This window comes from Tachypleus tridentatus, chromosome 8 (assembly GCF_004210375.1).
Source record: "Tachypleus tridentatus isolate NWPU-2018 chromosome 8, ASM421037v1, whole genome shotgun sequence".
NCBI classification, from domain to species: Eukaryota; Metazoa; Arthropoda; class Merostomata; order Xiphosura; family Limulidae; genus Tachypleus; species Tachypleus tridentatus.
Genome location: NC_134832.1, coordinates 58,985,691 through 59,486,568, shown reverse-complemented (window position 1 = coordinate 59,486,568; position 500,878 = coordinate 58,985,691). Strand labels below are relative to the sequence as shown.

General features: G+C 35.0%; 4 protein-coding genes and 1 pseudogene across 13 annotated transcripts; 3 read left to right on the top strand and 2 right to left on the bottom strand.

Annotated features, from left to right (window-relative positions):
- The first annotated feature begins 31,951 nt into the window (after positions 1 to 31,951).
- LOC143222457 (chondroitin sulfate proteoglycan 4-like) lies at positions 31,952 to 136,602 on the top strand (annotated as a pseudogene). The gene is made up of 5 exons (XR_013012236.1): positions 31,952 to 32,081; positions 92,914 to 93,130; positions 126,068 to 126,231; positions 128,595 to 133,026; positions 133,680 to 136,602. The product of XR_013012236.1 is annotated as a chondroitin sulfate proteoglycan 4-like (transcript).
- Positions 136,603 to 140,550: 3,948 nt separating this feature from the next.
- LOC143222455 (uncharacterized) lies at positions 140,551 to 167,643 on the bottom strand. 3 transcript variants are annotated; one of them, XM_076449003.1, is made up of 3 exons: positions 167,391 to 167,643; positions 147,810 to 148,886; positions 140,551 to 144,082 (listed from the first exon to the last, which is right to left on the bottom strand). In XM_076449003.1, the coding sequence occupies exons 2-3, from the start codon at positions 148,812 to 148,814 to the stop codon at positions 143,963 to 143,965; spliced, it is 1,125 nt and encodes a 374-aa protein (XP_076305118.1). In that variant the 5' UTR covers positions 148,815 to 148,886; positions 167,391 to 167,643; the 3' UTR covers positions 140,551 to 143,962. The 3 variants fall into 3 exon arrangements, with proteins under 3 accessions (XP_076305118.1, XP_076305120.1, XP_076305119.1); XM_076449005.1 differs by lacking the exon at positions 167,391 to 167,643 and adding an exon at positions 167,214 to 167,382; XM_076449004.1 differs by lacking the exon at positions 167,391 to 167,643 and adding an exon at positions 151,271 to 151,496.
- Positions 167,644 to 173,015: 5,372 nt separating this feature from the next.
- On the bottom strand, positions 173,016 to 199,269 carry IntS14 (integrator complex subunit 14). Of its 2 annotated transcripts, none has more exons than XM_076449001.1 (9): positions 199,134 to 199,269; positions 197,697 to 197,884; positions 193,432 to 193,602; positions 186,918 to 187,440; positions 183,195 to 183,345; positions 181,739 to 181,818; positions 179,461 to 179,627; positions 177,232 to 177,297; positions 173,016 to 173,893 (listed from the first exon to the last, which is right to left on the bottom strand). In XM_076449001.1, exons 2-9 carry the CDS (start codon positions 197,856 to 197,858, stop codon positions 173,669 to 173,671), a joined length of 1,545 nt encoding a protein of 514 aa, XP_076305116.1. In that variant the 5' UTR covers positions 197,859 to 197,884; positions 199,134 to 199,269; the 3' UTR covers positions 173,016 to 173,668. The 2 variants fall into 2 exon arrangements, with proteins under 2 accessions (XP_076305116.1, XP_076305117.1); XM_076449002.1 differs by having other exon boundaries at positions 179,461 to 179,519.
- Positions 199,270 to 201,938: 2,669 nt separating this feature from the next.
- Positions 201,939 to 459,691, top strand: LOC143222453 (homer protein homolog 1-like). Of its 5 annotated transcripts, none has more exons than XM_076448998.1 (9): positions 201,939 to 202,103; positions 239,236 to 239,392; positions 269,998 to 270,129; positions 437,047 to 437,382; positions 442,530 to 442,654; positions 445,283 to 445,439; positions 447,049 to 447,168; positions 449,594 to 449,665; positions 451,531 to 452,031. In XM_076448998.1, the coding sequence occupies exons 1-9, from the start codon at positions 202,078 to 202,080 to the stop codon at positions 451,714 to 451,716; spliced, it is 1,311 nt and encodes a 436-aa protein (XP_076305113.1). In that variant the 5' UTR covers positions 201,939 to 202,077; the 3' UTR covers positions 451,717 to 452,031. The 5 variants fall into 5 exon arrangements, with proteins under 5 accessions (XP_076305113.1, XP_076305114.1, XP_076305112.1 ...); XM_076448999.1 differs by lacking the exon at positions 201,939 to 202,103 and adding an exon at positions 203,481 to 203,594; XM_076448997.1 differs by lacking the exon at positions 201,939 to 202,103 and adding an exon at positions 216,858 to 217,369 and having other exon boundaries at positions 442,530 to 442,615.
- A 5,084-nt stretch (positions 459,692 to 464,775) lies between these two features.
- Positions 464,776 to 479,942, top strand: LOC143222452 (uncharacterized). 2 transcript variants are annotated; one of them, XM_076448993.1, is made up of 5 exons: positions 464,776 to 465,010; positions 471,717 to 471,872; positions 474,506 to 474,816; positions 477,230 to 477,296; positions 479,060 to 479,942. In XM_076448993.1, exons 1-5 carry the CDS (start codon positions 464,947 to 464,949, stop codon positions 479,311 to 479,313), a joined length of 852 nt encoding a protein of 283 aa, XP_076305108.1. In that variant the 5' UTR covers positions 464,776 to 464,946; the 3' UTR covers positions 479,314 to 479,942. The 2 variants fall into 2 exon arrangements, with proteins under 2 accessions (XP_076305108.1, XP_076305109.1); XM_076448994.1 differs by lacking the exon at positions 464,776 to 465,010 and adding an exon at positions 465,228 to 465,258.
- Positions 479,943 to 500,878: the final 20,936 nt, after the last annotated feature.

Genomic DNA, 500,878 nt, shown 5'->3' with positions numbered 1-500,878 from the left:
TGTTGATTGTTTTCACATACCACCTATAGGAGCAAAACTTGACAATACTAACTTAATAAATACTGGTATCACGTCTAAATAAATAACTCTGAACAAATAAAAAAAACTCCTGCATACTACAAATTAATTTTTTTCTAGTCCTTTAATCATTACAATGATAATGAATTATTTATAGTTATATAGGGGTCTAATCTGTATCATTAACACAACAAACTTACTCTTCCGTGCAATTCAACGGCATCCTGTAATAATAAATATTTTCTAGCGTCACCAAAACTACAAACTTCGGTGGTAAATAAAAGTTTACAAAATTGAGTACAGAGTAACTAATACACCACAACAAGTATTGATTGTTCATATACCTTAATCCAGAGTTTCTTAAATCTATTTTTCAGACCACCAAAACAATAAGCCTAAAGTTTGATTTTTTATATGTTTTTATCCTCAGTTCTTATATATATCCTACAGACTATGATTAAAAGAGGCCTAGGGTTAGCTCTATTTTTTATGTCTTTTTCCAGCATTAATAACGAAGGACAGAACATCATTACAATAAACCTAAACCTAATTTTGATATATTTTTTTAATATACCTTCACGTAAAGTTTTTATACACATCCTACACATTATGATCAAAAGAGTCCTAGGCCTAACTTGATTTGTGACAAGTCTCTATCCAGCATGAATTTCTGAAAAAAATTGTCTAATTCAGTGAACGGAGTGCATCAAACGAGATACTGAATTTCACCCTTCTTTCTTATTTAAATTCATAGTAAAGAAAAAATTATATCAAAATGCTAACACTAACAAATATACCTACCTCAATATTTCAGATCTTCGACCCTGTGCACATACACGTTTAGAGTTGAGAAAATAATAACAAGTTCCAAAATCAGTCAGATTTATTTCGTAAATGTTTGGCTAATTAAAATTGCTATTTATATCTTGTGACGCTACCTTGTTTCAGTATCAATCGTTTTCTTAATTCGAATGTTAACATCAAAATGAAATTCAGAACAGTGAATTTTATTATTAAAAGGTTGTTCATTAATTTTCATTATACAACTATGTGTGGGTGTATGTTAGTCCATACTTTAATAATCTAATAAGTAATCAAACCATGTCAAAACCTGACAGGAAAAATCTTCTGTAATTACAGTCGTATATAACAAAAACCGCGTTCTGCTGCTACGTGACGTGGATGAAAATATATGTATATTTACAGGAGAGATTTTACTGTTTAATTAAGCATTAACTTATAAGAGGATGGGACAAAGAGTTGAATTACAAGAATTAGCTAATATTTCACTTTTACTGGAACGGGGTAGGGCGTGGTTTAGTGATTAGCCGGATTGTGAATCTGAGGATCCCTGGTTTGTATCGTATTTCCGCAGACTTGCCCTTCGCACTTTTGGACTCTTGGTGCATTAAAAAATACAGTTCAATCCCACAGTTTGATTAGCGTAACCTATAAGTTAGTGTTAAGTGCTGCCTCCTCTTTAGTCTATCAGTTGAAAATGTGGGTGGTCTAAATATTTTTTATTAGTATTGCAAACAGCGAGAACTATCAAATAGAAAATACATTTCTTTGAACGACAAGGTTAAATAATTTCAGCTTCCGATGATGTTTATGTTTTCAAACAGTTCTTTGTTAAGTTTATACATAAATTCAAACATTATTTCACATTATCGCTTAAATACTAATAACAAACACAAGATTAAAATACTAAGATAACTTTTGTTTTTCAACGGTTGTTTCAGTGTGAAACTATATTTATTTCCTTGTTGTTAAGTTAAATCTTATAAAATGTGCGTGTTTAGTGTCTTTCAGGTAAATGCAGGACCGGCATGGCCAGATGGTTCAGGCACTCGACTCGTAATCCGAGGTTTGCGGGTTCGAATCCCCGTCACACCAAACATTCTCGCCTTTATAGCCGTGGAGACGTTATAATTTTAAGGTCAATCCCACCATTCGTTGGTAAAAGAGTAGTCTAAGAGTTGGCGGTGAGTGGCGATGACTAGCTGCCTTCCCTCTCTTCTTACACTACCAAATTAGAGACGGCTAACGCAGATAGCCCTCATGTAGCTTTGTGTGAAATTAAAAAATAAACCAAAACCAGGCAGATGGAGTCTTGTTAAACAGATTTTGCAAATTACAATTTAAAAATCCAATAAAATGCTACAAGGTACGTAGAAAGTTCATAGTTGCCCAAATTAAGTTTTAGCATGAATTTCAAATGGATATTCTAGAATTTATGAGGAAAAAGTAAAAACAAACATGATTTCAAATTCCGATGTTTGGCGATTCGTGGATTTCTGTAAGTGACTTTATTTGATTTTCTGTTCTGATATTCGCTCTTTCTCAAGATAGGAATTTAAGTCATCAGAGAACTCAAAAGGTAAGGTTCTCAAAAGATTGCTTCCTCACTAATATTCTATTTTCTTCTTCTCATTATTGGGGTTTGGGTTTTTAGAGACCAGAGAGGGCTTGTACCTCTATTGCTTGTTTGTTTATTTTTTAATTTCGCGCAAAGCTACACGAGGGCTACCTGTGCTATCCGTCCATATTTTAGCATTGTAAGACTAGAGGGAAGGTAGCTAGCTAGCCATCATCTCCCACCGATGTAACTCTTGAGCTACTCTTTTACCAACGAATAGTGGGATTGATCGAAACATTATAACGCATGTTTGATGACATTCATCCGTTTACTTTAGTTTTTATTCCGAGTTTTTAAACCACTACTACGTTCTAGGGTTAGTAGAAAAACAGTAAATTATACAGATTTCATGAAAAGAAAAACAAGTACTAACCAATGCAGCAAACTTCATTGTAGGTATAACACACTCAGTTATTCAACTACAATCTGCAGAAAAACCATTTTTGTGGACAGTATCTGCAGTATCAACTGAATTTGCAAATGCTGCGTGCCATCGAAATGAGGACTTAAATGACTAAAATCCCACTAAAATCCTCGCTTTGGCGATTAAGCTTAATTCATATACGTTTCAGCCAAACATTTAGGCATTCTGGGATGACACTAAAACTGTTCCCCCAAAAACAAATCACGACCTTCAAATTATTTTGTTAGGCCCGGCATGACCAGGTGGTTAAGGCACTCGACTCCTAATCTGAGGGTCGCGGATTCGAAACCCCGTCAAACCAAACATGCTCACCCTTTCAGCCGTGGGGGCGTTATAATATTACGGTCAATCCCACTATTCCTTGGTAAAAGAGTAGCCCAAGAGTTGGCGGTGGGGGGGTGATGACTATCTGCCTTCCCTCTAGTCTTACGCTACTAAATTAGGGACGTCTATCGCACACAGCCCTCGTGTAGCTTCACGTGAAATTTTCAAAAAACAAACAATCAAATTATTTTTTCTTCTTTCTTTCTTTTTTAGATGTAATTAAATTTGGTCAAAATAATTTGCGTTATTCAAAAATCAATTAAATGGGTTTTAGTATCTAATTATTACAGTGTTCTTTAAAATTTTTTGGTAATTAACTCTATCTTCACAGATAAAAATATCTGATTAACCTCTGAATTGTCAATGGATTAAAAATCTCATCGTCTTATTTTTTTGTTTTTAGAAATACATTTCGTTAAGTCACCGAATGACTTGTGAGCTCAATAATAATAATATACAAGTCATACAAAAATATTTAACAAAATAACATAATAATTCCATAAATCCCAATAATTATTGAGACCCCCCAAACAAAATATAGGCCTGGCATGGCCAAGCGCGTAAGGCGTGCGACTCGTAATTCGAGGGTCGCGGGTTCGCGCCCGCGTCGCGCCAAATATGCTCGCCCTCCCAGCCGTGGGGGCGTTATAATGTGACGGTCAATCCCACTATTCGTTGGTAAAAGAGTAGCCCAAGAGTTGGCGGTGGGTGGTGATGACTAGCTGCCTTCCCTCTAGTCTTGCACTGCTAAATTAGGGACGGCTAGCACAGATAGCCCTCGAATAGCTTTGTGCAAAATTCCAAAAACCAAACCAAACAAAATATATTTTACACAGGAAATTTGAGATTTGGTTTGATTAGAATTTCACCAACCAAAACCACTCGAGGACTATCTGCGTCCCTAATTTAGAAGTTACAGATTAGAGGAAGGACAGCTAGTATCACCACCCACCGTCAACTCTTGGGTTACTCATTTTAACAACGAACAGTGAACACTCCCACGGTTGAAAGGGTGATCAAGCTCATTGACACGGATTTCAGTCCGTGATTTTCAAATTGTGAATCGAACGCTCTTACCACTAGGCCAAACGACACAAAAAGAAATTGGTAGTTTTAGGATTGTGGAGAAAGTATGGAAGGAGGTAAATGGTGTGTGACTTTCTACAACTACATTTATGTTTTAACTGTGTGACATTCTACAACTACTTTTATGTTTTAACTGTGTGACATTCTACAACTACTTTTATGTTTTAACTGTGTGACATTCTACAATTACTTTTATGTTTTAACTTTGTGACATTCTACAATTACTTTTATGTTTTAACTGTGTGATATTCTACAACAATTTTTATGTTTTAACTGTGTGACATTCTACAACTATTTTTATGTTTTAACTTTCTTAGTTATTTTTTGTCTAAAATATAACTTAGTTTTTTAAATTTGTATTTCCACCATTATTTATTTAGTTGAGCTGTTTATTGTTCTGAACAAAGTTACATAATAAACTAACTGTGTTCTGCCCACCACGGGTATCAACACCCAATTCTTAGCATCGTAAGCCTACAGATTTGCTGCTGAGCCACTTGCGGGAAGAAAAGAATGAGCACCCCAGTGGCACAGCGGGATGTCTGCGGACTCCCGATAAAAACTAGTGTAAGACTAGAGGGAAAGCAGAAAGTCATCACTACCCACTGGCAATTCTTGGCTACTCTTTTACCAACGAATAGTGGTATTGACCATAACATTATAACGCTCCCACAGCTGAAAGGGCGAGCATGTTTGGTGCGACAGGAATTTGAACCCGCTACCCGCAGATTACAAGTCAAGAACCCTAGCCACCTGGCTAGTACGTTATCCTTGCTTTGGTCACAACATTGTATGAACACCTAATTCTAGTCTTACAAACAAACCATCTATCTTACTTTAAATAATCTCAAATGTATTTCGTAACAGTCAGGAGAGCAATATGTAATATATAGAAACACCAATATCAACTTATCCTAACAAACTAAAGAAAAAATTAGGACGATATCGTTTGCTAAACTAATTTTGCTTAACTAGATATAAGTTCAGATCTGAATTAAGCTGTTTAACAAGTACTAAGGCCTGACCTGGCCAGGTAGGTTAAAGCGTTCGACTCACAATCTTAGGGTCACGGGTTCAAATCCCGGTCGCACCAAACATGCTCCTCCTTTCAGCCGTGGGGGCGTTATAATGTGGCGGTCAATCCCATTATTCGTTGGTAAAAGAGTAGTCCAAGAAATGGCGGTAGGTGGTGATGACTAGCTGCCTTCCCTCTAGTCTTACACTGCAAAATTAGGGACGGCTAGCGCAGATAGCCCTCGAGTAGCTCTGCGCAAAATTCAAAAAACAAAACAAACAAACAAACAAGTATTAATTCCACATTTCTGTTTGATCTAAAAGAAGTATTTTTTCATTATTTGAAAATAAAGATTGCTGCTGTTTCATGAGTATTTTACTAAAACTCAGAACTAAAAATACTAAAATAAGATGACCAAAATGTCTTGATATTGTAAAATATAAATCGCTAATTATATTTTCTGTTTGAAAACTGAGCTGCATCAGGTAAAAAACGAGTTATTTTTGTCCCCTCACAGTATTCTTAATTTCTCCATTGAAGTCTGATACCAAAAGTGTATAAAAAATAACGTTTCAGATCTATCTTTGTCCCCCACAAGTCACTGCCAAATAAGTTTACGTTTAACACTAGAACTCAAAGTTAGGACGAACATTTAATAAACAAATTCTATGAAATATTATCTGTGTATGTAGTAACTTTTCAAAGGTTAAAGGCATGTCCTGCCATCTAATGATGCAAAATAATACTAAAGCGTTTAAACATTACATAATTAAATTTGTTTGTTTGTTTTGGAATTTCGCACAAAGCTACTCGAGGGCTATCTGTGCTAGCCGTCCCTAATTTAGCAGTGTAAGACTAGAGGGAAGGCAGCTAGTCATCACTACCCACCACCGCCAACTCTTGGGCTACTCTTTTACTAACGAATAGTGGGATTGACCGTACATTTTAACGCCCCACGGCTGAAAGGGCGAGCATGTTTGGCGCGACTCGGGCGCGAACCCGCAACCCTCAGATTACGAAGCGCACGCCTTAACGCGCTAGGCCATGCCAGGTCCATACATAATTAAATACAAAAACATTTAAGACACTTTCTTCAAACCTATCAACTTGTGAAATATGTTTTGAAAGTATTTTTATTAAAGCAAAGTTTTCTTTTCACAATTATCTTGGTGCAATTTTTATGGAATTTTGGGTGAAGAAATGTTTCATTCCAGCACAACGACCAGTTAACTGTAAGGTTTACTTTCGCATAAGGAACACTCTCTAAAATATTTAAAAGCATTACATAGGTGGCGCTACCAAGCATTAAAAACTGATCCAATTCAGTTCATTAATATGTAAACTTTCCGTTTTCATTTAAGAAAAAAATAAACAAACAAAAACAATAACTTAAATACAGGGTACAGACAAAACACAAAAACAGCACAAAATGCATTCGAATTTCAGAAAATTTATAGAATAATGTCTTTTATACAGGTATCAATGTCAATTGAAACATTTATCCACCTCAAAGCGAACTTATTTAATCTAAACTTTTTTCTTCTGATATTATTACTTGGTCATTGTTTCTATAGGCTGTGTTTATTCGTTAGTCCTGGTATCACTTGAACGTATAACATAGTTGCAAATAAACCTCCCACGTATTTTTTTATCTACCACAAGTGACGATAAACCGAATGTTCTAAAATATTTCCTCGAAAATACCCACGAGCTACATAAATCAATAGTAATGCGATTCTTGAATACCAGGCTGTTATGTGACCGTCTATAAGAACTGAGAAAAGATACTGTTTCACTTCAACAGAGAAGATTGGTAAGCTACATATAAAAAAGCCCCAAATATTGCTGGATACACAAAGGAACCAAAGTATATCTCCACGCAAGGTTTATTTAGAGCTTAACCAATGTTTCTCATCAAAGATTAAGAGATCCTATCTGACATTACAGTATATAAATATTATTTTTTAATATCAAGCTCAACGACAGCAGCAAATACCTATGGATACAAAAACATGAGTTGTTTTGTGTTAGTTGTGTATAAAATATTTCACTTTAGTACTACGTTTGCAACAAAAGAAATTCTTTTCAGAAACACCATACAAAAACTTTATAAACCCACGTACTCTAAAATTAAGAGAAAGGAAAAAACAACAACTGATAAATCGGTTCTACAATGGCACACGAAAACAAATTGCTGGCAAAATCTTAAGGCCAATGAACATAAAGAAAAAATATACATTTTGTATTGTTAGACTCAACCACTTATTTGAGTAGAGCTTCGAAAGATGAAAATAAGAAAAGGGAAAATAAAAACTTTTTTAGCATTTAATAGGGAAAATGTGAACACTATGAAATTAGCCTAAATACTAGCTGGTCAAAAGTTTAAGACCATACCAAAAAAAGTCCTAAACATGGTAGAAAATGCCCAACAAGAGGTCTCAGTAGTGAGTTGCACGGCCGTCATTGCGAATTACCTTAAACATTCGCTTTGGCATGGTCGATATAAGCATTTGCAGAAGGCTGGCTGGAATGTTATTCCAAGTCATGAAAATGGCTTCACGAAGCTCATGCACTGTTTGGAATTGACGTACATTTTTATAGACTTCCCTTGCCATCTACCCCCAAACATTTTCATTGGGGTTCAGTTCGGGCGAACACGCTGGATGGTCCAGACGAATCACGATATTCGCCATGAAAAAGTCCTTTGTCCTGCGGGAATTGTGGTTGCAGCGTTGTCATACTGAAAGATCCAATCATTTCCACACAAGTGACGGCCTTCAGTCAAGGATGCTCTCTCCAACATGCCAATGTAGCCAGCTGCTGTTTGACGCCCTTGTATAACCTGAATCTCCATTGTTCCATGGAAGGAGAAAGCACCCCAGATCATGATGGAACCTCCTCCACTGTGTCGTGTATAAAATGTCTCCGGTGGGATATCCTTATTGTTCCAGTAACGTTGGAAGCCATCTGGACCATCCAGGTTAAATTTTTTCTCATCAGAGAACAAAACCTTCGTCAACTTTTCTACGTTCCATCGTCTGGTGTCTTGCCGAACAACCCGTCGAATCCTTCTGCTCAACGCTGGTGAAATTTTCTTGAGCTGACTACTTGAAATTCTCGTTTCGTATCCCTCAGGGTATTTTAAGAAATTTGCAACAGCAGTTTTATCTTCGCCCAATCTCACCAGCGATGGCACGTTGAAAGAGACCTTGCTTTTGCAGCTCGACAATTCTACCACGTTCAAACTCTGTCAACCTTTTAGCTTTTGCCGTGTTTTTACCCAATGTAACACAGGAGATGTCAGTGGGAGATGTTGCCAACGCTAATGCTTGAACACAAATGACTAAATTTCGTTACGTGTTTACCGATTAACGCTTCGTTTCAGTATGGTCTAAATTTTGACCAGCTAGTATTTAGGCTAATTTCATAGTGTTCACATTTTCCCTATTAAATGCTAAAAGGTTTTTTTTATTATTATTTTACATTTTCGTATTTTCATCTTTTAAAGCTTTACTCAAATAAGTGGTTGAGTTTAGCAACGCAAAATACATATTTTTTCTTTATGTTCATTGGCCTTACGATTTTGGCCAGCAATGTGTCTCACGATGAAACCACGTAGCTCACGACCGCGTGGAAAGTAACAAATCTTATTATAGTTACAACACAAATGTACAGAAACAAATAATGGTAAACCTGTGTACCATACAATAAAGTGGAAAGTAAGAATCTTGTTGTGACTACAACAAAAAATGTACAGAAACAAACAATCTTAAAACCCACGTAGCCCACGATAAAATGAAAAGCAAGAAACGCTTCATTAAAATTATTTCCATTTTATTCGTTTCATGTAGAATCCATTAACAAAACCGAAGTTTCTGTCGATTATAAATTATTATTGTTATCAGTTACATTTTAAATTAGTTATGAACTTTTAAAGTATGCTACGAAAATTAAATCAAGTCGGTATCCTTCTGTCTGATACCAGCTGGAGGATATGACATACGAATAATGACCTACTTGTAAATGGTGAAAGAAAAAAAAAAGCTTGAAATAATAAATGTTCGAGTTACTAAAAACAGTGTCTTAAACGTTGATGTTTATTTACAGTAATAGAAACAAACATTCGTAGCGGAAATAATATTTCGCACAAAGCTACTCGAGGGCTATCTGTGCTAGCCGTCCCTAATTTAGCAGTGTAAGACTAGAGGGAAAGCAGCTAGTCATCACCACCCACCGCCAACTCTTGGGCTACTCTTTACCAACGAATAGTGGGATTGACCGTACCATTATAACGTCCCCACGGCTAAAAGAGCGAGCATGTTTTGGTGCGACAGAGGAAATAAAAATATTATTAACATCGGTGATACGAAATATTTTTATCTTATTAGTAAAAAAAAAACGAGGCGTTTTTTATTTTCCTTTTTGTTGCAGACTAGTGAAACATATTACAAATTTAATTTTATGAAACGTACATTGGTTTCTAAGTTTTGCAAACAAATTAGAAGTAAAAGGCTTAACTGAATGATGTATGTGTTATTTTCGGAAAAATAAAGAAAACTGCTAAAAAGTTCATAAAGTCTTTGCTTATCAGAAATAAAAAACTTCGAGGTTATTTTAATTTTCCGGGAAGCTGAAAACATAACTTATGGTTACATCTCGAGCTTTAAATGCTATAGAAAGTGTTTACCAATATTTCTTATATATCATTCAATCCATAATATCCCTTGTGGGATCAGCAAAGAGTCCATAAAGAGTGACTTGAATCAGTGATCACTTTACGTAGTTGGTCGTAGTTTTCATTTCACCTGCAGCAGGTGTTTATAACCATTTCAAGACTAGCTCAAAGCTATTATACATAATGATTTTCTGGGAATTAGGCTTAAGAAGTTTGTTTGTTTGGACTTTTGCAAGAAGACACGAGGGCTGTCTGCACTAGTCGTCCCTAATTTAGCAGTGTAAGATTAAATGGAAGACATCTAGTCATCTTCAACCACCGCCGACTCTTGTGTTACTCTTTTACCAATGAATAGTGGGATTGACCGTCACATTTTCGTCTGTTTTGCTTACACTAATCAAATTATAAGACATATATTTAGTGTACTATATTAAAACAATAAGTTAGGTTTTCTTCGTGGTTTGATATTAAACAGATTAGTTTTTTCAACAAGGGTGAATAAAATCCTTCCATAATAATAAATAACTTCTGATAAAGAACATACCCTTACTAATGAAGTAAAAGGCAATGTTGTTGTTTACGTGCTTTATATAAACAAGATTTAGGGAAGGTTAGTCGCACTTATTAAAAATTTAAGCTTATGCGTATTGCGAAGCTGATGATTGATAACACTATGTAACAAAATTTTTACTTTTTCTTGTTCCTAGAAAGAAAGTGTTATTTACCAATTGCTTATGCCTAAAGTAAATGGAAAAGACCTATTTTTCTCTTCGAACTTTGCTTTTGTGACCTAGGTAATGAAATTTTCAAATTTACCCATTTTTTAGAACATTCCAGGTTGACTCAGTGCTGAGTAGCTGATAGAGAATTTTCTCGAGCTTATAAGAATTTTCAAGAACTTTTTAGAATGTTGTACAACTTATGAAAATTTTCTAGAACTTTCCATAGTAATATATACACAGGGGCTCACCACTTCAGTTTAGTTTTAGTTGCCTAAGTGGCACATAGACCTATCTGCTTTTACCAGAGATGGCATCAAGAAGCTGCAAGCATTCTCCAGACGCATTCTGCTATGTATGTGGCCAGTTTATCAAGACAAGAGCGAAAACGTACTCTGTGACAGCATCTGATAAAACGTGTGAAGCCTACAAATCATATTTTGGCATGCTTGTCGGGGATCAAAACAAACTCTGGGCACCTCATTGTACCTGCGAACACTGCAAAAAACTGTAGAAGGTAAGAAGGACAATTTTTGCTTGCTTGAATAGTAAGATGTTATATTATACAAATTTTAGACCTTTTAAAATGTAAATATCTTTCGGTGCGCCTCAAAGAGGAATACAACAACGTCAAGACCTTTTAGAAGCCTTGAAGTATGATGAGTATGGCTGGAAGGTTATCGGATACTTCAAAATGGTGGTATTCCTGATTGGTCTCCAAGGAGGCTTTACCAAGTTTCCCCGTTATCTCTGTCTTTGGGACAGCAGGGACACCGCAGCGCACTACAATAGGAAACACTGGCCACAACGGATTGAGTTCTCTGTGGGGGGGCACAATGTCAAGTGTGAACCACTAGCGGACCTGCAGAAGGTGTTGTTCCCACCATTGCACATGACTCTGGGGGGTATGATACAATTTGTCACAACTCTTGATAAGGAGTCTGCAGCCTTCAAGTACCTTCGAGACTTCTTCCCTAAGCTGTCTGAGGCAAAGGTCAAAGCTGGTGTCTTCGTTGTACCACAAATAAAGAAGATCCTAGAGTGCACAGAATTCCCCAAGAAGCTCAGCAGGAAGGAAAAAAAGCTTGGGGCAGCTATGTCGCAGTGGTTCGGGGCTTCTTGGGCAATCACAAGGCTGAATATTATGTGGAACTGGTTGAGGCTCTGGTGAAGAACTACGGTAAAATGGGCTGCAGGATGTCCCTGAAAGTCCATATCGTTGACGCTCATCTTGATACATTCAAGGAAAACATGAGTGCATACTCAGAGGAGCAAGGCGAGTGCTTCCACCAAGATATACTGGACCTTGATCGCCGCTACAAAGGAACGTATAACGAAAACATGATGGGAGACTATATTTGGGAGCTGATACGTGAAAGTGATTTACATTACATTCGCAAATCTCGAAAAACTACTCACTTCTAAACATTTCTGTTCAACTTTAGTATAAATACATGTAAATCTTGATTTATATGTTGTTTTATTCAGATCTTATGTAAATGAAAATGTGCAAATTTGTCCGCTGTTACATAGAAAATAGGTTAATTTCTAAATTTCATTATCCAGGTCACAAAAGCAAAGTTTGAAGGAAATAATGGCCATTTTCTGTACTTTTACAGCAAAGCAATTAAGAAATAACACACTATCCAAGAACAAAATTTGTGTTGCATAGTCTAGTTCGCTGTCCGTTGCTACAAAAAAACGTGTTATCTGCACTTCGGGGCCTTGGGTGCACTATAAAAGTGACAATCAAATTCAACCCTTCAGTCAGACAAGAGTTGACAATGGTGCTACAAAGAACAAGCTGCGTTTTTTGTAGTTTCAGTTCAAAACTAAAGTCAGTTTAGCCAAAATAACCCTTTATAACTCTGTTCGAAAGTTTTGAACAAGCAAGCAGGTACAATGACATGAGAAACATCGAGCAATCTGACAATGAAAACAAATTTTCAGGGTTAAATGATTTTGCTTCTTCAAAGTTGATTGCTCTCTCTTTTCTTTTGTATTAATTAATGTGTTAGAACTATAGCAAAAACCTTTAAACGGCTTAGACATGTTACTCCTAAACAATGTTCTGTAGTGGGTGTTACTCCTTTTGTTGTTTTTTTTTGTCATTGAACGCATGTGATTTTAAAATTCCATATCGATTTGTTGCTGAGAATAAAGTCTGAGACGACGACCTGTATCATCTAACCTGCGGGCACGATATGGCGGCTGTAAGAGAAAGCTCCTACATGTCTTATTAGAGAACATTCTAAGCTAAGAGCGCTGCAATTTTTACATTATTTCTACAGCTTTTCGATTACTTGAACATAAAATAAAAATGTAAGTGTAGAGAATGCATTGCTCGTAAGAGAGAAAACAGAGCACACAGTGAGTATATCCCGCGCGACCAATTTCGAAACAATCTTATTTTTAAATTGTTTTCTTTTTACTCTCTATCTATCTATGTTTCCTGTATAATATTTTACAGTTTATTGTTTGTTTTTGCCAGTGAACCATATTCAACATTTACTTTCATTTCGGTTTGTTACTTCTCCATTAAAGTCCTAGAAAGCTTTCTTCCCAACCGTCTCTGAGGAACTGCTGGATTCATCAATCTTCTTTTGATTCCAGAGGGACACATGAATCACAAAAGCAGACCCATGTGCAAACTGAGAATTTAATTTCTCAATATGGTTTGGAAAAGTACATTAGCGAAAGGAATTTTTAGTGTGTAAACCTTTTTTTTTTCTGATTCACTAAATACATCCACGCCAGCTTTTAAATAAAATGATAGTGAAATGAATTTGTAATATAACACAAAATAATTTGAGGGAAATTAAATAACTTAAAAAATATACGTTATAGTCGTTTTTTAAACTTCAAAATGCCTAACATTGTGTAAAATATATTGTCACGTAATCAATCCACATTTTCAGTTGGGTTGGTAATAGTGAGATATTAACATATAATATGCCCCCCCAGCGGTATGCCAGTGGATTTACAATGCTAAAAGCTGGGTTTCGATACCTGTGGTGGACAGAGCACAGATAGCTCTTTATGTAGTTTTGCGCTTAATAACAAACAACTACATATGAATATACATTATCTCTTTAAAATCTCAAAGAACTTTCAACAATAAAGAAACGAAACTTACAAGATCGAATGGCATGTTGTAGGTATCAAAATTCTAAGCATTCCAAAGATATTGAGAAGAGACTTGAGCGTAGTGTTAAAATTTTTATAGACACAAAGAAAAATCTGATAGTATATCCTGGGGACTCAGTCGATTTTGTTATATCTTTCACATGCGAAAATATTGTGTTCACAACATTCTTACGTCACAACAATAACTGTTAAGTAATAATGAGAAGTCTATTTGAATATTTTTAAAAAAATATTCATCAATAGAAATAATCATAGTAACAAAGGTAAATTTGTTCGTTTTTATATTACCCAATAATTTATAGTCATATGACTTAACGTATTTCAACGTTAATTTTAACGTTTTTCCAAACTCGTTTTTGATCAAACTGCACTCGCAAACGAGTGGTTTATTCTTAATACTCTTTCAACGGAAGCGATGAATATTATTACGTACAGATCACATTAATGCAAGTTTATCCAGTCCTCGACTCGACTAAACCAATCTCAGCTGGCACTGCATAATTTGACTCGTGTCAGTGATGTTGATACGGTTGAGTTACCGTAATTAAAATGAAAATTACACTATATATATATATATATATATCAAAGACATAATGATAAAAAATATATACAAAAATGGGGAAAGGAAATTATTTATAAAAAATACTAAACTAAACCTGATGAAAAAAATACATATTTCAAAGAATTGAATCAGAGAAGAAAAATAATATTTTGTTAAAGGAATACTTTCATTATGTTTCAAAATCACGTTAAAATCGTGTATGAGGCAAAAAACCTGTTCTTAAAAAAAACCGTTTTTTTTTTGTGTTCTCTCGAAACTGACGTGCACACAAAACCAATAATTTGCACGAACACTATAAAAACATCGTGTTCTTTAGAGCATTCCTTTTATCATGCTGTGAAGATTTCAGTATAGTGCGTGATTGAGTTATGATGAAGCTCATCGAATATAATAATAATTAGGCAAAAAAATAAGTTGTTGAAATAAACGGATACCTCCAGCTCAGCAGAAAGTATTTCTTACCGCACGCAACGGTGATAGAATTCGTGACTGTTTTATTTAAAAAGAGTCATACCAATATAACACGCAGATATTTAAGTTTATATTGTTACAATTAGTTGACAAATATTTAAGCTAAAATGTATAATGCCTCTTTGGTAGGCCCAGCATGGCCAGGTGGTTAAGGCACTTGACTTGTAATTCGACAGGCGTGGGTTCGAATTTCCGTCACACCAAATATGCTCGCCCTTTCAGCCGTGGGGCCATCATAATGTTACGGTCAATCAAACTATTTCTTGGTAAAAGAATAGCCCAAAAGTTGGCGGTGTGTGGTGATGACTAGCTACCTTCCCTCTTGTCTAACACTGCTAAATTAGGGACGACTAGCACAGATAGCCCTCCTGTAGCTTCAAAACAAACCAAACCTCCTTCTGACATATTTATTTTTTTCCACGTTAGAGTTTAACACAGGCTATCATTCTTCCAATTGGGGAATGCTATCACAGTCCATTTATCAACGATCATCTAAGATACCACACTAAACACAGCGCCGGCCGTTTCTTACCGTAGGAAGCAACTGTCGAACATCAATCACTTTAACACTAATTTCGCCAATTAATCAACTACAACCGTTAACTTCATTCTTTTTAAAATGCTGGGTGTATTTTTCGGACTGGTATTAATATGAATTTCGACAGTGTACAATCAGCTACAACATCCATGGAATTAGTGCATACGCTTGCAACATTGCTAGCTTAGGCCTAGCAGTCCGAAACTACTTTCGCGCCATCTTTGACATCAAAAGAAATCCCTAATTTTATGCATACGTTTTTACTTTATACTTCGAGAAAAAAAACGAAAAAATCTTAATATAGATTCCTGTATCATTTTGTTTGTATTTTCTCCCAATAACAAGTTTAAAAGTAAGGTTTTAACGATATCAACAGTTGCGAGTATATATTTTGTTATGGCGAGGAGAAAAGCAACTCAATTATTCGTTACAGAAATAGCATTTGTACATAAAACCTTACCTAAATAGCTTTTTATTTCCACAAAGCAGAGCACAGATAGCCCATGGTGTAGCTTTGTGGTTTACAATAAACAAATAAATAAGTTCAACCTTATACTTCTGGTTTCATGCATTTTTAACTTTAAATATAATTAAAATATGTGACAACGTTACCAACAGAGGGCAGAGTGGTGACGAGTACTTCGAATTCGCAAAAAATTCTCACGCAAAAACTAATTATTCTCAACTCGTTTTACGATCGTTTAACAGTGAAAGCACGCGCATATTTTATATTTGAAGGAGGGTGTGAATTTCAAATAATCAAAAATAATGGATTACCGAGCCGTTTTGGAGACAACAAAACAAAAACAAATCCAGACATTACGTTTTATTGGGCGCAATTTTCCTTTATATTTCATGTGTTGTTGTACACTTAAATAAAATAAACAAAAATCGTTAATCTCTTCGACCCTTAATAATAGCTCTTTCAACCATTTACGTCTTGAAATAAAATCATCTATTCAAATTATGGTGTCACAAAAGCAAGCTAAGCAACACCTTCTGGCGAAGTTTACACTAGGCATTAGAGCGTTACTTCTGTATATACGTGTTCAATATTAAACACGACGGTGATAAATAATTGTATAATTACCAACTGATACATTTGCGACAGACATTTTAATAACAATGTTTTATGATTAAGGAAGTAACCAAGTATACATGAATAAAGCTTGTGTACTGTATAAAATAACGAAACGTCTTTTTTTGTATTTAGTAATTATTGCTTCGTACACGCAGTAGATAAATGTATGCCTGTCTGTGTTTATAAAAACACGCTAATACATTGTTCGTTTTTCGCCTCTCAAACCACGTTTGGTAGGTTTTTGTGGTAAGTTCAGAAGACTGAACGGGTATGAACTCTTTTATAGGTCAATGTCACATTCTCTTCCATGGTAATTACATAATACCGAAAGCAGTCTTCGTTTACTCTGTTTAACCGAATTTATTCTGAAAAAGATTTGGTTTGTGTGTTTTTGAAATTTGTGCAAAGCTACACGAGCGCAATCTACCCTAGCCGTCCCTAATTTAGCAGTGTAAGACTAGAGGGAAGGCATCTAGTCTTCACCACCCACCGCCAACTCTTGGGCTACTCTTTTATCAGCGAATAGTTTGCTTGACCGTAACATTATAACGCCCCCACGACTGAAAGGGCAAACATGTTTGGTATGACGGGAATTCGAACCCGCGACCCTCGGATTACGAGTCGAGTGCTTTAACCTGGCTATGGCGGGCCCCTGAAAAAGATCTCTGAAGTGTAAGGAAAACTAATTATTATAATATTTTAACACACTGTCTTTAAAATAGTGTGTTTTAGATAGTTTTGTTACGAAAATATGGATAATTGAAATAAATTTGGTTTAGTTGTTATTAAGCGCAAAGCTACACAATGGGCTATATGTGATCGACCAATGCAGTAATCGAAATCTACTATCTATTGGTTAACTTATTTTAGCGTTTAATTTTGCATACCTACCGCTAAGCTACTGGACGGATGGGGTGGAGGTATTGGAATATAAAATATTTCTGTGTTCTCGTTCTAGAGTTTCTAATAATTAAATATATATAAAGTTAAACAATAACAACTAAAGCCCGCCCACCTCCAAGAACTTGCGTAATACAGATTACAGATGATTAATTTAACGTAGTAAAGATGTAACTGCAGAAAGGGAACTGAATGTTTCCTGTTGCGTGAATTTTAAAGTATTAGCCTATTAAATTTGAGACTGTCACGATACAAACATCCAACCACATTCTTACATCAAATTATAAGCATGTTTGGAAATGCCGTGCTTTCGTGCTTGTTCAAAATTGTCTTTATAGAACAATATTCTTAAGAAGAACAAAAGAAAGAACGTAATCTAACTTTATATTTTTGGCTCTGTCCATGAAAGATCTCTCCAATGCTTATGCAGGTTCGGTATTACCTCCTAGTGTTTTCATCCGTACAATTCTCTCCTATAGAAAAGTACCGCAGACCTTCCACTCTAATCTTTCCTTACTACACGAATACTCACAGCGTCCTTATATTGGCAGTAGTTGTGATATTACTTCCGACAGAGACTTGATACGATATTACATTTACTTTTATAAGTTCCACGTGAATTCCGCCAGTATGATGATTGTTAAAGCAAGTTTTGTTTTTCATCACGCAAAACAATTTAGGGAGCGTTCATTTATTTCTTTACGTATGTAAAATATTGGGTGATAATGAAACATAATTAAGTGCAAGCTGTTAGACAAGAAACAACAAATGTTTAAACGTTTCACTTATTCGTGCTGGTAATGCAGGCATGCGCAGCAACCATAACATGCTATATCTATCACGCATAAGCCAATGCCTCCGATATTAACCAAACATGCTCACCCTTTCAGCCGTGGTGGTGTTATAATGAAACAATCAACCCCACTATTCGTTGGTAAAAGAGTAGCCCAAGAGTTGGCGGTGGGTGGTGATGACTAGCTGCCTTCCCTCTAGTCTTACACTGCTAAATTAGGGATGGCTTAGCACAGATAGCCCTTTGCGCGAAATTCAAAACCAAGCCACCAATTTTGTAGGTAACTTTAGTTGTTTTCCAACTTGTCACATGTTTGTCTGTAATACATCACAAAACTTGTTTCTAGCGACTTTTAGCGCTGTAATAATTGTGTTTTTCCTTATTTTACAAAATGTTTCCCTAACTTAAGCTACAATTAAATACTAAAATATCATAGTTTTTTTTAATGGGGGGGGGGCTTGACAAAGTGTATTACAGAGACAAAAAGGAGATGGGGCTCAAAAATACTTGAGAAACACTGGTATAATGGCTACCAGTTGGTAGCTGTGGGTAAACCTGTAATGGACTGGTATGTCATCCAGGAGGAACGTGTCATCATTCCTATAGAAAGAAAACATAAGTTAAATCACTAGCCTTATGTGCCTCGCAAATGCACACTTATGAGATAACATACGTATTTTATACATAATAAAAGACGCACGATTGTTATGTTTTAGTCAGAAAATAAATGATTTGATCTAAAACATTGAACTGTTGTTTTTATAAACATGTGAGTTGTGTGGAAAACTAATCGAAAGATTCGAAGGAATTTTAATAAGACTCTTTCTAAATATATTATAGCAAAACTAAAGAAATAATAGTGTTTAGTGAAATATATAATAATACATCGTCACTTGTTTTGAACTTAACATAGAGCTACACCATGGGCTGTGTGTGCTCTGTCCATCACAGGTATCGAAACCCAGTTTTTAGCATTGTAAGTCCGCAGGCATACCGCTGTGCCACTGGGAGAACACAGTGTTATCCCTAATCAAAATATGAGTTTATCGAAAATGATACATAAGTAATGATGTATTATTATGATTTTAAATTAAAATAGAATGCAGTTTTCTACATTTAATTAGAAACAAAGCTTAACAACTGACGCAAATGGTATGGTTACCGGAAAGTAAACTTACTGTGCGGAGAAATATCGAATAGAGTTTCGTATCGTTACGTTGACAAAAGGAATAATTGAAATGGGTTATAATTACTTTGTTGCGTTTCAGGTTACAGTCAACAGGGTAACTGAGGTATTTCTGTCTCAGGAAACGGAATAATTATATATTGGGCCAGTAAACAATGACGTATAATAGATGTAGATCAGTCTAGTTGGAACATAATTTCACACACGCTTTGTTGCTAATTGATTTCTGTAATTTCAGCATTTATTTATGGCATAATGCTCGAGAAAAAAGAAGCGAAAAATAAATAATGTCGCTCGTCGTATTATTAATTACCTAATGACTTAGTAAATTAATCAAAATAAACCCTTAAATATGCAGTTCAAAACTAACAATTCGTCGGTTAATAAATAACTTGTTTGGTTATCTATTATTATGCTATATTAATTTTTACCCTTATGAATACAACAATGCTATCCTGACTTCATACAAGGACTTTGGACTAACATAAACCTTCGAAGCTTGGCAAGTCTCGTGAGACGTTATGTGGATTACAATTGAAACTTATCATTGATATAAAAAATATCCAACAAAGAATTTAATATATCCTAACTTTCATAATTTTAAGTTTTCGTAATATGGCTTAGCAATAAGCTCACGTATATACAACCATAGAATTCAAGGTTTGATTTCCAGAAGTGGACATAGTAAACATAACCAATTAAGCAGCTTTGCCCTACAAAAGAAATAATAAAATCATTCGGTTGAGGAGGGATATCGATTTCATTTCAATTATTTCTAAATGATATATTGCTAATAAATGTCATTCACACATATTATAATGGTTTCTGAACGAATGACACAAAAAATATATTTCATACTGTTTTAAATTAGTTTAGATGAAGAATAATTAGTTGTCTGTCTAAACATGGCTTCTTCTAGTATGCGTATATCTTCTTTTGCAAAAACTTTTACCCGTTTATAGCTAATGGTGGGCTCGAGCCTTCATTACACTCATGGTTGACTTCATTAATTCATAAGAAGCTATTCAGTTCTTATCTATAAAGTTCACTTTTGAGAAGATATTATTATTTTAATCACGTATTGCAGAGAAAATGGAGTTGGAACTTTTCCGATCGCAGCACAAAGACCAGTTTCCTGACAGACCGTGTGATATCCAGTAGGGCTTGACGACAATTCACATTCCTCAAACATCTCTAGTTAATTAGATCTTGCAGTTGTAATTAACCATGCTATTTTCACTCGTTACGATATAATTAGAATCTTCAAACAATTAATGTATAGGGAAAGAAGAAATAGTCATAAAATTGTGCCTAAAACAAAAAAAGCTGCGTTAAGAATCATGATAGGTAAATTCTAAAGAATCTCTTTAAAAGAAAAATAGAAAAAAGTAGATGGAAAAACAAGGATCTTGTGAGACAGGAAACTAGCTGAAAAAGACGGGAATGCTTAGCAAAAGTGCAAGATGTTTTCTTCCCTTGAGATTAAACATCTATTCTTGTTTTTGAAGTAATCTACATATTTTTTTGCAGAAACACTCCAATTTTCTAATGAGTAAAATGGTTTTATATCTTCTAATTTTTCGAACTATCTTACATTCACATAATATTTTGGTTTGTTTACGAATGTCCCTCAAAGCTACACGATGACTATCTGCGAGGGCTATTCTGCATCGCCAACTCTTGAGCTACTCTTTTGCTGATAAATAGTGGGATTAACCGTCACATTATAATGCCCCCACGGCTGAAAGCCATCCCTAATTTAGCAGTGTAAGTCTAGAGAAAAGGCCATCACCACCCACCGCCAACTCTTGTGCTACTCTTGTGCTACTCTACCAACGAATAATATGATTGACCATCACATTATAACATCCCCACGACTGAAAGGTCAAGCATGTTTGGTGCGACGGAGATTCGAACCTGCGACCCTCAGATTTCGAGTCGAACGCCTTAGCCCACCTGACCATGCCGGATCCAAACAAAAAATAAAAATAAAAACCTAAGAATTTTAATAAGTTTAAGTTTGAGTTTGCATAATGATACATTATTTTATGCTATAAAATGATACATTATTTTATGCTATAAAATGATACATTATTTTATGCTATAAAATGATACATTATTTTATGCTATAAAATGCCTAGCTTTATTTGTAATGGAAGTGATCAATTACATATTTATTTTTAGTCTAATGCTTGGCACCCACGTTACTTCAGTCGTGTAATTTGTTTTTCAAACAATGAACGTTCTTGTTCCTAGAAAGAAAATCGCTACTTATTTTACCAAACGAAACCTGCTGTTACAAAACCGTTCGTTCTTGTATCACAAACAGCTGTTTTCTTAACAGTAAAAAGCAAATTTCTTTAGCTCTATGATTTTTGAGGCAATATAATCCATACTGTACACTATAACAACCATAACAATTCGCATAATAATTCTGACTGTTAGTCAGTAGGCAAAATAACTTACTGAATTCGCTGCGACAACAATTTTGGTTTTTAAATCTATAGACAGATAAATTCCTTCCAACTTCTGACGAACTATAAAAGTAGTTTGTTAAAGTTATCCATGTTTTCTATGGTATTTGTACTCTATGCATGTGTAGATTTAATGTCTGGTTTTATACCCAAAAACCGTATTAGAGCTACAAAACACTGTTTTGCAGAAGCATATCCTCAGAATTTTCTCAAAGAAAAACGTCCCACGAGATAATAATGTCGTTTAACACTTCACAATCCAGTTATCGACACAGCTCATGGCAAAGTGATTAAATTGAAACTGTTTGTTGTTGTTTCGTGTTGATATAACCGTTAAAATTCTATGACATTTATATAGAAATTTTCACAAGACGATCACGTTTTATCTGAGCTTTATGCTTGCTAGGCCTAATCTGTGCCTAATTTACTAAGCAAAATCAACATTTTAAAGGCCTTCTAAATTGTACAAACATAGGTGCCACCTAGGCTAAAGTCCTCGACGAAATCTTCACAAGAAGGGCATGTTTTATCTGAGCTCTATGCTTGATAGGTCTAATCTGCGCTAATTTACTAAGTAAAGTCAACACTTTAAAATTAAAAGCATAACTAGCGATAAAGTCTAAATTGTACAAATATAGGTGTCACCTAAAGCTTTGGACGATATGCGTAGTTGGATCGTTGCTTTATCACGTTCGAACCCTAAGAATTATCCTGTGGAATACGTGAATATAAGGAATGAAATGTTCTTGCATCAGTTTTCTCCACGATGTCATACGTACTGTAATATTTCAAAGGGAAGAAAGATCATTTAGCACAAGTTTGAAACATGAGAGTTGAACGAGGTTTAAGAGAAACTTCTGAATAAATATGTTTAACGCAGCTTTTCTTAATAAATAAAAACCCTATAACTCAAGCGCTTTCGAAAAGTTTGCCTTTCTTCTTCAGGGGCAAACTGGGAGAATGTGTTTAACACAGTTTTTGATAAGATACCCCACGAAGCTTTTAACTTCAGCGATTCTAACGTTAAGGGCAACGTTTATCCAGTTAGCAATGAAGTCAAATGTTTCAACTTGAAACCGATAATCGTCTGATACTAAATAAACAATAACAAAATAAATATACGTTTTCATCACGCCTTATTTAACCCTAGCCGTCATTAATTTAGCAGTGTAAGACTAGACGGAAAGCAGCTAGTCATCACCACCCACCGTCAACGTTTGGGCTACTCTTTTACCAACGAATAGTGGGATTGACCGTCACATTATTATGCCCCCACGGCTGAAAAGGCAAGCATGTTTGGTGCGACGGGGATTTGAACCCGAGAACCTCAGATTACGAGTCGAACGCCTTAACCCACCTGGCCATGTCGGCCCTGAGAAGATCAATGCATTTATAATGCAACAATGTACATAACGTAAAGACATACATTCAATGTTGCGTAGCGTTGCAAAATATTCAAAATTGTAATAATTACATGAGTTAACAATATTTTACCCTCTTGAGATTCGTTAACAAGGTAATAAATCGTACACTTCATTACAGAGTGGGAGAGGATTTCATTTCTATAGCACTTCTAACAACAAGATACGCCAAGAAACCCAAGACAACACGAAGTACGAGACGAATGTATATTTTGATATGAAAACGATTCTCCTTTGTTCTTGAGTCACTTACTTTCTTTTACTTTATGAAAAATACTTTTACTTAATATATTCAAATACGTACATCCAGATTTACGAAGTCATATTAAAAAACATATTTAGTATTTTGTAACGATTTAAAGAAGGTAAGTTTCCAGTCTCATATTCTCAAAATGTAAATCGCGGTAAAAAAGAGAAACAAATTCAGAGTTTAGAAACCTTTTCCAGACCCTCGGAGATTGATTGGATTCTATAATAATTAAATACATATATATGTGTGTGTGTATTACAATATTTCTAATGAATGAGAGACAAGAGTTTTCAGACTCGTTCATTTGAACTTGTTCAATGTTTTAGTTGTTAACTTCGCAGTACTCAATAGGAAAGTCATTAACAGTGAATGTCTGATTGTTTTAATCAGGATCGAACATTTCATTTGGTAAAGATTTACAAACTTTCAATGTACTCGCTTGTGGCACTCTGCAGTATATGAACAAAAATGTGAGTTTCAATTCATTACTCATATTCAAGAAACATTTTTCGACTTAAAGGACTATAGATGGATGTAAACTCTCCACCTGTCACTCTGTTCTTTAGACTTTATTCGTGTCTTGGAAACATACGTCTTGTGAACGTTAAACGAACACATTAGAATGAGTCAGAATACGTTTACTTCAAAACCAATTATATTTCTGACCGAATACTACAGAATATAGGAAAAGCCAAAGCTTGAACCTGTCAGTGTACCACTACGTCGACTAAATAGTATTGGCTATTACACTAAACACTGTTCTAAACACCATCGTTTAGAGGTTTGTCAGAGCATGCAGTGAGAACACATGAGAGCTTGGGAAATAATGCCTTATCGCTCTAATCCCAGTTCTAAAGTGCATTTAGTTACACATGAAAAGTTTTACTCAGCTTGAAAGGTTCATTAGATAAGAAAGAAACGTTCCTCTAATTCAAATAGAAAAGTATTAGAAATCATTTTAAGATGTTTCTTGACTAAAAGTACCGGGGAAGAATAGAATACTGAACTATTGTTATATTCATTATTTTGATGGTTTACTACCCAAACTGGCAATCTTCTATAGCGTGTGGTATAATTAATGTAGTTATAATTTTGTTTTTTTGTTAACAAAGTATAAGCAAGACTTTGCGTGGGACGTTAATGCATTCAACGAAACGCTTCATTACATTTCGTTACTATAGCAATGTCGAAAATATTCCCTGTCACTGACAAACTTTGATGAATCAGAATATTACCACTAACAGTGACAACTGATTTTAATGAACTGAATTTAACTTGTTTTCTTTGAGAAGTGAATTCTTTATATATATAAAGAATTATAAAGAGACTCTTATTCATATTAATCTGTCTAATTTGTAATACTTATTGTTTCGTCTCTTTTCAGCTATGTATTTCGTTAATTATCCATTTCTTTGTGTTTTCATTCAGCTTTATGTGTCAGCAGAATTTATGTAACACAGACTGTTGAAGTAAGAATTTCACAAAAGTAAGAAATCGTATCTTAGTAACAAAATCTAGGCTTAGGAGACATATAAAGGATGGAAGATCTATAGTTTTAGATCTATTTATCAAGATTTCAATGAAGACTCTTATGATAATTAATGAACTGAAAATGTTCTTTTACTGTTACAATTTTACAAAAGTATCTGTGATCAAATCACGTGTAAAGTTTCGTATCAGTTTTAGAAATGTGAAAATAATTTTAAAATATAAGTATTTACTATTGTTAATTTTGTGAATCATGGGTTCGATTCCCCTCGGTGAACTCAGCAGATAGCCCAATAAAGACGATGTACCGTTTGAGTTGTTATTCTTCTCATTGTTGAGATTTTGGTCTTATAGATCAGGAAGAATCAGGTACATTCGACCTCTTCCTCCTGTCTGCTAACTTTATAGACCAGGAAGAATCAGGTGCATTGGACCTCTTCCTCCTGTCTGCTAGCTTTATAGACCAGGAAGAATCATGTCCATTGGACCTCTTCCTCCTGTCTGCTAACTTTATAGACCAGGAAGAATCATGTCCATTGGACCTCTTCCTCCTGTCTGCTAACTTTATAGACCAGGAAAAATCATGTCCATTGGACCTCTTCCTCCTGTCTGCTAACTTTATAGACCAGGAAAAATCAGGTACATTGGACCTCTTCCTCCTGTCTGCTAACTTTATAGACCAGGAAAAATCATGTCCATTGGACCTCTTCCTCCTGTCTGCTAACTTTATAAAACAGGAAGAATCAGGTACATTGGACCTCTTCCTCCTGTCTGCTAACTGTTTGATGTTTATGATGATGATGCTAACATGAGGGTCGGTGTAAACAGCACTTGCATCGACCCCTTTCAGGGTAAATGTCGATGTAGTATCCTCATTAGCGTTCTTCTGTTGTCTATAACGACTCTAATGTTTGGTTTCGAAACATTTTTTACTTAAACGAACAGTTTAGTATGTACAGACAACCTCCAGTTCTCGACTAACAGAAGAACATTTTACACACAAAAACCCTTTTAAAATGTTATCATATTGGTCCAAAACTTCTGTGGGTTTTATTGTCTAGTAATAGATTAGATATCTGTTTATAAAATATATATTGACAGTAGAGAGGTACTTAGGTACACTTTCATCATGTATGTAGTAACGATCTAGTTCACACAGTGTATTGTTTTCTTTTTTCCCTATTTTCCTGAAATTAATTTAAAGAATAATGCAAGGATTTGTTGGCTACGGTTTGTATATCTGCGTATTTATGTGTGAAATTTCCATTCAGGTCCAAACCACTAGTATTCATTATTCATTTTCCCAGGCCCCAGCGGTTAGTTAGTGTATCCCATGAAACTCCATGTTTTTTACTCCCTCTAAAATTATCTCGTTCTGAACTTTGTAACCTTGGGTGCGTTATAAGCGTGAGATCAAATCTCAGTATCAGATCAGAGTATCCAAGGAGTTAACAATAAATATTGTAAATTAGCTGTCTTCCCTTCTTCAGAAATAGAGAAGGGCTAGCGCACGTGGTCCTCGAGTAACTTTCTGCAAAAAAATAAATCAACAATAATTATTTTTTTACAGAATTGTCCTTTTTAACCATGCCGATTTATTATCTTCCACTTTCGCGTGCATCAGGTTATTCTTAGAGAATCCCTCATATTTCGTTGATTTGTATTATTTATATTCGATGATAAACATATTATTTGAGTAATGCTGAAAACGCAATTCAACGTAAAATGTATTTTCATGCGTTAAAATGCCTCAGTGTTATAATGCTACCAAACGAATTCCTATATAATAACCTAAGTAAGTAACGGCCAGATATCACAAATCAAATGTTAAAAATTCTGAGATGCAAATAACTTGGCGTGAAGCGTTTAACATCTTTAAAGGCATCACTATTTACATGACTCGTAGTATACCAAACCTTTATGGAAACTGTCCCTCGTGGGGACAGCGGTAAGTCTACGGATTTACAACTCTAGAATCAGTGGTTCGACAGCCAGAGTTGGTTTTATTATATGACACACTGATGTAAACTAGCAACGATTTGTAAATATTAAATAGAATTAACAACCAGGCAGATTTTCTTCTTATTTCGCCTGATTTGTATGTTTATTTACTAGTTCAACGCATTATCAAATAATCATACACCTCTCTGGGAGTCAGCAATCAGCAACAACTCCCATAAGCACCTGCCACCACCCTTAGCATGTATGTGTCGGTATTGGGATTTAGATCTTTGTAGACCCGTGATGGTCAGATTCTCCTGGATCCCTTCCTCCTCCTGCATTTGTTAGTTTAGAATCAAATATATATTTTTTTAAATTATAGCATAAGGATCAGAGGTTATGGTATTGAATGTACTCTGATTACTTTCAAGGTCATGTCATGTACGGTAATATAGAAAATATTCTATACAAAGAACACACTTTCTCTTTGCCCATTATTGAGTAAAATTCACACGTATCACTATCAGTTCCAGTTGTTCTACATGTTTTTCAGTTAGTTTCATTACTGTAAGAGCATCGTTCATAGTATACCCTTTGTGTAGTTATAACAAGCATAAAATAGTGTATGTATGATGTTAGTAAAAGTATAAGGTGATGATTTATATGCCGATATCAGTCCCCAGGTAGATTAGCAACAAGGATTCGATTACCGTTAGGATGGTCTTTATTTACATTTTATTTCGGATGTAGATATTAATTGATGGCAAGTTCTTACGGCTAATTTCATCACGTATGAAAAATTGGCATAAAAAGGACCAATTTTTCAACTCTTGGCCATCACGCCTTATGACGATTAACCCTAGCCGTCCTTAATTTAGCAGTGTAAGACTAGATGAAAGACAGCTAGTCATCATCACCTGTCGCCAGCTCTTGGGCTACTCTTTTACCAACAATTTGTGGGATTTACCGTCATATTATAACGCTCCTACGGTTGAAAGGGCGAGCATATTTGGTGCGACGGGTATTCGAACCCGCGACCCTCGGATTACGACTCGAGTGCCCTAACCCCCTGGCCATGTCGGGCCCTGTTTATGTGGAAAGATAGAAATCGTTTTTGAATACAGTAGATGGTTTCTCTTCTTTCCTATCAAAACCAAAGTTTTGAACATTTTTTTTTAAAATACGAAATGGATTTGTTGAGTTTCCAGGGCAACAACTAAAAGTAAGTCTGCAGTGAGTAAATGCGCTTATATAATTATACACTCATAATATTCCAGAACATAAACCAACACCATCAGTGAAGACTTCAGATGTTTTGTTGACTGGAATATGACGTTTAATTAGTGTATATTTTAATATTTTACCTTGTGTTATATTAATTGTTAATGTGTTACCTGAACAGAGAAAAAACAAACAGCAACACGTGTTTATACATGGTGTACACGTAGGTTGTGAAAGATTGTTTATTTTTTTCTGTTATTCAAAAGGAGAAAGAAAACTCCTTATATAATAGGCTTAGACACCCGAGTGAGAAGAACACACAATGTGTGTTTGTTTGTTTTTGAATTTCGCTCAAAGCTACACGAGGGATATCTGCGCTAGCCGTCCCTAATTCAGCAGTGTAAGACTAGAGGGAAGGCAGCTAGTTATCACCACGCCCCGCTAACTCTTGGGCTACGCTTTTACCAACAAATAGTGCGATTGATCGTGACATTATGACGCCCCCACAACTGAAAGGGCGAGCATGTTTGGTGTGACAGGGATTCGAGTCGGAATTACAATGCTCGAAACCGTATTTTAATGCCTGTGGTGGGCAGAGCACGGATAGCCTATAGTGTAGTTTTGTGCTTAACTTCAAACAAACAAATATAAAACTTCACACATATTTTTAAAATGATATCTTGTAATGATTTTTGTTGTACAGGATGGTATTAGTTCAATGACCGGTATTTTTATTTTTAATATTATTATTTGAAGGAACATCTTATAACTTTATAAAATCTGATAAAAATGTTATGTTTCAATTCCTTAATAAAGAATAAAAATACAAACTAAAACACATTATCACTTGGTGTGCGATAATCTAACTAATTTCCACTACTTTTACCACAAGATTCACCTCTTACTCCTTAAAATGATTATGACTTCCTAAAACCATTTAGGAAGTGACGTTAGTCACGTGCTCCGATATAAAAAAAAATATGTTTATTAACATTTAAAATAGTCGTAAGCTTTGATATCTACAACCTAAAATTTTATTGACTGATACATTTCATTTTTTTTCAATTAAACTATTCATTACTTGCGATAAGTTTCCTGTAAAATGCTTCAGGTGTTGGCTACGCTTGTAAAGACGAAGTTTTATAGAAATATCGCGCGTGGCGACATTCCAGACTATTTCGACGATCTTGTTACCTGATTTCAAACACACCCATTGCAAGACGACTTTTACACAACATGCTTGCAGGTGTGCATACATAGGCAGCGAAGTTGAGCAGAAACTCAGAACTGATCCAACTCAGTCCAAACCCGTGAGAAGTCCACTTATAAGATATTTATATTTGTACATTTGTGCCCTGGGGGGAGGGGCAGGTCTGATGACACTTGGCTCTAACTGAAACAGATCCACACGTAAGATGAACAATATTAAACTGTTAGAGCTCCAGGACCCGTCTAATACCCAAGTATAGCTCCTTAAAATCCCTATCTATGACTTTGACAAACAATTTGTGAACCCACCAACGATCAACATATAAAGATCCAAACACACAGCGGGCGTAATATGAAACAAAACTATAAAAAAACGGCTTGAGAATCTTATTTACGGACGGTTAGTAGTTAAGGAAGGATGAATAAACCATTTTTACCAAGAGCTTTCGTAGGCCTAGTTAACCCACTGTATAGTATTGTACACTTTAAAAATTATTCTCACCCATAACTACGTACAAGACCTAATTTTTCAACATTATTCTCAAAAACACCTCCGTACTAAATAGAACTTAAGAAGACAACATCGTGTTTGGCCATACTGATCTAAACTTTACAAAACTATATTCATATACCGTACAGACTAAACTCTACAAGGTGATTTTCATACACCATACAGATCAGACTTTACTAGATGACGTTCACACACCATACAGACCAGACTTTACTAGATGACTTTCACACACCATACAGACCTAACTTTACTAGATGACTTTCACACATTATACAGATCAGACTTTACGAGGTGACTTTCACACACCATACAGACCAGACTTTACTAGATGACTTTCACACACCATACAGACCAGACTTTACTAGATGACTTTCACACACCATACAGACCCAACTTTACTAGATGACTTTCACACATTATACAGATCAGACTTTACTAGATGACTTTCACACACCATATAAACCAGACTTTACTAGATGACTTTCACACACCATACACACCAGACTTTACTAAATGACGTTCACACACCATACAGACCAGACTTTACTAGATGACGTTCACACACCATACAGACCAGACTTTACTAAATGACGTTCACACACCATACAGACCAGACTTTACTAAATGACCTTCACACACCATACAGACCAGACTTTACTAAATGACCTTCACACACCATACAGACCAGACTTTACTAAATGACCTTCACACACCATACATACCAGACTTTACGAGGTGACTTTCACACACCATACATACCAGACTTTACGAGGTGACTTTCACACACCATACAGACCAGACTTTACTAGATGACTTTCACACACCATACAGATTAAACTTTACTAGATGATTTTCACATACCATACAGACCATACGTTACTAGATGACTTTCACACACCATACAGACCAGACTTTACTAAATGACGTTCACACACCATACAGACCAGACTTTACGAGGTGACTTTCACACACCATACAGACCAAACTTTACTAGATGATTTTCACATACCATACAGACCATACTTTACTAGATGACTTTCACACACCATACAGACCAGACTTTACTAAATGACATTCACACACCATACAGACCAGACTTTACTAGATGACTTTCACACATTATACATACCAGACTTTACAAGGTGACTTTCACACACCATACATACCAGACTTTACTAGATGACTTTCACACACCATACATACCAGACTTTATAAGGTGAATTTCATATACGGCTCTGATGTTATTACTTCTTTAATTATTAGATTTAGGAATAAAGTAAGGTACCGTCTCTGTATCACTTTGTTTTAACCTATTTACTGATTAAACGATGTATCTGAACACAACATTGTAAGGTGATGTGTCTGAACAAATACCTTTTAAACAACTGTGTGGTCATATACATTGTAAACTAGTTGTTCTGTGTGTAATCGCGTATCTCCTGTAAAAGATTACGCCTGATCACATGCGTTGTAAAGTATCGTTTGAAAAATATACATTGTAAAGTATTGCGTTTGAACCACACGTGTTGTAAAGTATTATGTTTAACAACGTATGCTGTAAAGTTATGTGAAATATGTGTCTCACTAATATTCGTATGGATTTTCCTAAATTCCACATGCTGTAGTAGAGTGTTTTGTTTACCCACATTAAAATATTGGATCTAAGTAAATAGTTATTTTTAGATTTTTATATATCAACACACAAACGCACACTCCTGCGTATTTTATTCACTTACATTAAGATTGCCACATTACAAAACGTAATATGAACGCATTCTAAATTACTTTAATAGGGATTATTCTTTAGTGACGGGGGGGGGGTATTTTTGTGTAAGGGTTTTTACTCAGGTAAACTAGTTTTTATTTTTCTGTTAAGAATACTTTTTTGTTTACCGCAAGTGTCTCTTCTGTGTCCTTTGACGACAGTTTAAGAACTATCGAAACCACAAAATAATTTGTTTTTGTTTTGAATTCTAGGATCCAGAGATCAAGCCTCTTTGTGTCTCTACTAGATGGCGCTGTACCAATAATTTAGTCCACATGCTGCGTTTAAGTAATGCAATCGTGTTCGTTGTCTAGGTAATCGTTGCGTTTACGTCGTGTAGATAACTTTCCCTAACGGTACCTGCTGTCCTCCCTGAGCTCCAGAGTTGATCGTTAGGATGCTGAAAAAATTAGCCCCTGACTTCAGTATTTGAGTGAATGAGGGTGAGTATACACTTTATATAAATTTGTCTGGCATTTGCTGGGAATAATAAGAAAAACGAAACCAATTTGTTTAATGGCATCACCAGGATTTATGTTGTATAATTTTTTGCATATCATATGAATGGGTGCTGCTTTGTTCTTGGTGGTTGAATGAGATGCATGGTTGCTGGTTGTGAAAACAACAATAATACGAATCATTTTGTGAGTGAAAACAAAACAGAAAGACATAGTTTGTTTTTTTGTAATACGAGTATGTGCTATTAGATTTTTATGAACTTGACCTGCCGTTCGTCTTGATTTTGAAACGACATGTAAGCCAACGAACGTCTTTTGAAGTCCTAGGTTCACCAGGATTTAGGATGTTTTAGATCCAACCTCCGATCGCAATAACACAAAGTGAGAACTAAACTTGTGATGTCCTAAGTCCATCTATATTTATTAACTTCTAAATATAATTGAAAATGTAAAGGGAGCATAGTAACACGAACTAAGGATTTAACTTACAATTTTCTGAGTTCATTAAGATTTATAAAGGCCTAGATCAAGCCGCTGAATAAAACAAACAGCAGAGAAAGAACATAATAACACGAAGTAAAGATTTTTAACAAGACTGCATCAGTCATGCACCTTCCCAATTTATACCCACGAGACAGTAAAGAACTTGGACAAATGGTTTCGGGTGGATACATGTATCACAGAACAGTACTTTAGAAATAGGAAAATATATTACTTTTTGTTTAACCTAGTACCTAGAGTTCCAGAATATAAAATTTGTATAGAGATTTGCAAATCTAATATCGCGTGCACTAAGAACTTACTTTAAAGAAACCGGATATATCTACATAAGTGTTTCTAAAATCTATTTATTTTCTTTTCACTTAATTCATGGTTGTCTCGTATGTCTTTGAAAGGAAGGTCGTGGAGAGTACAACATAAATATTGAAAGTGTTATGTATTCAAACACTGACCTAAAAGAGAGCAAGGGATCAATGAAAGATAGAACTAATAAAAAAGTCCTTTATTTAAAATTACGTTATTTTTGTACAAAGAAAATATAGGTGATTTAGAGGGATGTTTTTAAATATAGGTGACTCAGTTATATTTTTTAAATATAGGTGATTTAGTTGTATGTGTTTAAATATAGGTGATTAGGTTGCATGTTTTTAAATATAGGTGGTTTAGTTGTATGTTTTTAAATAAAGGTGATTTACTTGCATGTTTTTAAATATAGGTGGTTTAGTTGTATGTGTTTAAATATAGGTGACTCAGTTATATTTTTTAAATATAGGTGGTTTAGTTGCATGTTTTTAAATATAGGTGGTTTAGTTGTATGTTTTTAAGTATAGGTAGTTTAGTTGTACGTTTTTAAATAAAGGTGATTTACTTGCATGTTTTTAAATATAGGTGGTTTAGTTGTATGTGTTTAAATATAGGTGACTCAGTTATATTTTTTAAATATAGGTGGTTTAGTTGCATGTTTTTAAATATAGGTGACTTAATTGTATGTTTTTAAATATAGGTGACTTAATTGCATGTTTTTAAATATAGGTGGTTTAGTTGCATGTTTTTAAACATAGGTGGTTTAGTTGTATGTTTTAAATATAGGTGACCTTAATTGTACGTTTTAAATAAAGGTGACTTAATTGTACGTTTTTAAATATAGGTGGTTTAGTTGCATGTTTTTAAATATAGGTGGTTTAGTTGTATGTTTTTAAATTAGGTGGTTTAGTTGCATGTTTTTAAATATAGGTGGTTTAGTTGTATGTTTTTAAATATAGGTGGTTTAGTTGCATGTTTTTAAATATAGGTGGTTTAGTTGTATGTTTTTAAATATAGGTGGTTTAGTTGCATGTTTTTAAATATAGGTGGTTTAGTTGTATGTTTTTAAATATAGGTGGTTTAGTTGTATGTGTTTAAATATAGGTGACTCAGTTATATTTTTTAAATATAGGTGGTTTAGTTGCATGTTTTTAAATATAGGTGACTTAATTGTATGTTTTTAAATATAGGTGACTTAATTGCATGTTTTTAAATATAGGTGGTTTAGTTGCATGTTTTTAAATATAGGTGGTTTAGTTGTATGTTTTTAAATATAGGTGACTTAATTGTACGTTTTTAAATAAAGGTGACTTAATTGTACGTTTTTAAATATAGGTGGTTTAGTTGCATGTTTTTAAATATAGGTGGTTTAGTTGTATGTTTTTAAATATAGGTGGTTTAGTTGCATGTTTTTAAATATAGGTGGTTTAGTTGTATGTTTTTAAATATAGGTGGTTTAGTTGTATGTGTTTAAATATAGGTGACTCAGTTATATTTTTTAAATATAGGTGGTTTAGTTGCATGTTTTTAAATATAGGTGACTTAATTGTATGTTTTTAAATATAGGTGACTTAATTGTACGTTTTTAAATATAGGTGGTTTAGTTGCATGTTTTTAAATATAGGTGGTTTAGTTGTATGTTTTTAAATTAGGTGGTTTAGTTGCATGTTTTTAAATATAAATGGTTTAGTTGTATGTTTTTAAATATAGGTGGTTTAGTTGCATGTTTTTAAATATAGGTGGTTTAGTTGTATGTTTTTAAATATAGGTGGTTTAGTTGCATGTTTTTAAATATAGGTGGTTTAGTTGTATGTTTTTAAATATAGGTGGTTTAGTTGTATGTTTTTAAATATAGGTGGTTTAGTTGCATGTTTTTAAATATAGGTGGTTTAGTTGTATGTTTTTAAATATAGGTGGTTTAGTTGCATGTTTTTAAATATAGGTGGTTTAGTTGTATGTTTTTAAATATAGGTGGTTTAGTTGCATGTTTTTAAATATAGGTGACTTAATTGTATGTTTTTAAATATAGGTGGTTTAGTTGCATGTTTTTAAATATAGGTGACTTAATTGTATGATTTTAAACAAACAGGATCAACATTTGTGTAAATAATAAATACATAACGAAAGTTACCAAAAGTTCAGTTTTTTTATTTGCTTAAAATATTCAATAATAAGTTATGCTAAAAAAAATTAGTTAGCAATAACAAGCAACAGTATGCTGAACGATTTGTTTGTTTTGAATTTCACACAAAGCTACTCGAGGGCTATCTGCGCTAGCCGTCCCTAATTTAGCAGTGTAAGACCAGAGGGAAAGCAGCTAGTCATGACCACCGCCAACTCTTGGGCTACTCTTTTACCAACAAATAGTGGGATTGACTGTCACATTATAACGCCCCCACGGCTGGGAGGGCGAGCATGTTTGGCGCGATGGGGATGCGAACCCGCGACCCTCAGAGAACGAGTCGCACGCCTTAACACGCTTGGCCATGCCGGGCCGTATGCTGAACGAATATTATCAGGGTGAAATTACAAATAATATATAGCAGTATGTCGAAATACAATAATCAGTAATAACCAACAATCTGTCGACAGAACATCGTTAGTAATGGACGATAGTATGTCAAAGGGATAGTCAATAGCAGATAAACCAATATTTTGTAAAAATAAAATGGTCAATAAATAATAAGCAACATTATATCAAGAGAAACCTTAATAACAAGCAAAAGAAAATAGTCAGTAATAAAATAACAAATATGTTGACATTTATTTGCACCAAAGTACGCAATGACTGTTCGCAGTGATCACCTCGGAGAACCAAACCCCATATTTTAGCGTTGTAAGTCTGTAAACTTATCACTGGATCTGTGAAGTGCTTGAAAGGCTAAACCAAGATGTTTTCAGTGCTACGAATTCAAAAATTATTGATATATGATCATTTCCGTTTAGTTTTGAAACAATTTTATTTTTGCATATTTATGACCTTGTAACTTAACCTGTTTCTAAACTAAAACTTTCAGAAACAAAATCGAAAACAAAATGTTTTTTTTTCTATTGCTTAGAACAAAGTTATAAGCAAGAAAAGTACCAGTTACTTGCTCCAAAATCTACAAATAATACTGCATATGTATCACAAACCGGCACACAGAAATAACAATGAACATAAACGAACAGCTAACATACCAGTGGAACAGTCAATGAGATCCTAGTTAGATATTTTAACATCATGGAAGGCTGTGGTAGGGCACGGTGACTGAGTTTGTTTGTTGTGTTTTTTTTTAACCTGCCATGGGTTGATGGTTAGGGCGTTCAGCTTGCAGTGTGTGGGTCACGGGATCTATCCCTTCTTCGAAACTGTTCGTTCTTTCAGACGTGGGTGTGTTATAATGTGAAGTGGGAATTTCTGTAATCGTTGGTAAAGAGTAGCCCAAGGTGGGTGAAGTTTACCAGCTGCCTTTCCTCTACTCTATGATTTCCATGTCAGAAACGACTAACAAAATAAGCCAAGAGCAGCTTTTCACGAAATTTAACAACCAAATAAACGACTTCCTTCTTTTTACAATGAAATTCATATTATAAAACGCAGTATTCGCTTGCGTGTGTGTTTTCTTATAGCAAAGCTACATCGGGCTATCTGCTCAGCCCACCTAGGGGAATCGAACCCCTGATTTTAGCGTTGTAAGTTCGTAGACTTACTGTTGTGCTAGCGGAGGAGAAACTTCCTTCTCTCTCACTGTATATACTGGTGTGTTTAGCGTGTTGGGCTGCATATCGGAAGTTCTAAGGCTCGTACCATGATGTTGCTAAAAGCAATACTTTTCGGCCTTGAGTACATTATACGACTGACATTTAACCTCGTTAAAAGATTCAAATCCGCGTGAAGACCCAATGGCAGCAGATGCTGTTGACTGGCTGCATTTGTTTCCAGTTAGTAATGTAAAAACTAAGAATGACTGTTTTTTAACTATACGTGATCATTGATGTGGGTATTCAGCTCGTGAGCACTTTATGCACACGCAGATATAAACTAGCTGCAAAAAGATACACAAGCACTCCAATTAAAAAAGTAGGTTTACAAAATCACGCTAAAGCAATACATAATATACCGAATCTTACCAAATGTACAGGGGAACGTATGGCTGCTTTTAGAACATACAAATCTATAGACCAGACGTCGTATTGACTACAGGTCAAGTTTAACTATGTAAAATGAATACCTTACCCAGTAATGTGCAGAGGGCATTAAAAATCAAGGGTGTCATTGATAAACAAAGGCACTTTTCAAGCTGTTTTTTTTTGGGGGAGGGGAGGAATTAGGGAACTTGTGGTTCTCTTTGGTACATATAGTGAAAAAAAAAACTATAAGTGATAAACAAGATTTATTTTGTTTATATTTAATTGATCTAATAAATACTTTTGAAAACTAAAACTAAACAGCGAATTTTTGTATATAAACACTTAGTAGCACACAACCTGTCAACCTGAAGATGACCTAAGAAGGTCAAAACATTGTTCTGCACTTTATTTTAATTAAAGTTTTAACACCCATACCAGCAGTCTTGAGAGTACATTTTTACTTCAAGTGGGCTTCTCGTCACCACGAACGACTTCACAATTGTTTCTTTCTTTACTGTAAAAACATAAACATTCCTGTGTGCTGTTGTTTATAAAACTGGAAACTTGTACATCTTATTCCTAATAACCAACAGAAAGAGATGTGTGGAATCAGGCATATCTTACATTAATTGTCAACATTTCTATAACTGGTAAAAAGGGCACTTGGGGGCCATCCTTCTGTGCACGTGAATGACCTTACCCAAAGTGAGACCTTTCATTATTCTATGAGAATGAGGAAGTAGTAAAACACATTGGTAAGTTAGTGGTTTGCTGGCTGGTAGTTAAAAACAAACCTACCCAAAAGGCTAACTGTGCTCTGCCCACCACAGGTATCGAAGCCTTCTTTCTAGCGGTGTAAGTCTGCACTGTGCCACCAGGGGCATTAGAATGTTCTCTGGACATAAAATGAATTATAGAACACATCATAGTACGATATTTAATCTGTAGAAAGAACTAGTACATTTCCTTGGAGCTGTGTGTGTTGACAGTGTTTGGTTTGGTTGTTGTTAAGCCCAAAGGTACACAATGGGCTATCTTTGCTTTGCCCATCACAGATAATAAAACCCAAATATAAGCATTATAAGCTTTTAGACTTGTTACCAATTCACTGGGGATGGAGCTATATGTGATAAATAATTTAGTTAATTAATTTCCACGAGAAAAATGGTGGAGTTCTCGAGGACATGTTTTATTACTAGCGCAGTCAGACCATAATATCGTTCTGCGACGCGCATCTAGTGTTTGTTCTGTAATGCTCGCCCTTTCAGCCGTGAGGGCGTCATAATGTGACGGTCAATCCCACTATTCGTTGGTAAAAGAGTAGCCCAAGAGTTGGCGATGGGTGGTGATGACTAGCTGCCTTCCCTCTAGTCTTACACTGCTAAATTATGGACGGCTAGCGCAGATAGCCCTCGAGTAGCTTTGCGCGAAATTCAAAAATACAAAAAAAAAACAATTGTCCTGTAATAACCCGCGTTAGTTTTCAATTTATGACTTTGAACCAAAACATATTCGGAACATGAAAGTTTTACAAACAAAATGAAGACCAAATGCTTGCTAACACAGCTGTTGCCACCCGTTGCAAATAACACAAGATGAATTATACTTGGTAGTTTACAGCTAGGTTGCGTTATGATCGTCATTATAAAACAAGTAGAGAAAAAGCACTAGAGGCGTTATAATAATATACTCAAAATACCGTAAAGGCTAAGTAATACGATTTATTTTTAGTTTTTTGTTTTAGTTTTAAAACTAATCAAAGTGCAAAACTCTTTAATTTTATGCACCGACCAGTCTTATTAAAAATATTCTAAGCATTAGCAGCCACAATTTAGATTTATTCTTTTCAAAATTAAATCTGACCGCAAGCAGAAGATTTTTTATACTTCACACTGAGTTGTCTAATAAACCATATATATCCATGGTAAGCGAGGCTTAAACAAGAATTTGATTAAAGCCCCTGGTAAATACGATTAATAGATAACGACTATTCATGGTTTAATTTAATTAATTTTAATTAAAACATTAGTGAAAAAGTGAGAAACATTTCTTGAAAATATTTAACCATCTGTTAATGTTGTTTAAAGGAAAAGTATTTCATTTTTTAAAAGCTGTTTAAATACAACAGTTTTCAATTTTATATTTTAGTTATTATATTAAACCACTTCAACTTTATCACCCAGTAGGTGGGGTTTCAGTCGTGTTTCTTTGTGTTTAAATTTTAAACGCTTAATAAAAAGAGCCTTGCTACAGAACGTTAATATTTTAATAAGAAAATACGACTGTTACGAAAGCTACGTCAGTGGAACAGGGTTCAAGTCGTTGTTTTCGTATTGTATGAAGTTCGTTGTTATTCATTCTTTTAAGTTTCAGATTACCAAATTTTGGTAACGATGGTTGAGGGCATAGCTTGTATGTTATACTTTTCAGCTGGTTGACTGTCTGATTCTAGGTATGGATGTATAACAAGTACGTTAACATTCCTAAACGTTGTTTGGTTTATAGCAAAGCTACATATAGCGTATCTGCTGTTTCAACTGCGGGATATCAAACCATGGATATTAGCGTTGTGTATGTGTGTTTTCTTATAGCAAAGCCACATCGGGCTATCTGATAAGCCCACCGAGGAGACTTGAACCCTTGATTTTAGCGTTGTAAATCCGTAGACTTACCGAGGGACACCTGTACATTAGAAATATTATACTGAGATATTAAAATTTTGTTACGAATTGGTCGGTTGTTGTTAAGAACATAGCTATAAAATAGGTACATGCGTTCCGTCCACGGATATCGAAATACTTACAGCTGGGCTACTGTGAGGCCTGTTTTACAAAAGAGGTTATTTTTCACTAGCTCCAAATAATTGTTTATTTATATTTTACTAGGGTATAAAACACTTCAAAAATGTTTTCATATTATTGAGACCATTCTAATTACACAGAATTTGACACAATCATAGAGAAAGAGAAAGGGAAGATTAATGGTACGTAAGAGTAAAAAACACTTGGTCCTTGGTAAGACTAATAACTACAAGTTGTAAGTGGTTACTATCACTTCTACCTTACACTATGTCCTAGGTAAGACTAATAAATACAACCTGTTCTAACTGGTTACTACCACTTCTACCTTACACTATGTCCTAGGTAAGACTAATAAATACAACTTGTTCTAACTGGTTACTACCACTTATACCTTACACTATGTCCTAGGTAAGACTAATAAATACAACCTGTTCTAACTGGTTACTACCACTTCTTCCTTACACTATGTCCTAGGTAAGACTAATAAATACAACCTGTTCTAACTGGTTACTACCACTTCTACCTTACACTATGTCCTTGGTAAGACTAATAAATACAACATGTTCTAACTTGTTACTACCACTTCTATCTTACACTATGTCCTAGGTAAGACTAATAAATACAACCTGTTCTAACTGGTTACTACCACATCTACCTTACACTATGTCCTAGGTAAGACTAATAAATACAACCTGTTCTAACTGGTTACTACCACTTCTTCCTTACACTTGATCCTAGGTAAGACTAATAAATACAACCTGTTCTAACTGGTTACTACCACTTCTTCCTTACACTTGATCCTAGGTAAGACTAATAAGTACATGTTCTAACTGGTTACTACCACTTCTACCTTACACTATGTCCTAGGTAAGACTAATAAATACAACCTGTTCTAACTGGTTACTACCACTTCTTCCTTACACTTGATCCTAGGTAAGACTAATAAGTACAACATGTTCTAACTGGTTACTACCACTTCTACCTTACACTATGTCCTAGGTAAGACTAATAAATACAACCTGTTCTAACTGGTTACTACCACTTCTTCCTTACACTTGATCCTAGGTAAGACTAATAAATACAACCTGTTCTAACTGGTTACTACCACTTCTTCCTTACACTTGATCCTAGGTAAGACTAATAAGTACAACATGTTCTAACTGGTTACTACCACTTCTACCTTACACTATGTCCTAGGTAAGACTAATAAATACAACCTGTTCTAACTGGTTACTACCACTTCTTCCTTACACTTGATCCTAGGTAAGACTAATAAATACAACCTGTTCTAACTGGTTACTACCACTTCTTCCTTACACTTGATCCTAGGTAAGACTAATAAGTACAACCTGTTCTAACTGGTTACTACCACTTCTACCTTACACTATGTCCTGGGTAAAATTAATAAATACAACCTGTTCTAACTGGTTACTACCACTTCTACCTTACACTATGTCCTAGGTAAGACTAATAAATACAACCTGTTCTAACTGGTTACTACCACTTCTACCTTACACTATGTCCTAGGTAAGACTAATAAATACAACCTGTTCTAACTGGTTACTACCACTTCTACCTTACACTATGTCCTAGGTAAGACTAACAAATACAACCTGTTCTAACTGGTTACTACCACTTCTAACTTACACTATGTCCTAGGTAAGACTAATAAATACAACCTGTTCTAACTGGTTACTACCACTTCTAACTTACACTTGATCCTAGGTAAGACTAATAAATACGACCTGTTCTAACTGGTTACTACCACTTCTACCTTACACTATGTCCTAGGTAAGACTAATAAATACAACCTGTTCTAACTGGTTACTACCACATCTACCTTACACTATGTCCTAGGTAAGACTAATAAATACAACCTGTTCTAACTGGTTACTACCACTTTACCTTACACTTGATCCTAGGTTAGACTAATAAATACAACCTGTTCTAACTAGTTAGTTCCACTTTACCTTGTATGTGTTATTGGCATGTCATGGTCTGGTGGTAAGGGAGCTTGACTCTTAATTCGCGCAAGTCATGTATTCGAATCCCTGTCACACCGAAGATATTTACCCTTTTATTGTTGAGGGTGTTATAATGTGACGGTCATTCACACTGTTCGTTAGAGGATAACCCATGTATTGGTGGTAAGTGTTGTTGGGCAACTGTATTCTCTCTAGTCTATCACTGCTAAATAAGTTACGATTAACACAGATAGTCCTCGCTTTGCTTTTCACGAAATTCAAAGCCAAATCTCTATTAATTATTGGTATTTACTGGAATTCATTAATTTTTTGTGTGACTTATGTATCATTATTATTATTGAACTCACAAAAGAAACCAAACTTCGCTGTACAATCTACTGGATGGGACCCTCCCAGGTCCAAACAAGGACCTAAGTTTCAACGAATCAGAATCACTCTTCTGGCATGGACTTCATTTAACTTATTACCTTATCTGTGTAAGTAAGGTCAAGTGATCGGTTTCTCCATCCTTATTACAACACTACTATTGTTTTTTATTGCAAATCCACAGAATGGACTATGTGCGTTATGATAACCACAGGGAATCGACTCCACATTACTGCGTTACAAATTCGTAAACATGCTACTGACACAAGGTGACTGTTATTACAACGAATCTTTTCTCCATTACTTACACTTACGTACGTTTCTCCATTACTTACACTTACATAAGTCATTTGTCTCATTTGATTTAACGTGTTGAAACAAACAAACCTAATAAAACTTATAACCTTCGTTTAGAAGTTACATTTCATTCTCTATATATCTTTCGTTTTCTGCTACACTGAGGAACCTTTAGGTTAACCTTCTGAGCTACATTTTATGTAATTATTTCTTTATTTTTCGCGTCAAATCTTTGTGAGTGAAAAACATAAAAATATCCGACGTAAAATATTCTGTATAAAATATATGCTGTACCAATAAATGTGAAATATAATTCCGGAGTTCTATCAAAACTAAGGTTGTCCCTTAACATTTTCCGTCACATATCATCTTGACCTTGTGTTAATAAATATAAAACTAAACTATGTGACTTTAGTTGCTTGTTGAGTTATCGAGTAAGAAAAGACTGAGAGTGCTCAGAGTAGTCCTGATATTTGGAATGTTAAAAGTTACAATAAACTGCTAGAGAATATATAACATGTTGATATTTGGAACGTTAAAAATTACACTAAACTGCTAGAGAATATATAATGTGTTGGTATTTGGAATGTTAAAAATTACATTGAACAATTAGGGAACATATAACATGTAAAATTTTGGAAAGTTAAAAAGTTCTTTATTAGCAGTTGCTTGAGGGTTAGCCCTTTATCGCGGGGTACAGCATTTTTCTGTATTGTAAACTGTTCCTGGTTCAATCCTACATGTGGGAGACTGAAAACAGAAATTTCCAGAGGAAATGTGGCGCCCAGCACGGGACCGTCTCACTACCCAGAGATTAGGACCGAGGGTGGGTCTTCTTGTAGGTGGAGGGAAAAAGAGATTGTGGTAGCTTCAGTTGTTAGAAAAGTGAGCCTAGGGGATTAACACTCTATCAGAGATGTTAGAGCATTCACTCCCTATACAAGAGATCTCACGTTCAATTCCCACCCGCAGTAATTACGATAATTAAACACCTCATAAGTTTGTTATGAGTTTCAATTTTTTGACTCATCAGAATATAAAAGGAAACTTTGATCACTTATAAAAATTCAGCATTTAGAAAATAAAAAGAAGAAATTATTTCTTGGTACAAAGCGCAATGGGCTAATTGTATTCTTTCAAGCAGGAAAAATCAAATTTCGAATTCAGCTGACCCAGCGAGCAAAACAAAAACAGGTTTGGTTTGTTCTGAATTTCGAGTAAAGCTATTCGGGAGCTATCTGCTCTAGACATCCCTAATTTAGTAGTGTAAGACTACAGAGAAAGCAGCTAGTCATCATCATCCACCGCCTACTCTTTTACCAACGAATAACGGGATTGACCGTAACAGTATAACGCCCCCACGGCTGAACAAGCGATCATTTTTGGTGTGATTCGAACCCGTAACCCTCAAATTACAAGTCAAGTACCTTAACCACCTGGCCATGCCAGGACAAAGTAGAAGACACCCAACTGTCTAATACGAATCTAATAGCAGTTACAGAGTTATATATTGATTATATATGTATACACAAATGGTGTGTGTTTCATCATGTAAAGAGGTGATTTAATAAGACTTATGATTATCAGGATAATATCTTTATTCTTAATAGCGCTTTGTGTTCTCTTCATCGTATTGTGTGCATACCAGATGGTGATGAAACCAAACTGTTTCATGGATGCATTTAGTTCTTTTTCTTGTAACTTAAATTAAGAAACCTATTTCAGCCGAATTCCTTCTGTTTAAAGTAAAGTGAGCTCCTTTACATAGCTGTATATAGAGTTCTGGAATTTCTCTTCTAGTTAATTAATCTGCCAGAGAATAACGACACGGAGCGTAAACTATTCTAACATTCTTGGAATTGTAAAGTTAACTTATTTTAATGTCACGCTAATAGCTACCACAGAATGTCACCACAAGACGACATTAGCGAGAAATGTGATTTAATAATTTACTTTCAGAACTTCGTGAACATTTACCGAACGTCTTACTGCAGTCGGAACATTTAAATATCATTTTCGGTTGTTTCTTTTTCCAAATTATCTTTTTTGTTTTAATTGTGACGTAATTGAAAAAAAAAACCTTGAAGTCGCTTTAAGTAATTGTTTGTTCTAAAAAAAAAAACGGTTGTTTTAACACTAATTGTCATTCAACATAGACAGAACTTCATCTAAAACAGCAAAAACTGACACTTTTTCACTATTAATATACATACTGTAGCACTATGTGTCTGAAAAGATATTACAAAACATTGCTGAGAAGAAGGTTTGTCAAACAAAATATTATATTACACGGAAGGGGTTAGATGTGAAGTTGGTTAAATCACAGAAGAGAGACAGTTTTCATGTTATCCGGGCAAGAAATTTACAATAAGTTTGTTTGTTTTTTGTTTTTTGAATTTCGCGCAAAGCTACTCGAGAACTATCTGCGCTATCCGTCCCTAATTTTGCAGTGTAAAACTAGAGGGAAGGCAACTAGTCATCACCACCCACCGCCAACCTTTAAGGTACTCTTTTACCAACGAATAGTGGGATTGACCGTCACATTATAACGTCACCACGGCTGAAAGGGCGAGCATGTTTGGCGCGACGGGGATGCAAACCCGCGACCCTCAGGTTACAAGTCGCACGCCTTAACCCACCTGGCCATTTTTCAATAAGAAAGAACACATGACACAAAATTATGATTAAATCATAAAATTTCATGTTTTCTTGCAAGTAAAAGAATGTTAAAAACACTAAAAGAGCAGCAGATAAGCGTGACAGACATCTGTAAACATTTTATTTTATTCTATTGACATCTGTAAATATTTTATTTTATTCTATTGATATCTGTAAGCAGTTTATTTTATTCTACTAACATATGTAAACATTTTATTTTATTCTATTGACATCTATAAATATTTTATTTTAGAAACAGTGTACGTTGTTTTCAATCCTATTAAATGGCCCGGCATGGCCAGATGGTTAGGGCGCCCTTCAGTTGCTTGTAACTCCTCATCAAGGAACGGATTAGTTTTTGCCCGCATCTAAAATTGTTTTATGTTTGTTTGCTTTCTTAAATAAATGACGTGTTTATTTAAATTTTTGATTAATGTTATATCTGTCGCTTTCATAAGCCCAACCTTCTTTCATTAGAAACTATCGGCCCGGCATGGCCAGGTGGGTTAAGGCGTTCGACTCGTAATCTGAGGGTCGCGGGTTCGAATCCCGGTCGCACCAAACATGCTCGCCCTTTCAGCCGTGGGGGCGTTATAATGTGACGGTCAATCCTACTATTCGTTGGTAAAAGTGTTGGCGGTGGGTGGTGATGACTAGCTGCCTTCCCTCTGGTCTTGCATTGCTAAATTAGGGACGGCTAGCGTAGATAGCCCTCGTGTAGGTTTGTGCGAATTTAAAAAAAAAACACATTAAAAACTAATTTCACTAATATTTATTTTCTGTTGCGAAAAACTGTACAAACATTGAAGTATCTTTTAGTGTTTTCAAATTACTACAAATCCCGTTATTGGAACACCAAAATGTGCTAAAAATGCAAATATTTGAACATTGTATGACTTGGATTCTAGTTAGTACTTCTAAGCATATTTTGTAATTGTATTTCTGTATTTATGTAAAAATACTGAAACTATCTACCGCCATCCCTAGTTTTAAATTACTTTCCAGATAGGAGAATGGCAGTTAGCTGTACCATACCACTAATTATTCTCGCTAAGAAATTGATTACAACTCTTATAACGCATCTACAGCTTATTAAAGTGCGGAATATTTAGTGGTATCACACGTGTTCCGAACATCTCTAAAATCCTGAATTTCAATACAGGACTAACCTGTTCCTTGTGCTTTTAAAGAAACATATATTTCAGGTGAATATTTTCACACTCTGTACATCAGACCAACTAACTGTCAAGTCTGTAGTTCGAGTTGATACGTTTAGAAAGTACAGAGATTTTCTAACTAGCTGTTTCTTCGGATTTTATATAGTAATACATTTTTATATGTTTTTATAAAAAGATATTTTTTTTAGATAGATCTTTGAGGTTTTCGGACAGGTACTTTTAAATGGTTTAAATTTTAGATGGATCTTCCAGAATGTCTTAATTTTAAATGGGCATTATTACAAAATAGAAATTTCTGACGATTACGTCTCAAAAGTTCGAAATTTCTGCGGATGCTCCAAAAAAACTTATATATCATTCAGCCGCTATTGGGAGACTGGAGAGTTCCGGCATAATTCTAAAAAGCAATTTATATAGTAAGTCAGTATATTCACAAACATTCGGCACTAAAATCTGGGATTCAGTTCCTTGCAGTGGACAGTTTTTGGAGAACCATTTACGTAGCTTTACAATAAGGAAAAATAGTAACAGTAATTATATTTCACATGATTATTTTATAAAACCTGAATTTGAGATTTCGTGCAGTCACTTTAAAAAAAAAGTCTAAATTTTAGTGAAGTACTAGACCTGGCATGGCTAGTTAGGGCACTCAACTCTAAAACTTAGTGTGGCTTGTTCAAATCTCACTAAATATGCTCGCCTTTTCAGTCGTTGAAGTGTTATAATGTTACGGTTAATCCCACTATTCGTAGGTAAAAGAGTAACCCAAAAATTGGCAGTTGGTGATGATGATAGCTACCTTCCCTCTGGTCCGCCCCCCGCTAGTACAGCAGTATGTCTCCGGATTTATAACGATAAAATCAGGGGTTTGAGTCCCCTTGGTGGGCTCAGCAGATAGCCTGATGTGGCTTTGCTTTAAGAAAACACACACACGAAGCAGATAGCCCAATATGGCTTTGCTATAAGAAGACGCACTATTTTGTAAAATAGGCCCGGCATGGCCAAGCGTGTTAAAGCGTGCGACTCGTAACCGCATCCCCGTCGCGCCATACATGCTCGCCCTTTCAGCCGCGGGAGCGTTATAATGTGACGGTCAATCCCACTATTCGTTGGTAAAAGAGTAGCCCAACAGTTGACAGTGGGTGATGATGACTAGTCATTTACTGCGAAGTTAGGGACAACTAGCGCAGATAAGTTTCGTGTATATTTGCGTGAAATTCAAATTAAACAAAAAAAATTGAGTACCTATAAAATATTCATATAGGTTTCAGGCAGTTGTTTCCTAGAACATTAGCGTACATTACCAATAAATGATGTGTTTTTCGAACATAATAAGTTGAACAAAGCCTACAAGTTATTCATTACAACCATATTTCAACCAATTTAAAGAAAAGTTAAGTTCGTCATTTCCAAGTGTTTCACTGTTATTTTGTTGTTGTTGTTTATCTATACCAAAGCAATATTAAAGTAGATATATGTTTCAATATACACATCTGTGTAGAAACTCCTGTCTTAGTTGGGGAAATATGTGCACACACTACACTTTACATTCTGCCAAATGTTTCCAACCATCGCATGTTCTGTGATCAAATTCAACGGTACGAACCTGCAAAAATGTTCATACGTTTCATGTGAATAAATGAAATGCAATAAAAGTTTAATTTTAACCATTTCTCTACTAACGATGTGTTTGAAACTTTATGTTGAGCTGGAAAACACGCAAGAGTGCTTCCAGTCAACGTTTAATTTGAGTTCTATTTAATTAACCTTTAAATTCATAACTAGATTGATGAATCTGCTTCTAGTCAACATTTCATTATTTCGGTTTTACTTTAGTAACCTTCAAGTACATAGATAGATTTACCAACCTGCTGTTATTTGCATAACTTAATTATTTTGAAGGAGTTTCAATATTTACGTGAATTCGTGTTATGGTATAACGTTTCGTCATCGTTGTTAAGACTGTGTGAGTCGTTTCACCTTTTTTAAAAATGAGCACAAAAAGATACGGGAAATTTATGTGGATGTGTGTGTGTTCTTACAGCACATCGGGCTATCTGCTGAGTCCACCAAGGGGAATTTATGAGCTAAGGTTATGTGTATCTAAGACATACAAGCTCCTAACCCCACAAGTGGTATTAGAAGATAAAACTAGTTAATCTTCTATACTTCCTACGTAAAAGTTACTTATCGACGCATGTAATAACAGCAAATAACCTTCTACGCAAATTTATCGTTCTCGAGAATATACGTAGACGAACACGAGTTTATAAAGCTGGACTACAACCTAGACTGACCTAAAGTAGTAAAAATGACAAAAGTCCACAAGCACCCAGCACGTGATGACCTCCAATATCATCAATTACTCGAGTTTCATTTTCTGTCCCCTCACGTTTTAATTGTTTATAGATATTACAGCCAAAGTCCATGAACGTAAATACTGAATGAACAACGTCTCGTGCAAGTAATAGTAATTCGCGGATTTTCATATTTGCTCCCTCCCCGTTAGCCAGCTCTAAAAACTTATCAGAAAAAAAATTAGTTGTTTCTCAAGAGATTTGCTCTTAAATCCTAAGTCTTCCCTTATAAGCCTAAGTGTCAGATTTCTTTTCCGTTGTGGATTTAGTTTCAAGTTGCTTTTTTCTTCCATAATTTTTGACAGATTGATCAGTAGTTAGTTTTAACGGAGGTTTGTTCATTTTACTCAATTCGTCAATCCAAGACTGACCATTTTTCCACTTCTCGAATTATATGTTCGCAATCACTATTTCTAACTTTTGATAACTGTCATTTAGTAAATCTTTCTTTGTAGCAATCGTTGAGATTAATCCCAGGTTCAAGAATTTTTTTCTTTGTTATCTTTGAGGTAGAATAGCCTAACTTGAACATTTGTGTTGTAATTCGTGATGATGATAAACACATTTGAAGTAAAAACGTATCTCAAGATGGCTGAAGATGACCTAAGAAAATCGAAACGTTGTTCTGTACTTTATTTTAATTAAAGTTTTAATACCCATACCAGCTGTCTTGAGATATAGACTCGTGTTGTGTTAACAGTTGAGACTTTAATATAACAGATTAGGTGAAAAAACGAACAGTTGGAGCTGCAGAAATAGATCTACATTTACAATTGTATAATCTGACAGATGTACTGAAAGAATCCCAAAAAAATTATACCATGATAATGGTTCCGGTAATAAGGTCTCTGGCAAAAACGAAACCAGTACAATAGAAAATGCGAACGAAATGACATCCGTTCTTGTGGTAAGTTGTTGTGTTTTTTTGATTTCGCGCAAAGCTACAGAAGGGTTATATTCACTAGCTGTCCCTAATTTAGCAGTGTAAGACTAGAGGTTAGGCAGCTAGCCATCACCACCCACCGCCAACTCTTGGGCTACTCTTTTACCAACGAATAGTGAAATTGACCATAACATTATAACGCCCTCATGGCTGAAAGAGCGAGCATGTTTGGTTCGACGGAGATTTGAACCCGCGACCCTCAAATTACGAGTCGAACGCCTTAACCCACCTGGCCATGCCGGGCCACTTGTGGTAAGAAAAATAAATAATACATTTTTATATTAATACTTTTACGGGATATATATATATATATGTGTGAATTTTTCATTTTGTAATGTTACTGGTACAGTTTTGGCCATTTTTACTGTACCATCTGTTTTAACTTGATTTTATTACATGCTGCCACGTTTATCAGAGCACGTGTTAGGATGTCGTTTGTTCCAACTTTGCATCATTATTGCTGCCATTTTAGTGTGTCATTTGTTCCAACTTTGCATCGTTATTGCTGCCACTGTTAGTGTGTCATTTGTTCGAACTTTGCATCATTATTGCTGTCATTTATAGTGTGTCATTTGTTCCAACTTTGCATCATTATTGCTGTCATTTATAGTGTGTCATTTGTTCCAACTTTGCATCATTATTGCTGCCACTTTTAGTGGGTCATTTGTTCCAACTTTGCATCATTATTGCTGCCACTTTTAGTGGGTCATTTGTTCCAACTTTGCATCATTATTGCTATCATTTATAGTGTGTCATTTGTTCCAACTTTGCATCATTATTGCTGCCAATTTTAGTGGGTCATTTGTTCCAACTTTGCATCACTATTGCTGCCACTTTTAGTGGGTCATTTGTTCCAACTTTGCATCACTATTGCTGCCACTTTTAGTGGGTCATTTGTTCCAACTTTGCATCGTTATTGTTGCCACTTTTAATGGGTCATTTGTTCCAACTTTGCATCATTATTGCTATCATTTTAGTGGGTCATTTGTTTCAACTTTGCATCGTTATTGCTGCCACTTTATTTACCATACACCGTGCCATTATCCGAATACACTAATAGTGATACAATATATTATGGTTCTTAACAGATCTTAATTAATTTATATGCTGCCGATTAAACGATTATCTCCACTCAACCACACACTCACAAACATTCACACAGTTAACGGTATTATTTTATGGCCCATTTTGTGAAAACCTACCTACTACATTTCAATCATTTTTTACATAATATTTTATTTTTATCTTTTTTTTCTAAACGTATTGCTTCAAGTGACACAGCGCAGATAGACTTCGCGTAGCTTTGCGCGAAATTCAAAACAAAAAACAAATCAAGTGACACATAATTTGTGAGAGTTTTCCTCCCTCATAAATATGGCTCTCCCAGTGGCACAGCTGTATGACTGTGGATTCACAACGCTAGAAACCATATTTTGATACCTTTGGTGGGCAGGGCACAGATAGCTGACTAGGTAACTTTGCGCTTAATTACAAACAAACAAACGACAAAAACTTTGTCTCTCATTTGACTATGGACAGTGGAGCCCTCTGTGTAGTGCGTGAGATCATTGAAAAAAAATCACTTCCTTTACGGGATATCTCTGCTGTCTTCTGGAAACATCTTTTACACAGTAAGAACAAGATAGATGCAAAGAAATCATTCTGAAAATAATGTTAAACCTTATCGTTATGGCATAAATCAGCTATTAATCTATCTTTTAATCGACGTTTAATTAGAAAAGGATATCAACCGTTAAATTACTGTAAGTGAAATATATTACGAGAAACTGATATATTTTCCACCACAGTTAGGATAATAACGATTCTGGAAGCTAAAATGTCAATATTTCATACTTGAAACGACGTAAAGCTGATATGGCGCGGCCTAGATTCTGCTAGAACTTCTAACTTCGAGTTAGAATAGTTTATACTTATAGGACCAAATCTGTGGAGGAATCGAGGAACTTGAAATTTGACGACTTGAAGAATAATTATACCACTGTAATGTTTACTAACCACCCTTGAAAAACTACGCCCAGAACGTATATGTGGATATTTTTCTTTAGTGTAGATAAAGAGCTAGTAAAATTGTTACAAAAGTTATTCTGTTTGCAAAAAAAGCTGGTGGGAAGTTTTAATGTATTTTGCAAGTAAATAGCGATCAATTTATAAAGCGACGGTGTCTTCAAAGATCTAAAGTGGCTTACCAAATCACAAAATTAAACACTAGAATTATTGGCTACACATGTAGTTTTAACGGTTGTAAATAATATCGAATAAGTTATCTACAGCAACTAACAAGGAATGTAGAAAATAAAACTGAACATAAAAGTTGTTATTGTTGTTTCATTAGTGCAAAGTTGTACAATGGGCTGCCTACGTTTTGTTCATGATGAGGAATTCAACCTCGGAGTTTAACTTTGGTAAATCCTTAAACACACTGCTGACCCTCGAGAAGACCGGAAGTAAAAATGTAGTTTAGGTAATTAATGCAGGTTTCATAAAGCGATGTTATTTTATAAGATGTTCTTGTTGTCACTTTGTAGTGAGGCCTGGCATGGCCAAGCGTGTTAAGGCGTCGAAGTCGTAATCCAAGTGTCGCGGGTTCGAAACCTCGTCACACCAACCATTCTTGCCCTTACAACCGTGGGGACGTTATAATGTCACGGTCAATCCCACCATTCATTGGTAAAAGAGTAGCCCAAGAGTTGGCGGTGGATGGTGATGACTAGCTGCCTTCCCTCTAGTCTTACACTGCTAAATTAGGGATGGCTAGCGCAGATAGCCCTCGAGTAGCTTTGCGCGAAATTCAAAAGCAAACACTTTGTAGTTAAAAAAAAATTAAAACTAAAAACAACAATTTATGACACTCGTATTTATTTTGCTTATTTTCAAAAGGGTCGGAGTTTTTAACTTCTCAAACTACAAGTTCGAATCTCAATTGTATTTAAATTTATCATTTTAAAATGGAGTACAAGAGCTTACAGATACACGTTAACAAAATAATATCACCAGGTGGTTAGGAGGCGCTCGAATCGTAATCCGAGGGTCACATGCTCCAATCCTCATCACACCAAACATGGTTGTCCTTTAAGCCGAGGAAACTTTATAATGTTATGGTCAATCCCACTATTCGTTGATAAAATAGTAGCCCAAGAATTAGCTTTGGGTTGTAATGACTAGCTACCCTCCCTCTAATCTTACATTGCTAAATTAGAGGCAACTAGCGCAGATAGCCCTCGCGTAGCTTTGCGCGAAATTCAAACCAATCCACAATAACTATGCCTGCAATTAGTGGTTTTCAAATAAAGGACATAAGTTAATTATGGCCGTATATATAAGTACAATCACATTGCATTTTATAAGCACATTTGTAAAGTGCATATGTGTCTTAAAGTTAATATTTTTTGCATTTTTGGTGATAAGACACAAATGAAAAACACCAAAAATACTCACAAAATATTCTGCAAACACAGCAATAAATACAGTTATAGAAGTATTTTGTCATATGGATTTAATGCTGTACAGCGTATCTGAGCCATAAACGTTATGAAACTGTCAAAAGTATCTGCTATCTATATTAACACAAAATATTATTTTTTACTACTTTAAATATAAAGCTTAATGGAACCAAGTACAGCCTAATAGTTAGAATTCCAGACAGTGTATCTGAGATAACGTGGTTTGCGTTCCAAGACAAAAATCGCGGTCCTCACTTTGGCATTACTGGTGGTGCCCTATAAGATTGAGGGTCACATCCCAGTGTTCGATCCGACAAGGTTAACCTAAGAGTTGATGGTGAACTGTGAGCGGTGATTACCAGCAGTGTATCAATATTACGAACAATAAGCACAGATAGACCTCGCTTAACTTTGCGAGAAATTTTTAAAAATCATCCATGTACGAATTTTTTTCCAGACACACCAGATTTCCAAGCCGAGAAACAGAACAGCCCAGCCCTTCAGTTAATAATTTCAGAATGGTTGCTACAAATTTTAATTAATTTAACTTTTATTTGATTTACTTTATTAAATTCTTCCACACTGTCATTGTTTCTGAAATCATTTCAACTACATGTTTTAGCAATAGACACAGATTAACCAACTGTCACAGGTCTACAACAGTACTTCTAACTAAAATTTTTCTTTAAAAACTGCGCATGCATGGGTTTCTCATCACGCACAGACAGAATTTTCGAGATAATTTGGCTATTGACCAGAGGTTGTGTGTTTTCTTATAGCAAAGCCACATCAGGCTGTCTAATGTGTCCACCGAGGAGAATCAAACTCCTGATTTTAGCATTGTAAATCCGTAGACCCTATGTCAGTCCTCCGTGATGGGACTGACCAAAAGGAAGACGGCCACTCAGCAGTCCCCTTCCAAGCCAAGAGATTAACAGTTACTATTATACCAATCCAAGTTTAAGGAAACGTACTAATATGAAATAAATTCTGCAAGAAGGAGATGGGATAGAAAATGTGAAACTACCAAACCGTAACCTACTTGATGACTATTTTATAAGACAATAAGTTGAGCTTTATTTTGTTAATTTGTCATCATTATATAATTCGTGAAGCTTAGCTAGCTGGTAAGTATATCATATCTTTTGAAAATTTAAAACAAACACAGTGAACATCTTATTCCGCAGCGCGAACTTCTAAGAGGCGGTATTATAGACACTAAACTTAAAAAAAAACATGAAATAATCCAGGGGTAATTAAAAACAATTATTACCACTCAAACTTGCCGCCATAAAAAAAAAAAAATTATATATGGTGATTGGATTGTATAATTGCTTACAGAAGTTTTTGTTTTGTTTTTCCCATAGATTGAATCTTAACTTTTTACCATTCGTTTCCAAAGCTTTAGACTAGTCTTTCATGTCGTCTCGAAAGATTAGAGGCTTTATGCGCCAGTAATAATTTAGTTTTAGTGTCACTTGAAGAAAACAAATGGCGGGCATTAAACTTCTCAAGCCATCCACGTGAGCGATATGTATATATATTATTCAAGAGCGTCTGAATTGTATATTCTTCACGTGATTAACCGAAGTAGTCAGCCACGTGAAGCTTTTATAGATTACAGCCACAATTGTCCTCCACCCCACTCCGTAAGCTCAAAGCTATCATAATATAGACAGTCTGTGCTAAATTCCATAAGCTATCTGTAACGTTTGTAACTTATCGTTTAAATCTGACTTAGTCTTTGCTTGCAGCACTGTATATTCATACAGAAGATTATCTCACTATTTTTAATAGTAAGACCTCAAATTAACGCCATTAGAGTTGTTTACATTTTGTTTTTGCGACGGGCTGGACACGTTCTAGTTGTTAGCTTACTCAGATTGTTAGACCAAACGTCAAAATATTCCCTAAAGACCTCCGAAAAGGACCAAAGATTTTTGGTTCGTGTCCTGTTGCAGTAGTAACAACAAAAACCCAATATGAAATTTGAGTTGCACGCGCGCTATAAAAGCGATTGTCGAATACTGCTGTTCGGCCAAATAAGAGTAGACCAAGAGTGTCGTTTGTTTGAGGTTAAGTGCAAAGCTACACAAGAGGTTATTTGTGTTGTGCCCACCATGAGCATATTGAAACCCGGTTTTTAGCGTTGTAAGTCTGTAAACATGCGTTAAAATACTGAACGATTGTTGTTTAACCAGCTGCATCCTCTCTTGTTTTAGCAGCTCCACTTTAGGGGAAATTCGCGAAAATAGAAATACAAGTAATTTTGCGAGTTTAATCTATTCCTTTTCCTTGGTCCCTCGCTGAGACAGCGGTAAGTCTAAAATTGGACACAGCAGACAGCCTGATGTGGCTTTGCTATAAGAAAAAAAACAAAACAAGACACACACACATTTATTGCCGATCGAAAAAAAAGAGGAAGTGGTACCATTTTCTTCAGAATTTTTACCACCACCAGGTTTTGTAAGGTTTTATCTGCAAGCCTTCACTGCCAATGTTTGGGCTTTTTCTCGAGTTACGCCCTGCGTGTTGTTTGATTTTCACATTCTTCCCCATATACTATGTAACTGTCTTGTGTGTTGCCCCCCCCCACTTCATCAGTGGTTGATGGCTTATAATGGAAAAAACTGGGTTTCGATAAGCTTGGTGGGCACAGCACAGGTAGAGTATTGTGCTTATTTGTTTTTGGTTTTTTGAATTTCTGACAAAGCTACTCGAGAGCTATCTGCGCTAGCCGTCCCTAATTTAGCAATGTAAGACTAGAGGGAAGGCAACTAGTCATCACCACCCACCGCAAAATCTTGAGCTATTCTTTTACCAACGAATAGTGGGATTGACCGTCACATTATAATGCTCCCATGTTTGATGTGATGGGGATTCGAACCAGCGACCCTTGGATTACGACTCCAATGCCTTAACCCACCTGGCCATGGGTATCTTTACACTTAACAACAAAACAAACTATTAATAGTCTTTGGCGTAAAGTATTTTGTTTTACAGTCTTTAGGCAGGTGTTTGTTCACATACAAAGATATAGTTAGATGTATCAACACCAGAGAACCAGTATCGATGTTTGAAAGAATACTTCCCTAGGTAAGCCCTAGCACGGCCAGGTGGTTAAGACATTCGATTCGTAATCTGAGGGTCGTGGGTTAAAATCCCCGTCACGTTAAACACGATCGTCTTTTCAGCCGTGGGGGCGTTATAAAGTACGGTCAATCCCACTATTCATCGGTAAAAGAGTAGCCCAAGAGTTAGCGGTGGGCGGTAATAACTAACTGCCTTCTCTCTAGTCTTTTACTGCTAAATTAGTGACGGCCAGCGCAGATATCCCTCGTGTAGCTTTGTGCAAAATTCAAAGCAAATCTGTTTGGCCTATGAGTTCAAAGCAGGATCAGTTTTATATTATTTATGTACATTTAAAACAAACAATAACCTTCTGGTCAGCTGCTACCAACCAATTTACAATTTTTTTAAGAGTAAAACGAAATTACTATGTTTACATGTTTGATATGATCTTCAATGCATTGTGAAAGAGAAAAATATTAAGCAATTTGAAATATATCTATTACAGCAACAATACGGGAAAGTAAATTTTTCTTGGGATTATCATGATCGGTCATATTGACCCTCCAGCTATGGGACTATCATGATCGGTCACAATGACCCTCCAGCTATACGTAGAGATAATGAAACCCAACCGCCTTTGAAAATTAATAACGTCCAATCTGAAAGTATTAAAAACACACAAGTGGGTATAAAGTGGGAAAAATCTAACATGTCGTTATTATCCCAAGAAGTTGGCGAATACGAAAAGGATACTTAAAGGGGTGTAGTGCTTTGAATTGCTAAAAGAGACAGAGGGGATTATTTTACTGTTAATAGATAGTAGATTTAATTCAGTTGACAGATCGCCTTCATAGCGTGCGAGAGGTCGTACATTTTCACAGGCAAACTCACCCCCAGCAAATGGTTGTCCCCGACTCTGTGAAAAGCCTTGTTTCTGGGAGTGAAAGGATGTGGTAGTGTGAGTTGTTAATAAATATTAAACAAAGTTTAACACTTTAAAATCATGAGAATGACATAGTTAACTCTAAAAAGCACTTAATAGTTAATATTGTTTCAACTGTTCAGTGCGTAGTGTTTTCGGGGACGTATCGCTGTTCGAAACTTACCGCGACGTACTAACCACTTGGCCACGCCCAGCCTCGGAAATATTTAACATGCCTTATTTGTAACATAAAACCCATGGGAAGCATTATGATAATAAACGTTTTCTATACATGTCGTGTGAACATTTCTTCATGAAGAACATATAAGTTTAAGCTATTAACGGTAATTATAAGAGTTTAACAGTGGAAGTATAGAATAGTGTATTATATCAACCATACTATAGTCTGGATCCGTAGTGGCACAATAGCATGGCTACAAAGTTACAACGTTAGAAACAGGGTTTCAATACCCGTGGTAGGCAAAGCACAGATAGCCCATTTCATTGGTTTGTGCTTAATCACAAACACTACGTATGCCCTATTCAGTAACGACTATCCTTTTTGCCCAGTAACAGGGCTCATCAGGGCAACTTGAAATCAACAGATTCAGTCGAGTTTTTTCTGCGTTTTTTTACATCATTTCATTTCTGCTCCATGTAGTAATGAAACTTGGAGACCAATGGTCTGCTGCGCCCTCTTTTAGGCCACGAAAAGTATCCAGCTGGTAGGAAAGACTGGAGGTATAGATGACCAAGCTAAACCACAGATGTGGTTCGTGCATTATCTGTTTTCTGATGTCGCAATGAAAAAAACTGTACGATGTAACCTAGATTAAGTTAATAAGATGTAATTTGCATCATTTTGTTTTAAAGTTAGGATAAAGATTAATAACATAATATTTATATAATCACAAAAGCACTAATACAATACGTCATTTTAACACCTCAACAATCCTAGTTGTCGGTCACATGCTTCAACTCCGCATGATCGATGTCCAACAATATTGTGAACAAAACCTAAATGGTAAGCAAGATGTAATGTTTTATCAATAAGCGAAGACCACTAAAATCTGTTCCGCCTCCATTGGCACAGCGGTATGTCTGCAGACTTACAACTTAGTTTCATTGCCCGTGTTGAGCATAGCATAGACATTCCTCTGTTTAAATTTGTACTTAACTTCAATAAAACAAACCACTGAAATTTGTCTAAGCCTCGGAATACATCTGCAGTACTCTGAACACAAAACAAAGACGTAGCAACGTGTAATAACATAAATTAACTTCAGAACCTTTTTTTTTTTCAATTTTCTTTTAATTTCTTAACTCTTGCTCGAAATCGGAAATTAAAAAAAAAAAACCTACCTTTTGTTTCCCATAAGTCATTACTCAATAATCTTTCGTGTAATACCAGAACTCATCAGATAGGCTGGTCGATGAAAGACAAAAAAGTCTATGAAACTCTATTTATATGTGCAGTATAATACTTTAACAGTTACTGTTTAAACGTCAAAAACAGGGAAACTATTGGAAAACAAATAGGCTTAAAAATTGATGTAAAAAGGAAGTTAAAAGCAGATGTTTTTTTTGTTCCACATTTATATTGCTTTTTCGACGTACTGCCGGCTTTTGTCATGTAAACCTTAACTTTTAATAGCAACATTTGTTTATTCCAAAATAGTTTGGTTACATTTGTATAAAAATATACAACATCTAAATAATAGCCAAATGTTTGTCATACTCTTTATCTCTAAACGTTTAATTGTTCAAAAATACCAAAGTGTTTCTTTTCAAGAGTGCATTATGGGAACTTATTACTTTTTCAACTTCTAAAATTTCATAACCATATCAGCATCCATCCTTTAGTCTACATACGTGCTGAACGTTCACTCTGGAACAAAATTATTAACAATAAGAATGTTTTTCTTTGTGTGTGTGTGAGAGAGATTCACACACACACACACACACAAACACAACGAAATTTACTTCGTCGACTGATGGAAAAAATATTTTGAAGATAGAAGCAGAAAAGGAAAAAAAAACGGATAAAGAATTTGTTTTGTTTTAATTTCGCGCAAAGCTACGCGAGGGCTATCTGCGCTAGCCGTCCCTAATTTAGCAGTGTAAAACTAGAGGGAAGGCAGCTAGTCATCACTACCCACCGTCAACTCTTTTACCAACGAATAGTGGGATTGAGCGTCACATTATAACGTCCTTACGGTTGTAAAGGCGAGCATGTTTGGTGCGACGGGGATGCGAACCCGCGACCCTCAGATTACGAGTCTCACGCCTTAACCCACCTGGCCGTGCTGGGCCCCGCATAAAGAAAGAAAGGTGTTTGAGAATATACACTTATTATTGGTCGGTTTATTTATATGTGTATTTTATGTCGGTATTATACACATGCATAATTTTATTGCATCATGTCGAATAAATTGAATATTTCCTATTTGATAAAAAATTACAACTATCAAAAAGCGCTCATTTCGATATTTTCTTTCGCTCAGTAAAATAACAAGGATCGATGGAAACTGGAAAAAAAATCCTGACGGTTACTTAGTAAACCCAAATGGTCAATTTTTCTGGATGCATCAGTTGTATAGAAACCAAAACATTTTTATATAACAATGCGTATGTATGTGTACTTTTCTTACAGCAAAGCCACATTGGACGATTCGCTGAGCCCACCGAAGGGAATCGAACCCCTGAGTTTAGCGTTGTAAATCCGTAGACTTACTAGCATGGGGCGATATAACAATGCACTGCAATGAGTTTCCTTTGCTTTAAAACAAACGCAGTTTAATTTTCCTTATTAAAATAAGACTTCGAATGATAAGAAATAGAATATTCTTATTGTGAAAATATTTCTTATTGTGAAAAATATTAATTTTTCACATGCTCTTGCACATAATCACCTCAATATCAGTTTTTTGGTTTCCCTCAGAGTTATGGACATGCGCGACCGCGTGGTTAGTGCAGTGGATCGTAGAACTGAGAATCCATGGTTCTCTGCACTTCAGAGCAGTGGGTGCGTCTTGGAAGTGAAGATCATGTCCCAATATTTAATTAGAGGAGCTCAAGACCTAGCAGAGGGTGCTGTTTATTAACTGCCTTTCATATAGACTGTTAGCTCAAAATTAGTGGGCCCGGCATAGCCAGATTGTTAAGGCTGTCGACTCGTAATCCGAGGATCGCGGGTTCGAATCCCCGTTACACCAAACATACTTGCCCTTTGATATCGATATCAGCAATCCATCCGTCAGTCTTGGTATGTGCTGAACGGTCACTCTAGAACAAAACGTGGGAGCGTTATAATGGGACAGTCAATCCCACTATTTGTTGGTAAAAGAGTAGCCCAAGAGTTGGCGATGGGTGGTGATAACTAGCTACTTTCCCTCTAGTCTTACACTGCTTAATTAGGAACGGCTCGCGCAAATAGCCCTTGTGTAGCTTTGCGAGAAATTAAAAAAATAAACAAACAAAATTAGGGATAACTAGTGCAGATATCTCTAGTGAGAACAAATTAACGACAATATCCGAAACAAACTAAGCCCAGCTTAGAGTTCTGCTGGGTAGATATGAATCTAATGTTTTAAACGGCTTTGCTTGACTTGATAAATACTTGGCGCGACGGGGATGCGAACCCTTAACACTCCTTAAATCTGTTACGATTGCAGTTCCAGGTTTTCTTCCAGATGATCGAAGAATTGGTTTTATGTGATATTTCCATTTCATTAGCATTTCAGTAAAACAAAAAAACGAAAAATAAAGTTTGGAGAGTAACTGGTTTTGCGTCTCTTATCTAACAGTTTTAACTTTAAATGTATTTAAAGCGACATCTACCAACCAATATCTGAGTAGTTTCTGCGTCATTACCTTCTTTGCAGTCGCAAAATCGCATATTTCGTGTTAAGTGAGCATTCCCGTTTCGCTGCGGGGAACATTAGAGGTAAAACTTTACCAATTCCATTAGAGAAAGAAAAATAAGCGAAGACGGGTTAGATAAGTAGCACGTGAGCTAGAGTGTCATTAATCACGTGAATAGAAAAATGAAAATCTTCTGAAGCAGCAGGTTTGTATTTTATGATGTGCTTTAGTTGTTGCTGAGATATGATATATACTGAAACCCTGTGGGTAAAAACGAAGTGATAGTTGTTACAGGACGAGCTCATAAACTCTCCGGAAGACGGACGAAAACAATGTTTGGGCAATTGTTCAGTTTGCTTTGAATGAATGGTTGAACGTTTTTCTCCGCATTTACGGTTGACGGTCACATTCTGAATCGGTTCTCAGGAATTTGCCGTCAGATGTGACCCAAGTCCTCACTAAAACGGTGTATAAAACACACAATGAAATGACAGGTATAACACAAAGTCAAGTTGTTTCAGGCCCTTCCAACGTCTCAGTGGTATATCTGTGGTTTTACAACGCTAACCATCGGGTTTCGATACCCGTGGTGGACACATGGTGTAACTTTGTGTTTAATTACAAACATAAACTTGCTTAAAAGAAAATTTAAGTTGAGAAGCATGTTATGTTTTGAAGTTTTAAAAATATTTTTTGATAAGATTCCCATATTGATTGGTCATACCCTAGCAGTGAGAAACGTTGTCATCAAGTTAATTATATTCGATCCATTGAATGTGAATACATAAATACATGCGAGAGAGAGTTCTTATCTTACACATCTTTTTCAACAGTCTTAGAGCATGTAACCCTTAAATCCAGGGTAGAATCCCTGCAGTTGACACATTGCAAACGTTCCACTTCGCAGCTCTGTGTTTAAATACCGTGTTTCTCCGAAAATAAGACAGGGCTTATATTAATTTTCACTTCAAAATATGACACTAGGGCTTATTTTCGGGGGATGTCTTATTTTGATATATTAAAAAAATGAAGTTACAAAGTAAAAATTATAAGACCTCTAAATAAATAGAAATTACGAAAAACATTCAGAAACTCAATTTGATCAATACTTAAACAAACTAATTAACTAACTATTAAACTAATTAATAAATTAATTTTTTTAATTTCTTTCCTCTTCCTGCCACTCTTAACTAGGGCTTATTTTAAGGGTAGGGCTTATATTAAAACTATCCCCAAAAATCACACTAGGTCTTATTTTATGGGTAGGTCTTATTATCGGAGAAACACGGTAAAAACAAACAAATTATCTTGAAAATTTTATTCATGTTATAATTTGGGAGCTAGCTGGGACTAACGTAGTAAAAGAATATTATAAAATGCTTTACCTCAGACAGTTACTTCTGTTGTATGTTTTAACAGTTTTGGTTTTATTTTAAATATTTTGATAATAACTTTATTCTTAATTTGCGGAGATGCTATACTAAGGTATTGACGTAATTAGCTGAAAGTGTAGTAATTTCTACCTCTTTTTTTTTCTTATTTCCTCCAAAGAGTGGTCATCTGTTTTAACCACTCCCACCACTATACAATAGCGTGTTGTCTCTCAGTCAGTCAGCAGACTCAAAACTGACGTCACATAAGAAACGCTTAACGTTGCAATACGTACAGTTGTGATGTCGGTGGAACGTGTGCACATGCCATAAATTATGAGAAGAATTATGCATTCTGCAGGCGACAACACAGCATGACATATGAACGTCAAAAGCAACAAAGAAAAATATCTTTTATACTTTATTTTAGATTTATGACACAGAAAACCGTCGGGGACCTTGCGGAAGTGTATGTAGTTTATAAGTACGTATGTATAGCTTCAATTGTGACGACACACTCTACCAAGAGTCTTCTTTGTTACGGAAAATCTCATTTCAATATGTATATATATATATAAAGCTAGGACTCGAATTCGTTCAAGTACTAAAATGCCTTTAGTCTCCTCATCTGGTAAGATGCATATATAAAAGCAAAATCTATTAAAGCTTGTGCAGTAATAGTACTACGAGGTAAGCCTCTTGGCTGTCATTCAAAACCAGTTTCCAGAAGTACACTAATAATATCTTGCCATATGTATCCAGACGCTCACCACTGAACTTACCTCATACCTCTCTAACATCTGGTAAGGGGCGAACTTCAACCAAACCACACTTTTACAATAGTCGAATATAAACCGTACCTGAACCGTGATTAAACAACATGATAGAGGTTTATTTGTTTACTTCCTGGGGTTTGTTTGTAACACGATTTACTATACAGCTCATTAAGACAGCTATTAAATCAATACGTTTCCACTTCTTACAATAAATACGATAGCTGATAATAGTTGTTGAAATATATAAATAACTTATAGATGCGGCTTATTATTTAAAGCGTACAATGGATTCACAATAAATAAATTACGTTTGTCTTTTTTTTTTTTTACAGGAAATCGAAACAAAAATCAATTAAAGAAGCTGAGTAACACACACAAAGTCACCCCTTATCTTAAAGTCGTACATTAAAGTTCATCTCATTAACACATAGGAAGAAAAAGAATGCCATTGTCCAAATAGGTTTTTTTTACATTTCAAGCAAGAGTAAATGTTCTGTAGTTAGTGGTTATCGTTTTCTGCGCATGCTGAAGTTAAGTAATGAAGTGAAACTTTAATGGAATATCTTAAAGTTGAAGAAAGAATCCATAGAAAAGTGATTTATCAAACATCTCTAAACATTGAACGTAATTACATATAAAATAATAAAACAAGTCAATAAATCAAGGTAACCCTCTAAAATAGTCTCACATTCGAGCCAACTATAATCTTTCCCTAAGCATCAGGATTATATCTAATTTTCTAAAGCGGAAGAGGAACTCGAAGCTCTATCTCAACGTTTGTAGAAGTGGATTCTTAACTATATCACACGAAGAAGTGACTGGTTTACACTCACAATAGTATGAAATTGCGAAATAGACCGTAAAGTTGTAAGACTGTTTTGAAGTAGCTACGCTGCCTTCCCTCAGTTACAAGTTACTGTATAAAGTTTAGTGGGAATCTTGGTTGGGAACAACATATGAAATACATATGTGTGTTACCAACTTGTTAGTGCTTAAAAGGTGGAAGGAAATCTCACGTTGTTAGTGATAAGTGCGGAGGATATCCATACGTATAAGGAAAGTGTATGTGTAAGATACGAGTACACTTCTGGGATGTGTTAAATTAAACGTGTTGAATAAACTTTGAGAATTTCTGGAACGTTATAATGTAAATGTTACAATGTTAAAATCAGGGATCCCATTACCCACGGTGGACGAAGCAGAACCCCAATGGGGCTTTACTCTAAAAACAAACAAACCGTTGTAAATATATGCAATAAAACAAAAACGATGTTTGTTTGTGTGTGTGTTTTTTGCCCCTTGTAATTAAGTATGACATACCAACAGTATCGCCACACTTGTAGGAGAGACATTCTCAGTGGTTGTTACCCTAAAATGGCTGACAGAGTAAAATGCCGAGCACATGTTCCTGTAATCAATTTCTCATCAAGTATTTTACTTTTCTTGAGTCAAGCCCCACCCTACGTCGTGATATATTCCCACAATGCGCACATCAGATCCGACGGTCGTTAAGCCCCAACAATGTTAAAGAACTTCTTGGGCTGTGTGAAGGTGACACTTAAGCCTAGTCAACATAACCTTGTTATGAAAACTCCTAGTAACTGGTCAGGGCATGCGTATTAAGAGCTGGCTCACCACGTAAAAAAAATTTATACATTAGGTGTGGGGGTTTATTAACTGAATGAACCCTATAAAGCTCGCCACATTCGGGCTGAGATTCCACCCAACAAGGATTTTTTGAAACCAGTTCTTGAATTAAAAAAAGAAAAAGTTACAATGTTTAGGGTACTTGAAGATTCAGTGAACGTGTTGTCTGACCAGAACAAACAAAAACTAATACATTCTTGTTTTTAAATAAAGACAAACTAGTAGGACCTAACAGTTGTTAATAACGTTCCTATACAAGTACACACAAAAGTGCATTTAAAATATGCAGTGTTTTTGTGACTTTAATAGAGAAAAGAATGTGCGAAAACTGTTAAAACTCGTTTGTTTTCCAATTTCGCGCAAAGTGGTTTTGGTGGATAATATGCGAAGAGGAGTAAGGCCCACAAATATTTAATTTAACTCAGAATTAAAGATATATAGTTGTTCCCTAAAGTTAAAATCCAGTGATCATCAAGAGGCACGCGACGAATTCGTTTGTTTTAGAATTTCGCGCAAAAGCTACTCGAGGGTTAGCTCAACCAGATGGTGTGAAAAGTGTATCAGCCAAACAGACGCCCTACTCAGATATGTGCGACGACCAATTGCAAAGACGAGTTCTTTCGATATTTCAAGAAATATACTATAATAAATTCAAAAACACATCTCTAATACAAATCTGTACTTGTGCACTTCAGTTAGGTGCGTTGTGTATAAAACACAAGCCTCAATATTAGATATTAGATTATCTAATGCACGACTCTCGCATAAAAAACATCTTGAAACAATATTGAAAATTACCTTGTACCGGTGCTTCCTCAGTGAGCATGCGCAATAAACGTCATAACATGTACGCTTTGTTTGTTTGTTTTGAATTTCGCGCTAACCATCTCTAATTTAGCAGTGTAAGACCAGAGGGAAGGCAGCTGCTCATCACCACCCACCGCCAACTCTTGGGCTACTCTTTTACCAAATAATAGTGCGATTGATCGTCACATTATAACGACCCCACGGCTGAAAAGACGAGCATGTTTGATGCGACCGACATTCGAACCCGTGACCCTCAGATTACGAGTAACATGTGTGCAAAAGTAGTTGGGGAATGTAGTGCGCAGTTAGTTGTAAATAGAAACGCGGAAAATTATTCCGTTCTGTAACAAGAGTGTGTTTTGTTACAAAAAACATATCGGACTATCTGCTGTGATCACCGAGTGGAATCGAACCCCTGATTTTAGCGTTGTAAATTCGAAGGCCCGTTTTTATGACAAACGAGAATGTGACGTTTGAAGAAGCTATTATACAAGAATAAACGATATTAGTCATAATACAAAAACATTGCAATACTTTCAATTGCTTTTTTGCTGCCTTGTAGACTAGCTACCCTATCTACCCCTCCTCTGGATAATTCCCTGTTTATGCTATAAAACTGTGAACAGGAAAAACCCATAAGAATACAGTTCACGTGCTATATTTTGTCGTTTAAAAGCTTAGTACTTTTCTCAAACTACACACACAAAAACTCGAGAGACGAAAATTTTATTAAATCAATCGTTATAACAGTATGGTATTTTCAACCTGCACGATAAGTCTCAAGCCTAAAGGATTTAACTGATGAACACTTGTGGTCTGTTCTTAACCCTATAGCTTGATTGACTGTCATTCTTATAACAACTAAGCATAAGGAGCATATTTCGTGACAATATCATGGGCTCAAACCTTTGACCTGTCTAACTGCAAATGGGCACACTTACCTCGAATTTATCCTATGCAATACAATTAAAAGTTGTTGTTTTCGAACTTCGCGCACATATACACAAGGGCAATTTGCCTAATCCGTCTGTGATTTTGAAAAGATAGACTACAGGGCAGACATCTACTTAATACCAACCACTGCCAACTTTTGGATTATTTTTTGCCACGAAAATTGGAATTGGCCGTCACATTATACACTGCTGAAAGAGTGTTCAGTGAGGGGTTTCCATCTTGCTACACGCAGATTGCCCTAACCACCACCAGGCCATATTAGCGTGAAATGGAAACATTAAAATTCTGGAATATAACCATCAGCAATTTTTAATCTAATGGTGGAATTTTTTTATACCAGTCCTAGCAGTACAATAAATTTTAGTAATACATTATTGTCTAATGATTAGAGCATAACTTACGCAGAACATTAAGTGATCATATTTTTATATAACTAGTACTGGGACTTATTTCCGCTACTTTGATGTTTTTTTACGTTTACACATTTTTTCCTTTTTTAAAAAAACAGATCCAGTACACCTACCTTAGTATCTCTATATTTTTTTTCTTTCGAGAATTTCACTCTTGAATCTAACTGTACATTTTTCTTTAAAAAGTCTTTCATTTGAATTTAGATTCGAAAGAGTTATACAAGATCTAGATTTTCGCAGACATAATTATATACCAATCAAGCCAGTAATTAGTTTTAATGAGGAATAATTTTGCTCGTCTTCACTCGTATTTCCAGTAAGGAAACCAAACACCACCTCTTCAATAACTTGACATGTATTTCCAGTAAGGAAACCAAACATTACCTCTTCAATAACTTGACATGTATTTCCAGTAAGGAAATCAAACACCACCTCTTCAATAACTTGACATGTATTTCCAGTAGGGAAATCAAACACTACCTCTTCAATAACTTGACATGTATTTCCAGTAAGGAAATCAAACACCACCTCTTCAATAACTTGACATGTATTTCCAGTAAGGAAACCAAACACCACCTCTTCAATAATTTGACATGCATTTCCAGTAGAGAAACCAAACACTACCTCTTCAATAACTTGACATGTATTTCCAGTAAGGAAACCAAACACTACCTCTTCAATAACTTGACATGTATTTCCAGTAAGGAAATCAAATACTACCTCTTCAATAACTTGACATGTATTTCCAGTAAGGAAATCAAACACTACCTCTTCAATAACTTGACATGTATTTCCAGTAGGAAAATCAAACACCACCTCTTCAATAACTTGACATGTATTTCCAGTAAGGAAATCAAACACCACCTCTTCAATAACTTAACATGTATTTCCAGTAGGGAAATCAAACACCACCTCTTCAATAACTTGACATGTATTTCCAGTAAGGAAACCAAACACTACCTCTTCAATAACTTGACATGTATTTCCAGTAGGGAAACCAAGCACTACCTCTTCAATAACTTGACATGTATTTCCAGTAAGGAAATCAAACACCACCTCTTCAATAACTTGACATGTATTTCCAGTAAGAAAATCAAACACCACCTCTTCAATAACTTGACATGCATTTCCAGTAAGGAAATCAAACACCACCTCTTCAATAACTTGACATGTATTTCCAGTAGAGAAACCAAACACTACCTCTTCAATAACTTGACATGTATTTCCAGTAAGGAAATCAAACACTACCTCTTCAATAACTTGACATGTATTTCCAGTAAGGAAATCAAACACCACCTCTTCAATAACTTGACATGTATTTCCAGTAAGAATATCAAACACCACCTCTTCAATAACTTGACATGTATTTCCAGTAGAGAAACCAAACACCACCTCTTCAATAATTTGACATGTATTTCCAATAAGAAAATAAGACACTACCTCTTCAATAACTTGACATGTATTTGCAGTAAGGAAACCAAACACCACCTCTTCAATAACTTGACATGTATTTCCAGTAGAGAAACCAAACACCACCTCTTCAATAACTTGACATGTATTTCCAATAAGAAAATCAAACACCACCTCTTCAATAACTTGACATGTATTTCCAGTAGAGAAACCAAACACTACCTCTTCAATAACTTGACATGTATTTCCAGTAGAGAAATCAAACACCACCTCTTCAATAACTTGACATGTATTTCCAGTAGAGAAACCAAACACCACCTCTTCAATAACTTGACATGTATTTCCAGTAGGGAAATCAAACACTACCTCTTCAATAACTTGACATGTATTTCCAGTAAGGAAATCAAACACCACCTCTTCAATAACTTGACATGTATTTCCAGTAGAGAAACCAAACACTACCTCTTCAATAACTTGACATGTATTTCCAGTAGGGAAATCAAACACTACCTCTTCAATAACTTGACATGTATTTCCAGTAAGGAAATCAAACACTACCTCTTCAATAACTTGACATGTATTTCCAGTAGAGAAACCAAACACTACCTCTTCAATAACTTGACATGTATTTCCAGTAGAGAAACCAAACACTACCTCTTCAATAACTTGACATGTATTTCCAGTAGGGAAATCAAACACCACCTCTTCAATAACTTGACATGTATTTCCAGTAGAGAAACCAAACACCACCTCTTCAATAACTTGACATGTATTTCCAGTAGGGAAATCAAACACTACCTCTTCAATAACTTGACATGTATTTCCAGTAAGGAAATCAAACACTACCTCTTCAATAACTTGACATGTATTTCCAGTAGGGAAATCAAATACTACCTCTTCAATAACTTGACATGTATTTCCAGTAAGAAAATCAAACACTACCTCTTCAATAACTTGACATGTATTTCCAGTAGAGAAATCAAACACTACCTCTTCAATAACTTGACATGTATTTCCAGTAGGGAAATCAAACACTACCTCTTCAATAACTTGACATGTATTTCCAGTAGAGAAACCAAACACCACCTCTTCAATAACTTGACATGTATTTCCAGTAAGGAAATCAAACACTACCTCTTCAATAACTTGACATGTATTTCCAGTAGGGAAATCAAACACCACCTCTTCAATAACTTGACATGTATTTCCAGTAAGAAAATCAAACACTACCTCTTCAATAACTTGACATGTATTTCCAGTAGGGAAATCAAACACCACCTCTTCAATAACTTGACATGTATTTCCAGTAAGAAAATCAAACACCACCTCTTCAATAACTTGACATGTATTTCCAGTAGGGAAACCAAACACTACCTCTTCAATAACTTGACATGTATTTCCAGTAGGGAAACCAAACACCACCTCTTCAATAACTTGACATGTATTTCCAGTAAGAAAATCAAACACTACCTCTTCAATAACTTGACATGTATTTCCAGTAGGGAAATCAAACACCACCTCTTCAATAACTTGACATGTATTTCCAGTAGGGAAATCAAACACCACCTCTTCAATAACTTGACATGTATTTCCAGTAAGAAAATCAAACACCACCTCTTCAATAACTTGACATGTATTTCCAGTAGGGAAACCAAACACTACCTCTTCAATAACTTGACATGTATTTCCAGTAGGGAAACCAAACACCACCTCTTCAATAACTTGACATGTATTTCCAGTAAGAAAAATCAAACACTACCTCTTCAATAACTTGACATGTATTTCCAGTAAGGAAATCAAACACTACCTCTTCAATAACTTGACATGTATTTCCAGTAGAGAAACCAAACACTACCTCTTCAATAACTTGACATGTATTTCCAGTAGAGAAACCAAACACTACCTCTTCAATAACTTGACATGTATTTCCAGTAGGGAAATCAAACACCACCTCTTCAATAACTTGACATGTATTTCCAGTAGAGAAACCAAACACCACCTCTTCAATAACTTGACATGTATTTCCAGTAGGGAAATCAAACACTACCTCTTCAATAACTTGACATGTATTTCCAGTAAGGAAATCAAACACTACCTCTTCAATAACTTGACATGTATTTCCAGTAGGGAAATCAAACACTACCTCTTCAATAACTTGACATGTATTTCCAGTAAGAAAATCAAACACTACCTCTTCAATAACTTGACATGTATTTCCAGTAGAGAAATCAAACACTACCTCTTCAATAACTTGACATGTATTTCCAGTAGGGAAATCAAACACTACCTCTTCAATAACTTGACATGTATTTCCAGTAGAGAAACCAAACACCACCTCTTCAATAACTTGACATGTATTTCCAGTAAGGAAATCAAACACTACCTCTTCAATAACTTGACATGTATTTCCAGTAGGGAAATCAAACACCACCTCTTCAATAACTTGACATGTATTTCCAGTAAGAAAATCAAACACTACCTCTTCAATAACTTGACATGTATTTCCAGTAGGGAAATCAAACACCACCTCTTCAATAACTTGACATGTATTTCCAGTAAGAAAATCAAACACCACCTCTTCAATAACTTGACATGTATTTCCAGTAGGGAAACCAAACACTACCTCTTCAATAACTTGACATGTATTTCCAGTAGGGAAACCAAACACCACCTCTTCAATAACTTGACATGTATTTCCAGTAAGAAAATCAAACACTACCTCTTCAATAACTTGACATGTATTTCCAGTAGGGAAATCAAACACCACCTCTTCAATAACTTGACATGTATTTCCAGTAGGGAAATCAAACACCACCTCTTCAATAACTTGACATGTATTTCCAGTAAGAAAATCAAACACCACCTCTTCAATAACTTGACATGTATTTCCAGTAGGGAAACCAAACACTACCTCTTCAATAACTTGACATGTATTTCCAGTAGGGAAACCAAACACCACCTCTTCAATAACTTGACATGTATTTCCAGTAAGAAAATCAAACACTACCTCTTCAATAACTTGACATGTATTTCCAGTAGGGAAATCAAACACCACCTCTTCAATAACTTGACATGTATTTCCAGTAGAGAAATCAAACACTACCTCTTCAATAACTTGACATGTATTTCCAGTAGGGAAATCAAACACTACCTCTTCAATAACTTGACATGTATTTCCAGTAGAGAAACCAAACACCACCTCTTCAATAACTTGACATGTATTTCCAGTAAGGAAATCAAACACTACCTCTTCAATAACTTGACATGTATTTCCAGTAGGGAAACCAAACACCACCTCTTCAATAACTTGACATGTATTTCCAGTAGGGAAATCAAACACTACCTCTTCAATAACTTGACATGTATTTCCAGTAAGGAAATCAAACACTACCTCTTCAATAACTTGACATGTATTTCCAGTAAAGAAACCAAACACTACCTCTTCAATAACTTTACATGTATTTCCAGTAGGGAAATCAAACACCACCTCTTCAATAACTTGACATGTATTTCCAGTAAGAAAATCAAACACTACCTCTTCAATAACTTGACATGTATTTCCAGTAGAGAAACCAAACACTACCTCTTCAATAACTTGACATGTATTTCCAGTAGAGAAACCAAACACCACCTCTTCAATAACTTGACATGTATTTCCAATAAGAAAATCAAACACTACCTCTTCAATAGCTTGACATGTATTTCCAGTAAGGAAACCAAACACTACCTCTTCAATAACTTGACATGTATTTCCAGTAAGGAAACCAAACACTACCTCTTCAATAACTTGACATGTATTTCCAGTAAGGAAATCAAACACCACCTCTTCAATAACTTGACATGTATTTCCAGTAGAGAAACCAAACACCACCTCTTCAATAACTTGACATGTATTTCCAGTAGAGAAATCAAACACCACCTCTTCAATAACTTGACATGTATTTCCAGTAAGAAAATCAAACACCACCTCTTCAATAACTTGACATGTATTTCCAGTAAGAAAATCAAACACCACCTCTTCAATAACTTGACATGTATTTCCAGTAGAGAAATCAAACACTACCTCTTCAATAACTTGACATGTATTTCCAGTAAGAAAATCAAACACCACCTCTTCAATAACTTGACATGTATTTCCAGTAGAGAAACCAAACACCACCTCTTCAATAACTTGACATGTATTTCCAGTAGAGAAACCAAACACTACCTCTTCAATAACTTGACATGTATTTCCAGTAGGGAAATCAAACACCACCTCTTCAATAACTTGACATGTATTTCCAGTAGGGAAACCAAACACCACCTCTTCAATAACTTGACATGTATTTCCAGTAGAGAAACCAAACACCACCTCTTCAATAACTTGACATGTATTTCCAGTAGAGAAACCAAACACTACCTCTTCAATAACTTGACATGTATTTCCAGTAGAGAAACCAAACACTACCTCTTCAATAACTTGACATGTATTTCCAGTAGAGAAACCAAACACTACCTCTTTAATAACTTGACATGTATTTTCAGTAAGGAAATCAAACACTACCTCTTCAATAACTTGACATGTATTTTCAGTAAGGAAATCAAACACTAACTCTTCAATAACTTGACATGTATTTCCAGTAGAGAAACCAAACACCACCTCTTCAATAACTTGACATGTATTTCCAGTAGAGAAATCAAACACTACCTCTTCAATTTCTTGACATTAATTGAAAAAAGAAGTCAAATGATAAAGACGAGGACTGTTGACGATATACGAAACGTATTTCGAAAAGTTCGAACCATGCATATAAAATGTTTAGCGTTTCGTTACATCAGTTTCACGTTTTTATAATGTTACGTAGAGCGGAATCTCTTTTCACGCGAATAACTTATATATCATATTATCATCAAAATAGAACAGAAACAAACCTTATATTGGTGCTGGTGACATATAAAAATAATATATATATATATATATACATATATACTTTTCAAAACAGGATCAATAATTTTGTCATACAATACTAATCTGTGGAAACTTGAAATAATAATATTGAACAGATACTCGTTTAACTAGTGCAGTTTATCCCCCCCCCAATATAATGTGTGCTTGTGTACTTGTTATAAAAGTCTCAGTAACAAACTGCTTTTTCGTGATCGAATGTTCGTTAGTCAAAACCTGTTTATATGTAGTTATTGTATGTTATTTCTATATTACATGTTTCTCCAGTGAATGGACTATAAACTATTGGTAACGAAAACTCGTATGTATAGTATTAAATGACACAAAACGTTTAGAAATAACGAATTTTTTATAAAGTACGTTTCAAAAGTTTTAATAGGCTCTGAGCTATTCACCGAAACTAGAACCATTATTATATACAAAATGTTATATGTTTCTACTCTATGTAGAATGTTGCAAGTATTTACTATATGCAGAACGTTACATGTTTCTACGATGTGCAGAATGTTACATGTGTTTACTATATACAGGATGTCACATGAATTTCCTACTTATAAAATGTTACATGCATCCAGTGGTGGATTTAAGGTTCTGTGGACCCAGTGGCTAATGATGTTTCTGGACCCTACATCGCATGTAATTTTACATAGAATAAAATTATCAATGAGTCCCCATTAAGACCATGGTTCCTAGGGCTAAGCCTCCTCTAGTCCCTAACAAAATACGCAACTGTATGTATATACTATATACAGACTGTTACGTGTATTTACTATATACAGACTGTTACGTGTATTTACTATATACAGACTGTTACGTGTATTTACTATATACAGACTGTTAAGCGTATCTACTATATACGGACTGTTATATACGTGTATATACTATATACAGACTGTTACGTGTATATACTATATACAGACTGTTACGTGTATTTACTATATACAGACTGTTAAGCGTATCTACTATATACGGACTGTTACGTGTATTTTCTATATACAGACTGTTACGTGTATCTACTATATACAGACTGTTACGTGTATATACTATATACAGACTGTTGCGTGTATCTACTATATACGGACTGTTACGTGTATATACTATATACAGACTGTTACGTGTATGTACTATATACAGACTGTTACGTGTATATACTATATACGGACTGTTACGTGTATATACTATATACAGACTGTTACGTGTATTCAATATATACACACTTTTACGTGTATCTACTATATACAGACTGTTACCTGTATCTACTATATACAGACTGTTACGTGTATCTACTATATGCAGAAAGTTACGTGTTTTCTCTGTAAAACTCGTAATTCTACACACAAAAAAAACGTAATTGTTGGAATCGAAACCACTTTTAAGCTCACACGAATGCTTTATGTGCCTAATATTTTCAAGTCGAATTTGAAGCAAACATCAACGTTACTGAGAGCCTTTCTTCGCCCCACTCTAATGTATCCATGTCGAGCTTTTCCACGTTTCCTCTCACAAAATGGAATGTGATATAATTGCGGGCTGAGATCAGATTGTCCTAAGTTCAATGGTAACTTTATTTGAACTAAATGAACAAGAAATGTATAATTACAAGCTAGAGCCACGTGATGGGGTAGTGGTGGTTGGAAAGCTGTTAGTCTTAGAGTCCACGGTTTTCTTACACTATAAAGAAAAGTTTTTTTATTTTTTCTAGACCGTATGTTATGATCATAAACTTTAGGTATCTTCTTATTGTAGTATTGTTAGTAAAACGTTCAAATTATTATTATTAAGACAAACATTTTTGCTCATGATGTTCGTGCAAGAAAAATAACAGTTAATGCTAGGTTTGTTTATTATAGTTAAATCTAAGCCTGAATTGATTTTCCTTCAAATAACTCAGCTTGACTGGTGTAATGAACAACACGCTTTGCCAGGAACTTAGTGATTGTAGTCCACAGATAAAGGACGTGATTAAGATCAAGGATAAATTAGTTGGTGGTGGATAACAGGGTTCCCATTGTTTGGCAAACAGATGGTGACCAACTTCTAGGCGTAGTATAGACGTAACGTTATGACTTTTGTAGTTGGCGAGTACTTTGTAGAAATAAATGCTGGCCATGACCCGTTAAATATTTATTTCCCACTGTCACAATAAACGCTGACTCAGTCGTTCGAAAGCTAAGTTAAATTTCCAGACATTTCTCTAATGTACCATGATAAAGGCACTAAACATTTAATTAAAAAAATCATTAAATCTCTATCTATTTGCACTAATTCTCCAATCGTTTTTACTTGTTTTATATGTGCCTATACAACCAAAATATATCCGTGCTAAAGCTCGCTGTGTTTCACTTTGCTTGTCGACGTGAGGTCTAGCCAGAACTGTAGATTTACGCAGCTATGGTAGCGGATAAAAAACGAACAACTTCTGGGTACTCCTCTAAAAATGACTTAGATCCCTTGAAGATTCTTTGGAGTGTGTGTGTGTTTTTCTTACAGCAAAGCCACATGAGGTTATCTGCTGAGCCCATCGAGGGGAATCGAATCTCTGATTTTAGCGTTGTAAATCCGTAGATTTACCGCTGTACCAGCGGGGTGGCGATTCTTTGGAGGGGAATGTTTCTCTTGTGCTTCTACTGATTAGCGTCTTGCCAAATGTGGTAAAAAATATAAACTTCATTATTGTCTTCAAGATTTCTTTTTTTCAGTATATTCTTTTAAACATTCCACACAAACTAGCGTTCTGCTAAAGTTAATTACTTATTTCGATGACTTCACTTATTTCTGTTTTTCACTAAGTCGTGCAACTCACCTTGATCAAGTAGACAGTACGTTTCCTATTGCATATATTTTTAAGTTTAAATTCAGTTTAATTAATAAATTAATTAATTTAACTAACAGAGTTTCGTGCGATTTTGTTTTAATATTCAGTTACTCAGTAATTGTTTCCTCTTTTTAATTATAAACTTTGAAACGAGTTCCCACTTTACCAAGCCCAAAGTAACACAGACAATGCGATAGTTTAACACGACAGAGTCGTATCACATTATGAATAACGATTTTTACTGGTTTAACGGTTACAAAAAATTGCTATTTCTCGCCGAGAGAAAATAGTTTCAAGAGGACGGAAGTATTTCAATAGAATAAGATTGGTCACTAAAACAGAAGAGATGCATTGTCCATATTTGTACATCGTCTTCCATTGTCCATATTTGCACATCGTTTTCCATTGTCCATATTTGCACATCGTTTTCCATTGTCCATATTTATATATCGTTTTCCATTGTCCATATTTCAGAACTTTCCCTGACGAAAAACAAAACGTGTCTTCAGCTAAGAAGTCGATGCATATCGGTGTTTTAATTATAACGTGATATATATATATGGTAATATAAGCGGACGCGTGTGTGTTTAATTAAAGTAACTCGAGACCTTCATTCAAGTTCCTGACGGTTACTAGAAAAAGAAACTGACAATAGCAGATATCTTCGGACCGCACTATTAACGCTCAGCGCGTTTCGATATTTGTATGATTCAAGAATGGTTTTGCGCATATTAAAATCTCGCCACATTACATTTGATACAGTGACAATACCCTCTATTTGTATCACACACGTGCATGTCTGAGTTAAAAATCCTGAGCTCTTTACACTTTTACTGATGAAAAACTGAGGTGTCTTGACTTTTATAACCAGACCTAAGGAACGCTAAACCTCTTAAAGGTTGTGTATGATTTTGTTTTCTGTTTGACAGCACGCGCAACAGTTTTTGTTTTACAATGTAACAAAATACTTGTTATTAGTCAGTTCGGTTTATAGTTTGCTATTAAACCTTTAGAAATAAATATTACAAGAGGTTTCTTTGTTTTAAAACTAGAACTTTTGCCATCTTCAAATCAGCGAAATGTAAAACGGGCAGTTCAAATTACCGTACAAGGGAGAGTCCCAGACGGTATAGGCTCGAAGATAGTGAGTGACACACTGCCTTTTGGATAATCTCAACTGATATTTCTAACTCGGTAGATCTATATATGACAGCGCTTCGTTATATTTTTAGTTCGCTACGAGTAGAAAAGACGTCTGATGTATTAATACTTGCTTTCCCTATTTTTCTCTTAGCACTCAGAGGGCACGTGCGTCGTGAGACCCACACACATGGCATAATTCTTATAATGTTCTCTCCTTGTGAGTACTTGGTATGACGATGGTAATATTAAATATTAATAAAGTCTATATAGCCTTTCAGAGGTAGTGAAATTGTATTCCGTAGCTGGTTGATGCAGCTAGAACACAAACACCAATTACTTGTTGGCTCACCTCATTCATTCACAGCAGAAAGAACAAAGAGATTTTGGTTAACATTACGTTTCCCACCCTCGGATCCCAGTTCGATAAGCTAGCTACTAGGCCAGTGTCAGTGCAATTCTTCTAACGACGAGTTAATAAAATATAGACTTTTGTTATGGGTATGTCATAGTTCCAGAACATTCATATTCATTTCCATATACGATTCCTGTTTAAATTATATGTCTGTCTGTTAAGTAACTTACTGACAATGTTATCTTTAAGAGTCTCTTAAGTTTAGCTTGTAATACGTGGTTTAGTGAATCATATCGTGAGCGTAGAATTACACCATCCCGAGGGCTGAACATATCTTCTTATATTAATATTTATATGAATTTTGTTTATAGATTACAGTTTATATATTATTTCTACATGCTCGCAGTAAATTTGAATTTCAATGCAAATTACGCAACGTATTCCTAGCTTCCATTACAATTCAAATTACAGAGAAAGTTGAGTTTCATCAAATTTTGGCGACTTTTCCTTGTAATCATAAAACTTCCTGGACATGCATTTGGATCCATGTTTGTTTGTTTTTATTTTGTTTTACTGGTCACATAGACGCTCTATTCTGTCTGGCTCGGTAACCAAGATAAATAGATAGTCCAAAAAAAAGTAAGAAGTAAAAATTGTTTGGCAAGAGCAACAGACACATGTAGAAATGTTGCTAAAAAAGTTAGTGTTTTTTTGTTTTTGGTTTTTACATTTCAGCAATAGATTATTTACGTGTATATACTTGGTGATGTTTCTCTAATATTCAGGCCTAACAACAAATCGTTTACTTTATTTGACTTCAAGTAAAAATAAATTATAAGTTTAAAAAACTGCGTTTATTGGTTAATGTTTCTTTGTATTTCGGGCCTAGCAGGAGATTTTTTTCCATTCGAATTGTTACATTTCTTTCGTTGTTACAAGAAACGTTGGTAGATAATTAAAAGAATCGGGTCTTCTTCTCATAGGCCCAGGAATGTTGGGCGTTTCAGTATGATTTCGATGACAGTTTTCTATATTGAATTTTAAAAAATACCAATTGGGGATTCGAGGTGCGAGACCTTGTGTGTCAGCGCTGAGCGACCACTCTGGCCGTTTCTACAGAATGAAAAGGTGTGATACGACAGAAACGTGTTCGAATAAATATTAGCAATATGTAATTTATTCTATTGTTACATAAGACGTCTATGTAGAATGTTTTATCAGTTTAATGTTTATTCGTCATCCGGTAAATACAAATTTATCGAAATGGAAATCTGTGAATCCGTTAAAAACAGAAATAAATAACACCATGCTGTGATGACACAATCTGCTAGGCTCAGAACACCATGCTGTGATGACACAATCTGCTGAGCTCAGAACACCATGCTGAGGTGACACAATCGGCTGAGCTCAGAACACCATGCTGTGATGACACAATCTGCTAGGCTCAGAACACCATGCTGTGATGACACAATCTGCTGAGCTCAGAACACCATGCTGAGGTGACACAATCGGCTGAGCTCAGAACACCATGCTGTGATGACACAATCTGCTAGGCTCAGAACACCATGCTGTGATGACACAATCTGCTGAGCTCAGAACACCATGCTGAGGTGACACAATCGGCTGAGCTCAGAACACCATGCTGTGATGACACAATCTGCTAGGCTCAGAACACCATGCTGTGATGACACAATCTGCTAGGCTCAGAACACCATGCTGTGATGACACAATCTGCTAGGCTCAGCATGTCCAGGTGGCGTTCGACTCGTAATCTGAGGGTCGCGAGTTCGAATCCCGGTTGAACCAAACATGCTCGCCTTTTCTGCCGTCGGAGGGTTATAATGTGACGGTCAATCCCACTATTCATTGGTAAAAGAGTAGTCCAAGAGTTGGCGGTGGGTGGTGATGACTAGCTGCCTTCCCTCTTGTCTTACACTGCTAAATTAGAGACGGCTAGCACAGATAGCCCTTGAGTATCTTTGTGCGAAATTCAAAAACAAACAAACACAATCTGCTAGTTTCTCACATGTACATGTAGGTAGTGTTGTTCGTAACATTTACTCGGCTTTTACTTCATTAACAGCCCTCATATCCAAACAAGTTAGCGGTAAAATTAATTTGTTAAGTTTATATGTGTTTGCTTTCACTGCATTTTCTGCCTTCGGTACTTCAGTGTTAAGTATTGTAAACTCAGAATGCTAAGATTCGGGTTTTGATACCCGCGGTGGGCAGAGCACAGATAGCCCTTTGTAGAGCTTTGTGCTTCTTAACAAACAAACTGTATTTTCTTTAAGAATAGCCCAGTGCACTTTTTTCCCAAATATGAAAAAGGAAATTTACCGGCATTTTGAAAATTAATTCATTCAAGTATTTGTCGTTGTTTTTTGTAATATTCGAAACGTAAATGAATCGCCGAGTTTGGCTGATTTTCGTTGTAATTGTTTATACTTTGACATTCCTTTTATCTATTGTTTATAATTTGACATATCTTTTATCTGTTGTTTATACTTTCATGGCCCGGCATGGCCAAGCGCGTTAAGGCGTGCCACTCGTAATTCAAGGGTCGCGGGTTCGCATCCCCGTCGCGCCAAACATGCTCACCCTTTCAGCCGTGGGGGCGTTATAATGTGACGGTCAATCCCACTATTCGTTGGAAAAAGAGTAGCCCAATAATTGGTGGTGGGTGGTGATGACTAGCTGCCTTCCCTCTTGTCTTACACTGCTAAATTAGGGACGGCTAGCACAGATAGCCCTCGAGTAGCTTTGTGCGAAATTCAAAAACAAACAAACAAATATACTTTGATATATCTTTTCCACGTGAAGTATTAGGCTTGTATCTTCGACAGAAAGACATACGTGCTAACTTGTGTGTGTGTGTGAAAACCAGTTCCCATATCCTCTAAAGTCAGGCGTGGCCTAGTGGTTAGCGTGCCCAAACCGTGAACACGAGGGATTCGCATCACTCTTCCGCAAAACGCACTTCGCGCTTTGGGGCATTGGATGCATTATAAGAGTGACAGTCATATTCTGCTATTCGATCGAACAATAATAGTTCAAGAATTAGTGCTGGATGTTGTTCACTAGCTGCTTTCAAAACTATGATTAGTGGTTTCAACAAATATTTCTGTGCTATTATTAATAACCACAAAATAATTAACAAAAATTATAACGAAAAGTTGAAAAAAGTAAGAGACAAAAGGTTGCCTATAGGCGTGGCTAGTGAATGAGAAGACCCAATCAGAATCTATTATTTTAAGATTTTTAAATTCTCCCTATATTATGATTTCCTCTGATATGAAAGTATTAAGCTTCTTTAGACGGGCGTAGTAGTTATACTATGTAACATAAACCGAAAGAAATATATCCAATCAGGAGAAACCTAAAGGGTAAGTTTAATGTTAGTTTGAAACAGTATCAGACCGATAAGAAGTTGTACAAAGACAGTCTGCGGTAATTTTGGATTTTTTATTATTAAAAAAATAATAAATAGACACTTCTTACATTAAAAAAAAATGCGGACCATGAGCCAAACTTTAGAGGGCCTGATGTGGTTCAAGGGTTTGTTTCTTGAATTCCGCGCAAAGCTACACGACAGTAAGCTGCGCTAAACGTCCCTAATTTAGCAGTGTAAAGGCTAGAGGGAAGGCAGCTGGTCATCACCACCCACCGCCAACTCCTGGAGCTACTCTTTTACCAACGAATAGTGGGATTGACCATCACATTATACTGCCCTCACAGTTGAAAGGGCGAACACGTTAGGTATAACGGTGATTCGAACCTGCGACCATAAAATTGCGAGTTGAGTGCCTTAACCACCTGGCCGTGCTGGCTCGTGGCCCAAAGGCCACCAGCTGGAAACAGTTATTATAAACTTTTACATGTAGCACAGTAAAATATTAAACCCAAACGATGTTTTTTGACCTTTTATGAACTTTGCAGAGCTGTAACGTAGTGATATTTAATTATACCCATTGTTTACATTAAGTGGCTTCACTGTAGACGTTTAATTTGTGTCACAAAAAGACTCACAGTGGTTCAACGATAAGCTTGCGGACTTGTGACACATATTTCTATACCCATGGTGGGCATAACACAGACAGCCCAATATATAGTTTTGTTGTACTTAACAAACAAATAATTACAAACATAAACTTAGTAATGTTTTATATCCGGCTTTACCTTTCGCGCAAACATAATGATATTTTGTGTTTCAAACAAAAAACATTCTTTAACAAGAATAGACGATCAGCTGACGTAGGATTAGTAGATTTATTTAATGTTTCCGTCACTTCGGCTGCAGTCGAGGGCTAGCACCTAATTACGGCACTGTATGTCATCAACAATATTACACTTCCCTCCCACACCCAGACAACCACCCGTGAGCTCTGTTTATTTCTGGTAGGAGCCCCATTTGCAGTTAGCAGGAGGAGAAAACGTTCTCTCTGAGACTGAAATAGTGACGGATTAAAAATTTTTTTTTTCAAATTATACGTATAAAGTTTATTTATATACTCGGTGCTGCGCTTAGCAAAATTGTTTTACATTTGACCTTTCACTGCGTTAATCGTCTTATTGTATTAAAACCGAGATGTCTGTGTTTCGTATAGCGTAGTCCGGTTTCAGCCAAGGCTTCCTACATAGTATCTACATTTTTTTTACCCTATTTAGAACGTGTTACTGAAAACACCCAACTCGATAATACCACAATAGAACATTGTCTATAGGAGAAGGCGAGATATCTAACAATCTAATATTTAAACCAAAACGCCCTTCTTTAAAAGTTATCAGAGACTAGGTCTCCAATAAGTCATTACATCCGTGCAGTCTATCATTTACTGGTTGTTCTAGTAGAATAGGAATAAAACGCCTTTGATTGGCCATTCAGGACACGCCTTTCTTTCGGGTATGATAATCGCTCTGTTGAGGTTGTGCACAATCACCATGGCGCAAAATTATAAACCGAGGTGGAGTGAAGACGACCTTACAAGATCATGGTTTTTAGCTCGACAGAAGACAACTTGTAGAGCTCACAGTCCAGTAGAAGTGACTTCCTTTTCGTGTACCCAAGTGTGTAAGCTACGTTTCTTCTTATTTTTACATGTGATTTTTACGATAAAGATTTACTGAATTTGTTCAGTCACTTTACTTTACACTCAAGTGACTTGTCACGTTCAGAATGACTCCCACTGTTCCCTGAGCGAGTCTGCTGTTGTTAGCGGTTCCCTCTTATCTAACATTGTCAGGAAATCAATTTTTACCTGAGAAGGCCACACCTTTTCCATGGTCCAACATAGTATTTGCTAAAGGGTGCTGACGAAACTACTCAAGGGCTATCTGCGCTAGCCGTCCCTAATTTAGCAGTATAAGATTAGATGGAAGATAGGTAGTTATCACCACCCACCACCAACTCTTGAGCTACTCTTTTACCAAAGAATAGTGGGATTGACCGCACATTATAACGCTCCCACGGCTGAAAGGGCGAGCATATTTGGCACGATATGGATGCAAACCCGCGTCCCTCCGATTACGAGTGGAACGCCTTAACCCGCCTGGCCATACCGGACCTAAAGTTATAAGACACCTCCAGAATTTATATATTTTTTCGCAGGTCTAAGAACATTTTTCCTATTAATTGTTCAGGAATTTCAGAAGTAGTTTTAGTGTATTATACAAATAAAATTTTATAAATTCACTTCCTGTAAACTTTAGAAATATATTCCTCACAATCATGATTGAATAATGCTAACTTATTTGAAGATTTACACGTATATAAACCTTATTTCTTTAATTAAAACCCATACACTGAAACTAAAAAAACATAAAATAAAAGCATTCGATTACATAACAGTTAAAAAATGCAAACTATATAGGACCAGTGAATAAAATTAATTTACTAGTTTACATGGCGCTGTAGATGTAATTGTCAGAAAACATGTAACTATATAAACGTGGATCCGCTAGAACTGATGTAGACTGAACTTGGCCTTAATGTAATATACCTCTTCTGTTTTCGAGTTGATTCCTTTTAAAGACTGATATAGAAAAGACGATATTGGTTACGAGGTATATATATATATAGATACATTCAGTTTCATCTTGAATACACTTGCGTCGAAAATGGAAACGTAACTGTTGCAGAAAATCAATGTCTCTAGTCAAGTTTATGAACAATAAAAAGCGACACGCACGTTTTGCTCGTGCGTCGTAAGGCACAATCCGTGAAAATGAGTTTACTGCAGGTCTTGCGAGATTAACAAACAGAACTTCGAAAACTTAGGAAACGGTATAAAAATTATTAATATTTGTAAATTTTTTGTTCCCATAAGCAATATTTAATTATAAATTTTTTTACCATTTTTTAGTATATAACTGAAAACAATGTGACTTTTGTATGCATATGTATGTTCTTATAGTAATAAACGAACATTGTCATACATAAACAAAACCAAACAGATACCAGTCGATATTAACTCATAAAACTGATGCGAGGGTGATTAAGTTCTGGATATTACGCGGTTGGAAGAACGTCATCTTATTAAAAACTTTTATTGAGCGACGCTATGATTAATCAATCTTTTAGGCTCATCGAATTATGATCACACGATCATCTATTATATACACACGTATGTTCTGCATGCACGCACATTGAAGACCCAAAACTCTAAAAATCTGTCTAGTTAAAAATTTCGAATTATTTATAGTTTACTTTGTTGTTCCGATAGGCAAAAAGAAGCAGATTTGAAGTGGTGGGGCAGAGGTAAAGTGGTGGGACAGATTTGAAGTGGTGGGACAGAAGTGAAGTGGTGGGGTGACAATCGAAGAAAATTAATTGATAACGTTTATTCTTGCTTTTACATTGAGAAAATATCAAGTAATCAGTTCACGGAAATTTAAACGGTTACACGAATAGGGCGTATTGATAGTTCGTATAGAAATTGGAATTTTTTGTTAATTTGACTGAACTGAGACTAAGTACATGTTGGAAGAGTTTAGGTGCTATTAATATTCACCTTATTCTTCCATAGCTTGAATTCTAATGTTTCGAAGTTTATGCACATTTCTGAAGTTTGGTTGTTGTTAGTTTGGCTTGAATTTCGCCCAAAGCTACAAGAAGGCTATCTTCACAAGCCATCCTTAATCTATTATTTAAAGATTAAAATAAAAGCAACTAATCATCATCGCCCACCGCCAGCTCTTGGGCTACTCTTTAACAAAGAATAGTGGGATTGATCGTAACGTTATCACACCCCCCACGGCTAAAAGAACGAACATGTTTGGTAAGACGGGAATTTGAACCCGCAAATTGCGAGCCGAACACTCTAACAATCTGGCCTTGTTAGGGCGGTTGTTGTAAAATGTCCTGTAATTGACACTTCAAGTCAGTATCTAAAATATGTCGCACATTTCAGGATTCTGTCAAATTTGTTTGCTTTAGAGCAAAGTCACACTGGTCTGTCTGCTGTGTCTACCAAAAGCAATCAAACCCTGCGTTAATTGAGTATTGTAAGTTTCATCAGAAAACTTTTCTGTCAATCTTCGTTATCTCTTTATTTATTTGTCTGTTGGATTATACTACCGGATTGGCGAATATTTCACGTTTTTGGTTTGTTAACGTCCACAATGCGACATTGTTGAGTTTATGTTCTCACAGCGCCCAATTCTCCACAGTGAATACAACAGATAGCCTTACATGGTTTTACTTTAAAATAAAGAAACAATTGGTAGGATATAACATAGGGATATGAAGCAGTCACTGATACGTATCTGGTCTCCAACTGGTGCATGTTGGAAGTAGGATCGTATTCGAGTCCTTCATGAAAAAGTTTGCTTTTGACGTTAACATTAGTCTTGCAAGTCGTGAATTAAAAAACGGTTTTATTATGTTTCTGCTGTAAGTGAAGCTATGTGGTGTAATCCATTGTTTATTTACTTTAATAGCTACAATACAACTGCCTTGAATTGCCTGAAAGACATTTATTTTTGCAGTTAAATTCTGGCTTTGTTGTCTCTTAAATTTTGTGCTTCCTTTTTAACTTTTTCTTCAACCTGTCCAACTGCTTGCATCATCACAACTCTTCACATATTAATTACTATTCTACCAGTTACATCCCGTTCAGCATCTCTCCCTTCATTCCAAGAACGCCTTAAAGTCATAAAAGTTTGTAATGGAAGGACGAGGAATATGTTTTCTAACTTTAAATGGCGAAATGTTATAAAGAAAACTTGTGAGTACAGAATCGTGAGCGACGACAGGTTAAAAGACACTGGTATATTTTGTGTCATTTTGTGCTTCGTGCATCAGAAATGGTTAGTTACTTAACGACTCCTATCATAACCTACAGCCCATGTAGTCTCATGGTTGTCCATTAGGTCCACCGCCTGGATGGCTGTGTGATTAAAGCGCTCGGCTCGTAATCAGAAGGTCACGGGATCGAATCTCCGTGGCACTAAATATGCTTGCCCTTTCAGCCTTGGGGCGTCATAATGTTATCGTCAATCCCACTATTCGTTTGTAAAAGAGTAGCCCAAACGTTGGTAATGGGTGATGATGATGACTAACTGACTTTCCTCTAATCTTACACAACTAAATTATGGACGGCTAGCGCAGATAGCTCTCGTGTAGCTTCGCGAAAAAAAAAAAAAACCCATCAAACCTGATAGTTCATCAGGTTCCCTTGGTTTGAATTCAAACTGTGTTTCTGTCTTTAAACGGAATAGAACTTTTTGGATCGATGTAGAAAGATACATGAAAAAAATTCGCGTGGCTAAAACAAGTCTCGTGAACTTTGAACCTAAGTAAATGATATGCCATTTTTAATTGTTGCAAAAAATGCATCAAAGTCAGTCATTAAATTTGAAAGAAACAAAGTAATATTTTCTTAGGAAGTTTACTTAATGGTTAGTGTAAGATGAAAGGAAATGACCCAAGACAATGAAGTCATGTCTATTGTATTAAAATTTGTTAATGCAGATACATATATACATATATATGTGTGCGCGTGTGTGTGTGTCTTGGTAATATGTTTATTCCGAGAAAGAAAAAACGAGAGAAAGATTTGGTTCTTTTTGTTTGCCACATCTGTTCTAACTGTCAGTTAGCCAGCACGCGTAACAAGTCTTGACGTCAGATGGCGTTTTTACAGATTTCTGTTGAATAAATGGATGAATCTCTACCCTTCTTCTTCTGTTACATTTTCTGCTGACTATATTTTCATGTAAGTTTGTTAACCTTGAGTTATTTTTGGATTCTTTCAAATTTAACTGTAATTTTGTTTATGGCACACTAAGTCTTTCTCGTCCGGTTTAACTATCAGCACATGAAGTTTGATTGGAACGGAAATTCAAATTTAATTAGCGAGGACCCTTTATATATATATAAGCTTATAATGCTTCCCACTGATTGTTTGTGATTTCTTTATTGTCTGATTCAATTTTTCTTTTATTCCATAAACTATGACGCTGGTGTAAACCATAGGGTAGTCTTATGACAGCCTGGCTCGGCATGACCAAGCGTATTAAGGCGTTCGACTCGTAATTTGAGGGTCGCGGATTCGAATCCCGTCGCACCAAGTATTCTCGCCCTTTCGGCCGTGGGGCGTTATAATGTTACGGTCAATCCCACTATTTGTTGATAAAAGATTAGCCCAAGAGTTGGCGGTGGGTGGTGATGACTAGCTGCCTTCCCTCTAGTCTTACACTGCTAAATTAGGGACGGCTAGCACAGATAGCTCTCGAGTAGCTTTGCGCGAAATTCAAAAAACAAAACAAACATATGACAGCCGGATAAACAAAGAGGGAACTAAGATACGTTTTCACTCCCCAAAAAAAAGTAATTACAACTTAATGTTATATTTATGTACAATGCAACAAAACGGCATTTTCTAAACAAAAGACATTAATATAATTTACTAATTTAATTCAATAGTGCTGTATTATTTTACAATAATTGGATTTTCCAATAAATCTTCTTTGTTTGTAGTTAAACACGAAACTACAGAATGAGTTATCTGTGCTCTGCCAATCATAGTCGTCGAGACCCGGTTTCTGCTGTGCTAAGACACCCAAAACGTCTCATAATAATGATATTGTGATCATCAGTTACCGATGAATGAGTTTTGAAGATCATACTACTAATGAAGATGCTCCGATACGAATTTTATGGTGACCCGCTTTGAGAAACGTTATTCGTTTATATTATTTTGACTTAATTTTTCACGAGTGGTTATTGTGCTTCGATTGTGAATTCGAGAGGTGATGGTTATCGACTCCTTTCACAAACTCGAGTCTCACATTTTGAGGCCGTGGATTCCCCATAAGAATAATGATAAAACCTCACTATTCAATCGTATAGTAGACGGTGGTGGGTGCGGTTTGCTAGGTATTTTATATCAAGTATATCATGTATATGCAAATGGTTCTTTGTGTTGCAGTCTATAAGTGACGTTAGCCCGGCATGGTCAGGTGGTTAGGACGCTCGACAGTAATCTGAGAGTCACGGGTTTGAATCCCCATCACACCAAACATGGTCGCCCTTTTAGCCTTGGAGACGTTATAAAGTGAGGGTCAATCCCACTATTCGCTAGTAAAATAGTGGCTCAAGAGTTGTTGGTGAGTAGTGATGACTAACTGCCTTCCCTCTAGTCTTACATTGCTAAATTAGGAACGGCTGGCGCAAATAGTCCTCGTGTAGCTTTGCGCGAAATTAAACAAACAAACAAAACAATAAAGGACGGTAACATGTAAATGATCTTATGTGACTTTACGAGAAGTTCTGATAGAAACAAATCGATCATACCTTTTAGAACAAGCGAAAGTTCAACAGATGTAGAAAATACTTATATAAATGAATGGCATCCATTAAATAACTTGCGAAGGTGTTTAGGATTTTGATAGTACGTTTGGAGTTAGTTTGGAGCCGATGTTCAGGTAAAGTGATGCCCAACAAAGAATAAATTATAGAGAAACTTAAATTTGTGAATGCTAACAGAAGAAAAAGTGGAAAAATAAAACAAAATGTGTAATGTATTTTACCAGCTGGGATGGATATGAATATTTATTTCCCACAAGGTCTGCACAGCTCGAAGAGAGGAAGAAATTTCCCTATTAGACAAAGGATCTAAGTGTATTATAACTGATCTGAAGCTGGTTACCTCAGAAACTATTTCAAACAACGCTATACAAGCGAGAAAATCCTTTACTCATACTAGTTTGTACAAGTATTTGTGTCACCTGTTGAGGTGATCCTTCATCCACCTGAGGAGTGGACACAGACAACACTGGACTACAATTACGGTATATTCCGTTTACCTAAGTAAAAGAATTAGCACAAGTTTCCGAATTTTCCACATCCCATTAACGAGAACGTCATGACCGTACGAAAATTACATGAAATATTGTACCCTAGTTACGGAAGAGTGAAATTAATAATTGTGTTAATACAACTGTACTCAACCGTTATCACACACATCAGGACCAAACAACAGTATTATATTCACGATACATCAAAACTAAGGGGTGGTTCCTAAAAAAGCAGCTTGTCGTCATGCGGTTTTAAAGTACGATTTAGAAGTAATGCAATGGATAACGTTAAACTGCACAACTTATAGCACTTGTCATTAAATATAGAATTATTATTAAAACTACAAGTTGTAGTTTTAAGAAAGAATATCAACCGAAGCTTCAGAGTTTGACGAATAGTTTTGAACAATATAAATTATTGTTTTTATGACTCGAGTTTACTACGACAACAATTTTCAGGAAATGTAAAATGAAGCCAATATCTTGTTTGTTTCAAATTAATTATAATTACAGTCATGCTTCGACAACTTGGAAAAGACAGTCGTTGTTGCAAGAGATTATTTATTTATATGAACAGTGTTCGACAACTGCTGTGGTTATTGTGTCCCAGCTAGCCAGACAAGCACTGACTTGAGCGAAACCCGTCATCATCAATGAATATGGTCAACATGGTGTGGTTGGAATGTTATTATTATACAAATTTCTAATTGTTAACAATTTCTAAGGGACTATACAAAGAATGTACAATTAGAAAGATAATAGACCTGGTATTAATATCTTATGACAAGTGCAATTATTCCTCACCAGCTTGGAAAAGGCGCACACATCGTAACAATTATATGATTGTTAAGCCCAAAGCTACACTGCCTAATGCGGTGTCGAAACCCGATATTTAACGTTATAAGCTCTGAGTCATATTGTTCTGTCACCAGGTTACAAAAATATATTTGTTGTTGTTGTTATTTTAACGCAAAACTGTTTATAATGGGCAATCTACATTCTGTCATCACGGGTATCAAAACCCAATTTTTAGTATTATAAGCTTTCAGACATACCAGTAAGCCAGAAACATAATGATACGGTAACATGAGACACATACTGTTATCAACTCAAGCAATTTTTCAATTTCGTTTCCAAAGCACGTTTCATGACCTGTAATAATCGCACTATTTTTGACGATTGAAGCCTGATTTTTTTTTGCTCCTAAATTCGCGTGTACTCAACACAAGAGAAAATCACTAGTTTTTATTTTCAATTCTCTTTTTCTCTTTCTTTCTTTTTTTTGACATAAATTCACTTAAGAGAACGTATTTGCTATAAATTTCGATACATTTTAGTTGAAAAATAACCTTGTATTGATTTACAGAATTGGCTCTGTAACGCACGTGGTATCGTTGTTATTTATTTTTACAAAACGAAATTTGATTTTTTTTATCATACTGAAATAATGAGCACTCAGTTCATACAAAATACGTCTAACTAAATAAAGCATTTAAAGATATGATATATAAACACGTACTCGTCAAATAAATTTATTAGAACATTTTAATTTTGAAACCAAAATGTAATCATATTGGCACAATTCTTTCCTTACTATGAAAATGATCTTAATCGTTGTTGTTAGGTTTCTCTTACCTTAGTAGTTAACCAGCCAGAACATTTATAAATATTTATATAAAATATAAAATAAGTCCTAAACAGGGTAGGAAATGCCCAACAAGAGGTCTCAGTAGTGAGCTGCACGGCCATCACTGCGAATGACTTCAAACATTCGCTTTGGCATGGTCGATATAAGCGTTTGCAGAAGGCTGGCTAGAATGTTATTCCAAGTCATAAAGATGGCTTCGCGAAGCTCATGCACTGTTTGGGAATTGGCGTACATTTTTATAGACTTCCCTTGCCATCCACCACCAAACATTTTCAATAGGGTTCAGTTGGAGCGAACACGCTGGATGGTCCAAAAGAATCACGTTATTCGCCATGTAAAAGTCCTTTATACTGCGGGCATTGTGGATTGCAGCGTTGTCCTACTGAAAGATCTAGTCATTTCCTCACAAGCGAGGACCTTCAGTCAAAAAGGATGCTCTCTCCAACATGCCAATGTAACCAGCTGCTGTTTGACGCCCCTGTATAACCTGAATCTCCATTGTTCCATAGAAGGAGAAAGCACCCCAGATCATGATGGAACCTCCTCCACTGTGTCGTATATAAAATGTCTCCGGTGGGATATACTTATCGTGCCAGTAACGTTGGAAGCCATCTGAACCATCCAGGTTAAATTTTTTCTCATCAGAGAACAAAACCTTCGTCCACTTTTCTACGTCCCATGTTTGGTGCTTCTCAGCAAAGTTTAATCGAGCTGTTTCGTGGTGTGGAAGACGTTTACGGTTTTTAAAGCCTTTCTCTCGTACATGCCGTCTTATTGTTCTTGAGCTGCATTCTGCGTCCGTAAGGGCCTTAATCTGGTTTGACGATCGGCTGATGTCTTGCCGGACAACCCGTCGAATCCTCCTGCTCAACGCTGGCGAAATTTTCTGAGGTCGACCACTTGAACTTCTCGTTTCGTATCCCTCAGGGTCTTTTAAGAAATTTACAATAGCAGTTTTACTACGCCCAATCTCACCAGCGATGACACGTTGAGAGAGACCTTGCTTTTGTAGCTCAACAATTCTGCCACGTTCAAACTCTGTCAACTTTTTAGCCTTTGCCATGTTTTTACCCAATGTAACACAGGAGATGTCAGTGGGGAGATGTTGACAACGCTAATGCTTGAACAGAAATGACAAAATTTCATTACGTGTTTACCGTTTAACGCTTCGTTTCAGTATGGCCTTAAATTTTTGACCAGCCAGTATTTAGGCTAATTTCATAGTGTTCACATTTTCCCTATTAAATACTAAAAATGTTTTTTAATTTTATTTTCCCTTTTCTTATTTTCATCTTTCGAAGCTCTACTCAAATAAGTGGTTGAGTCTAACAACGCAAAATGCATGTTTTTTTCTTTATGTTCATTGGCCTTAAGATTTTGGCCAGCAGTGTATCTAAACTCCGATTTTCCTTCACGTTCCTTTTAATTAGTGTTTTAGTAAGAAACGAGAGGCACCTTGGGTAGTGGCTTGTGGAAGTCAAAAGTATATCAGAAATGCTACTTTTTAAACGCCTTTGAGTTTGAATCCGAAATTGATAAGTAATGAGGAAAGAAAAACGAAAAAATATATACTGTTTACGTGATTTTTTAGGCTTACTGATTAATAAAGTTAAGATGGAACACCGTACGAAATAACATACTGTATTGATTTGTTTTTATTTAAAAAACAACAACATCTACTGTGAGTTGAGTTAACCCGCATAGTTGTATATAATATCCATTGTTACTCATAAGTTATTATTATTACAACGTCTTGTTTCGTGCGACCTCTTACCCTTCCACTGCTGCTCACTAATAAAAAAAGAAAACAGAAACAAAATACGGAAGAAAGTGAGGTCCGCAAACATGGGACACACAATACACCAGCCTCGCCTTACACTACCTTTATCCACGTGCATTAACTTACATTATCATGAACTTGCTTCTTGTTCATTGTTTTCAGTGGATTGAAAGAGAAAGGACACGCTAATGGAAGCTATTAAAATTATGCTAAAATTTTTAAAAGGCCTGCAGGCTGTAATACTTTCCTGCCGTGACTCTCAGGCTTGATTACTTTTAGTCTAAACAATGAAAAAATTTTAACTCGGCATACTTCATGTTCTAGTTAATTTCTATATCGCTACTTCGGTTGTCTCTATATAACTTCTATTTCTGTACACCAGTACCATAAAAATAAATTTCCTTAACACGTCAGATAAAAAGAAGTTTCTGTGAGTACAAAAGATTTCGAAACTTAAGTCACGTTTCAATTGTTTTCTCAACATATCATTGCAAAACAAATGGTACTAGCTTAAGATATATTTTTAGTTTCGTTTGTATCACGTGTGTGTGTAGTACTCACTTTTCCACTAAACTTCATTCACGTTATTAAATATTAAAGTTTCGTTTTAAATAACCAAACTATTTGTTTCTTTCTGACAGCTTCCTAAAGGGAATGCCAAAAGACTGGCTGATCTAAAGAAGGAAAAAGAAGGCCCATATTGTGGTTGTCATGGCATCTAACACTCTCGAATAGAATATTTCGGAAATTTTGAAAGAAATGTCAAACTTCTATTTCGTGAAATCAAAGTTATGATGTCGATTTTAACATTCACTCTGCTAGCTATTGCTGGATTCTTGGCAACGTTTGCTTTCGCTGGTAAGAAATAAAAAGAAATACAGTAATAGCTTGTTTTAACAAAACTTGTACAAACATGTATGTCTCTGTGTGTGTTTGTGTATTAAAGCAACAGAATATCCTTTTATAATTTAACAGGTATTATGTCAAGAGATGTTACGATCCATTAAGAGGCTTACCGAAACACGTTTATTACTGAGCTGTAATTGTTTACCGTGTTATTACTGCCATAGACCTTACATTCTATTTACAAAATAACACGTGCTTTTCTCTTCACAGTTCTCAGAGAACTGGTAACTGCAGTTAAAAGAATGAAAATTAAAATCATTATTACTCCTTTCAGAAGAAGAAGGTAATATCTTAATTGTACATGTAGGCATAATAAAGGCCCGGCGGTTAAGGCACTTCATTCTTAATCCGAGGGTTGCGGGTTCGAATCCGCGTCACACTAAACATCCTCACCCTTTTAGCCACGTATTAAGAATAGATACTGCATGATATTGTTTTACTCGGTTTAACGCGTTAAAATTGAATAACAAATTTGTTGACGTTGTTTCATCTTTGCTACTTAAATATTTGTAGTGGTTAACAATGTAGAAGTCAAGCATTCAAAATTTTAGAGGGCTATTTGTGCTCAGCCAGGAAATATAATCAGTTATGGAGAAAAGCACTAAATTTTGGTTTATTACATAAAGAAATTTTGTTCGTGAAACATTACGTCAGAACTGTCTGTACATAACCACTCTTGGGCGACTTTTGTTTGGTCAAGTATTGGGATTCACTATACTGGTACATGGCTTGGTCACAAAGTACGGGGTAAAATTTGTCCTCGGATTTACAGTCCGGGCATCATAGCGACTGGCCACACCCAAAACAATAAACATCGATTAGTGTAAGATTTCGTGTACTTTTTCTTCCCAATCATTTAAATAGTTTGAACATAAGTGGTTTAGTAGCAGGTGTCACTCGTTTCAAGAAGATTTTTTGAGTCTTCTGAAGAACTAAAAAAGAAAGGAAATACGAAATCCAGTACAGATATAGTTTATTGACTTCCCACCAGGGAAACCACAGGGGTGTCGGCTCACTCACTCTTCTCAATGAAGAGACTAATTATGAAGTATCCCACCACTATTTTACAATAAAAAAAAGATAAAAATAAGAAAGATTGCGTGGGTACATATGTTAAAAGCAAATAGATCTATTTGAAATATGTTAAATTTAAGATGTTTTTCTAAGAAGTGTTTCATGCCAACGATAAATCTGTTAATTTGTTATTTGTATTTTTTGTGACGTCTACTATAATTGACAGAGTGACAGTTAATGTTTGTAGGAGTGTTGGTACAGCTTTATGGTTTCATTCTGTCACTTCTGTCCAACATTTTGTCACTTGTCTCCCATATTTGCCCCCCGCTAGTACAGCGGTAAGTCTCCGGATTTACAACGCTAAAATCAGGGGTTCGATTCCCCTGGGTGGGCTCAGCAGATAGCCCGCTGTGGCTTTGCTATAAAAAGACACACACACACTCCCATATTTGTATCTATGACAGCACTCTTGATGTAGCTATACAAGTTTTATTTGTTAAACTAAACACGATTTCTCACGTTCCATTGTTATAAATTTATTTATTCTTCTCTATTTCGAAAGTGTTTTAGTTTTTTATTTCGAGTAAATTACCCTAAACTCACCTACAATTTACCACGGATTGGTTGTAAATCTATATATTAAGATAAATTATTACTCCAAAACCCCATTAGTGTCTTACGTCACCTTTGCGTGTTCCAGATCCTGTGCTATCCGACGAAGTGGACTCTGTAGATTTGAAGTTCTGACGTGGTACTGTACTGTTTTGTCACTAAGTTCAATCACGTGAACCGTCTTATCTTAAGTAACTTTGGCTCTACGGTACCTGAGTATCACTGGCTAAGGTCAATGTAACATGAACTTCGTATGTGTGCCTCACTGAGTCCGTCCAAGTGAACCACTTTAACGTAGATTTGGTGTGACGACATTAACCATCGTAACTATTGTTTGTCTAGCGCGATATCATATCTCTGTGTCACTAAATCTATCCAAACGAACCATGTAGATAAGGTAGCTTTGGTGTGACATCATACCTGTGTGTCACTACGTACGACCACACGAATCACAGTAACTGTGGTGTCACTTCATATCTTTGTGAAACACCATAGCTACAATGTGTTTATAGCGTGACGTTATTTTCATACTTATTGTCTTATTGAACAAGATTCTGTTTGTGTTAACTGTAGTAAAGTAGTTTCAACATTTTATAATTATAAACAAAATGTTAATCTTGAGCATCTGTGTAGCATGTGTATTACCTGTTGCCTTAATAGCCTCTGCAGTAAGTTTTAAATTAGCAGTGGACTAGTGCCCTCTTATTGATCTACGTTGAAAGAAGTATTTGTTTTTTAATTTCGCGCAAAGCTACACGAGTGCTATCTGCATTAACCTTCCCTAAATTAGCAGTGTAAGACTAGAGGGAAGACAGCTAGTCATCACCACCCATTGCCAACTCAGGGGCTAATCTTTTACCAACGAATAGTGGGATTGATCGTGACATTAAAACGCCCCCACGGCTAAAAGGGCGAGCATGTTTGGTGTGATGGGGATTCCAAATCGCGACCTTCGGATTATGAGTTGAGTGTCCTAACCACCTGGTCGTGCTGGGCCTGTAGGAAGTGATTAAAACAACAGATAATTGTGTATTCACTATGAGAAAAAATGTATAACTGATAGGCGAAGTGAAGAAAAAGTTTCATTGGCGACTATTCAGCTCTTCATATTATATAACCGCACAAAAGCAGATATAATAAATAAAATTAGTATTCCGAAAAACTGTAAAATCTAGAAGTCTAAGTTCAGGGCAGGTCCAGTTCAATCTGTACGTGTTTTACTGGGTTATAGTAGTTTCGAAACATTTCACTCCTCTTTAGTGATCCTGATAGATTACACTGGACCACCCTTAAACTTAGACTAAAAAAAGGAATATTGCGTTTGTTTATTAAAAATTGAAGTTGAAATGTTTGTTATCTTTGCTATTCTTGTTGCAAATTTTAGACTAGTTAAGCCTTATTTGTCAGTTAAAGGTATTATAATAGTTGATAGGATATAATCTTTATCAACTTTTTATTTTTATAAACCACGTTTTTTCTCATTTGCAGTAAATGGCTTTTATTTCTTTCTAACGTGAAATTGAATTATTTGATGAAAACTGAAGTTACAAAAGGTGTCTCGCCTGCTTTGCACTTATCGATTTTTGTCATGAATTTTTCAACTGGAAATTGAATTTAAATTCTATCATTAATCTGCACGAACCTTTGACCAAACAAATCACAACTTTTCGCACGTTACTCTAATTTGCGAAATACTATTTTTAAAATTTACTACCAACAGAATTATTAATTTCTCTGCGCAACTTACTTAGATGAAACAATTGACTTTCTGAAACACAAATAGTAGATGTTTATTAAACACTGAAATATATTATGGACTCCCTACTCTATGTTCAACAAATCGAAATCCGAATTTTAACCTCCCCAAACAGTCTGACAACTTTTTACTGACCTACAAGCCCGAAATGTGAACAGCTACATAACATCATTATTCTTACAAAAGTTTCAACAGTTATATCGTGTAAAGCGTCCCACGTGTTCTTGTTTCGGTTTCTTTAGTCAGTTTCTAAATTTAAATCCATGATAAAGAAGTATGTATGCATTTCTTTATTTATGAATAAGACACTCAACACGTAATTTAAAAGTCGCGAGTTAGAATCTTGTCCCACCAAATATGCTCGCCCTTTCAGCCGTTGGGGCGTTATAAAGTTACGGTCAGTCCTACGATTCGTCGGTAAAAGAGTAGCCCAAGAGTCGGCAGTGGGTGGTGATGACTAACTGCCTTCTCTCTAGTCTTCCACTGCAAAATTAAGAACTGATAGCGCAGATAGCCCTCGTGTAGCTTTACGCGAAATTCAAAACAAATCAAACAAACGAATTAAATAAATGCAAACCCGGCATGACCAGGTGGTTGAGTCACTCGTCTCGTAATCCGAGGGTCGCGGGTTCGAATCCCCGTCACACCAAACATGCTCGCCCTTTCAGCCGTGGGAACGTTATAGTGTGACGGTCAATCCCACTATTCGGTGGTAAAAGAGTAGCCCAAGAGTTGGCGGTGGGTGATGATGACTAGTCTTACACTGCTGAATTAGGGACGGCTAGTGAAGATAACCCTCGTATAGCTTTATGCGAAATTCAAACAAATTATAAATAAGATTTTTTCCATCTCTTTTTGTGCGTGTGTGAGTATTTCCCAATGCATGTATCTAGTGTGCGTCTTTTATTTTATAATGTGCGTCTTACGTTTGTTTATTCGGACTTAAAAGAAATTAAATAAAATATCATTAATGTCTTCGTGATTTGTATTTATTTATGTTCTTCACGAGAAATATATTTATTATAAAAGTTCACGATGAACTTGTGGAGAAACTGAGATCATTTTAATGTTTTCGAAAATTACGAAATATAAGTAATAACAGTAAAGAAATAATTTTTACATTTAATGTAATTACTGTATGTTTTTCCAAGAGACGTTGCTAAAGAGGCAAAAGGTACTGAATATTTCTCAAAGTTCCACGTGCTTCCAGTCCAAGAAATATCTACTAGCACAAACTTTCAGTCCAGTATAGAGTCTCCGGGGAAATCGGCTAATGGATACTTGAAACCCGTGAGGCTGTCAGTCCTATGAAACTAACAGAATAATCAATAATCCAAGACTGTATTTCTGTTTAGGCCTAACACTGAAGTTATAAATTCTTGGCGTTGATTCATTTTGCGCATTATTGCAATGAAACGTATTCTCACTTATTTGTGCATATAAAATTGGGAAATTAGTATTTATTTATTGTACGAGCATTCTTCATTGGAAGAATTGTGTGATATGACTCTATATCCATTCCCTTAAGTCAAATGTAACTTGTAGACACGGACAACATACTGTATTAGTTAAATGGTAATTTGCTCCTGTAGAATTAGATAAAGAAATACGTAGTTCTCTACGTTATCAAGAAGAAGTTATTGTATCAACTTTTTATTTTGTGCCGCTTGCTTCACTTAGCCCTTTTGTGATCTCGCTTCTCTACAATAGTAGAGCTATGTAATATCGCTTTACACAGTGATTGGGCGTGGGTTGGCCCTATGGTATAGCTTTGAATTGCGGAGCTAGCTCCGAATTTGTGCAATACCACAAAAATAAGCTTTAAATGCGTTAGAAGAATGACAGTCAATCTCTTAATGATGTTGGGGACTGCTACTGTTATCTTACCTCTTTTAAATATTTTAAAAGTAGAGACAGCGGCAGGTAGTCTTAGTGATAACGTCATAAAAAACAAATATAAGCAGATGGAGTAATTATTCTTTTAATTGGCTCGAAACCAACTAAAATAGACCTAATCAACTTTAAAACATATACGTAATTGGTTATTTATATGTTTCGTATAGGTCATGCTTTAAAAAAATGCTTACAAACTTCATATATTGTTACCTAATCTATTTTTGCTAAGTCGACTTTCTCCAATCCGTCTGTATACTATCAAACTTTACATATTGTTACCTAATCTATTTTTGCTAAGTCGATTTTCTCCAATCCGTCTATATACTATCAAACTTTACATATTGTTACCTAATATATTTTTGCTAAGTCGATTTTCTCCAATTCGTCTATATACCATCAAACTTTACATATTGTTACCTAATCTATTTTTGCTAAGTCGATTTTCTCCAATCTGTCTATATACTGTCAAACTTTATATATTGTTACCTAATATATTTTTGCTAAGTCGATTTTCTCCAATCCGTCTATATACTATCAAACTTTATATATTGTTACCTAATCTATTTTTGCTAAGTCGATTTTCTCCAATTCGTCTATATACTATCAAACTTTACATATTGTTACCTAATATATTTTTGCTTAGTCGATTTTCTCCAATTCGTCTATATACTGTCAAACTTTATATATTGTTACCTAATATATTTTTGCTAAGTCGATTTTCTCCAATTCGTCTATATACCATCAAACTTTACATATTGTTACCTAATCTATTTTTGCTAAGTCGATTTTCTCCAATCTGTCTATATACTGTCAAACTTTATATATTGTTACCTAATATATTTTTGCTAAGTCGATTTTCTCCAATTCGTCTATATACTATCAAACTTTACATATTGTTACCTAATCTATTTTTGCTAAGTCGATTTTCTCCAATCTGTCTATATACTGTCAAACTTTATATATTGTTACCTAATATATTTTTGCTAAGTCGATTTTCTCCAATTCGTCTATATACCATCAAACTTTACATATTGTTACGTAATCTATTTTTGCTAAGTCGACTTTCTCCAATCCGTCTATATACTATCAAACTTTATATATTGTTACCTAATCTATTTTTGCTAAGTCGACTTTCTCCAATCCGTCTGTATACTATCAAACTTTATATATTGTTACCTAATCTATTTTTGCTAAATCGACTTTCTCCAATCCGTCTATATACTATCAAACTTTATATATTGTTACCTAATCTATTTTTGCTAAGTCGACTATCTCCAATCCGTCTATATACTATCAGACTTTATATATTGTTACCTAATCTATTTTTGCTAAGTCGACTTTCTCCAATCCGTCTATATACTATCAAACTTTATATATTGTTACCTCATCTATTTTTGCTAAGTCGACTTTCTCCAATCCGTCTGTATACTATCAAACTTTATATATTGTTACCTAATCTATTTTTGCTAAGTCGACTTTCTCCAATCCGTCTGTATACTATCAAACTTTATATATTGTTACCTAATCTATTTTTGCTAAATCGACTTTCTCCAATCCGTCTATATACTATCAAACTTTATATATTGTTACCTAATCTATTTTTGCTAAGTCGACTTTCTCCAATCCGTCTATATACTATCAGACTTTATATATTGTTACCTAATCTATTTTTGCTAAGTCGACTTTCTCCAATCCGTCTATATACTATCAAACTTTATATATTGTTACCTCATCTATTTTTGCTAAGTCGATTTTCTCCAATCCGTCTGTATACTATCAAACTTTATATATTGTTACCTAATCTATTTTTGCTAAGTCGACTTTCTCCAATCCGTCTGTATACTATCAAACTTTATATATTGTTACCTAATCTATTTTTGCTAAGTCGACTTTCTCCAATCCGTCTATATACTATCAGACTTTATATATTGTTACCTAATCTATTTTTGCTAAGTCGATTTTCTCCAATCCGTCTATATACTATCAGATTTTACATATTGTTACCTAATATATTTTTTCAACGAGTAAAATATTCGCAAGTTACTCATATCTTAGCTAAACGTTATAAAATAGTTATACCTTTGCACGATAATTCGACGTTAACAGACTGATACGTTCTTTATCTTGTTGGGAGAATATATCCATTTATTTTTCCCCTCCGTCTATCACCTGCCCTTCCTGGTTTATCAATGTTCCTCCTTCACCACGAGAAAGAACTGCACGCACCTCTTACGTAACTTAATCCGTTTCACTTTGTCAATTTCTCTTTACCCTTTTCCCACAACTGGATTTATTTACCTATGGAACCACCTCCAAGTCAGCTAGTTTTGTTTGCCCACTCTGTTATACAGCTAGATGTTTTGGTTTGAATTTCGCGCAAAGCTGAACGAGAGCTATCTGCGCTAGGTATCCCTAATTTAGCAATGTGAGACTAGAGGAAAGGCAGCTAGTCATCACCATCCACCGTCAACTCTTGTGCTACTCTTTTACCAATGAATAGTGTGATTGACCGTCACATTATAACAACCCCACGGATGAAAAAGCGAGCATGTTTGGTGCGAGGGTCATTCGAACCCGCGACCCTCAGATTACGAGTCGAGTGTATTAACCACCTGGCCATGCCGGGCCCAGCTAGCTATACCCAATCACCACGTATCTCGACGTAGCTCGTAAAGTACTCTGAAGTTTTGCCCATAAGTAGATACATTGTGAATATATTCCTTGCGAAAAGGAAAAGTAAACGTCACAATCGCCTATAACGTATTATGTCTCACACAGTTCATAACAGAGATAACTATACACAACTCATTTGTAACCTCAGTCTAAATATAACTCAACTGTCACTTAAGGGTGACTAGGTATCTTCGCTAATAATAAAATCATGTATATGTCCTAGAAGAGATGTGAGTATGCTCACACACGAGTAACAACTCTTATGTTATTTGTCTTCACGCCCCCAAGTGCCACAGCAAAATGTCTGCGGACTCGTACCGCTAAAAACCGGGCTTCGATACCTGTGGTGGACAGAGCACAGATATCCCATTGTGTTGCTTTGTGCTTAATTATAAACAAGCAAACAAAACTATATAAGGGATTATTTGTACTCTGTTCACCAAGGGTATCGAAACCCGATTTTTAGTGTTGTAAACTCTTACCGTTGATTCACATTTTTTTATGGTAAATGTACCAATAGGCACTTGATTTTCGTAATGCAAAACGAAGTTCATAAAATAGTTTTACTATCTTTCGATAAGATATTTTATGTAAAGTGAAATATATAGAGATGTAATATATGCTGAATATAACTTCATAACAAAAATGAAGCCTGGTGGAAAAAACGATGATTTCTTCGTTCTAATACGTTTGCTTTCTTTTCTACGAGTTCTCTAAATGCTGAAAAACACGTTCTTTCATATCAAAAGCGTTTCCGGTGGCTTTCCGTAAGCTCGAGGGCTTATAACGTTTAAAACTGGAGCTTAATAATTGCGAAGAACATAACATATTGTAGCCAGTTGTGTACATTTGTACTCAAAACAGATAAATCAGAAAAGTTTTCATAAGTTTGGTGAGTATTCTTTTTTATGTATAACAAAAGTTACTACAAATATAACAAAATCAAAGTTTTAAACTACAAACTGTGGTTTTGGTTCAAGTCATACTGTTTTCAATACACTTCATCTGGGATCAACTGGTTATCACTCTATGCAACAAATCAAACAACAAAGAAGGTTGTTTTATGAAACACCTCTCACCCTGACGCAAATTTTAAATTTAATTTCAAAACACGTGACTTAAGCCTTGCACCCGGCTAAAGCACCACGTCATGAAATTGAGTTGGCTTACAGTATGTTTCTATACTACTATTTAACGCAAGGCTTAACCATTCTGCTGCTGCGTACTAGATTGAAACTTCAAACGAGATTTGCACCAACGTGTGATACACCTGCGCCGTTCTTTTGCCGTTGAACTATAAATTATCTTGTTTCCACAACAAATAAAGTGCAGGCCTCATGAGTTTATTAAATAAAGTGCAGGCCTCATGTGTTTATTAAACGTTATTCTAATGTCGAGAGATAAGGAGTTTCGATACTGGAGTTTCTGTAACCCAAGGTCTTAAGACAAGCGCACGATTCAAAACGATTTACTTTATATTAAATTCTAAGCACATTGTGAACGAGTGAAGAATGAGAGGAGGAGAAACGCCATCTCAAAGATGCTGCCGCTCGAGCCGCCATTGTGTAACGAACGAAAAAAAAAATGTACTGGAAAAACTTCCCAAGGATATTTAATATAAAAATTCATTCCCACCAAGTTGTTTTTGCTTTTACTTTACAATAAAAATACCAATCATTCTGCTCCTTCATTCACATTTTAATCGTTTATTGTTCCCTGGCCAGACCTATTTGAAACTGCAATTAATATGCAAATTTTCTCACGGATGGGTAAGTCCTAACTCGTTTCATATTACTTGGGATGTGGCAGTAGAACATGTAATACTCATTCATATGTGATGCGGTCCCCGTTGAGCTAAAACGCTAGGCAATTAATGAAACTGAAATAAGGTATTCAGTTGTTGGAATAATATACAGCTTACGTCCTTTTCTGAGCATTATATTAAGCAAATAATTCACGTTATTTATGTACTTCCTTCGTAAAGTATTGCTCTTCAGTGGTACAGCTGTTCGTCTGCGGACTTGCAGTGTTAGAAGAAGGGTTTCGATACACGAGGTGGGCAGAGCACAGATAACCTATTATGTAGCTTTGTGCTTAACTTTAAACAAATAAATGGCCTGACATGGCCATGTGGTTAGGGCTCTCAACTCACAATTTGAGGGTTAAGGGTCTAAATCTCCGTCACACCAAAAAAGATCCCTCTTTTATCTGTGGGAGTGTAATAATATTACGGTCAGTCACACTATTTGTTGGTAAAAGAGTAGCCCAACAGTTGGCGAGGTGGGTGGTGATGACTAGCTGCCTTTCCTCTAGTCTTACACTGCTAAATTAGGGATGACTAGCGCAGATAGCCCTCATGTAGCTTTGCGCAAAATTCAAAACAAACCAAAATAAATAAAATTCTAAAATATTTGTATCTATATAATTAGTATTAGGTTTGTTAGTCAACATGAAGTATTCTTAATTGTCTGTTTGTTTTGAATTTCGAGCAAAGCTATTTGAGAGCTATCTGCGCTAGCCGTTTCTAATTTTGAAATGATAGAATTTAGGGCACGTAGATGGTCAACTTCGTTACCTTTTGGGCTTCTCTTTTCCAATGAATAGTAAAATTAACTGTCACCTTATAGCAGCCCTACGGGTTAAAGATTAAATACGTTCGGTGACGGTATTCAAACCAGCAATCCACAGATTGATAGTCAAGTGACCTAACCACCAGGTCATGCCGGACGTACCTAGAACTAAAACCTAAAACTAAGTAGTCTTGAAAGAGAAGACTTTATCACAACTTTCTTTTAGCCTTGTTAATCCTATACTTTATTTATGCGTGAAAACAAACAGCTTATCCAATGGAAAACAAAAACAAAACTCACTTGTTAAGGTTGTTCTATTCAAAGCATACTTTACTTCCTTTCTCACTTTCCATAAGCCATCTCGTGTAGAGAACAACTATTTCCAAATGCTCATTTCAATAATACAAATGCCCCTTTCATTCTTCATTTGTTTGAGGTATGCGACTATTGATCCAATGTGTCGAAGAATCACCTTGTGGGTGGGTCGCTTTTCCAGAAGAGGATTATCTCGATTATGTTGCGTACTATTGCTAATGGCACGTGGGCGGCTTTTTCCACAGGTGAGACTCCATAAACACATAGACCTTTCGCAAAATATTTCATGTCATTTGGTAGATAATTGTTTGCTCTAATAGATGGTGTGTTTGATTTTCATATGTCTTTAATTTTTGCTTTCATTTTCAGCTCATTAAATGGAATGTCAAGTGGACAAAATCGAGCATTTTCGACACCATCTGCTTTTCACATTTAATTTCTTGCAATTTCGTTTAAAACAATGCATACTATATACCTAGGTATTACATGAAATATTTTGCGAAAGCGTTTCATTTATGAATATATTTTTTTAACTTGAAAAAACGCTCACGAATTATTCCTCAACCCAATAGAAGTCTCTTTTTTGCGGGGTGGTACTGGGCACCTAATTTGATTCATTTTATTTTACTTTCCAATACAATTAAATAAAAAGAATATAATTATCTTGGAAATTATGAGCCGTGAATCTCGGTACATCATTACAACCTGAAGGTATGAATACATTTGCGTTAGAAAGGGTTGTTACACACCCTTTCTAAAAGCGATCAGGTTTCGCTTGCATTAAACAACCAGCGAAAAGCCAATTTCAAAATGTAGCTCTAATATATCTCATTTTTATAATAACTATGGTTCTCACATAATTTACTGATTTGCTCATTCAACATATTTTTAATGTACTATATTCCACCTTCTACATAATGCTAACAATTTATCCCCACTTATTTGTTCGTTAAATGTTTCTGCATTTACGAGTCGTTTCTTTATCGACATGTATAACATTTATTACATAATTATTTGGAAATGTAGAGCTCAGACGATAAATAAATATTCCATTGTAATTTTGCTGTTACAAGCCTTTCAAGTTTCTTGCTAATTCAAAATTATTTCGTTATTTCCTGGTCGCTCGGAAGTATGTGTGTGTTTTCTTATAGCAAAGCCACATCGGGCTATCTGCTGAGTCCACCGAGTGGAATCAAACCCCTGATTTTAGCGTTCTAATTCCGTAAACTTACCGCTGTACCAGCGGAGGACCGCTCGGAGGTAAGCTCGAAGGGCTTAACATTAAAAGCCCTTTGATTAATTTAACACTAAAACAAACAAAGCTATATATGGATTTTTAGGTGAAGTAAGTCTGTATGTATCTTACTCATATGTATCAGTCATACCCTCTGCGTGTAGTCATGTTTTGTTTTTCCAAGTTTCACTTCGAATGACGTGATTTTTATTATAGAATTTATGTTGAAAGGTAGATTATAAATCGTTTTTTTATACCTTTTTTATAACTTTAATGTGTGCGAGAGAGAAAAAGCCCTGAAAGAATTCTGGGTTATAATCATGTTATACAAGAAATGACGACGTTTTAACGTTCGGGTTCTTTTGAAGCGCGAGCAGACAGGTGTTCCCCCCCCCTTCTATTATTACCACTCTTCTGTCACGTGTGTTTCGGTTTGGAGATTAACATTCCGTAAGAGTTTTAACTTTACAGACTATGTTCACCCGACTCATCTTTGCTTATCTCTGCTTGTAAATAGTTTCTTGTAACGTTTAACTGGGTAACAGTTACTGAGTTACTAACTGATGCAAAAAACTATGAAAGTAAGCCAGGTGAGCGGTACCTGTAAAGTTAAAGTACAGATTGTAACAGATTGGTCCTAGCGATACCACAAGAGATCAACTGGACTTCATGTTGGAGACACAGGCTGGTCAGAGGATGTAAGTTAAGCCTAATCTCGTGACTGATGATTTTACAATGGTTCAACTTACAAACAGCGTGCCCAAGGGCTACTACAGTGGGGTTCAGGCAGATAATATTTGTGTCAAGTTTCTTTCTTGTCTGCCAAAAGTGACATTGTTCAGAATACTGTGGTGACATGGAGGCCACTTGGCAATTTATGGTCAGAATTCAGGTAAAAATAGTTATTTTTACAAGCTACAAGCTAATTTTAAGGAGCACTTCAAAGAATTTTCATTTCGATCAAGCATAAAGCACTGATCATTCTTATACGTGTACTTATTTGAACTCGTGGACTTTTCTGGTAGCCAAAACAAAGTGCATTTTAATGAATAAAACAGAAACGCCTTGAGCACCAATAAAATTCATACAAAGCAGCTAAAATGGATGTATATTAAAATGAAAAAGTGTTTTTTCTAGATTGTACAAATGTTAATATATTTTTTTGAAACGTTCAATAAGACATCTCTGATGCCAATTTCGACATTTGCAAAACATTTAACACCAGTTTAACAAACAGGCACTAAACAAATCACTATAAACTGTTTTTTAGCCTGCTAATTAGCTACCTATAATTTCATGGCAATGCGATTAGATTAATATTTATTGATTGGTCATTAGTTATCAGTTGATGACGTTTCGCCAGCCTGAATATTATAAGCCGTAAGAATAGACATCATTTAAGTTCTCGTTTTGTTTGGTTGGCACAAACTAAACAATGGATTATCTGTGTTCTATCCACCACGGGTATCGAAAACATTTTCTAGCGTTGTAAGTTTGCAGAAATACCGTTGTACCACTGGGGGAGGGGCTTTTCGTTTATATTTTTTCATCCTAAAATAAATACGAATCAACTTGGTTCTTGCGAAGAAAACTAATTATAATTATAAAAACTAATTTAATTATAATTATAAAGGAAAATAGATTGAATGATAAATTTTATTTAAATTTTTGTAAACAAATTTGACTTATTTAATTATTTGTTTGTATTGCATCATGAAATACTGTGATTTGGAATTTTACGGTTAGAGGGCCTAGTTGTTGTTTTTGAATTAAGCACAAAGCTACACAATGAGCTATCTGTGCTATGGCCACCACGGGTATCGAAACCCGGTTTTTAGCGTTGTAAGTCCGCAGACATACCGCTGAGCCACTTGGGGGCAGAGGGTCTAGTGTTTCCAGTTTCTTTATTTAACCGTGACGCATCGTGAAATATCGTGATTTGGGGGTTTGAGATGAGTGTTTTCAGTTTCTACTTAATCGTGAATTTTGCGTTTAAGGCAGCAGTAAGGTTGCACAACTGGTGATTCAACGCATTCTGGTTATCATAGTTTTATTTGTTTGTGTGTGTGTTCATCTATACCACTATATATTCCTAGTCATACTGTTATGCGGCCCAGCATGGTCAGGTGGTTAAGGCACTCGCCTCGTGATCCGAGGGTCGCGGGTTCAAATCCTCCTCACACCAGACATGCTCGCCCTTTCAGCCGTGGGAGTGTTATAATGTGACGGTCAATCTCACTATTCGTTGGTGAAAGAGTAGTCCGAGAGTTGGCGGTGGGTGGTGATGACTAGCTGCCTTCCCTCTAGTCTTACACTGCTAAGTTAGGGATGGTTCGCGGAGATAACCCTCGTGTAGCTTTGCACGAAATTAAAAAACAAACAAACAAAATCTTGCTGTGCAATTTATGTATTATATGTAAGTAATGTAGGCCCATACATTCAAAAGCCTTTGACCTTTTCTTTAACAAAACACGTGCAATTAATGCATAAATTGAAAAATCATAAAATAAAGGATTTATTTTTGTCAATCTGTATTCAGACCGTACTACGCATGCTCACTGATTGAGGATTTTTCTTCTCTCTTTCAATTCATCGTATCAATGTTGCGTACAAACGAAACGCCTTGATATTTCTGAAAGATTCATGAGAAGTGGTAGCGATAATAGTTTTACTAAAAAACCGTTACAATAATAAAACATTGTTTCTTCTCGAAAATAATTTTTAAAAATATATAAACATTGTATCATTTTTTTTACTCTTAAATTGGGCCAATAATTTATATCCCTTATCATCATTTGCTAACACAACTGCTTGTCCCATAATCGTCATTTCTTATATCTTGATGTGCGTTTTCTCAAAATTTTACAATAAGAAAACTGCCCAACATTTGAAATATATATTTGTTTGAATTTCGCGCAAAATTACACGAGGGCTACCTGCACTGGAGTACTCAAAGAACATTTGAATGTCACGTAAGATATATAAATATCGAATCTAATATTTTAGCTTTTATCTTTCCATATTATATAAACACATAGAAACACAGTCAATGTTTTAGAAAACACGGAAGGATTGTATCCTCTATCCTGAAACTACAACATGTGTATATCTCTGGTATAAATAAATAAAGTTACCAGTAATCTGTTTACGTTTGTATCCCCGTTTTATCTTTCCATTGATAAACTCAAAACAAACCGAACCATATTGTTACACGCACTAAATCAGCAACTTACTTTTCTAGTCAGCATTGGTCAGAATGAAAAGGACTTATACGAGCATACTGAAGACGATGAACTCTATACTTTTCATGTAATGTTTGTTTGTTTCTGAATTTCGCGCAAAGGTACCCAAGGGCTATCTGCGCTAGACGTCCCTAATTTAGCAGTGTAAGACTGGAGGGACGGCAGCTAGTCATCACCACCCACCGCTAACTCTTGGGCTACTCTTTCACCAACGAATAGTGGAATTGATCGTCATATTACAACGCCCCCACGGCTGAAAGTACGATCATGTTTGGTACGACAGGGATTCGAACCCGCGACCCTCAGATTACGAGTCAAGTGCCTTAACCACATGGCCGTGCCGGGCGCTTCATAAAATGAATTACATTATTACTTACCCAGCTAGACAAACTTCTCTGAGAAGCACGCCTTTTTCAACACGAACAGTTTTATTGTTTTTTTAAAAGATGGCGGTTTTTAATAGCATCAAAATTATAAAATCGGTATCTACCAGCTAGTAATCGATTGAGCGTGCGTGTGTTTGCAGAATAGAATTTAGACATTTTTAGAATAAACTGATAGTCTTTACTAAAAAGGCTCAATTCCGAAGTAATTTAGAGATCTGAATGTCAGAAGGATTAATATTTACGATTACAGCAATATGTTAGAAAATGTCTAAGTTCACTTGTGAAATGATGCCACGATAAAAGTTTCCTTGTTCAGAAAATTATATATTTTTTAAAATCTTAATTACCTCACGTCAAATATAACTTTACACACTTTTGAAATGTTAGTTGCTACACGTTAAGTGCCACATTTTGAAAATATTAATTGCTACATGTCAAGTATAACTTTACATTTTTCTTAAATATTAATTATTTCTCTTCGCAGACTTTATACACTTTCAAAATATTAAGTGTCAAGTATAATTTTACGTATTTTGAAAAGTTTAATTTTACCGTATTTTAGAACATTAATTACTACATCTCACTTTACTATTTTTGAAGTATTAGATACTGTATGTGTAGTATAACTTTGCATATTTTGAAATAGTTAAAAAGTTAACGATGACATGTCATAAATTTATACATTTTAATAGAAATAAAATATTAGAAGTTACATTATTAAAGGAAATAAAATGTTAGTAGTTATATTGTTAATAAAAATAAAATATTAGAAGTTACATTATTAATGGAAATAAAATGTTAGTACTTACATTGTTAATAAAAATAAAATATTAGAAGTTACATTATTAAAGGAAATAAAATGTTAGTAGTTATATTGTTAATAAAAATAAAATATTAGAAGTTACCTTATTAATGGAAATAAAATGTTAGTAGTTATATTGTTAATAAAAATAAAATATTAGAAGTTACCTTATTAATGAAAATAAAATGTTAGTAGTTACATTATTAATGGAAATAAAATATTAGTAGTTACATCATTAATGGAAATAAAATGTTAGTAGTTACATTGTTAATGGAAATAACATGTTAGTAGTTACATTGTTAATGGAAATAAAATATTAGAAGTTACCTTATTAATGGAAATAAAATGTTAGTAGTTACATTGTTAGTGGAAATAAAATGTTCGTAGTTACATTGCATTTTGAAAGCATTTAAAATGCTAGTTATTACACTTTGACTAACTCAATGTATTTTTAAAGTGTTCTTAGTATAAACGGCAGAAAGGTATGTCTGCGGACTTCCAACGCTAGGAACCGGTTTTCGATATCCGTCATGGGCAGAGCACAGATAGCCCATTGTGTTGCTTTGATCTTAACAATAACCAAACAGATTAGTGTTTATTTATTTTTAACAAAACTGTTCAAGACACAACACAGCTATCGGTTTTTTGGCATGCTTACTTTTGAAATGTTCGTACAAAACTGCACCATTATTTGCGCAAAGCCATTCCTGGTTTGCACTGACGAGTGGAGCAAAGAAAGCTTGTTGAAAGCACCAACCGCCAAATCTTGGGATACTTTTATTGGAGTGCATAGTAGGACTTATTTAATAGTTGTTCCTATAGCTAACTGACGGTCTCAAAGTGTAGAGCGCATTTCTGCAGTAACAAGATCAAACCACAAACAAACATTTCTGCAGTAACAAGATCAAACCACAAACAAACATTTCTGCAGTAACAAGATCAAACCACAAACAAACATTTCTGCAGTAACAAGATCAAACCACAAACAAACATTTCTACAGTAACAAGATCAAACCACAAACAAACATTTCTGCAGTAACAAGATCAAACCACAAGCAAACATTTCTGCAGTAACAAGATCAAACCACAAACAAACATTTCTGCAGTAACAAGATCAAACCACAAACAAACATTTCTGCAGTAACAAGATCACACCACAAACAAACATTCTTGTCATCCATAAAAATACGATTTGAAACACTTTTTGAGTGTTATCGTATTTTAATACACCAAGCGAAATATACGAAGAATTCCTTGTTTTTCAATGAAATTCATTCCATATTGTACATACTTCTCTAACGGATATCATGACATATAGTTCAAAAAGATTTTCGTTGTTTTAAGAAAACAACACACAAAATTGTTATATAATTATTTAATTATATATTTATTGCTTTTGATGAATTTATTTCCAATATTAGAAGTATAATATTTGTCAAAACAAAATTTAGAATGTGAATTACAAAATTAGTGCATCAAAAAGTTATTTCATACAGTGAATAGGTGTTTGAAAGTTTACGTATTATGTTTCCGTGGTACGTTATGCGTTTCAAAAGTAATTTAAAAAACATCTAAAATCAGACACGGTAATTTCGTTTATGTGGTATGCAAATAATAAATCGATGTATACGTTGGTTGAGTGCGTTACATAAAATCGTTCTAGAGCCGAAACATATCGTTACAGGCCATGTCGCCTCATTCTCATCTGACAACTGAGTTTCTTGGCGCTATCTTTGCAGCGTAGCTTCCGTTGCAAAAGGCACCGTCGTAAACTGTCATGTTAAAAGCACACTATTTTTCCATGCTTGCTTTCCATGAGCCATCTAATGTACGAAGATGATGATTTTCCAACGCCAGTTTCAACAGTTTTATAAACACTGTGTTTATAACTTGAATAATATGGATACGTGTTTTATTCTCCACTTGCTTGAGGTATGTGCCGGTTGAAGTGAAATATTGTGGAAGCAGCCTGTATTCACGTGGTTTGCGTCGCTTTTATAGTCGTACATACTTCTAATAATACCAAAATGAAACCACTGTAATTCAGATGAAATTAAATCCAAATAACGAAAGATGTCTATTGATAAGTTTATGCCACCTCATATAAACGTTTCAAAACTTAAAAGCTTTTGACCAACAAATATGCCATGCCTGCTCAATATTTAAACAAACGTATAACACAAATAACGTTCTTTGCGAATATTATTGAGACAAACTGAAAACTAATACATTTTAAACCACATGATTAACATTTACATGTTTTCAGCCCTGCAACTGTCTGCCTAACAAAAAGATTTGAAGTTTTTTTGTAGATACTTTGTTTCACAGGTACTCAAATAGTTTAAAATATTAATTATTTTATTTTGTGATTTTAATATGTAATGCAAATCTCACAAGTATACAGATACATATAGAAAGAAATATATGTATATATGAACACACTTATTGGAAGGCAAGAAAGTATACTTTTAAGAACTTTTGAGTGAAACTCACGTAGATTATACATAACATATCAACCACACTATAACTGCTATGCCCAGTACTCATGAGGTGTTTCGTCCCAAATCAGGAGTTGTCGTCTAAGTTATCAGGATTTAGCAGGTAACTATCTAATCAACGTGATACTGTTCTTATTTTCTCCTGAATGGGTCCATCTCTTTATAAATATTTAGCTTAAACACGCCAACAGCACGTAATTATTCTGAATCTTAGTTGATACAACTTCATAAACATTCTTATTTTAATATATTTGTTTGTTTGTTTTGGAATTTCGCACAAAGCTACTCAAGGGCTATCTGTGCTAGCCGTCCCTAATTTAGCAGTGTAAGACTAGAGGGAAGGCAGCTAGTCATCACCACCTACCGCCAACTCTTGGGCTACTCTTTTACCAACGAATAGTGGGATTGACCGTTACATTATAACGCCCCCACGGCTGGGAAGGCGAGCATGTTTGGCGCGACGCGGGCGCGAACCCGCGACCCTCGGATTACGAGTCGCACGCCTTACGCGCTTGGCCATGCTATTTTAATATAACTCACTGTTAGCTTGTTTTCTTTTTACTTTTATTTTGAGGGACGAAAGGCAGTCAACATATCCTGTACCTCGTCATACACGCTAAAGAATTGACTCTCACTCTTATAACGCACCCACCGCTTACAGTGTGTGTGTTGGGGGGGGGAGGTATTTTATGGTATGGAATTAATTCCAGTCTGGCTAGTAAGAATTCAGAGCTCTACCACAAGGCTAATCCGCGCCCACGCATTCGTTGTAAATCAAAAACACGCGTTCATACAATAATTAACTATTTAATTTCCTACTCTGAGCGTGTTCCGTGTTCGAAGAAAGCACCAACTGGTGTTTTCGTTTCTGTTACGTTAGAGAACGTGATTTATAGGTAACGTTTCACTTCCCATCCATTCACTTGGAATTAAATACGAACTACGGTGTTATAAATTACTGGCGCTATTTTGAAAGGTGAGGGAGGGAGATAAGACCCACACCACGCGTACCGGATAAAGGGGAGATATTTATTGTGGTTGGGGATTCCAACACTCCCCAGGGTTATGGTTATTCAAGTGCAGTCGGGCATTCCAGAAGGTCACGATTCGGGTTTATGTTACATTACTTAGTAAAGTTATATTTAGAAATGGACAGGAAAGTACTCAGTATATTTACAACCAATGACATAACATAATTCTGACAACTCTATGAAGTTGTAACTAGTGACATATCTAAGTTGTAACTAGTGACATATCTAAGTTCCAACAACCCGATTAAATTGAAGCTCTTGGGATAGAAGTTTACCAATAATTCCTTTAAAGAGTCTAAATAGGAAACTGTTCAGTTGTTCATAAAATAATAATAATATAGCCTGGCTGACTATTAATATTATTTTCCACAACTTGTGTTCAAGCACATTGATTTAAAGTAAATTGTAAAAAAGCTGCAAATTTCCCAACATTAACTTTTATTTTCCTTTCTATACGAAGAATGGACCCAGATTGTGTTCGTTAACAAGCTTTTTTAAACGTATTATTTTCCTTTCTATACGAAGAATGAACCCAGATTGTGTTTGTTAACAAAACTTTTTAAACGTATTACTTTCCTTTCTATACGAAGAATGAACCCAGATTGTGTTTGTTAACAAAACTTTTTAAACGTATTATTTTTCCTTTCTATACGAAAAATGAACCCAGATTGTGTTTGTTAACAAAACTTTTTAAACGTATTATTTTTCCTTTCTATACGAAGAATGAACCCAGATTGTGTTTGTTAACAAAACTTTTAAACGTATTATTTTCCTTTCTATACGAAGAATGAACCCAGATTGTGTTTGTTAACAAAACTTTTAAACGTATTATTTTTCCTTTCTATACGAAGAATGGACCCAGATTGTGTTTGTTAACAAAACTTTTAAACGTATTATTTTTCCTTTCTATACGAAGAATGAACCCAGATTGTGTTTGTTAACAAAACTTTTTTAAACGTATTATTTTTCCTTTCTATACGAAGAATGAACCCAGATTGTGTTTGTTAACAAAACTTTTTAAACGTATTATTTTTCCTTTCTATACGAAGAATGAACCCAGATTGTGTTTGTTAACAAAACTTTTTTAAACGTATTATTTTTCCTTTCTATACGAAGAATGGACCCAGATTGTGTTTGTTAACAAAACTTTTTAAACGTATTATTTTTCCTTTCTATACGAAGAATGAACCCAGATTGTGTTTGTTAACAAAACTTTTTTAAACGTATTATTTTTCCTTTCTATACGAAAAATGAACCCAGATTGTGTTTGTTAACAAAACTTTTTAAACGTATTACTTTCCTTTCTATACGAAGAATGAACCCAGATTGTGTTTGTTAACAAAACTTTTTAAACGTATTATTTTTCCTTTCTATACGAAGAATGAACCCAGATTGTGTTTGTTAACAAAACTTTTTTAAACGTATTATTTTTCCTTTCTATACGAAGAATGAACCCAGATTGTGTTTGTTAACAAAACTTTTTAAACGTATTATTTTTCCTTTCTATACGAAGAATGAACCCAGATTGTGTTTGTTAACAAAACTTTTAAACGTATTATTTTTCCTTTCTATACGAAGAATGGACCCAGATTGTGTTTGTTAACAAAACTTTTAAACGTATTATTTTTCCTTTCTATACGAAGAATGAACCCAGATTGTGTTTGTTAACAAAACTTTTTAAACGTATTATTTTTCCTTTCTATACGAAGAATGAACCCAGATTGTGTTTGTTAACAAAACTTTTTTAAACGTATTATTTTTCCTTTCTATACGAAGAATGGACCCAGATTGTGTTTGTTAACAAAACTTTTTTAAACGTATTATTTTTCCTTTCTATACGAAGAATGAACCCAGATTGTGTTTGTTAACAAAACTTTTTAAACGTATTATTTTTCCTTTCTATACGAAGAATGAACCCAGATTGTGTTTGTTAACAAAACTTTTAAACGTATTATTTTTCCTTTCTATACGAAGAATGAACCCAGATTGTGTTTGTTAACAAAACTTTTTAAACGTATTATTTTTCCTTTCTATACGAAGAATGAACCCAGATTGTGTTTGTTAACAAAACTTTTTTAAACGTATTATTTTTCCTTTCTATACGAAGAATGAACCCAGATTGTGTTCGTTAACAAGCTTTTTTAAACGTATTATTTTTCCTTTCTATACGAAGAATGAACCCAGATTGTGTTTGTTAACAAAACTTTTTAAACGTATTATTTTTCCTTTCTATACGAAGAATGGACCCAGATTGTGTTTGTTAACAAAACTTTTTAAACGTATTATTTTTCCTTTCTATACGAAGAATGGACCCAGATTGTGTTTGGTAACAAAACTTTTTTAAACGTATTATTTTTCCTTTCTATACGAAGAATGGACCCAGATTGGTCAGGATAAAAAAGACTTATACGAGCATACTGAAGACGATGAACTCTATACTTTTCATGTAATGTTTGTTTGTTTTTGAATTTCGCGCAAAGCTACACGAGGACTATCTGCGTTAGCCGTCCCTAATTTAGCAGTGTAAGACCAGAGGAAAGGCAGCTAGTTCTCATCACCCACCGCCAACTCTTGGGCTACTCTTTTACCAAAGAATAGTGGGATTGACCGTCACATTATAACGCCCCACGGCTGGGAGGGCGAGCATGTTTTGGTGCGACCGGGATTCGAACCCGCGACCCTCGGAGTACGAGTCGAACGCCTTAACACGCTTGGCCATGCCGGGCCCGAACAACTTACTACATGTAACTTATTGTGAATTGTTTATTGAAACAGATCTAACAGTTGGTGATTGGAAGAAGTCAAAGAGTGTTGCTAACAAACGACCATGTTACTTATTGGAAATTTCCTCACATTCAATTATAACCAACTGTTTCATGTCCTTATTCTGAAATCAAGAATGTAGCAAACAGTTTGTTAATATATTTTAATATTTTTTGTTATTTTTAATGATTAAAATTAGTACAGAATAGATTCACTGTTCTGTGTTCCAATCAAACCCCATATTTTAGTGTTTTAAGTTTTCTAGCACAATGATTCTCTAATGGGTGAATGGTTCGTGCAAGAGGTAATGAGATCAGTAACAGAATGAACGAGTTTTATCAGTTCTGCAACACATTCAAGAAGAGAAAGTCATTAGTTAAAATTATTTATTGTAGTTATAGTTTAATAAATACATTCATTTTATGTTGCATTAATTCTAGTTGTAGTTTAATAATAAATAATACACTTATTCTATGTTATATTTATGCTAGTTGTAATTTCATTTAACATGTATTTTATGTTGTATTTATTCTAGTTGTAGTTTGATAATACACGTATTTTATGTTGCATTTATTCTAGTTGTAGTTTGATAATACATGTATACATGTATTTTATGTTGTATTTATTCTAGTTGTGGTTTAATAATACACTCATTTTATGTTGTATTTATGCTAGTTGTAGTTTCATTTAACATGTATTTTATGTTGTATTTATTCTAGTTGTAGTTTGATAATACACGTATTTTATGTTGCATTTATTCTAGTTGTAGTTTGATAATACATGTATTTAATGTGTATTTATTCCAGTTGTAGTTTGATAATACATTTATTTCATGTTGTACTTATTCTGGTTGAAGTTTGATAATACACTTATTTTATGTTGTATTTATTCTAGTTGTAGTTTCATTATACATGTATATTATGTTGTATTTATTCTAGTTGTAGTTTGATAATACAAGTATTTTATGTTGTATTCATTCTAATTTCATGTATATTTAAGTCACAATACAGGATTTTACATTGCAATTTGCTTGTGTTTTTATTTAACTGGGGTGAGTGAACTGCGGTGAACGATTTTAGAAAAGGTTTTGAAACCCTAACTGTCAAACTCTCTGTAACCGCTGAGTCATCGGAAGACATATATTTTGATATCATGAAAAACGATAAATTGTTTAACTAAATTTGACTTATCAACTTTCAAACTTAATGAAATGAGCACGAAAGAGGGTACATGAACATTAATAAACTTTTCAACACTTCCCTATTTATCTGACAGCGATAAGCTTGGCTACATACTCTGAAGGGTTAACTCCTTAAAATTACTGTTTTATTCATAAACTAAGATTTGTGGTTACTTAACCCAAAAATAGTATTTGAAATAATCGTACATATACTGTAAGCCATGTATCAGATTACACATCCAGAGGCACAGTGGTATGTATATAGACGTCTACTACTAAAAAAAACAGAGCACTGATAGACTGTTGTATAGCTTTCTGTTTAATTACAAACAATATGTCAGATTTAGTGAATTCTAGTTGTAGAAGTTATGTTAACAAAATGAGCCACGTATAGAAGTGTTTTTCAACCAAATAAATTTATTTTTACTGGCTAATCGCCAGTTTTGTTTGCTTTACCCAAGGATTAAGAAAAGTATTAAGACTTATATATTTTCACAACAGGAGTAAGATTTACATTTTTGTAAAAACAACCAGATTTTTTTAACCAGTACGAACTCATATTCTCAGATTTTGTATCCATATTTACTACAGTCTGCAGTCTCTAAACTTACCAACATTAATTAAAAATTTCTTGTATAATATCCGAACTGACAAGGATGACTTTGTAGTATTATTTATAATATCTGAACTTACTAGCATGATTTGATAGTTTTATCTACAACATCCGAACTTATCAGCACGATTTAGTTGTTTTATCTACAACATCCGAACTTACCAGCATAATTTAGTTGTTTTATCTACAACATCCTGATTTACCACCATGATTTGATAATTTTATCTACAACATCCGAACTTACCAGCATGATTTAGTTGTTTTATCTACAACATCCTGACTTACTAGCATGATTTAGCTGTTTTATCTATAACATCCGAACTTACCATGATTTGATAATTTTATCTACAACATCCTGACTTACCAGCATGATTTAGCTGTTTTATCTACAACATCCGAACTTACCACGATTTGATAGTTTTATCTACAACATCCGAACTTACCATGATTTGATAGTTTTATCTACAACATCCTGACTTACCAGCATGATTTAGTTGTTTTATCTACAACATCCTGACTTATCAGCATGACTTAGTTGTTTTATCTACAACATCCGAACTTACCAGCATGATTTAGTTGTTTTATCTACAACATCCTGACTTATCAGCATGACTTAGTTGTTTTATCTACAACATCCGAACTTACCATGACTTAGTTGTTTTATATACAACATCCGAACCAGCAAAAGTAATCAAGTTGTGAAATGTTACCGTTTTTCATAGCGCACACATGACCTCAAAATGTGAAATACATGTTTTACAACAACGGGACATCAACAATGATTCCTTCAGTTCGCAGTTTGTTAGATCCATTATTATACAGGTTAACCAGTTTTCTGTTTTAAAAAGAAGATTATAAATGCTACAATTGATATGTGTTGAAACCCGTTTTGTTATGACACCAACGAGAGTAGCTAAACCTTTTCTACAACATTCCATCAAAAAATGTAACTATGCCTCAGGACAGATTTAAATTTCGGATTGGTAAAAGATAACTAGGATATTTCATCTGACCAACACTCTGAAACTGGTTTGATACGCGAGCATGCAACGTGTTTCCAATCCCCTTATTGAATGTTATTTTTTAAAATTTATCTACATACAAGTGTATGTGTTTTTAATACAGAACATTGGTCAAGGAAGTAGGTAGGTTTCTATTGTTCTAGGTCATTTACCTATCATATCATGTACGCTTTCTAGATGAAAATATTTTTATATAGTCGAAAGCAGACATAAATCATTTCCACTGGTAGGTCAGGTGATACCTTGGGGTTGCATCTTCCTTTATGTAATGATGGAAATGATGAATAGTGCACACACCTGAAAACAACAGCATTATTGTTTCATGTATGTAATTCCATGTTTTTGTTTCTCAGTACGGGACAGATTTTTGATTTTTTTCACAGAACTCTCTAGAAACATAAGAAAACACGCCGTTCTTCGTTCACACTCTACATTTTGGTTTCTTTGTATCTTGAATAAAGGTAATGTTTATATTACTCTGCTTTTCGTCCAAGCTATTTCTTTTCACAGATAAGTCAAAGGTACATAATATGGTTTCACTCTGCACAAGACTTTTTGACAAATTTACCATTCTTCCAAAATTCCTACCTGGTTACTATGAAGGAAGACCAGTTTAATTGAGAATACGAAACTGATAAAACACTGTAAAATTAATGGAGTATTCAATAGATTTGTAACATATTTGCAGGAAGATAAACACTCAGATAATAAATATGTACAAAATCTAAATTGTCAAATAAAGGAAAACTGAAAAGTAATGCTAATTTTCAAATAACAATGCATTAATTTTATTGTTTGCATTTCATTGAAAGCAAAACATTTCTGACACCTAGTAACACGTCAGACAACAAAGAATGACACTGACGTCATATCTTTTTGTGTATTATTATTTCTTATGTTAACTAAATACTAATTAAATGTATTGTTTTTGGATAAACGTTCAAGTGAAATTTATAAAAGACTAAGTCACAAAGCCTAAATTATTAGTACTTTTAATCTAAATATCATAAAGAACTAAGGTATTATAAATTGTCTTCTTTAATAACTTAGTTTAAGTCTGAAATAAGATTTTACTTATCCGTTGATAACAAGTAATATTCTTAGTTATAACAACAGTGCGGTAGCCAAACTCATTTGATGTCAAAATATGTTCTCAGTTGTATTAAACATTCAGTTGTAGTCTATAAAAGCTTATGTAAAGACAGATCGCCGAAACATTAAGATGTGTAATTTAAATACAGGTTGTAGAAAATACAAAAGATGGCGCAAGTGTGGTACATATGTTAACCCTAACGCTCATTGAGTGATTCAAGAAGAAGACATAACAAAATGTACAAAACTAACAAATTATAAACACTGGGCACTGAGAGCTCGTTAGCACTGTGGTTAGTGGTTTGGACTCGTTGTTGGTAGGGTGCGAATTCGAGGTTTCTTTGAGACATATTGGTTTATCTTGACACCTTGGACCAATTATTTCAATCTACCCAACTCAGTGATGTCGAGAAACCCACTTGTTGAGAAATTTATATGCAAAAACGGCTCGTTTGGGTTGAGAAAATATTTTACATAGAAGAGCGAACAACGTTTCGACCTTCTTCGGTCATCGTCAGGTTCACAAAGAAAGAGGTAACTGACCGGAAGCTGACCACATGTTTGAAAGGGGTTGTGTAACTGTGTGTCAAAATGTAGAGGGCGGTATTAGATGTTTGAATATATAATTTTATTTATTTTATTATATTAATATAGGTATAAAGGCGTTCCTTTATATTGGTTTATTTTGGGTTTAAGTTGTTGTATAAGTAAGGCTTCTTTAATTTTGCGTTTGTTTCTTTATTTAGTATTTGAGTGTTTTCTATGGTTATGTTGTGTTTATTTGACTTGCAGTGTTCGAAAACGTGTGAAGGTGACTTTTTATGTTCTTTGAATCTGGTTTCCATTTTTCTACTTGTTTCTCCAATATAGAAGTCGTGGCAGTTATCACATTGTATTTTATAAATAATGTTAGTGCGTGTTTGTCAGTGTAGTTTTACATAGTATAGACCTCAGTTTTGTGCCTGGTTTTGAATAAATTTGGTATTAACTGGAATGTCATATTTTGTTACTAATTTTGCCAAATGTTGGTTATTTGTTTGCTGATGTCAGGAATATATGGTATACAGCAGTATATGGTTTCGTGGTTTTGATTCGTGAGCTGTATTTACTTTAGTTGGTGGTTGATTTTGCTTTTTGTCTAGGTGTGTGCGTATAATGTTTTCTACGGTTTATTCAAAAACCAGGCACAAAACTGAGGTCTATACTATGTAAAAACTACACTGACAAACACAACACCAACATTATTTATAAAATACAATGTGATAACTGCCACGACTTCTATATTGAGAAACAAGTAGGAAAATGGAAACCAGATTCAAAGAACATAAAAAGTCACCTTCACACGTTTTCGAACACTGCAAGTCAAATAAACACAACATAACCATAGAAAACACTCAAATACTAAATAAAGAAACAAACATAAACAAACGCAAAATTAAAGAAGCCTTACTTATACAACAACTCAAACCTAAAATAAACCAATATAAAGGAACACCTTTATACCTATATTAATATAATAAAATAAATAAAATTATATATTCAAACATCTAATACCGCCCTCTACATTTCGACACACAGTTACACAACCCCTTTCAAACATGTGGTCAGCTTCCGGTCAGTTACCTCTTTCTTTGTGAACCTGACGATGACCGAAGAAGGTCGAAACGTTGTTCGCTCTTCTATGTAAAATATTTTCTCAACCCAAACGAGCCGTTTTTGCATATAAAAAAATCTACCCAACTGTATAATGAATACCAGCGGATAGTTGGGGATTAGCTCAAGACGAATTGGATTTCCATCCAAGTAGAATGTATTATCATTCTTCAGCTCTCATGTGCTGTCTCTGGATGGGTTGAAGTTGACAGGTCAGAAATACGTCATTATTGTTTTACAGGATGCGTTTATGAAAGTGCAGTGACATCAAGACATATAAAGCGACTTTTCTGCCTGTATAGCATTCCTGTATAAAAATCAATGTCGAAATGTTGAATGGTTCATCGTCGTAGAGGTTCGCATGGTTCTTTAATATGGCGACTAATGAACACTAATATATCTACAAAAAATATATGCCTTATCTAAACCCATTATTCTAGCATATTATAGCAAAGTCTCAATCCTTCGAATAACGTTTAGTAATATGATCGCAACGTGCTGCACAGGAACGGACTTGCCATCTAGTGTCTAAACAATGCACCATTAGATTGCAAAAATTATAATATTTAGACGGCATTTTAATATTGATTTATTAAAAGAAATCATTTGTATTGACCACTGCTAAACTATACTGAAAGTGAATTATTTAGTTCATTATCATTTAGCTAAGATGTCTTAGAGAATTTTAGTGAGCACGTGTTTTCAAATTTAATTCAGTTATTCTCCTAACGTATATAACGCCTTTACTGGCAGAAAATGACACGTGTTACAACTAAGCCAACGTATCCCAATTTTTCTCGATTCACGGCGCTCTTAGTGTCTCAGCAATTTTTTCACGGCGCCCTTAGGTAAAAAGAAAAAACCTAACAGTTCCGTTTATTAAATAGTTAGGTCCAAACAACTTAATAAGTATTTATGTTCTAACAGTTTAGTAGCCGTTTGAAAAAATAATACACGTAAATTGAAAGTAAAAACGATAATTTTATTTCATTTTTAAATAACCACAATTACTAATGGGATGTGTGTGCCTGTTGGGCACTGCACAATTTCTCAAACCTTGGAATCTGATTGGACGCCACCACCCTCATTTCTTGCTCCACGTTGATTTTCGCGCGGTACTTGTTTTTTATCACAACAACCGCCGAAAATCCAGCTTCAAGCAGAGATATGACGTCGCAAATGCAATAAGGATTCGCTAAGCACTTTGCGGTAAGTATTCATCTTTTGCTGATATCTGAAACTCAGTTAGTTCCATGCTGCCAAATTTTGTTTTTAAAGTCTTGTCACAAGACAGCTCAGTAAGATTTTCTTTTTCTGCAGAGGTAAATTCAGAAGGGGCCTTAGCCTCAAATAAGTCTTGGATTTAGGCAAACTTCTCTATATCTTCTAGAAAGTAATTTTCAAACCAGTCACTGAGTTGTGGTAGGTGCTCCTTAAAAACAGATTTTAGTTCGTGAGTCAAATCAACTTCATTGGATGTAACAAACTGCTGTAACAGGAGAAACAGTCATTGTCACCATCTTCATTCATTTTTTTTCTCCATAGCAGTAACTTTTTTCTGAAGGCTGAAGCCTTTTCTGCGAGTTTCAGAATGTCCGTGTTGCTTCCCTGCAGAAAGAGATTCAGAGTATTCAATTTTTCGAGGAGATCGCACAGGTATGCTAATTTTGACAAAAAATAACTATCCAAGAAGCTTTTAGCACATTCGTGTTTTTATTCGAGATAAGAGTAGAGTTCCTATCGTAATTCGAACACACGGGACATTACATTCCTACGGGAGAGCCATCGCGAGCTACTGTAGTACAACAAAGATGTGTACTCAGATCCCATATCCTCACACAGTTTTGTTAAAACACCTCGCCTTCTGTGACGGAGATTTTATAAAGTTCACCATTTTCAACACACTTTCCAGGACCATGTTCAGTGGGGAACTCAGGTGCGTTGATGCAGGGACTTTCTTGTGGATTATGCAGTGAGTCCAAAGTGCATTAAGAGCTTTGCTTCGTATGAGTGCCTGCAATCTTCCATAATAGTTGGACATAGGGCGACCACCATCGGTACAGATGCCAATGCACTTAGTCCAGTCTAAGTTGTTTTCACGCATAAAAGTGTCAAGGATCTCAAATAAGTCTTGATCCTTTGTACCTGCAGTGATACTTTTACAAAAGAGAATTTTGTCACCATCCATGAACTATGTGTAGCAAATCAAATGAGCATCCTTGTTACTATCTGTCGCCTCATCTAGCTGTAACCCAAACTCCATTCCTTTCATTTTTTCAGTTAGTTGATCGTTGAGATCTTCGGCCATGTGTTGGATTCTACGACTGATAGTATTGTTGGATAAAGGCACCTTTGAAAGCAGACTCACCAACCATGATGTTCACCATATCTATTGCAGCCAGTAAAATCAGTTCTTTCTGCGATGGTATGAGGCTTTTTACATTTTACGACTCTATGTGCCACCTTGTAGGATGCTAGAAAAGCGTTACTTGGTATTGATGCTGTTTCAGAAATGTGCTTTTTTCTTCTTTCAATTCTTTTAAAATTGGTAAAATAATCACGAGATTTACCAGCCATGTTAGGATGATTGGTCTCTATGTGGCATTTTAGTTTACTTGAAAGCATGCACCCTGGAGCCAAAACTTTTATATATAATACACACTGCAGACACTCTTCATGATTGACATCCACCTAAGTAAAACCAAAATCTGGATAACCATCATCATATTTCCGTTTCTTCACAACTTTGTCACTGGTCTGTGGTTTCTCATCCTTTTCTTCACTCCCACACTTCTTATTAATGTTGAAAAATATTTCTATTTTTATACACAAAGACTAAAAATTAACAAAAATAATTCACTAAATTTCGCTAGACCTCGCAGACACTTGATCACAGCATCCTTCTGTTATTGCAATTACTGACAGACCCGGCGAGTCGACAGGTATTTATATACAAAATCTAAGAAACGAGAAAGTTTGAAAAGTTATTGGCGTAGTACAAGTAAAAAACACAGCTCAAACATTCGAGTGCATCATCGAAAGAATGTAGCGCAATCTAATGTTAAAACTGTGAACTACCTCGGGGTAGTAGTTCGCGCGATGTCCGACAGATGTCAATATCACCGTGCTTCCCTTGAAAATTTGAAATATACCGCGGCGCACAGATTGGGAACCATTGTACTAAGCCGTTCGCTTACAAATCGTGTTAACAATCATGTTAAATGTTGTAACGAATTTACTCATGTATATTTATTTAAATATTGATTTTTGTCCAGTTTAATACATATTTAGAAATGCATATGTGTATTGCTTAATTCCCGCTTGTTCTCCAAATTTGTAAAAGATTCTTGATCGTATGAATCAACAATGTGTATATATATACATAAATACCAGGATTGTTGGGCCCAATGAACTTTTGAGAATTTCATCTAAAGATTACAAATCGACGCGCCAAAAGAGAGTTTAATAATATTGTTGGTCTTCTGCAGTTAGTATGCTATAAACCTGCAGTCAGTATGCTATAAACCTCGGAAGCCATAATTGTGATCAACGCTTATTAATTGGAAACCTACAGATATTTGACCAGGAACGTTTATAGTTTTCGAACATTATAAAGTGTTTAATTTCATTTAATTAACTTCGGTAGTTAGTATTTCTACAAGGACATGGGATATCTTCATTGGATATATAATATAAAGTCAACTTGTAAACGGTGTGAAGCTAGCCATTAAGCGAAGCGTAACAATACCAACATGGAATTCTTTCTCCGTGAACGTCAATAAAAGATTCAGTTCCAAGCCAAATAGAAGACATAATACTGTTTGTAAGTTTGTAAAACATTTGTGTATAAATCATTATTTGTAATAACCGTTATTGTAAAATTGTATTATTGTTTGTATATTAAAATATGTTTGTGTTAAAAAAGAAAATAATGTTTATCAATCTAGTTGGCAAATATTGTAAATTTGACAAACATCGATCTACAGTCAATTAATTTTTTAAACTGAAATTAAAATTTCAGACTGTTTGAAATCGCAATACGTAACATAATAAATCGAAGACTCGTACGAGATAAATTATGATACGTAACAATGATGCGTACCTTCTTACATCTTTCAATTTGGATGTTGCCGATTGAAAATCAGAGGCCCTAATGACAAGTATTGGTATTAGGTTAAGTACCTCTTGAGATGTGACTGGTGAGAGACAAAATATTGATCTGAAACATTATTTTTATAACCCTCTTATTCTGAATCCGCGTTTGAAATTTAAAAAAAAAAAATACGGAAAATAGCAACAATACATTTTGAGCTTAGTGCCTTCTAATACTTCGCAACTTTCGAGTTTAAAACACAACTTTTTTCATTCGTATTTTACAGCATTCTTAATAAAACATGCCCAGAATGTCATCACTATTTTTACGAGTAATTTCTTATGTTCTGCCTTTTTCTCTTAATAAATTTTTCATTCATCTTTTGGTAGTAGCGCATTTTCCTAATCACATTTTTTTTCCCCTCCTTCCTTTTTCTTGAATTAGCATCGTTTTTTGGAGACAGTTATGTTTCAGTACCATTTCAAGACGCCAGCAGTGTCACCAACGTCTCTTTTCGATTCAAAACCAGTCGTAGTGAGGGGTTACTATTCCTGGCATTAGGCCCTCCAGACTATTGTCTAGTTATTCTGGAAGACGGAGAAATAAAGGTAAACCAGTAATAATACTGATTTTCGTCTCTACTGAAAATAACTTATCTTTACTTAAAATAAAAATGTCTAGTTTCTCATCAGCCCAGTAATGCATAATAATAAATGTTTTTCGAAGTGTTGTCTTTTGCCTTAAAACATTTAACTTGTGTAGTCTTGATGGGGATGATTCGTCTATAAATATATAAAAAGGACAAATAGATAGACGATATAATCACGAGACGAGTCGTATTGTAGTATAAGTGTTATCATAATAAATAAATTAAATAAGTGGGTAACAAATTAAATTCCCGCGATATCTACTAAACCAAATACTTTGAAATTCGTTTATTTTCCGGTTAGTTTCGAATTCGTAAAATCTCTTACCACCATCTTGATTGTTTTGTATTTATTTTGGAGTAAAGAAAAACGCTGAAAAACGTCGTCATTAAAAACGTTTCACGCAGAAAATATAACTTTAGTTGCTTTGGTTTTAATCTGTCAAATGAAATATAACACTGCACAGGCGTTCATCCCATCTGTTTATTTGGTATTAATATATATTACATTTGAATATAAAGCTTACTCGTTTTTAATAATTTAAAATATAAATATGGACGATTAACAAAAGATAAGTTTATAAGGCAATGAGACAAACTGAGGCATTTTATCAAAATGGTTATTTTAATAATATGTATGTTAATGCGTTGAATCTGCACATAGTATTTTTCATAATTGTTTACGAAAATATTACTTGAAATATCAAGAGGGGAGATACTTTCTCTCATAGATGGCGGGGCAGGTAACTGTTTAAATGTTTAAACTGTTTAAACTGTATTTTTTATAAATTGTATTAGAATGCTACTATATTTTTAGGTTATTGATTCACGTAAAATAATATTCTTTTAAAAGTTAAAATTTGGTTTCTTGACTTCCATTAGCAAACGCTTATAAATAAAATATCTATATTTTTGCTAATATCTGGTGTCAATTGGATAATTAATAAATTGCGAGATTAATAAAAGTTCCTAGTTTTAGCAAATGTAGACAAAAGGTAATAATGTCCCCAGATAAACTAAATGATACTTAATAAAAACATAAGTTATAAGATAAAGTCCCGAATTCAGTGGGAATTAGTTACACAAAATGTTTTAAAGTCTTAAGGGTGTAAGGGAAAGATTAGTTATGAAAAATTACACAGCGTTTTCTGGTGATTACCAGGGCAATTTAATAATAGAAGTTGTATTTAGGTGCAATGCATAAAACTTGTAGAATTTTATAGGTGCCATTTTTCCGCATTTGTATAAATGTATCACACATTAAAAATCGCAATATTTAGCGTTGTACTAGTACTATTTGTGCGTGTGTTTTCTTATAGCAAAGCCACATCGGGCTCTCTAAGCCCACCGCGGGAAATTGAACCGCTGATTTTAGCGTTTAAATCTGAAGACATACCGCTATACTAACGGTGGGTAGTACTACTTCTAATTAATGTTCTGAGAATCTGTAAAGAGTGTTGACTAAATACTTATTTGAATGCGATTTAAAACTTTTACTTACATATGTAAGAGTTTAAGTAAAAGTTCAAATGTTCAGATTTGGCAGAAGATATTTTGAAAAAGATGCCACCAATTATTAGATGAAAATGTTACGTAGATGTATGCTTTTTGTAAGTTTAAATTATCTCGAATAAAATGTGCTGCGTCCTCATTGTGAATTCTTATTCGGGCTGAATATGTAATTTATTCTCAGTTATGAATACTTTATTCAAGATTTATAGATTATTTCTGGTTCGTTCCGGAGATTCGCGCAAAACAATAAAACGAATACTTATGCAAATCGTCCCTTATTCTGAAAAAATAAATTGGCAGCTAGTCAACAGCACCACCTCAATAATTCATGGGCTACTCTAATCAAATAGTGACCTTTGATTGTTACTCTCCTATTTCACCCATAACACAAAGTGCGGATTGCAATTTTTTAGCGCCACGGAATATGAATCCTGAACTCTCAGATACATAGTTTAGCATGCTAACATCAAGGTCTGATTTTTATATAAATAGGTAAAACAACTTTTTATGTTGTTATTTTTTCCCTCTAGATTTAAAAGTTCTTTAATGATCAGCCATCTGTAAACAGGATTAAAATACTAAAATTTGGGGCACGGTTCCCATGGTGGACAGATAACTTACTGTTTAGCTTTACGTTAAACACAGACAATTAGTCTTATTAGAGAGAATTTCTAATGTAACAAAATATTCAGTTTATTATAATTTTTTGAAATTTACTATTCCCATTAATTTAAACACTAGTAGAGTTAATGAAACTCTAGTTATAATAAGTTTTCCGTATGATATGACTGGTTATTTGATTTTTCCCCAAAGGTTCGCATTAATCTTGGATCTGGAGAAGAAATGTTAGCGTCTCTACCAGGAATTCGATTTAACGACCTTTTGTGGCATGAAGCGAAAATCCACCGAATCGATGGAGAAATAATCCTTGAAATAGATAGGATCCACGAAACATTCCTACATATTTCTGGTCGTTTTTTCGAGTTAAATATCAAATCTGGAATCTTTCTAGGGGAGTTAGGAAACGACATCGATGAATTTTTTGAAAACATAGAGAGTTTTAGAGGGTGCTTGGAGGATGTAAAATTTAACGAATACGATGTGTTAGATCTCGCAATGGATTCCTTAGAAAAGCATGTATTTGGAGTTACTTGGGACTGTAGAGAAGAGTTCCAGTCACCATCACATGAACCAATCAGTTTTGTTGAGCCAGGTGCATTTATAGCTTTACAAACTTTAAAAGCTAGAAATGGGGGGAATTTTACCTTCGAAGTTAAAACCAATTCACAGATGGCAGTCTTACTCTATAATACTGGAAATACTCCAGAAACAGATTTCATTGCAGTAGAAATTGTAGAAGGTCTTATAATCGTGTCAATTAACGAAGGTAATGGGGTAGTTGAAATTCAGTCGGATGTTGTGGTTAGTGATGGCGAATGGCACTATGTGGAAGTGGACTTCAGTCCTATGTTGTTGGAAGTTGAGGTTGATGGCAACCGAAAATCTCTTCGACCAAGTGCAGGACAAAACCGTTTTTTTGACCTTCACGGTTTTTTGTATTTTGGTGGAATAGAAAAAAATAAACAGTCTAGAGCCTTGCAACAGGGTATAAAATCTTTAGTCCTAGGGAGTACAGGAAGTTCTCTAGGTGGTTGTCTGCAAAATGTCAGACTAAACAATCAACTTGTAGGCTTACAAGAAGTTCGAATTAGCCGGGGCATTGAACCGGGTTGTGTTTGGAAGTATCCATGCATCCAAAATCCATGCGTTCCTGAGGCCCACTGTTTGCAAGACGGTTTAGAAAATTTCCGCTGTGTTTGTGAGAAGCCAATTTGTATAAAGGAAAATTTCACTGCAGGATACAAACTGTTTGCTAAATCCTTGCCTATTGACGTTGAAATTCTGGCATTAAATCCCTTAGCAATTGCAGAAGGTGGAAGTGACGTTATAACTTCTGAAAATATAAAAATGGTGGTGGATTTTCACAAATACGGAATAACTGAATCAAATGTTATTTTCCACATCATTGATCCACCTGAGCACGGATTTCTGGAAGTTGAAATCTGGAAGGGGTTATCGGAAAACATGTTTACGTTGTCTAACTTGATCTCCGATAATGTTCGTTACACGCACGACGGGACTGAACATTACAACGACCAAATCGTTTTCGAATTGGAATTTAGAGCACAAAACTATCGATTACCCTCATTTCTTGAAAAACGACGCCAGTTTATTTTCCACATAAAAATATCCCCTGTGAATGATCCCCCGAAGTTGAAGGTGTCCTCAGATCAAATGCTCAGACTTCCAAAACACACGAAGAAGACAGTAACAGCTAATATTCTTCAAGCCAGTGACCCAGATAATGAGGAATCCGAATTAGTATACACATTAATGAGCCTCGGTTCGAAAAACGAAGGCTTCTTTGAAAATCTTAACTTTCCCGGTAAAGAGCTAAAAACTTTTACGCAAGAACAAATAAATCGAAAGCTTATTAACTATGTTCATCGTGGACCAACAACCTCGCGCATTGCTTTGCATATTTCTGATGGAACAGAAGATGGACAAACTGTGGTTTTACACATCGAAGCATTTGACTTAATGCTCTCACTAGTTAGGAATACTGGTGTGAGATTGCCTTACAAAGGTCACGTCCTCATAACAGCTGATAACCTTACCTTTACGAGCAATTCACCTGACGAGGATCTAACTATTCACTATAATATTACTAGCTTACCTCGATTTGGCAGTATCGAGAAACGGCGACATGATGGTCGTTGGCGAACTGTTAGTCATTTTACTCAACGGCAGATTAACAAAGGTAAAATCAGATATCTTCACTCATCTGCGAAACCTTCTTACGATGAATTTAGTTACATTGTAGCTTGCGCGAATTTCAAACTCCAAGAAGCTTATAGTTTTAATATTAGTTTCATTAATTTGATTTTGATGGAAGTGGAGCATAACTCGCTGTTGCTGGATAGCATATTAGAAATGCCACTGACTTTGAAACATTTGAAATACGAAACAGAGCCATCTGTCGTCGAGTTCCGAAATATTATTTACATTATCAAATCAATTCCAAAATATGGACTTTTGTATCTTGCTTCCAGTAGAAGACCCAAATTACGACACCATAAAAAACTACACGAAGGGTCTGTTTTTACTCAGGCGGATATAGAAAATAAACGTGTTTTTTACAAACTAAACCGCCCGTCTTATTCTTCCTTAAACGATAGTTTTATGTTTAAAGTGAGTTGTTTTGGTACGACCAAGGAACCTGAAGAGTTTTTTATCCACTATCATCCACTTGAAACGAGTTTTTCTATTGAACTAGAAAGACTCACTGTAGTTGAAGGAGGACAAACAAATATAGGGAGAAGCAACATACGTATAGATAGTCCATATTCACTCAGCATGATATATAACATAACAACGGGACCCCAATATGGTAAGCTTATGCTGACAAATGCAGGAGATACAGTGGATTCCCCGATTTCATTTACTAGTGCAGATATCCAAGAAGAAAGGCTTGCGTATGTCCACGATGATTCGGAACATGATGAAGATAGTTTTCAATTTACTGCTTATCCACAGAATGCCAAAGATGATGCCGTGTTCTATGGAACCTTGCACATTGAAGTGATTATGAAAAATGACAACCCTCCAGTCCGAACCGTTGACAGGGTCTTCTGGGTCCAAACAAACGGAGAAAAGAAGCTAACAGAGAATGATCTTCGATACGAAGACAAGGATATCAACTGCTCTCCTGCACAGATTCAGTATACACGACGAGCCATACCAAACGGTGCCCTTTACCACATCAAAGACCCCAGTGTCCCAGTGTTTCAGTTCACACAGGCGGATTTAAATAAAAGAAATATTATTTTCCGGCATAGTGGTCAACTTTACGGGAAAGCCATCCTTTGGATTACAGATGGACAGTTCTTTGTAACTGGAATATTGGAAATAAAAGCTTCTGAACCTTTTATCAATCTTACTAGAAACACGGGGTTGATAGTGAAGAGAGGAGAAAGTGGAGTTATCAGTCCTCATAACCTAAGCGTGGAGACTAACGGAGATTCCAGTAACAACGAAGTAACATTCAAGATCGCGACTCTTCCTCAATACGGTAACATCCTAATCAGTGGGAAAAAAGAAAACCAGTTCACTAGTACAGATATAGAAAATGGTAACGTTGAATATGAGCACAACAACGGGTTTGGTTCCATGGACGTTTTTGGCTTTGTGGCTTTTTTAGATAAGTTGCACAGCGAAGGTGTGTTTTCCATAAGAATATTTCCAGTCAGTTATTGGGAGCCTTTGGAAGTTTTGAACAATAAAACTTTACATGTTAACGAGGGTGAAGAAAGAAAAATTGAACCTACACTATTAAATATTGCTCATAATAATGTAAATCCAACTGACATTGAGTACACTGTTACCTCCGGCCCTTTTCATGGTGAGCTAAAATTGAATAATTCAGAAAAACTGATTAACGAGGAAAACCACGCCTCCAGTCTAAGATTTACCCAAGCAGACATTAATGAAGGTACGTTAATATACACGCAAACAAAGAGTCGTATTACAAATGACAGTTTTGTTTTTGATGTTACGAATGGAGTTACATCGTTACAGAACCGAATGTTTTTCATTGACATAATTTCCAAAATTATTCTGTTGAAAACGGGAAACATCACTTTACAAGAGGGTAAATTTGTAGCTCTGGATGAATTCGTACTAGATGTGGCCAACTCTTATTTTAACCAGTGGATTTCGAATTATTTAATTATAGAACCTCCAAGAAATGGACAAATAGTAAACGTTAAGTCTCCTGGAAGTACAATCACCGAGTTCTCTCCTCTACAATTAAAGAATGGCCTCATTTATTACAAACATGACGATTCGGAGACAACGAGAGATTGGTTCACTGTGGTTGGAAGAACTGTAGACTTAAGCAAGGAAAGCGCACCAAGTACTATTCACGCCCGCGTTACTCCTGTTAATGATGAAGTTCCTTACCTGGTTAATAACACCGGTTTAGAAGTATGGGAAGGATCTTCAGCCCCTATTACTAGTCGTCATCTAGCGACAGCTGACGATGACTCTGATCCGAATGTCTTAACTTATGAGATCTCTATACCAAGAAACGGATACGTTTCGTTGAAGATGGACACAAAGACTCCCGTTCTTAAGTTTACTCAGGACCAAATAAATAGTGGAATGGTAATTTTTATTCACACAGGTAAGTCTGGTAAAGAATATTGTAAAAACTGTAATCCTTACGATCACCCAGTGTTACCAATTCCAACTAAATCTCATCCCAAAACGACTCAATATCTAGGTTTCTTAAAAACAAATATATGTAATTTTTAATAGTTTTCTTTTGTAACTAAAGGGATAATTACATTTATAAAGACGTTAACGTTTGACACTGTCTTTCAAGTTACGTGTGAAAGTCGATTTTTGTGATAGTTGCAATTCTTAATACTCATCTACACCATGGGTTTCCAAGTTATCCCATATAAATGACCCACCTAAGTAGCCAGATAATTTTCTAGGCCTAATGCTTAATTGTGCTAGAAAGGGGTGTTACTATTCAACTATATTTTAGTCTATTAGTGTATTTATATTTTGCCTTAGTTTTGGTTATTCAAATCATCTGGTGGTTATTATTTGATAAATAATTATAAAAGAAAACAAACAAAAAGATATTTGTTCTATTGCATCTTGTTGTAAGAGCCACAGTTTAGACGTTGCTTTTATACCCGATATTTTTAAATGACTGTTTCATCACTTTGAGTTTATAAACCTAAACACTCGAATTTGTACCTTCTTTAATCGCTTAGTTTCAATAAACGTTATACTAATAACGTACATTTAATTATAAACTTACAGGAGAAAGAGCTGGAGGATTCCGATTCCAAGTCAATGATGGTCTCAACAGAGACTCCCCCCACGTGTTTACCATTACAGCAAGAGAGTTGAAGTTAAAAGTTAAGGCCAATGTTCTTCTAAGAGTCTTACCTCTAATGCAACAGTCAATAACACAAAGTCACCTTTTAGTTGAAACCAATAACGAAAATTCCTCTCAACAGATTGTTTACTATGTCCGTCGTTCCCCTCAGCATGGAAGGATTCTGCTAGAAGGTCATGATGGCTCAGTTTCTGAAGTTTTTCAATTTACTCAGAATCACGTGGATAATAACATGGTATTATATGAACACACCAAACCTATGACCAACTTAAACGTTAATGACACCATTATTTTTGATATCGAAACTGAGCATGCGTCTCCCTTGAGGGGCGTTAAATTTAACGTAGAGATATCTGTAGGAACATTTACTGCCAGTGATTTGCAAAAGATGGTTCAAGTAAACCGGTTAAAAGTTGAAGAAGGGGAATATTTACATTGGAAAGGAACATATTGACCTCCACTCTTTGCTGACACTGTGGGAAGAAAAAGGTAAAAGGGAATTCATCAACAAACTGAAGTTAAGAATAGAAAAACTGCCAATAAATGGTTGGCTTGACTTGCGTGAAACAAACGTAACAGTGCAACAAAGGGTTTGGCTTAATCGTGACACAATTGACAAACACTTGTTATCTTACAACCATGATGATTCGGAAACTTTTGCGGACAATTTTACTTTAGGATTTTTTATTTTAGAGCAAGGAAAATTCACTGGTATTCCTCCTTTTAATAAAACATTATTTGTGGAGGTTTTACCTGTAAACGATCACCCTTTTCAACTCCTAACAAAGTCACCCAGCTGCGACGTTGTTCAAGGACAGCGATCTCTCATTTCTTCTCAGGAGTTATATACCAAAGATGAAGATGGACTTCCCAATAACATTACATACGAAATAATAAGTGACGCTAGCAACGGCTTCATTGTTCTGGGACAAAATAGTTTCTCAGCTGTTGAGAAATTTACTCAATCCGACATAAATGAAAATCTAACCTACTTTTACCACGATGGAAGCAATCAATCTAGTTCCTTTACCTTCAAAGTTTTTGATGGGAGATACGAACCAGTTTACGAAACTTTTCACATCAGACCGATTCCTCTAACTTTAGAACTACTGAATACCTCTCGAGTGGAAATCGTACAAGGTTCATCTGTAGTGTTCTTTCTACCTAACCATTTGAATGCTGTCACAAACGGAGACAGACAAGATATTTGGTATAACATTACTTCTCCTCCTCTGTTTGGTCTTATATTTTACGAAGACAATGTGGCAACTAACTTCACCCAACACAATATTGATATTAAATCTGTGTTTTACACACAGGTAGACATGACTGTTTCAGAAGATTATTTCACTGTGTCTTTATTTTGTTTAGATCTTGAAGTCCCAGACAAAGTGGTCAACATTTCCGTTATCCCATTTGTGTCTCAGAATGACTTAAAAATATCCACTGGTAGCCAAGCGGTTTTAACTTTACAACAACTGGATGCATCCAGATTGGCAGAGAAGACAGGAAGCAATCCGACGTACACAGTCGAGACCAAAACGAGGTTTGGTGTTCTCCAATTTAAAAACTCACTTCGAAGAAAACGAGATGTCGAAATAAATCTGTTCACCCATGAAGATATTGTCAGAGAACAGGTCGTCTACAGAATCACAAACACTGATTTTGAAAACTCGACTACTGACAGCTTTACTTATATTCTAAACGCTCCTGGTGTCCAGCCCGCTCGTGGAAAATTTGTTTTTATTATTCACTCACAATCCTTTTTAAATGACACTGAAATTCCCTTTCTCAAGATACGAAGTTCGTTGAAATCAATAGAAGAAATATGACAGTCCTGAAAGAAGATGATCTAGGTGATGTTGGAACGAATCTACCTTTCTTTACTGATGAATACGTCATAATGATAGGAATTATTGTGAGTGTTGTTGTTGTAGCTTTAATAGTATTATTTGTTGTTAAGTGTCGACAGATTCAGATGAAAAAACGATTGGTATGTAACAACAATCAAGGCAGTAAAGCAGCTGAAGCTCGCACTCTACAGACGGAACTAAACACTGAATGTTTACCTTCAGATAGTAGTGTATCTTTATCTGACGATCTACCCCCTCCAGTTCCTCCTACGTCACCGTCAAGTTTTGGAAGCCATAGTGATGGTCATTCCCCCAAATATAAAAAATATCTTAAACAAGACCAGGATAACAATATCTTAACACAAACACCACCTCCACGATCACCTGAAGACACTGAATGGGCCAGAGCCATGTTAAAGGTCCCAATGTGTAAGGTGACTCCTCTCAATCATCAAAATTGTCCCCACATTGATGAACCATTAGCAAATGAAGTGTCCTCGGACATCATTGATAATGAAGAATGGGACGGGTATAGTAGTAAAAATGACTTGCAGTATGGACCTATTTGTAATCCTTTACTAGGAAAAGCACAATATTGGGTATAATGTTTGGGTGTATTGAGGAAATGACCTCATTGTAGACTTGAAAATGTTATGTGATCTCTTAATATCTGATCTAAAAGTTCATTTTGAAAATGATTTATTAAACTGTATTTTATCTTGAATGCTTTCAGTCAGCTATATGGTATTAAGAAATAAGATATAATTTTATAAATATCACTCTATTCGATGTAATAGCCTAAAAGCCTAAGCCTTTGTGCTTAATTCCAAATAATCAATCTATCAAACTTTTCTGGACATACGACCCAAATGTTTACTGGATATAAACGATAGCTACATATCTTCAACCCCACTTGAATGAAGTTATATCGTGTTTTCTTCATACCCTCTGTCACGCTTGGATATCATTAAATACCTTGTTTTATTCGTTAGTATGTGAATGGTTTTACTCTAACTTTTAATTTTGAACCTTTGTCACCAATTCGTAATTAACTGGAATCAGAAACTGAATCATCTTTTTTCTACCCATTGTAGTCTATTATATTTAGAAAGTTTGATCTGGAAATTTCTTTTAGCACATGAAGACAAAACATGCCCATAACGGTGCATATTATAAAATGAATAAAGAATCGTATGGTACACGCACATATTTTATCACCAGGACCTACGTTATTTCAAAAGACAAATTTAGCTAAAACTGCATAGGTGGCGAAAATATCAACATTAATAACAGGCTGAACAATCGCCATGTTTTTATACACTTTCGTTTGAAGGATGACGTTTAGAGAGAGTGTTCTTTGTCAGTTCACAACAAAAGCGCTCAAATAAAAACGACGATTGTTCAACCTATTATTTAATGTTTACATTATTTTAAAAACCAAAAATAAATTGATTTTGACAACATTTATCTGTCATTAATTACAATAACTTTACAAGTGGTGACATTCACTCAAAGGCACTGTTAAAAAAAATCAAAATCTTGTCAAAATATATTCATACCAAGAAATACCGTAACCTTCGATTGAGATTCGCTGTATATTTTTATATATATATATCTGTTCGTCTGTAAGTAAACCAAAAATATTCAGACCAGCATTCTATCTTGAGAGATCAACAGTGGAGTTCCAGTTATTTGCTCGGTTAATTCTGGTAATTCAGTTGTAGCATATTGTACCCCTTTCAAAAAACTGGAGCAAACTCAATATCAAAACTCCAAGAAAGATTATTTGCGTTATTCTGGTAAGAATTAAAACTTTTTGTGTGTGTATATATATATATATATATATATACGAACTTAAGTTCTGTTTGTTTTTAATAATTTGTTGATGGTAAATATTAAATACAAGAGTAATATTTATATTAGAATATAAATTAACAATAAAATAACTGGTTAATGGTAACTCGGCAATCGAGGATAATCTACATTTATTCCATTTATTATTAAGCTAAACTCCCTGGTGTACATTTAATTAACAACTTCCATATAATGTGTATGGCTTTGTTTGTTATTAATCCCGTTTTTAGCTGTTTGTATTTTGTATTCAGAATACTTCTTTTTACATATAAAACTTTGAATAGTTATCAATGTTAAGCCATCTTAATATTGTTTATGTCTGTTATAAATATGCGTTATTTCTCTCAATAATGTATTATAGTTTGTTTGCTTTTCAATTTCATTATTTTTATCGATGAGCGTAGTAAATTTTTCAAAAGTAGTCTTTCATAACGTGATATACGAAAGAACTTAGTTTTGTTGTTTGTTTTGGTGTGTAGGGAAAGAACAAACTTATTTTTTGACTAAATTTGTTTCCCGATGGTTAACAGCAGTTTACGGGCTTTAACGCTAAAATCTGTGGTTCGATCCTGTGGCGGATAGAGCACTAAAACAATACTAGCAAACAGTAAAAAACTTAAAACTTTTTAGATTCACCTTTTCTACTTTTACAAGTTTAAAAAGAAAACTTCAAAACACTTAAGTAATCATCTTGACTGGCTTTAACGGAAACCATTTGTTTGGCTTGTATTTACGTTCACAGGGTCCATATGAACATACTTTGGTAAGCTTTTCACATGGAACCCATTTGTATGGCTTGTATTTACGTTCACAGGGTCCATATGAACATACTTTGGTAAGCTTTTCACACGGAACCCATTTGTATGGCTTGTATTTATGTTCACAGGGTCCATATGAACATACTTTGGTAAGCTTTTCACACGGAACCCATTTGTATGGCTTGTATTTATGTTCACGGGGTGCATATGAACATACTTTGGTAAGCTTTTCACACGGAACCCATTTGTATGGCTTGTATTTATGTTCACAGGGTGCATATGAACATATTTTGGTAAGCTTTTCACATGGAACCCAGTTGTATAGCTTGTATTTATGTTCACGGGGTGCATATGAACATACTTTTGTAAGTCTTTCACACGGAACCCATTTGTATAGCTTGTATTTATGTTCACAGGGTCCATATGAACATACTTTGGTAAGCTTTTCACACGGAACCCAGTTGTATAGCTTGTATTTATGTTCACAGGGTCCATATCAACATACTTTGGTAAGCTTTTCACACGGAACCCAGTTGTATAGCTTGTATTTATGTTCACGGGGTGCATATGAACATACTTTTGTAAGTCTTTCACACGGAATCCAGTTGTATAGCTTGTATTTATGTTCACAGGGTCCATATGAACATACTTTTGTAAGTCTTTCACACGGAATCCAGTTGTATGGTTTGTAGAGATTTTATTCAATAAATCAAATAAATATAAAATGTTTGACATTTGGTCAAATTTCCCAATTTTCCTTCGTTTTTTAGGAATATAAAATGTGTGGTCGAGAAAAGATAGAACATACGTAGAAGGACGTTGTGACATAGTGTTTCTAACATTATAAAATAGGCTTATCATATCACCATGGATGTATAGTGATTTAATTACCTTTGTACAGTTGGCCTGAACAGTTCCAAAACAGATTTTAACCGTTATCGTAACTTCATAGTTCGGTAGATTGCACAAAGCATGTCATGTGCGAACGACAACAAAGACCATTATTCGAAAACATATTTATAGAGATACAATACTAAAGATAATGATGTATGTTTTTTATGTTGATACGTTATCTGCACGGGGTCAAGATATAACTGCTACTGTTGTTAACTCGAATAAATTCTGTTCATTGTTTGTTTGTTTTGAATTTCACGCAAAGCTACACGACAGCAATCTGCGCTAGAAATCCATAATTTAGCAGTGAAACACTAGAGGGAAAGCAAATAGTCATGACCATCCACCGCCAACTCTTGAACTACTATTTCAACAATGAATAGTGGGATTGATCGTACCGTTATAACGCCCCCATGGCTGAAAGGGCGATCGTGTTTGGTGTAACGGGGATTCAAACCCGCGACTCTCAGATTTCGAGTCGAGCGCCTTAACCACCTAGCCATACCACGCCCTTCTGTTCACTAACAGAGGTAATTTGCGATGCTTGAAAAATTAAAAATAAGTTAATTAGAGAATAGACATGAGATGGCACTGCTACTTGTCCCTTTAGTTATTAGGTGCACGTTTATTATTACTAAAGATAAAATAAAAGGTTTTCCGCAAAGACAAAATCTGGATTACGTCATCCTCAAAGAAAGACAAGTATGCTTTCATTTCGTGTTTTCCGACCATTTTGCTACGCCCAGAACCGATTTTTGTTTCTACTTCGGGCTGCATAAAATTTTAAATTGCTACAATAAATATATATGCAAAACGTACAGTGTTTCAATAAAGTAAACAAATAACATACAATTTAAAATTATGCATACATGGCTATATAGAAACACATTGTAAAGTAAGACAATGTGGGACTACAATAATACCCACCGGTAAAAGTGGTATATAAGTTATAATTTAACCATTCCACGTTGAGACAAATTATGGAAAAGTAAGCAAGTGCAAATATATGACTAAGTTTTACGTAATTTTATTTTAGGGTCCTGGTGGTTAGAGTACTATACTCGCAACCTGAGGGTTACGGAATCGAACCTTTGCCCTTTCAGCCGTGGCAAACTATAAGGTGACGTCGAGTACCACACTTCGTTGGTAAAAATATTATCAGAGACATGCCCTTTGTTTCTCTTTTCTCATAAGCTTTTGTTGGGTTTATGATGCATGCTGTGGGCAAGCAATTTTACAAAGTACTCTGTGTGTGTGTTGCGTGTAGCAAAGCCACGTCGGGCTATCTGCTGAGCTCACCGATGGGAATCGAACCCCTAATTTTAGCGTTGTAAATCCGTAGACTTACCGCTGTACTAGCGGGGGCTACAAAGTACCGAACACCTATCAAAACTCCCAGTGACAGCCTCAGCTGTAAATAAGGAGACGCACCCTTTTTGTCTCTGAAAATACATTTTTATTTATTATAATTACTTCCCTGCATTAAAAAAAAGAAACTGAAAATAAATCTCACCACCTTTTTGTAAGTTACGTTTAAAAAAAGATTAAAAAACAAATATATCCAACAAAAAAGGAGTCCCAGATAAAATACATACTAATTACAATAATTATGTTACATTTCAACGTTCAAAATAAACTAAAAGAAAGGAAATATTTACTTCAATTTCTGTTTTTCCGACAGCAGAGAAAAACATTAGAGTAAGTACTTCCAAGTATAACACGGTCTTTACTGCCTGATTAAAGATGTCTACTGGAAACATCCTACAAAATAAATGATGGATGGTTTAGCAATGTACGTTTTATGAGTCTTCTAATTCTTAATTACAAATTTCAGGGTTGTCTTTCCTCGTCTTTATCATTTCCACAGCAAGACAGTCCTGAGAGCTGAGAAATTCTTAGATCACACGCGCACTATTCAATGAAATTCTTCCAATCATACATGACAACCAGTTAAGTCTTAGCTGCTAGCTGTTCACTCTTCACTGTCATTCTCCAAACACCTCAGAAATATCTTAGCAACAGCAATTAATTACCAGAATACTGATATCCTTAGCTCTTCAATCCTACAGACATGGGTTTTAAAAGTCTGTACGAGTAGTAATAACATCATTCATGAAACTTACCCTGGACACCACACTTTCAAAAAATCTCCACCCAAGCAAGCAACAGAATTTTCTTTTTAAAACAAATAAGTGGCCCTAACACAGGCTGCTCTCCCAAAATCATCCTTGCAATATACAAAGCATTCATTAGACCCATTTTCGAATATGGTAATGCAGTTATGTGCAACATGGCTTCTAAATAATATTCAATGTTACAGAACCTGCAAAACCGCACCATTAAAATCGCTTACCGCCTTCCCAATTACACTCCCATATCATACCTTAACTCTTTAACTCAACTCATATCAATTCAAGATAGATTCATCAAACTTGCCGATCGCTACTATACTAAAGCTAATGACAGAAATCTCCAAACTCGCCAATTATCCCAACTAACAGACACACCACAAGTTTGGGAAAAGTACACATCACCATTAACCCGGATTATCTACCACTCTGACTCCTATTAACTGCTAACGATGAAACAGACTTTACTGTTTTACCCATTTATTTGTCAATAATGTTTTATATTTTTCAGGTTGGGCACTGGGTGAGTAGATTTTTCGGCGTCCACCCAGTGAAAGTGGTTTTCTCCGAGCACTCCGGTTTCCTCCACATCTAATTTCTTACCATTGGATTTATAGATCCTCGGCACCCTGGTCCTGAAAGGACCTACTGTCTCCCCCCTCTCTCTCTCCCTCTTTTTCTGTCACTCCCCACTCCTCTTTTCTCTCTCTCTCTCCGGTTCCTTTAAGACTGTGTGACCTGCTGTAGCCTTGGTCTCCCTGCTCGTGGTAGTGATGAAATCCGTCCTCAATGTACCAGTCCAGTTTTCCCGCTCCTCACCTTTCCTAGTTTATCGTTATACTCTGTCATATACAATTCAATTTGGTTTTCTACCTCTCTCCTCATGACACGTCTCACTCTTTAACGCGTGTGGTGCTAAAGAGAAACAACAGTTTCTGAGCGCCCCGGGTTTGCCTTTGGGGTTTCCCCCTCAAAGGTCTTCAAAACCCAAACGACTACCAAGTTTAAAATAAATAAAACAGAGAGCATTTCTGTTGAGTGTATTAGTTTGTAATAAACATTCCGCTAGGTGGTGAAAGTTATTGTAGATCGTTGTCTATTTAGCAAGCTCAAAGTTACACAATAGGCCATCCGTGCTCTGCCCACCGCGGTTATCAAATCCCAAGTTTTTTGCCTTATAAGCCTTCAGACTTATGGTTGAACCACTGAGGGAAGGTAGAAGTTAAGACAGTTTATCAATACTGATATAATTATAATTATAAACATTCATGTTGAAGTGTATTAAGTGGACAAAGAGGACTGAAACAAGAAGATATTGTGCATTTAATGAAGAAAAAATGAATATAAACCAATAATATTCGTTTTAATTGGTCACACTGTCTAACTCGGTAATGACAACATTAACATTTTGATTTTAAAATTAAGTATTATGAAGAATTCCAGTTACAATCAAAAGAAAACAAAACAAAAAACATGGACACTGTTATACGCCTCCAGAACTTGCCACTAAGCCACTATGAGGATTATAATAGACGATATATATAATAATTTAAATTACCCTATGATGTTTCAAAATTAGAAGAAAAAAGTGTTAAGGTAATTTTCCTATTCGCTTCCTATGCATCGTTTTGTAAAAACATGGTCGTCAGGTAAATACGTACTTGAAATTAAAGGTGCCACACGAGATTTGTTTGTCTTACATCCATGATTCTGTACTTTAATTTTCAGAGGTAGCTAAAACAAGGTTATACATTTCTCCGCTATGCTTTTAATTGATAAATGCTACCAAACTAAATAAAGATTACATATACCTTGTTAAATTAACCGTCCAATTATGGTGGGCTCAACTACCTCTTTTCAAAATTAACAAAATGGGGAATTAACTTATTACCTTTTAAGGTACCAGATGAGTCAGTGCTAAGTTTACAGGCTTACAATGCTGAAATTCGAGGTTACATTCACCGCACTGGGGACAGATCGCAGAAAGCCCATTGTGTAGTTTCGCGCCATAAAACAAAAACCGCCTTTGAAACTAAATTTTTCGGACTATTGATTATAAAATCATTGACGGTAATATTTAGTATTTTAAAGTACAAGTTGTTTATTGTGAAACACAAAATAAAATGGCACAACACGAGTATTACCAGTATAATAAGCACGTGTCCTTAACGTCACGAAAAGTGTGGATTTCAATTGAATTTGGAAAGAGCACTTTTTACTGATGCATGTGAAGTAGAATGCTATATTTAAAAGATATTTCACTGTCAGTAAACAGTATATTCCTTTGCATAGCTCGAATTTAGAAAAATTCAATAAAAATAATAACAATTCAGTCACATAATCATGCCCTCTAGCGTCCTCCTCTTTAAATACTGGTTATATATTACTCACTTCAAATAATATCCATCATTTTTCTTAAATCGATGTGAAATAGTTCATAAGCCAGTGTTTATTATAATTTAATAGCGCTGTGACAAGACCTGAACAGTATTGCCAGGTGAGAAAAAAATCAAATAAGTCAAATTCCGCTTACTATAAGCAGGCTCGACAACACGGTACCCTGAAGTACTTTGCTTTTACAAATAACCTTTATGAGAGAAAAATGAATGATATTATTGTGGTACTTCGATATGTTTCTTTTCTTTCGTAAAGAAAGGTGAAAAGCTTTGGTTTCTTTAGGTATAAAACCCGGTGTTGTAATCGATCTTTGTTGGTGTCAGCGAAAGGCATACAGTGTAGCTGCGGCTGTGGCCAAAATCCCAACTGTTGTGGTCAAAGCTTTGCCAACAATCTGATCCACGTGATTTTCTGGGGGGAAACTCTTGTAAAGACTTTGCTGTAATAAGAGAAAACAGTTGTCAAAGGCAGAACGTTTAATTTATTCAATACTACACCTATGTAATCCTTTTGACTAGGAATGGTTCAGTCGAATAATTCAGATGCAATATCCATAAAAACGAAAACATTCAGTTTGCTAATAAATCTTGAATTGCATATAGCTAGTAACTAAGGAACATGTGAAGTTTAGTGAAGTTAGTGAGTTTGAAAATATTTAGAAGGAAAAAGGAAAATATGTTTTATGGAAATAACAATTCACAACAATTATTTTAAAAAACTATATATGATGATTAAGAAGAAATAAGTTCAGATAGCTTAATTTCTAGCAAAAAGAGGTAACGCGTATCTGTTGGAAAATAAAAGTTTTAAACGTTTCTGAACAGTTACATTACTGGCATCAATGAACTTTGAAATTTAAAACCAAATTTCTTTTGTAATGTATAACTATTAAGTATAGACTAAAACTTGGTATAAGTTTGGTTTATCTACTATTTCAGAGAGAAAAGCTGTTGGGAGCTAGCTTTACAGTCAAACTTATCATCCGGGTAATTTCCACATATATTAAAACGTGTAATATGGTTATAACGGTCATAATCAGTTCAGTTTGGTTACTACGACAAGTGCACAGCAATTTTCTGTTTTAAAGAATTATTTTTTAACTTCTAAAGACTTTCCAAAGGCATTATTTGGTATGCTTTATAGTAATTAACTGTGTGCAACTTCATGTTCTTGAGCGTGAGAAACACAGGTTAAACTTGAAGGTATTATGTATTAAACCCACTGTTTCACTTCGAAGTTTTTAAATTAAAATAAAAACAAGTTCATATATTTCAAAATTTTAACGATTTCCTCTTATCAAAGAAATAATCGCAGAACTTAAAAGTTCTGTTCACTGTTCTGCATGTTCTAGATCCGAATATAAAAATGAATTTTTTTAAAACTTAAACTTTGACATAATAAAATAGTCCCAAAAGGCTTAAACGCCGTGACACAGTTCTTGTAAAAATTTAAATACGAGAAAGTAATTCACTTCCCAAAAACTTAAACTTTGACATAATAATATAGTCCCAAAAGGCTTAAACTCTGAGACAAAGTCCCTTAAAATACAAAAACAAAAAACTTTAACGACGATATAATAAATCAATCCTCAAAAACTCAAGCTCTCAGGTAATAAAACAGTCCAACAATGTGAAAGTATAAGAAAATATCATAAAAATGTGGCCGTACAAAGCTATAAATATAGGAAAGTTAATGGATTAATGAAAGTGTTGATTAATTGTTTACCATATACCATTAATTTCCAGGTCCAATTCAGTCATAGTTATATTTTTAATTTAGAAAAAAATTGTTGCTACTTAATTACTATGAAATAAAGTTTCTATAACCTACGATCATTTAAGTGTAAGAAGTTCTGTTTCTCACTTTATTTTACTTATATTCAACATTAAGTAACTGAGTAAGTGCAATTCTTCGTGGAACTGATCTATTACATTATGTAACAAACTTTTACTTTTTCTTGTTCCTGGGCAAAAAGTGTTATTTCCCAATTGCTTATACCTGAAATAAATGAAAAAGACCTATTTTTATCTTCAAATTTTGCTTTTGTGACCTGGGTAATGAAAATTTCAAAGTTAACCATTTTCCAGAACATTCCAGGTAGATTTAGTGCTGAGTAGCTGACAGAGAATTTTCAAGAACTTTCTAGAATGTTGTAGAACTTAAAAAAATTTCAAAAACATTTTAGAATTTTCTAGAACTTTCCATAGTAATATATATACAGGGGCTCACCACTCACCATTTCAGTTTAGTTCTAGCTGCTTAAGTGAACGCATAGGCCTATCTGATTTTATCAGAGATGGCATCAAGAAGCTGCAAGCATTCTCCAGACTCATTCTACTATGTATGTTGCCAATTTATCAAGACAAGAGCGAAAAGGTACTTTGTGACATCATCTGCTAACATGTGTGAATCCTACAAGACATATTTTGGCATGTCTGTCAGGGATCAAGACAAACCATGGGTACCTTATTTTACCTGCGAGCACTGCAAAAAAACTCAAGAAGGTAAGACGGATAATATTTGCTTGCTTGAATAGTAAGATGTTATATTATACAAATTTTAGACCTTTTAAAATTTAAATATCTTTCGGTGCACCTCAAAGAGGAATACAATAGCGTCAAGACCTTGCTAGAAGCCTTGAAGTATGATGAGTATGGCTGGAAGGTTATCGGAGATTTCAAAATGGTGGTATTCCTGATTGGTCTCCAAGGAGCCTTTACCAAGTTTCCCCGTTATCTCTGTCTTTGGGACAGCAGGGACACCGCAGCGCACTACAATAGGAAACACTGGCCACAACGGATTGAGTTCTCTGTGGGGGGGCACAATGTCAAGTGTGAACCACTAGCGGACCTGCAGAAGGTGTTGTTCCCACCATTGCACATGAAACTGGAGGGTATGAAATAATTTGTTACAGCTCTTGATAAGGAATCTGCAGCCTTCAAGTATCTTCGAGACTTCTTCCTTAAGCTGTCTGAGGCAAAGGCCAAAGCTGGTGTTTTCGTTGGACTACAAATAAAGAAGATCCTGGTGTGGACAAAATTCCCCAAAAAGCTCATTAGAAAGGGGAAAAAAACTTGAGACAGCTTTGTTGCAGTGGTTCGGAGCTTCTTGAGCAATCACAAGGCCGAAAATTATGTAGAACTGGTTGAGGCTCTGGTGAAGAACTACGGTAAAATGGGCTGCAGGATGTCCCTGAAAGTCCATATCGTTGACGCTCATCTTGATACATTCAAGAAAAACATGGGAGTATACTCAGAGGAGCAAGGCGAGCGCTTCCACCAAGATATACTGGACGTCGTTACCAAGAAGCGTATAACGAAAATATGATGGGAGACTATATTTGGGAGCTGATACGTGAAAGTGATTTACATTACATTCGTAAATCTCGAAAAACTACTCACTTCTAAACATTTCTGTTCAACTTTAGTATAAATACATGTAAATATTGATTCATATTTTTGTTGTTTTATTCAGACCTTATGTAAATGAAAATGTACAAATTTGCCCATTTTTACATAGAAAATAGGTTAATTTCTAAATTTCATTATCACAAGAGCAAAGTTGGAAGAGAATAATGGCCATTTTTTGTACTTTTACAATATAAGCAATTAAGAAATAACACATACTATCTAGGAACAAAATTTGTATTACATAGTGTTATCAAAATAGAGCTAATTTCAAAAAAAAAATTCCTATCAAAATAGTGAATGAAAATCAGAATCTAAACTTTAAAGTATTTTACAAACAATACAATTATTGTAAGTTCTCTAATTGTTTATGGGCAGAAATGTTACGATAAATCTACTTGAATATCCAATATGTAACCAAGTGCAATCCTTCGAATAAACAGCAGCGCCTCCTCATGCAACAGCTGTGAAAATTAACACGTTATAAAAACGTGTAGGTAGTGTTGAGTTTGCTGGGCTCAGCCAGTCGAATGTTTCGGATTTTTTAACACCTGAATTTAATTATAAATAGTAATATTTCCATCTAGAAACCATACACATATCAGTTTAAACCTTGTACTACATATTTATAGAGTAGTTTTAACTAAATATGTAAGTGCTCCTTACCATAAATAAATAAAGCATCTAGTTTCGGTAAAACAAAGGCTATTTTAATTTAAGAGTTGAGTTTCTGAAGGGTTTTTTAATTATTAAACTTACCCAACCCCCTTGCTTCTGAACCCATGGTGTAACTCTTTCTCCCAGATGGCGCCCCACGAAATCCACAATATCTTCAGCAAATTCTCCCATTCCTTTTTCACAGAAATGTAGTGCCAATTCGACACCCAAGGAAAGCAGAGATATCAATCGGCTCCAAGTTATCACATCTTTGTGGCCTTCAAATACACTGTCAGTAACGGCCATGAAAGACTCGTATGTATTACTTTCGGATAAATCGAGACTTTTTACAGTATTCCTAATCGGAATTCGATATTCCGTCACCATCTCTACAACTAGCTGTCTAAAAACCTTAGCAAAAGGCTTGTTTAAGGGTTTGTAATGGTGTACAAGCGTAGCATTTTTCCATCGTTTGGTTACTAAAACGTATTTAATGGCATCTTTGGAAAAGCTCTCTATTTCTTCCTTCATTTGCTCGTACTCAGTTTTAAGATTTTCGTGCTTTTCGAAAGCTTCTCGTAAATTGTCGGCGACGGAAATTGAAGGAATGATAGACGCCAAGGAAAGTACTTTTATAAATGAGAGAAATGGTTGAGTTTTTTGTTTTCCACTTACGAGACTTCGAGTTTTGGAGGTAGCAGGTGTATTGCTTGACTTCTGTGTATCTGACTGATAGTACCAAGTATTGCTATTACTTATTCTGTGATCTACATTCTCTGGTGGAACCTGCACGTAACGGAATCTTCCTGTTACCTCAGTTTGAATCCTACTATCTAACGAGTCTCTTGGTTCTGCAATATCACACATTTCATCCACAGTTTGACATTTATGACTGAATCTTGAAATTGACGATTCAGAGCATTTTGGTTTTGCAATATTTCCAGCATAACTTGGAGTGTTTTCTAGTTTTTCTCTAGTTTCCAAATTTTGAGAATACGTTTCTACATTTGGAAGAAGGATGACAGGAGGTGACTGCTGAAGATCTAGTACAGAAGGTCCTGAACATTGTTTATGACCAGAGCTTCTGTGTTGTTCATCAGGAGCCATTCCCTTTCCAAACCTTTCTAGTTTTACAACTAGCTTTTGGTCTTTAACACAAAAAGAGTCTTCAGATTGAATCTATATGTATATGAAATAAAGCATACGTTTACATAACACAAATTACGCTCGTTATTTCACAATTCAGTAGAAACTTAAATTACTACACTAATAGTAACTGGCGAATACTTAATGTCACGTGGGTTTTGAGAATACGGGCGTGATTTGTATATTTTCGAAATTGTTAGCAATTTTTACGACAGAGAAGAATGAGCACTTTAAAACATAAGGGCAAGCACATACAGCCACTATTTGTGCACGCCGATGGTGGGCTACTCTGATGTAATATTAAAATTTGACCATTACTATTGTACACACTTACGCCCCCAAAGTGTGTACGCAAACCACGGATTTATCTGTTAAAAAGGTTCCCCTAGCAGGAATGTAATCTCAATATTTGAAGACTTATAGGCAAAATAATTTGATATTAGACTGACACTAAGAATAACACTTTCCGGTAAGAAAGTGTCTGAAGACACCCACCAAAGCCTGACCCATGTTCTCCCGGGAAACGTGTCAAATCATATGATCTCCCCCAATGTTGTGTGTTTAGAACCTGTAAGACCTCTTTTTTTTTCATAGGACTGAAAACCTAATGTCGTCATTAAAGTACGTTTTACAATTTCATTGTTATTACTAATATGTATATCTGAATTGTGACGAAAGCATAAGCTTGGTTTGGTTTGTTTTGAATTTCGCGCAAAGTTACACGAGGGCTATCTGCGCTAGTACTTTCTAATTTAGCAGTATAAGACTAGAGGGAAGGCAGCTAGTCATCACCACCCACCGCCAACTCTTGAGCTATTCTTTTACCAACGAATAGTGGTATTGACCGTCACATTATAGCGCCCTCACGGCTGAAAGGCGATCATATTTGGTGTGACGGGGATTCGAACCCGCGGCCCTCAGTTTACGAGTAGAGTGTCTTAAGCATCTGGCCATGCCGGGCCCGGAAGCATAAGGCATATCTTAAAAAGTTTAAAACGGCACGCACTCGTCTTAAAGTAAATTAAAGCCTTCTTAAAGCATATTGGATAGTTAAATAGATTACACGATAGTTTTACTTACTACAAAAAGGTTGTTGGCAGCTTCAATAAACCCCTTGAATAGCCCCTGCTTATTCTTATGAGAGTACTGGGGCCCTAGTCAACGAACGTAAATCAATTGCATACAACCACTTGATAAAGATGCCGTCGTTTACAAATACTGTCTACGTCAGTTTTCACAAAAAGGTTTGAACTGTAAGACTTGAGGCCAGTCCTGTCCAGACAGAAGTGTTTGTTTGTTTGTAGTTAAGCACAAAGCTACACGCAGGACTACACGTGCTCTGCCCACCACGGGTGTCGAAACCCGGTTTCTAACAGTGTAAATCCACAGATACATCGCTGTGCTACTGAAGGAAGGGCAGAAGAAGTGATCTATTCAACACGTTAAAGTAAACCAGTTGGTTAACAAAAAAATTATACGTGACAGTATTGAGGAGTCAAATTTAAAGGGACTGAATTGCGATACGACGTATAATACAAAGAATGAATTGTATAGATATTTTACAGATCTAAATCTTCGTGTATTCTATTAATATTATGTGATTTAAAGGGAGAGGGTCCTTAAGATTATTAAAACGTTTCTGTTTTATCTGTTGCAAATATAGAATGACCATTTATAAAATAACTTAATGTATAACATTACAGTTCAGAAAGTAACTTTAACTAATTGTACATCTAATTCTCAAAACAAAAGTAAACCAGTCTGTTGACGGGGCATTCAGTACGCTTCTGTATTTCAATGTTATACCAATACACAAAAAACCGTGCACTATACCTACTTTTACAAATTACACTGGACTTTATTTTTATAAACACGCTTCCTGAGTATCACTCTTTCAGTTTAACTTTTATATAGAGATTTTTAACGCTTTTTTATTGGGAACTGAACAAATTTCATTTTAAATTGGAGATCTACCAACCTCCCTGCACTTTCTATTATAATAACATTCACTAAATCAGAACTTAAAGTCTCACTAAAAATAAAACAACAATAATTTATTCAAAGATTTGACTTTAATTTTAACTTCGTAAGACAGATACATCACATGTCTAAAGTCCTATAGGCCTATTCAGTATGTTTTAGTTTTTATTGAATTCTATTTTTATTTATTTTATGATTAAAATTGTCACTGTTGTTGTATTAGAGCAAAGATACATAGCGGACTATCTCCTGTGTTCTATCCTACGTTGGATTTGAAACTCGAATTTTAGCGTTGTAAATCCGTAAAACTTAACGTTTCTCACTGAAAGACTATATGATTAAATGCATTTTAATCTTTCGTACATTTGTTAAGTACGTTCGTTAGGCTTAAGCTAAGATAAATCAAGGAGCCATGACTTGTTTACCGTAACGCCTACCTTCTTTTGGCTTATACTGATTTTCCGCCGTCAGGGTAATGCGTGCTTTCGACATTAAACTCAATTGCATCTAACTACAAAGAGAACATTTAGCCTTAAACATTGGCTTAAATAAATATCAGTATAGATCTATAATTTTCAATGTTAAACTATCTTCAGCCAGAAGAGATTAGAATCATCGCTATTCCAGTAACTACGTCAGTAGATAATACATTTGTACGTTTGTTCTACTTTAATACTATCATCCTTTTCTCGATTGAAAATGCTTTCATTTCTTCTTATAAAGCATGACGTAGAGATAACATTAGCAAAAATAGACGCATCATACCCGCGGTTACTAGATTTCAATTGGGAAAATCTGGGACAATGCTTTCCTTTCGTAGTGTTACAGCCTTGAAACAGTTTAAATCACAATGCCATACATTTTACACTTACAAACAACCTGATTTCCCTTTATAAGTTACCTTCCATTCAACGGTTTGTCTGCGGACTCACGTCGCTAAAAAAACTTTATCAGGTAATTCTTTAAGTAAAATTTAAAAAGAGCTATGTATAATGACAAATCGTTGAGAAAAAACTTTGAAAATTTAATACTTTTTACTGTTTTTTTATCAAGAGGGGACGCTGTAACCAGGGTTAGAACGTAATGACAATTACATATAAATATATATATAAAACTCAGTGTTTATATAAATTATTTCAACATACAAGATACGTGTGATACGTTTTAATATAACTTGTTTAGATATTCCTGTAAAATATAAAAAAGTGGATTTTACTTAAACAGACAAAAGTTAATTGACACAGAAGTTTGGTGTGTAACTTCTGAAGTGAGCCTCACTTCATTTGTTGAAACAACTAAATATGAACTTTAACTTTAACAGTATGGATTTTAGATGGGAAGATGTTGAAATTTCAAACCGAATACATTATTTAAAACGTCATTCTTCAAGGAACGACCAAGACATTATAAAGAATCCCTTATCACACTACAATGGAAGTCTTGCTTTTATGATACTGGAAAAAACCTTTTTATTACGCGATGTGCAACCCCCAACTTCGCGTGTGACACTGAACTTGTGCATTTAAATTTGCAATAAGAATCACAATTGTTCCGTTTCGCCTTCGTCAAGGAGAACTTTATTTTTCTCCATTTTCAGGGTGCAGATATGATGTCATGAATACGTTAGGCGTGTACCTAATGCACTGACGCCATCTATATAAATATAACAGTACTGTCTGTTGTATTTTCATATACGGGCACCTCAGCTGGTTCCATATAAATAATTTTATGAATTGATTCGAAACTTCACGAGTTAGTAAATTCGGTTAGATTCGACTCCCCTTTTAGCAGAGTTTATTTAATTTAAAATGCATTTGAAATTATGTAAATAAACTCTTTACCTCATTACATTTAAAATAAAGTTATTTATATGGAACTAGCTGAGGTACCTGTAGCCTGAACGGAAGTTATGTAAATTCATGATTAATGAAAGGTTATTTTCATATTTTCCCAAATTAAAGTTTCAAATCGGTTTATAAACTTTATTGTGGGAAAATATAAAAATACTAGTATTGTGTTTAACATTTGTTTCACGAAAAATTATATCAAGTAAACAAGCTGTGTGACTGTCCTCCGAAAACAAATTATTCAAAATATGGAGAAAGCAATTTTAAACAGCAATTCCTTTTAAAAACGCCTTCTAACGAATGATATATCAGTTACTAGAACTTAGAAGGCATTGTAAATAAAAAGGAAAAAAAATAAAAACAAAAACGAGCAGCTCTCGAGGTAATTCTTTTTTACAACATAGAAAATATACATATATTAACGATGTTTTTTTCAAGGTTTGAAGTCCTTATATTAAAAAATAAAATTACTCAGATGAGATCAATTTCATTTCGGGCTTCGACAACTGACTTCAGTTGTGCGTCACATGATGATTCAATCGAGATTGACACAAAATTGTGTTTTATCGATACCTTATCAGTGACACAAAGGCACTCTCAATTACCTAAGCAAAGAGAGCAACTGATACTTGTTGCTAGTGGTGTGATAGACTCCAAAGCAATTGATTCAGGAAAGCAGAGATTAAATATTACACTAACAAAACGCAAAAAACCTGCGAAATATTGGAAAATCACAGGACCTAAATATTATTTTTTAAAAAAGTTAACTGCTAATGACCCCCCAGTACAACAGTGGTATGTCTGCGGACTTATACTATAAGAAAACGTGTTTCGATACCTGTGGTGGGCAGAGCACAGATAGCCTTTGTGTAGCTTTGTGCTTAATAACAAATAACAACATCAAACAACTGCTGATATTTTCTTCTCACATTATTACTCAAAATTTGTTCATTGTGGTTTGAAACCAGGTGTGTAAAGAAAAAATACACCAAACTTTTGTCGGATTCTTGCGGCGTTTTAAACCTTAGTTTTCAAAGTCTTATATTATACAAGCAAAAGTATCCGTCCCAACTGACAGGAAAGGGTTAAGTTAATCTATCAAATTAAATTATTTCATGGACTTTAAAAAGATTTATGTGTTGCACTAAGTCTCACTTAGCTTTGAGCTACTTATATCTTCCACCAAGAAATATAATTGTTGGCAACTTTATTCATCCTAATGACAGCTCAACGATGACATACTGTAAATCTATTGGCAACTTTATTCATCCTAATGACAGCTCAACGATGACATATCTGTGACATCAACGATGACATACTGTAAATCTATTTTTATTCATTAATGACAGCTCAACGATGACATTGAATCTATGGCAACTTTATTCATCCTAATGACAGCTCAACGATGTGTAAATCTATTGACTTTATTCATCCTAATGACAGCTCAACGATGACATACTGTAAATCTATTGGCAACTTTATTCATCCTAATGACACCTCAACGATGACATACTGTGAATCTACATTTTCATTTTTTAATTTACGTCACATTTTGAAATGTAAATGATAGTGTGATTTATTCCTAACAATTTAGTGTAAAATATTCTGCTTACGAAATGAAAGTCAACATCAACATTAATTATGCCTGTTTTTCTCCGTTTCAAAAGTAAATGTTGAGCTTCACCTGCGTGCATAAATTTTCAAATGGGAGACAGACACGAAGCAACGAACACCAAGTGACAGAGAATTTTACTTTAAAAGATGATTGCCACTCACTTTCATTAGTTTTTCTATCCAATGAGTCCAAAAATAAAGCAGGAAACCATCGTTACGATACTGAACTAGAAAGCGACCAACCAACCAATATCAGTGATGTCGAGAAAACCCACTTGTAGAGAAATATATATGCTAAAACGGCTCGGTTGGGTTGAGAAAATATTTTACATAGAAGAGCGAACAACGTTTCGACCTTCTTCGGTCATCGTCAGGTTCACAAAGAAAGAGGTAACTGACCGGAAGCTGGGATGCTGCATTAAACCAGAGATTTACGGACTTATACAACGAAACATAAACCAAATCAATACTAAGAACGACAGAGACAAAAAGATCTGCCACAACAAAAAACTAGAAAAATTAAGATGCAAACAACAGAAAAGACACAAACACGACAAACCGTTGACTAACCTCATAATTAACAGATCCGACCGACAATTTAACACAGACGAGATACATCTACTTAACAAAGGACTCAACTTCGCAATAGCACCTAGGTACATTCCAACCTTAGAAATCAAAACGTTTAGAAGATCTAGCCAAGAGACTTGTGATACTTTCTACAGAGAACAAAAACAAGGAAACAACCAACAGAAAGAAGACAACTTAGATAATTTTATTGACATCCAACAGCCAAACTTCCCAGGTAAAATTAAAAATTTATATTTTCCAGAAACACCTAAAAACAACATCTTAAACGATTTTTTCAAAGAATTTTCTCACAAAACCATCAATATAATTTCACAAAACAGAAAACTAAAAAACAATCTTACAAAAAGAGACATTAATTCCATTAAAAACCTAAAACAAAACAAAAACATAAAAATTCTAAAAGCAGATAAAGGTAACGCTATAGTCATAATGAACACGAATGAATACATCCAAAAAATGAAGAACATCCTATCAGACACGAACAAATTTAAACCAATACACACGAGACGCAACTGAACAAATTACTACTAAAAATGAAAAAAGCCATCACAATTTCACAAACACTTTATTCCTACCTACGTAAAACCGACTCACGCACACCATAAATATACGGCATCCCCAAACCTCATAAACCAGGTTGTCCATTACGACCATTAAAGTCCACATATGAATCGTTTAATTACAATCTTGATAAATACATAGCATGGGCATTCTCCAAATATGTAACATCAGCCAGCTCATTCATCAAAGACTCTTTTAATTTCAAGTCTAATCTAAATCAACTTAATCATAAAGCCTTAATGGCCAGTTTCGATGTAATATCCCTCTTTACAGAAGTCCCAACCACTGAAGCCTGCAAAATAGCCTTAGAACTCTATATCCGAGACCCTAACCCAACTATAGACATTCGCAGCAACCAATCAGCAACCCTTATAGAATTCACCACGATAAAGACAAACTTCATGTTCAACAACCACAACTATATACAAACAAATGGCCTAAGCATGGGCAACCCAGTATCACCAGTTCTAGCCAATATTTTTATGACACAAGTTGAAACACAAGCAGTTAACACAGTATTACATTCACCACTATACTGGTACAGATATGTAGATGACACGGTTGCGGGATTCAAATCTACAGAACACATACTTAATTTTTTCAATCATATTAACTCTATACATCCCAACATTAACTTCACATGTGAACAGGAAGAAAGCAATCAAATATCATTTCTTAACCTCAAAATTACAAGAACCGACACACAATTCAAAACAGAAATCCACCGAAAAATCACCCATACTGGACTATATATTCCTTAGGAGTCAGCACATGAAACAAAACGAAAAACTTAACATACTACGAAACCAAATTAACACAGCCATAAAACTATGCTCGCCAGATAAAATTAACGATGAATTAGACAAAATAAAACAATACTTCATCAACAAGTTTCCTCCACAAACCGTAGAAAACATTATACGCACACACCTAGAGAAAAAAGCAAAATCAACCACCAACTAAAGTAAATACAGCTCACGAATCAAACAATCACGAAACCATATACTGCTGCATACCATATATTCCTGACATCAGCAGACAAATAACCAACATTTGGCAAAAGCTAGTAACAAAATATGACATTCCAGTTAATACCAAATTTATTCAAAAACCAGGCACAAAACTGAGGTCTATACTATGTAAAAACTACACTGACAAACACCACACCAACATTATTTATAAAATACAATGTGATAACTGCCACGACTTCTATATTGGAGAAACAAGTAGAAAAATGGAAACAAGATTCAAAAAACATAAAAAGTCACCTTCACACGTTTTCGAACACTGCAGGTCATATAAACACAACATAACCATAGAAAATACTCAAATACTAAATAAAGAAACAAACGCAAAATTAAAGAAGCCTTACTTATACAACAACTTAAACCCAATATAAACTAATATAAAGGAACGCTTTTATACCTATATTAATATAATAAAATAAATAAATTATATATTCAAACATCTAACACCGCCCTCTACATTCCAACACTCAGTTACACAACCCTTTCCAAACATGTGGGCAGCTTCCGGTCAGTTACCTCTTTCTTTGTGAACCTGACGATGACCAAATAAGGTCGAAACGTTGTTCGCTCTTCTATGTAAAATATTTTCTCAACCCAACCGAGCCGTTTTTGCATATATACAACCAACCAATATGTTCATCTTCCTTTTTGTTTCAGTTGAGATAACTTTACAAATACTTTATCACTAACGTCAGTTTAAACCTAAATATACCACATGTGTTTCTGAGCAGTGCATGATGTCATCGTTTAATCGTAATAAGTAGTGCAGGGGTGGGCAACTCCATAGCCACTGACCACAGGTAGTCAGCTCGAGTTTAGGAATCAACTTTTTCCATCAATTATTTTTATCGCAAATTTGTTAATTTGTAAGTGCTCTGTCTCACGTCATCGCTAATTTTGTGTGCTTCATCACTGCCACAGACTCCGCCCATTTTATAATGTCAGTCTGGTCCAGATGTTTGTTATCAAGTGTGCGTTGTTTTGCATGCGCTTGCAAACATATTTTTATTGTGCAACTTTCAAGTGTTTAAATACATTTTGTTTTTAATCCTATGATATTGATAAGTGGATAATTCGAAAACGAAAGAATCCAGATGATGGTGAACACTCAGAAAATAAAGAGAGTTTAATTGGTTCTGGCATTACTGACGTAAAGAAATTGGCGCGTGACTGGAAAAACGTGACATGAGAATTTAATGAAAGTTGGGAGTTGAAATTTGCAGTGATTGAAGCAAATAATCAGCCAGTGTGTATTTTGTGTAACAAAAATTTTAGGAATAACAAAGTATACAACCTTGAGCAACATTTTTAGAATTTTCACAACAAATTTGATGTAAAATTTCCAGTTGATAGCAAAAATCGTATGAATGAAATTAACCGTCTGAAAGAACAACTTCATGAAGAAAAGGGAGGCCTAAAAAGAACTTTATCATCGATAGAACTAATTACATTAGCTAGCTCAAAAAAGAAAATATTTTCTGATGTTGAACTGGTAAACGAAATACTGATTGTGGCTTTTGAAACTCTGTTGGAGAATTAAGATTAAAAAATAAAAGATGATATTCTTCAAAAGCTAAATAATTTGCAATTAAGTCAAAGAACAATTGTCCACAGAATGCTAGAGTTAGCGAAAGACATAGAAAATCAGTTGCTTGAACAACTAAAAAACTGTTTGTATTTTTCTTTAGCACTAGATGAGTCAACAGTTGTTAGTGACACTGCACAGTTGATATCCTGGGTTCGATATGTAACTTCAGAACTTCAAGTGAGAGAAGAAACGATTGGCCTTTGTGGATTACGAGATCGAATATGTGAAAAGAATATATTTGAAAAATTTCTTGAAATGTCAAAAAATTCAATTTGGATTTTAAAAACTAGTTTCTGTCACAACAGACGGTGCTCCCGCCATGACTGGGGCGAAACTAGGATTTCTTTCTCTTTAGAAGCAGTTTTTTAATTGAAAATAATGTGAAGTTCACGCTGCCATCTTTCCATTGCACTCTGCATCATGAAAATGTATGTGCTCAGATGTCTAAAAGTGATTAATTTAAAAATTTGATGGATAGTGTTGTAAAAATTGTGAATTATATTAGAAGTGGAAGCTCTATCATCCATCGATAGTTTATTGAATCTTTGAAAAAAAGCAGTGACTGTACTTTTGATGATCTTACTGATTTTGTAAATGTAAGATGGTTAAGTAGAGGAAAAAGTCTTGGAGTGATTTACTTCCTTATTTCCCCAAATAAAAGAGTATCTTGTTGAAAAAGGTAAGATTGAATATTTTCCTGAAATTGAAACTTTGTCATGGCAGTGTGATTTGTACTTTCTGTGTGACATGATGACTCACTCAAATAATTTAAATACGAAGCTTCAGGGAACAGGTAAAATAATAAGCGAGCAATCACAGTCTATTCATGAATTTCAATTAAATCTAAACCTCTTTACGGAACAATTACTAAAGAATGATTTGACACATTTTGCAAAGTTGTATAGTTTTCTGGAAAATAATAAACACTATGATTTTTCTATGCTAAAGACGATCTCTATGTAAACTGTATCAAAAATCTATCTCAAAAATTTGAATCACGTTTCTCCGGATTAAAAAAAAAATTTGAAATTGATATTTGAATTTTTGAATGATCCATTTCAATTTGACTTAGGAAATTTCAGTAAGAAAATTGCATCTCTTTTGTCTTTGGGTAAGTGTGGATTTAAAGACGAGATGCTTTCTCTACAAAGTGTAGAACATATAAAAAGTAAACAAAAATGTTCTATCAGCGAGATGTGCCTTACTATTCGGATAAATGAGAGTCTTCCAAGTTTAAAGATAGCAATTTCAAAACTATTTTCCATGTTTGGATCCACATTGGTGTGTGAGTCAACATTTTCTATGCTAGATTTTTTCAAGTCTAGATACAGATCTCGGCTTACTGACATCAATTTAGAGGCAGAGCTAAGATGGTCATTGAGCATAGATATTAAGCCAAATTTCACGGTACTTGTTGATGAAACCCACCATCAATTTTCACATTGAAGGTTAATTGAAATGCAATTATTTTGATTAAACTAACATTTTTCTTTTTTTTAAATAGTGTGGTCAACGTTGTTTTATTAGCCACAGTTATGGTCACTATGAAAAATAAGTTGCCCACCCCTGTACTAGTGGTTATTAAAACAATCATAATTCTAGTCTAAATGATGTCATCATTATCCTTTGGAGTTAGATTTCTTGTAGAAATTTGATGTTACTTTGAAAAACAACAAAAACTTAAATACAGAGTGAAACAGGAATTACCAGCCAATATTAGATGAAGATTAGACGACAGTAACGTGTATAATACTCAATGATCACTATACAACCAGTGTCTTTAGAGAGGCAACGCTTATATTATTTATGAAGTGATGGAGTAAAAAAAATCAATATAGATTATATTAAATTTTATTACACAAATTCATGGAATACACTAACTCTTAGTCAGGGAAAGAGCCATCACAAAACAAGTAATAAAAACCATTTGTAAAAGAATATAGAGATGGTAGTGAAGAAAAAGAACAAACAAGAATACAGGGATGATACAGTTTACCTAGAGTATCCCCAGGTTACATTCAGTATTCAAATTGAATGTTACACTAGAAATTTCATAATTAACTTTAATATTAATGCAGTTGAATGTTATATATTCCTGACTGTTGATGTGCAGTTTGTTTATCATAACATTATAGTCCTGTGAGAGTAGGCGTCAATGTAGTGTAACATAATATGTCCTGTTACGAAATCGGTCGAAGTGGCTGAACTCGTTAACTTTGTACTTGTGCATTTTACAGTGTAAGCTTAAATTTTAATACTGAAAGTGATGTAGAGATAATCTACGTATAGCTGTATCATCTCTATATTCTTGTTTGTATTCCTTTTGGCACTATCATCCTTACATTATTTTACATTTACAAATATATTTTTTTTATTAATGGTACAAATAGCACTGCATAGAATCTTTCGTCTTTCATTGTTTAGCCTATCTGATGAGTTGTGGTATTGAACGAAAAAGCTTATTGGGCAGCGATGTGAAGAAGCCAAAATGCAAGTTTTTTATATCTGATCTCGAGCCATCATAATGGGCAAATTAAGAGAAACGCGGACCCCCCCCACTCACCCACAAACACAGAGTTAACTCTGTATAACAAAAACACAATTTATTTTCACCAAGAAGAAAGCAGTTTTGTCTCACATAATTACAAGTTCAACATTATCTTTGAAAACAGAATTCAAACGAACTTTATTTCGTGTTAATTACTTGTTACCACCCAGACTTGTTCATAAATAAATCACTCAAATCTGTTTTCACAACTAACAAGGGACAAGTCTGTTTCAAAATTTTCACCTGCATTTCAAACTTATACAATTAAGAAGGCAGCTAGTCAAGAACAACCACAAAAACCTACTCTTTGGACTGTTCTTGGTTGAAATAGCATGCTCATAGTGCAGCGCGCATTCTGCAGCAAAGGGTCACGAATCATAAACTTTCAGATTCACAGTCGTAGCATGCTATGTAGTCATGTTCTTCCTACATAAACGTTTAAGAAACTGCATTTAATTCTAAATATCCATAACTCTTCAGTTTCAAAGCACAGGGTGTTCAAAAACTTTGGAAACATCTTTGAATAATTATACTGGGAAAATTTTTAACGTAGAAGCACGCGATTTGTTGCTCGCACGACGTGAACACGAGAAAAATAGTCCGAAGGATAAAGTCTGAGCAGCAATCCTCATAACAGCGTCATTAGTTCGTTTTCTTTGTATAAATAACTGTTGCGGGTCATACGTACCGTGACAGGCTGCATAATTTGGTTCTGTCAACAAAATACAGTTAAACAGTTCTGCAGAAGTGAGGGAATTTGTTTTTGGTAAAATTAGAGATTTCTTGACAACATGATTAATGCTTATAGAACTAAAGTTACAGGAACTCAGTTCTAGATTTCTTTAACATGTTAAATAATGAAAGGTATGTAAACCTGCAAGAGGTATTAAATAAGCATATTTCAGTTGACAGAAGAAAGAAAACTATTAACTGTCAGATCAAATAACCTACAACTTGAAACAAACAGTTGGAAACTCTTTGCTAAGTTTTAAAATTACGACGTTCCTTTTCGGTTCTTGAATAAACCAATCACCGCTCAATTATAGAGTTACAACGTAAAGCAACAGAAGGCCCTACAGGGTCATGTAGTTAAGGCACTCGACTCGTAATCCGAGGGTTGCGGGTTCGAATCCCTGTTACGCCAAACATGCTCGCTCTTTCAGCTGTGGAGGCAATATAATGTGACGGTCAATCCCACTATTCGTTAGTAAAAGAGTAGCTCAAGAGTTAGAGGTGGGTGGTGATGACTAGCTGCCTTCCCTCTAATCTTACACTGCTAAATTAGGGACGGCTAGCGCAGATAGCCCTCGTGTAGCTTTGTGCGACGTTCCAAAAACAACAAAAGTTTAGTAAAGTTGAATCGATATTTTTAGGTATTATAACTGAATTGTGCTACATACGTCCAACTAATTCATGTTTTCACATGTATGGTTAGACCTCTGTTTTCCTTTGATCTGGTTGGTCTTGAAGACTCATCCTCAGGGTTTTCGCTGTATTGTCTCCCTGTTCTATTAACATCTATAGAACCTCACAGCCTCGATTACAATGGCCAATCTCCACGTTTATGAATAGAAAAAACTAAACTTTAATGGAAAGTTAGATGCCCTTTGTTTTTGGTAAAATTGATATATAGATACAGCAATAAAAATATATATAAAATAAATACAGCGATCCACCTGTTGGATTAAATTGGAATTAAAATATATTTAAGTATGTGATGATAAGTTTACCGTTTATAAAATATCTGTATATACACATACCAGAATATGAAGATCGAATACCCACTGTCCATTAACTGTTTATTATTTTTACCACTCCCTGTACTGTGAAAGATCCTTTCCACTGTTGGGTGAATGTCACTGGTTGTGTGCAACAGAACTAAAGCCTTCTGTCCGACATTGGCCTTCTTGCCACAGAAGTGTTTCTGGCTGTCTCTGGGTTTGACTTCCCCAGTAAAACTGTTTGAGAGATCCGGTTAAATGCTTCTTCTCCGGTCCTCTGTTTTTTTAAAATCTATATCATCTTTGTCTTCTGCTTGACTTCCTCTCGTGCACTGTCCCAAAGTTTCTACGATGAAAGCCTTTCTTCCGTGTATCCTTCACATTTTTATAAACATATCTTTCTTATCATCTTGTCGTATATTGGTGCTTTTATACACAAGACTTCAATGTATCCTACATCACATGAAACATCTACCTTTATTTTTACTGTGGGAAATTTCCTCAATGTCCCATTAATTAACACACAAAGGCGTACCTAGCATGTCACATGATGATCAGATAACAGACTGATTCTCACTGCACAACTACTGCACCCAGTATCTCATAAAGACTTTCAAATATTTGTTCCCAACACATTCTTCACTTACTGGCACGTGTAATTTGGTATTAATGCTTTATAACATGCTTCGATCACAATTGACACTGTTGATCCATTTGCTAACTTGAGCTGACCATTAATCGTGCACTGAATAATTAAAAAAATGGAACTTCCTTTTAGTGGTGAATCTGACGAGTTATATCGATCATGTTTCTTCTGGCAGCAGCGCCCAGGGTGCCAGTCTGCCCAGTCGCCTTCGTCTCAGTTTTAAGTTTAAGCAAACCTTTTAAGAAAGCATGTAAGTCAACTTTATCTTCATCAAATTTTAGAAGCTGGGTTGGCTGGTCCGTTGTTGTTCCTGAATCCTTCTTTAGTTGGATGAGTTTTGCAATATCAGTTTGTGCTTTATTCTATTTCTAGCTTCTCCAATATCAGTTTGTGTTTTTATTCTATTTCTAGCTTCGTCAATATCAATTTGTGTTTTTATTCGATTTCTAGCTTCTCCAATAACAGTTTGTTTTTATTCTATTTCTAGCTTCTCCAATATCAGTTTGTGTTTTTATTCTATTTCTAGCTTCGTCAATATCAATTTGTGTTTTTATTCGATTTCTAGCTTCTCCAATAACAGTTTGTTTTTATTCTATTTCTAGCTTCTCCAATATCAATTTGTGTTTTTATTCTATTTCTAGCTTCTCCAATATTAATTTGTGTTTTTATTCTATGGGTGTCTTTGGCTAAGGATTCTTCTACAGTTAGTGTCTGTGACTTGTTGGTGATACATTCGACAATAAATAACCAGCAATATATATATATATATTAGAATCAACTCGAACATACATACAAAATTATTTACACCATGGAGATCAAAGTTGTATTCTCTTTCCTGTCAAAGGTCCACTTAGGTTGGTTTGGTTTGCTTTAGAATTTAGTTAACATGCCAAACTGCTTTTCTATTAATATATTTGTTGTATCTATACAGTTCTCTTCTTGTTATCAAAAGTCTCTTCAGGTCAGTTCACTTATTTTAGAAATCAGTATTCATATATAATTCACTTACGTTGTCACGTGAGTTACCGCAATTTTATCTTGTATTTCCAATAATCGTCTGCTTTTTTCGTTTTTCCAAATAATCATTAGTTTTTTCATCAAAGTCTACACAAGCTGGTTCAGTTACTTTAGAAAACCCTATGGCAAGGCAAATAATTCTCTTTATCTCTTCCAAGTTGTTAATTTCGATCTAATATATATCAACCGTTAGGCCTTTCACACTTACGATCGCTAACTTTACATTTAACTTTTCTCTGACCGATACTCTCTTTCGCGTGACTTTTCTCTCTGTTTCCACTATTTATACAGCTTTCATTAGGCCTTCAAAAAATCTCTACAGCCTCGAAATAAATGCATTACAAACACAAAACTAATTATCTACACTAAACAGTCTTCTACATCTGACACCCACATATCAGTCAAGTAAGATGAGGAAAACTTGCAGCTATAGTCCGGGTCGTCTAAGCGCAAGCCTCGGTGATGTGATCAGGTAGATAGGTAGACAAAACAAATTGCTGTTTCAGAAATTTTTGAATTGTTATATAGAAAATATTATCGATCATTTTGCCTATTATCAATATATGTATGTGCATAATATATCGTAACCAATATTTTGAACTGTCGATTATTCGCTTAAAAATTCGATAGGGTGGTCTTTCCGCACTATTCTGGTTCAGTACCTCCAACAAGGTTAAGAACCACTGTTCTGGTTCAGTACCTCCAACAAGGTTAAGAACCACTGGTCTGGTTCAGTACCTCCAACAAGGTTAAGAACCACTGTTCTAGACTATCGTCTGGGAGAATCAGTGTTTCTACACCATTTTATCTAACGATCCAGTAACTTCAAAATGGTGTCTTTAGTTGTTTATCTAAGGCCTTAATGGGTTCTAGTGCCATCGACAACTGAAAACCTTCCTTTCAAAATGCACACCCACTTTGCTTCAGGCTAAATTTCATATTTTCGTCTACTATGTCATTATAAATTGTTCAAGTGCAAATGAATACATCATTTCACATGAAGCAGAGGTAATATAATTTAGCAAGCCTTTCTACAACTTCTACAAGTTTGGCTACGGCCTCGTTTATTTTTTTTCGCGAGGAATCGAAACCTGAATTTTAGTATCATAAATCTGTAAACTTACCACTACATCACAGAAGATGTGAAAAGGTTAGGGTAGTTTGTCCTGAAGTAACAGATGACACAGCATTAGTGGATAGGTTCTTTTGTTCTCTATTTTGCAGTAAATGGCGTTTTAGGATTGAATTGTTGGGCAAATTCACAGATATGTGGGGTTGGTTTAATCTTTGCATTTTCCAGTTCGTTTTCCAAATATTTTATTGTATCATTCACGTTATTTTCTACTTTAACAATCTCTTTTCTACTTCTTCAGTCTTGTCACTGCAGAAGCCTTCTCATACTTTGTTCATGTCTTTCTGCACTTCTTTGGTATATTTCCGTACTTTGTCAACCTTATCGTTGTAAATTTCTAATTAGGTATATTCTGTTCCCAATTCTTCTTTAAATATCTCGTCTTGCTTTTCTAATCCTCTCTCGAGTTCCTGTCTTTTTCTTCTGTTTTAATTTTCTGTCTCCTTCTCTTGATTGTTTCTTCTTATGGTTTGTCTGTTTCTTTGTTTTGAATTTCGCGCAAAGCTACACGAGGATTATCTGCGCTAGCCGTCCCTAATTTAGCAGTGTAAGACTAGAGGAAAGGCAACTAGTCATCATAACCCAACGCCAACACTTGGGCTATTCTTTCACCAACGAATAGTGGGATTGACCGTCACATTATACTGCTCCCACAGCAGAAAAGGCAAGCATGTTTGGTGTGACAGGGATTCGAATCCGCGACTCTTGGATTACGAGTCGAGTGCCTTAACCACCTGGCCATGCCAGGCCCGCTGTAGTATTAATGAAACAATCCTGTAACTTTAACCTGATAGGGCTTCTAGCTAAAATATAAATAACACATCGAACATATAGTTCAAAACAGTACCTTTGTCTAAATACACAACAGAATAGTGAAGAAAACAACCCTAAGAATCAGCTACATATACCATAACTAGTACATGTAGAACAGTAAGAGAACTTATGTAAAGTATACAGTCTTAATCATGAATTCAACATGAACAAATGTTAATAACATTTAGTTTTATAGAAAATCTTATCGTAGATTTTGATTCATACATATTTGGAAGAACCCAAGCCAGAAATTACTAATATAAAGTCACTCGGTTCGGAAGGCATCCCCTTCGTCCATAACGTTCAAATTGGCTCGAGTGGAGATTCTTATAACTTTTCTTTTTAATTATTAACTCATCATGTTTAGAGAAAAACTATTACAACATTAGGAAAAAATAGCAGTAATATGATAGCTTACTTCAAATATTTAAATTATTTGATAACATTCAATTACGAAGTGAATGTTACAGTGGTTACAACACCCGACTATCAATTAGTAACCGAGTTGGGAATTAACATTTTTGTAATAATTATTCTATTTATTAATATATCTACAACAAGCTCTTCAATATCGAGAAATATATGATTGCAATCACAGTTTAAATCAAAGGTGATACCTTGTTACATAATAAATATTGGTGACTGTATGTATAAAGAAACAACAAATCATATCTTTTTACACCAATAGATACCGCCACAATACATTTTTACAGATGTTTTTTCACATTCGGTAACAAATTCTTAAAAAATCATTTAAAACATTTATAAGCATTTCTTGTTTTTGTTGTTGTTGTTTTTTTAATTTTGTGCAACGCTACACGAGGGCTATCAGCGCTAGCCGCCCCTAATTTAGCAGTTTAAGACTAGAGGGAAGACAGCTAGTCATTAACACCCACCGTCAACTCTTGGGCCATTCTTTTCCCAACGAATAGTGAGATTGACCATAATATAATAAAGCCCCCACGTCTGAAAAGGCGAGCGTGTTTGGGAGACGCGTCGAGCGCCCTAACCAACAGGCTATGCCGGGCATTTGCTTGTTAAGTTCAATGGGAATCCTTAATGTTTCCTAATGCAAAACATAACACTCTTTAATCTATGATAATACAACGTTCCTGTTTCAGTTTCAGCAAAGAGAGTCCAGGGCAAACTTAATATATAGAGGCCTGCTCCTCAGTTTAAGTCTGGGTAATAGGTCATGTTAATATTGGAGGCCGGCAATAGCTGAACCCCACCACCAAAAACAGAGAAAACTGAATAGTAACACAGGTACTTACTTAGTTTGGACGTCCCAGTTCTATCATATTTAAATAGTAATAACATAATTATAATATTTACACATAAACTTCAGGCAAGATGTCAACCCTAACTTTCCAGATACATTACTTATTTGACATTACTACATGGTTTGAAATCTACACAGGTAATTTACAATTATAAAACGTAGTACTCACTTTGCAAGACAAGTTTTAACTTTCTCTGTGTATCGAACGAGGGTTTGATTAAATGTTTCCTCTTTACACTTTTGTAAATACGTTTTACTGAAAAACGATAGCGTAAGCTTTTCTCTGATAAGGTTTCGTAAAATTAGATAGACGTACGTGTTCATTAGATTAACAAAGAGAGAAACAGTGGCGAATAATCATGGTATGTCCAATCTGTTGCTGCTGTTTCCTAATTCACACAGAATTGATTAGAAATTGTTTACGTCTCCTTGATAAACATTGTGCAACTGGTTTGCTTCTTAACTGCGTAGTTTGGCTTCGTATTTGTATCCTATTTTTATCACCCGTTAGGTAACAATATTTTTATTAGTTTCTACTTCCGGTTGCTAATTATACATAACCCTAAAAACAAAGTTACACTCTCTATAGCAGAAAAATTATACTATTAGACTGGATTATTAACTTGGCATGTAAAAGAAATGAAACAATATATTTTATGTCGTTTTATTAAGTGAGACACGAGATTCTGGCAAGTACTGAAGTTGATTTTAATATGAATGTGCTTGACTGCGCCTTAGTTGTTCGTATCAGTTAGAGACAGCTAAGTGTATTTATTTATAAAACTGTTCTTACCTCCAATGGCGTAACTATGCTAATACAGCCAATGCACTAGCATTGGGGCTTTAACCTGAAAGGGTTCAAACAGGAATAAAAACTTTGAAAATATAAAAAAAACATTTACGTACCTACGCATCATTTGTGTATATTTATTATACTAATTCTACATTATTAAATAAAACATATATCTGTTATCAAATTATACGATTTGATAATGATTTATTCTCGCTTTATAATCTTTATTAATATCTATTAATAAAAAAGGTAAAATATATATTTTTACATTTAGGTTGAAGTAATGAAGAGGGCTCTACATGTGTGTGCATAATATATCTAATTTGTGATAGAATTCTGAATGTGTTACATTTGTTAATCTGCCCCCTAGTTGTTAAAGGTCCTTGATCTATGATTGTTTTTGTTTGTTTCTTTGAAATTGAGCACAGAGCTACACAATGGGCTATCTGTGTTCTGCCCACCATGAGTATTGCAACTGGTTTCTAGAGTTGCGAGTCTGCAAGTATACCACTGTGCCACTGTGTGGGTTGTTGGATTTGTGATTGCATTGGGGCCAATTTTCTTTAGTTACAACATTGCGAGTCATCTATATTTTAAAATAAAAATAAATACATATATAAAGCATCTGCATATCAAAATAAATATTTGTAAGATTTAATTCTCGAATGTTCAAAATTAAGATAAAAAAACTAGCAAAAATATCATGGAAAAATGAAAACATTTTTTTGTTGTTCTTTTAAGCTTAAACCTTTAATAAAGGACTACATCTGAACAAATTATCCTAACTGAGAATTCAAAATTCCTTGTTAGACATAGGTATAAGCTTCCATTTTTATCATTACAAGTATTGTAAGTAGTCTATTACTGTGCATTTGGTCTTTATTGTTTTTTAAATATTCTAATAAATTATTATTACAAAATGATATGGTAAGTTGAACACCTGCTTCTTGGAGAGACAAAAATCTTGTCTTTAAAATGTAGTACATATCCACGATGCAAGTCTTTCCCAGTCAAAACATTAAATACATAAAAACAAAACTGATTCATAGTACAAGTCTTTACAATGAATAAACAGTATTTGAAGAGATTCACAAGGCTACTATATACACACACACAGATCAACTGGAGTGAAACGTAAGTTTGTCAAAAGGTCCTATCCAAATATATCAGAACAACAAAACTTAAGGTCACTACATAATACAATATTAATTTAGGCAAACATAAAGAAAAACACGAGCAAAAAAAAAAAAAAGAACCACAAATTGTTTGAACACAGTGAAGGAGCTTTTAAAATACTGCAGTAAACATTGTATAACATAGTTCTTTCATTCTGATTCAAAACACTGGTTAATTAGTTGTTGCTTTTATTTAGAAGTTTGCATTAACCATATGGATCAAAAGACAATTCATACAATTAATCCTATTGCCAAAGATACCCTACGCCTGTCATGCAACTGACCATATTGCCAAAGATACCCTACGCCTGTCATGCAACTGACCATATTGCCATATATACCTTACACCTGTCATGCAACTGACCATATTGCCAAAGATACCCTAGATCCTGTCATGCCAACCCTACACCCATATTGCCAAATACCCTACACCTACTGACCTGTCACCTGTCATGTAACTGACCATATTGCCAAAGATACCCTAGACCTGTCATGCAACTGACCCTATTGCCAAATATACCCTAGACCTGTCATGCAACTGACCATATTGCCAAAGATACCCTAGACCTGTCATGCAACTGACCATATTGCCAAAGATACCCTAGACCTGTCATGCAACTGACCATATTGCCAAATATACCCTACACCTGTTAAGATATCCTTACCATTAAAATATCATATAGCTTTTACAAGAAATACATTACTCAATAATTTAGCTGGGCAAAAGTGATATTTGCAAAATTGTTTAATCAGTGGCCTTATTAATCATAAAACCATCTTCATTAATTCCAAAACTATGATAGGTACAGAAGTAAAAAGTTGGAAGTGGGTATTACTTAGCCCGTTGCCATTCCTTTGGTTGCCAGTTAAAAAAAAAGCAAAAAAATTGGTGGAGGGTAATGCCAGCCTTCCCTCTAACCATTATTTCAAAATTAGTGACATTAAGAGACAACCTTAGTAGCGTTGCCATAACAGACAGGGAAAGTTTGGTTGCTAAGGGAACACAATTGGAGACAGTAGAATAATGAACCCCACCCCCAAATCACCAAAGCTATAAAACCTCAAAATAAAAACTACAACAACTTATAACAGTTTAGATAGATGGAATAAATAAAAATGGTAATAATTAGAAATCTAATTTTGATCAATTACATTCATTACAATTTTAATTTTGGTTCATCAATTTTTGCAGTTGTCAAATACAGTCATTTTGATTAGTTGCTACATAATACGATAATAAATATAATCAAATTTTTGATTAAGCAGTTGTTAGAAATGGAAATACTAATTTTAATTAGTTTATTATTTTTGTGACAATAAATTTAATCCTAATTTTGATTAATCAATTACTTCATGTGAAACTAAGGAATATAGTCACTGCTCATAGGCATAGGGGGTTGATTTTGACTTGGGGAGGTAAGCAAGTTTTGCCTGAAAATATAAAATAGACCCTAAAATCATGTGCTATAAAGTTTAAAGTCGCTCGAAAAAACGGCTCCAATAACTTCCATGCAGAACCACACAGCGTTTGAGGGTTAAAAATGTGCAAGTGAAAATGTCACGTGTTTGTAAAATTTATTAAAAGCATAATCACACTGTAAATATAAAACCTATAGATACGTACAGAGCTTTTGCCCAAATATTTTGGTTAAAATTGGGAATGAGCAAATACCCCCTCTCCTTCTAAACCTCTGCTTGCAGGTAATCAATTATATCAACCAGCTCTATTCAGTAAGGTATCATACAACCTTTTATATCCTCTGTAATATATCTTACAACCTTCCACATAGGCTACCAGTTTTATATTTTACTTTGACTCGCACTGATATACCCCCCCCCTTAGGAAGTCGAAGCATTAGGAGGAAAAAGAGGTTACTAGATAATGTATTCTATGTTAACAATACGCATAGTTCTTTTAAAACTTTAATACCATAACAAACATTCTATAAAATCTATCAAAAATGACGTTAAAAAAGTTATCGGTCTTTTTATCAACGAACAAAGTTACAGTAGGAATAAACAAAACGTTCTGTTCAGTAAGAATTATGTAATATTCCAGTTGACAAATTACTACTGATTGTTCTATAAAAGGATTTTAATCTGAAGGCCTTGCTCCAACCTACAGAACTTCGTCAAATTACGTCATGTTAATCAAACGCTAATGCGTCACACACTGCCCCAGTTATATTGTAACTTTTAGTCTCATACATTTGTTCTTGGCTCTTTGCAAACAACAAACTTCCAGTTAGCTCATGTAAACAAATAATTTTAGAACTTAAACATTCTTATCAACACATATATCTCTAACTAATCTGAACATTTACCATTTCGTGAGTGGACACATACAAAATGTCCTCCAGCGACAACTAATGTCGGTGTGTGGAAATTATAAGCTTCGTATTATCATTTGCAACATAAATGGTCATCAACAGCAAGGCCATGGTGATTTATAATTTATGGAAATTTTCCAACGAAGCTAGGGCTCGGAGAAAGGAAAACAAAATAAAACTGTGCTATCAGTTATTAGCATGTATGTAATTTAGGTGCCTGAAACCCCATGACTGCGACATTGTCGTCTTCACTCAGTGTTAGGCCTATCAAGTCATCGGCTGTTTCCATTCAATTAAATTTTGTATCGAATGTCTCACAATATCTAAGTTGTGTATTTAACGAGATTCACACGACCACTTTCCAGCGCGACTCGCGAGATGCACGACTGTTTCATCTGCTCTGCCATTCAAAAACTACCATAATTAATCATTGTTCCTTGTTTTAATTTGCCACATAGCATAACAAAAGTATGTACCCGAGATCGTAGCGCACATCATACGTAAAATAGTACAAATTTCTCAAAGTATTACAGTATATATCTTTGTACTTGAGACTTCCACTTTTCTTAATGTCTGAGGCGGCATTTTCTCTATCATTTTAACGTACTACTTTCCATTTTGTTTTTCTCACGAGCAAAATGGCGCCTCAGAAAAAAAAAAAAAACACAGGAAAATCGGGTAATTTTTTTTTCTCTCGGAAACTGAAGTTTTGACGTCAGTGGGATCGTAAAACAAAAGATAAAATAATCCTGGCCTAGTGTTTAAAGTTATGTCGCCTCCTCCAAAAAAAAAAGTAATCAGATATTAACCATTTTTTAACTTAAGGTGCTAGATTTTTAACATGCAACATTATATCATCTTTTTTTTAAATATCCCTTTTCTTGACACATTTTTCTTTCTACATGAAAAATAACAGTTCGATATTTCGTTTCTTCTAATTGTAATTCCAAAAGGATGTTAGTACCAACATACAAGTTCTTTATAGTTATTACTTTATAATAAGAAATAAATGCACTTATTACATCATTCAATATTATGCTAAAAATTGTCTAAGTACGTTAATCTTTAACTTCTGTCATGTTAAGTAGTTCAAAAATATATATCAAAAGTAATTACATGACAACGTATTACTTTAAGATTGTTGGTTTGAAATCAGGCAGTATGAAAATTATTTAAAAAGCCCAAAAACTTACAAGTAATGTTCACCTTAATATGAATAAAAATGGTAAATGGATGTTTAATACAAGTAAGATTCATTTAACTGAGGTAAAGGTTCAGTTCCTAGGTTGACAAGAGAATCAACAAAGAAACAGAAAAAAAAACTAAAAACACAATGCAGATGTATAGCTGGCTAGTCACATGATTAGAGATTATTTGGCAATCAAAGAACTACACCACTATCTATCCTTTTCTGGCTAAACTATCTATTTTGTTAGACATAATAATCCCTGCAAATATGGGTAATTAAGTCATTAATCTACAATCAACTGCAATAACAATAAAACATTGACACTGTAAATTATCCATACAGTGCATCATTTATTTCTTTAAATATTACCTCAACAAAGTTGTACATTTTACTTCTTGTGGCTTTCCCTGCTACTTTTTGAAATTCTGAGCAAATACATAAAACAATTATCCTTATGCATAAATCCAGAACATGTAAACTCACTGTGAATTAGGTATATGGATTTTTTATTTTCACTATAATATGCATCATCAAAGACAACTACTTACATACACAGCAGTGTTTCCAATTTATTACACACTTTCTCATCATAATTAAGTGGAAGAATAGCCTGATTAATAAAATCCACAGATATTGGTTTCTTTGAGGATCACCTATATTTTTATACAAATAACTGATTTTACAGAAATCTGGGTTGAATCATCAAATGATAATTCTGTTATTAATAATATCAAGAAATGTAATTGTGTCTTGGCTAAACTCCTTGGTACATCACAAACATTCTACATTTATGAAAATTACATATGCTGTTGTAACTAGACTTTTTAAGACTCAAACTGGCAAAAATGAAAGGGATATTTAGTGTAAAATGATTAAAAAATTCCAATGAAAACATTTCTTGAAGTTGGCTCTAAGTTCCCACCAAAGAATACAACTTGGATGCTTTTAACTTTGCTCATTTCAGTCACCTGAGCTGAACTTTGTACATAAAGGCATGATGGAGGAATTGTAATCTCTGTATACTTGAGATCTCAAGGCACTGGCAGCATGTGTTAGTTGAAGGGCTGCATCAGGATGAGCCGATCCTGGCAGTAAAGTGCATTCCCGTTCAAGTATGATTGCCATTCCATCAAGTAGTTCATAGAATCCAAAAGCTAGAGCTCCCCGTCGCAGCTTGTTTAACTCCTGTTATGAAAACAATATTATGAATAAATATATGTATACATAGAATCACTCTCTGATAATACACTCTCACCCATGAATCACACATATTATCTTTTCTGAAATTACTAGTTAGTAAATTCAAACCTTTTTAGAATTGAATGTGCAGTGATGAAATTCTATGAACTAAATTCCCCAGACTTTAAAAATCATATCTTGTGTACAAACGTCTAGAGTGGGGACAAAAAGTCCTGGTACCACCCCAACCAGAGGTATGTGATACTCAACAATGCAAAAAAAAACCCAAAAAACACTACTACTTCATGGGATAAAATGATTAAACAATATGGTCATACATCAAAAAGGGCTGTTTAATACAAGAAAGTCATTTTCAACTCAAGGATAATTTGATCTTGTTACACATCTCACTCTCTAATGCAGAAAGAGATTAAATTTCCATTAGAAACAGTCTGTAAGAACTGCATTAAGACATGCATCAGGAAAGTATGCAAGATTTAACAGTACTTATAAATGGACTTGTTGTCTTAAAAGAGAAGCCCAATTTCAACTATGAGAAGTCTAGAAATATTAAAAATAAATATTCTCAGCATAAGGAAACAGTATTATTCCAACATGAGGTTAGAGGATATAAAGTGAAAAAAAACCCTTGAACATTAATAACACCAGAAATATTTGGAAAAAAGACAATATAGATGAGCACCAAATTTAAAAGAGCTGGAAAAAACCATCATGAGTAGCTTGGAAAATACACGACATGTAGAATTGACACAGAAGAAGAGCAAGTTGAAATACACGATCAGAGAAAAGTACCTGTCTGTCCTGAAAGAAAAAACAAAGATATTGGCAAGTGCTCTACAAAAAACGTTTTGAAGTTACAAAATGATAAGCAAAGTAAAAAAAAAAAAACATAATCAATCAATACAACCGATGAAGACGTAAAATGGGAAAACAAGGGCTGAAAGTTGCGTTTCAAGCAATACTATGGGAAACTCGATATTTTTTGGTAATACAACATTCAGAAGTTTGAATAAAAAGGAAGAACTGCTCCTCAAAAATCTTCCATATTTTAAAGAAAGGTGAATGGAAAATGACAATAAATGTGCAAAATGGGTAGAAGCTACAAAAATGTCAAAGGTAAAAGTTAATGACTCTTAAGCAGGGATAACTTTTATAAAATTTTTGTGAAGTTTTATGAATAATTGTAGTTTTATGCTTAATTATATAAATGTACAAGAACGGTTAACTTCTTTGTTTTCAGCAGTGTAGTTATGCCTAACTTAAAAACTCGAATAAGTAATTCACTTTGAAATGTTTATTTTCAGTGAAATCTCAAAAACACATTACAACAGAGTACAGGAACTCTGATGACATGTCTGTGTGTGTATGTACTTGTATAACAGATTTTTCTAAATTATATGCTTGAATAATCATCTTGTTCTCCTGAACACTGATTCCATGAGAATTACAAGTAAGTTTTGTGTCAAATCAATCACATTTCAAGACACCTGTTCAGTCACTTCAAAAGGACAATTCCCTCTAGCAGATACTTATGAAAATCAAGAAGAGTGTTGACTTATAACGCCAGTAAGTTCATGTATCTATATAAATAACATGCTTACATTTGTCTATCTGGAACTTTTCTTAAAAATGCTATACAAATTTGATATCATTATAAAGCCCTTTGTCCAAGCAGTCTGATCATATATTTGCTTCTCTATTCAGCACTTTACCTGTTTGTTTTTGCTCAGTCTAACTTTTTAAAGCAACAAGCATATTACTAGATGACACAACTTCATTGGCATTACATGATTACTGGCTTCAATTTCAACTTGTTTTTTTTTTTTAATTTGCAAAGTATTTCATATAAAAACACTTAACCTGTGAGTAATTTCCTAAAAAGCAAGGACATTATACTTAATACAATTTCTGCAAGCTTTCTCAACTTACATAGGTCTAAAATGGGCATGCACAGTTCATTCAAAATCACATGCTTATCACTTTGCGAACATGTATTCAGATGCCTTTGCATATTCAGCTAAGTTTGCCTTTATTAAAACTTTACATTTACTTTACAATAATTTAGCTTCATTTCATAAACTGTTATGAACACCTTTTAGGTACTTTTTTCTTCACTGTTGGCTGTAATCTTCATTTTTTATGAGTTTCTTTGTTTCAACACACAAAACTTTATCATATTCCATAAACTACTATAAATACAAAATACTTTACTATTTATTTTACATGTACTTTTAATAAATGTAGTTACATCTACATGAGTTTTGTTTCTTTGACTGTGTTAACTGTTTTCAAATAGACCAGGATTTATTGCCTGCAAGAAAGTGTTGCTTAAATACCATGCAAGAATATTATAGAATAATGAAAATTGAAGAAAACAGCACAAAAACTACCAAACATGCAGGAAAATTAAAGAATAATGAAAGTTGAAGAAAACGGCACAAAAACTACCAAACATGCAGGAAAATTATAGAATAATGAAAGTTGAAGAAAACGGCACAAAAACTACCAAACATGCAGAAATATTATAGAATAATGAAAATTGAAGAAAACGGCACAAAAACTACCAAACATGCAGAAATATTATAGAATAATGAAAATTGAAGAAAACGGCACAAAAACTACCAAACATGCAGAAATATTATAGAATAATGAAAATTGAAGAAAACGGCACAAAAACTACCAAACATGCAGAAATATTATAGAATAATGAAAATTGAAGAAAACGGCACAAAAACTATCAAACATGCAGAAATATTATAGAATAATGAAAATTGAAGAAAACAGCACAAAAACTACCAAACATGCAGGAAAATTATAGAATAATGAAAGTTGAAGAAAACGGCACAAAAACTACAAAAAACGTTTTGAGGGTTACAGTTAGTATTGAAATAAATGTTTTACTTGAATTCTTTCTAACTTTTAGTGGTTAAAATTAGTTTATTCTCAATGAGAAAAAAATTATTATTAGTGAAACACAGACACACATGCATTATTTTCCTATAATTTGACTCAGGTTTTGAAATCTGAATCTAAGATTCAGTTTTATATATGAGCTCATATAAAAACTGTTAAATAGATATTAAAAAAAGCAACATAAAAATTTTTATAACGTAACATTACGGCTCAAAAATGCTAGACCTGCCTGATCTTAACTTTAACTTTAGTATTCCTTTTAAGTTTTATAATGTCAGTGCAAATTTGCATGAATAGGCTTACACTGTAATAATTTTCAAAATACATGAAAAATTACTTTTATGACATGAATAAACAAATTATTCATGCAAAATACTCTTACACAAAATTATACAAACAAAGATACTTACCTTATAAAAATTTTGTGTTTTATCAGGAAGCTTTCTTGCATGTCGAAGAATTTTTTGTATGTCAGCCTTTAAAAGCCAAATCACAGGTAAAAATTTACAAATATATTTTAAATACTAGGACTGCATTACATACAGTAAATAATTAGTTTTGCTTTTTTAAGTTAAATATAAACATACACGAATGTTCACTATATAATATATTAAAACTAATTTTAAAATTATTTACCACAAAAATAGGGAGTTGATAGGACATAAATTACGTTTATGGCAACATTGAACCAGATAAATTATACCTATCTAATTTCTTATAAAAACTATGCACAAGCTTAGAGCTAAACCTCTCACTATAAAAAAAATGTTATTTTGATGTTGATAAAAATTCTTCCCAATGCAAAGCTACTTTTGCTCTACATCACTTTATTTAAACCTTGATATGCACTCCAAAAATAGTTTTTACTATATTCGTCCCATCTATGACATTTTTCACAATGTGCACTAATGAGACACAACAATAAATGTTCTACTAGTACTTCTTTTGTCCTTCATTGGTTGAGGCCTGTCAGTCAGTCTAAATGTTCTAATACTGTGAAAACGGTTACAATAAAAACAGAACAAATTATCTTATTCTTACTACTGCATCTACTTCATAGTTTTCTTTTGATTGGATGCTAATGTTGTTTTGGATGGTCACTTTTACTTCAACAGAAACCCCACTGTGGCTACATCCACAACATATGTATTTCATGTAAACGTCACACCTTCCACATTTGCATTCACATCTGAGACTATGGTAAGCATGACTTTTGTACATTCTCTCAGAGTAAATTGGCTAATTAATCACTGAAAACAGGTATCCTGTACACTTGGAAAAGAACAATAGACTTTCACCAAAATCTTGACATAACAGGGGGGATTTAGAAGAAAATTTTTATACAAGTTGAATTGCTACATAAAAGAAAACTGATGAGATTTATTTTTAACTTACTGTACAAAATATAATTACATTGTTTCATTTCAAACTAAATAAACATAAAATGGATTTTGTTTTTCAACTATTGTCTTTCCACTTATCCCACAGGGTTGAAAAAAGTTTCTTACATGAAAAATCTGTTGAACTAATGCACTCCATGTATCATGTAATACACTGCTGGCCAAAATCTTAAAGCCAATGAACATAAAGAAAAAATATTAATTTTGCATTGTTAGACTCAAACACTTATTTGAGTAGAGCTTCGATTAACGCTTCATTTCAGTATCGTCTTAAACTTTTGACCAGGTACTATTTAGGCTAATTTTATAGTGTTCACATTTGCCCAATTAAATGCTTAAAAAGTTTTTTATTTTTATTTTCCCTTTTCTTATTTTCATCTTTCAAAGCTTTACTCAAATAAGTGGTTGAATCTAACAATGCAAAATACATATTTTTTTCTTTATTTTCATTGGCCTTAAGATTTTGGCCAGCAGTGTATCACTTGAAAAGTGACTATAATCCTATACTGTTTCTACTGTATTACATTCAAATGATGACTTGCTAATTGAACAAAACAACCCAGTACTTCAGTTAGTACTTTACTGAAAATATTTATCAAAGCAATCCACCATTTAACCATATGATATTTAAGGAAATAACATTAAAACAAAAATCAACTTGATTTCTTAACCCTTAAATGGTGGCCATCATCAACTGATGCTGCTACATTCATATTTAAGGAAATAACATTAAAACAAAAATCAACTTGATTTCTTAACCCTTAAATGGTGGCCATCATCAACTGATGCTGCTACATTCATATTTAAGGAAATAACATTAAAACAAAAATCAACTTGATTTCTTAACCCTTAAATGGTGGCCATCATCAACTGATGCTGCTACATTCATATTTAAGAAAATAACATTAAAACAAAAATCAACTTGATTTCTTAACCCTTAAATGGTGGCCATCATCAACTGATGCTGCTACATTCATATTTAAGGAAATAACATTAAAACAAAAATCAACTTGATTTCTTAACCCTTAAACGGTGGCCATCATCAACTGATGCTGCTACATTCCCACTGTTTAAGGGTTAAACTACATGTTGCTGGACAGAGTAATATGGTTGTACAATGAACAGAATTTGTTGTTTTACATGAATTGAGCTTTTTTTAACAATAATTATCTCTGAAAATACATAATTATACAATCTTACAAAAGTAAAATCATGATGTTTTATTACAAATGTACATACCTGCAAGGCCATCTGACGAATCCACACAACACAGTTTTGTGCATAACTTCGTTTTTCAGCTAATTTTATGGGAAAAGAATTTTCAGTAGTTGACTTGGAAAGTTCTGTTAGTAAAGAAGCCGGGCCTATTTGTGTAAATTTTCCTAACCATGGAACAACCTCTAAGCCTAAAAGTGTAAAAAAAACATAGTAAGGCTTAATTAGCCTAAGTACTGATTATTTAGTTCTACTATGCACAAAATGCAATATTATAAATAACTATATCTTTATGCCATGAGCTATAAGCATTGTTAAAATTATCTACAAGAGTTCTCCTGGACCCTGGCTAACTCTCATACATTATTTCTACTGGCACTGCAGAGCAACTTGCATGTTTCACCTACTAACACCTCACAGTACATTTTCATAACTCAGACATTATATCTATTATTGCTTCAGGTTAACTTGGATGGTTCACCTGTTGATGCCATACAGTACATTTTCTAACTCCAAGATTATATCATCTAATGGTGTATTCCCAACTTCTTTTGTTGTTGTAGTATCTCCTTCAGCAAACAATGATCACTTGTGCCCCATTATAATAAATCTTTAGACCACTGAAATATTTTGCTAATATGAAAATTGTAAGGCAATAACAGCACATTCTTATAGTTTAATTTTAACAAATATAACTTTAAAACCTTCAAAACTTTTCTGCCCATACCCTAAATGTTTACTGTTCCTCACCCCTTAGTTTTAAAATTGCCCACTAAGGGCAGTATCACCCATATTGGGAAACAGTGATATAATGCTTCAGATTAATTAGGATAGTTCATCTACTAACATCATACATTTTCTGACTCGTAGATTATATCCACTAGTGTTTCAAATTAACTTGTGTGATTCAGCTTCTAATATCGTGCAGTACATTTTGTAATCCACAAGTAAATATTCAACCTGCTTCAATATCTACTATATTTTATCAAATTTCACATGTTTTTAAGTGTTCCATTCCCAGCATTTAATTATGGTTGCATGTACAAGTTTAGTGAATAAGATCTTTAATAGAAAAAGAAATCATTATGTGCTCAATGTCTTGTCCCGAGGACGTAAGTTTTATAGCAAAGGGCAAATAAGACATTGCCAAAAATGTGCAATTCAAAAATTTAATTTTTTATTGAAGTAACCATGGATATAAAATAAAATGTAAATTTTCTTTGACAGATTTTTTTAGGCAAAAAATTCATGATGAAATTTGGTTTAATGGATGGCAACTGCCTTTCATATAAACACAAGTATAAAGGATGTTTCAAAAATCTTCCATCTGAAGATGAACGGTAGAAAACATTTAAAACATCTTCTACTATACTTATATTTCTACAACATGTAGTTGCCAACTGTTCAACCAAATTCCCACAAGGTGCAGATTCATTCAGATTACACCTTTAAACACTGAAAAATTCTATATTTTCACAACTGAGAAAAATATTTAGTTTTCTCAAAAAATAAAAATACTAATTATCTGTCCTAAGAAACAATATATTCTTCAGTCAAACTTTTAAAGTACTAGTGCTTGGGTATATTTGTACAGTACCCAGATGCCAGTGTCTAAAGATTACTTAAATGTTAATCATAAAATTCTTCATTAAACATTTATTGTATTCCAATTACACTGTTAACAGTATGAACTTAGATTAAAGTAACAGCCCTTTCAAATTGTCACAAGGTTAACATGTAAATAAAGAAGGTTTTATGTATGAAGCATCAGAATTACCTGAGAGCTGACTTACAGGTAGTTTGTCACCTCAGCCATTGTAAAAAGGTTTAAAATGTTTTTTTTACTGTTTAAAGAGTAATTAATATGCATAATGATAATCCAAATCGTTTTCTAGTTTACATCAAATAATACTTATCTTTTCAGAGTTCAACCATAACAAATACTACATAGCTAGATTATCTTACTGATGAACTGTTAATATAGCTGACTAGAAAACATTAATACAGGGTGTTCGGAAAGTCACTGTGCAGTTTTGTAAACATGTTTTATTCAGTCTATTTCAAGCCAGCAACTGATAGCAGTGTTTAGAAACAAAATAAGAAGGATCCAGGCCTGTATTGATGCCAACAGGGGTCACTTTCAACATTGTTTATAATTGTCATTCATATTTATCTCCTGTATTCTATATTGAAACATGTCTGTTAATAAATGTATAAGTGCACAGTGACTTTCCAAACACCCTGTATAATATGAACTGATAAGATTATTTACCAAATGAAACATACAATCACGATAACTCACCTGGTTCAAATGTTGACAGCATCAAGTTAGATTTCTTTTTACTGTCTGCCCACGAATAAAGCATACCATACCAGTCACCCCTAGACGTACACAGCCATGATTGTATGTAACTACATATGAAATAACTTGAAAATACTTAAGATAAATATATTCATTATATAACTCTTATATAACCATTGTATAACTCTTGTATATTCATTGTATAGCTCTTGTATATCCATTGTAAAACCATTGTATAGCTCTTGTAAAACCATTGTATAGCTCTTGTATATCCATTGTATAGCTCTTGTATAACCATTGTATAGCTCTTGTATAACCATTGTATAGCTCTTGTATAACCATTGTATAACTCTTGTAAAACCATTGTATGACTCTTACAATTTAATGGTTTAATTCTTGTATAAACATTACAAAAGTATGTGAAATACATAAAATCAAGATTAGCTAAAAATATATCTCAGAATGATAAAAAAAATCTGTTAAAAAACAACACATGAATAACTTAAGTAAAATTACAAGAAACTGAAAGAAACTAACGAATACAGGTAATACTATTAACATTTTAATTTGAGCTTTTATTTTTGTGTTCATTTATATTTTTTTTCCTTTTAATTGCTAAGAATTCCTCTAAACATTAAAAACATCTGAAATCCTAATAAAAAATATAAAAATTATATACATGCGTATTATATATATAGTTATGATGAAAACATTTTGGTACACATTTAAATGCTTTTGTATCAGTAAAAGGCAAATGCCACATAATATTTCTTTTTAGTGTGTTGATCGACCTATTTAACTTCTGTTTATATGATAATACATATACATATATACATTATAATATTTATCACATCTTCAGTGGTTCTGTATGTTTCCCAGTAAAAACAGTGTAACAGAATTTCAAACACACATTTTAATTAAACACTCTAGTGCCAATGAAGAACAAGACCAGAACTCATCAAGCCAATTGGGCTTACAAAACAAAAAGCCTCAGCACTTGATTGAGATGCTGTTCTGTACTCTTCTTCCAAGTGTATTTCTAGAAGTAGGTAACATCTACTACTGCCCAAGGAAAATATTGTTTGATACAACATTGTTTAAGAATGTCAACAGAAGTGTCTTTCAACAGTTGTTCAGTTCATTCTGGTCCCACCAACGTTGTAACGAGAATGATCAATCACATGGATACAACTTTTCATGATGAGTAAATCTGAGGGGTTATGTTTTTGGAAAGTAAGATAACTTGCATTTAAAAAGTCTGGAACTTTGTCTTGACCTAAGCAATCTGGTATAAAATCTCAACAGAAAAAGTCTGGTTTATGTATTTTGTAAAACTTTGCACCCATTAAAATTCTTCTGAGAAGAGGCAGAAATAAGTCATGAGATTATAAAACTGCAAGGTGTAAACACCATAAATATAATTTTTAAACAATTTCTTTATGTAATTTTGTCTTACCCTAGGTGGCAAAGTGCAACCATTCCTTCCACTTTTAGGCTTCCATGTAGAAGTACACAAAAAGAAGGCTGCTTCCCTTCATCATTTCCCACAACAGTATCATCATCTGAAGCATCAATATCTTGTTTCATCATCACAGCTTTTCCATCCTCTGTGTAATGAATATACAACAATTTTACTATCGTTCAGAGGTAAAGAAATAACTACAGTACCTAAACTAATAGTCATAAGAGAAACCAATTATTCTGAAGTAATAGTTCCTATTACTTACTCCAGTGTTTTCAATGAATTTCAATTTTCAACAATTGTTTTCAACAATTTCAATGAATCTAATCATCAGATATTGCTTGTTAGTGAGTAGCTAGTGACAAAGTGGTGTTGCTATATGTGTGTTTGTTTTTCAAATATTAACAAATGAAACTTTAGAATCTCTAAAATTTTTATTGTAGTTTTGGTACTCATGGGAATTCCTCTCCTTAAAGGTAACTGCTGCAACTCCTGCTTGCTCCTTTTACACAGATTGAGTGGGGAAGAGGGAATGCTCCCCCTGATCTTTTACAGTTTGTATAAGCCTGTCTCCAAACATTGTATATTTATATTATATAAACTCTATTTTATCATTACATCATAAAATATTCTTAAAATGAGTGTAAAAAATTACATAAATTGGTGTATATGCTGTTTGTAATCTACTTTACTAGACAAGCCTATATAACAAACTATTTATATGTATATAAAAGTTTACTCTGCCATACATGTGGTGTTCTGTAAAAAATACCTCCTTCCCATTTTCTATTAATGATTACTCAGGCCTCATAGGGGTTTTTGATCAGTTGCTGATAAGGGTACCTTTGTCTTTCATAATGCACACCAAGAAATCTTAACTCCAAAGCATAAGATTGCAAAGTTCCTAGTTCTTTGCATCAGCAAACATTAATATTTTTCCTGAAGCATAAATAAGACAGATTTTAAGACATCATCAGAGAAAATTATGATAGATATTTTTAAAAGTAAAATAATATTTTACCATATTTCACACATTAATCATACTAACTTATTTCACTATAATAATTGGGTGAAGTGAATCAGGTATACTCTTCACCCAACCATGAAATGTGTAGTAAATAATGGTGGAAAAAAAGAGGGGCACATACAAGTGGGAGAGATCAGTGGCAGGATAATGACCCTAACCATGTAAATATAGATGAAACATATTCCCACAAAGCATACAAGTGGGTAAAACAATGGATGTGCCCGTAGGTGTATATTCACTAGGGCACAAAAGAGTGTACTCTGTAAGTCAACTATTTCCACGGCCTATACCGCTTGGAACCAACATCCACGTGGGAGTAAGACAAGGATCGTTCCATCTTCAAGATATTGAGGTAAATCTATAACACCAAACTCTTGAGCATGGCATGTGATAGCCTTGATTTGACATTTGGTATCAAAAGGATGTTTATATAATATAAATTAATCCCCCAAACAGCAAAACAACCTGAAAAGCAATATTATTTTGTGAATAACATACAATGACAGAGAGGAAAAAGAAGATAACTTGAACAATCTGCTTTAAGTCCACAACACAGAAGAAGTACGACTGAGAAAGGAATATAGATAACCATAAACATGTGTGAGGAATGAGGTTGACTGGTTCTCTCTCAATCCAAAACCCAGCCATGGGGTTCTGACATCCATAAGAATTCTCAATCAAAGGAGTGAACTGCAATTTGTCATCTCTCTCCTTGTTTATAGCATGTTGGGAGATAGCATGTCATATAAATCTGCTGAGCTCCACTACCCCTTTCTGCACTGAATAGTTATAGTCATCTTCATGTGACTTATTCAGAAGGGTGCTTCCATGGTCGACCATTCCAGCAGCCACAAACTGAAAGTTGGTAAGGATCCCCATACTCTACCAGAAAAAAATAAGAGTGAAGACACATTCAAAAGTCTAGAGGAAAGTCATCACCTGAAAAAGTGCAATGGGTGACCACGAAACCCTGTTTTGGAAAGCAAATCATGCTGATTTATTCAATACAAGGAATGGTAGGGAATGGACAGCTATTCCCTTCTATATTACCCATACATTCTATGAGTGGTACAGTCCAGAACAGACAAGTTTAAAAAGCAATTATATCACAAGGTTATTTACCTACAATCAATACTGTGACATATCCATCTCAAGAGTAAGAATTACAAAGCCATGGAAAATAAAGCAAGAGTCAATATGGCAGGATCCATATAATGAGGAAGTGAAACAAGGATTTTTTAAAGGAAAAGTACAAAAATAAACTTACCCAGTCAATGTCATACAGACATCTGAAAAGAGGCCACAGGTAGAAGACAAAACCCCAACAAAGAAACTACAATAAGACTGACCCAATAGACCAAGTCCATGTTGAAGACATGTTTATTACAAGTCTGATTATATTGAGGTTATCTTCATGAAATTTTGCAAGCTTTTATTCAATATTGTTACAAGTCTGTTTTATAAAAAAGAAATCAGCTTTTGTAATAAAATATTTTACTGAAGATTTATTCATGAATTCAAGGAGTCAGCCTGAGTGGATTTTCATGTGAAGAATAAAAAAGGTTATTTTTTGTTTAAAAGTTTTCACATTTAATTTGCACAACCTCTAAAACATCCTAGCTAAATATCTATATTTATTAGTGAAAAAACATTATATTTTATCAGTTTTTTACCCTACCATAAAAACAAGTGTTACAAAATCAACTATGTAGTGCAAGATGAAAAGTTGAAAAACACTAATCTAAGTTGCCTTTTTAGAATCACTGCATATTGTTACAGATAAATAAAGAGTATTTATTCTTACAAAATTAATTCTTAATCAGAGTTTATTTAATTTTATAACTTTACAGCTGCACTTAAGAATCGAAATATCTCAGAGTACAATGAGAGCCATTCATCACAATGAGACAAAAGATGAAATGCACATTGAGTTATACAATCACACTTTATAAAGTACTATTCTCAGTGATTTCTTTAGTGAACTTTCTCACTTAAGTTTTCTTTTCTAATCTATATTACTTTATATTTACTTATTAAATATATATATACATGAAAAAATAAATCTGGTATTTATGTTTGAATCATTGTCTTAATAAGGCAACTTTACTTTATTTTGCAATAACATTAGTTTACCACAAAAACATTGTTCTTAATTTCAAACATGAAACTGACAAAGTGGTGATGCTGTATCTTTGTTTTTGAAATGTTAACAAATGAAAATTTGGAATCTGTAAACATATTTTACTTGTAGTTTTGGTGCTCATGAGGATTCCTCTCCTTCAAGGTGAATGCTGCAACTCCTGTTTGCTCCCTCTACACAGATTGAAGGCAGGGAATGTTCCCCCTGCTCTTTTACCACCAGAGTGAAACTTGTACAAAACTCAGAATATCATGTGGGATTTTTAAATAATCTAAAACTGACAGTTTGAAGCAAAAGAAGAAGAAGACTGAGAGTTTATTTAAATAATTCCCTTTGAGGAAATGAAGTTAATATTTTAATTATGAACTCAATTTCAAGGTAATTTTATCAACATATTTTAAAATAAAGTTAAATTTTGAATGCAACCCTGTAAAAAATGTCATGGCATACCAAAATGTGTATGATTAAGACCTTGAATTAGGCACAAAAATACATTTTTGTTTTAAAATGATACACCTTTTTTCTATATAATTCCATTTATTCCACTTACCTTTTGAACTCTGTGGTGGTATTGGCAAAACTAGATGCCTTGATAGTGCAGGAGGATTGGATGCTTGGTTAATATCTAAAAATCCACAAATCAGAATGTCTGTTGACATCTCCACCTTGCGAGAGTCAAAATCATTAATCTTCTCGCATGCTTCTGGAGGTGGAGAAAGAGATATATTACAGTTCAGGTTCCCACAATGCAACGTACCATGAAAAGGCCTGTAATAGGTTTCTGCTAATTTTAAGAACATTTGCTGAACAGTCTTTAAGTTCAAATTTCCTTCAGGAATAAAGACCTGACCATTTCCACCATTTATATCTATTAGTTTCTGATACAGTGGGATAGATGCTTGCAAATTGCTATCTTTTGGATTAGATAAACACACAACATGAAGTTTGCTAGGAAATGGAAAAGGCAACGGAAAACGTTGTTCTGTTTCTTTTGTTTTGGTTCCAATGTCTTGCAATCGTTGTTTTAATGAGTTTGGTCCAATACCAGTACTGCCATCAGCCACTAGAATTATCTACACAGAAAAAAAACAACAAATGTATAAATGCATCTTTATACCAGGCGTTTCAAAATTTATTACTGTTGTTTTGTTTGACAAGTTTCCAAATACTGTGTTTATTGGTTTCCTGAATGCAGTAGTACGAGCAGCAAAAGTGACTTTTAGAACACTCCATAAATAAATTACATTTTATTCACAAAAACATGTTCACATGTACTTCATAATCAATGAAAATAAACAAGTTATCAGAAGTAAAATGGATACCAAATCAAAACTGGTGTATTTGTGCTGTTTAGAACTGATTTCCTGAGAAGACAAAAGTTTTAAATCATGAGGAAAAAAGTGAAAAAGGTCAAGGTTACACTAGATTAATAGATACAAGTTTTGATCTTTAGGCTCTTTAAGTTAGATTGATAAAATGTTTGTTCTGAAGGGTATGAGCAAAATAAGATTCCAATAGTAATAAAACTAATATAAGCAAAGTTAACATTTTCTTAAAAATGTATTGCCATCTATACTTACCTCCCACCACACTACATTTATTACTCAATCTCTAGGGTTTCCTTCCTCTATACTTACCTCCCACCACACTACATTTATTACTCAATTTCCAGGGTTTCCTTCCTCTATACTTACCTCCCACCACATTACAGTTATTACTCAATCTCTAGGGTTTCCTTCCTCTGCCAATCTAAGCATTGCTCTGACTTACTTGCTCCAGTATTTTTTTCCAAACTTAATCACCCTTGGCAATATCTGTCTGATATTATTCACCAATGCCAATGTGTCTTCTATCATGGTGCTATATGTAAGCACCTCATTCAGATGATATTTCTAATTCTTCTAAACTAACCCAATCCATATATTCTAACACTGGCTCTCAGTGAAGAGTTCATGTGAGAGAAGGTATATATTATTGGAAATACATTTTCAATTTAAGAAAAATGTTAACTTCCAAAATATACTTATCTCCTCTCACAGTACTGCTAAAATCACACACTGATAGGGTGGAATGGCCATTGAGAGTATTATCCATATAGAATGCATCTAAATAAATTGAAGCCATGCCAATAGCAGGTTAGCACCCTGGTGGGGGCACATTACTACAAGCAGAACAGGTATGCTCTTCACCTGAAACCTATTTCATGCATGGCTGGTGGAATTTTACATGATTTGTTATCACTAATAGTCAGGCCCCAACCAGATAGTCAAGGTTCCATTGCTTGGGGTTGGAATTACAGGGTCATGATCCTTGAATCTCACATTGGTGGCTAGGGCTACTGGACTGCAATATATATATATATACACACACACACATACTTGTGAGTGGATCCCAACCTGCAGCTACAGTGATTTGTTCCAAGCCACTGGAATTACAAGATGAAGATAAGCAACACCTAAGTAGACGAAGCCTCTCTTCAACCTGAGGAAGACTGACAGATAACACAAAAACTCAAAATGATGGGATCCTGTATGCCATATTCCACCTGAGGAAGCAAAACTCATCCAGGTGAAAATTGAGAACACTCATCTTCACTCTCCAACCATGTGGGAAAGGTAAATATCACTAGTCCCAAGAATTATGGAATGGACATGGAACAAACTTGACTCAACTGAGGACCTAAGATGTGACCATTCTGTGTTCAGAACAAGAGAATATATTGTTCCTTCTTACATAATTTCTGTAATGAAGAACTGCATAACCTCCAAACAAAAGCTTATGTTTCAGGATGGCTGGGCATACGATGTCAGATCATGGCTACTACAAAAGTGATGGCAAAAGAGGAAGTGGAAGAGGCATACATAGCTGAAATTGCCACAGAAGCAGAAACCAGGGTTGAATCAACCAATGTAGTGCCATCAATAGAACATGACAAATGGTTGAACTAATCAAAACTAGCACTCTAAACAACATACAAATTGGTGGGAAAGCGTAAAGGTCTAATTCCATCCAGCTCTGTCTTAATGGATCTACTGAGCCAAAGTACCAGAGATCAAAATGCTGGTAGTTGAATATTCCATTGAATGGCAAACACTTTTATCAACAAACCGAGAGAAACTCAACAGAAAACCTCACAATGCAACATCTGTTCTGTCAGGAGAATATCCCACCAAATTCATCATCCCAAGAACTTGGCAAGCTAGTAGAATGATATGATAGGAGTGGGCCAAATAACAAATATCCAAGGTTTGAAAACAAAGAGACCTGGATCCAGTGCCCCCTTGACAGGAAATGTAAGATACCCCATAGAGCTGTCAAAATGAAGCATGATTTTTCTACTTGATAAGTCCAGACCTCGAAACATCACCCTCTGAACAGCAAGAAGTTATAAAAATTGTGAAGAGAAGTCTCATAATTCATACACAGACCCTGGAATTCAAGACCACTGACATATGCACTTTATCCCTAAAGTGAGGAATCTATGAAGAGATGGATCTCTGCATGACGTGGCAGCAGAGGAACATCTGTCATAGTATTGTTCCAATCTAACGACCACTCAAGATCAAAGATGTTGATCCTGAATAAGGAGACCAGAAGATCCCAGTGAATTGCTGTTCATGATTCAATGATCAAATAGAGACTACTAAAGACCCAAATAAATGAGGGATTCAAAGAATGCACACATCACCAAAAGAGAAAGGATTATGTATGCAGTGGAAGAAAGAGAGGTGAGTATGAGTTGGACTTCTTGTTCTATTGTATGAAACTGGATGGCAGCAACTGAGCTGGACTGAGATACATGTTGAAAATTATACCCAGATGGATAATATATTGAGGTATACTGTGGACATGTTTCTCAACTTTGATAATAAAGCCTGCCTTGGTTGCATTTGAAAGAAGAATCTGGATGTGATGTTTTATCAGCTGATGAGATGATCCCAGCAGTAACCAAATATTCATGTGATGAAGTGTGACAAGCCTAAAGAATGAAGACAAGAAAAAGCTTGCATGATTCAGCATAACAAATATGGTTTGTATGCTTGTCCAAAGAGCAGATTCTTGAACTGTAATACTTGACCCCTGTGCACAAACCACACATAACAGTGGGATGACTCTGCTATGGGAACACATACATTGAGGACATCAAACCTGTTCATCCACAGTACTGGTAAAAAATGTCAATGCAGAGTGAGGAATGATTACATTGTGAATCGTAAAGGATCTAAAAATTAATGTATATGAGAAATATCAATAACCAGACTCCAATTCTCACAACAAAACGATGGGAATAAAACTCTGAATGAACTGGGATAACTCTTTCCAGTCACCCTTTGACCAACAAATCTTTGATAGCCCTGGAATGAAGTTCTAAAATCTAAGAGGCAGAAACACTGTAGGTTGGGTGGATAATGATTGTGAAGTTATGAACTGAATGATTAATCCTGTTGTTCCTATGGATTTATGGGAATGGTTTATGCAGTCCAGAAATTCTTAGAGCCAAGTCCCTACAGACCTCAAAGGCATAAAGCAGCACTATTACTACTGGTGTCATTACAACAACTGAGTGGAGGAACCTTGTGAATATAGATGGAATCTATTCTGGAGGCCATTGGACCAAGGAGCTGATGTCAGGGATCAGGACACTTGAATGGGGGTGGAACTATGACCTTCTGTATGAGCCAAGAAAAGTCAAGAAGCCATTGATGACAAGGAAGAATGTAGATGGATGATACCAACCCTTGATTTTTGGGGGTGGAACTATGACCTTCTGTATGAGCCAAGAAAAGTCAAGAAGCCATTGATGACAAGGAAGAATGTAGATGGATGATACCAACCCTTGATTTTTGCAATGTTCCAGACCTCACAGAGAGTAGCAACCAGAAAATGAACACCCTCCAACAATGCATCTCTACCCCACAAATTCCATCAATATACCAACCAAAAGACTAGGGTAAGTGCAAAAGCTCACTCTCAAACCAAGGTAGATGTTGCAAATGATCTCAACTTGCCATCAAAAGATAGAGGGATGATAAATATTTTAGCACCATAATTAGGGTCAGATGAATCCCAGAAAAGTGCAACCTAATCAGGTTGACCACAGAATCCATTCTGGACTCCAAATATCTAAGAGTGAGCCTATTCTTTGAGAGTCTAAAATATGTGTCCATCTGGTAATGGTAGGCTAAACCATGTTGTTCCAACAAACACGGTAGACAAGGCATAGCCGTCTCATCATGTAACTGGTAATAAGTCTCCCTGCAGGAGCTGTAACATCAGGGGATGAAGGGAGAACTAAGTGTTTGCCCTCAGACCTTTTCATCATCAAGAAAAATGCAAGCTGAAGGTGGCTGATACCAATATGGCCTCCTCAGAAGTTGCTGGAATAAAGGGAGGTGCTGGAAAAAGCAAATGTAAGTTCTGTCTAGAATATCCAGGTGTGCCAGCAAGTGCAGCCTCAAGGCACCTTGGAGAAACACCAACAAATGAAGGTTTGTCTCCATCTAACTACAAATAAGGTCACAGACACCCTCAACTGAAGTGGCCCCTCCTTGACTGTTGAGCAATGTTAAATAACAGAGATGACATAAGATAGGCCTGATTTAACTCCCTGCTGGAAACAACAGTCTGGGAATTCATGCTACATATTGAAAAACAACCAGATATCACAAAGAATGTTTAAGAAATTCCAACAGTCATAGTACAGAAAAAACTATTAATTAAAGGCTTTGTTGAGCAAATGTTAACATATTATCTGAATGAGGTGCTTATGTACAGTACCAGGATAGAGAATGCATTGATGTAGGTAGAGAATGTCACAAGACAGATATCGTTCAAGGGAAATTACACGGAAAATAAGACAGACACAAGTGATAAAAAATCAGATCAATGCTTAGATAAACAAAGAAAGGAAAACTTAGCAGTTGCATAATAGCTGTAGTGTGAGAGAAGACAAGTATGTTTTGGAAGAAAATCTAAATGTGAATATAATTTGAACTGTGGAAAAACCAACAACTTATCTTTTTCTTTTTGTACAAAATTACAAAGCTGTTTTATGTTTTACATTCCCAAACAGTAAAAAACCCAGCATTATTTACAATACTTTCTTTAATATCATACATTATGCAACATACGTTTTAAAAATTTAGAAATTTTGTACATCAAGGAGCATTTTGCTTTACTAAGGATGCCTCGTCTTCCAACAATCACCCCCCCCCAAAAAAAAAAGAAAACTAATTACTAATTCCAGTACCCCAGGCCTTCCAAATATTTATCACCTATTTTATTAAACATCTGTAAACTTGTTGTAAATGGTAATTTGTTCAACAAAGTGGGTACATTTTTTGGAGAAACAAAACTGACTCAATGGATACAGATTTGTACAATCTTTATGATCTGTTTTCCTATTGCTCCCAGAATTTGGGATAAAATATTTTGATAAATCAGTCTGTCAGTTACGTAACTTCTACACTCTTCAGTTAGATCATTTCTGATCCCTCTGTTTCTAAAAAAAGAACAAGTTTAGAGATCTCAACATATCCTTGTATGACAATTCATTCATCCTTACAACTATACAAATAACCTTCTTGAACAATAAAAGGAACAGCAGAACATTACAAAATTATAAAGCATTATAAACAGTCACTAGAATTATTCTACCATGTACAGGATATTATCAAGTGATGCTTCCAAACACTCAAACAAAAAAATTCTTGCTACAAAACAGTAATAATTTCATCAACATGTTTCACGTAAGTCTGCATCACACAGGCTTCATGTTCACTGCACAAATTCAAATTATTTACATTTTTCAGTTATTTTTTTATTTTTTTAATTAAGAAAAAAAGAAAATTCTACAGTATATATCATGTATGTCAAAATTAATAATAATAAAAGAAACTAACCTTCAAGTAACACTTAAACAACTGCTAAACACAATGATTAAGGTACTAATTTTTAAAACTTGAGTAGTTGATAACTAGTGTTGGAAAAAGAATGCAACTGACTTTGGATTATTCACCTGTTTTCACACTTATTTTAAAATGGGATATATGAACTCAACTTGCCTGACATGGAACACTGCCTCCCCATTCTTCAAGAACAGAAGTTTTAGTACTTGCAAGAGCTGTTTCAATACATGTCTTGTCATAAAAATCGATGTTCAACAAAGCTTTCTTGATAACTTCAAGATCTCGAGTAAAAGGACTTAGTATTTCACAGCTTGAGGAAAAAATTATCTAAATTGAACAGATACACACCATTATAGAACTTCAACCAAATACATCTCTTCTGAATTAATTCACGTATTTATGTAATAGGTATATCATTTCTAAAATAAACTGACAAAACTCGCACTGCATATTGTGAATTAAATATGGAAATGCTTTTATCTTCCTAAATTGCTATGAAATTATTATTTTAGCCACAAAAACATATATTGATGCACAACCATATAACTTTCAAAAGTTAACATTTTCTTACACTAAAAATATATTTCCAACCTAAAGCTATCTAAGGAAGGATAATATTCATCCAGTAATTAAAATAGAAATGAAAAGAGGGCAGAACTGAAGTTTGAGGCACCAGTACATTCAGAAGAAAAACATATGGCACCAAATCAGTGCAAAACTGCTGCATAACCATGAGTTGAAACATGGAAAGACTAGTGTGGAAACAACAACGGGCCCATATATGTACGTGCCAAGGGTGGTGCCTTGGGTTATATCACAGTCTCTTAAATGCAGTCCATCCAGACAAAACATCCATTGGAAATGCCTTATATAAGATACAGTGATCAATAAGTGTGGGTCAGCATGGGCAAAAACAACCAGGGGAAGTACCTTGGGATAAGTAAGTTGGACTATGCCAAATGTGGTCCATCTTGGGAAAAACATCCAGTGGAAGTGTCTTGCATAAAATGTAGAGATCAAAAAGTTTGGTGTGCTCAGGAAACATCCAGGGAGAAGTGCCTTGGGTACACATGGTTAGTCCAAGTGCAGTCCATCCAGATGAAAATGCATGCAGGGGTTGTAATACATTGGATTATGCAAAATGTGGTCCATCTCAGCAGAAAACATCCATTGGGAACACTCTGTTTAATAAGTTAGATATGAAATACAAGTTGAAAAATAGACAGATCCCAATTTTAGGAATCACGGGTCAGTAGGAATGAGCAAACATCCCTATCTGCTTTACTCAAGAGGTCCGTCAGTAACAGTCCTCTGTAAATGAAAGCAGTAACTTTTAGTGTAGAAAAAACAAACAATTCACATAACCACTGGACAAGGTCCCAGTGGTCTTACATAAACACCCTATCTCAACAGTGAGGATTATAAAATTAATCATATCTATTGCAAATATAAAATGAAGTATACTTGACCAGGCAATGCAACATTCACCACCACGTGGGATCCTGAAATATGATACATATAAACTAAAAATATATAGAAAAAGTAATACGTCAACCCTGTCAAAGGGAAACAGTTATGTGCAGAATCACCACAGGATGAAAACAATACCTTCCCAAGGGGAAGGGATGAAGCTCCAGCAAGAACCAATACAAACAGAGCTGTGTCTGAGTAGATTAACATGGAGCAATAAGCAGGATGTGACAAGGAGTGGTCTGGATAAGGGAATATACTCTGAAGAAGAAGGTTGACATCTTTGAAAAGACCCCTACATTCCTGACTAAACCCATCTACTCCCAGAGCTGAAGATTGTGGAATCAGAGATCAAAAGGAAGGAATTTTGGTTTGGTGTTCCAATCATGAACATGCCAATTGAAATACCTGTGTATGAATGAAACACTCCATGTGGAGAACCTGGTTGGGTCAAAGTAAGAAATCAGCCACCATAATCCATGATGACGAGAAAACCCACTTGTAGAAAAAATTATATATTTAAAAATACCTGGTATGGGTAGAGAAAGCACTAATAGAGAAGCAAACAATGTTTCAACCTTCTTCAGTCATCATCAAGTTAGGTTCACAAAAAAAGAAAGGGTTACTGACCAGTAGCTGACTACATGTTTGAAGGTGGTTGTGTAATTGAATGTACGAATGTAGAGGGCATGCTTAGATGTTAGACTTATTTATTAATATAGGTATAAAGGTGTTCCTTTTTATTGGTTTATTCTGGGCTTGATTTGTGGTATAAGTAAGGCTTCTTTAATTTTGCATTTATTTATGTTTGTTTCTTGATTTAGTATCTGGATGTTTTCTATGGTTATGTTGTGTTTATTTGATTTGCAGTGTTCGAAAATGTGTGAAGGTGACTTTTTGAATTCTTTGAATCTGGTTTCCATTTTTCTACTTGTTTCTCCAATATAGAAGTCACGGCAGTTATCACATTGTATTTTATAAGTAATGTTAGTGTTGTGTTTCTCAGTGTAGTTTTTATATAGTATAAACCTTAGTTTTGTGCCCAGTTTTGAATAAATTAAAGAAGCCTTACTTATACAACAACTCAAGCCCAAAATAAACCAATACAAAGGAACACCTTTATACCTGTATTAATAAATATATCCAACATCTAAGCACGCCTTCTACATTCCTACACTCAATTATACAACTGCCTTCAAACATGTGGTCAGCTACCGGTCAGTAACCCTTTCTTTCTTTGTGAACCTGATGATGACCAAAGAAGGTCAAAATGTTATCTGCTCCTCTACTAGTGCTTTCTCTACCCATACCAGCCATTGTTAAATACATAAATCAACCACCAGATTCATAATACTCGAAATGCAATATACCAAGATTGCTATGTAGTGGTCATGGGTCTTGTGAAAAAGATAAAAAGAGTCTGAAAACACAGAGATCTTGTTTTATGATATATCCAATGATAGTGGAATAATCAGAATGAAACATAACTACCCACCCCTTTAGGAGCAGAAGAAAATAATACAAAGCCCAATGAACTACGTAAAGAAGTTTTTCAACCAACGTTTAATGCAATCTATTTGAAAAATAAATGAGTTTACTCCAGATATATGTCTATAGTCGTCTTCATCTCATTTACATATAAAATTAAAAAGTATTTTTAATTACTCAAGTCAAGACATGTAAAATATGTTCATACAAGTGTAACCAATCTTTTAATAAAAAAAAGAAAAAAAAACTACTCTAAAATAGGGATACACAAATAATTAATTCCCAATAAACCAAACAAAGAGCACAAATGCCCAGGAAAGTTTGCAATCCCAACCTCTTCTTATATACAAACACATTTATGACAAACAATAATTATTTGAGTATACAAACAAATCTTCAATCATCAGAAAACATTCTGAGTAATTTTAATACATTACACTGCACAACAATTTTTTTGAAAAGTTTTGCTTCCTGAAAAGTTTTCACTGATTGTAACAGGTACCTGGTGGGTATGTACAAATATAGTTTTGGTTTTGCTTCATCATGTAGGAACCCTGAGAAATAGACAGTTAACTGTTTACCAAGAATAACGTATTTAATTGCGTTTGCGTTTCTAATACGCTACTAAGTTTAACATAATTAAAAGTGTTTTGCTCCTGATTTTCATTTGTATTCAATGTCTGGTGCATCACGTTGCAATGTCCAACAGTAGTCAGTAAGCATTGACAGATTCCAGTTGCCCTGATATCGTTTTTCCATTGTAGCAATATCCTGGTGAAACCTAAAGATTTTGATGAAACGGTACGTGATGGGCAAATTTGGATGTGATTTTCGTGATCAGCAGCCAAAAATATATAAGGAACACCCAACAGTGTTCAAGAAGCAAAACCTTTGTTGTGCAGTGTTATCATGACAAACTTCACAATGAATACCTTCTTTAAATGTCTTTGCTGTCTAACAAATTGCAATATCTTGTTCTACTTTGTTTTGAACATTTTTGTCATTGCATTTTTTATTTTATACTGTACCAAAACTTTATTCTATAAATCATGTCACTGCTCAGATGTATATTGATCTTTCTTAGTTTAAAAAGTACTTCATTTGAAAGTGTAAACAATAATTTGTGGGCATAATGTTAACAAAGTTGAATAAACTTCCCATGTAAACTTAACATAAATATTAAAATAGAATAATTTCAACTGAACACTTTAAACAATAACAAGGCATTATATTTTCACATATATAGTGCAATTAGTCAATGAATCTTTGTTTCATTTAATTGTATAGTGACATTTACTGATGAAACAAAATTATACTGCACAAACATACACTGATAAGGTTCCTCAAAATTAAACAAACAGAAAATTTTATTTAAAGTTACTAAATAAATATAGGATAAATAAAATCTATAGATTCATATCTACAGTGAAATAATCTCACTATATAAACATCAGTATACCAACCAGAGAACAGAATTCTAGCTTGCAATGCTGGTTGATAAAGTCTAACAAGGAATTCAAGCCATGAACAGCAAGGTTGCGCAACTGATAAGGTTCAGCAATATCTGGTTGGAGTACAGGTCTACACATGGACAGAGAAACATCCAGTAGAAGTACTGTTGGCATGATGGCTTTTATGAGTATGAAGTACTCTGTCAAATGAAACTCAGTTTTAGGCAGCTATATTTCAAATATGACAATAAAATTAATTACATATTCTACACCTATATATGACAGATCCTGCCAACAGCAGTATGGTTTTGAGATTAGACAGACATTTCTGATAAAGAAAACAAAAATTTACTTTCTATTATGTAAGCAGCTATTTTAACTTTAATAAAAAATCTGTACAGATATTAGAAAGAAATCTGACACATCTTTAGTATACATATTAACAGCTGCACCAACTACTTCACAATTAGACCAGAAAATCTGTTTTCTGTTATACTGAAGAACCACTATGATATTTCCAAATAACATCTTAATGAGGTTTTATATGTTTGTTTTCTTACAATATTTAGGTAAGATATCACTGAATCAGCAAATATTGCTTACTCAAGAAGTCAAGGCTGCAAGACTAGTTAAATATAATTTTAGGGGAAAAGTTAGATCTGGCATGATCTGATGGATTGGGTACTCAGCTCTTGATCTCACTGTTGCAAGTTCAAATCTCCATCATGAAACATGCTTCTCCTGTATGGTTGGAATCTAGTCTGGCCACTTGTTATCTCTTAAATAAAGTGAAAGACCTGATTCAAGTGACTGAAATGTTTAATATGATCTAAGGAAACTGATAGTGTTAATGAATCATTTTTTTTTTTTTGTATTTAATGCCATAAATAATGGTGAGAGTGATAGGACTAGTAGACACAAATACACACTGTGGCAGATAGAAGTCATCTACAGCTAATGCAATTTTTTTTTTTTTCTAACACAGTTGCAGGGTAGTTGGATCTTTGGAATAAGTTTCCTTCAGATGCAGTAAATTCAAGAGGGTTTGAAGTGAAGCCTTGATAAACGTTTAATATTGAATAAGACTTGACTTCATGGGTGCTCTTTTTATCTTTAAAGTACAGATGAGAAAAAAAGCACCCACAATGAAAAAGAAAACACTAAAAGACTTCGGTTTGGTGGATGGAACAACTTCGGTGGAATAACAGGTTACTTGTAAATTTAAACCTAAGTGTTATGATTTTACTATTAGGCCATATTATTATTGGCTTATTATTTACTATTTCTGCTGTTGTTGTGTAAAATAATTTTGTCACTTTATTATTACAAGAGTTTCGTACTAAATCAGAAAGACTCAAACTAAAGAGAGTAAGAATATGTTTCATTCACTGATTCACTTGTGCTAGAAGTACAATTTCACAAAACATCGGAAGAAAATGATAAACTTACGTAAAATGTTGGTTTATACCCACATCAAAACATGTGTAAATCTTCAGGAAATTAAAAATACCAAATCAAAATATCCGATAACACCCTCGACTTCTAACACGAAACTCAAAAGTATAACGGTGTCAGACGCGCCATCTACAAAAAGTCATTAAATTCATCATAGCGAAAAATCTGTTGTACACAAATCATATATTACCTCTCTGGTCCATTACTGGCTAACAATGTAATGAAACCTAAATACAATTTTACGTTTAATTGTGGGGTAGCAATTTGTATTTTATTTTTAGCTACATTTTTGTTTATCGTTCGTGAATTTTTCCTTTACATTGCTCATTTTTGTTATATTTTCACTTGTTTTAAAGTTAAACGTTGTTTGGCTGTCGTTATATTCTTTGTTCAAAGCTACACAGTGGGTCATCTGCAATTTGTTTGCAGCAGGGAATCAAACTTCGATATTTGCTAAACACTATGTCATCTACTTTCCATAGGTCTTAGTGTATAATAAACATTAAATGAATGACCAACATAGATCCGAACAATAGATGTAGCTTACTATAATATAAACTATAATTCTTATGTAATTGTTTGTTGTTGTTTTTTTAAGTTACAGGAAGCATCAAGTAAGGATCGAGTAACATATGGGAGAAGAACTCGAATATTTTATATTTTGACGTCAAATTTTCTAGTACATTTGAGAGTATATTATAGATATGAGGTCCAGAGAAGTATCAAAAGGACAGCAGAGTCGGTTCGAACTTGCAGAGTGAATCTATCAATGTCTTTCCGATTTTAATGAAATATTTACATTTGTGTTAGCTAATGCGCATATTGAGTTACTTTGTACAAATTGATTTAGTCTAGTAAATCTAGTAGTCATGTGTAAACGTAGCCTAACAGTTACTACAGTGCTGAATTTGTAAATAAAAAGCGTTAAGGAAGACATAAACGTGGATTGGACTTCAAATTATTTCAACAAGTAATTCAAAAGGACCCGCCACGAAAAACAGTGCTTCAACAACATATAGATTTATGGTGATTATACCAACACAAGGTTCCCCAGGTAGCGACACATGGATATTAAGTTCATAGTGAATTATGTAAAACAAATGATAAGTACTTATTTATGTGACATATAACCTTGGGATCTGGCGAGAAAATGAAAAGCCCTAAGACTAAAACTAGATTTGTCAGAGAAAGGAGGATATTGTGATAACAAGAAATTTACTTAAAGTAAAAATGTATTTTAAAGATGGTTGGTATGGATATTAAAACTTTAATTAAAATAAAGTACAGAACAACATTTCGACCTTCTTTGGTAATCTTCAAATTAACAAACAGAGTTAGCAACTTACTGTGTCACTCTAATATTATTATTAATACATTTTATGTTTTCTGGTACTGTCTCGTATTTCCAAAGGGCATTGGATTGGTCCCAGAGTGCTATATAAGTTCGGAAAGTTATCATCTCAAGAAAGAAACATTAAACCTTTTTATCTAAAGACATGATTTTAACCTAACTAAGTTATTAAATAATGCTTCCCCCAGAAGTTCACCGGTAAGTCTGTAGGCTTACAATGTTAAAAAAAAACATGTTTTGATACCACTGGATGAAAGAATACAGATACCCCATTGTTTATATATTTGTGCTTAACAAATTTCGAAACAAATTAAAATAATTATCCCCTGGCGGAACAGTAGTAGCCCTATGGACTTACAACGCTAAATTTCAGAATTAAATTCTCTACGGTGGATATAGCATATAACCACAGTGACTTTGTTTAAAAAAAAACATAAACAAAGTAAAATAATTTGAATTTCATCTAATAATTACTTCTATATATTCAGAGGAAGAGCATTCAGTGTTTTTTAGTTTTTGTTTTTCACACACTTTGTTCACGTGAAATTATAAATTGTATAATAACTTCTACAAGATGAACTACTAAAATCTTTCAATAAAAAATTAAAATGAACAATAACTGTTTTTTATGACCACCCTGCCTTAGGTCATCAATGGGTTTTCGGTCCTTAACACAAGAGCGCCTGAAGGTTGAGCCTGCTTAGAAAATTACTAGACAATAAAACAAATGCAAAATACAAGTTTTTAACCATGTATGATTTCGTTATGTTATAACACACAAAACTAATTTATATTTTATGAAAAGCTTACTAATATATGAAGGCTAAGTGTAGCTTAGTAATCGGGCTGTACAATCTGTTAATCTGATGATTCCCGATTCGTGATAGGTTGTCATAAAATTGGACTTTACAATTTAGAGTTGTCTTTTTACTATGAAGAAGGGTCAAATCTCATTCATTGGGAAAACAAAAACAGATAGTGGATACCATAGACTAGCTTTCTTCTTGAAAGGTTTTAATTTCAAAATTAGAGACATCTGGCAACTGTGTAATGTTGTTGAAAAATTTCAGAAGACACAAGGAATACTAATAAATGACGCGCTCCCGTACACGCCTGGTAGCTCAGCGATAAGCCAGTGTGCTTATAAGTTATAACGCTAAAAATCGGATTTCAGTATCCTCGATCGTCAGAACACAACTGTGTAGTTTTATGCTTTATAATAAATAATCAACGTGTGTGTCAAATAATTTTCATTCGAATTATATATTAAATTGAACAAAAAATTGACAACTTTAATTGTTTAATATAATTGTTTTAGTGTGTTTTCGTAAATGAACCTACACTAAATTTGTTTCAGTTGTTTTTGTTCGCCGATTTTTTATTAATCTCACAATAAAAAAAAGTTAACAAATAAGTATTTTATTAATACATTGCCAACATCTTTTAATACACTTTATGTTACAGGTGGCGCACGGTAAGAATGGATAGGTGATAATTGATCAGCGGGGAGATGTAAACACTGAGGGAAAATTTATCATCGTCTTGAGGGGTGTCAAGACAAGAAAGTATTAATTGACCAAAGAGCATATGACCATAGAGGGAAGTAACATGGGGTAAGTTTTGCTTAATCGTGTTTGGTCTGAATTAAAAATACCAACATTATTATTGTTTCTACTTCACTAACACTGGGCAGGTGTTATTACTAGTAATATTAACACTAATATTGTCTTTAACTATAGCAGTCTAAGTGTAATGTTAATACGCTATCTACACTTTCGAAATACAGTTTTGTAGAAAAAAAAGAGAGTATACGGATATGTTTTGAATTCCATATTACTATAAAAGTTATTGGAAAATAAAAGTTAAAACATACAGAATAGAGTTATTAAATTTGCTTCATCAGCTTGAATTTAAAGCAGAGTTTATTTTCCTCAAAATTTAAAGCTAAAATGCCAACACTCTCAGTTACATTGGAGATGAACAAAACTTGTTTTGACTTATCCTAGAATTAGTCAGTTTTACTTCATGCAAAATAACTTTGAAAAAACTTCTGTAGAATGATCAAATAATCTTATAATACAGCTTGCAATGTATATGTCCAAAACTTGGATCTCAGAAGCTATAGTACTGATTATCACCAACCACAACTGGGTAATATTTTTTAACTGAGAAATAAATAAAACATTTGAAATTTCCATAAAAAATTACAAACCAAAAGGAGTAAGTTTGAAATATAAAACAATCAAAAACATCCTTAAAAGTAATTGTTTGTTCTTTAGTGAAAGTGTCATGAGTGTTGCAAGAAAAAAGGAAGGCACTTTCATTGATAACTGTGTCTATGAAGAAATACTTCAGTAAAATCTACTCTATGATGTAATGCTGTGATGATAGCTCATTTATAAACTAAAATTTCAATAAAATCCTTTCTTTTTGTAGATGATGAACATTATTGAATGTAAAGTATGAGTGCATTGTTGTAGAACTATCGGACAATTTCACAAAAAATTGTAGACCTAATACCCTTCTAGAGGAATCAGAAGTTTTACCTGCCCATAGGATGGATATTTCTGATGATACTAAAAATTTAATATTTAAAACATACAGATTGATAGAAGGCTGTTTAACCTGTCAAAATGACACAGTATAAAATGTATTATAATGCTGATTAGGTTTTATATACAAAAGTATTAGAATTAAAAAATAAAGCTGTCTTTTGTTCTTGAAAGATCTTGTTCATATAAGAAAAGTAAATAAAAATGTACTATTATCTTGACTCTTAAAAAATACTTTGACGTTGTGGATTTGATTAAAATAATATCAAATGTTTCCAAGCTTCAAATTATTGCTTTTATGAATACAATTATTTAAGGAGTAAAAGTGTTTTTGTCTGAAAAATACAGAGCATGATAATAAATAATTTTCTGAGCTTTTATTCATACTTGGTGGACTGATTATTTGTCTTCAAGGTAATATTTTATCTTTTAATGTAGTGAGGAAATGAAAATCAAGAAAGTCTTGTGTTGGAAAAATAGTGGATAGAAAGAGAATGAATCATGGTTATTATTAATGAAGTCTTGAAGCCTTTTGAAGTGTAGTTATCAGTGGTAAAAAGAATACTGGAATCTGTATATTGAAATTTGAATTCACGTTTACAGTGATTCTTATTGCGTTGATAAAATCAGCAGGTGCAAAGAAATATATGAAAACTGATAAAATAATTATACAGTCAGAATTTCAATTGAAATGCATGGTCAAATTTTCATTCAGGTATTTAAAATAATTTTTGTTGTTTGTGGATTTGACCTTGCTACTGCTTCATCCATTTATTAGTTGAGAAATTATGTCACACTTGGACTATTTCTTAATTATTTTAACCATTTCTTTATATTTACAGACCTTATCATGTAGTTCCCACACTTATTTCTTATTCATAAATTATAGTATGCCATATTTAGGCTATTGTGAAATTTATTGGTATTATTACATTATATATACAAACCTGTTGGAAAAAGTGCTGAAAGGGCTACTAAAATAATATCTGGAAGGCTAGATTTTATTTATTATTATAGGTATATTTCCTGTGAAATGTTTATAAAGAAATAGCAGTAATTGGATTTAGATAACCAAGATGTGTAGGGAATTTAAAGATTGCATAGCAATAACCTTTAAGTATTCTTAACTGATAAGCTTTGATATTAGAAAAAGTAATTTTGGTTTGACAGTCTAAGGTAGATACAGGTTGATTAGGGAGAGTCCTAAATCTCACAGAATTTAATTTTCATTACTGAAAGTTTTAATTTTTATCATTTACATGTGAATTTTCAAAGTTTTATTAATTACACGTCCAAATAGTTAAACGTAGCTTCAGGACTACGTAAATAATGTTTTCAGTGCTGTATTTAGGTACCTGCAGACCCCACAGTTGTGTGTGTATGTTTGGGGGAGGACTGCAGAAACAAGTGGCACCACATGTTATATATGCAAAATATTTTTATTTTTCACATAAACAAGAAACTGTTTGATTTGTATACATCACAATATAGATCTTTATATTTTGTTTTTTTCAGAATCATTTTTAGCTGTTGTCTCTTTTTTTTTCCTCGCAATGTTTTTTTTAATTCTGTAATAAACTTCTGTTGTAAAAAGAATACCAGTAGAATGCAATTCTGTATGTATACATCCTTCTACAAATAGGGCACCCCACTAGTACAGCAGTTAGTCTATGGATTTACAATGCTAAAATCAGGGGTTTGAATTCCCCTTAGTGAGCTCAGCAGATAGCCCGAGGTGTCTTTGCTAACAGAAAACTCTACAAAGGGGGTGGCAAGGGTTGGAACTTATCCCCTACACACATAAATTGAGAAACATAATTCATATTCATGAAAGTGCAGCATTTTATTTTATTTTTTTTGGGTGTGCTCTTTGGTAAAAAATAGTGCAAATTGCAGGATGAAAACATCTTATTGGTAACTAAAGTAACTTGTAACATTGGTCAGCGAATTTTGATTGCATAAAACTTCAGTTATCCTTATTTTTTATACAGCATGAGCTCATTCTGTGATGTAACATCTACTGCATATAGGTTATTTTTACATTATAAAGTCTTTCCATCAATTCCATCAGTTATTGTGCTATTTATGTTAACATGTGTATATTTACATGAGAGATTAACACGTTATAAATGAAAAGTCAAGATGACATCACGTACTTCAGTCTAAATTTCTGAAACCAGGTGTTATTACAGTAGCCTATACTCATTACTATACAATGACATCTCTAGTTTTTAACAATATTCCAATAACTCTTTTACTTTTAAATTCAAAATCCCTATACATGCATGTAGAACCCCAACATGTTTTTCTCTTTTCTTCATACCAAATATTCAGAAGAATATTTTATGGTATTATTCTAAATCATTTTACCATAAAATCAGTATTCCTTTCACACAAAAAGGAAGCTTTTTATGCATGTACATATAACTTAGTAACAAAAAGGAGGCTGTTCATTTATCTGTGCTTTTCCATCCACTGAACTAAACTTTAAAATAAAATGCTCAGAGACAACCCTTCACATTCAAATATTTATTAAGCCTTCCTTAAATAGATTGCATCCACCATATCTGATGGCAATCCATTCTGAAGGCTAACCTCCCTCTTAGAAAAGTATAGCAGTCTTTACTGAAGGTTATTCCTACTGTGCCTATATATATTTGTGTCACCATAGTCCTAACATTCCCACCATTAAATATGAAAAAAGATGAGGTATCAACACTATCAATTACCCTAATAATGTTCAGTACTTCATAATGTTCAATACCTCAACTAAATCTCCTCAAACTCTTTTTGTTTGAAGAGAGAAAAAATTCAGAAATTTTAACTCATTCATACATGGCAACCTTTCCATCCCATGTGTTATCCTAGTATTTTTCCTCTGAACCCTTTCCAACAATTCAACTTTCTGTAGGTAAAACCAAAATTCCTACTGGTTCTCCAACTCCCGACAACACTTTCCTTGATGGCTTGAGAGTGAATACCAAGACCCTTTCATTTCTAATTTTCCATTTTGCAAATGTAAAACTTTACACTTTTTAATATTGAAACGCATATTTTCTCATTCTGACCCAGTCATTGAAACTGTCAGGATCATTTTTAATTATTTTAGAAGCATTTTCAACAGCTTTAGCTCTTTCCAGCATTTAGTGTGAATAAAGAAATTTACTGAAAGAACTATTCAAATAACTAACATGAATAACAGGTACTAAAACAAATATTTAAGTTAAGACACCTTTACCACCACTTTCTCACTACTAAGCTAGTTGTCAATCTTCTTTCTGTACTTTTCCATGCTAATATATTGTGTGATGCCTTGTTAAAGGCTGTTTGAAAATCAGGATATGTATTCAATGTCATAAATTAATAATAGTGAGGTTACATTTTTTTATTTTCACGAGTTTAAGCAAAAATTCAATAGTGATGAACAGGTCCTAAAGTAAATAGACAAAAAATTATGGACAGGTCCTAAAGTAAATAGGAAAAAAAATTAAGGACAGGTCCTAAAGTAAATAGAAAAAAATATGGACAGGTCCTAAAGTAAATAGAAAAAAAATTATGGACAGGTCCTAAAGTAACTAGAAAAAAAATATGTACAGGTCCTAAAGTAAATAGAAAAAAAATTATGGAACAACAACTTTTGATTGTTTTAAATTTAGAACAAAAGTTTTATAGATGAGAAGAATATCACATGAAATGAATGCTTAAGGTAGTGGAAGGTTGGGATTGTTCATTGATAAACTTGATGGACAGAACTACGTGATGTTTTATAGATAAGAATATCACTTGAAATGAATGCTTTAGGTTGGGATTGTTCATTGATAAACTTGATGGACAGAACTACGTGATGTTTTATAGATGAGAAGAATATCACTTGAAATGAATGTTTATGGTAGTGGACGATTGGGATTGTTCATTGTTAAACTTGATGGACAGAACTACGTGATGTTTTATAGATGAGAATAATATCACTTGAAATGAATGCTTCAGGTTGGGATTGTTCATTGATAAACTTGATGGACAGAACTACGTGATGTTTTATAGATGAGAAGAATATCACTTGAAATGAATGTTTATGGTAGTGGACGGTTGGGATTGTTCATTGATAAACTTGATGGACAGAACTATGTGATGTTTTATAGATGAGAAGAATATCACTTGAAATGAATGTTTAAGGTAGTGGAAGGTTAGGATTGTTCATTGATAAACTTGATGGACAGAACTATGTGATGTTTTATAGATGAGAAGAATATCACTTGAAATGAATGCTTTAGGTTGGGATTGTTCATTGATAAACTTGATGGACAGAACTATGTGATGTTTTATAGATGAGAAGAATATCACTTGAAATGAATGTTTATGGTAGTGGAAGATTGGGATTGTTCATTGTTAAACTTGATGGACAGAACTACGTGATGTTTTACAGATGAGAAGAATATCACTTGAAATGAATGCTTAAGGTAGTGGAAGATTGGGATTGTTCATTGTTAAACTTGATGGACAGAACTACATGATGTTTTATAGATGAGAAGAATATCACTTGAAATGAATGCTTAAGGTAGTGGAAGATTGGGATTGTTCATTGTTAAACTTGATGGACAGAACTACGTGATGTTTTACAGATGAGAAGAATATCACTTGAAATGAATGCTTAAGGTAGTGGAAGATTGGGATTGTTCATTGTTAAACTTGATGGACAGAACTACGTGATGTTTTATAGATGAGAAGAATATCACTTGAAATGAATGCTTAAGGTAGTGGAAGATTGGGATTGTTCATTGTTAAACTTGATGGACAGAACTACGTGATGTTTTACAGATGAGAAGAATATCACTTGAAATGAATGCTTAAGGTAGTGGAAGATTGGGATTGTTCATTGTTAAACTTGATGGACAGAACTACGTGATGTTTTATAGATGAGAAGAATATCACTTGAAATGAATGCTTAAGGTAGTGGAAGATTGGGATTGTTCATTGTTAAACTTGATGGACAGAACTACGTGATGTTTTACAGATGAGAAGAATATCACTTGAAATGAATGCTTAAGGTAATGGAAGGTTGGGATTGTTCATTGATAAACTTGATGGACAGAACTACGTGATGATTTATAGATGAGAAGAATATCACTTGAAATGAATGCTTTAGGTTGGGATTGTTCATTGATAAACTTGATGGACAGAACTACGTGATGTTTTATAGATGAGAAGAATGGCTCTTGAAATGAATGCTTAAGGTAGTGGAAGGTTGGGATTGTTCATTGATAAATTTGATGGACAGACCTTCGTGATGTTTTATGGATGTAAACTGGTTTTGTCTTCTGAATTTTTCATGTATGTGTTAAAAATTGAATAAAAACTTGTTTCTAGGTAAATGCATCAAACCTGCTTGTTCAGGTACTTGTTAAAATGTTATTGAAACAAGTTTGTAAAGACATACGTTGTATATATATATATAAATAAAAAAAGCTAGGATGCTACACATACTTTAATTTGAATGACTGAATTTTCGTGTGTTGTATTATTCATTTTTAGTTACTTGTAGGATTTATTAAGGCTTAAACAATAAAGGAAACTTTTCCTTATTCTAGACTTTACCAAATAATTTTAATTAAGTGATTCTTTTTGTTTTCCTTTCTGACTACCTTGTGAAAAATTGCAGATGTAAAACAGCTTCGGTCTTTTCATTATATTGTTTACACCGATGGTACTTCATGTAAAGTTTGAAGGGAAATGTGTTAACCTATTACCTATACTAATGATGCTTTATGTAGGATATGAAGGGACATATGTTAACCTGTTACATTTTCTAAAAGACATTCAGAAGAACATATAATTTACAAAATGTGCATAGAAACTTTCGTAACTGATTAAATATATCAAAAACAATATTACTTTTGGCAGCTGTAATAAAATTTGAGGATGGAACATGTCTTTGATACAGTTTCTAAAGATATATGTTGTCAGATAAAGTATAATGCATAACATTATACCATTATACAAGTACCAGCATGCTACTTGTAGTTAGAGACTGACTTGTAAGGAACTACCCCATTCAATAAAGGTAAATAAAATCTCAAACAGATGTTCATGTATCTGTAATTGTAAAAGACTATCACAGTTTTATACTTTTGTTTTTTTAGAGAATATACTTGTGCATAAATATGAGCACAGTTGACTCAGTAGAGAGAGAGAAAAGTTTGGTAAAAAAAATTTGTTTCTGACCAGTAGAAAGCATTTTTACATTCTGGCTGTTCACTACATATACTGGTGCCATCTATCAACAAGTTGTTGCACCAAGATACAAGATTATAATTTCATATTTGAAGCACTTAGACTAGAGATATTCTGTCTAGGTTCAAATAAATTGGGCATTAGTCATTATAATCATATGTAAGCATAATACAGACATGTTATACTTCCATGTAAAATAACTTTAAAGACAACACTCTATATTCATGCTCGATTAAAGTGTGGGCTTGTATGTGCTAGTTTTCAAACACAATAATTCATTTTATATTGATTAATATTATTTTTTTTTCACTCAAGAACATTTGTAGTATGTTACTAGTGTCTGGACTTTTATACAACCTTGTCACCTTGTTGTATGTTATTAAACACTTTATGCTGATATACATTAGACTTTTATCACATGCCACACTAAAGCATATTGTATATCCAAAGGTATGTAGATATGATATATATTGTAGAATGTAAGCATAAGTTTTTTTAAAGTATGTTATTTAAAATTCATCTGATACATGATTCCAGAAATTATATTAATATATTAATTAGCAGGTACTTATGAATGTTTCTGAAATGCATGCAAACACTTGTTAAAATTTTTGGACACATCTATAAGATTAATAAGTCTATCTTTAGAATTTGGAATCTTGTTTAGAATTATAAAGATATGTTTGATAAATAATAAAGAGTTCTTTGAAATATTGGGAAAACAACGTCGGGAATCACTATTAGTAAAACGTACAAAGCTTTTCTTGAAGGGACATACCTCAGGATCTTCCAGTAAGGTTTTGCCACTCATTTGATTTTTCACTCTTGAAGTATCACACCTTTATTTTCCTGAAAGGGTGTCTCCCCCTGCTAGTACAGTGGTATGTTTCCAGGTTCAATTCCCCTCGGTGGGCTGAGCAGATAGCCCTTTGTGGCTTTGCTGTACGAAAAAAAAACACACACACACACTGAAAGGGTGTCAAAAGCTTCCTGGAGGGGTTACTTTATTTGACCACTCAAACCACTGTATAGTGATATGTTGTCTATCAGTCAGTCAGTAAACTCTAAAATGATGTTAAATGAGGGACACTTAATATTACAATTTATAATGTCGTGATGTCAGGAAAATGTGTGCATGCCATGACTTATGAGAGGAATTGCTTAGTGTGTAGACTACTACACAGCATGACTTATGAACTTCAAAAGCAAGAAATAATATTTGTTACTGTTAATTTTGATTCTATTTACTCTTGAAACAGAACACTTTCACGGACCCTGTGGAAGTACCTCTAATATATTTCTGCTTTTGAGAACTAGCCTGTTAAAACATAAGACTAATAAATAATTAAAAACAACATATTTTATGCAGTCAGAATTTTAAGCTCATTCAAAAGGAGGTTAAAAATGGAAAATTAAAATTATTTAATCTTTAAAGAGCACCAGAGGGCCATTTGGTCCACCTAGATTATTCTGTTTAATGCTACTTACCTATTACTACATACAGAATACATGCTCTTATATCAAACCCTTGTCTCTATAAAATATTTATTTAATTTACTTTTAAACTTGCAATGTTGTAACTTTTGCAAGACCAGAAAGCAAACTTTTCCATAGGTTAACCACTCTTTTAGAAGAGTAACACTGGAATTATACCTAAATTGTAGTACATAAGCTATTTACTGTATTGGCTTCATTCTAAGACTGTTTTTTGATTAAAAATATGGCTATAAAATTCATAATCACCTTATAATCGTGGCTGACGATATACACCTTCCTATGTCCAGATAGCATTCTTCTACGCATGTCCATTGGATGTTTCCTCGAGGTTGTTGCTAATTCTTGTAAGTAATCTACCTGCAAGCTGTTCAGATACAGTATTAATTTTTGTGGACCTGTAAAACAAAGACATTATGATATACAATTTTTTATTCTTTTCCATGGTTTCTGAAAATGATAATTGCCCCATAATCAGGCCATTTTGACACCTTTATATTGTCTGTATTGAATTTTTTTCTCATACAATAAATACAAATGGTGTAAAGTACTTCTGTCCATGTATGAAAACACAGAGAAGATGCTGTTGGGCTATTAAAGTTACTAATCTTGTGTTATATCAGAAGTGATATGTTGCATAGCTAAGCTTTTATTCTTAATTAGTAGAGATAATACATGTTTGTAGTTAACTTATTGACACTATAAACTGATTATTTTACAAGTACTTGTTAGTTTACACAACTACCTACTGTAATTTTGATCAGAGTGATGTGATAGGTCAATTCTAATGTGGAAGCATTTTCAGTAAATGAAGAATAAACTTTGCAAACTGCTGTTTTTATTGCTGGCAAAATATACAAATAGTGTAAAATATTAAGAACTTTCTCTATGTTTTATAATTTTTATATTTAAAAGTTCATGTGATAGCTTCTCTAAATTTGTAACAGACCCCGAGTGGCACAGTGGTATGTCTGCAGACTCATACCGCTAAAAACTGGGTTTTGACATTTGTAGTGGGCAGAGCACAGGTAGCTCATTGTGTAGCCTAGCTTTGTGCTGAATACTAAACAAAAAACATATAAAAATTCATAACAGTCTTTCTGTAAGTAAGGTTTTTTTAAAATGGTGACAGAATATATAAATTTAGATGTACTATATAGAATGTAAGACATGGTTGAACATAGTGAAAGTTTGTTGCTCTTCAGTGTAAATTATTACTGTAGTGAGTAACTTTGTTGTAAAAATATATAAAGATTGTTGATGTTGGGCTGTAGATATTCCCTCCCTCCTCCCATTTTTATAATTTGTTGTCCGTCGTATCACAACACATTCACACAGAAGTGAATGTGATCATAAAAATTGCCTGAAGGAAAAACCACAGTATTTGTATGAATCTTTTAAATCTCTGAGCAAAACATGCAACTAGTACTAAAAAGAATATGATATACGAAATTGTTATAAACATTAATTCTGAAGTGGGGAGAATATGACACTGTGTCATGGAAACATAATTAACATGTTTAATAATATTTAAAAAGCTTATTAAACAGTTCAAGATTTTGATCATATAACATCCAGTTGCCAAACATGTTAAGGTATAAATTAACCCTTTCAGCACAGTTGGTGACCACAGTCAACTTGAAGGCTCAGCACGGCAGGTGACCTTCCTTTATTCCTGTTATTCTTATGTATTAAATTAACATATATAGTATTGGGTACAGTCACTGAATATTTCAGGGACTTTTGTTGAGTTATTGCTGAGATATCATGGTTTTAGTACTGATACCATAATTAGTTGAAGTGTCAAACATATATATTCAGTGTGATGCCAAACATTAAAAGTTGTTATTCAGTGCCAAAAGGGTTAATAAGATAAAAACTGTAAGCTGCCAGAGACAACATAAGTAAATAAGTATCATATTTATTCACATGTTAAGTTTTTTATCATGTAATCATGTGTGACAAAAAATGAAAGGGTGTCTCAACATTTTTATTACAGTCAATGAAAAGTGTAAGCTATAGGAACAGTGAAAATAGATCATAGAATGAACAGTTTTCTTCAATCTAAAGTACAATGATCATGTGAGGTTTATGAATGTCTTCCCAAATATGCACACACATGCACATTGTCATTTAGTTTTTATCTCTATCATACACTCACATGATTCAGCCTGATGAGACACTATTAGAAATATCTGGTTCTTGGAGTTTCTGATGTTATAGATGTGTTTATCTTCTACCTGAAATTTTCATTGTGTTTCACATTCACGTTTCATCAGTATGTAAACATTTATTTAAAATAAAAGCAATGCATTTTTGGAAAATAAACGAAGCACTCATGGAAATATTCAATTTTATCTGTAAAATAAAATATATTTAGTATATCCAGAAATGTTAGTTTATCACAATTTCATACGTTTAACCATGAAAAGTATACATAGAGCTATATAGAAGTACTCTCAAGCATAATTTTAGACAGTTTTGTCAGTAAAAAATGAAACATTAGTTTGTGAGAATGCAACTTAGTGTTTTATTTTTTCTTTGCCCTGACTATAAAAAAACAAACTTTCAAACACTATATAGTGGTGCTATAGTCTTTAAAACACCTGAAATTTATTATCTTTTTCTTACATAACAATTGTTTGCTGGAGGTAGTAATTTGCTAAGGAAGCCTAACTTCAATAAATGGTCTTGAGATATGACTGAAAACACCACTAGCATTAAGACATACAGGCATTTTGTGGTTTGCACGTTATTCGTAATTATTATTAGTTGTTATTAATTATTATTGGAATTAATATTTTTGCTTCTAACAGTTCTTGTGCTACGAGCTCTCATGAAGCTGCAAGTACAAAATATTGGCTGAAGTGAAAAGTTTTCATTTATTGTTAACATAAAATACCGATGCTCAATTGTGGGATTCTAAGGTTTCGTCATGATTCACAGAGGCCTCAAAGTACCATTCACGCATCTCAGTTATCTTAATTACTTTTCTAGTTGGGCCCGGCATGGCCAAGCGTGTTAAGGCATGCGACTCTTAGTCTCAGGGTCGCGGGTTCGCATCCTCGTCGTGCCAAACATGCTTGCCCTTTCAGCCGTGGGGACATTAAAATGTGACGGTCAATTCCACTATTCGTTGGTAAAAAGAGTAGCCCAAGAGTTGGCGGTGGGTGGTGATGACTAGCTGCCTTCCCTCTAGTCTTACACTGCTAAATTAGGGACGGCTAGCGCAGATAGCCCTCAAGTAGCTTTGTGTGAAATTCAAAAACAAACAAACTTCTCTAGTTATCCCAATTCATCAATTTCTTCATTGATTTGTGTATTTCCATTTCTTGAACTTAAACTCTTTTTAAAAACAAACTGTTTTAATTTATCTTCTCGTATTCATTTCTTTTCCTTCCTGTGTTTTCATTTTAATTATTTTTATTCTCCGATTCTTATTTTTCTTCCCATTGTTTGTTGCCTTTTCCCAAACTTAGTTCATTTAAGCTTTTTTCTTCTCAGATTTGTATTTTTCTTCCCATGTTTGTGTTTAAAAATAGTATTTAGCAGAAAATCTCCACATATTATTTATTCAGAAAAAAATGATGTTTTCTATAGACTTTTAGGAAGTAGAATTATGGAGCTATAGGGCAAAGGAATTGCCCGAAATTGACTTGAGTCAAATCTACAAAAAACATAAAAACACACCAAGATATACACTTTAAGAATTCTTATAGTATGTGTGGGAAGTTTCAGGTCTTTAGGTTCTTTTCTGTTCTGAAGCTGTGACAGTCATACACGTAAACAAACACACACATATACAAAGGCTTTTGAAGTGTAGAAAATATCTGAAAAATAATACTCGGGTGCTACACCCTCAGGATCCTCTTAGTATGGGTGAAAAGTTTTGGGTCTCAAGGTTTTTGTTCTTGCACGTATGACGGTTACAGCCACAAAAACAGGGTCTTTTATTATTATAATAAATTATTCGGGGAGTTAAGGTAATCTTTTATTGACAAACTGACTAGTATTTATTACAAATTTAAAAAAAAATCAACTATAATAAAATAATTGTACTCTTTTGGAGATTTTTAATAATTCCTTTTGTAGAACTTATTACGTAACGAAACCAACCAATAATTGAAATGATGCATCTCATAGTTTGTATGTAATTGCATAGATGTTGATATTTGAATTTCGTTACAACATGCACGGTCAAGGCCTTCACCGTTACTCCGCAAACTGCATTTCGTTACACCATGCACGGTCAAGGCCTTCACCGTTACTCCGCAAACTGCATTTCGTTACACCATGCACGGTCAAGACCTTCACCGTTACTCCGCAAACTGCATTTCGTTACACCATGCACGGTCAAGACCTTCACCGTTACTCCGCAATCTGCATTTCGTTACATCGTGCACGGTCAAGACCTTCACCGTTACTCCGCAATCTGCATTTCGTTACATCGTGCACGGTCAAGGCCTTCACCGTTACTCCGCAATCTGCATTTCGTTACATCGTGCACGGTCAAGGCCTTCACCGTTACTCCGCAATCTGCATTTCGTTACATCGTGCACGGTCAAGGCCTTCACCGTTATTCCGCAATCTGCATTTCGTTACACCATGCACGGTCAAGGCCTTCACCGTTACTCCGCAATCTGCATTTCGTTACATCGTGCACGGTCAAGGCCTTCACCGTTACTCCGCAATCTGCATTTCGTTACATCGTGCACGGTCAAGGCCTTCACCGTTATTCCGCAATCTGCATTTCGTTACATCGTGCACGGTCAAGGCCTTTACCGTTACTCCGCAATCTGCATTTCGTTACATCGTGCACGGTCAAGACCTTCACCGTTACTCCGCAATCTGCATTTCGTTACATCGTGCACGGTCAAGACCTTCACCGTTACTCCGCAATCTGCATTTCGTTACATCGTGCACGGTCAAGGCCTTCACCGTTACTCCGCAATCTGCATTTCGTTACATCGTGCACGGTCAAGGCCTTCACCGTTACTCCGCAATCTGCATTTCGTTACATCGTGCACGGTCAAGGCCTTCACCGTTATTCCGCAATCTGCATTTCGTTACATCGTGCACGGTCAAGGCCTTTACCGTTATTCCGCAATCTGCATTTCGTTACACCATGCACGGTCAAGACCTTCACCGTTACTCCGCAATCTGCATTTCGTTACATCGTGCACGGTCAAGGCCTTCACCGTTACTCCGCAATCTGCATTTCGTTACATCGTGCACGGTCAAGGCCTTCACCGTTACTCCGCAATCTGCATTTCGTTACATCGTGCACGGTCAAGGCCTTCACCGTTATTCCGCAATCTGCATTTCGTTACATCGTGCACGGTCAAGGCCTTTACCGTTATTCCGCAATCTGCATTTCGTTACACCATGCACGGTCAAGGCCTTTACCGTTACTCCGCAATCTGCATTTCGTTACACCATGCACGGTCAAGGCCTTCACCGTTACTCCGCAATCTGCATTTCGTTACATCGTGCACGGTCAAGGCCTTCACCGTTACTCCGCAATCTGCGGATCGCATTAACAAAATCCGTCCCCAAACATGTTGATCTTATCAAATGGGGGCGTTATAATGTGACGGTCAATATCAATATTCTTTCGGAAAGTTTAGTTCAAGAGTTGCCAGTGGGTGGTGTTTACTAACTGTCTTCCCTTTAGTGTATCACCTCAAACATTAGAGACTGGTGTTCCAAAGCTACAAAATTAACAGAATGAAAGCTTGCTAAACTACGCAGAATATCATTTATAAATTTGTCGTTTTTAAAATGACCATTTAAATATTTTTAAATTTAATTTTTAAAGGTTAAAGGTCTTTTATCTCACGTGATAAAAGTAAAAACAAAAGTGTTCAGCTATAGAAGACAATGTTTCGTATCATGTTTAAGGTTTATATGGAAACTACTTTGCACACCACATTTACTGTTGATATGAAGTAAAGTTAAACACCACATTTGCTGTTGAGAAGAAGACTACGAAAAAAAAACGAACTTAATTTTTGATTTACTAAACATTCTACCAGGTGGCGTGACAGGCTTGCTCTATTTTAGACATTCGAAATTATTTTGTCGTACACGTGTATGGGCCATTTTATTCTGTGCTGACAAACGATTCTAGTCAATATTTCCACAAAGTGTTTATTACTGAAATTCATTTGCCATTTTGCTGAATTATCTTTTTTATTTTGTAGCCAGTGTTGTGGTGAATAACGTAAACTTATTTTCGAAACTCTGGGCTGTTCAGCAACCTCTCAGGACACCTGGACTACATGCACTATTTATAAATACTTAAATTACTTCACAGACACTTGTTTAGAAACGGAATCGACATGATAATTTGATGTAAATTACATACGTATATAATACAATTCACACTGTCATGCCGTAGATAATGATATAGCTTCGCAAACTTAGTGCAAGTTTTACGTTTTAAATCCTTGAGTCTGTATATAACCGAGGTGTTACTGTTTTCAGCTTTAATCTCAAAGCGACTTAGCTTTCTGTGCACAGTAACTTGTCGCTATGGCTGGGCACTTGACTTGCAGTCAAATCCAAGAGTTGTATATCCATAGCTTGTTTTGTCGTAGGAGAACGTAAGTGGTGACTCTACTTCTTAAATTTCTAGTTTTAATGTTAACGTTTTCAATAGAATTCGCTAGATTCCTTTGTCTCTAAAAATAACGTGTGGATAGTTGATTGTAAGTTACATAGTTGTTAATTTTACCACATGTTATTTTAATGATTTTCCTAGTTCTGTTTATATTAGAAATATAATAAAACGTACATATAAATTATAAAGTACTGTGCATTTTACTTATATGTATTTTTGTTTTTCTATATAAACTTAAGTATTTAATAAATAGGACGTTTCTAACACTTTAAGGTACTTTGAATTGTGCTCATATATGAAGACATTTCGCGCTAAAATTTTGTAAGAATGTACGTGAAATTCTCAATGAATCTGAGACAAACGACCGTCAAGATGAAAAATATATATTAACATTATTATATAGTTTCTTCCTTTCGTGTTTTCCACTCGGTGCTTTAGTGAAATGCACCTTTGTTGTATTTTACCATTTTAGGGGCTCTGCTTTTGCTCAGCGGCAATTGTTAGGGTATGATCATACCAATAAATGCCGGATTTTGATATTCGTGATGGGCATAGCGCAGACAGTCAGTTGTGTGTGCATGTGTAGCTTAACAACAAACAAGCTGTTTCACGTGTTAGGTCGAAGTTTAGAGAAACTTCCGGTCACTCAGCGGTAAGTTTGAAGGTTTTGTTTACAATGTTTATCGCTAACAATCGGTGTTCATAGCGTAAATAGTCCATTGTGAAGTTGAGTATTTACAAACGTGGTCAAAACACCGTAATCTTAAGTCAACACTTTAGATATGCTGGATAAATCATAATTGATTCGCCAGAAGGTTTTATCTATAGCTTTTTAAAACTCCATTTCTAACGTAACTATACTTGTATATTATACGCATAGAAAGTTGTACGTCTCCACTTGCATACAGTTTCAAGTACAACCAAATCACGTTTATCTTGTGCAACATTCCGCGAATAATGAAGTTATCTCCATTGTGAAAGACTTTTACGTGCACGTTGGTGTTGCGGGATAATTTGGTCTCTTGTTTGTATTATGGAGTAATGTGTTTTTTTTGTGTGTGTTGTGGAATTTCCTGGTCTCTTGTTTGTATTATAGAATAGTACAGTCTTTTTGGAGATTTCTGGCCTCGCGTTTTTGTTGTGGAGTGATCTGGTCCCGCGTTTTGCGTATGGTGAAATGTTCGATATATTATCATTGTATCTTAACCGCTGTATTCACGACAAAACTGTAGTTTTATTTTTACTTTTTTGAACTTTGAATTGAGCCTAACTGTGTTGTAAATGGTATCACAACTATACGTCTAAGAGTTACCTGAAACGCTAGATTTTTCACAGTTATGTTGAAGTGTAAACATTACTTGGAAAGTGTGTGTACGTGTAACAAGTAGAAGTATTGTAAATGTGTTACATAGCACGTGCATTATTTATCTTATGTACAGATAATTACAGTTTCTATTTTTTCAATAAAATTCGTTTTTATCGGTCGAACATGGCCTAGTAGTTAGCCTATTCGAATTGTGAATCCGATGATTCTCGGCTCGCGTCCCTTTATCAGAAAGACGCGCCTCACACTTTAGGGCCATAAGAATAATGGTCAAATCCCACTGTTCGGTCATACAAGAGTACTCTAAGAGTTGGCGGTAGGTGCGGATGACTAGTCTTCCATTTTGTCTATCTATTCAAAATTAGGAATGGCTATGCGCACTCAATCTTTTGTGTAAATGCGCACGAATATTCTAAAATAAACCAAAATAGTTTCATGTTATTGTTTACCAGTAACTCGTGTAGCAGGAATATCGTGTCATAAACTATTTTTGGAACGTGTGGTTTCGTTCGGAGAAGCTCGTGTGTTGCGCAGTGATACTGATTCGCGGAATCTATTTGTTTTCTAAGAGTCAGATACGTCATCCAATTGTTAATAATGTAACTAGTGTTCTCATTTTGTGTATTACATCGATGCTTCGAGAAAAAAGCGCCGTTACTAGTTTGTTTGGTTTGTTTTGAATTTCGCGCAAAGCTACACGAGGGCCACCTGCGCTAGCCGTCCCTAATTTAGCAGGTGTAAGACGAGAGGGAGGCAGCTAATCATCACCGCCAACGCTTGGGCTACTCTTTACCAACGAATAGTGGGGTTGTCCGTCACGTTATAACGCCCCCACGGCTGAAAGGGCGAGTATGTTTGGTGTGACGGAGATTCGAACCCGCGACCCTCAGATTACGAGTCGAGTGCCTTAACCACCTGTCCATGTCAGGTCTCCTAGAGAGAGTGCGACAAACTAACTTTTTAAATTGTTGTAAGCCTAATTTATTATTTAGGACGCGGGTTGGTGCTGTGGTAGAGCTCCCTTTCAGGGCTAGCGAGCTGGGTTCGAATCCACGTGACACCATAAAATATTCCCCGTACTATAATATGTTAGAGAATTATAAGAGTGACAAACAATATCTTAGCATAAATGGTAGGTCGGTGGTAAGGTTGTGCTGAATGGCTGGCCTCTTTCTGGTTGATACGGGTAACCTCGATAATTTTGACGTAAATACAATAATGTTTTAAGTATGATTGTAATAGCGTGTATTTGTAACTTTGTAATAGAATCGTTATAAAGTTCGAATCACAAATTTAAACCTCTTTACAATTTTCGAGCCGTAATATGAATAAATACTGATTTTTGCCACCTCAAGGAGCTTTGCTTGAAACAACTCGCTAATTCCACACAATAAATTTAAAAACGTTTCTTTAGATGCGTCATAAAATGCTAACTTTTGCGGCATAATATAGATTCTCTCTGTCCCCCTCTCCACACACAAACGCACACCACAAATTCAAACTTCATCAATGCAATGTCTTGTTATCATGCTCGATCTGGATGGGTTACCGTGGAAACACGTTCCAGCTGGATAAATTCTCATGATCATAAAACATACAGTGAACAAGGCAACTTTTTTTTGTGTGTGTTTTTTTTTTTTTTTTACTCTCCACAGGCAGTCCGTGTAGGAATCAATAATCTACCTTCTCCATTTCCGTGTCCAGTGTCATAGTCTCGACGAAACTATAAATTGAAAATTCAGATGATTTGGTACATTTCTCATTATTTTTTAATCGATATAGGAAACAAAGAGATTGTCATTTATATCCGAAGAAATATAAGCTTTCTTTGTAGGAATATTTTATTAATTTATATCGAACGTCACTTTATAAATGACATTTTGGCTTTATGCAAATATTTATCTGTTGCTTTACATCTCTTTCCCCCCACCTGCAGCGTATTTGGGTTAACTCAAGAATGTGTTGTTAGTGGATCAATACGAATACGTTTTAAGAATTCCATTCGAGATGGATTCCTGTACGTGGTGAAGGGGACCTTCCTGAAAAGGTTTTGTACTCTTAGTTCATATCTTCTTGGATTTGTACATCCACCCACGTGTTTGTCGTGCGTGGTGACCCTTGAATGGGAGGAAAGGATCCTGGTGGTTGAGGGGCTCAGCCCCAATACGCCACTTTAGTCTTGAATTCCTGTAGATGAGCGGCCTTGTGGGGAACTTCCTACCATCAATAAACTGGCCCTGTTGAGCTAGAGTCAACTGAATACTAGTTTTGGACGTTCTCAACAGGTGTTGTAGACATGTGCTGCTGCACTACATCACACTGTTACAGTGGGAGTGCACACAAATATTTCTGTGCCTCCGACGGAGTTGCCTTCCAACCATGTGAAGAGTCCTTTGCCCTCCATGGATAAAAGAGTTGACAAGTTAACGTCTATTCCTATATCTGTTCTCACCATTCCTTCCTATAACTCACGGGATCCACTTTCTTCAACTTCAGCTTTGGTGTCTGCTCGGATCCATCTTCTTCAGCCCCGAGATGCAGAACAAATATTCGTTTACGCCTTCATTACTGAAATTTACGTCTACCGACTGAAACCAGTCTACTCAATACCAGTCAGGATCCATGGAGGTTGAAAAACCTTTTACAAAAGGAAAAAATGGTGTGGTTGAAAACAGAAGAGCTCTTCACTAGATTTTTCTCCACCTGAGTAGAAATAGCTACCTTGACACAGTGGAACTGTCGAGGTTTATGTTCTAATGTGGATGATATTAAGTTACTAATTGATTCATATTCTTCGTGTCCTTCCTTACAGGAAACGTTTTTCGAGCCTGCTGATACGGTCACCTTTCGGCAGTTTTCTTTGTACTGGAATGATAGGTTGTGTTATGGGACAGGTGAATATAGGGGTGGCACTGTTGGTCGACCTGTCGTTCCTGTGTGACACACCCTTGGTGGAGGCCGTAGCCATCCGTGTTTCCTTGGGTCGTACCATTACTGTTTGTTCTCTTTACCTGTGTCCTGGAGAACCTTCTCATTAATCAGACCTGGATGCTCTCATTGAACAGTTGCCATCTCCCTTTTCAATCCTGGGGAGACATAATCCCCTCTGGGATTGTGTTGAAATTGATGAAAGGAATCATTCTGTAGACCATTTGGATCACAACCTTTCTCTCTTCAATACTGATTCTTATACTTATTTTCATGCATCTAATTAGTGTTTTACTGATGTTGATCTGTGTATCTGCTCCCCTTCACTTTTCTCACACTTTTCTTGAAGAATTAATGGTGACCCATGAGGTAGTGATCATTTTCCTATCATTTTTAAGGAGACTGGCTATGGTCGATGCCACCCAACCCGTGTGTCTGGGTGTAAATTGGACCAGACCAATTGGTCCTCTTTCACTGCTCTCTCTGAACGTTCCCCTTGATGTGGATTCCTGTACGTGGTGAGGGGACCTCCCAGAGAAGGTTCTGTAGTTTCAGTTTTCCTCTGGGATCTAAACATCCACCTGCATGGTGACCCGTGAAGAGGAGGAGAGGATCCTGATGGTTGAGGGGTCCAACTCCAACATACCACTTTGGCCTTGAATTCATGTAGACGGACGGTCTTCGGGTAGCCCTCCAAGATCAGTCAGCTAGTCCATTTGAGCCAGGGTCAGCGTAGGACGTCCTCAACAGGTGGAGTGGACATTGTCTTATACAGGTGTTTGGGTATGGTGCTCACGAAACCTTGGGGTCGCTGCAGTGACCTTATATGGCACTGTAGTGCATCCCCTCATAGGGCTTCATGGTGAGTGGGGTCAGTGGGCACCGAAATATTCTTTTTTTATTATGGATACCCCTCAAATAAAAAATAAACAAGCATGACAGCATAGAGAAAATCTGACTACTGGCAAACGACCACACATTGATGACTCTGTAGGTCAAACTCACAACTTGAATCTGTCACACGATTTTTAATTATACATTCTTAAACTGTAAAACCCTTAGGGCAGTTTTCTCCATTTGTTATTCAGAAGGGTTTAGAATGGCTTGTTGGCTCACATAAATCGGTAAAAAAAATTAGTCTAGGGACATTTTAGTGGAAAAAGCTTCATCACAACATTCCAAACTCCTGTTAAAATCGAAGGCCATTAGGGATATACCCATTGAGGTTACGCTTCATTCTACTTTGAATTCTTCTAGAGGAGTTATAGTTGAGAGGGATGTAACACCAGCGAAGGTGTTACAGCCGAATTTTTACTCGTAGAGACAGGATTATGGAGCCGACAAATGTTCTAATATTAACATTTACCACATCATGTCCTCCTACTACAATCAAGGAATTGTATGGCACGGCATTATATTCCTAACCCTGTTAGATGCTTTCATTGTCAACGATTTGGTCATTTAAAAAATCTTGCTGTGGTTCCTTGACATGTGCCCGTTGTGCTAGTAAAGACCATGATGTTTTTGAATGCCAATTGGAACTGCATTGTATTAACTGTAAGAGTTCACATTCTTCCAGTTTTACTTCTTGCTCTAAATGGACGGAAGAGAAGAAGTACAACATCTAAAGACAGTTCACAATATTACTTATCTGTAGGCTCGGAAATTACAATTCCCAATTCCATCTCGGACTTGTGCTGCTATAATCCATTCCACTACCACAGTAGGAGTCCAAACCTTTCTGTGCCTTCTACAGAATCATTAACAGCGCATCTTAATCTTGTATTCTCCAAAATCTACAAAGTTAACGAATCAGTATCTGCTTCTATCTCTGTCCCAACTACATTTTCCAGTCGTTGCCCAACTTCACCTTGATCAACCCCAGGTGTTTCTGTGGGTTCTTCTTCTCTTGACACCCCAAAAATTAAACTCATTCATTCACGTCATCAATCACTGTAATGTATGTCTACAATCTCTGACCTGCCTACTCAATCCAGAGTAGGATCACTACAGAGTTACCAACCCACATTCAGTAAAGAAAAAAGGTGCGGTAACAAGCAGAAGATCTCCTTGCCACATTCTCCTCCAAAATAAAGAAACTGGCCACGCTAACCCAATGGAACTGTCGAGGTTTTCAATCAAATGTGAAATCAAGGATTTGATTGACTTTTATCATCCCACATGTCTTTCTTTATAGGAAACATTTTTAAAACCTACTAATACAGTCAAAATTCGACAATACTCCTTATACCGAAATGACAGGTCATGTGTAGGATAAGGACATGGAGTAGTAGCACTGCTGGTTGATCAACATGTGCCCACCTGGTCCTTGTCATTGAATATGCCCTTGGGAGGTGTAGCCATCCATATCTCCTTGAGTCATATCATCACTGTTTGCTCTCTGTACCCCTGGAAAAAAAATATCATCCTTCAGACCTTGATGCCCTCATTGAGCAACTGCCAACCCCCTTTTTAATTTTGGGGGATCTTAATTGAAATAATTCTCTCTGGGGTGGTTCTAGTATTGATGTTGAGGGGTCGTGTTGTAGAGCATATGCTCCTGAATCACAACCTGTCTCTCTTCGATACTAGCTCTTACACATATTTTCATGCACCCAGTCAGTCACTTACTTCTAGAGATCTATCTGCTCCCCTTTGCTTTTCACTTGCTTTTCTTGGGAGGTTTACATCAATCCACGGGGTAGTGATCGTTTTCCTATCATATATAGAGATATTGGCTGTGGTCAGTGCCACCTGATCCGTGTGCCTCAGTGGAGGTTGGACCAGGCCAACAGACCCTCTTTCACTGCTCTCTCGGAACTTGATCCTGCCATCTTATGTAAATCATCAATAGATGATTGTGTAGCAGCAGTAACTAATTGCATTGTCCAAGCATCTGCTCAGTGCATCCCTCAAACCTCGACATCTTTCCCACGGCATTCCCGCCCATGGTAGAATTCTGCTTGTTCTATAACACGAAATGGTCAGAAACGTGCTGGGATAAATTTTGTAGATATCCCATGCTTACAAACAGCATTGCATTTCAGCAAGTCCGTGCACAGGCTCGACGAGATAGACTTCAAAGCCAGAAGAAATCTTGGATTAAGTATACCTCCAGCATTTCTTCAACCACCAGTTTCAAAAGTCATATGGGACACGATCCAGAAGGTGAGTGGACACTCTGCCTCCCTCTCCATCTTAATATTCAATGGCCATGAAGTTGCTGTTGCTCAGAGCATTGTCAATACTTTTGGTGAAGGTTTCTCTCATGTATCTAGCTCTTAAAACTCATCCCTTCCTTCTTAGATATTAAAATATCAGTTGAATATGTGCCTCTTTTCCTTTCGACTGATCATCCCTATGACTACAATCGCCCTCTTACACTGGTGGAACTCAAACTTGCACTTCATCGGTCTGGCAATACATCAGTTGGACCTGATGACATACATTATGAGATGCTACTCCACCTTTCTCCTGCTACTCTTACTATTCTCCTGGCTGTCTTTAACCAGACATGGCAGGAGAATGTCTTTCCTGATGCTTGACACCAAGCTATTGTACTCCCTATTCTGAAACCTGGGTAAGATCCAAAGATTCCTTCGAATTACCGTCCCATAGCTTTGACTAGTTGTCTCAGTAAGGATGATAAATGCTCGTCTTGTTTGGTTCCTTGAATCAAACAACAAACCTTCTCTCACCCAATCAGTGTGGGTTCCAAAGACAACGTTCCATGATAGACCACTTAATTCGCCTTGAAACATCTACCAGAGAAGACTTTTTGAAGCGACATCTTGTTTCTATTTTTTATTTGGAGAAGGCTCATGATACAACATGGAGATATGGCATCTTGCGAGACCTTCATTCATACGGATTGCATAGCAATTTGCCACTTTTTATTAAGCATTTTTAATGAACCGCCGTTTCTAGGTTCGTGTGGGCTCAAAACTTTTCCGTTTTTTCCAACAGGAACTTGGAGTCCCTCATGGTTGTGTTCTGAGTGTCACACTTTTCATTATAAAGATTAATGCCATCAGTGAACTGCTACCACCTACAGTTGCAAATGGTCTTTTTGTTGATGAGTTTCACATCTCATGTCAGTCATCAAACATGAAGTTTATTGAGCAGCAGCTACAAACTACAATCAATCATATACTTCAGTGAACCACATAAAATGGTTTTCAACTTTCTCTCTAAAACTGTTTGTGTAAATTTCTGCCACTAATGGGGTATTCATCCAGATCCAGAACTTCATACTGATGATGCTGTACTTCCTGTCATCCCTGAGACAAAGTTCTTAGGTCTTATAAATGACTGTAAATTAAACTTTATTTCCCATATCAAGCAACTTTGTGTCAAATGTATAAGAGCACTGAACATCCTCCATGCCCTCCCTTCCACCTCTTGGGAGTGGATCGATACTCCATACTTAAAATTTATCGTGCCCTTATCTGATCCAAATTTGACTATAGGTCCAGGGTTTATGGTTCTACCAGAACCTTAGCACTGAAAATGCTGGATCCTATCCACCATCTGGGGCATCAGCTTTACACTGGGTCCTTTCGTACTTCTCCAGTCAAAGTTTGTATGTTGAGTCCCATGAACCCCCTCTATATATTTGCCATTTGCAACTTTCTCTTATGGATGCTTCCAAACTTTGCTCTTTACATCAGCATCCTACGTGGGGTTGTGTTTCCATTCTCAGTCAGCCACACTTTTTTATAATAGAAAATCTGCCATTGTTCCTTTTCGCCTTTGTATTCAGGCACAATCAGAAAAATTGGATTATATTTGAATCGCATAACAGTATCAAAAGAGTGGCCTGTACCACCATGGCTAATTACTGTCCCCAACTGTGACCTATCTTTGAATCATCTAAGGAAGACCGGTACTCCTGATTGGAAATATTGCTATTTATTTGCTGAACATCTTTCAAACAATCCATCCATTCCTACATATATATTGATGATTCAGAATCAGCTGACTCTGTAGGCTCTGCCATGGTTAGTTACAGTTCGGTTGTAGCACACAGAATCCCTTTACAGTTTCTGTGTTTATTGCCGAATTGTATGCCATTTTTCTTGCCCTGAATCATATTAAAACTATGCAATATACGAATTGTACGAACTATACTAATTCACTCAGCTGTCTATTGGCCCTGACATCATTCCATGTTAGTTACCACTCTATTCTTATCAATATCCAAAACAAACTGGCCCATCTACCTCTGTCCAGTTTTTTTTTTTTTATACCAGGTCATGTTGGTATTCTTGGGAATGAGCTAGCTCACAGAGTGGCAAAGTCCATCTGCTCTGGCTCTATCACCACCATCCCTGTTCCATACATGGACTATGGCCCAGTTATTAAAACCCGACTATACAGCAGTTGGCAGTCGACCTGGAGTGAGCAACAAAATAATAAGCTTTTCCAAATCAAGCCTTTAGCTCTTTGTCCATCTTGTTTCTGTAAAGATCAAAGGGAAGAAGTTGTTTTGGCTAGGCTACGCATTGGTCACAATTATTTAACTCACCACTTCCGTCTATCTGGTACTGATGCACCAATGTCTGGTCTGTGTGGCACTGAGGTAACAATTGTACATACTTTATTATCATGCCTTCATTTAACCGAGAACGACGACGCCATATCAAACATATTTTTAAGATAGGTTTGCTCTTGACATTAGCTGATGTCATTGATCTTTTAACCTAAGGTTTTTCTTGGACTATGCACTGTTTTAGCATGAATTTTTTTACACATTAATTTTATTTTGACCTGAACCCAGGACTGGAAAGGCCAACTTCAGGTGGCTGACAGCAAATTTGAACTTAATGCTTCAGTCTTCCTGGCAGGTCTTAATGTTACATATTTTATATATTTTTACTTTCATTTTTATATACCATCATATTATATTACATATTATTTGGCACAGATAGCCTAGTAGCTTTGTGCCAATAAACATGAAATACCTACCTTTCTGAACGTGATCCTGCCATCAGTAGACGACTGAGTGGCAGTGGTAACTGAATGTATTATCGAGGCAGCTGCTCATTGTCTTTCTAAAATCTCGGCATGTTTTTACACGGTATCCTTATCCTTGGTGGAATCTTGCCTGCCAAGAGGCATACCCCTCGGTGTGGATTCCTGTATGTGATGAGGGGACCTCCCAGGGAAGGTTCTGTTCTTCCAGTTTACTTCCTATGGGATCTGAACATCCACTCACGTGTTTGACGTGCATGGGGACCAACCCTAACACACAACTTTGTCCTTGATTTCCTGTAGGCGGGAGGATTTGGGGTGGTGGTCCCCTTGGGTCAATTGGCTGGCCCACTTGGGCTAGGGTCAACCAAGTACCAGTGTTGGATGTTCTCAACAGGTGTTGTGGACATTGTATCTGATGCTGGTGTTTGGGTATAGTGTTCACGAAACCATGGCATTGCTGCAGTGTTCATGTTTGACATTGTAGTGCATTCCCTCATAGGGCTCCATGGTGGGTGGGGTCAGTGGGCACCGAGATTTCCTTTTTATTATGGATCCTCCAAATAAAAACATAAATAAAATCGTGAAAAACAGTCCATAGTTAAACGACTACGTATTGAAGATTCTGAGCAGCAATCTTCAACATCTGTATCAACTGTACCTTATGTTTTTGTACTACATTCTGTTTCAGACAAACCTTTAGGGCGATGTCTCTCTTTTTCATTCAGAAGTGACTAGAAGGACTTGCTGGCTCTCCAGAGTCAGTAAAGAAGCTTCGATCTGGTGATGTATTGGTGAAAACATCCACATTTCAACACAGTGAACTTTTCTTGCATTCAGAGGCGATTGGGGATATAGGTATTGAGGTTATGCCTCATGCTACTTTGAATTCATCATGAGGAGTTGCTGTTGAGAGGGATTTGAAGAACATCCCAAATTAAAGATTCTCGATGGTTTCTGCACCCAAGGAGTTTCTTCAGTGAAACATATCTCCACTCGCAAAGATGGAATAACGTTGCTGACCAATGCCCTCATTTTGACATTTACATCATCACCACGTCCACCTGCCACCATCAAGGCAGGTTATCTTAAAATCAAGGTATGGCCGTACATTCCTAACCCTCTCAGATGTTTCCAGTGTCAGTGGTTTGGTCACTCAGACATTATATCGTGGTTCCTTGACGTTTGCTCGTTGAGGTGCCAGAGACCACGATGCCCATGAGTGTGAAACGGACCCTCATTGTGTCAATTGCAATGGCTCTCACCCATCCTACTTTCGTTCTTGCCCAAAATGGTTGGAAGAAATACAGGTGCAGCATTTGAAAACAATTCGAAACATTAGTTACCCTGAGGCTCGAAAGTTGCTGTCCACCACTTCATCTCGGACGTATGCTGCTGCACTTTATTATTCCACTACCACAGTGGGAGTGTTGACGTATCTCATTGTGCTTCCAAAAGAATCATTCTCAATACAAATGAAAAGTCTTTTGACCTCCATGGTTAAAGTTGATGAATCAAGTTTAATTCCCATCTGTGTCTCTGACATACATTCGAACAAATCCCAAGATCCACTTCCTTAGGTTCCTGGTATAGGCATTTCCTCGGATACATCTCCCACCCCACGATACAAAACAATCATTCGTTCACGCCCTCGGTCACTGGAATCCTCTTCCAACAGCAAAGACCTGTCCAATTGACACAGGGCAGGATCCATGGAGGTCAATAGACCTCCCTCAAATAAAGACAGTAAAGAAAAAAGGAATGGTCGTCAACATAAGGGTTCTCCACCAAATTCGTCTACACATAAGTATAAATGGCTACCTTGATCAATGGAAATGTCGAGGTTTACGTTCTAATCTGGATGAAATCAAAACACTGATTGCTTCCTGCCATCCTATATGTTCCTCCTTACAGGAAAATTTCTGAAACATGCCGATACAGTCACCTTTCGGCAGTTTTGTTTATACAGAGATGGCAGGCTGTGTGATGGAGGAGTGCATGGAGGGGTGGCACTGTTGGTTGATCAGCATGTACCCATCTTGTCTTTGTCACTCGACACATCCTTGGAGGCGGTAGCCATCCGTGTTTCCTTGGGTCATATAATCGCTGTTTGTTCTCTCTACCTGTCGTGTGGAGAGACATTTGATCAATCAGACCTTGATGCTGTCATTGAAGAGTTGCCATTTCCCATTTTAATCTTGGGACTTTAATGGACATCATCCTTTCTGGGGAAGTGCTGATGATTGATAGGATGGGTTGCTCTGTAGAGCATATGCTCTCTGATCATAATCTTTTTCTTTTCAATACTGGTTCTTCTACATATTTTGATGCACCTTGTCTGTCTCTTACTGCTATTGATCTCTCAATTTGTTTCTCTTCACTATTTTCCCATTTTTAATGGAGGGTTGACCAGTAATCCAAAGGCAGTGATCATTTTCCTATAATTTTGAGAGAGACTGTCCGTGGTCGATGCCATCCGACCCGCGTGCCCCGGTGGAAGCTGTTCCTCTTTCTTTCTTTGTGAACCTGACGATGACCGAAGAAGGTCGAAACGTTGTTTGCTCTTCTACGTAAAATATTTTCTCAACCCAAACGAGCCGATTTTACATATATATTTCTCTACAAGTGGGTTTTTTCGACATCACTGAGTAACTGACTGTATTATACAAGCAGCATACTCAATATATTCCTAAAACCTCGATACGTTTTCCAAGATATCCTCATCCGTGGTGGAATCCTGCCTGCCACACAGCATGGAAGACTCAAAAATGAATCTGGGTACTTTCCATAGATATCCCACACTCTCGAACTGCATCGCTTTTTAGCAGGCCCGTGCACATTCTCGGTGGGTAAGACGTCAAAGCCAGAAAGAATCTTGGATTAAGTTCACAACCAGCATATCTTTCCCCACCAGTTCCAAAGTCATATGGAACAAGATTCGAAAGGTCAGTGGGCAATATAATTCTGTCACCCTCTTGACCTTGCTCTCCGAGCTGATTGTCTCTATGACTATAATCATCCCTTTATATTGGTGGCACTCAAAATGGTCCTTCATCGGTCTGGCAGTGCATAGGTTGGACCTGATGATGTACACTATGAAATGCTGCACCATCTATCTCGTGCTTCTCTTGGTATTTTTCTGATCGTTTTAACCAGATCTGGCAGGAGGCACCAGGCTATTGTCCTTCCTTTCTCTAAGCCTGGGAAGGATCCTAAGATTCCTTCAAACTACTGTCCAGTTTCTTTGAGGAGATAACTCTGTAAGGCCTTAGAGAGGATGGTTAATGCTCGTCTTGTTTGGTTCTTCGAATCAAACAACCTCCTCTCGCCCACCCAGTATGAGTTCCGACGATAGCGCTCCATCATGCACCACATGATTTAACTTGAAACGTAAATCAGAGAAGCCTTTCTCAAACGACATCTTGTATTAATGTTCTTCGACATTGACAAGGCTTATGACACAACATAGAGGTATGGCATTTTGCGAGACCTTCATATATATGGGTTACGTGGCCATTTGCCCATTTTTATTTTTATTTGCCCAACCTGTATTGATTCTTTATCAAGTTTAGCAGGAAGGAATAGTCATGGGTGGAGCTAACAGAAGTCATGAAGAACTAAGAGCTAACAGAAGTCATGAAGGACTTAGAGCTAACAGAAGTCATGAAGGACTAAGAGAGACAATGGAAATAAACTTATTTTAGAAAACTCATTTCTACAGCGATCTATAAACTTTTCCCATCTCGACCATCAAGGTTATCTTTAGTTAACAAAACGTCATTAAACCCAAGAAGAAAAGCCATTTAATTCCCACCCCCAAATCCGATGGTTTATAACACTAAATGTTTGGGTTAGAGATCTGTGGTGGGCAGAACACAGATAACCCATTGTCTAACTTTGCGCTTAACGATAAACAAAGAAAACTTATTTAATTGAAATGTATGTGTTTATGTTATATACAACAAAGGCACATTGATTTGTCTGCTGTGTTCACCGAGAAGAATCCAACTCCTGATTTGAAGTTGTAAATCCGTAGGCTTTCCGCTGTTCCATAAGGGGAATATTTAATGAAAAAAATACTTCTGTATGTTTTGTCTTAACATTGTTTGAAATTAAAATCTCAGCCCCACCAAACTTTCTCGCATTTTCAGTCGCGGGGGCGTTATTTTCGATCTTAAAAGAGTAGTCTGAGAGTTGGCGGTGGTGGTGATGACTAGTTGTCTTCCCTTTAGTCTTTAACAGCTATATTAGGGACGACTAGCGCAGGTAGTTCTCATGTAGTTTTGCGTGAAGTTCAAAACAGTTCCATTAAAACCGATCGAATACTAAATGTGATATTGACTAAAAGTCGGCATTAGTAAATAAACATACAAACTGATTTAATAGTTTTGCTTTCAACTCGTCACAAGTAAACATTTTGTTTCTAAGCTGAGTGTTGAGTATCATCTTAAACTTTGTTTAAATATGATTTGTAATTTAAGGGCAGGTCTCAAACATACAACAGTGATACATAAGAGTCTATAGATTATTCATGCGGATTAAAACGTTTGTTTCACATGGTAATCTGGTAATGACCTGCATTTATAGGTAACTCTTGTTGTGCAAGTTGGCACTCGCGCTTTACATGTAATACATCTTTATTTGACACTTGTTCTTATAAATGTACGTAGTTGTGTACTAGAATTTATCGATGTTTTCTTTGTTTGTTTTTTTGTCAGAAGAAACAGGCAAAAATTAGAAGGGGTGCTCCCCTGAATTTTTTCAATCACAATGGCGCTTTAGGTTTATTTTCATGTAGTAGATGGAAATCATCTCAAAAATACAAGCAGGAAGTTAATGTGGAAATGAGCAGTTTACTTATTTTTCTTTGTCAGAAATTTCTAGTTTGTTATTCGAATTCTTTATTTCAAACTACTTGATATTCGTTTCGGCTGATTAAAGTTAGCCATTATTTTCAACGGAAATATTCGGTTAAGCGTGAAGAACTTGTAACTTTATCGAAATTTAACATATGGGAAGCAACGTAGCTGCTGGCTCGTCTGTATCGAATGTTACTGTCTCCATGCTTCCCATGTGTGTCAGGTAAGCCTAAAAGTACCCCATTGTGTGGTTTTGCGTTCAATAAAACAAGCATTTTTTTTTTAATTTTATGTGGGGAAAATTTGAACAACTGCCCAGAGGGAAATCAGTCAGTCAGCTGCACCCCACCAACCACCATCCATGCTAAGGTACTGACTAGTACTCTTATAACGCACCTGTATCTTAATGTGCATGGAATATTTTTGTGTTTTGAACGTGTGTGTAAATTATTACATTTAGGGTTAACATTTTAGTTCTGAAGTAATAAATATCAGTCGAGAATTAAATTTAAGAACAGCCAAAGGTAACATTGTGATTTGTTCTTTAAATAGAAAAATATAATTAAGTTGAAGTTTCATGTTTTAATTGCAAGACTACTAAAAACACTGCGTTATTATGATTGGGTGTGTGAGAAATGTCATCAAACGTATTTATTCGAACGTTAAGTTTGTCATATAAAAATTTCTTTTCTCACAGATGTTTTACTTTAATTTCTTTTTACACATTTCTTTAATATAGTAGAAGGTATTGGTGGTGTTGATTGTCCATGTCGGTTGCCTAGCAGCGTTAATAGTATTCTGGAACGTGCCTGAACATTTCGAGAGTTGTAGGTCACGTGATACCATCACGTCGCGATGTTGAATTATTTATTCACAACCATGCTGTACAATTTATTTGCTTATTTCAGAATATCTTATTGTAATTTAAAATTAATTACTTCAAGTATGTGGTTTTTTATATTAAGATAATGCTATCAGGAAGTATCATCCATTTCACTTCTTGTTTTCTAGGGGTCATGCCCTTTCGTTCTCACAGCAGCTAGTTGTTTTTTTTTTTTTATCTCTGTGTGTTGTTATTTTTATAAATTTTATTAGTATTTTTAAAATAAAAACTGAAAAATCATGATTATTTCTCCACTGAATCACTGTAAATGTTTTAACTTTTTACTTATCAATAATTGTAGCTGTATGTATTTATTTATAACTGTTGAACAGTCCCTGAGACCTCGTTAAATTTGTTTACCTTTTTTGAAAGGATGTGTTAGATTGTACTATTGCATTCTGTGGACTAGGTGTGCTTCTACAGGTTTTCTGTTTCAAGAATAAATAAAACCAAAATTAGGAGTAACAAATATTTTCATTTTTAGCTTTTGAAGTTCACATGTCATGCTGCGTTGTAGCTTACAGAGTGCATAATTCTATCCGTGATTCGTGGCATGCGCACGTATTACTGATATCAAGACAGTACAGATTATAACGTTAACGCCCCTAGAGGTTATTTTAGTGTCTACTGACTGACTGACAACACAGTATTGTATTGTCATGTGACTAGTTAGAACAGGCTACCTTTACAGGCGGCTTTCGCCCCCTCGGGGAGATTACTACATAATAAACTGATAAGGTAAAGCCTCCCTTAATGTATTGAATTTTTTTTATTAGGGTGATATTTCATTATATCCCGTTTTCCTCATTATGACTTGTTTTTAAACTATAATAACGTAATAAAAACACAAAGAAATAGTAGTGTTTATTATAATATATGCTAATGAAAGTACAGCCTGAAACGACGTTATATAAATAAAACACTTGCAAATACATTTTGTTGTTTGTTTTCATTGTATCTGTATATATGAGAGAGAAAGAGAGAATCAAACTCTTGGCTTTTTCACCCGCGTACATTTTTGGAAATCTCCACATTTTTAAGGTGTCTTTTACATAAACCTTTTGTTTCAAGTCGGAAGGCTTATAACGCCAATGATTAGGTTTTCATACTCGCAGTGGAAATAATAAAGATGGTTCATTGTGTATATATGAGAGAGAAAGAGAGCCTTTGCGCTTAGAAACAAAGGTGTCGTAAGACCTTTTGCTAGGCCAATGATTGGTTTTCATACTGCAATCATTGTCTCATTATATAATTTAAAATATTTTTATGATTAATTAACTAAAATGAGGCTCTGGCATGGCCACGTGGTTAAGGCAAGGCAATCTGAAGGTCACGGGTTCGAATCCCCGTCGCACCAAACATGCTCGCCTTTTCAGCCATGGGAGTGTTATAATGTGACTGTTAATCCTACAATCCGTTGGTAAAAGAGTAGCCCAAGTGTTTGCAGTGGGTGGTAATGACTAGCTGCCTTCCATCTAGTTTCACACTGCTAAATTAGGGACGGCTAGCGTAGATAGCCCTCGTGTAGCTTTGCGCGAAATTCATAACAAGCCATACCACAAGAACTGTGTAGTTAACAGAAGTCCTAAACTAAATCAGGAAAGGGTACATACAGTCTCTTTCTGACACAACGCTGTTTCTATTTAATAGCAATTAGAAGCGATAAAGGTAACTAATGAGATAGACGAAAAGTCACTTGAAACCAACATAGAGATCGTTTTGTTTTTATTTCAATCTCAGGATTCACTTTATTGCTGTTCATTTCATCCTATTTCTGGAGAGGGCTGATTAATTTATAATGTTTGTTTTGTCTAGTTTGCAGTATTTTCTTAAAAGCTTCTAATCAAAGACTGGGTGGAGCTTTTAAATCTCGTAAAGTTCAGAATTAATATAATTAGACTTTCGTTCTAATTATTAACTTCAAGAGAGTTTTTGACTTAGTTATTTTTCAGAACCATTCGGAAGTCTAGACATAATTGATTACGTTTTAATGTTGTTTTTTAAACGTGTTATTTGTGATATTTTGTAAAATCACTTTGTGTAATTTATAAAATTTACAAAATCTCGCTGTTTTTCTCAAATCAAGACTATCGTCAGCGGTTACTTTTTATACACGAAGAATTTTTTTTAAATTCTGTATGAATCTCAAAATTTGTGTATTTTTAATAAATACAAAAAGAGAACTCCTATGTTAAATTTACGAAAAACAGAAACACTACGTTAATTGCTTTCGATGTAGTTTTTCTATCAAATCTTTCCTATAAAAATTAATTTCAATATGACACGAGAAACAATACCTATTCAAAGTATATGATTTTTTAACGTTGCTGTGTTATTAATTGTTTGATGTGACAAGTTTAAGAAAAGTAAAATTAATACATGCATTTCTTTAGAAAGTTCGTGCTACTATTAAGAATATGTAGTGTGTGTGTGCAGTACAAATCGAAGACGTCAAAGTTTCAGTTGGAAATAATTATATTATTTAAAATTTGTATGGTAATCGATATTACCACTAGGTGACGCTGTACATTGTTTCGAAACGTTGATATGTTACTTTTTCGACAAATGAAATAATCGATTAATGTATGGGAGTGCATTTGTATTCTAATAAAGCTGAAACTTCAGTTAGACCAAATATAGCGTCATTCGTAAAGTTACTTTTGTATTTTGTTCTGAAAGTTATCTGCCTTTTTATTTAACGATTTGTTTGACCTGCCACATCAATGTCGATTTCTACATTTTTCGAAGTATTTTTTCAGTTAAGCAAACCAAAAGAAATAAAAAAATACACGGTAATTTCATCTGCTCAACTAGATGTATTATTTAATTTTTTTATGTAATTTGTTATAATTTGGTCTTACATTTATTTATATTTTCATAAACCTTGGTAATACGTTTGTTTCAACCAGGGTATTGCGTATTGCAAATATTCACAAAAAATGGTTTGGGGCTTCAGTTTTCAGTGCGCGTGTTCTTAAGAATGTGCTATCGAGGAAATTTCAATTAGAATGGTGCTTTATTTGCACCGTTCTTATTACTCTTAATGGCAAGTTATTGCTCTTGGAGGCCACACCATTCAGGGATATTATGCATCAGTTGTTAGTGAGATGAAAATATAGCTGAAATATATATATAGTTGTAAAGGTAATGGAACGTGATGTTAGCACAATAAGACAGAAACTATTTATCATTATTCACTTATCTTTTATCTCTCTTAAATTCGGCCCAAATCGCCAAGCGTGTTAAGGCGGGCGACTCGTAATCCGAGGGTCGCGGTTTCGCATCCCCGTCGCGCCAAACATGCTCGCCCTTTCAGCCATGGGGGCGTTATAATGTTACGGTTAATTACACTATTAATTGGTAAAAAAGTAGCCCAAGAGTTGGCAGTGGATGGTAATAACTAGCTGCTTTCCCTGTAGTCCTACACTACTAAATTAGGGACGGCTAGCGCAGATAGCCCTCAAGTAGCTTTGTGCGAAATTCAAAAACAAACAAACAAATTCTCTTAAATTACTTTCAACATTTTAATATTGAATAACATTGTTTATTGTAATGACATTTCTTCACAATAGGCATTATAAATTATGTTAGTGTAGAATATTTAAACGACAGACTTTCTACAGAACCTAATTGGAATGTTACCAAACAGAAACGTTCGTTATTTCTTCTGTAGAAAGGAAAGCGTGCTATTTTGATTTTAAGTCAATTACCATATTATGTCATCATGAATACCTCAAGTTGAATGTGTTTTTAAGTCTGTATGCAGACTACAATATGTCATTACGTACGAGGATTGAACACTTACCTTCAAAACGTCTGTGGTATATGAATGTAAATATTCTACAGTGTTTGTTAGATTATGTTAGGTTCACCGCTAGGTGGTACAGTTAACATACAAAAGCATGCACATTTAAGATCAACTATAATATATTTCAAGTATCGAGGAATATAACGCGAGGGTGACAAACCTATAACAAGAGAACAGATTAAAACCCTTGTAAAGGCGAACAAGAAACAGGAACTGTGTGGATAAAAGATAGTCTAATTGTCTATAGACTTAATCCAGGTTTGAATAAACAAAACAGTATAGTTCGTTTGTTATCAAATCTATTAGAGTAAGCGGTTCCGTATATTTTACCTTTTATAACAGTTTTACGTAACGTTAATTGTGTTACTTCGAGCTTTTTGCTCGACGTTTCCCAATCTCCATGATTGTGTATTTTGCTTTCAGCATGCATATCTTAACTTTTTTTTTTTATCACCGTATCCCTATTATAATGGACATAGCGTGTATCTGTGTATGTAACCAAGAATCTTGCGCCATCTATTAAAGGGCATCACAAAAGAAAAATATTTAAAAAAATCACGCTTTGGGTGTTAAAATTCAGAAAATTAAAAAAAATAACTGTGGTGTGTGTGTTTGTGCAGCACATTTGTTTATAGCAGAACACAATTTCAAATAAACATGCTCTCCACCCAACAAGAACATGACCGTCACTAGGACTATTGTTCAGATGTTGATGTAATTTTCAAACGTAATACTGAGATATTGGAGTTCTTAAAAACTATTATGTTTTTCAATGAAAGGCCCCACTTTTAATATATATAAACATTACAGTTCGTATCAGTGAAATATATGAACATTTTGAGCTCTGTACATTTAATCATTTTAATGAACGAGTTGTGACTGAAGGGGACAATTGAAACACTTCTCGTTCAGTGTCCCCCAAAAAAAATAGTTTTTTTTAGAAAATGTTCACTATTTCTAAATTTTTTTCAAGGCAGCATGAATACGAGGATTAGTAATTACTAACAACCGCCCTTAGGGCGGAGTTTCTGCTACTATTTTCTGATATAAGTTTTATTTTTCGGCGTATAGTTACAACTCACTGTAGTTTGAAAGAACCCCTCAGAACGGCTGGTATGTGTATTAATGCGTTTATTAATAAAGCAGAGAACAACGTATCGATCTTCCTAGGTCATCTTCATGTTAACAAAGGACCTGAAAATAACCGAGGTCCCCCTAGTTTTTACGTGCAAGTGTTAAGGGTTTCTGCTGTTAAACCAAATGTATCATCATTGCTAAGAAAAGGTCTGAATTTTACGCAGATTTACACATCATTGTTCGGTTCTCTGTTCTCGTGAAATTTTGGTGGGTGAGTTAATGCATTAATTATGCTAAATATTTCATTACAAAACAATCCATTAGTTATGCAACAAGATATGATTTAGCCCTGAATTTAATATTTTACTTAATTATTGTAATTTCTAATCCTGACCCGGCATGATCAAGTGGTGAGGGGCTCTGGACTCATAATCTGAGGGTCACGGGTTCGAATCACCGTCACACCAAACATGCTTGCCCTTTAAGCCGTGGGGGCATTATTATGTGACAGTCAATCCCACTAAGAGTTGTTGGTTGGTGGTGATGACTGGCCACTTTCCCTCTAGTCTTACACTGCTAAATTAGGAACAGCTAGCGCAGATACCTCTCCTATAGATTTGCGCGAAATTCAGAACAAACAAATTTATCTTATCCATCAAGGTTTACTAAAAACCGTGTAATTTAAAAGTACTAACTTTTGAGATTTAGCCGCAATGTGGACAGAGTAGTTAAGTATTGTTAATATGTTGACAATGAGTGCCGGGAGTAATCTAGTGGTTAGTGTGCCCGAGCTATGAATCCGAGGATTCACGGTTCGTACCCAGTTCCCATGAAAAATAATGAAAATCAAATCCTATTGTTGTTTAAGATACAAATGATTAGAATGTTTCTTCTGAGTGCTGTGTTGTCTTCTTCATTGTGGTAGATCAGTTCAGCATCAGGGATGGGTTTGTGCGAGAATGATAAAATATACAAACAAATTATCTCTACATTTCAGGGAACAGCCCATCTTTACTACCAAAGCTCACGTCTTTCACATCGACCCAAAGACCAAGCGAGCGTGGATTCCGGCCAGCTCTCAAGCCATCAGTGTTAGTTTCTTTTACGACTCCTCAAGGGATTTGTACCGAATTATAAGTGTAGAAGGGACCAAAGTAAGTGTTTTCTTTGATTTAACTGTAATAATACTTGAATTTTATTTGTGTGTCAATACATAAAACAAAACGTCGCTCAGCGGCATGTCTGCGGACTCACGCTGCTAGAAACAGGGTTTCGATATCAGTGGTGGTCAGAGCAGAGATAGTCTTTTGTGTAGCTTAGTCCATAATTTCCAGTCAGTCAATCAGTATATGAAGGACGGTCTTCAAGTTAATAAAGTTAAAAAGAGGTAAACCACCCAGAGAAATACCGGTTTGACCAACTGCTTAAAGTTCCAGTTCGTATATCGAAAGGCCCAAGGTTCGAGACAGGCTATGCTGCTGTGCACAGTCGGTACCTTCAGTTGTTAGGTCGCTTTAAACTGTAAGTTGTTTCGGCCTCTTTTATTAATATTGGCTATGTAGAGAGCGGATATAGCTGATTGTATACCCTCCTTTGGTCGGTGTTCATAGATTAATGTTAGCTATGTTCAAGTCTCGAGGTATGTCATGACCATAAAGAATGGTTTTTCAAGCTATGCTCCTCGGAGCCCTAGGGCTCCACCATAGTTACCTGAGGATCCGTGAGAAAATTTTAGAATGTTAATTTTTTTCCTAAGATTATAAAATTTAATCGGAATACGCTGTACAAAAACGTGTTGACTAACAGTAGTTTGCATCCAGCAAATTTAAAACAACATCTAGAAACCAAACACCCCTAGTTAACAAATCCAACTTCCGGATATTTCATAAGAAAGTGTTTGCAATTAAATACAAGTAAAGCTACATTTCTTTCGTTTGTCCATCAAGACAACAAAGGTGATCTTATTGCTTCATATCGTGTTAGTTACCGTGGTGCAAAAGCAGGTGAAGCTTACACAATTGCAGAAGATTTGATAAAATCATGTGCAAAAGATTTGGTAGAGTGCACGATTGATGAGATATTTCTTTAAAACATTAACTCTGTGCCCCAAATATTTTTGAACAAGTAGAAGTAACATTTTTTCTTTAAATATTGAGAAATTTAATAAATTTATATTCTAGAAGCTTGAAGTAAAGTTATCTGGTGCTAGTGACCGAGTGTTTCTATTTTTAGTGTATATTTTTTCTATTAAGGCTTCGGAAAGTTTTTTCCTTTCTGATGTGAATCTCCGCAGGTCTGAAAACGTTTGGGAACCCCTGACATATAGCATTGTTCAGGTTGTTTTAGAGTAAAACCACACTGAGTTATCTGATCCACCGCGAGGAATTCAACTCCTGATTTCAGCGTTATAAGTTTGTTGATTTATCGTTGCCCTACAAAAAGACATGTTTATGTGTGTGTGTGTAATAAACAAATATCCATAAGAAAAACTAAAGCATTTTAAAATTTGTTAAACCGTTTTGATGTATTTTCAAAACCAAGTGAGTTAAAATCCACTTTTGTTATTGTCCCGGCATGGCCTGTTGGTCGACTCGCAATCAGCTTGAATTCCCGTCCTACCAAACGTGCTTGCTTGTTCAGCTGTGGGGACGTTATAATGTCATGGTCAGTTTCATTATTCGCTGGTAAAAGGGTAGCCCAAGAGTTAGCGGTGGGTGGTCTTTCACTGCTATATTAGGGAGAGCCAATGTATCTTTATGCGAATTTTCTAACAAACCAAACTTTCGTTATAATTAAGTTTGCAAAGTGGTTTGTTAAGTACACTTAATGAACAACCAGCGTTTGTAAGAAAACGGTTTCCTTGTCTTTATGTTTGTATTACATTAGTTTTAAAACGTTTCATTTCTGTGTACACAACTCGTGAGCAGTTGCTCATCACGTCTCGGTAGGCTATTGTGGTTATGGATCACGTGCATTAGTTTACGTCAGCCTTTTCCAGGGGGCGCAAATCGTCTGTTGACGGGGAGCGAGAGTTTGGGAGAATCAATAGTGCAGTAAACTAAATATTTGAATATATTTATTTTAATGAAAGTTATAAATAGTTGCTTCAACACCTTTAGCATTTTGATGTTTATCCGGGTATTACATCTTGTAATTTAATTTGTTCTTACACTCCATTAAAAAAAGTGTGTGCGAGAAAGCTTATTTATTAAAAGAGACATAGACAGAAAACTTGTGAAACATTCTGTACATTGTACAGTCTACTGAACATCAAAGCCAGTATTTGTATCTAAAAGGGGGCAACTTAAAGAACGAAGAAGTTAAAACTTTTCTAAGACTTTAAAAAAATTAAATAACAGTTTGAGTTCCTAATACAAAAAAGCTCTCCCCCAATAGCTCAGCGGTATGTCTACGGACTTACAACGCTAAAATCCGGGTTTCGATACCCATGGTGGGCAGAGCACAGATAGCCCATTGTGTAGCTTTGTGCTTAAATCAAAACAACAACAGCAACCTAATACAAAAAAAAATTACTAATACGTAAACATGGTCGCGTCCAACACCGGGACCAGAGCTCTCCAGTGTAAGGGGATCTGTCACCCTCATTTGAGCCATCGAAATTTAGTCTTAAGATTTTTAATTTCTCTTAACTTGTGACTCCTACTAACCCGGCAGTGTTAATTTTTCCTTAGACTCCCAACTGTTTGCTTCCTTCTGCCCCTGGATAGGTAAGAACCGAGAAACAAAATATTAATTTTTAGAATGTCAAATGTGTCTAACTTGCTTTGAACGGGCATATGATGATACGGGTAAACACGTGTGAAAATAATTTTAAAAAATCCCAAGTGACTTGTTAAGGAGAGTCACTAATTCTTTATAATAGTTGTTGTTCAACGTAAAGCACTTGTTTCACAAACCCAAGTATAGATTACCTCGTGTGCATCTGTCAAATATAACTATTAAATGGTAAATTAATTGTTCAATGATTTCTTGATTAGAGTCGATAGCATTTCATATTTTACATAGGTAGCCGTACTTATGCATCTATTGTTAATATTTTAGGTTCTTGATGTTCGTGAAGTATTATCAGTAGTACGTTGGTTTCAGAACGTTTTGCAAAACTATGTAAGAGCTAAGTGTATGCACTAGGCTTTCCTAAGTTTGAACTGACAGGTAACTTGCCCAAAATGAGAAGTGTGTTTGTACTTAAACGGGACCGTCAGTCTTACGGTCCGGCAAACTAAATGTTAAAACACGTCTCGATATTATTAAGGTTATGATTTAACATTTTTATCGTTAGCGGCGAAAGTAACCGACTGATTCAGTGATTTCAGTTATAAGTGAAAACAACAACGTAAGTAAAATAAGTTGATTCTTTATATGAACTCCAAGAAAATTAAACAAAGTCATATTAAAATTATATTATATATTATCATAATATATATATTATATTAAAATTATCAGAAGAAATTAGAATCATTACTTGTTAAATTTTTTCAGCGACTTCAAATGCAGTATTTTTTATATTTGCTGTACTTGTTACACTTATTTTCATTTCGTTTTTCGAAAGTGTAAATCATCCCTGTGGTTTTCTGGGCAAAGGACATATTTACAAACCTATTTTTATAATTCGTTATTATTGTGAATTGATAATCCATGAGCGTTGTACCATACAATATCCCAATCATACGGCTTTTAGCCGTGGAGGCGTTATAATGTTACGGTCAATCCCACTATTAGTAAAAGAGTAGCCCAAGAGTTGGCAATGGGTGGTGATGACTAGCTGCTTTCCATCTAGTCTTACACTGCTAAATTAGGGACGGCTAGCGCAGATAGCTCTCGTGTAGCTTTGCGCGAAATTCTAAACAATCATACAATATCAGTATTAAATATTTGATAACTTAATTCCATCACAAATGCTTAATATTCGTTGCGCTTTTGAAGTGACGAACACCTATATTAAATAGTAATTGTTGTTGGTTCACAAAAACAGGTTTAAATTTTTCTTTGGAAAATATATGTGCAGATGCGCTTTAGTGGCGCCATCTATCGAGTCATTTATACATTGTTTGTTAACCATATATGAATGATAGATAAGGACCTATTAATTTAAAAGGTTCTCTATGTTCTTACTTTAAGAAAATCATTTTCATTAGCAAATTGTTGATTGATTAAATCTTTTCTAATTTGATTAATTTTAGTAAGCGAATGAAACTTCAAACTTTCGGATTAATTTTGTAGTTACTTGCTGTATTGCGTGTAAATTTATTTTATGTATTAGAAGTTGATATGAGAGAGAAGCCTTAAAAACGTATAAATATTGCATTACTTTATGATACTTTTTCTGCTCTTCAGTGTCACGAACAAAGACAGTAAGGCTCCATCCAAAATATGTGAAGTGCAGCAACACTATACGATATTGGACCTTCATTTTCTATTATCTCTCTTCATTTTGGCTAGTAGCATAGCGTTTAACTTACCAAACTGTGAATTTGGAAGTCTGTGGTGCTTCAAACTTTGGGACCATTGGTGTTTTGTAATAGTTACAGACAAATTCCGCTATTTGATTAGATCAGCCCAAGAGTTTGTGGTGGGTTCTGTTGAAAAGCTACCTTTCTTCATGTTTAGTCTATCAGTTCAAAATTAGGAACGACTAGTGTTGGTGAGTCACTATTTAAATTTTTGTGAATAAACAAAATAAAGATTTGGAAGCACGGTCTATTTTATGCATCAAAGTACTAGTTAAGTCTAAATTAGGTTTTTACAAGATAACCAATTATTATTGGCATTGCAAACAGAGATAACTAGTTAAATCAATACAAGGGAAAAATAATTCACAAAGTCAACCACACGGGTCTTCTTTTCATATTGCACGACTACACCTTACACCCTCTCGTGGCTGATTTTCGTACTAATTTTTCAGTAGTTTTTTCTTAAAATGTTAATGTTCAGCTCTATAGACCAAATAGGCCAATTCGTTGTTTTACCCGATTTTGTTTTTTAACAGCTAACATTAAAATAATGTTTGATTTTATGAGAGGGAGACTTCATTTCGCAAAAGTTTGGTTCGAGGGAAACAGAATGTCAAAACAGGTCAAAAGAAATGTATGCTGTCAGATAAGTGACAAAACTTTGGTGTAAAGGTTGTCTTACTTTTCTAAAACAAGAGAGTACATGAACTTTTGAGCTACTTTCAAACATCCAAATTGTCCGATATTATTATTATTATTTTTCAAGTTAGGCTGAGTGAAATCTGAATGTATTTCTTCCGGTCTCTTTACGTGATTAAGTGTAATCTCACCCCATTATTTTTGTTTATCTACATGAGTATTTAAGTGACTGCGGTGGCCGTGACTTCTAGACGTTTATACTAAAATTATTTGACGTACGAACAACAAAGTAAAAACACAATTTTTTCCCAAACTATTTAATTTTTCTGCCCTAGATGCGCTTTCTGCTTGGCTCTGATATTAACATTCTAAAAAACACGTTTCTTAAGGTACTAAAGTTTATAACAATTAATACGTAAAAGTTATTTTAATTAAGAAAACAAAATGCTACATTGGTAACATTATAAGGTGTAATTCTTAAATTATAAAAAAAAACGTGTGGCTGTAGAAAGACGATAGGAATATTGGAATAACTTAAATATTTGAAACCAAACATTCCTGTTGTAATTGAACCTTCTAGCAGTTTCACACGAGTTCCATTTTCCCTAACGATTCTGTTCTTGTTATCATGGAATTACTTGACTTTTATTCTAAAATCGCCTCTCCCTACTGGCTTAGCTGTGATTCGAAAGGCTTATAACTCTAAAAACAGTTTTGGTACCCGTCTCGAGCACTGCACAGCTCACTGTGTAACTTTGTGCTTGTCAGACCAAACCTCACTTGTCCATTTTATTATGTAGCGCCTCATGGTGGAAATTAAAGACACTAACATTCTATTGAGCATTTTCAGTATCCGCAAGTGCTTAGAAATATCCATCTCTATTACAATAAGTGTTTTACTAAGTGAAAGCTAGAATTTGATTTTTGTAACACCTCGTATTTATGAACTACAATATAAGCAGTTAGCATTACTATGTGTATATCTATGGACTATAATACATTATAGATGTTCAATCAACACTTAATATTGTGGAAAGGAAGCAGTGAGCTTCTATTTTCTTTGTAATACTCCATTAGCAAATATTGTAAACTTATAACTAAATGGTTGGTTGCTTTGGTGTTTTAAGACGCAAAGCAAGCAGGATATCTGTGCCTATTACTAAATGAAAGATGGTCAAGAGTTAGTTCTGTAAATATTGTAAACTTATTACTAAATGAAAGATGGTCAAGAGTTAGTTCTCCTGTAAATATTGTAAACTTATTACTAAATGAAAGATGCTCAAGAGTTAGTTTTCCTGTAAATATTGTAAACTTATTACTAAATGAAAGATGCTCAAGAGTTAGTTTTCCTGTAAATATTGTAAACTTATTACTAAATGAAAGATGGTCAAGAGCAAGTTCTCCTGTAAATATTGTAAACTTATTACTAAATGAAAGATGCTCAAGAGCAAGTTCTCCTGTAAATATTGTAAACTTATTACTAAATGAAAGATGCTCAAGAGTTAGTTTTCCTGTAAATATTGTAAACTTATTACTAAATGAAAGATGGTCAAGAGCAAGTTCTCCTGTAAATATTGTAAACTTGTTACTAAATGAAAGATGGTCAAGAGTTAGTTCTCCTGTAAATATTGTAAACTTGTTACTAAATGAAAGATGGTCAAGAGTTAGTTCTCCTGTAAATATTGTAAACTTGTTACTAAATGAAAGATGGTCAAGAGTTAGTTCTCCTGTAAATATTGTAAACTTATTACTAAATGAAAGATGGTCAAGAGCTAGTTCTCCTGTAAATATTGTAAACTTATTACTGAATGAAAGATGGTCAAGAGCTAGTTCTCCTGTAAATATTGTAAACTTATTACTAAATGAAAGATGGTCAAGAGTTAGTTCTCCTGTAAATATTGTAAACTTGTTACTAAATGAAAGATGGTCAAGAGCTAGTTCTCCTGTAAATATTGTAAACTTATTACTAAATGAAAGATGCTCAAGAGCTAGTTCTCCTGTAAATATTGTAAACTTATTACTAAATGAAAGATGGTCAAGAGCAAGTTCACCTGTAAATATTGTAAACTTGTTACTAAATGAAAGATGGTCAAGAGTTTGTTCTCCTGTAAATATTGTAAACTTGTTACTAAATAAAAGATGGTCAAGAGTTTGTTCTCCTGTAAATATTGTAAACTTGTTACTAAATAAAAGATGGTCAAGAGTTTGTTCTCCTGTAAATATTGTAAACTTATTACTAAATGAAAGATGGTCAAGAGCTTGTTCTCCTGTAAATATTGTAAACTTATTACTAAATAAAAGATGGTCAAGAGTTTGTTCTCCTGTAAATATTGTAAACTTGTTACTAAATAAAAGATGGTCAAGAGTTTGTTCTCCTGTAAATATTGTAAACTTGTTACTAAATGAAAGATGGTCAAGAGCTAGTTCTCCTGTAAATATTGTAAACTTATTACTAAATGAAAGATGGTCAAGAGTTAGTTCTCCTGTAAATATTGTAAACTTGTTACTAAATGAAAGATGGTCAAGAGCTAGTTCTCCTGTAAATATTGTAAACTTATAACTGAATGAAAGATGGTCAAGAGCTAGTTCTCCTGTAAATATTGTAAACTTATTACTGAATGAAAGATGGTCAAGAGCTAGTTCTCCTGTAAATATTGTAAACTTATTACTAAATGAAAGATGGTCAAGAGCTAGTTCTCCTGTAAATATTGTAAACTTATTACTAAATGAAAGATGGTCAAGAGCAAGTTCACCTGTAAATATTGTAAACTTATTACTAAATGAAAGATGGTCAAGAGTTAGTTCTCCTGTAAATATTGTAAACTTATTACTAAATGAAAGATGGTCAAGAGTTAGTTCTCCTGTAAATATTGTAAACTTATTACTAAATGAAAGATGGTCAAGAGCTAGTTCTCCTGTAAATATTGTAAACTTGTTACTAAATGAAAGATGGTCAAGAGCTTGTTCTCCTGTAAATATTGTAAACTTATTACTAAATGAAAGATGGTCAAGAGTTAGTTCTCCTGTAAATATTGTAAACTTATTACTAAATGAAAGATGGTCAAGAGCTAGTTCTCCTGTAAATATTGTAAACTTGTTACTAAATGAAAGATGGTCAAGAGCTTGTTCTCCTGTAAATATTGTAAACTTGTTACTAAATAAAAGATGGTCAAGAGCTAGTTCTCCTGTAAATATTGTAAACTTGTTACTAAATAAAAGATGGTCAAGAGCTAGTTCTCCTGTAAATATTGTAAACTTGTTACTAAATGAAAGATGGTCAAGAGCTTGTTCTCCTGTAAATATTGTAAACTTGTTACTAAATAAAAGATGGTCAAGAGCTAGTTCTCCAGTAAATATTGTAAACTTATAAATAAATGAAAGATGGTCAAGAGCAAGTTCACCTGTAAATATTGTAAACTTGTTACTAAATGAAAGATGGTCAAGAGTTAGTTCTCCCGTAAATATTGTAAACTTATTACTAAATGAAAGATGGTCAAGAGCTAGTTCTCCTGTAAATATTGTAAACTTGTTACTAAATAAAAGATGGTCAAGAGTTTGTTCTCCTGTAAATATTGTAAACTTGTTACTAAATGAAAGATGGTCAAGAGTTTGTTCTCCTGTAAATATTGTAAACTTATTACTGAATGAAAGATGGTCAAGAGCTAGTTCTCCTGTAAATATTGTAAACTTATTACTAAATGAAAGATGGTCAAGAGCAAGTTCACCTGTAAATATTGTAAACTTATTACTAAATGAAAGATGGTCAAGAGTTAGTTCTCCTGTAAATATTGTAAACTTATTACTAAATGAAAGATGGTCAAGAGTTAGTTCTCCTGTAAATATTGTAAACTTATTACTAAATGAAAGATGGTCAAGAGTTAGTTCTCCTGTAAATATTGTAAACTTATTACTAAATGAAAGATGCTCAAGAGCTAGTTCTCCTGTAAATATTGTAAACTTGTTACTAAATGAAAGATGGTCAAGAGCTTGTTCTCCTGTAAATATTGTAAACTTATAACTAAATGAAAGATGGTCAAGAGCTTGTTTTCCTGTAAATATTGTAAACTTTTTACTAAATGAAAGATGGTCAAGAGCTAGTTCTCCTGTAAATATTGTAAACTTATTACTAAATGAAAGATGGTCAAGAGCTAGTTCTCCTGTAAATATTGTAAACTTGTTACTAAATGAAAGATGGTCAAGAGCTAGTTCTCCTGTAAATATTGTAAACTTATTACTAAATGAAAGATGGTCAAGAGCTAGTTCTCCTGTAAATATTGTAAACTTATTACTGAATGAAAGATGCTCAAGAGCTAGTTCTCCTGTAAATATTGTAAACTTATTACTGAATGAAAGATGGTCAAGAGCTTGTTCTCCTGTAAATATTGTAAACTTTTTACTAAATGAAAGATGGTCAAGAGCTTGTTCTCCTGTAAATATTGTAAACTTGTTACTAAATAAAAGATGGTCAAGAGCTAGTTCTCCTGTAAATATTGTAAACTTTTTACTAAATGAAAGATGGTCAAGAGCTAGTTCTCCTGTAAATATTGTAAACTTATTACTAAATGAAAGATGGTCAAGAGCTAGTTCTCCTGTAAATATTGTAAACTTATTACTAAATGAAAGATGGTCAAGAGCTTGTTCTCCTGTAAATATTGTAAACTTTTTACTAAATGAAAGATGGTCAAGAGCTTGTTCTCCTGTAAATATTGTAAACTTTTTACTAAATGAAAGATGGTCAAGAGCTAGTTCTCCTGTAAATGTTGTAAACTTATAAATAAATGAAAGATGGTCAAGAGCAAGTTCACCTGTAAATATTGTAAACTTGTTACTAAATGAAAGATGGTCAAGAGCAAGTTCACCTGTAAATATTGTAAACTTGTTACTAAATGAAAGATGGTCAAGAGTTTGTTCTCCTGTAAATATTGTAAACTTGTTACTAAATAAAAGATGGTCAAGAGTTAGTTCTCCCGTAAATATTGTAAACTTGTTACTAAATAAAAGATGGTCAAGAGTTTGTTCTCCCGTAAATATTGTAAACTTGTTACTAAATAAAAGATGGTCAAGAGTTAGTTCTCCTGTAAATATTGTAAACTTGTTACTAAATGAAAGATGGTCAAGAGTTAGTTCTCCTGTAAATATTGTAAACTTGTTACTAAATAAAAGATGGTCAAGAGTTTGTTCTCCTGTAAATATTGTAAACTTGTTACTAAATAAAAGATGGTCAAGAGTTAGTTCTCCTGTAAATATTGTAAACTTGTTACTAAATAAAAGATGGTCAAGAGTTTGTTCTCCTGTAAATATTGTAAATATTGTAAACTTGTTACTAAATAAAAGATGGTCAAGAGTTTGTTCTCCTGTAAATATTGTAAACTTATTACTAAATGAAAGATGGTCAAGAGTTAGTTCTCCTGTAAATATTGTAAACTTGTTACTAAATGAAAGATGGTCAAGAGCTAGTTTTCCTGTAAATATTGTAAACTTGTTACTAACTGTAAGAACAGTCGCCATCCCGTAAATATTATAAAGTTATTACTGATTGTAAGAACAGTTGCCAGAGGCATCGCAAAGCCGCGAGAATGTTCGTTGTTTCAGTGTGACATCGGTTATGGTTTTTCTTTTCCTAACTGGGAATTCGGGGTGTCGTCAAATAGAATCGGAATCGGAGCACGGGTCCCACGTGTCAGCACTCAGCGACACCTATGACTTTCACATACAACAATTAACCAAATACGATATTATTCTATTTGTGTTCAATTTCATCTTCAAAGTTTTTAAAAAAGTAATTCAGAATATGGTTTGTATAGTTTTAACTGTTTTTGCAACATCAAGAATATACCACAGAGATCTTGTTTAATAGTTAGATATTAAACATATTTCTGATTGATATATATATTTTTAATTAGTTGTACATCTTAGATCTTCTGAATTGAGAAAAATAATGCCAGCTTTTTCTTAACTTTATTTTTTACACTTTATTTCGAGGGTCGCTCCCGAGACACAAGTTTGGTGTTACTACTTTACAAGATTGAGAGAAATACGACACATAGATGTTGATAAATTGGTCAGTGACTTTTTGTTGCTGTTGCCTCACGGGAAGGTGAACGCGAAGTAATGACGCAATAAATAATTCCCCGTTCATTGGTTAGGAGATGAAAAAATAATCCACGCATCTGAAACCGATGAAACCAGAATAATTCACACCAGTGAAGATTAATTGTTGGTTATGAATTCCGCGCAAAGCTATACGAGAGCTATCTGCGCTAGTCGTCCCTAATTTTGCAGTGTAAGACTAGAGGGAAGGCTGTTAGTCATCACCATCCACAGCCAACTCTTGGGCTACTCTTTTATCAACGGATAGGAGGATTGACCGTCACTTTATAACACTCCCATGGTTGAAAGGGCTAGCATGTTTGGTGCGACGTGGATTCGAACTCGTGACCTTCAGGTGAAGTCGAGTGTCTTCACCACGTGGCCGTGTCAGGGCCTCAGTGAAATTAATTTATCGTAAAAATATTTTAAATTATGTAATGAGAATTACGCAGTGTTAATTCATTTTAAATTATGTAATGAGAATTACGCAGTGTTAATTCATTTTAAATTATGTAATGAGAATTACGCAGTGTTAATTCATTTTAAATTATGTAATGAGAATTACACAGTGTTAATTCATTTTAACTTATGTAATGAGAATTACACAGTGTTAATTCATTTTAAATTATGTAATGAGAATTACACAGTGTTAATTCATTTTAAATTATGTAATGAGAATTACACAGTGTTAATTCATTTTAAATTATGTAATGAGAATTACACAGTGTTAATTCATTTTAAATTATGTAATGAGAATTACACAGTGTTAATTCATTTCGCTGAATGTCATGTGAAGTAAATATTAAATTCAGGTGTTGGATTACAGTAGCTCACGAGCTGGCAGTGGGTCTTATTGACAATGTTTTCGCTTCCAGCATATCACTTAGAAATTCGTATTGCCCCCTATGCGCGACATTCAGTGTCAAACAACCAACAAGTTAATCCTTATGTAATTAATATTAAACATTAGCACGCCTTGCATTTTAAAGTCTCATTTCGCTTCGGTAAGCTAGCATGTTTGGACGGGGAATCCAAGGTTTCGTGATTCGCGGCTTATCCCGCACTTTGGGACCGTGAGTGCGTTACAAGCGCGAGATCACAACTTGCTGTCCGGTCAGACAACAGCAACCGCAAACGTTGGCATTAAGTGGGGTTTGCTGTCTGTTTCTCTTCAAGTCTCGTCAGTTCGATATTACAGACGGCTATGCACAGATCGTCCTCGCAAAGCTTTGCGCGAAATTCAAAATAAAATTAACAATCGTTTTAAGCCCACGCAACGGCGTTTTTTATTGAAGTTAGATTTAGGCAGTATTATAATCAGGATAATAATAGTTTCTAATTGCGCGCCGTGTTTAGATTAGTTAGCTGATTAAATGAAATTATTAATAATTATGATTTACTTGCTTAATCCAATTCACACCATTAGAATTAACACACATGAATATTAATTACATATTAGCAGCTGGACCACAGCTGTGTCTGTTATATCCCAGCCTGTCTGGTGAATGTTGGTATTGAGTGGGTGGGTAGGTTTGGCGTTTTATGGCGCAAAGCAACTAGGCTATCTGCGCTTGATATTGAGTGAAAGGCTTCGTTGGTAGTGGATATGACAGAGGAAGTGACTGACATGTTTCATTACGTTCTCCTTTGCTTGAACCAACGAGTTCTTAAAATGGGGGTTCAATATGTTAAAACATTCAGGAGCGATAAGTTAACATTTTTGGAATATAAATGTAAGCAAGTTTCTTTTCCAGTTAAAATTATCCATGCCAGTTAAATGGTTGATGCTAGATGGACATGTAAAAATAATATAATGCAAAAATAGCCGTAATGAACTTTCTACGTAAGAGTTAAAATAACTACAGTTTTTAAAGTAATTAATGTGTGACGCGGCAGTCTGAAGATTTGTAACGCTACAAACCGGGTTTTCGATACCCGCTGTAGGCACATCACGGATAGCCCATAATGTACAGTTACGACAGAGTGTTCGTTCTCCTGCGTCCCGAGTGGTTTTTTGCTCATAAGTCAAGTATCACGAGAAGGCTGATAGAAGTGTAATATATTATAAATATTATACTAACACACATCTACATAAATTTTATATAAATTAAACGACAAAAAACTGTTTATAAACAAATAACCAAAAATAGGAGGAGCAGAAAGTGTTCGTACAGTTCAGAACGTGTAAAAAAACTGATATTCCTGTAAAACCTTTGTTTAGTTTGGTGAATAAACTACATTATACAATTTCAGAACTAGACACTAGGGTCATAATTATTGGAATTTAGCCAGCGAAAAATATACTTCCGGCAACATAGCTCCGTCTCCGTCATTATCTGCTTGGTCATCATGGCGAATAGGAAACAACTGTCCAGTGATTTAAAAAAGCGAATTATTGTAAAATACAAGTCTCGTGTGTCTCTTTCCGGTATTGCTACACAACTTAATGTGCCAAAATCTACTGTTCAAAGCATAATTGCCAAGTTTAAGCTTACAGGATCAACTGCTAACCTCCCTCGTTCCGGGCGTCCCACAAAATTCCAGAGAGAACCAAGAGGAAGGTTCTCAAAGAAGTTAGTAGGAACCCTCGTTTAACACCTAATGACATACAGAAACTGGTAAGAGAAACTGGGGTTGAAGTAAGCACCTCTACAGTTACGAACATGTTACGTTCGTAGAACTCCATATTTAAAGCCTGTTCATTTAGAATACGATTGAGGTATGCAAGAAAGCATGTAGATGAGCCATTTACCTATTGGAAGAGTTTTCTTTGATCAGACGAGACTAAAATTGAGCTTTTCGGCCACAATGATGTTCGCCATATTAGAAGGGGGAACGAAATCTTCCAAAGAACACCGTCCCTACAGTTAAACACGGAGGTGACTCGATCATGCTGTGGGGTTCCTTCAGCTCTTCTGGTGTAGGCAGCCTTCACTGCGTCAACGGAATCATGAAAAAAAAGAGTATGTTGATATATTAGGCATTTATATCAAGAATGATGCTTGGAACTTGCGGCTTAGGCGTCGTTGGATCTTCCAGTACGACAATCCCCCAAGCACACATCAAAATATGTGCAATCATCGTTGCAGAGGAACCATATAAGCATTCTGGAGTGGCCATTGCAGTCACCTAATCTCAACCCAATTGAAAACTTTTGGCATGAGTTGAAGACCAGGGTTCACCAGCGTCATCCGAAAAACTTGCACGAGTTGGAGGTCTTCTGTAAAGAAGAATGGAAGAAAATACCAGTCGAGTACTGTCAAACGATCATGGAGGACTATGAGGAGAGATTGCGCCAAGTAATTCACCTGAAAGGCTACACAACTGACCATTAAAGTAGGCGCACGAACACTTTCTGCCCCTCCTATGTTTGGTTATTTGTTTATAAACAGTTTATTTGTCATTCAATTTACTAGAAATTTATGTAGATGTGTGTTAGTATAATATTATTAATATACTATACTTTCATTATCCTAATCGTGATACCTTTTAAGTTATGAGGAAAAAACTACTCACGACGCAGGGGTACGAACACTTTCTGTCATAACTGTAGCTCTGACAACAAACCAAAACTAAACTGACACTTTCATGGTAATTTCATTTCTGACACAATAAAGTTACACACGATCACGCTGTTTGTGTGACACATTGGTATACGGCCACGTATGGTTTGTTTGTTCTATTTGTGTGACACACTGACATTCGGCCCGGCATGACCATGTGGTTAAGGCACAAGACTTGTAATCTGAGGGTTGCTGTTTCGAAACCATGTCGCACCAAACATGCTAGCCCTTTCAGTCATGGGGGTGTTGTAATGTGACGGTCAATCCTAGTATTCGTTGTTAAGAGTAGCCCAAGAGTTGGCGGTGGGTGGTGATGACTAATTGCCTTCCCTCTAGTCTTACACTGCTAAATTAGGGACGGCTATAATAAATAGCCTTCGTGTAGCTTTGCGCGAAATTCAAAAACAAAATAATAAACACACAGGTATACACCTACGTATGGTTTAATAGTTATGTTTGTGTGACACACTGGCTTGATAATTATTTTATGAAGGACACATGTTACGTTATATAGCGCTAACGATAAAGGTTGTAATTTCGTTTCCGTGTTTTTCGGATTTACCTTGTGTTTTTCCTTTGGTGATGATAAGGAATGTGTCAGATTTCATGACCACACATTATCGCTGCTTACCAGGATAAATAGTGACATTTTCGCAGCAAGCTCGGTTTATATGTCCTTTTGCTAAAGCATAGAACCTGTTCCATCGAACTTGCGTGTTGTTAAAACGTACTTACGTTCCTTTAGCCGTCTGTAAAACAAAATAAATAAATGAAACAGAAGAGAGAGAGAGCAATCGATTAAACGAGTTTTCTGGATGATTTTGTTTTTGTCTCTTACAGTGCGCGATATTTTCGGCTTTTAAAACAAAATATATGTGTATGTTTACGATACGAGTCGTTTTGTGAGTGAATGAAAACAGCTATGTTACCCCTTAAACACTTGACAATTTTTATTTTCAATTTAAGATTAATATTCTATTATAATCACACGTGTCTGTTACGTATTCCACACTTTCCATCACGTTGTAGAAATATACGAAGCCGTACAACTAACGTTATCCAACTCACTGCTACCAGAAGAGTGGTTTTTGATTAATATGATTTATTTTTTATTACGTTAGAAACGACGGCAAGTTTTTCTTTTTTTCTGTTAAAGGTCACGTAATGCATATTCGATTTGTTTTTCTTACTCTGTACTGTTTTCAATAACCCTGTGTTACTTAAGTCTGTCCCCCGCTGATACAGCGCTAAGTCTACGGATTTACAACGCTAAAATCAGGGGTTTGATTCCTCTCTGTGGATTCAGCAGATATCCCAATGTGACTTTGCTATAAGAAAATACACATACTTATAAGCCATTCTTAGGATTTATGTTACATGTGTTTTGTTTTGTTTATTTTAGTTCAAAGTCACATCAGGCTATCTGTTGTGTCCACCGCAGGAAATTGAACCTCGGATTTTAATGTTTGAAATCCAGAGACGTATCGAGAACATGTTACATTGATACTATATTATGAAAAGCGTCTGTCGTGCAAAGTCTATACATAAAACACGTTTTATTGTTTTATCTTTAGAATTGGTTATATAAAGAAAAGGTAGTTCAAGAGGAATCAGTGCTAATACACTCGTCTGTGGAGTTGAAGGTCCATGGTTCGCATCCCGTTACTCCCACCCGCTAAAGAGAAACGTGCTCTGAACGTTTTGGCTGTCTGTGAGTGCGTTATAAATGTGATGATCAAATTCTACTATTTGTTTGACACAGTAGCCCAAGAATTGGCAGACAGTAATGTTGATTATATGCTGATACCCCCAATATTCCACAGAAGCACGTACACATACGCACTCCGAATTCAATGGCCGTGAGTACGTGTTAAGAGTGATGGTCCAACTATTCGGTCAGACAACAATATTTCAAGAGTGGACAGTAGGTGGCGTTGACGAGACGCCTTTCTTTTAGTCTATCATTTCAGAATTAGAGATGAGTAATACAGCCAGATCCTGTTCAGAGTTGCACCAACCCTAACAAACAATTTTATCATATTTGAAAGTCTATCCAGCAAAGAAGAGCTGAAAATGATTTATCGCGTAAGTGATTCCAGTACTGTTCTAGAGATATTTAGGTTTACCGCGCACAGTTTGGAAAGACTGTTTTATGCCAAGAACATTTTTTGATACAGTGCATGTATTCACTGTTGTGTTGGTTTTACTAAAACATTAGTTTTTAACAAAGTGATAGCATGTACGTCAACTGTATTGAAAAAGTAGTTTTAGGTACTAGCACGCGAGCACGTTTTATTTCACACTTGTACACTATACACGCATATAATAGTACATCAGCAAGTCTGCAAACATGGAAACCAGTGGTAAAATGGCATTCGTTGTAATAAAAATCATTAAAATCTGATTGAAAATACATGCTGTGGATTAAATACTGTATTTATATAATACTGATGTTTGTTTGTAAATTGTTTTTTCTTTCATTAATTGGGTACGCAGTGTTTGTAAAGTACAGCGTAAACATCTTTTAATATATGTTGTTTTCAGTCACCTCGCCTCTTCGCCATTTCTATCTCTGTTTTTTTGCAAGGAAATATTAGTATTCTTGCCAACAGATGGCAGCGCTAGTGATATAATTATGTTTTTGAGTGAATACCACATAGATGATTGGTGTTGGTATTGTTTTTTAATTTCTGTAAGCGACTTGTTGTAGTATACTTAACCAGAAAAACATATTACTGGATCAGTGAAGTTGCATCCCAAACTATTTGGTGCTTGTAGTAGAACTTTCTGGGATTTAACGCGTGCGCGGTGTAATGAAGCTTGGTTAATGTTTCGTGATCGTTAACTGTGGAAGTCCACAATATTAACGACTTCATATTTATTGATCTGAAGTCGTATGTAAAACATTAATGTTTAAATGTTGATAAAATATTCTTAGCTTTAACTAATTATATACTGAACCCGTTATTGGTGGTATATTGCAATTTTGACTGCCTACTTAAAGATCATAAATGTATATATTCTGTAGGTAAAGGTTTTAATTAAAACACCGAAACATATTTCCACGGTCTACAGAGCTCCATTTAGGAACATTACATGAAGCCATAAGTTTGAAAGGAGTGTGCGCACTGTCTTATATTTGAGAATACTGGAAAGCAAGTTGTGCGGAAAATTTTGTTGTTAATTAAAATCGCAAATTTGCTTCTGTGGGCTTTATTGTTTCGCGACAGACGTTTTTTTTTTTTTGTCGCTGGATTGGTTATTAATAATAACACTCCGAACGTATACGGTATAATGGTAAGTTTACCAGGACTGTTTATCTGTGTTGGATTCGTGGTTTGCGTCCTGCTGACTATCACACTATTTGGTCATATAGTAGTAGTGTAGTGTTGACGGCGGGTGTTTCTTTTTGCCTTGCATCTTGCGCTGTCAGTTCAAAGTTAGGTATGGCTATACGCAGGTAGCTATTTTTTGTAGTTTAACGCGAAATTCTAAAGTCAACTAATGGTGAAATATTGTCTCATAATATTTGAAAGCATATGGCAAAAAATAATTTATATGCATTGTAAACTATTTCTTAGCCTTTCATTGGCATTAATCTTGTATACGTATTAACGTTCAATCTGTTAACTAGCGAGATGTGTTTGGTGAGCAATTTCAGAATAGTTTCAATGCTATGAGGGATACAACCTAAACTCCAGTAGAAAACTGCTATGAAAAACATAGTGATGGCCGCATAGGTTGAGCAATACAATACCCAGTTTCTCAGCTTTTTGAGGCCGTATTCTCCGCAGTTCTCACAAACTTTGTCGATGAAGGTAGCCAATGATAGCTCAGTAAAATTTACTTGCCTCTGTAAGGTAGCTAAGTGCGATAACTACTTGAACATGAGTACTTTTTACTATTTTATTCCAAAGGAACACAATCCACTCAAATCCGCGTGCACTATTTATCGCACTGAGCAAGTTTAACCGACTTACTATTTCAGTCAACGTTCGCTGAAGCATATCCACAGTTATAGTGATGATGGCGCCCTTTATAGTGGTCTTTAGCCCTGTGATGATGTAGGTGTGCAATACACGATATCCTTAACATATCCCATACTTATTTCCTATACAGACATTTGTAATTATGCTGCACCACAGTCACTGACGTGGTCTCTGCAAGGCAAACGACATATTGAGCTTTTCTTGTACAGGTTCCATTTTGCAGGATAACACTACTTAATGAAGTGAACAAAATAACAGTATAACAGTAAATACTGTTTGAGTTTGCCTACAAAATGTTGAAAACTGTATGATTGTAATTTCTTAACTATTTAGTATGAAATTTTAAATTATAAAAAAAACACGTTTGAAGGACCCTGTAAATAAGTATTGTTATACTCGAAATATTATTTATCTGTGCAAGAATATTGGTTTATCTTTTTATCATCCGTTATTGGAATGTGAACCAAATAGTGTATTTCAGTTTATTGTTTCAAATAAATGTGTATTTATGTTGCTGGGCTTTAGTTGATTCTGTGGTAGAACTTCAAATTTAGGAGCTGGCGACTCGTCTTTGGAATCATTTTAAATTGTAAATGCGTAATTAGTGAGACAGTCAATCTCTCAATCTCTTGGCTGCTGCTACTGGCTGTCCGTTTTCTCTCTGGCCAATAGTTTAAAAATTAGGGACAGTAACAGGTAGTCTTGGCAACTTTGCCACAAATATAAAAACAAAACTGTGACCTATTTACCAGTTATGTTTATAAAAATTGATTCCTCGTTACGAGAGCTCTCACTTATTTTCCACTCATGTCTCATCCAACTTTCGTTAAGATTTCTTTGAAACAGTGGTTGTTGAAGGTTGAGACATTGGAGAATGACTCCATAAATCCAATGATGGTTACTAGCGTTAGCACAAATCACGGCAGAAAGATGTAATTATATATTACTGATGTCCTTACTGACATGTGGTTTATTGTCGTAGCATTAATAAAGATTAAAGTATCCATTTAAAGGCAATAAAAACCGAAAGAAATTTAAGACTAGCGGATAAAAGTTCTGTTATTTTGTACAAAAGGTAAAACAGCGGATAATACTTGCTACACTATAGAAGCATAAAGGATAAAATAGTAGGTAATAACACTGTTATAATGCAGAAGTATACAGAGTAAAACAGCGGATAATACTGTTATTATACTGTGGAACTATCCAGGATAATAGCGGATAATATTATTGTTGTGTTCTAGAGGAACATAGAGTAAAATTGTGAATACCATCATTATTATACCGCAGAACTATATACAGGATAAAACAGTGGATAGTATTACTGTTACATTTTATAGGTATACAGGATAAAACAGTGGATAGTATTACTGTTACATTTTATAGGTATACAGGATAAAACAGTGGATAGTATTACTGTTACATTTTATAGGTATACAGGATAAAACAGTGGATAGTATTACTGTTACATTTTATAGGTATACATGATAAAACAGTGGATAGTATTACTGTTACATTTTATAGGTATACAGGATAAAACAGTGGATAGTAATACTGTTACATTTTATAGGTATACAGGATAAAACAGTGGATAGTATTACTGTTACATTTTATAGGTATACAGGATAAAACAGTGGATAGTATTACTGTTACATTTTATAGGTATACAGGATAAAACAGTGGATAGTAATACTGTTACATTTTATAGGTATACAGGATAAAACAGTGGATAGTATTACTGTTACATTTTATAGGTATACAGGATAAAACAGCGGATAGTATTACTGTTACATTTTATAGGTATACAGGATAAAACAGTGGATAGTATTACTGTTACATTTTATAGGTATACAGGATAAAACAGTGGATAGTATTACTGTTACATTTTATAGGTATACAGGATAAAACAGTGGATAGTAATACTGTTACATTTTATAGGTATACAGGATAAAACAGTGGATAGTATTACTGTTACATTTTATAGGTATACATGATAAAACAGTGGATAGTGTTACTGTTACATTTTATAGGTATACAGGATAAAACAGTGGATAGTGTTACTGTTACATTTTATAGGTATACATGATAAAACAGTGGATAGTGTTACTGTTACATTTTATAGGTATACAGGATAAAACAGTGGATAGTGTTACTGTTACATTTTATAGGTATACATGATAAAACAGTGGATAGTGTTACTGTTTTACTGTAGAGATATACAGGTTAACACTTTCTCTTTAGAGGTTTGCAAAGATAAAATATGACTCGATCGTCGAATATTTAAACAAGATAACGATGAGTGGTCTGTATGAACAATAAACATTTTACAATATCTAAACATAAGTTAAGGACTTTACGAGTTCTCTCTTTATCATATCTATATATAGCCGTATAGGTAGCACTACGTTTATTTATATAAATGTTAGAGTACCGTACGTTGTATGTCTGTGTAACTACTTGCATGGTGTGGAAGCTCATTGGGTCCATGGGGAGGTGTTTACAAATATCCAGTTTTGCATTTTGCGATTTTTATGGCAGTTTTCTACCACTGCTTCACACACTATTAATGGATCTTCAGTAGATACAACATGAAGGTTTATCGGGACGATACGGAGATACGAATTTTCGGTTTCACATTTTATGTTTTGTAGTTTTCGTGTTTTTGCAGTAACGTATAATGGAAGCAATTTTTCATGTCTTAAGATAACCTTTCATTAATCATGAATTTATTCAACTTCCGTCCGGGGGCTGTTACACCAGTTAGTATGTATGTAATAATGGAACGTTGCGTTTGTGTGGATCCATATCTTCATAATTCTTTGAGGCGTTTTCATTAGACCGACATAAGAATACAGTCAGAACTCGTAATATTTTGTATGAAGTAATGTACAATTGAAGATCTTGATTCTAGTAGTGTTGAAGATGTGCGAATGTACTGATTATAAACAAATGTTTCATTCTGTTTATAGGAGTGCGATAAGTTAACACGTATCAACCATAGTTCGTCAAAAAAGCAGGAATTGCCCGACTTGGCCAGGTGGTTAGGGCGCTCCACTCATAATCTGAGGGTCGCGGGTTCGAATCCCTGTCACATCAAAACATGCTCGCCCTTTCAGCCGTGGTGACATTATGATGTGGTGTTTAATCCCACTGTTCATTGATAAGAGTAGCCCAAAAGTTGGCGGTGGAAAATGCTGACTGCTCTCCCTCTAGTCTCACACTGCTTAATTAGGGACGGCTAGCGCAGATAGCCGTCATGTATCCTTTCGCGAAATTCAAAAACGAAAACAATATAGAATGTGAATACAGTAAGAAGAAATAATAAAATAGTGTGGAGTTATGTTATAATTCACTTTTGTTTACGTTACAAACTGTGGCAAAAATAGATTAAACCCGGACAGTCCTTGTTTTAACTGTTAAGACTTCTCATGATAGTTGCTAAAATAACTGTTAGTAGTAAGGTAGACAAGATGAAAACTGAGCTACGAGTTTAGCTTGAACCCATGGTTTTTAACCAATTAAGTTACCGTGTATACTGGACCCCAACTTTTCACGTCTCGGGTTGTAGCGTATTAACATATCTGAGTTCCCACGCCGCACATCATGTGGCTTAGCGAAGTCTGATTAATCCATAAGTAAATTAGTGCCAGTGAGGGTGCATGTCAAAAGAGTAGTCATAATAGTAGAAAGAACCAATAGGGGGCGCTATTTGAAGAAAGAAAACCCGCAGTAGAGGGCTCTTTATGGGGAGCGGGGTCATAATGTTAGATAAAAAAGAGGGCGCTATGTGATGGGAGAGGAAATAATGTTAGAAAACCACCATACAGGGTGCCAAGCGATGAAAGAGGTGATAATGTTGGAAAGTCACCATACAGGGCGCCAAGCGATGAGAGGGGTGATATTGTTAAAAAGCCACCATACAGGGCGCCATGCGATGAGAGGGGTGATAATGTTAGAAAGCCACCATACAGGGCGCCAAGCGATGAGAGGGGTGATATTGTTAGAAAGTCACCATATAGGGCGCCATGCGATGTGAGAGTTTCTAATGTTAGAAAGCCACCATACAGGGCGCCAAGGGATAAGAGAGGTGATAATGTTAGAAAGCCACCATACAAGGCACCAAGGGATAAGAGAAGTGATAATGTTAGAAAGCCACCATACAGGGCGCCATGCGATGAGAGGGGCGGTAATTTTAGAAAGCCACCATACAGGGCGCCAAGCGATGAGAGGGGTGATAATGTTAAAAACCACCATACAGGGCACCAAGCGATGTGAGAGGTGGTAATGTTAGAAAGCCACCATACAGGGCACCAAGCGATGTGAGAGGTGATAATGTTAGAAAGCCACCATACAGGGCACCAAGCGATGTGAGAGGTGATAATGTTAAAAACCACCATACAGGGCACCAAGCGATGTGAGAGGTGATAATGTTAGAAAGCCACCATACAGGGCACCAAGCGATGTGAGAGGTGATAATGTTAGAAAGCCACCATACAGGGCGCCAAGCGATGTGAGAGGTTATAATGTTAGAAAGCCACCATACAGGGCGACAAGCGATGAGAGGGGTGATAATGTTAGAAAGCCACCATACAGGGCGCCAAGCGATGAGAGGGGTGATAATGTTAGAAAGCCACCATACAGGGTGCCAAGCGATGTGAGAGGTGATAATGTTAGAAAGCCACCATACAGGGCGACAAGCGATGAGAGGGGTGATAATGTTAAAAACCACCATACAGGGGCCAAGCGATGAGAGAGGTGATAATGTTAAAAACCACCATACAGGGCACCAAGCGATGTGAGAGGTGATAATGTTAGAAAGCCACCATACAGGGCGCCAAGCGATGTGAGAGGTTATAATGTTAGAAAGCCACCATACAGGGCACCAAGCGATGTGAGAGGTGATAATGTTAGAAAGCCACCATACAGGGCACCAAGCGATGAGAGAGGTGATAATGTTAAAAACCACCATACAGGGTGCCATGCGATGTGAGAGGTGATAATGTTAGAAAGCCACCATACAGGGCACCAAGCGATGTGAGAGGTGATAATGTTAGAAAGCCACCATACAGGGCACCAAGCGATGTGAGAGGTTATAATGTTAGAAAGCCACCATACAGGGCGACAAGCGATGAGAGGGGTGATAATGTTAAAAACCACCATACAGGGCACCAAGCGATGAGAGAGGTGATAATGTTAAAAACCACCATACAGGGCACCAAGCGATGTGAGAGGTGGTAATGTTAGAAAACCACCATACAGGGCACCAAGCGATGTGAGAGGTGATAATGTTAGAAAGCCACCATACAGGGCACCAAGCGATGAGAGAGGTGATAATGTTAAAAATCACCATACAGGGCGACAAGCGATGAGAGGGGTGATAATGTTAAAAACCACCATACAGGGCACCAAGCGATGAGAGAGGTGATAATGTTAAAAACCACCATACAGGGCACCAAGCGATGTGAGAGGTGATAATGTTAGAAAGCCACCATACAGGGCACCAAGCGATGTGAGAGGTTATAATGTTAGAAAGCCACCATACAGGGCACCAAGTGATGTGAGAGGTGATAATGTTAGAAAGCCACCATACAGGGCACCAAGCGATGATGAGAGGTGATAATGTTAAAACCACCATACAGGGCGCCAAGCGATGTGAGAGGTGATAATGTTAGAAAGCCACCATACAGGGCACCAAGCGATGTGAGAGGTTATAATGTTAGAAAGCCACCATACAGGGCGACAAGCGATGAGAGGGGTGATAATGTTAAAAACCACCATACAGGGCGCCAAGCGATGAGAGAGGTGATAATGTTAAAAACCACCATACAGGGCACCAAGCGATGTGAGAGGTGGTAATGTTAGAAAACCACCATACAGGGCAGCAAGCGATGTGAGAGGTGATAATGTTAGAAAGCCACCATACAGGGCACCAAGCGATGAGAGAGGTGATAATGTTAAAAACCACCATACAGGGCACCAAGCGATGTGAGAGGTGGTAATGTTAGAAAGCCACCATACAGGGCACCAAGCGATGTGAGAGGTGATAATGTTAGAAAGCCACCATACAGGGCGCCATGCTTCGAGAAAAGTCACAGAATAATGTTAGGAAACCTTCAACATTTGCTGATTTTGAACGTCAGTTTTTTTTTCTATTATTGTAATAATATAGCGTATATAAAAACCAGTGTGTCACGTCACCTTTTATTTCTTGAAATTGGTCGAGTCATAAAAGTTAAAATGCACTTATCGATTACTGTCTGCCCATTACCATTGTATTGACTTGTGTGGAAGATTGCCGTGAGGGGGATGTACAGGGAAACCTTATAAGCGTAATGAGTGTTGGTATGATTTCAATAAATAAATAAGCCTAAAGTAAAGACCTAGCATGGGATCACCTTGACTAAAGTTAAGTGCATAAAATTTATGATGGAGTAAAAACGTCGATTTAATTTCAAATTATATCGTTTCTTAATTAATTTATTTTCTGTTTTATCACCATAGTTTTTAATAAAAACGACTCATTAATCAACGGAGACTAAATTAACAAATCAACAAATATTTGTTTCCAGTTTTTATGTCTGAACATTTTATTTACACTTTCAGTACACAGACTAAGAACAGTATTAACTTATATTTTGTTTCTAACAACATTACATACAAGCCATTGTTTAAATGTAGTGTCACCAAACCTCACTGGCTCTTCTCTGTACAGAGTGGCCCGTAGGTCCCTTCCCGTCCATATGTTATTATGTTATATTCAATAATACTAATGATGAGTTGAAGGCAGCTGTTTATTTTCTGTCTCTTAATTAGTCAAGTTTGACTTTGAAAAATGTATTTCAGTTAACTGTGAAATGTGAAGTTAGGGCACACTGTGAGTGTAGGGTTGTTAATACTAGCACTGTCACTTTTGACGCGTCATATTATGCCGCGTATGATTTAGGCACGACAGAATTCAGCCCCGAACATTAGCGTGAAGACTCTTATTTGTGAGATTTTGAATAAATAATGTCAGTGTGTAAGAATATATATATTTATTATGTGTGGCTCACCAGGGAATTCTGTTTCAAGGAAAGTTAATACAGCAACCAGTGTAATCAAAAAAGAGAAGGGAAAAGTTGTGTACGTTCAGCTATGAAATGCTTTGGTTTTTGATAAAATGATGTTAGGTACTATATCTTTGTATTTTGAAAACTTAATATATTAACAAACGCACTAAGTTTGTTACTACTTGTGTATAATTAAAGTCTTATCTGAAGTTTATCTCTTTTGTCCAAGAGACTTTTACGGTAAAGCCTATGGCTTGAGAAATTATTTGGTTTGTTTTTAGTTATGCTCAAAGCTGTTAAAAAAAAAAGGCTTAACGACAGTGCTACGCTTGAAGGCTTGTAACGCCAAAACTCGGAGCTCGATCTCTGCTATGGCCACAACACAAATAACACTTTGTACACCATTGTTCTTAAACATAAAAACACAGGTCGTATGTATGTTACATTAAACAGTCATCGACTTAACAGACTTCTCTAACCGATTAACTTATTACAATAGATGTGATTTATTGGATACTCTTGTTGTTTTCTATTGTCATCTATCTTAATAATAGTATCTTTACACGTTTTCAGAGTAATCCCATTTTATCACCGTTTGATATAATTAGGAAAGGATTTAAATGTATTGTTTCTCTGTTTTGTTTAACCTGCATTTTTTGTTGTGAAAGGTAATTATTAACGCTTGTTTTTTCTCGTTTTACTTTTTAAATATTCGTTTTATTTATTTATAGCATGAATGATTTTGCACTTATAATGATAAATTTTTTTCTGGATTGGTTGTAGCTTAGTGGTAAGCGTGTCGGGCTGCGTATGGGAAAATCAAAGGTTCGATATGCCGCTGAACGTTCTCTGTACTTTTATTTGTGGACGCTTTCAAGAAGTTATGGAAAGAACAAATTAATTTTCGTTTCTGAGTAGTATTTTCTGTTAAAAACGTAGAAAACACTTCATTTATAACACTCGTCTTTCATTTTTGGTTTCTTTATATTTATTATAAACAATTGTTCCTGCTTTCATGCAAAATTTCAGTCGAGTAGAAAGTCTAGAAAAGGATATAATTGAAGTGAAAGACATTCTATGTAATTAAGAAAGTAACACGAACGCTTGGTGATTTTAATTGTTAAACTGAGCAAATATTACTTTTAGAAGGGAAATACGGATGACGTCACCATATGCATAGGGGAGTAGTGGGTGTATATACTGCTATGCATTACAAAGGGAAAAGTGTTTGAGAAATATATGTTATCCATGAGATCGCCATCTCAGACAGTAGTGTTTGTTCGGATTTCTACCTTTGTTTATACATACTTTGGGTACTGGGATCGTCACCATGTTGGGTTGTAAAACTTAACCCTGATACCATGGTTCTCCAAGCGTTGCTAGAACTGGCGTCTCTTACTATACGAGTCAAACGGTTTATCGTTTCTGATCAGAATATGTGGTTCAAAGTTGTTGTTTTGTTATTGTTTTTTGGCGCTAGAGAAGTGTAATTTGATCGCATGTTGTGAGAAAGGTTTAACATCACAGTCATCGAGACGCCCCGCACGGCCCTCGCAGCTCAGTGTACTTAACGTGAGCAATGTTAACACATCACTTAACTGTTTTAGTCTAAATACAGTGCACTGCCCTTACATTTTATAAACTTCGTGCATTAAAATAAACAATTTGGTCCAACGCTATAAAATATCATAGTTAAAATATTCCATTTGGTTTTCTTAATTTCTATAGAAAAGTATAAATTTATGATCATTAATCTAACTTGACATATAGATCGTTAATAAAGTGATGATCATTAACCTATCTTTATCAAAATATTTAATAAACTGATGATTATTAATCTAACTTGACTTCTAGATCGTTAAACAGAGAAGCTTTGTGTTATTCCATAAGATGATAACCCCTGTCGGTATGTTTTTAAACTTAGGTCCTTCATGATCAGGTGGGTTAAGGCTTTCTACTCGTAATCAGAGGTTCATGGGTTCGAATCCCCGTCGCACCAAACATGCTCGCCATTTCAACCGTGGGGGCGTAATAATGTGACAGTCAATCCCACTATTCGTTGGTAAAAGAGTATCCCAAGAGTTGGCGGTGGGCTGTGGCGACTAGCTGCCTTCCCTCTAGTCTTACACTGCTAAATTAGGGACGGCTAGCGCAGATAGCCCTCGTGCAGCTTTGCGCGAAATTGCAAAAAACAAACAATTTTTAAATTTGAAGACAGTACCAGTCTTATTTTGTTTGTAATATAATGTTTGGAAGCCTTAAAATACATTTGAATGCGCGCATATAGGGATGAAGGATAACAGTTATATGGTGTGGATATTTTGAATATAATATAGACTTATTGAACGACTTTAAATAAAAAAAAACCGACTCTCGCTGTATCGTTACAGTCTAGTTATTTTGAATAAATCTTATAGTTGCGTGTATTATCACTTTTTTATAAATCATAAATGCTTTAGTATCATCTTATGCATTGACGTAAGCATATAGTTTAATGGATATCTATCATGTTAATTCATAGTACTTTATCAGAGGCAATCCCCTCCTCAGTGCTGGCATTCACGTTCGTTTACAAAACCTATTTCAAAACGTCTTCCTGTTCGCTTCCTTTTGGGCGTTGTTGATAACAATAATATATTACAGAATGTGCTATGGAAGAAATCGCTCACCGGAAGTACGTCACTGCTTGATAAACAGTTCAAGCGATGCAGTATGAAACGCCATTGGTGTCATTCTATGCAGATATTGTTGAATAAATATAATAAACGAGTTGGGATGAATTAGAGCCATTTGAAAGAGACATTTTTATCTGTGGGTGGTTATCTTATATTCGCAGTTTTCAGTGCAAACGACTGTTATTTAATAAAAATAATTCAGCAAGTTTTTAGCGTGGAAACATCAAGCAGCAGAAGACCTGAAGCGATAATCGAAAACAGAAGACGTGTTATGGTTATTCAGTTAGTCTCGTATTAGAATACTATGGATATCTTAAGGAATAAAATATGCATCAAAATTTAAACAAAATAGTCCTGTACCTTGAGAAAAACGTTTGTTTGTACATTTCATAATATAATGGGCCTGACAATCTGAGGGTCGAGGGTTCGAAACCCCGCCCAACCAATCGTACTTGCCCTTTCAGCCGTGGGGACATTATATTGCTACGTCGAATCTGCTGTTTGTTGTTAAAAGAATATCCCAAGAGTGGTTGGTGTTAACTGGCTGCCTTTCCTTTAGTCTGTCTTTCACAGCTAAATTAGAGACGGATAGCCCTCTCAGCTCTGCAAGAAATTCCAAACAAGTCAAACCAGTCATTATACTGCTTTACTCGGAAACTGTAGAATTAATCTCAGCGCGAACCCTAACAACAAACAGGAACAACTACAATAAATACTGTGATAAGTTCGATTGAATAAATGCCTAGAAAATCCTGTTTGGATCTCTAAATCTGGAAGATTTATTCACAGCAGTTTTAATAATTTCGTAATACAAATTTGTACTTCAACATTTTCATCGAAAGTTAAGTCTCAAACATACAGTAGTAAGTGATAATTGTATAAAAAGTTTTGTTACATTTACCATGTTTTCTGCATTTTAAACATAAAGCGATATTTTTTGTAATAATATGTTGTTAGGCGATGAGTTAATAAGTTTACGTGTTTGCACTGCTAAAATCCGAGGTTTGATTCTCCGCAATAAATCACTGTGTAATCTTAAGCAATAATAACAAGGAACAATATAGCAGACAACCCCACTTCTCCAAAAGCGCTTGTATTATGGTAGATCTTTCTATGACGTCATGGAGATGCTCTAAGCATGGTTTATAGAAATACTCTCAAACAAACACACAAAGGAATAAGGCTTAGGAATTACAATCTTGTGATAGCTTTTTTGGTCGTTTTATTGTATAATATTTTATAATAAGCATCACATTTCTTATTAAGTTGTTGTATTTCGTGTTTTTGTGAACTATACATAAATGAACTAAATTCAGCGGCGGATACAAATGAAAATTCTTCTTCATGAATGTTTTTTTTTTTTTATTTGTTTTCCGGATGTGCAAAAGTGGGAACAACAGCAAAAGGTGGTAGAATAAATTTACAAATACCACAAAACCTCAGCATTGAAATGCGTTCAGATATTCGCGCAAGATACCCGAGGGTTATCTGTGCTAGCCATTCTTGATCTTGTACTAGTGGGGGTAAGATATAGATAGTCACTCAACAGCACCCACTTACAATCCTTGTCTATATGAATAGTAGGAGCTGACCTTCACCCTTATAACGCACCCCCAGACCTAAACGTAACTGATCAGCAGTAATGAATGTTTTTATTTGTTTTGTTTTCATAAGTATTATGAACTTCGACTCTCAGTATTATAAACTCAAAGTTACAGCTGAGCCGGATTGGTGGGCTGTGGTTTGGTTAGATAGTAAACAGGAACAGTGGGAATCTCGTTGATACTGGAGAATTTTAAAGTTTAAACTTCGGGATTCAAACATAAGACTTCCAAGAAAATATCTTTTTAAAATCAACTTTTTTATCGATGTTGCTTGGTTTTGGATTTGCAAAGAAAGCCAAACACACGTTGATTGTTTTTAGCTAAGTTGTATGTCATATTCCTATAATTTAAATTTGCACGTCGACATAGAAATGTTAAGAACAAATGGAATATAAATGTATGCACTTTCGCTAAAGTAAAGGATTTAGTTTTCAACATCGCGGATTGATTTTATAATTCAAGTGTAAAATGAAAAACGAGCATATTTATACCTAATTTCGCTTTCATTAGACCAGTTTGTTTCTTTTTCTCCAATGTTATTGAGAATTCGAAAACTTGCTTACACAACAGCTTAGCAAAACTGAAACCTGATATATTATTTATAAAGTTTCAGTTGCGAAAACTAATATTTGTGGTTTTACTAATAAAAACAGTAATAAAACTATATTATTACTTTTAGGCTGTGGTCAACAGTACCGTGACGTGTAACATGACATTCACAAAGACGTCTCAGAAGTTTGGACAATGGTCAGATGTCAAGACTGGTACAGTGTATGGCCTGGGCTTTCCATCTGAAGGCGATTTAAACAAGGTAGGAACTTTATGTAAAAACTCATAGGTTGTTTGTTTTATTAATATATTCAGTAGAGGCATTTAAACATTTATATCACTCGAAATTCCAGTTTGTTATTGCAAATTTAAAGAAACTTCAGACACGAAAAAAACGTTACCATCAAATGTGAGTGTAAAAAGATAGCACGAGCGAGTGAGGTGAGTCAACTAATGAACGATAAAAATTCTTCGGGCTTATCAGCTGCTATGTTGTGAAACATACCACACACCGGAGAGTTTTATATCACAACAAAACAATCTTACAAAAACAACAGTAAGTAGAGCTAGTTTCTCTCTCTGTCTCTCTTTAATTTAAAATTTGGGTGGAATATGAACAAAGTAATTTAAGTTCTATGATATATCTAATTGCCTCGAATCTTCCACTCCCTTTAAACTACATTGTTCCCCATGTATTGCACACTATTTAATAATATTACTTCATCCAGTATTTGGAAGTAAGAATGATCTCCCTTGCTAAAGACGAAGTTACGACCCACAAAGCAAAGGGATCATCTATTAATTATTTCTGTTCTGAGCAAATTGAACTTTCGTTTATGACTATTAATAAACGAGGATTAAAAACTGTGTAAATCTGTAGCACAAACATTAATTTTTTTCCCTCACATTTTCTATAACTGTTAGTGATAATTTAACAACGTAGTTTGTTTTAATTTTTTTATTCACTGTTTACTCACAAAAAATTAAACGTTTTTTCATTGGTCAAGAAATTTGAACAACGTTTTTATATGCAAGTAGAGATAAGAAATTTATCCGATTTGTTTGTTTTCATTGTTGTTTCGTTGTTATTAAATGTCTGAACAATGGTTGTTTGTTGTCATTGTTGTTTAATGTCTCTGAACAATGGTTCTTCATATTTTAAAACAATATTCTTAGCATTGTTTTAATTTTAAGTATCGTGGTGTAGAGAGGAATTCGAATCCTTGCGATACCACAAAATATTGCCCCTTACTTTAAACTGTTGGTGCGTTATAAGAATGATCGTCAGTCCCTTAACGTGGACAGTAGGATGCTTCTCACAGCTTACGTAATTCCTGGTCTATAATTAAAAGTTATAGGCAGTGGCAGACAACTTATTAGATTTGATATAAATAAATAAATAAAAAAACATCTTGAGAAACGAGAACTATTTATGCATGACTGTTTTGGAATATTCAAAACACTTGCAATAATAATAATAACTGTATATGAAATAAATAAGAAAGTACCATTAGTATATATTTCTATTGTATTTATAACCCTCGAGTTACTAATGAAAACCTATCTGTTTTTACATTTTTCTGAACTATTTTTCCACCAAATTGCTTGAGGACCTTATAACCGGTTCCAGGATCTTAAACACACGAGCCACACATAAAATATGGATAAGTATCTCATCAGTAATGAAATTAACCCCTGCTAATCAGTACTGACGTCGTAAGTGTATTTGTAGGTTGAAAATAAATGATTTAGCCTATGTATTTTTTTTTGTCAGATGTCATAACAGGCACAAATATAAAACTATTCAATATTTGAAAGGATTTGATGTGAGAGTCGTAAGGAAAAAAAAAAAAGTGAAATATTTAGGTTTAGCTTCTGTGAATTGAAGGCATTAATCTTGGAATACGCTTACGTTTTCGTTAAATTGAACGTAAGAAAGGAAAACAAACATTTGCTTTAAAAAAAGTGCCATGAGCATCGACAACGTAGAAACATTTTCATCATATCACCATCCAATCACGGTAAGATAAACAAAAAATTCATGTGACGTGATAACCACATGATTTTAGTCTTCATAAAAGAGAAAAAGGTTTGGATTTAGCAGGGTCTGTTTCGACTGTGTTTTCAATTTTCAACTAAGTAAACGCAAACACTTCTATTATAGTGAGATACAAAGTATTGTGTGTAACTTGTGTTTGTTTTACCTGAGTACTTCTTCAATTTTCTGACAAGTTGAAATGTTTAAAATGTTTGGAGAACTGAATATACAACAGAATTCACCCAAAATGTCAGGGGAATCCTTCAGACACAGCAGTTCTATCTGTGAAAAGTGGATCGCTTATCTTTTAGAATATAAGAGGACAGAAGACAATTTAAACTGTTTTTGTCTCTTGTCGTTTTTCTTGTTGATATGTACAATGTAGACATGCGTACTCCAAGTTGTCGACTTTGTATGGTGTTAAGTACGTTTTCAACCTCGTGGTTACATAACCAGCTGATGAAAGCTTTAACTACTTGAAACAGTGAATATATTCGATCTTAACTGATCTCTTAGAAAAAAAAAAGTAATTTCAAAAAATACTTATACGTCACGAGGAAGTAAAGTGACTGAGCTAACGAAATGTGAAACTTCAGTAATGAGATGAAATATTGGAGTGGATACATCTGTATGTGTCCACCATCTCACGAGAAAGACAGCCTTAAGAAGTGTTTGGAAAACTGTATGCATAACCCACCCATCCTGACACACTCAGACCAGTAGAATGGGTGTTTATCAAATGTTTGTGAATAGGGAGGTTCAGTCCTCATCGTAACTGAGAATCACTAAAGATTTTTGATATTTTTAAGTGTTCCAAAAACTAATATAAAATCATCATAAATCCTACAATCGCGTTATCGTATTTATTTGTGGTTTTAGAAATATGACATTAAGTAAACGTTAAAGCATAATGAAAGAAAAGTTAATATTTTCTCTTAAGAAAAGTGTTAGATAAATGCTTAATAGGCGCGAAAGAGCTTGTGTAACACATAACGTACAAAAAATACATTTTACTTATGTTCAAGAACAGAGGTTGGAGTTATAATTGTAAAGTATTATTGGAAGGCCATATACGACAGTCCAGTTAATAAAAAAATAGCTGTATAAACAATGAACAATTATTTCTTCTGGCGAGAGAGATCTCCTACCAACGTATTTGATTAACAAAAGCGTTTTTTCTTGTGTAAGAGAGCCCCTAGCAACATATTTATTCTATTTATTAGGTAAGGATATATGTTATCAGAAATGTTTTACTCAACCTATTTAGAGGCACTTATTGTTTAGTAAAAATAAAATAAAAAATAACATACATTTTAATTTACTAGTTATTCTGTGTACCAGTGCATAAATTAAAAAAAAACTTCATCCTTGTTATAATTTATATGGTTTTTGTAAAATATAAACACAAGAAATTAAAAAAAATTCAAGTCTGCATTGTCAAGCGGTGTCGTGATCCTATAAAACGAGTCTTCTAATTTTCGTAGTCTTGTATAAGTTCATTACATTCATTTTGTTTTCCTTGTCTGCGTGGGCTTTGTTTGCTTAAGCCTTTTACCCCCTGGTGGAAAGTACACTTTCCGAAAACTCTCGTTTTATTTGCTTTCTTTTCTGGCCTTAGTTTTTCCCCGTTGATCCTACGTCTTTAATTTTATCACGAGTATTTGTGTTTATATATATATATATATATATATATATATATTGATTATAATCTACTATTTTGCGCCTCGCGTTTAGTTTTCGCTGTCTTTACTGTCTTAAGCGCATTAACTCCTATCGCTGTGAGTCAGTGGATCAGTTTTAATTTTACGTATTTGTAGTGCTAAAATTTTGGGCTCGATCCTTTACAGTGGACCTTGCGCAGGTGGTCCATTGTTTATCTCTATGCTAAAATAACATTATTGTTAATTGCGTCTTCGGGTGGACGCGTTGGAAGGAAATTATTTTAAGAATATTTCGTCAGCCCTCCTCCACTGGCACAGTGGCATGTCTGCGGACTTACAACGCTAGAAACCAGATTTCGATACCCGTAGTTGGCAGAGAACAGATAGCGCATTGTATATTTTTGTGCTTAACTACAAACAAGCAAACAAATCTGTTATGTTATCATATGTTTTTTTGTGACTATCAGAAATTAGTGATACATTGTTTGAATGTTTTTAATAGGTTTGCATAATCCACAAAAGCATTGTTGTTTAGTGATACATTGTTTGAATGTTTTTAATAGGTTTGCATAATCCACAAAAGCATTGTTGTTTAGTGATACATTGTTTGAATGTTTTTAATAGGTTTGCATAATCCACAAAAGCATTGTTGTTTTGAAAACGTTGCTGTTGCATAACACAATCATGCGAATATTTGATAAGTATTTGTGAATAAGAGGCTCAGTTACTCATTATTAAGTTACAGTCTACTTAATAATAGTGATCGACAATGTTTTCAAACAATTTACACACCGAAACAACACCCTGTTTAATTCATAAGCGAAAAACCGACCAATCAAGGTATTGGTTACGATATTATGCACATATATACTAATAATATGTTTAAAACGCTAACATTTCCAGTATAAGAATTTAAAAAGTTTCTAAAAGAGCAACTTCTTCGCCTGATCACATTGGCAGGGATAACCCCTAGACAGCTTAGACCATCGTATAATATTTCAACAGCTTATTTGACTGGTCTATGGGTATCTGCTTTTGATATCTTGATAAATATATACAATTTTGTTTTTTAAATAAATGGCAAGCATGCATTCACGTATTTAAATATCTTTTAATCCCAAATCGATCCAACAGATGGCGATACATATCGATTAACAGATATGCAGCAGTTTCTAAAGGTAAAGTATATACTTTATACCTGTATAAAGGTAGACAAACAAGAGTATTAAAAATTATGCATAATGAATTTTTAAATGAAGTAGAAAAACTGCTACAAAAGATAACGAGACAAAACTTAAAACCACAATCACAAATTTATAAAGCTTTATTCCTTCTTTGAAAGCTTTATACACTTATCTGTAGATCAAAGTTGGCATTACTTGTCAACGTTATGATATCAAGGGTATGGCTACACACATAAATAGGAAGAAAAATTAACATTCTAACGAAAAGTAGTGCTTGTTGGTTATTCATAAATTGTCATAAGAAGTATCTAACATAAAATTGTGATCTGTATAGTTAAATGAAGCAGACCAAAGTAGGTATTGAAAATCGTTTTAACATCTATACAACTATTATCACTTCACTTGTTTGTGTGCTTTTTATTGTAGTATTTATTTCGGTTTGGATACTTCTTACAGAAATTCTACGAATAACCCTACTTTCCATTAAAATTGTAATTTTTTCCGTATTTATTATAACGAGGATGTAAAATATTGAACTGTTTAGAATATCGTTTTATATTTTCACTACTTTTATTTAGTCAGAAAAAACAAACAAACAAAATAATATTTGTTAAAGTACTTCTACCAGATATGTGTGGCAAAAATCTGTTAGTCTATCCTTGTTTGTTTTTGTTATCACGTTCCTCTAAAATTGTTCTTTTAGCCTTCCAGTGACACAGCGGTATGTCTGTGGACTGGCACCACTAGAAACCGGGTTTCGATACCCGTGGTGGGCAGAGTACAGGTAGCCCATTGTATACCTTTGTGCTTAATTCGAAGCAAAAATTTCCCCTTTAAAGGTTTGTCCGTAACGGATACCGAGTATTGCACAGATAAATAGTGTCTTAAGTAGACGTCTGTTTTATTGTCTTGTTTAGTTGACGATTTACGATATTGAACGAGAGGTCTTGTGGGCTGGCAGAGACTTGTGGGAGACAATAAACATGAAATACCATTTTTACATACTTCTTAATTTTTACCATATTTTTCCAGATATAAGATTCAGAACCTGTTTTGGTTTGTTTTTGACATCTTAAGGCGACAACACCAGCTAGTGTAAATACTGCTCGGTTGTATTGCGAATTGATATTTGATTAATGTAATCAACGGCGTTATTACCTTCCAGTCCCATCACAAACAGTAACGTACACAGTATTTAAATTATTAATTCTCAAAACTCCGACCCACACACTTGCACATCCTTCAAGAGGAATCCGGTATGTTTGTTGTGTTTTTTTTAGTGCAAGCGCTGGAAATTCATAGTTGATAAATAGAAAAGATTACGAGTTTCAAAAAGGGCAGTTTAGCATGATTTGTATCACAAATAGTAGGCCTATTGTTTTACAGTACTTCACCAGCTTCACGCATTCGGACCCGGCATGGCCAGGTGGTTAGGGCGCTCGACTCGTAATCCGAGAGTCTCTGGTTCGAATCCCCCTCGCACCAAACATGCTCGCTCTTTCAGTCGGGGGGCGTTATAATGTGACGGTCAATTCTACTATCCGTTGGTGAAAGAGTTGGCGGTGGGTGGTGATGACTAGCTGCCTTCCCTCTAATCTTACACTGCTAAATTAGGGACGGTTAGCGCAGATAGTTCTCGTGTAGCTCTGCGCGAAATTCGAAACAAACAAACCAAAATCTCAAGTCTTTCAATGCTAAATTAGGGACGGCTAATGTAGCTGACTTTTTTGTAGCTTTGCGCGAAATTCAAAACGAACAAATTGTAATTTTCTAGTTCGGGAATTGTTCGTTAGCCCTTTAAAATAATAAAACCAATTTGTTTTTTTAAAGGAATGAATTGTATCGTTAGCCTTCATTGGAATAAAAAAATATCGCATCTGTACTTTTACGTTAGATTCTGAAATTTCTCATTAGAACATGAGAACAGGGAAGAAAGAAGATCTTGAAATAATTGGATTTTAGAGTGAAGAGCGTCGTAATTTATTACAAAGGATTTACACATTTCATAGGTTAAGGCTGAAGTCGCTGTTTATACAGACGAACAAATCTTATACCAGCACGAATAGAATCGATAAGAAGGCGTTTCAAAGAACAGTGATACTCCACGTTGTATTTAGAGAATTTATTGGAAAACAGTATTTGTGACCAAGGAAGAAATAACTATGTCTGGTTAAAATAAAGGTTACACAACTGAATAATTGCTAACAATAACCGTTTCCTGAATATTTATATACAAAAGAAAAGTTATTGAAACACGGGCATCTTTCGTTCTTTGACTAAATGATATTGTTACAAAATAGATAATCAAGTTAAACTATCTTTATTAAGTAGTGCTTCCTGTTGTAGTGACACTGAAGAAGAAAGTTTAATCTTTTGAAAGCGCTCGGGTTATAGGGTTTTTATTTCATTTCTAGCTGAAATAAGCAATGCATTGTAGGGCAATGGTTGAAGCAACTCAACAATCGTATAAGACTTTTATACCTCATGTAATCTTCAGTTGTTTTTTTTTTTCTAACAACTGGCCAGCTGTTAGTTGGGTAAATAAAACATATAACATGACGATAGAAAATCGAAAATGCCTTTATGATCAAGATTCATTAATTTATACATTTTACGCCTGGTGTGGCCTGGTGGTTTGGGCCCTTGACTTGCAATCTGTGGGTCACAGGTTCGAATCCGTTCACCGAAAATGCTCTTCCATTCTGTATTGTAGACGTTTGAGGACGAATTTCACATAAACAGAAATTTTGTTTGATGAGAACTTTTGTTGAAGTGTTCGTGATCTTTGAGTTAACATCCGAGATAAATGGTAATCTGCAGTGTAATGTTGTGTTGTTGTTTGGTGTGTTAGTGTCAGTTTTGTTCGTTCTGCAGTGTAATGTTGTGTTGTTGTTTGATGTGTTAGTGTCAGTTTTGTTCGTTCTGCAGTGTAATGTTGTGTTGTTGTTTGGTGTGTTAGTGTCAGTTTTGTTCGTTCTGCAGGGTAATGTTATGTTGTTGTTTGGTGTGTTAGTGTCAGTTTTGTTCGTTCTGCAGGGTAATGTTATGTTGTTGTTTGGTGTGTTAGTGTCAGTTTTGTTCGTTCTGCAGTGTAATGTTGTGTTGTTGTTTGGTGTGTTAGTGTCAGTTTTGTTCGTTCTGCAGCGTAATGTTGTGTTGTTGTTTGGTGTGTTAGTGTCAGTTTTGTTCGTTCTGCAGTGTAATGTTGTGTTGTAGTTTGGTGTGTTAGTGTCAGTTTTGTTCGTTCTGCAGTGTAATGTTGTGTTGTTTGGTGTGTTAGTGTCAGTTTTGTTCGTTCTGCAGTGTAATGTTGTGTTGTTGTTTGGTGTGTTAGTGTCAGTTTTGTTCGTTCTGCAGCGTAATGTTGTGTTGTTGTTTGGTGTGTTAGTGTCAGTTTTGTTCGTTCTGCAGTGTAATGTTGTGTTGTTGTTTGGTGTGTTAGTGTCAGTTTTGTTCGTTCTGCAGTGTAATGTTTGTGTTGTTTGGTGTGTTAGTGTCAGTTTTGTTCGTTCTGCAGTGTAATGTTGTGTTGTAGTTTGGTGTGTTAGCTGGTGAACATTTAGAGGTGTGAATGAAGGAAGGGTTTTTTAAGTTAATTTTTTTTCATCTTTGTACTCATTTGAATAAAGTCTTGAAGCTGTGTAATAGCATTTTGTGGTATATTAACTTTGTTTGAACTCATGACCAGAATTCCAGGGGATGCAGAGGCTTGTGTGAGGGATATTTCGGTGAATTTTGAAACATCGGATCTAATAGTATTGAGATTAAGGAAAGACAGTTGTTGATTTTTGTGTTCAGTGATGAATTTCGTGTTCGGATGAAAAACAAGTGTTTATTTGTTCCACAGAAGTGAAACCGGCAAGAGTGTCGTCGACACTTCTGTATCAGTATTGAGTAGGAAAAATGTAACTTTGTATGTCTCGTGTTTCAATTTGGGTCATAGATACATTGGTGAAACAGAGTTCCCCATACTTTTAAACCATCTTTGTGAAGACAATTTTGGTTAGTGAAAATTAAGCTGGTTTTTATTTTTGTGAATTTCATAAGGGAAACGAAAAGTATGCTGGGGTCATTACTGTGGAGGTCACGTGCAACGTTACAGGTTTCTTTGACCAGAACTTCGATGAAAAGTGATACGTCAAAGGTAGTGATTAAAGCCTTAGGGTTTAGTTGGTTCAATGTGTTTCTGAAGTTAGACATTTTTAAAAACGAACCTACAGAAATTATGTAAGGTGTGAAAGTCCAGGATATGTTTTTACCAAGATTATAGTTAACTGAGCCATAAATGGATAGTACAGGGTCTTGTGGGGCAGTCTTGTTTATATGGTTTGAGAATGCCATAAAGTTGTGGTCGCGTGAGTCAGTTTTCCTCAGATAAAAATAAAGATTCTGCTAACAAGTTTACACTAACCATTGTCGAAACATTTCCACACAACTCATGATGACGAGAAATCCACTTGAAGTAAAAATAGACATCTTTAAGACAGCTGGTATGAGTATTGAAACACAGATTTATCTACCCATACCAGCTGTTTTAAGATACATTTCCACAAAAGCACCAGAACAAAAAACTCCAAACTCAACTCACAAACAAAATTGACGAAACAACATTAAATATTACATTGCAGTTTATCATTTGTCTCTGAAATTAGCTAAAAGATAATCAACACTTGGATAAAACTTGCCTTCAAATTTAAATTTCCTGTTGATGTCAAATTCGACCCCAAGCCCAGCATTAAACTAAAATCGTTATCAAATAAATCTTACGTAGGACCACACATTTCCAACGTCATGTATAAAATAACGTTCACTAACTGTCCAGAGTTTTACATTGAGAAACAGGTAGAAACTTTAACACTAGGTTTTCTGAACATGATATAAACCCTTCCATTTTTACCACTATTGTAATTACAATCAAAATGACACGGTATATCTATACAAAACACTAATTTTAAACAAAGAACTGACGTCAATAAATGCAAAATAAAAGAAGCTTTCTTAATTAAAGAAAACAGCACCACCCTGAATCAACACCTCAGGGTGCCTGACCCCCAATGGCACAGTGGTAAGTCTGCAGACTCATAACTAAAAACCGGGTTTCTATATCTGTGATGGGCAGAGCACAAATACCCTATTGTGCAGCTTTGTGTTTAATTCCAAATAATACAAAGGATACCCAAATTAGGCTGTGAAGAAATACCCTGTCATCTGATCTCTGTTCTATACAATATGTATATATACACACGTATGTTCATGTATCTGTAAAAGAAAAACAAAATATCTTGTCGCTACGTCGTATATTTATAATAAAGTTTTTTATTACCAACTGAAGTCTTTTCAAAATATTATTTTGTTAAAAGTGAGTTCCTCGTTGTCAAGTTTTGTACAAGTAAACTATATACTTTAACAGTGACTTGGAATACCTTTATTGTTTTTGTACAAGTAAACTATATACTTTAACAGTGACTTGAAATACCCTTATTGTTTTTGTACAAGTACACTATATACTTTAACAGTGACTTGAAATACCCTTATTGTTTTTTGTACAAGTAAACTATATACTTTAACAGTGACTTGAAATACCCTTATTGTTTTTGTACAAGTAAACTATATACTTTAACAGTGACTTGAAATACCCTTATTGTTTTTGTACAAGTAAACTATATACTTTAACAGTGACTTGAAATACCCTTATTGTTTTTGTACAAGTAAACTATATACTTTAACAGTGACTTGAAATACCCTTATTGTTTTTGTACAAATTACACTATATACTTTAACAGTGACTTGAAATACCTTTATTGTTTTTGTACAAGTAAACTATATACTTTAACAGTGACTTGAAATACCCTTATTGTTTTTGTACAAGTAAACTATATACTTTAACAGTGACTTGAAATACCCTTATTGTTTTTGTACAAGTAAACTATATACTTTAACAGTGACTTGAAATACCCTTATTGTTTTTGTGGCACAGCGCTAATATTCTCTTCCATACCTAAAAAAATACATTTGATTTGACAAACAGTTCCACGTTACTCGTACGCGGTTTGAATACAAGAAACAAAGGTATGTACTTCGTTTGATGCTAAATGTGAAAGTAGGTGGTAATCTGATTAGTAATACTGGTGATTCGTAGCAAAAATTAATACTTTTATTTGTTGAACTATTTAAGAAAGTTTACGGGTTGTATTCCATTTCGCAAAGAGCTGACTTGAACTGTTGTTAATGTGTCGAATAGTCTGTGGTTCGAGACGTAATGCTGCCAAGCACACTTCGCACTTTCAGCGGTGGGTGCGTTATAAAAACGACAGTCAATCCCACTTTCGATTTAAAGAACAGAACAAAACCCTTTGGGTGACTAGTAATTCAGAATTTTGGATAGCTATTCAGTTTTTCCCACACACACTCACAAATATTTCTTCCAACTCCAAATCTCTGTTCTAAGATGTGTTGTTTCAACAACCATTGCTGTTGTTAGTTTGTTATATTGTTAAAAGAAATATTCTGTTCGTAGATAATAACAGGAGGTTCATAGTACCGATTAAGAAATACTGATGAATTTCTTCACGTCAAACGGAATTATTTTAAAGGATAAAATAGTTCCTTATTATAATGAAAACATTGTAATCCGACCTTAAACCTAAAATTACTTTGAACTTCACATGTTTATTCTAATGGGTAAACTCGAGGGATTTCAATGAGGTCTATTACCTTATGGGCTCTGACATACTCACTGCTCTTTCCTTATGATAACTTTTACCGATTATTGTTCTTTCCACAAGCTGTTTTCTTTTTTTCGTTTTCTCGTGGTCTTCCCGGTGTCGGAAGAAGTGGATAGTACACATTTAGACTACTCTGAACGGTAAAAATAACATTCCCCAAATATCCATCATGGGAAATCGACCTCAGTAGTGGCTTTAATACGAATAACTAATACACTGATAGCAGTAACAACAAACTATTTCAATAACTGTATTTTCACTGTAGCAGTCGTTAATGTTGGAAAAATTAACCGTAGTTAATGCTAAAATGTATATTTAATTAAATAAGACAAATTTTAGCCACTGCTGTGTCTTACTTGAAATAACTGGACAACGACGTTGATAGGTATTAGTGATTGTAGAGATGGCAATTGTTTTTAAATATATTCAACTGTAGGTGGCGTGTTTAACTTACCTTGTGTTAATCTATTTTTAAATGTGTTGACTGTACGAATGTCTCGTGATAACAAACAAGATCGTCTCGCTTCTCTAAATTAGGCCTAACGTAATTATTTGATAAGCCGATGGTAGGTTAATACATACTGTTGCATTATTATTTTATAATTTTGAAAAATAATAAAAATAATTATTATTAATCATAATAAGTGTGTGTGTAATTACTTATTGTACAATTACACATGGTTCAAAGTCTTAGGAAACGTATAATAGAATAAGTTGTGACAAATGTAATTTCGTCACATTTTTGTATCAGCGGTAAGCTTATAAAGTAACATTGCTGCAATTCGAGGTTCGATTGCCCACGATGGACAAAGAGAGTGGGTGATAGCCCATTGTGTGTGTGGCTTTGTGATAGAACAACAATTAAAATATTTATCAGCATAGTAATTAGATCGTAAACTTTAACACTTTAATAACACAGTTTGTTAACCATTGTTGTAGGCTCTGTTGCTTTTTTTTTTTGTTCTTCAGACGCTGTATTGTTTTGTTTCGTTTTGGGCTAGCGGGAGGTTTTACGTAATGAGTGCATGGCACAATGACTAGAGCTTTCTTGATAGTCTAAAAAAGGATTTAAACGATGTTAAACGCGAGCTAGACTAGACTTGATTTATTGATTTTTATTGAGACCGTTAAAGTAGTAACTTGGCTGAGTGAGTGAACAGGTTTGTTAAATGAGTTTTATTTTTTGAATATTAAGTTTGTATTTCAACGAAGTATTAGATACAAAATGTGTCGTGCGCAAAAGAGATTGTTTGTTTGTTTGTCTTAGAATTTCGCACAAAGCTACTCGAGGGCTATCTGTGCTAGCCGTCCCTAATTTAGCAGTGTAAGACTAGAGGGAAGGCAGCTAGTCATCACTACCCACCGCCAACTCTTGGGCTACTCTTTTACCAACGAATAGTGGAATTGACCGTAAAATTATAACGCCCCCACGGCTGAAAGGGCGAGCATCTTTGGCGCGACCGGGATGCGAACCCGCGACCCTCGGATTACGAGTCGCACGCCTTAACACGCTTGGCCATGCCGGGCCGCGCACAAGAGGAAAAAACCAGTAAGTAAGTGAAACTGCAGAAGTTCAAGTGAAACGTTCGTTGGTTGCCATGAAGTGATTTTTCATTCTTCCTTTGTTTTACCGACCAATTTAAGATATTCTGCCAGAACAATAGAATTCTTTACAACATTAACGAGAGGAGTGTTTTCTTTTATTGCAAAATAGATAAAAATCAAGATTCATCTTCAAACGGGCACACGTTCGAAGTGAGCTTGAAAAATTTTATGGAAATGATAAAACAGTGAGAAGAGTACCAGGAGGAAAGATACGGACAATTAAAAATTTGTATTGTTTTAAATATCGTACAAAGCTACTAGTTAACCCTAATTTAGCAGTGATATACTAGAGCGAAGGAAGCTAATCAACACCACTTATCGCCAAGTCTTGGGCTACTCTTTTTACCAACGAAGAATGGGATTGACCGTCACATTATAACTCTTCCACAGTTTAAAAAGCGAGCGTCTTCTATGACGGGTATTTGAACCCGCAGATTACGAGTCTAATGCTCTAGTTGTCAGGCCCCAGATCAAAGAAAGGAGACAAGGAGTTAAATTAGGAATCGCAAGACTTAAGCGTAAGATTTACAGAATAATAAGAAACCAAAATTATTTTGGAAATAGACAAGGTCAAGGAAACCATACGAAATGTATGATGGGATACTAGTAACGTGTAAGCATGTATCTTTGAAATACTAAACTGCATAAATGGAGCACTAGTGTTATATCAACAGGAAGAACCGAATAGAAAATAACATGAACCCCAGGATAAAACATCTGAAAACAAGGATTAAACTGCACGTGCTGTAGAATTTCATCTGATCTAAAACATAATTAACTGTTTCATATGGAGTAGCAGAACCCATCTGGTATATAACATAACTGTTTGATATGGAGTGGCAGAACCCATCTGGTCTATAACATAACCATTTCATACGGAGTAGCAGAACCCATCTGGTCTATAACATAACTATTTCATATGGAGTACCAGACTCATCTGGTATATAACGTAACTATTTCATACGGAGTAGCAGAACCCATCTGGTCTATAACATAACTTTCATGTGGAGTACCAGAACGCATCTAGTGTATAACGTAACCATTTCATACGGAGTAGCAGAACCCATCTGGTCTATAACATAACCATTTCATACGGAGTAGCAGAACCCATCTGGTCTATAACATAACTATTTCATATGGAGTACCAGACTCATCTGGTATATAACGTAACTATTTCATACGGAGTAGCAGAACCCATCTGGTCTATAACATAACTTTCATGTGGAGTACCAGAACGCATCTAGTGTATAACGTAACCGTTTTATATGGAGTGGCAGAACCCATCTGGTCCATAGATGACCGTAACAGGAAATGCACTGAAGAATAATAAACGCAAAATCGAAGAAATACAAAGTTATAGCGCCAAGATCCAAGAAACTACATGAAATCCATGAAATGGCATCACTTCTAAGATAAGTTATCTTGAAACTAGATTAGTAAATACTAGGATCAAACTTTACCGATTTGCAACAGACAGAGCACAATATCCTATTTTGTAGGCTTCCGCTAAAATAACAACAACAATACCAACAAGAAAAAACAACCACAAAACTCATGCGTGACTGCAGTGTAGAATTAGCTAAATCAATTGTCTTTAACAGTTAAATGTTCTATGCATGAGTTTCCAGAGGGTGACTTTGTGGTTGGAAATGTGCGTGACCGGAATGTTGTTCTGGATTAGACATAACTCACCTTTACAATGCTTCCCTGAAAAGAATGTTATGAAAGTTGCTGTCCACCATCCACTTAACATGTCCAGAGCAAAAATAGTTTGTGAATGCTTTCTACAGCGTGTTTTATTCTTGTATTCAAAGAAAGTTTGAGGTTTTATGCGATTATGTTGAATAAAGAGACAATGAAATTTTTTAAGCAAACGAAAGTTTTTAGAAATAAAGTTAGTTCTGATTTGCCTGTCTTACAGATGGCCGTATTTTGTTGGCTTTAGGTATTACTCTCTGTAAAAGTAAAATGCCCATAAAAATGTATCTACAATATAACTGTGTTATCACTTTACGTTTTTTGTTTTTGTTTTTAGTAACGAGGGTTAATCGTCTTGATGAGAACGATATGTGCGTAGTAACACAGTGTTGTATCGCTACAGAATGGAACCGTGACTTTTGGGCAACAACACTTGCTCCTGGTTATTTTATTCCCAGATGGGACAGTGGCAAGTTTACAGATTTACAAATCAGGTGTTCGATTCCCCTCGTCGGCCAAAGCAGATAGCCCGTTGTGATTTTGCTATAAAACACACATAGCCCTATTTATTTTATCCATAATGAAGTTCATACTATTCGATGATGCAATGCTGCTGTGAACAGACTTAAAACTGGTGGATTAAGTTACAGTTTTTCGAAGGAAAGATGTTTTAACCAGATTGTATGACGGCATTGAACCACATAACACGATATTTCGAAGTTTTCCACTGAAGCGGAAAATCGTAAAATGATGTTAAGGAAAATCCACAGGCCAGTAGTTCGCTACCTTCCAGTAGTAATAAGAAATCAACGTCTGTTGTCACGAGAAAAATGGCTGAAGAAACTGGAATCATATATATTCCTTTCAATCACATACGTATAAGGTTATTTTTTGTTATTCCAATGAGATCCGTGGCTTTGGTGTACTTAAACATGGCCCTGAAAGTTGACACCCACGTGGAGAGTTCAAGATATGTGGTTCAAGAGTAATCACGTCTTTCTTCATGGAGATGTGATAATGTTTCGACCAATCGCCCGATTTGTTAGTAGCGCAAGAATTTGTGGTTTTGTTATCCCTTCCATTTAGTGTACAACTTCAAAATTATGGATGGCTGGCAAAGATACCATTCGACTCGACTAGCTTTCCGAGAAATTCGACTAACGAACAAACTTTCATTTTTTAAAAGCTTTTTACAAGAGATATTACAGTATCGTGCGATAGTGTGTAATTAAGACCGTCAGACTCGGACTTGAAATTTTATAAAGTTTGTTCAGAGTTACTCACTTTCAGCACAGAAGCTTGGCATCTTAAGTTTGGTTGTTTTTCTGTAATAAACAGTATCGTTGTACAACAACAACAAAAAATTGCTTTAAGAAAATGACAAGCTTGACTGAAGTTCACGAATACATTACGTATTTTTTTCTGTTTAAGTTAGTCTGTCCTGTATAATAAAAACCGAAACCCCGGTACCTAGAAGAAACTAAAAAAATAATTATTATTATAACAGTTAAATAAAAGTTTTTATCGCAATAATCTGTGTGAACAGATAGGCCTAACTTTTGCTCGAGAATAATTATTTTAGAAGATAATCCATAATCCACGTAAGTTGTCGAAGCTTTGCGAAAAGTTGTACTTGGAGAACGCAAAGGAAACGTATAACTAACAGTTTGGCCATCAGATAACTGGCTGTTCAGTGACACTAATTGCTGTTCTCAGGTTTGAGGTGATATTCTACTCGTCTGATTACCGTTATCTTGTAACTGTGCATCTGTCAGAGTGCTTGCTGATAAATAGTAATAATAATAAAAACAGCATCTGTTGCAGTATTTCTCGGTGGGGCAATGATAAGTGTCGGGCTTACATTGATAAAATTCGGAGTTCGATTCCCCGCGGAGGACAGAGTATAGATAGTCTATTGTGCACCAACAACAATAGCTGTTGCAACGCTGTTATGTCTTTTTACACTTATAATGTGACGATCAGTCCTACTATTCGTTGGTAAAAAAGTAGCCCAAGAGTTGACAGTGGGTGATGGTGACTAGCTGCCTTCTCTCTGGTCTCACACTGCTAAATCAGAGATGGCTAACGCAGATAGCCCTCGTGTAGCTTTGCGCGAAATAAAAACAAACAAAACAAACTTTTCCCTCATACTACAAAATTATCTCGATGTTATCGGCTGATGTAATCTTTGGCATTCTTAACAAGTAACTTTCTGCTGTGAGCATAAGGAAAATACACTCCATGGCCAAAAGTATGTGGACACTCCTTCTTTTTAGTAGGTTCAGTTATTTCAGCCACACCCATTGCAAACAGGTGCATAAAATCAAGCATACAACCATGCATTCTCCATAGACAAGCATTGGCGGTAAAATGAGTCGTACTGAAGAGCTCAGTGACTTTCAACGTGGCACTGTCATAGAGTGCCACCTTTTCAACAAGTCAGTTCACCAAATTTCTGCCCTGCTAGAGCTGTCGGGGTCAACTGTAAGTGCTGTTATTGTGAAGTGGAAACTTTTAGGAGCAACAACAGCTCAGCCACGAAGCGGTAGGCCACACAAGCTCGCAGAACGGGACCGCCAAGTGCTGAAGCGAGTAGCGCGTAAAAGTCGTCTGTCCATAGTTGCAACACCCACTACCGAGTTTCAAACTGCCTCTGAAAACAACATCAGCACAAGAACTGTTCGTCGGGAGCTTCATGAAATGGGTTTCCATGACCAGAGCAGTCACACACAAACCTAAGATCACCATGCACAATGTGGCAATGTCAAACGTCGGCTGGAGTGGTGTAAAGCACACCGCGCCATTGAACTCTGGAGCAGTGGAAACGGGTTGTTTGGAGTGATGAATAACGCTTCACTATATGGCAGTCCATTGGACGAATCTGGGTTTGGTGGATGCCAGAAAAACGCTACCTGCCTGAACGCATAGTTCCAACTGTAAAGTTTTGTGGAGGAGGAATAATGGTCTGGGGCTGTTTTTCATAGTTTGGGCTAGGCTCTTTACTTCCAGTGAAGGGGATTCCTAATGTTACAGTATTCAATGGCATTCTAGAGAATTGTGTGCTTCCAACCTTGTGGCAGCAATATGGGGAAGGCCCTTTTCTGTTTCAGCATGGCAATGCCCCCGTGCACAAAGCGAGGTCCATAAAGACATGGTTTGCAGAGAATGGTGTGGAAGAACTCGACTGACCTCAACCCCATCGAACACCTTTGGGAGGAATTGGAACGCTGACTGCCAGCCAGGCCTCCTCGTCCGACCTCACTAATGCTCTTACAGTCTGCCATGTTGTAGCAGCAGAGGGGTAGGATCAACTCCATATTAATGCTCATGGTTTTGAAATGAGATGTTCAACAAGCACATATGGGTGTGATGGTTGGGTGTCAACATACGTTTGACAATGAGTGTATGTGCATCCAGCTTCTGAACGAACCGTGGTGGTGAAACATAGTCCATAGTATCGTAAAAAGTTTTTCCTATGCGTTTAATTCTCAGTTACCCCCATACCCCTGGTGGCGTAGTGATATATCTGCAGGCATAGAACTCTAGAAACCCTTGTTTCGATATCCTTGGTGGACAGAGCACAGATAGACCACTGTGTACTTTTATGATTAATTACAAACAAACACATACTACTCTCCAGTTTTTGGGATGCTACGACAAAGTTGCACTAATTATGGATCACTCTGTTTTTATCCAAAGTCGAGTTAAGTTGGTTTTTTTTAAACGTACATTCAAGTGTGAAGGTATAATTTAATCACTTAGTGAGTTTTATATTCCTATAAAGTAATAAGGGGGAAAATTGTCATTATAACACAATTGAAACGAAGAATAATTTGCATTTTAACACAAAAATTCTTTTTACATATAGTAGAGCAAGTTAATGAAAAAAAGCTCATACGCTGTGAGGTGTAAATCAGTTTCACGATTATTTTCTCCAACCAGAATGACAAAATTATGTAAGAACAGTTATAAATATTTGTGTGAAAACTATACATACTATGGAAACATTTGTGGAGTGATAATGAATGAGGTATTTTATTTGATTTTAACCACTCTGAAATGAACAGAATATTTATTACTTGCTCCGTACGCTATACAGCCATCCGGTTGTTAAGGTTACCTCCGTACGCTATACAGCCATTCGGTAGTTAAGGCGCTCAACTCGCATCTTGCCGTTGGTATTTTATAATATGACGGTTAATTCCACTCTTCGTTGATACAAGATCAGCCAAAGACTTGGTGGCTGGTGTTGTTGGCTTGCTGCCATTCCTGTAGTCTTTCACTGCTAAAATTAGGAACCTTCAGCGGTCGTAGCTCTCTTGTAGCTTTGAGCGAAATTAAAAAAAAAACCAAACCACGATCATTACAACTTAAGAGTAAATCGAACTTTTATTAGTTGTTATACCTTTGTCTCTCGCACTTTAGGAATGAGACTACGAGATGCTGCCCTTTTATTAGTTGTTATACCAGAGTCTCTCGCAATTTAGGAATGAGACTACGAGATGTTGTTCTTTTATTAGTTGTTATACCAGAGTCTCTCGCACTTTAGGAATGAGACTACGAGATATTGTTCTTTTATTAGTTGTTATACCAGAGTCTCTCGCACTTTAGGAATGAGACTACGAGATGCTGCCCTTTTATTAGTTGTTATACCAGAGTCTCTCGCAATTTAGGAATGAGACTACGAGATGTTGTTCTTTCATTAGTAGTTATTACCAGTATCTTTCACATATGGATCTGTCACTGAACGTATAGCTCAGCGTTGGTTCCAAACATTTCGACATGGAGATGAAAGTCTTGAAAACAACGAAGGTCGTGGATGGAAGCCATTCTTAGATGAAAACACATTAAGGGAAGCAGTTGAGACAGACCCTCGCACAACAGTACGTGAGCTTTCAGAAAAGCTAAGTACAAGTAAATTAAGCATTGTCAACCACCTGAGTGCGATTGGAGAGACGAAAAAGTTGGATAAGCTGGTTCTGCATGAGCTGACTGAAGATCAACAAAATCAGCGTTATGAGACCTGTCTTGGATGACGCTCCAAAATATGAATGAATTTGGAATCGAGGTTCTGCCTCATCCACCTTATTCCCAAGACCTTTTCCCCAACAGATTTTCACTTATTTAAGCACTTTAATAACTTTTTGAACAATAAACGCTTTCAAAACCAGGCAGCTGCAGAAGAAGATTTCAGGAAGTTCATTGACCCTAGAAACTGATTTCTACAGGAGAGGCATAAACAACATCGTTACACGTTGGTAAAAGTATGTTGAAGCAAATGGTCCTTACTTTATTTAAAGCATGTTTTACAACACTGGTTTGTACTTTTTCAAACTTCGCAGTTCAAAAGCTACTTTTATTTGTGGACAACCTAATAGTTATTATTGCAGTGTCTCTTTATTGCAGTCTCTATCATAACTTGCGAGGTGCTGGAAACTACTGGTTGATTCATTTCGTGGAAAATGAACAATGTATACGTTTTTAATGAACGTTTCGGAATTACCCATATTAAATCTTCAGTAAATTTTCTTGCAACGAAACGCATAGTTTCCTTTTGAAAACTTTTCAGTTCTAACTTATGTATGTAATAATCACCAACTGTTGATAAAAGTTTACGTATTACGAATGAAATTCCAACTCTTTGCGTCTTACTTTTTAAGTAGAATATTTGTTAGTTATTGTTTTGATTTCACGCAAAGCTACACGAGGGCTATGTGTCCCTAATTTAGCAGTGCAATACTAGAGAGAAGGCAGCTAGTCATTTTCACCCACTGCCAACTGTTGGTCTACCCATCTATTAACGAGTAGTTAGATTAATCGTCACATTACAACGCCTCCACGGCTGAAAGGGACGGCATGTTTTAAGAGACTGAGTTCGAACTCGCGACCCTCAGACTGCGAGTCTGGCGCCTCAACCGCCTGGTCATGTCGGGCTTTTTCTGTAAGGATCTGTGAGTGAAGCATAAGAGAAGTAGATTATCTCGTGCGCTCGCATCATTTCCGCTGCCATAGTGATCGCAGCCATTATACAGCATGGAATGGATTATGTTGGCACTTGGCTTCATCCGACTAATGTACGGGGATTTCCGTGTCGTTAAGAAGGAAAATGTGTGTGGTATCAGACAGCTTATATCTAGTCTATCAAATCCAAACGTGGTATGAAGAACAGTATAACAGTATCCCATAAATGTATTATGTTGAATTACAACCGCTTTCGATATTTCAAAGTAAAAGATCTTGAGTTAAAAGTATTGGACACAGTATAATCGGCCGTGTTTAGTCTTGGCACGTTCATCCAATTTCCGGATGTTAAATGAACGTGAAATTGGGCCACTATTTCTTTTTCTCCTGGGGCTGGAGGACTCGAACCAACATTTTTATCTTCGTCTTACACGATTACTGAGCAAAGAAACGCCATCTTAGCTTCAGTTTGCGAAGCGGAAGGTACGGATGGTGGAAAGATGATAATGGACACTTCTTTGCCTTGAGTCACTCGTTAACGACCTAAACGTTTTCGGTTCGTTATACATATATATGTATAAACGGCTCGTTTGGGTTGAGAAAATTTTTTACGTAGAGGAGCGAACAACGTTTCGACCTTCTTTGGTCATCGTTAGGTTCACCGAAGAAGGTCGAGCCGTTTTTACATATATATTTTTTTCTACGTCACTGGTTTGTTATACAATCATCGGTTAAATATTCGTATGCTAAGACTAGCTGTTTTTTAGTTGAATTTTAAATATGTCAAGCATATTGTAATAATCGTTTCTCTCAACTTTAGTTGCTCGAGAAATTACGTTGCATGAATTTATGTTCTGTTAACATCTTATGTAATACATTCGATTGAACAATAAATCTGTACAATGTCTGTTAAAGGGGTTTGGGGGGGGATGCTAAGATCCATTAAGAAATTTCGTTTAGATGATGTAGAACGGTAATTTGTTTTGTGTTTTAGATGTGATCAAGACTTAATGTTCTTATGCTCTATAAATGTTTTCTGTTTATTTTACAAAACCTGTTTATTTTCTAATTGTATTAAGCATAATTTATGAAAGTTCATGCAAGGCAAAGTAACCTCTACTTGCTGTGTTCCGTAGAGATTCCAATTTTCGCCATAAACTAGGTATGGTCTAGTTGTTAGTGTGTTTGGATTGTGAATCCAAACGTTCAAGGTCGGCATTCCGGTGCGACAACTTTCATATTTGGGATTGCAGGTGGGCTGTAATACTGACAGTTAAATTACTATTCGATCAGAGAGAGGTTAGTGATTGGCTATCTGCTGCCTCCCCTGAGTCTGATAGTTATGCACAGGTAGGACTAACTTGCTTTAGGATATAATTATGAGAACAGATACAGACAAATAAGTAAGTTATATTTTATTAGTTTTAGTTTGAGTAAATTTACTCAGATGTATTTTATATAAGGTGATACAAGTTATTTAAAAAGCGTATTACGTCGATTTACTTCTCAAACCATTAACTTAAAGTGCAAAAATTTCTTTAAAAGTTATCTTATTAATTTTAACGTCGTGTTCTTATTAAGACCTTAAGATTTAAAGAAAACTATTGTATTTCTGTGAGATTCAATTTATAAAAAGTGCTCTAAAACGTCGAGAAATATTTATCGTAAGAAGGTTTATTTGTTTTTAAAGTTTTTTAAGAAGTGACTTATTTATGAGGCCTGGCATGGCCAAGCGCGTAAGGCGTGCGACTCGTAATCCGAGGGTCGCGGGTTCGCGCCCGAGTCGTCCTAAACATGCTCGCCCTCCCAGCCGTGGGGGCGTATAATGTGACGGTCAATCCCACTATTCGTTGGTAAAAGAGTAGCCCAAGAGTTGGCGGTGGGTAATGACTAGCTGCCTACCCTCTAGTCTTACACTGCTAAATTAGGGACGGCTAGCACAGATAGCCCTCGAGTAGCTTTGTGCGAAATTCCAAAACAAACAAACAAGACTTATTTATGTGACACAAAGTTACAAAATGGTTTATTTGTCCTCTAATCAACTTCAGTTTCAAAACTTTTTTTTTTTTTTAAGTTATAAGCCTTCAGACTTCCCTTTGAGCCATTAGTGGGCTTACGAAGTGATTTTTGATTACACTTGACGTGTGTTTTCTTATTGCAAAGCCACATCGGACTATCTGCTGAGTCCACCGAGGGTATCGAACCTCTGATTTTAGTGTTGTAAATCCGTAGACTTAACGCTGACTAGTGGGGAACTACATTTGACGTAAGGCAATCTCTTCGGTTGCTCTTCACTTCTAATAAGAGCTTTTAGGCTGTTGTTGTCTTTTGTAATTTTTGCCTCTTCCCCCAGTGGTACAACGGAATGTCTGCGTGGTGGGCAGACCACAGATAGCCCATTGTGTAACTTTGTGCTTAATTTAAAAAAAAACCAACATAATTTGTTTTGTATGTATACACAAGTTACCAGTTTCTATATACGGATATATTTGTATTTTCTTTTCAGAAACTGAACTTGATTCAGAGGCTATTCGATTTGTTAGTTCATAAAAATAATACTTGGTTCTCTTTTGTTCTATTAAAATGTTTGTGTAAAATATTCACCAGTAATTTTTTTTCCATTGTGTTTCAAAATATATCTCATTTCTTCACTTTCATTTTAAACTTCCAAGCGTTTTCCACAATCGTTAAACCATTTCTGTTGATGTATTTGTTTACGGTTCTGTTGATTGCTTCACGTGTATTAAATTCACTCTCCATTCGTAAACACTTCTGCTTTTAATGTATGAAAGGGATCGAGCGTGGCCCAGTGATGCCGCATAGTGAAGTAGAAAGTACTTTAATTAGCATCCTGTTCCCCCATTTCCCATCTGTTATAAGATTCATCGGATGCCAAAATCCCATAATGTTCATGATCCTACACTGTGGAATACATTCACTCAGAAATAAAACTTAGTTTTATTTTTGCGGCGGTTTTGAGGGTTTATAACGCTAAAATTCGGGGGAAGATTTCTTCGACAAACATAGTTCAGAATAGAAAAACAAAACAAAAAATGTTCAAGATGGTTGATTATCTGAGTTTGATGCCGTGGGTGCGTTGTAATGTGCATGCCCCACTTTTCGGTCTGCCAACAGTAGACGATGAATGTTGTTGTACTAATTATCTTCCTTCATCACTTCGTGAAATTCTACAAAACATATAATGTATGAAAACATTGTACTGCAGGAAAAGGTACCTTACACCAGGAAGTTAAAGATATCACGATTAATTGGTTGGTAGAAGTGTGTTCTTTTTCATCTGTTATTTAAAAATAGATGAATATTCCTTCAATTTTTTACAATCGAAGGAACAACATTATGATATAACATAGCAACTTGGTTTTCTCAGTATTATTAGTTATATTAATCGTTATCAGCGACTAAAATCAGCTCTACGAAACAGTGGTGAACTTGATATAGAATTCGACCAATGCTTACGTTAAGCAATTTAACTTGGTTTTCCCTAAATTATTTCGTACATACGGAAGACATTACCTAAGCCTTTTTTTGCCCATTTTTGCTTCATATGTGCTAATGCTATGATGTAGCGTAATTATACTAGTTAATGTATGTTTGTATATGTGTTTATATAAGAATGAATGTATGATTTTTTGTGTTCATTCACTTATTTCTCTCACGTGTTCTTCCCAGCCTAATGCGAACAGAAAAGGTCCAGAAAATTACACATATCTTAGAACGTACTTTTATAACACTAAATTATCCTCGTTCATCGGTTAGCTTAAGAGCTTAAAACGCTAAAATGCGGGGTTCAGTTCCCCCAATCACACGGCGTAGTTAGCCCATCGTGTACTTTTGCGCTTAACTTCGACCAAACAGTGATGTCAAATAGGTGAGAAACAACTGTGACACTGCAGTAGTGTTCTGAAACTGCGACATTGTGGAGCATGTGAAACACAAGTTTGTGTAAGCATGTCGTCTCAGTATTTTTATGTACGCGTGTCGAACACGTGTATAAGTATATACAAGTAAAACTTTTGAACCACGAAATATGTTTATGAATACATTTATAAGGACTTTTTGTGAACCTAAACTCTATAAACAAATATATTTGCATGTAATTTAGTAGTTTATAGTTTCACATTGATGCTATGAGATTCTTTTATTTCCTCTTTTCGCCTCAAGAATGGTAAAATTATCTGAATTTAAATCTCTTCTTTTCCTGTCGAGACAACCACGTGTCTCGATAAAAATGATTTTAATGAATATGGATGGTTTTCTACCCTGAGGGAGCAATACTGTTAGCGTTTTATTTTCTCTCGGATTTTTCTGAAGGCCTTCGTTGAAATAATAAAGCTTTAGGTGGTTTTAATTTAGATCTGTTGAATGTGAATCATATTTTTTGAAAATAACTTTTTTCCTCAACCGATACTTATTATGATTATTTCATTAGTGAAGAATTTTTTATTTATTATCCATTTTCTGTTGGGGAAAGAAAAGAAATTTCATTTAATAGTTTAAAACCATGAAAACGGTGCTCAGTTACGTACAGCTTTCACACTGTTTTGTTTTCTATAAAAACAAAACAACTGTTATCCTTTCTTGTGTTCGGTTCCATGTTCGTTGTGACGCACAACACACGTTAGGTAAATATTTTTGCTGAACGTGCACTTGTGAAACATGCTCTTAACATGCTCTGTATATGTTACTCAATGATAAACTGACAGTTCAGGCTTTTCTGTTTAGAAAATAGGGTGGAGGCAATAAGATATAGAATCGGGTCCAAAACGTGAATAATGGCCAGCATTATCTTGGAGAGGTGGAAACACTTTGAGGTGAGAGGCTGCCTCCACCCCGCTAGTTTGTTAGGTTTTAATTTACCCTTTTGGTATTGTTGGCATAAGAAAAACTCCATTTGCCACTTTATTTTTAAAACTTCTCACTAAACGATTTTAAATATTTTGTACACGGAAGTTACGGGACAGTTAATAGTTCTGGTTACTCTGTTGTTTTTGGCAGATAGTTTTCTTTAATAAGTAACTAAACAAGATAATTTTATAAACTCAAATATGGTGTTCTTACGGAGTATTAGTTTTGTATTAGAGAGCCCAGACTTTCATTCGGTTACAAAAGCAGATGTAGTTAAAGCCCAGTACTGTCCTCTCTACAGAAAACATCTTTTTAAGGTAATACTGTATAATTATTGGTTTTGTTGTTTTGTTTTACCTTTTCTAGAGGTTTTTAGGTCCCATGCCTAAAATGTTATGGCGCATTGTTTTGGAGGTTCAACCTACTTCTTAAGTGTGACATGTGGCGAGAAAGTATAATTGAACATTAGGAACATGTATGGATGCTGAATTTCACAACGTTTAAAATTAGATTCATTCTCGGCGAACAGTTATGGTGATGTGTTTGCTGATTAAACTCTGATATGAAATAGAGTATTGAAAACAGAACAATAAGGTGACAACCAGAACTTCTGAAGTTTGCATTCTGTACTCCTGTAACGGTCACAATAATATTGTTGTTTTAACCTGTAACTACTGTTTACTGGGCCACATTAAACCACAAAATTAACAATGAAGACTGTGAAAGAACTCTTTAAAACTATTCAGTTTTAACTGTAACCTGTTGTCTGTTGCTGGTATTTCACACCTAACACTACTGTAGAAGGAAGATATTGTTAGAATACGCATTTCTCACCAAGTACAGCGTAGGAACAAAATATTTACCTGCGTACAGAAATGAAAATTTAGATCTTGCTAGATTATCTAAATATTTACTACATGGTGTTCGGAAAGTCATTGTGCAGTTTTGTAATAATATACGTGCACAGTGACTTTCTGAACACCCTATAGTTTGAACCTATAAACACGATTACTGAATAAAAGGTACACGTGTTCACTTTTGTTTTTGGTTATTTGTTCTCTTACAGTTTTGGTTTTATATTTATTGAAATTTTTTCGTGTTTTCGGCATTTTCTTTCATTTTTGATTTTCACATTGACGAAGTCGTACAAAACTTGTCATTTTTTATTTAAATCATTTATTGTAAATTCAGTAAATTACATCCTAATAACTAAAAAAAAAAAAAACACTTTTCTTCCCAGTCCTGCATGGCTAGGTGGCGTTTCTGTTTAACGTCGCTGTGTATACCTAACACTTGCTGCACCTCATACAGCCTTCCTGCTTATAAATTTAAAGTGACAGTCTTAGAATTATGCAACAGAGAACTTTAATTTCAACTTCATTAATACAGTTCTTAACGTCTTGGCCTGTCATGTCCAGGTAGCTAGGGCGCTTAACTTGCAACTACGGGTCGCGAGTTCGAATCCCCGTCTCATCAAATATGCTCGCCCTCTCAGCAGTGAGGTCATTATGAAGTTACGGTAAATCCCATTATTTGTTGGTGAAAGAGTAGCCCAAGAGTTGGCAGTGCGTGGTGGTAACAAGCTGTCTTCCCTCTAGTCTTTCACTGCTAAATTGTGGATGGCTATATGCGCTAGCCCTCGTCTACCTTTGGTTTACGTGAAATTAATTCAAATTAAACCAAAGAAACACCAATTTATCAGTCGTGAATTTTGTCTCAAAGTCTATACACTTCCGTAGAGTCGCAGCTAAAGATGAAGGATAACCTTTCGATACTCGTGTTGGGCAGAGCATGTGTGGACTATTATTATCTTTGTGCTTAAAAGAAAACTAACGAACAAACTAGATAAGGAGATAGTTTTCGAAAGCTCGACCTTGTTACCCCTAATATCCTCCTTAAAGTGTATACTGTTGTGATTTTACTATTTTCCAAAATTTAGATTTTGTGTTTTGTGTTTTTATTATGTTTATGGAGATAATTAAAAAAGCACTGTTAGATTCGCCTGCTAAAAATATTATTGGTAGAAAAACTCATTGTCGTGTAACAGACCTGTCTAAAATAATCGTTTAAACGCCATCCGCTGCAGTGGTCAACGACCGATTTGTATTATCAGCTGGACTGTAAAATAATGTAAATGAGAGGTGGCGTTTTTTTTTTTTTTTTAAGAGGAGGGGAGTTCACGGATAAATGTATGATTGATTTTTATTTCATACTTCTAATCGTATTAGATTATAACCAAGAAATTCACCCTCGTGTGAAATACAGAGACGTACAGACGGGATATTGTCTCTGACTAGTTGGATTTCACCCTTACTCTGATAGCGCGTCTGCAGCCCCTAGTTAGAACACGCGAATCACTGGACCTCTCACTCTCTGTGATTAAAGTTAAGTGGGGTATGTTGTTCGAATTTGGCATTTAAATTATTCAAATATGTTTAATATTGTGCGTTCTCTAAAGCCAAAGTATGTTTACTCATAGTTGCTGTGAAACAAACATTTTAGGAGCATTTGTAACTTTGCAAAAATTACATCTCTTTAAAGTATTTTACAAAACGTCACTTGCTATCGATCGGTTATTTGCATGAAAACCAGTTATATGAAACTCTTGTATAATTTCGTACGGGTTAGTACTGTGTGCAGATAGGCCTAGAATTATAATACATTTTACATAATGTGAAAAGAAAACACTCCAATAATATTTCTACTTGACAACTTCAGGTTAAACAGGCACAAGTTATCAGTTATATAAGTAACTTATGCTTTTTATTTCTCCGTTAGTAAAGTCAAATTATTTATTTTACCTCAGTATGATCGTCCGCCCCACAGTGGCTCAGCGGTGTGCCTGAAGGCTTAGAACGCTAAAAACCGGGTTTCGAAATCTGTTGTGGGCAAAATCACTGACGGCCTTGTGCGTAGATTTGTACCTAACTAAAACATACTCGACATAATAATAGAAAAGAAACATCTATCTATTTCTAGTGTACATCGTAGAAATGTATGTTTTATCTATTTTCAATACTTATTTATAACGGTTAACTTCCAATCGCTACGTTTTATTAAGGTATGTATTGTTAAATTGTTTGTTTGGAATTCAGCACGAACCTGCAAAATGAATTATCTATGCTCTGCCCACCACGGGTATCAAACCTCTGATTCTAGCAGGGTAAGTTCGCAGGCATGCCGCTGTTCTACTGGACGGGGTAGGTATTAAATTAATAACCACCAAAAGTTCAAAATTGTTTTTAATCGAAGTGAAAAATGGCACGAATCACGTTGTTGTTTTTGCTGGATATGTTACTGTGAATATGGATGTGACATACACGTGCTTACATTTACAGGTTCAAATATTATTATTACATATCTGTACACAAACACTTCGTTTGTAAAAGATGTTTGTTATTTAAAATACAAAGATGGGATACTTGATCACATCCATACGTACAGAAAATAAAATTATAAATGGTTAGGCATGTTTACGTTAGTTATGTATTTTGGACATGGTAATCGAATAAATTATTATTTTTGGTATCTCATGTTTAGCCATTTTACCAGAACGCTGAGCAAATATGTTTTGTAGTTTGATTTTTTTGTTAAACAGAGAATTTTCAGTGTGTTTTTTTTTAATGAAGAAGGAACATAAATAGGTTCGTACCCAGTTAATCATTATAGAAATTTAATGAATGTTACATAACTTTATATCGAGCGCGAGCTGATCCTGTAGCGAATCGTGTTTAAATTTGTGCAATATTACACATCTCCCGCTTTTCTTGACCCAGCATGGCCAGGTGGATTAAGGCACTCGACTCGTTATCCGAAGGTTGTGGGTTCAAATCCCGTCACACCAAACATGCTTGCTCTTTCAGCCGTGGGGGCGTTATAATGTGACGGTCAGTCCCACTATTCGTTGGTAAAAGAGTAGCCCAAGAGTTTGCGGTGGGTGGTGATGACTAACTGCCTTCCCTCTAGTCTTACACTGCTAAATTAGGGACGGCTAGCGCAGATAGTCCTCGTGTAGCTTTGCGCGAAATTCAAAACAAAAATAAATCCTCCTCCATTTAAACTCCAGGTGTGTTATAAGAGTGATCGTCAATCCCTAACACTAATGGTAAGTGTTAAGGTGAATCTCAGCTCAAAATTAGGGACTGCAGTAGATAAACCTATCAGCGTTGGAATAAAAGCATAAAAAAAATAAAAAAATAAAATAAAATTATAGCCCGCGTCGCGCTAAACATGCTCGCCCTCCCAGCCGTGGGGGTGTATAATGTGACGGTCAATCCCACTATTCGTTGGTAAAAGAGTAGCCCAAGAGTTGGCGGTGGGTGGTGATGACTAGCTGCCTTCCCTCTAGTCTTACACTGCTAAATTAGGGACGGCTAGCACAGATAGCCCTCGAGTAGCTTTGTGCGAAATTCCAAAACAAACAAACAAACAAACATAAAATTATAGAGTTGAAAAACCTCACTGGGACGTAAGTAGTAGTTTTTATATGCAAGCAATTTATACATGCGGCTCCGTAATTGAGACTTTTCTTGGAGAGATATTACGCCGTATACGTCAGGGGCGACCTTAAAGTTTGTCTGAATCCGTGTTCCTCAGCCGAATTTCCCAGGTGATCTCCGTGTCAGGGCTTCACCCCCTTCCGCAGATTACGTCTACAAAAAACAGTTCATCGTAGTTCCAAACAATAGTGACACGTACAACTCTGAAACGCCTCGAGTTCTAAAAAGAAAGTTAAATCATCACAGACAGCTTGTGACCCAAAAGGGATCGCGACCTGTCTTTTTGAAAACGCTGGTCTAAGTAAATATAGTTTTTACATGACGAGACGTCGTTAAGTTATTTTTCTTACTGCACTGAAAAGTATCTTATAAATGAATAAAACTTAGCCTTTTATTATAAATTGACTAATTGTAGATATAAAAAAAATATTTCAAGTAAATGTGTGTCCTTTACAGCCAGTTATTTTGTATTCATTAGCCTGATTTTTGTTAGCAAACTGACCAGATGTGGGCTTTGGTTAATATACTTGGACTGTGAATCCGAAGGTTCACGATTCAGTCTCGTTGCTATAGAAACGTACTCTCCGTATCTTTTGACGGTGACACTATAAGAACTAACGTTAAAATGCTATTTGATTGGCTCAAGAATACCTCAAGGGTTGGCAGTGGATGCTGTTGACTAGCTGCGTTAATTCTAGACTGTCAGTTCGAAATTAAAAACAGCTATGCGCAGATGCCCATTTGTGTAGCTGTGCACAAAAATTCTCAAACAAACGGTGAGCTGCTATAAAAGAAACCGCTACAGTATAGAATTAGAGAGGTTTGATTTGGAGTAATAGATGTGTTCGTGTTGTTTTTCTACGTCTGCCTGAATTAATCTTCTTACACTCCTAATGACCTTTTAAAGTGGTTATAATGATGCTGTCATGAATTGTAATAGCTTTACATCGTTTTATTGGATTGAGGTTTAAATCATTCGATTCATCAGTGAAAGATTTTTTTTCCAATAGGGTTTTGAATCTCTTTAGACGATTCATTCTTCTTGACTGAGTAATATTAGTGTTAGAGGAAAGCCCTAAGATGCATGTTTCTGTAAACTGTTTTATTTTATGTTGAAAAGCTTTATTACAATTATACATTTTCTAAATGTCGTGAAATACTTTCAATTTTTAAGCCGTTCTTTTCTTAGTCTGACCGCTACTTTTTAATCTGTTATTGGATTACACCGCGAACTTCAATTTATTAAACTTGTCCTCAACAAAGTTAACGTAATTATTTATCGTGTTCTTTTATTATCCAGTAGGAAGAAAAGACTTCTTAAAATAGCTTACAAACCTCAACCCAGGTTCATTTAAGAAAGACAAACGTTGTTTCTGTTTTCAATGTAACCAAATTGTTTGTGTGAGGGATTTAAACTTTGGCCATTCAGACTTGAAGCTTGGTTAAAAGACTGCCCTCAAAAAGTCGAATAATAAAACGTCTTACTAATACGGAGAGTATGTCTCTTTGTCTCTAGAGCCCTGCCACGAATCATGCTATATAATAACCTGTTTTAGCACTGAAAAGCATAACGTTAAGTAGATTTTGTGAGAACTAGAAATACAATGAAATCTGCAATTTCATAACTAATTAATTTCAAAGAAAATCGTACGTTCTATGTTAATTTGCAATGGGGCCTGGAAATAGCCTGGTGGTTGGGGTGCTCCGCTCACAATCTATAGGTCGTGAGTTCGATTCTCATTATTGAACGCATTTGCCCTTTCAGTCTTCAGGGCGTTATAAATTGAAGTTAATCCCACTTTTCGATGATAAAATAGTAACTCAAGAGTGAGTGATGTTAACTATCTGCCCTTCCTTCTAGTCCATCACTTCAAAATTAGGGACGACTGACACAGATAGCCCTCGAGTAGCTTTGCGCGAATTCAACAAAATAAGTTAACTTACAACTATGGGAAATAAATGAAGAATTATTGCACTATTAATGCAATTTGAGTGCAAAGTCACCAGTCACCATATCTTAGACAATTATATCTTAGGCTGTTCGCAATGATATGACAAGCGATGAACGAAATACAAGTGTTATCAAGCTTTAGGTATCTTTTGTGTGTTTAAAAATAGGCCTAGCACATAAGCAGCTGTTTATCAACCTGGCAGTGAATTTATTTTCTGTAACTTGTGTGGATGTGGAGTGACGGTGAATTAATATACATAATAAATCGTAATGAAAGTTGGTTGAATGGACGGCAACTGTCTGTTGTTGAAACAAAAGAATACATAATAAATATCTTTGTTTGACTTTTGTTTTATGAAGGCCCATTATGAGAAGATGCTTATACTTGAAACAACTTGATTGTTGAATACTTATGATGATTTTACACTTAATTCGTGCTTTTAAATTGGTTTTAGATTTTAAGTCCGTCCTCATGAGTTGTAGTTAGCCAGGGCGATCTTTCAATTAAAATTTCTTTCGAAAGTTCTACTTATCATCGTTTAAAAGTAAGAGAATTTTTTATTATATTTTCTAGATATTTGAGATGCACAAATGTAGGGTGGGTAGATGGTTAAGGGGATGGAAAGTGATTTCATTTCACGCAGGGCTTTTCTAGGGTGCTGTAGCCTTCCCTAAATTTGAAGTGATAGATTAGTGAGAAGACAGATAGTCAACGCCATACGTCGCCAACTCCTGAGCTATTCTTTGTCAACTAATTGTGGGATTAGCCTTAACTTTACAACACCCCAGTGGCTAAATGGGTGAGCATATTATTTGATATTTAACGCTCAACCCGAATATTGCGAGTCAAACGAACAAGATCTAGGGTGGAATGGAAAAGACATTCAAAATTATCCAGTGTGTTATACTGCTGAAATCTGAAGTGTGTGGACAATTAATACTTACAGAAAACTAGTATCTTAACTGATAGTGTTTCTCCGAAAATAAGACAGGGCTTATATTAATTTTCACTCCAAAATATGACACTAGGGCTTATTTTCGGGGGATGTCTTATTTTGATATATTAAAATATTGAAGTTACAAAGTAAAAATTATAAGACCTCTAAATAAATAGAAATTACGAAAAACATTCAGAAACTCATTAACAGGAATTTATTCAAAAACAATCATATCATCATCCTCTGGAATGTCTTGCAAATCATCTGTTTTTAAAATTCCTGCTGAGTTTTCACTTAACTCAATTTCTTGTAGAATTTTCGCACCTACTCTCTCATGTTGAGCAATAGAGGTTTCATGGAATGAGAATTTCTTATCCAAGTAGCCTGCTCGTAACGCGTTGGCAAAGTCTGTAATTTTGTTCCATGAGTTTGTCACCCAAGTCACAATCTCTTGTAACCCGGGCTGGAGTGAAAATGACTAAAAAAATTATATTCTATTTAATGTTGCAAACTATTAAACTAACCATTTAAAATAAACTATTATTAAACTATTAAACTAACTGATTAATACTTAAACAAACTAATTAACTAACTATTAAACTAATTAATAAATTAATTTTTTTATTTCTTTCCTCTTCCTGCCACTCTTAACTAGGGCTTATTTTAAGGGTAGGGCTTATGTTAAAACTATCCCCAAAAATCACACTAGGTCTTATTTTATGGGTAGGTCTTATTATCGGAGAAACACGGTATAAGGTTTCAATGTTTGCGATACATCACTTTCGACTTGAAAACTACAATTCACCCGTTAACTCTTTTATTATTTTAAATTTCTCTTCAAAATATACCTTTAATCATTTGAGAGATGATTTAGTATATTTAATATTAATTCCAAAAGATAAAATCATTAAAGATTTCTATGACAATTCCGTCAAAACATATTTCATATAAATGTTCTTCGTTCAGTTTGTGACGGATTTACTGTTATATATCCTTCTTAATAGCCATGTTTAAGTTGAATTTATATTTAGAAATATACACAACTTTTAAATGTATATTGCTAAATTCCCTCCTATTTACGAAAGTTGTAGAAGATTCTCGAGTGTAAGAATCAACAATATATATATATATATATATATATATATGCACGTAAACAATAATGTATCGTCTATATTGTCGAGCAGGCTGACATTTCTAGACACTTTCCTCGCACCTATAAATATAACCAATGCTAAGCTATTATATTATAAACCTCTGAAGCTATAATTGTGATTAACGCGTATTAATCGGGAACTTCTGATATATTGACCAGGAATGTTCATAGATTTCGAATATTACAAACCATTTAACTTCAGTAGATTCACATTGGACATCAAATTTTTTACGAAAACATTATATAACTTAATCAGTGGAAAACTCGGCGCAGAGCCAGCTAGCTTCCGTAAAGCAAACTGTTGGTACATCAACTTAGAATCAGTTCGCTCATTGTGAACCCTCGATAAGATATTCAGATACAAACAATAAAGAAGACTCGATATTATCTGTAAGCTTGTAAAACTTTTGAATGTAAATTATTGTTTTTAAGAACCGTTACTATATAAATGTTATTATTGTTTGTATATTGAAATATATTTGTATTTAGAAAGAAACTCTTGTATCAATCTTGTTGGTAAATGTCATAAATTGGTTAAGTATGAGCATTTATTTAACTTCTAAATCTAAATTACTCTAACTTAGCTTCAGGCTATTTCAAATTGTAATACGTACCATAATAAATTGGAGGCTCATTCGAGATAAATATGTAATACGTAACAAGCTTAATCACAAAAACTTTGTTCTTCTTCGTTAGGCGCTGTGATCTTGTTTCTTGTTTTGATACAAAAATTTAAATAAACCCTTTCAAAAAGTGTATTTCCACTCTCCCAGTGCAGCAGCTTATCTCTTCCGCACTCACTTCCGATTTAGTGTTTTAACTTATTCGTACATGCGAAATATATTTCGATCGAATACAATTTTAAATGGATTTCTTGCCGTCTCTGAGCACGTGCAGTACTGGTGTTCGTGCAAGTTCTTAAGAGTGATTTCATTTTCTCCCAAGTACCCGCGTTTCGAAGTATTAAGCCTAAAGTTATTTCCTAGCAATACTTATCAATTCACTTAAAGAAACAAACGTTAATAATGTAGATTTTTCCACTATTTAGACTAACAAAACTACATCATTGCTATAGTTCTTTCCATAATTAATTACTTCTATTTTATCTTTACACACGAAACGCACGAGATCCTTTTGCAAGTAATTTGAAATTGAGTATATTTTTGTTCAATATAAATTCAGTATACACATTTAAAAACAAACATACTATAACGGGTTATTTTAAAAAGTAATACGGACGCAAAACAATTAGTGTTTATTTAAATTTTGTGAGAATAGTATAGAAATAAAAACGTGTTTCTGAACAGAAATCATTGTGGAACAGTGTAGATGTACAAACAGCAGTGTACATATATTCACGTTCTATAAACAGAATGAACAGAAATCATTGTAGAACAGCGTAGATGTACAAACAGTGGACATATATTCATGTTTTATAAACAGAATGAATAGATATCATTGTGGAACAGTGTGGATGTACAAACAGCAGTGTACATATATTCACGTTCTATAAACAGAATGAACAGAAATCATTGTGGAACAGTGTGGATGTACAAACAGCAGTGGACATATATTCACGTTCTATAAACAGAATGAACAGAAATCATTGTGGAACAGCGTAGATGTACAAACAGCAGTGTACATATATTCACGTTCTATAAACAGAATGAACAGAAATCATTGTGGAACAGCGTAGATGTACAAACAGTGGACATATATTCATGTTTTATAAACAGAATGAACAGAAATCATTGTGGAACAGCGTAGATGTACAAATAGCAGTGTACATATATTCACGTTCTATAAACAGAATGAACAGAAATCATTGTGGAACAGCGTAGATGTACAAATAGCAGTGTACATATATTCACGTTCTATAAACAGAATGAACAGAAATCATTGTGGAACAGCGTAGATGTACAAACAGCAGTGTACATATATTCACGTTCTATAAACAGAATGAACAGAAATGATTGTGGAACAGCGTAGATGTACAAACAGCAGTGTACATATATTCACGTTCTATAAACAGAATGAACAGAAATCATTGTGGAACAGTGTGGATGTACAAACAGTGGACATATATTCACGTTCTATAAACAGAATGAACAGAAATCATTGTGGAACAGCGTAGATGTACAAACAGCAGTGTACATATATTCACGTTCTATAAACAGAATGAACAGAAGTCATTGTGGAACAGTGTGGATGTACAAACAGTGTACATATATTCACGTTCTATAAACAGAATGAACAGAAATCATTGTGGAACAGCGAAGATGTACAAACAGCAGTGTACATATATTCACGTTCTATAAACAGAATGAACAGAAATCATTGTGGAACAGCGTAGATGTACAAACAGCAGTGTACATATATTCACGTTCTATAAACAGAATGAACAGAAATGATTGTGGAACAGCGTAGATGTACAAACAGCAGTGTACATATATTCACGTTCTATAAACAGAATGAACAGAAATGATTGTGGAACAGCGTAGATGTACAAACAGCAGTGTACATATATTCACGTTCTATAAACAGAATGAACAGAAATCATTGTGGAACAGTGTGGATGTACAAACAGTGGACATATATTCACGTTCTATAAACAGAATGAACAGAAGTCATTGTGGAACAGTGTGGATGTACAAACAGTGTACATATATTCACGTTCTATAAACAGAATGAACAGAAATCATTGTGGAACAGCGAAGATGTACAAACAGCAGTGTACATATATTCACGTTCTATAAACAGAATGAACAGAAATCATTGTGGAACAGCGAAGATGTACAAACAGTAGTGTACATATATTCACGTTCTATAAACAGAATGAACAGAAATCATTGTGGAACAGCGTAGATGTACAAATAGCAGTGTACATATATTCACGTTCTATAAACAGAATGAACAGAAATCATTGTGGAACAGCGTAGATGTACAAACAGCAGTGTACATATATTCACGTTCTATAAACAGAATGAACAGAAATCATTGTGGAACAGTGTGGATGTACAAACAGTGGACATATATTCACGTTCTATAAACAGAATGAAAAGAAATCATTGTGGAACAGCGTAGATGTACAAACAGCAGTGTACATATATTCACGTTCTATAAACAGAATGAACAGAAGTCATTGTGGAACAGTGTGGATGTACAAACAGTGTACATATATTCACGTTCTATAAACAGAATGAACAGAAATGATTGTGGAACAGCGTAGATGTACAAACAGCAGTGTACATATATTCACGTTCTATAAACAGAATGAACAGAAATCATTGTGGAACAGTGTGGATGTACAAACAGTGGACATATATTCACGTTCTATAAACAGAATGAACAGAAATCATTGTGGAACAGCGTAGATGTACAAACAGCAGTGTACATATATTCACGTTCTATAAACAGAATGAACAGAAGTCATTGTGGAACAGTGTGGATGTACAAACAGTGTACATATATTCACGTTCTATAAACAGAATGAACAGAAATCATTGTGGAACAGCGAAGATGTACAAACAGCAGTGTACATATATTCACGTTCTATAAACAGAATGAACAGAAATCATTGTGGAACAGCGTAGATGTACAAACAGCAGTGTACATATATTCACGTTCTATAAACAGAATGAACAGAAATGATTGTGGAACAGCGTAGATGTACAAACAGCAGTGTACATATATTCACGTTCTATAAACAGAATGAACAGAAATCATTGTGGAACAGTGTGGATGTACAAACAGTGGACATATATTCACGTTCTATAAACAGAATGAACAGAAGTCATTGTGGAACAGTGTGGATGTACAAACAGTGTACATATATTCACGTTCTATAAACAGAATGAACAGAAATCATTGTGGAACAGCGAAGATGTACAAACAGCAGTGTACATATATTCACGTTCTATAAACAGAATGAACAGAAATCATTGTGGAACAGCGAAGATGTACAAACAGCAGTGTACATATATTCACGTTCTATAAACAGAATGAACAGAAATCATTGTGGAACAGCGTAGATGTACAAATAGCAGTGTACATATATTCACGTTCTATAAACAGAATGAACAGAAATCATTGTGGAACAGCGTAGATGTACAAACAGCAGTGTACATATATTCACGTTCTATAAACAGAATGAACAGAAATGATTGTGGAACAGCGTAGATGTACAAACAGCAGTGTACATATATTCACGTTCTATAAACAGAATGAACAGAAATCATTGTGGAACAGTGTGGATGTACAAACAGTGGACATATATTCACGTTCTATAAACAGAATGAACAGAAATCATTGTGGAACAGCGTAGATGTACAAACAGCAGTGTACATATATTCACGTTCTATAAACAGAATGAACAGAAGTCATTGTGGAACAGTGTGGATGTACAAACAGTGTACATATATTCACGTTCTATAAACAGAATGAACAGAAATCATTGTGCAACAGCGAAGATGTACAAACAGCAGTGTACATATATTCACGTTCTATAAACAGAATGAACAGAAATCATTGTGGAACAGCGTAGATGTACAAATAGCAGTGTACATATATTCACGTTCTATAAACAGAATGAACAGAAATCATTGTGGAACAGCGTAGATGTACAAACAGCAGTGTACATATATTCGCGTTCTATAAACAGAATGAACAGAAATCATTTTGGAACAGCTTAGATGTACAAACAGCAGTGGACATATATTCAAGTTCTAAAAACAGAATGAATAGGAATCATTTTGGAACAATGTAGATGTGCAAACAGCAGTGGACATATGTTCATGCTCTTAAAACAATGAATAGAAGTCATTGTGGAACAATATAGATGTACAAACAGCAATGGACATGTATTCATGTTCTAATTACAGAATGAATAGAAGTCATTGTGGAATAGTGCATATGTACAAATAGCAGTGGACATATATTGATGCCTTAAAAACAAAATGAATAGAAATCATTGTGGAACAGTGTGGATGTACAAACAGCAGTGGACATGTGTTGATGCTCTAATAACAGAATGAATGGAAATCATTGTGGAACAGTGTAGATGTACAAACAACCAACAAATAAAGAAAAGACGACTGCTTCTGCGCTATATGAGTTTCGTTTGTTTTATCTGGGTTTATGAAACCTTTCGGTAGTAATTTTAGATTTATAGTTCTCATATTAATGAGCATTGAAAAGGAAACATATTGTACAAACTATTGTGGGTTTTTTTATTAATAGTACGTTGATGGAGGTGCATTCAAGCGGTTCAGAACACCATTTTAACTATACCATCAGACACAGTTATCTGTTAACAATCCTGATGTCTTCACATAATACTTTGTAGAATATTAGCCAATCTTATTCAGGAAGGCCCGGTATGGCCAAGTGGTTAAAAAACTCGACTCGTAATCTAAGGGTCCCGGGTTCGAATCCCCGTCACACCAAACATGCTCGCCCTTTCAACTGTGGGGACGTTATAATATGACGGTCATTCCCACTATTTGTTGGTAAAAGAGTAGCCCAAGAGTTTACGGTGGGTGGTGATAACTAGCTGCATTCCCTCTAGTCTTACACCACTAAATTAAGGACGGCTAGCGCAGATAGCTCTCGTGTAACTTTGTGCGGAATTCAAACCAAACTTGTTCAGTAATTAAATAGTTTGTCAAACACAAAGCCACACAATGAGCTAGTTATCTGGGCTGTGCCCACCATGGGTAACTTAAATCTTCAAACTTACTGCTGAACCACTTGCGTTTATCTACTGAAATTATAAATATTTATGTTGAAGCGTAGCAAATGGACAAAGATTGCTAAAACTGGAAATTATAATGCGCTTAATAAAATGAATATGAACCAATGATATTCGTCTTAATCGGCCACGCTGTCTCATCCGCCAATGAGAACATTGATATTTATCTTTTAAAATTGAAATTAATTATGATGAAGAGCTGCAGTTTCAATAGTTTACCTCAAAACAAATTCGTAGACGATGTTATTAGCACAGTCGAGTATCTTGTTGTGCGTACAGTTTTAATAAAATCCATAACCATCGCATAGTCGTAGCGAGTGAAACGACTTTCAAAAATCTGTATATGATTCTTATGTCTTTTTCATCCTAGTTGTTGTATTTTTGTAGCTTTTATTGCAAATATACCAAACTCGTGAAGAGCCTAGTTATGTCAACGTTTATTGCCAGTTATGAAGCTCTCTAACACGTCCTTTTTTAGCGCACTCTGTCGTGCATGCAAGTAAGTAAAGTTGAAAAATTGTTTTCAGTTGCCACTATGACAACACGATAACCTCGCTTGTGCTATTCAGTATCGCCCCTTTAAGGGGAAATGTCTCTGTAACCTAGCAACGCAACACAGAAGGTAAGAGGTTTATACTAAAACAAAAAATTTTGAAATCCAAAACGATCAGCCGAAGTTCCAGCACCCCCTCAAAAAGTTGCGTATATTTAAAGATACAAAAAATAACATTATTAGTTTTTCAAGTTCCTTAAATAGTATTTTCTCCTTCAAATTGCCTGAAAATTCATCTCAGAACATCAAAATTTAAAAAAAATTCTGGAATATGTCTTCTGACTTCCTGTCAGAACGCGTGAACATGAAATAATCGCTTATACTTAGAGAAGGTGACAAATATGATATTTTTTAGCAAGATTCTTCACCGTCGTAACGATAATCAATAGATCGGTTTGTTGTACTAAATGGATTAAAATTAGTCAGATATTGGTAGTACTGTCAAAATTTCTGGACTTTGGATCGAGATGTAAGAGGTTCGAGACAGCGTCCAAACCTTTAATTTTGATCTGTAATAAGTACAGAGAATTAGATACAATAGGTACTAAAGGAGATAAACAGGGATACATTTTGGTTTACATATCAGACGTGAATGCTCTATTATATCATTTTTGAAATACCTTTAAATGCTTTTTAGAACTAAAGGTTTTTCAATTTGCTATTTTGTAACCTTAACACCGCGGTGCCCAAAAGTCGGTGAGCATTTTAGGGTAAATCTAAGTTAATATGTTAGTCTTTTTTTTTTTAACAACAACAAACTTCAAATGTAATTTCTTCATTTCTATTTTATCGTATTTTAAAAATGAGTGCATCAGAAGAGTATTTAGTCTTTTTTTATATCTGATTGGCCATTTTTGTTGAGGTATATTCTAGAAACGAATTAGACATTCCAAAAACATTACGGGTATCCTTCCCTGCTGCAGGTGTACGTGTGACCTTAAATACTCTTGAGTTTTGCACAGGTTTTCAGAAACGGTACGCTTTTTTATCACGTGTGTGTGAACAGAATAATATTGGTCTATTTATTACGAAGCAAAAAGCTACACAATAAGCTATCTATTCTTTGCCTATAGCAGGTATCGAAACCCAATTTTAGCATTACAAGCCTTTAGCCACTGGGGGCCGGGAGAATAATATTTAATGCTAACTTTCATAAACCATTTATTTTTCCGACAAACTGTAAGGTATCAGAAGTTGAAACGGTTAAACGCAGGTAAATATCGTTCCACATATTAAAAGTATACGAGGTTTTATTGAGTAAGCACTTTTTGTCAAGAACTTTCTTTTGTTTCATTATCTTCCCTTTGATTTAAATATGGCCTGAACATATCCTATTCGCCGCACTCTCCCCAAAGTCCAAGATAAATCACAAGTCGTAACGACGAGTAATAACTAGAAACGACAAAGGAACGTGTCTCGGCGTGAAAAATTGACGTCACAAGAGTACTTCAAACTGACGCGCTTTCTTCTGTGGCTTCATGCACTAAGAAGACACATTTCCATAGCCAGCAAAACAAAATTTTGCCATTATATCAGTACGTGTCTAATCTGTGTCCAGAATCCCGAAATAGTGAAAGCTGACCTCTTCTTCTCAAACAGCTTGGTGAGAATTTTCATTTTTTAAAGGAGGGAGGGAAATGTTGCTCTCGGATATTATTTTTAAAATAACATTTTGAGACAACAGGGGGCCTATTGGTCCATCTCAACTGTTCCATCTTCTCAACTAAATTAAAATATTTTTTTAAAAAATCCTAAAACCAGCCCTTAACATTCTTATACTTATCAAACTTTTTTCTTAAACTCGCTTAAATTTACTGCATTTGTAATATCTGAATTTAGGCGAACCAGCTGTTAGAAAAGTGAAACTGTCTCAGCTGAAAATGACTCCTACCCTGCCCTAGTCCTCCTATTGTTATTGTTAAATATAGAAAGAAAGATGGCGCATCAATACTTAAACACCTCAATCAGATCCCTCAATTCTTCTTTCAATAAGAGTAGAGAATTTGAAATATTATAGCATCTCATTCTATCCCTCCATCTCGGACACCATTGTAGTAACCCTTCTCTGAACCCTTTCCAGCAGTTTTATATATTTCTTAGGTAAGGAGCCCAAGACGGAGCATAATATTTAAAATGTGGCCTAACCAGTGGTCTATACAATGAAAATATAACCTCTTTAGATCTGTATTCAATATTTCTGTAGATATAACTTAAAATCCTAGTTGTTCCATCATTAGCAACAGAACACTGCTTGAATGGCTGTAGAGACCAATCAACCATTAAGTCAAAACCCCTTTCCCTCATACCACTGTTAAGGTTGTTCTTACTATTAAGTTTTTTTCTAGTGACATACATCGAAACCTTTCACTTCACCATTCTGTATTCATTTGACGTACATTCACACATATTTATAAGAAAATATGGCATGTTTAATCGTATTATACAGGTGTTTTATGTGGTATCGCAATTAGTGATAGTTTAAATCAAAGTATAGTGAGCAAAACTTCTCTTAGCTTGTGGCATGTAACAAGTATGGTGTAATACAAAATGTATTATCCCTTTCTCTTACAGAAAACCTGTATATCCCTTCAAAGAATGAAGTGACGTAAATCATTGTCAGTCATGTTGTGATGTTAGGGCACACGTACATCACTACAAGATTTATTGTTCGCTCTTTAAGGATTTCTACATCCTACGAAAAGATGTTGCATTTTACGCGGGAAATTAGAAATTTCCGTGAAATATTTCCATGTTTACTTTTATCACGTGCATGCGCATCGTGATGAGTTTATAATGCGTAACGCACGAGTATTTCCTACAATGTACACACGAGATGTAAAAACTGGTTGTCCTAAACTAAGTTAGTGGTCAATTGTCATAGTATTTAGTTTTAAATACGTATTTTTCTTTAAGTGGGCTTAGCATAGCCATTTGATTATCATCATGCTTAAAACAGTTCCAAAACTACGACTTTACGTCTGCCTTGTGTCCTGGTGATTAGGGCGCTTGGCTCCCAATTTGCGAGTCGCAGGTTCGAATCCCTCTCAAACTGAAAATGCTTACTCTTTCAACCGTGGGGGACATCATAATGTGACAATCATTCTCACTATTCGTTGATAAGAGAATGGCTTAAGAGGTGGCTGTGGGTGTTGTTTACTTGCTGCCTTCCCTCTGCTCTATCACTGCTAGATTAGGGACGGCTGGCGCAGATAGCCCTCTAGTAGTTTTGCCCGAAATTCCAAAGAAACTAAAACCTCAGTGAACGTTTTGCATCATTGCCTACGGCTCAGGCAAATGCTTATAATTTTTAATAAAAGTGATTCTATGTGCATCTAGACTATGAAAACCGTATAGACGGACTTCTATGTGTCTTTCCAGATAATCAAAAACTATTTTGACGGACTTTTGTATCTTCTTCGATTAGCAGATGTCATTTGATGCCATTTGTGTATGAACTTAATTTAAGAAGAGTTTCTACTACAGTAAAGTCGTCTTATAATAAGTACACTGTTGTTGTTAGTCTTCTTGAAAGTTGCTAAATGGGCTGTCTGTGCTCTGTCCACAGCAGGGAAACAATCGTTGGAGTTTTAGTGTCGAAAATCTGCCAACTTACCAAATACACACCAAACAGTTTTTGGCAAGTGAGTTAAAAAGAAATAACTAATTCTACTTCTCTGTGCTTAAATGTCATGTATTTGCTTTGTTTCTGGTTACTGCCACCTACTGGTAGTATTCAGAAACACGAACAGTGATGTCGAGAAAACCCACTTGTAGAGAAAAATATATATCTTAAAAACGGCTCGTTTGGGTTGAGAAAACGTCTACGTAAATTTTTTTCTCAACCCAAACAAGCCGTTTATTACATGTATAGAAACATGAATAGTTTAAGATTCAACGTAGAGTCGAATGAGGAAACGGGTTGTTGAACATCAGCGTCGTGTTATTGTGCCCTTTATGCTAAAACCATGGTTGGTTGTAAATTTTAAGATATAACAATAAGTATTTGTTGTTTGACATCCACATTAGGCAGCTTTAAACTTGAGAAAAAGAATAAAACCAATTTACTCCGAACGACTTAGTTTTTTTTTTTATGTTACGTCAGCTAGTGTGTGTTAACGAACAGTCACGAGTTCTTTTAAAACAAAATAATTAACAATATAATTAAAGAAAAGCGAAATACCCCAGTAACTGAAAACATTGTACTTTGTTATTAATGAAAGTTTAGAGTAAGTTTGTTTGTAGTTAAGCACTAAGTTACACAGTGTGCTGTCTTTGCTCTCTGCACACCACGGTTATCAAAAACCGAATTTTAGCAGTAGGGGGAGAAAGCTTATGGTAAAACAAGACTAATTTTGATCAAAAGAGATACAAGTAAAAGGGATATAAGTTATGTTTTTTGGTTGAATGTTTTATATCAATAATGAAAAACTAAAAGTAGGTCGTGCTTGAAGCAAATAGAACGTCAGTTTCCTGAAAGAATTTCATAATGTGTTGAAGTCATTGTTTTAAAGATGATTAAGAAAAGGCCCGGCATGGCCAGGTGGTTAAAGCACTCGACTCGTAATACGAGGGTCGCGGGCTCAAATCCCCGTCGCACCAAACATTCTCGCCCTTTCAGCCGTGGGTATGTTATTACGTCACGGCCAATCCCACTATTCGTTGATAAAAAGAGTAGCCCAAGAGTTGGCGGTGGGTGGTGATGACTAGCTGCCTTTTCTCTAGTCTTACACTACTAAATTAGCCGTCGTGTAGCTTTGCGCGAAATTCAAAAACATACAAATAAACAAACAATTACATTTTTGTTCTATTACATGTTTGACGTCTTAAGCCAGTGAGAAATATTTCTTTAATGTGTGTGTACAGGTTTCTAACCCTAATATAAATTATCTACTTTGTGCTATATGAGTTACATAAATAATCGTATAAATGGTTTAAATAACTTTTAAAATATGGTAAATCATGTAATACAGTTTTTAATTTTTTCACTAATAACGATGGACCGTGTGCACTTCCAGTTTAGATGTTCTATGTTATTCTTACTGGCTGGGTTTTCTTGTGGCACAAACCTTTGATCTCTAGTTCATGAACTAATCGCATCGACTCTGTGCTGAGTAACGAGATACTACTAACTACTTAGACAAGCAAAGCACCAATATCCACTTAGGCTGAGTTAATATAATTACCTCGCATTTTGATGACATTCGATTATCCTCTCGTAAGGCGGATTGTAGTCATTATTAACGTTCTTTTTTTCTGATAAGATATTGTTGTAGTTGAGTGTGCTTGTCATTAATTTGTAGTGTTTCCTTTGTCAGAAATAAAAGTGGTTCTGAATAGAGAAGTTGTTTTAACTTCCCACTGTAAACACAGAGAACACGTGTCGAGGTTTACTTTTAATATGGATATAAATCTTACGGATCAAGTCGGTAACTAGGAAACCACTGAAACAAACAGAGTATGTACAAAAGATTGATGACTCTCAGAAAGCAGAGGGGACCAAGAGATAAATAACTTGACTATCACCCACGTTCTGAGCAGGATTAATCTTTTTGTTGTAGTTGTTAAGTTCAATCTATTTCGTGCTGTTTGCCTACATATAAGTTTCGTTTCAATAAACAACTTGCTCTTTTCTTTTTATCTTGCATATTTCAGTTGTGTTTTTCTTGATGCATTTTGCTGGTGTCTTCTTTTACGTGGTTCGTAGGAATAAGTGACTGGATGTGGTCTGAGTGCTCAGACTACGAACCTTCAGATTCGTATTGACGATCCAGTTGTAAAAACGTTATCCATGCTTAGGCCTATGGGTGCACTATTTAATAGTAATGGCCAAACCTAACTATTCGATCTGACAAGAGTAGCCCAGAATTTGGCGACGGATACTCAATCAACACAAAATGTATTGTATGTGTTGACGATGACAGTTTTTGTAGTGAGGTGCTGAAATTCATTGAATGACATCAAAACCATTGGATGTCATTAGAACCACGCGCGCGCAGCACGCCGTGCGTCAATCTCTAGGAGGTGATTCCACACCCTCGGCACTCCTAGTTTCAATTTCCCCACCCCACCCGACTATGCGCAGATAGCCTTCTACGTTACTCTGAGAGAAAATTCTAAAATAACCAATTAATAGGAAACGATTTGCGAATTTCGCTTTCTTTGTGTGCGTTTTGTAATTAAGACCCTATCTTAAACATATCCAGCATTATCTTGTAACACTGGTTAGAGAGTACGATACAATGTGTAGTGATTGGTATCAAAACTTACGTTCTTACGGTGACTCATGAATTACCTCTCGTGTTAAAGTACAAGGACACCACTTCATACCTGTACTTGTATACGGTAATTTGTTTGTAGGGAGTGTACGTAGAGGACTGTCTACGTCTGTATGCTCTTTACTCGAAATATTTCACTGTTGGAAAGTATATTTAAAGAAAAGGCGAGTGCAGACACTACAATAACGACTGAATTTAAAACGATAGCAATAAACAGTTCGATGTTAATACAAACTTCTTTTAGTTTTGGAATTTTCCCCATGAGGACACTAGAACAATTAATGTGACAGCCTTGGCATTATAGAAATGAAATGAAATAAAATAAACGGATACCTGGTGGGACACGGTGATGTCGTTTTACTTTCTTGTGTATAACATTTCTCGCATCAAATTTTATTACTGATAATTCCGGATTCAAAATAACCATTTTAGCATATGAAGAGCAAACTAAATGTAAGAGTCTTATGGTCCCTGTTTTACGCTTCTGTATATGACACTTTTGTACCTTACTTAGTTAATTCTAGCTTTAAGGGCAGTTTTACGTTCCAAAATACATAATGGTAGGAGAGATCGCATTCCTGTGTATGACACTTCTGTACCTCAATTAACTTAGTTAATTCAAGCTTAAAAGGGCCATTTTAACGTTATAATGATAACAGGAGGTGTAATTTCTGTTTTACGTTCCTGCTGCTCCTCATTAAGTCTTCCTACTTATAAAGCGCCAGTTTTTAGCATTATCCAACAGGGAACTCGAATTTCAACTTCCTTGATAAAGTTCTTAACCGCCTGGCATGTCCAGGTATCTGAATAGGGCGTTTGACCAGCAATTTGCGGATCGCAGGTTCGAGTCCTCGTACCATCTGATATGCTCACTCCTTGGGACGTCATAATATTACAGATAGTCTCATTTTTCGTTGGTAAAAGAGTATTCCAAGAGTTGGCAGTGGGTGCTGATGACTAGCTGCCCTTCCTTTAGTGTCTCATTGCTAACTTATGAAGAATTGGCGCATGTAGACCTCGTGTAGCTTTGCGCGAACTTCCAAACAATCCAAAACCAAATTTAACCTATTTATTATGTTTGGAGAACGCTTGCGGCTGGCCGGACATGGCCAAGCGTGTTAAGGCGTGCGACTCGTAATCTGAGGGTCGCGGGTTCGCATCCCCGTCGCGCCAAACATGCTCGCCCTTTCAGCCGTGGGGGCGTTATAATTTGACGGTCAATCCCACTATTCGTTGGTAAAAGAGTAGCCCAAGAGTTGGCGGTGGGTGGTGATGACTAGCTGCCTTCCCTCTAGTCTTACACTGCTATATTAGGGACGGCTAGCACAGATAGCTCTCGAGTAGCTTTGTGCGAAATTAAAAAAACAAACAAAAAACAGTTGCGACTATCTTGTCAATATGTATTCTGTTATGATTATGATATTTTAAAAACGTTTTAAAGTGTTCAGATCGAGTGGTTGGAACATATAAACAGAAGAATAATCCTAACAGCGTGTATAAGAACCCCCAAACAGATGACTGTTAAATGCTCTTTGCATTACGTACACGTGTATGCGTTTACTAATAGATAATAGACTGTTGGCTTTTTTACTGTATTCTCCTAGGGCCTATAAACGGGTTTTTTTTTTGTACAGGCCCACAAGAAATCGTTGAGAAGATGGCGTTTTCGCTTCGTAATGATGATAAAAAACCATTACATTAGCGTTTCAAGCGGTTTACTTTTACTTTCTTATATGGCGAGCGTTTTTTTTTAACTATGTTGTTATAATTAATTACAGAAACTTGGTTTCACCAGAAACTCTTTGTTGCAATTGTTCATTAATTATTTACTATGGAGGGAAGTTTCATACCTATCCATAAATCATCTTTATTCTATAGCACAGTAGTGTTTGTATGCAGTAAAATATTTATGTACAAACCATTAAACATGTGCATCTGTATATCCAAAAGTAACTTTCTCGTTTTATATTTAGCCTAGTTTTATACAGTCTTCGTAAGTTTGAATACATTGCTTGTTTCTTGCCTTCCTATTTTTTATAAAATTATGTTTTAACCTTCCTGCCAATTTTATAAATGAAGAGACCACCAATAAAACTCCTCTCGATTTGTTTCAGTAAACTTTATTTTAAAATGTTGTTGAAGAAAATTGTAACTCGTAAAGTTTACTGAATTTAAATTTCTGTATAGTTGAGACGTAATAAATTGTATTTTGCACCAAGCATCACTAAACGTAGTCTTAACTACATTATTCAATGTAATATGTTTGAATGGAGAGAAACTTGCTATTATAAAACGTAATTGTGTATAATTTCTTGATCACGCGGATCTACACTTCCTAATACGTGTACTGAGATTCGTATAAGCACTTAATAAATGTGTCAGTAATTTAATAACTTGGGTATTAAGTTCACTTGAGTACTAAGTTGACGCGTCTACAAATTGTATAACTTGATAGTTTGCTGAGGGCACTGGTTGGCTTTATCGTAGAGCTCTGGATTTTGGAACTGATGAGCTGAGCTCGAATTCGTGCAATAACTTTAAATTGTAGTTGTGTCGTTAGAGTGATAATCAGTCCTTTAGTGTAGGTGGTAGGTTGTCATGACAGTGATAATGAATCCCTTGGCGTAGATGGTAGGTTTTCGTGACAGTGATAATGAATCCCTTGGCGTAGATGGTAGGCTCTCGTGACAATGATAACGAATCCCTTGGCGTAGATGGTAGGTCACTATGACAATGTTAATGAATCCCTTAAAGTGACTGGTGAGTTGCCGTGACTGACTGCTTTCCATCTACTTCGTAGTCCGAAATTAGGGAAAATGGTAAATAGTTGTAATACCTTTGTCATGAAAAAAGTACAGTACCAGCTAAACGTAACTACTGATTCTTAACGTCATTGCTTACTAAGTAAGCGCACCAATTGATATCCTAACGTGATTGTGTACTGAGAAAATATATTAAGTTCATAACGTGACTGTACACTAAGTAAACGCATCTGTTTTATTTCATTGTGAACTGAGACTCTGTAGGAGAAGGTAAAATATTTGCTGGAACTTGTTTTCTGCTGTTCCAAACCCTGTACACTCATGAATAGCTTAGAACATTTTTTTCAATTTTCTGGATTACAGAAGTGTAGCTGGGTGATTATTGTTTCTATTCATGGAAACATATTATCTAATCAGGTTATTCTAGATATTTTAACACTCAAAAAGAAGCGGACGCCAATTTTTTTTTATTTTCAGGTGAAACCAACCAGTCTAGAACATTAGAACCTATAGTGCCCAAACCCTAATTAGGAAGATCTTCTAAAACTTAATGTATTGAATTTTTTCTGATGATGATGCCTAGCACGACGTGATGATCCACTCGATTACTTTCACCGAATATGTTCTATCTTTTGGCTTGTGGGCATTATTATGTTGTGATCAGTCCCACTATTAATTTTAAAAAAATTAGCCCACCAGCAGGAAGTGAGTAATGTTGGCCAATTTCCTCTCTTATAGTCCGATTTTTTAAAAATTAGGGAAAGGTAACGCAAACAGCCCTCGCATATCATTGCGCGAAATTTGACAGATAAACTCTACCGATTATTATTATTATTATGGGTTTATCTTCCAGTCTTTTGCACTTTATCTTTCTACGTTGCTTCTTGTGGTGCTGAATATGAACATTTATAAACCTCGTCCATCATTTCGAGGCTTAGCTCTTTGAAATTTGTGTGTAAAGATGTTTTTTGAAAGCCTGTAAAGGATCCTCATCGAAAAAAATAAGTAACTCAGATTTTCTTCTATAGTTTGTTACCATTCAGATTTTGTAGGGCATACTGGTGGGATTTAGACATTTCTTGAAACATAGAAAACAAAACTACCAGACAATAATAATAGAATCCCCGTCACACCAAACATTCTCGCCCTTTCAGCCGTGAGGGCGTTATAATGTTACGGTCAGTCCCTCTTTTTGTTGCCAAATGATAGCCCATGAACTGGTGTTGGGTGATGTTCACTAGCTGCCTTCCATCTAATCGATCTTATACACATTGTAAATCGTGGTGTCTGTCAGAGCATTCGAATCCCTGTCACCCCAAACGTGGTTGCCATTTCAGCCGTGGGGCGTTTTAATGTTACGGTCAGTCCCACTGTTCGTTGGTAACAGTAGCCCAAGAGCTGGCGGTGGGTGGTGATGACTAGCTGTCTTCCCTCTAGTCTTTCACTGCTAAATTATGGACGGCTAGCGCAGATAACCATCGTGTAGCTTTGCGCGAAATTTATAAAAAGGATCTTCAGCGAAAATAAGTAACTCGCAGAATTTCTTGTATAGTTTGTTACTATTCAGATTTTGTAGTGCATACTGGTGGGATTTCGACGTTTTTTGAAACATAGAAAACAAAACTACCAGACAATAATAGAAACAAAACCTTTTTATTTCAGTCAAGATAGTCCGGCATGGTCAGGTGATTAAGGCACTCGACTCGTAATCCGAGGGTTGCGGGCTCGAATCCCCGTTGAACCAAACATTCTCGCCATTTTAGCTGTGGCGGCGTTATAATGTGACGGTCAATCCCACTACTTGTTGGTAAAAGAGTAACCCAAGAGTTGGTGGAAGGGGGTGATGAGTAGCTGCCTTCTCTCTAGTCTTACACTGCTAAATTAGGGACGACTAGCGCAGATAGCCCTCGTTTAGCTTTGCGCGAAATTCAAAACAAACCAAACCAATATGTCAAGATATATATCACAAAAAATCAAAAACATAGCAGCAGCAATAACTTTCTTATATCAGTATTTTTAGCTTGTTTTAAAGTAATAACGCTATTGCTCTCACAAATCATAAGCAATTTTAGGCTTAGTTCGTGTGTTTATAGTGTGGCAAACTAATATGGCCCATAGCCAAGTACAAGTTGCGAACACAAAGTTATACTTTCCACTCCCCTTTTTTTTCCATTATTATCGTTGATTCTCTCGAGCTGTTTGAGATTCTAGTTATCATTCTGAAATATCACAGAGACTATGAGATATCTGTATACTGCCTTTGATTTGGAATTCAGCTATTTATATCTTGTGTCAAGTGACACGTCTGCGATTGTATGAAATTATCTACACCTGATTAAATAATCGAACCATCACGTGAATAAACTTCTTAGAAGTGGAATCGAATCTCGTTTTACTTTTACTTATTTTTCAGTAGCAGCAACGTTAGAATTATGCGTTTCTGTAGTAACACACTTAAAAGCATATGCCACTGTATAGTCTGTTACATTTATTCCTTCGTCAGTTTCTAGATATTATTTTGTGATTGTCAACACAGAAGTGATTTATCGTTTTATTTGTGACACCCAGTTTGTGTAAACAAAATATTACCCGGTAAATATTGATTGATTATCACTATTTTTGTTGTTCGTTTCATATTTCTTATTTCCCCCCTTCGTACTCGTCTCTCCCTAACATGTACATGGAATAGTCTTCCAAATTTCGACATCCGGCACTCGGTGTGAGCTACGCTCGTGCAGCGCCTTCTCACCTCGCTCGCTGACTAGCTGTTGTCACAAGCCAGTGAGTGAGCTAACTTACTTTGCTGTGGGTGAGAATGACACTGGAAGTGACGAAAACCCAGCTGGAATGAAGTTCCCTCGAGCCTTCGAAAGCAACAATTGTATAAAAAGCTATTATTGGTTTGTTAACAGGTTTCAATCTTCTACCGGGACACCGTCATGTGAATACATAAAGGCCTTGAATGGCACTTTTCTACCTCTCCTCAGCCGGCAAGGTGAGCTTTACGTCTAATAAGTGGTGTGGAATACAGAACGTATTGACGTTTCAGAGACGCACAGTGTAGGTTGCGGGTATTTGTCCCTAATTGTAATCCCATCAGGGTTTAGATGGTTTAGTGTTTACGTCATAGGCTACATTGGTAGTCAAGAGAGTTTACTGCTAGTAAGATGCTATGGCTGGCTTCCTCTAATGTATGTGCGATAATAACAAACTTTAAATGTAAAATGTTGTGGGTTAACTTCATTATCCGTAAAGCGTGTAAATTTATTTTGATATGGAACTAGTTGGAACATTTGAGTCGATTGTTTCATTTGTGTATACACAGTGTTAAGACTCTTTCGAAGTTTACGTTACTAATCAAACAAAATTCTTGTAAGCACACTGTACATATTTCACAATTATAATTTGTACAGTTTCCAATGGTAAATTGCGTAACGTCTGATTGTGTTACTCTTATTATTTCAGTTATGTTATGATAGTTAACACTGACGTATTAGATATTTAAATGAAAATTAAATTTACATTTTCAAACTACACGAAACAGGCACAATTATCATAAGATAGTACCAGCTTAACCTTTCGGGCTAGGTAGTAGTGTACTGTAGGAAAGCATGTTTTACAGGGGTGACAGATTTTTAAAACAAATATAATCATTATGTGATAGCACCTATTTAATCTTTCCAATTGAAGTGTTAATGTGTTGGAGGAAAGCCAGAATTACAGAGGTAATAATTTTATGTGTTTTAATAAAATAATTCTAAAGCTTACCATTTTGATTCAGACTGTATCTGTTTAAATCGTATGATCGAATATGACAATTTGTTCATTTTGTTTGTAAAATACGGAGAAAAAAATTGTATAATCTTAATAATTTATGCTTCTCGTACGTTTGTATATTGTGTATAGCGTTTGCAGATAATATGAAAAGTGAAGTTTGAGGGTTTTGATGACAGCTCTGTGTATTTTTCGCTTTTGTTGTTAAGATTTTGTTTTATTTTAGACACTGATTTGTGAAATAAGAAATATAGTTGTTCTTTACGTTACCTTAGAGCACAAGAATTGTCAATATGACACTTTCGTTCTGCCTACTTGGATTCTTAAAAACCGCTCAAAGAAAACCTCTACTTAAATACAGCAAAGAGAGAGTCTACCATTGAATACCATCAAAATGTAATTTCTCGATACTTTACTCGTATTACAGGTTTAAAAAACAAACAGTTCTTCCAACCAAGATAGTTTGTGGTTGTGTTTTAAGTTAATGACTTAGTTTTTTTCAGGCAGGTATGTGCGTAATAATAGTGAGTGATAGCATTGACTAATATGAAGATGGTGAAACTTAATTGTGTATTAAACATTCTAGGTCCAGAAAATGAATGTAAGGTCACCTCGTTTGTAACAACGTGTTATAATTTGGTGTCGACCTATAAGGTCAGCAATAATAACAAATATTTCATTTCTAACAAAGTATTTTACGAGTGCAGTTTTGGCTTACACGGTCGACAGTAATCATAAATACATCGTTTGTAACAACATATCATAGTTTTGCAGTGTCTAGTTACAAGGTTAGTTTTCCATGCTGTGCCCACCGCAGAAATGGACCCCAAATTTTAGCATTCATGTGAGTATAAGCTCTCAATCCGTGGCACAGAGGTAAGAGCTTATAATAATGCTAAAATTCGGGGTCCATTTCTGCTGTGGGCACAGCATGGAAAGCCAACTAACCTTTCAAGTTGTTGTTCTTTACGTTACCTTAGAGTACAAGAATTGTAAATGTGACACTTTTGTTCTGCCTACTTGGATTATTAAAAACCGCCCAAAGAAAAGTTCTGAAATATACCAAAGAAAATGTAATTTTACGAATGAAAGTAAAACAAATAATTAACAACAAGCAGCGTTTTGTCTGTTGTACTATAAATATACTTCGTGAAAAAATCGTGAGTATTATATTAAAATACTGCGTGACTTCAAGCAGTTCTATTAATGCCAGTGCAACATAAATTAAAATGTAATAATACTACGAATGACTTACTTGAAACGTGAAGAGGATAAAGAAGACCGAAGTGGCTTTCATTAATTTATATGGCTGCCATGTAATGTACTTATATCAGACGTACTCAACCTTGTGTCTTCAATAGTGTGTATACAGAAATAATTACAATACAGTGTGCGTATTAAGTAGACAGAGATAGCAGCTTCTTACATGTGAAAACTATACCAGCAGCCCCCTCTATCTTGCATAGGTCCTAGAGAAAAAAACAAAACACTCAGTATTGAGGTGGAAAATTTAGAGAATTAATGTTCTACTGGGTTTAATGTTCTTGTTTTATTTGTTCAGAAATATTTTGGAAGCATCATTTTATAAATATTTTCAACGTACAAATATGTTTGTTTTGTTGTATCTTCTTCTGCGACCCAAAGGTTGGAACCGTTGCTGTAGATAATATATAACAATACTTTTACAACCATGGATGAAATTAAACTTCTTTACATGGTAGGAATGTCATAATTATGATATTTTATTCATTAGTGAAAATGAAACAGCGAGAAAGTCTCATACTTTTGGAACTTTGATTGAGCGACGTTTTGAGCAATTTTTTTTTTTTTTATAAAGTTTTGTTAAGCCTGATGGTTGTAACAATAGGCTTATCTGAGGCTTAATAGACGACCAATAGGCTTAAGAAATGTGTAATAAACAGCGTTTGCTCGAAGGATCGCGCAGTGAAAGTTTTTGTTTTAATAGTTTGATATTTTTCGGTTTATGTATTTTCTACATTTAATCATCTTCTAACTTATGTTATTAGTGAGAATTAATTAATTAAAATGTTGTGTAAAAAAAACGGTACATTTGAATCTCAAACGTGCTTTATTGGAAAAGTACAATTAGTTTATATCACTTTTAAAAAAACAATTGAATTAATTTTAGTTTCCCCCGCTAGTACAGTACGGATTTACAACGCTAAAATCAGGGGTTCGATTCCCCTCGGTAGGCTCAGCAGATAGCCTGATGTGGCTTAGCTAGCAGAAAAACACACACACACAAATTTAGTGAGGGTAGGTTGCATGTTTCGTACGCCATTACTAAGTTCGGTGTTGCTTTTAATATGGAACATTACGCGTATGAAGGCTTCTTCTCGTGATGTTGCTTATGTGCAAGTTATTTATGTCACTGAATGTTATTTAGGTGAGCAGGAATTACTTGTTACGTAAAATATTAAGTCAATTAAGTATTTACTTAGATCACGGGACGTTTCTTGGGTTGTTAACTAGTTTCGTAAAGCGTTACGTATGTGAAGGATTTATTTCACATTGTTACTTAGGTTGCAGGACGTAACTCAAAAGCGAGTTTCTTAGTTTACAGGACTTTCCTTAACTAGATGCTTTTTGTACTTAAATCCGTCTATCCAGTAAAACCGTGTTTTGTAGATACTCCAGAATAATACATCTTAAAAAATTTTAACTCTGTTAAATTTTAGTGTGGTTTCATTTGCAAATAAATATACAAAATACAAGAACTTATGGGGAAAAATGGAAAATTATTTTTGTCGTATTTACAGTTTTATCTCTTAAAATATAAATTGTAAGGGCTGAAGTAATCCCCTAGTGGGTCAAAGATAAGTTTACTCACTTAAAACGTTATATTCCTGGGTTCGCTTCCTCTTAGTGGACAAACCAAACATATTTAAACCAGTGTTGTTGCTTTATGAGGCTTATTTTGTTTTCCAAATGTTTCAAAGTAATAAATCCATAACTAATAAATTAAAAGACGTTAGTCAAAAGACGAGGTAAATTTTAAATACACGAGTCTTAATAACGAAAAGTACAAACATAGTAAACATTTGCACTGACACAGGTATTATTATGTGCCGGATTGTTTGTTAAAGAGGGTAGGCACTCAGGTTGACTGTTTTCTTTTTTTCAGCTGGAACATAAGTAGTTACAATGAATGATATTTTCGATAGTTGAAATTCAAGATAAAGCTTTACCCATGTTTGAATGCAGTATATCGCTCATAAAAATACAGAATCTGTACCATTCAGTGATAGCACTGATCATTGTTCTTCTTGTAAAAATCATGGTAGATGAACAGAACGGTGAGTTTTTTCTAAGAAGTGTAGGCTTCTCTCATCAGAATGCTTTTAGAGTTATGACAAGATCTTCAGTACACCCTGTTACTACATCCGCTCGACAATGATAACCAGCACAACGGATTATTAATCAGAAGATGGAAATGTGTGTGCTCTGAGAGCGTGGCAGTTACGGTCTGAATACTATGCTGTTGACAGCAAAGTGAAAGGTAAGATTTTATACACATGTTAAAGATACCGTTTTTTTCCCACCATAAGTGAAGCGGAAAAGAGTAGTTGTGACGTAGAGGCCTAATGCGTTCTCTGTTTTTTCCACACCGTCTAATGTGGACCACAGTTTCACCTATTCGAGACTCATTACCACCGCTTGGGTCAGAAAACCAAGTAAATACCATTAGGCCTCTTACAATATGTTGATGTAGATTAATTTAGTTTACCTTTTGGTGAAGTAAAACGGATTCGAAACCCTGCAGATAAAAACGTAAGATCGTTTGTTTTTCTGTTTGTGGCTTTTCATCTTTTGGCCTGTTTACATCTGTAAAGGCTTATATTGCCAACAGCGAACAGCTAATCTGTTTTAACGCTGTTTTTTTGATAGGTACATAATGAAGGAATGCATTTCTAGTTTATTATGTCTGAGGAAGTACATTTGGAAAGAGTTTGTTTTTTGTGTTGTTGCACATTCACTTCACTTTTAGCTGAAGAAACGCAGCCGGTTGTGGAAGATCCTGTGATGGATACCCGTAATTAATGTTACTATTTGTTGAGCAGCGGGAGAAAATCATGATTTTCTTTTCATGATGATACGGGCAACTGATGATAGGTTATGATTTTTTGTTTGGTGGAAATAGATATTGAGCGTCTTGTATTTTGAAGAGTAAAGAGGTTTGCTAAATTAAAAACAGGTTGAAGTTGTAATTAATTAACAATACAGAGTTAATATATTTCTTATATATCTCTAATAATACAGAGTTCATATATTTCTCAACTTTGTTGTAACGTTAAAAGTGGTTATTTAGTTAGATTAGAATCTCGTGATATGTCTCATTTTTGGAAAGTACCGGAAGGTATATCATCCGATTTTAGTGGAAAGTAGATGTTGGGGTTTCGTTTGTATGGTAACAGATATCCTGAATGTTCTTTCTTTGTAGCTGAAACTTAATACGGTGGCACTTTCTTTTTGTTGAACCTATCAACAAGTACGATCCCTCATTTTTATTGAAACTTTATAAGAATTCTTGTATTCGAAACGACAGCAGGCGAACTTGTACACAAGTTTTTTGTTACTAAAAGACCTAAAATATTAGATCCTTCAGCCTAGATCTTTCTATTTCTGTCTTTCGTTGATTGTTGAAAATTTTGTTCTGTTTTCTCCCTGTATCTTTCTTGTTGTAGTTGCTGGGATTAAGCCCCGTCGGTTGTTTCAAAGGTACAAAAGTATTGGAAATTATAAAACACATACATTTATTTTATTGATCGTTGTTGTCCCCCATCTAAAATATGCGGAATTTTATTCGTAGTCACGAACATATGTTTGGAAAACAAATGAAGTAAAATTCGGATGTAGACATAAAGATGAGTAAGTTATTATGTAACAAAATATCTTGAAACCAGTATAAGGCTACCCCGAGTTTCCTGCGTGACTGTATTTTGTATATTTATGGCAAAGCTACTACGACCCTCTGATCAGAGGGTTTGTTGTTTTTGGTTTTGAATTTACTGTGGTGCGATAATAGTGCGATATTAATTATATGTTTACTAATATACAAATATACATGTGTTTACAAAGGGTATATGGGCCCGGCATGGCCAGGTGGTTAAGGCACTCGACTCGTAATCTGAGGGTTGAGGGTTCCAATTCCCGTCACACCAAACATGCTCGACCTTTCAGCCGTGAGGGCGTTAAAATGTATCGTTTAATTCCACAATTCGTTGGTAAAAGAGTAGCCCAAGAGTTGGTGTTGGGTTGTGATGACTAGCTGCCTTCCCTCTAATCTTACACTGCTTAATTAGGGACGGCTTGCGCAAATAGCCTTTGTGTAGCTTTGCGCGAAATTCAAAACAAACAAACAAACCAAACCTTTTTTATTTCAGCAACTACTTCAGTAAACAATGTGCTCTCGTGCCCCTTCTATTAAATTTTTAATTCAAGTACCTAATATGGTTCCAAAAGATCCTCAACGAATGGACGAGAAGTCCGTTGTCACGAGCACGCCCACACCATGATTTTAGCTCAAACGTGTTGAAAGAAAAATCATTATTTCTTAACGGCTTAATCTTAACAAATTTAACTTTGAAATGCTCAAAAATTTTATATCTGTCCCCTGAAATGTTAAAACGCTCAGATTTGGAAACACTGCTCCAATCGAATAGTGGTATTTGACTGTCACTCCAGTAACCTACACACGACTCCAACGTGCATAACGGTTTCTTTGTTTTGAATGTCGCGCAAAGCGACTAGACGGCTATCTGCGCTAGCCGTCCCTAATTTAGCAGTGTAAGACTAGAGGAAAGCAACTTTTCATCACTACTCACTGCCAACTCTTGGGCTACACTTTTACCAACGAATAGGGGGATTGATCGTAACTTTATAACAACGCCACGACTAAAAGGGGCGGGCATGTTTGATAAGACGAGGATTCGAACCCGCGACCCTCAGATTACGAGTCGAACACCTTAACCACCTGGCCATGCCGGGTCCATTGTGCATAACGGAAAAAGTCTGGAATTAGCACAAATATACGTGAACATACGTACAAAATGTCGAAAATAAACGTGCTATTTACCGAAGTAAGTAAACGTATAAACGTAACGAAAACCTTTTGGCGAATTAAGATAATTATATATATACTGTTCTTGTGGTTTACAAAAGAGACCGAATTGTGAAGAAAATATGTTATCTGAAAATTCAGTTGTCATCCTTATCATGAAATGTTTTATTTAAATGTTCAGATATCTATCTATAGCTACTGTACACCCTATTTACGTATGTTTGTATGCTTATATTATATATTGAAGCTGTGGCTGAGACGAGATTCTGGAAAATCGCTAAAATATGATATGAAGCGTTGATAGTTTCAACTATCATAATTGGTTAAAACGGTAAAATAAAATAACGAGTGTTATAGGAAAATATGAAACAAAATAACGAAGACACAGCTGTGAATATAGATTACATTGTTATTTCTGTTTCCATGCTTGTACCTTATACAAGATGACCACGAAAGAATTTCATGAGTTAACATGCTGCTTGTCTCCGTTTTTCTCGCTTACTCCTCAGACGTTAGGAAAATCTGGAGATATATCTCTCGAAGACCCGGTTCCTTCACAGACTTGCCTCAATTACCCAGAAATCGCTACAGGCTTTGTAGAAATGCTACTTGTTCTCAAGATCTACTCGATATTCAAAGAGAACTCAACATGTGCCAACTATCTCAGTTCTGGAAACATCAAGCATTCCGTGAAACGAATAAGAAATATCTCAGAGTAAAATCTCACGAGATTTATGGCAGGTTTTATACAGCGCCCATAGACTGGACCGTAGTAAGCTTCCTGTTAAATATATTCAATTGGAGGTTGTAAAATATAAACAGACGTATGCGTTTAAGAAGACTGGCGGATTCTGTTTGAACTACGTCAAACAACAATATACACTGAATCTATGGAACTTGTGTTTTGCATCGAACCTTACAGCCTTGTATCTCGCATCATTAAAATGTTTTAAAACATTAACGAGTTTAATCACTTATGATACGTAGTTAGCAAAACAAATAATGTTATTTGATATTATTAAAGTGACATGTGGGCCATATTATACTACACTGTTTAGAACCAAATACAGAGACAAGGTTTACCGGAGAACGTGAATGATACTGAACGTGAGGTTTTATACTGACCGGTTAATTGTTTCACTGCCCTTTTCACATATAGGTCATGAGAGTTACAGAGGTGAGTTTAGAATATCGGACCATCACGAAGAAATCTGCATGAGCTAATAATACTTGAGATTTTGGTTTCGGTACTCGTAGTAAGCAGAACATAGTAATACATAGTGCAGCCTTGTTCGTTCCAACAAACAAAACCACATTGAGGAACGAATATTCCTCCTATAAGGCTCTTACGGTCTGCAAGATTCAAGTTTCTGATAAGTTAAAAAAATTTAAAACATGAGTTTTACTGATTTTCTCACAGATACTAATCAGTTTATGTTTAGTAACTGATTTTTTTTAACAGTAAACTGAGGGTTGCAAGGAGTTACGGGTTTAATTTAACTTAACTCCAGGTTTCGGGCTGATTTCGTATACTCAGTAAAATTTGTGAAGAAGAAGGGTTGAACCAATCTGTTTGAAAGCAAGACGTTCATTTGTAAATGTGCACTTGTGTCACGGAGACTTTGCAGAGGAAAAACACGTTCATTTTCGCTCTTCAATGGGTCAGCGATGCATTTTCGGACTTAAAGCGCTACAATCTGAGGTTCGTAATGACGAGAGACCCACTTGAAGTAAAAATGTGTTATGGGTATTAACACTTTAATTAACATAAAGTACAGAACAACCTGAAGATGACCTAAGAAGGTAGAAACGTTGTTCTGTACTTTATTTTAATTAAGGTGCTAACACCCATACCAGCCGTCTTGAGAATACAATCCGAGATTCGTTTCTCCGTGGGGATACAACTGTGTAGCTGGCTCAGCAAGGCCAGGTGATTAGAGCGTTCTACTCGCCCCCACAGGTGTAAGGGCGGTTATACTGTCCAATCAATCCTCAATATTTGTTGGTAAAATAGTAATCCAAGAGTTGGCGGTGGGTGATGATGACTAGCTGCCTTCCCTATCTTTCACGGCTAAATTAAGGACGGCTAGCTAAGTAGCTTTGAGAAAACGTCGAAAGAAACAAACACTGTGTAGCTTAACAAACAAACAGAACCGATTGTTTATCTTTTAGCTTACATTTATGTAACTGAACATAAAATAACGCAATAAATAGTTTGTTTATTCAAGTAAATTTGTGTTCTAAAATATTGTGATTTTAAGTACACATTATGTTTAACATAACACATAACTGGTCAGTTTATTTTTCAGTAAAATTTTAAACCATACTTTAGTCGTTGCACAAAGGTGCAGCCAGAATGAGAGAGGTACATTTACAGCATAGATGATAATTTACAGCCTGTATTCATTCGTTAGTTAGACAAGCCACCATTGTGCCCCAAGTTGAACAAAAAAAACACAGACTGGCTAACTAATGAATAAATATTTGCTGTAAATTCCTATTAGTGATGTAATTGTGAAGGGTTATAACGCAGAAAAAAGATATTCGATATCGGTTATGGGCACAACACAGACAGTCCTTTGTATATTGTAGACAACGTTAGGTCCCTGTTAGCTTCTAAATATGTAATTTTTTCCAGGTCTAAGGTTAAGAAATTACACAGTTCCAATTGAGGAAAATATATTTACATGTGCCTGAATATAAGATGACGTCATTATAAATAAAGGATTTTATTTTCATAAAAGTTTACACCTTTATGGAAAAATTTGTTGAATGAGGTACTACCACAAAAAAGGTAGAGTTATGGCAGAGTGAACCACATGAAGTAAAAGAACTGTAAAATAACACACAACACAACATTAAAATAGGTAGGCAATTAAAAAACATTTTAATAAAAGTCTAGGTACTACCACTAAAAGGTGACTGTACACGTTTCTACGTTAGAACCCAAGTGCTTTTATCGTGGCGTGTCCGACTTTGGATCTGTAAAACCAACCTTCGCTTCCCAGTATTGTCCCCTCTCTAAATCATGTCTCGCACTTTGGAGCTGTGGATGTTTTATAATTTGACAGCGGAATCCCATGTAAGTCAGACAGGAGTTGCTCAGTCGTGTTTTTTTTGTTTTGTTTGTTTTTACAGTGGTCTTACGTAGGCCTAAAACTAGTTTTTCCCAACAAATGACTTGGTCTTGGGAAAATCTGCACGTGTGTTTCTTCTTCCAAACGCTCTCTTTAACACCCTGTCTGTCGAATAAAGCCAGTATCGAAACGACAAGGAAAGGAGTGCTGGAAAGCTTCGATTTTTTGATAGAACAAACTACTTTGTGCAGTTGACGCAACGTAACGAGTCGTAGAATTAACTGTTCTTTATATGATAAAACATTCGCGTCTGTACTGGAAATCAATATCTATAGAATTCCATTAGTGAGATAAGCTAACTATATTATCACAACTCATCACAGTTACTCTCTGTTCAAGTGTTTCGAGTTGCCAGTCAAGGCTAGTGTCAGGTAGTAGAATAAGCGATTGAAAAGTCCATCTTTAGTTATTCTTATGGAACTCAGCTGTACAGAGATTTATTGATTGAAAAGCTTTTGGGGTGGACTTCATCTCGTATTCGGTGCTTTAGCATGAAGTGTAAAGGAAATCTTTATTTTGTTTCTACGTTTTGTGTGTGTGTGTGTGTGAGAGACTGGCGCATCGAACTTATCAAACATGGGCTGTAAACGAGAATTTCCATGGAAATACAAAGGTTAAACCATTAGTTAAATCACACCAGTATCTGCGGGCTGACTGCAGCGTATCCCCTGAAAACAAATCATAATTCAAATTGAATGCTGGGATATTTCCTTGCGTCTGACTCGTATGCACTCATTTTGGTTAACGAGGACGCAAGTCGAATCTTAAATATGTAGAGATAAGTTGGACAACATTAATAATAAATACGAAGCCGTGCCTTTCATTACAATTACCACTTGTGACTGAGTTATACCGATTTAAAGAAGTTACACTTTAGTAGCTAGGGCTTGGGCTCGACTCGTAATTTGAGGGTCGCGGGTTTCAATTACCGTCACACCAAACATGTTCGCCCTTTAGCCGTGGGGGCGTTATAATGCGTGATCAATTCCACTGTTCGTTGGTGAAAGAGTAGTCCAGGAGTTGTCGGTGAGGTGATGACTAGCTGCCTTCCCTCTAGTCTTATACAGCTAGCGCAGGCAGCCCTGTTCTAGCTTCGCGCGAAGTTCCCAAAACAAACAAACAAACTGATGCTACTAATTTGAATAACATGTAGCACTGATACTACTAATTTATTCTGACACGTAGTTTCAGTTGTTTAGATATGAAGCCCAGTCGACAGGTAACCGTTGAATGTTGTTACTGATAAGAGGCGGAATCCCCTGAAACACGCAGTGACAAGTGACGAATCACATTTAAACAGCTTATGTGCAGAAAGAAGATTTACTGGCACCTCTACAAAGAGTAAGGACAACTCAGAACAACATACACATAGATACATGTATTGTTTTGTCTATTTGTAATTTCTTTCGATGGCTCAGAAGTAAATTTTGAAGACTTGTAATAGGAAATGTGGGTTTCATTAGTTATGATTGAGATAAAATCCTCTCGATGTATACACATCAGATAGATGGCAGCACTGTATATTTAGGGATGGCTTGGATTGTTTATCCAAATGGTATTTTGAATATTTTCCCAATTTTCATCAGAACTTTACAATAATATATAGTGTATAATGACTCTGTGACAAGTTCAGGGAACGTCTGTGAATATCACAGCAAAAAGTTTGAATGTATTGTTCTTCTATTTTACTTCATAACTCATAAACCAAAACAGTATTGTCAACCAAATTCACTGAGATAACGTGGTTTCAAACGAAATATCCACTTTTGTAAGTGTCGTTAACTACTAATAATTTAAAGAAATAGTTCTAATGCAAACAATGTTTTCACAACCACTTGAAGCTGGCTTTCATACAGAAATTTGGTGTTCCTATAAAAAGTTTAGTGCAGGGTTAAACAATAAACGTAATAGTTGGAACCTCATTGCATTTATAATCTAGTTATAAATACAATATTTCAATGTCAATGTATATTGAAACACTGCATTAAAAAAAGTAAAGAAAAAACTTCCGAAAAGGAAGCAAATGTAGGGATGGCTAATGTCTGTCCTTTAGAAACAATGTAAATATGATGGTAGAGATGACATTTATATCACCCCTACATGATGGCATTGGCAGGAATTAACATTTAGCAGTCTGTATTTATATTATATATATTATATAACTATTCAGTCACAGTAATTTTAATTTACTGTTTCTGTCTTTCAACATTCTATTACACTGTATGTGGATGCCTTTATATGGGAATGATGCAAATACCACCCCTACTGTCTTGTTTACATTGTTTTCCAAGGATTGATACGAGTCATTCCTAGATTTCTTTCTTTTTAGAGAAATTTTTCTTTACGAAGTGCAGACAGCTGATGTGGGTGTTAAAAGTTTTATTTCAAACACGAAATATTTCAACCGCTTTACGTCATTATCTTTGTTGATGAACGAAGAAGATCGAAACGGCGTTTCTTGTATTTAGTTTATAAAATAATTGATACCCATATGAGCTGTCTGTACGTTATATAAGTAAACAGTTCATAATTTTTGAAAAAATCCTTTCCTTGTTAGAAATTTTCCAGTTAGTTCAAATATCCATCACCCTTTTGTTAAAAGAAATTCATTCATCTAAACTAATCAGAACTGTATTCCATTATTTTTTTAATCGTGATATCACGCGTCAAAGAAATGATGTGAGAAACCGATTCGTGACGCTGTGAACTAATTAATTTTCAACCGGTTTTCGTATTCGAAAATGAGAAAAGATTAAAACAAAATTCGAGGCAATTAATTGCTGGTGGGTAACACAAAGCGTGCTGTTTGGGTGAACACGTGAGTGTGCTTACCTGGGGATTATAAGAGAATACATAAAACAAAGTGTTGAAACATTTAGCTGAGTGGAACCAATATGGTTAGGACTATATTTAGATTATTATGTCTTCTGTTTTCGCTACTACGTCGCATTCGTATATAAATCTGAGTAAAGTATACTGCATATCTGGACTGCCTATAAATTGTTTTTGCAAAAATATTACCTCAGTGAAGTAAACAAGACGGGTAATAATTCATGTTTATATACTGTTCCATCAACGAAGATTATCAAGTGGGTTGGCTAACAGAATGACAATCCAATAGATAAATCGATCGATAGATATTCGATGGCTTTCATTGATACATATTTCAAATATAGGTGACATGTATTTGTAAAGGTAGACAAGGAAGACATTGTCTTCACTGTCAACTCCGGAAGTGATCTTTTTATTTTTTCGTAGAGGTCCAGCGTGGCCATACAAATAATATTTTTCTTAGCAGGGACAAAAGCACTGACAAAGGTCTATTAATACACTATGATTCCAAGTTATATATCCAATAATAATTCAGTTAAATTAAGAAGCTTGTGTATATTTCACTGTATAGAGGTCGCTTTGGAAAAAAAATTAATAAAGAAAATCTTTAACGTCGTAATGACATTGTTTCATCACATTTCGCTTTTATCTCCCACTTTTGTATTAATTCAATTTTTTGTCTCCCTCGAATAAGATTTGAACCCAAGACTTTTCGCACCTCACGTCCGTTCCTTATCAACTGAACTGAAAATGTATCACATGGAATATATCTAGAGATGTTAAATATTTAACAACTCCAAACTTCCACATTTGTATTGTACCACCATGTAATACTTGAATATTTATTTTGTGTTTTTGGCCAGACAGACTGTAGAATGGACGGTCTATGGTTCGTGTTTCAGTTCTATAAAAGCAAAAACAGTTTCTCATTTTAGAGCCGTGGATGTGTCATAAGGAGGATAATAAAAAAAAAAAAGCCCACTTTTCTGTTATAGTAGCTCGAGAGTTTTGGACCACTTGTTTCACTGTGTCGGTATTTGGGTATTGATGTTAAATACCCAGGAGGGTCAGGTACATTTGACCTCTTCCTCCCTCCCGAACGATTATAGCGTCTGTCTTTAGGGTTTTTTTTTTTGGTGTTTTTTTTTAAGCTTTGGGCCAGAGTAAAAGTATAACATCATACTCAGGCCCATTTCAGGGCTCAGTCCATGCATGGACGAACAAGAAGTTTTTTCTTTTACTTTTATTATTTCTCTTGTGTTTTTTTTTCTTCCACTTGTCTTCCCTGTAGTCGGCATGTTCAAAATTAGAAACTTCTAGCGCGGATGGAAATAGACAACCTATTATGCATCTTAAGTTTTATTAAAAAAAAAAACTTTACGTGCCTTACACCTTCGTTTATCTGTTCTGAATAGAGTTTCTGATAATATGAAGTGGAAAAAGAATCGCTAATTGGTATTTGTTTCAATATTGATAATAGGCCACAGTGAAACAGTGTTTTGGCACAGTGCATGAAATCTAAAACAGTAATAAAAGACAAATGGCAACATTCATATCAACAGTTTTCAACAGCAATAAGAAAACAGATTTACCAAATACTTTAATGAAAATGAGTAATACTTCTTATGAAAGGCTTACTAAAATACTGGGAACTCGTGGACCAGAACCTGTTGTAAATTAAGTTTTTGTCTTCTTTCCGTCTCTCATGAAGTGAATGGACAGACAACATTACTGCTGTCACTATATACTCTTGACAGCAGGGTATTGCTGTCAGCAAGATTTGTTGTCTGCTTCGAGAATTCGGATTCAGAACCTCTTTCAAACATTTTTTGTATACTGCATTGTTAACAATTTTATGGCCGTATATTTAGTGTAAAATGCTATATTAAATTTTAAAAAACCGAATCTGTGTGTTTCTATTGATACGTCACAAGTTGCGATAGAGCCATAAAAAACAAATGAAAACAAAAATAAGACACTAAAGTGCCCGAGACAGATGAAAATTGAGGTGACGAATATTATAGAACTCAATTTCCTCGCGACCGTTTCAAAGTCAGCAGTCAATTTCAAGAATTCCGCTTCTGTTTTACTTCACAATTGAATAAGGTTGCTATTATAAGACTTATAGAAAAGTCATTTACTGAGCATGCGAGGGTTCTTGAATATCTTATTCGACTGGATAGATAGCTGTATGTGGTACAGCGGAAATGCCACGAAATTTTATTTCATATTTTCCTGTTGCTTTCTCTTGTGTTTAAAGTTTTGAAAGGGCAACATGTTCTGAGAAGAAAAAACTATGATGACAGAACATTTCTTATATTTTATCTTGGTTATTTTAAAGATAAACTTCAACTCTGTACTTCTACTTTTAGCCCGACATGGCCAGATGGATAAGGCACTCGAATCGTAACTCGAGGGTCGCGGGTTCGAATCCCCGTCACACCAAACATGCTCACCCTTTCAGTCGTAAGGGCACATAATGTGACGGTAAATCCCACTATTCGTTGGTAAAAGAGTAGTCCAAGAGTTTGCGGTGGGCGGTGATGACCAGCTACCTTCCCTTTCGTCTTACACTGCTAAATTCGGGGCTGCTAGCGCAGATAGTCCTCGTGTAGCTTTGCGCGAAATTCAAAACAAACAAAATCTTTCTACTTTCATTCGAATTTTTAAAAATAATTACTGTGTTTTTAGTTGTAACAGTGCCAACTGAAATATATTTTGCCATATTCAAATGAATTTATTAACGTAACCGGAGACTCCGGGTAAAAAAAAAAAAAATTGACCTGTCGGTCATGCTTGTGTGTTTCAAAATATAGCGCAAAGCTACACAAGCTGCTATCTGTGCGTAGCTCCATCTAATTTTGAACTGTTAGGCTAATAGGTAAGTCGACTACGGCCATCGTTAATTGTTGAGCTGCTTTTGTCTGGTACAATATCGTTATTGCACTGTTACTCTTATAGAAAATCTATAGTGTCGAAATGTCAAGTGTTTTACTCCAACACTGTGCGTCAGTTGCATAAGTAGAATTTATCCGGTCAAATCTTGTTTTATCTGACTTCTGATGTGATAAACGTATTTTAATACCTTTGACACAAGTTGTGGAAGAGTTCTGTAATGATAAAAGATGCCATTCACCCTTATTTAACACACGTATTGTAGGAACAGCACTGTCACGATAGATGGCGCTGTTCATATTCTGCTTCTGTGACTAATGTATTCGAAAGTTGATTTTAAGTGATTATAGAAACAGGTTCACCTGTCTGTGGTTTTAATAACTAGAATTTTAACTACAGAACTCAATAATAGTGATAACGTTATCTTTGACTCAGCAAAATTGTTCACATTGAAACGTGATTTCGAGGTCTTATGGACTTTTTAAACTGAAGTGATATGGATTTTCTGCCTAGTAATCTTTAGTACTCCACCCATAAAAGCATAATGTATTTTTGAGTTTCTTTGCATAGGGGTTTGATCGTATGGTAAATAAATCTCTCAAAGAAACAAGTAGGAGTGTTGTGCCACATGACCACGCACGTGCTCAAGTAGTAAGAAATAAATACCTGTCTCGCAAAATGATTTTTGAAATTATGTTGTATATATGTAGTTTCCAGTAAAACAATGTTGTTTTCTCTATCAATTTTTCATAATTTCGTTAACTTGTAATGTTTCATCAGCTTCTGTAATAACACGATTCCACAAGAGTTATGGCGATGTTTCCGTCTTTAAACCCTGTTCAGTAACAAATGTTGGCTGAAGAAAATGAAAAACTGAAAGGGGCATCAAGAGAGCTTAGTTAGTAAAAACATCAGCTTCAGAAACTGAAAGGGGGATAGAGAGAGCTTAGTTAATAAACATATCAGCTTGAGAAACTGAAAGGGGGATAAAGAGAGCTTAGTTAATAAAAAATATCAGCTTCAGAAACTGAAGGGGGGATAAAGAGAGCTTAGTTAGTAAAAATATCAGCTTGAGTAACTGAAAGGGGGATAAAGAGAGCTCAGTTAGTTAAAATATTAGCTTGAGAAACTGAAAGGGGGATAAAGAGAGCTCAGTAAAAATATCAGCTTGAGAAACTGAAAGGGGAATAAAGAGAGCTTAGTAAAAATATCAGTTTCAGAAACTGAAAGGGGAATAAAGAGAGCTTAGTTAGTAAAAATATCAGCTTAAGTAACTGAAAGGAGGATAAAGAGAGCTTAGTTGATAAAAAATATCAGCTTGAGAAACTGAAAGGGGGATAAAGAGAGCTTAGTTAGAAAAATATCAGCTTGAGAAACTGAAAGGGGGATAAATAGAGCTTAGTAAAAATATCAGCTTAAGAAACTGAAAGGGGAATAAAGAGAGCTTAGTAAAAATATCAGTTTCAGAAACTGAAAGGGGAATAAAGAGAGCTTAGTAAAAATATCAGTTTCAGAAACTGAAAGGGGAATAAAGAGAGCTTAGTTAGTAAAAATATCAGCTTGAGTAACTGAAAGGGGGATAAAGAGAGCTTAGTAAAATATCAGTTTCAGAAACTGAAAGGAATAAAGAAAGCTTAGTTTGTTAAAAAATATCAGCTTGAGTAACTGAAAGGGGATAAAGGGAGCTTAGTAAAAATATCAGTTTCAGAAACTGAAAGGGGAATAAAGAGAGCTTAGTTAGTAAAAATATCAGCTTGAGTAACTGAAAGGGGGATAAAGAGAGCTTAGTTAGAAAAATATCAGCTTGAGAAACTGAAAGGGGGATAAATAGAGCTGAGTAAAAATATCAGCTTAAGAAACTGAAAGGGGAATAAAGAGAGCTTAGTAAAAATATCAGTTTCAGAAACTGAAAGGGGAATAAAGAGAGCTTAGTTAGTAAAAATATCAGCTTGAGTAACTGAAAGGGGGATAAAGAGAGCTTAGTAAAATATCAGTTTCAGAAACTGAAAGGGGAATAAAGAGAGCTTAGTTAGTAAAAAATATCAGCTTGAGTAACTGAAAGGAGGATAAAAGAGCTTAGTAGTAAAATATCAGCTTCAGAAACTGAAAGGGGATAAAGAGAGCTTAGTTAGTAAAAATATCAGCTTAAGTAACTGAAAGGAGGATAAAGAGAGCTCAGTAAAAATATCAGCTTCAGAAACTGAAGGGGGGATAAAGAGAGCTTAATTAGTAAAAATATCAGCTTGAGAAACTGAAAGGGGGATAAAGAGAGCTTAGTTAGAAAAATATCAGCTTGAGAAACTGAAAGGGGGATGAATAGAGCTTAGTAAAAATATCAGCTTAAGAAACTGAAAGGGGAATAAAGAGAGCTTAGTAAAAATATCAGTTTCAGAAACTGAAAGGGGAATAAAGAGAGCTTAGTAAAAATATCAGTTTCAGAAACTGAAAGGGGAATAAAGAGAGCTTAGTTAGTAAAAATATCAGCTTGAGTAACTGAAAGGGGGATAAAGAGAGCTTAGTAAAAATATCAGTTTCAGAAACTGAAAGGGGAATAAAGAGAGCTTAGTTAGTAAAAATATCAGCTTGAGTAACTGAAAGGGGGATAAAAAGAGCTTAGTTAGAAAAAATATCAGCTTGAGTAACTGAAAGGAGGATAAAGAGAGCTCAGTAAAAATATCAGCTTCAGAAACTGAAGAGGGGATAAAGAGAGCTTAGTTAGTAAAAATATCAGCTTGAGAAACTGAAAGGGGGATAAAGAGAGCTTAGTTAGAAAAATATCAGCTTGAGAAACTGAAAGGGGGATAAATAGAGCTTAGTAAAAATATCAGCTTAAGAAACTGAAAGGGGGATAAATAGAGACTAGTAAAAATATCAGCTTAAGAAACTGAAAGGGGAAAAAAGAGAGCTTAGTAAAAATATCAGTTTCAGAAACTGAAAGGGGAATAAAGAGAGCTTAGTTAGTAAAAATATCAGCTTGAGTAACTGAAAGGGGGATAAAGAGAGCTTAGTTAGTAAAAAATATCAGCTTGAGTAACTGAAAGGGGATAAAGAGAGCTTAGTTAGTAAAAAATATCAGCTTGAGAAACTGAAAGGGGGATAAAGAGAGCTTAGTAAAAATATCAGCTTGAGAAACTGAAAGGGGGATAAAGAGAGCTTAGTTAGTAAAAATATCAGCTTGAGAAACTGAAAGGGGATAAAGAGAGAAGGGGATAAAGAGAGCTTAGTTAGTAAAAAATATCAGCTTGAGAAACTGAAAGGGGATAAAGAGAGCTTAGTTAAAAATATCAGCTTGAGAAACTGAAAGGGGATAAAGAGAGCTTAGTTAAAAAATAGCTTCAGAAACTGAAAGGGGATAAAGAGAGCTTAGTTAGTAAAAATATCAGCTTGAGTAACTGAAAGGGGGATAAAGAGAGCTTAGTTAGTAAAAATATCAGCTTGAGAAACTGAAAGGGGGATAAAGAGAGCTTAGTTAGTAAAATATCAACTTGAGAAACTGAAAGGGGATAAAGAGAGCTTAGTAAAAATATCAGCTTGAGAAACTGAAAGGGGATAAAGAGAGCTTAGTTAGTAAAAATATCAGCTTGAGTAACTGAAAGGGGGATAAAGAGAGCTTAGTTAGTTAAAATATCAGCTTGAGAAACTGAAAGGGGGATAAAGAGAGCTTAGTAAAAATATCAGCTTGAGAAACTGAAGAGGGGATAAAGAGAGCTTAGTTAGTAAAAATATCAGCTTAAGTAACTGAAAGGAGGATAAAGAGAGCTTAGATCATAAAAAATATCAGCTTGAGAAACTGAAAGGGGGATAAAGAGAGCTTAGTTAGAAAAATATCAGCTTGAGAAACTGAAAGGGGGATAAAGAGAGCTTAGTAAAAAATATCAGCTTGAGAAACTGAAAGGGGAATAAAGAGAGCTTAGTAAAAATATCAGTTTCAGAAACTGAAAGGGAATAAAGAGAGCTTAGTAAAATATCAGTTTCAGAAACTGAAAGGGAATAAAGAGAGCTTAGTTAGTAAAGAGAAAAAATATCAGCTTGAGTAACTGAAAGGGGATAAAGAGAGCTCAGTAAAAATATCAGCTTCAGAAACTGAAGAGGGGATAAAGAGAGCTTAGTTAGTAAAAATATCAGCTTGAGAAACTGAAAGGGGGATAAAGAGAGCTTAGTTAGAAAAATATCAGCTTGAGAAACTGAAAGGGGGATAAATAGAGCTTAGTAAAAATATCAGCTTAAGAAACTGAAAGGGGATAAAGAGAGCTTAGTAAAAATATCAGTTTCAGAAACTGAAAGGGGAATAAAGAGAGCTTAGTTAGTAAAAATATCAGCTTGAGTAACTGAAAGGGGGATAAAGAGAGCTTAGTAAAAATATCAGTTTCAGAAACTGAAAGGGGAATAAAGAGAGCTTAGTTAGTAAAAATATCAGCTTGAGTAACTGAAAGGAGGATAAAGAGAGCTCAGTAAAAATATCAGCTTCAGAAACTGAAGAGGGGATAAAGAGAGCTTAGTTAGTAAAAATATCAGCTTAAGTAACTGAAAGGAGGATAAAGAGAGCTTAGTTAGTAAAAATATCAGCTTGAGAAACTGAAAGGGGGATAAAGAGAGCTTAGTTAGTTAAAATATCATCTTGAGAAACTGAAATGGAGATAAAGAGAGCTTAGTTAGTTAAAATATCATCTTGAGAAACTGAAAGGGAGATAAAGAGAGCTCAGTAAAAATATCAGCTTCAGAAACTGAAGAGGGGATAAAGAGAGCTTAGTTAGTAAAAATATCAGCTTGAGTAACTGAAAGGGGGATAAAGAGAGCTTAGTTAGTAAAAATATCAGCTTAAGTAACTGAAAGGAGGATAAAGAGAGCTTAGTTAATAAAAAATATCAGCTTGAGAAACTGAAAGGGGGATAAAGAGAGCTTAGTAAAAATATCAGCTTGAGAAACTGAAAGGGGGATAAAGAGAGCTTAGTTAGTTAAAATATGATCTTGAGAAACTGAAATGGAGATAGAGAGCTTAGTTAGTTAAAATATCATCTTGAGAAACTGAAATGGAGATAGAGAGCTTAGTTAGTTAAAATATCATCTTGAGAAACTGAAAGGGAGATAAAGAGAGCTTAGTTAGTAAAAATATCAGCTTGAGTAACTGAAAGGAGGATAAAGAGAGCTCAGTAAAAATATCAGCTTGAGAAACTGAAGGGGGGATAAAGAGAGCTTAGTTAGTAAAAATATCAGCTTGAGTAACTGAAAGGGGATAAAGAGAGCTTAGTTAGAAAAATATCAGCTTGAGAAACTGAAAAGGAGAGCTTAGATAAAAAAATATCAGAGAAACTGAAAGGGGATAAAGAGAGCTTAGTTAGAAAAAATATCAGCTTGAGAAACTGAAAGGGGATAAAGAGAGCTTAGTTAGTAAAAATATCAGCTTGAGAAACTGAAAGGGGATAAAGAGAGCTTAGTTAGAAAAATATCAGCTTGAGAAACTGAAAGGGGGATAAATAGAGCTTAGTAAAAATATCAGTTTCAGAAACTGAAAGGGAATAAAGAGAGCTTAGTTAGTAAAATATCAGTTTCAGAAACTGAAAGGGGATAAAGAGAGCTTAGTTAGTAAAAATATCAGCTTGAGAAACTGAAAGGGGATAAAAGAGCTTAGTTAGTAAAAATATCAGCTTGAGAAACTGAAAGGGGATAAAGAGAGCTTAGTTAGTAAAATATCATCAGCTTTCAGAGAAACTGAAAGGGGAATAAAGAGAGCTTAGTAAAAATATCAGAAACTGAAAGGGGAATAAAGAGCTTAGTTAGTAAAAAAAATATCAGCTTGAGAAACTGAAAGGGGAATAAAGAGAGCTTAGTAAAATATCAGTTTCAGAAACTGAAAGGGGAATAAAGAGAGCTTAGTTAGTAAAATATCAGCTTGAGTAACTGAAAGGGGATAAAGAGAGCTTAGTTAAAAATCATATCAGCTTGAAACTGAAAGGGGATAAAGAGAGCTTAGTTAGTAAAAAATATCAGCTTGAGTAACTGAAAGGGGATAAAGAGAGCTTAGTTAGTAAAAAATATCAGCTTGAGAAACTGAAAGGGGATAAAGAGAGTTAGTAAAAAATATCAGCTTGAGTAACTGAAAGGGGATAAAGAGAGCTTAGTAAAATATCAGCTTCAGAAACTGAAAGGGGATAAAGAGAGCTTAGTTAGTAAAAATATCAGCTTGAGTAACTGAAAGGGGATAAAGAGAGTAAAAATATAGAAACTGAAAGGAAAAATATCAGTAAAATTCAGAAACTGAAAGGGGATAAAGAGAGCTTAGTTAGTAAAATATCAACGAGTAACTGAAAGGAATAAAATATCAGCTTGAGTAACTTGAGAAACTGAAAGGGGATAAAGAGAGCTTAGTTAGTAAAAAATATCAGTAACTGAAAGGGGATAAAAGAGCTTAGTTAGTAAAAATATCAGCTTGAGTAACTGAAAGGGGATAAAGAGAGCTTAGTTAGTGAAAAAAATATCAGCTTGAGTAACTGAAAGGGGGATAAAGAGAGCTTAGTTAGTAAAATATATCAGCTTGAGAAACTGAAAGGGGATAAAGAGAGCTTAGTTAGTAAAAAATATCAGCTTGAGTAACTGAAAGGGGATAAAGAGAGCTTAGTTAGAGAAACTGAAAGGAGGATAAAGAGAGCTTAGTAAAAAATATCAGCTTGAGAAACTGAAAGGGGATAAAGAGAGCTTAGTAGTAAAAAATATCAGCTTGAGTAAAAACTGAAAGGGGATAAAGAGAGCTTAGTTAGTAAAAATATCAGAAACTTGAGAAACTGAAAAGAGAAAGATAAAGAGAGCTTAGTTAGTAAAATATCAGCTTGAGAAACTGAAAGGAGGATAAAGAGAGCTTAGTAAAAATATCAGCTTCAGAAACTGAAAGGGGATAAAGAGAGCTTAGTTAGTAAAAATATCAGCTTGAGTAACTGAAAGGGGATAAAGAGAGCTTAGTTAGTAAAAATATCAGCTTGAGTAACTGAAAGGGGATAAAGAGAGCTTAGTTAGTAAAAATATCAGCTTGAGTAACTGAAAGGGGGATAAAGAGAGCTTAGTTAGTTAAAATATCATCTTGAGAAACTGAAAGGGAGATAAAGAGAGCTTAGTTAGTAAAAATATCAGTTTGAGTAACTGAAAGGGGGATAAAGAGAGCTTAGTTAGTAAAAATATCAGCTTGAGAAACTGAAAAGAGGATAAAGAGAGCTCAGTAAAAATATCAGCTTGAGAAACTGAAAAGAGGATGAATAGAGCTTAGTAAAAATATCAGCTTAAGAAACTGAAAGGAGGATAAATAGAGCTTAGTAAAAATATCAGCTTGAGAAACTGAAAGGAGGATAAAGAGAGCTTAGTTAGTAAAAATATCAGCTTGAGAAACTGAAAGGGGATAAAGAGAGCTTAGTTAGTAAAAATATCAGCTTAAGTAACTGAAAGGAGGATAAAGAGAGCTTAGATCATAAAAAATATCAGCTTGAGAAACTGAAAGGGGGATAAAGAGAGCTTAGTTAGAAAAATATCAGCTTGAGAAACTGAAAGGGGGATAAATAGAGCTTAGTAAAAATATCAGCTTAAGAAACTGAAAGGGGAATAAAGAGAGCTTAGTAAAAATATCAGTTTCAGAAACTGAAAGGGGAATAAAGAGAGCTTAGTAAAAATATCAGTTTCAGAAACTGAAAGGGGAATAAAGAGAGCTTAGTTAGTAAAAATATCAGCTTGAGTAACTGAAAGGGGGATAAAGAGAGCTTAGTAAAAATATCAGTTTCAGAAACTGAAAGGGGAATAAAGAGAGCTTAGTTTGTAAAAATATCAGCTTGAGTAACTGAAAGGGGGATAAAGAGAGCTTAGTAAAAATATCAGTTTCAGAAACTGAAAGGGGAATAAAGAGAGCTTAGTTAGTAAAAATATCAGCTTGAGTAACTGAAAGGGGGATAAAGAGAGCTTAGTTAGAAAAATATCAGCTTGAGAAACTGAAAGGGGGATAAATAGAGCTGAGTAAAAATATCAGCTTAAGAAACTGAAAGGGGAATAAAGAGAGCTTAGTAAAAATATCAGTTTCAGAAACTGAAAGGGGAATAAAGAGAGCTTAGTTAGTAAAAATATCAGCTTGAGTAACTGAAAGGGGGATAAAGAGAGCTTAGTAAAAATATCAGTTTCAGAAACTGAAAGGGGAATAAAGAGAGCTTAGTTAGTAAAAATATCAGCTTGAGTAACTGAAAGGAGGATAAAGAGAGCTTAGTAAAAATATCAGCTTCAGAAACTGAAGAGGGGATAAAGAGAGCTTAGTTAGTAAAAAATATCAGCTTAAGTAACTGAAAGGAGGATAAAGAGAGCTTAGTTAGTAAAAAATATCAGCTTGAGAAACTGAAAGGGGGATAAAGAGAGCTTAGTTAGTAAAAAATATCAGCTTGAGAAACTGAAAGGGGGATAAAGAGAGCTTAGTTAGTTAAAATATGATCTTGAGAAACTGAAATGGAGATAGAGAGCTTAGTTAGTTAAAAAATATCATCTTGAGAAACTGAAAGGAGATAGAGAGCTTAGTTAGTTAAAATATCATCTTGAGAAACTGAAAGGAGATAAAGAGAGCTTAGTTAGTAAAAAATATAACTGAAAGGGGGATAAAGAGAGCTTAGTTAGTAAAATATCAGCTTCAGAAACTGAAAGGGGATAAAGAGAGCTTAGTAGTAAAAAATATCAGCTTGAGAAACTGAAAGGGGATAAAGAGAGCTTAGTTAGTTAAAAATATCAGCTTGAGAAACTGAAAGGGGATAAAGAGAGCTTAGTTAGTAAAATATCAGCTTGAGAAACTGAAAGGGGATAAAGAGAGCTTAGTTAGTAAAAATATCAGTAACTGAAAAGATAAAGAACTGAAACTGAAGAGGATAAAGAGAGCTTAGTTGATAAAAAATATCAAGAAACTGAAAGGGGATAAAGAGAGCTTAGTTAGAAAAATATCAGCTTGAGAAACTGAAAGGGGATAAAGAGAGCTTAGTAAAATATCAGCTTAAGAAACTGAAAGGAGGAATAAAGAGAGCTTAGTAAAAATATCAGTTTCAGAAACTGAAAGGGGAATAAAGAGAGCTTAGTAGTAAAAAATATCAGTTTCAGAAACTGAAAATAAAGAGAGCTTAGTAAAAATATCAGTTTCAGAAACTGAAAGGGGAATAAAGAGAGCTTAGTTAGTAAAAATATCAGCTTGAGTAACTGAAAGGGGGATAAAGAGAGCTTAGTTAGAAAAATATCAGCTTGAGAAACTGAAAGGGGGATAAAGAGAGCTTAGTAAAAATATCAGCTTAAGAAACTGAAAGGGGATAAAGAGAGCTTAGAAACTTAGTAAAAATAAGCTTGAGAAACTGAAAAATAGTTAGTAAAATATCAGCTTCAGTAACTTAAAGAGAGCTTAGTAAAATATCAGCTTGAGAAACTGAAAGGGGATAAAGAGAGTTAGTAAAAAATATCAGTAACTGAAAGGGGAAAGGGCTTAGTAAAATAAAGAAAGAGAATAAAGAGAGCTTAGTTAAAAATATCAGCTTGAGTAACTGAAAGGGGATAAAGAGAGCTTAGTTAGTAAAAATATCAGCTTGAGTAACTGAAAGGGGATAAAGAGAGCTTAGTTAGTAAAAAATATCAGCTTGAGTAACTGAAAAGGGGATAAAGAAAGTTAGTTAAAAATATCAGAGTAACTGAAAGGGGATAAAGAGAGCTTAGTAAAAAATATCAGCTTGAGTAACTGAAAGGGGATAAAGAGAGCTTAGTTAGTAAAAAATATCAGCTTGAGTAACTGAAAGGGGATAAAAGAGCTTAGTTAGTAAAATATCAAAGTAACTGAAAGAGGATAAAGAGAGCTTAGTTAGTAAAATATCAGCTTGAGAAACTGAAAGGGGGATAAAGAGAGCTTAGTAAAAATATCAGCTTGAGTAACTGAAAGGGGGATAAAGAGAGCTTAGTTAGTAAAAATATCATCTTGAGAAACTGAAAGGGAGATAAAGAGAGCTTAGTTAGTAAAAATATCAGCTTGAGTAACTGAAAGGAGGATAAAGAGAGCTCAGTAAAAATATCAGCTTCAGAAACTGAAAGGAGGATAAAGAGAGCTTAGTTAGTAAAAATATCAGCTTGAGAAACTGAAAGGGGATAAAGAGAGCTTAGTTAGTAAAAATATCAGCTTGAGTAACTGAAAGGGGGATAAAGAGAGCTTAGTTAGTTAAAATATCATCTTGAGAAACTGAAAGGAGATAAAAGAGCTTAGTTAGTTAGTAAAAAATATCAGTTTGAGTAACTGAAAGAGAGGATAAAGAGAGCTTAGTAAAATATATCAGCTTGAGAAACTGAAAAGAAAGGATAAAGAGAGCTTAGTAAAAATATCAGCTTGAGAAACTGAAAGGGGGATAAAGAGAGCTTAGTTAAAAAATATCAGCTTAAGAAACTGAAAGGAGGATAAAGAGAGCTTAGTAAAAATATCAGCTTGAGAAACTGAAAGGGGGATAAAGAGAGCTTAGTTAAAATATCAGCTTGAGAAACTGAAAGGAGGATAAAGAGAGCTTAGTTAGTAAAAATATCAGCTTGAGAAACTGAAAGGGGATAAAGAGAGCTTAGTTAGTAAAAATATCAGCTTGAGAAACTGAAAGGGGGATAAAGAGAGCTTAGTTAATAAAAGTATCAGCTTGAGAAACTGAAAGGAGGATAAAGAGAGCTTAGTTAATAAAAGTATCAGCTTGAGAAACTGAAAGGAGGATAAAGAGAGCTTAGTTAGTAAAAATATCAGCTTGAGAAACTGAAAGGGGATAAAGAGAGCTTAGTTAAAAAAATATCAGCTTGAGAAACTGAAAGGGGATAAAAGAGCTTAGTAAAAAATATCAGCTTGAGAAACTGAAAGGGGATAAAAGAGAGCTTAGTAAAAATATCAGCTTGAGAAACTGAAAGGGGGATAAAGAGAGCTTAGTTAGTAAAAATATCAGCTTGAGAAACTGAAAGGGGGATAAAAAGAGCTTAGTAAAAATATCAGCTTGAGAAACTGAAAGGGGGATAAAGAGAGCTTAGTAAAAATATCAGCTTGAGAAACTGAAAGGGGATAAAGAGAGCTTAGTTAGTTAGTAAAATATCAGCTTGAGAAACTGAAAGGAGGATAAAGAGAGCTTAGTAAAAAATATCAGCTTGAGAAACTGAAAGGGGATAAAGAGAGCTTAGTTAGTAAAATATCAAACTGAAAGGGGATAAAAGAGCTTAGTTAGTAAAATATCAGCTTGAGAAACTGAAAGGGGATAAAGAGAGCTTAGTTAGTAAAAAATATCAGCTTGAGAAACTGAAAGGGGATAAAGAGAGCTTAGTTAGTAAAAATATCAGCTTGAGAAACTGAAAGGGGATAAAAGAGCTTAGTAAAAAATATCAGCTTGAGAAACTGAAAGGGGGATAAAGAGAGCTTAGTTAGTAAAATATCAGCTTGAGAAACTGAAAGGGGGATAAAGAGAGCTTAGTTAGTTAAAATATTAGCTTGAGAAACTGAAAGAGGATAAAGGATAAAGAGAGCTTAGTTAGTGAAAGGGGAAAAATATCAGCTTGAGAAACTGAAAGGAGGATAAAGAGAGCTTAGTAAAAATATCAGCTTGAGAAACTGAAAGGAGGATAAAGAGAGCTTAGTTAGTAAAAATATCAGCTTGAGAAACTGAAAGGGGGATAAAGAGAGCTTAGTTAGTGAGTAAAAAAATATCAGGCTTGAGAAACTGAAAGGGGATAAAGAGAGCTTAGTTAGTAAAAATATCAGCTTGAGAAACTGAAAGGGGATAAAGAGAGCTTAGTTAGTAAAAATATCAGCTTGAGAAACTGAAAGGGGATAAAGAGAGCTTAGTTAGTAAAAATATCAGCTTGAGAAACTGAAAGGAGGATAAAGAGAGCTTAGTAAAAATAAAAAAATATCAGCTTGAGAAACTGAAAGGGGATAAAGAGAGGATAAATCAGCTTGAGAAGCTTAGTAGTAAAAATATCAGCTTGAGAAACTGAAAGGGGATAAAGAGAGCTTAGTAAAATATCAGCTTGAGAAACTGAAAATAAGAGAGCTTAGTTAGTAAAATATCATCCGAAACTGAAAGGGGATAAAGAGAGCTTAGTTAGTAAAAATATCAGCTTGAGAAACTGAAAGGGGATAAAGAGAGCTTAGTAAAAATATCAGCTTGAGAAACTGAAAGGGGATAAAGAGAGCTTAGTAAAAATATCAACTTAAGAAACTGAAAGGGGGATAAAGAGAGCTTAGTTAATAAAAATATCAGCTTGAGAAACTGAAAGGAGGATAAAGAGAGCTTAGTTAATAAAAGTATCAGCTTGAGAAACTGAAAGGAGGATACAGAGAGCTTAGTTAATAAAAGTATCAGCTTGAGAAACTGAAAGGAGGATAAAGAGAGCTTAGTTAATAAAAATATCAGCTTGAGAAACTGAAAGGGGGATAAAGAGAGCTTAGTAAAAAATATCAGCTTGAGAAACTGAAAGGGGATAAAGAGAGCTTAGTTAGTAAAAAATATCAATTGAGTAAAATATCAAACTGAAAGGGGATAAAGAGAGCTTAGTAAAAAAATATCAGCTTGAGAAACTGAAAGGGGATAAAGAGAGCTTAGTTAGTAAAAATATCAGCTTGAGAAACTGAAATGGGATAAAGAGAGCTTAGTAAAAATATCAACTTAAGAAACTGAAAGGGGGATAAAGAGAGCTTAGTTAGTAAAAATATCAGCTTGAGAAACTGAAAGGAGGATAAAGAGAGCTTAGTTAATAAAAAATATCAGCTTGAGAAACTGAAAGGAGGATAAAGAGAGCTTAGTTAGTAAAAATATCAGCTTGAGAAACTGAAAGGGGGATAAAGAGAGCTTAGTTATAAAAATATCAGCTTGAGAAACTGAAAGGGGGATAAAGAGAGCTTAGTTAGTAAAAAATATCAGCTTGAGAAACTGAAAGGGGGATAAAGAGAGCTTAGTAAAAATATCAGCTTGAGAAACTGAAAGGGGATAAAGAGAGCTTAGTTAGTAAAAAATATCAGCTTGAGAAACTGAAAGGGGGATAAAAAGAGCTTAGTAAAAATATCAGCTTGAGTAACTGAAAGGAGGATAAAGAGAGCTTAGTAAAAATATCAGCTTGAGAAACTGAAAGGGGATAAAGAGAGCTTAGTTAGTAACAATATCAGCTTGAGAAACTGAAAGGGGGATAAAGAGAGCTTAGTTAGTAAAAATATCAGCTTGAGAAACTGAAAGGGGATAAAGAGAGCTTAGTTAGTAAAAATATCAGCTTGAGAAACTGAAAGGGGATAAAGAGAGCTTAGTAGTTATTAAAAATATCAGCTTGAGAAACTGAAAGGAGGATAAAGAGAGCTTAGTTAATAAAAATATCAGCTTAAGAAACTGAAAGGAGGATAAAGAGAGCTCAGTAAAAATATCAGCTTGAGAAACTGAAAGGGGATAAAGAGAGCTTAGTAAAAATATCAGCTTGAGAAACTGAAAGGGGGATAAAGAGAGCTTAGTTATTAAAAATATCAACTTAAGAAACTGAAAGGGGGATAAAGAGAGCTTAGTAAAAATAGTAGCTTGAGAAACTGAAAGGGGGATAAATAGAGCTTAGTTAGTAAAAATACTAGCTTGAGAAAGTGAAAGGGGGATAAAGATTGCTTAGTTAGTAAAAATATCAGCTTGAGAAAGTGAAAGGGGATAAAGAGAGCTTAGTTAAAATATCAAAGATATCAGATTGAGAAACTGAAAGGGGATAAAGAGAGCTTAGTTAGTAAAAATATCAGCTTGAGAAACTGAAAGGGGGATAAAGAGAGCTTAGTTAGTAAAAATATCAGCTTGAGAAACTGAAAGGGGGATAAAGAGAGCTTAGTTAGTAAAAATATTAGCTTGAGAAACTGAAAGGAGGATAAAGAGAGCTTAGTTAATAAAAATATCAGCTTGAGAAACTGAAAGGAGGATAAAGAGAGCTTAGTTAATAAAAATAAACTTGAGAAACTGAAATATCAGCTTAGAGAAGCTTGAGAAACTGAAAGGGGATAAAGAGAGCTTAGTTAGTAAAAAATATCAGGTTGAGAAACTGAAAGGGGATAAAGAGAGCTTAGTTAGTAAAAAATATTAGTTTGAGAAACTAAAAGGAGGATAAAGAGAGCTTAGTAAAATATCAGCTTGAGAAAATGAAAGGGGATAAAGAGAGCTTAGTTAGTAAAAATATCAGATTGAGAAACTGAAAGGGGATAAAGAGAGCTTAGTTAGTAAAAATATCAGCTTGAGAAACTGAAAAGGATAAAGAGAGCTTAGTTAATAAAATATCAGCTTGAGAAACTGAAAGGAGGATAAAGAGAGCTTAGTTAGTAAAATATCAGCTTGAGAAACTGAAAGGAGGATAAAGAGAGCTTAGTTAATAAAAATATCAGATTGAGAAACTGAAAGGAGGATAAAGAGAGCTTAGTTAGTCAAAACATATCAGCTTGAGAAAGTGAAAGGGGGATAAAGATTGCTTAGTTAGTAAAAATATCAGCTTGAGAAAGTGAAAGGGGGATAAAGAGAGCTTAGTTAGAAAAATATCAGATTGAGAAACTGAAAGGAGGATAAAGAGAGCTTAGTTAGTAAACATATCAGCTTGAGAAAGTGAAAGGGGGATAAAGAGAGCTTAGTTAGTAAAAATATTAGCTTTAGAAACTGAAAGGGGGATAAAGAGAGCTTACTTAATAAAAATACTAGCTTGAAAAACTGAAAGGAGGATAAAGAGAGCTTAGTTAGTAAAAATATCAGCTTGAGAAACTGGAAGAGGAATTTTTATATCTTAAAACGGATGGTATGGTTAGAGAAAGCAGCATGTAGAGGAGCGAACAACGTTTCGACCTTCTTCGGTAATCGTCAGGTTATCTCGTTATCACAAACTGAAAGGCGTTAAAGAGAGCTTAGGAAGTCATAAACAAGTGAAAGTTTGCAAAAATCAGGAGAGTAATGATTCAGTATAATTCAGATTGTTAGTTATAAATGAATATGTTAGTTATAAATGAATACATTGCACTATGTTATTTGGTTTCCTTTTTGTTCCTATTGTCTTTATTACTCACATTGTCTAAGAACACAAACTAAAACAGCAATCTGATGCTGTAAATTAAAAACTGCTGTTCGAAGTTTCAGTTTGAACCATAACATATGACCAGTGTATTTCAATGTTTTATTTGTACAAGTAGATTAAATGTTTCGCAGTCGTGTGTGTTTTGAAAAATAACCTAATATTTGAGATTTGATAGTTGTTTTTTCACTACAGTATCATTCTGCCAAACAATGAACTGCTGTTTATTGAACATTGTAACAGAAACTTATACATAACTTGTCTAATTATCAATCTTGTTATACCGAACGTACAGTCATGTGAAAAAATTAGGACACCCTATGAAAGCCTGTGTATTTTTGTAACAAATTTGGATAAATGGATATTGAATCTCAATTTTAACAATGCTGAGAGATTAAAGTAATATAACTAAACAATTCAAACTGAAGAAAAGACTTTTCAAGATCGTCTGTAAAATGTAATTCTCCAAAAATGCATATTCTAATTGAGGAAAAAGTTAGGACACCTCCACATTTATTCTCACCTAAAATGGCTCAACTGACACACAGGTGTATCACACCAGGTGCACATGATTAGAAGATCGTTACTTAGCATTGTGAATGAGGCTTGCCCTATTTAAACCTCACACATTTAGTTTGGTGTGCTCCTGACTGTTGAAGTGAGAGTGAGCACCATGGTGATTGCAAAAAAGCTGTCTGAGGCCTTCAGAAAGAAAATTGTAGCAACATATGAGTCTGGAAAGGGATTTAAAAAAATCTCAAAAGATTTTGAAATCAGCCATTCCACTGTCCGGAAAATAGTCAACAAGTGGAGGGCTGTCAAAACAACTGCCAACATGCCCAGGTCTGGTCGTCCAAGCAAGTTCATCCCGAGAGCAGACCGCAAGATGCTAAAAGAGGTCTCCAAACACCCTAAAATGTCATTCGGGACCTACCGAACGCTCTGGCTACTGTTGATGTGAAAATGTATGCCTCTACAATCAGAAAGAGACTGCATAAGTTTAACTTGCATGGGAGGTGTGCAAAGAGGAAATCTTTGCTCTCTAAGAGAAACATCAAGGTCAGACTGAAGTTTGCCAGAGAGAATGTAGACAAAGACCAGGAGTTCTGGAATAATGTTCTTTGGACAGATGAGTCCAAAATATAATTATTTGGACACTAGAACAGAGGACATGTTTGGTGTAAACCAAATACAGCACTCCAGGAAAAGAACCTCATACCAAATGTGAAACATGGAGGTGGAAGTGTAATGGTTTGGGGCTACTTTGCTGCAGCAGGACCTGGACAGCTCACAATCGTAGAATCCACCATGAATTTTACTGTGTATCAGAGGGTACTTGAGGAACATGTGAGACCATCTGTAAGAAAATTAAAGCTGAAGCGGAACTGGACCCTGCAACAGGACAATGACCCAAAACATACCAGTAAATCCACCAAGGACTGGCTGAAAACTAAGAAATGGAGAGTCCTGGAATGGCCGAGTCAAAGCCGTGATCTTAATCCCATTGAGATGCTGTGGGGTGACTTGAAACGGGCTGTACATGCAAGAAACTCCTCAAACATCTCACAGCTGAAAGAATTCTGCATTGAGAAGTGGGGAAAACTTTCTTCAGACCGATATCAGAGACTGGTAGATGGTTACAAGAAGCGTCTCACTGCAGTTATTTCAGCCAAAGGGGTAACACCAGCTATTAGGGGGTAGGGTGCCCTAACTTTTCCTCAGTTAGAATATGCATTTACAGAAGATCTTGAAAAGTCTTTTCTTCAGTTTTAATTGTATAGTTATATTCCTATAATCTCTCAGTATTGTTAAAATTGAGATTAAATATCGATATATCCAAATATGTTACAAAAATACACAGGCTTTCATAGGGTGTCCTAATTTTTCACATGACTGTATGCTCACAATATTCGCAAAAACGTCATGGATTTTAAACTTGAGGATTTTACTTCGGAGGTTTTATTACGTGTAAATATTCTGGTACGAATCTTCTGGTGAGATCGTGTTGGCTCAGCGGCATGCCTGAGGACTTGTAATGCTAAAACCGAGTTTCGATACCGCGGTAGTCACAGCACATATTGTCAAAGGTGTGGGTTAGCGTTTAACTACAAACAACCAAAGCTTTAAGCAAAATAATTATTTCTTTTTTTTCAGAAAGAGAGAAAAAATGCATTGCGTGTAATTCTGTAACCTGTCTTTACCTCTTGTTACACGCAATTCATGGTGATTGTAAATAGAGCTTTGTGAGATTCTTAGCAATAAAAAATTATTGAAACCGCCGTTTGCTAATTTAGCTATTGCATTTCGTGAAGTTATACTTGACATATAAAAATATTTTCATTAATTTGTCTGTGGTGAACATCTCGAGAAGGGCTTTACTCCTGCTAAGCCTATTTCATACTTGTACAAGCTCTGCTCGACCCTTCAAAAAACAGCAAACTGCCCCTTCATCATAAAAGAAAAACAATCACACTTTGAGAAATAAAAATAGTTTTCTATTTCACTCAAAAATTCAATAACAACAGTTCAACTTAAAAATGGGTCACGATATGAGAATTAAACGTACATACCGGCCCGGCATTGGACTGGATGGTCGACTCGTAATCTGAGGGTCGCAGGTTCGAATCCCCGTCATACTAAACATGCTTGCCCTTTCAGCCGTGAGAGCGTTATAATATGACAGTCAATCCCACTATTTGTTGGTAAACGAGTAGCCCAAAAGTTGGCGGTGGGTGGTGATGAGTAGCTGCCTTCCCTCTGGTCTTACACTGCTAAATCTGTGACAGCTAGCACAGATAGCCTTCGTGTAGCTAGGCACGAAATTAAAACAGTCAGATTCGAAAGATAAAGTAAACCTAATTCGTTCGTGAAGCGTTGTGCGGAATTTGAACCGAATGCTTCTTACATAAAAGTAAGTACAGAAACATATCTTTGTGTGATTTAATTTTTTTTTTTAAGTTGCAGATAATAATTAGTTACTAGCGCAGATAGCCTTCGTGTAGTTTTGCGCGAAATTTAAAACAAATCGAACCAAAATAACGAAACGAACTTCCTTAGAGCAGACACCGAATCAAGAAATCAACAACAAATGTTTTCCTGTTTCGCTATCTAAACATTTCATTTTACACTTTCGGTACTGCGACATAACATAAAAGCCACTGTTGGAACGTAGGTTACTGTACCCCCCGCTAGCACAGCGGTATGTCTCCGGATTTACAACGCTAAAATCACGGGTTCGATTCCCTACGGTGGGCTGAGCAGATAGCCAAATGTGGCTTTGCTGTAAGAAAAACACACGTAAGAGACACTGTTAAAATATTAATTATGGTAAAATTACTGAGGCTAACCTGCCGACATCCTTAATTTTGAACTACTGATTATAGAGAAGGAAACAACACGCTAAGAGGTTGACTGTCACTCTTATAACGCACCCATCGAAACACAAGTAGTGATATTTCATGAAGTGCTGACTTGTGTATCGAAACTTGGTTTTTAGCGTTATAGACCTTCAGAATTACCCTTGTGTCACTGGCGGAGGACGCCCCTTATGATAGTGACTACATCTCTTATTAAATACCTGACGAGAATTTAAAAATAGGGTTTAGGAAATGAAAATAATACAAATGTGGAATTCTTAGTTAAGGGTTAGAATGTATACGGCATATGAATATTTGTGAGCTGAATACTCAGTTTTGTAGAATTATCAAAGCGAAATATTGCATCGACGTGTTTGTTCTTGCCTTTCTGTAGCTCAGCTATAAGTCGGGGGGGGGATTATGATGCTAAAATCGGGTTTCAGACAGCAACCCCTTGTATAGTTTTGGGATATTTTGGTCATCATGGTGGTGTGTATAGCTTTCCGCAAACGTCATTGCTTTATAGGATCGATACCTGTTGCTTATAAAACAGATATTGGCAAGGCCGATAAAACGAGCTATTCCGAAAGGTAAGTCTTCTTTCCAAACGATCGTATTGGTGTATGTTTACCTTTGGAAAGTGCACGTGTTATTGATTTCATTAATTAAGATTTAGTGCTAACAAGAAATGGTGGGAACTATAACAAGCACATAAACTTTTAGGAAGAGTGAAAACCGTATTGACGATATAATAAAATAAATAATAAAGACAATGTTGTCTTAAATCCCCCAAAGGATTGTTTGTCGTTTTTCTGGTGTGTTTTTTCAAAGACAGTATTAAGTATCGAACAAAATTACTTAATATTTCACCTTTTTTGTGTTTTCTGCATATTTCTTGTGAATTCTGTGTTTTCCTAAAAGAGTTTAAAAGATTTTTACCTCATCGGAGTTTTCATTCAAAAATGCCGCGTTTCCCGTGTGTTTTTCATGGTGTATCCCCTCGGTGGACTCAGCCTGATGTGACTTTGCTATAAAAAAAACACACACGATGTTTCGTGTTCTGATACTGAATAGTTTATTTCCTTCATCTGTATCTCTTTTTCGAATATTATGCGCTTACTTTTAATGTGTTCCGTTATACTTTCAGCGTAAGATGATACTGTTCTTGTTGTTTTATCTCGTACATGTATTTCGTTTGATGTTAAACCCTCAAACACGTATCGATTTGCAAATTCTATTCCTTGGTGAATAGTCTGTTCTTACATGGCCGTAAAGCACAGTAAGTTTTCAAGTTTATATCCTGATCAAGTTTATATATTTATAGGGATTTTATCAGCAGAAGGAATAAGCCGATTACACTACAAGCGCGAACGTGTGGCTACATCTTTTAAACAGGAAGACACGCGTTAAAAAGCGCCAAAATTATTATTCGAGTGTTGTAACATTCAGTTATAGAAAACCTTAGAACCGAAGACAACATTGAGAATTATATTACAAGTATAGCGTATTTACGCACCGTGGTTTCGGGCTTTGGTTGTAAGGTTGGAAAACAGAAATAATACATTGTGTGTTGTAGCGGTGGACAATATGTTGTCGCTGGTTTCATATTGAAACGTATTACACTTAATTCATGTTTGTTTATAAAGTTCTGGGCAGTAACAAAATGTAAATTTACACTGTCTGAAATCGATATGAAGCCTTAAAGTACAGGAGGATTTGAAAAACTAAGGTTTCATAAATAAATCTGTCCTTTGGGCCAGTACTTCCCAATTCATTCAACGTACTTCTTACATTCGTTCAGTGGATATTTCAACATTTTGCTTGGAGCGCTTTATTTTCGAATAGCGTGCATAAAGTATGCTGTAGTTTAAGCTTTCTCTCTGTATCGTGTAATATTTATTTTACTTATTTCAGTTTTCTTTTACATTTCATTATATTGAATCATTTATGATGGGATTCAAATTTACGTAGACTATCCAAGTGGAGTTATCAACGTTCTCACGTATACTCAGTTGTTTTACTCGAATTAAAATTTCATAAAAATTATATAATAAAAATTAAAAGGTATGCATTTCGGGCTCGCGGGCTTTATCATTCCTATAAATAAGGACCAGGTGTGGCTTATTCATTATTGTACCAAGTTTTGGATCCAAGATTTGAGGTTCGCGTCCCGTTATCGCAGAAAAAAATTGAATCTCACCGTTTGAGGCCGTGGGTTTATTAAAAAGAGTGAAAGTAAGATGTAACTATTCGATTAGAGCAGCTGTGAGTGAACAGCTGGTGTTGTTGAGTAGTTTAGCTTCTTCTGGTCTGTCACTTCAGAATTAGGAACGGCTAGCGCTTTGTGAAGTTATGAACATACGAAACAATTAAACATTCCGAACAACTTAAAGCAGACTTGCCTTCCCCATTTGACTACATGGATCGAGTTGAAGATAATAGTCGAATTTCTACAAAGATACGGTAACTTAATATAATACAATCAATATATATATTTAAAAAAATACACATTCGAAATGAGTTAGTCATTCAGCCATGAACACTAAGAAGCTTAATGTATTAACTAGTAAAATTAAACCGTTTTTTTTTCACAAAGAATTTTCGATATCTCGAAATCGATTTATTCATTTAGCCAAGAGTGTTTTGTTTTTTATATTAACAAACCCCTTGCACAGGAACATCAATTGTATGTCATCACATCTCTACACGAGAAAACAATGAGAAATGGTTTACATAATCCGCCCCAAGAAGACAGTTATTCAAATTTATGTCGTACTGATGTAGAGGAAATTTCCTTGCATAATAATTTTGTATAGTTTTACTTTAAGACTTTTAAAAAATATTTTCCAAACGTATGCATTTTTAAGACACGAAAAAAAAGTATAATTAGTGTTAATTATTATAGAGGTGACGTAGAAGAAATATAATTGGTGTTAATTATTATTGAGGTGACGTAGAAGAAATATATTTGTTTATGTTACGCTTCTGTTTGTAACATGTACACTCACACACTGCATGATAATTCATAAGTAGCGGTAAACTCACGAAATAGTCTCGTTAACTACTTCAATTGCTTTTAATTTATTTTTTCATGTTATCATTGGCCGGGCGTGGCCTAAAGATTAACGTATTTACTGGTCAAATGTCTGCATTCTCTTACCACACACACACACAAAATGAAAATCACGCTTTCTACTTCTGATAGTTTGGGCGTTTGCAATATTGACGCTAAAATCCCATTATGTGGTGAGACAAAAAGTCATTTAAGAGCTGATGGTGGATGCTGTTAGCTATCTTCCATCTTGTCTATCAGTTGAAACCTATCGACAATTATCGCAAATAGTCGAATACTATAAGAAAAAACCTATAGTTATCACTTCACAACTGGAGATAGATACGGGGCAGGTATACCTTGTGTAACTTTGCACAGAGATTCGAAACCTTCGACTATTATTTTTTTTCTGTATAATCATGTTTAAATTGATAAACCAACTTACGGACGAACTTGCATTTTTTATTAATAGGTATTAGCAGTTCTAATCAAAAGTACTACTGTAGTTCAGAGGTTAATGTTCTGTGCTATGAAAGGTTATTCACGAAGTGTTATGAAAGTCGCTTCGTAAAGCACAAAGGTGAACAATACAAGGTCTGTTAAAAAAAAATACGCGGACTGTTTGAATTGCGCGGCTCCAGTTAGTTTCATGGAATCCGCTTGGTGTCGCTAGGTTCGCACAGATCAGCTGATTACGACGCCATTTCCCGATTGCAGATATCTTCATTTGTGTATTAGCTACGCGGTTTTAAGTGAAGTGCGATTTTTTCGTTTGGTGGATTTCAGAATGAATGACCTGAAGGAACAACGACTTGCTGTGAAATTTTGTGTTAAATTTGGAAAATCTGCGACTGAAACTTTTGCTATGCTTAACATGACTTACGGTGATGTTGCTATGAAGCGTACGGTATGTTTCAAGTGGCATGAACGTTTTAAGGATGGTCGACAGTCCATTGAAGATGATGAGCGTCCTAGACGTCCTTCCACGTCAACTGACGACCCACACGTCGACAAAATCAACACCCTGGGAGCTTGCTGAAGAGTGTGGGATATCAGTTGGATCTTGTTACGAGATTTTGACCGAAAAATTGAAGATGCACCGCGTTGCTGCGAAATTCAGCCCTCAGAACTCGTAAGGTTTTGGCCAAACACTCGATCACTGTTCTTCCCCACCCCCCTACTCACCTGACCTTACTCCTTGCGATTTTTTCTTGTTCCCCAAACTCAAAAGACCCTTGAAAGGAAGAAGATTTGAGACGATTCCTGAGATTAAGGCAAATGCGACGAAGGAGCTGGAGGACATTACAAAAGAAGCGTACCAGGACTGTTTCAATAAGTGGAAACACTGTTGGGATAAGTGTGTGCGTTGGGAAGAAGAGTACTTTGAAGGGGTCCCAGACCTGTAACTTCTGAATAAAGTACATTTTGTTTTATGACGTCAGTCCGCGTATTTTTTGAACATCCCTCGTATTTGTACAATCAGATGAAAAACAATTTATAGGTTACATTTCATGTATGTGTGTGTTATCTATTTTTGTTTTGTAGGGAGTTTTATAGAAAGTTTAAAGTTCCTATATTCTTCATAACTCACAGACTGTGTAAATATTTCGTGATGTTAATCTAAAGATGACCAAAGAAGGTCGAAACGTTGTTCTGTACTTTATTTTAATTAAAGTGCTAATACCCATAACAGCTGTCTTGTGAATACATCGTGTAAATATTTCTTCGTTCATACAGCTTTATCAGGGTATACCAAAGTATTAGCTGCGTTTCTTGTGTTTCCAGACTCTAAGCGGGGTTTAAATTTTTAGTAGTGAACCAATATGGAGTTCTCCGCTGTTTATGGAAAGCGTAAACCTTCTAAAGTGACAGTATCGGTGAATTGTCTCTGCACATGGGTTTTAATAGTGATAGCTTGCTGCTTTTACTGCTATCGAAGTTACTGACTGACTGTACGTACAAAGGCCGCACGCGTGATGCACGTGTGTGTGTGTGCGCGCGCGCACCTGTTTATTTTTATTTTACAACCATATTATCCAGCAAAAGAAATGACACGTATTTGGATTTCCAAAATCTTCCAGTTCTTCTTCTTCTGAAATATTAATTGACAAAGAGTACACGGTCGAACAGACGTTGAAGGATAGATCGAGTGGCTCATGCTAGAGGCTTCTGTTGGGAACGCTGGCTCGTCGAACTCTCTCTCCTTTGTTTCCACAGAAGGATAAAAATGTACTCGGCTCATCCTGCCTGTATACCGCTAGCCTTACAATAACGTTCTTCTACTCGTATGATTTTATCCAGAGTTTGGGGGACGGTAGTCACGTGACTTTACCTATCTATAGTTTTGGGAACAACAACCTTACGTACTTGCGAGTTATAAAATTCTCCTTTGTGGGAAAAAAGTTTCGAAAAAAATCGATTTTTATTTTCAGACTTGTTAGTATATTTAAGCACGTTTAAGTTAATCTTTTTTTTAATTTCTCAGAATTTTGTATAGTAACTTAAAAAGCAATTTGAAATATTGACGTGAGATGTTAACTAAACATGAGTTGATTTATTGATAAATATGCCATCGTCATCATTGTATCTGATATCCAAACTTCTACTGGCGGTACGAACAACATCCGCAACGCCGTACTCTGTGGCGATTAAACTTACACGCGTTGATGTTGATTATTTGAGAGTGAAGTTTAATTAGCACTTTCACTGTTTTTGTTGATGGCTTAAAATTACATGCACCGCTCAAGGCCACGATACAACCATGCTTTACGAAATCAACTTGTAGTTGGACGATCCGACAAGTAGTGGAAAGGGAGAGCAGTGAAAGATTTTTCCATTTGTTGTGTAAACCAGGAATGGTCACTTCTTTATGCTCGCTGGCCACTAAGCTGTAGTGTAAGGGCTGAAACTATGTGTCCGTATGTCCAGATTACCTACTTAATTCACAGTGTCCGTAATAGGTCTTCAGTTAATTATTTGGTTTTGAATAAATAGCTTAGTTAGTATCTGTAGAAGAGCTGCCACGTGATTGGCCAACTTGATCAAGGTTTCGTTTTTCTATTTACCCAAAGTGAAATACAATAAAGTAAACCGGGAATCTGATGAACTATCTTCGCGGGGCTCAGTTGGCCAATGATGGTGTAGATTATTTGACTTTCATAAACTATGTCCATTATTTTCAGTGTATTTACGACCTGAAGATTTATCCAAGTGCAAGAATCTATTTTCAATGGCTCATCAGCTATGGATGAAGAATACACGAAACGTTAGCCCTGAACAAAACTAGAACTGTACAGCGTTGTAATAAAAACTTTTTACACTCTGATCTCAGATTCAAATATTCCTTTCCATACTGTGAGTCTTGTTAGCTAGTTTTAATATTTTGTTTCTTTTTTTTTTATGTGTAGGTTTTCACTCAACAGAAATTGTAGACATTTTGTGATGAAAATTATTTAACCTAGGGGAAGCTTTCAAAACTTTGAAACAGTTTATTACAAAGTATACATCATTTTAAGGACTTTAGACAATATGTTACAAGGAATATATCACTAAGAATTGTAAACAGTGTGTTAGAAGTTATACATATCATTTTAAGGACTTCTTTAGACTTCAGACAGTATATTACAAGGTATATATATTTTAAGGACTATAGACAGTATTTTAAGAGGTATATATATTTTAAGGACTATAGACAGTATATTACGAGGTATATATATTTTAAGGACTATAGACAGTATTTTAAAAAGTATGTATTTTAAGGACTACAGACAGTATTTTAAAAAGTATATATTTTAAGGACTATAGACAGTATTTTAAAAAGTATATATTTTAAGGACTTTCAGACTTCAGACATTATATAACAAGGTATACATATCATTTTAAGAACTTTATATAGAATTTTACAAGATATATATATCGTTTAAGGTTTTAAAAGTATACATCATTTTAAGGACTTTTCAGATAGTATTTTACAAGGTATAATATCATTTTAAAGAATTTGAAAATTTTTCTAAGAAACATCACGAAAAAGGCCTAATTATATCTTAAGACTGTGAAACTTTCGTGTGTTACAAACTGTTCGTTTTACCTTGCTTCTGTGTGCTCTTGTCCGTATGTAGCTAACAGGAAAATTTCGTTTTCTTCACGGGATTTTAGAATATTGACTCAAATTAACATTTGATGTAACTAGCGTTGTGCTGACTGCAGTAACCCCCTTCAGAACACTTACAACAGCAAGTTTCTTGGCGGTCATTAGAGGAGGTCGTGTTTAACATTGTGATAAAAACAACTTCAAAGTGGATGTCAGGATGTATGTGTGTTTTTGGAGATAGTAATAAAATTCCACACCAATTGCAGAGTGAAATAGATTGATTTTAATGAATTGGTTTAAGTAATCGCACAAAAGGGATAACGCAATTTTTAAACAAATTATTGAATATAATAATTTTAAAGCGAGATGAATAAGCAGAAATAAATTAAAAAACAACTGGAATATTAATATAATAATTTCAGAGTGCGGAGCTTTGTTTGTTTTGTAGTAGCTTACCAAATACGCTTTTCTTTTGGTTTCGAATTAAGTACAAAAAATATACATGCTGGTTTATCCTATCGTATTTTTTTGCGTTTCTTATCAGTTACCATAACAGCATGAAAACGACTATCGTACAAATCTCGACACGGTAAATGTGATGTCGAGCAAACATCCATTTGATCGTCTGTCGCCCCCTAGTGGCTCAGCGGTATGTCTGAGGACTTAGAACGCTAAAAACCGGGTTTCAATACCTGTGGTAGGCAGAGTACAGATAGCCCATTATGTAGCTTTGTGCTTAATTTAAAACAATAACGAACGCCTGTCTTGTAAAAGTGGGTTTTCTCGGGGTACTCTCGTTTCCCCGCACTGCAAACTCTGAGGCATTTGGATTTATAGATCCCAGCCACCTCGTGGCCCAGAACATGGGACGTTTAATATATTGTTGACCTGCTTCGTTATTCTGCAGTCAAGCCTGGATTGACTTCTTTCCGCCGCTTTGAACCGACCAGACTATTTCTGTTGCTTTTCTCTGAAACTGCCTTCAATTGGTCAATCTGCACAATCATCTGACATGAAACAAAAAACTAGGAGAATTTAATTCAAACTTCCACATATCAAAAATCTATCGTGAGCGGGGCGAAGGGGGATATAAATACCCCTGAACACCCCAGTTGGGAAGCTCATCTTCCTCTAAAACTAAATACCTGCCACGGAATTTGTCTTCCTTTTTTCCATTCGACAACTGAGTTTTGTGTTTCAAGAATTTTAAAACTAATTTTTTTCCTTCTAAATCAGGAACGGTCAGTACTTTTCAAGCTAGCTAAAGATTTTTACTGTACACAAAGTTTTTGGAAAGTTCCAGCAGTGTGGCAGCTTGAGTCGACCACAAGCCTGTCGAAAGTGGCAGTAATATTCTGAGATGTGGCTTTCTTTAACCGAAAAGCTGTTTTTTTGTTGTTTTTTTTAATGTAACACTGAATGTCTTCCACCATTTAATCACGTTCGCTGTAGTGGAAACCGCGGGTGGCTTGGAGAAGATACTTTTATGTACTGAACTACTAATGTGTCTTATTGATGCATTAGACCATATTTCAAGTGTGGTCTCAATGTACATTGAACCGCATCGCCACACAAGCTGTAAAACTTGTATGGAAAAAAACAAACAACATTTTGCATATTCGAGTACAAGAGAAAAATTTCGCTTGAAATAAATGAATCAAACATATAAATAAATACATTGTTGTTGTGTTGTTTTTTTTCCTCTTTGAAAACTTGGATCTAATGGGGTGGTCGTAAAAGTATAGAACAAAGTTATTAAAAGCACCGTATTTTTGGCTACATGTTTGTTTATCTATAACATAAACATTCTAGTAAAGGGCTTTTATTTTTCGGTCTTATTACTTTCAATATTCATCTACACGTAAATAAAAAATAGTATTTTGCTGCAAATAAAAATTATTTTATTGATAAAACATTAGCCTAAAAATTGAACAAGTTGTAAGGCAAAGAATAGTAAAACCAGTAATATATATAGATATATATTTGTATAAATCTTCGAAATTAATTAAGTTGTTTCATCAATACTTCCGATTTTAATTACTCGTGATTTTAAAGGTATATCAGATAACAAATTTGTGGTATATATGCGTTCCATAGACATGAAAAAAGTTTAATTTAACTAATATCTTATTAAAAGCAGTAATACCCCCAGTAGCTCAGTGATAAGTCTGCTAACTTATATCGCTGAAATCGAGTTTCGATACCTGTTGTGGGCACGGAGGACGCTTGATATAATTTGTAAAGTAATTTGAATTGTTTTTTTTTCTTCCGCATATTTTACTGCAGGTTTTCATTTCGTGGAAATGATTGAATATAACAAAATTACGTCATCTAATTTCAAGATGAACGATAAACAGCCATCCTGACAATTCACGAGTTTGTTTTGAATTTCGCGCAAAGCTACACGAGGGCTATCTGCGCTAGCCGTCACTACCTACCGCCAACTCTTGGGCTATTTTTAGACCACTAAACAGTGGTATTGATCATCACATTATAACGGTGTATTCGGTACAGACCTTTCTACTCTTCCTAAAGCTATTCTTTGACCACCAAACAGTGGTATTGATCGTCACATTATAACGGTATATTCGGTACAAACCTTTCTACTCTTCCTAAAGCTATTCTTTGACCACCAAACAGTGGTATTGATCATCACATTATAACGGTATATTCGGTACAAACCTTTCTACTCTTCCTAAAGCTATTCTTTGACCACCAAACAGTGGTATTGATCGTCACATTATAACGGTACATTTCAAATTAACTCCCTTTCTCTAATTTCCCACTTTTGGATCTTTTCACTGCAGTCTTTTCGCAACGCTAGAAGTAACACGTATCATGATAATTAACTTTAATACGTGATCCGAATCTTTTTATTAACTGCTTGAAATATTATGTTCCGGATCTGTTACAAAAAAGGGGTTTGGTAAGTATAATATTTCTTGTCTGTATATATGTGTAATCTCCACTTATCCAAGTTATAATTAGCTGCATTACTAGTCTTATTGGAGGGCAAACGTCAAAGTGAAACAAATAATCACTGCTGTTTGTTTGTTTTTTTTTATCAGCAGTTACACGCGATATAAGGAAAAATCCCTCAAAGCGTTTCTGAAGTGAGACATATATTCAGTGCTGTTTTTTATTTGCTTTGACGGTCTCCTTTTTTGAAGATCAAATTCAGCTTGTTTTCTTCTGGTTACTTGGAAGTGAAAGTTGTCTTTTGTGACATTTGATTTAAAATGTGCTTTTCTCAATCAGTATTTTTGATTTGATAACAGTGAATGTTATTATATTAATAATTATATAAAAAACAATTGTATAGCAGATATCCAAGACTCTTGACCATTATATCACCAGTGGAACTAATATTATAAAGTTCTTGTTGCAACAGTAAGCATTGAAGTTTTTATTTATTCTTGTTTTCAAATAAGCGAATTACTATTACAACAGTGATCGTTTGGTTTGGTTTGAATTTCGAGCAGAGCTACACGAGAGCTATCTGCGCTAGCCGTCCCTAATTTAGCAATGTAATACTAGAGGGAAGGCAGCTGCTCATCACCATCACCACCCACCGCCAACTCTTGGGCTACTCTTTTACTAACGAATAGTGGGGTTGACCGTCACATTATACATCCCCACGGCTGATAAGGCGAGCATGTTTGGTGCGAAGGTGATTCGAACCCGCGACCTTCAGATTACGAGTCGATCGCCTTAATTCACCTTACCATGCCAGGCCTAACTTTAAACTTAAATCATTTCTGAATTAAGCTATATCTATTGTATCGGCCCGGCCTGATTTCTTTCTTATATGTCGTTTTGTTTTTCAACTTTCGTGTCGTGTATTAGACAGTTATTATGTTAGGTATTCCTGCCTTGTCATACCCAACGAAAACATTCACTGTTAAGTTAAAAAAAGAATGAGATGACTGACATTTCGGTCATGCCCCTGTATTTACCCTTTGCTTTGACGGTCACATTATAACGCCTCCACGGCTAAAAGGTGTGACGGGGATTCGAACCCGCGTCCTTCAGATAACGAGTCCAGTGCCTTAACCACCTGGACATGCTGGACCAACAGTGGTCGTTGCAGTTTTATGTATCCTGAAAGTAACAGTAAATTTCTCAAGTTTTTTTATATTTTAAATAAATTGTAAACAGTTATCCAGACCGGATGTTAACCACGAGTGTTCAGTGACTTTTATTCGTTGTTAGGTATGAAGAGTTAACCGTTGTATTTCCCGGAGGTATTGATTTCAGGGGGAAAAATTTGTTTTAAAAGTCGGATATAAAGTTGTTATAAAGCTGACGTAATATACCAGAATAACTTTTAATGATGAAAACTTACTGTTGCGTACGTTTGTGTTAAAGGTATAAAAAACGATTGTGTTATTTGAATCGCGTATACGAAGGCACTCAAACGTATACCAAGATCGTCAAGTACAGAATCTGGTTAGAATTTTTTTTCCCATTGAATAGAAATGATCATCAGATAAATACCCGTTTCTCTCTCTTTGTTTGGTAAGGTTATTATTATTGGTGTGCACGTTGTGACTTATAAATAGTAGAATAATGAAACTAAAACCCCATTGTCTGCTTATATTACATTAAATCCAAACTTATTGTTGAACGTCGGATAGAGCTGCTTGTTACCTTGGCAACGGGTTTGCTTTTGTAGCGTCATCCCAATTAAATCCTTTAATAATAAAAAAAAGCAAGTATAATTCCCGGTTCGTTTGTGTTCTGTGTTTCCAGGCTGCAACGGTGGCCTTGTTTAAAATTTCGAGTAATAAACAGGTAAAGGTAAGGAGGGTAATGCCGCTCACTTCATTTTTTTAAGTTGTGGTATCTTATTTCCAGGACAATATCTATGTTATCAATGGACCAGTAAGCCTTAGCGTCATACATAAATCGTAGACAATGTTGTGTCAGACGCCATAATTTCTCTGTATTTATACGTGTTAGGTGACGAAGACGGTGATTTCGTGAAGGTTGTTAATCAAACAGATGATGGCACGTAATTCAGAGAAATAAACAAACATCGTTCTATTTTATAAATTATGTACAACGTTTTAGTACGTTTACAGATTTTGTTAAAAATGAAAAGCAAAATCATATCCTTAGCCCTAATGATGTCCACTCGACAGGTCAAGAGGACTTAACAACTCTACAGTCTGTGGTTTGTGTCTCGCGGTGGACAGTCTGTAATTAAATTTGTCACTGAAAATATAATAGTTGTTCAAGGTTAGCTTTCTACAAGAACGACAAGTGTTGAAGTGAACATCGTTTCTAATGCCTGTTAGTCTTGGACATGAACTGTGACCTTCCTTTTCCATCGAACGTTAACATTATTCGCGAAACATACGCAAAACCGGATGATGACGGAAGTGTATGTATTTGTAACCATTTGGTTTGTGGTTACACCCAAGAACCGAAAGTTTAAGTGTCATTTCCCTTTAGCAGAGACACAAAGACAATCTCGGTGTCGTGCACACACATTTAAACAGGAAGAAAGATAATTTGTTTTGCTTTTTATCGTGAATTTTTAAGTTCCACAGATCTTCTGTTACGTTTCTTGTTTGAACTCCCCTTTCACGTTGCAGTAAGTACGACAAGAATCTCTGAAGTATTTTTTTAGCAGTCCGTTGACTTTGGTATAATTCCACGTGCAAATGGCATAGGAATTTAAATGATAACGCCACTGTTCAGACATTAGAAATGTCTCTGAATGTAGTGGTCTTCAGTGAAGTTTGATAACACTGGTTTGATCAGAACCATTAAAAGATCATTAAGGCGACGTTTCCCGAAAATCGATTAAAGAACACATTTCTGAATGAGGCTATTCTGGAACAAATCTTTCTCGTGTCTCTAGTTGTCGACTTAATGGGAGTTTAGTGCCATGTTATATTATTTTCTACGCTGGACAGTCTGCGTTTTCTAATGTCAGTATTAGCACTGACTGGGAAAATACGTACATATATATATTTTTACTGTAGCACTTCGAGGTCTGTGTGGTTGTAAAAACCAGGAAATGGTTACTTTAATAAATTTATTGACATCTAGAATACTGATATATATATTTCAAAAAGAAATTTAGACAAAAAATAACAAGTCTCAGCATTTGCTTTGATTTCCGAGTTTTGGTCGATATGTTATTCATTAACTTGTTTTTTCATTCTGTAGCACTTGAACGAATGTCCTCACAACGAAAACGGAACTCAGTGTAACAACATGTGATTTAAACTAACAGAAGTATACATTGAGGCTTTTATAAAGCTGTGCGGAAGTAGAATCGTAATTGGATATATGATCTCAAGTACGGGAAATGTAGACAGTATTAATTAATTACGAAAAGTCATCTCGATACACAACAAATGTACAGGTTAATTAACATAATTCCAGAAACTTCTGCCTGTTTTCTCTCATGTTAGAGTTATTTCATTTCATTTAGTTTTATATGCCCTAATTCCTGTGTTTTGTTCCTTGTTTATCTGTAACTTTACAGACTTATTACGCTAAAAGCCTGGATTCGAATCTCAGCGGTGGGAAAGGCGCTGATACAGATAACCTGCCTTTTTGTAGCTTTTTACTTAAAAAAATAACCAAACAAATCTGCAGTATTATTGTCCGAAAAATATTTAGAATATAAGATTTGTGTACAAAGTAAAGAAATCTATTTTATTGATCTTTTGTTTGTTTGTTTGTTTTGAATTTCGCACAAAGCTGCTCATGGGCTATCTGTGTTAGCCGTCCCTAATTTAGCAGTGTAGGACTAGAGGGAAGGCAGCTAGTCATCACCCCCCACCGCCAACTCATGGGCTACTCTTTTACCAACGAATAGTGGGATTGATCGTACATTATAACGTCCCAACGGCTGAAAGGGCAAGCATGTTTGTCGCGACGGGGATGCGAACCCGCGACCCTCAGATTACGAGTCGCACGCCTTAACACACTTGGTCATGCCGTGCCTGAATCTTTTGTACAATGCAGAAGTGAAGAAATATGCGGTATTCACTTTAAGGTCTTGTTTTGTGCGTATATCCTAGCTGTTTTAAATATTGCTTACCATAGCATGAAATCGCAAATTATCCATTATTTATTAATTTACATGTAATTATTAATGTGAGACAATAAATATATCAACTCATTTATCGTCATATGATATCAATTGCAATTGAATGGTTAAACACCAAGTGGATGTGGTTAAAACACACCTGGCCATGCCGATGGGTGTATTCACACCGTATACCTTTCTCCCACATCCCTGATTCTGACGTTATTTTAGACATTTTTGAAACAGTTTAAATTGTATGTGGTTGAGGAGTTATCTATGCTTTTATTTAATCGTATTCAAACTGCAGCATGGTCAGTTGGTTAAGATGCTCGATCGAGGGTCGCGGGTTCGAATTCCCGTCACACCAAACATGTTCACCCGTGGGGGCGTTATAAGGTGACGGTCAATCCAACCATTCGTTGGTAAAGGAGATGGCGGTGGGTGGTGATGACTAGCTGCCTTTCCTCTTGTCTTATACTGCAAAATTAGAGACGGCTAGCGCAGATAGCCCTCGTGTAGCTTTGCGCAAAATTAAAAAAACAAAGAAACAAATTTTCTCTGGTTGTGGAATATAAAATTCTAAAAGGAACTTTTTTTTAACCAAAGAACGCCACAATTGTTTTGTCGTTTATGTCTGTACCAAATATTGTTTGAAGAAATAATAAGTGTTTATAGATATTGAAACTTTTGAAAGTGGATTGACTAAAATAACGATTTTTTGTTACGCTTACTTGCTAAAATATATCAAATTTCGATAAGGGTTCGGTGTGCTTTTGTTATATGTTACGTACGATTCTTTCTACATTGCTGTACTATATGCACATGACATATAAAGACGTACAATACGGTTTTTTTTCTGTTCGTAGACACCATTTGACTTTACTCTGCATTTCTCTTATTTCTTAGCAAAATATAGTTTTCACATACTTGTTTTCCGTGCAAACAGTGAAGTGATTTAGAGAGGACAGCGTCAAGAGAAGAAACTCCAATAAATACATAATTTTATGTGAGTTAGATTTATTAAAAAGGTTTTTGATTGACAGTAATATTGAAATCATGGATACTTTTTAATTTATACTTGTTTCTTCAGACTTGTTTTTTTTTATCTTTTAGAATTCCTTTTGCGTAATGAGAAGCAAGGGAATTTCCATAACGTTGATTTATCAGATCACAAAGGCACTTTCTTAAGACACTTTACTCTATAGATTTTTTCAATGCAAAGTTCTTCGCGTTCCTACAACACTTAATTGATTAAAATTTGTCAAGTATAAAAGACAAATAAAAAAGGGTAAATATATCTTCACGTTGTTTTAGCTCAGCAGACTGATTCATCATCGAGTTCTTGATAATTAATGAATCGGTAAATATAAAGTTGAGGGAGCGGCCGGGCGTCATTAATTGGTTTATAAAACTGTCTGTCAGTGGAGTTGGTGCATTGTAGTCCGTTAAAATGTGTGTAGAATTCTTCCAAAAAATAACCCCATGGGTCCACTGTCGTTTCCATGCTTTTCTTGAATATGAAATACTATATATTTTGGCCTTTGTCTGATTGCAGTTCATTTGGAGAAAAAAAAAAAAACTTACTACAACACACCTTGAGTCGTGCGACCCATTAACAAGGAGAAATTATTTAAAATCAAAGCAGTTATTAACAAAAATAAACATTTTTAGTAGCGTCATTTATATCACAGTTTAAAGTTTCCTTACTGTTGAGAGTTAGGAATGTGAAACAGGAAGTTTACTTTTCTTATGTGAGAATAAAGAAGAATTATCTTGTCAGTTTGGATTTGAATCATTTGGAGTTAGTGTTATGTGAATTATCTTATCAGTTTGGATTTGAATCATTTGGAGTTTGAGTTACGTGAATTATCTTGTCAGTTTGGATTTGAATCATTTGGAGTTTGAGTTACGTGAATTATCTTGTCAGTTTGGATTTGAATCATTTGGAGTTTGAGTTACGTGAATTATCTTGTCAGTTTGGATTTGAATCATTTGGAGTTTGAGTTACGTGAATTATCTTGTCAGTTTGGATTTGAATCATTTGGAGTTTGAGTTACGTGAATTATCTTGTCAGTTTGGATTTGAATCATTTGGAGTTTGAGTTACGTAAATTATCTTGTCAGTTTGGATTTGAATCATTTGGAGTTTGAGTTACGGGAATTATCAGTTTGGATTTGAATCATTTGGAGTTTGAGTTACGTGAATTATCTTGTCAGTTTGGATTTGCATCATTTGGAGTTTGTGTTACGTGAACTATCTTGTCAGTTTGGATTTGCGTCATTTGGAGTTTGTGTTACGTGAATTATCTTATCAGTTTGGATTTTAATCATTTGGAGTTTGAGTTACGTGAATTATCTTGTCAGTTTGGATTTGAATCATTTGGAGTTTGAGTTACGTGAATTATCTTGTCAGTTTGGATTTGAATCATTTGGAGTTTGAGTTACGTGAATTATCTTGTCAGTTTGGATTTGAATCATTTGGAATTTGAGTTACGTGAATTATCTTGTCAGTTTGGATTTGAATCATTTGGAGTTTGAGTTACGTGAATTATCTTGTCAGTTTGGATTTGAATCATTTGGAGTTTGAGTTACGTTCCTGCTCGTTCTTGGTCATTCATCATACATTACAATTTAAATAACACTTATAACGCTAACGTTGTAGTAATAATATTACTGTATACAAGTAACAGTAATCGTAATGTAAAATGAATTTTGCTACAATTTGTCGGCAGTAAACTGGTATTAGTATGAAGCTAGTTTCTTTTCTCTACGGAAAACACCATATAAAACTACGAGTTCTAAGCCTCTCAGATTTTGTTTATAATATAAAATGCTTTTACATATGCTGACATAGAGAAAAGTTATTCAAACGTATTGACGAGTGTTGGGTTTCTTGGCACATGTGCTTACACACCCTGTCTTTCTTCTCACAGATTTTGTTTATAATATACAAATGGTTCCTTTTACACCCTGTCTTTCTTCTTTGTAATATGCTGACACGTTCTTAGAGTAAAAGTTATTCAAACGTATTGACGAGTGTTGGGTTTCCTTGGTACATGTTCTTACACCCTGTCTTTCTTCTTTGTAATGAACGGTTGGTTCCTTGCCACATGTTCTTACGCTGGGTTCCTTGGTACACGTTCTTACACCCTGTCTTTCTTCTCTGTAATAAACGCTGGGTTCCTTGGTACACGTTCTTACACCCTGTCTGCCTTCTTTGTAATGAACGCTGGGTTCCTTGGTACACGTTCTTACACCCTGTCTGCCTTCTCTCTAATGAACGCTGGGCTCCTTGGCACATGATTTTAAACCCTGTGTTCTCTGCAGTGAGTGCTGGATTCGTATGATGTAGCACGTGGCGTCCCATTTCTCCTTTCTATTAGTATCTTGTTATCAAGAAACGTTTTGTTGTAGAGCCCAAAATATTTGAAACGCGTCGTTGTTAATGAATAAATCTGTAATACTAATGAAATTGAAAATGTGAGTGTATAATTAACTCTGCTGAACAAATCAGTTCTATATACAACTCGGCTACATCTAACGAGCTGAAATACCTATCCTTTGTTCGGGTTTTGAACTTTAAGAAATTGGGGTGGATGGTATAATAAATAACACAAATTCACACGATTTATTTGTAACATAACATATTATTACAGTATCATTATTACTTCATCAAAAGTTTTATATAAGGTACAATATATTGAAACATTATACATACTTTACCATAGTCAGGGTGACTTTGTAGGAGAAAGTAGCGGGCAAAGTAAAGGCGGTAGGAAGACTTCCTGTTATCTGCTTTTAACACACAACTCTTAAATGCTCTTCCACAGTGTTTCACCACGTGATTATTTAATAGACGATCATTGTCCTAAGAAGTGTCTTACAGGTCGAAGTTGAAAGATCACGGATCAAATTAGGAAGTTGGTACAACTCAAAAACAGCTCTTCACATCAGCCTCATGGCGGCTCTTGGAGAAGAAACTTCAGCTGAGTTTATGTATTACTACAACGGTAGCGGCCATTGTTTCATCACATTCCTCTATAGAGAGTGCTGACGTGCTCTGAGATACACAATACGTTTACGTGCCTCCCCACCACACACACACACTGTACATGGTGTGTTATAGAAAATTAAATATATATTTTTATGTAAAAATGTGGCGCCAGAAGAACGTAGAACGTAGTTAACGTTGATTTACGTCAAAGATAAATGTTCAATAACATAGAAGATAGGGCGAAGAGGGCTGATATCCCTAAAAACATGCCCATTGTTCCAAACTATAAACCCACAAAATTTTGTCAATATTAATCCAGCAATCAAGGAGTAGTTGGATAACAGACAAACAAACAGACGCAGATAATGTTTGTTTTTATTGCTAATTTCTATCCTTCGGATTTTTCATTTTTTTACTTTCATAGTATACCTTTGTTTTTTCAAAAACATTTGGTCTGAACTTAAAGTATGAATAATTATTGTTAGTTATAGTGGGGTTAACCGTCACATTGTAACACCCCCACAGCTGAAAGGGCAAATATGTTTGGTGCGACGGGGATTCGAAACCGCGACCCTCAGATTATGAGTCGAGTACCAATTTGTTTGTAGTTATACCAAAGAATCATGTATGTAGCTAGTTATGAATAGTTATTGTTAGTTATAGTGGGGTTAACCGTCACATTGTAACACCCCCACAGCTGAAAGGGCAAATATGTTTGGTGCGACGGGGATTCGAAACCGGGACCCTCAGATTACGAGTCGAGTACCAATTAGCATGTAGTTATACCAAAGAATCATGTATGTAGCTAGTTATGAATAGTTATTGTTAGTGGGGTTAACCGTCACATTGTAACACCCCCACAGCTGAAAGGGCAAATATGTTTGGTGCGACGGGGATTAGAAACCGGGACCCTCAGATTACGAGTCGAGTACCAATTTGCTTGTAGTTATACCAAAGAATCATACTAAATTTTGCTCATGTAAGCCACTTTCTTCTAACTTCAAACTAATCGCTTTGTCTAAAGAAACAATCGCCTCATTTACAGTCACTTTTCATCCAGCTTTGTCAGAAAGGCGTTTTGTCATCTGTTATTATGTGAGCCACAAAAACATGACAAAGCAAATATTTAACTCGTCAGAATATTACCTTTTAAATTGTCACAACCGAAGTAAGCATAGTTCAAAACAGGATACAAAGTTTAATCAAAAGGAGTAGAATGTTTTATTCGGTTCTCTTTTGTAACCACCTTATTTCATATTCAGACGGAAAATACTCAGTCTAAATTACTTCCTAATGCTCTTTACCCCAAACATGCTCGCCCTTTCAGCCGTAGGGGCATTATAAAGGGATAATCAATCCAACAATTCGTTGGTTAAAGAGTAGACCAAGAGTTGCCAGTGGGTGGTGATGACTAGATGCCTTCCCTCCAGTCTTACACTGCTAAATTAAGGGTTGCTAGCCCAGATAGCCCTCTTGTAGCGGCCCGTTATGGCCAAGTGTGTTAAGGCGTTCGACTCGTAATCTGAGGGTCGCGGATTCGAATCCCTCTCGCACTAAACATGCTCGCCCTTTCAGCCGTTGGAACGTTATAATGTGACGGTGAATCCCACTATTCGTTGGTAAAAGAGTAACCCAAGAGTTGGCGGTGAGTGGTGATGACTAACTGCCTTCCCTTTAGTCTTACAGTACTAAATTAGGGACGGCTAGTGCAGATAGCTCTCGAGTATCTTTGCGCGATATTCAAAAAAACAAACAAACTCTCTTGTAGCTTTGCACGAAATTCAAAACAAACGAAATTATTTAAAAAACTACAACGCAGCGACTTACTATAGACGGCAATCATTAAAATGCGATTATCCGCAGCCTCAAAAATAGAGTAAAGTAATGAATAACTTCTGTACAGGATGTGACTGAAAACAATTTCATGCACTCGACGTTATACTGCAAGAATCCGCATTTTTTTACAGTAAACAGCCATCTAGTTTAACTTACATATTTTCATGCTAAATAATTTCACACCATTTCTTAACATTTCCATAAGGTCCGTCGTCCTTATTTAACATTTTACACTCATGTTTGACTTACATTTAATTATCTAGGTAGATTCGCGTATATTCATATCAATGAAATATTTAGATTGTGTTAAAATAACGTATTTTTGTTGTCATCACTGAATGACGTGTGTAGTGTCATTAATATGTTCTGATAGTGAAGTAACATCATTGTTCAGAACATTTTTGCTGTGTTCGTTAAGCCTTTGTATTTCAGACTGGGAACCAGTCTTATATTTTTATTAATAAAACGTTTTTTTAAACGAATTTCGGTTTTGAAAACATTGACTTACGGTATAAGTGTGGTGTTTTATATTCTTTATTTGTGTACAGAGAACTTTGATGAGCTTCACATAGAAATTAATATATTTGTTACTAAAATAATAAAAAAATAAATTTATCTCTGGTGAACCTCAGCTAAGCCTAAGCAGAATTTGGAGGTTTACATAGGGTTGGTTGCTAAAGTACCTAAATATTTACTGCCTTAGTTATCACGGGAACCATCTTTCTAGAGGTCGCAGTTGGTTGAACAACCTGGTTTGGATCATATTCAAATTATAATTTCTCAGTTTTTATTCTTTCTGGAGAGAAGTATTAACTTGATTATTAATTTTCCTGAAACATTAATTTGGGAAGCATTGATCTCACCTGCCCTCATCCTGTGCACTTTAATATATTTATGTGTTAAACAATCTGTATTAACTAAAGCTCTACGAAGCAATATCTTTATGGACCGTTACCAATATCAGTTTTATGTTAATTTAGTGTTAACTCGTGTGGAAATAGCCTATCAGCACCCACCGTAGTGGATTATACATAGCGTCTCGAACAGCGCTATCTGTCACATCCCAGCTAGCCTGATGAGCCGTGGCATCATACGAAAGGCCGTACAGGCATTGAATATAAGTGTAATCTGGTTGAGCTAATATTACATTTTTCTTTACTTTTGTTGAAAGCTTTTTTTATAACTTCACGAGATGTTTCTTCGCTCAGACTGGTGAATTCATTTCTTAGAAACCATTAAGATAATATAAAATTAATAGAAATAAATCTTTGTTCTTTATTTCTTTTAAAATAATAAAATCTTGCTGTATAAGCTAGGCTTAATTGGCTATGTATTTTTGTGTAGCCTCGACCTTGCCAAACTTTGGAAATGCATTCAAGCTTAAACGACAACAATTGTATTGTTTTGATAGTTAAGTACCTTTGAACCATTAATTCAACCCATTGAACTTAATTCATCCTATGAACGCCGGTTCATGAGATAAAAATTGGGTATTGATGCAGAATCTAATTAAGTTCGTTTATTTAGAATGTCCTGGCAAAGCTCTCAAGAGCTATTTGCTTATGATCGCCCTTAATTTTGAATTGGTAGACTAGATGGAAGGCAGCTGTTTAACAGGAACTGACGCAATCTTTCGTCTAACCGAACAGCGGGATATGACCGTCACGTTGTTTGCTTTTCTGCTTCACACCCATAAACCGAAAAGACAGTATCTGCGTTAAGCCACACCTAGCAAACTATTTAAAAAAACAACAAGAAAATAATATATTTGTGAGAGTGTACAGTCCCCAATAGTTTCTTTAATATTCATGTTAGCAAAATTTCAGAAAAGAAAATTGTATTTCAAAACTACTAACTTTTCCTTTAATTTTAACTAAAAATGTACATATAAAAACACACAAATGTTAAAATACGATATTTTCGATGTTTTTTTATCTTGTAACGTCGTCAAAATACTTTTTTTTATTCTGTCCCTTTTGAAGTTTTCTTTGTACCATCGGTTGATCTGGTATTTTGTTTTTACTTACAGCAGAAACAACTTCTGTTGTTTTAAAGCTCCGGCAATCGGTTTTTTTTGGTTTTTTAATGTCCGATAGATCCACAAAAACACAACAGTCCACAAGACAGAGAAGTTGAATGATGTAGAGAAGCTACTCGTACAAAACTGATGAAACATCTTGCACGTCGTCAGATTTTAAATCCCTGAATGACACGAGTGATAACCGAGTGTAACTGCATCTGTGTAACACACACACAGTGTTATGAAAACCTTGCCTGTTATTTTCTATTGTACTTACAAGATCGAGAGACTTCTTCAAGAATCGTATATGGAGTTTTGAGTCATTCCTTTGTACTGTGTTTTATGTTTGGGATATTAATTTGTCATGACATTTTGTGATTGTCATTGTGTTCGAAAGGCTTAAATTGTCTCAGTGCAAAATACAATTCAGAAACGTTCTGAGTTGAGATTGTTAAACTCACTGTTATGGTGGAGCTCTTATGAATCTGAGATTTCTAAAATACGATTAAAAGTGGCTGGAGACTGCGAATATTATATACATTTGTATGTACATTATATAATAATAGTAGTTAGGGCGTTGGTCTTGCAACCTTAAAGTTGTGGGATTGAAAACCGGCGCCGAAAATGTTCACTCTTTCAGCCGTGAGAGGGGTTTATAAATGTCATGATCAATCCAACAATTCAAAGATAGAGTAGCAGTAGGTGTTGCCGAGCGATTGTCTTCCATATGGTCAGCAGTTGAAAATAGAGACGGCGGTATATAGCCTTAACCATCTTTGCCTTAAGCACAGCAAGCAGTATATGTTGTTTGTGAACTTTCAAATTTAGTTGATTCGTTAGTTACAGCGCAGCAGTTTGTATTTATTTTAACACAGTTTCGTTCTCTTTTTTTTTGACTATTTTATTCTTGAAATTGTAAATTCTGTGTTGAAAATAATAAAGGAAATCGAACAGATAAGAAAATTGAGTTTTTAATCAAAAGATATTCGTGTCTTCACACGAGTGGATCCCGAAGTTAACAGTTCAGTTTTGTTAATCGGCGGCCTTTAGGTTGCTACTTAATTTGTTTGGTTTGTTTGTTTTTGAATTTCGTGCAAAGCTACACGAGGACTATCTACGCTAACTGTCCCTAATTTAGCAGTATAAGACAAGAGGGAAGGCAGCTAGTCATCACCACCCACAGCCAACACTTGGGCTACTCTTTTACCAACAAATAATGGGATTGACCGTAACATTATAACGCCCCCACGGCTGAAAGGGCGAGCATTTTTGGTGCGACGGGGATCGAACCCGCGAACCTCAGATTGTGAGTTGAGTGCCTTAACCACCTGGCCATACCGGGCCATCTACGCTGTGAACACTGTAATAATGAAATACAAATGTAATAATAACGTTACTATAATCCACTATAATAATGCCTACATTTTGTTTGTCCTCAAAATGCGCGCACACCTTACTTTCTGAATACACCTCCTGGTCATGTCAGCCCTGTTACTTAATTATTTTACGTAATAAATTTCGAATGGTATTGTAGAATTTCACTCAGACGTGAGGAAAGGTTGTCTTCATATATTCGTCCTTAAATACGAACTTACAAGCGAGAAGGAAGGTAGCTGGTCAACAGTTGGATTTGACTATCACTCTTGTAATGTACCCCTTGGTGTGGATTCCTGTACATGGTGAGGGGACCTCCCAGTGAAGGTTGTCTTTCAGTTTACATCCTCTGGGCTCTAAACATCCACCAACGTGCTTACCGTGCGTGCTTACCCATGAAGGAGAGAAGAGGATCCTGGTGGTTGAGAGGTTGAACCCCAACACACCACTTTGGCCTTGAATTCCTGAAGACGGGCGATCATGGGGTCCCCCCTTGGGTTACTCGGCTGGTCCACTTGGCTAGGGTCAACCAAGTACCAGTGATGGATGTTGATGGATGTTCTCAACAGACATTGTGGATATTGTATCTGATGCTGGTGTTTTGAGTATAGTGGTCACAAAACCCTGGCGTTGCTGCAGTGTCCATGTTTGGCATTGTAATGTGTCCCCTTGTAGGTCTCCATGGTGGGTGGAGTCAGTGGGCACAGGAAAATTCTTTTGTTTATTATGGATCCTCCAAATAAAAACTTAATAGGGAAAAAACAGTCCTTTGGTAAACGACTACGTCTGGAGCTCCTCTTGCATTCAAAGGCAATTGGGGATATACCTATTGAGTTACACCTCATGCTGCATTCAATTCATCACAAGGAATTATTGTTGAGAGGGATCTGAAGAACATCCCCGAGTCAAAGATTTTCGCTGGTTTGTCCACTCCAGGAGTTTCTGCAGTGAGGCGTATTTCCACTCACAAAGATGGAATTATGATGCCGACCAATGTCCTCATTCTGACATTTACATCACCACGTCCACCTGTCACCAATGTAGGTTATCTTAATTTTAAGATACGGTCATACATTTCAGATCCTCTCAGATGTTTCCAGTGTCAGTGATTCGGTCACTCGAAGACGTCGTGTTGTGGTTCCTTGACATGTGGTCGTTGCAATGGCAAGGATTACGATACCTATGACTGTGAATGGAACCTCAATGTATCAATTGCAATGGGTCTCACTCATCCTGTTTTCGTTCTTTCCCTAAATGGTTGGAAGAGAAAGAGGTGCAGCATTTGAAAACAATTCATAGCATCAGTTATCTTGAGGCTTAAAAGTTGCTGTCCACCTCTTTATCTTGGACGTATGCTGCTGCTCTTCGTTCCACTACTACAGTGAGAGTGCAGAGAGATCTCTCTGTGCCTCCAAAAGAATCGTTCTCAAAACAAATGAAAAGTCTTTTGACCTCCATGCTTAAAGTTGATTTAACACCCTTCTCTGTCCCTAACATACATTCCAACAAATCCCAAGATCCACTTCCTTTGGTTCCAGGTACAGACATTCCCTCGGATACATCTTATCTCACCTCACGATACAAAACGATCATTGGTTCACTCCCTCGGTCGCTGGAATCCCCTTCCAACAGCAAAGACCTGCCCAATTGACACAGGGTAGGATCCATGAAGGTCGATAGACCTCCCTCAAATAAAGACAGTAAATAAAAAAGACATTATCGTAAAAATAAGGGTTCTCCACCAAATTCGTCTACACATAAGTAAAAATGGCCACCTTGCTCCAATGAAACTGTCGAGGTTTACGTTGTAATCTGGATGACATCAAAACACTGATTGCTCCCTACCATCCTGTATGTCTTTCCTTACAGGAAACATTTCTGAAACCTTCCGACACAGTCACCTTTCGGCGGTTTTCTTTGTACAGAAATGACAGGCTGTGTGATGGACGAGTGCATGTAGGGGTGGCACTGTTGGTTGATCAGCATGTGCCCACCCTGTCTTTGCCACTCGACACACCCTTGAGGCCGCAGCCATTCGTGTTTCCTTGGGTTGTACCATCATTAGTTGTTCTCTCCACCTGTCACCTGAAGAGACATATGATTAATCAGACCTTGATGGTCTCTTTGAACAGTTGTCTCCCTTTTTAATCCTGGGGGACTTTAATGGACATATCCCCTCTGGGGAAGTGCTGTTATTGATGGGAGGGGTCACTCTTTAGAGCGTATGCTCTCTGATCACAACCTTTCTCTTTTCAATACTGGTTTTCCACTTATTTTCATGCACCTAGTCAGTCCTTTTCCACTATTGATCTCTCAGTTTGCTCCCCTTCATTATTCTCCCATTTTTCATGGATGGTTGACGATAACCCACTAGGCAGTGATCATTTTCTTATACTTTTGAGAGAGACTGGCCGTGGTCGATGCCACCGCGTGCCCCGGTGGAAGCTGGACCAGGCAGACTGGTCCACTTTCACTGTTCTCGCAGAACTTGATCCTGCCATCGTGAATCAGCCATCAATAGACGACTGTGTGGCAGCGATAACTGACTGTATTATACAAGCAGCTGCTTAGTGTATTCCTAAAACCTCGACACGTTTTCCACGATATCTTCGTCCGTGGTGTAATCCTGCCTACCACATAGCATGGAAGGCTCTAAAACGGGCCTGGAATATTTTTCGTAGGTATATCACACTCTCGGACTGCATCGCTTTCCAGCAGGCCTGTGCACATGCTCGGTGGGTAAGACGTCAAAGCCAGTAGGAATCTTGGATTAAGTTCACAATCAGGATGTCTTCTACCTCCAGTTCTAAAGTCATATGGAACAAGATTCGAAAGATCAGTGGTCAATATAATCCTGTTCCTCTCTCGATTTTGCTCTCTGATTGCTGGGAAGTAGCTGATACTCGGAGCATCACCAATACTTTAGGTGAAAGCTTTAACCGGATATCTATCATTTCTGCTTCATCCTCCACCTTCTTAGCCATCAAGATTCGGGCAGAGCGATCACATCTTTCCTTTGAAGCTAATTGTCTCTATGACTATACTCATCCCTTTACACTAGTGGAACTCAAACTGTCCCTTCATTGGTTTGGCAGTATATCAGTTGGACCTGATGATGTACACTATGAAATGCTGCGCTATCTATCTCATGCTTCTCTTGGTATTCTTCTGATTGTTTTTAACCGGATCCGGCAGGAGAATATTTTTCCTGATGCCTGGCACCAGGCTATTGTCCTACTTTTTTCTAAGTCTGGGAATGTTCCCAAGATTCCTGCAAACTACCATCCAATTGCTTTGACGAGCTGTCTCTGTAAGATCTTAGCGAGGATAGTTAATGTTCGTCTTGTTTGGTTCCTCGAATCAAACAACCACCTCTCGCCCACCCAGTATGGGTTCCGACGACAGCGCTCCATCATGGACCACCTGATTTAACTTGAAATTGCCTGTATAGTAAATTTTTTAATAAAAAGGGGCAAATAGCCACGTAACCCATGTACATATAGAGGTCTCGCAAAATTCCATACTTCCATGTTGTATCACAGGCCTTCTCAGTAGTAAAGAATATTGATACAAGATGTTATTTGAGAAAGGCTTCACTGATTGACGTTTCAAGTTAAATCAGGTGGTCCATGGTGGAGCGCTGTCGTCGGAACCCATACTGGGTGGGCGAGAGGATGTTGTTTGATTCGAGTAAGGAGTTGTTCAGTGATGGCATTAGTCTTTATACTGAAAAGTGTGACACTCAAAACACAGCTCTGGGGGACTCCAAGCTTCTGTACAAAAAGGCTTTGAGTTGATGACTTTCACATCTCATGTCAGCCATCGAACATGAGGTATATTGAGCAGCAGCTACATATTGCCCTCAATCATTTACTGAAGTGGACCGCAGTAAACGGCTTTAACATCTCTCTCTGTGTAATAGCTTGCATGTACTTTTGTCGCCAACAGAGTATTCACCCTGATCCTGAACTCCGTATCAGTGAGGTTGTGCTGCCTGTGGTCCCTGAAACAAAGTTTTTGGGGCTTATTTTTGACCGTAAACTGACCTTTATACCACACATCAAGCAGCTACGGGTCAAATGTACAAGAGCACTGAACATCCTCCGTGTCCTCTCTTCCACCACTTAGGGAGTGGATGGATGTTCTATGCTAAAGATATATTGTGCACTTATTCGATCAAAACTCGACTATGGATCACTGGTCTTAAAGATGCTGGACCCCAATCATCATCAAGGACTTTGGCTCTGTACGGGGACTTTCCACACTTCCCCGGTTCAGAGCTTATACACAGAGTTTCATGAACCTTCTTTGCACCTCTGCCGTTTGCAACTGTTTTTACTATATGCTTCGAAACTTCGTTCCTTACCAAAGCATCCCACCTGGGGTTGTGTTTTCCTTCCTCCGTGGGCCATACTTTTTCAGAACAGACAATTTGCCATTGCTCTTTTTAGGCCTTCTTGTCCAGGCACAGCTGGATGAATTGGGTCTGTCCTTGGATAACATTGCTGTATCCACTGGTCAGCCCATCCTTCCATTGCTTGTCACAGTCCCCAAATGTGACCTATCTTTAAGTCATCTGAGAAAAGTAGACACTCTCAATTGGAAATACTGTCTGTTATTTGCTGAACATCTTTTGAACCATCCTTCCATTCCTTTTTATACGGATGGTTCGAAATCAGGTGACTGTGTGGGTTCTGCCGTGGTTTGTTGTGGTTCGGTGGTCGCTCGCAGAATCCCCTCTACAGCTTCTGTGTTCACTGCTGAGGTGTATGCCAATTTTCTTGCCCAGGATTGCATAGAAGCTAAGCAGTACTTGAACTGCACGATTTGTACTGACTCGTTTAGTTCTCTACTGGCCCTGAAATCGCTTCACATTAGTTATTTCATACCCTGTTCTCACCGATATTCAAAACCGACTGGCCCATGTCTCTTTAACATCCACGTCTATCCAGTTTTTCTGGATACTGGGCCACGCTGGTATTAGCGGGAACGAGCTCGCTGACACCACAGCTAAGTCTATCTGCCCTGGCACTATCACCTCTGTGCCTTTTCCATACATGAACTATGGTCCTGTATTCAAGGCTCGGTTCCGTGCCATTTGGCAGTCGCCTTGGAGTGAGCAACGTGAAAACAAGCTTTTCCAAATGAAACCCTCTATTAGACTTTGGCCGTCTTGGTTTCGTAACAATCGGAAAAAGGAAGTTGACCAGACTACGCATTGGTCACAGTTTTTTAACTCATCGTTTTCTTTTATCTGGAACTGATGCACCAGTATGTTGTTTGTGTAACATTCAGGTCACAATAACCCACATTTTACTGTCTTGCCGTCGTTATGACTCTCAACGACGTTCTGTCCCAAGGTTTATCCGTAACGTTAGACAGTGTTGTTGGTGATGGTGACACTGTCCACCTTAGAAATGTTTTTAGTTTTTTAAAGGTCATCAATCTTTTTAATGCTATTTAAGTGTTTTAATTTATACATTCGATCTTTTTTAATGTGATTCCCTTTTAAGAATCAAAGTCCGTCTAGTTCGATTTGAAATTAGAAAATAGTCGTAACAGCAAATAGCTCGAAACCAGGAATGGAAAGGCCAACTACAGGTGACTGATGGTGGTTTTTGAACTTACTTATTAGTCTTCCTGGCGAATTATGATAATTATAATTATGCTACAGAAAGTCCTTTACAACTACTCTTACTGTAGTCTACTGTTGTAGACTAGATGTAAAAATTGGATTTAATGTTATTTATGTTTTTATAATTCAAAAATTAAACTTTGTTTTATTTTACCTTAATTTCCTTTTATGGATTTTACTAATTTTAACTTTTTACCAGATGTTTGGCGCAGATAGCCTAGTTGCTTTGCGCCATAAAACACGAAACCAACCAACCAACTTGAAACACATCTGTGACCCCAGAGCACGTAACCCTGTTTTATGGTAACGCGTCGCGATCACAAATCCTCTATTTGCAATTCGGACGATGCTTACCCTTCCTCTGCTGTTGTTTTTTCGAATGACTAATAGGTTTAAGGAATATAATTGAAATTACTGTTTTTGTTGAGTAATTTACCAAATAATGATTCAGTATAATGTGTAATACGTAAATTGAGGAATGTTTTTAGTGTTTGACGAGTTAGACTGGTTGTGTCTTCATTATTATGGCTGTATATGGCAAAAAAAATTGACATAGTGTGAGTTTTAAAAATGATGAAACATTTTGATTCAAAAATATTTTGTGTTGCCTAGCTTCTCTGTATGTTTCTGGCTCGACATGGTCAGGTGGTTAAAACACTCGACTCGTATTCCGAGGGCCGCGGGTTCGAATTCCCGTCACACCAAACATGCTCGCCCTCTCAGCCGTGGGGGCGTTATAAAGTTATAGTTAATACCACTATTTGTCGGTAAAAGAGTAGCTCAAGAGTTGGCGGTGGGTAATGATGACTAGTTGTGTTCCCTCTAGTCTTACACTGCTAAATTAGGACGGATAGCGCAGATAGCCCTCGTGTAGCTTTGCGCGAAATTCAAACCAAACCGTATATTTCTAAAAAACATAATTTCGTGACGAATCTAGCTAGTGCCATTTTCCTTGTAGAGCTGGTAACCCGTTTTCTGCTTTCCAAAACCACGTTTTCTTTTTCAGAAATAACTCGTTATTTGAAGATATTTTACGTGGGAAGATAACATGTACATCACAATGATATTTATAGGATTTCAAAACGCCTGCTACTATATCATCAGTGTAATTCATAACATTTTAACGCCGTTGTGTCTTCCTTGCACTAAAAGTTGATATTTTACTTCCACTTTGGCTATCGGGATTCACGTTCGTGAAGACCTCTGAGGGTCAGGTTCGAATATCCCCTTCTTTGCTTTTGTAATTTGTTTTCTTTTTGATTTAATGGGTGGGGTTTTGTGTTTTATGTTTTGGTGTTTTCTTATTTATTATCTTCTTTTCAGGGCCGTGTCTGTATATTTTATCTAATTTCTGTCGTGTCTATTGTACAGGCATCATTTTTTGTACTCTCTTGCATTGAAGAATTCGTGAACTATTCTATTATGGTATGGGATCAGAGGTATGAATTACTGCTTGGCTATGTTTATGATTAACGTGATCCAGTTTTATTGAGTGTTTCGTTATTGTATAATGAAGTTGTAAAATGTTTTGTTTTTTCCGACTTCAGTGATTGGGTTTTAAAGTTTGTTTTTTCACTGTTTCGCTCTTGTGGTCGTTGTATTATATTTACTCTGACTTGTTTTCGTTTGCAACGTTTGTTTGTGCGTTTCATTCTTCTGTATTTGTGTGTGTGCGCTACCTGATCGTGGGATTTAGTGTTTGTGTTATCGGTGTATTGGTTCTTTAAGTACTGCTTGATATGTTTGTTTGATTTGCGTTAATTTGTGTATTTAAAATGAGTGTTTTGATGTCGTTATATTTAGGATATCATTTGTAATTGGCTGGTACACTGGCTGGTGCTTACAACACAATGCTTGAGGGCTGTTTTAGGACCATTCTCGGTTTTATTGCTCACCCCATCAACCCATAGCCGACGCAGCTTTCAGATATCAGAAGATATCACACTCTGAATATCCCGTGTTTGAGATTTTGTGTTCTTCCAATTGTTGGATGTACGTGGAGAGTCAAGTACGAATGTTCTTGCGATGACTTGTTTTGTTTATTTGAATTTCGCACACAAGGACTAATTTTCGCTAGCCGTCCCTACTTTTGAAGTGATACTCAACACCAACCATTGTCAACCGTTGGACTGCTTTTGTCAGACCGAATAATAGTGATTTGACTGCCACTTTTATAACGCAGAGGATACCAGGACTTGAACCAGAAATCATCGGATCTACATTTTGCTACGCCTCGTAAACACGAACTTCGTGTGTTTTTTTTCCCTTTGTTTTTGTTTTGTTTCGATTTCTGTTTATTTGTAGTATTTTATTAACCATGTAACCGTTATCTGTTGATTTACCGAACTGCTTGTTTGTCTAGCTGTAGTGTTTATATCTAGATCTTTTAAAACTCACCAAAAAGAGCAAATCTTTAGTTAAGATAACTTTCTTATTACATTTGGATGCGTCTTTCCTGTTTGAATCTTTATTAGTGCGCATAATGTAACATTCCGACAATTTTATCGAAGACGGCTTTTTACCTGTTTGCTGAAAAGCTAACACATTCAGGCGTTAGTATTCATGAAGCATTGTCGACGTAAGCTATTTCAAACAAATAGGCTATTTTGCATTTACAAAATGCAACAAGACAGTGAAGATAATGTTCTAGAAACGTTGTCGTTTTACCTTACTAATATGAGATATGTTTTCTTCTGAAATTGAGAAAAATATTTTTAAAGATGTATCAGTTTTTATGTTTATATTTGTTGACGTCGCGAAACCTTTTATTTTCATTATATAATTGAGTCTTAATGACTACACTGTGGTATTAGACTGTTTGCAGGACGTCAAGTTGAAATTTGAACTTGTTCACACGTTTGCTGATTCATTAAGTTCTGCCTTGGCTTCGTGGTTGGCATTCCGATAAAAACTAAACATTTCACGTTCAGTATAGGAAATATTTTTGTTTATATGTTGTTGTTTTTTTTAATTTCGTGCAAAGCTACACGAGGGCTATCTGCGCTAGCCGTCCCTAAGTTAGCAGTGTAAGACTAGAGGGAAGGCGCTGCTAGTCATCACCACCCATTCTTTTCCCAACAAATAGTAGATTGACCGTCACATTATAACGCTCCCACGTCTGAAAGGGCGAGCAAATTTGATGTGATGGGGATTCGAACCCGCGATCCTGTGGTTACAAGTCGAGTGACTTAAACACCTGGCCATGCCGGGCGTGTAAGAGAAAAACAACAATTCAATAATGCTAGGATGTAGTAATTTTTAAACGACTCTAAGGAAGTATTGCTAACTATCATGCATAGTGTTAACGTGCTGAGAGACTTCGTAGTTTTCTTGTCAGTTTAACACCGTAGGCAGTGTTGGTACAAGTTTGCTGTCGTTGCCACTGAGTTCTTAGCCTATCTTAAGCCTGGGGTGAAACATTATTTCCCTACCTCTTGTTATTTCTCAGCTTCGTTGTCTTTAGCCCTAGAGGGGGACACTGGTATCATGGTCCAGTACACGTTCTATCTTCACTTTAATGATCAAAAGCACGTGTTGTTGATTGCCTATTTTCAGGACTCCTCATTGGTCAGACGGATCTAAACTTTTACTTTACTGACCCTCGAGGTTCTTAGTATCTTTGGGTCTTTTTGCGTGTTTTCAAACTTCTTCCTCAGTTCTGGTGTTCGGTCTTTTTTTTTTGTAAAAAGTTTATTGATACCACACTAAATCGTTCTTTTATGTAACTGTTATATACGTCAACTTATTTCTCTGTCTTCCTTGGAACTTCGCTGCAGCTGCTAACTTGTATTTCTTGGATTTCATTTAATAGATTCAATAACATCGACAAATACCGCTTCCATTTAAAATAAGTATATCTTAGGTAAATCAGTGGTAGGATTTTTTAGAGTTCTCTGTTTCTTCATGGCCCAACATGGCCAGGTGGTTAGGATGCTCGACTCATTATCTGAGGGTCGCGAGTTCGAATCTCCGTCATATCAAACATGCTAGTCCTTTCAACCATGGAGACGTTATAATGTAATGATCAATCCCATTATTCTGTGGTAAAAAGTAGCCCAAGAATTGGTGTTGGGTGCTGACGAATAGTTACTTGCCTTCTCTCTTGTTTTACACTCCTAAATTAGGGACGGTTTGCGCAGATAGCCCTCGTGTAGTTTTGCGCGAAATTCAAAACAAGCCAAATTGTTTCTTCATATTTGTTTTCTAGAAGTACGTTTCATATTTTTGTTTGTGTGGATAGAAGAAGGAAGGTGTAATCTACCCGTATAAACGAATGGGTAAAAACAAATTACATTTATGAAAGGAAAAGTAAAAAATTGTTTTTTCATCATAAAGAAAGTGTAATTCTAGTGTTCCTTCACTAATTCTAGTGTTCCTTCATGGATAAATAAGTAAAAACGTAATCTGTTCTTGTAAGTGTGAAAGTAAAAATCCAGTTTGTCGTCATGAATCGAAGAGGTCAAAACTAGTCTCTCTTCGTAGATGGAAGAGTGAAAACCAGTCTTCTTTCGTAGAGAGAATAAAAGAAAAAAATACTTTTTACCCACATAAATGAAAGAGTGAAAACTGGTCTGCTCACACGAACGGAAGAGTGAAAACTTATTTTCTTACTAATATCGATTATCATTATAAGTTTTTCAATCGCATCTTGTAGAAAATCCACCAACAACAAGAGAGTTAATTTAAATCATCTATTTGTTTGCATGTTACCGGTAGGATCCATGCATCAAATCATATGAAATAATTTTGTATTTTTTCCTGTCAAAATATCAAATACAAAGGACTGATGGAAAAAAATAAACTCATTCATATTGTATGTGAACAACAAAAGGAACCTAATCTGTAAATAATTAATTATAGCGTTTGTTTTGTGTTCATTGGAATCACTGTAACCATTAGTCGTGGAACCACAAGCAACTGGGATGATAATTATTGTACGAAAAGTGTTTTAAACTTCCCAATAATTTTAGAGCTGGTGGCATAATTATAAATAGGGATTATGTTTACACCGAGATATATATTTGTTTAGTTTTCGTTTTGCTCCCCTGTGGCGTACCCTTGTCCGTTTTTCTCAATGTGGCTTAGGTTTTTTGGAATCAATAAAACAGAATCTAAACTTTGTTTTTTACCCTCTAGACAATTATGTCAATAAGTTCGGATTTTGTTCTGTGATTTTTTTGTTACTGTTTGAGATTTGTTTCAAAGACAAAAGCCGAATGAGGAGGAAATAAAAACAATCTACGTGTTTATAAATGATGAATCGACTTTCAGAGGTCGTTGTTTTAGGGTCAATACGTTTAGCAAAAAGAAGTTTGAAAAGATTTCCATGTGATATTTAAAACATTTCTTACCGAGTACTGGATTGGAAATATCTTTCTATAAACATGATCTAAGTATTTTGTTACTTAAGATACACAAAAGTAGGTTTTACCTTGATTCAAGCCCCTTGGTTTGATGTCCATGTAGTATATGAAATGTTAATACACATAAAACATGGTCTAATTATTTTGTTACTTAAGATACACAAAAGTAGGTTTTACCTTGATTGAAGATCCTTGGTTTGATGTCCATGTAGTATATGAAATGTTAATACACATAAAACATGGTCTAATTATTGTGTTACTTAAGATACACAAAAGTAGGTTTTACCTTGATTGAAGATCCTTGGTTTGACGTCCATGTAGTATATGAAATGTTAATACACATAAAACATGGTCTAATTATTTTGTTACTTAAGATACACAAAAGTAGTTTTATCTTGATTAAAGTCCTTGGTTTGATGTCCATGTAGTATATGAAATGTTAATACACATAAAACATGGTCTAATTATTTTGTTACTTAAGATACACAGAAGTAGTTTAACCTTGATTAAAGTCCTTGGTTTGACGTCCATGTAGTATATGAAATGTTAATACACATAAAACATGGTCTAATTATTTTGTTACTTAAGATACACAAAAGTAGTTTTATCTTGATTAAAGCCCTTGGTTTGATGTCCATGTAGTATATGAAATGTTAATACACATAAAACATGGTCTAATTATTTTGTTACTTAAGATACACAGAAGTAGTTTTACCTTGATTAAAGTCCTTGGTTTGACGTCCATGTGGTATATGAAATGTTAATACACATAAAATATGGTCTAATTATTTTGTTACTTAAGATACACAAAAGTAGGTTTTACCTTGATTGAAGATCCTTGGTTTGACGTCCATGTAGTATATGAAATGTTAATACACATAAAACATGGTCTAATTATTTTGTTACTTAAGATACACAGAAGTAGTTTTACCTTGATTAAAGTCCTTGGTTTGATGTCCATGTAATATATGAAATGTTAATACACATAAAACATGGTCTAATTATTTTGTTACTTAAGATACACAAAAGTAGGTTTTACCTTGATTGAAGATCCTTGGTTCGATGTCCATGTAGTATATGAAATGTTAATACACATAAAACATGGTCTAATTATTTTGTTACGTAAGATACACAAAAGTAGGTTTTACCTTGATTGAAGATCCTTGGTTCGATGTCCATGTAGTATATGAAATGTTAATACACATAAAACATGGTCTAATTATTTTGTTACTTAAGATACACAGAAGTAGTTTTACCTTGATTGAAGATCCTTGGTTCGATGTCCATGTAGTATATGAAATGTTAATACACATAAAACATGGTCTAATTATTTTGTTACTTAAGATACACAAAAGTAGTTTTACCTTGATTAAAGTCCTTGGTTTGACGTCCATGTAGTATATGAAATGTTAATACACATAAAACATGGTCTAATTATTTTGTTACTTAAGATACACAAAAGTAGTTTTACCTTGATTAAAGTCCTTGGTTTGACGTCCATGTAGTATATGAAATGTTAATACACATAAAACATGGTCTAATTATTTTGTTACTTAAGATACACAGAAGTAGTTTTACCTTGATTGAAGATCCTTGGTTTGATGTCCATGTAGTATATGAAATGTTAATACACATAAAACATGGTCTAATTATTTTGTTACTTAAGATACACAAAAGTAGTTTTACCTTGATTGAAGATCCTTGGTTCGATGTCCATGTAGTATATGAAATGTTAATACACATAAAACATGGTCTAATTATTTTGTTACTTAAGATACACAAAAGTAGTTTTACCTTGATTGAAGATCCTTGGTTCGATGTCCATGTAGTATATGAAATGTTAATACACATAAAACATGGTCTAATTATTTTGTTACTTAAGATACACAAAAGTAGGTTTTACCTTGATTGAAGATCCTTGGTTTGACGTCCATGTAGTATATGAAATGTTAATACACATAAAACATGGTCTAATTATTTTGTTACTTAAGATACACAAAAGTAGTTTTACCTTGATTAAAGTCCTTGGTTTGACGTCCATGTAGTATATGAAATGTTAATACACATAAAACATGGTCTAATTATTTTGTTACTTAAGATACACAGAAGTAGTTTTACCTTGATTGAAGATCCTTGGTTTGACGTCCATGTAGTATATGAAATGTTAATACACATAAAACATGGTCTAATTATTTTGTTACTTAAGATACACAGAAGTAGTTTTACCTTGATTGAAGATCCTTGGTTCGATGTCCATGTAGTATATGAAATGTTAATACACATAAAACATGGTCTAATTATTTTGTTACTTAAGATACACAAAAGTAGTTTTACCTTGATTGAAGATCCTTGGTTTGACGTCCATGTAGTATATGAAATGTTAATACACATAAAACATGGTCTAATTATTTTGTTACTTAAGATACACAGAAGTAGTTTTACCTTGATTGAAGATCCTTGGTTTGACGTCCATGTAGTATATGAAATGTTAATACACATAAAACATGGTCTAATTATTTTGTTACTTAAGATACACAAAAGTAGTTTTACCTTGATTGAAGATCCTTGGTTTGACGTCCATATAGTATATGAAATGTTAATACACATAAAACATGGTCTAATTATTTTGTTACTTAAGATACACAGAAGTAGTTTTACCTTGATTGAAGATCCTTGGTTCGACGTCCATGTAGTATATGAAATGTTAATACACATAAAACATGGTCTAATTATTTTGTTACTTAAGATACACAGAAGTAGTTTTACCTTGATTGAAGATCCTTGGTTCGATGTCCATGTAGTATATGAAATGTTAATACACATAAAACATGGTCTAATTATTTTGTTACTTAAGATACACAAAAGTAGTTTTACCTTGATTGAAGATCCTTGGTTTGACGTCCATGTAGTATATGAAATGTTAATACATATACTATTTCTTTTCTCACCTGAACAACTCTTCAAAGGCACGATGGGTCATGGGTTACAACTGTCATGTTGGAGACCCTCCATAGATTCAAGCATAGCCATCCTAATTGTTGAAGTGGTATAGTGGGAAGGACACCATGTTAGAGAGGAATGCTGCGATAATGGTATGAAAATCTTTGCAAGAGCAAAAACTAAATAATTTGTCTTCCCTCGTGTACGTCATCCCACCACATAGCCTTTTACAGATAAAAGTATTTTACAGTCGTTGATTTCCACGTACGCAAACTTTGCTGTTTGTTTGTTTTTTTTTGTTGTTTTTTTTTAAAGAAAGCCAAATAAGTTAATGGTCTTTTGAGCTTGATATTATCTACCTAGTATTCAACCATTCATTCCATTTCAAACGAAGTTGTCAGTATCTGTATAAAAAAAAACGTTAGTATGGTTGAGAAATAGTTAGTACTATATGCGGTTTTCTAGAAAGTAAAGAGTATTATTCAGAGATCAGTTTCTCAGTAACGACAACAAACATAACGCATACACAGGGAAGAACATTCAAATCGAGATGTCGTACTATAGAAATCGTCGGATAAGGAAATTACACTTGGTTTTTTTACGATTGAAATATGTAAATACCAGATGAAACAGCCTGCGCCATCAGCAATAGGGACTCATCACTTACTCTATATAATACGTATCATTGTAACTGGTCTCGACTTTCACTGCTTAAAAGCAACTCGTTTATCATTCATATGAAACAAGTTACATGTTTTAGTAATGAACACACAGTAACATAAACTGCAGATGAGTTAAGCTGTAAAACCTGTGTTGAAGATGAGAAACGAGTTTGTCAGATTTCAAAGTTCCTAGAATCGTTTAGATGCACCTGGTAATGTACGTAAGCTGTTTTCAGATTTCTGGAACTATAAAGAAAAATACAAAACGTGGATGATGATAGAGAAGTTTATTTTTATATACAGCTTGAGAAGCATAACAAGTTTGATGCGTGTTTCAAAAGTTTTTAGAAAATTGAAGTAATGATGGCGTGCGTGTATTATTTTAAAGTGTAGCATCATGTGTGGAGCTTTATATGATGTGTTGTTTGTGATTTGTTTGTTTTATGTTCTGAACAACTTTGTACACGCACTAATGTATGCTTATTGCACGATCCTTTCTAGTTAATTTCTTTCAACACTATAAAAAATCTGGACAAATTAAATTGTAAATTTGTTTGAAGTGATATATAAAACATGAACTGTTAAATATTAAGATTTGTTTTAATCAGTATTTCTTGAATAAATTGGAAAATATTTAACGCGGGAAAGAAGAATAACTGTTAACACCGTCGAAACTGACAGGTTGTAGATCGAATTTTAAAAGATTGAATAAAAAAACACGAAAAATTAAACATTTTTTGAACTAGTAGCCATCCGCAATCATTCAAAATACCACTAGGTTGCGTTTTTGTTGTGTGATAACGAAACTAACGTTATAAATATATGTAATTACCTTAAACGGTGTTTTTGTCTAATAGTTGTGTATATTTTTTCATTATATACGTGTCAAAACGAGTGGACCCGTTTCTATACTTCTTTCTTCCACTTTCTTTAAATCTAATGATTGTAACAGTTTGAAGTATAAACGTGTTTGTTGTTTTCTGTGATATTATTTCACTTCAAAAGTATTGATGGTTCGGGCTGTGGACTGGAAATCTGCGAGTCGCGTATTTGAATCTCATCATTGAACATGCTCGCCCTTTCAGCTGTGAGGCGCTGTGACGTATCGGTCGATCCCTTTTTTTGTTGATAAAAGAGTAGATTAGAAGTGGGCAGCAGGTGCTGATAAGCAGTTTCCTTCTCTCTATACTATCGAGTCCAAATTAGGGATAACTAGCTCAAATAGCCCTTGGGAAGTTTTGTTGGAATATCCGAAATGAAACAAACACGTTTTGCTGTAGCTCTCAAGATATATTCCTCTATATACGTAAATATTATTACAAAGATATTCTAAGTTTTACTGTTTACTTTGATATCCCAAAGGTATAGGAAGTAGCGACATCTATCGTACCATGTTTTTTAAAAATAATATTTTACGAAGTTTTTGCAGAATGTTTGTTATCGTATTGGCAATATTTACACTGTTGATACTACGACTATAGATGCGTGACTCGTGACAGTTGTTGAGTTGTCCAATATTTTCCACCAATCATAATGCTGTAAGTAGTGGAAGAAGTAACGAAATGTCTAATTTTGAAAAATTGAAGATAGAATAACATGAAGCAATTTAACTTCTCTGTATAGTTACTCTAATTGTTTTTAAACCTAGAAACGGAGAAATACCTGCAAACTTAATGACGGTTACAGAAGAAATGTGATTAATACACCAATACTGTTTGTTTCTTTTTCGTTCAAACATATTTGTTTGTTTTGAATTTGCGCAAAGATACACAAGGGCTATTTGCGCTAGCAGTCCCAAATTTAGTAGTATGAGACCACAGGGAAGGCAGCTAGTCGTCACCACCCACCGCCAACTCTTGGGCTACTCTTTTACCAACGAATAGTGGGATTGACCATCACATTATAACGCCCCCACGCATGTTTGGTGCGACGGGGATTCGAACCCGCAAGCCTCAGATAACGAGTCGATCGCCTTAACCTACCTGGCCTGGCGTTTTAATATTTGATACTCTGGTGTTATTTGTGTATCTGCATTTTTGTTAACCAGTTTGTATTTTGTTTAAAATTTTGGTTTAGTTATTTTTTAATACCGACCAGTATTATAAATTTGTTTTATATCTTTAATTTAATTCATTATTTTGAGCTGCTGCTACTTGTATTTTATACAATAAAACATCAGTGTCACTAGACATTATGGTTGCATGTTGATGTGGTTCTTGTTACTTATTTCGAAACGCTTTGAAGAACATCAGTTTAGAAAGAGAACAGAAAGAAGAAATATTTGTTTATTTGGTACTGGACAGGATAAAATTAACACCAGTTTCTGTGTTGCATTATAACACTTGCTCATGAAACACTTCGGACATAAAAACATAGCAGTCACAGCTGCATGGTTCCATCAATGTTATAACGTTTGTAAAATTCGTTCTAAAAATACGTCTGGAAGTATTAATCCAACTAATAACTCGAAAAAAAAAACAACAAAAAGTAGAGCCATATCACATATTCAGTGTATTGGCGAAATATTAAAATAATGTTTTTGAAAAACGTATAACGTATATTTTCCATACGATCAGCAACATCCAACAAGTCATGCAAATTGTAGGTTTAATTCGTAATGTTACTTTGTTTCCGAATTTCACCTGCGTATTTTAAAATTGTTTCGTAAACTTAAGTAAATAGATTGTTTTTAGAACTTAGAACGTATTTCTACATGTACGTCAAGTAAACACGGATAAATCAACTTTTTTTGTGTGAGAATTTTTTACCTGACTAGCAAATTATACGCATGTGTGATAAGCAAGGATGTCAGGGACCGTCCACAACCGAAAGCGTTGAGCTGTTCAACACCAACGAATTTACACCCTAATTCAGAAGCCCGACATGCTGACCACTAAACATTTCTCTGTTCTCTTGTAATGACGACCCATGGGTCAAGCTCTCTATTTGTAACAACGTCCCATTGATTGATTAACTTACTGTAATCTCCAAGCTCTCTGTTTGTAACAATGATCCTTGAGGTTAACCTTATGTAATCTTAAGCTCTCTATTTATATTATAGGTTAACATTAATTAAATATCTGTTTTATAAATTATATAGCTGAAAATATTGTAACGACAACAGCACGAAAAAGATGGTTCATCGGAATTTTCCATTTGTTATATTTAACGATTTCTGTGTCGGTCGTGTCTTAATGGTTGGGAATCGAAAGAATCCATGATTCTAAACTCTTTTCGGCCGAACACGATCCAAACTTTAAAATGATAACGCGTTACAAAGGATGGCAGTAAAACCAGTATCAAAGAACTGAACAAGTCCCTTGTAGTTGAACGTGTTTCTGGCTGGGTGCCTTCCCTTTAGTAAATAGTTAAAAATCGTAAGCATACGATGCTGTTCGGGTTAAAAATTCCAGATCCACTTTAGAGGTATCGTAGTGCACACGGTAATGTATCCTGTATCTGTATAGAACGTTGTAGTTTCACTATTATCACGTGTTGTATAGGTATTAACATTACTCGATTGAATAAATATGAAAAAATCGCGCAACGCACTCACATGCCATGAATGCGTTATAAATGTGACTGTCAAATCTTCCATAACAGTAGCACACGACTCGGGGGTTTCTGATGCTTGCTTACTGCCTTCCCTCTAAGCTATCATCTCAAAATTAGGGACGGCTAGTGGACATAACCCTCGAGTAGTTTTGAATAAAATTCAAGAGAGCAAATAGAAATATATTTATTTTCGTACAATAATTGTAATTAGTTATACTTCCCTTTCTTCACCATCTTGTCTGTTGAGACAAGCTGTGTTTTTATGGACTGATTTAACTCTACAAAGCATCGAATGGCACATTAGTGCTAACGCTGTTCGATGATCTCACGTACGTTTACAGACATCAACCCTCATTTGCGATTTTTGATTAAATATGTACATTTGATGAGCGTGTATGAGCCGTTCAATCAGTGCATCTTCTAAAACAATAACATAACTTAATTTAGCACTGATATGATGCACGCTTTAGAAAAATGTATTAAATTATCCTGAAAAACCATTTAAATTATACAGTTCAGTGTATATTTCTCGAATGACCTGAAGGATACATTTAGGCCATAAACATTTCTGGATTAAGGGATCATAGTTGTAACCAGCTCGTTTAGTTCTTCTAACGATGTATGTCCGAAATCAATAAAATTATACTTATTTATAATTAAAATACATCATCCTAATTTGCATTGGTTGTAGTCATAAAAACTGAATAATTGAGGTTGTATCTATTACTTATTTATTTGGCTAGGCATATTCCCGAGGACTGATTATTAGGATCACGATAAAATTCCACAATTAAATCAGACAAGAGCAGTCAATAATGTGGTAGTGGGTGCTGTTAATTAGCTAGCTGCCTTCCTATATTGTCTTTCCAAAAAATCAGTGACGGTCATGTGCGGATAACGTTTGTGTAGCTTTGCGCGAAATTCAGAAACTAACCACATTTACCCGACTAGTTGGATGTTGAATAACAAAAGTTTTACATATGTTCTGTGGATTATTTGCCCTTTGTTAGTTGTTAGCATGATATCACGTGATTTTTTTTTCTCTCTCTCTTTCTTTCTTACTGCGATATCCAGAGATAAAAAAATATATATTATTATGATTTTAGAGTTTCAGATACGTTGCGGTATTTTCGCGAATTATCTTATGTAGCTTTTCTAGAGTACGAAACGTTTGCAACAAATAAAATGGAAACATTGCAAGGAACTATTAAGCATCTAAAAAGGTGAAAGTTAAAATAGGTTGAGTCTTGTGTAGCGTTGCGCGAAAATTTAAACAGGTTTTAGATGTGACGCAAATGTCAGTTTTTGCGTGGTCGTAAACGACGCCCCTTCAAACTATTTGAGTGATATTGTTAACAGTTTCCTACGATTTTGTACCAATAATTTGCTCTCTTTTTCAAGCTTTACAACAAGGAGAAGGCCTCCAATTAGAGTGAAACACGTCACTTGTTAACCAATCGAATGGCTACAAGTTTACGAAGACACTGTATAAATATTCAAGAGTGCGTAAAAATGTTAGTTTTGATGTGTGTCAAGTAATGTGAATATTTTTGACAGTTGCTTAACATTTAAGTTTCTGTTGAAAGATCCCGCAACCAGTATAGATAAACATTTATTCTGAAATAACTGTTTTTCATTTCATTTTTCCCTTCACGTAACGACGACAGCCGTTTTTTATTTTACTCCTGTTAAGAGATACTTGTATATAATATGAATAGTATCATTCGTTAATATTGTATTATAGACATGTAGTATTTGACAGTTGTTGTTTTTGTATTTGCAGTATATAGGAAAAGCTTTCCATCTCTCTTTCTTTGTTGTTGTTGTTGCTAATTCCAATACGAGTCCGTATTGATTTATTTGCGAACACGTTATCTTGGTTGGTATTTTGGGTTCAATATATTTTTTTTTAAACTCGGGAACCAACTTCGATAATCCTGTTAGTACGACAGATTAGATGTTCGATTTTGACAACACATTTTAAGGTGGCTCTGATTGTTTATATTAAACATTGCGCATGCAAGTCGTTGTAATCAAATGTTATTTTGAGTATAACCACTCTTCAGTAAAACGTAACGATGTTTGCTTCCTGCATTGATATAGATGAACAGTTGTGGGTAAATCATACCAACAAAAGAAATTATTAGTGGTTCACGTCTCATTGTCCTAATAATTCTGTCCTCATTTTAGAGGTTGGGGGTCCACTTGTAAGGGTGACGGACAAATTCTGTTAGTGGTGGTAGTGATTTTTAGCGGGCTTCTCTTGTCAAATAGTTCGGAACTTAGGGATAGCTTCGTACGAAAATTCTCAAATAAGCATATACTAAAGACATAGTATTTTAAAATATGGAACAATATTACTTTAAACTGACGACTTAGTGCCTTGAATATAATAATGTTTGTCTGAAGCCGTGGGTGGTTTGTGGCTTTTCTTAATTTCAAAGACGTGAATGATTATATGGTTTTGTCAAAACTTGAGAAGTTCGAGTTAGCCCTACTGGTAATCTAGACTTGTTTCAATTTTCATAACCAGGTGGTTAGAGCACTCGACTCGTAATATGAGGGTCGCGGGTTCGAATCCCCGTGAAATCTAACATGCTCGCTGTTTCAACTGTTGGGGCGTTATAATGTGACAGTTAAACCTACTATTCGTTAGTAGAAGAGTAGCTCAAGGGTTGGCGGTGGGTAGTGATGACGAACAGTCTTATGCTGCCAAATTAGGGACGGCTAGCGCAGAGAGTCCTCGTGTAGCTTTGCACGAAATTCGAAAAACAAAATTTAAAAGGACAGCATGTGGGACAGTCAGTAGCATAATTCTAAAGCGATATTGTTTTCTATTGTCCGTGTGTCAGGTTCATCTCAATAACAAGTTTTGTTTTTTAGCTAACCTGTTAATGCATGCGTAAGTACTTTCAGTTCACATTATACTAAACATAGCTAGAACTTTAATGATAAATAAGAGAATAACATCGGCAACAGCGAACATTTGACGCGTGTGTATTCGGTAACAAACATTTAATGTTTTGACGTTTCGGAATATATATTTACATCTCCAGCAAGCTAACCCGGAACGCTCTTAGTGACAAAGAAATGTGTGAGCAAGAGTCTGTCCCAATGTTACCCATTGCAATGACATATATCTGTCCGTTGAAGACAAAGTGGTTGACAACTTGCCCCACTGAATACAAACTGGCATTGTGTACAAGGTACGTTGACCACACGTTTTACTCTTTATAATTTAATCTCTACTGACATCAAACAGTTTTTAAATTATTTAGTTCGAAACACTTAACATTAATTTTACTTGTGAAACAGAAAAAATAAACCCAGCAAATTGTCTTTTCTCGATATCCAGATCGACAGATCAGATATCCACTTCACGTCATTCGTTTATCGTAGAAAACATACAGGCTTACATACTCGATTCGACAATTTTATTCTGAATTACTTTAAACGCAACCTTATTCTCAGTCTACTCAATGGAGCATAGAACATTTGTTCTAATTACCTCTGTCATCATACCAAGATCCCTCCCTTACAGAACATGAGTAAACAGTCATCTCTTGCATTTTATTCTAGCTCTAACACACAAGTTCCTTTCTCACGAGGACCGGCATGGCCAGGTGGTTAAAGCGCTCGACTCGTAATCCGAGGATCGCGGGTTCGAATCCCGGTTGCACCAAACATGCTCGCCCTTTCAGCCGTAGGGGTGTTACAATGATATTGTCAATCCCACTATTCGTTGGTAAAAGAGTGGCCCAAGTGTTGGCAGTGGGTGGTGAGGACTAACCATCTTCCCTCTAGTCTTACACTGCTAAATTAGGGATGGCTAGCGCAGATAGCCCTCGTGTAGCTTTGTGCGAAATTTAAAACAAATCGAAACTTTCTCACGAATTTGATCACCCTCCCCCCTCGATAAAAATATAGATCTTTAATAAATGCTCGTTTATACTGATCGTTCATTTTTAGGTAATCCAAGTTTCATAGTGAAACCACAAATGCTAAGAATAATTAAAACATCTTATCCACAAGTTCAGCTACAAATGATATTTAAATCACCATTCAAAATACAATATCTATCCCGATCTAAGGACCTGTTACCTGTGTCCATGCTTTCCAGGATCGTGTATAGATAAATGTAGTGGCTATAATGCTAATTACACCTGCGAACACGTTGGAATATCGATTTGAACTGGTTAAAAACTATCAAACCCACCAGACTCCATAATTCGCTCACATACTGAAAACATCAACCATCCGTCTTGATTGCGAATATGTTTGTTTGTTTTGTATTGTAGCTTGACACGAGGGCTATCTGCGCTAGCCGACCCTAATTTAGCAGTGTAAGACTAGAGGGAAGGAAGCTACTCATTACCACCCACCGCCAACTCTTGGGCTACTCTTTTATCAACGAATAGTGGGATTGACCGTCACATTATAACGACCTCACGGCTGAAAATGCAAGCATATTTGGTGTAACGGGGATTCAAACCTGCGATCTTCGGATTGCGAGTCAAGCACCTTGACCACCTGGCTATTCCGGACGATTACGGATTTAAAAGTCATCTGGATTATCAAATAATGAGTTTATAGTTAAAGAAAGTTTGTTTTAAATGAACTCCCAAATTTAAATAATAACACAACTTCTAAATATATAATATATAATATCGTTGCATTATTCAATTTCCTGTTTATTTGATTATATTTTAATTCATTCCATACTTTTATGTTCTATTTTAATTATTTTTATAGAATGTTTAAACTTTATAATATGTCTGTACCTAATAATTTACCATGTTCAATATAGCTTGCTGAAAATGGAATATGTATAATTCGAAACGTCCAAAAATTTAAATATATGTTACTTAAAACGCGTTTCAAATGTTCGTTGCTGCTGCCGTCGTCTTGTTATTCATTATTGAACTTTGATTCCCGTCGAACGAATCTATTGGTAGTTAGAACTTAAACTCAAATCAGAGCAGAATATGATTTTAAATCTTCGAGAACGTGTGCGTTAAGATTGGACTGAACAACCTGAAACAGATGGATTTTGTGAAGTCAGTAATGGAAAACTCTGAAACTGTTTATTTAAAAACAACCTTTAGGACACTGCATCAGTTTGCTATCGAGTTTGAACTACCTAGATTTGCTTTTTTTTTATTAGTTACAGCTCCCCCAATCTCTGTTTAATGTAAAAGAACGTCACCAATAGGAAAAAAAAAAAAGTAGAACTTAAATTCGTTTCTCTGTGATAGGAGAGGTTCTCAGATTGATTGAAAATTGGGCCAGAACGCTGCTGTATTCATCAGCCTTGACTTCAATAATCCCAGTGTGCGATGAACGTGATTTCGGGTCATCTTACACGCCATCTGAAGCTAGGAGTAAGTTTACTCTCTGGGCTCGTGCTCGTAGTATGCTTGTCCGTCAAAACATTTAATTAAACCGGTGAGCCCAGAATTTGCCGGAATATAAAATCAAATTCGGATGTCTGATTTCTTTTACACGACAATTCACGTTTCGCACGTTTAGAATAACAAGAAACTATGTTGCTTCTGGAATCAGCAATGACGCATGTGTTCTCTAACACGTGTCAAGAAATATTTTAGCTCGAAATTTTAACCACAGTTATAAGACATGCGCGCCGCTAATTTTAGAAGTTGTTTTTCAATAAAATAAAAAGCAAAACAGAAGAAAATTAAAGAAAGCATAGTGTGTGCGGTGTCCGAAAACCGTGTCAAAGAAATCGATTGCTTATTTTATAATAATTGTTCACATAATTACCGGAAACTACATTTATTGCGAAAATGCACAAAGTTTCACAGTAAGATGAAAGTAGAAGATTTATGTTTGTGTAAGCGCAAAGCTTTACAACGAATTTACTGTTCTTTGCCTATCACAGGTACTGGACTTCGAATTTTAGCGTTATAAGCCCAAGGCTTACCACTGAGTCATCGTAGAGATGTAAAAAGAATTAACTCCAAAACACTAAGCAATGAGAGTTATTATTTTATGTGTTTGTGTTTTTTCTATCTTAGTTATTAGTTATTGTATTATACAGAGTGGCCCGTAAGTCCCTACCCATCCATATATCTTATGTATCCAGTGTATCTGTGTGCTCTCCCTCATTCTCGCTGCATAATATTATGCGACGCCATGTTCTGTGAGACATTTTCCTCAACATGGGCTTACATCGGCCATATTTCTCTGAAAAAAAGAAACAAGTCCATAATACATGCGTAATTGAATATAACATAATAACATATGGATGGATGGGAACTTACGGGCCACCCTGTACGTTGATTGTTGATATCCCGAAATATAAATATATGTACATGTGCACATCAGGGAACTTAGAGCCTGCAATTGTCATCACGAAACGTCCTGACAAAAAATGTCAGTAAAGTAACCAATGTAACACAATTTTCTCTTTCACAGGGAGGTAACTGCATTTTAATAACACGTACTGATGCGACTGTAATCATGATATCCATTAATTACGTTATCCGTAACGATAAACACCAAAATTAATATTACATCCTTAATTGGATCACGGCGGAGTCTCTGGATATTGATTCTGGCATTGTTTTGATATTACTAGTTGTTTTATACAAGCTATGAAGGTCAAAAATGGAAGAGTAAATAGACATGTAAAAGAAAAAGTCTTACACTGCTAAATTAAGGACGGCTAGCGCAGATAGCCCTCGAGTTGCTTTGCGCGAAATTCAAAACAAACACTCTCATTTATTGAACATCGTTACTGCTAGCTTCCTTTAAAACGCGTAGTAGTCCCGAGCTTCTAAATAAAACCCATTCTTTGTACCTATCGCACCTAAAAATTGAGAACGTTTAACCAGAAAACTAGTCTGAATCGTTGTATTATTTGTATAATTCAAATAAACACCCGACTCTATGATTAAATACTAGTAGCCTGTTGTTAACACTTAAGCCTATGTTTGACAGTTATTTTGCAATTATTTAGACTGTATTTATTAACTAAAACAATATATTTAATTCACAATCTAATTACAAGTTGAATTATAACCGAGTTTAAAGAACCTTTATGCGTACTAAGCCTAATATAACACTACACTTCCAAGCTTGGTCAGTCTTCGTTTCCCAAAGTATATTTGTTTCAGTTACCTGTGAAATGTGAGGCTAGGGTATTTATACTGTAGAGTAGGAGTGGTAGTACTTGTCCCATTAGTTTTGACGCGTTATGCTCTAATAATGGTTAGAAGCCACTGTAACGACCCGTAATAATATTGTTGTTAAACGACGAAGTATATTGTTGGGAATTACCAAAAAAGGAGCCATTGCATTGCATTGTGGTAATACCGTATTTCAACAATGGTTTTTGTTTCATGTTGCTCAGAAGCAATATATAACCTATTATGACTGTTAGTCTGTGTACTGTAAGTATAAAATGAAATGTATAGACACCATAACTAGAAATAGTTAGTGATACAATAGATTTGTTTAGTTTGTTTTGAATTTCGCGCAAAGCTACACAAGGGCTATTTGCGCTAGCCGTCCCTAATTTAGTAGTGTAAGACTAGAGGGAAGGCAACTAGCTAGTCATCACCACCCACCCCGCCAACTCTTGGGCTACTCTTTTACTAACGGATAGTGGGATTGACCGCCACTTTATACATCCCCACGGCTGATGGGGCGAGCATGTTTGGTGCGGCAGGGATTCGAACCTGCGACCTTCAGATTACGAGTCGATCGCCTTAACCCACCTGACCATGCCAGGCCCAACTTTAAACTTAAATCGTTTCTGAATTAAGCTACATCTATTGTATCGGGCCGGCCTGATTTTTTTCTCATATGTCGTTTTGTTTTTCGACTTTCGTGTCGTGTATTGCAAAATTATACAGTTATTATGTTAGGTATTCCTGCCTTGTCATACCAAACGAAAACACTCACTGTTAAGTTAAGAAAAAGAATGAGATGACTGACATTTCGGTCATGCCCCTGTATTTACCCTTTGCTTGTGGACATAATGAACTTTGAATGGTTTGAGAAACATTGCTTGTTTTTAGTGTACTGACTAAATAAAATAGACGTTTCCTCAAAGTTTGTACAAAGCAAGGTAAAGAGTTTGTGTTTTTTTCAGCGTTTTTCTAACTTCTCTTGGTATAAAAGTTAGGGGTTTTGGTATCGTTTGTTCGTCAATATTTGCTAACCTATTTTGTACTAAATTTATCTAACTTTAGATGTATCACAGTTAGTTTGTACAGTGTGTGTGTGTGAATTAGTCTTCATCACCAGGGTTGCCATTGACTTTCATAAATTTACATTGTCTTCAGGAAGACAAACTTCGGAATATTAGATTACAGGCGATACATCATAACCATATTTGTAACCATGGATTTCGAATAATGTAACGTATGCAGCAAATACTGTATTAAGCTTAAATGTCTAAGGTAAGTATCTAAATATAGTAGTGATACTTTTGGAATCTAATACACGAGTCATTATTTACGTCAAGAGCATCGCGTATTTTGTTGTTGTTTGTTTTGTTTTTGTCAGTAACCAATGATTTTCCCTAGTTTTTAGGCACTTGCGTAAAATTGTATTTACTAAAGTTGCTGCTACAATTTATTTTAACGTTTAGTTTATCATAGACGGTTCGTAGGTAGTTATAGTAATAATTCTCTCAACTTTTAGAATAAGACATTTTTGTTAAGCCTACTATGCAGTAAGGATGAAGCCGAACTGTGAATCAGAAGGTCTGCGTTTCGCGTCCTGTTGTCGCAAAATCTTACTTCAAATTTTGGGTGCGTTAAAGGATGGTGGTTATATTTCGGTATTCGATTGGAATGCTCAAGAGTTTGCGGATGGTGCTGCCAGTGGGAGGTTAGGAGTGGCTTGGTCCCTGGACGGTAGGACAAGAAAATACCACCCCTTTCCACCGTGGTTATAATATCTAGAGAATTGAGTCAACTTCACTGCTAAACTCATAATGTGCAGTATATACATATAAGAACATTTTAATGTCATACATAGCCTTGTAGCAGTAGCAGTAATATAGTGTGCAAATACATTTTATTCACTCATGAATGAGCATGAAGACATGAGCTTCGTTAGAACCTGGATGTACCTGTGTAAAGCTAGAATTGTCTTTGTTATAACTGAACTCAACGATTGGTTTCTATAATTCTAGGTTTTCAAGTATGTACTTTTTTACATTAGATAGAATGTTTAGTCGGTTTTGTCATGTTCTTTTCTAAACTTACTTTATATTCGTTTCAGTTTCGAAAACGATTGCTGCAGTTTGATACCATTATGGACAAACATGTTCTCACCATTATCGCAATATTACACCTTGTTTGGTACTATCATGGTCAATCATATTCTCACTATTATCTCAATATTACAGTTTGTTTGATACCATCATGGACAAATATATTATCACCATTATCTCAATATTACAGCTTCTTTGGTACCATCATGATCAAGTATATTCTCACCATTATCTCAATATTACAGTTTGTTTGATACCATCATGGACAAATATATTATCACCATTATCTCAATATTACAGCTTCTTTGGTACCATCATGATCAAGAATATCCTCACCATTATCGCAATATTGCAGCTTGTTTGGTACCATCGTGGTCAAGTATATTGTCACCATTATCGCAATATTACAGTTTGTTTGGTGCCATCGTGGTCAAGTATATTCTCACCATTATCTCAATATTACAGTTTGTTTGATATCATCATGATCAAGTATATTCTCACCATTATCTCAATATTACAGTTTGTTTGATATTATCATGGACAAGTATATTCTCACTATTATTTCAACATTATATATATCTATGGAGAGAAAGGAACATTTTTAACTCAACTGGTTCTGTTGGTTCAAATTGTGTGAATGAAGGTCGCGGCTCTGAAATTGCTGGTGTGGAAAACTGAATCAATTCATTTTCTATCTCGGTTTCAATATCGGATAAGACATTTTGCGGCTTGGCTGATTTCCCGATATGAAAGGAATATAATTTGAAAAGGAATACAAATTTGGTGGCAACATCTTTATAAGACCAAGACGGTATTTCAATGCAGCGACAAGTTGGTGAACCACAACGTAAAGTACTTCAGCTCTGAATGTATCCTTCAGTGATGGTATGGTGTTCTCTACATCGCCATGGCGACTGTTGCGCTTCTGAACTGAACTGTGCGTTCAGTGACCATTTTGTTCAGCATTTGTCTTCGAATTCGTCAAACCAAATTATATCCAAAGTTGAGATTAACATATGACTTTTAATATCCAGAAGAGTAGCTAGACACGGTTCAGAACGCAATAACATTTAAGTATAAATAGATACATACTGTTACTAGCTTATAAGTATTTAGGATAAACAAATTTAGATTTGCTTTTTTGTTTTTTATGTTACGAGGTCGGTGAAATTGACCAGCTCTGTATAGAATTATAGTAGAAGAAATCAACAGATAAAACGTGAAGTTTTACTTATAAAATATTTGAAATTTATTTCAAAAGTTTTAAAGATTTATACAACTGAAATTTTATACTTTTAAGACGAAGAAAAGTGTTACTAATCCTAATGTAAATATTACTTTGCACTCGGACTAGTAAAAAATACTATATGTTTATGGACAAACCTATAATAAAAATACTTCATTAAAAGTTACTTTTATGCACAAACGACTTGTAATGGTTACTTAACGTCTGCCACGTTTTGTGAAAATACACATACTATATTAAAAGCTGTAGTGTTAAAAAATATATGCTAATACAAAATGGTCACGTAGTCGATCGCTAAGAATAAGCCCGTATTGAAGTTCTTCACATAATAAGATATTTATATATTACATTCGATTTATAATTTTTTCGTTACAGCACGGTCCCCCCTTCGACCATGAATCACACGCAGTCGCCCAAACCTTAAACCGTCACTTGGTGCTGCTGTCCAACTGCGTTCCCTCTAATTTTTGTGTACAATTCAAAATTATGATTGGCTTATGCACACAGATAGTTTTTGTGTAACCTTTGAATAATGAATAAATTGATATATTATTTGTCTTTGCGTGTTAACCTCTTGTTATTTTGAATTTCGCTCAAAGTCACATGAGGACTATCTGCGCTAGCCGTCCCTAATTTAGCAGTGTAAGATTAGAGGGAAGGCAGCTAGTAATCACCATCCATCGCCAACTCTTGGGCTACTCTTTTACCAGCGAATAGTGGGATTGACTGTCATTGTATAACGCCCCCACGACTGAAAGGGCGAGCATGATTGGTGCGACCGGGATTTGAGCCCGCGATCCTCAGATTACGAGTCGAACGCCTTAATCCACCTGGCCGTGCCAGGCCTAACTTGTTCTTAGTGCAGCTTGTAGATTGCGAGGTTCTGCGAACCTTTTTAATCTTCAAATACGTTCGCCTTTAAAAATATAAAAACATCAAATTTGTAGTTAGAATATTTCTTAGCAACTATTCGTTGGCCCTCCAGTGGCTCAGCGGTAAGTCTGCGTGCTTACAACGCTAAAAACCTGGTTTCGATACCCGTGGTGGGTAGAGCACAGATAGCCCTTTGTGTAGCTTTGTGCTTAATTCGAAACAACAACAACTATTCGTTGATTTTGTGTCATTGAATTTCAATAGAAAACTGTTGTGCGAGGATTATGATTTCATATTGAGGCAAACAATTTGGAATGGCCTTGAGGTTAGCGTGCTCGTGGTATGAATTCAAAAATTTGTGGTTCACAGACAGTCGCCGCTAAAATATTCCCCTTATATTGAGGCTATGAATGAGCAATAAGAGAGGCGTACAAATGAAATCCCACTATTCGACCAAACAAGACGACCCCAAGAGTTAACGATTCGAGCTCTTGACAGGCTGTCTTTCTACTAATCCAATGGTGGTGAACGTGAGTTCTTCCAATTTCTTAATACCTTTCACATACAACTTGTCTGTTTTAAAATGTATCATTTTTAAGCGAAGTGTTTTTGAAACGAACATTCCATTTGAGTTTCAAAACACGTGTTTGTACGTGGTATCTTGAATCATATAAAGATGGTTTTTAAAATATATTACAAGTTTTGATATTTTATTACCCTATGTATTTTCTTTATTAAAGCCATATATTTTTATCCATTAATATTAAGAATTTCCATTTCACCTGTGATGATTTCAATAAAAGGTTCAATTTTTAAACGTGTGATTTTGAAATAAAGGGTCGACTGAAAATATTTCAAAATATACATGTATATTTATCGTTGTTGTTGTTGTATACTGCAAAAAAAAAAAAAAAATCGTATCCCTGGTTTGCCGGTTATTCAACCATTTCAGCTCAGTTGGTTGAGAGAGCTTTTGAAATGAGTTCTACCAACTGTTTATTTCATTACGTCGTATGAACGTTTTACGCTGTGAACACCCATTTTTTTATCCTTCTTTCCCACCTCAAAAAATGATATAAAATTTACCATAAAACATTTTATTCGTCCTGTTTCTATTAAAATGTTTACGTTTTTTGTTGTTATAAACGTTTCCAATGGTAACACTTCCGCTGTGTAACCTTCCTTTTGTGAACCTGACGATGACCGAAGAAGGTCGAAACGTTGTTCGCCCCTCTACGTAAAATATTTTCTCAACCCAAACGAGCCGATTTTACATATATATTCTTCCTAGAGAAGTTATGTTTATGAGAAGTCTTAGTTTTAGCCATTTTAAGCTTATTTATATAAGCAGCTTAGATTCTACCATGCTCGAAGGTAATTATGTGTATAAACCTCTGTCTATCACTAAAGTCACATGCCCGCTTTGCCTTTTTACTGATTTTTAACTCATTTGTTTTTTGTCTATTATATATTGGAATGAATCTTTTATATGTGGATATTCATACATAACTAGTCACGTGACATTACGTAAGTCATGAGATGTTTTGAAAGTTTGTGCATATTTCATCCCTTAGCAACGTTGAAATAAAATGTGTGTTTTGAAGCTTTTGTCAGAATATACGTTCAGGATAATTCTGTTGAAAATATTACAGTTACGAAACCCAACTTATTTTAAAATTTGGGATGAGAAATATCTTGTTCATGTTACACTTTGCGACGTTAGGTGCTAGCTCGTGACTAATGCTGTAAAACAAGATATGTTTAACTTGCAGAACTAGCTGCTAAAATGCGCATATTTCATTGGTTGAACGTGAACAAATAGCTTATTTTAATTAATATCTGTTTTTGACGTCCTCTCTCATTTTCTGGAAATTGTGTGAATTGTAGGAACATGACGTCAAATTCAAACCCATTCCATGCATGGACATCACATAAAAAAGTGGTTCTGAGCTCTAGTTTCATTGGCATCAGAGGAGGAGGAGGATGACGACTATCCTGACTGGATGTCAGTTTATCCCAAATTAGGCCAAGCATAGCAAGGTGGCTAAGGCACTCGACTTGCAATCTGAGAGTCGCAAGTTCGCATTCTCGCCACATAAAATCATGGTCAATCCCACTATTCAAAACAAACCACTGATAATCATTGCAACTTAACATCCAGCTGACTGTCAGATATACCAGAACAGCTGGGGTAGGGTATCTTCCTAAATGACACAAGAAAAGGTAACGAACGAACCTTCAACCTGCAAATTTCCTACTATGAGTCCAAAGCAATGGTCACCTTATCAAGATGACCCACTACCATTTTAGAGGTGGTAAACTCTGATGTATAAAGTATCAAAGTAATAAAGGGTACATGGTTTAATGAATATGATGCCAATTTTGTAACATTCTCTACCGGATAATTTAATTTTTTTTCAAGTTGGTAATGGTTACTATATATACATATCGATATAAGTAAGGGAACCAGACTAAGTTGGTAATGGTTACTATATATACATATCGATATAAGTAAGGGAACCAGACTAAGTTTTGGAAACATGGATTTACTGTTTCTTTCTCTTTCTTTACCCAGAAGTTTAATGTTTAAATATTTACAAAAACAAGAAACGTCGTTAGCAATCAACCATGGAAAATGTAAGCCGTAAAATGTTGTTTTTCCTTTTGTACACTGCAATGATTGGTGCTTTGTTCAGGGTTTGTTTTTCCTCTTTCAACGTGAATCATGTCGATTTTTGGTCATGTGATACATGGCAGTTTTTTTTTTTTACGTCTTTGACTAACTTTCCGAACTAAAAACATACTTGTATCCATCCGCCATCGGTTTATCATAGGCTGAAACAACAGAGTAAGTAGATCGGTCACCGTTATCTTATTCTATTAGTGCTGTACCCCAGTGGGAGAGTGACAAGATGACGGACTGAAATCGCTAAAATCCGGAGTTTGATTCCCGTGTTGGACGTACCAGATAAATTAGTGTGGCTTTCTGCTAGAACAAAGAAGCAAGTTTATTTTTTACATCTGTGATAAAAACTGGTATCCAAGTGAAGACTAGTTTAATTCAACTAGTGATACATTAATAAACGCCATCTATAGGTAGAAAAGTGTTAAAAAATTAGACAGCAGTTAGTCTTGTACTGAAATAGACATCGTGTGACTAAATTATCACTAAGCCTTCCATAACGAGTGCTTGCTTCTAAACCTGTTACATTTTAGTGGCAAAATATTTTTTAAACCTATATTTCATAAAATTTGTAATTTGACAGTTCACTCCAACTCGTTTATATATTACTACGTACTGAGTTATCTTAACGTCTATTCGTATGTTTATTTTAATTATTAAATTCGTGTATAGAAATTTATATTACTAAGGACATCAGCAACAACAAAATATTGCTTGTATCTTTTAAGCCTATTCAGTGTTGTAATTCGTTAATGATTCACGTCCAGAAGGCTCTAGGAACAATCTAGCAATAAGTGGCCCAGTCATTAGCGCGCATGTCTATGTATGTGTGGGATCCACGTTCGCACCTCACTACCGAATAAAATGCTCCGCACTTTTGGGCCATGGATATGTAATAATGGTACTGGTTAAATTCTACTACACAGTGAGCCAAGAGGTAAGGATGGGTACTGTGGATAACCTGCTGTCGTTCTAATTTATCAGTTTAAAATAGGGGATCAATAACCTTGAGTAACTCACAAACTGCTCGAATATTCGAAAATAAAAACATTATCTGATCCCATGAGCTTTTTAACATATTTTATTTAATCTCATTATTATGTCAAGGCTTTGATTTCCTATTGTGAAACTTTTTTCTCCAGAAATGAAAGAATTGAATTCTCTGTACACGTGTATGACTATAGGTTTGACGAGATTGTACAACTGATAAAGGAGTCCTGTGAATAATAAAGGTACGTGGGAGATATATGTGTGGTACCCGGATTAGTTTTTGATTGATTATACAGATGGTTATTTTATATTTAAACGATCTGAATATTCAAATCAGTAAGTCACGTGACAACCACAGCCAGAATATTTCGCAATGAAACGGAAGGTATCAGAACTACATTTTGACATTCTTTGACCATACGTTCTTATTATGATGCTTTCGAAGATAAATCGGAATATGCGTTCAGATCTGAGACTTACAATTTCTAAGAGGTACATATTTCTTGTACGTAGTTGCATTGGCAAATGGAAAAAAAAAAAAAAAAAGTAGATCAATTTGGAAAACCAGAATCATCCAGAGACAGACCTGCAAAAAATACCAGTGGTAAGTAAACTTAAACATGTTTTAACAGGCAAGAACCTATGAACACAAAAGTCAGTGACAAAAGCTGTCCATATGTTCTAAATAATAATACATGGCCAGGTGGTAAGGGCGCTCGACTCCTAGAGTCGCAGGTTCGAATCCATGTCGCACCAAACATGCTCATCCTTTCAGTCGTGGGGGCGTCATAACGTGACAGTCAATCCACTGTTAAAAAGAATGGCCCAAGAGTTGGCGGTGGGTGGTTATGACTAGCTGTCTTCCCCTAGTCTTACACTGCTAAATTAGGACGGATAGCGCAGATAGCCCTCGTGTAGCTTTGCGTCAAATTCAAAAAACAAACAAGAAACAGTATGGAACATGATGAAGAAGAGTCTATCTGTAAACGAGGTCAACAGGATATGGTTTTCTCTAGGTAAGTTGCGTCTACATAAGTTGTTTCCGTGGCCTATCTTTTCAACTCTTGCATGTCAAAGCAGCTGGAGAATGCAATGAGTATTTGTAACAGTACGTATGAAGACATTCTGCTAACGTCGTCGGACACAGTCGCCTTTGGATTTCTGTGCGATTTGATTGTTTAAATGGGCACTGGGAACCGTCATTCTTCTACGTCAGATGGCTTATGGAAAGCAATCGGGAAGGAAGTGAATGTGTTGGATATGGTAGTTCTCTGACGGAGTTTTTTGCAATGGAAACTATTCTGTGTGTCTGTGATCAACATTCACAATTGTCAGAAAGAGCGCCACCCACTCTGCGTGGTGACATAGACTGTAACGACTTAGTGATGGGCCAAAATCTCGTTTGAATAATGCTCTCAACTTCTGTCTTAGCTTTAAATTAGTATACACAAGTCTGCATGGAGCGATAAAGAATAAATAATGTGTAGCTATGAAAATTTTGAAGCATTGTTAACCAAAAACAAACTGTTTTGTTGTAGAAAGAGTAACGCAAAACCCTGATAGAATCAATTCTTGTATACGTAGATTACTAGTTTTGTTTTTAAACTAAAAATTAGTTTTTGAATTGAAAATGTGCAGTCGCCAATAAATAAGTTAATTTCTGTAGTTTCAGTTGTATAGCTTATAACTGAGTTTCTAAAGAAGGCGAAAAGGAGAAATGTTAGACATTAAAATTCTTTAATCACTGTCAACTGGAGATTTGTAACATAAACATAATTCACGTATCAAAGTTTGCACCACTCTAGAAACATTACAGTTTTCTATTTGTTTATTACAGTCGTATCATAACTGCGATATGAAACTTCGGGGTTAATCCCCTGGCATGAAGAAACCGTAGATAGAGAGATGTTAATGCTAAAGCCATTCAAATATTCATTGAGTTTCTGTTCCTTGCAACCACTGTTTCTCTTATTTGTCGAATACTACGTTTTAATGTCTCCTAGGAATATTTGTTTATGCCCTCCGCTAGTAAGGCGGTATGTCTATGGATTTCAAACGCTAAAATCAGGGGTTCGATTCCCCTCGGTGGGCTCAACAGATAGCCCAATGTGGCTTTGCTATAAGAAAACACACATATTTAATTTTGAGATATTCCTAGAGTTAAGGATACTTGTCAGAACTACCCACCGCAAACTAGTGAATTACTCTGAAAGAACTAAAAGCGGGATTAATTATCACATGATAATGCTCCCATGGTGAAGATGCTTGCTGTTTCAGCCGTGGGGACGTTGTTATGCGACATTCAATGTCACTATCCGGAGGTAAAAAAGTAACTAAAGATTGGCGATGGGTTGGTATAACTGGAAGCCTTCTCTTTAGTCTATCGCATCAAAGTTAAGGACGGTTAACGCAGATAGCCCTCGAGTAGCTCTGCGCGAAAAAATCAATACACAAGTTCGCGATGTGTTTTCTACCACAATGTTCAGGTTAAATTAGGCACGCAGGAACTCCCATATTGTATCTCTGAATATCGCAGAAGCTTCGTTGTTCTGCACGTATGTACTGTCATATATTTTTAACTTGCACTTCGTATCATGTGTTGAACGACTTCCCACATGTATTTTGTCACAACTGTTTGCATGCTTGAAACAAATAACTTAATACATTTGATATTTTCTTACTGCAGGAAACTTCATATCACACTGAGTCCCGAGTTGTGTCTTGTCGGTTTATGTTACAACGTTTTTAATTTTAATGACTCTTAGAAATGTTCCAAAAAAAACCCTTTAATGCACTTTTGTATTACACGTTTTAAACTGCTTTCCTTAGCCCTGTAACTGACAAGCGGAGAAATAAAGCTTCTCTTAGGCCTGTTATTTGAAGTGATAAATAATTCGAACTTCAGTAAAAACACTGGGAATTCTATTTTGAGGAAAATGATGGCATTGTTCTTGTTTTAAAAGACAGCCCAAAGAAAGAACTTCCACCTTATTACAGGGTTCCATCCCTGTACTGACCACTGTATGTGCTATGCTTCACAAAATACGAACAGCAGCCTTGCACACATTGGTTAAATAATACAAACCTTAAAAGTGCTGTCTATTTCTGGATTTAAATCTCGGATCGAGTTACTTTTTTTACTGTTTGTGTTTCGCCTGTTTTATCTGTATCGGATGTATATTTGTGGCAATTACTATAAAAAAAGTGCGATTTCAAATTAAAATACGTTTGCAATAGAAAGGTTTGAAAACCTTTATTGCATCAGGTAAAATAAATATATAAATATAGCGATTGTGCGCTATTTTAGTTTGAACGTTTATGATGCGAATTCTCTCTCTTACTGCATCCTTTCACAGTTATGGTTTTATATACAAGCCCTTGGTAGCGCACTACCGTTAATACATCACGGTTCAGACGTCGAGATTATGACTGTAGATTGCCGTAACCATAGTAACACGTGGAGTCATGTGGCTACTAGTAACACTAAAACTGTAGCTTCTACGAAGTAAGGGTAACTATATAACTAACCTTACGCCTCACATCGTGGAGATAATTTTTTAAAAACCATTTTTCAGTTATATTCACGGAATTATGACCTATATCCTTCTAACATTGTTTTGTATTTTAGAGAATATGTATATGTTTTTTACACTACCAAATAGACTGTTTATACACACATACGTAACACAAAACTTATAAAATTAAAATAATGAAAAATCTCACATTCCAAGAAAAAAAACATTGATTTGATTTTTTTCCGTTATTTTACGAGACAAGCTTTTAAATACTCTTAACAGACATGACTCTTAATGTATTTTGTAATCTGGCGTGGTCTGGTGTTTAGAACGCTCGATTCGCAAACTGCGAGTCGCGGTTTCAGTCGTGGAGGTGTTATAATGTTTCAGTCAATCCCACTACTCGTTGGTAAAAAGAGTAGTCCAAGAGTTGACGGTGGGTCATGATGACTAACTACCGTCCCTCTAGTCTTACACTTCTAAATTAGGGATGGCTGACGCAGGTAGCCCTCGTGTAGCTTTGCGCGAAATTGATATCATAACTCGTATACTTTTTGTTACAGCTTGGATTTTTTTCCGGAATGACCAAAATTCATCTTTTAAAACTGATTACACTTGCCACAGGGTTCGAACCTGTAACCCTGACATTACAAGTCCTGGAGCTTTCCACTAAAACAACTGTGTAAATTTATGAATTGAAATTGAGTTTTTTCTTCCTTTATCCTGACCTCGTAATCCGAGGGCCGCGGGTTCGAATCCCGGTCGCACCAAACATTGTTGCCCTTTCAGCCGTGGGAGCATTATAATGTAACGGTCAATCGCACTATTCGTTGGTAAAAGAGTAGCCCAAGAGTTGGCGGTGGGTGGGTGATGACTAGCTGCCATCCCTCTAGTCTTAAAATTATGGACGACTAACGCAGATAGCTCTCGTGTAGCTTTGCGCGAAATTCAAAACAAAACAAACCATTTATCTCCTGGAACAACAACAATAAACATTAAATTTTTCCAGAAGAAAATTGTTTTATACAGTAAACAAGGGAAGTGTATAATATTTTATTTCACGTGTATAGCTGGAACTTCCAATCTATTTAATTTATTATATTTATACAGAGAATCGTCAAACACTGTTTTAACTGTTTCACAGGAACCAAAGAAAATTGGGAAGAATGATAAAAAGACAGAATTTATTTTTTAATTAACTTATTATCTTAACGAAGAAGATAATACACACGGATTTATTATTATGTTGGAAATAATGGTTATTCCACTGTCCTTTTTCACTGTCCTCAAGCATATTTGCTTGAGTATATACAAGCGATATATCATTGGATTCGGTATGTAGTCCCTGGGAATGTAGTTAGATGGCGTACCAAATACAAGGGGTTAAATCGCAAAATTGTAGTTGTTTGTAGTAGCTACAAGATCATTATTGCTTCTCTACCTGTGTAATAGTTTTTGTCATAATAACTCGATAGAAACTCGAGAGTGTCTTGTAGTGATGCTGGGCGTTAATCGATTTCCATCTCGTCGCAATGCTAGAAGCCAGGTGTTGTCGTAGGTGCGTAGTGATTAGGAAATATCGGTTTTGTGAGCTTCAGAGCGTAATGAACTTTCAGCCAGACATGATGGAAAGCAGTATACCTGCGGGGATATAGGCAGGAAGGGGAGAGAAAGATGGCACCACTTTTGGAAGTGAGTGGAAAAGCCACACTAGAAGTTCCGGGAGCTTGGCCCTTGGCAAAAAAAAAAAAAAAAGTAATTTTAACTGAGATTGGTATATTGTGGTGGTATTAGAAGCTATTTTTACATCTTTGAGGTCTGTTTTATACAAATATGGGATGCGATCGAATCAGCTGCGACCTTGTCTGCATGCGCGCATGGTCTGTTTACATAATTCCAGTGACCTTCAGACACTGATGTAGTAATATTGCTATAGTATGGAGAACACCTCTTAATCTGTATTTGTTTAGGCTAGCTGTGTTTATTTTCGGTGAATTAATGAATATTAATAATTTCACGCCCAATAATTAAGTTTTACGTGGTCTCGTGGTTTATAAGGCACGTGGATATACACATATAGTTTTGTTCTTCCTATAGCCCCCTATAGTTCAACTCAAACTGACGTAATTCGTGTATTAAAATTTTATGGAAATATCTTTATGTTTGCAGCATCAAAACCTTCTTTCTCGAGTTGTTTATTCTTTCGAATTGATCGACGGTTCATGTTGGGACGTTCATTTAATAAAATATGTTTAAATCAATTGGTTTGCACAAATATGAGTACAGCTCTCAAACAAACAAACAATACCTAAAATCTAGAGCTGAGAGGAAGCATTTCATACTATGTTAATTATATCGTTCCTCCAAACCGCTTCCTACATCCCTAGTGACACAGCGGAATGTCTGCGGGCTTAGAATCCAGAAACTGGACTTCGATACCCGTAGTGGGCAGACCACACATAGCCCATTGCCTAGCTTTGTGCTTAACTTTTCAAACAAATCACCCGGCCGTCGCAAATAGCTCTTGTGCTTTGCGCCATAGTGAAAAAAAAAAATCTTCCGGATCAAACGTGATCTGATTGTGCCAAACCTGTAAATCCAATGTTTCAGATTTCGCACTGAACACTTTGGAACCATGTGTGCATTATAAAACTAATTGTCAAATCCCACTATTCTACTATATAGAATAGTTCAAGAGTTGGCAGTGGGTGATATTAACGAGTTATCTTCATCTCTCTTTTCATGTCAAAATTAGAGATGGCTTGCACATACGAACATACAGATCATTCCCATGTGTATATATTGTAATGTACGTTCATGTTTGTTTCCTCCGTATGTTCGTTTATTCATTCTACAGTTATACATCTAAACAAAAAAAATTTAAGTATTTCTATACATTTTCAATTGTTTACACACACGAAGTATCTGACCTTTTTTTTATTTGGTTATTAATAAGCACAGACCTACACAATGGTCTCTCCGTGCCCTTCCAACGGTAGGTATCGACACTCGATTTTTAGTGTTCTAAGCCTTCAGACTTTCAGCTGTACCGCACCATTACTGAGAATGTGCGCGTCACTTCATTGGTTGTAATGCCTCTGCGCTACTTATAGGTACGACTTGTTATAACAGTGTTTTTAAAAACTCTTCTACAATACGTTAAACAGACAGTTCTTTTCAAAATAGTTTAAATAAAATGAATGAAACAAGACATTAAACCTTTCTTTTGTTACTTGCACAGTAATTTGTATGTAAAGTTTAAAAGTACAAGTTAAAAAAAAAATTAGAAATCTATATGTTTAGTCGAAATAATTCTACCATCTTCAAGAAAATAAACCACAAAGTGTATAAGAATCTTTGTGTACATATACTTCAGGGTTTGTTTATGTAAAAGGTTTTAACTTATAATCATAAACTTTACAAATAAATTAACGTGCAAGTAAAAAAAACGTTTTCTTTTATTGATCTTATTTGGAATATTCCTAAAAATCGATTAATTTAGACCAGTCCGTTTAAGCTTTACTTAAGGAACTCGTACTGACGGTGGTTAAATGCAATTTATTTTTTAAACGCGAAATACAACTATTGAAAGAGCCAGTGTCGTATTTAGGTAGGTGCTAGATGGGGCTCATCCCCCAGGTCAAATGGTATCAGTGGGGCTATTTAATAATTTTATCTTATGTAAAATTGCCCCCCTCTAGTACAGCGGTAAGTCTACGGATTTACAACGCTAAAATTGGGGGTTCGATTCCCCGCGGTGGGCTCAGCAGATAGCCCGATGTGGCTTTGCTATAAGAAAAAAAAACACACACAAAGACTCTATGTAAAATTACATTTGATGTAATATAAAAGTTATTAGCTCCTGGGCACACACGACCTTAAATCCGCCACTGGAAAGGGCTTAGAGAAGAAAGTAGAGTGATTGCGCTATTCATTAATTATGAAACTATAACATTGACCTAATTGATCTAATTAATATATTTGTTGAAAAGTACTATTTAAATACACGATTCCTAAAAAAAAAAAAAAAAATTCTAATAACAGACTTGTTTTAGTCTTAACATTAGTTAAGCCTTTATTAAGTACTGCTTAGGTGTAGTTAGTTCTGAACTTGACTTAATATTACCGATAAATAGACTTAGGTTATTTGTACGATCTAACGTTAGATCTTGTTTTAAAAAAAAAATCGTGCTGAGCTTTTGATATGTTGTTGTAGGGAATGTGTATTTACATGGGAAGACTTTATCAGGATCTGGGAGGATATAGTCTTCCCTGAATTGGTGTTAAATGTTGAACATCACGCAGATGAAGGTGTTGTTACCACATAAGTCACTGTTGTAATTACAATACCACTATCAGGGCCATGTCCATTTATGTTGAACGTGTTGTTGGGACTGGTGTTTACTTTGCTGCATTTGTTATACTAAAGTCACATATTACATACAGTCCCATATAATCCAGTACACAATCGCCTTGTAGCATATGTTGTATTTATTGACATCAATAACGTATTAGGTGGGTCTAGCAGTAGGTGGCTGATTGCTATTCCTATTATAAATATTTGGGGGCGATAGTTAGTTCGGCTCATCTCAACCATCCATGATGTAGCGTAATGATTAATTTTTACGTAAGGTTTTCTGGAAACATATAAACAGTCTATTGTGGAGTGACTGTATTTTTCCATTGCTATGTAAGAAAATGGAATTTGTTGAACATGAGACTTTGATATTTACATCCGTTAAAATGAATTGCACGCCCCCATGCATTTATGTTGTAGGGAGTATGTGCATATAAGGGTAGACAAAACTTAACTGTCAGAGTTTGTAAATGGCCGAGATAAGTAACGAACATAATACAAATATTCATGTTGGAAAATAAATAGTGACAGAGAGTTTACTTTAAAGATGATTATTTCTCACTTTTATTTGTTTCTTTACACAATAAACCCAAAAACAAGACAAGAAACTATTACTAAGACATCAAACCAGAAAGTGAACAACTACCAGACCACCACACATTGACTACTGAAACTACCTAACAAACCCAAAAACAAGACAAGAAACTATTACTAAGACATCAAACCAGAAAGTGAACAACTACCAGACCACCACACATTGACTACTGAAACTACCCAACAAATCAAAACAGAAGGCAAGAAACCATTACTGAGACATCAAACCAGAAAGTGAACAACTACCAGACCACCACACATTGACTACTGAAACTACCCAACAAATCAAAACAGAAGGCAAGAAACCATTACTAAGATATCAAACCAGAAAGTGAACAACTACCAGATAACCACACATTGACAACTGAAACTACCTAACAAACCCAAAAACAAGGCAAGAAACTGTTACTAAGATATCGAACCAGAAAGTGAACAACTACCGGACCACCACACATTGACTACTGAAACTACCTAACAAACCCAAAAACAAGGCAAGAAACTGTTACTAAGATATCGAACCAGAAAGTGAACAACTACCAGACCACCACACATTGACTACTGAAACTACCCAACAAATCAAAACAGAAGGCAAGAAACCATTACTAAGATATCAAACCAGAAAGTGAACAACTACCAGATCACCACACATTTGACAAACTGAAACTACCAGACCACCACACATTGACTGCTGAAACTACCCAACAAATCAAAACAGAAGGCAAGAAACCATTACTAAGACATCAAACCAGAAAGTGAACAACTACCAGACCACCACACATTGACTACTGAAACTACCCAACAAATCAAAACAGAAGGCAAGAAACCATTACTGAGACATCAAACCAGAAAGTGAACAACTACCAGACCACCACACATTGACTACTGAAACTACCCAACAAATCAAAACAGAAGGCAAGAAACCATTACTAAGATATCAAACCAGAAAGTGAACAACTACCAGATCACCACACATTGACTACTGAAACTACCCTAACAAACCCAAAACACAAGACAAGAAACCATTACTAAGACATCAAACCAGAAAGTGAACAACTACCAGACCACCACACATTGACTACTGAAACTACCCAACAAATCAAAACAGAAGGCAAGAAACCATTACTGAGACATCAAACCAGAAAGTGAACAACTACCAGACCACCACACATTGACTACTGAAACTACCCAACAAATCAAAACAGAAGGCAAGAAACCATTACTGAGATATCAAACCAGAAAGTGAACAACTACCAGATCACCACACATTGACAACTGAAACTACCTAACAAACCCAAAAACAAGGCAAGAAACTATTACTAAGACATCAAACCAGAAAGTGAACAACTACCAGATCACCACACATTGACAACTGAAACTACCCAACAAATCAAAACAGAAGGCAAGAAACCATTACTGAGATATCAAACCAGAAAGTGAACAACTACCAGACCACCACACATTGACTGCTGAAACTACCCAACAAATCAAAACAGAAGGCAAGAAACCATTACTAAGATATCAAACCAGAAAGTGAACAACTACCAGATCACCACACATTGACAACTGAAACTACCCAACAAATCAAAACAGAAGGCAAGAAACTATTACTAAGACATCAAACCAGAAAGTGAACAACTACCAGATCACCACACATTGACTACTGAAACTACCCAACAAATCAAAACAGAAGGCAAGAAACCATTACTAAGATATCAAACCAGAAAGTGAACAACTACCAGATCACCACACATTGACTACTGAAACTACCCAACAAATCAAAACAGAAGGCAAGAAACCATTACTGAGACATCAAACCAGAAAGTGAACAACTACCAGACCACCACACATTGACTACTGGAACTACCCAACAAATCAAAACAGAAGGCAAGAAACCATTACTAAGATATCAAACCAGAAAGTGAACAACTACCAGATCACCACACATTGACAACTGAAACTACCTAACAAACCCAAAAACAAGGCAAGAAACTATTACTAAGACATCAAACCAGAAAGTGAACAACTACCAGACCACCACACATTGACTACTGAAACTACCCAACAAATCAAAACAGAAGGCAAGAAACCATTACTAAGATATCGAACCAGAAAGTAAACAACCGACCAAATTGTTCTTTTTTTTTCGTGTTATTTTATCACTAACGACAATTTAAACAAAAATCCATCGTAGATGTTTGTGCACTGTGTACGTTCTCATCGTTTAGCCGTAGTAACTTGTTGTTTGATTTTTTAAAATCATAATTATATCATAATTAATATTATATTATCATTATCTATTGGAGTTAGCTTACTTTAAAACCTGAGGTACAGTGTTAAACAGGAATTACCAGCACGTAATAGATTACTGTAATATGTAGAATACTCAATGTTCACTATACAATCAGTATCTCTATGGAGTCAACTCCTGTATTATATATAATGTAGAAGAGAGAAAATTCAATAAACACAGTATTGAATTTTATTATACACATTCATAGAATACATTAATTTTTATTCAGGGAAAAAACCTCATCAAACAAGCAATAAAAACATTTTGTAAATGTAATGTGATGTTAATGTGGCTCTGCTGAAACAATTCAAACAATAATATAATGATGATAGCTGCTTTTCATAGATTATCCTAACATGATTTTCAATATTAAAATTTAATATTACACTGTAAAATGCTTATTCGTCTTTAATGTTACTACAGTTGGAACTTGCGTATTTCTGGTTATTGGTATGCAATTAGTTTATCATAATATCATGATCATGTCAGAGAAGGCATCAGTGTAGTATAACTGAGAGCCTAGAGACTTGCCTACAAGGAAAACCAAGCCAAGTCACAATATTTCTTGATTATTAAAGATATTCGCTGCGAGGTCGATCGAATTGACCGACCTTGCGACCATTTTGTACTTGTGACTTTACAGTGTAATATTAAATTTTAATACTGAAAATCATGTAGGGATGATCTATGTATAACTGTTGTCATCCATGTATTCTCATTTGTATTCTTTACGGCATTGCAATATCTGCGTCATTTTATATTTACAAAACGCTTTCTTATTATTTGTCATTATAATACATGGTATTGCTGTTTGTTTGTTTCAGTTATTAATATGTTTTAGACCTTCAAAAATAAAGTGGAGAATTTTATCTCAAATACCTCATTTTGAACTGGAGTGAGACAGTTAAACAGTCCTCTGTTCTTCTATTTCAGTTATTTTTTACAAACAGTCTAAAATAAATATATCTGTTTTTTAGTTGTTTTCGCTAAACTGTACTATTGTGTAAATGACATACAGGCAAATAATTTCATCGACATTCAACTGTCAAGATTTTTAGAATAATAGACTTTTGGTGAAATGAAATCTATGTGCAGCTTACGTCGCTTGCAAATAATTCAATGAGGACTGTAGCTTACAACTATTAGAAATAATGCAATAAATGCACAGATTATGATCCTTACAGATAATTCAATGAGGACTGTAGCTTACAACTGTTAGAAATAATGCAATAAATGCACAGATTATGATCCTTACAGATAATTCAATGAGGACTGTAGCTTACAACTGTTAGAAATAATGCAATAAATGCACAGATTATGATCCTTACAGATAATTCAATGAGGACTGTAGCTTACAACTATTAGAAATAATGCAATAAATGCACAGATTATGATCCTTACAAATAATTCAATGAGGACTGTAGCTTACAACTGTTAGAAATAATGCAATAAATGCACAGATTATGATCCTTACAGATAATTCAATGAGGACTGTAGCTTACAACTATTAGAAATAATGCAATAAATGCACAGATTATGATCCTTACAAATAATTCAATGAGGACTGTAGCTTACAACTATTAGAAATAATGCAATAAATGCACAGATTATGATCCTTACAAATAATTCAATGAGGACAGATTATGATCCTTACAAATAATTCAATGAGGACTGTAGCTTACAACTATTAGAAATAATGCAATAAATGCACAGATTATGATCCTTACAGATAATTCAATGAATGTATAGCCTACGATTCTTCGAGATAAGCCAATGATATCCAACAATAAATATTACATAATCCTATAATAAACGTGGATTTTCTTTATGAGATTTCACGCGAAACTACACAAAGGCTATCTACGCTAGCCGTCTCCAATTTCAAAGTGATAAACGTTTGGGCTAATTTTTTCATATTAAATACTGGGATTTGACGGTTACTCTTACAACGAATCAACAACCCCAAAATGTGTAACTCTTTCTATGTATTTTGTAATGTTCGAACCTTTGGTCTACAGTTTGTAATGATATTAATAAACACGTTGGATTTACGTTTTATGTAAGACTGAAACATTAAATGCATATGTCATCAAACGTCCTTACCATGAATAACTACAGAGCCGCTTTAGTAAGGCTTACACATAACTTGGCCCAACGTGGCCAAGTGGTTAAGGCGTTCGCCTCGTAATCTGAGGGTCGCGGGTTCGAATCCCCATCACACCAAATATGCTCGATCTTTCACTCGTGGGGGCGTTATAATCTTATCATCAATCCCACTATTCGTTGGTAAAAGAGTAACCCAAGAGTTGACGGTGGGTGGTGATGACTAGCTGCCTTTCCTCTGGTCTTACACTGCTAAATTAGGGACAGCTAGCGCAGATAGCCCTCGTGTAGCTTTGCGCGAAATTCAAAAACAAACAAACAATACACAAAATTTTGTTCCGTGATATGTTTCAGGCGATCTTTTTCTGTTGTGTCTTGAGCTCAGCCTTTACAAAAGTTCTGATTTCCTCCACTTTAATCCCTCCAGGTTTCTAATAGTAAAGATCTCACCTCTTTCCGATTTACGTACAACTTCTGACCAGAAAACTCCTGCGTTGATCTCTTGAACGTATTTATTTATATCTTACTGTTGATAAGTGTTTAAAATAAATTTGACATAATTGCATAGAATGCAGCCTACACGGAGCTCAATTACAGCCATTTAGGGTTCACACAGTTCAGCCAGAATTGTTTCCGTATCCTTAAGTGGCCATTATTTCAAAATGTATTCGCTTCGCAAAAGTCGCGATTAAGTCGTCAAGGTTTCGGTGGTGATTGGTGCTAAGATTTCTTGCAAGCGATATAGTAGTTGCCTGCGTGTATACATGTATATATTGTTTTACAAAGTACTTGTATTTATGGACAGAATCCTGCTCAGACCTCATAGCCAACACTTCTTCAAACGCCAAAGCATCAGATATATAAAAGCCGCTGTGAATTTTTATGGAAGATGGTATTTGGTATGAAGAAATGAAAAAACATAATGCTGAAAATTTATATATTCCATTTTAAACAAGTCGTGACTTGAAAACGAATAATCTGTATACACTGGGTACTTAAATGAGCTTATAACCACAGTTATCACTTTGTGGTTTATAAGATGTGATTATGCATCCGAATTTCCGGATAAATTCCGGTGAGACAATGGTAAGTTTACGGACTTACAACACTAAAAACCGGGATTCAATTCCCAGCAGAAGACACAGCAGTAGTCCAAATATAGTTTTGTTCCCAAACAAACAAGTTCTGTTATTGTCATATTTGTGTTGTTTTGTTCAATATCGCTTGATATACATACATGCATGGGGTAAAATAAATTATTAATGTTGTTATAATAGGAATTAGAATACATTATTTATTATATCAGTTAAGTACATATAAAATTAATAATTTTCGTTTTTTAAAAGTATTAATGTCGAAAACAAACATGAAAATGACAGAGGTATTGGTATTTCTTGTTAACGAGGCGCAAATGTGTCTGTTCATTTCTGTTTTAATTCATTCACGTTGACAAAGTTTCCTCGAAGTTTCTTAACCGTCGGCTACTTTTCCGTTCTTTATAATTTCACGAAAGCTTGAAAGACACGTTATGGATATAACTATTAGATGTTTGAAATTTAAAATCATATTATGCAATTAATTAATTTCGTAACATTTGACCCCTTCCCAGTAGTTCAGAGGTAAGCCTTGGGACTGGGGCTTATAACACTAAAAAAAAAAAAAATGGGTTTTCACAACCGCGGAAGCCAGAGAACAGATAACCTAATGTATTAGTTTGTACATAATCAATTACAAGTGTTGCTAAGCTGAGAAGGAATGATAAAAACTGTGTTATTTTTCATTCGATGCTAGTTGTAATTACCATGTTATTTTACCCGGATAATTTACATTTGGGAAAATATCCAGGGTATTTGGTGTGTAGAATACCAATATTTCCTTGTGTTACAATCAAACCAACGTGAGTCAACCTCTGAAGGAAACTGTTGCTGGCTTCCCATAACTGTTTACGTTACTAGAATTCAGTCCAATAGTAAACATGTTTGGCCGTTTCTTAATCAGATTTCAACATCACTGAAGCAGTTGACTGAACGCGAATTGATCTGATAACAGCTGTACTAATCACTCAATTCCAGACTTCAAGGCTGTATCAACGTATACAGTCGCAAAAGGATTTTGTTTTGTTTTCTAATTGTAGCCAAACTTTTAAAATATAAATAAATAACCTAGAGTACTAAGTTTGCCGAAGGAAAAAGTGTATACATTTTTATATGTATGTATGTATACTATATTATAGTGAGCACCGTAGAAATTCGTTGTTTCCTGTGTTTGATAACTTACGGCGTGGGAAGTACTCGCCTCTTCAGCTTGATTATAAGTGCTAACTTATTTTGTGTATGTTATCAGATGAAACTACGAAGCTTATTATGGAAAAAATATAATAAATATGTATCCAAGTTCTGAAAAACTTTGCGTTCAATATAATATCGAGTACTACTAATATCAGTATCAGTATTGCGAGTATTATTTGTGTAAATTATGATTTGTCTCAACAGCTTGAACGGTCTAGTGTAAACATTGAGTTATACTTTTATTGTTTTTAATTTCGCGCAAAGCTACACGAGGGCTATCTGCGCTAGCCGTCCCTAATTTAGCAGTGTAAGACTAGAGGGAAGGCAGCTGGTCATTACCGCCCATCGCCAACTCTTGAGCTACACTTTTACTAACGGATAGTGGGATTGACCGCCACATTATAACGCCCCCACAGCTGAAAGAGCGAGCATGTTTGATGCGATGGGGTTTCGAACCCGCGACCCTCATATTACGAGTCTAACGCCTTAACCCACCTGGCCATGCCGGGCCCTGAGTTATACTAAATAACGTGAAAGTTCTAGTGTAAACTTTGAGTTATACTAAACAGCGTTAAAATCCTAATGTAAATTATGAGCTATACTTAACTTCGTATTCGTATGATGCGTGATTATTTTGAACCATATGAAGTAACAGCTTTCCACCATAACATCACAAGGATTAGTTCATAATGCCAGGAAAACACGTGCAGTTACAACTCAATACAGGATAAAAATAAGAAACCTTTCACCTCGACCGTTTTCGACAGGTAGACCTTTCTTCATGACTCTGTCTTCGATGAAGAATGTCTGCTCGAGTTATAGGACTTCTTATTTTCATCATAGGATATAGAATTAGCAATCACCACCAGGTGAAACGAGGAACAGACTTGAGCTGGTACATGTATTTCTATAACTACGCTGAATTTGAACAGTAAAGCTTCTAACTGAATTGTTTTTGTAACGATATAAGACAGGTTTGAGCTGGTACATGGATTACTACAACTACACTGAATTTGAACAGTAAAGCTTCTAACTGAATTGTTTTTGTAACGATATAAGACAGGCTTGAGCTGGTACATGTATTACTACAACTACACTGAATTTGAACATTAAAGTTTCTAACTGAATTGTTTTTGTAACGATATAAGAAAGATTTAACAAAAAGAGAACAGTTTCTGGATATTCCATAACTATGTTACTTTACCATTTTTAATCAATGGCGTACAAAGCATAAGGATAGGGCTGTTACTTTTCAATCTGTGTCAGTAAAAATACTTCAGAGTTATTAAAACGCCTCTGAGAAAAGGCAGGAGAACACTTAAAATTTAATCCAGAACCCAAGATATTCAATGGCTCTGAGCGAGTCCTGTGGAGCACATTCCTACCCAAAAGTTTCCATGGCTCTGAGCGAGTTCTGTGGAGCACATTCCTACTCAAGAGTTTCCATGGCTCTGAGCGAGTTCTGTGGAGCACATTCCTACTCAAGAGTTTCCATGGCTCTGAGCGAGTCCTGTGGAGCACATTCCTACTCAAGAGTTTCCATGGCTCTAAGCGAGTCCTGTGGAGCGCATTCCTACCCAAGAGTTTCCATGGCTCTGAGCGAGTCCTGTGGAGCGCATTCCTACCCAAGAGTTTCCATGGCTCTGAGCGAGTCCTGTGGAGCGCATTCCTACCCAAGAGTTTCCATGGCTCTGAGCGAGTCCTGTGGAGCACATTCCTACTCAAGAGTTTCCATGGCTCTGAGCGAGTCCTGTGGAGCACATTCCCACCCAAGAGTTTCCATGGCTCTGAGCGAGTCCTGTGGAGCACATTCCACCCAAGAGTTTCCATGGCTCTGAGCGAGTACCATGGCGCACATTCCTACCCAAGAGTTTCCATGGCTCCTGAGCAAGAGTTTCCATTCTGTGGAGCACATTCCTACTCAAGAGTTTCCATGGCTCTGAGCGAGTCCTGTGGAGCGCATTCCTACCCAAGAGTTTCCATGGCTCTGAGCGAGTCCTGTGGAGCACATTCCTATTTAAGAGTTTCCATGGCTCTGAGCGAGTCTTGTGGAGCACATTCCTACCCAAGAGTTTCCATGGCTCTGAGCGAGTCCTGTGGAGCACATTCCCACCCAAGAGTTTCCATGGCTCTGAGCGAGTACTATGGCGCACATTCCTACCCAAGAGTTTCCATGGCTCTGAGCGAGTTCTGTGGAGCACATTCCTACTCAAGAGTTTCCATGACTCTAAGCGAGACCTGTGGAGCGCATTCCTACCCAAGAGTTTCCATGGCTCTGAGCGAGTTCTGTGGAGCACATTCCTACCCAAGAGTTTCCATGGCTCTGAGCGAGTCCTGTGGAGCACATTCCTTCTCTTCGCTCGGTCGTATGTACCCCCCACGACTTTCAGTTTGCTTCCTACACTTCTGTAAGTTATGATTATTATTATCATCATACATTTTTTGTACGTGAAATTTCATAGATTTGTTTGTGGTGTTTTCTAATTTTCGTGGAAATGTGTGGTAGTTATAAACAATTGCTTGAAGTGTAGTCTACATGTGCACGCATAATCTTATGGCAGGAAATGTATTAGAATTTGGTTAACGTTTTAGCACAAAACTTTTTATCGCTACATACTGGCCTTAATCTGTATGAATGTGCCATTAAATTTTGATTTATTACAAGTGACACTATTAATGTTCCTCATGCAGCTGATGCCACGTTAAAATACACTGTAATTGTTTGATGCGTGAAATACCCGCTTTACTAACTTGCATGAAACTTCACGTGGCGTGTTAACACCAATCCAGTTAATGGCCTTTCTTAACAGCAAAGCTCGTAAAAAAACAAATTAAATATAGAACATAGAAACCTTTGATAAATTTATTTTTACTTGTGTGTTATTTTACTGCTACCTTTGCAAATAATTCCTAAAATAGTAAAAACTAATTTTACGTACAAACTTTTAAAAAGGTTTTATTTATTTATAAAATAAGCACAAAGCTGTACAATAAGCTGGCTATCTGTGCTTTTATAAAAGGAAAATATCCTTTTCGGAAGTAACTTGTTTGTTTCGTCTCGGGTGTTTTCACAAAGCTAGACCGCGGCTGTCTGTAGTAACCGTCTATAATTCTGAACTGAGTAAAGGGAATGGTGATAGTTAACAACACCAACCGCCAACTCATGGGCAACTTTGATCGAATAGTGGGATTTGATTCCCAAAATGTGAAGTGAGAATAATTTTAATGTTGTTTTTCGTTTTCAGAATCTGGAGTCGAAACTTGAATCCTTGATTTCCTGTCCCCTCTCTCGGTGAGATAGTAGTAAGTCTACAGAATTAAATGCTAAAATAAGGGGTTCACTCACTTTTGCTTCATAGTACATCACATTAACCGTTAGGGCTAGCAAGTCCTAATGTAGGAGCGAGTCAGCCATAGAAACTTTGTTCATCCTCCTTGGTTACTGAGATATGTTAAATAAATACAGTTTGCGTAATTATTAAACATATTTCTCAATATTGATTTCACAATAATTCAGTTTTTTTTACCCATCATCATAATTTTAAAAATAACTAGTAATTGCTCTGCTGTGTTATAAATTACTACGTGGTAACGCTCGAGAGGGAATTCGTCACCTGCGACTGGTTGTACCACGTGCTGGCAGTTGTTAAGCGCTGTATCTAAGATACGTATACATTGCTCGACTTTCCAAACCGTAATTATCTTTATGAAAGGGAAAAAAAACTGAAATTGCCTCCTTGAGCAACTTTTCCAGACACGAAGGAATTTTCAGTTAACATACTTATCGAGGTTAATGTTTAAAGTCAAATTTTCCAGTGAGGGTCGACAGTGTCTCGTCAACCAAACACTGAAAACCTTGTATATCTGTCTCAAAAACACATGTTGGGTATGTTAATCACCATATTTAACTATTAACTTGTCTTTTGATCGTAACTGCTAAATTATTTTCCTTGCATTTTTATTTTTATGTTGAATATTATGATTGGTTTGATTAAATTTCTCAATCTGATTTAAAGCAGTTTTTGTAATAAGTCAATTTCCCACCCCACAAACAGTTGAAAAACTTAAAAAGGATTTGTGAACCAGTATGGTTTAGTTCGTGAATAATTATGAGGTTTTAGTATAATCATTCGCACCGTGAAGAGCACACTACAGAAAGTCCGAACCAATTTTACCTTTCTTCTGTAGCTTCATCATCGAGATATGGAGAGAAGGATTCTAGGTTCGAGACGTGATGCCGCTGAACATTTTCCACACTTTATTATGTAGACGCTTTTAAAAAGTGCCAATCAGTGTAGTTGTTTTTTTTTTAAATTCCAAGTCTTTGTTATAGCTGGCGCTGCTGTTTCGATATTTTCTCTCTGGTCAAGTCTGGCACGCTTGCCCTTTCAGCCATGGGGACATTATAATGTTACCATCAATCCCACTATTCGTTGGTAAAAGAGCAGCCCAGGAATTGGCGGTGAGTGGTGATGACTAGCTGCCTTCCCTCTTGTCTTACACTGCTAAATTAAGGACGGTTATCCAAGATAGCCCTCGTGTAGCTTTGCGCGAAATTCAAAAACACAAATTCTTTAGTCACTAACGCAAAATTAGAGACGAATGGTTTTTAAACTTGCACTGTTTAACCCACGTACGTTCGATTCGTAAATTTAAAATTTAATTTTCATAGTTTCACTGTAATTGACGGCATAGTAAAAGTTATTAATGAACACGAAAATATTCCGATTGTGTTCGTAAATTTAAAATTGTCGTGCTTGACGAGTCTTAATTGATGGCTTGGCAAAAGCTATTAATAAACTACAAATTCATTACTGTAACTCATGTTAATTAGCTGGTTGAACACATGCAGAAAGTTTACTGAAGGGGAGATTATATGTGTCTACTTTAGCATATCGCTGGCATTGTCGACAGATTCTAAAGATGTTGTCGGTTAACATTAGCTCTAATTGTGCTGTATCACATACACATTGTTTAATACAAGCCCCTCTCACTGTGCATTCATCGGCTTAAAGATGGCTGCTGTTACTTCTTTAATTATACGTTTCATGAATGTGTTTTCATTTAAATATTCCAATATATAATTTCTCTGCTTCCTTAATTAGTCTTTCAGACATGGTGAAAGGGGTTATACAATAGAAAAGTAAGCTTTGAGCCTTTCGGATGAATTGTTTTCTTCATTATATATAGTTGTTTATGTGAAGTAATATCGTATGTAGGGTATTCTAAATAAAATACTATAAACTGCAGATAAATCTTTTCTAAGTCTGATAAATACATTTAATTATCCATTAAAATAGCAGTTTATTTACTGCGGACCTATTACGTTAGAAACTGGCTTTTGATACCCATGATGGCAGAGCTCAGATAGCCCATCATGTAGGCATCGTTTGTAAAGTAGCTTATATTCTGTATTTAAATCGTGAATATTATGTAACTATTTTTGTTGTCTTTGGTTTTTGTTTTTACTTACGATGTAATTATTACTTTTAAACCAAACAACGTGCGTGTTGTTTTTTGTTGATTTCTACTGTTTTTTTCTTCTTCTTTGTTACTATCCCCCAGTGGCTCAGCGGTATGTCTGCGGACTTACAACGCTAAAAACCGGGTTTCGATACCCGTGACGGGTAGAGCACAGATAGCCCATTGAGTAGCTTTGTGCTTAATTCAAAACAACAACGATCTTTTTTTACTAAATGACACTTTAATATTTAAACGTAGATGTTAATTATTCATTATTCGCTTTCACATATAAAACACGATCCGTTTTTTCAGCTCGATGCGAAATTTATGCAAATAGCTTTCTAATTTATTTTATAATCAATTTGATTTGTAATTTTTAACATAGAAGAACCAGTGACAAGAAATTAGTCCTTGGGGAATCTGAAAACTGAAAAAGTAACATTTAGTTAACCGACATATCAGTCTGTCCCCCTAGTGTTTGTTAATCGCAACAAAAAAACATAGAAAATTGTATTCTCAAGACAGGCTGCTCTGTACTTTATCAAAGTGTCAATTCCCATACCAGTCGTGTTCAGAATACATTTTTACTTCAAGTGGGTTTCTCGTTATCACGAATTTCTTCACCGGGGCAATTATAGAAGTTCAAGTCTATAATGTTTCTTTATGTACTGTGTTATCTGTTTAAATTCTATAATGCCTGAAATCGTCTCTCTATATTAACCTGAAGATGACCTAAGAAGGTCGAAACATTGTTCTGTACTTTATTTTAATTAAAGTGCTAATATTCGTACCAACCGTCTTGAGAACATTTTTATTTCAAGTGGGTGTCTCGTCATCACGAACGTGAGAATTGCTTACCAAGTAAATTGCGACCAAATCTGTTTTGTGGCCATCGCATTATTAGAAGAATCCTGCTTTATGTTTTGGTGTATCAATTCTCAGCTGGTGGGGCGCGAACATTTGAATGATGCTGTAATAAATTTCAAAAGAACAATAATTTGCAAAAGCATATTATTTTGCAAAATAATATTATTATTTTTTAACAGCGCTTTTAACGAGAGAACCACTCTGGGAAAAGTTGGCGTGTTTTTTGTTTGTTTGTTTGTTTTTTGGGAGAGCGCAAATATAAACTAAATTTACCATACGTAGTGTGTGATTAAAAAAGATTGCGAAATCTCTGATGTAGCGTTATATTCATATTTATATATATGTATGCACAGGACAATAAAAATCCTACTTTCATTATGATCATATCTGGACACTACGTGTTCTAAGCTGGGCTGGCATAGCTAGATGATTAGAGCGCTTGACTGATCTGAGGGTTGCGTGTTCGAATCCCCGTCATACCAAACATGCTTGCCTCTTTTATAACATGTATTATAATGTGACAGCCAATGTCATTATTCATTAGTAAAAGAGTAGCCCAAGAGCTGGCGGTGGGTGGTGATGACTAGCTGCCTTCCATCTAGTCTTATACTGCTAAATTAGGGACAACTAGCGCAGACAGCCCTCGTTTAGCTATAGGCGTATTTTTAAAAAATAAAGAAAAGCAGGGCATATATCAAACTTCAATACCCGTGGCGAACAGAACACTGATAACCCATTATGTAGCTTTGTTTTTAATTACTAACAAATAGAGATGAACCTGGAAAAACAAATTCTTCAGTTATGGCCAGAAAGTTCACATACTTTTTATTCGGAATCTATCAGATAAATTACTTTCTTTCTCAGTGATGACCAGGAATATAGGCTTACCTATATTCTTCTTCCAGGATGAATCGAGGAAATTTTCCCTCTTTTTCTTCATTTACGAATATGAAGCTTTGCCTTCTCTCTTCATTGATGGCGAGGAAAATCGCCGTCTTTCTCTATTGGTCCCCTATTTTTTCCAAGAATGGACTACTTTCTTTCTTAAGAAATGTACTGAATAGGTCAACCCTCAGTGTTCTTAAGGATCACGGGTTGTTTAATTATGGTCTTCCTGCTGCTATAATCAGATCGAAATTGTGTCGAAGTAATTTCCTTGAAGAACGAATGAAATATATGTTCAGTTAACGTACATATATTTAGAAGCTTGCAGAACTAGCATTTTAACTGGAATGATGAGAAAAAAATGATGTTGTTGCACACTTTGCTTCTTCCCGTGCACAAATTCATTTGCTTAATCAGTGCGTTTCCAGGTTTCTCAAAAACAAAATGTCTTTTTTCGATTGCCAGAGTATAGAAATTAATCTTACTACATTTCTAGAATACAAATGAGTTTCGCTTTGATGCAAAAAGACATCTCAGTAGCGGATGCAATTATTGATGTTAATTTTCTTTTCATGTGCTGTGCAGTGTTAACTCTAAGCTGAACGTCATCGTTCACGGTGCGTTGCAATCACAAAATGGCGTTCTAAACGCATTCGATGATTTTCAATTTGGAGAAAAGCATTTCATTTTGTTTTTAATTCTTTCTAACTTGAGTATACTGAAAGCGTTGCTACAGTATTTCGCTGTTGTTTATAGGTGGCAAAGCTATAACAGCAGACTTCAAATTTAATTTGTGTTTTACAACAAGCTAATTAAAGTGGGTAAAGCACGTTTCGTTCTTTAGGAAATCATTCGGAGTCGTGAAAGGGCTACATCAGGGTTGAATAATAGACAGCTTAGCATAATGTTTCCCTTTCCTGATTAAATTAAACGTTCTGGTGAAAAACATTTTGACAAAATAAAATCACGCGTCATATCCAGATATACAACATAAAATATTTAAGAAGCAATCTTCAAAATGGATCACAAGAAAAACGTTTTGAATGACGAAATCGAAGTGTTTGGCTATAGCGCTGTTGATTGTTTCTTTTCTTCAAAGACAAGTATGTAGTTACCTTGCATTATATATGAACATAGTATTTAATACGTGTGGACTAAGGCAGGCAAAATTGTTAAATTGATAATTCTAAGAATTAGCTGCTAAAGCAATCCACTGTGTAGTTTTCAGTAACTTGTATAAGCACTGAAATAATTCCTTTTAAACTTTGCCAAGCCACTATCTTTTACATGTATCTTTGGGAACTTGTGATCTTAAGATAAATACAAGTGACAGCATATTTCTAAAGCTCTTCATGTAGTAACCACTCTATACCTTTTGAAGGTATTTTCATTGCATTCCAAGTAAACAGAGGGTAGGATAAAGGTTCTAAGTTTCTTCTAAATTTCTCTGTAGTTTATTGAGAAGTTCCAGGAAGTAAAGGAAGCAACAAGACAAGCATCAGTTCACCAGAAATCCCATCAAGCTCAAGTCAATGGTAGTAGCATAACTCCATCTACTTCTGGGAGTGGTTCCCCCAGCAGCACCAGGAGTCAAGCGAAACAACAACCAGCCCCTTCTGAGAAGAAGCCAACTGAAGAACAGCCTGTAAATAGTGTAACCAACCAAATAGATCAGATTAGTCTCTCTTCATCTTACTCTGCAAGTACCCAGAATGAAATAAATAGTCTGAAGTCTCCTCTTGTTCCTCACCAGCGAAGTCAAAGCCTCTCTCGACTCCAATCTGGAAAGGTATGTCTTTACAGATGGTGTAGAATTTGTCATTTTGTTGCTATATACATATATCTCTATATTTGCCATTTTTATCCTGTTATTTTTGTTTTCCAAACCTCTACGTACATGGATCTCATCCGCGTACACGTACTTTAATTGTGGATAGAATTGTTTCTATCTGTTTCTCTCTGTTACTGCTTATCTCTCTTCTAATTTGTCTTCAACAATCTTAACAAACAGAGCTAAGAGAAAATCAATGAGCGTAAGGTCCACGACATTGAATGATTAATTAAACCGAAACTATATCCGAGTTTAAAACCTCATGCACACATGTTTCCTTAAAACTTCATCAATTAGCCCTCCTGACCTTATTTTCCATTAAAGTAATGAATCTTTTTTAACTTGAGGCATGGTTCTTCAGAACTTCAACTCTATCACAGAATGTTAATAACTTTGGAATATAGATTATGGTGAACATGAAGGCCTGATTCAAATAATTGCTTTACATGTAAAAGATATGCTAATTCTCTGTTGAAGTTAATGAATAGTTTTATAACGTTATACTGTTGTAGTTAATAAACAGTATGATGTGAAATAGTTTTATTATGCTATACTGCTGTAGTTTATATGTAGTATGATGTGATATAGTTTTATTATGCTATACTGCTGTAGTTGATATGTAGTATGTGATATAGTTTTATTATGCTATACTGCTGTAGTTGATATGTAGTATGATGTGAAATAGTTTTATTATGCTATACTGCTGTAGTTAATATGTAGTATGATATGATATAGTTTTATTATGTTATACTGCTGTAGTTGATATGTAGTATGATGTAAAATAGTTTTATTATGCTATACTGCTGTAGTTGATATGTAGTATGATGTGATATAGTTTTATTATGCTATACTGCTGTAGTTGATATGGAGTATGATGTGATATAGTTTTATTACGTTATACTGCTGTAGTTGATATGTAGTATGATGTGAAATAGTTTTATTATGTTATACTGCTGTAGTTGATATGTAGTATGATATGATATAGTTTTATTATGCTATACTGCTGTAGTTGATATGTAGTATGATGTGAAATAGTTTTAGTATGTTATACTGCTGTAGTTGATATGTAGTATGATATGATATAGTTTTATTATGCTATACTGCTGTAGTTGATATGTAGTATGATGTGATATAGTTTTATTATGCTATACTGCTGTAGTTGATATGATATAGTTTTATTACGTTATACTGCTGTAGTTGATATGTAGTATGATATGATGTAGTTTTATTACGTTATACTGCTGTAGTTGATATGTAGTATGATATGATATAGTTTTATGTTATACTGCTGTAGTTGATATGTAGTATGATTTGATATAGTTTTATTATGTTATACTGCTGTAGTTGATATGTAGTATGATGCGAAATAGTTTTATTATGTTATACTGCTGTAGTTGATATGATATAGTTTTATTACGTTATACTGCTGTAGTTGATATGTAGTATGATATGATATAGTTTTATTATGTTATACTGCTGTAGTTGATATGTAGTATGATTTGATATAGTTTTATTATGCTATACTGCTGCAGTTGATATGTAGTATGATGTGAAATAGTTTTATTATGTTATACTGCTGTAGTTGATATGTAGTATGATTTGATATAGTTTTATTATGCTATACTGTTGTAGTTGATATGTAGTATGATGTGAAATAGTTTTATTATGTTATACTGCTGTAGTTGATATGTAGTATGATTTGATATAGTTTTATCATGTTATACTGCTGTAGTTGATATGTAGTATGATATGAAATAGTTTTATTATGTTATACTGCTGTAGTTGATATGTAGTATGATTTGATATAGTTTTATTATGTTATACTGCTGTAGTTGATATGTAGTATGATGTGAAATAGTTTTATTATGTTATACTGCTGTAGTTGATATGTAGTATGATGTGAAATAGTTTTATTGTGCTATACTGCTGTAGTTGATGTGTGGTATGATGTGAAATAGTTTTATTATGTTATACTGCTGTAGTTGATATGTAGTATGATGTGAAATAGTTTTATTGTGCTATACTGTTGTAGTTGATGTGTAGTATGATGTGAAATAGTTTTATTATGTTATACTGCTGTAGTTGATATGTAGTATGATATGATATAGTTTTATTATGTTATACTGCTGTAGTTGATATGTAGTATGATATGAAAGTTTTATTATGCTATACTGCTGTAGTTGATATGTAGTATGATATGATATAGTTTTATTATGCTATACTGCTGTAGTTGATATGTAGTATGATATGATATAGTTTTATTATGTTATACTGCTGTAGTTGATATGTAGTATGATGTGATATAGTTTTATTATGCTATACTGCTGTAGTTGATATGTAGTATGATGTGATATAGTTTTATTATGCTATACTGCTGTAGTTGATATGTAGTATGATGTGATATAGTTTTATTACGTTATACTGCTGTAGTTGATATGTAGTATGATGTGAAATAGTTTTATTATGTTATACTGCTGTAGTTGATATGTAGTATGATATGATATAGTTTTATTATGCTATACTGCTGTAGTTGATATGTAGTATGATGTGAAATAGTTTTAGTATGTTATACTGCTGTAGTTGATATGTAGTATGATATGATATAGTTTTATTATGCTATACTGCTGTAGTTGATATGTAGTATGATGTGATATAGTTTTATTATGCTATACTGCTGTAGTTGATATGATATAGTTTTATTACGTTATACTGCTGTAGTTGATATGTAGTATGATATGATATAGTTTTATGTTATACTGCTGTAGTTGATATGTAGTATGATTTGATATAGTTTTATTATGTTATACTGCTGTAGTTGATATGATATAGTTTTATTACGTTATACTGCTGTACTTGATATGTAGTATGATATGATATAGTTTTATTACGTTATACTGCTGTACTTGATATGTAGTATGATATGATATAGTTTTATTATGTTATACTGCTGTAGTTGATATGTAGTATGATTTGATATAGTTTTATTATGCTATACTGCTGCAGTTGATATGTAGTATGATGTGAAATAGTTTTATTATGTTATACTGCTGTAGTTGATATGTAGTATGATTTGATATAGTTTTATTATGCTATACTGTTGTAGTTGATATGTAGTATGATGTGAAATAGTTTTATTATGTTATACTGCTGTAGTTGATATGTAGTATGATTTGATATAGTTTTATCATGTTATACTGCTGTAGTTGATATGTAGTATGATATGAAATAGTTTTATTATGTTATACTGCTGTAGTTGATATGTAGTATGATTTGATATAGTTTTATTATGTTATACTGCTGTAGTTGATATGTAGTATGATGTGAAATAGTTTTATTATGTTATACTGCTGTAGTTGATATGTAGTATGATGTGAAATAGTTTTATTGTGCTATACTGCTGTAGTTGATGTGTGGTATGATGTGAAATAGTTTTATTATGTTATACTGCTGTAGTTGATATGTAGTATGATGTGAAATAGTTTTATTGTGCTATACTGTTGTAGTTGATATGTAGTATGATGTGAAATAGTTTTATTATGTTATACCGCTGTAGTTGATATGTAGTATGATATGAAATAGTTTTATTATGCTATACTGCTGTAGTTGATATGTAGTATGATGTGAAATAGTTTTATTATGTTATACCGCTGTAGTTGATATGTAGTATGATATGAAATAGTTTTATTATGCTATACTGCTGTAGTTGATATGTAGTATGATATGATATAGTTTTATTATGCTATACTGCTGTAGTTGATATGTATTATAATATGATATAGTTTTATTATGTTATACTGCTGTAGTTGATATGTAGTATGATATGAAGGTTTTATTATGTTATACTGCTGTAGTTGATGTGTAGTATGATATGATATAGTTTTATTATGTTATACTGCTGTAGTTGATATGATATAGTTTTATTACATTATACTGCTGTAGTTGATGTGTAGTATGATGTGATATAGTTTTATTACATTATACTGCTGTAGTTGATATGATATAGTTTTATTACATTGTACTCCTGTAGTTGATGTGATATAGTTTTATTACATTATACTGATGTAGTTGATATGATATAGTTTTATTACATTATTATGCTGTAATTGATATGATATAGTTTTATTACATTATACTGCTGTAGTTGATATGATATAGTTTCATTACATTATACTGCTGTAGTTGATATGATATAGTTTTATTACGTTATACTGCTGTAGTTGATATGATATAGTTTTATTACGTTATACTGCTGTAGTTGATATGATATAGTTTTATTACATTATACTGCTGTAGTTGATATGATATAGTTTTATTACATTATACTGCTGTAGTTGATATGATATAGTTTTATTATGTTATACTGCTGTAGTTGATGTGTAGTATGATGTGACATAGTTTTATTATGTTATACTGCTGTAGTTGATATATAGTATGATGTGAAATAGCTTTATTATGTTATACTGCTGTAGTTGATGTGATATAGTTTTATTACATTGTACTGCTGTATTTGATATGATATAGTTTTATTATGTTATACTGCTGTAGTTGATGTGATATAGTTTTATTACATTGTACTGCTGTATTTGATATGATATAGTTTTATTACATTGTACTGCTGTATTTGATGTGATATAGTTTTATTACATTATACTGCTGTAGTTGATGTGATATAGTTTTATTACATTATACTGCTGTAGTTGATGTGATATAGTTTTATTACATTATACTGCTGTAGTTGATATGATGTGAATGTTTCATTGTGTTATATTTGTTGATCAGTCATTTTTTGACACATTTTTATTCAATGTTGAACTTCTTACACTACAGTAGTTTCTGTGAAGAATAAAAAATCTTACATTAAAGTTATTGTTGTATGAAGAGGCCATTGCTTTGTTTGGCTCCACTTATTTTTATTATTCTGTAGAAATGTTTTCAATTCTAATTTTTTAATTATGAAAAGAAATTTTACATCCCTTACAGTAATGCTGTGTTCGTTACTGACCTTTGGTAGAAAGCTAAACAAATTTTAATCTTTTCAAATTAAGAATAGTAATAAGACGTCTATATTAATAATTCTCTTACAAAAATGTATTATTTTTTTGAAGACTCCAGGCAGCCCAAAACATCACCACTTGAAGGAGAAATATTCAGTTCCAAGTCTCCCACAATCAGCTGTCGAAGCTCAACTGAAGTACGAGAATGATCGATTAAAATTAGCTTTAGCACAGAGGTAAAAAATAAAAATGAGCCAGTTATTTCAGGTAGATCAATACAAGTAATTACCCATGTATATGTTTACACACACATGCACACACTTAACCAAGAAAACTTATTGACTTATTCTTTAGAGGGTTAAATTACTGTGAAGATAAGTAATTAATTAGAGTTTACTACAGAAGTTGGGGTTGGTTCAAATTCCCATTGAGTTCATGTAGTTTTCAATATAGTTGTTTACCTTTCAAGACTACAGTTCAATAATAATTACAAGTTCTTTTGTAAATGTTTAATTAAAAGTAAAAAAACGAAATAGTCTTAGTGTGGCTTCTTGTTAATTATTAATTAAATGTTGTTTATGTATATATATTTGTTACATCTACAAAACCTGTACACTTTTTTGATTTACATTTTTGTTATTTATTATCTAAGTTTCTATTTTTTGCTCCCGTAACAAATATAGATAGCTATTATATGATTTTAAAGTTGAAAACTTGCAAATTTTGTTTAATACCATCTACTGATGTGTGGAATAGCTATAATTACTTAACTCTTTTATATTTAGACTACTTGTGGGTCTGTATTTTTGTTAATTGCATGATTCCTGATAACTTATGAACTTTTACTTATAACTTTTACACGAGTGTAAAAAACCCTGAACATTGTAATTAAGCTCAATAATTTTTTCTAAGATATCCAATTTAATTAACACTGAAAATGAGCAGTTTCACTCAATTTTTTGAGTTCTTTCTGTTGAATGTTTTAAAAGATGAAAAAAGCTATGTCCAACACGGTGCAACATTAATAAGGAATGGCATAAAACAGGTTCATAATTTGAGGACCAGTTTAGCACTTATTGGATATTTATTTATTTTAGTATTAACTATCAAAAACTATTATTATTAACCTCTCTTTCGAATTAACATAATTAATTCCAAGTCCATTTTTGGAAAGTAACTTGTTCTTTAACAACTTGTAAAATATTTGTCTTGTTTTTTTTGGATATATAACCAATCACACTTTGTTCTCATACAATATACATATATGAAGTTCATGTAACTGTATTCATAATCATAACTGACTTTGAAATAAATGTTACCCTAATTATTTTATGTTTTTAAATAAAATACTACTTTTGCCTATAGTGTGTACATGAAGCTTTATGAAACTCAAGTAAAAGTGATTTGTGTTTTGTTGAAAATCTACAGTTTAGGTACTAGGAACCAGATTTATGGGTTTTGTGTCACTTTACAACTTGTGATTGCTGCTATAGAGAAATTATTGGTAGAAACTATACTTAAGAATGTTCTACCAAAGATGTTGCAAGAGTTTATTTGGCTTGTACTCCTCTAACTGGAACAGCTTGTTACTGGTGATTTATGTACAAGGAACAAATGTTATATTTATTCCTAAGTAATAGCACATAAAAAATGCATAAGCAGCGTAATACAATTTGCTTTTACTTGTCGTCTCTCTTGTTTCCAGTAGAATTATGATTGTGTTCTGATCAGGCTATTATTACCCATAAGTTCTCCTGAGTTTCCTCAATGAAATATTGTGTTTTGTTTTTCACTCTGAAAAACATCATATTAAACATTTATAATATATCTACTCACAGCTAAAAGTATCCAAGATTATTTGCTCATTTTCAGGCTTTATAAATTTTCAGAAATTTAGCTCCTATAAGTAGTTTTTGAGTAACCTGAGAAAAACGTCTCGTTACTCCAGTCAAAGGCACATATGGAATTTCAGATTCCGTGGGAAGGGTACATGGTGTACACTTTTTAGTTGTTGTTTGTTTTTGCATCATTTTATGCCAAGTTATTACACCTGCAAATGGTCATCAAAGAGCAGTTATCTGCTTTTCATATATTTTACATAACATCATGGACTTTCGGTCTTTAACAATCACCTGAGTGTCTTCCTGTAAACAGAAATTGTAGATACTTCTTAGACCATACTTCACACATTACTAGTGTAAATATCCCTTTTGTTAATTGTTCAATAGTTTGATATCTGAACTTGCACATAACGTAAATGAACTTTTATGTTCGACTGCTACATATTTGGACTTTTTCATTTATGTTTCAATTGACAGAACTTCTGAACAAATTGCTTGTATAGTTTCACCTAATGTTTATGTTATGAATTTATTTTTTATTTTTCCAAGACTTTTCAAGAATGACACAAAGTAGATTTCAAAATTGGGGAATATGTTGGTTTTTTTAAATTTTATTCTAAAAATAATAAATAAATTTCTGCATTCCTAATCATCTGAGGAGTTTTGGTGTTGAACAGAAGGCCTCATTGACAGTAAGTAGCATATGGTGCAGAGCCACATGTAAGGCATAAGTACAGTTGAGACACTATTAATTTCTTGTATCTTGCAGTGTAGGACAACTAAAGAAAGTCTTGTCAAAGATTGTTTTTCTTACTGTGATGTCACACAAACTAACAATCATTAGATCATGCTTCATAGGTGTTACATACCATAATATAAGGATTTACTTTGAAATTGCACAGTTACAGTTTTATCCAAACATTTCAGAAGTTGTTTATTAGAAGGTTTAAATTTACTTGTAATACTTACAAGCTATGTAAATATATTAAAATAATTTCAAACCCTCAACCTTCTGCTGCACAGTTCAGCTAATGCCAAAAAGTGGGAAATTGAACTACAGACTCTAAAAAATAACAACGTGCGGTTAGCTGGTGCATTGCAGGAAAGCACAACAAATGTAGAAGAATGGAAGAAACAACTGCAAACTTTGAAAGAAGAGAATTCCAAAATGAAGACACGGGTAAGAAAAGTTAATATAACTTTAACACTGAAGTGCAAGTGCTTTTGTGTGTGCACAAAATTTGCAATGTGTAATATGTATAGTGGATTAACACACACACTTTTTTCCACATATTATTATGAAAGAATTATTACAAGTGCATTGATAAATTGATATGAAAAAAATAATAATGTTCATTAATGAGTTTTTTTTTCTGTAACTATACATATATATATATAGGTGTGTACACACCTTCAATACTATAATTTTTGTTGTTGTTCTGTGAATACAATACTCTTATTCTTACTGGAGTGTAAAAAGAATTGGTTAAAGAAACTGTTAAGTTTAAAGTTTGATAATGTCATAAACATTTCATGTCTTGCTATTATATACATGATATTGGTTCGGAAAATAGTGAGTCTAATTCTATTTGTTTTCTGTGCACTTGTTGTCACTAATGTCAGTTTCAGTTATTATCTAAAGTTACTGATGTGTAAAACTTGTCATAAAAACAGCCTTTAATCTAACTTTCAGCCTAATTCTATGTTACAGAAAGAATCAATTTTGATGTTTAGGCTCTTACGTGCCATATTTTTCCTATTTTTTGTTTAATTAACACAGAACATACTGCAAATAATGATGTATGCTATATACACGTGTCATTTCTGTTGTCACAAAATTCTTATCTTTATGGTCACTGGTTTTTGGAAATTACTATTGTTTAATAATCATGAGCTCAAAATATCTGTTTCAGGAATTTGGATGTTTTGCTACAAATCATAGACGTCATTTTTCTTATCTAATTTTCATTCTTTAAAATGTTGACAAATGGTTACTCATTTGTAAATGTCCTTCATTTTCCATTAAATTTAGTTTGAGGAAAGGTATTGATTTTTAATTTTGTAATAGTTGATTAAAATCCTGTTGGCTCTCGTAGTTTCCAGGAAGATTCAACACTTATCAGACATAGTTTTAATGAAATTATTTTTTCAAGTTAGAGCAGTAACAAAACAGATAGAGAAAGTAAGTCTAACTTTTAAAAGATAATATATATGTAGCAACAGCTTGTGATCAGATTAAGTTATGTACTTAGAGCAAAACTAAAAACAACCTGGTTGTAAGTAAATTAATATACTATCTTATGTGTCCACTTATGAAGATTAGTGTCTGTTTATAAAGATTAGAATGTCTACTTTATAAAGATTAGTGTCCACTTATAAAGATTAGAGTGCCTTGTTTCTTCAGTTAATAATATTTTTGGCTATAAGTATTCGTAACTATTATAAAACAGTGATGCAAGAATCATAAACTTGGTGATTTGTTTTCTTAAATTAGCATACAGTTATATGCACTTTAGGTGTGCAGCAATCAAATACACAAAGTTGGTAATATTTGGTCAGTTTTAGACACATTTAGAAAAAATAAACATTCCAGGAATACATGCTGTATGAAATGTTGTTAGTGTGTATTTTCAATCTACACTGACATAAAAAACATTTCAACTGTAATAAGTCATAACGTTTGAAATGCTGGATGTGTTACACATAAGTAGCACAAATGAAACCTTTTAATATTTTGTAAATGTTGCTGTTAAAAGGATTTGAATATGTGTGTTTTATGTACTGTATAGGCACTTGAGTTAGAAGCGGTTAGTGGAAACACAGAGGCTTTAACAGAACTAACCCAAGAAGTCATCAACCTTCGAGCCAAAGGAGATTCTTTAGCTACAGAAATCAAAAGAAAGGATAAGGTAAATGTTTTATACACTTCTGCACAAAATATTTATGTAAGAACACAGGATAGAATTATTATATTTATGTAAGAACACAGGATAGAATTATTATATTTATGTAAGAACACAGGATAGAATTATTATATTTGTGTAAGAACACAGGATAGAATTATTATATTTATGTAAGAACACAGGATAGAATTATTATTATATTTATGTAAGAACACAGGATAGAATTATCATATTTTGATGCTGAACTTAATGTTATGGTTTCATGTGGAAAGAATAGGCCAATCTGAAATAATTCCTACCCATTTATAATATATTTAAGATGACTCACTGTGAGATCATAAATCTGAGGTGTAAAATACATGTGCTCTGCTGTGGAGTTGAAAGTTCATTTATGGTTCACTTCTGTACCTATCCCACAGTCTCCAATATCAGATTTGAGCTCAGCAACCCTGAAGTCCTCCTCCTAGCACTCCATCATGCTCAAGTAACCTTCCAGATATATTTTAGCCCCCTTGGTAGGGGATGTTATAGCTGTTTCAAATGTGAGCCAACCCAAAACAAATAACACACTTTCAGTACATGAACATGTCTGTGAGAGTATAAACACACTTTCAAATAGGGTGCCCACTGGATCTTGAAGGGAGCCACTTGGTTGTCTGTAGAGAGAGGCAAGAGGGGGCACTTCCACCTTACATTTCTAAAAAAAATTGCACATATTATGATTTAATCTTAACATCATAGTTAAACTAAAATATGTTCAGTAATTTCTATTAAAACTGTAAATTTGTTTAAGCACACACAACATATTCTTTTGGTCTGTTGACTTGCACTGTAATAACTGATCCCCTACATTCATATTTCTGTCCCCTACCTGGGTCGTGTGGGAGCCAGCATGTTAAAGTTTGTGTTAATAATGGCAAATCTTTTGTATTTAATTCTGTAAAACAAAAATCTTGTTTATGCCTGAATAAGGCTAGCAGCCTTAATACAAAACATTTTGGTAGCCACTCCAGCATTATTTATATTGTGTATAAACATACCATTGATTTTTCTAGCTTCTTATATTAATATAGTATTATTATAAATTTATCAGTTTTTCTGAATATTTGTGTTTACACATAACATGTGATCAAGCAAGTTGATTCTAGCTTCCCTTATCATTCACTGTTCTATCCATGGATGGTACAACTATAACTCTTGTGTATTGTGCAAGAATTTAATAGCAGTGTCCTTCTGTGGTAGAATAAGTGACATCTTTAGGTTAAGTCCTACACTGTATTTGAATGAGAATGATCAGTCACTCTGGTGCATCCATTGCTGCTTGCAAAGTAAGGAATGTTGAATATAAACAGTCTATCACAGTTTTAAAGAAGTTTGTTTGGAGGGCAAACATCTACCAATTTAGTAACAAGCAACTATTCAAAGTCTGTAAAACAAGTCCACACATTGTGTTTGTGTAATTATTATAGTAAAGATTGTTAACCTGTTCAGTGCTGTAGACGAGATAACTCGTCCAAGCCGATCGGTAACACAGTGCCACGGACAAGTTAATTCGTTCTCAATAATACCTAACTTTTACGCTAATGTCAGCACCATACATGCATTTGATCTACTTACAAATTGTTTCACTTTCAATCCAAAATGGCGTCACGAAAAAAGTTACAAAATGAAGAAGCATTAGAGTTGTATTGTAGCAGCTGAAATACTTGGCAGTCAACAGGTTAATATGTGTTTTTAACTTTGTGTACAGTTTTTATTTTGTTTTAATGAACTCAAATATTCAGAAAAAAATCTATTTTTTTTATAATGTGGTTCACTAATGAACCTGTCCATCTTTCCATGGTAATAACAGTTTCTTGGTTCTAAAATGCAGTTATCACAACATCCTTTTAGTCACATCTATTACACTGAAGTTATCAACATCATAATCCGTTAGTTACTTAGTTCTGATGTTGTTTTATTGTAGGAGAAAATAATTATGCTGTAATTAGATGATATAACCAATTCACAAATCGTGATGTCACAGAATCAATGATAGCCCATGATAATGAACTCATGAAAGACATCCAAAGTTTTTACTTCATTAAATTATGCAAACATTTTACCTTTAAAGATAAATGTTTCAAATAGTTATTGGAGAGACCTTCTACATCATGCACCACACAGTTGATTATTGTAATCTTAGAAGGAAGAAAAATGTCTCGTTCTATCTGATACACTTTGCTTTAGTAATTCAGATACTCTTCTCTCCTTCTGCTTCCTTGTTTGTTTTGTTAAATAATTTCATTCTGGTTAGCAAGGTGCCTCTATTAAATATCAGGTTTGTAGAAAGCTAAGCTAATTAATTTGCCTTAACAGAAGCTTTTAAATTTCTTCTGAAAGTTTATTTAGCATATCCTATGTTATCTCATGTATTTTTAAATATTCTTAGGAACTGAACATTCTGAAGAAAAAATTAGATGAACCTCAAGTGTCAAACATGAAATTTGAAGACAAACTAAAGGTGTGTGAATTATAATAAACTGTGATTAGATACATTTTATAACGTATCTTGTTTCTCCTCATTTCTTTACAATTAACCTGTTTAAACATTGAAAACAGTATTTGTTAAGATAATTTTAGGCACATTTGATAATGGATGTTATACATTATGATGCATTTAGAACATTTTTCTGCTTGTATATTAAAATTTTGGTTAAATATGAACATTCAGCCATTAGAGCTGTGCAACTTTAGCTGAAAGGGAACAAGTGTAATTTAAGCTCTAACAGATGTACCATACTTCAATATTCTATTCATTGGAAGAATTATTTTTATCATAACTTTCTTTGATCAAATTGCTGTTTCATAGCAACATTATATGATTGTTCTCTACTTTGCATTTTTACTAAGATTCTGTTCACATTGCTTTTACTTAATTTAATATATCCTAAGTCCTTTTAACTGATAATATAAAAGATTCTTCAGAAATCTCACAAAAAACATGACACATTTGTTAAGCCTAATAGTTCAGATTTTTTGTTTAATATTGCTACATTTATTCTGGATAAAAATTGTCATGTTTGGTATTTCATGAAGGAATTTGATTGTACATATTTTCATTAAACTTCTGTTCAATGCATGTTAAATTTCTGTTTTTGGTAAATGATATATGTTTGTTCAATATAAGTTTCATAAAAGTTATTACTTTTCCAGTCAGTAAGTCATGTTAAAGTTTGAAGTAAAAGACATTACAAACTTGCAAACCTAGTTGTAAGGCATTAAACGTGTATTTTTAAATAATGAGTTATCTCTGATATCAAATATTAAAGAATAAATATATTTGATATTTCATTATTACATCCATCTGTAGTGATTGTCCAAAATATGCCATAAACTTGGGCGGTTAAGAAGAACATCTGCCATCTAATTTTACTTATAGCTATCACAGTGTTTCAATGATATTAAATCCATAGTAAGTCCAAGTTTTCAGTGAACCATAATGCTAATTTCATGTATAAAACAAGTTTGTTGTTGTTGTTTTTTAACATTTTAGTAAATTTTTACCTGTTTACCCTCTTTTCAAAACCAGTGTTGGAGAAAAAGGGAATGTAGGTAGTTCTTAATGTTCAACCCTAATCACTTGTAATGAGGTAATTAGAGAGACAGTAAAAGTGTTTTTGGATCGTGGATTCCATTAAATGCAATTTGACTACAATAATGAGCTACAAATAGAGCCACCTATCCACCCACATTATTTGTCTTCGAGTACTGAAAGCAGTGGGTGCATCACCATTTGTAAATATTTGTCGCTTATCACTGTGTTTTATAATTGAGAATTCAATAAAGTTTAAAACACTCAAATTCATCTGATTTTGTTAAACTTTTGTAAAACTCAGATGATATTTTTATAGATATTAGAGCAAATATGGGTTGTTCTTTTTCTGTTGTTTTGTGATATATGTTTGTTCAACATACATTTCATAAGAGTTATTACTTTTTCAATCAGATATTAGAGCAAATATAGGTTGTTCTTTTTTCTGTTATTTTGTGATATATGTGACTTTGCAGTATTGTTTTGATAAATATGGATTTCGTACTTACACTATGACTACAAAAACAGAAGATTGAGCATTCATAAAGGATGATGGAAGTTAAGAATGTTTACATGTATTTGTGATGTATGTTTTAAAAGAACAACAGTGTAATATACTTCAACATTTGACATGAGAACCTGTTCATCAATCCATACAGAAACTGCAAATAACAAACAACAACAAAAACAACAATCGTATGTATAATTCTTTTTAAGTCTGGATTATTTTGTTTATTCTTCAAAAATAAAGAGACCGCTTCATGCAAGTCACACCATTCTTACTTGTACGTTAGGTCTTGCTTATGGAAAACGAAGAACTTAAAATAGGCATCGGCAAACTACAAGAACAACTGGATGCTGCTAAGTCCACCAGTTGTACTAAGAAAGCAACACTGGAGCAACTGAATCAGCGCCTCGCCCAGAAAATCCAAGAATTTCGGGATATCCAACAAGAACTGGCTAGTTTTGTTAATTCCTGATACTTCATGGTCAGCGTTCTAGTCCAGAAATGTTTCTCAGTTACGGTACCTTTTATCAATGGTACTTTTTTTTTTCTATCTCTTAGTTTTACAGAACCAACAGTATTATCACTGTTGGGTAATGAAAATGAGATTACAACTTTTATAATTATTGTTATGAAAAAAAAATGAAATTAAAGAAGTTTAGCTTAGAGAAACGTTTTACTTGGTTGTTAAATATGGTTCTGATAGAATAATTTATGTGTGAAAAAGTAGTGATAATTTCTATTCATAGAACTTTGTTTTTTAACATATTAAATGTTTGTCCAAGGCTTAGAATTTTATGATTTTTCAAGCATGTGTAATGACTAATAATTGTCAATGTCTTGATCAGACTTAAACTAGTATTTAATATGGTATGAAGACTGCTGTATTTTCAGCTTTGCAAAAGTAAGGAATCATAATTATTGGACCATTATCTGAGTCTGTTTTTTCTAATGTTTGAATCATGAGACCATTTAATGGTTCAATATTACTTTTGTTTTTCTGCAAGCAATTTGTTTTTATTTCTCCCAATCTTTTTGTTTTAACTGACGCCATCTGTGGATCAATATTATAACCTGCTCAAACACAAGAGCTATGAGTTTTTTAAAGATGAAATACTACTTTATAATGTTTAAGATTATCTATATAGAGTGACATATCAAAGTAGCACTTTTATGCCCAAAAAATTACCATATGTAAGACTAACACCAGAATTTAACAAAGAGGTTGATTAACTGAAAAAAATTTATTTCAGATAGTTGCATAAAGTTACACAAAAGCAATAGTTGTTCTTAATTTTGAAGTGATAAACTTCTAGTCAACAGTACCCACCACCAACTTTTAGGGTTATTTAAATTGAACACTTGGATTTCACCGTCATTCTTATAATGTACCCATGTCTCCAAACTGGAGTATGTTTTTGTGGCAGCAGACTTGGACACTCAGATCTACAGTTTGTACAAATTAGCCACTATGTCATGCCCAGCCTACATGAAGAGGGAACAAAACAAACAGTGACAACCACTATCACAGTGCACGTGTCTCCACTGGTACAGCAGTAAGTCTACAGATTTACAATGCTAAAGTCAGGGGTTCGATTCCGCTTGGTGGACTCAGCAGATAGCCCAATGTGGCTTTGCTATAAGGAAAACACACACACAATGCATGACAAATGTTCAAACCATGATTCTGTATAAAATGTTATTTATTTTACTAACTAATGCCACTTATTTAATTCCTTTTCAAACGCAGTTAAAAATACTGTAGGCTGTTTTGTTTTATCTAAGTCGTTCAAAAACAAGGTTACTTTAAAGCTGTGAAAAGTATAGGAAATTATAGGGTTTAACACCATTTTTACTGTTTAATATACGCTTATGTAGAGAATTAATCTGACATGTACATCTAACAAAGATAGAGAATAGAACCATTTTATGAGTGAGGCGAAACAAAGGTGTTTTTTTTTAAAGATATAATAGACACTTGTATGTGTTCGGTTTCAGGTTTGTGTTTCTTCATTGATTATAGCTGCATTAAGTTAATATGATATTTTGCTTCTGTGTATTTAAATCTGCAGTTACGCACCTGCTAAGACATAAGTGTTCTAAGTTGAAAAAAAAATTGATTTTAAAATAGTGATACAAATAAACTGAATAACCAAGAAGGTCAAATGGTTTTCTAAGTATATTCAAAGTTATATTTCTGAATGTATTGGTAGTGGTTTCTTAAAATTCATTTATGCTAAAATATACAGTAATGCATATGGTTATTTATGGGGTTAATTTTAGTAACATTTTTATATCCCTCATCTCTTAAAAATGTTTCATCCATTACTAATATTTAAATTCTCTTAGAAAAAGAACCAGCAGTGAAAATCAAGCGATATAGTGAAATTTAATAAAAAATTGTTTTAAAATATATATTGATGAAGAGATGAAATGCTAGAAATTACAGAAGTTAATGTAGTTATAGATGCATTGTGCTTGCTTGTCAAGGATATGTGTGTACAGAGATTAATGAAATGTTGTTAGCTGCATACAGGATAACCTTTGATTTTGTTTGTTTGTATACACAACAATAACAACATTATAATGAATGTTTATAGGTTTCAGTAGCTGTGGTATGCTCAAAAATAGTTCTTCTATGTTTAATATTGTTTCAATGGTTTCTTTTGGTGATGGGTTCTTGTGGATTATTTAGAAGAAAATAATACAAAGTCCAATCTGCTTGAAGATTTTTTTTTTAAAACAAGTTTTACATATTTTGCCACAACATCGCGTGATAGTTTAACTAACATTCTTCAATAGTTCTAAGTTCATAGTAGATGCTAATACAGCAATTACATGCACACCATGCTATGTTAAGCACCTTTTTGGCCAAACAACAATGCAAACCCACAGAAATATCAAGTTTAAATATAACTCGCTACAATGCATCTGTCTGTGTTGTCTAGAAATTAGACAGAAAGATGCAAATACACTTTCTTAACAGTTAGCTTTATACAGTTTTGAAATCTCAAATTCTCCTAATCCATATGACTACTAGCTAACTTAGGTTGACATATGATGTTCGTAATAAACAGAATGAAATAATGAAACTATAGAGCATTGTCCACACAACCTTCAGTGTTCTCTTTGAGTTGAAAGGTTTTCTTGTGTGTATGTTGGGTTTTCTTTGATGAAATTATATTTAAGGCTCATTGCATGGTGCTGTTGAGTACACTGTTATTGTATCAATATTTGTTGTTGTTTCCATTCTCTGAAATATGATATAGCCTTTTTTTTATGTTCTAAACAGTCAAATATTTTTATAACCAGAAGAATATTGCATCATTCTTAATAATTCACTCATTACGTATTACATACATTGTCAAAAATAACTTTTGTAATAAAGGCCCAAATTCTACAGTCCAAGTATTATGTTTATATGTATAAAAAAACAAAGTAATACTTTAGAATAAGGCCCAGTATGGCCAGGTGGTTAAGGCGCTCTACTGATCTGAGGGTTGCATGTTCGAATCCCCATCATACCAAACATGCTCGCCCTTTTAGCCATGGGGGTGTTATAATGTTACAGCCAATGCCATTATTCATTGGTAAAAGAGTAGCCCAAGAGTTGGTGGTGAGTGGTGATGACTAGCTGTCTTCCCTCTAGTCTTACACTGCTAAATTAGGGACAGCTAGTGCAGATAGCCCTCATGTAGCTTTGTGCAAAATTCAAAATAAGCCAAACAAACCAAACACTGCTAAATTAGGAACAGCTAGTGCAGATAGCCCTCATGTAGCTTTGTGCAAAATTTAAAATAAGCCAAACAAACCAAACATTAGAATAATATGCTCTTTACAAAGAAAACTTATTTTGTTTTTAATCTAAATGTTAACTGAATCAAAAAAAAAGAGTATATACCATAAACAAAAGACCAGTGAATACTTATGGTTAAAATCTGATAATAATTTATGTTGCTACAATGCACTGATTGTCCTATGGCATTCATGCTTGTGACTCATTTTATGTTTTGATTATCCACTTTGGCTCAGAGGAATATTTAACAAGGTCCACGCAGATTCATGTTATTACATCTAGTCTTTCTCAGACACTTACTATGTAAGTGTCTGTAACTGTAACATTTGTAAGATGACTGGCATGGTTAAATGTTAGGCTTCAGCTGTGTTGAAAACACACACACACACACACATGTATTGTAGCTTGTAACTTGCAGATTTTAAATTGAGAAGGCTTTTTGCTTTGTCTTTTTTTTACTTCCATCTCGTAATGTACCATAGCAACATGTAACTCAGTAGACTGTTTGTAGATAAAATTTTAGAAGATTGTTTTCTTGTTTGTTGGTTTTTTTTTTATAGTTGTAACCAAGATGAATTAGTTTTAAGTCATGTAGTTAGACATGTCTAACTATACATGATAAACAACTTATGGACGAGGAACGAAGCCTAAAACTCGGAATAAAAGGGCAATAAACTTCAAGGTTTGGTTCAAAACATACTGTGCAGGTGGCGCCACCTTTAATAATGTACCAAACATGAGAAACAAAATTCTATGTATGTTCCATGTTGTGACTGTGTAAACGAAATTTGATAAACTGTTGACCATGCTCACGTGCATCAGTTTCACGAGAATTCCGTTTTAATTGAAGTCTTCTAGAATATTATTATGACTTCAGTGCTTTATCATGGTGCAGGATACAACATGGTTAGGTAGTGGTATCTCTATGATGCTGCACCAATACTATCCTTATTACAGGATTTACCTTACTCAAGATTTTGTATCTGCTATGACATGAGCTTATTGTTATGCTGTGAAACTGAGATATTAGATATTTCAGGTTTCGTTAATCTGAACTGATATAAAGTGAAGTATTTTTCAACATCCTAGTGTAGATGAAACTGTGATATAACACTAATTCAGCAGGTTAAAACGAACAGTATTCTGTGTTACATCTGCAAGCTGCGTTATAAAGTAGACTTAGAAAGGTAACTCAAAGATATTTTATAACAGTTTAAAAACTGGTTTAACAAACTGCTAATCTATGTTTTGTGTGAGCTGAAAACTGTTTAAGGAGAGACCAGTTGTGTTTAATTCAAACATATTTTAAAGTAGGTGTATCCTTCGTAAAAGAGCAAGCTTTATATAACTATCCCCAAACATATTGCAAACCAATCTCCAATGTCTTAGAGAACAGATTTATTAAGTTAATTAAAAATTATTCTAAGATAGTTTTAACTATATTAAAACATAGGTATGTTCAGAGCAAGTTAAGTGAGTAACAGCAATAACCTGTCATAAAATACAAATTTACCAGCTTAACCCTAACATAACAGCGGTAAGTTGTGTTCAATCACGGACCTATCAGCTTTACCCAAACATAATAGCAGTAAACCGTATCAAAATACTGATCTGTCAGATTAACCTAAACGTAACGATAGTAAGCTGTGTTGAAACACAGACTTATCAGATTAACCTAAACGTAACGGCAGTAAGCTGTGTTAAAACACACATTTAGTAGATTAACCCAAACATAATAGCAATAAGCTGTGTAAAAACACATATTTAGCAGATTAACCCAAATGTGACACAAATGTTGCAGTGGTTCAGTTATGAATCACGTATAACTGTTTTAATAAGGTTATTTGGTTATTGTAGTTAAAAAAAAAAACTTTAAAGTATTTTCAAAAATTTGAAGAATAACATTCAAACAAAGGTTTAGAAAAAACGGAAGATTTTGAATGGAAACAAACATTTTGGACAGGTTTCTTTTAGACCATCTAAACAACATAGAATAAAAGATAGATTAAATTTGTATTGTTTCACCAGAACTGTGTACAGTTGTAATGGAGAATATGAAATTTGTCTGTAAAACTGGTTTGGAACATTTTGTGTTCTGATAATAAAAGAACGTCAGCCATATTAATATATACATATTAAATTCTCTGTATTGAATTACTTCTATCAGTGAGAAATATTAGTAAGAATATTATTAACGTACGATATATTGTTAAAACCTGGGAACGTTAATGTTCCGTCATCAAACTTGTTCAGATATCACAACTTAAAAAAACAACTTTTCTACGTTTGAAAGGACATCAATCACAAATTATCTCGAAAAGAAATAAATCAAATCACCAGGTTTTAAGAAAGGAACGTTAAATTTTCTCTCCTCTCTGTAAATCGTAGTAACGTTTTTATACATGGTACGAGGATTATCAGTTATGATGATACTTGAGTAAAAGTGTGATTACAGTAATTTAGAACATTTATGTGTGTGAAACAATATATCTGAAAAAATCAAAATGGTGCTTATTAACTTTGGGACAGTTAATACCTGCCAAATTCCAGTATTCGATCGGATAAGAGTAGGCTTAGAGTTGACGGTTGATTCTTTTTACTAGATGCTTTCTCTCCAGTCTATTTCCTCGAAACTGAACAACTATGTGCAGATGGCCCTTTGTGGCTGTGTGCTGATAGGCCTTTGTGTAGTTTTGCGCGAAAACCTGAAACTAAAACGATCACTTGGTGAGAAAAAGCTAGTTTAAAACTAAATCAATTAATGCGAAGACTACTAGTTTAGTATAAGATAAGATTCGATTTACTATAAAGCTAGTAAGAAGAATATATAATAAAATAAATTAGTCGCTGAAAATATTACTTGTGTTGCTGAGAGGTTATGATATCTTTTTTTTTATAGTATGGAGTGTGCATACACGTCAAGACCTTGTACGTACTTGGTTTTCGTGTTGGTACTTTGGGTATAGCAAAGTTTCATGAAACGCTAGACATTTGTTAATAATTTCTAGTAGGGCAAAGGCTTTTTCACTTCATGTTTATATTACAATGAAAAGAAATGCGAGATTTTCAAGTTAGGAACTGGAAGAAAACTAATTATTTCTAAATAGTAATGTTTGTTCACATGAGTGGATGTTGTAGCCTTTTGGTAAGTGCATCGCGTTACTCGAGAAACTTGGTAATTCACTCTCTTGAATGAATGTTTCAGCTCTTTAGTTCGTCGCGTTTTACAGGAAACGTGCCAGTTATAAAATAAAATTGTCAGTTGTTTTTTTTCTTATTAAAGAGTAATCAACTGTAACCAACTAAGCGAATATTTAATCAAAGTATTAACACTGACGAAGTTAATAGCGGAATCAAACAAAAATATTTCCTTTCTGTATTCGTTTGTCATACCCATAATTTAAAATATCTATCTTTACTGTGCATGTTAATTCGACGTTGTGATTTCTGTTTTAATTTAAGTTGCGAATAACTTGATATTCCACGTTGCGCTTATTATAAAAAATACTGATAGATTAATGCAGTTGTGAATCTAATCCTGCTTCTTAGCGTTCAATGTTTTGTAATAATCTTTATTATACCTATATAGTTTTAACGCACATTCTACTTATATTAGTAGATTACGTTATCACCTATAACAGAATTTTTTTTTTTAATATTAGACTCATGGTCTAACAATGTCGTTGTTATTAGCGATTAGATAGCTTTACAGATTTTCTGTGAAGGTTTAACGATATTACCGATAGATGTCAGGCTAAAAACTTCCGATGTTTTTTGTTTAAATTTAAAAGCAAAGCTACACAATGGGCTATCTGCGCTTTGTGCATTGAACTTAGATTTTTCACGTCATAAGTTCTAACGCCTACCGATTTCCCCCTGGAAGTGTGGACTTCGCCACTGAACCATACAAATTTTAAAAAATGATCTTTAAAAGGTTACTCAGAGGTACCAAGATTTCATGAATTGGTTTCCGGTTTTAGCCGTTTCTTAATGTACTTGACTGTTTCAAAACTCTTTGGTTCTGTGTTAACATTGTATGTTTCTTGGTTCGTTGTGATTTACCGTCAGTAAATTTTAACAAATAAATAGAATTATCGAACATGTATTATTTATAGTTATATTTTCAAATTTATATGATTATTTATAGAGGAAATGTATAATTTATTTTATATATATATATATATTTATCTGTTGATTAGATACCCAAGATTATATTAGTAAATTTAAGGTCGTGTGAAATCAGAACAGCTTTTCGTTTATAGAAAACATAAGTTATATCTGTCAGTTCTTAGAATTGGTTCATACAATATTCACCCTGTGTCAACAACGTTTTACACATTGTTTCTTTCTTTTTAAATGTATAAATTTATATAACTGATTATTTCCAGTTTTGTATATTTTTATTTTTGTGTATAATAAGACAGCATTTAGATTGTGTTTAAATCGAACTACGAAAATTTAGAACAACGTAAGTCATGCTACTAGATTTCCAGAGATAGTTAACTCATTCAACAACACGACAAGAATATTGTTTGTGATTTTGTACACTTCTATAATGCTGCTAGATTGTCTGGTGTATTTACTGATTCGTTTCTGAAACTGTCATCCAAATACGTGGTGTTGAGAAAAATAAAGAAAATAAAAAAGGTGTAAACACACATTATTTTGACGTCTCGTTATTTGCAGCGTATCGCAGGTAACAATACCTACCGTATCCAAACTTGCACCACACACGTGGTTGAAAAGTAACGTAAAAAACAACAACACTTTCACTTTGCGTATTTTAAATTTTTTGTTTTTTAGCTATTAGACTTACGTGTTTCACATTACAGGTGAAAGAGGATATACGTAATTGTGTTAACGTGCTGCTTATTTTAACACTTAAGTAAAAGTAGTACTCTTACTACTCATTAGCTATCTTAAGTACAAACTCAAAAGTTAGCTCTGGACAAGAACCTTTGAACATAGGGAGAAAAGAATTCCACTGGTAATCTGACTTCACGTAGTTAATCGAATAAAATCTACAAATCAAGACAAATAACAGAAGCCCAATAGATTTCCGTTACAAAACACGCATTTGCACTTAAGGGCTGATTTAAATAGAACAAGGATATGAAGATACGATACAGTGAAGCCACTTGTGAAAAGTCAAGACATCTTTGTTAGTTCTGTGTTTACGTTCTACAACAAAATGGAAAACGCCTCTTGATGTGAAGAAGGATTTAAAGGTACCATAGAAACTACATAACTTCTAATGCTAATGTAGTCTTTGAAATAATATATTTATATATACTTGTGTGTCCATTATAACAAATTGTACTTCACAAAGATTCAACTATGTAATGGAGAGTTCGACATATTCAACGACCATTAACATACATTGAATATATTTTAGTGAAAATAAATACATTTTAACGAAGTTAAATAGTAAAGTCAGAAGGAAGGAGTGACTTACAATTTACACTAATTTACAACAACAAATTCACACCTCTGAATAAGTATATTAGTTTGTTATAATTAGTCAGAGGTTTAGATTTGCTGTTTTTAACGTAGTTCTTCCTTCTGATTTTACTATTTAACTTCATTAAAATGTATTTATTTTCATTAATATATATATATATAAGAAATATGAAACTTTGAATTTTTCTACCGAAGTTTCAGAACAAAAATTAAAGTGACATTTCGACTGCTTCTCAGTTTATTTTTGAATTTCTTTTCGCTACCGAAACTGTAATTCCAGTGAAGAAAATATGCAACAGCAGACGAGTTTCGCCGAAATCACATCTCGTAAGTTTTGCTTGAAAATGGGAAGCAAAAAAAGAGTTTTGTATAACGCTGGAATGTAAGCTGTTTTTATTTGGTTGTGGTGTGTAGTCTTTTAATTATAATTAACCCTTAAACAGCGGTAATGTAGGTAGCAGCACCAGTTGATGATGGCCGCCACTTAAGGTTTAATAACCTAAAATACTTTAGATGTTTGGGTAATGTGTAAAAAACCGTCACAATTAATTATCCATTATTATTCATGGGACTAACGGGTTATTTTTTATCGTTGCCAAAATGTGAATTTCAGTAGCCATAATTTAGAAAAAACAAATTGCAGCTCAGTTTCTTAAGACTTGCAAATTAAACTCAGAACCATATAAAAATTATAAAAGTGATATAATTTCAATTTTGTATAAAATATTTTACAAGCAAAATAATAATTCAATGAATAAAATGTGAAACAAAAATCTCTCAAGTTTAACCTCATTGAATTTCATAAAATATTTTGCATATTCTATTATCATTTATAAGTTATCGCATTTATGAAACTGAAAACAGAAAATCTACCGAAATATTTTGTTATAAATTCATAGTAATGATTTGACAAAGTGACAATGAATGCTCTTCACAGGTATTCTGTCGTATCGTGTAAATCCGTTCGAATTTTATCTCGCAAAGTGGATTTATTAAAATATGAGTACAGGCCCGGCATGACCAGGTGGTTAGGGCGCTCGAATCGTAATCTGAGGGTCGCGGGTTCGAATCCCCATTACATAAAACAACCTTGCTCTTTCAGGCGTGGGGGCGTTGTAACGTTACGATCAATCCCACAATTCGTTGGTAAAAGAGTACCCCAAGAGTTGGCGGTGGGTGGTGATGACTAGCTGCCTTCCCTCTAGTCTTGCACTGCTAAATTAGGGACGGCTAGCGCAGATAGCCCTCGTGTAGCTTTGTGCGAAATTCCAAACAAACCAAACTAAATCTACGCTTAAACTTTTAATTTCGAAGTTTTCTCAATAATTATCACCACATGATTGACATCAAATGGATTCACAAGCTAAAACACTTAATCGTCTACTAATTTTTATTGTAATGCATAATTTTATTTGTTGGTTTGATGATCCTTAAAATTTAATACAATTCTTTTTTATCTAATACTTTAAATTCTGTGATTGTGGAGATAATTTCAATTTTTTTTTTCATTTTGTTACATTAACCTATAAACTAACTAATGTGAAATACTCTCGTAATAATTAGGGGAGTTGAATGGTTGTCTTGTTTCTCCTCGTTCCAAGCAGCTACAAACTTGTCTCAAGCAGATGTTGTTTGTCTATACTGGAACAGTTGTAACCTTACAAGTAACTTTGATCATTTTTATTCTGACCTAGTAAGTAACTGTGATCGTTTTGTTTTTGGTTTTTTTTTTTCTTTCTCCCAGTATATCAGCGGTAAGTTTATGGACTTAAAACAGTAAAACTGAGAGCCTGAGTCCCGTGATGAGCACAATATAGGCATTGCATTAACATTTACTTTGCATTTACGGCATAGATATTTCAAATCATGACTTTATATCATTACTATATGTTTAACTTGCTACAGGAGTAAGTACAGAGGGTTGGGTACGTAATACGATGGAAAGCAAGAAGGTAGGGATTGTGTGCTTTGGACGTGACAGCCTTACAACAGAGATTTTTTGCAGTATGAAATGTGCTGCGGGTGTACTGCCACGATGCACTGTCGTCGGATAGAGCATAACGGACATAGCATGGTTAAAGTACTCAGAGTGTGAATCCGAAGGTTCATGTTCGAAGCCTGTTATGGCAAAAGCGAGCTCCTTTTTTAAATCCATTGGATGATCTATAAGAGTATCGGTCAAATCTTACTGTTCGATCAGGCAAGAGTAGACCAAAAGTCCGTGGTAAGTACTTTTTACTAGGTGCCTTCCGTCTTGTTTATGGATTCAAAATTAGCAACGGCGCATGTGCAGATAGCCCTTTTTATGACTCTTTCGTTAATTCTGAAACAACCATATCGTAATTGTTTACTGTGCATTATTACTTCAGCTCTCCACGATGGCTCAGCAGCATGCTTGAGAACTTATGACACTAAACTATGAAATTTAAATTCGATCCCTGTAATGACAGCAACGCAGGTAGTCTATTGTGCTGCTTTACGCTTAAAACAAACAAATATTATGTAGTTCAGAGCAGAACATTCGCGGAAAATAAAGAGCTATCAACATTTTTTGGGAAAAAATGAAGCTATCTCTGTATCAGTCAGAAATGTATAAAATAATGTGATTTTACTGTAACCTGCGAGTAACAAATGGACTTTATTATCGGTTCTTTTATGTACAAAAAAGAAGGCTCGTTTTACTTGGTTTTCCAGAGTCTATTCACGTTTTCATACTTCATCGTTTATGGCATAAAGCTTTATTTAGCCTTCAAGATGTTTGTTTGTTGTTTTTTTTAATTTCGCGCAAAGCTACACGAGGGCTATCTGCGCTAGCCGTCCCTAATTTAGTAGTGTAAGACTAGAGGGAAGGCAGCTAGTCATCACCACCCACCGCCAACTTTTGGGCTACTCTTTTACCAACGAATAGTGGGATTTACCGTAACTTTATAACGTCCCAACAGCTGAAAGGTCGAGCACGTTTGGTGTGACGGGGATTCGAATCCGCAACCCTCAGATTACGAGTCGAACGCCTTAACACACCTGGCCAGTGTTTCGGACTCTATTGGATATAGTCACAGAAGTCTTCCAACATCGGTGATGTCGAGAAAACCCACCTGTAGAAAAAAAAAAACATATATGTAAAAAAAGGCTCGTTTGGGTTGAGAAAAATGTCTCATATAGTACATATATATTATTTCTTCCAACTTTTATTAAATTGTCCATCACACCCCTGTATCCTGCTTGGACAGCGGTAAGCCTTTGACTTTACAACGCTGAAATTAGAGGTTTGATTCTCCTCAGTGTGTACAGCAGATAGTCTGATGTGGCTACACACCACCCATTCCTATATAGTTCAATGGTTGTTTCGAGGCTCGATATCCATGGGGACAAAGCGCAGAAATCTTGTTGTATAGTTTGTGCTTTGAAACAGCCCCCCGCTAGAACAGCGGTAAGTCTACTGATTTACAACGCTAAAATTAGGGGCTCGATTCCCCTCGATGGGCTCAGCAGATAGCCCAATGTGGCTTTGCTGCACGAAAAAAACACAAACACACGCTTTGAAACAAACTTAAAAAAAAAACAGATTAAGTCATAAGCGCAGTGACGACTTTACCGCAATAAGTCATTCCAAATTAATCTACAACTGCACCATAGTTATATTACCCCGAATTAATTGCAAATCGCAAAATTGCCTTTAAACTGTTTACTCAGTTGCTTGAGAAGCCTGGTAGTAGTTTCTATATTTTCTTCATTTTCATTTTTTTTGCAGCTGTCCGAATTCAGTGTCACTGTTCTCATTTGGAGTTTATTCGACAAACTTTTACGCATATCCTTAAATATATATTGAGAAACATTTATTTTGATCTGATGACCAATGTACTTGTTTCTATACTTATTGTTGTGTGTATTTTTTACTTCGGAGTTTATCTTCCCGTTTTGTTTCGAAGGTCAAATTTATGGCTACCGATAATAATGGCTTTAAAAAAACAACTTAAAACGTTAATGATATATATAACAAATTTACATTTCTTTCAGTGACAATTACGTGCGACGTTGAAGATATGGTTCAGTTTGCCCTTCACTGTGCTCTGTATACTTGAACTTTGGCACTTATTTAACTGATAAAGTGTATTGTTAATGTTGACGCTAGTTTAAACGCTTTGTAAGCTATGAACTTTCAACCTGTCAATTAGATACTAAACAAAAACAAAGGACTTCCAAAATTAATCTGTCTGTTTGCAGCGTTATCTTATCCATGATGACTGCAGACAAGTCACATCACTTTATTTGGTAGGTATAGAGTAAGAACTACTTGTCATCCCGTGTTAAACATATCGACAGAGCTACGATATACGCTGTAATTGTTTCTTGTACCTTGAAAGAGATATATGATTGTTTTATTTGGTAAAAACATTGAAAAACATAGGTCAGCAAAATCCCACAAATGTGCTCATCAAAACCATAGCCATGTGGATTTGGACAAATGTTCTATTGACAGCTTTACTAATAACAGTGATGGTGTGCAAGTCAGGTAAGAATCTTTATATATACTAGTGACAGCTGTACTAGTAACAGTGATGGTGTGTAAGTCAGGTAAGATTCTTTATACATACTAGTAACAGCTTTACTAATAACAGTGATGGTGTGTAAGTCAGGTAAGAATCTTTATATATACTAGTGACAGCTGTACTAATAACAGTGATGGTGTGTACCTCAGGTAAGATTCTTTATATATACCAGTAACAGCTTTACTAATAACAGAGATGGTGTGCAAGTCAGGTAAGATTCTTTATATTTTCTAGTGACAGCTGTACTAATAACAGTGATGGTGTGTAAGTCAGGTAAGATTCTTTATATATACCAGTAACAGCTTTACTAATAACAGTGATGGTGTGTAAGTCAGGTAAGAATCTTTATATATACCAGTAACAGCTTTACTAATAACAGTGATGGTGTGTAAGTCAGGTAAGAATCTTTATATATACCAGTAACAGCTTTACTAATAACAGTGATGGTGTGTAAGTCAGGTAAAAGTTTTCCATTTCAAAATGTTTGATTCTCTGAAACTTCAAGTTTTTTTTTTTTATCTTTTCGGATGTTCTATTCTGTAAAAATATATTTATACAATAGTATACGTTCTCTGAACCTCTTACAAATATATGCCTCATTCTACCATGACATATTGTTCAAACTAGTATTAGAGGAGTACGTAAACCACCAAGCGATTCAACTTTTTCATTACATAAGAATCTATAATAAATCACGATAGTGAATCAAAATAATGATTGCAAGGAACTTGGTAAAACCCTAAGAGAACATTCTGGAAGGAACAACCTTAAACAATAAAGATTCGTTTCAAACAATACTTTAAAATCTTTACTGTTGGCTGTTAAGGCTATACACACATATATATGCACAAATCAGCACGCATGCACAACTTGGTATGTTGCACCTAAACCTTTTGTGGAATAATAATAATAAATATGGTAGTGCAAATGTCATACGGCGATTGAAAAGTCGATTTCATTCTTCTGTGTTGTACATGAGCTAAAAAAGATCATAATTCTAGTGTAAACGATGTTATAATTACCCCTTACAGTTAGCTTTCTTACGAATATCTGATATTTCTTTAATAATTTAAAGAACAGTGCGAAACAGGAAGTTCGTTTGTTTCGTTTTGAAATTCACGCAAAGCTACAAGAGGGCTATCTGCGCTAACCGTCCATAATTTAGTAGTGTAAGACTAAAGGAAAGGCAGCTTGTCATCACCACTCCCCGCAAACTCTTAGGCTACTCTTTTACCAACGAATAGTGGGATTGACCGTCGAATTATAACGCCTCCACAGCTGAAATGGCGAGCATTTGTTTGGTAGGACAGGGATTTGAACTCGCGACCCTCGGATTACAAGTCGAGTGTTTTAACCATCTGGCAAAAACAGGAAGTACTCGTCAATAATAGATGAACACTGTTAACATCTAAATAGTCAATGTTTCCTACACTATAAATACACTGTAGAACTCCTATATTACGTAGAAAATGAAGGACTAACAACAAAATCAGTAAACACAATATTTAATAATATTACACACAATCCTAGAATAATTACTTTAAAAACACGACCATTTATTTAAAGGATATTTTAATTGAAAAGGCTGGTTTTGTATTGCTAAAATTTTATGCGCTTGTAATTGGGGTTGTGTCTTAGGTTATGCAAATATTTGTCCATTGTTATGCATTGTATATAGAAATTTTAGGCACACAGAAACTACTGATGCTCACTTTTTTCTCAAATAAATATCCATGAAATTTTTTTGCTGCAGCTTAACACTTTACATCTCAAACTAATGTTATCAAATAGCCAGTAGGTACAGTAAATAATCATGAACCGTATCAGGTACAAAAAAAAGTAAGAAAACAAAACTGGAGATCCTGTAGACATTATTAACTCAAACTATAAATCCCTATTTTGACTTCACCAAATGTAATTCTAGGTAACAGCATAGAGCTAAATAGGGAATTGTAGCTTGAGCAAGAAATGTCTACAATATTTCCAGACTTGTTTTCTTACTTCTATAAGATCGTTATTTGCAGATTTTTAAATTCCAAATATTTTATGTATCTTTTAATATGTAATATTAAACCTAGGTCATGATGTATATGTGTGTATATTTATATATGTTACAATATTGAAGTTAAGCCATCAGATTAGTATCTATGTTTCTATGCGTTTTTCTAGCTTGAGTACCCATCTCCTGGACAGAAGTTATGTAAATTCATGATTAATGAAAGGTTATCTTAAGACATGACATGTTGCTTCCCTTATATGTAATTGTAAATAAAATGCTCATGATTATCGCAAAACGCATAATTGAAGATCTGTATGCATCTCCCCATAGACCCAGTAAACTTCCTTACCAGCTTTGGTAAAGATCCACTTATAAGGGGACAAGGGACAAAGCATATAAGAGGCAACAAACAGTACTATTGCATAAAAGTGGTTAACATTTTTTATAACTGTTATCACGCATCTTTGGCACAATTAAACCTAATATTAACAACTCTAGGTTGCGGGTGGCTAGTTCTCAAGGCCAAATCATTTTGAACATTTGTTCCTCTATATATTTCATTCCATTCATTAACCACAACCATTTATTATCCTGAAGAAGAAAATTGAACTATTCGAAAGCGATTGAGATTTAGGTCTCTTTTAAAGAAAAAAAAAAATTGCAACTTTTGTGTGTGATTCTATGTACTGACTTTTTAACCATAAGTTTCATACAGATTAATGTATCAGATAAATATATATATTTGTTACCTTCATCTTTAAGTCGTTAGACGAATGTCTAGGCCACCATACTATTGATCTGGATCAGTCAATAAGCGTTGATGTAATATTATTTTAAGTAGGCTATCAGGTAAGTATGTTGACTCTATTCAAGTTAAGTAAATATATTCATCAAATAAAGATCTGTCCATTTTACAAATTATTTAATGATTTCCTAAGTTACGTATTATACAAGCTAGGTCTTTAGACTATTGCCTAAGTTACATTTTATTTAACTGTGGTCATTGGATGATTACTTGTATCAGGTTGTCCATAAATAAAAGTAGCTTTTGAACTGTGAAGTTTGGAAGAGTATAAACCAGTGTTGTAAAACATGCTTTAATCAAAGTAGGCGCCATTTGCTTCAACGCACTTTTGCCAACGTGTAACGATAATGTCTATGCCTCTGCTGTAGAAATCAAAGTTTCTATGGACAATGAACTCCACGAAAGATTCTTCTGCAGCTGCCTGGTTTTGAAAACGTTTATCGTTCAAAGTTGTCAACATGCTTGAGAAAATGAAAATCTGTAATGGAAGGGTCTGGGGAACAAGGCAGATGAAACGGAACCTTGATTCCAAATTCGTTCAATTTTTGAAGCGTCATTCTTGACAGGTCTCATAACGCTGATTTTGTTGATCTTCAGTCAGTTCATGCAGAACCCACTTATTCAACTTTTTGTCTTCCCAATCGCACTCAGGTGATTGGCAATACTTGATTTTCTTGTGCCTAGCTTTTCTGCAAGTTCACGTACTGTTGTGCGAGGGTCTGTCTCAACTGCTTTCCTTAATGTCTTTTCATTGAAGGATGACTTCTTTCTACGACCTTTGTGGTCTTCACGACTTTCATCTCCATGTCAAAACCTTTGGAACCAATGCTGAACTGTAGACTCAGTAACAGATCCATGGCTGAATGCCTGTTCAATGTTCCATGCAATTTCAGAATCTTTTCGTCCAAGTTTGAAGTCGTAGAGGAAAATCAGATGAAAGTCTTTCTTGTCCTTTGGGATTACAAAACTTACTCTGAGTAGAGTTGAAACAGCAGACAATTAAGACACCCTGTAAGCGATAAACGTTGGATTAAACCCAACCAAACAACGATAAGTTACTCAATATTCAGCTTCTAAATGTCACCGTGAGAATTCCGACATTTATTTCCGGACAACCTAATTTATTATACCGTCTAACACATTAAACGAGTATCTATGTTTATAGATTGAAATTCCATCTAGGAGAAAGTTTGCACTATTCTCATGCGCTTGTACTACTGAAACCGGAGATAAGCAGCAGTTTCTTTGTGTGACATGGTATGGATATGACCTCTTTATTTTATTACATTATTCTAGCCAGGTCACTAGATCCAGAACACATGCTACTACTTGTTGATAAAGAATATCCTGTGTTGGTGGTGTTGATAAATTGTCTTTCATTTCGTCTTCTTCTTCAAAACAAAGGGCGACTAGCGTAGATAGCTCTCAGATAGGTGTGACAATAAATAAACAAAAGCCTTTTGATAATTAGAGCGTGTAACTGATACCTATCTTGATGTCACTCAGACATAGCTAGAACATGTCAGTACACATCTCATTGATGTCGCCAGGCGATACTTAGTATATATCACTCGACGTCTGTATTTACATCTCCAGTCTTGTTGTTACTAGGTGATATCTAGAACATGTCCCTGCATATCTGTCTAGATGTCATCAGGTAATACTTGAAACATGTCACTGCACTTCTTTCTTGATGTCAAAAGAAGGGAATTCGGCGATTTTACTGACTGTGGACTCTTCTTGCTGTTATGTATAACCATAACTAAAGAATACAGAGAGCTTAGATAATAGTACTTCACACATTTAACGTTTGATGATCTTGCATGTATTACTAAATATAAACTGCATGACATGAGTGAAAACTGCTCTTTACGATCCGATAAGTACATATCATAGTTATAGAAGTTAATTCATTAAAATCACCAGCGGGCAAATGCTAACGGACACAGCGATCAAAGGAATAAGGCACTGGCAATAAAGTGACCGCTGGTCAACAAACTGAATACTGTTAAGTTATGATATTTATATTTAAAATTATAATTAGCTGCATTTCCGGTAAATCTTATTTTTAGAATTAAGTGTCATTGAATACATTCTATCAAAACACTTCTTTTCTTAATTTCGCGCAAAGCTATTCGAGAAGTATTTGCTTTCGTTGTGTATAATTTAAAAGTTATACATTAGAGAGAAGGCAGCTGCTCAACAATACCCACCGTCAGTCCTTGAACTACTCTGAATAACGAGAGCCACCACTATATTACAACGCCCCCATGCTTGAAAACCCGATAATTTTAGTAACACGATCCGAACCCACGTACCACAGATCGCACAATTCGAGCGCCTTAACCACCAGGTTGAAATGAATGAATATGTTAGATAATACATATGATAATATAATATCCAAGCTAGTTCAGTAAGGATACCGTTCTGTTTTTATGTTATGAGTGATATGGAAGCTGTAAATCATAGAATATCTTTCAAACTTAAGGAAACGTAATTATAAACTAGGATCCCACAAATTCGATAATAACTCTGCTTGATATGTTTCTTGCGTTGGAATTCTACCTGCTGGGATTCTTACATTACAACTCTACCTGTTGGGATTTTAACGTTATAGCTAGCTCTACCTGCTGGGATTCTTACATTACAACTCTACATGTTGCGATTATTACGTTATAGCTATCTCTACCTGCTGGGATTCTTACATTACAACTCTACATGTTGCGATTATTACGTTATAGCTAGCTCTACCTGCTGGGATTCTTACATTACAACTCTACATGTTGCGATTATTACGTTATAGCTAGCTCTACCTGCTGGGATTCTTACATTACAACTCTACATGTTGCGATTATTACGTTATAGCTAGCTCTACCTGCTGGGATTCTTAAATTACAACTCTACATGTTGCGATTATTACGTTATAGCTAGCTCTACCTGCTGGGAGTCTTACATTACAACTCTACATGTTGCGATTATTACGTTATAGCTAGCTCTACCTGCTGGGATTCTTACATTGTAACTCTACCTGTTGGGATTGTAACGTTATAGCTTTACCTGCTGGGATTCTTATATCATAACTTTACCTGTTAAGATTCTTACACTATAACTCTACTTGTTGGGACTCTTACATTATAACTCTACCTGTATGGATTATTACGTTGTAGCTCTACCTGCCGAGATTCTTACATCATAACTCTACCTTTTGGGATTATTACGTCATAGCTCTACCTGTTGGGATTATTACGTTATATCTCTAACTGTTGAGGTTCTTACATTATAACTCACCTGTTAGGATTCTTACATAAAAACTCTACCTGTTAGGATTCTTACATTATAACTCTACCTGTTGAGATTATTACACTATAATGCTACCTTTGTGGTTGTTACGTTATAGCTCTACCTGTTGAAGTTCTTACATTATAACTCTACTTTTTAGAATTATTACGTTACAGCTCTACCTGCTGGGATTCTTACATTATAGCTCTACCTGTTAAGATTCGTGCATTATTACTCTACCTGTTGGATTATTACGTTAGAACTCTACCTGTTAAGATTCTTACAAATCAACCTGTTGTATTCTTAGGTTATAACTCTACCTGCTGGGATTTTTACATTATAACTCTACCTGTTGGGATTATTACGTTTTAACTCTACCTATTTGTAATTCTTACGCTATAACTCTACCTGTTGAGATTCTTACGCTATAGTTATTCCCGTTGATTTCCTTACATTTTAAACCTGTGTGTTATATTTATTACATTATAACTCTGAGTGTTATATTTATTACATTGTAACACTGTTGAGATTCTTGCAGTATAACCCTATCAGCTACACCTCTAACGCTGATTTCATACAAACCTAGACTCATCAGTATTAGTTGAAGAGCTGTCGTGTACATTCGAACATGACAGTTTCTGTGGATGGAAATCTGTTTCAACATCTAACTCTTCAAACACATGGAAGATTTTAAACAACGTCACAGACGACCTTGAAAAACACGTGCTTCGCATATTCTCAGGTAGTTATTTAATAATTTGCAATACTTATATATAGATACAGGAAAAACTTATATCTCTATACTTGGATATACCATTTAGCTAGAGGAAGATGGAGGATGTATGATAGAAATTTAATATAAATAATGGATATGTTAAACCAATGAATACTTTTAAACGTGATATTGTTTCATTTCTATAAACGTAAATAAAACCATGATCTATATCTCCAGAATGTAACTTTATGAGCTTTATATTTCGCTATTACAGCTTAGTCAGGAGCAATCGATATCCTACAAGTTCACTAATCCAGTTAAATCTAAATTGGAATACTGTCGTTCTTAAATCGAAAATCTACACACGTATTAAAAAAAATCATATTATATTAAAATGTTTACGTTTTTAGAAATGTATCATAATAAACTCCAGTTTGAGTTAAACAAAGTTAAGAATAATAATATTATTATTTCACATGTACAAACACGTATTGTGTTTCTCTGTCTTATATACGTACAAATCACTTCTCTTAGTGCTGAGTGAGTGACCTTTTATCTTTTGTATATTTAGTGTATATCAGTGTTCTGTTGTGTTAATCTCTTTTATACTTATTTGTTAATGTTATCATAACTTCTTGTTTCTGTTATAATCTACAACTTTTGAGCTTCGTGGTTTAATTACAGTGAAAATAGATATATATTAAATGCATATGTCTTATGACCTTATTTTAATTACAATTTTTGACGTTCAGTCTGTGAAAAAATAAAATAAAACATTTGGTCAGTTGACACGTCATATATTTTACTTATTGTTTTTATCTTAATTACATGTAGTGGATTTTACTTTAGTGTATAACAACTTAAAATACACGAAAACCAAAAACAGCCATTATATGGCTCATCTCCCATCTTCTTACAACAACGAAGCTGACGTGTTCATACAATGTTGCCATTTTGAGGTGATGTACCGTAAATATGTAACATATTACCATTCTTTACACCGATTAATTATCTGTTTTTAATAATATATCATTTTCATCGTGTTGCATTGTGCGTTTAGAAAACAAACAAAGCTGTTGGCTGCATAAAACTGAAGGGTATTATAATTTGTTTTGAAGGGTTTTTTGTTGAAAAGTAAGAACTCGTTTTAACTCGTGCATCATATAATATCAGTATATACATAAAACATGTAAAGAGGAAAGGAACATTAGGATATGACACAATTAATACAGTCTATTTATTGTTTGAAATGAACATTTAGTCATTTTAATGTTCTTTAGTTATGGTGCAATTCCAAGATTTGCCTCTAAGCAGAGGGTGGGGTGGGGGCTTGGAACTTGAAAATTAATCATAAATGTTCGGTTAATACGCGAGTATTTTGGGGTTTTTTCTACAGGTTTTAGGACATTTTATTCTATTCGGCCAGTTTTGATTGGTTAAAGATAAGCTGATAACTGACTGGTCTCTTAATATTATTTGACTGGTCAATTTGACCGACTTATCAATCCTGCTTTCAAAGTATCAGTATATCTCTAGCCATCCATAATTTAACAGTGACAGACTAGAGGAAAGGCAGCTAGTCAATAGCACCCACTGCCAACTTTTTCAATAACAAAGAGTGGGATTGGTCGTAACATGGTAACACCCTTACTGCTGAAAGGGTGAGCCTCAAATTGCAAGTCAAGCACTTTAATCACCAGGCCGTTTACATTTAGTATCTTTATTAGAATAAACAAAACAAATAATTTAATTAGATACACTAGAATAAAAGTATTTTAGAACCATTAAAAGTTTCACTGTGTCGGTATTTGGGTATTGATGTTGAATACCCAGGAGGGTCAGGTACATTAGACCTCTTCCTCCGAACCATTAAAACTTAATTATCTTTGGCTTGTTTTGAATTTCGCGCAAAGCTACACGAGGGCGTAAGACTGAAGGGAAGGCAGCTAGTCATAACCACGCATCGCCATAAAACATATATAAAACATATTACTATAAAACATATTCAGTAGTTTAATACCACAAGAACAAGGCAGAACACTTGTTTGACTTAGACCTTAACAACAGTCACGTGTTTGATTCCTTGGTAATTTTAATTTCGCCATATTAGAAGTTTCGAACTACGAGATGTAATGCGTAGTAGAATGCTTCACTTTAAAATCAATTCAAAAACAAATATGAATAAGAATAGAATTGTTAAACTATCAAACAGTAGTTTTAGCCTTTGTTTTTATCTAAAAACCTACTCCGACCATTAAGGGTAGATACCTGAGTAAAATGTTTGTTTTTGTTTGTGTTTCTTGGAACAAAACACATTAAACACTAGAGAAAAAATGACATGAAAAATTTCGTGTTTTTAATCTTATTGTCACCAATTGGAACATAATCAAATTCGTTCCAGCATATATTTAATTGTCTCGATTTTACTGTTGATTTGTTTTATTTTTATAACACGCTATATTCGTCTTTACCTGCAACGATACAATTCTTCTGTTTCATAGAAACAACCCTCAAAATATCACAGGAAATGTTAAATATATTTCTATTATTTGATTAGAAGCCGTATATGAGGTAATAAACATAAAGTTAAACTTTTATCGAATCTTGTGAGTAAGTTTTGTTGAAAAATGATAACTAATGAATACTCTAATCAACACTAGGATATCCATTTATTGTTTCTTACATGGAAACGAATGACTCGTTTACAAGTGAATCTTGGTCAACAAAACAAATTCAGCTGGAAAGTCCTTTATTTAAAACAACCACGATGCCTGTGATAACCCGTTTCGAATATGTAACAGTAGATGGCGCTACACTATCCCTTGTTGTTGTTGGACAAATTAATAAAATTACCATTTGGACTTCGGATATGAACGACAAGGAAGAAAGACAAAACGGAACTACAAATATATGGAAAAGTCAAATAATACAAGACTTTTGCTCACACATCTTTCCAGGGGAGTCGATTAAGGTGAGAATTGCCAGTCTTGTATTACGTACAAGAATATAATCGCAAAATGCTTTTTATAGGACTCTATATGATACTGTATTTACAAAGTAGAATAAAGGGGAGACTTTATATCAACAACGATTTTTCAACATATACATACTACAAAACCAAAGTTAAGTTTTCGCTGTTCTTGAATGTTAGGTTTTGATTATGTACAACGTTATCATCAACCTAACAAGTTATTTTTTTTTTGTTTTTTTTTTGCAGTGGAATATAGTTTATTTCTGGAATTTCGGGCAAAGCTGCTTGAGGATTATCTAGGCTATCCGTTCTTAAGGTTGAAGTGATGAGCTAAAGGAAAGGCAGTTAGCCATCAACACCCTCCGCCAACTCTTGAGCTACTCCATTTTTAGGGGTGGTGGTGTAATAATATTTCGAAATAATCACAGACAAACAAATCCTTAAAGGAATCATAGTATAGTCTCAGTTATTGTTATTTTGTTCCGAATGTACCTGTTTTTGTCATTAAGAAACATGAACCTTTCACAACTGTAGAAAATTTTGGATCAATACACACACAAAATACCCAGTGCACTAAGAAATAGAATGTTATTGTCTAAGTTAATACTGTACAAATATTTATCGGCTAATATATAACTACCAATTTGAAAAGAAAAAAAAAAAAACGTAAAGTAACAAAATATATTAATGTGTTCAAGAAGTTACAGTTTATGTTTAGTGGTTTCAGTTTGACGGTATAGTGGAACAACGACACATAATAACGTTTTTGACTTCAATCGAAGAATTCAAGTGAAATAAAATATTTCATTTTTTATAGCATAATATAAACTGCAGATTTTTTAGTTAGTTTATTAACCACCAGATGAAGTAGTCTATCGAAAGCAAAAAGCTTTTCTTCCCTCACAGGGTTGACAGGCCAACAGAGGTTACGCTCTCTTTTCGACCATGAGGTAAAATTTCAGAGCATTGTGACTGTTGATAATCGATGGACAGGTGTATATTTTACAGCTCTGATAAAAATATTCCAAACTTGTTATTGATAACGAGAAACCTACTTGAAGTAAAAATGTATCTCAGAACGGCTGGTATGGGCATTAACACTTTTACTAATAAAGCACAGAACAACGTTTCGACCTTCCTAGGTCATCTTCAGGTTAAACAACCGTTCTGAGATTTCAAACTCAATGTTATGAAATTATGCTGTTTAAACATTCAAAACTCTTTAGTTAATTAATTATGAAGGTAAGTGAGATATGAGAAAGGAAAACGATATTCAGGTAGCGGAGGCAGATTTTTCATAGATTATGTCATTTGTCCAGAATCGTTTTCCAAAGAGACATCTAATATAGTTTGAAAGGAAGTTTTTGGAAGAGGAACCAGAGAGTCTAAGGAGTTGGTAAGGATGATATTGTGAGTGAGGAAGTAACGTGTGATATATTTAACACAAGGATTCTGAAGATGATGAAGAGTGATAGAAAATGTTATTTGATCACTCAACTTCTGAGTTATGTTGGATAACTTGATTTTGAAGGCCAGTTGGAAGACTCGTTTTTCTAGGACCCTAAGTCTTTAACAGAAAAAGATGAAAAGATAGCTGATCATAAGTTATGACTAGAGATAATGCCGTTGGCTTTTAGTTGTTGAAATTCATGTCCTGTTAGCCATCCCCAAATTTTAAGTGATAGACTAAAAGATCGTGGGTTCGAATGCCCGTCGCACCAAACATGCTCGTCCTTTCAGTCGTGGGGACGTTATAATGTTACGGTTAATCCCACTATTCGTTTGTAAAAGAGTAGCCCAAGAGTTGGCGGTGGGTGGTGATGACTAGCTGCCTTTCTTCTAGCCTTACACTTCTAAATTAGGGACAGCTAGCGCAGATATCCCTCGTGTATCTTTGCGCGAAATTCAAAAACAAACAAACTGAGTGATTTCTGAGGCACTGCCAACTTTCGGCTTTTAAAGTGTAACTACATTTTTTATTTATTAAATCGCTAAAAGTACGCTAATGGAAATATTTCACATTATATTTGGAGAAATAGAATTTGATTGTTTTTGTTGTTTTGAAACATAATTCAAAGTTTTTAAAACTTTTATTTCTTCAGTATCTGAATAAAGTTTGATGTTATAATTTGTAATCCTGTCAGTTACCTATCTATTACCAACTGCTTACGAATACGTTTTCGTTTTCCTACAACAGTTAACACTAGATGGCAGGAACTAAAATTCTCAGTTACCATTTTCTTGTGATCATATTTTCTAATATTTTCGTAAATTTAGAAGTAATTATTCGAAATACAAAAGCAATACTATTTTTATATTTCGCCTCAATTCTATTATCACTAATAATTTTACTACTAAAAATTAAATCAAATCATCTATACACTAATTTCTTTCTTTCTTACTTCTCTTACAGCTAATTTTTGTGGCAAATCTGACAACTATAAACTCCATGGCGGCTCTTGCTAGCATCATGACCTCGTGTAAGTAACACATAGTAACGAGATTGTTCATTTATTGTTGTTTCCAAACTCACCTTAAGTACAAAACTACTTCCATGTTGTTCTGTCAGTTATCCTGAAAAATCGATAGACAGTATTATAAAAGTAGAGTTTTTCCTTCCACTCTTTGTAGATCGCATGTCGTTTGTTACCCTGGAAATGTGCTTAACTTTGTACAGTCAAAATAAACATATGGGAACTTTATAATGATGATGAATCAATATTTTGGAGAATGTTTATTGGTGCAAGGTGGTTAATAATTGATGTAGTTTTATGATAAGTTAGTGTTATCTTATTCAATATAGGTTCTGCATTTCTGGTGTAGTAATATATAAGTGCTTCATACTACGTTTACTATACAGATTTATCTTCGTTAATATATGCCTAATTTCAAATTATTTAGGTTCTGATCTACATAGTTTGGATCAGAAGTTTCCACGGTTCTCAATACACAGAAACAACACTTTTCTTATTTTGTAAGTTAAACCTGGGACGAATTTATAGTCCCCCAGTGGCTCAGCAGTATGACTGCGGACTTACAACACTAAAAACCGGGTTTTGATACCTGTGGTGGGCAGAACACAGATAGCCCATTCTGTAGCTTTGTGCTTAATTCAACAGCACGAATTTGTACAAAGATATCAAAATAAGAACGAAATCATAACCATACCTTTAATAATGTAAGCATGCATAACCATACTTTTAACAATGTAAACATATCTTTATAGATTAATCAAAAACATTATAATCATACTTAATTGTTTGTTTTTCACACAAAGCTACACGACGGTTATCTGCGCTAGCCGTCCCTAATTTAGCAGTGTAAGACTAGGGGGAAGGCAACTACTCATCGCCACCCACCGCCAACTCTTGGGCTACTCTTTTACCAACGAATAGTGGGATTGACCATAACATTATAACGCTCCCACGGCTAAAAGGGTGCGCATATTTGATGCGATAGGGATTTGAACCCGCGACCCTCAGATTATAAGTCGAGTGCCTTAACCACCTGGTCATGCCGGACCACATGTAAAAAATAAAGAGCCTATCTTGACCATTGTTTCTGTAATAAAATGACAGTAAATCAAAGAAGCCGGTGTTTACATAGTTTTCGGGCCTGGCATGGCCAGGTGGGATAAAACGTTTGACTCATAATCTGAGTTCGAATCCCCATCGCATCTAACATGCTCGCCCTTTCAGCTGTGGGGGCGTTATAATGTGACGGTCAATCCCACTATTCGTTGGTAAAAGAGTAGCCCAGGAGTTGGCAGTGGGTGGTGATGACTAGTTGCCTTCCCTCTAGTCTTACACTGCTAAATTAGGGACGGCTAGCGCAGATAGCCCTCGTGTAGCTTTGCGCGAAATTCAAAAAACAAAACACAGTTTTCGTGTAACTAAAATTATACGTTACTGCACCAAGAGAAGGAATATTTTAATTAACATATATGCGAAACTTTAATTTCTATAAGGTACAGACGGATTATTTCACACAAGGTAGACAACTACTATAATAAAAGTTTTTCGTTTGTTTGAAGTTAACACAAAGCAACACCATGGGATATCTGTGCTCTGCCCACCAATAGCATAAAAATCCAGATTTTAGCGTTGTAAGTCCGCAGACATATCGCTGTATCACTGAGGGCATAAAAGTATTTAATAGTCTGTTTAAACTTACATTAGATATATCATGTAAATGGTTGTTGTATGTGTTCATAGTCACCTGAAAAACTTTGTTTACGTTTTAGTGAACCCTGACCTGTCAGTCCACTGTCCGTTCCAACTACCAGGTAAAAGTGAAACAGATTCTGACGAGTCTTTTCCAAAATACAAGTCTATCATTGTAGTGTGTATCTTGTTAATACTGTCACTGGTCTGTCTGGCCATGGCGGTCATCTCTTACCGAAACAAGAAAAACAAGAAGGCGCAGCAAGAGCAGAAACCGAAACAAGAACTCGAAACCTTTGACTATGCCAAGCTGGAAAATTTCGAAATCGGATAAGCTAAAGCATACAGGGATGTCGTGTCGTTTATTAGATGTGTGATTCCAGACGTCTATAATCAACATCGTTGTTTGTTACATAGTGTAACAGACGTTTTGACTTCATGTATTTGTATCTATATTAAAAAAAAAAAAGTGAAACACACAGCAATTACCAAGCTTCCAAGACAATAGTTTTTCACTCGGTAGATATGTGAGCTAGGGGGCGATATAAAATCTGGTAGTTTAATCGGGACTTTCCTTATATTTAAGGCTGTAAGAATCAGGTTCAGTTCGAGTTATCTTAATCTTGCTATTTTAACTTTTTTTTTCTAATTAAATTGACAAACTTTTGAATAATAAATTAGAGACACAAAACTAAAAATCAACACTACTGAAATTACTTCATGACGTTGTTGTGTGTTATATTTGATTTTTGTGCTTACTAATTTAATGGTTTTAAAAATAATTGTCATATCCTGAAGAACTCGATACTCGCATTCCTTCAGTTACTGCAAATGTTAAGTTATTTGCAAATAATAAAAAAACAAATTATGACGTTTCTTAAACTTAGTATTTTACGTTCTGAACCCGGTATTGTTTAAATTTTCTTGTTATGAATACTGAACAATAAATAATTATTTTCGTTATTGATGTTATATTATGAATTATTCGTTTTTTTTTGTGAAAATGTTAACAATGTAACACTTATACCAAGGGCGCAGATAGTTTAGTTGCTTTGCGCCATAAAATGCCAAACCAACGAACTTGTATACCAAGCACGTATCTCCCAGTAACCCTACTTATGAACGTTATAAGAGTTCGTGGCAAACCATGTCACCTGCTCCTTCAAATATCAGCTACTATTAATAGAAATGTGTTACTATGAGTTTCATATTAACAGATATCCTTCACAGTAAGCGTTAGGTATCTGTCGCTAACTGCATTAACGGCGAACGAACATCGTAAGAGTTTGTGTTGAACTACGTGAGATAAATACGTACGCTAAACATTAAGCCTCGTCTGACTAGAACATATTATCTTACCATATTTTCTTGTAAAAATATGTGATTGTTTGTTTTTTTAATTTCACGCAAAGCTACACGACGGCTATCTGCGTTAGCCGTCCCTAATTTAGCAGTGTAAGACTGGAAGTGAGGCAGCTAGTCATCACCACCCATCACCAATTTTTGAGCTACTCTTTTATCAACGAATATTGGGGCTGAAAGAACCCATCCCACTAAGCATGCTCGCCCTTTCAGCAGTGGGAGTATTATAATGCGTCGCTAAATCCCTCTATTTGTTGGTAAAAGAGTAGACCAAGAGTTGGCGGTGGGTGATGATGAATAGCAGTCTTCTCTCTAGTCTTACACTGCAAAAATATGGACGGCTAGCGCAGATAGCCTTTGTGTAGCTTTGCGCGAAAATAAAAACAACAACAAATTAACTAAAACATTCGTTAAATCTGGTGATATTGGCAAACAATACTTCACACGGCCTTCTTGATGTACATATTTATACTAAACTGCACAATTTTGAACTGATAAAGTAGAGAGAAGGCGGTCAGTTCCTTTGAACTTTGGGGTTACTCTAATCGAAAAATGGGATCTGAGCGTTATTCATATAATACTCCCACAACCCAAAAATTTGAAACTCGATTTTGTGAGCACGAGAATCGTGGATACTAGTATTCATAGCTAGGCCAATGAATCATACACATTTTTCCAAACGTTCTGTGTTTTCAGTGGTACCACAATACCTATGTAAAAACCAAACAATGTGAAAATGTGGTAATTGCACATTCTTTTTCACCGTGACTTTGTATCAGTTGGGGTCATCACATAGCTTGCTGATTCGCACATTTCAAATATTTCTAATACAACGTATTCAAAATTGTATCTAACGTGTAGAAATAAAATTTATTATGTTCATTTTACGGTCCTGGCTTTGACAATTACTAATGTGTCTCACCTAATGAAACGTGAACAATTTATCACTTAATGATTAGACTCCATTAAAACTCTTCTGGTCGTTACCATGGCAATTTTGCGAGATGCATTATATTAATTATTCGTCAAGGAACCCATCCACCACTCCATAACCCACTATTCAAACACAATATATCTTATTTTCCTCAACCACGCAGGAACATTATCTAACATAGCAAACTATCAATGTCTCGATATCCTTTGTTTCTAGGCGTCAAAGAAATAAATGATCCATTTTAGCTTTTAGCCCTACAATCCACAAGAAACGTGACAAATGACTATTTTATAGTTGGTGAATTATGGATGAAATAAGCGTTGAGCGGTTTTCCGAAGAACCCGTCAGTTACAAACACCGTTTAATGTTCAACAAAGTAATTCCTTCGATAAAGGAGCATTGGTAATCAGTAGCTATCAAAGGAAAAAAGTATAGGTCCAGTGAATAAAGACTGAAATATACTCACGTTTGTGTTTACATGAAAACACTGTGTGGGAATAATAAATGGACGCCAACATGTAACGCAAGGTGGGGGCTTGTATTTCGGTTTAATTAGGAGAGGGTTAGCTTCTTATAAAGGAGGCCGTCAGTTAGCACCATACGTATTATTTCTGACTAATAAAATAACATGATTATTGTATTTCGAAAGTGTAAAAAAATGGGTGTACAACATGTAGCCTGTATTGTTTTTTTCCGCTATGTTGTGTTCAAAATGTTTTTTTACTTCATTATTACGGCTACACTTAAGTCCAGGTCGTATGTGTTGTTCTTCGACGCTAAACTTTTCACAGTGTTCAACAGGTCGTCTGGTGGTTACACTATTCAATTAGAATTTACAATTCTTACTCGTTAGTTGAAGGTCTAAAGGACGCTATTTGAAAAGACGTTAGAAAGCTAAGTTCTGGTAATATAGTGGATTTTTTAATGTCTTGGTTTTATTATTTTTATTTATTTATTATTTTTGAAGAACAAAAACAAATAGTAATACTGAGGACTGAAATAGTAGGTATAACGTTAGATTAGGCTTAGTTATAATTCAACTTGCAGTGAAGTTGCAAGACAAATTAAATAGTTTTATTTAATGCATACAGTCTAAAAACTAGTTAAATGTCAGACTTATCAGTGTTAACAATTGGTTTCTGGTATTTAATCATAATATAAATTGTTTTAAATCTACAAATAATACAATGGTTAAGATTAGTTCTCGATTAAGCGTTCTCAGTATTTTAGGTGCGATAGGTGGAACGAATGGATTTTATTTTGGAAACTCTGGACTATGATGCACGCTTAATGAAGCTAGTAGTGAGGACGTTCAACTTATATGTAGATTTAGCAAGTTAGTGAAAGTGTAGGTGGTTATTCTAACTAAAGTTGAAATAGTTAAATAAAAGTACAAACTGTAGTAAATGATAGGACTTCGCGGGATACATCAGCTAAGATTAACAATGAAGCTAATTGATAAGTATATTGGGTTGATAAAAGCATTTAAAAAATAAAAGCCATAAATCAATTATATCAGAGATAGTGCAAAGAATTGACTGTGAAGATTAAATTTTGGGCCCCCCGCTAGTACAGCGGTATGTCCACGGACTTACAACGCTAACATTAGGGGATCGATTCCCCTCGGTGGGCTCAGCAGATAGCCCGATGTGGCTTTGCTATAAGAAATACACACAAACACATGAAGTATTGAATAGATCACTAGGCTGAATTTAGCATGTAGGGATGAGCAAATTAGCTGATTAGATTTATGGGAGTAGTTCACTTTCTGGAATGGATGGTTTACACTTAAGTAGGAAAGGATCTAGCATGTTTGCAAGGGCTAATAACTCATCTGTAAAGGAAGTTTTAAACTAAGAGTAGATAGTGATGAGGAAAAAGATAAACTAAATGAAATAGAATTAATATATATGTAAAAACGGCTCGTTTGGGTTTTCTCAATCCAAACGTTTTACATATATATTTCTCTACAAGTGGGTTTTCTCGTCATCACTGAAATAGAATTAAGATGTAGTGGTCACTTTAGCACAGGAAATCAGTGTAAAAGTAATTATAAAAAAATAGGCTTAATGGTTACTATTGTAGGAAATATAATGGGTGATTTTACGGCACTGGTAGTAATAGAAGATTACATGGTTAAATGTAGATTATTTCGATGACAAAACTTTATTTTAAATACATGGTTATAGATTCTTTATAACTCTATCGCTGTTAAACTGATGGAGAGTAGTTCTATATAGGAGTATGAGTTACATCTTGATAATAGCAAGAAGATTGAATCCACTTGGGTTATTAGGAATTTGTTACAGACCACCAAATGAAACTGATGGAATTAGTGAGAAAATATACAGTAAGATTAAGGTTTCATTTGTTAATGAAGTGATATTAATGGGTGACTTTAGTTTCAGACATATTGATTGGGAAATGCTACAGTCAAACCACGAGTTTCGGAGAACTGTTGAAAATGGGTTTCTTCACCAATTAGTCAAAGAATCTACCATAAACAATGCCATTTTAGAATTATTGTTAACTTCTAATATAGGATTGGTGGAGAAGGTGGGAATTGGAGAGGGGAACACCTGGATACAGGTGTTCATTGTTGTTTTGATGCATATGGAAATCAGGAATAATGATATTTTGATTCCATATCTCAAAAAAAGCAAATTTTGAAGGGATGCAAACATAATTGTCAGTTGTGACTTGGGCAACTGAGTTATTTGGTGACACTGAGCAAATGTGCAAAGTTTTTCAATGTTCACAACAAATACATTTCTTACAGAAAGAAAATGGTAAAAAACCAGGCTGACTGGCAAAGAGTGTAAGAGATAAAATTTAAGAAACGCATCACAAGTAAAGGAATTTGAATTGACTGGTTTATAGAACATATTAAGAAAGCTGACCAAACAGGAAATTAGGACTTCTGTAAGGATGTATGAAAATATTTAGCTAAGAGCATAAAAATTAACAGTAAGGACTTTAAAGTACACTAGGGATAAAGAGTATGTTAGTATGGGGATAGAACCCTTAAGGGATGACAAAGGAAAGCTTGTATCTGATGATTATGAAATGACTAAGTTATTAAATTCTGTTTTTTCTTCAGTTTTTACTAATAAAGACTTAAGCAGTATTCCTCATCTTAAACAACTGGTAGATGAAAGCAAAGTTTAACAAGACAACTGCATAAATTCTGAGCTTGTTAACATAAAACTGAGAAGTATAAAGAATGATAAAGCTCCTGGACCAGATAATATTTCCCCTAGAGCAGGGGTGGGGAACTCCATGGCCACTGGCCACATATGGCTAGTAGATAGCGCAAATGTGTCCAGCACGAGCTTAGGAATCAACTTTTTCCATCATTTATTTTTTATCGCAAATTTGTTAATCAGCAAGTGCACTGTCTCATGTCATCGCTAATGTCGCGCGCTTCATCACCGCCACAGACTCCACCCATTTTGTAACGTTAGTCTGGTTGAGATGTTTCTTGTGCGTCGTTTTGCATGCGCTTGCAAACATTTTTATTGTGCAACTTTCAAGTGCTTAAATATATTTTATTTTTAATCCTGTAATATATATAAGTGGATAATTCGAAAACGAAAGAATCCAGATGATGGTGAACACTCAGAAAATAAAGACAGTTTAATTGGTTCTGGCATTACTGACGTAAAGAGATTGGCGCGTGACTGGAAAAACGTAGCATGAGAATTTAATGAAAGTTGGGAGTTGAAATTTGCATTGATTGAAGCAAATAATCAGCCAGTGTGTATTTTGTGTAACAAAGTTTTTAGGAATAATAAAGTATACAACCTTAAGCAACACTTTAACAATTTTCACAACGAATTTGATGTAAATTTTTCAGTTGATAGCAAAAATCGTATGAATGAAATTAGCCATCTGAAAGAACAACTTCATGAACAAAAGGGAAACCTAAAAAGATCTTTATCATCGATAGAACTAATTACATTAGCTAGCTCAAAAAAGAAAATATTTTCTGATGTTGAACTGGTAAACGAAATACTGATTGTGGCTTTTGAAACTCTGTTGGAGAATTAAGATTAAAAAATAAAAGATGATATTCTTCAAAAGCTAAATAATTTGCAATTAAGTCAAAGAACAATTGTCCACAGAATGCTAGAGTTAGCGAAAGACATAGAAAATCAGTTGCTTGAACAACTAAAAGACTGTTCGTATTTTTCTTTAGCACTAGATGAGTCAACAGATGTTAGTGACACTGCACAGTTGATATCCTGGGTTCGATATGTAACTTCAGAACTTCAAGTGAGAGAAGAAAGGATTGGCCTTTGTGGATTACGAGATCGAACATGTGAAAAGAATATATTTGAAAAATTTCTTGAAATGTCAAAAAAATTCAATTTGGATTTTAAAAACTAGTTTCTGTCACAACAGACGTTGCTCCCGTCATGACTGGGGCGAAATTAGGATTTCTTTCTCTTTAGAAGCAGTTTTTTAATTGAAAATAATGTGAAGTTCACGCTGCCATCTTTCCATTGCACTCTGCATCATGAAAATGTATGTGCTCAGATGTCTAAAAGTGATTAATTTAAAAATTTGATGGATAGTGTTGTAAAAATTGTGAATTATATTAGAAGTGGAAGCTCTCTCATCCACCGATAGTTTATTGAGTCTTTGAAAAAAGCAGTGACTGTACTTTTGATGATCTTACTGATTTTGCAAATGTAAGATGGTTAAGTTGAGAAAAAAGTCTTGGAGTGATTTACTTCCTTATTTCCCCAAATAAAAGAGTATCTTGTTGAAAAAGGTAAAATTGAAAATTTCCCTGAAATTGAATCTTTGTCATGGAAGTGTGATTTGTACTTTTTGTATGACATGATGGCTTGAATAATTTGAATACCAAACTTCAGGGAAGAGGTAAAATAATAAGCGAGCAATCACAGTCTATTCATGAATTTCAATTAAAGCTAAACCTTTTTGCAGAACAATTACAACAGAATGATTTGACACATTTTGCAAAGTTGAATAATTTTCTAAAAAATAATAAGGACTGTGATTTCTCCGAAGCTAAAGATGATCTCTGTGTAAACTGGATCAAAAATCTATTTCAAACACTTGAATCACGTTTCTCATGATTAAAAATTTGAAATTGATATTTGAATTTTTGAATGATCCATTTCAATTTGACTTGGGAAATTTTAGTAAGGAATTTGCATCTCTTTTGTATTTGGATAAGTGTGGATTTGAAGACAAGATGCTTACCCTGCAAAGTGTAGAACATATAAAAGTTAAACAAAAATGTTCTATCAGAGAGATGTGGCTCACTATTCTGATAAATGAATCTTCCAAGTTTAAAGATATTCGTTTCAAATATTTTCCATGTTTGGATCTACATGGGTGTGTGAGTCAACATTTTCTACGCTAGATTTTTTCAAGTCTAGATACAGATCTCGGCTTACTGACATCAATTTAGAGGCAGAACTAAGATGCTCATTGAACATAGATATTAAGCCAAATTTCACGAAACTTGTTGATGAAACTCACCATCAATTTTCACATTGAAGGTTAGTTGAAATACAATTATTTCAATTAAACTAACATCTTTTTTTTTTTTTAAATAGTGTGGTCAAAGTTGTTTTTATTAGCCACAGTTATGGTCAATATGAAAAATAAGTTGCCCACCCCTGGCTTAAAGGATGGAACAGCCGAGATGGACTAACATGTCCTTTGTTGTTCCAAAGCATTATGTTATGTTATGATTAGTTATGTATAGTGCTACTATTTTACCGTTAGTTAAGTTTTGCATACTTAAAACATTTAGTATATTGTCAAATTTTCGAAAAACAAGATCAATTGGTTCAAATTGTTTAGATTCACAGATGTGGGGATTCTGAAGTGTAATATGTTGATTTAATTCAAGCTTTATCTTTGATTTATAGAGAACATATGATTCACTTAGACTTCCCAGCTTATGGGATTACGAGAAGTTAGAATACAGAGTTCTGTACAAACAGGAGAACTGCGTGCTCACTTACCTAATTTCTATCCAAAAATCCTTAATCCCTTCTTTTGTGTGCACGTGCAGTTTTAAACGCACAGAAACCCCAATCAAACGGCAGGGGACAGATCCATCTCGTGCGGTGTCTTGATGCTTCAGACATAGCCTTTTAAAGCCCCATGTGACTAATCCACTGTCACTCACCCAGCAAAAATGTTAATTGATTCGAACAGTCTCTGTAGGATTGAAACGAGCCATGTGATAGTTATTCAGTCAAGTTAATCTATGAGAAACGAGAAGATTATATCATGAAATTAAGAAATAAAGAGAAACGGAAAAGGAAATACAAAAAAATGTAGGAAAACTGGGATAAAATGAAAAGGCAACCTAAATAGTTAAAAATTAATAGTTTGTTTATTTACTGAATTTTACACAAAACTACTCAAAGGCTATCTGCACTAACCGTCCCGAAATTTGAAGCAATAGACTAGAGCAGTGGTTCCCTACCAGGGATGCTCGCACCCCTTGGGGGTGCGAGATAGCGTTCCAGGAGGTGCGAGATAACATTTGTTTTGGCCACCCTCACCTTTATTCTTAACTAAAAAATTACTATGAGGGGTGCGAGAACATATTAAAATTTTTTAGGTGTGCTGGGCATAAAAAAGGTTGGGAACCACTGGACTAGAGGGAAGGCAGCAAGTAAACAGTGCTTACTGTCAACTCTTTGGCTACTCAGTGATGACGAGAAAACCCACTTGTAGAGAAAAATATATATGTAATAACGGCTGGTTTGGGTTGAGAATTTGTTTTTATGTAGAGGAGCGAATAATGTTTCGACCTTCTTGTGAACCTGACGATGACCGAAGAAAGTCGAAACATTGTTCGCTCCTCTACATAAAAAATTTTCTCAACCCAAACCAGCCGTTATTACATATATATTCTTTGGCTACTCTTTTTATCAACGAAAGGTTGTATTGACTGTCGTTTTTAACGCTCTCACAGCTGAAAGGGCGAGCATCTTCGCTGAGGAGATTCGAACCTGCGATCCGCTTGTTATGGGTTAATTACATTAATCACGAAAACCTACTAGTGGCAAAACTAAGTCTGCGAACTTAAAATTCTAAAAACCGGGTTTCGATGCTCGTAGTGGGCAGAGAACAAACTACCAATTACATTGCACACAAATTGTTTGAAAAGTTTTGCTGATTGTGACAGGTACCTGGTGGGTATGCACAAATATAGTTTTGGTTTTGCTTCATCACGTAGGAACTCTGGGAAATAGACAGTCAACTGTTTACCCTGTCACATCAAACATGCTCGCCTTTTCAGCCGTGCGGGTGTTATAAGTAATGATCAATCCCACTATTCGTCGAAAAAAGAGTAGCTCAAGGGTTTACAGTCGGTGGTGATGACTAGCTGCCTTCCCTCTAGTCTTACACTGCTAAATTAGGGACGGCTAGCGCAGATAGCCCTCGTGTAGCTTTGCCCCAAATTCAAAACAAACTAACTAACTAAAGAAATAAAAGTTGACAGAAAGAATGAATCACAGAAATATGGAGTAAGCGTTGAAATGTGAATTCAGCAAAAGTGTTTTCTTTGTTTTAGCACAAAGCTGTACAATGGGTTATCTGTGCTCTGTCCACTACGGGTATCGAAACCGGTTTCTAGCTCATAAAGCATTAAGACTAAGACAGAAAATACAGAAACATCCTGAAGAAATAAACAACAGAAGTCTAAAAGTAGGTGAAAGATGTTACTGAAACAAAACTAAAACGTCTGGAAAAAAAGTAGAAACACTGTGAGAAAATGAAAATTTAAGACGTAATTAAGGCTTAGAGATGAGTGCTGAAGTAAAGACGTAAGTTACCTTAACACAAAAACAGAGAAACAAGTTCGGAGCTCTGTTATTTGATACAGTTCAATATTAGTCCGTGTTATGGTGGGCTAAATAAAAAAAGAGAAATTAGAGAAGTGCCAATCACTTTAACGCTTTGTTTATCTGTGTTAATTAATGTTGTTTATGTTTTCCAAACAACCACAGACGTCAAACTCACGAAAAATCTCCATCTCTAACATTTGCAGATGTTAAGCGCAAAGCCGTCAAATGGACTGACGGCGCTCTGCCCTCCGCACGTATCGAAATCCAAATTTAACATTGTTTATGTTGTGAGATTTATCCCTGTAGCCACCGGAGGGTTGGGTGGGGACTCTCTACTAATAAATACAAATGTAAGAAAAAATATCATGTTTACTTTTGTTTTTCCGAAGTGTCTTCGTGCGTCACAGTCCGTCGGTAGTAAAATAAATGTCTGGCAAAGGACCAGCAGTTTTGTCCAGGTCTGTGAATACACTGGAACGAGCTATCTCTGGATTCAAATCCATCATTTCAGTATTTGTCATGAAGATTTCTTCTGAGCCTTCTGTAGACTCAGTATTTTGGACAGCTTCCCATAATTAGTAATTTCCTTCGAATCACTACAATTAATCACATCTATACTGGGGTCACTATTCACCCTCTTACTTCTGTTTTAAAACCTCATATAGGATATTAAATGGTTGCTCGGCTAATTAATTCCAAGACTATATCTGATCGTTCATATTTCGGTTATGGTTTCCTCTCTTTTGGAATTGGAAACAATAAAATAACTATTTTGAAAACGATTCTAAAAACAAACACTCCAGAAACAGTTTTACTCTTCATTGCAGCAATATAGAGTCTATTTGTCTGCAATTGTTCAATAAGTATGTTATGAATCTAAAATTCTTGTGGATGCTTTCGGCTTAACTTAATCCCCAATATAATGTTACTTTTATAATTTGTTTTCCTTTCTGATCAGGCGATAATTATGAAATTGTTTTTGCATTTAAGCCCTTGCAATTTTAACATATTACCAAACCATAATCGTAAATTATTATGGTGATGCGAACTCTATTTCCAAAATGTAAACCTGTGCTTGTGATATTTTAACACTGTCCTTTATTAGCCATCCTGTTTGTAAACCTGCACTTGTGATATTTTAACACTGTCCTTTACTAGCCATCCTGTTTGTAAACCTGCACTTGTGATATTTTAACACTGTCCTTTATTAGCCATCCTGTTTGTAAACCTGCACTTGTGATATTTTAACACTGTCCTTTATTAGCCATCCTGTTTGTAAACCTGTACTTGTAATATTTTAACACTGTCCTTTATTAGCCATCCTGTTTTTAAACCTGCACTTGTGATATTTTAACACTGTCTTTTATTAGCCATCCTGTTTGTAAACCTGCACTTGTGATATTTTAACACTGTCCTTTACTAGCCATCCTGTTTGTAAACCTGCACTTGTGATATTTTAACACTGTTCTTTAGTAGCCATCCTGTTTGTATGTCAAGTAATAATTTTGCCAACAGTTTATGAGAAATATGGAAAGATACTGCATTACGATTTTAGGCTACGAACTCAGAATCTGAGACAAGTAAAGGGATTAAGTTTGATATCTCCCCCGACAGATGTCATCCATCCATCACATCGAATCGTGGTCTGAGTATATACTCTTCAGCCTGTTACCATTCTGTGGAGAGGTTGCATCTAGTAGAAGCTGAGATTGATCGCGCTACCTCGGAATGTAATCTTCTAAAATGGTTTAAATCAAGGCGAATGATAATTAACTTAAAACTTGAATGTACATATATATGAATACGACAGATAGAAATTTTCTGACGTCAAGATCCTTGTATTTCACAATTTCAAACTCTCATTGTCAACTGCGGTTAGTTCATATTCGTATGTTTAAATAAGATTATACATCATAAGGTGGAAGAAAGAAAATCGTTGTTGTTGTGTTGAATTAAGCAAAAAGCTACACAATGGGCTATGTGTGCTCTGCCCATCACGGGTATCGAAACCCGATTTATAGCGTTGTAAGTCTGCAGACATACCGCTGAGCCACTGAAAGAAAATCGACCATTAAATTCAAATGATTGGATATAAAGGTTATCTAAAAAAATAAATAAATAAAATAAAAAATAACTGTCATAAACCCTGTTGGGCCCGGCATGGCCAAGCGTGTTAAGGCGTGCGACTCATAATCTGAGTGCGCGGGTTCGCATCCCCGTCGCGCCAAACATGCTCGCCCTTTCAGCCGTGGGAGCGTTATAATGTTACGATCAATCCCACTATTCGTTGGTAAAAGAGTAGCCCAAGAGTTGGCGGTGGGTGGTGATGACTAGCTGCCTTCCCTCTAGTCTTACACTGCAAAATTAGGGACGGCTAGCGCAGATAGCCCTCGAGTAGCTTTGCGCGAAATTCAAAAACAAACAAACAAACATAAACCCTGTTAGTGTAACGTTTGACGTACAAAAGTTTTACAGTAAAAGAACTTTTCAGACTCATGTTGAGAAAAGTCATAAACACGAGTATGTTTTGTTTTTTTAAAGGAGTTATTTAGTGAGTATTTCCGTTACGATAGCTTCTTTGACTGCATTTCATTAGATGGTGTATAAAGTCTCTCACTGTTTAAATAGTTTCGAATTACTTGATATATAATGCCTATTAGAAAGACATTTATTATGAACTTCCCAGTAAAAACATATTTCTCGCACATTGAAAGAAATAAGATATCGTTTTCAGCCTTGTCAACTTACCATGTTTCGTTATTTAGAATTACAGATTAAGAGGTGTTAAGCAGATATGTGTAAATACGAGAGAGCTATTTTTGGAGATAAGAAATGAAATGACGAATTTTAATAAACACATATGGTTACAAATCAGGAGGTACAATGACATTCGCCACATTACCCCTATCCACGCGCATGATAATAGATAGTAAGATGGCCTAGATAGTATACTTCAACAACTCATAAATGGACTGAATAATTTGCAAATGACACGTACTTCGCAATACAAATCTTAACTCAGCTATCTGCTGAGTCCATCGCAGATAATTGAACCCCTGATATCAACGCTGTAAGTCCGTAGAGTTACTGTTGTCCCACCAGGGGACAGCTGTAAAAGAAATGGCATTCTGAGAATCATTATAACGCTCAAGCTACTTCTCTGTCTATTACTAGATAGTAAATACTATTTAGTTTGGGCCAGGTGGGTTAAGGCGTTCGACTCGTAATCTGAGGGTCGCGGATTCGAATTCCCGTCGCACCAAACATGCTCGATCTTTCACCCGTGGGGACGTTATAATGTGACGGTCAATCCCGCTATTCGTTGATAAAAGAGTAGTCTACGGGTTGGCGGTGGGTGGTGATGACTAGCTTCCTTCCCTCTAGTCTTGCACTGTTGAATTAGGGACGGCTAGCGCAGATAACCCATGTGTAGCTTTGCGCGACATTAAAAAACAATTTAGTTTGTATTTCACTTTTTGACTAGTACTCTGCTGCCATCTTCCGGAGAGTTTGGAGGGGTGTTTTAAGGTAGTGGTATAAACGTGAGGATTTGATTTTAGGCGCTTTTGTTAGCAAGACTAGTGTGCTTCTCCTCGTCTGGGTTAAGTACTGGTATTACCTTGGTGGCTCAGCGTTAATCCTGACGGTTTTATATTACTAAATATTAGGTTTCGATACCTGCTATGGGCAGAATACAGATACCTATTTTATAGTTTTGTGCCTAACGTTAAACAAACAAGAACTGCTAATTAATAATTATAATTAGGTAATCGTATAGACCATGACATGAATCCTTTGACCTTTTGACCTGTCCATAGCGAGAGGGTTAATTAATTGTAAAAGTGGTTGATAGTTTATCGTCACAACCATACCATAAGTAGTTAATGTCCATGTTCGATTCTATTACAACAAAATGAGGTCTTCCATTAGTGGTTTAACAAGTTTTATTTATTATATTTCTAGGATTGTGATGGAATCGTGAATATACTCACTTAAGAAATGTTTTTTTCCTACTGATCCAGTAATTAGTACACGGTGAAACAGATTCACCATTTATATTTTCTGAGTTTTTTCCTTTTCGTAAAAGCGAGGCCCGGCATGGCCAGGTCGGTTAAGGTGCGCGACTTGTACTCTGAGGGTCGCGGGTTCGCATCTCCGTCATGCTCGCCCTTTCAGCCGTGGAGGCGTTATAATGTGATGGTCAATCCCACTGTTCGTTGGTAAAAGAGTAGCCCAAGAGTTGGCGGTGGGTGGTGATGACTAGCTGCCTTCCCTCTCGTCTTACACTACTAACTTAGGGACGGCTAGAACAGATAGCCCTCGTGTAGCTTTGTGCGAAATTCCGAAAACAAACAAACAAAAAAGCGAAATTTTCCAGCAGACCTCAAGTTGCATACAATTTATATTATTTTTAAGTGTTTTTTTTAAACAACATTTAATGAATTAAAATGACAGGATCTAGACTGGCCTAGCAGTTAATGTGCTGGTTGAAAAGTCCAACCTCTGTGTGAACCTCATAACTGTGACAGTCTATCTCGCTGTTTAATTAAAACTAGTCACCAGTAGGTGATGCTGACCTTCAACCTTCTCTCTGATCAGTTCAAAACTAGGAATAGTTACCTTTCAACCTCAAGATCCCTGACTTGGTCTTTCAGTACATATTAGTGAGATACCGAAAAACAAATACCAGAAAATAACGCATCGTTTTTTAGAAAATATTTCAAAGTGTCTGTGATCGGGCTTGGCTAAGTGGTAATCTGAGGGTCGCGGGTTCGAATCCCCGTTAGATTACAGCTGACTATGTGCTTGCACACATTCTTATATATTTCCCTAAACATGCAGGTTTAGTAACAGTCTTATTTTACAATCCAATAATATCATTCGCAATCAGTGAATAAATGTCACTTCTTATCGTTGAATATCATATTTCCTTAATCGTGTTGATGAAGTTTTAGTTTCACAAGTTAATCGACATAAATCAAATTCCCATGGTGAAACTTTGTGCTCAACTAATTTCTAGCTTTGTTTGTAAGTTTGTTAGGTTTTACCCAAGAGTTACCAAACATTTCGCATCTTAACAGAGGCTTCTCAACAATCCAAAGAATCATCAAAGTACCTTAACATTACTGTATATTTTGTGTATTTGCTAAGACTCCCCTGTAACTTTTCTGTGGCCCTCCTGGGGTCCGCGACACCCAGTTTGCGAACCACTAGTCTTAGCACTTTGCACTAGTGTATAATACTTTAGTCAAATTTAAACACTTCAGCTATCGTCTCTTCACATTTGTTTGCAAGCTTACGCAAAAAATTTGAAGAAAAATAACTGCTACGGTACATATCGACTTAACAAAGTTCGATATATACGTTATATGTTCGACAACTAAACTGTGAAATATGTTTTAAAAGCCCTATTTATACACATAAAAACATATTATTCGTTTAAATTTAAAATCTGCTGGTAGTTAAAATGTAATAAAACAGCGTAATAACATTTAATGTGACATTGTTATATTTGTGATAATGTAGGAGTGAGTCTACTTCCATCAAAATAGATCACTACGAAATATTACAGGGACATTGTTATGTTTGTCACTATTGTATGAGTGAGTCTACTTCAATCAAAATAGATCAGCACGAAATAATATTACATGGACATTGTTATATTTGTCAGAATGTAGGAGTGAGTCTACTTCAATCAAAATAGATCAGCACGAAATAATATTACATGGACATTGTTATATTTGTCAGAATGTAGGAGTGAGTCTACTTCAATCAAAATAGATCACCACAAAATAATATTACAGGGACATTGTTATATTTGTCAGAATGTAGGAGTGAGTCTACGTCAATCAAAATAGATCAGCACAAAATAATATTACATGGACATTGTTATATTTGTCACTATGTAGGAGTGAGTCTACTTCAATCAAAATAGATCAGCACGAAATAATATTACATGGACATTGTTATATTTGTCAGAATGTAGGAGTGAGTCTACTTCAATCAAAATAGATCAGCACGAAATAATATTACAGGGACATTGTTATATTTGTCAGTATGTAGGAGTGAGTCTACTTCAATCAAAATAGATCAGCACGAAATAATATTACATGGACATTGTTATGTTTGTCACTATGTAGGAGTGAGTCTACTTCAATCAAAATAGATCACCACAAAATAATATTACATGGACATTGTTATATTTGTCACTATGTCGGAGTGAGTCTACTTCAATCAAAATAGATCAGCACGAAATAATATTACATGGACATTGTTATATTTGTCAGAATGTAGGAGTGAGTCTACTTCAATCAAAATAGATCACCACAAAATAATATTACAGGGACATTGTTATATTTGTCAGAATGTAGGAGTGAGTCTACTTCAATCAAAATAGATCACCACAAAATAATATTACAGGGACATTGTTATATTTGTCAGAATGTAGGAGTGAGTCTACGTCAATCAAAATAGATCAGCACAAAATAATATTACATGGACATTGTTATATTTGTCACTATGTAGGAGTGAGTCTACTTCAATCAAAATAGATCAGCACGAAATAATATTACATGGACATTGTTATATTTGTCAGAATGTAGGAGTGAGTCTACTTCAATCAAAATAGATCAGCACGAAATAATATTACAGGGACATTGTTATATTTGTCAGTATGTAGGAGTGAGTCTACTTCAATCAAAATAGATCAGCACGAAATAATATTACATGGACATTGTTATGTTTGTCACTATGTAGGAGTGAGTCTACTTCAATCAAAATAGATCACCACAAAATAATATTACATGGACATTGTTATGTTTGTCACTATGTAGGAGTGAGTCTACGTCAATCAAAATAGATCAGCACGAAATAATATTACATGGACATTGTTATGTTTGTCACTATGTAGGAGTGAGTCTACTTCAATCAAATAGATCAGCACGAAATAATATTACATGGACATTGTTATATTTGTCAGAATGTAGGAGTGAGTCTACTTCAATCAAAATAGATCAGCACGAAATAATATTACATGGACATTGTTATATTTGTCACTATGTCGGAGTGAGTCTACTTCAATCAAAATAGATCACCACGAAATAATATTACATGGACATTGTTATATTTGTCAGAATGTAGGAGTGAGTCTACTTCAATCAAAATAGATCACCACGAAATAATATTACATGGACATTGTTATATTTGTCAGAATGTAGGAGTGAGTCTACTTCAATCAAAATAGATCAGCACGAAATAATATTACAGGGACATTGTTATATTTGTCACTATGTAGGAGTGAGTCTACTTCAATCAAAATAGATCAGCACGAAATAATATTACATGGACATTGTTATATTTGTCAGAATGTAGGAGTGAGTCTACTTCAATCAAAATAGATCAGCACGAAATAATATTACAGGGACATTGTTATATTTGTCACTGTGTCGGAGTGAGTCTACGTCAATCAAAATAGATCAGCACGAAATAATATTACATGGACATTGTTATGTTTGTCACTATGTAGGAGTGAGTCTACTTCAATCAAAATAGATCAGCACGAAATAATATTACAGGGACATTGTTATATTTGTCAGTATGTAGGAGTGAGTCTACTTCAATCAAAATAGATCAGCACGAAATAATATTACAGGGACATTGTTATGTTTGTCAGTAGGAGTAAGTCTACTTCAATCAAAATAGATCACCACGAACTACTATTACAGTTACATTGTTATATTTGTCAGAATGTAGGAGTGAGTCTACTTGAATGAAAATAGATCAGCACGAAATAATATTACAGGGACATTGTTATGTTTGTCACTATGTAGGAGTGAGTCTACTTCAATCAAAATAGATCAGCACGAAATAATATTACAGGGACATTGTTATATTTGTCACTATGTCGGAGTGAGTCTACTTGAATGAAAATAGATCAGCACGAAATAATATTACAGGGACATTGTTATATTTGTCACTATGTCGGAGTGAGTCTACTTGAATGAAAATAGATCACCACGAACTACTATTACAGTTACATTGTTATGTTCGTCAGTACTTAGGAATGAATCTACTTTACTGAAAATAATACATTGAAAGTATTTTTTTCATCACATGCAACTGTTACTAGGCTTAAGACGATGAAATAATGCCTGCATGAGATTGTATTAAATAAAACTCATTACAGTTTTTGGTACAACTCAAGTGGATTATGAGAGGATAAGTACAAGTAACCTGTCATATATATCAATACCTTGCGTAAAAATATGTGAACAACGTTGTTCAGATGCTTTGTGTATAACGCAAAAACTTGCATTAACATTTCAGAGCTTATGTATCAGGTGACGTACGAACTAGAATTCGTGTAACACCTATCTGTTTCTTTGTTGTACTACAGATAAACATATACAAAAATAAATACGCATAGAAAGTTAGTACTTAAGCAGTCAACATTGAAATGAATAAAATAAAACTACGAAAGCAAAGAAAATTAAGTTAAAGACGCTGCATAAGTGAAGATAATCTCTAGAGTATAGGCTATAAAGTGGGATATTAACCTCCATTCGCCAGTTCCTAAGGGGCTGATAAGCGATATATCCCCACTGTGTTGTGTATCCTACAAGGTTCCTCTATTTTATATCCTACATTATCTTTGGGAATCATTGCAATTATGCAACGTCTTTATTTGTTGTTGTTGTAATTTGGACTTCTTTTGTTCATTTATATCTAAATAAATATTTATGTTTATATACATATTTCAGAAGACTGTTTTACTTTACTTGAAGTATTCGACGAAAGGATAGAAGGAAGGAAAAAATATCTCAAGTTATCGTTTTATAAGTCACTGTTTTACAGCCTCACTCCTGACAAAACGATAAGACAAGTTTACGGACTTACAATGCTGAAATCCGAGGTTCGATTCCCCGCGTAGACAGAGAAGATAGCCCAATGTGGCTTTGCTACAGAAACAAACACTAAGTTGAGATCTTTATCACAACTCAGCGAGTGACAATTTGTCCCTGACAGTAAATATCTGAATTGAACTCAGAACCATGGGTTTTATGTATACCCGAGATCCGTAACCAGAGCACGACAAGTGGAGGAGGGGTGATCTTTTATCCTACTTAAATTACCCTTTTTTTAATTACATCAGTAAAAAAGCATAAGGGACTAATGCGATTGTATGTGGATGCACTGCATGGTATTAACTCGTGGAAAATCAGAAACATGACATTAATGTGGATAATATATTTTAAGTGTGAAGTTCCTAAAAGCAGTCACTGAAGGTGTTTTTATTGTTTAACTACACAATATTAAGACACTGAGATTTTTTTTTTATTATTAAAAACCATATAAAATTAGAAATCATAGTTGAATAGCGAGGTTATTTATGTTTCGACATTTACCTGAGTCAGTGATCAAAATAACTGACACCTCTCCAGCTACACGTTCCGGTTACATATCGAGGGATAACAAAATTCTTGATGACGAGAAACCCACTTGAAATAAAAGTGTATCTCAGAACGGCTGGTATGGATATTAACACTTTTACTGATAAGGAGAGAACAACGTTTCGAAGGTCGAGGGATAAAGGTTTAAGTTAACAAATTAAATATTTAGATATAAGGGGGCCTAGCATGGAATTAGGACGCTTAACTCGTCTCGTAATATGAGGGTGAATGGTTACTAGCTACCTTCCCCTTGGTCTTACGCTATTAAAATTATGGACGGCTAGCGCAGATAGCTTTGTGCGAAATTCAAATAAAGAAACAAACAGATGCTACCAACTCACGTCTTATTTAAGCCTAATTGTCTAACTCATGGGTCACCAAACTACGGCCCTCGAGGCTAGCCGCTTGGAAATAAAAAGTGATATTTTATCAAATGCCCGACTGTCATAACAAAATAAATCACACCGATGGTCGCTTTAAGCTGGCAAACACAAGACGTTATGATAAAAAGAAACAAGGCTGTCACGCGCATTTTTAACCAATAGGAAAATTTTTCTTAAGTCCTTGCTGCCCGTTTATTCATATCGAGACACGTATCTATGAAAGCATTAGGATTTCGAAAACAAGTACAGACTTAACCCTCGTCCTATCGACTCGTCTTGTAAATTCAACGGCCAAGGGTTACCGCTTCAGCAAGCTCATTTCTCTCAACAGTTGGATGATGCGCTTTTTGTAACTCATTCTTAGATAAGTGTCGTGGCAAACGTACGTTTCAATACATTTTGTTTGTCTGTTCTTGGACCAGTACAATAGTTTTCTCACAGCGTTCTGTGTTTTTCATTTTCAGATCCTGTTTTTTTCACCCATTGTTATGGCTGTTATTAAAAGAAGAAAAGTGGACTCTCAGTGTAATGTTTTCAATGAAGAATGGGGAGAAAAGTACTTCTTTGTGGAAACAAAAAACCAGAAAGCTACTTGTGTGATATGCACCAAAAGTGTTGCCATTTTGAAAGAGTACAATCTTCGAAGTCACTATGAAACAAAATATCTATCAACATATTTGAAATTTTCCGGAAAGTTCCGTTCTGAGAAATTCTTCAAAAACGTGTTTTTGATTCTCAAAAGATTCTCTTCACGAGAAAGTTTGCTGAAAATGAATCTGTCACTTGTACAAGTTACAAAATAGTGCATAGGATGGCAGAGCGAGGAAAACCTTATACTGACGGCAACTTCATCAAAGAGTGTATGATGGAAGCAGCAAATGAGCTGTGTCCTGAAAAAGCCAATTTCTTTGAAAGTATCAGCCTTTCAGCAACTTCAGTTGTACTGAGAGCAGAAGAACTTGGAGAGAACATCGCATTCCAGATATGCCAAAAAGCTAGAAACTTCCTATAGTATTCTCTGGCACTGGATGAGTCTACTGATTTCTCGAGAAGTCACAACTTCTCGTGTTTATTCGTGGAGTTAATTTGGACTTTCAGATCACGGAAGAGTTGGCATCAATTTACAACATGCATGGAAGAACAACTGGAGAAGACATTTTCATGGAAGTGCATAAAACTTTACAAGACTATAACCTTCAGTTGAATCAGCTTAGAGGTGTAACAGTTGATGGAGGAAAAATATGGCTGGAGTAAAGAAGGGTCTGGTGGGGCTGATCAGGAAACAGTTGGAAGATCTTCAACTCCCAAGTGCTCTGTTCATACAGTGCATCATACATCAGCAAGCACTCTGTGTAAAAGACTTAGATATTTCTTGCATACTGAAACCAGTCATTTCTGCAGTGAACTTCATTCGGGGTCATGCACTTAATCATCGCCAGTCCAAGGTGTTTCTTGAAGAAATTGATTTGGATTTCTGTGACTTGCCTTATCACACGGCAGTGAGGTGGCTCAGCTGCAGTAAAGTCATGTCTTGTTTTTATAAGCTGAGAAAAGAAATATATTTCTTATTGAGAAATATAGATCCAATCCACTTCTGTCGGATCCAACCTGGTTGTCAAAGTTGTCATTTTTGGTTGACATCACATCCCACATGAATGAACTTGAAACTTCAGGGGAAGAATAATCTTGTCTGTAATCTCTATAGAATCATTAAAGGATTTCGGAGAAAACTGTCATTGTTTGAAGCACATTTGGAAGGAGGAAACCTCTCTCGTTTTCAGTGTTTCAATGAGTTTCATGCTGGAATCACAGAAGATGTCAATCTGAAGTTTCGGAAAAAGATTATTAATGATTTAAATAAGCATTTTTAGAGAGATTTTCGGATCTCGATAGAATTAAAAGTGACATTCTCCTTTTTCAGAAT

Excerpts from the sequence above, each read along its gene's own strand:
- LOC143222455 (XM_076449003.1), bottom strand. The coding sequence starts at position 148,814 with ATGGCTCCTGATGAACAACACAGAAGCTCTGGTCATAAACAATGTTCA. Across the intron at positions 144,083-147,809 it reads TTCAGAAGCAAGGGGGTTGG|CAAAGTCTTTACAAGAGTTT; the intron begins GTAAGTTTAATA and ends CTCTTATTACAG.
- IntS14 (XM_076449001.1), bottom strand. The coding sequence starts at position 197,858 with ATGCCAACAGTACTTCTACTGGATGTTTCTCTGTCCATGTGTAGACCT. Across the intron at positions 183,346-186,917 it reads ACCACCACAGAGTTCAAAAG|AGGATGGAAAAGCTGTGATG; the intron begins GTAAGTGGAATA and ends TTCATTACACAG. Across the intron at positions 181,819-183,194 it reads GTTGCACTTTGCCACCTAGG|GGGTGACTGGTATGGTATGC; the intron begins GTAAGACAAAAT and ends GTGTACGTCTAG.
- LOC143222453 (XM_076448995.1), top strand. The coding sequence starts at position 217,299 with ATGGCTGGGCACTTGACTTGCAGTCAAATCCAAGAGTTGTATATCCAT. Across the intron at positions 270,130-437,046 it reads CTGAAGGCGATTTAAACAAG|TTTATTGAGAAGTTCCAGGA; the intron begins GTAGGAACTTTA and ends ATTTCTCTGTAG. Across the intron at positions 437,383-442,529 it reads CTCGACTCCAATCTGGAAAG|ACTCCAGGCAGCCCAAAACA; the intron begins GTATGTCTTTAC and ends ATTTTTTTGAAG.
- LOC143222452 (XM_076448993.1), top strand. The coding sequence starts at position 464,947 with ATGTGGATTTGGACAAATGTTCTATTGACAGCTTTACTAATAACAGTG. Across the intron at positions 465,011-471,716 it reads AGTGATGGTGTGCAAGTCAG|ACTCATCAGTATTAGTTGAA; the intron begins GTAAGAATCTTT and ends ATACAAACCTAG. Across the intron at positions 477,297-479,059 it reads TGCTAGCATCATGACCTCGT|TGAACCCTGACCTGTCAGTC; the intron begins GTAAGTAACACA and ends TTTACGTTTTAG.